Source organism: Cryphonectria parasitica (assembly GCF_011745365.1).
Source record: "Cryphonectria parasitica EP155 unplaced genomic scaffold M406scaffold_4, whole genome shotgun sequence".
NCBI classification, from domain to species: domain Eukaryota; kingdom Fungi; phylum Ascomycota; class Sordariomycetes; order Diaporthales; family Cryphonectriaceae; genus Cryphonectria; species Cryphonectria parasitica.
In genome coordinates, this window is record NW_024468912.1 from 1,264,833 (window position 1) to 1,790,925 (window position 526,093).

Here is a 526,093-nt window from a genome sequence, read left to right on the forward strand (position 1 = left end):
CCAAGGCGTTGCATGAGTTTACTTGCTTCCAGATAGCCTGGGATGCCTGCTTAGACTTGGTGTTTTTTTTGTTCAGGGGAACGGAGACTGTTGGTCATTGACTCAACTGTTGGTCATTGACTCGTATCCGCTAGATGGGGTCTAATAAGGCTTGACAGCTCAAAGTCATAGTACTAAAAAGGAAGATCCAACATTCTATTTAGTCTAAAACTTACCAAGTATTTATGTAAGTAATTTTAAGACGTTATTGGATCGTCAATGTTACATTGAGACCCCATCATCGTGGTACCTTTTCTTGCCTTTTTCAGCTTCGTGTTGCCTTGGATAGTAGATTGCCAAAGAAGTCGAGCGCAATATGAAGGAAAGGTCTAGCCCTCCTTCCATGACTAAGCAAAGCTCGTTCCCCCCACTCAATCCAAGTCGAGCTTGTAATTCATCTCGTCTATCTTAGTTGGTGTCCTGTCTAGCTAGAATTCAATTGCCATTCGGGGACATGAACCTTCATCGAAGTTAATTACGTCCTTGGAACGTTGGGAGTTTCAGCCCTTCTTTGCTGGCAACTAAATGATTTCAGCTTGCTTATCAAATCCTGAGGGACAAGGTGACGTCCTCTTGGAGGTGAAAGAAAGGGAAGGCAAAGGAGCTTCTTGGGGCCAAGTGGTCATTCTTTGCGCACAGCATTCATTTCACGTGAGGATCGGACCACCATGCCGATTTTCCTTGGGTCCAACATTCTAAAAGATGGGAGATTGGGAAGATTCATTCTCGGAGTTGTGCTGGTCAACTCCGTCTAGAATCTGGCATCTATCCACGAGTGAAAGGATGAGAGAGAGAGAAAGAGAGGAGGAGCGGGTGATCTAGGGGAATGCACTTCGTGGGGGTTTTTCTGCTCCAGCAGCCGCAACGCAAGGTCAGTCCTCTCTCAGTCCTACTGGTACTGGAAACACTCCTCTTCTTTCTCCGCCCTACTCATCGTAGTACGCCTCCTCAACCTCCTCCTGGTACTCCTCGCGTGCCTCCTCGATGTCACTACCGCTAGCATCCGAGTCCTCCAACGTCTCCTGGTACTCCTCTCGCGCCTCCGCGACACTCTCACGGTCATCCTCGGAGATGGGGTTGCCCCACGCGTCCAGGGCAGGACCAGCAGGAGGCTGGGGCTCGTGGAACTCCTCCTCTGGCGGTGGAGGGGGAGGTCGGTGCTCCTCGTCGTCATCGTCTAGTTGGACATTGCATGTCAGTCTTGACGTTTTGCCACCAAGAAACAAAAAAAAAAAAAAAAAGGAAAAAGGAAAAAGAAACAAGGCGATGGAAGAAGGGGGACAATCAGTCTTTTGGAGATGATTCATCAATGGCACTCACCCAGGGCTTCAGCAACAACCGCCGCCCCAATCCCTCCAACAACTAACCCTCCCGCAGCAGCAAGCATCATGTTGCGCTTGTCGTGGTCCTCCTCCTTCTTCTCCGGCTGCTCCACATACCCCTCCTGCCCACGGTACTCCCCGCCAGCCGGTGGTGGGCCGGCAGGCGATGCGTACTCGCCGCCACGAGCATACTCGCCGTAGGCAGGCATGGGCGGCTGCGGCGGGACGTACACGGGCGCGTCCCACAGGGCACGACCTGTGGTCTCGACAAAGTACCAGCGCTGCAGCTGCTCCGAGAAGACGGGCAGCCACTGGTTGGGCACGGGCGGGTACCCGCTCGGTGGTGGCGGGGCGCCGCCGTAGGGTGCTGGGCTGGCGCCGTAGCCTGGCTGAGGGGATGGCTGGTTGTACATGGGCTGCTGCTGGCCGTAGGGAGGCTGTTGCTGCTGGTAGTAAGGATCACGCGAGCCGTATGGTGGTTGTGGAGGCGGGTATTGGCCTCCTGAAGGGTAGCCTTGTTTGTGGTGACGATGATGCATGCATGTCAGCGTGTAATGTCTTTTCTTTTCTCTCTCTCTTTTTGCTTTGTGAGGGAGATGAAAGTGGCTGGTGAGCGTATTTACCTCCTTGTCCGGAATGCTCCTGGCTTCCTCCGGCGTCTCGGTCCTTGACGGACATGCCGTCAAACTCATCTCTTAGCTTCTTGAAAAAAGACATATCTGCAGGCTGCTGTGTCTATCAATCTCAGAGAGTGTAAGAAATAGAGAAAATTGTTGTAAGAAAGAAAAGTGTAAGTACGTTGGATAGTATTCTTCGATTCGAGAAACTTCGTTTTAGGGGAGGTTGTCCCTCTTAAATGTGCAGGCGGGTGAGTCGCGTTGCAAAAAAGACTCACACGTGCACAAAAAAGAGAGGCTCCAGTATATCTGTCCTGATCATTCGTCACTGGAAACAGTGTATGACAATGAGCGAAATAGTGACACGAACAAGGTGAGTGGGTCTCAATCTCGCAGCTTTACTCCTCGATATGAAGGTTTGGGTGGTATGTATGTGCTGTCTGTGCAGCTCGCCAAGCATGGCGGAAATCAACACGAAGCAGTAACAACTGGCCTGCAATCATTCCGATTCCAGCGGGCCAAGACGCTGCTGTTGTCCCACGCAACAAACATGCTCCACAACGCAAGGGCTGCACAGGGCGCATTTTGAGACCGCAGGCGATTTGCAGTGTCAGGACGGGCTCATCAGTATCTTGTACCGTCGCTCGGAATCTCGGGAATTCCGCCTGGAGACAAACAGTATTTCGGGGCCGTAGAAAAGAAGAAGAACAAAAAATAGAATAGGACCTGATCCGTGTATTGCATGACTAATCGATCTAGCAGTCTTGGAAAGTGATGCAGTGATTCAAGACTGACTAGAACAACAGTTTTCGTAGATCCACCTCATTTTCAAATAATGCTTGCGCATCATCACAAGTAGCAGAAACGTGGGCTTCCTTGCCTATGAAGAGCAAGCAAGTTTGGAGATGATAATCCTTGCTAAGCAATAACACGGACTGGATTTGTTCGAGGCGGATTCAAAGCAATAGAGTAAAATTGCAAAGCTAATTAACTAAAACATCAAACAAGGACCTTGTATACTACCTAACGATCTGTTGAACAATCTGGTTCCCAATTCATACTTTAGTCTTTATAAGAATGCATAATCATGCGCACGTAACTAGTCGTGCTCAAGCACATCACTCCAACATCCGATGTTGATTAGCACTCGCTGAGAATCACGCAGTAATAGGATCTTCCCTGACGACAGCGTAGAAATCTTTGATGATCCAGATTGCATTTGAGTATCGGTGCCAAGGCTTCTCTGGGTTGAGGAGCTGAAAGTCAAAAGACCGGAGCAGCTGTTTATGTAATTATTGTCAGCAGCCAAAGGACGGTTGACTGAAGGAGAGAAAGAGGAAGAGAGGCGACTTGTTTTGAACTGACCTCGACAAAGATCTTGTGCATCTCCATCCACGCCAACACCTTGCCCAGGCACATCCAGCGACCAACCCCGAATTGCAGATCGACCACCTTCAGACGTCTTGCCCTGGTGGCCTCATCGCAATCGATGAACCGTTCGGGTCGGAACATGCTCACATCTGGCCCGAACACTTCCTGGTTCTGCATCAGGCCAACGTGGTTGGGAAAGACCTCTGTGCCCGCTGGGAGATACTTCCCACAGATGGTGTCTCCACCGGCAGGGACCACCTTAGGGAGCCCCATAATGACAGGAGGCACAAGCCGCATGCCTTCGTTCAGGACAGCCTAGGACGCAATGAATCAGTAACCGAAAATGGATAAGCAAGTTTGAAATGAAGTCTGTTGCACTCCCAGAGGGCCGCGACGTGGCTCACCTGAAGATAAGGAAGATGTTTCGTCTCCTCACTAGTGACAGGACTCGAGATACGACCTTCTCGGATCCCATCTGTAATCTCTTGTCTGAGCTTTTGGTAGGCATTTGGAGAGACCATGAGATACATCAGGATGCCACGAATTGTGGTGATTGATGTCTCGGTCCCAGCTGGCATCAAAAGCGCGAGATCTAGTTCAGCCTCAGCTGGTGACAGCCCATGCTTGAGCCACTCAGTCTTTCACAGCATGGTTGTCGTTAGTGATTGGCTGGAGGCTGGCATCAGTTACAGTACTCAATACTCACCAGCATGTTCCCCTCGTGGGCCTTTTCCTGGTCAGGCTTCAAGCTCTCTTGAACTTCTTCATGGAGCACACTATGAGGGTTTGGTGTTCAGTAGATGTCCGCCTTTACCAAGCTTGGCTAGAATCGTGACTTGAAACTTACCCAAGCCAGCCCTTAGTCAGACTAGGACCAAAGACATGAAGAAAAAGCGGTGAAAAATAGATAGAACGCAAAAGAGGCACCACCGCAAGGGAGAACATCCAGGGAACTGATTTTTCTGCGTCCTGTAACCACCCGAAGCGATCCTCGTTCAGTGGCAGGTCTCTCCAGGTGTTACCAATACCAGCTTGAGTAATGAGGTCGACCTGGAAATACTGAAGTGTGCGTCCAATGTCGACAACGGCAGGCCCATTGGCATCCTTGGTTCGCCACTGCAGAACATTGACCAGCGTGGCAATTTGTGCGTCAACGTTGCTCTCGAGGTTCATCAGGCCTTTGCCTGAGAAGCCCGAGATTAGTTTTGCCTTGCGCTTGTCATGCTTAGCGGTATCAAGCTCGGAGATCAAGTTATTGCCCCAGGGGTTGAGCCGAAGGGAGGTGTTGAAGGCACTGCGAGCGTAAGTGGAGCGGGCCGAGTTGACCTGCCAAAGAGGCTCGGGAATGGATACTAGGACACCTGTAGGAGAGATGCGGACTATTTCCCCGTACTTCTCATACAGGTGGATACCAGTTGTATAATAATTCACTTTCATGGGTTCTGATCAATACTTGCACATTGACTGTTTTAGGAAAGGTGCGATGATGATGCTTGGGGAGTCATAATGGAAAGACCCTTTAGGCTTCTTTCACATACTGTGGCGTCTTCTTTCTATTCTTGGAGGACGCCTTGTCATGTGAAAGCGAGTAGAGAATGAAGATGAAGAGGGAGAAGAGGGAGAAGAGGGAGAAGAGGGAGAAGTGGGAGAAGTGGGAGAAGTGGGAGGGGAGAGAACATTGTCTATGTGGCGAATGGGTTACTTACTCGCTCTGAACCATCGGAATATACATAGGCTCGTCAGAGACGCAAGAGGTGGTCCTGGGATGTGTTTGAGACGATACCATTGCACGCCAATGGAGACAACAATATAGAAACAAGCAATGATGATAGACCCAACCACGGCCTTCGTGGCTGGGATGCTTGACAAGAGACTAATTGTGGTTGAAGACCCCATTGTCACTGTCTAAAAACTAATGTGTAAGCGATGAGGAGATGACAGAGTGTGGTTGCTCAAGAGCACATACAACAAGAAGGAATATTCAAAAAGGAGGCCACTCAAGTCTACCTACGTAATATATAGAGTCTTGGTTGCTCGTACTAAATCGCCGAAAACTTGATCGTTGAGGGAACGAGAACGTTCCAGCTTGCCCATTACGCAGTTTGTGGTTGTATTGCAGACAACAATTGCCACGTATGACATCTTGGCGGATGGGAGACATGCTTTTCCAGCGTATTCCGAACACATGTGATGCCGACCAGGGTGGAATGAAGGGTGTGGTGATGTTCCCTTGAACCACTCTGGCTGAGACGTTAGGTGGTAGTCTACGCGAGGTGCTGACAATAATTAACTGTTTGTGTTAGAGAACCACCTAAGTTGCATCACAATTCTCCAATCAACGCAGATAGTTCTCCTCTTTCAGCTCCTGCTGCAATGATCGTCGTGCAGTCTACCGTACAAAGCCGCAGTCATTGATTGGTGCCCACTTTGAGGACAATATGAGGGTGTAGAAGGCTCGACTTTGTCTCCCAATAAGTTGACGAGTACAATCACCTTGTGGCATCCATTTGATGCTTGAGATACTTTACTGTGTATACGTTCATTACGGGGGGAGCTTTATTGACTAGAGAAAAAAAAACCACGTTCCGAGTCACGCACTGGCTGCGTCATAGTTTTGCAGAGCCCATGCCCATGGCTTGACGAGGCGAAGCTCCGACAACAAAGGAATATCAAGCAGCTGCTCAGAGAATTCATCCACCGAAGTAGCTGTATGTGGCTGGCTGTATGGGCTTATGTCAACCTGGGCTCCCTTGTGATAGGAAGGAAGAAAAGGAAGATCTACTAGGGACTATTTAAACCATATTTGGGTTGACTGGCCATCTGAGGTCGATCTTGACCCTTGCTGGCCAGCTACCATCATTCTCTTGTGCCGAGACTTCCGCCAGCTCCGCCGGGTCCAGAGATGGTGGATCTTGCTCCCCAGCGTGGCGATGACAAATGTCGACCGACATATTGTACCACCACAATGCGCACAGCCTATGCCTAATAGCCGTCGCATTTCTGAATGTTAGATGGTATCATGAGCGTAGCGAGAGTGAGGGGAAGAGAGAGACGGAATTCAAGACAATGAGACAAACCTCGATAATCAATCATGACGGACGTGAGGAACTACAAGGACAAGAGCCAATCAACGCTCAGTGGGCAAGTGTGATCCGCTTGTAGCCACAGCTGGCAGCCACAGCTACTTACTATAGTACTTCAACAGTACTACTGGAAGAGCAACCAACCAGTCACACGGAGCATAATTTGTTATCGATAATCCGACGGCACAATAAGGCCTCATATAGTATCATTCCCCAAAGAATTTGCAGGAGTCAGAAAGCCTGGGAAACAAGATACATCAAGAGGTGTGATCTTTTGTAGTTGAACTATTTACAATATTCGTTGCTGTACTGAGATCAATACTGGCTTCAATTTTCGCTCCGCTCTCCAAAGAATTGTACAGTTGAGAGCCACTTTATGATTGATTTCAATGGTATATCGATCGCCAAAGATGGACTAAGAAAAGAAGTACTAACACTCGAACAATACAATCCAAAGCCAATAGAGAGGGAGACAGTCGCGAGCGTGATCCTGGACCCAGATTCTGCCATATCTTGTTCCGTGTGGCCTTTCTCTTCTTTCCTTTCCCACATCGCATTAACAACATCCACTACAACCAGGGCGATGTCATGTCCGGGCCACTCAGGTAGACATTGATCTGCATGGCCTGGAGCTCGTCATTGTAGTACTGGAGCACCTCGAGAGTGTCACCAGTGGCTCCGGTGGGAGACAGCAGCGGCATAGTACCCAGAGCCTTCATCTCCTCAAACCACACCTCCTGCGCCTCTTGTGCCGAAGTCATGGCGTTTGGTATGAAGGCGGAGACGTTCCCGTAGGGATAGACCGTACCCGGAACTGTGCCGCTGGTCACGACGAAACCCAATTCCTCGTCAATGACCAGGCCCACCCTTGCGTTGCTGTCGGTAGGGTGATCAGAGGGCCAGCTGCATCCAAGCGGGGTGGTCGAACCGTTGCCGTACGTCCCAGGATCGACGACTCGCCAGCCAATCTCGGTGAACTGGCAGCTGTCGCTGACGCTGACCGAGAAGTTGCTAGACGTGGCGAACAGGGCCTCGCTCAGAGCCTCCAGAGTGGCCCGGCTCGCCTTGGTCCGATTCGCCGGCGGCGACATCAACTCCTTGTAATTTGTCGGCAGTTCCGCAGCCGAGAAGGAGAAGCCGTGATCGCCGCGGTTCCGGTTGATGAACAGCTCCAGCTCCGTGATCTGCTGGTCAACCACCTTGACCCGGCCCCGAAGGACTGCATCCGTCGCTTTGTTGCCTTCGCTGATGTCCAGGGCGAAATACGCCGTGCCGTTGGTGGTGTCAATGGCCAGCAGGCTGGGCGGGCCTGCCGTGACGACGGTGCGCCACAGTGTCATCGTGCTGAGCGCTGCTGGGTGCGAGTTTTCAGTCGCTTGATAGACTGTTGCCATTGGTAGGGTGTATGGATTGCGGGCCACCATGGAGTCCAAAATCTGAGTGACTATGTCTGTCATACACTCCCTGGAGCAGTTACTGTTGGACGTACTCCTGTCGACCGATGCGGCGGTAGGCATGGCGGACCCCGTCACCGCAAAGACTAGGGCTACCGCTGCTGTCACAAGAGACTGCTTCATTGTTGCTGTGAGCAATGATTTTTCTGTTCTTGTTATCTCAAAATAAAACAGCCAGAGATTGAGGAAGTTTGAAGAGGATTTCGAGGTCCAGCTGTGAGATCGACAGGAGTAGGATGCCAAGTGAAAGGCTTGGGAAGCAAAGGAAAAGCCTCCATGTCCAGGAGCAAATAGAGCATATGTATTTATATTCATACATACAATTCTGTGTATACCATCAGGGCACTGTATCGCAAGCGAGTACAGGTTGACTACTGAATTACCCGATGTGGTTGCCGTTGATATTTTGGCAGTCCGGGCTCAACCCCCTAGCTTTCCCCACGTTTCTCTTCTCCCCCACAAGCCGAAAAGTCTAGAGTTTACATACTGTCTTCATTGGCATTATATCCTCCTTGTAGATCTTATACTCAATCTGCTTCCGCTGTTCAAAGCTTTCCCCGCGTTTTCCAAAGTTCTTCTCCTGGCTCCCGACTCCCCCACATGCCGGAATTATAACGTCAACAAACATGCTCTCAATGTCACACAATATTATGGCTGGGCGACAAGAACTTTGCCATTTATGGGGAAAAGAAAGAAATGAAAAGGAAAGCCAGGAGCAAAGACTGGGGCAAATTACGGTAGATCGGTGCCAGGTAGGTTTGTTTGGAAAGATCTGTGAGCCGGTAGTGATTCCCGTCTGCGCTATGTTCTTGGCTCATGTCTATGGTGGAAAGAAGCTCATCTCCGACATTAAAGCAGAATCGAGTTGTTTCTGGGAGGGATCGCGTGATTACGCTTGGAAGCACTATAGTTTCAAAGTCTGCGAGTATAGATTCGGAACGAGTCCTCCCTGTTTGATGGTTCAGATTATTTCTTGTTTTGGGCTTACAAGTCGGAAATTGTATCCATGGTCACAGAACCTAGCCAGGCACAGATAATATGACTGGTGTGTAGGTAGGAAAATGCTTGCGTCTGACCTCTGAGGGGGGTTGGGGAAAGAGAGGGAGGGGGGTTATTTAAGATTTCGCTTGGATGTATCTTCAACGAAATAGTGAAGAGATGAAAAAAACATCTGTTGGTACTAGATAAGATCTACAATGCATTGCGAAGCGTAGATCAGCAACGAACCAATCATGAAAGTAAGGATGGAAGTACTATGGTATCTATTGTATCAAAGCAAACACATCTAGGACGAAACATGTCATCTCAGAATGGCTATTGCACCAGGATTAATGAGAGAAAGCAGAACCAAAAAAAAAAAAAAGGAAAAAAAGAAGGCCGCTAATTAAGGAGATATGCCAAGGAATGATAGATCTAGAAAACGTTAGTGCGCAGTCTGATGTCAAGGAACAGCCCAAAGAGGCGCAGGCTGGGCGAATGGAATAGTATGCAACCAATGATATGTATAGAAAATGATTGGAGTATTGAGATGACCCAATTGGATAACGATTGTACACTGCTTGCAAACCAATCACTTGTCCATCCCTGTTCTGCTTTTAACGAATGCACACTGACACACCACCTATAGAAGAAGACGAAGAAAAAAACGAAAGAATAGTCCTTGTGCAAAGGTACATGAGACCGTGAGAACAGCCTGGTGATGCAAAGACTTGTGAGCAACCTGTGAATACATGATGTACGCAACTCAGGCATAACCATTCACCTGACGACCTTCGAGATCTCCATTCATGTCAACATCTCCAAAATTCAGTTCTGTGTCGTGCTGAGGGTTGGCACCCGTCTCAAACCCATTCACCTGACGACCTCTTCCCGTCATCTTGATGTTGCCGAATGTCATGGTTGACTTTCGCTGCTGTCCCATCCCAGTTGGTAAAGATGTCAGCGATGCGCCCATGCCCAAAATCCCCCACCACTGAGATGATTGTGTGATACCCATGCCGGATTCAGTTCTTGGGAGAGATACAGTGCTTGAGGAAGATCCAGTATGTGTACGTGACTGATGTGTTTGAGAGCCCTGTTCGGCGACTTGACAGGATGTGAGTGGAGGAGTGTCTGGAAGTTTTTGATGGTTCTGAGAGAATGTTTTGGGCTGCTGAGGGGTTGTGGGGGAAAGCGATTCGAATTGGTTGTTCATCTGGGCGATGTTTTGTTGCACGTCTAGCAAGAGCGATATCTGCACAGTAGACACCAAGAGCGAGATGTTGGTCTTCTTGGTCTCTATGAGGGCAAATAGGCAGTCCAAGTCGGACCTCTTCCTGAGAAGTACCCAGCAGGCTCTGAGACGGTTGTCGAACCTTTGGTGGCTGAATTTGAAGGTGTGGATAAGGGAGATGAGCGACTTGATGATTTCTGTGATCTCTGGAGTCTGGAGGACCGGGGTATCTTTAATCTCGTGCGAGACAGTGATGAGGTCTTTGACACTGTCCTTGTATTGGCGCAATGTGCGCCTCGCGTTTTTCAAAAGATAATATAATTCCTGGCAGAGACCAGCTAATTGCACAGCTGAAGCTACTGTCCCGAGAACATCTGCCATTGTGCCCGCGGACCGCCGAGGAGCCTCAATACATATGTAAGTTCAGGTATACAGGGCTCGAAGCCCACCTTGGAGCCTCACAAATGTTCTTGTCACGAGAATGAGAACGTATGGAGAACAGTGCTCGGACCAGATGAACTGTCCCGCATGATATACGTTTGACTGGTTGTGGACTTCGCCGCTCTAAAAAGTCCACACTCAGGTTTCGGCGACTCGAACTGTTGTCCAAACACGCTTTCCCCTTCACCTCCTGCTCCGCAGCACCTGGCAGTCATGTGTACAATGGATCCACAGACTGATCAATGAAAGCGCTTCGGTGTCTCCGAACTACTTTCGAACATGACTTTGGAACTTTTGCCCGTGCGTGTGTGTGGGGGGTGAGTGGGATCCATACATCTGCTGTTTGCCACTTGCATGGACAGGGACAGTCTCTTCGAGCTTAGGTTCAAGAGCTATTATCGAGAACCTTTGTTTACCGCGATATGCGCACAGTATTTGCTCCTCACAACGTTGCCTTTTGATATAGAGCATCTGTTGATCGGGAGAAGTCGAGTGGAACTCGAAAAGTCGGTGGAAAATTTGAGTTTACAGCTCTGAAACTAGGCGTTGTGGTTGCCTCGTAGCCTGCAGATGCACACGAGTTTCGAGATCGCAGGCGCGCTATGGCAAGACTCCCAGCTTTTTTGATATAGTCTAGGCAGAAACACGCCACTTCTCCAGACTTCCCCGGCGCTACATAGTTCTCCTGTGTTGAATCACATTTGCTGGTCTGGATCGTCATCTTGCAGGCCATGTCAACCCCTTGCCCTTGAAAGTCGCCTTTCCTGGAAGGCTCAGGAGGATCCTCAGATGTGCAGCCTGTGCAACCAGAACGACCTTCAGGACGTTTCGGAATTACTGCGTTCCTTGGTGGAGTCCCTCGCTGGACAGAATGGGACCGTGAAGATCGAAGAGATACAACACTTAGGACCCGGCCAGATGGTCAACGGATTCAGTTGTTCTCTAGAGATTACAAATTTGCATCTCCTACAACTCAATATCGTCCTACCACAATCCCGGAGCAGGAACCACAAACGGCACAAGTTAATGAAGGTTCTAAAGCGTTCCCGATGTGGGTCTGGGGCCCTGTGAATACCGGTCGTGGCCCTTGCAACATCGATAGGACTAGGTCTGGCCCCAACTTTGGCATGCCAACACGATCAAGACCTCTGAGAACTCATCTATCTCCACAACAAATTTTCCGAGCCTATACCTTCACCAGCGTGTCGTCGGCGCCTTCTACAGAATTGCCGTTCGCGGACGGTCCAGATGCGGTTACAGGTGCCTAAGCGAAAGTAGTGGGCAAGGAGATTGGAACCACCAAACCTTGTCATCTTTGACTCCACTACTGTCCGTCCTGCACGGCATCAAGTCAAACTTGTTTTCACTCGGTTCAACCCCGCTTCCGAACTCATCCCCCCTTCCTTCTCAACTGCTTGGACAACTGCAAAGAGGACACCTACCGATTAGAAAGATTGGACTTGAGCAGGGTACATTGGTTTCCATCAAGGGGTTGCGGTTCTGACGGATGGTCATATGGCACAGTTACCTAATTACTTTTGTTTAATGGGAGCAGAGACCAGGAAAAGTTGGACAAATATTTTCAAAAGACACAAAATTTATGAGTACAAAGGACGGTGGGCAGGCACAGAATGATTATTAGTATATAATGTATAATATGACGGAAGAAGGGAAAGCACTTCAGTAGCGCAGGATTATGGCCAGAGGGCGGTGGCACTGGACACCTCTCCACGTGCGAGGGCGTATAAAAGGTATGGGCCAAAATCTGGGGCGCAACCTAATCCACAATTGGTTTTGTGTGCAGCTTTCTACAGTCCAGACCAGCCTTTTTTTGCGATGAAGGATTAGCACTTGGAGCTCCAATATGCTCTATCCTCCAGACTAAGTATTTGGCCTTGGTATGTGAGTTTAGATGACATGAGGAGGATCCATCAACTATTGTCGTTACAAGCACGCATGAGAGAAATGTAAAGTAGCAAACTGCACCTTGCATCGGCAAAACTGCCAACGTTGCGCCACAATGCTTCCTGAATAACTTGGGATCAAAGTCACTCATGAGGTGAGTCCTAAAAAATACTGACTGTGGTGATCTTCTGTTGCAGTGTCTTTGCGCTGAGCAGGGGGGCTTCGTGAAATCGAGCCACTGCTCTTTATTGGCTAGATGCAGGGCATCACTGCAGGGAACGTTGAAGGATGCTAGGGCGCCTAACTTGAACCAGCGGCCAACAGCGCCGACCAACCCGTCAACCCCACCTATCAACGTAGAGAGCCAGCGTAGCCGTGCTAAGACTCAGCCTTAAGTTGTCACAACCTTGGAATCGAAACATCAGCCCGACCTGCTGACAAGTCCTACAACCGCCCAACCTAACTTTCCTTGCTTAACACACCTCCAAGACCTATCACTCCCTCGTCGCCACATCAATACAGCCTCTTCTCATCCATTCATTCTCTTCCCTCCATCATCGTACATAGTACACTTTACTCCACATACACGAGTCACCCCCCCCCCCCCCAAACATGTTTCCAGGACAAGGTCACGGCCCAGGCCATCACCATCACGGGCCTCCTCCTCCTGGCCAATGGGGGCCTCCTCAACATCCGCAATACGCAGGCTACAACCAAGGCCCTCCTCCTCCCCAGGGCTATTATCCCCCGCCGCAACAACCGCAGTACCACCAATCGCCTCCTCCGCCAAACTACGGCAACTATCCTCCGCCCCAGCAGCAGTACGGCCAGCCGCAGTATGGGCAGCCGCAGTATGGCCAACAGCAGCAGTACGGCCAGCAAGGTTACAACGGCGGCAGAGCACAGGGAGGAGGCTTCGTGCCCCAGGGAACGCAGCGATTTGGACATGGTGCACCAGACAACTACACATTCCAGTTCAGTCAGTGTACCGGACGGCGCAAGGCCCTTCTCATCGGCATCAACTACTTTGGGTCGCAGAACGAGCTGAAGGGATGCATCAACGACGTCCACAACGTCTCCAACTTTCTGATGCAGAACTACAACTATAAGCGTGAGGACATGGTCATCCTGACCGACGACGCATCGAACCCGGTCTTGCAGCCGACTAAGGACAACATCATACGAGCCATGGGATGGCTGGTCAAGGATGCTCGGCCCAACGACGCGCTGTTCCTGCACTACTCTGGTATGGCGCACCCAAAACAATCTGCAATCTTGACTCTCCGAGGGGCGGCTTCTGTGTGCTGACAAGAATCTGATTTTTTTTATTTTTTTTCCCCCAGGACACGGCGGCCAGACGAAGGACCTCGACGGCGACGAAGACGATGGCTACGACGAGGTCATCTACCCCGTCGATTTCAAGCAGCGCGGCCACATTGTCGACGACCAGATCCACGCGATATGCGTTGCTCCGCTCCAACCAGGTGTCCGCCTGACGTGCATCTTCGACTCGTGCCACTCCGGATCGGTCGTCGATCTCCCCTACATCTACTCCACAAAGGGCGCGCTGAAAGAGCCGAACCTCGCCAAGGAGGCCGGCCAGGGCCTCCTGAGCGCCGCCATGTCCTACGCGAGGGGTGACATGGGAGGCGTGGTTGGCAGCCTGGGCAAGCTGTTCAAGTCGGCCATGAACGGGGACAAGGCCTACGAGAAGACGATGCGGACCAAGACCAGCCCTGCAGACGTCATCTCGTGGAGCGGCAGCAGGGACGATCAGACGAGTGCTGATGCAACCATCGCCTCGCAGGCTACTGGTGCCATGTCTTGGGCCTTCATCTCGGCTATCAAGCAGAACCCCAATCAGACGTACCTGCAGCTGCTTAACAGCATCCGGGAGGTGCTCCAGAGCAAGTACACGCAGAAGCCCCAGCTGAGCTGCAGCCACCCCTTGGGTATGTATATCAAGACCCTTCTTAGGTTCAGACTTGGCGGCGGTAGTTTTGACTAACCAAACGCACACCCAGATGTCCAAAACGTCAAGTTCATCATGTGAGCCTCCTAGCAAAATATTCGATGATGATAGCAAGATAGGAACAGGTGTATGGAGATACTGCGCGCCTTCGCAGAGTCACGGCCCTACTGGGCTATCAGGTTCAGGCAAGGCGGGTACAGGGCTAGGCCTTCTGAAGATTCATTTGCATGAGATAATGATTGTAGTATTAAAGAGACGTCTCTATCTGACAATGTTTGGCGTCCCAACATGGATATGACAATTTCGCATTCCGTCTCTCCCTCGCCTGTTCACACTACATTCCACCGCCGCCACGTCTTATCTTGTGCCAGGAAGCACTCTCTTCCCATATACACAACAGGCTGTCGACTCCTTTCCCCTCCCCCTCACCGTCTCGTCTCGACACAAGTCCCAACCGCTCTCCTGACAGTCCGCGCAATGGTTCTTCTCACCTCCACGGAGCCAAACAGCCAATCGTTGCTGTGTCTGCCGTAGGGAGTAGTGTTGCGTAGGGGGCGGCCGGTAGTATGGTTCAGGTGCTGGACTTCTGCCTCGTGTCGAGGGCCCCAAGACGTGGAGGGGATGGACGGGGATGTCGGCGTCCTGCTTGTGTTTTCCAAGCTATGCATGGGAGCTGGTGAATCTTGTGGTAAGATAGTGAGTGCTTGGGTGGCTGAGGAGCACCTCGGGAAAAGAAGAGAAGCTACGAGGCCGATGAATGAAGGAGCATTTTATTTTATTATGATTTGCACAGGTGAATAGTCTTGAACTTATCTCTTTACACACTCTACTGCTGGACTAGCCAGGAATTGCCAATCTCTTATATGATCAGATTTACAGTGTTGCGGGCTTTTGGCTGTCTGTAACATGGTTCGAACCCCCAAACTCAACGTCGCGGGCCTCGTTTAGTTATCGGTCTGCCATCGGTCAAGAGAGCCAAGCACATTCCCACCTCTAATCTCCACTGTCAGCAGCAGTCCAATAAGTAAGTTAATGTAAGACGGAACAATCCGACCTTTCAAGGCTGGCGCTTCGGTAGAATGAGAATCAAAACCAACAAGTCAGCCAATGAGAAAGGATCAAGCACGTGCATTGCGTCGAAGTTGAGTGAATTCTTTCGCAGCTCAGTGAGGTCATCTGCAGGGCAGCTCTGATCCTTTCTCCACTGCAGTACAGGCGATACAGCTTGGCGCTCGCAGGCAGCTGGGAAAGGCCCAAGCTCCAAGACGAGCTGAAACGGTCACAGGGTCTTTTTATTTACTTGTGTTCGCCCTGTCTCCTCCAGGCTGCCAAGCGGGACGGGCGGGTTCGAGGGATATATGAAGCCGCTAGAGAAGCTGCGCGTTTTGTTTTCCGTCCCTAAGTATTTTTCTCGCTTATTTTTTTTTTTTTTTGACTTTTGCTAGACACCATACGCTGCAGGGCCAAAAATTCCCTCGGTCGGCTGAATTTGGGGTCTCATGCGCCTTACGGCCGGTATGCTCATCCGGTGTTGCTTGCGGGATTTAGATGGACCTGATGAGGTGGCTGGTGCGTTTCTCGTAAAGTGACTCACAGCCAGTGAGACAGCGTGTGTTGGATAAGTCCGAGCTCCGCCTTATTAGGTTGGAGGCTGCAGCGGCTTTGCATCTTGAAAGCATGCACGTGCTCCTTACTTTCCGATATCATGCAGGGCTGGTAAAGAGGAGAGTGGACGGGAAAGGAGCAGGGCCCACTCTCTTCGGTGTCAACGAGCATGTATTGCATCTGTTTCCGCGCTGAAGTCTGCCTTCATCAACTTTAGCAGTTAATATGGTAAGGGCGGCAAGGGCGGCAAGTTGAGTGATCAAGTAGAGTCGGTGTCTTCAAATGCCACCGACGCATTCATGAGCCATGGTTTGAGCCACGCCTCAATCTGCGCTAGAGAAACTTACAAGATGATTATGAATTCAATTTTGAGCCAATTATGGAATCCTGTCAGGCAGACACGTGCATCTAAGCATGCTTCTCGTCGGGAAAACTGGTTCACGAACTCTTAGCCACACTTATTGACCAGAGGAGCCCGCGAAATCTTGGTTGAGATGGATCGCCTCGCTTGCCGACAAACGCCCAGGGACTTAGAGCCTGCCAACGAAGAGACAGGAAACAAAGATTCAGTGGTGAAACTCAACCTGGGTCCCCTTTCCCCCTATGTCTTTCCGAATCATAAAAGAAAGATAAGAAAAAGAAAGAAAAAAGTGCAAGGTAGAAGAATCGTGGAAACAGCCTTTGAAAACACATCGAACCACCAAGCAACTAGTAGGAATACCTGAACAGTGGGCTTCGGTCGCCCATCTTCTCCAGCTGATCTTCGGAATACCTTGCCCTCACCTCCTGCTCACTCAGTTGAGCTCTCCTCTCATTGAGCCTCTTGTAGGTGAACTCCAACACAAGCGCGAGAATCACCCCAGCACTCGCCAGAGAGAAGGCCGTTGCATATCCCGAGGGATATTTGGGAGCCTCACTCTGACGGTATATGAAGGAACCTGGATTTGGCGTTCATCCATTAGCATCCACACCACATACGGTACAAGCTTCATAATAGATCCCAGTTTAACTGTGAGGTTGTCAAAGAACGAACCAAATATGCCGCCAATATTTCCCAAACCAACAAAATACCCTATGGCCATAGCCCTCTTTGTCTGAGGCGCGGTATTGCTAATCAGCCACGCATTGACCGTCGGCGGGATGGGATAGATTCCCATGCAGGCAAGACACAGCGCAAAGTAACAGGCAGGGATATGCTCTGCCTGCGTAGGGCCAAAATTATACAAGATGGCGTGCGCGATGAGGATCAGCAGGTCCGCCCCAACGGCGAAGGGCATGCGCCAGGTGATGCGGTCTGCGACCCACGAGCTGGCGATGGTGGCGAGCACGCCACACGTGTAGGGCGGGATGGTCAGCACCTGCGCCATGGACGCCTGGTAGCCCATGTTCTTGATGATCTGGGGCATGGTGAACTTGAGCGCGTAGCTGGGGCCCGTGGCGGACAGGTAGACGATGGCGAGCGGATAGGTCTGCCAGTCGGCCAGCACGGCGAGCAGGGTGCGCCACTGGAACTTCTCGCCTGACTCCTGCTGGGCGTGGCGGCGGCGGCCCGGGATGGCGAGCTGGCGCACCTCAAGGTAGCGGATCTCGTCGGACGTGAGGAAGGACGAGGAGCGGCGGGGAGAGTCGGGCATGACGAGGAAGGCCAGGAGACAGCAGACCACGGAGGCGGCGCCCTCGATGATGAAGATCCAGCGCCAGGCTGAATAGCCACCTACACCGTTCATGTTTGCTATGGCGAAGGCGAGGAGGCCCGAGAAGGCTCCTGAGGCCGCGCTGGCGCAGTAGAAGATGGCGATCCGGGTTTGCGTCTCGTTGGGTAGATACCATGCAGAGATGAGGTATACGGCGCCTGGAAAGAACCCTGCCCTGTGGGAAAGTGGGCTGAATGAGAATGAAGGCGGCGGGGGGGTTGTTTAGGCTGTAATCATCTTGGAATAGTAGAACAGGAGAGGCTGACTTACTCGAGGAAACCCATGATGATTCGCGTGATGACCAGGCCGGCAAAGTTCTGTACAATACCAGTGAGAGTCATGACGATACCCCATAGGAAGATCATGGTCCCCAAAAAGTACGAGGGCCGTTTCACCTTGGCGAGAACCCAGTTGGAAGGGATCTCGCAGAGAATATAGGGCACGAAGAAGAGACAAAGCGCAATGTTGTACTTGACCCCATCCAAACCCAAATCCTCGTTGAGACCTTCGATCTCCGCATTGCCTGTACAGCAGATTCTGCGTTAGAAAGACTGAACTTTGTATCCTGAAGGGTTCTCTTTTGTGAGGACGAACCGATATTTGATCTGTCGGTAAAAGAAACAAGATACAGAAAGGTCAAAATGGGCACAAGTCTTATGTCGATCTAAATTCTCAATAATCAACATCACCATCACATAATGTCAAGACAACTGATTGAGTCTCGCCTTTCTGATAACGCGCTTCCTATCCTGCTCAGAGAAAGAAGCGAGGAACTCAGCGTCCTCGACGCTCAGGACTGTCAGATCATAACGAGGATCGATGCGGCTCTCTACATGCTCAGGCTTTTCGACCTTTTCGACGGGAGGGCTGATGTCGTTCATGGCCGCAAGTAATTATGGCAAGATGATCGTTTTGACTAATTAATTCAATTGTCGACAAGAGACCAGAACCACCCAGCATTCACAAATGTGATCTTGATTAGTAGCACTCCTATGCAATGTGCGAGCAGGACCAATAATGGATTCAGCTAGTATGATGAGAGTACCACGTATAGAGAGACCAGTGCTTCTCAAAATGCATCCTCCATAACCAGCACACGAATGGTCGTATCTACTCCTCATTAGACGTTGCATTGGCTCGCTTGGCTCGCAAAAGTCGAAAAAGAAGCTTCACTCCGCCTCCCTCTGACGTATGACGTCCCAAGCTTGGGATAAAGTCCACAAAATCTGGGCTAAAGATCCTCGGAATGCTGCGTCGGGATGTGGAGGGGACTATTGAACAGGACACCGTGCATGTACCCCATGCAAGTGATTCCTGAAGACCGGACGGTCATGCACAGAAGAGAGAAGGCAGGAGTGTGAAAGTGACTTTGGCCAATGCCAATAGAAACCTGGAAAGCCCCATCTTGCCCGGTGTCCTGTCTGAGTAACATTGAAAGGGAATCTTATGCACACAAGTCCGTGCCATCTGCTGCAATGCAACTTGAAAGGTTGACACCGATGGTGTGTAAGACACAACTGATCCCCAGGACACCAATAGGAAGAGGATTCCTACAAGAGATGTGGGAGGGCATTGGATATGCCTACGATGCGGGGAAACCCCCTTCTGCGATAGGACCGGGGGAGGTTGATCCCACCCTCTTCCTTTAAAGAGGGGGGGACGGGGAGACAATCCATGAAGGATGAGGACTCACTTTTGCCATCCGAACTCTAACTTGGAGCGCTGTTCCTCGGGGAAATATCTCACACGCGCTGCCAAAGATGAAAAACACCGGCCATTGGGACACGCACATCCATGTCTTTGACCCTGACGCCTATCCATACGGCACACCGCGATCCTATACGCCCAAGCCAGCTCACCTGGCCGAGTACCCCTTTGCAGAGACAACATGCTCCAACATTGTTATTGTCCAGGCTACTGTGCAGGGTCACTCAGCAGAGCCCTTGCTGGCGGCTCTCAGTGATGAAAAGGCCAAGCCAAGAGACTGCAGCGTGATCCGCGGTCTCTGCACTATTGACCCAAACAATGCTTCTGAGGAAGAGCTGAATGCTCTCCATGAAGCTGGCGTCCGAGGTGTGCGGTTGCATGAAGTCTCCTGGGGCCACGGCACACAGAGTGGTGCCGATGCAGTCGCCGTCAAGATCAAGGCTGCAGCCGACAGAATCGCTCGTCTGGGCTGGGTTATTGATGTCTTTTCCGACGTGCGCAGCTGGGCTGCCATGGCGAACATGATCAGGCATGAGCTGGACCCTCGTGTGAAACTCGTGGCGGACCATCTCGGTGGAGTTTTTCCTGGTGAGGAGAAGCTGGAGGCTTTCAATGTCTTTACCGAATTGGTGAGAGACGGCTTCGTCTATGTCAAATTGAGTGGTTTTGAGAGGCTGTACGAAGGGCATGCTTCAGGCATGGATTCATTGGAGACTATTGTTAAGACGCTTGTTGCAGCTGGACCCGAGAGGATCTTGTACGGTTCGGGTAAGCAAACGGCAGTTTTCCTTTGTTATTTCATGCGGGATTTCCTAAGAATTTGCTATTGACCAAGATATAGACTGGCCTCACACACAACTTGGTGTATCTAGAAAGGGCAAGACTGACCAGCAGAGGCTGACTGAGGTTGAAGGCTTCAGAGAGGTTCCTGATGCGCTGCATATCAAGCAATTGAGGGAATGGATCACGGACGATGAGGTCTGGAGGAACTTATGGTCCAAGAATCCGGATAGGATCTTCGCATGACATGATTGATTCACTTTGAGTATTGTAGATACCGAGAAGACTACTTCTGCATTATATTTCCTCTAGTTATATTCAACTCTTCAGCCGATCACACAGATGATCTTCCCTGCGTTGACATTAGATTCCATGCGTTTGTGAGCCTTTGCAATGTCTGTCCAGCGGAAGACCTTGTCCACCGTGATCTTCATGATTCCCTTGGCTAGCTCGGGCAGTGCTACCGTCGTGAATACATCTCTCAGATGCTGCTGATACTCCTTGTTTCTTGTTCGGAGCGTTGTAGCCTGGACCCAGATTCTCTTGTTCATCAGCTGCCTCAGGTTGAAATTGTCCACCACCCCGCCACTCAACAGAGCAACAAGGACAATTCGTGAATCCATGGCCGCCGAAGCCACATTGCGATCCCAATAATCGCGTCCAACCAGGTCCACAATCAGATTCACACCCTTGCCGCCTGTCTCCCTCGCGATCGTGTCCGCAAAGTCCTCCTCGCCAGTCTTGTAGTTGACGGCAAAGTCGGCCCCCAGAGACCTGCACAGGTTGCATTTATCATCGGTACCGGCGGTTGTGAAAATTGTCTTGGCCCCTGCTGCCTTTGCGATCTGGATGACGGCCTGCCCTACACCCGAGGCCCCGGCGTGGACGAGAACAGTCTGGCCTGGTTGGAGACTGCCGACCAGGTGAACTGCCTGAATGGCTGTAAAGAAGGTCTCGGGAATCCCACTGGCCACTTGGAAGCTGGTTGCAGGGGGCATGTGCATTAGCATGCCTTCGGAGACGGCGATCAGTTCGGCATACTGCCCCGGTTGTCAGAATCTAGTGATGAATGCTCTGCAAATTCTCTCTCCCGCTCTTTTGTGTTTTGGTCCTGGTCGCATGACTTTACTTACAGCGCCACCATAAGCCAGGCCAAACACTCTGTCACCAACCTTGAAATCAGAGGTGCCTGGTTTGTACGCCTGTTCAGCCAGTGTGAAAAGAAAAGGAGAGAAATCATAAGTGGGCGCTGAAGAGAGAAGAAGAACAAACACTCGGCTCCTATCTCCTTGACAACTCCGCTAAACTCAACTCCCATTATATCCCCGGATTCTGGCAGCAATGCGTAAGGGTACTTTGCCTCTCGCTGCATGATGTCCATGCGATTGAGACCGAATGCCTTCACCACGATAAGCACATCTCTGGGCCCTGGGGTAGGGTCAGGAGCTTCACCGACATAGAGAGCATCGGCATCTCCCTTGCCATTCTTGACCCTGATTGCTTTCATTTTTTGGGTGCGTGGTCTTGCTGCTCGTACAGCAATGATATAGGTACAGATAGAGGATTGGCGAACGAAATAGACCAACAGAATGGACGAATAGCTCTGAGAGAATCACAAGCCCACATGTCAGTCAATTCGTTGTGTGGGAATCTCGTACATCCATTGGCGTCTCTCTATATGAACAATCACTCGGAACGCAGAAGATACCCCTCACCACATCCGAAGGCCGCCAGCACGCGGGCGATCGGAGATAAAACTTGAATACGAGCCTATGTAAGGAACTCTCAATCAACAAGATCCGTTGCATTTCTGGTTGAGCCGCCTGCAACCGCGGCGGCATGTAGTGGGAGAACCGCCACTATTGTTCGTACCAATAGTTCTTCTCATTCCCTCGGGTCTCGCCAAGAGACGAGTATAAAAGAGAGTAGGATTCGCCTCCAGGCTCAAACTGGAAAGTTCCCACGCTGAGGGGTCGATCCACCTACTTACACAAAAAATTGTAACCCCTCTCTCTACTGACTATAGAAATATAATATACCTCCCTCCCATAGACCAGAGATGGCGCCGTCAACTATTCTGACCGAGGATGACATGCACGACAAACAGAAGGTCAAGCCATCTGCGGGTGATATACCAACGCAGGACAACTTCTTCGAGGATGTGCATTTCCTCGGCGACAAAGATGGCAAGGTGGTGATCCGGTCCCCACCCAAATTCGCCAGCGTGGACGACGAGCGCGCCTATAAGAAACGACACCTGGCTGCGGCGTTTCGAGTATTTGCACGGCAAGGATTCGACGAGGGCGTGGCTGGACACATCTCACTTCGAGACCCAGAAAATCCCGGTACGTGTGCTGAAGGCCTGGCCATTGATCACCCATTTCATCATCTAGACTCAACAACCTCTTACGGGCGAATTTGCCTTCCTCCTTTTCGGTGTGAAGAATATAAAATTAATACTGGAGTAGAACATTTCTGGATCAACCCCCTGTCCAAACACTTCTCTCAGATCCGTGTGAGCGATCTCGTCCTCGTAAACGAGAAAGGAGAGGTCCTCCCGGGAGGCGGCCAGTACCCCATCAACGGTCCAGCCTTTGCCATCCACAGCGAGATCCACAAAGCGCGGCCCGACGTCAACGCAGCCTGCCACGCGCACTCGGTCTACGGCAAGGCCTTCTCCTGCTTCGGGCGGCCCATCGAGCCGCTGTACCAGGACGCGCTGCGCTTCTACAACGACCTCAGCGTGTACAACGCCTACGGCGGCACCGTCATCTCGACCGAGGAGGGCCGCCGCATCGCCGAGGCGCTGGGGCCCAAGAACCGGAGCATCATCCTCCGCAACCACGGCATCATCACCTGCGGCGGCACCGTGGACGAGGCTGCCTTCCTGTTCATCGCGCTGGACCGCTGCTGCCACTCGCAGCTGCTTGCGAATGCCGCTGCTGGGCCCGGCTGGGAGAAGATCTATATCGATGAGGAGACGGCTGTGATGACGCACAAGAAGAGCGGGAACCCGAGCAAGATGTGGTTGGCCTTTCAACCGTACTATGATCAGGTGGCTGCTGAGACACCCGAGGTCTTTGACTGATTGTATGTAATGAGGAAAGTGATGGCTTTCTTTGATGGAGGTCTTTTCATCAATTTACTTCCCATTCATAGAGGCCATAAACACTTCAATTTGATGGAGCTCATAGCACTGATTGATCATCCAAATCAAGGTTTGTAATTATACTCTCTTGTGCGAAGATTTGAAGCGTAAAAACGGTGAGACCACAAGGAAATTGACAACTCCAAGCCCAAGATAGCTTGAAGCCCGCGTACTTGAGGGGGTGAGCATAAATTGGTCGTAGGAGCTATTTTTTTTTTAAGGTTTATATGCAAAGTTAATTAGTTATACTGTGTTCAAAGTAAAGATTATTTGCTGGAATGAAAAAGGATGGTTGTGTTGACTTATTCAGGATGAGATTATAGAATTCTATCGCAACAGCTATTTTTCTCTCTTCTGCCTATCTATCCAATTGGCTTGCTCGAAAATAAAATTTGTACATGAATAATAGCAAGTATCTTCTTTTTGCACCCAGTTTTAAGAATTCTCTCAAAAACACAAGTACAAAGCACACATCCAGACCTCGGGGGTGACTCCGACTTACACTCAGGGCGTCGTCGCAACACGATAGAGTCTCCCATCCTCATCTTTCTCCCACGCATCGCTCCCCACGGCCGTCAGCCCATAAAATAGACCCTCGGGATCGTAGGTGTTCTTGATATCTAACAAGCTCTCATAGTGCGCCTTGGGCCCGTAAAACGTGATTTGCCAGTCGGGTGTGTCCCAGTTGGCCTCGTTTAGGTACGCGCCCGTCGTGGGCATTGCTTCGGCCAGTGCGGGCTGTATGACGTTTTCGATGCGCGTCTGTAGCGCCAGGACTATGTCCCATTCCGTGGCGTCCATGGTCTGCCAGTTCCCAGCAGTATACCCAAAGCACGAGGCCAGCATAGTCCGCCACGAGGAGAAGACGGCGTTGGGCGCCACAGGCTATACCGCCTTGCCCGAGGTTACTCTTTTGTTGGCATTGACGGCGGCGCATCCAATGATGAAGCTCCCATCCGCTGCCATGGTGCGCAGCGCCGATGTGACGGCCGCCGCCTGTGAGGTGGCATTGTCGTCGAGGTAGCCTGGCGAGGTAGCAGTGCGCGGGAGGAACCTAGCACCGACAACGGGCACCATCGAGGCGTTGACGAGTACCGGCGCAAGGGTGCTTTGGAACTCGTCATACCATATGGCGGCGGTGATGGTGGTGTAGCCCAGGTTGTCGGGCGTCAAAGCGTTGTTCTGCGCGGCGAGGGTCTCCATCATGGGCGAGAGAAGGGATGTCAACCCGGCCTCGGTCGTGCCGTTTGGGGCGAGCAGGCTGACTACGTACAGGGTGTTGTTGGATATGGAATAGTCGGCGTGGAAGTACATACTCTTCGAGCCTGTGGCTGTAAGCAGGTCGAGTGCGGTGTGGAACGTCAGCACGGCAGCCCAGAAGGCGTCGACGTCGCCAGCCACGGTCGCGACGGTGAAGTAAAAGGATGCGTAGACAATTGGGGCCTCTGGAAAGGCGCGGACTGTCATGCTCGTGACAACGGCATAGGTTCCACCACCACCGCCTGCAATGGCCCAGTACAAGCCTGTGTTATTGGTCGGCGTGGCTGTCAGGAACTCCCCCGCGGGCGTGACAAGGTCATTCTCGAGGATCTGGTCAGCTGCCATCCCGTACAGCCCCGACAGCTGCGAGTGGCCTCCTCCCTGGATGAAGCCTCCTGCGATGCCGGCAGCAATGTCATTGGCGGCGTCCGTCACGTTGATCGAGTAGCTTGCATAGTTGCCGAGCTCACAAGGCAGGGCCTGGTCTGTAAAGGGCGAACAGGATTGATTGAGGAACCATGGCTGCAAGAACTCGGCAGGATAAGGTATCTGCTGATTGGGCACTCCCCAAACTGCCCGCAGCGCCTCGCAAGCCGTCTCATCATAGGTTGGATCATGACACACGGCTGGGAGGGGAGGGGAACGGTGGTAATGAGACGACCGTCCACCGTTGTGTTGAGCGAGTCCCAGTCCGACTTGGATGGCCATGCTGCATCACCTGGGATGGGCTTGCACTGCTGTGTCTGAGGAGTGGTTGTGGGATTGGGTGAGCAAGAATTGGAGGTGCTGTTGGCCTGCTGCGCTGCACCATTTGGGGCAAGGAATTGCGTGAAGCCAATCAATAAAAGTCACCAACAAGAGGAAGTGGCCATAGTTTTTCTTTTCTTCAGGACAAAGAGAGAAAGAGAGAGCGTCGAAGGTAAGGTCGTATAGCCTGAAATTCGGCCAAGAACCTGTTGAGCAAGGAAATGGCACAGTGTTAGGTGTGTGTTGGCTTGAAGCCCTTAAGCATTGAATTTCTAGTTTGAAGACCTGGTGAGGGGATAGTGTCAACCGTTTCGTTTCTCAACAGAACCAAAACGTCAGTACGGGGGGCGCCAGGGGGAGCTTAACCTGTCCACTCGAATGTAACCAACCTCGTTGGCGACGAGCTTGGCTTCTTTTTTCAGAGATGTGATTAGAGACTTCAAGTTGAACATAGGATCATTGGAGGCAAATGTAGTCATAACCTATTCATGCTTTCTGTACTTCAACGCGGGTACAGACCACTGCAGCCTCGGGGGAGGGGGGGGGGGGGAACTTTCATTCCGTGGCAAAAGTACTTAGGCCGCAAGGTACGACGTACGTGTTGAGCAGAGCGGGATGGAGCGATTGGCGATTGTACATAGTACATGACCTTCCTAATTGAGAGAAAGAACAGGAGCTTAGTCATGTGGCGACGTGGATAAGTTGGACGACGTCTCATTGAACCCTCATCATCACGACTGTCTCCTCATTGTGATCATCTACTCCCCTCGTAACACATGCCACCTCTCGTAGAGGACAAGACAGCCAGCTACCTTACCATCTCACAGTTAAAAACATGACTGCTCTTCCGCCTTCCCAGCGGGGCCAGCAGAATGTAAAGCCCGATCCCATGATCGATCTCAGTCGGCGCCTCGCCAAGAACGCCTACGATGAGAAGACCAATCCCGACGGCATTGTCGACCTTGGCTCAGCAATCAATGAATTGATGCTCGATGACCTAGAAAAATGGCTCAGAAACAAAGAGACGACCGAGGATAGGAGGAAGTGTGGGTTGCGACGGCCTTTCCTAGACCATTCGAGTCGATGCAGAACCCCAACCAAGCGAGTACAATCCAACTGACACCGGGGCGAAATAATTAGACCTGAGATACAATGACACACAGTCTTCTCCCGAGCTACCTGAAGCAGCAGCCACGTTCCTAAACCATTTCTTTCACCCTCACGTCCCTTTACAATCGAGCAATATCCTCGCAGCCAATGGCGTCACCGCCTTGCTCGATACCCTCTTCTTCAACCTCGTTGACGCAGGCACTGTCGTTCTCGTACCCACACCGAGTTACGGTATGTTCCAACACGACCTGACGACACGCAATGGGGTACACTTTGTCGCCGTGTCATGTGATGACATCACCAAAGCACGCTTCCGACAGCACATCCGACCCAGGCGACCACCGCCGGAACTGACAAACCGCCTAAGCAAGGCGGTGAACGAGCAAAAGGCCCTGGGTAGGACTGTTGCCGCAGTCTTGATCGCGAACCCGGACAACCCGTTGGCCTGTTGTTACTCGCCAGGTATGCTGCGGTGGATCGTGAGGTGGTGTAGGGAGGAGCGAGTCCACCTGGTGGTGGATGAGGTGTATGCGCTCAGTGGAGGCAGGGATTTTACGAGCGTCTTGAGCTTGGACTTGGCGGATATGGTGGAAAACGTTCATGTGTTGTATGGGATGGCCAAGGTGAGTGACTACGCATCAAAACCCCACCCCCCCAAGTCGACTTTAATCATGCTGACGAATTGCTTTGTAGGATTTCGGATTAGGGGGTTGTCGCGTGGGTTTCATGGCGACGTACAACAAGCAGCTATATCAGACCATGCGAACGTGCAGGTATGTCAGCGAACCTATGAATATTGACACACAATACTGACAAAGAATTACCAGTATGTTTACTTGGGTGTCGGCCTTCGGCGGGATTGTTGCAGCCAAGTTATTATCGGATACCGGATACGTCTCAGAAACTTTCCTACCCAAGTTTCACAAGCTCTTGCAAGACCGAAGAGACTATCTCGGACGAGTCCTCGCAGCACAAGGCATCGATTACATACCACCCGATGCTGGTGTCTTTATCTTTGTGGACCTATCTCACTGGCTGTCATACTTTGACGGCGATGACACCGCGTGCGAGACCGCATTCCTCGAGCATCTAATGGATAGAGGCGTTTTCTTGGAGCCTAGCCAGGCCTTCTCCTCCTCGACTCGTGGGCACTTTCGGCTCAACTATGGTGGGAATGGGTCTTGGTTTGTCCTCGGCTTGAGGAGGCTGTTTGCGACACTCAGAGAGCTTGATGGGGAGAAAATTCCCTTCGACGCAGCAGATATCCCCATGATTGATGGTGATGAAGGCTCAAAGTGGGAGCTCTTCTCGTGTCTGAAGTCTCGCAGCTGATTTGCAAGACCTTCCATCTGCAACTACAACAAGGGCCAATCTGCCACTCATACTTTTGTAGTACACGTCAGTGGCAAGGCTTATGACGAAATAATTCAGGAGCCCACGATTTGGATATACCTGTAAATTTCCATCAATCGTTTGTTTTGAAGGGGGGGGGGTTGGTTTCTTTGTTCTGGGAGGGGGGGGGGGGGTGGGATAGTCAACGGCTTGTTGAACAGAATGCAGTCAGATCTCATCGAACTGGTTGAACTCACAAATAAGCGAAATGTTGCAACTGTGTCATAATGACTTATGCAGCTGCCTTCTGAGAGTTAAAACGTAGTCCGAGCCTCACGTGTTCGAACACAATATGACGCACTGCTGAAATAAACCAGATGTTGATCTGATATTGCTTGTATTCGTCATATGATTAGCGCAAAATAGCACAGTGATACTTGCTCTGTGGCTTCGACACAATAATTACATTCCCCCCCAGCTACTCTGGCTCTGTGAACCTCTGGTAAGCCTAGGACATAAGTCTTACTATTAAGGGCAAATAAAAAGCATGTAAATGGTGAGAGGTCCAAATGAAGGAGCCCTTTCCTCTTGAAGTCCCGCCCAAATTTGCTTCTGGGAGGCTTTGTTGATCAGTAACATCTCACAACCCCTGCATACGCACAAGTATTATCCGAAAAGGAAATCTCGGAACTCTCTCCGAGTTCAATGCCACACGCCCAAACTGCTTCTGCTTGACTCCTCCCAGCGGAACTCTCTCTCCACCTGGGCTCTATCAGAGGTAGTGTACCACCTTGCGTAGTCCCCTACTTTTGGAAAGCCCGCGTGCACCGAAAATGCAACCATATGTTCGCTCCAGAAGACCCCTGAGGTGACAGCCGCAAGCCAGGCTAGTGGTGGAAGTTAGCAGACGACTCGACCTTCAATTTAAGTATTTTGCCAAGGCGGAAGCAGGTTCACGTTTCCGGAAAGTGATTTGTATGTCGGTCTTGCCAGCTGGTGATATAATGGGTACATGGTTCGGCGAGCAACATTGAATGCACTGTCTATAATGATTCTCATGTTCATCAACTCAGGTCATCTGAAATACGTCTCCTTCTCTCGCTAGTTTTTCTAATTATTCCCTTCGCTTGATCTTATTGGCACTGCCAACCTTCACAATGAAGTTCCTCAGCGTAGCAGCCTCATTGGCTGCCCTCATAGTCGCTGCCAACGCAGGCACTGTTCTCTGGGATGGCCGCTTCAACGACCTCAACTCATCCACCGATCTGGACGAGTGGTCATGGTCTGACGAAGTCGGGCCCTATCAATACTATATCCACGGCACAGGCGACGTGACAGAGTACATCAACCTCTCGCCAGACTACAAGAATCCAGCCGACACCTCCTCGGTCCAGGGCGCCAAGTTCACGCTCGACAACACCTCGTACTGGGAGGGCCAGACGATGCGCCGCACCGAGTTGATTCCGCAGACGTCGGCTGCCATCAACGCCGGGACGGTCTGGTACCACTTCAGCATGATGGCGAGCAGTACGAACTTTCCAAGCATCTACAGAGAGCACCAGATCTGCTTCTTCGAGAGCCATTTCACGGAGATGAAGGCCGGTTGGATCTCGGGCGAGGCGAACACGAGTGATACGAACCTGCGCTGGGACGTGAACAGCGTGACGCAGTGGTCTACCAACTTTACCGCAGATGTGTGGCACAATATTGCCTACGTATGCCCTGACGGCCCCTTGATCTTATACTATTCTACACCTAGCACGCTGAGTGCTCTATGCAGGTATCTACTGTTATTCTGACTCCAAATGCTGCAGGAAATCGACTTCACGTCGGGTACTGTCGGCTTCTGGCACTCAACGGGAAGTGATGATCTTGTAGAGCTTGTATCACCTATCAGTGCGAGTGCCAGCAGCAACGGTGAGGACTGGCATCTCGGCGTGCTGGAGCTTCCGAGGGACGGCTATCCGGACACGGACGAGGACCTGTACTTTTCAGGTGTCTATGTAGAAAGTGGAAGTATTACGACCAGTGTTTCGGGTCCTGCTGGTGATGGTAAGTGGAGGTGCTCCTGACTGCCGCCATCCGTCATGCACGAAAGACTCACAAAATGTATGTACTACAGGATCGACTGGGAGCAGCAGCTCATCATCGTCCGCGGTCTCCAGCACAACAGCCTCCAGCTCAGTGGCTTCCAGCTCGAGCACGACACTCGCTACATCGACCGTATCAACTACTTCTGTAGGATCCACAACCAGCACCAGCGGCGCGGCAACAGCGACTTCGACCTGCACGGCCGCACTGTATGCGCAGTGTGCTGGCGAGGGCTGGACAGGCTGTACCGCCTGCGCTTCAGGGAGCACTTGCACCTATTCCAATGATTATTATTCTCAGTGTCTGTAATGGATACAAAATACCATTGGACGAAAGCAGAGCCTGAGGCAAGCATATAGCTTAAATGTATGGAATGAGGACTCTTGAGCTGTGATGATTACCATACAAGTGAGAGACATTGAGAAGGAATTTGATATTTCAGCATGGGGCACCAGGACCCCAACCTTCTTTTCCTCCCTCCTTGTGTGAGCCATTCAAGTCACACAATGTACTTGGTCAGAGATGTTTCTTATTGGGGAATCATCAATCATAGATAGTAAGGCTGTAGTATGATTCACTGTGAGAGAGGCCGTCAGTCCTTTCCGATAGTCACAAGATATCAATGAATACCCACTCTCTGCCCATATAAAAGGGCACTCTATGTTCTCTCAGCTGGCTCGACACCTCTTCTCTCTCTGATCAACTCACAACATCCTCTCTCAAGCCACACCCAATGTACCTCTGAGAGCTTCTTTAATATCGTCCACCTCCTCTTCAAACTCCAACCAAGCCAAGCAGAAACACGCAAAGACAAAACACAGAATCGCCAACATGTTCTCCCTCACTTCCCTCCTCGGTCTCCTGCTGGCTCTCCTCGGCTTCCAGCTCACCTCACTATGCTCTGCCTTCCCCCTTGACAGCCTCCTCCAGCCCTGCCACAGCAACGGTGCCACCTGCGGCCCTTCTCTGTGCTGCTCCCAGCGGGGCTACTGCGGCAACACCTCCGACTTCTGTAACGTCCAGATGGGCTGCCAGATCGGCTGGGGAAACTGCTGGACCAACTCGTCGACTGCTGCTTCTGCTTCTGCTGCCGCTGCTGCTGTCACCACCTCCTCCCTGCTGCTGCCCGCGGTTTCAACAACGGAGCAGATGTACGCCTCGGCATCCAACAATGACGGGATGTGGCCGCCACAAGCACCTCCCAGTGCTAGCACCACCACGACTGCCTCATGGACCGAAGTCATCACCGTCACGGTCGGTGCCACGGAGGCCTCGCAGTCTGCCACGGTTGCTGTACCGACCACCCCCGTTCCAGCGGAGTTCGACATCCCCTCACGCTCTCCACAGCTCAAACCGATCCCTACCACAGTCGACATGAATGTCCAGACTGCCGCCTCCGCTGGCAAGGGTGGTCATTAATTGGGCGACCCCTGAGAGCGCATATGAAGCTACGCAAAGCTAGGACAGGACAAACAGTCGAGACGTTCCGCTGGGCTTTGCGTGGACGCACAACCTGAGAAATCGTCACGGTGGACTTGATGTGCCCCAGTTTGGAATTTTGGACGTGGCTTTCTACATCATATAAGGTAGTCTGCTCTGAGAGCTGGGAGAACGTGGTCATGGAAGTATTGACAGACGGGAGAATTCCAGGTCACATGGTACTTATTCGCTCGATGATTTTCGCTGTGCTACTTGTTCACCCTCAGTAGTCAACAAACACAAATAAAATATTAGTACGCTGGGAGACTTCTCGATAAGTGCGCTCTTGGAGCCTGCACGAAAAAGTGACTCGATTCTTCCCAAGAGGGAGAGGGTCAGTGCAGAATCATAGGCCACTTCAGATGCACATGCGTACAAGCCTCATTCCAAAGTGATATGATAGAAGCAGAATCCTAAGGGAGGCTTTGTTTGTGGGGAAATGAGAAGAAGAAGGTTTGGTCACGGGCGGTGGATTGAGTGCTCGTGGAATTGCCCTGGGCCGTTTCCAAGCCCTCAGCTGGCCATCTACACAACATCATGAAAGAATTGCCACAAGCAAGGCATTACGATGTAAATAATATTTTAAACAATTGAATAACTTAAATGTCACCCTCAATTCCTGCTACAGCCCACACTTTCCGATGTGATTGTTGGCCCTGGATGACTAACCACCAACATGAACCGCCCCAGCCAACAGCCAGTCTTAGCAATGATCAATCATTAGATATCCAGCAATCAAGTCTACACGCGTTCAGAAAGATTCCAGTCACATGTAAGACCCTCCGTCGCGCATGAATTACCTTACGCAAATATGTCTCAGGGGTTTTCCTTCTTATCGAACGTGCGGCCCGACTGCCTCGCTGGAATGTGACTCTGATGAGAAAGAATCATTCAACAGCGCGTCGCGGATCGCGTCATCTTGACCAAAAACCCTGAAGAACGTGGTGGGAAACAAGCATTGAAGTTCCCGCCGCTACCTCCTTTTCATCATTTCCTGTCCTTCACGAAAAAGATTCGCCCACAACACCAAAGGTGCCCTCGCAGGGCTCGCCATGAATCCTGGGCATGATCACCCGTCTGTGCAGGACCCAACCCAAAAGGTCTTCACAAATCTTAGCTATTCCTTGTCTCCAAACACGAACACCATATACTCTTCCTAATACCGCCATCAGGACTGAGAGACGGGTATTGTCAGCGACACCACGTCGAGGAGTATCTCATCACAATGTCCGACCCTGACATAGGCTGGAGGCCTATCCGGAGGCCCTCACCCACAACCCCGTCACACCCAGCAACACATGGCTCCACGGCCACCAATACCACCACGCCTATCCCCATCGAGCCACCTTCGCCTTCCCCGGGTTCGGCATCAGCCAGGAAGCGTGCAGGCACCAAGCGCGGCACGACCTCCAGGTTTGGCATACACGGCTTGCAGAGCATCAGCAACCTGCGCAACGGCCTCTCACACGCTCGCAAGTCCAGCATGAGCTCCAAGGAGCAGCATGCTGGCGGCGGTAGTGAGAACCTGCTAGCCAGAAATGAGCGGCTACCAACGACACGGAACCCATCGCTAGACAGCATCGGTGATGGCAGGACACCGCTTCTCCAGCGGTCTCACAATGCCCAGACGAGTCATCATGGTGGTTATGGCGAGAAGACGACAGCAACTTCTGTACCGTCTCTGGCGGTCAGACCTGCGAGCATCCGCATCCCCTTTCTTGACGACCCTGAAGTGGCCCAGGTCTGCTCGCCAATGTCCGAGAACACGGAGCAGAGTTATCAGCTGGCTGATACATCTGACGCCGTGTCTGGGGAGCATCATGTCCGCCCGAGTTTGCGTACCACGACGTTAGGTGTTCAAGACGCAGGTGTCAACGCTGTACAGAGTACGAATCTGCTGGGCCCCAATAACACAAGCGTGGACTTGGGCACGACTGGTTCTGTGGACCTGGGGCGAATGAGCACGGAGAGCCAGTCATGGCCACTGAACTCGACTCCTGTGAAAGCGAGAAGGATGATTAGGACCTCGGGTGACGATGGGAACGACAACACAGCTGCCCGGAGTCCAAAGGACAAGTACAGTACTGAAGTGCATGAGCCACCCGACGAGAACAGGACCAGCACCGACAAAACACGACAGTTTTCCCACGAATATGAACCCAGTCTGCTGTCGCTCATCAACATGCAGGCACAGGTGGCCAAGCTGCAGGCAGCCAACGCGGCCCTCCTCGCGCTCAATGCAGCACATGAGAAGACTATCGCGATTCATGAGAACACCATCGCCTGCCACGCCGAGACCATCGACTCGCAGGAGGCGACCATCTTCCGCCATGAGGTGACTATCGCGGATCTGAATCGCGAGCTCCGCTTTAGTGACGCGGAGCGGGAGAACTTGATCGAGAACTTTGGCGCCGAGATGGCAAACCTCAACGGGGAGAATGCCACGCTGAGAGAGGACAAGTGGTATTTGATGGGGCGCGTCGAGGAACTCGAGCAGGTGGTACCCAAGATGAAATTGCAGCCGACCCTTGGTGACGAGAGATCGACTGTGCCGAGAGTGACGTTGGATGACGAGGTCATCACACTGGAAGGCGCGCAGAGAGAAGATGTCGAGAGCCAGGGGATGATGAAGTCGAGCATTCATGATAATGCGTCGGCCTCGCTGCGTTCAAGTTCTCCTGCTATGGAGGGTCAAGGAACGAGCAACGACGATATAGACAGCCCAATCACCAGTCCTGGCTCGACATTTTCACCGCGTCCATGCAGTGGGAATTCAATCCGAGGCGTGTATGCCGTAACGCCGACGCCAAGCATAGGACATGTCTCCAGCACCAAATTGATCGGCACGTCAGATGGGTGTATCACTCGCCCTTCCAGTCGAGGCCAAGCTAGGGTCTCATCCGTCCTGACAGGTGCTTCAAAGACTGAGGATGGAGGAGCACGGCTTTCGAACGAGCTCGCAGAGTCCAGGAAAGGCACCAGTATGGCTCCTCGTTCGCGGCTGTCGGCTAGGAATAGGACGAGTCTCGAACAGGACCTAGCCACAGCACAGGAAAAGTTGGCCGCGGCTGAGGAGCACAACGTTGGTCTCCAGGCGAGAACCATCTTGCAGGAGGCTTTGATCCGCAAGTTGACAACGACAAGTGCGGCAGCAGTGTCCGTACCAACACCTTCATTACTCTCGGTGCCAAATCTCCCCATCCTGACGTACATCAAACCTTGCTCCGTCTGGCTTGACCGCGTCAGGACCTCATTCAAGTACCTCGGCTTGATCGACTTCATCCAGCGAGATGTGCCCACACCTGTGACACCCGGGTCCACCGCTGCAGAGATAGCGTGTTGGAAGAGCCAGCGACTCCAAACCGTCGTCCTGCTCAAACATGCAGTCGATGACGATCTGCTCGAGGACGTGCTGTACCTCTGCGGCAAGGATGGTCTGCGCGCCTGTCCTACAACGACAAATAGTCACTCAAACCAGTCATCTCTCCTCATGGAAGACCCGTATCGACTCTTCAACACCATTTGCACTCTGAGACGTGCAATGCCCACTTCGTCCTCGGATCTAGCCTGGGTTGATCGGATCGATAGCTTTGACTACGAGGGTCTCGACGGCTTTGCCTCGTTGGTCTTGTGTATCGACAAGCGACAAAGTGTCATGTACGGGGCCTCAGTAGACCACTACGATGTATTGCTGCCCAAGATCCAAGAGAGTATAGCAAGGAGGTTTCCAGATTTCAAGAAGACGGCGCTGGCGTTGGATTCATCTGATGTTCTACCCAAGAAGAGATGGCAGCTGTCAGCTTGGATGACCAAAACCATTAAGAAAAGACAGGCGGGTGTGGATGTATGAGGAATTTCTGTATCACCAGATGTTCAGCAACGATTTGCGTCATGATTGTGGAATTTCTCTGGAGAAATCGAGGCGTGTTACACTCCGAACTTGGAATAATAATGTGATTGACAAGTAATATCGACTGTCTGTGCTTTGTCTTTCCTCCCGAGGAGATATAACCATCACCGGTGCAACCTCTATTCGTTTCCCTGGCATTACGTCTTCACGACGTGTCGTCTCCAGGATGGAGGCATCAGCCAGCATCATCCAGGACAGGCGCCGACTCTGATCGCGAGACACATATCCAGTCAGTCGTGTTCATGACTTGGGAATCTGGCCCTGCGTCGTCTTGTCCAAGGGAGGCAAATGTCGCCGTACTGTGCGCAAGCTTCACTTCATAACCGCGAAGTGAGCCCTGCGTACATGCCTTGTTCTGCAGGTAACCCACAGTCCATTGATACCCGCTGGGACGTTTCGGATTTCTCTCGTCGCTCAATTTCGGTCTGTAGCCAATGCGACACGTGGCGCCTGTTGTCTAGGCGCCCGTGACGGCCAACCTTGAAGGCAGCGTGGAAATGATGCATGCTTGCACATTTGCCCTTTTGTGCACTTGAACCCCCGATTTATCCGCCCAATCTCACCCAGCTGGTCCTGGCATATCAGGCCGTGATTTTTTCTGTCGTAGAGGTATGATATCTGCCAACAAGAATTTTTGTTCTTCGATCTCGGCTCCTTGAGGTGGTGGCTGCCTTTTTAACGGTGCCTGCTGCGGCGCCGGCAACTCTTGCTCGTGGCCCCAGCCATGATGGCCTTCTCTGGCGGGCAATTCGGCCTGCGGGTTCGGCTTCGGTTCGGGGAGAATTGCAGGTAAACCTGCGATAGCATAAGTGCTATTCCTGTTCCCAGTCATCATAGGCTCCCTCTGCTGCGCATGTGAGCTGAAGTCGTAGTCTGGCTGCAGGCTGGATGCAGAGACCGGAAAATGGACCTCGTAGTCTGGCGGAGACCACGGATGCCGTCCAGTATTGGCCCAGGCATTGGAGTCGGCGACTGTCGCAGGTGGTGGAGGAACGACTCGGTTCGATTCGGATGGAGAGGGCATGTCTTGGGACGACGCGTGTGGAGAAACGCTGGGAGCGGAAGGGGCGGGGCCGGGGGCATAATAGCCATTGTGACCTTCAGCTAGCGGCACCGTGTAGTTCGTAGAAGCGGAAGCGGGACCGGCTGCATAATGTGCATTTTGTCCCTCAACTGGTGGCAGTGTGTAGTTTGACGGAGCTTGGTAGTATTGCGGGGCAGGTTGAAAGGACTGGCTGGAACTTCCGCTCTCGTAGTAGGGGTCGTATGCGTAATTCGGCTTGGATGGCTTCTCAAATCGGCCTCGGTCGACAAGAGTAACGATGTCTCCGTCCACAAAGTTGATCATTCCCTTGGCCATCTCCTTCTTTTCTCGCTGCCGCCACCAAAGGTACAGACCGAGGGAGAAGAGAAGCACGATACCAAAAGCAGCTGCGATGGCAATACCAACTTTGGCTGCCGACGACATACCAGTCGAGTTGGCCATGGTCGGGAATCTGCGACAACGTCGACGACGGAAAGGGTACGAATTGTCGGATGGTGACCAAATATGGCTTGCCGCCCAGGGCGTATCGACGCTCGCTAGTGGCCCAGTTCAGGGTGCGGCAGCGATGGCGCTGGCGATCGGTAGGTTTCGAGGTGCTGGCGGTGCGATGAGACAATGGCAATGGTGTAGTGGAACTATTAAGAGACAAGAACAATCCTCGTCAGCTGAAACTCCAGCCATCTAGCTCAGGGATGACAAGTAGAAGGGCCAAGCCACGTACTCTGCCCTGTGTTTCTTCTTCTCTCGATGGCGCTGTTGCAAGATGATGAGGCGCGCTGGGCGTGGACATAATTCGTGGTGGGTGCCGGCCCGGACTGCTCACCAGCCGGCTTGATGGCCAAAGGCCGACAGACGTCGTCGTTCGTTGGAGTCCAGGACTGGAACGAATCGTGGCAATCACTTGAATATCCGCTTTCGCCTGGCAAACGACGGTTGTCGGCAATCGTGAGCAGAGAGGCAGGAGAGACAAAGAGGCGACGATGGCTGGACGTGACCTTCACACGGGAAAGAAGAGGCCGCTCATGCCTACTCCTGTGCAAGGCTCATGAGGCGATTAGGGTAATGAATTAGAAAAAGTCGGTAGTTAGTGTCGGGAAGGATGGAAAGCGATAACCGTTATTTACAGCCCAGGATGAGTTCGGGGGGCGCGCTCGGAGAACAGGCCTAGGACTGGTAATGATGGATCAGGACATGTGAATGAAAGATTGAAACTGGAGAGCACAAACGATGAACGATCCGAGAGACAACCTTGGCAAAAGCGAGAGCAGTCGATTGATCGATCGGTGGTGCAGGCCTCAGCGTGACCCGCGAGTAGCGTGCCACTAGGACAACTAGGACACTGGGTGGGAGGCTGGAGCGGTATCTGACAGCAGGTTCACACAGGCTGAGCCCCCGGCCCATGGCCGAGAGATGGCCAACCAGAACGAGGCAAACCGCGGGAAATGTTACTGCCCAGAGCAGTTCGCGGCCGCTGTGTGTGCTATTCCTGGCCCTGCAATACTAGCGCATAGTGCCCAGGTACAACTGACAGGGGTCACGGGCGTTAACAGCCCCCACAAACAGGGGCCTGCGGTCAAGCGATCAGGTCTCTTCTTGAACCAAGCACCTCGCTGCAGCAATCAGCCCAGAGGCCGGCAGCGCCTATATCCGAGTGGTTCTTACTCCATGGACTATGGTAGGGTACACACTGGGCAGTAACAATTGATCCCTGTATGGCTCGTACTTTTTTTTTGCAAGATGCACACTCCTCCGCCCCCAACCTCTCTGTTGGCTGTAAACGCAAGGCAATGCGAAACCCAACTGCAACAACAATAGTAATCTGTAACAGCATCGCGTTCTTCCTTCAGCAACAGAGAAGATCTGACCAACATTGTTAAGGATGTCATTGCCAGTCACTTCATTATGAGGCTCGCCGTTGACAGAACGGGACAACCTGGATATTCTGAAGTAACTATGCCAAGGATCATGAATCAGCTTGAACCGTCACTTCCGCTAGGCCAGTGACGGGGTCCAGGATCAGCTATCTGAGGTCACACTCGCATCTCTGCGGCTCCTCGACCAATTACACGAGGCCAGCAAGGTTAGTCAGCACACCATGAACATTCCTTTGGGGGGCTTTCATCTTGTCGAGAGAATGGTCACAGCACACTTAGCCCAACGACCACTTGGCCATGACATTGAACGGGACAAATATCGTTACTACCTAAGCACCGAGTTTTATTTCAGAAAAGCAGATTGATATTTACTAGGCACGCCGCAATTGCCGCGTATGCTGATAGACGACTTCGATAAATATCATCATTCTTCGGCCAACTTCTATGCGTGCATCCTCTAGACTCATCTAAACTAGCTAATGCATATTATCGTTTAATATTATGAGCCTCTTCCTTTCATATTTCCTCACCATATCCAGCAATTACCATTTCCCCCTCCCTTCTCTGCTGTAAAGTGTATTCTCAGCGTTAAGCAACAAGATACCAATTGGAGCCAATAAGTCAAAGCACCCCCTTCCGATCAACCTGGTCAACCACACCGCCTTTTCAACCCCTCGATATATTTTTAATTTTCTTCATCAATCCTCTTCCAATTCACTTCAAACTTTCAGCATAGAGTAAATACAGTCCAATGAAGCAGTTTACGAAATCTGAAATCGTTGCCGCCCTCGAGGCTATCAAGACAGGCTGTTCTCTTCGCAAGGCCTCGATCGAATGGGGTATCCCTTATATAACACTTCAAAACCGTTTAACAGGCGTTCAGTCTCATCAGATAGGTGCTGAATCTTTTCAAAGGCTCTCTTCTATCCAAGAAAGAAAACTAGCTGAATGGATCCTGGTTCAGGAAAGCCTAGGGCTTCCACCAAGCCATTCAGAGTTGAGATTTTTCGCACGGAAGATCCTCCTCATCAAAGGAGATACTGAACCTCTTGGAAAGAGATGGATCCAGGGTTTTTTGAAGAGGAATCCAGAGATACAGGTCAGAAGGACTCGCCGGATGGCTTCTGAACGAACTAATGGAGCTACAACAGAGGTAATACGGCCTTGGTTCTATCTTTTCAATCTTCCTCGCATCCAAGCCATCAAGCCAGCTAATCGATGGAATATGGATAAAGCTGGGCTTATGGAGGGCCAAGGAGAGAATGGATTAGTTCTTGGAGGCTCCTCTTCACGTTCAATCCAAAGAAAAGAGCCTGGATCAAAAGCCTGGACCTCTTTCCTCGAGTGTATCTCAGCTACGGGAGCTCACCTCCTTCCTCTGGTGATTTTCAAAGGGCAAACTGTACAGCAGCAGTGGTTTCCTGTTGATTTGAAGCCTTTTAAGAGCTGGCAGTTCACTGCTACACCAAACGGATGGACTAATGATAAAATGGTACTTGAATAGCTAGAAAAGATCTTCATCCCAGGCAGCCTACCAGCGGATCCCTCAGAGACCAGACTATTAGTCCTGAATGGCCACAACAGCCATAAAACTGACGAGTTTATGTGGCAATGCTATCAAAACAACATCCTGTTGATCTACTTGCCTCCTCATACTTCTCACGTACTTCAACCCCTCGATCTAGGGATCTTTTCATCCCTTAAACAAGCATACAGAAAGGAAGTCAGCAATATGAGCCAATGGGGGGATTCAACTATCGCAGGCAAGCGTTTATTCCTCAAGCACTATCGTCTAGCTCGTCTGGAAGGTCTTTCAAGCCAGAATATCAGATCTGGATGGAAAGCAACTGGTCTATGGCCCCTGAGACCCTCCAAAGCGCTCTTGAGCCCTCTTCTCCTCGAGAACAGTCAACCAAGCATTCAGAGCCAGTCAATTCAGCCTCAACACCATCAACAGTACCTAAGCTTCCCCCAAAAGCCTCGTCAAGCCAGCCTGTGGTTTTTTCAACGCCTCACAAGGCTAAACAGCTATATCACCAGCTACAGGAAACTCGGCAGCATCTTTCAACAGACTCAGGCCGCCGTATGCTATTCAGGAAGATAAAAAAGGCTTATGACGAGAGAGACCTCGAGTTTGCAAGGGCATTGGAGGAAAATCAGATGTTGAGGAAGCAGATTGAGGCGCTGAAGCCTAGTAAAAGAAGAAAGGTCGATGTAAGCCCGAATTCGAAGTTTGCAGGGATTGAGGATATACAGAGGGCTCTAAACGCAGTCAATCGAGATGAGGATAGTCTAGATGAAGAGAGCGGCCTTGAATTACCTATTGATGAGGAGGATTGCATCGTGGTGGGTGAATAGGATGAGTAAATCTATATGAAATATATATATATACGGTGTGGTTGACCAGGGTGATCGGGAAGGGGGTGCTTTGACTTATGTGTGTGCCATGGGAGATGACTGACGTCCCCTAAGATTCCACAGAGCATTTGATTCTTGCTCACAGTGAAGAAGCGCTCGAAATGTTGATCATCCCGCTATCTACTCGTCCCCGAGATCTTGGTCACCATGCGAAGACAAACCCCTTTTGGCCGTAAATCCAATGTGAGTACATACACTCACAGACTTGCTATAAGGAAATATGGTGAATATCCCAGCCTATAGGGACATCCTTTGCCTTATGTCGGAGGCGCAGTCCATGATGATAGGGGTCACAACTAAGTAATTACTTAAAGGGTATCTCTCTATAAATTAGGGTAGCTCAACCCGTGCCGACAACATTTAGCGGTTTTTTTCGCTTTTGTCTTTTTTCATACCCAAATAAAAGTCATGCAAGAATCCAAGTCGCACTCTCTGAAATCCAGTTCCGCTCCAGTCTTGCGAAATGCAAGTTTCTACGGTCTCATTCCTCTTCTTGGTCGGCCTGCTTGGGACAGCGCAGGCACGAAATGATGGCATCATGTGTACTGATGTGAGCATAAGAGGTCGCTTATCTAACTTTGCGGCTGACACCTGAAATGGGTGCAGAACATTTCTGTTCTTGCTTTGGAGTTCCATCAATGTGCTAAACTTTTATCCTCTCTGTCCAGGTGTGTTTTTCAGTTTCTTTCAGTGGGTCCAACTCGTTCTGTAACGATGCCATCTCATCTCTGCACATCTTTGCAAACCCGCAATGCAACTTCTACCAGTGATTTATGTTCATGGTAAGACTAGAATGAATCTTGTCCCTCGAATTTCTAACTTATTTTAACCACCGCAGAGAACTTGAGTTGGCCGAAGTGTCGAACACTTCTTCTCATGGTTCTGGGCCAGAGTCTGCGGCAGGATGCCCTAGAATGATGCTTACGGCTCATTCAGATGTGTCCTGCTGAAATAGATACCAAAGAAGTCGTCCAAGAGTCTCTACAGCTGGGATGTGACTGTCATTGATTCACATTGCTATTTCCTCACTTTTCAACATCAAAAATGTCTATAACTGGAAATTAACTATTGTCTGACATTTATCGTATTGTTTATTCTATTCCAGCTGGGCCTTTATATCGGATAAAAACCTGACAACCGCTTTGTTTCCCAAGCACGCTCGAAGGGACAATTGAAGGGGCAACAACATTGGCTTCAAAAACTATCAGGGCTTTCTCTTACCATCCCTATTCTCTATTTTCTTTCCAAATTCGGACACTGTCTTTTCCTCATCTCCACCGTCAAAGAGACTCCCTTCTTGCCATCGTCACCGCCAAAATGGAGCAATCATCACTGCAAGCCGATCTTGAGCAGTACTTGCAATACCACAACCGCCTCGCCTCCTTCGTCGACTGGCCCCTCGAGTGGGAAGCCAATCAAGACAAGCCCACCCCCGAGACCTTCGCCCGCGCCGGGTTTTTCTTCCATCCCTCTCCGCCGAACCTTCCCGACAACGTCGTCTGCCCCTGCTGCAAGATCTTCCTCGACACATGGGACCCCAATGACGATCCGATGCGCGAGCACAAGCTACGGTCGCCAATGTGCGAGTTCGTGAAAACATGCGCGGGAACACGTTGCTCTGGCGAGGGTCTGGATGAAGTCGAGAACGAGAACATGGTCACGGCGCACAAAGGGAGCGAGGCGAGCGAGGGAATTACTTTGAAACTCGCGTCGCCTGTGTCAACGAGTACCTCTGACGAGGTCCAAAGTACGATCATGGTTGATGGCGGCGCAACGAAGAGAGGTGAACACGGTGGCACCAGAGGCGCCGGAGGTGCCCGAGGTACTAGAGGCACGAGGGGTTCGAGATGCACAAGGGGAACGAGAGGAGGGAGAGGTACTCGAGGACTCAGGGGTTCCAGAGGTACCAGAAGTGCACGAGGAGCTAGAGGAAGGAGAGGGCCCAGAGCCACCAGAGGCTCTCAAGGCGCCAGAGGCACTTCAGGTCGTGGCGGAGGCAGCGGCCACACAACACCCACACAGCCCGATGACGACTACATTCCTCTTTCCTGAGTTGTCTACATACTACAGACAGCATAGCTTCACAACAACTGGTAGCAGAGCGTGCATTGTGGTAGGAATTTGGCTTAGTCACTAGGCCATCATGCTTACCGAGAGGCCGTGAACTCTCGAAATCCAACTCTGACACTCAAGGTACATTAGCAACTCACAAGCTTTACCTAATGTTATGTGACTAACTCTAGCCAAAGAACGTGCAGCATATGTCTACATACTACTGTATTACCATGGTTTGGGGGACCCACACAAGACTGGACAGTCGACATTCGACTCTTTGGATCTGTGACGAGGTCTCTCCTTCACGCTCACCAAAGATGATAACATAAACATGGCGGAGAGGAGGACATGTGACGAATATCGCAGATACACAACGAGGCTGTGTTCGAGGCAGAATAAAATCCTCGGTGTGCAAGATGCTGAGTTTGAGTTCAGTTTTGATGAACAATAAAGAATGTTTTGATTTGGTCTGGTCAGTCATAGATAGAACGGGCACCATGGATTAGACGTCGAGGTCTGGCAGCAGTTCGAGTCAATATTGTTGGTATTGTGAATCTGCCTTCCTGAAAATAATTCTATTCTCTGTCAACTCCAACGGCAGTCTTCTCTGACCGGCCGGGTGGTCTTAATCTTGATATACAAATGCAAGTCCCTTTGCCCGCACCGTCATCATGAACAGCGCATGAGCAATTGTTGTGACTACTCGAAAGAACTTGTTCCATTTTCTTTTGGGTATTGGTCAATGGACCTTACACGAAGGATCACACGTAGTTTTTGTACGAATAGGAAAGCTGAATATCGAGCGCTCTAATAAGATTTACGAGAGGCGTAAAAAGAGTTGAACCCCACTGATGGATTTTGGTGGAGTTGACCAAGGGAATCAGCCCTCTGAGCAGAATGGGCCAATCTTATGAAGATCTTTCTTGCCAGGCAACATGTTTGCAGGTCGAGCAGAGCGCCCGAGGCTGGTTGGTACTTACATAGTACATTGGTGAGTACCTGAGTAGGTAAGTACCAGTAAGTATGCTTCTTTGAACGTGAACTTGAAGTTGATGTTGGTTTGGGGCTAGCAGGGAGACCCCCTGCCTCTAGCAATGTAGCGTCTGCAGGCGCTGGTGAACTCAGCTTGCTTATATAAGCATTGATATTACTTCAGCTTGCCGTTTGCTGAGCTCGCCTTCCTTCGTGTCCTACATACTGCAGACCCAAGTTAAGAGGCCTGTCTCCTCATCCACACGCCAACCAACCTCGACCTCGACCTTTTGGGGCCTTGCACGGCATTCCTTGGAGATTCCTTGTCTCCACACCCGGCAAAGACGGCTTGACGTTCTGCAGTCCCCATTGATTATTTCTCTCCGACACGTCGTCCTCCTTTTGTGACGAAACCTCAGGCTCACGGCGGCACAACATTCTTCAAGATGTATGAGCTGTTCATGACCGCGTTCATCAATGATGCCGACCATGATGCGTTGGTGTCCATTCTCAGCGGCTATACTTGGGATGACTCTCGCCAGCGCATCTACCGCGTCCTGCACTTTGCTGGCGCGAATCCCAACCAGCCCAAGCCCATTACAAAGAGAAACCACATCTACGGCGTCCCACCAGAGCCCGATATCTTCTCTCTTGGCCTTCCAAATACTGATATCCCTCCCCTCATGCCATCAGGCCACATAGACCCTGCATGGAAGGAGCTGAGCGAGATCCTGAAAAGGTTGGTCCGCACATTTATGATGGCAGCTTGTATCGAGACACGCGAGCAAAGCTAACCTGGGCCCTGCAGGCAGTCGTACACCATGACCACGCGCCATTTGGTTCACAAGGACCGTCACTTTGGCAAATCCGAGCCGATACCTGACAACTATTTCAGCGTCAACCCTGGCGCGCTGTTCTGGAGCGAGATTCCTGACCCTGCTAGTGTCGCGGGCGGCCAATCTCTCATTATGCAGCGCAAAAAGATCGAGCTTTATGACCAGCTCAACCTTCCCCTGATACTGACTGAAAACGACTTCATCTACAAGGGTGAACACATTGAAGAGAGCCACGACATCTACCACCGGGACAATCCCGTTGAGTTTCACCTGGTTCGCTGCTACAGAGTGCCTGCCATGGCTGATGGCGGCAAGAACGCCCCATCCACCACTCTCCCGGCCTTTGATTCACTAGAGATGGTCAGTCCTGGCAAGTGGATGCTCACCGTCGTCTCGTATGTCCTGGACGACCACACACCCGACAAGATGCAGGCCGCTCGTGACGCGCTCATCAAGGTCAAGGACGACCTGGCCCCGTGTGGAATCACGTTCAAGGAAATTGACCGCAGACACTACGACACGCAGCTGGCGGCCTCGCGCAAGCCCACCTCGCAGGCTCTGGGTATGAACCAATCGCTGGCTGGAGGAGCTGTACGATAAGAGAGACGGGTCACCCACCTAAGCTGCCACCTAGACGGACGGTGCTTTTCCCCGTCTTCATTATAGTGGTGCCAGCGAAAAGGAGTTTGTTGGGTCACCACTAATAAAAGAGCTGACCTACCGCAATTCCGGGAGAGTCAAATAGCCTCTTGTGACGCCTTTCAAAGGGGAGGCTGTCAATGGTGCCGCGATGGGGCGCGCCACCTCGCCAAGACTTGGATTCAAAGGCCGAGGCGAGAAGCTCTGATAGCTGATGGCCCCTGTCTGGACGAATCCCGTCCTATAGGAGATGATACACTCGGTCTACCCGTCTCGTCTCTCATCATGCCTTCTCTCCGACAGCTACAAGAGAGGCATTCCCCTCCACGCTTGGCGTGCTGTCTTTTGAAGCACCGAGCTACGGAACTCTGGATTTCGGATTTCTTCTCGGCTAGCATTTACGCTGGCTGTCGAGACCTTGATCTAGGGCCGGGACTGTGTTGACTACTAAGACACACGCTGTGGAAGCAGGCTGTCTCCACCGAGACTGGTAGCTCCACCGACGATTTGTGGACTCTGCCAAAGGGCCGATAAGCACGGCTTACACAGACTGCGACTACGCAAACGCACGTGATGGCTTCGGAAGCTATATGACGGGCCGCCTTCGGCATCTTTTAGATGGCTGTTGGGAATGATCCAGGCCAAATCGCTGGCTCGGCCCACGAGGCTTCCCTGAATGCCGCGTCTTGAATATCAGGATATGACAATGAACATGCGCCTCCGAGCTGTTTCTTCGAAATTCACACGCAACATCTCAATGATTTACCTCCAGTTTCTTTTCTTTTCTTCCACTACCCATCTGGACTCTCATGTTCGGCACGAGGTAGCAACTGTCGAAATCAGTATTGCCATTGAACACCCGTGATAACAACATCGTCACGCATCAGTAAATGCTCAAGTGTTATCGAAGAGTTACGTATGCATGGTCACACGCAAATACAAGTAGGATTTTCCTATGTACAGTGGGAAGTAAACAACAGTGCTGATCACAAATGAAACGTAGGTATATGTGCAGAGTCGGTCAGCATCTCTTTTTTCACGATGACTTTGCCAAATTCACTTGGCTCCTCACGTGTCACTGCTCACAGCCAACAGAGAAGTGAAGACAGGCGTGCCCAGTCCAGTCACTGGATCCCATCCACTGACCGCATCGAAGCCGGCACCGCTGATACCAGGGCATCCTGAGTTGGAGCCGCTCGTGATATCGGTCAGGGCGCTGCTTGCATTGGTGTACAGCCAGGGGTTCAGGAAGCCCAGGCCAGCCTTTCCGTTGGCAATACGGTCGCTGTTCACCAGCTGGATGACGCTGGCGAAAGTGGGAGTGGCGCAGCTGGTGCCGTCGACCAGTTCGCTCCTGCCGTCAACGACGATGACAAAGTCAGTGGCCTGGGCCGAAACGTCGGGGTACGCACGGCCGCTGGCGTTGAAGTAGGCGGTCACGGAGTCGTGGGTGGTGTCGTCGGTCAGCCAGGCGTCAACAGCGGCGGCCTGGTAGCTGGGCTGGCCAAAGAGCGAGGAGAAGCCACCGCCGGAGTCGGTCCAGGCGGACTCGGGACTCTGGCCGGTGGTGCCGCCGACGGTGGTCACCCACGGGCAGGAGGCGGGGAAGCTGACGGCGAACTCCTTGACGCCGTCCGAAACGCAGGTGCCGGTGGCACCGACACCCGAATCGCCGGACGCGACGAGAATGGAGACGCCACGGGCGCCGAGTTGGGAGAAGAGATCACAGGCCGTGGTGGCGTAGTCGTCAGGGACAGTGGACTCGTCGTCACCGTACGAGATGGAGAGGGTGTTGGGGAGGTCCGAGTCGTCCAGATCGAGGAGGTAGTCGAGGAACTCGACGTAGGGCTCGTTGGTGTTGGTACCAGAGCCGACCCACTCGCCCAGGCCGCCAGTGGAGTAGAAGTTGAGCGGGATGTCCTCAGTGATGGCGCGGGCGTACTGGATGTCGAGGTTGGCCTCGTCACCGGCCTCAGAGGCGGCCGTGGGACACTCGCCGTCGTTCACCACGACACAGGTGAAGGATTCGCCAGTGTTGCCCTCGACGGCGTAATCAGCCAGGAAGGTCTTGAGATCCGAGGCAATAGCATATTGCTCGCTAACAAGGAGATTTGTCGTCAGCTGATTTTGTTTCTTCTCATCAAAAGACGAATACTATACTAGACCATCCAGATACTTACAGGAAACCAGCAATACCGAACAGACCGGTAGTGTACGTATCGGCATCAGAGAAGTCGTACAGGTTGGCCAGGCAAGTTGGGTCAACGTACGAGGCGCAGCCCGTGACTGCGTCAATATCTTCACTGGACACAGAAGACTTGTCGAAGGGGCGGACGCCAGAAATGGTGGACTTGTAGCTGCGGAAGCCGAAGAAGGTTGTGGGCTGCACCATGTCGACGTGTCCCTTGAGAACGGTGGGAAGGCTGAACTCCAGAGTGCGGAGAACGGTCTCGCCAGACTCAGCATTGTCTTTAAAACGTATGTTAGCAACTGGACTTTCTCGGGCTGATCAACAGCCGCGGGACAAGAAAGCCACACTTACAGAAAGCGCTGTACTCGGCATCAAGCAGTCTCTCGATCTGTGCGACGCTCGCCTCAACGATGACGGAGTCCCCACGGTTTGAGAACTTGGCAGAACCCACCAGGCCCTCGCTCTCGAGCCACTGCATAACCATGCTGCCAGACTCGTCCTTGGGCGCGATGATACCATCGATGGCCTTCTGGCTCATATGGGCACCATACATGGAGTGGCCAGGCGTGGCGATGTTCATGGCCGTCTCGTAGAACTTATCCATGTCCTGGTGGACGAGGTGCATACGGAGGCGAATGGTCGCGGCGTCCTTGTCAACGGCACGAGTCTCGTCCTGCACCCAACCCCGAGGGGGCGAGGAGAGGGACTCGACGACGGCCTTGGTGTAGACATCCTGGCTGCTGCCGCTGGTGGACCACACATGACTGAGGGTTGGGAAGGAGAGGGCGGTGCTGGTGAGTGCCAGCAGCACCGCGGCTCTCTGGACGAGACCCATGGTGGTGATTTTTTGGGGCAAAAAGGGGACGCTGTATGACCCGACCTTCTGGACAGAAAGCGGGATGGCAGAAGGGGAAGAAAAAAAAGAGGGTTCCTTGGAGGCGTCATTGCTTTATACCTGCTGCATTCTTCCACGATGGAGCCGTGGAACCAATACCCCATGCCAGTCAAGTTGCAATCATGCGAAATCCGGTTGCTATCTCCAAGGAGCATAGCGTCGAGGCTATTATGCGTCCCTGACCGGGAGTTTCCATACTATGGCCCAGGCGGGCATTCCCTACAAGGGGAAGATGATGACTACATATTACAGTACGTCCATGGTGCGAGATTAAGCATATTCTGATCGTGCCATCGAAGGCTGCATGGAAATTCGGCCCATCGGCCAATCAACGGTCAAGAAACAAACGAATGGACGATAGCGGAGACGTTAGTCCGTTTGTCCGCCTGCACAAGAACTGCCAGCACGCAATTATCGCTATGGACAAGGGGGCGCACTGGCAACAAAGCAGCGCCCCCTCTGCCCCTGTACTCATGCTGCCGTATCATCGCGCCTGAGCAGGGGGGATGGTTGGGCGACCAAAGCAGCTGCCCAATGCAGCAGCTGAACCGCCCATCCACGATTGCGAATCTTTGCGTGCATGGGAAGGTCGCAACGGCACTTTTGTTCGCTGCGGCAACAATTAGCCGGCTGCATGACGCGTGACGTGTGCTCACCTGAGCAAAGAGACGTTCTGTTCGGGAAGGCCACTGGGGAAGAGCCAAGCCCGCTCTGAATCTGTGACAGCGGTGGGGTTAAGAGGTTCGACGAGCTCTCAGCTTCTTAATAAGTAGCAAATACTGTGTAGATCGTGGGTGAGGCGTCTCGGCATCCAGAAGTGTCCGTTCGCCCGCCAGGGCCCATCTAAAGTATCAATTTACCTTTTGGAAAAAGACAGAAAGCAGAAGACGGTCTTTGCTGGGCGAGGTTGCTCACCACTGGGCCCCATCACCTTTCTCTGATCTTCTCCTCGCCATTTTCGAGGACTGGAGCCTGGTTCGCTGTGCTTGCCTGAATTGGAGGATCCACTTTCTTTGGTTACAGCAGGCGGAACATGCTGCAGAACGAGGTCGCTTTATTGAGACATCGTCATTCCGTCGCGTCATGATTCAATTGATACAATACGCTCCACGTAAAGCTGGTGTGCCGAGGTTTGGACTTTTCCATCATGGCAGCATAGACATACCATTTCTGCAGTTTTCGATGAAACATATATATTTCTCAAAGTTTTCTGTCTACATATGTATTTACTTGTTCATATCAACTTAGAAAGCACCCAGGTGTGTCTGCCAACCACAGTAGCTGAAAGAGAAAATGCAGGAATATAGGGAACCAAAAGCTGATTCGCAGCTACTATTTGAACGAATGAGGAGCTTGCAGGTCTTGCAATATCAATTGCCAAAGCATTTGTACCGTCCACTCCACGTTTCAATGTTCCATATGTGGAAAAAGGACGAATGTCTTCATCCGGCATAACCAATACAATTTAAAGTAGCATATGAAAAGTTTGAGATGGTACTATGGATATTACTGATCATATGTGATAGAAAGACTACATGTTTTCAACGACCTGCTTCTTGCACCTTGAGCGCACGGAAACGTCTTTTTAGCTGCACAACCGATACCCAGCTCATGATAAACATTTACAAGAAGCCAAGGACAACCAGTGCGGATACAATAAGAGGGCACACAATGTAAAAGATAGTAAATCCACACGACGCAGACCGGAAAGCAAGGTTCTTCACAAGCGTCGTTGCAAAACCTACTTCGATGGTCGTCAGGGTGATAGCGATGTAGACCGTCGCTGACGCCGGCCAAGCGAAGCTATCCTCAAAAAAGGCGCCATACTGATTCCAGGACAGCACATACCTCGTCAACGCCCCTCTGAGCAGATGCATTTGCTCCTGGTAGCCTAGGCGCAAACTCGCTGTATAGAAAGCGCCAGTCGATGCTCTGGTCAAAGTCCACGATGTTGAGAAGCTGGCGGGCAAGCTCCAGCCCGGCCGGCCACAGAGTGCCACTTTGCGCCCGCCTCCACACAGCATGTCTGCAGCTGGCTGTACTCGTCGCGAAGCCAGGGAGCTTATAAGGCCGTCGGAGAACGATGGTGCCAGACCAAGATCAAATTACAACTTGGCATTGTGATGCCCAGCTCGTTTAGCTATATTGTCAGGCAGCTGTACGAGGAGGAAAGCATCTACTGGTGGGACAGCGACGGCTCGACGACGGTGACGGCCAAGAATGCGGTAGACACGGAGCTCGACGGGTTCTGTCCTCAGAGGGGCGAGGGGGAGGAGGAGGAGGAGGCGGCAGACGAAGAGGGCATACCGTCCCCTCTGGAATACCCAGACGTCCGCCAGCAATTGTTCAGCTACTTCAGCAGGAAGCTGCTGGAAGACGATTCGCGAGCAAATATGGGATAATATCAAGCCCAAGGCTTGCGAGTTATAAGAACAAGTCTGCATCAGGATTATGTAAAATTGGAATGACAATCAGACTGCAGTCGTTCGAGTTGTAAGGCCTTTGCCGGGACTCGATAATATTCAGATTAGACCTCTGCACATTTCCGAGGTTTTTCTCGGTCAGGCTTGAGGGGCAATGAGGTGAACCACAGTCTACCACGCACGCAAGTCTGATCTAATGTAGAGATGTCCTGATTCATGGCTTAAGAAATTCTAGTTTTATAGTCCGAAAATATGAACTTGATCGAGTCTTGACAAATCCGCCCTCAGCGGGGTTGACCTTTTTCACTTTCTAACCCCCCCCCCCGGCTCTTCTCGTTATTCCATAAGTTTGAAGTAGCCGGTGGCCAATTTCGAAGAATACCACGTACTATCCATACTGGTACGTCGAAGAAAACAACGGAATATCATACCTCAGATGTTCTTCGATGAGACCGTTCCCTATGACAATGGACAAAATGCCGTGAAGCCAGCCATCGATGTTGTCAATGTGTGCCTGTCAAAGGATACGGGGCCCCAGAGCATGAAAGTTCCATTCATATTTACTCCTAAACTGTAAATATTATTAAAATATGGAACTTTCCGTCTGACCTCGCTGGGCAATTCGTGTAGTCCAGAAGAAAACATAGGTTCGCGTTCATGAGTTGTGACGATACCTTGTTTACTTTCAAAGTGTGTGTGGACTACTCTCATTGTGGTGATAATATTTGGTTCAAGCTTTGAAAATGCTGTCCCTGCGATATGCGGGTTAGAAGACACAAGCAAGATTATTATATCTGGGTGCACTGAGTCCTCGAAAACGCTTCTTCAAAGACGGCCTCTGAAGAAATAATCACAGTGTGACGACCGCTCCAGCAGTGAAATAAAAGGCAAGCAACTTCTGTTCTTGAGCCAAGGTCATGCGTTATATCAACTTGGATTTGACATTTTATGTAAGTCGTAGCAACTTATTTCCTACAAACCAGGAATTGCTGAGCGGACATATGAGGTCCAAAGGTGTCCTTGGCCTGACCGCTGAGCCAGATCGATTCGATTGTATGACTTGTCATGGCAGCCGGTACGGATAGAGTTGACCAGGTGGTGATGCGAGGCTGATTCATGCTGCGTAACTCGGGAGCGCTGATACAAATTGTATATCCTTGTATATCACAGTAGGGAATTTTTCTCTAAGAGTTCTGAAGTCGAACGCGCACTACTCCCGAACACGTGCTCTGGGAGGGGGGGGGGGCTTTTATGCGCCTAGCACACTCTGAGATGTGGGAGAGTCGCGTACGGCTCCTGACTAACCACTTCCCCTCCCCTTCCCACACTACAGTCTTGAGGGCTTAACTAGCCATTACTAACAGTACCATCCATGAGGTATGGTTCCTTGCCAGTATGGGTGCAATGGGCATCAGGCGAGGCTGTCTTGATGCCAGTCTAGGAACCCTGCAGATGTTGTGAAAAGAGAAGGAGGCTACCTAAAGAAATAGAAATGGGTATCACCATGCTCTGCAGTATTTTAGCCTCCTCAAGGCTTGCCTTCTCATCGTATCAAACGTTCCATCTTCCCCTGTTCCCTTGTGCAACCTGCTATGATCCCCCCCCTTTCTCCATCATCACGAACATCAGCGTTTGATAGGCTCTCAACCACTTGCCATTGTTTTCTCATGTTCTTGTTTTCTGTTCCTATACTCCTATTCTCCCTATTATATCATGAATAGCTACTCTTGCAATGCAAATGATCGGTAGCCTCATCGTTGGCTGCATGTGCCCAGTGCGAAGGGAAAAGGGCGTCTGCTCAAAGGCGTCTGAACCTCCCATTTGCTGGTGCTGGAAAGGGTTAGGGGCTCTCCTTCAAGATCATGCCGCTGCGGTGCCACAGCTTGGCAGCCCACTACCTAAAAACTCCGGATCCGAGAAACGTTACATGGAAGGTTTTCGAGGGGTGGTGGGGTTGCGCTCTACCCATGGTCCGGGATGGAACCGCGCCTAGCAAAGACGCCACACTACCAGTCGGGGGTGTACTGTGGCATGAATCGACACGCACATGTTCCAGACAGAACGATGCTAAGCTGGCTGGTGCTGACGATGGAAAAGGGGGGTGGCATATGACCGTCCCCTCTCGTGCTGGGAGGAAAGGCCCAATCAGGTTCGGCGTGTCAGGACGGTCGTGATGATCAGAGGCGGGAAGAACTCGTGTCCAGCCCAGGTTGGTGTCCAATGAGGAGGGTTGAAGGGAGTCGGTCCGGTCTTATCAGCCGTCGTGAGAGACCGCCCCCAAGAAGGAAGAACGAGACGATCTGACCAGTCGAAAAGATTCGATGGCTACGTTTCTCTCCTCCAACAGCAGGTGATAGCAGTAGCGACAGCAGACTAGGCTGATGTAGGGGACTTGTCTGTGGTTTATGTGAGGGTCAAGCGTGTCCGAAGTGGTCAGAAGATTTGAAAAAACGAAAGAAATATGGGGAGGTCTGAACCCCTGTCTTGTCTGGGTCTCTAGGCTCTCTCCTCCACACGGAAGGAAGATTTCTAGGACTCTAGTGCGGCAGGGGTCAGTAGCGGGGAGGGGCAAGGCTCGCCCATACCGCTAGTACCTTCTGTGCACCGTTGAAGATGAGCAATCTGTCTGGCACTCCTTGGTCTGCAACGGTACGTGGTACGATACTATTGTACAATACGAACTGTTCAAGTCCATTCCGTTTTTTGCCCTGGTCCCAGAAATGCATACATGCCACTCACTATACGAAGTAAGACGGCAAGACTCACGAGCATTTCTTTTCGTATCAAGGTACCAGACAACAGTATCACCACATAGACAACATATGAGTGGCCTTTCACCTTGGTCTCCTCCTGGCTCACAATCAGCCATCTTTGCAAACCATTGTCGTGTTGGACACCCAATAGCATGCCCCTACCGACTGTGCTCTCACCTATCTCTCGCCTGCCAGGAATCCTCCAGATTGGGCTCGCCCTTCAGCTTCAAAGGACGGGGAAGTAGGGCGGCATGTGAAGGATCCCTTCCAGTGTTACATTACATCGAGCACACACACACACACACACACACACACACATCACTTTAGATAGTAGTACCTCCTACTCATGGTACTACTCCAGCCACAATCAACCCACCCTTCCACCACAGCACCTAGGGCTCATGGTTTGCCGTGTTATGACACATTGCAGCATTGCTACTGACCAGCCGTAGAAAATTGGCAGTGGCACCCTGCAAAGGGGCATCGCACTTTGCCTCCAGCTTGTCCCAACCCCACAGCTTACCCCAAACAACCCCTGTTCACATGCTCCATCGCTAGAGCAGACCCTGGAGATCCTGCATCTTCTGTAGGCTGCTGGCCTGTTATCTTGCATGCGAGGGATCGCGAGACCACCAATTCAAAACCACATTTACTCTCGCATTGCCCTCGACATCCCATTGACGTGGTTTTCCTCCTTGCTATTCTCTGTCTCTTGACTCTCTCTCTCTCTCTCTCTTTCTTCTCATACAAGCTCTTCTCGCCTCGCCTGATCAAGTGCTCTTGACTGAAGACCGCTGCCATCATCAAAGGCGACCTGCTCCACCACAGACCACATTAATTCTTGTTCACCTACTGCACAACACCCAAGAGACGCATACGCGGGTAGAGAAGCCTCCATATAAGATATTCGAAATGACGGACACAGAGACCAAGGTCGACGTCGGCCCCGAGGCCAAGGAGACCGCTGTCAATACCGGCGTAGATGAAAAAGCTGCCGTGTCACCAGTTTATTCTGCCGCCCACCAGGCTGATGGCACAATTGCCCGTCCTCTAGGATGGATGTACAAGGGCTTCAGGATTCGCAATTCTGAGTTCTGGTACGCCTCGCCCAAGTGCCAACTGTTCATGGTCGCCATGGTCTGTTTCTTGTGCCCTGGCATGTTCAACGCCATCGTGGGTATGGGCGGCGCTGGCCAGCTCTCCACACTTGCCTCTGACGATGCCAACACCGCCCTGTACTCGACCTTCGCCGTGGTCGGTTTCTTCGCCGGCACCTTCGCCAACCGCCTCGGCATCAGGCTGACCATGTCCATCGGCGGCCTGGGCTACTGCCTCTACGCAGCCTCCTTCCTGTCCTATTCTCATGACCAGAACCTGGGCTTCGTCGTCTTCGCCGGCGCCTTCCTGGGCGTGTGCGCCGGTCTGCTCTGGACCGGTCAGGGAGCCATCATGATGTCCTACCCCCCTGAGCAGTACAAGGGCCGCTACATCTCGTGGTTCTGGATCATCTTCAACCTCGGCGCTGTTGTCGGTGCGCTGATTCCCCTGGGCCAGAACGTCAACAATCAGACAGGCGCCGTGACCGATGGCACGTATGCTGCCTTCATCGTGCTCATGTTTGTGGGCGCGGTGCTGGCCCTGTTCCTGTGCAACGCTGACAGGGTGCAGCGCGAGGACGGCTCGCACGTCATCCTGATGAAGAACCCATCCTGGCAGACCGAGATCCTCGGGCTATGGGAGACGCTGTATCAAGACCCGTGGATTGTGCTTCTGTTCCCCATGTTCTTCGCCAGCAATGTCTTCTACACTTACCAGACCAACGACATGAACGCCGGCCAGTTCAACACGCGCACCCGTGCCCTCAACAACGTGCTGTACTGGTCCGCACAGATCTTCGGCGCGGTCATCTTCGGCTACTCCTTGGACTATGGCAAAATGCGCCGCAGCCTCAAGGCCAGGATTGCCTTCATCACGCTGTTCGTGCTGACCTTTATCATCTGGGGCGGAGGCTGGGCCTGGCAAAAGGATCAACCCTCGCGCGCCGAGACTTCTGCCAAGACCTTTGTTGGTGTTGACTGGACCGACGGTGGTCACAAGTACATCGCGCCCATGTTTCTGTACATTTTTTACGGTTTCTTTGATGCCTGTTGGCAGACCACCATCTACTGGTACGTAGCCTTGCACCGTCAGCACCCTGGCAGCCATAAAAATATCAGTGTGTGTGCGTGCGCGCGCGCGTGTGTATGTGATACTGACAGCAATTTTTCCTCGCAGGACAATGGGCGCCCTCTCCAACAACTCCCGCAAGGCTGCCAACCTGGCTGGTTTCTACAAGGGCATCCAGTCCGCTGGTGCCGCCATCTTCTGGCGCGTCGATGCCCTCGGGAAGCCGTACAACACAATCTTCGGCGCGACATGGGGCCTGCTGGCCGCTGCACTGCTTATTGCCTCGCCCATCATCTGGCTCCGGGTCCAGGACACTGTTCCTCTCGAAGAGGACCTCAAGTTTACAGACGAGACGGTCGAGGACGTCGTGGGCGGGGCCGCACCGGACACGCAGAAGACTGTGGTCTAGATTATAGCTGCTGCGAGATCGGACCGCAGCTGCGGATCATCGTCTGGGCGTCCGCTAAATAATTCGATGCTGTCCCGTCGCGCAAGGAACGAGGGGGTCACAAGCTGAGGTGAGAAGGGGCCGGGGTGTAAATGAACACAGGCTCATGAAACAGATTCAACATGACTTGTTGTAATGGTTAAAAGGGATGGGGCCCTCGCATTGATGGGAACGATGACACGAAACGATACCATAGCATTGGGCTATTTTCTTCTTCACATGCGTTAGGCAGGGAATGTCATAAATCATTCATACGTAATTTGACTTTCCATACCCACTACCGCTTTGTTTATCGTATCATTATTTTCTCTTAGAGCCTTTGTGTTGTCGCTATTGAATTGACTTTGGAGCCCTAGGTGTAAATCCACAGTGCCATGACTCGGCATTCGCGAGGTCGCGAACCGCGCCTCCAGTCAGGGAAAAAAAGAAAAAAAAAAAAAAAAAAAAAGAAAAAGAAGGCGAAATAATGGACTTTCATGCAGTGGTAGTCGACTAAGTACATGCATGACCCAATGTGACATTGAAATATGGCAAATCACAATTGAGATGGTAAGCTGTACATGTCTTGCACGAATCAACATCCATCCATTGAAGGAAGCCTCGACTGGGGGCCCTGTTTGAGCCACCGCCGTGCTGGTGGGAATGCATCACCATTACCGAGGACAAGGCGAGGCTGGACGGACGAACGGGAGCTTCAGAGGCTCGCATCTTTGCCATGCAATGTCACTTTGGCCTGCTGTGGGGCGGTGGCCCCCTCCCCATCCTTTTGATAGCTCTTCTGGGGCAGGGCCGGATCCGCAAGTAATACAATGAGTAGTACGTATATTTTAGGAAGGACAAGGAACAGTGTCACGCGCAATTCATCATACGAGATGGGTAAGAAGAGAGAAAAACAAAACTTCAAATCCTCGATCCTTGAGAATCAGGTAGAGAGAGAGAGAGTTTACTTGAAGTACTGCGGTTACAGACTACCCAAGAAAAATTGTCCTGGGCTGAGGAGCAGTAACAGAGCAAGAGGAAACAGCACAGAGAAGCTACTGTGGGGAGTCCAGACGTCATCCCGCCATCAACCTCCCTAACAACAGAATCTAGGGGCCTGTCCCAGGCACTGCCAGGCTCTTCCCGCATGGAGGGCTGCAAGCTGTTAGTGCCCCACCGCACTTCCCGGCCCCATTGGCCACTTGGCTCAGAGCAGCTCCCGCAACCGCACGCATCGTCCGACCCGCGCCTGGACAGGACAGGACCTGTGCTGCCAACGACCCGGTTATCTCATACATAATACATAAAGCCCCGGATCCCTTCCTTTCGGATTCGGAGGTCGAGAAAATTCTCTCTTCTACTTCCTCTTTTCGATGCAGCACTGCTCGCCTGCGTACCGTTTATACCCTCTCCACTCTTTTCCGTTCTGTACGCCCATTTTCTAAACACACGAGGATCAACCCTCCCCCACGATCGACCGTGAGACCGTAATTGTATAATAAAGAAAAAAAGAAGGAGGAGACAATACAAGATGGCATCACCTATAGCTTCTGCGGCCTTGAAGGCACGCGTCCGCAGGCCGTCGATGCTCAACAAGCTGTGCCACCCCCAGGACCTGCTTAAACACTTTCCCAATGGCTCGTACATCGGCTGGAGTGGATTCACGGGTGTCGGATACCCCAAGTGAGTCTTTCTATCCCTAGAATGAGCAGGTAGATAGGGCATTGGGAGATGGGAGATGAGAGGACGTACATACTTCTTGGGTGGGAGGCTGACCAGTGGACCTGCCTTGTGCGCTTATACAGGAAGATGCCTACATTTCTGGCCGATCACGTCGAGAAGAACGGCCTCCAGGGCCAGCTGAAGTACACACTCTTTGTTGGCGCGTCGTCTGGCGCCGAGACGGAGAACAGATGGGCTGGGCTGGATATGATTGAGAGAAGAAGTCCACATCAGGTCGGCAAGGCTATTGCCAAGGGTATCAATGAAGGGCGGATCAACTTTTTCGACAAGCATCTGTCTATGTTTCCCGTGGATCTTGTATACGTACGTGCCCTTCCTCGCCCAAAGGTGGCTGCTAGATCAACAAAGGAAAAAGCGAGAGAAAGACGGCATGCATACTGAGAGAATACGTCGCAGGGCTTCTACACGAAAGATCGACCAAACAACAAGCTCGACGTGGTAGTCGTCGAGGCAACGGCCATCAAGGAGGACGGCAGCATCGTGCCCGGCGCATCAGTCGGCGCGACGCCAGAGCTGGTGCAGCTGGCTGACAAGATCATCATCGAGGTGAACACGTCCATCCCCAGCTTCGAGGGCCTGCACGACATCACAATGACCGACCTGCCCCCAAGGCGGAAGCCCTACCTGATTATGGGTGTCGAGGACCGCATTGGCACGACCTCAATCCCGATCGACCCAGAGAAGGTGGTAGGCGTCCTGCATTCCGACTACCCGGATCAGACCGCGCCCAACACGGAAGCCGACGCCAGCTCGCAGGCCATCGCCGACCACATCATCGAGTTCTGGGACCACGAGGTCAAGCACGGCCGCCTGCCACAGAACTTGCTGCCCATCCAATCCGGCATCGGAAACATTGCCAATGCCGTCATCGGCGGGTTGGCGGACTCCAAGTTCGAGAACCTCAACGTCTGGACCGAGGTCATCCAGGACACGTTCCTGGACCTCTTTGACTCAGGTAAGCTGGACTTTGCCACGGCCACGTCGGTGCGCTTCTCGCCCGACGGCTTCAAGCGTTTTTACGACAACTGGGAGTCTTACCACAACAAGCTTCTCCTGCGCTCCCAGCAGGTGTCCAACTCGCCCGAGATTATCCGCCGCCTCGGCGTCATCGGCATGAATACTCCCGTTGAGGTGGACATCTACGCGCACGCCAACAGCACCTGCGTCATGGGCAGCCGCATGCTCAATGGCCTGGGCGGATCTGCCGATTTCTTGCGGTCCTCCAAATACAGCATCATGCACACCCCTTCCACCCGGCCCAGCAAGACGGACCCCCATGGCGTCTCATGCATCGTACCCATGTGCACGCACGTCGACCAGACGGAGCACGACCTGGACGTCATCGTCACCGAATGCGGCCTGGCTGACGTGCGAGGCCTAAGCCCCAGAGAGAGGGCCAGGGTCATCATTGAAAAGTGCGCGCACGACGTTTACAAGCCCATCCTGAGGGAATACTTCGACAAGGCCGAGTTTGAGTGCCTGCGCAAGGGTATGGGCCACGAGCCCCACCTCCTGTGGAATAGCTTTGACATGCACAAGGCCCTGGCTGAGCAAGGTAGCATGCAAAAGGTGCAGTGGAAGTAAAAAAAAAGAACAAGAGGGGAAGCTGGAAAAAGGAGCAAGTCGCGACCGGATCTAGGATGGTCTGAACGACGATGCATGTGGATCTAATGTAGATCTCTACCTCGAAACACTTTCGATTGGAGCTGGCTGTCAAGGACGATATAGTGCCGGAAGGCTGAACTCAATGTAAGACTGGACAGCGGGACGATTCTCGCCGCTCGTACGACCAATACGTCAAGTCCAATCCAAGCTGCCTAACAAGCTATATCCTTTCTTTCGTGCTTCACTCGTTCTCGATAAGTTTACACAGGTGGCCACGGTATGAGGTGCGTTGCAACGCTCAGAAGGATATCGAGTCACTTATGGTTCTAGGCCAACTGGAGATAACGAAAATGTTGTCAACACTTGAGGATATTTGGGTTGGAGGACACAGTAGAACGAAGCAAGTGCATGCATCTGTGGAGGAAGGGAAGACAGGTAACTACAATCATACGAAAGAGCTCCAAGACCCAGACTAGGCATTTTTGTTCCCGCCAGTCTGCCATACTAAGCACGAAAAGCTACATCCTTCCGACATGTGAATGGCCTCACATCCAATGACCGAGCTTCGAGGCCAATGTTGAAGCCGTCATCGATTTTCCCAAAGCAGCGGTTTGGGTATGGTCGCCGCTGAAGAGGATGCGCTCAGCGCTGGGACGAGGCGCGAACGCCAGCAAGTGAGCGTCAAGATTATTGCAACCATCCAAGTGGACGGTAGGCTCGAACAGCTTGTCCTTTTTTAATAAGGCGGAGGGGATTTCCAGTCTCTCAGATCTGGAGATTTGCTCTTACACCCTCTTCGTTGTTCCAGAAGCTTTGCGTTTCTTCTCCCACTCACCTTTTCTCTAGGACATCCTCTACACTAAACAAGATCGATGAGTGCCAACCAGCAAACTGACCCTCCCCCCTCCGTTCACACCAAAATGGACGGCCACCGCTTCTGTCGTATAGTAGCCTGGACCGTGCTGGGCATGGTCATCACTGCGCTGTCGATCATTGGCATCCATACTGCGGTATACTGGCTCCTGCACAACGTCGTCGTCGTCAACGGGCCCGTGACCACTCCCAATACCTTGAACCTCAGGGACGTTGCCACCACCACCACCACCAGCTATCAAGGCGTCGACGACGGCCTCGTCCTGGAAGGAGAGCATGCACGGATCAGCCCGCGCTATTCCCTGACGGCGGAGCTGCAGGGGGAGCTCGAGGAGCTGCGGATGGAGGACCGGGAGCTGGCGGCGAGCTGGGAGGAGGAGCTGATCATGGGCCAGGGTGAAGCAGTCGAGGACGACGACATGCCCCTCTGGAGGAGGAGTGAGGAGGATAGTGTGGAGTCTCGTGACGCTGGTGGCCAGGATGAGGGTGATGGGGTGCAGGACCTCCCACCGCTGCCCAAGGAACCTATCCGGCTTCCTCCCCTTCTGCCTACGAGGATACCAGCCCAGCCCAAGCTGCCTGAGCTCCCAGTCCCAGTGCCCACGGACCTGCCCAAGCTGCCCATACTTCCAATTCCATTGCCGACAAAACTGCCCGACCTGCCTCCTCTGCCTCCTCTACCACCAATCATCCCTACGGATCTACCTACACGTCCTCTTCCCACCCCCAACCCCCCACCGGTGAAGAAGCCCAACCCGCCAGGTTTCAAGCTCCCAGGTTTCATCAACGTGCCTGCGAAGCTGCTCCGGATCATTATGGACGCCATCTTCCGCATGGCGTCGACTATTGGGCTCCCAAGCGAGGTTCGTGACGTGCTCATGTTCATGTACCACGTGCTGCAGCGCATCACTGGCGGCAGCTCGCTCCCACACCCAGGCCTGCCGGTGCCGATTCCGACTTCCAAGGGGCGTGGACTCCTCCCCAGGCCCACGCTGCACCCGCCTCGGGCACCTGGGGCGGTGGAGGAGAGCGAGCTCGCTCAGCTGGGCATGGATGGCGTGGCGAGCGGGTTCGTCTCGGTCACGAGGAGGAGTGTCGATGGGGCTGCCGAGGCGGGCATGGAGGCGGCCGCTGCTCCCACGCCGTACAGCTACGACGAGGAGCAGGACGACGAGGAGGAGAACGAGGACGGCTCTGTCGATGCCATGCGCAAGAAGCCGCTGACTGGAAAGATGCGCAGAGATCTGCTCAGCATGGCGGCGTTCGAGTTCACCAGGGAGATCGCGGACAAGGGCGACGACGACGAGGAGGGCGGAGTTGATGGCCTGATCACGGTGCCGGCCTGTATGGCTGTTTTTGAGCTGCTGCTGAGGCATACGGAGGCGTGGCTGGGCCCTCCTTCCTCCAAGGGCCGGAAGCAGAAGGGATATGAGATTGACGATGGGTTGGTTGAGGCTTTGCAGGAGGATGAGGCTTGGGGTTTGATTGATGAGGTATACTTCTGAGGTGAGTCCCTGTTGAAGTGAGTGTGACAAAACAGAGGATCACAGAAGAAGTGGAATAGGGTGGGCAAGGAAAAGAGATGGTACATGGGGGAAAGAGAGAAAGAGAGAAGGAGAAACCCATTGTCTGCCTGCCATTGACAGGGTCAGTGATTCAGAGCAGAGCTGAGTAGATCAAGGTGGTAGGCCCATCTATACACAATCATACATTCATTTAAGGGCATTGTTTGACAAGTCCTGATGGGATATTGAAGGTGGAATCACCACCTCCAGCAGAAGAATGGATTATCAATTGTTATTGTTGATGGTTGAAAAGTCATCTAGTGCTGGCTGGCCCTGAGGGGAAGCCCCTGACAGCACTGCAGGCCTTGTTGATTGCTTCTTCCTGCCCTAGCCACTATCTTGATTCTTCTTGGGAAAAAGGTGCCTCATATAGTGTTGGAGCCTCAGCTGAGATGCAATGGACTTTGGTTTATACTGTATCATATTGAATTGGGAATAGTTTCAAAGAGATCTTGCTTGGATGTGTCAATGGAACCTTGGCCCGTGCTGACCTAGCATAGCGAAAGATCCATACCCATACCAAGTACTGAGTGTTTGGCGTGCCTGCAGTGCTGAGGTACGATGATGGCACTGGAATAGCCAAAGCACCCGCACACAGCCCAAGCAAGAGCATTCATTGGAGCTTACGCCATGGACCTTGCGAGAACCAGTGATTATCATAAGGAAATTAATGTAATACAAAGTACCAAGCCAATGCTTTCTTTTGTCTTCTTCACGTTTTGGAATCTCTTTATTTTCATCTGAAGTTTTGGCTGGGGAAGAGAGCAGGAGGGGTTTTTGAAAGTGGGCCCCAAAGCTCAAGTGAGTCAAGACCCTGACATGGGGCTCACAGAAGGTTTAGAAGGGCCCAGAACATGGAGGCTGCAGGCAGGGTACACACCGGGTACACATGAACTTTTGGCGGGGCAGCACACCACCTACCAGTTGTGAATATCTGCTGCTGCTGCTGCTGCTGCACGGACCACCAGAAGCAAGTTTAGCGCCTACCCACACCAAGGAACCAGAACCTGCATTTTCTCTTTCTCTTTCCTCGGCAGTTTTTTAACCGTCTACAACAATCAACCCCCTCCCCTTCTTCCCCCTTCTCTTTGTTCTTCGATTCACCCTCCTTGCTGCTTCACAGTAGGGGCTGTGACTTGTCCCTATTCTTGTTCTTCAGGAGAAGAGCTACAGCGCTCACTGGTTAGGACAGGACAGGGTTCGCTGCACTGACCTTGATCAACAAAGGCTGCGACTCCTGGCTTGACGACTTCGACTTGACACACAACACACGGAGGATCCTTTACAAAAGTCTTGACAAGAGTCTGCCATCAGGTTCAGCAACAACAAGATCCATCCTACAAAGAGACATTGGCATCTCAGTCCTACCTTGACACCAACACATTGGCAATTCCACAAGGTTCCCAATCAGAGGACACAAAAAAAAAAAACAAGACAGAGACAGAGAAGATGGCCGGTGCAACACCAGACATCCAGCAGATCCTGGAGCAGCTTCGTGGTAAGAATGGCTCTCCCTCTTCTTGCCCTCCTATTAGCACACACACCATCCAACATTTGTTATGATGCTAATTCACCACCAACCACCCAGCTACCCAGCAGAGACCTGCAACAACCACCCCTTCCCAAGTCCAGCCAGGCCTTGTGGCCCCAGCCTACCCTCCCCAGCCTGGTGGCTATGGCATACCACCTCAGACCAATGTACCCCCTCCAGGAGCCAACTATTCTCATCCTCCCCCACCTCCTTCTGCCCAGTACGGCTACCCCCAGCCCTCCTCCAGTGGCACTGTCGACCTGAGCGCCATCAAGCCAGTCACCTCTGGCACCGTCAGCCTTCAAGATGCTATTGCCAAGGCGAAGGCTGTCGCAGCCGCCAACAATCTGGCTCCCTACGAGCGCGCTCCTAGTTATGGAGGAAATGAGAGCCATTCTGGCGGTGATGGGCATCAGTGGCGCCGATCCCGATCTCGATCCCCCCGCCGTGACAGCTACCGCGATGCCAACCCCTACCGAGACGACCGCCGAGACGACCGCCCTCCTCGCGATTACGGCCACCATGCCCGCGACCGCTCCTACTCCCCTGGACCCCGTGGCCGCCAGGGCGGCGGTGCCTTTTCTCCTCGCGGTGGTAATCCTCTGCGACAACGGTCTCCTCTCCGTGGCGATGAGGATAATGCCGCCGAGACCATGGAAATCGAAGCGAGCCTGGTTGGTCTCATCATCGGCCGTCAGGGTGAGAACCTAAGGCGCGTTGAGGGCGAGACCAAGTGTCGCGTCCAGTTCCTTCCGCCGAACACCAACGACGAAAAGTTCCGCCAGTGCAAGATCACTGGTCCCCGCGCCCGTCGAGCCGAAGCCCGCGCGGCCATCAATCGCATCATCGAGGACAGCGGCATGGGCGCCATCGCTCGCGCCGGCCTAGACCGTGGCGGGCCCCGGCCAGCTCCACCCCCAGAGCGTGGTGGCGTCGCAAACCTGAAGGAGGGCGAGGACTGCCTGCAGATCATGGTCCCTGATAGAACCGTTGGCCTGATCATCGGCCGAGGAGGTGAGACGATCAGGGACCTGCAGGAGCGGAGTGGCTGCCACGTCAACATTGTCGGCGAGTCTAAGAGCGTCAATGGCCTGCGCCCCGTCAACCTGATTGGTCCCTATGCCGCTGCTGCCCAGGCTAAGGAGATGATCATGGAGATTGTCGACTCCGACAGCAGAGCGAACGGCAATGCAGCCCCGCAGGGCGGCCGCAGCAGCCACCGAGACAACAATGGGCCGGAGAAGAGCCAAGATGCCATATACGTCCCCAATGAGGCGGTCGGCATGATCATAGGCAAGGGCGGAGAGACGATTCGGGAGATGCAGAACAGCACTGGCTGCAAGATCAATGTGTCCCAGCAGCCCCAGCCCGGTGCGAGCGACAGAGAGATTGAGCTTGTTGGCTCCCGAGATGCCATTAACCGAGCGAAACAGGCTATTGAAGACAAAGTCGAAGCAGTGGTAAGTTTCTTCTTTGCCTGCATATCCTTGTCTTTTCTTTTATAATACAGTCCTAGTGATACTGACCTATTTTTCATCAGAAGCAGAAAAGCGCTGGCGGCCCTGGCGCCGGCGCCGGTGGACGCGGTCGTGGTCACCATCGTGATTATGACAATCCCGGCTACGGCCAATCTTCTAACAACCAGCACCCAGGGAACCAAGGCGCCCCTCCACCCCAAGCCCCCGCAGGCGGTGACGGACAGCTTGATCCTTATGCCATCTGTAAGTACACACCACAATGTGCTCAACCTGATGGTTTCTGTTCTCGGGTGAGAGAAACAAGAAGAAGAAAACTCTCACTGACATGTATGGCACAGACGGTGGTTATCAGAACTACATTGCCCTGTGGTACCAGTCTTTCGCCCAAAACGCTGCCAATGCCGGAGGTCAGGGTGATGCTACCAAGCCTCCAGGCACATCGTAGTCAAGTCGTGTGTAGCCATGGGCCTGGCAGACTGCACGCCGACTGCTGCACACACCCAAACCCACACACAGCGCTCACACAGCGCTCACACAGCCTGACACGACTTATCACTCATACACGCACACAACCCATCCCTACTGACTTGACATGGCGGCCATCCGCCTATCCGCAATCATGATGAAGCTGCTCTATGCTAGGGTCCTGCCTCGCTGAACCCTTCCCTGGCTCCGTCTCTCTTTGCACTATCCAGATTCTCTCCGCCTTTGATCGTATGAGTACATTCTCGAAAAAGAGGAAGAAAACACACCGCACGGCCAAGTCCTGGCCACGTGCGGCCATGACATACAGGCATCTTTACAGGCATGAGGCTACCGGGCGATGCCCTCTTTTTTTGTCTGCCTCGACCACATGCAACCACGAGCAGCTTTGAGCAGGACATTGGGGTGGCAATCTGGTATCTCCGTTTGATCGTAGTCACCTTGACTTCATCGCCGTTCGTGTGGACCCTTTTGCGACCACTTAAAAACCACCGGGATTCTGCGCTTGACCTGCCGTTCATGCGGACCGTCTTTCTCCTCTCAACTCTTTTGAGAACGTCGACCCACAAACAAGGCCTGCAATCCTGACCAGCTGACTCTGTCTCTCTTCGCGAACAAGCGCAGCCTGAACAAGTCTGCTCTGGACCATTTCTCTCCTCATTCGAGGGGCCGTCCTCCATCCGATGAGCACTTGTCACGCTACCTTTGCTTGCAACTTGAGATTCAAGTAAGCTCTGCATCGATACTCATGATTCGTGGTTGGCAGACCCTCTCATGACCATCCTCCAGGCCTTTTTCTCTCTCTATTCTGGCTCGCTCACGCACGTCCCTAAGAATGGCAAATGCAAGCTGGCATAGTCGTCCACAGGCGAGGACATCTTGACATCGAGATCATGGCTGCACTGCATATGATGCACATATTACGTTTTTTGTTTTTTTTTTTTTTTGTCGGCCCGCACTGCTGTGCATTCACGTTACCCCCTCATCCTCCTTGACAATTCGACTGCGGATTGCGACGGTTGTCTCTCACCTCTGCACAGCTTCCTGCTGCTTATTAGTGAGTATAATGATGATGGCTAGTCCAGACAGGATATATGATCGGCACATTTGGTTTGGTCCTATGGTCATCAAAAAGGCCAATATGAGAGACAACAACAGAAAAGGAATACAAGGAAGAGATAGGACGAAGGCTATTACTTTAGTTAAATCTCGGGAAGAGAAGCAATCGTAGTATAATTATTTTACCTGAACTGACATTGACTTGTCTGCCTCTGGAATGTACCCCCGTTGACCTTGACGCCCTTACCTTTCGCTATATTACGCACGACTTGGCCATGTGATGTGGACAACTTTTTGGTATCTTTGAAGTTCACTATGAGACTCCCATGTATAGTGAGTGAGCGAGCGAGTGCTCGCGTGTACATGGTTATCCCCTCGTATTCCATCCTCCCGCCATCGGATCATGGCCTGCATGGCGACAGATTTGGAGATTCTTGGCAAGGGGGGTTTGTTCGTGTTTTCTCCCAGCCATCAAGACCCGACTGCTACCTAGTATTCAGCTACAGGCCTAGTACTGTAGTACATGAGCGCAAACAGCCTATGGTATCATACTACGAACCTGCCGTGCCTGCTACGAACGTGGCGCTAAGGATGCTGTCTCAACCCCGCCTTGGGACTAACATGTTTGGTTCTGGGTGGTCCCTTCCCCCACGCTACCTGCCTATCAGAAGCTCCAAGACATAGCACGGGGGGTGTTCGTTCATGCCCCACAGAGGACTCTTGCGCTGTCTCGATGCTCCCCAGGAGGTTACCTCCGAGGGGGTTGGGCTGCGTAGGAGTGAGTAAAGAATATATTAACGAAAACAGGAAAGGAAAACATGTGACCATTCATCTATCTACCTCTTTTCTGCTTTTCTTCTTGTTTTTTCAACTGGTTTCCCCTTCTTCCTTGAACCGCCCCCCTCCCCTCTTTACTTACACCACCACCAGCAGCACCGTTGCCCAGACAGCTTAGCTAGACAAGGGCCTTGTTGATGTCTCACTTGTGATGTCCGAAGCACGCATCCATTACTTCCTGGACGGATCTACGGCTCCATTTGTCTTCCTCTGAATGAAAGAGGGCGTCCCTCTCCATCTTTTTCCAGTTCCCCCTCTCTTAATTTCGACTCTCACCAGAACCACCAGAATCTCCTCCTCTTTTCATAATGGCTTCCCCACCACCACAGCAGGACACTTCCTCGAGTCCAGCAGCCCTCGACCCTGAGAAGTCAGCCAAGGATGACGTCAAGGATGGTGTTGTCTCTTCTGACGATGTGCGCCCTCTGGATACGGATTCCTTGGGCGAGGGGCAGGATCTCTTGGGCCTGCAGGATCTGGACCCTGTGTTGAACGTGAAGATGCATCTCGTGAACAATGTGAGTTGGTGATGGTGGTGGTGCATGGATAGATTATCGAGAGAGAGAAGAAAGGCCAGGCTTGCTAATATGAGAGGGCTGGTCAATAGGCTATCGATGAGATTGGCTGGACGACGTATCACTGGAAGTTATTCTTCCTGAACGGCTTCGGGTGGGTTCAATCCAAACATCCACCCTTCCGTCGTCGTCCCGACTGACTGACTGACCGACACATGCACCCACCAGCTACGCGGTCGACTCCCTCATCCTCCTCCTCCAGTCCATCATCGCCACCCAGGCCTTCATGGAATTCGGCGAGCACGGCTTCAGCCGCGCCCTCACCATCGCTGTCTATGTCGGCATGCTGACGGGTGCCCTTTTCTGGGGCCTGTCGGCAGATGTCATCGGGCGGCGGTATGCATTTAATGTGTCGCTCTTCATCTGCTCGGCGGCTGCGATTATTGCGGGGGGCATGCCGAACTGGGCGTCGCTGGGGTTTTTCATTGCTCTTGTGGGGTTTGGAGCAGGTGGCAACCGTGAGTTTGAGTTTGTTTTACTTTTTCTTGACTTGTTTGGTGAGAGAGATGGCGAGAGAGAGTTGAAGGCTGACATACAATGGGGGGCCATGTTAGTGATTCTTGACACAACCGTGTTCCTGGAGTATCTCCCTGGCAACAAGCAGTGGGTGCTGACACTCCTGGCTTGCTGGTGGGGACTGGGACAGGCCATTACTGGTTTCATCGCCTGGGGTTTCATGGGTGAGTGCAATAGAGTTGAGCTGGCAGAGATGGCGATGGGATGCTCATCCAGTATTATAAATGACAGCACCTGAGAAGTGGAATTGCGCATCTGTCGATGTGTGCACCCGCGACAACAACATGGGCTGGAGATGTGAGTGAGGCCCCACCACTATTCTGACGGAGCGACGACAATCTTCCAAAAGGCGTACTGGACTAACAAGAAGAAAAAATCCATCACAAAACTCAGATACAATGTTTACATCTGGCGCCCTCGTCTTTGTCATGTCCATCCTCCGTATCACGGTTGTTCGGCTCAGAGAAACACCCAAGTACCTCCTCGGAATGGGCGAGGATGCCAAGCTGATCCAGACCTTGAGCTACATGTCGCAAAAGTACAACCGGCCGTGTTCACTCACACTCGAGAAGCTTGAGGCATGTGGCGTAGTCCAGGGCACACACAGCAGGAATCGCTTCTCTGTCAACGAGGCGCTCATCCACATCCGGGGTCTGTTCGCGACGAGGGAGATTTCTATCTCGACGCTGATGATCTGGTTGTCATGGACTCTCATCGGGCTGGCATACCCTCTATTTTATGTGTTTCTCGAGTGAGTTTTTTTTCTTTTCTTACTTTCCTCTCCAGACAGACTACGAACTCGCCTTAGCTGACAAGAGCCATCCAGCACATACCTCGAGACGCGCGGCGCATCTTTTGACGTCTCTACCTACGACTCCTGGCGCAACTACGCCCTCGTCAACATCAGCGGCATCCCAGGCCCCATCCTCGCTGGATGGATGTGCAACCTGCCCATCCTCGGCCGCCGCTACACGATGGTCATCGGCGCCCTTGCCACAGCAGCCTTCTTCTTCGCATACACGGCGGTGCGCACCGAGCCTGAGAACGTGGGCTTCTCGTGTGCCATCGGGTTTTGCCTCAACATCTACTACGGCACGCTCTACGCCTACACTCCAGAAGTCCTGCCCAGCGCGCACAGGGCGACGGGCAACGGGGTTGCGGTTGCGTGTAATCGGATCATGGGCATCTTATCGGCGGTGATCGCTACGGTGAGCGATACCAGCACGCCGGTGCCGATCTACATCTGTGCGGCGCTATTTGTGGCCATGGCCGGGGTCAGTGCTGTGTTCCCATTTGAGCCGTACGGTAGGAGAAGCTCGTGAGTGATCGGCAGGAGGATAAGAAGAGCGAAGGAGGACAAGAACGAGGAGGACGAGCGGGAGGAGGGGTGACCTGGGTCAGGCGGCGTCCCGCTGGTCTTGTGGTCTCGTGCTGCAGAACCGACCTACGCCTGTGTGCAGAAACAAAATTAGTTCAACGCTTGGGGAAAGAGCAGCGATTCGCGGGATTCGAGGGAAGTTCCCCGTGCTGTGCGGAAGTGGCATTTCTGCAGGCGAGCGAGCACCATCCAGTTCTCGTCCAATGTAAAGCTGGCCCGGCGCCGCCTCCTCGTCATAATGCGGGCGCCTCGTCGCGCAACAAGTAACGAAGTTGTTGGCTCATCCCGCTGGAGGTACTTTTTCCTCTGTTGTGGTGCCATTTTACCCCTCAGAAGTGTAAAAGAGGATGGTTCCGGCCAGTCGCAGGAAGTATCCTGCATATGCCCAGACGCTGTGGCTGGCGTCTTTTTCTTGTAAAGGATCGGACGGGAATCGCAATCTGTTGCCCCAAATGTGCAACGGATTCGAGGACGCGCAGTTGGGTGTATACATTGTCACAGAATACGATAGATGAAGTACAAGAAGGAAGAAGGTCTGGCTGACTGGCTGAGGGGGATAAAACGTTTCGTAGAAGGAAGTGAATAATACCTTGTTTCAGTCCTCTGCCTTTTTTGAAACAAAACCCAGCAGAAAGATTGCCCAACAAGCCCGGTCTGGCCTGCCCGGGCCTCCGTTTGTTCTAATTCCTCTTAAGCTCACTCGGGCCCGGCTTACGTCCTTACTCTGCCACAGCACTACTGGAGGAGGGAAAAGGGACAAAGAAGGCGAAAGAAGAGTGCATGTTTCGGCCTCGGCGTCTCCCGTCAGCAAACGGCCCCTGTACCTGCATCCGCCCCCCAAGTCTTACCCAGAAACGGGCCATGTGATTTCCGCGGCCGAAGGCCATATGTAAAGGCCCGAGACACAACAATATATTATATGCATGCAAAGTTGCCATTCAAACGCTGCGGCCCAACTGAGCCGTTGGACGGGCCAAATCCCGGGTGGCGCGGCCGCCAACGAACGCCGTGGCATGCAAAAAGCAGCACGGCAGGCGAGAGCGGGGTGTGAACGCCCCCCCCCCCCCCAAGCGAACGACCCAGTCATTTGTTGGCCTGGTGTGGACTTTGTCAAATACCTCTCGGTTCCGTTGTGTGGAAAGTAAGCATCATAAATACATTGGGTTGGACATGGCACAACAAAAGAAGGGGGGGGGGGTCGCTTCGTGGAAAGCCACGGGTCTGTCGTGGCCGTGTGGGCGTCCACGGGTGGTTTGATAATGAGACGGGCCCGGCTGATGGCTTGCTTCTCTGTCGTGTACCGCACCCTCGCACTCTCTTAGCCCTCGCAGGCTTGACTGATATTGCTCACTTGGACGGGATGTTTCTTGGTCATTTTGTGGTGGGCTGAGGGGGCCATGGCCTTGTTGAGGCTTGCGTGGTGAGTAAGTCAGTCTTGATGTGTGAATATATTTAAGATGTCTCCTCTTCCCACTTTTTGGACTGGACGATAGAAGAAAGATCATCATCATCACACTTCTACAGTATCATAACAACTTCATCCTCAAGAAGAGCGGCCAGGATCCAGCTCTCAAGACATTCATTCCTTCTTCTTCATATCCAGAGCAGGACTCAAGACACATCACTCTCCTTCAATCCACACCCAGACTTTCCTTGGCAGAGCCGCCGGTTTTTTTTCTTCTTCTTCTTATTCAAGATGCCTTCCTTCACGTCCTTGATTACCCTCCTCTCCCTGGGTGCCACCACCGCCTTGGCCGGTGTCATTGCCCGTGACGACTCGGCCACAGGCGTCACACACACAGGTGATATTACCTACTACAACACTGAGAACGGTGTGGGCGCATGCGGCAGCACTCTTTCAGACAGTGATTCCATCTGCGCCCTAAGCACCACTCTCTACGATGAGTGTAAGTAAAGAATAGTCTCTTCCACTTTTTTCTTTTTGTGTCTCCTTTTCGTATCTGAGCCTCGGGTGCCTTTTCTTCCCCTCGCCGCCAGCTCCCTACCTACCAATCCTGTTCCTGGCACACCTCACCATCCGAGAGGCAAGAAGACGTTGAAAAAGAAGAAAAAAGAAGAAAAAAGAAGAAAAAAATGGGGAAAAGGAAATCGTAAGGAGAAAAATAGAAAGCAAAGAAAAACCAAAACGTGACAGAGCACCGGGTCATGGCTGACACTGAGAAAATAAAACAGTCACAAATGGCGGTGATCCCAACAACAACAGCCTCTGCGGCAAGAAGATCCAAATCACCATGAGCGGCGGGGCCACGGCCGAGGTTACTGTCGCCGACCGCTGCGCGGCGTGCTCCATGTGGGACCTGGACCTCACGCCGACCGTCTTTGACTCTCTTGTCAGCGACGGCGAGAGTGTGGGCAGGACTACGGCGAGCTGGCAGTTCGTCTCGTAGGGCTTGCCCCAACTAAGACGCCGTAAGGCTTGATATGCCAAGCTTTGCCCTGGTAAAGGGTTAGGTGGATACAACTTTGGTCCTGATGTCGGCGGGATGACACACGCCTTGTCTCTGTATGGAGACGGGCAAGGGACAGTTGGGTGTGTTCTCCGTTTTTTGTTTCTTTTTCTTCTTGGGTGTTCTCTTCTCCTGTTATGGATGATGCTAGGGCTGGCTATAAAAACTGGGCTTGATGTTTAGAGACGCGTGGCCGTTTTGGGGTTCTTCTTTTTGTTTTTGCTTTTTCTTCTCTTACACATTCGCTTCTATCTGGCCATTGCCTTCTTTCAGATGGTCCATCTGACGACATAGACGACTATCTTTTTTGACTAGCAAATACATTTTGTCTCGAAATAAAGTTTTCCCCTTATGAAACGTCCTAGAGATGACTTCAAATAATGCACACGAGCACAGATTTAGAGTGACAGAGGCAGTATTCAAATATCAAGACATCATCACATCTGTAATCTGCATGGCTTTAGTGTAAAGGGTACAAAGGATCAGCCTGACGACCTGTTGTTAAAGATTGGCATATTATTAGACTGTTGGACTTTTGAAGGGTGAGGCTATCGTGAGATTCGAGGATTATAGAGCTAGAACAAGAGCTTACTTCGTGTTCACAAAGGAATGAGGTGAGCATACAGATGCTTGACGTTCACAGTACAGAAAGTATGTCCAGCAAACCTTGAAAGACAGTCACCTTGAAATATGTTCATGAGGTATAAGCACTCAAGGGAAAATCAATCAAGTCAAGTCACTGATCCTGCTGGAGTTTGGAAGGCACACGCCAAGTTGAGCATGGAGGCAGCAAGCAGGACAAGTATCTGCTCTTGTGCCTCAATGCATTCATTTGTCTGTCTCCATCGTCACACACAGCTTTCCCTGCGACGCTACCCGACACAATCATCACTGCACCGTGCATATACACAGAGAGGTATCACAAAATCCCAACCCAAATCCAAAAGGAAAAACCAATTGTCCCGAGTAAAAGAAGTAAAAGAAAAGAAAATAGAAAGGCATCGGCTTAAACACCATCCCAAATGCCCGGATCCTCGACCATGCAAATCGTTAAAATTCGTAACCAGAGCTTTGTCAATAGGCCCTACCAATCTCAATCCATCGTTGACGACCGAAGAATATGCGCCGCAGAACCTCGTGCCGAGTCTCTCTCGATTCTTCCCTCCCCCCGGGAGAGGAACAAAAGGACAGCAAGGAAAAAAAGAAAACATGGTGAAAAAGTCATGACACACAACACACACGAGAATCAGATGTGCGTAGGGGCTAAATGCCTTGGTGATCATGATCATTCCCAACGCCGAGTGCTGATGCAATTCGGAGATTATCCAAAGGTACTTGACCGGTTGTTGTGCACACAGTGCATCATTGAGTGACTCCAGCAACAGGAGCTGACAGTGATAGAGAAATGGAAGAAGAATAGTGTAGAACTGACTGAAGCCCAGGCGCAAAGCTGCGGCTATTGCTGAAGAACAAGTGAAACGTCATGATGTATAAGTTGAGTCAAGGCAATTGGAAGCCAAAGCCATCAACCAAATTTGACGAATGATGGTTTTGACAGGCGGAAATCATAAGCATGTCCCTGGGACGAGCTTAAGAAACGAGAAGAAAGAGAAAATTCAGCAGCCAGAGCCCATGTTGTTGAAGTCAAAGTCCCCAAACACAACATGGTCCCCGGTATGGTTTGAGTCCATCGGCGATGGCTGGCTGGACTGCTGCTGCGTATCCTGGGCAACGAAACTAGCAGTACCGAAAGGCGCCAGGCTGCTGGGGTCCGTCGCCGAGGAGGCCGAGATCTGCGACCCCTGGAAAACATTCAGGTCGATATGAGGGTAACCGGCGGGCGCGGTCACGGTGAAGGGGTAGTTGAAGCTGGCAGACCCTGTCGAGGCTGGGGCGGCGAGGCCGGCGTCGAACTGGGTGGTGTTGGTGGGCTGCACGGTGTAGTTTGTGAAGTCGCCAAAGTTGTCTCCGAAGATGTCGTTGGTGTCGACTTGGAGGTCTACCTGGAGGTTCGTGTTGCTGCCCACGGCAAAGGCCATGGAATCGTTGAAGCGTGTGGATGCGCTCATGTCCGTGTTGATGTGGTTAAAGGCGGCACTGTCGTCGAGCAATTCTGAGGCCTGTGCGGTGGCGTCGCCGATGGCAGTGGCAGCGTTGCCCTCTTTGCCCTCGACGGTGGCGTCTTCCTCATCGTTGATGACCTTGTCCGCAGACACTTTGATGGCCTTCATCCAGTGCTTCTTCAGCTCCGTCATAACAGGCCAACTCTCACTAGTCCGCCCGCCTTTCTTGTCGTCGTCCGTCTCGTTGTTGTTATTGTTATCGGTCTTGCGACTAGCCCTAGGCGTCTTTTTGGTAAAGTGCGCTCTTCGCATATGAGCTGCTGCGTTATAATATACTCCGTACTCCTTCCTGTCCCTGCAGTTCTTGCACTGGTCGATAGGCGTGAAGGGCTTCAGATCCGAGGCGGCACCAGGGTCGACGCACACCCAGACCGTCTTCATGGTTGAGTGCTTCAGGTCGTCGTGCCTGCGTAGCTCGTGTTCGCCTCTGAACCCGTCGGACTGCTCGTCGCATTTTGAGCAGTAGATCTTGGGCCTCTTGGGTCGTTGGTAGGTAGTTTTGGCCATGGGGACCTTGGCGCCCGCATCTGCCTTGCTGTTGTTGCTGCTTGGCTGCTGGGCCTCCTCGTCCGGGTCTGTCTTGTCCAGTTTAGGGAGCAGGCGTTGGCTGCTGTTCGCTGCGGCGACCTGGCGCTGGAGGGAATCCTTGGCGCGGGCTCGCTGGGATTGGGTGGACTTGATGCTGCTGGCGGATTCGGTACGGAGCATGGGTTCTCCGTAGGTGGCCAGGGCGTCGGGTGTCAGACTGCTGCTGTGCGGTGAGACGGACGAAAATGACGACGGGCTGGTCTCTGATGAGATGCCCATCTCCTGCTGCTGCTGGTGGTGCTGGTTGTGTTGCATCATAGGTGGTGCGTGCATAGAGGCTTGTCTGCTCATGGCCTCAGACACGTGCTGCATGGGCTGTTGCTGCTGTGCATGACCCATAGAGAGTCGGCTGTCGATGGAAGTAGACCGGCTCATATTGAACATGGCCTGCTGCTGACCTGCGAAGCCATAGTTGGAAGGGGGCGACGTCCCAAAAAGCTGCTGCTGTTCGTCGTGAGGAGCACCACGCTTCTTGCTGCCGCCAACGGGAAACTGCTGACTGCTGGTGCTGTTGCTGCCATGGTGGAAGATCTCGTCACCAGGGCTAGACAGTACATCGCTCACGGATGAGGTGGACCCCCCACGCAGCATCTGGAAGGGACCTGTGACGGAGCTGTTGGTCCTGGTCATGGAAGTGTCGCTGCTGGCAGCACCCGAGAAAAAGGAGCCGAACTGAATGTGCGACAGGTCGGAAGAGGAAAAGGACATAGATGGTGTTGTGGGCGGCGGCTGCATGGTGCAGGACGACGAATCCATGGTAGATAGACCTATAGGAAAATAGCTCTTGGGTATGTCCTCGAGGGCACCGTGTCTTTGGAGGTACATTTCCGGATCCTCTATGGTGGCGCTGTGCGTCATTATTGTGCTGTCGTCTAGCATGGGAGGAGGCGGCATGCCGGAAGAGGAGTTGGGCTGTTGTGGTGATGTGCCCAGAGTGTGTGGGCGCATGGACTGAGCCAGGAAGTTGTTATTGTTGTGGTGGTTGGCGGATAGTTGTTGTAATTGTTGTTGTTGCTGCTGCTGTTGATGAGATGTGGTTCCTCCAGGGGCGAGGCCATCAAGTGACAATGAAGCTTGGGTTGTTGCCGGTATAGGCCGGACGGAGACGGAGCCTGACGGCGGTGTGAAGGGGCAGGCCGACATGGCAGCAGCACTGGTTGTCTTGGAACGGGCCATGTCGGCGCCTGAGAGGGGGATCGCATGTTGGAGGGGATGGCATGTCTTGATGCGCTTCATATATTGCCCTTGTTGTTGGGTGGTCTGGGCCTAGGTCCAGTATGATCAGTATGGGACATTCTGGGAGAAGAAATATTCTTCCTGTGATGTGAACAAGAATGGCTTACAGGAGCAAGATGGGTTGCAAGCCGGGGAGCCGAAAGGGCCGCACTTTGATGAGGTTGCAGGCCAGACTGGCCACTACTATTACGGACCGCCCACGAGGCGGACGGAAAGGGCACTCTGTGGTTAGTGTGTGAGGACAAAGTGATGGTCGGGTTGTGTTGTTTATGGTTATTGTTGTTGGAGGTTGACTTGAGCTGTGCGAGCTGCTCTCGTTTTCGCCTCACTTCTAACTGCTGCTGTTCCAGTTCTGCCTCCTGCTGGGCCAACCTTGCATCTTCGTCCCCCAAGAGCATAGCCTGCATCATACTTTGGTTGTTGGGGTCCTGTCTCATCATGTTGATAATTTCTGTTTGGGTCCGAGAGAGAGGGGGAAGGAGAGAGATAGAGAATGAGAGCGACGGCGGTGATGGCGTAGCCGAGTGGTGGAGCGATATCGGGCTGTGTGTGTGTGTGTGTGTGTGTGTGTGTTGTGTATGTGTGTAAGTGAGGCGACACAAGAAGGACGAACCAGCGGCCAACAGGAAAAGAAGCCTCAGTAAGTTCTACTCAGAAGACCCTAGGATGTATTTCTTGTGTTTGATGTGGATGGGTGGCACTTGTCAAGAGCCTTCTTAGTCGAGGCCCTCCTACTAGCTGTAGTCGTGTGGTGGATAATGTAAAGACGTAGTAGGATTGGCGGTTTTGAATATGAGGAGAGAGAAGATCAGGGAGATCGTCGGGGCTTGATGATCTTGTAGCAAATAGAGTAAAGAGGTTTCGAGAAAAGAAGTTTCGAGGCGATAGAGGGGCTCCGGCGGAACGGGGGAATGGGGAGAGGGCTTGAATTTAAAAAGGCGAGGCGCCACACCTCTGCGATCATGAAAGTGCTCGACCTAAAGAAGTTGCTTAAATGAGAATCGACAACAGAGAAGTCATGTTATGTCGTACTCAAACTCGAAAGGGAAGTGGGCTGGCTGGCCTGGTCTAGCTGACACTTTGTTTTCTCTGTCATCAATTTCGATCGCAGAGACAGAGAGAGGTACCCACTGAGGCCCAGCGCCTAAAGAATGCTGCATATATTCAGGCAATCAATCTTTCGAGAGTGGGATTGGGCTATGACGCTTGACCCACCGAGAGAACCCACACCTTGCAACATGCAACCCACTGGCATCGAAGGGGGTGTGGAGAGTCCCGGGGGTGGACACATTTGGGATGGAGGGGGGACAACAAAACCAACATGGGCTCTCCACGACTCTTCCCGACGATGATGGAGGGGGCGTGTTTTGTGTTACCAAAGTGCAGATGCTACCCAGTCATCACTTGGAACTGCGACAATCCGAATCTAGCGCTTCCGAAAGGCTGGCGTTGAGACGTGGATGAATGTGGGTATGGAAGTGCACATGCTGCAGCCGGAGAACATGGGTTGTGATGGTGATCATGTCGAGATGCAGACAACTGCAGCAGCAGACTGACTGTGCCTATGCATGCATGGTTCTATCTGGTCAGTCCTCATCCTCCAGCATACCAAATGATACCCAGGTCTTCAAGTGTGTGCAACACTGCTGCTCCATGTCTGTGTTCTGGTCTCTGAGCGAGACACGTCACTTGTAACGGTGCTGTACTGCGGTCAAGCGCTGCAAACAGACTCGATGACTTGTCCCGTTTCAGGCGCAGACAGCCAGCCAGCCAGCCATTCCATCATCACCTCTCCCTCCCTCGAAGACAAACCCGTTGTGGTTGGACCGGGGAGGGACGGGATCGATCGTTGCATAGCCAAGCCCAACCGGACACGAGTCTCTGCCAGTGCTGATGAGTGGCTTTGTGGTCGAGTCTGGAATGGTCTGCGGGAAGAGTGAAAGTGATGCATTCTTTTCTTGACCTTGTTATTCCTCCTACAAACAAGCCGCACTTTTCAGTTTTTCGTATACGCCGTGGGAGTGTCTTTATTCGGATGATTACCCGCAAAGAAACAACTTGTTCTCGGCCTGGCTGAACTGGGTGAGCATCTTGAGAACAAGTGCATGAATCCTTCTGATCGGCATTCAGTGTTGCCCTGTTAAGTGCCCTATTGCCTTATTGCCCCCGGCTGTGCCCGACTGTGCCTTGTCCTGGAACTTTGACTTGTCTGGACGGAGACACTATGGATTTTCTTGTTCTTTCCCGGCGCACTTGGCTCGTGACTAAGATGGTATTGTTTTTTCTTCTTCTCTTTTCTCCTTCTTTCTCAGCGGCAACGGCACTAGAAGCAGGGATCATCATCATGCGACGTTTGCTTGCTGGAACACAAAGTGACGTGAAACGGGCGGCAACTAGAGGTCCCACAGTGGTAATAATTGCATTATGAGAGTTTCTTCTTCATCATAACACTATTGTCATCAGAAGGTAGTGCTGGGACTCGTACCTAATAAGAAGCATGGTAAGCTACATGTTAGCGCCTCGTGGCGTGTCCGGGCGCATTGAAGAGTCGCCCCATTGCAATTTAGCGACTCGAGAAATGCTTGATTAGATGAGCTTAATCCAGATGGCTGTCCAAACCCAGTGGAGCCATTCTTGACAACGCACACAAACACACGCGCAATGTGGTGTGTGTAAGGTGGAGGGTGGGTTTGAAAATATGGTCGTGTGATGTAACGCTTGTACACAAGTACACGAGTACATAGTAGTAGAAGTGGCCCCCACCCCCTTAAGAGAGAGTCTGCACGGCACTGATGAGTTGGCAAGCGCAGAAGCCAAAAAAGATCCGGGATGTGGGTAAGCTCAGCCCATGTGTGCATGGGTCCCAAAGTGGAAGAAGAGGAAAGTAAATAAAAAGACTAGATGTGGAGCCTAGAAGAATGTCGCATTTCTGAGATCGGGCAAGATTAATGTTGTGGAGGAGGGGTGAAGGGCGATCGCGATTCGCAAGGACCCCTCGGAAAATTGATTGGATCTCTTGCTTGTTGGATGTCTTGCTTGTTGGATGATGACTGTGCAGGAGCACGCGCGAGAGAGGGTGTGTACTAAAGTACTAGGGTGTATGTGTGCAGGAGCGAGAGAGACAGAGAGGAAGGAACGAAGCTTTGGAGGACGGAAGGGAGTGAAAGAAAGAGGGTTCGACGACAAATGGAAGGACCAGCTCAAAACTTGACTTACCTAATGACCGTTCCCCCGCCGTCCTCGTTCTCGTCTTCTACCAGATGACCTTTCCCGAGACAGAACAAGGAGGAGAAAGAAGCGCTCAAAGGCGTTGTTGGACCTCAATCGTCAAGGGCCTGACCCTGACAGAACTGACCAAGGACTTCCAGAAACATTTGGTCGAAACCTCCCACTGAACCTTGTCCTTCCTCAAACAGCGGGGAACAAGACCGGCAGAAAGACGTACACAGTTCCACTGTACGATGTACCGAAGGGACCATGGATCAGGGCCCAGCCTCTCTTGCTATCCTTCCCACTCCTCTCTTCTTCCTCTTCTGTCCTCCCTCGTCCTCCCTCCTCTTCCTCTTCCTCTCACACACATACATGCAGTGTACACATGCTTACACATACAGAATGCGCCCACGATTCCCCCACGCAGAAGAAGCCCAAGCCGCTTCCTCTTCCCCAGATGCCCAACTCCACCCACCCTCGGCCTGCTCGGGCGCAACAAAGCCCCCCCCCCCCATGTGCATTGCGCACACCCACCCACTCATCCAAAAATGCAACCCTGCAACCCATTGTATAGAACACTGCATGCTGCACCAGCTAGCGCACTGCACCCCGGGTTGATTGGCTGATGATCCCAGCATCCAAAAGTGAGGCGACGCCTTGCCTTGGGCCTGAGTGGCTACTAACACTCCAAGACAAGGGCAGAAGGGCCACCGGTCGGCGGTCGTCATCTTCCTCCCCACACTAAAAGTCAGCCAGCCAAGCCAAGCCATGCTTTGCTAGCAGCGTATTCACTCACTCGTCCATTCATTTACACACATCTGATTCGGCGAGAGTGCCGCTGTCGCTCCTTGAGGGGGGACGACACGGACGGGATGTGCAGCAGCCCTTCTCTTTTGGCGTGTTTCCTCGCCGCCCGAGGACGGGCACAGCACTGTGATTTGCGAGGGGAGGGACCCGAATGCACAACGGTGCTCCAGCCCACACACCGAGACGTTGAGCACTGGAAGGAAAGGGGGGTGTGCACATCCTTCTACCGTACAAACCCTGGAAACCCAGCCGGTGCGGCTCCCGGGGTCATTACGAGCTCTGTAGCCGGGCGCTGCCGTATTCGTCATCTTGGCGGCTCAACCCCCGGGACAGCCAGACTGGTCGAGATCGAGACTCTTGTACTGTAGATGAGAATGAGCATTGCTGAGTAGTTTTGTTGCTGCTGCTGCAGTGCTGGAACAGCGACCTTGCTCTTGATAGGGCAGAAAACCAGTCGCTCTCTCTCTCTCTCTCCTTTTCCCCCCTCTCTTGCTTCATTAATTTGCCTTGTAGTCTATATGCACGCTTTACGGATTTCCCCCTCCTGGCCGCTGCTACTGCTGGAACGAATATGGCGGTCTAGAGACACTCATCAGAAGCAAACACAAAACCTCGATAGTGTCGTCATAATCGCTCATGCACTCATTTTATTCTTCTCCTTCTTCACCAGTCTAAACAGGGACGTCATTCCGGCTTGTCCGCCCATATCTTTTCTTTTCTTCCTTTCTTTTTCTGTCCACCGAAACTGCCGACTTGGCGCGCGTCCAATAGACCCCTCGGTGGTCACCGCCCGTCACCTGTCCCTGTCACCGGAGGGGTGGAGGGGCACGAGGAGGGTGGAGGCGAAGGAGAGAGGGGTTCCACCATGCCACCGTCCGGCAAGGGACACCGCTCGCCCTTCCGGGCTGAACCCTGGCTGAGTGTATATTGGAATAGAACCCGGATCATATACTATGGTAGAACAAGTCGGCAGACCGATGTTCCATCGTGTAGGAAGGGAAACATGCATATGTGTAACCACTTTATAGATCCACTCATGACTCAGAAAGAGACAGAGAGAAAGAGGAGCGGCATGTGTACTATGTATGCCTCTGTATAAGTGTGGATTCTGGACCCGTCCCTAGCCCCCCCTGGTCTTCACCGCCGGCAGCCGAAAGGAGGACAAAAATTGCCGCCACAGCGATCATCTTGTGTCCGAAACCACGATGACCGTGGTTCAAACCCAGCCCTAACGGTGGGGACCCGAGTGGAGAGAGCCAGAGGCTCAGAGAGAGAGAGAGAGAGGGAGAAAGAGAAAGAGAAAGGCCGCGGTACACATCTACAATGAATGCTAATTTTCTCTTGTTCCATGCCACGCCATGCGTATGCCTGGTTTCATCCCGTAGGCGGTCAATTAAGGCTATTGTCGCGAACCACCCCCCCCCCCCTTGGGCCTCTCTCTGCTTTTCAAACGGGTTTGTGAATGCCCAACCAGCAGCGGTCTAGAGGAGTGGATTTGGGCTATTTGCGACGTCGGCCGAAGCCGTGTGACCACATCGAGAAAAATCAGGGACAAAAGGCATCCTGCCGCGACAACGAACGTCATTGTCCGACCTTGCGGGCTTCTTGGTTGAACCTGCGGTCCTTGCCTTTTTTTTTTTTTTTTTTTTTCCTGGGGCAAGTGATGCAGTCGTAGAGCGCTGAGTACTGCTCGCGAAGACGTTTGCTGCTATGTCATGGGTGGTGGGGGAGGGCTTCTGAGGAACGATCGTGAGGGTGTATGCACCGTTATCCTGTCTAGTCCTACGCCCCTCTTCTTCGCAATAGCCTCCTGCGACCGTGTAGACATACGCCTTCGATGGTCTGTAGTGCGTAGGAGTTCAATCAATGGACTGGGCTGCATCAAAGAGGGTGAAAACAGTACAAATTGGTGTTTGCTTTCTGATCGGGTGCAGTCTATCATTTGCCCTCCATTATAATATGATTTGGTATCATGCTTCGCCTTGCGCGTCAGCTACTAAATGCTTGTTAACTTTTGGATATCGTCCTCGTTCCAAGATAAATGCCGCCCTGTGTCTATATAATATTCGTCGCACTCTCGACAAGGAAAATTCCAACAGCACTTTGTTGTGGCCATCATTATGCCACTTCGTTGGATCCAGCTAGGCATAGGCAGAGTTCGTATACCGCGGCCGGTCCAGTCAAACATTGAGGTTCAACGAGATCAGGCGCCCTCTTTCTTCAGCCCACGAAAGCGCGCTGTTTACGAGCAGCCGCCTTGTCAACTTCTTACTCCTTCTCCAAAGCAAAAATACTGCGGGGGATCTGAGTATCGCGCAGAAAAGTGGGGTGGTCGTCCTCCAGAGACACGGACGAAGTTTGTTTTTCAATTCTTCCGAGAGACGAACCATGGGCGTCCAGAGGTGGTGTGCGAGGGCTATCCAGCGACGCCGGCGACAGCGGTATGGAACAGACCGAGATATCTTTGTTGATCGAGACGGTCGCCGCGTTGGCTTTGAATGCTGCATTGTTCGCGTAGGCGACCTGCGCTTCAAGAGAGCCGTTCTCTGGTGTCATTATAACTGCGGCAGAAGTGTCATCTTCGCTCTCCAGTGCCTCCTCTGTTTGGGTTGTCTCGGAGGGGGTGGAGCTGTCCATATCAGCGCCGAGCGAGCTGGCACCATCCACAGTTTCAGAAATATCGCCTGTCAGGGGGATGACAGCGCTGGGCTCCGCCTCACTGTCGACGGGAGTGTCTGCCAGCGTCGTCCCGGGATTCGGCACCTCCTCAGCCTCATCCTCGAAGACTGGTGGACATTGCGGTCCGGGGGATGGCTGTGGGATCGGTGGCGGGGGTGGCGAAAAGAGTGGTTGAGGCGGAATGGTATTGTTTGGCAGAGGCAAGCCCGCCACGGTAAGGGTTGGACTTCCTGCGGCACTGGCAGCATCCGAGTTACTCCAGACCGAGTAGGCTGAGTTTTTCCTCTCATGAGGCTGCGCACCGCTAGTCGAGCCCAGATGCGACTGCGGCCTGCCGAGCTCCCATGGCGCGGGACTCGACGCCCCGTCAAACCGCTCGTGCAGAGGCGCACGCTCTGATCGAGGGCTACCGTCGCGCGACGAGCTCAGGCTGATCTGGCTGCCGCCAAAAGTCTTCCCGCGAAGGCGTTGCAGGCCGCTGAGGGAGAAGGTCTCGCTGTCATCAGCACCCGGCACCATGTGCGCAAAATTAGGGCTTGCCATCGAATTGCGAAGGTCTGATAGGGTCGCACTGGGCAGGACCATGGACATCATCGAGTTGCGGTTCGAGTACTCAGAACGCTCAGTGATGGGCGTGAGATTTGGCTCGCGAAGCACACGGCCGCTAGCGCTGCGGCCGATCGCGCCAGACGGTCCAAAATACCCTCCGTATTGACTCTCGTTCCCGACGGAGGACCCGCTAGCGGGAGCCGAGTACCCATGGAAGCCATTGCGAGCTGGGATGGGTGCTGAGTAGAAGCCGAATTCGTCGCCGTAGAAGCCTTCAGAATCATAGGCCAGGGCCTCGGCGTTGGCCTCTGCTATGAACGCCTCATCGAGGAGATCGTCGTCATATTCATCATCAAATCCGCCCCCGAAACCGTCGTCCTCATAGTCGTCGGCCTGGAACGGTTGATCGTCCTGCAACCCAGCGCTGCTCGGCTGAGAACCTGTCGTTGGCGATGTAATTGTCACATCTGGGTCACCAACTGGCGCGGACGATTCAGGCCCGTCATCCCACCGCGATTTCCAGCCAACAGCAGCAGCTTTGTGTGCGGCATCGGCCAGGGCCTTCTGATATGCAGCGGCTGTGTCTTCATGGCCTTGAGGCGGAGAGGTGGGTACCGACGATGGCTTCTTCGAGACTTCTGCGTCCTTGTCCGTCTGCTGCACGGGCGGCATGCCCACGCTGACAGATGTATGCGCCGTTGTCGATGATGTCTCTGAGCGAGACGTCACGTCAGACTCTCTCTTCTTTTGCTCATGTTCTCTCATGGCTAGGTTCTGAGCAAAAGCACCTGGGATCGGTCGACCAAAGTGGTCTGTGTCGTCGTCGTCGAATATGGACTCATCGAAATCGGCCTTCTGAATCTCGTCTGCCTCCATCTGCAATTCTTCTAATAGTCCAGCATCGTAGTAGATCCCTTTGTCTTGCGTGTTTGCTGATTCTGAAGCGTCGTCGATAGGCATGTTCCGTCTTTCTTGAAAGACTGTAGGATCGTACTGCGTCTTTTGTGGAGCTTGAAGGCCCTGTATACCGAGACCTGCGACCTGCACATCCTCTAACCCCTCGTGCCTGTCTTTGGTCACATCCTCGACCGGCAGCGGTGATGGCACAGACAGCAAGCCTGGCGTTCTGTCGGTGGTGATTGCGTGCCCTATGGGCCTCCCGCTTGCGTCCCTTGGCGTGATGACCATCCCTGGGGTCGCTGGGCTGACCAGAGAGGACTGTGGATTGGATCTTGAGAACACGAAGCCAGCGAAGTTTTCCTGGTCGTTGTCAGGATCGTCCTCGTCGTCTATAATGTCGTCGTCACCAACCATGGGGATGTCCTCCTCATAGTAATGATCTTCGTAGTCGGCATTCACGCCCGGGATCGCCTCTTCCAGACCACCGTCATCCATAGCAGCATCATAGTCAAATGTGTCTTCGTCGAAGTCGTCAAATCCTGAGTCTCTGCCAGGCGCGCCTCCGTTGGCCTTCCTTTCCAACTCCCTCTGCCGATGTCTCTCCTCTAGCAGTTTCTCGGCCCTGGCTGCACCAATCATGTCGAAGCTGAAGCGCGAGGATGTACTCTTCATGTGCTTAGGTAGCGCCGACAAGGTGTCTTCCGACAGGGAAATATGACGGGATCGATTTGTCCGGGTCGAGGGATTGGTTCTCTGCATGGACGAGGCCACGGACACTGGCCTCGATGTGGTAGACACGGAACGGGTTGTCGTCTCAGCCACATGATTCGGTCCTGAGGGCTTCGCCGGCAGAGGTTTGTCCTCGAGAGATATCATTTTGCCCGCTTGTGCCGACACCTGTGAAGGCGCCTCGGCACGGTCGTCAGGCTGCGTTGTGTCGTCACCATCTGACGTTGCGGCTTGTGTGGCTTCCGATGCAGCACTACTGCTCTTGCTAGTTTCCATCCGCAGAGGTAGGTCGGAGGCGTTAGATTGTGGTCCATTGTGGTACTTGTCCCAGCCAGTCCAGACCTCAGCGCCCGGGACAGTTGGTTTCCTCGTAGGAATCACCCGTTGCCTGGGCGCGCTGAAGTCGTGCACACGCGTACCTCTGATCCGGGGATCGTAAGTCGACTCGGTAGATTTCTGCGGCAGAGGAAGAGGACGTAGGTCGGGCGCATTCTGGGAGGCCTTGCGACGCATCAGCAGTCCAGACATGGGATTCTTCAGGAATGGCAGCCCCTTCTTGGCCCGCTGTGTTTCTGCAGCTGTTTGGGACCTCGCCAGCATGGGTGGCTCCGAGGTGAGCCTCGTCCCAGCCGGTCTCTTCCCTGTAGCGCCAACATTGCTCTGTAGATCTGTCGGGGCAACGAAGGAGGAGGAGGACAAAGTATTCGTTCGGACTTCCTTGATCGGCATGGGCGGCGGTCGTGTCGAGGGCAGGTTGGTATTTATAGGTGGAGGGACAGGTTTGGTCCGTATCCCCTCTTGAGCAGACGAGCCCTGTGTGGCAGCAGCAGCTTCAGACGATTCTGGGCGTGAGGACTCGAAAGCACGGCGGTAGTTCTGGAGGGCAAGGCCGCCTATGAAGCCAGAGTCGATGCTGTTGAGAGGAGATCGGACGTGCTGTTCTGGCGGCTTCTGGCCGGGCGCAGATTCCTGCTCTGGACGGCTGCTTGAGGGATGAACGGGTGGAGTATTTGAGGCATTGGTGGGCCTTGGTAAAAAGTCGGGGCGTGACGAGATGTCCTGCACGCTCTGAGGATGTTCACCGTGGTCGAACGGCGATAATTGATCCGGGACTGGAGAAGAAGGATTAGAGGGGCCGCGCCTGTGGAATCGAAGATGACCTAGCATCTCGTCGAGTGTCTCGGCGGGCGCCGAGTACGTGTCTCGAATGCCGCTGCGATGGGTAGGTCGTATGCTTCTTGCTGGCTCGCACGGGGCAGATGCCAGCTCAGACTCCCCTACCAAGACCGTCGCTCGTAGATAGCAAGGCTGTGGCAGGCAGTCACGGCCGAATTCATGGCCAAACAGCCGTGGAGGCCTGGTCGAATCGCAGCACAGATGTTATTGTGATCTTCCGGCGAGTGTTTGATGTAACCATTGCTTCCACCTTCGAACGACGCGCGAGGTCTAACGGTCACCTTCAATGTTGAAGGCGTCTTCACCTGAGCTGCCTGATGGGCAAAAGAGATTACACGCCAAGCTAATACTCGTTGCGCGTCTGGTTCGAGGGAGGGTAGAGCCGTGCGCCTCGGGCAGAAATTGCGATGCGCCGTGAGTTTGAGGAACAGGATGATGCTCGAGTCGAGTTTGTGGTCGGTGTGTGTGATTGATCGGGTGCAGAGAGTCGGTGGCACAAGGAAAAGGAATGTCAAAAGTCGAGATCCACGTCCATCAACGGGTCGTCAATCCTGTAGCGCCAAATTGCGAAAGCGCAGGGCCGGGTGCATCCACTTTATCAGCGGCCCCACCATCTCCGTCCACTGTCGCAGGGCTGTGGGCCCTGTTTTGCAGCCTAACCTGCAGTGGTGATTCAGAGGGTAGAGAGACCCCGTAGGACGAGATTAGCATACTCCTACCAAACCTAGAGTGCTACGTACCTGCACTAACTTCGTACAGCTTTGTCCGCTCGCGTGGGTTGTTACCAATGTCAGGAAAGACTGCATACAAACTTGAACAACACGGACCCGGCGAAAAACGTCCTTATACACACACACATACACACACATACACACACATACACACACACACACACACACACACACACACACACACACACACACACACACACTATCTCTGTCTCTCTCTGTCTCTCTCTCTTTCTCTCTATCCACACGTCTCATCATCTCGTCTTACTTCACATCTTTCAGTTTGACGGTTGCTGATCACCCACATTCCTCTGCACATCATCCGTCGATCAAAACACTGTAGCTCTTGGTGACGAGCTTTAAGATGCAGAAAGGGAATCGCGTGCCATCTGACCTACGGTCCCCAGTTCAAGGGTCTGCATCCCTAGATTATTGTCAGTCATCCGAACATCAGACGTTCATCCTACCACGACATCTCGCTATTTGACGCGGAATTTTTCAGCGCTCTCGATTTGGACTCCTGCTAATCATTACGCACTTCTCTTCGGACTCTCCGGTTGTCAAAAAGAGGTGTGGTCACTTTTGAAGAGTTTCAGTACATATAGGCTGTCAAGGAATCCTGGCAATTTCATACTCAGTTGGCCCTTCCAGGCCACTAAGAATGACCGTTTTTGTCTCGGCGTTGAAGGACATGTTTCAGTCTATTCTTACACTGATGCGATGCCCAGAGGTCCGCTGCACAATGAGGCGATTGACTAAGCAGCTATTCATGTCTAGCGACCACATGGAGTTCATATGCTCTGAGCCTGAGAGTAGGAAACACGATTCATTGCATTGCGGACAATAGCATAAGTTGAAAGTGCCTTGCAACCACTTACTATGCCTTGTCGCCTCACAATCACTGCCTCAAATCCATTTCCATCTTCTTGATTACTTCAACTACCATCGCATAGTTCCTCGCCGCATCCAAGAGTCCCTGCCGCTCATCGACTCTTGCATTCTGCCCAAACCTCATCTGCCACTCGTTCAGCATAGCTTGGACTTCGCCACTCTTCGCGTGCACTTCCTGTCCCTGAACTCCATTCGCGAGTCGGTCCGTCACGGAGGTCAGGCTAATGAGATACTCCTCGAGCATCACATTCCGAGTCTTGCAGGTGGCCCTCCTTTCTATTTGTTAGAATTGGTAGAATAAAGGTACATGAGCAACCGAGGAAAAGGTCGGGTTTGCAGAACCTACTGGCCATCTTCTGTGACAGCAGCGGAACAGGTTGAGTGCTGAGACATAGTTGAGTCTATCAGGATGCGATCTTTTGGGGAGTTGTAGAAGGACGTCTCGATAATATAGAGCAAGTAAGTAGGTATGTATAGTTTATTTAATGCTTCATTCAACGACACATAGGCCTCAGGCTGATAGCATATATAGCCATTTCGGGTCACCCTCATCTTCGCGTACAAAGACATTTCTTTAGCTCACAGATATCCGAAACCGCAATTGTGTTTTGGTAATTGCGGTAGGTTATGTTCGCGTTGAGAGAGCTTTTGAAACGTGAACACCAAAGTCTCTTCGTTCAAATAATCTTGGCGACCTATTTGGACTGACCTACCGCTTGAAGAAACGATGCTTCGACGTAACAAGATGTGACTCTAGTGAGCGATAGCAATCACGCCAAAAGTGAGGTCGCAGATTCGTGTTCAAGCCACTATGCCGAACTACAACACATTCATGCATGATTGCAGGGGTTACCACAAGTCGGCCGAAAACACAAATGTGTTTTTGGAGCCCCACCTGACATACCATTATTGGTGCTCTGCTGTTTAAATACTTCTGGTCCGCTCAACGTACATGAACTCTATCGCAAAACGTTCAGTATTCCACCCTGTCGCTACCTACGTAGTATTCATAAAAAACCGTACCACCATTGGTGTCTAATCGTTGTTATAAGGCGGTTACGAACTTAGGACCGACACAAGCCAGGAGCCCAAAGAGCCCTCCCGAGAAGCTGCAACCATGTTGGGGAACTTTGAACAGTATAAAGATGACATCATTGACCTATACGAGAATCAGGCAAAGTCTTTCGCTGAAATTCGGGAGGTGATGGAGGGGAAAGGGCTCAAGGCTTCGTGAGTTAAAAACTTGCATACCTTGCACTCTCCAGCTCCTTTGGCATGAACAAGCTAAAGTATGAATGTCGCGTAAACTGATTTCAAGTCCCAGAGAGGCAGCTTATAAGGCCCAAGTCCAGAGATGGAATTGTGTTGAAAACAACAGGGAATCTGTTGTGAATGAATGTGACGGTTTCATCGAGTACAACGCTGCGCCGTCAACCTTCGCGCCTCCGTTCTCTTTCGAAACAGTCGCGCGGCATGCTCCAGACAACCAGCCTAGGTTCAACGGATACAAGACGAGCCTCAGTGTCAGCCAGGGTATCGACTTGAACCATCCCCAGAGCGCCTCCGGGTACAATAAGTACTATGAGCATAGACGCCGGAATTTCCTTCGCGAATACCAAAGTGCCTTTGGGGGGGAGAAGAGTACCGTGGCGGATAGTGACGCGGAGACTACCGTCGGTCAACATTGGCTATCTCTCCAGCCCTCTAGCCCATCGCAACAACTTTTCCGGGAAGCTTTATCTCCGGCACCGACCTATATGAATGAACCATCCAGATCTGGATCAAAACGCTCAGTAGAGAGCGGGGATTCTGGAGTCTGTTTAGAACTATACATTGACTCCAAATATCCAGTCTCATTTGTACCCCTCGTAAGTCTCTGTTTTGGCACGAATTAGATAAGTTGCTCTGACTTTGAAAATTCAGCACCCAAACTCTCCAGAAACCCTTCCGACAAGCGATGTATGCAGTGGCCCTGATCCGGTTCCAGATGCTAGCTCGCCCAGTCCATATGCATCATTTGCAAGACGCTCTGACAGGCAGGGCTCACCAAGGACTTCCAGTGATGCCGGACTTAGCGATGCCAACAACAGCGCCGGTAGCGAGGCGTTCGGCTCTAGTGTTGATTGGGATTGGCTGGTGGACGACTTCGAGTTGCCTTTGACTACGGATGCAGCCTCTCCATTTGCGGAATTCGAGGCTGCTGCAGTTCAAGAATTGGTCGCCTCCTACCGCACATGGGCTCAGGGACAGGCCGGTTCCCAGGCCAAGTCTTTCACCGTCATTCCGACGTCTCCCCAGACGGGTGACAGGCCAGCTTCCTTCAAGCGACCTGGGCAGGAGATCGAAGCACCTACTGAAGTAGATGGTCAAGGACCACAAGTCAAGAAACGTCGAAAGCAGGTGGATCCCGGACAAGATCGTCTTGCGTGCCATTTTCAGAAAAAGAATCCACAACGATATCCTTCATGTGGCATCCGCAAGAACGGCTTCAGGACGGTTGCTGAAATCAAGCAACACTTTTGGAGGAAGCACCAGCGGAACCCCAACTATTGTCCGCGGTGTAAAACGATTTTCGACACAGAACAGCAAAAAGACGACCATATCTCGCAAATCCCTGAGTCTCCTTGTCCGAAGTCGACTGCAGAGCTTCCAGAAGGCTTACCTCACGAACTGGTCGAGGAGCTAAAATGTCGCGTGGACAAGGAGCACGATCTCTCTGAGCAGTGGTTCAGTGTGTGGGATAAGATCTTTCCTGGGATACCTCGTCCTCAAAGCCCCACGTTCGATCTTTGTGGCGATGTGCATATTCACGCACTTGACCTGGCAGCCTACCTCGAGATTGAGGCTCCCAGAGTCGTCTCCTCATCGCTGCGGGATGCAGGTCTTCTCGCTGACCCCTCAGTCAATATTGATGCGTCCACTCGCCGAGTCATCAACCTTTCCTTCAGGCGTGTGTACCAGGATTGGCTATCACAACGACCGGCAGCGAGCAACAGTCCGAGCTCTTCCAACGAGACCTCAAATCGCGCCCCGTCTAGTAGTGCCGACCGCGCGATGCTTCTGAGCCCCGTTTCTGCACAGCCTGATTCCAGCAGCAATGCAGGCTCTTTAATGAGGACGTCAGATTCTGTGCGAGCGGGTAACGGTGACCAAACGATGGCTTACAATCCTCATGCTGCACAGCCTGTCAGCACAAGTATATTTGACCGAATGCTATCGGAAATGAACAATGAACCTATTGAAAGATCTTTGGACATGTTGTGGACTACGCACGAAAATTGGACAGGTTTTGAGGCGGGCGATGGGCAATTCTTCGCGCCCACAGAAGCAGCAGACGAAGGATTCACCGACGAGCAAAGCCAATTCACATTTTTTCATTCCCCAGCATCAGGCGAACCAGGTCATCATACTGTCGGACCGGGACAGAACAGGACGAAGGACGCATAAGGAGCGATTGTGACAGTTTCCATATTCGGACACGTATATGTATGTATGAATATATATTGGCTATTTCCCAGGTGCATTCAAAATTAGTATGACTTGCATTCAAGTTACTTGTGAAGACTTTTCTTCATGCTGGATTATACAGATTCTAGAAGTAGATACAGACTTGAGAATATCCTATCTACCAGAATGTAAGTTTGATTTGCCACCCATCTTAATCTATTTGAGCTATTATGTCCAATACTACGAAGAGCTTCGAACGCCCGGCCTACTTGCCCAGAAAGCACAAGCTGAGAAGATATTCATGTCTGGATGGCTAATCAATCTATCCGAAGGCCGAACACCTTACCACGCGTTCGGATTTAACGGGGCGAAGTGATGCGTCCGATACCTGCAAGGCCCGCAGACCAAAGGTAGGCAGCAGTGCTTCGCACTTCGATTAAGCCGTTGATCCTACAGACGCCAAGTCACGCGACTTGGCGACTCGCTTGACGAACTTGAACGGTTGTGTCAGCAATACGACACGTCGGCAATACGACACGCCGGGGCAATATGAACTCCTTTGAGAGGTGGTTGATCCGGCGAAGGAGTCATCTGTGCCGTGTGTAGTCCTGAGATTACAAATGCAGAATTGAGGAATTTCCCAAGCTGTTATCAGATGTAATTAATGGTGCAAAGTGTTTCTAGTATAAGAGTAGTCCATCCTCTCTGAACGCAAAGTGTTACTCAGACTAGCCTAGGGTTTTCTGCACACACCACTCACACCACACCTTCTTGAAACTTGTTGAAAGATCAACCATGTCTGACTCAATTGACGGAATCCACATTCGGCCGCTGGAGCCGCTCACCAGCACAATCCCCTCCGACAAGCCAGTCACCATGATCAACCTCAATCGCTTCCGACCCATCGCCTCGTATGCCGGCTCTAGCGAGGCTGTCGAAGCACCTATATCGGGTCGCGAGGCCTACATGAACCGCTACGTCCCCGCATTATTCTCGTTGAGCGCAAAACTCGGCATCAATGTGACCGTGGTTTACCTTGGCGAGGCGCACGCTTCCTTATTCACGGGAAAAGCGGGAGGAGAAGGCGACAGGTGGGACATTACTGGCATTATTCGGTATGAGAAGTTTGGAGATTTTCGAAAGCTCACGGAGCATGAGGACTATGTGAAGGAGGCGTTGCCGCATAGACTAGCGAGTCTTGAAGAGGCTCGACTTGTGGTTACGACTGAGTTGAGTGAAGGTTGAAAAAGAAGTTGTGGTGGTATTATGGGATCTTGTGGAGGCAGGTGTTTTCGAGGCATAACTATCGTAGAAAGACGGATGAATCGTTTGATGTTCAAATGAAATGATTTGTTTAGGATTCGACTAGCTCACCGCCAGTTCAGTTGACGGTTTTTCTTTGTCTGAGCATTGATGATTTGACTATACTGCCGAGTCTCGATTGACGGATCGTCTCAACACAATGCGTCCACACAAGATATCAAGCACAATGAAAGCCAGCACCCGTTTCTCCTGTGCAGATGGTCTTTTGCTTGCAAAATTAATTCCAACTTGCTTCCCTGTGCATCCGTACTCCTTGTCCTGGTCCCAGTTGATAGAACCGGTTGCCCTCATTGCCATAAATCTCCACTTCTGCCCTCTGATCTTCTTATTATCCATGAAGGACCCACTTTTGCAGTAACTTTGACCCGGCATTAGGCACCTTATCGAGAACAGAAGGCCGTCGTTGAGCTCGGTTTAGTTAACGTTACAACAGGAGAAGGCATTAATTGATAAGATTTGCCTGGCATGTTGTGCTACCCATAGGAAGGAGGAGGTGGATAGGTGAACATGAACTCAATTGAAAAGCACGTACCGGCCTGGGTTTGCCAGCTCATCAGAGTACCCGACACTTTTGCACTTCACACAGGGCACGGTCAGTCTCGAGACAGTGCCGCAGTGGGTTGGACAAAAGCTTCCTCTGAAGGATGATGACGACAAGAGCTGGCGTGTGCCGCGTGGCCAGCGCCCTGCTCTGGCTGGGCAGCCTTGCGCTTGGCCACGAGCAGTCGGTACAGATTGATCTGACGTCCTACTTCAATCACAAGGCGTTCGGGACCTATCCTAACGAGACCACCTTTGACACCACGTACAACCGGTCGTACCCGCCCCTCAATGACCTCGCGCCAGAAGGGGTCTACACATCAGGCTTGACGGGGATCCGGTACAGCTTTCCAAGCTACACGGGCCCGTTGAAGCCAGACAACCTCATCTGCGAGGGGCAGACGATCCCAATCCCCAGCAGCAGCAATGGCACCAACACCACCAGCACTGGAAACCCCTTCAGTCTCAACATGCTCATCGCCAACGACCTGCGCGACGCCATCGTCTCGTACAACCTGACGTACGTCTACTCGGACGGGACCACGGCCGTGGCTGAGATGCGCGCGCTGTCGTTTTTCAATTTCCTGACCATCACGCACGGCGAGATCATCAGCCCTTTTACCTGGACGCCTGCCGGCAAGGACTGGAACACCAGCCAGATCTTTGAGTTCACAGGGCGCCTCGACCCGACCAAGACTCTGACGGCGGTACAGCTGCCTGTGGCCAACAACGCAACGGTGGGAAGGGTGCATGTCTTTTCCATGTCTGTGTGGGCAGGCGAGACTGCCGCAGCTGGCCCCTCTGTTGCGGTCCAGGACGTGCGCCCGACGCAGAAGTGGACCGAGGCGGGCAACCAGGTTGTCGAGGTCACTCTCAACAATGTGGGCACCGAGTGCGTCTCTGGATCGGGTGTGACTCTGTCCTTGAAGGGACCTGGGGTGCGCACAGAGGAGACAGCTTCTCTGAAGAGGCTCTGCCCTGGCGATCAGAAGCGTGTCCAGGTTGGGGTGACTGGGTCGGCCAACGGGACTTTTGTCAACGTCCTGCTGTCTGGACAGGGCCTCAACGAGACGTCAGCAGCCTTCACCAATCTCGACTTTGGCTTTGAGAACTTCACGACGGACCTGGACAGCCTGGGCAAGCATGAGTCACCACAGTGGTTCGACGATGGGAAATTTGGAATCATGATCCACTGGGGCGCGTATTCGGTGCCAGCTTATGGCGGCATCGCCCCCAACGAGACGTATGCCGAGTGGTTCTGGTGGTATTCCAACAACCACCAGTTCGGCAGTGACAAGAGCGACTGTCTCGAGTACCGCCTCGAGACCTTTGGCCCTGACTGGGACTATGATGACGGCTTTGTCAGCTTCACCGCCTCGGCCTGGGACCCCAAGGAGTGGGTAGACCTCTTTGCCGACGCGGGGGCCAAATACTTTGTGCTGACGACCAAACACCACGACGGCCTGGCCCTGTTCGACACGGGTTCGACGTCCAACCGGTCCTCGCTCCACTACGGCCCAGGTCGTGATATTGTGCAGGAGCTGTTCGACGCGTCAGCAGAATACCAGCCAAGCCTGAAGCGAGGGACGTATTTCTCCCTGCCCGAGTGGTACAACCCAGACTTTGGCCCTTATGGCTTCTCCCAGTTCGACACGGTCGGATCCACCAACTGGCTGGGCATACTGGCGACCAACCCCTTCACAAACCTGACCGAGCCGTACACGGGCAGGCTGGAGATTGGCGACTTTATCAAGGACCTGCAGTACCCACAGATGGAGACCCTGGCGTACAGGTACGGCTCGGATATTATGTGGTGTGACTGCGGCACGGCCAACAAAACGGCCGAGTTCGCCTCGAGCTGGTGGAACTGGGCTCGCTCCGAGGACCGCCAGGTGGTCATGAACAGCAGATGTGGCGTGGCACAGGCCGCAGACTTTGAGACCCCAGAGTACACCACGTACTCCTCGGCCCAGCGGCACAAGTGGGAGTCGAACCAGGGCATGGACCCGTACAGTTACGGCTTCAACGCCCAGACCCCTGCGGCCTCGTACATGAACGCCTCGACCATCGTCTACACCCTGGTGGACATTGTCGCCAAGAACGGAAACTTCTTGCTGGACATTGGGCCCAAGAAGGACGGGACGGTGGACGAGACGGAGGCGAGCCATCTGAGGGAGGCCGGGCGGTGGATCCACGCGCATGCAGAGGCTATCTTCAACACGACGTACTGGTTCGTGCAGACGCAGATCGCGAGCCCGCAGGAGGTGCGTTTTACCCAGACGGAGGACGCCTTTTACATCCTCTTCCTGGACGAGCCAATCATCAGTGACCTTGATGGGTATGTGTGGGTCAACGCAACGTTGCCCGTCCTGGAGGGCGACGTGGTCTCCATGGTGGGTGCCAATGGGACCGATGACTTGGCCTGGAAGACGTCGGAGGAGGGATACCTTGCTATTGAGGTCGGTGCTGAGGCGCTGGCCAGTGAGGAGTACTGCTGGGTGTTTAAGATTGCCTACTCGGCATAATCATGATAAGTGATTTCCGCGCCGGGCTTTGTTCATCATCATCCTGCCGACAGGTCATTTTTCTTTGCTTCTCCTCTGGAAACGAGGCCTGTTTGACCTTGGCTGTAATGAATTACAAAGTATGTATATGGTACAAGGATGTATTTATGAAAGAGGAAATGATGGGGTCCTCAGATCTATTAATTCACTCAAGTATATAGTATATTAGTATGGGCTACTACAACAGCACGCATGCATACACACACCATTTGTTGCTCCACAAAGGCCGTACTTGGACAAATGACAGCACGCCATGTACCAGGACACGCTCGTCCCCCTTTGCAACCGATAGCGTTCCATGGGACGACTGTCTGTGCCGCTAGATAGCAGTTGCTCGTGACTCATTTTGGACCCTGTTTACCCGACATGCTGGATCCATCGCGGGAAGAGGAGGCACTGTACTTTGAGACCTCCACAGCCCGAAGCCTCGGGTTCATTGTTTCAGACTAGAGGATTGCCTGCAGGGACGACATGCTGTGTGTTTTCCCCAGCTGGGCTTTTTTTTTTTTTTTTTTTTTGGCACCAACAGAACACGAGCTAAGATGGGAAAGCAAGAGATCTGCACAGGGAAAGAACTGTCAAGCCTATGATAAGATGGATACATCTCTTTTTGGGGGGGAGGGGAGGGGTGAATTGGTGCTGGTGAATCAATGTCCTTCCTTCTGCGGACAGCCCGGCAAAATTGACCTAGAGGTTGAACCCCCTTTGCTGCAGCAGCAGGCGTATAGTTTCGCCTTGCTCCATAGTAACGTGAACCTTCAAGGCAAGGACTCAAGGCGGGGAAAGGTATGAGAGTAATGCCGCCAAGAGTTACTTTGGGACGGTCCCTTGTGACCCGCGATACCCACTGCCCTGCTTTCCTTGTCGTACAATGGGGATGGGATCTGCAAGAGAAAGTTTGGGCATGAGGGGCGGGAAGTACGAGCCACACTCCCGGGTTCTTCTTGGTCGAATAAATCTTGCAGATCATCATCGTTCCACTGGATTTGGGCTTTCCTCTTCTTCCTCCTTCTTTCTTGGGGCGCAGGATCACTTGGACCCGCCCCTTTCGTTGAAACGAGCTGACAAGAATAAGACAGCCTGCCTGACAATTTTATCCCTTTGAGCAATTTCGACGCCGTGATGGAATAAGGGGCCGTCCTCCCTTGTTTTCTTAATGCGCAAGAGAAAGAAAGAAAGGGGGCGGTGGGGAGAGGAGAGGGGGGGGGAGAATAGGAAGGGTAAGAAGAAAAAACAGGACGAACTGACTGAACTGGTGACAAGACCCGTGGGATCATGCATTAGTCGACGCATGCATGCCCAAGAGGAGAAGGTTCAGCTTTGAACGATGAAAAATCTTCCTCTGAGAATTTTGTCCGAGGGCAACACCCTACTCATTCTACTAAACTCCCAGTCTGGAGACGCCCAGTGTGTGTATGTGCATAATGCATAACCTTTTGCGGGAACGGGCTATTTAGGAAGAAGAAGCAGTGTCGAGAAAAGACCAACACACCCGACAACGCGGGATCCATAGAATCCTTCCCAGATTCCCGGGAACCCAAGAGAGCGGGCGGTCGATGATGCCCTTACCTTGGTTGAGGATAGCGGCATATGCATGCAAGACATTGCTGGCCCCAGTGAACCGGGAAAAGAGAGGGAGGACAAGCCATGCCCTTCTGTTTCTCTTCCCACCCTCCCTTCTCGGTTCTCGCTTTGTCCTGCGCAGCGCGACAGGGTTGCATAGTGTGAGTATTGTAACCGTCTGACGCAAGAAGACCCCTCTGGCTCGAAAGAATATACCTACCGTAGTATTCCTCTGGCTCGAAACAGTACCTGGCTGCGACGGGCACAGGATCGGCATAACAAAAAGAAAAGTTTACAGCACCGCTTGCTTACCCACACGACGCACGCCACTTTCAAGGTTCACTGACAAGAAGCCACGACGCAGCCTTAATTTGCCTCAGACCCTGGTCCCTGGCGGTCCCAGAGGGTTGGGTCCGGCTGAGACAGCATGCCATTGTCCACATCTTTGGGGGGATGATGCGTTCTTGAGAAGGAAAAGGACCACAAACGAGTCACTCCCTACCTTCCTCCTCCTTACCCCGCCGGCGCCCACTCATTTCTCTCCTCCTCCTTGACGATAATATGCGTAGATTGCCATTTGTCCAAGCATCCACACACATAGACACATCGACACATAGACACATCGACACATCGACACATCGACACATCGACACATCGACACATCGACACATCGACACACACACACACTCTCTCTCTCCCTCTCTCTCACTCTGTGTGTGTGTGTGCTTACGAAGCGCGCTACACGAGAACAAATAGACATGATCTGCATTTGGTCCCAGGATGATGATGGAACGAGTGTGAACCAGTGTGTTGCAAAAGGACCCCTCCCCGCCCTTAAAGGTGCAAAGGATCTCATATTCCCGCACTTTTTCTCTCAGGCCGGGATTCTTAGCTCATGAGCTAGAAGGTCCACAGAAGACGATCTCGAAGTCGAGCACATTAGTATCTCCTCGGCGCAAAACTATCCCATGGGACGGATTGCAGGCCCAGCTGTGCACATGCCAGGCTACCCATCCCCTCTTGCCATATATATGCTTTATATATCGCGTGACGAACAAGGAAGAAGCAGGCGTGTAAGATTGTATTCGTTCCACCATTCAGTCAAATTGTTCTCTTCTTGCATGTGTTTGAGGAGTCTCGATCGTTTACCAACAATCCCCCTTTTCTTCCATGCAAGGACAAGACAGGGAAGAAGAAGAGAGACAGGAAAGAAGGGGGAGGAAAAAGAAAGGGAAAAAGGAAACATAATTCTTTCCATGTACTCGCACACAGCAATCCTGATCAAGTTCGGAAACCTGTGTCGCCTCCCTGAAACTTCGCCTCCCGTTCCCAGCACTCTGGACCACCCCACCTCCATCTCGGCACATTCTATTCTCGACCCAGAGCGTCGGTAACCCTGTTTGTACTCCGACGAGACCAAGACGCCCATTTAATATCACAATCGCCAGCTTCGACACTCTACTGATTCAGAAGACGCGTGTACACAAACACACGCCGCCCACACAATCTTCCATACACCACCACACCTTACTCGTACATTAGTTATTGTCACTGCGAAGCATTATTCCCTCACCGCTGGGCAAGACAATACGGGCCACACTTAATATAAAAACCACCAAAAATCAAGCCAACTCTCCTCTCCCAACGAGCCTCTCAACGAAGACCACAGACAATAAACAAGAAAGAAGAAGAACAAACCAGAAAACAAGTCCGACCAAGAACCAAAAAGCCACCACCGGAAAACTCCCTCCACGATACAGCCACCCACCATGTGCCGCATGGTGATCTTCAGCGGCAAATGTATACGTTGCGGCTCCTACTACACCATCCCCGAGCTCGAGCAGCGCATTTCCTGCCTCGAGGCCAAGAACAACGGCGGCTTCGGAGACTGCCACAAGGGCGTCAACTACGATCAGCACGACCCGGCGTTGGAGTGTGGCCCTTGCAGCGCCGCGATGGGGATGGGGGACGGAAACAGTGATGAGCTCGTCGCCGCCAGCTCGGGAGGAGGAGGAGGAGGAGGAGGAGGAGGAGGAGGAGGAGGAGGAGGAGGAGGAGGAGGAGGAGGAGGGCGAGGAGGAGGAGGTGGTAGCGGTGGAGGAGGAAGCAGTTCGAGTCATGGGTCAAGCAAGAGAAGGAGGGTGCGATGATATTGATTTTGATTTTGACTTTGATATTGATGTTTGTTTGTTTCTTGGCGGACGGATTTGTTTTCTCCAAGGCGTAAACAACAGTGGAACAAGAGTGGCTCGGGGCTGAAGAAGCGATAGCGACGACTGCTCATGATGATAACGACAACCATTACGAATTTCTTTACTAACAAGACTGCATAAAAAGACGTCCGCAAGAGGGTGATGGGTGGACATCGTGCATGGCAGAGTTGAAATTTCTAGATTTCCACTTCGAAAGCAGATAGAAGAGAAGGAGTTTAGAGTCCACATGGCCGGGAATGGAGAATAGAGTTTTTGAGAAGAAGTCAGTTCTAAATTTTCAGCAAGCCTCAAACTTTGTGAATATCCCTATGGACGCCCTATCCTGTCCTGTCTATGTTATTCAAACCTACTTCGCCATGGCCCCAGGTCTGCTCCAAGATAGACCGGTACCGCACCTCGTTCCCCCTCACATGCGCAACATGAGGCGTCCTCGCAAACTCCTCCAGCCGAGCCTCATACCCCCGCTGCCGAGCCTGCGCCGCATGCTTCTCGATGTCCCTGTAGTCCACGAGCTGGTCCTCCCTGCTGTAGAGATACACCCGCCGGACCTCGCTGCCGTTCCTGGCCGGATCATTGTGCGCGAGCCAGATCCTGTCCAGAAACCCGGGACGGCCCCAGGGCACGTTGCGCACCCAGTAGACAGCACAGAGACAGACGATGAGCGACTTGACCAACAACCTCACGATGAAGCTGCGCTTGGCCACCGCCAGGGTGAAGGCGGTGATGCTGCGCCTGAAGTGGAAGAGGCCAGGTCCAGAGTCGAAGACGGTCACATGCGGCGGGAAGACGGCTGTAGCGCTGTGGCCCACATCGCCAGCTGCAGCCACAGCGGAGCGCCGGTACAGGTCGTAGAGCAGGCTGAGGACTGCCGAGCCCCCGTTCGAGAAGACTTGTATGAGCATCTCTGGGCGCCTGCTGCTTTTGCTCTCCCCGGCGACAATGTTGTTGTTGTTATTATTATTGTTGTTGTTTTTGTTGATAATATTATTATTATAATTATTATTATCGTCGTCACCATCATGAGTATCATTATTGTTTTCTGCCTCTGCTGCCTCTGCCAGGATGGACCGGATCAGGAGCACGGCGGGCTCGAGCTCGTCTGGAAAGCTTTGGCCGGTGAAGTGATACCTAAAGCTCCGGACTAGCAAGATGGGCGAGGCCGGAAACAGCGCTTGGAGCATGGCGGTGTACTTTGCGAGGTGAGCCTCGCGGGCGTCCATCCAACCACCGACAAGGATGAGCTTGGGCGAGGAGGAGGAGGAGGATCCCGAAGGGTTTCGGTCGGTGCTGGGCCGGTAGAGATAGACTATCTTGGAGACCCTCGCAAAGCTGGACAGAGGAGGATCCTCTTTGGCGCCACTAGCAGGCACTGCTGGCACGGTGGATGCCATGTTTGGGTACAGTAGCGAGTTTGCAAGTAAAGTATCGACCGTTGAGGATCTCTGCTTGGGTCCCAAATATTGGCAGTGTTATGTTGTATTTGTTGTCGTCCTCTTCATCCCCGAGATTTTAGTAAATTCGTGGTTCGCGTTTGCCTAGAGGATTTTGGGCCGAGGCTCTTCGGTCCGTGGATCACAAGATTACGCAATAGTACTGTTACAACAGTACTGTACCATCCTACAGCAGCCACAAAGCCCGCCAAGGTAGGAAAAGTGGCCCCTTAGACATGTCAGTTAGTGATTGTCCAAGGCCTGGTCGGCTTGGTCTTGAGAGCCTACGTGTCAGAGTGTCTTCACCGCAAAACTTTGGGGATGGGATTCAGACGATGGATCCCGCAAAAGAAAGATCGTCCGTCACGTTGCTCTGTTTTGTTGGGAGGAGGTTCGATCTTGTCCACTATCCCTTGCTCTGCTGTCAGCCCCTGGCGACAAGCCGTTGGGGAAAGAGGTTGGGCTTCAACACTTAGTAGAGGAAAATACACAGTATGTAGGAATAAAACCTACCCTCCCCCCCCCCCCCTCTCTCAAGATCAAGAGGCGGTCCACACTAGGCCCATTTCTACATTGCTGACGACTCTCCGCCTTGAAAGATGTCATTAATCATTCATTAGCTCCTATCAAGCGGAAACAAGCCGCGCGGATAATGCTAGCTAGCAGTGCTTACTGTAATTTACTACTGCAGGAATCTTACTTAGACCCGAGCATGTGATCTACGCCATCGTCAACGACACCCCAACTATGCTGAAAAGAGTAGAGAAGACGAAGAGACAGGGTGGGGGGAAAAGAAGAAGGAAAAACGAAAGATATCGTATTTGGTTGACACAGCTCCGAGAAACCCCATTCATGTCGTCCTCCTCACAGGGGAGCCTGTCGTCTGAATTCTCGGCTTACGAAAAGGTAGAGAGGAACTGATCCATCATGGCACAGGCGCGAGTTGAGCCGCTGGTAGCAGCTACAAGCAGTACAAGTTGTACAAGTCGGGCCTTTGTGTGACCGTGTTCATCCTCGCGCGTCAGGTCTTTGTCACTCCCAACTTGAATTTCTCCCTTGTCGGACCGAGACGTCCTTCCTACTTACTAGTGCTAGTTGGGAGAGTGTGAGCTTGGTCGAATCTGCGAGTATTGTAGCGGGTGGCCTTCCCTTAATGGCCTTCCTTTACTATGATTACTATGCTTCCCACATTCGCAAACATGGGCCAACCTAGTCAAATTCTTCTTTACATGTTCATGCATTTGCTATAGTCATGGTACCGCTTGACCTCAGCGCTGTTCTAAAAGAAGCTCATCTCATAATTTGCTGTCAGGTAATGATGTCCATCGAGGGAACTAGCGAGGCACAAAAGCAAGTTAGTGGCGGGGACTCTGTGTTGATTCTCGGCATGCACAACCCCCGAGCAGTAGGTTATACTGCGCTGCACAGGCTTGACTCGGGATACGAACCGCTGCCCAAGAATTGAAAAGTTGGAATGGGTGTCTGTGTGTGTGTGTGTGTGCGCGCGCGTGTGCGTTTCCTTCCCTCGTCCAAACTGGCCAAACTGCATGCAACGCTCGTGCATTGAGTCACCGATATCCTCATCCTTGCTCCTATCGTCAAAGCTTCATTATGGTCTGGTCTCACAGTCCTGCTTCAATTTGCTGAAATGCTTGACATGATCGTTGTGCCCAGAAGAAGGCTGGCCTGTCTGACGATCCCCTCTGTCCAGGACCACTCATTGAACCATTGAACAATAGAATCTCATGCAGTCTCTTTCAAGCAACCCATATTCACATGGATTGCAAGAGGTTCACTAGACTAAGAAGATCCATGCAGGTATAACAGCAAGTGCTCCCAAGAGTTCTGTGATACCACCAAAAACAGTTTGTCCGCACCCTACTCGCCAGTCTCATCTGCCTCTGGTTGCAAAACCATCCCGTCCCGTCCCACTGGAGATCTTCCAAGTCCTTTCCAAATGTCATGCCTCACGAATTTTCTGGGTGACATGAATGCTGACCAGAGCATGAGAGAATACCGTTGAGACGCAACCTGGTGATGCCTTGGTTTTCTTCTCGGTGCAATACAATCTCGCCTATCCAGGCATGATTGCTTTGTTCAAACATGGCGAGATAGGCACCGGGAGGCCCAACGCATTTGCTGTGATCATGGTTTGCCGACCACGCAAGGTGTCTGGTTGGGTTTAATGGTGACCTGTTAAATCACTCATATAAAGACTCGCATACTATTCCTTCCTTTACAATTAGCGATATTTGATGCCAAAGATTCAGCATCACCACTGAGCTGCTCTTGCACGCCTCAGCGACGCTGGCCTCTATGAGTATGTTACGCGAAATGCATAGCATCCTGTTGATTGCAGCGTTCTCTTCCTCGCTCACTGTGGCAGCTGAGTGGTCCTCGCACCAACTGAGACCCTTGCCTCGAGAAACTCTTGATGCTGTGTTCACTCCTCCTTCGGGCGTCAGATTCAGTCGGGTTGTCCCAGACCTGCAAATGCCGTCCGAAAAGAGATTCAAAGACCGCTTCAAGAAGACGGACAACTGGACCACGATCAATAGGTACGGTGGCCTTGATTTCGGCCAAACACCCCTCACCACCGTCCTCGGCAGGCTCCAACGAAAATACGACGGAAGTGGCAACAGAAACATCACTTCCATCACCGCATACGGGTCTACGTACGGCGTGGATGTTGTGTTCAATAAGCAGAGCCTCGTCCTGCAGCTCGACACAGGCAGCTCGGATACGTGGGCCGTCAGCGCCAGTTCGAACTGCACACCCTGGCACGGTGACTGTTCTTTTGGTACCGCGTACACTGGCGGGTTTACAGGAGGATTGATTTCGAATGAGCACCTCTACATCCAGTATGGAGGCGGAGAAGTCGTTCAGGGACCCGTAGGAGCCATGGATGTCACCGTCGCCGGCATCTCCGTGAGGAACCAGACCGTCGCCCTGGCGAACGACACCCTCTGGGACGGAAACAATATCACGAGTGGCGTCTTGGGACTGGCATACCCTTCCATTACGAGTGTTTTTACAGGCCCCTTTGGCGATCACAGTTCATATTATGGGGTTGAGTACGCGCCCATCTTCACAACCATGGTCGATCAGGGTCTGGTGGAGAATTACTTCAGCGTGGCCATCAGCAGGCACGCTTCTGGCGGAGCTCTCGCCTTTGGTGGTGTTCCAGATGATCTTGACGGCGTGGACTACTCCTCTATGGGAATGACAGATATCATCATAGTGAGTAAATGTTTCAGTGCGTTACAAAGGGTCAAGTGCTGATGCCTTCGATACATCTGCAACAGGCCAACATTGGGAATGACGAGACCACAGCCTATGAGTACTCGTTCTACACAATTATCCCAGGCGGCTGGATCTTTGGTTCCTCCACCGATAACAGGAAAATTCCTTACATTGTGGACTCGGGCACCACCCTCATCTACCTTCCACTCGGTAAGCCTTGCCTTTGCCTCAACCAGCTCGCCACTCAAGACACACGCAAATCTCATTCACCACACGCATGATAAGTGTAGAACAGCCTTTTGCTGAATCCCACAAGCAGACCTAGCCGACGCCATCAACAACGCCTTCGAGCCCCCTGCGGAATACGACTTCCTCTACGGCAGCTACCTCACCACTTGCGACGCCGCCCCACCGCGCCTTGCCATCGTCATCGACAACACACCCTTTTGGCTACACCCGGAAGACCTGATACTGCGGGATTCGCAGGATCCTTTGAGCGGGCTGTGCATGACGGCCATTGCAACCAGCGAGGATGGGCCTTTTATTCTGGGAGACGCCTTCTTAAAGAACGTTCTGGCTGTCTTTGATGTGGACGATGCTGTGATGCAATTTGCTAGTCGGAGGAATTATTGACGCATAAAGCGCAAATGTGTCAGTGTCGATATAATGACGGAGGACCCCTTACGAAAAGTCTCCTGGTCGTTTCTATTTGTGATTGAACCGAATTGAATGAACCAACAAAACGCTTGAACAGCTGCTGTAAATTGTGATCTCGTCGCGAGCTATTCTAAGAAGACAGGAAATCTAGCACCTTGGAGCAAAAATCAAAGAGGAGGTTCAAAACGGGAGCAAAACAAGTGCTACCGCCGGGGGGAATCGAACCCCCATCCTCCGCTTGGGAAACGGAGATACTAACCATTGTACTACGACGGTTTATTATTTCCTTTGCTTGAGTGAACGGTAAATTGCTTCATCTATCGCCCCCCTGGGGAGGGGGTGAATGTGTCGATGTAGCTATGGTGCTGACTTGAGGTGAGTGAACAGTGGCCTCTCATCGAAAGGGTGCCTGGTGTGCTCCACTATTAGAGCAAACCATGCAAGTAATCTTCTTGAGCAGGACTTTGTAATCCTCATCTGATGTGTTTTGAACAAATCATTTCAGTTCTTCAAAGGATCAAGTGTGAGTGAAGATCTTATTAATATCACTTGGATAGCAAAGGTGTTGCTTATACAGCGTTGTGCTCATTATCAGATTCCATCAGACATGAACCTTTGAAATTGCCGGACAATGACATCAAGTAATATCGTATCAACTCTAAAAATGTCTCAAAAAGCAGCTCCTTTGAAGTTGCTATTGGCTCATCAGAATGTAATTGTGGTTGAAAAGGCAGCCTGGCAACCCTGAAACAATTCTACGCAGGAAAATAAACTGTGTAGGTGGATTCCTAGAGGAATACGACCTGGCATTGGATGTTGAAGCGTGAGTTCCACGTCAAAGATATGATCTCTAAACGCATTGTCAGAATAGGTCTGCTTTAGACTGGCTATGTGATTCAACGCTTTTGGTAGCGAACTCGCACCACGCTCCATCATCCAGTTGAGCCACGATGGCTTTCATTAGCCTGGATCTAAGGTGCGGGGGTGGATTTCCTGTAAATCTGGGGTAAACGAGCACGATTCATGTGGGAAGCAAAGGAATATCCGGCAGTTCGCCATTGAGGATTTACTTATATCCGAGTACTAAATGCTTCTGGGGGCGAGCCGTGGTCATTAAGCATATCCTAAATTCCAAAAATTCTCCAGGTTCTTTCTGCTATCCTCATCCACGTAGTCGTGCGGAGGTCGGAGTGTTACGCTGTCTCCATGTATCTCGGCGACCTCGCCAGTCAGCTTGGGATCAGAGGTCAGCTGAACGACGCCCTTGACCAGCGTGGACATTGGGGTGATAATCATGTTCTTGAATAGAGCTTTGTCTGGAGCAATATTGGTTACTGATAACCAGGGGAAATACGTCAGTTCCCGAAGTAATTTGAGCAGAGTGGTCCCAAGGTACATCTCTTGGGACCGAAGGGGAGACACAGGAAAAAAGACGTACCCAAGACTGCTGGAGCTAGAGCGTTGATCTGAATCTTTTGCCGCTCTAGGATGGGGGCAGTCGAGCGGACGAGCCCAATTACTCCCGACTTTGCCGCTGCGTAGAGGGGTGAGACTGGGAATGGATAGAGACCCGCGTTGCTGGATGTACAGATAATCGACCCTCGAGAAGGCCCTGTCGACGTGTTCTTGTTCATATAGTGTATCGCTAGCTTGACAGCTGTGTTGTTTTGAGTGAATCAGCATAGAACTCACAAGCGCTTGTCACAGCAAAACTCACAGTATATCACACCCGAGAGGTTCACGCTCAAGCTCTTCAGATCTGGCTCCTTGGGCTCGTCATCCTCGATGCTTGCAAGGGCACTCGACCCTCTTTCCGAGATGCCAGCATTGGCACAGACGACATCTACCCTGCCAAACTCGGTGTATACCTCCTTGAAGTTGTCCGCCTGGCTTTGCCATGAGGAAACGTCGCATGACTTGAACACGACCTTCGCACTGGGGCTTTCTGAGGCGAGTTCCGACACAACTCTCCTACCAGCCTCGATATTGACATCGAATATGGCCACATTGTACCCCATGGAAGCAAAATACTGCGACATTGCCAGACCAATCCCGCTGGCACCACCTGAGATGACGGCAGTCTTGCGATCGCGGGCATCTGTGCTGTTCTGCGCCATCTTGGGATAATCAAGTGGATCCAATCTCTGCGACTCAAATGCAAGTAACGCGTGACTGAGCAGCATCAAAAATCTGCAGACAATGAAGGCACACCAGATGACAAGGGAGAAGAGAAAAGAGAGACTTGCCTCATAGCTGTAATTATATGCCAGTTCTCTTACCGCAGTAGCGATGCCGGATGTTTAGCCCAGAATGCAAAGCGGAGATCCTCAGCATGGCGGGAATGGTTGACCCGGTGCTCCACCACTTTGTACACAGTTTCCCCCTATTTAGACGACCCCGCAGGACAAGGAAAATGAACAGACAGTCACTTCCCGGCATCAATCAATATTTATCGCTCAGCTCACTGGTTATTACCACGTAATTCTAAAGAAGATGACTGAAATACTGTATTCCGAAAGCGATGTGCAGGCTCTCAAGGATAAAGTCGTGGTGTTGACAGGTGAGACTGGTCCTTCGTCCTCTCTTTTCTCAATCTGCCGTGTCGATGCTCACTCTCGGTAATTCATGACAGGAGGAGCCCAGGGCGTTGGTGCTGCTACTGTGGCCTTGTACCACGGTCTCGGGGCGCATGTGTATTTCGGAGACTGGGACGAGTCCAAAGGAAAGGAAGTCGAGCAAGAGTTGCAGTCGAAGAGTACTGGAGGATCAGCGCACTTTCAAAAGCTTGATGTACGGGACTATGCCTCACAGCTATCCTTGTTCGATGTTCCGTTCAAGAAGCATGGCACGATTGACGTGGCAGTCTCCTGTGCAGCAGTCAGGGAGCCTAGAGGCTGGTTTGAGGGCCTAGACCTCGAATCTGTGAAGAAGGTAAGCCTTGGCCATTCTTTACAACCTCGAAAAAAATATGTATACTGAAAAGTCAATCGAAGGAGCCGACCCCTCTCAGGGAACATATCGACATCAACCTCGTAAGCGTGATCTCTTTCAACAGAATCGCTCTCGCCTACATGAAAGCAAGCAAGCCACAAGGAGACGGCCCGGCCTTCTCAAAGTCTATCTGCATGGTGTCTTCCATAGCTGGACTTACGGAATCGCCAGGGCTCTTCGCCTATGCGGCCTCCAAACACGGCGTGATCGGCCTCCTGCGTGCTTTGAGACCATGGGCACCCGTCCAATATGGCGTCCGAGTCAACGCAATATGTCCCTGGGCTACCGACACTCAGATGTTGGGAAGCGTCAGGGATGACTGGATCGATCAGAAGCTGCCACTGAACGCCCCGCATGATGTGGCCAAGATCATCGTCCAGTGCTCTGGGGATCCCAAACTCAACGGTACAGCAATCTTTGCGACTGGAGGCAAATATTTTGATACCGAGAAAGGCATCGATAAAACAATGCCCCAGTGGTTGGGAGATCACAATGCAAAGGAATTCAACCGGGGACAAAGACTCCTTGGTATTGTAGGTTCTCCTATCCCCTTGAAACCTTTGAGAGATACGACCGGAATACTGACCGCAGTTCAGGGAGAATTCTGGGCCGAGGATTGAGACATTAGGTATATGTACAAGTCCAGTAAGATTTTGGGTAGCTTTTGACCAAAATCGATATACTCACATGATAGATTGGAACAGATTACCCACCAACAAGTGGTCAGTGTTCAGAATTTTGGTACTTGGCAATGCTTTTATATACCGTAATCGTACTTTAAGACCATGATCTCACGATCAAGTGTTTATATACTGCTTCATAGCCCCAAGAAATATCCAGCACTATTGCGCATTCTGCGACAGCACAAGCAGTATTATCAGGACCTCCAAATGCTATAGAATCTTCTCGTTGTCTGACCCGGGATGCCTGCTGGATGTTCTGGACCATGTGGGCTTGGAAGACGAAAACACCATGCCTACGCACAAAAAGATAGCACCATTGCGTCATGATACTCGTCACGCTACCCTGAGCTTTCTAGCTGATGCTGTCATAGTCGTGGATAATCTTTGGTTCGAGGCTCGTCCAAGCGCCAGGGCCAGACTCGAGGTACATGTCGATAGGTCGCAGCTCGGAAAAAGGTACTTGGACAATCAGGCTGGTCGGAACAAACGGAATGAGAGAATTCCCATTGAGGAACATTATAATAGCATGTGATGATTGGAGACCAAGTAAAAGAGGAGTTGAAGCTCCGCGCAGGCCTGGCTCCTGATAGGCTTATAGAGTCATCCAGGAGGTCACCCGACCATCGATGGGCTATTTCGTGGTATTATCTGGAGAATTTCCTCCTGTCACTCATCTAGTGCTTACAGGGTGCTGCCTGCCTTGTACGGTTCTAGCATTCTTATTACTTGATTCTGTGATTACGTCTACACGCTGTGTGCACATTAGAAAACACGAGGAAGGACGAAGCGAGACAACTCCAACCTCTCAATGATTCCAGTATTTAGCATCCTAGGTTTAAGGTGTCTCTCTACCGTGCCGAATTTCCGGCGCCATCTCAAGTATTTCTCAATTGGGCTGGTCCGTTGGAGCCTGCCAGGGACTCGGGACAAGTGCTTGGTATCCTCTTCAATTTCACTGCCAGCGCTATTGTGGCCTTATGCTAGGACAATAGTGATTCATAAGACGACCAATGACAGATAGGAACATATCATAACGTAATTCATATTCTTCTGGACTAGAAATACAACTAGGCACCGTTAGCTCATTTTCAATCCCTAGGGACATGGACGGTCTTGTTCTATTAATGGCACGTCTCCGAGACTCTCAAACAGTAGTATTCTTTTAGTCGAGCCCAACAGTGGAAGCCAAAGCTACACGGATAGCCAACACTGGCGGGCCTACGTAACGGCAACCTTGGAATTTCATGTCACAACTTTCAGTCCTTGTTCAACAAGCAGACCTGCAGAGAATATGGACTGGCTGGATCCGAGCACAACATTCTATGACGAGACGACAAAGGGCCTTAATTAGGTGTTTGACACTTTTACAGACTTGGGGTCATTCCGAAGACCTCGCCCTCAACTGAACATAGTGTACTCTAAGGAGTAGTGTGGATAGTATATTGAACATAGCTATCTCTTCTACATCCTCCATGTTTGCTTTATTGTCGCGAACTACTTAAGGTAGGTCCTCATACCTAGTTTGCTCTTATAAATTGTGTGGCGCAGTAGCCAATAATAGTAGCATGTAGCAAACATAAACTACTTCTAGTCTATTCCCGAGTCCTTTCAAATTTCGACTGGGTTGGCTTCGCATGCATTTCGACTATACATGTACGCGAGCCCTGGTCCTTGGCCTTTCTTTCTCTTTTTCCTGTAATTAGGGCGCCCTCTCGAAAATAGAACCTTTCCTTTCGTGCTGGTACAGTATCAGCTCATGGCAGGGGTTGGCCGTCCCATCTCTTATGGGCACACTCTGCCATAATCCAACACCTGCCCTCTCATGTTCGAGACCCAATTACAGCTCCCTTTTAGCATTTCAGATAGAACTGAATAGACGCAACTCATCCCCGCGCATGGTCTCTAGAAAGAAGTTTGAATCATTGCTCAATACGTGTAGGTTTAGACAGGAATTGCATCATTCTAGACCCATCGAATTGAGTCTAACTACCTATGGAATATCCTCTAGTTTTCGCATAGCGCCTCTTATAGTTGACCTCCTGGGCCTATGACAAAGATCTTGTAGATTCTGCAGTCTAAGTCGTTTAGCTGCCGTCAAACATCTGATCTTACCTAATGTTGATCAGGTCGACACAAAATGGCTTCCATGTATTGTAGTAGTAGTGTCCATCTTGCTTGGCGTGTCTTCGATCCAGACTCGACTCGACTCCTCATCCGACGAGGATGAAACCGCTATCGTAGACTTTGCGAGTTGATAGTTTCTTAGACACCCTCAAAGCAGCCGAGACCCACCATGTGATCAACTTCAGCCTCAACGATGATCGCTTTGATCAAAGCTTTCAGAGCAGCCGTGACGCGGTTCTAGTCTTCCGGATCATGACGGCTGGACGTCGCCTGCTCTGTTAGACTTTTCTATCTCGGAAATCATGGACTAGAAAGTACAAACCGTGGTGTCTCGAAGCTCCAAGAAGTGCAGCTAAGTTGAAAACCAGAACGCTCTGGAAGGCGTCGCATGCGGTAGTCGAGTCACCCAGTAGGGAGCAAACATGCCATGGCCAGACTGACCAAAGACGACTCACAACGCCTTGAGCCGGCGCTGAGTACACAGTGCTGTAGTCTTTCAAGTAGCTCTTAACGCGCTGCTCTGACGCTATATCACCATGAACACATCAGTGAAGGTAGACACCGGCGGCTTTCTGGAGCTTCCAAAGTAACTCCCCAGACCTCGTGATGATCTAGTCATAGTCGTGCAAGCCCCCCTAACATCTTTAGATGCCAAACCGGTCCTCAAGAGCTTTATAGACCCATTCAGCATGTGCCTCTCGCAGCGCGAGGTGCCATCTTAAGGTCTCCCATAAAAGGGCAGCATCTCTCTCTCGTCTGCTCGGGGGAGAAAGCATCCTTCGTCACTCGCAGACATCGTAACACGCCTGATCTGTACGTCTTTAAATCGTCAGATCAATCTTTACATCTCTGTGAAAGAAAGACTGCGTATATCTTACCTTGCACGTCAAGAAGATATATCGCCCAACCCACCACCAACCACCCACCAACCTGACGAGATGGACCAAGTCGCCAGCGGCAGAGTCAGGAAGCGTCGGGGTCCCCGTGCCCCAGGCGCGGCAACCCGTGGCAGAACTCGCCACGCTCGAGGCCCAGGCGAGCTGGACAACGTCCCGGAGAGGTATCTGCCTCTTCTCCAAGAGCAACGGAGACTATACCTCTCCGTTATCGACCAGACTCCAGTCCGACGTGAGGAGGGGAAGCGAGGTAAGAACATGTCGCGACTTGTGCTGTCTGTTGTATTGTTGCGTGACCCTGTAATTATATTCTTATGACTAAGCCGTGCAAATCCGATGATGTTTTGCTGTATCTCCTGTTGCCGTGTGTGCATATTGCCATGTTTTCCAGAGCACCCTGTTCCGAGAGCACTATGTTGATCGTCTGTCCTCGTGTATCCGTCCTTGTCCTCGTCGTCGTGTATCTCGTCGTCGTTCTTCACCTCCTCTTCATGCTCAACCTCGTCCTCATTCCTTTACCTCGTTGTCGTCTTCCCTTATGTTCCTGGCGAGCTCGAATCCAACGCGTAGATTAACACATGCCGTAAACAGGTGCCCCACCAAGATGGCCCGACGGACCCGGGAAAGAAGGGTTCAAGAGCGAGTACCTGACCGTCGCCCACCGGGAGATGAACCGCAGACGTGAAGCCGTCAGCGACACGATCGACAAGATCGTGGAGAACGGTCAGGACGGCTCGGCCCCCGGCTGGGAAGCCAAGGAGCGGCGCCTCATGAAGCAGCTGGGCAAACACCAGAGGCAGCTTCGCGACGCGGTGCAGGACTTCAGGGACCTCTACCTGGGGGGGACCCTGACCCGCAAGAACGACCAGGAGTCCTTGGCCAAGCTCCAAAAGTACGGAGCCAAAGGCAAGTTCTGCGACGAGCCGACCCCGGAGCAGCTCAAGGCCAAGACGGCCGAGAAGAGCAACTGGAAGGAGAGGGCACGGAGGGTGTGCCTGATCGAGAGGGCCAGGCTGCAACTGGCGGCAAACGGCGACGGGGCGGATAACTTCCAACCACCCTCTCCTCGTCGTGCCGTCGAGGAGCCTGCAGTGGAGGCGCCTGCGCCCATTCAGGCTCCTCTAAGTCCTGCTCCTAGTCACCCTCCGAGTCTTGGCCACCAAGACGAGTTTGTTGACTGGGACCCTTTCAATCCCCACCCTCCCAGTCCCTTGCCCACTCCTTCGGATCCGCCCTCGCTACCCTCGTCAGCGAACCAGGAGCAACGTCTGCGCGTGCACCAGTCGCCGGACACGTCTTCACAGTCGTCTCTTGCGAGGAGCCTGGAAGCCGCAAGGCAGAGTGGACAAGTCCAGGAACAGGCCGGTCCGCAGCCCTTTGCTCCTCTCCAGCCTGGCACGGTGGCCGCTCTTCCCGCCACCATCAACCCAGCGCTCTTGCACCTCCCTGGCGGCATGGAGGTCGATCCACTCTGGCCATCAGCTCCCAACGCTGAGCTGTTCCTCCCGGCGGTGCCTGGTGTCGTGCCCGAGCAAGCACACCAGCCCCAGCAGCCCGTCGTCGACGACGACGACGACGATAAGCCGTTGACTCTGGAGGATATGCTGAATGGTGTCGCCTTTCCTTCCCCCATGGAGGACGTTGAAGCGTCTCAGGAGTTGCAGCAACCCCAGCTGCCAGCGCCCGATGCCGAGATCGACGTCCCCGTGGCCGCCGCCGTTGAGCAGCCGTACCAAGCGGAGCTTGCCGAAGCCGACGTGCCGTGGGTGCCGAACCCTTGGGGGCCTGAAGAATTCATGCCAACACCATTGGATCTTACCCCCGCACCACGACCGGGCATGACAGCGGAGGAGGAGCAATGGGTGGCGGACGCATATGAGCGGTATTATAACCAACAGCTCCAATATTCGGACCTGGGGTGGGATTTGCTGGCGTAGGGTTAGAGGGCGCGAGGAGGAACTTCTTGCAGGCGGCGTATGAACACTTGATCAAGATGTTTGATTATGGCGGACAATGGAAGATAACGATAAAGGTAAAGGGTTGTTTTTGAGGTTCTACATGAGATCATCAGCGTTTATTCATGAGCAAAGAAAACTGGACTGTTCGGATTTCGTATGGGAAAAGAGAGTGATTAGCATGAGGCTGAAAACTTACACATTAAGTACCTTGCTTGAAGAAAAAGCTCGTGTCTTACTATCGTCGTTGTTCATACATGCACTAGAGTTAGCTTTTCAATGGACATTATATCATCAACCTGCTGTGGTATGTCGTGTTGTGACAGGCTGGTCTGCATATTATCCAAGTATTTCTGTGCGAGGCCAGATGAGTCACTGGCCCCACTATCGCCAGCCTACCTCTATAGCCTCAGATAGCCAGCTGTTTTTCCTTTCTTTTCCTTCCTTTTCCTTCCCTCAGCGCAGTCCAATACAGTTCATTTCCCATAGGTTATGACCCCTCACACTCTTCTTTCATCAATTTGACGATATTCCTCGTCAATTGACCCTGAATTACGAGCCCACCTTTGATTTCTGACCTCGTACGCGCTCGCGACGGTCAAAATCACCAAAAACCACGAGAAAGAGGCCTGAAAACCTCCACTCGACCACACTGCGAGGACGTCGAGAACGGCGAAGAACCCTCGCAACAACAACAAACAGCTGCAACAGAGGCGCCAGAAGCCCCTCAACTGCAGCAACAACAACAACTAAACCTTCCCCTTCAGCAAGACAGTTCGTTGAAGATGGAGGAATCTACGAGTCGGCCATGGCAGCCGATCACCCACGCCATCCCTGTCCTCCTCGGCGAGAAGAACCTCGAGGATTGGTCAGTGATGGTAGCATCGACCCTTAGGCAAATGTGCCTAAGCAAATACATCAAATCCTCTGTCCCTGAGCCTGACGAAGAGAAGGACCCTAAGGGATGGAACAAGTGGAACCAAGAGCAGGGAACAGTGGTTACCCTCCTTCAAAGCACACTGCACAAGGTGAGGAGCACGCTGACGAACGCTGGCCTCTCTGTGGGAGAGGAGGACCCGTATGTGATATACAACGCCGTCCTCAAGACGATCCCTAAGCACTCAGAAGACCACATCGACCAGATAGCCATACGACTGGCAAACTGCAAGGTGGCAGACTACTCGACTCTCCAAGCCTTCAGAGACGACCTACAGTATATGAAGAGACGCCTGAAGGAGCTCAAACTGGAGCCCCCAGAGGGCTTCCTCCTTGCTATCGTCCTGAAAAAGATTGAGGATGTGCTACCAGAAATGCACGCGTTTGCCAGAAGGGACCACAAGCTCGGTACGCTTACCTGGGACAACCTTATGGCAGAGATCAATTCGGCTATCGTCACAGGTACAGGTAACAAGGCCTTTTCATCCTTCAAGAAGACAGCTCAAACGTCGACCTCGTCGAATGCTTCAGGAGGAGCTCAAGGGGGTGCGAGGCAGTGGCCTCGCGAGGACTCCCTGCCCTCCACAGGCATCGTCAACGGCGTCAAGCTGCCTAAGTCGATCATCGAGAAGATTTCCTACTGTTGCCAATGCAAGAGATACCTTCTTACTGGCTGGAAACACTGTGAGGAATGTGGCAAGTGCCATGGCACGTCTGCACGAGGCTGCAGGAACAACACTCAAGGCCAAGCAACCCAGCCAATATCGACGAACTCGTCGACCACGGCGGGACCAACAGTTTTTGGTGGATCGAGCGTGGCCGGCAAACCAGCTACGGTCGCCATCTCTGCCCTCGTCGAGAACGGAAAACTCTCGAGGGATAGCATCATTGCTGATACAGGCGCTTCAGAGACGCTCTTCAACGACCCCAAGTGGTTCCTGGACCTGGTCCAACTACGCGAACAGGAAGCCATGGAGTCAGCAGCAGGACCCTTCAAGATAGAAATGGCTGGAACGGTACAGTTCGACGTGGTACGCGACGATGGATCGGTCGCTACTATCACGCTCGAGGATGCCAGATTCTCCCCAAGCACGCCTTGCAACCTCATCAGCGTGGGTAAGCTGATGGCGCGTGGATATGGCTTTGACGGCCGTATGAACCACATCGTCAACACCACGAACAAAAAGGAGGTATGCCAGGTCAACTGGAAAGAGGGGGTGCCAGTCCTGAAGGCTGTCGACCGCTCTGAACCCTCAGGGGGTGGATTTCTAGCCAAACCGGCGATGCTTACGTCGGTCACGTACAAACGCCTTCACGATCGCTTTATGCACGCTGGCCCAGCGGCCATACGAGGTGCAGCGAAGAGGGCTGGCATCACGATCGTCAAGGACAAGGATTTCCACTGTGAACCGTGCCTTGAAAACCGCCTGACGGACATGTATGGAAAACACCAGAAGTCCAAGTACAATGCCCCTGGCCAGCTTATCCGCTTTGATCTTGTCGAGTTCAAGGAGGGATACAATGGCCGTCGCTATTGCCTTCACTTCGTCGATATGGATACGAACTTCCACTGGGTTTACTTTGCGAACAGGAAGCACGAGGCATTCGGCCAGATCAAGGAGTTTGTTGCTTTCTTCGAGCGTCAATCGGGCAGGAAGATCCAGGCTCTTGGATGTGACAATGGACCAGAGTTTGGCCTTGCTACAGCCCTATTCAAGGACTCAAAGCTCATCAGATGGGCAAATGAGAACGGCATCGCCATCCTCCGCACTATTCCTCATTCACCGTGGATGAACGGCAAGGCAGAAAAGGCTGGCCGAGACATAGTCGAGAAGGCACGAACAGCCCACAACGCAGCTAATCTTCCTTCACAGCTGTGGCCGTTCACGATGGAAGCGGCCTGCCGTGTAATCAACCTTCTCCCGTGCACAGCAAACGAGGACAACAAAGCACCCATTCAGTTGTTGGGAGAACGCCTAAACCTCGACAAGGAGGCGATTCCTGATGCTGGCTTCCTCAGAGTCGTTGGCAGCGAAGTCTGGATCCACGTGAAGAAGGCATATCGCCAGTCGAGCGACAAATACGCCAAAACGGGCATCAAGACTAAGCTCCTCTCCTGGGATACACCTTCAGGGAAGATCGTATGGGTATACGATGCTAAAGCTGACAAGGTCTATCGAGCAGTGGCTATCAAGATACGAGAATGCGAAGACCCCCCTCTGAACGACCCAGAGATGGAGGAGGTCGAGCATGTGGCTGAATTTGGCGATACCTCTATCGAAGACGAGTTCACGACGATCACGACGATCCTCGAGGAAGCCAACACCCTACCTACCCTCCAAGAGCCTATTATCCGACTAGGCACGCCTATCGAGGACCGAGAGACCTCAGACCCTCAAGATCAAGCTCCTGACGCACGTTTGAACGAGACTCCAACCGAGGTTCCAGGGCCTTTCCAATTGCCAAGCCCAGGTTGCACCCCTGAGCCAGAAATACATACAAAGGTGCAGGGCAGGGAAGGGTCTGGGGAAAGCCAGAAGAACAACCCTCGGTGCAGCCCTACAAACAAGACAAAGGGCCAGAGAGGGGTTCTTGGAGACACAACAGTAGAGGAACGAGATACAATAAACCAAGAGGAGGAATCGGTGGGAGGACCATCTAGGGTCCTGCCATCCGTTGAAGACCTTCCTCATGATGATATTCCCCAGGGCGTACGAGATGAAGATGTCCTGGTCGAGGAGGAACCCATCCCGAGGTCCCGTCGACCTCGTTCAAGCACTCCTCAGGTCCCCACGAGGGAACAGCCAAAACGAGCGGCCAAAGGCAAGAACCGCGTGGGCCTTCCAGACTCCTCGAAGGGCCTGGGTGCCCTCGCCATCAACGCTACCGTTCCTCACGATAGTCATGAACCAATCCTCGAGTCTATCTGCCTGTCGGCACTCAAGGTTCAGCACCTCATCGACACCAAGACCTCTGATATACCCAAGAACTACAAACAGGCGATGCAATCGCCTGACTTTGATAAAGCTTGGAAGCCTGCGTGCGACGAGGGCATCGCCAAACTTGAGGAAAACCACACCTACGACTGGTCGGACCCTGATCCAGGTGCAAACATCCTCCCTGCTAAGTGGGTGTTCGACCTCAAGGACGATCCTGAGGACCCCTTGGGAGACAAGAAGGTTCCTCGTGCAAGGCCTGTTATATGTGGCAATTACGAGACGGAGAGCTGGGCTATGGAGGATATCTACTCAGCTGTCGCATCCTCAACAAGCATCAAGCTCTTCATGGCTTTTGTTGCCATCAAAGGCCTGGCCTGGAAGAAGTTCGACTTCGTCGTTGCCTTCCTGAACTCCCCTATCCCTGAGGGCAATAGGATCTTTGTTAGACCTCCTCCTGGCTACGGACGCCGTGATGGCAAGGTCTGGCTGATGGTCAAGGGGATGTACGGCATGCGACGATCCCCCCTGTGGTGGTTTGAGACTATCACACCCTTCCTCAAGGACCTTGGCTTCGAGCCTTTCGACAACGAGCTGTGTATCTTCAGGAACGAGAAGACTGGAGTCCTTTTGATCCTCTACGTCGACGACATGCTGATAGCTGGCCCCGTATCCTCGGACATCGACGAGGTCGCTGCCGCCATCAGCAAGCGATTTAACCTCAAGCATTTGGGAGACCCAGAGAAGTTCCTGGGCTTCAATATCAAGAGGGACGAGGAGAACGCGACCATCTTCCTCTCGCAGGAGGAATACACCAAAAAGACCGTAAAGCTGTACGGCTTCGAGTCCACCAAACTGGCAAAGACCCCTTGGCCTGCTGGCCTCGAACTTCCCAAGGACTGGGAGCCTATGGATGAGGAAACGAAGATGTATCAGAAGAGGACTGGTGCCCTCAACTGGCTGTCAACAGGCACGAGGCCTGACATCACATACACGGTCAACAAGGTGGCGAAGGGCAATGTAGGCCCCTCGGCCATGCATCTACGCCTCCAGAAGCACCTCTTCAGGTACCTTGAACGCTTCCCAGACCTGGGCATCGTCATCAACGGCAAGATGCCATTGAACAACATCATCAAGGCGTACGCGGACGCTTCCTTTGGTGACGACCTCTCAACGCGTCGATCAACAGCGGGATACGTTGTCTTCGTGGCTGGGGCGCCCGTGCTGTGGAAATCGAAGGTACAGAACCTCGTCACCCTATCCACCACGGAGGCCGAGTTCGTGAACCTCACCCCGGCCGGCCAGGCCTTGCTTTGGGTCTGGTCGTTCCTCAAGGAGTTTGGTATACACCCTGAGAAGCCACTGTTGTTGTTTACGGATAGCCTGAACGCCAAATACAACGTCTTAAACAGGAACAACGCCGCCAGGACTCGTCACATCGATATCCGGTACAAATGGGTTGTCGAGAAGACGAAGGAGGGCAACTTCAGCATTCAGCACGTCGGCACAGAGGAAATGGCCGCTGACGGCCTGACGAAGCCGTTGGAGGCCATCAAACACAGCCAGTTCGTCCAGGCCTTAGGCCTCAAACGGTGCTCTATCTATTAGGGTACGACGAATGGATTTGAAATGGGATCTGGCACACGAGATAGAGTGAGGAGGACCTAGAGGATGGAAAACACCATGAGGAGGATCGCCAACGAGGCTCGCGAGGTTGGCTGAGGGGGTGTGTGCGAGGCCAGATGAGTCACTGGCCCCACTATCGCCAGCCTACCTCTATAGCCTCAGATAGCCAGCTGTTTTTCCTTTCTTTTCCTTCCTTTTCCTTCCCTCAGCGCAGTCCAATACAGTTCATTTCCCATAATTTCACAATGCGACTTCTCCAGCGCCAGGAGACGCATCCATTCAGGAGTTCTTCGAATGACTTTCCCTACACGTTTTCAAAGTTTTTGCTGGATCAATTAAAGATATGTAGGAGACTTTCATGGCAGCTGGATGAGTCCCACACACGAAAGGCTGCATATCGCTCAATTACTTACAGAATATCCAAAGAATATCTCCTGCTGCCGTACGGATGTCCTCTCAAAAGTCCTAGCCCAGAAACCTAGCCCAGCCCCTCCCAGAAGTTGGCCGCCCCCTCCAGGTCATCCACATTTAGAATGTCCACCCCATTGTCCCACAAGGTTCGCCAGATGGCGTTGCGCGTGCCGATGGGCCAGCCTGGTTGATCCCAGTATCGCACCTTGATACCCTTGGCGTGGGCAACAGCGACCTGGTCCTGCAGCAGGGCAAGCTGGGAGCTGTTGAAGCCCGTGTTAGACAAGACATCCGGGAACTGGACGCCAAAGTCGGTGCTGGCGATGGGAGAGACGTCGGCGGTGATGTTGGAAAAGGTGCCGTTCAGATAGGGAATGGGGGCGTCGTAGAAGTAGTCACGTGGGGAGACGCCCTGAATTTGGTTCAGAGGGCTGTTGCCTGTGCCTATGACGGTGATGGGTGCTGTGGTGACGGTGGTGCCGTTGACGGTGGTCAGGTAGCCGGCGTCGCGCAGGGGCTGGAGGGCCTGTACGACGTAGGGGAAGGTGGTGGCGCCGTCGGTCTTGACGTCGACAAAGAGGTACAGAGTCTGGCCGCCGTCGGTGTCGTAGACGCCGTTGTACGTGGTGCCATCGGTGAGAAAGCTGCTGTTGGGGTTCTGAGCGCGCAGGATCGACAGCAGGGGCTGGACATAGAGGCTGTCAAAGGTGCGTTCGTTGGTGAGGGCGGATTCCTCGTGGCCAATGTGGAGGGTGCCATTGTACAGCCAGACATCGGCCTCGATCGACAGGGCGCCGACCGAGATGGCAGAGTAGACGGGAACAGGACGCCAATAGTCGTTGTGGGAGTGAAAGTTCTTGGGGATGATGCCCTGGGTCAAGGAAGTCGGATAGGTGTATTTTGGATCCGTGGAGGCATTGGCGATAATGGACTGCAGGGCCGAGTTGATGGGGATATCGGACTGGCATAGGGATGGACCAGCGGCTGCCAAAGCCGTGGCCAAGATGGTTCGCAGCATGGTGAAAAGTGTATGATTAGATTATAATTTCTCTTTCTTTCCCTTGTCAATATGGAAAGAGGGGGGGGGGGGGCAGGAGACGGCGAAGACTTCCTGCAGACACAAGTAAACAGTGCTGTCGTAAGTCATAGACGAGTTCTTCATCTTATATTCCCGAGGAGGGGAACTATCACGACATTTATGCATACGGTCGAGTAATGATCTCGAGCCGAAATTGCATAGACCCTGGCCACATGAGAAGCATCGTGATGTCACCCTCGTGGGCGGATGGCCGGCTCGCTTGAGAGAAGAGGGGGGGGCCATGGCGCGGGGTGAATAATCTGGGTATTTGGCCAATAGAACGCGCACGTGGAGAGTAGTAGTTGCATTGTCCTGCAGGAATGGTCGCGCCAGATACTGTTTTTTATCACACGTGCTGGAAAAAGAGAGGGAGGGGTGCCCTCTCAAAGAAGGAAGATCGCTGGGTAAAATTATTTGAGCAGAAGCAGTGGAAACCAGTGCTGTATGAATGTTTGGTCTCGTGGAGGGGGGAAATGCAATCATGACAAGGTAGGCTGATGTAACTTCATGGCATGCACGTGCATGCAGACAAAGGTAGGGGGAGCGGGAAGGGGAAGTCTATCAGGCATGTGTGATGGTGTGTAGAAATCATTGACAGTGGCCAGAAGTCCTTGAAGAGGTGGTCTTTCATCATTGAACACTCGGATGGTGTACTTGGTGTCCTGGTGATGCCCGTCCTGTAAGGGTTTCGTGGTCAAGGAGCGTAACTATCATCGTGAGGCGGGAGGAGACCAAGTACTTGATTATCTCCCACTGAACCCAACAATTCATTCTCAACACTGAAGTTTGAGACTGTCCCTAATTGGCCATCAGATGGAAAAATTGAACAAGGTCGGTGCCGGTGTAAGGATGATAGCATCTTGGACAGCATCGGACGAACCTTTGGACCATTTTGCAGGTGCAACGCACTGGCGCCGCAATCCACCATGCATCCTCTCTGTATGCTGCCTAAGGTTGGAGGGCGGCAGATCGAACTGAGACTGAAGATTAGCGGCCACACAAGAAGGTGAGCGATGCTCGATGCTGGATCGTGGTATGCATGGTTGGTTGTAGTAGGCGAGGGTGAGGGTGAGGACGGCTTCTGGGAGATGATACGCAGTGATACTTTTTGGGTGGTAGAGACATCTGTGGTGTTCACCCAAGCGTGGCGCCAAGTGGAGAGCCCTGCAATAGCACCATTAACCTTATTTGCAGGCTCTTTGGATGGGAGTGAAAAAGAAAGGGGCCACTGCCAGCCAAGGACGAAAAAAAGAAAGAAAAAGAAGGAAACAAGAACAAGAAGCAAAAAGGCTGCATTGAAAATCAGGTCTCCTGAGATGTGATGTTCGAAGAGAATGTACTCATTGGCTTTCTTATATACTTTTTTTTTGTGACTTCCATCTTAAATCATCGTCATCGGCTTTGCGAGTTTCAATGAGAGTCATCTGGGAAAGCACGTCCAGTCAGTCCCGTCCGTCTGTCCTAGTGCAGGCCACAACTTGAAGATTAAATTGAAAATAACTCAAGGCTTCTTCGTACATCCCAAGCTCTTATAGACTGCTGCGGTAGGCAAGACCTTTTTCTACATGCGTATCATATGAACAAATTTGATTTTATATGATTCAAATGCTCCAATAAGGATACTGAAGTCATCGGGATTGCGGCGATGACAGCATACTGCTGGAACCTGCTGCTGTTCAGCAAGTGACCACGGAGACAAGCCTCGACTCATCAGTCAGGCCGATTGTTTGTCTGCGAAAAAGACAAATTGAGAAAAAAGTAAGGACGGGGAGAATTTGATCAATTTTATGAGAACATGATGATGGTACTATATTTTTTGACAATAATATTTGGATCTGATACTGATGGGTCCTCGAGGTCTTCCGACATGATCGCCAGCGACACATCAACATTGACTCGTCAGACTGGCCACGTCAGGACCGTCCACCCGCCTGGCCCCGCTCTTGGATTTTTCTTCTCTTCTCTTGCCCATAAAGCATACAGAATATCCACCAGTGAAGGTCTACATTGAAGTTCCAAGAGCCCTGTCCGAATTGGTGACAATTCATGAATAGGGGTCCCGTGCAGGACAGATTTACGGCATGATGGATAATAGAGAATAAAGCCCGGACAAACGCGCCGAAAACTTTGGCCAAACGCTGATATTCGGCATGCTGAACAATTGAGGTACTAAAATCAGTTTGACCTTATGAATGAGGAAGATAGTGATTTATCGTGGATCGGAGTTCGAAAAAGAGAGAGGAGGCTGGGGGGGGGGCGGTTAACTGTTCAGAAGGAGAAGGGGAAAAAAAAGGGTAGGCCTGGGCACACAATCTTCTACCCACCTGCTATCCACCCTGAAAAAGGCTTGCCTCGTGGAGGTCGTGGCGCGTGATTGGCCTGCACGTCAGACATCATAGGCCATGTGGTTGATTACTACTATGGGGAGACACACTCGTGGCAGCAGCTGATGGCTGTGCCCTGTTGGCCCTGGGCCCCCTGCTATGCGACCCGCCCAGGCTAAACCGAGTACGGTAAAACACTGTTCAAGCTGACTGAACCTCCATTCAAGTCAGGTTCTCTCCGACCGACTTCAATCCAACCCAGTTACCAACTGACGCAGCCAAAGTCCATCCAATCTGCCATCCGCAGGCAGACGACCACGTTTTCTGCATCACGACCCACAAACACCATCATAGACTTCATTGCGATACCCCTCCAGTATTCATTCTGCATTCATCCTTCCCAGGACTGCATGCGTCCCGGTGGACTCCAGATTGGGGACTGGGAATCAAGATTGGCACTGGAGATTGGCGGGCTTCGGCTATTTTTCACCTCGTCATCTCTTCTTGATTCGAGGTCGAGACCTTCGAAAACAACGGGCACCCGTGTTTCCGACTATCGCCGGCACGCCCACGTCCTGTCGTGTGAGGTCTTGTGACCTGGCTTCTTGTACACAAGCTCCCCTGCTGACGTTCGTCGTCAACATCAACGATCTGCATGAACGCCGTCTTCCATCCTCGATACGTTCCCCTCCACATCTTGTGCCCCGTCTGGCGTCACTCAGCTGGCGCCGTGACATAGGGCTCTTCACCACAGCGCTGGCACCATGTTCTGGCGATTCGGCGGCTACGCCAACATCTCCACCATCGATACCATCCTCGACAAGTCCGACTTCACCCTCGAGGAGCTTCTGGACGAGAGCGACCTGATCCAGGAGCTGAAACAGCACAATGCAAAGCTCATCGACTATCTCAGGGACGAGCCCGTCCTGGTGAGCCTGCTCGAATACGTCGTTGCCCCAAGGCTTGAACCCGTCGCCACCCCCGATACCGATGCCACCGCTGCCGGTGCCGCCGCCGACGATGATGACGACACTGACAAGGGTAAGGCTCGCGTCCTACCTTTCTCCCGGCCCAGGGTGTCCTCGCGCGCATCCGAACCCGAGAACAAGGAGGAGGAGCTAGAGAAGAAGCGCAACAGATATGCCTATGTCGCTGCCGAGATCCTGGCCTCGGACAACTGGTCTATCTGCGAGGCCCTCCTCGCGAACAAGGCCATGCTGCGCAACTTTTGGGACTTTTTGCGGCGGGATACCCCGCTTGATCCGCTGCAGGCCAGCTACTTTACAAAGGTCAACGAGGCCCTCTTCGACAAGAAGACCGAGGAGATGATCGACCTGCTCAAGTCCATCGAGAATGCCGTTCCCGACATGCTGCGGCATGTCGACTGCCCTATGATCATGGACCTACTGCTCAAGATTATCAGCCTTGAGCGAACAGAAGCTGGACAAGGCATTGTCGAGGTACGTCTGCTTAAACCACGAGAGGCCCTGACACCTCCCTTCCCCCGCTAACCTCATCTGTCCCCCCCCAAAAGTGGCTCTACACACAAGACGTTATGCCGACCCTCCTCTCCTTCCTCGGTCCCGAGCACAGCTGGGCGACCCAGACCTCAGCTGGTGATTTCATGAAGGCTATCATCACCGTCTCGGCCAACGCCTCGCAGAATGAACAGACGTGCATCGGTCCCAACGAGCTTACTAGGCAGCTGGTGTCAAAGCCCTGCGTCGAGCAGCTGATAGCATACATGCTGGGTGGTGGGAACGCTCTCACCGTCGGCGTGGGCATCGTCATCGAGGTGATTCGCAAGAACAACTCAGACTATGATCCTGATGTCGGCGCCGAGGCCAATGCTATCCCTTCAAGTCGGGATCCGATTTACCTTGGGACCTTGTTGCGGCTCTTTGCAGAAAATGTGCCTGACTTCATGAACCTGATCATGAATGCCCCGGCGCAAAAGGCACGACTGGTCTCTACATTCGGCGATAAGATCGAGCCGCTCGGCTTCGACCGCTTCAAGACATGCGAGCTGATGGCAGAGCTGCTGCACTGCAGCAACATGGGCCTGCTGAACGAGGTCGGGTCGGAGGAATTGATAGCAGTAAGAGATGCCGAGCGCCAGCGGCTTCGGGTCGATGGAAGGCTGTCCTCCCTGCGCGGTGAAGAGCTACCTTCGTCTGCAGATGATCTCACCATGAGGATATCCCACTCGTCTCCCGTTGATGAAGGTCGGCTGCAGATCACCAACATCTCGGAAGACGACGGGTTCGAAGAAGTGGCTCACAGCACTGAGATGACCGAGGACACTTCACATGAGTTTGTCAATGCCGCAGATGAAATACAGTCTGGCCACCCATCGTCATTCTTGGACAAGGACGACGACGATTTTGTGGATGAGCCCCTCACGTCGCCTCGGCTCAACGTTGCCTCTGATGAGCTGGAGAAGCCGCACTTCGACGAGCCAGACCTGGTTGTTGCGCCCCTTTCCCCATCCAAGCAGAAGGCTGTCGAAGTTGACGAGCTGCCGAGCTCGCCGCCACCCATCGGAGAGGACAAGGTTGAGGATCTGGTGGAGGACTTGCAGAAGTCTATCCTCGAAGACAAACCGGCAACGCCGGAGGTGCAGGACACAGCTGCTGCCGGCGACAACAGCGAGGCTTCGAGCACTCCTGGCACCAACACACCTGCCGAGTCTTCTGTGGCTGGCTCCGAGGCCAAGCCTGACAAGGTCGAAACTGAGGCAGCAGAAGCGGCAGAGCCCGTCGAAGCGGCTCTTGATGATAACGAGAAGCCCGCTCCTCTGTTTCTCCCAACAACAACAGCTGCAGCGGAGGAGCAAAAGGCCGTGGCACCTGATGCTGAGGAAGGCCAGACGGCGGTGGGATCGGCGGAACCGCCGGCTCAGCCCCCGCAGGAAGCTGGCGACGCGTCCGTAACTGATGCTAAGGAAGGTCCCACAGAGTCAGATCTGTCAAACCTCCAACCTGTTGTCGGCGACTTCTTGAAGATGCAGTTTGTTGAGCACAATGTCGTGCCGACGATCCTTTCATTCTTCTTCAAGTATCCATGGAACAACTTCCTGCATAATGTCGTCTATGATATCGTGCAGCAAGTTTTCAATGGGCCCATGGACCGCGGCTACAACCCCACCCTGGCAATTTCCCTGTTTGAAGCTGCCGACGTGACGACCCAGATCATCAACGGCCAACGCGCTAGTGAGGAGTCGCAGCGGCAGTCAAAGACCCGGATGGGCTACATGGGTCACCTTACACTCATTGCCGAGGAGGTAGTCAAGTTCACTGAGCGCCACCCGCCTGAGCTTCTCAGTGAGACTGTCTTGCAGAGGGTCATGGACCAGGAATGGATCAACTACGTCGAGGGTGCATTAGCTGAGACCCGAGAACGTGACAATGCCATACTGGGCGGAGTTCGCCCCGAGGTGGCTCTGAGCAATCGTCAAGCCGGCGGCCTTGCTACAGTAGGGCTATCCAGCCTCGGCGCAGCATTCGGCAGCTCTCAGAGCGGTGGCTCCAACGCCCTTGCGGAGGCAGGTTTGAACGGCAGCCTGGGTGATATGGGCGGGGATGGAGGAGGAAACGGGATCGGGCCTTTCGCCATCTCTGCTGGGACCCTGATGTCTGGCTTTGGAAGCAGCTCTGATGAAGACGAGGACGAGGAGGCTGAGAACGAGGAGGATGTCAACAATGAGGTTAGTTCTTCCCTAAATCGCCGTCCTAGGAGGCACTCTGGTTTGTCTTTCGAGGGCCGCCCTGCGCCGCAATCTTTTATTCGTTCTGTCAGCATGAGTGCTGTGGACGGCAGCGACGAGGAGGATTCAGGGGATGATGAAGAGCCACCGAAACAATCCAAAGTGCCCATCTCTCGCACGGCTGCCAACCCGATCAGAAGCGCTGGACTGTCAGACAATGACGAGCTGGGCCATGAGTCACCTGATGATAAGTACATTCCGGGTGGCCTAGACTTCATCGCAGCTAGCAGGTCTTGGTTCTCAGAGGATCAATCGTTTCAGGACGTGTCGTTGGATGAACATTCGGATGCGTCCCTGGACCATTGTTCGCCTGACGAGTGGGAGGACGTGGATGAGGAAGATCGCGAGGGGGAGGAGCAAGAGGAATTGGACCCTGTCCGACAAGCGGAAGATGGGGAGTCGCAGACAGCTGTCGTTGACCAAGTGGAGAGCGACAAGTCGGAGACCGTATCAACCATCACCCCCCAGAGCAGGAACCCAGGCCCTTCGCATCCCATTAAGCAGACGCAGCAGAGCAATGGAGGATTTCTGCTCGAGCTCGCCCAGCCTCGCCACGAAGCGGAAACGACGATGTGGGCATAACGAGGAGGAGTTGGAGCTTAATGTAGGGTTCTATGGAAGTGTAATGGTCTTATAAGAGCTGGGGTTCCAAAAAAGATGTTTGGCTTGGTACGGCAGAGAGTAGTTCAGCGTCTTGTCTTTCCGGCCCGGGGAGATGCGCCAGATTCGTTCTCCCGCGCGGATGACGATGGACGCTGCTGTTCTTTGTCGGTTATGGGTTTTGATCACCGTCGTCTGTGTCGTTTGTGTTTTGAAATCCTTGCGGGTTGAACTGCTGGCAAGGCTGGCTTGCATCGAGGACCCCCTTCCTACTCGACCTATTGTTCCGTTCCCTTCCGGTCAAGCCTCAAGTCTCCTCAGTCGGCTCATTCATGGTACTCTGGTGTGGATCCTGGGCTCTCGTCACTCGTCCGTGCTCTGGTGGTGATTCTTGTCGACTATCCTTCGCTCTATTACCTGTTTATTTTCTCCGTCTCATCTCTTTTTGTCTGCCAGGACCTCCGGCGATTTACAGATGATACTCTTGCTGCAAGATGCTGACCTATGCTCCAGTTCCGCGCCTATACGGACCCGCTCAACTCCACCAGCGCATCCAACAGCCTGAACCCGCCATCCATCCCGCCACCCCCGCCACCCCCACCACCACTGAACATTCCTCCCTCGCGTGCCCGCATGGCCTTTGCTGCACGCCTTGCTTCTAAGCGCAAAGCAGAGGAGGGTGGTGGTGATGTGGAAGAAGAGACTGAGACTGGCCTTGGTCGTGGTGGCATGTCTTCGCTTCTCATGCAAGGTGATCATTCCGAGAGTGGACTTAGGAATCCCTTTGCAGATGATGAAGACGAGGGCAGCGACGAAGGCAGCGACGAGGGTAGTGACGATGGAGATCTGGGTGCTGGATCTGGCGATGGTGCCCGCGGCGGCAGCAGCTGGAATCGTGGTGGTTGGTGGCGTGGAGCACTCGGGACTCGCAAGAACAAGCCTGCTCAGAAGAGCGAGAAGTTTGGTGACGGGCGAGACTCTTCTACCGATGAGGAGGAGATGGGAGAAGGTGCGGCAGGTGGCGGAAACAGTAGTGATGAGGACGAGGAGTTTGGAGATTTCGCCATGCCCGAGGGCCAAGGGGGGGCAGGTGGAACTGGCATCGATGCGGACAGGGAGAAGATCCTCGTGAAGCCGTTGCCCGTGCATCCACCTCCAGGAGCTGGCAGCAGCAGTGGTGCCACCTCGGGAAATAAAGGCCTGATGGGTCTGTGGCCCTTTACGAAGAAGGACAAGGATGCTACCAGCAGCAGCAAGGAGGAGCATGATGCGGCCGAGGCAGAGAAGGCAGCAGAAGGAGATCTTGAGGGAGACAAGACGACTGAAGAGGATGCAAAGAAGACGGAATCTGGCGCCGAGGAAGAGAAGAGAGGGGCGGGAGAGCGCCCGGTCGTGCTAAGCGAGGACGGCGAGAAAGTCCAAGCTGCTGTCGAAGCCAAGCGCCGCACGAGCATTGAGGAGCCGGACGAGGGAGAGGATGAGGTTGTTGTCTGAAGAGAATGACCACGGTGGATCTGTCTCTCTATAACGTATACCATTTGGGGGGGTCTTTGCATGGGATTTGGAATGCTGTGCTGTACAGTTAACGAAATGACTTGCGGACATAATGCTGCTGTGGCTGCTGTTTGTTGCTGGCTCCTTGCCGAGGAAGATTGTAGCTAGCTGCTTGCATGTATGGAAACTTTCAGAGATGAGCATCATGGCATCACGGATGACGGTCGTGCAATGAAATAGGGATTTGATTGATGGGGACTGGGGCGCGTATTTGGGGCGGGGGTTGGTGAGGCCAGTCTTGTTGTCTTGGTCTGTCTATTTGTACTATATAGTGTGGTCATGATATGTGAAGCTCGCATCATCGCATATTGACGAGAAAGAGTGACTCTTGACCAATCGGTGTCGTTGAACTGTGATTTGTGCGTGTGTGTTTGTGTGACAAGAGGAGAGGCGAGAGAGGAAGAGAAGGGAACTGTTAGGCTCGTTCATGTCAGTGCTTCTATAAGATAGGCAGACACCTGAGGTTTGGAACGAATGCAAGAGGTTGGTTGGGATTATTCTACAGTAGTAGATTCTGCCGAAAAGCAAGGGAATCAATCAGTCATATCCCCCAAACAGTCTCGCGCAACCACTCTCCGATCTCTCCCACACACGCGTTAGTATCACGATGCTGCGCAGGCTGTAGTTGTGTTGCTCCGGCACGAGAGGCTACGACACGGTCGAACCCATGGAGTTCATCTGGGACCAGTATCCACTTTACGCTTCCATCAGGAGAGGCACTGCCCGTGTTGGCCCAGCGTACTTCAAACCCAGACCTATGGCGCAGGCTCAGACCATCATCAGCCTTTTGGTCCATCTCGCCTTGCCCAGATTGGCCCCGCCCACAGATCTTCTCGGAAAGATCATCGGCATCCGGGTCAGGCACTCTCCATTTCTCATACTGCCCGTCGCCCCTCTTCACGCCGCCGTCCCGGACCAGACGACAGGCTAGCCGCCAGCTCTCGTGAGCCAACATGTCCAGCTCAGCCCCAACAAGACAAACATGCTGCGGAAGCCCACCACTTCTTCCTCCCTGTCCTCCTCTACCTGCACCACTAGCACCAGCCCCGTCCTCGTCAGTCCAAGTCGCGTATGCAGGACTCAGGAGCGGGTCTCTGAGATCGTGCCCGTACGGCGTGTACCCCCACACATACGCTTCGTGCGTGCTCGCCAGCGGGTCGACTGTCCCGTTTCGCGGCCACGGTAGCAGGTCAGCCCTGTAAGGCCTGTTTTGTGACTTCTCCGCTGCGGACCTCTCGAGGTCGAGGTAGCCCGAGATACTGACCGCCGCAGAGGGGAACACTGTATTCTTGCGCATGGCAAGCAGCTGGCTTAGGCCTAGGGCGAGATTCCCGCCGGCGTCGTAGCCAAGCACTGCAACTCTGCCTTTTCCTGTTGTACCTATAGAGGACGAGGACGACGACGTCCGATCGATGGGCAGACTCTCGTCGCTTAGAACAGCCAGGTATAGGGACTCCAGATCGTGCAGTGCAGCGGGGAACGGGGCGCGCGGGGCCTTGGAGTACGGCAGGCTTATGACAAGCATCTCCTGCGAGTCTGCAAACGCCCTGTTCCACTCATCGTCATCACGGGCTGCACCGAGGCAGAAGCCGCCGCCGTGGATCGAGAAGACGGTCGGGAGTGTTTGTGGGGACGTGAGGTCATAGGATACCGGGAAGAAGATGCTGTTGGTGGGTTTTCATTGAGGTCAGCCAGTCAGTCCGTCAGTCCGTCACGCGCCTCTGTCACGAGCGAGGGGAGAGAATGAGAGAGAAGCAAAGAGGTCACTGTACCGCACGCCGAAGCTCGGCCGCACCTCGTAGGCTTTCACAATGTTCGGTCCGCCACCCGGCGGGTAGAGCCATTCCCGCCATCCCTGGAACCATGTTGCTGTGCCCAACAGTCCCTGGAGGCCATAGACCTGCGCCGCAAGGCCGACCTTTTGTGTGAACGGCGGTGGATACCTGCTCTTCTTCTGCCTCTTTCGTTTTCTGTGCATGTGATCAAGAGAGCCATTGTCGTGCTGTGACTCTGTAGGCCTCCGGACGGCTTGGGATGCGTGGGTCGGTGGTGGACGGGTGAGTGTTGCGGCTGACATTGTGTTTACTGCTCGTCTGGGGCTGTTGTGGTGCAGGAAGGTGGAGGGTTATCTTCCTGTCGCTCTTCAGGTCGTCTTGCTTGACCAGGCATTGGACCGAGACAGGTCACGTCATGCCCGTTGTTGCGGTGGCGGTCGTACGAGGGAGATGAACTGCGAGATGAACAATTCCAAAGTCAGCAAGTCTGTCTACATTCGAGGATCGCCGTTTCTCTCTGTTGAATGGCAACGACTCACCCTCAGGTAGATATGGACGTAAAGCAGCGCGTAGACTGCATAGAGAAGCCTAGAGATCATATTGAAAATACAGAGGAGGAGAGAGTGATCTCCCCTTCTAAGCCGTCACTCAGTCCCCCACGAGTCCCGAAACTGCCCTGTGCGAGAAAGGGGCCAAGAAATCCAGACTTGTGCCGGCTGAAACGTGTAGTGACTGATGAGTTCCTTGAGCCGTCATGCGTTGTAGGCAGCGGGAGTGTCGGAAGGGCGGGAGGGCCATCTCGTCACACGGCGTCGATCCGTAGGGCGTGCTCGCCGGCTGGGGCCTTGACGTGGGATCGACGGCTTCCAACAGTGGTGACTCGGATCAATGGGAAAGGGTGGGCGTTGAAGGTGACCTGGCGAGGCGGAGCTCGTCGACGTGTCTCGTTGTTTCCATTGTTCGAGCTTGGGACAGTTCGGAGGGGTTAAGAAACGGGATCATACCATCGCGGCCGAACTCGGTCCCGAGGCGCTGTTCTCTGCAGGAGCCTGTCTTGGGCATCTCGCGCTGAAGACACTTGCTCCCCACTCGATCGGGGCTAGTAAGAAAGCTACAGCGCATTCTAGGGCATGTTAAAGTCCCACTAGAACCATTGAGCAGGCCAGTATTTTCAAGGCTGCGGCGCAAGCACACATTCTTCATTCCAGGCGACACTTCACTCTAGTGTAACCTCCAAACAGAACAGCGCTCACATGAGACTTTGATTATCAAGGGGGCTAAATACTGAAGTGATACTGAAGTGCATAGTAACGTAACGGCCACTGCGGCGAAGCATCGGGTAGAGACGCCACGCTGCAACGCAACGCAACATGCGTAGACGGCTCGGTTTCGCAACACTTCTGCATGGTCCTGCCGTATAGTCTGCTGTGAGCTAATGCTGCCATCTTGCTTTCAGGTCAGAGGCAGTGCTCGCATTTTCCATCATGAAGTTGATTGCTTCTTCCTGTTCCCCAAGGAGGGATGGGGACTACAGCCGGGCTCTGATACTGACAACGGGCATATTGACTCCCTCCCACCGGGCTCGGTTCCGGGTTGCTCCACTCGGGGCCGGTTCGAGGCACGACGGTAGTCCGAGAACCGTTAGTGACTTGCCTAATGCCTGGAATGTGAGCTGCTAGAGACTTCCTTCCCCCTCCGGCCTCCTTCACCTTTAACACCTCTTCGGTCACGATCGAGCATCTGAGAACTACTCCTCGTGCGTGACCTGCGGCGTCCTATGTAGATTGTGGAGGCGGAGGTGACCAAACCCAACGGCTGTATGCATGAGTGCGCTAACGCAGGACGACCTGCCGTTGCATCTCCGTCATGGTGGTACGCATTCGTATCGGCGGCGGTAGATGCCGGTTCTTTTATTTTAGTATGTTGTTATAATAAGCATCCTGTGATGATGCAAAACTGCAAAACAAAGGTGCTTGGCACGCCGTCGTGGTGACATCGTGCCAAATGCGTCGGAATCGTCCCTGGCGTTGGCGGCAGACGGTCAGACGAGGTGGGGGTCCAATAATGGACGTGTGTATCCGGAGAGTGGTGACGATTAACTGCTGTAGGTGTTACTGTCTATCGATGGGCCAGATGAGAGAGATGTGTGGGTCTGCACCAGCCTGGCACACACGCACACACACACACACACACACACACACAGAGAGAGAGAGAGAGAGAAATGACGACGACGGCGACGACGACGACAATGATGATGACAACGAGAGCCGATGGTATGCCGTGATAGTCCTGTGTGTAATATTCAGGACTGCCCATCTTTCCAAAAGGTGATTCATGATGATACATAACGCTCCACTCGGTTCATGGCGTTTCCTCGTATGCAGGGTCTTCCAAGAACGTCGCCCAATGTGCCTAGATCGGGTGATTGGCGTAGTGAGACGCACATCGCAGCGGCCCGATGCCACAACTTGTGGTCAGTAATCGCAAAGCCCGAGTCCGTATCAGGAGAAAGTCTCTGGAACCTTTGCTTCAATGGAATTGATCTGAGAAGCCCAAGCCCTAGAGGCGATGGTAAGTGCCCCTCGGGTGTCAGATTGCTCTTTACGACACAAGCTTACTGGGGCGTGATTCGCAGGGTATCACTCGCGTGAGGTTCAAATCACGAGGGACAGAGGCAGACGGGTCCAGACGGTTGCCAGGGCCGCCACTAACATGGCCACCCTCCGAATACCAGCAGTGAGAGGGCCTGGCGACATAGCGGGACAGCCCGGCGGGGACGACGTGGAGATGCTATTCTACGTGCTTGGCCCGCTCTCCCCTCGTTCGTTCTGGTCCCGGGCTATCTCGACATCAAGTCACCCTCAGATGCGGATCACGTATATGATCTGTTTAAGTTTGATAGGCCAGGACATCGGAACCGAAAGGAGACAAGAAGACCTCTGTGAAGGTTTCGCTGATGCGCGCACTGCTAGCGTAGAGATGCCCAGATCCTTCGACAGCCTTAGATCCTGCGTCTGCAGGAACCACGATCCATGGATCATGGGAGGGCTTGACTTTGCTAAGGAGGAGCCGCAGCTGCCCCGCCGTGCGACGAGATCCATGTCCAGACCAACTTCGGCTGTCTACCTGACCGGGGACCGAGGCTTGCCTGAGACTCAACCGGCCTTACGCCTTGTTGATGATGACTTCCACGCGCCCTCGACAACAGATTCAGCCAACGGCAAGGAAGGGATGCATGCCAACGTGGCGAACTTCTTCCTCCTCCTTGCACAGCGAAATGAGGCATGCTTAGGCCTTGCTAGGTGGTCTTTTGACAAATTAGCCTTGCTGCCTGGCCTCCCCTGTTGGACCACGAGGTGATGCTCTATACTACCGATGGTGAGCGCGGGGGCGACTTTGAAGAAGAAAGGAATGCTCCATCTGCGGTTCCGAGAGCTGTTCACTGCCCCGAAATTGTCCGTGAACATCTGCAGAAAGGGGTGGTTGGATTTCGTTCCTTTTACGGTCTTATTCTTGTCCCATCTCGAGTGTGACATCAGGACCAGCAGCCTGGTAAAGTTAATACAGCCTGCAGCGCGCTAGAATCACCACCCTTTCCCCCTTCCGCCCTACGCTGCACGCTGGGTCAAGATTATGCATCTCTTATTGGCAAGGCAGATAGGGACCTTCTGGTGCTCTGATGGCCTGAACTCGCCTAGCTTCAGCACTGGGCTACAAATTTACTCATTCAGTCAGCATACAGCATAAGCCCATGATCAGTCGCCGTCCGCACCAAGAAGTTGACCGAAATAAGGGCTGCGAAACGGCGACGAGGAGGTCTTGCCCGTCTTTCCCCGCTGCGTCCCTCGTTTCGATTGCTCACAGGTGGCAAGGTGGCTCACTGAACTGACACAGACTGCGGATATGCCGTCATCTCGCCGAACGAGAATCCAGATATAGCCAGGGGGATTCATGAGATCCGCAGGGCTGACTGAGGGCGGTCGCGGCTGTGTAGATGAGTATTTGGTATGGTAAGTCTTCTTTTGGTGACACTGTCTCAATGTCGTGCATTCCTGAGCATCAGTCTTGAGTCAGACACGGGAGAGGAATCGACGAGAGGGAGTGTCCGTTGATTGTGAGTGGAGTAATCTTTTCCTTGTTTTGTGGTTTCTTTTTCCCCCTCTCAAAATCTGACATTTGTGATAGGAATAGAACCTGTGGGGGGGATTGGTGTGATGAGAAGTGATGGCAACAACGGCCAAGGATCGAGGAGGATTGTTTCCTGTGAGAACACAATCAAGGACACCCCTGCAGACAGAACACTCAAGGTACAGTGATGGGCAGGTGGGGTACCTAGGTACTAAGCCCAAGCCCAAAAGCCCACGTTCCCCGCAGAAGCTTGGGTGGGCGACCCGGAAGATGATTGGCTCAGTTCACTGCATTTGCCGCGGAAGGTGCTCTGGGAGCGCCTAATTATGGTGGTCACAGCCGATCACCACAGCACTGCGCAGTACCATAGTAAGTAAGTAAGAGCTACCACCATGAGATGTATGTCTCAGGAAGGACCGACTCTACCATGGTACCTACTGTACTATGGTATTACGGTGATCGTACCTACATGCTATAGCACATTCTACCGTACGCACAGCAGGTCTTCTCAGGGCTCAGCTCCGGCACTGCGGGCCCACCTGCAGCACATGCTTCCCTATGCTTCTTCAACTTGTTCCATCAAGCTTCCATCGATGCCTGCACCACACCATCATTTGCAACTTTTCTTGGATGGCGAGCTAATATCCATGTTCTCACACATACTATTGACATGTACAGCACGAACCATCAATCACATGCCCAATTATCAGTTTGATGTGTCACCAGGGCCCTTATGAAGACCACAATGAACAGCCAACCGGTCTCGGATAAACCACCCACCACGTTCTTCATACAGAGCTGTATAGGCATCAGCGTCCCTCAGACCCTTCTAAATAGTCTCTGTGAGATCAGACAGCTCCATCAAACGATTGCTGAAACCCCCTTTGATGATGCTCTGCGGCCAACAGAACTGGCCTGGAATAGGCTCTATCTCCGGTGTCGACTCATTCCTCCCCCCCCCAGATGGAATCCGGCTGACAAGCGACAGCAACCCTGGAGGGCAACCGAGTCCACTTTTCGGCCCCCAAATGGATACCATAGTACCATAGTACTCGAGGGCCCCGGCAAGCATGATAGGTCGACCAAGTACCCTGCGCCACACGCGGTTGGTACATCTCGGCGTGTCAGCAAAAAAGAAAGATGGGTGGACGGCGATCGGCCGTGCCGCACGCACACAAAGTGACCACGATGGCCGCGGGCAATGAACGGTCAGCCAGCTCATCTGCTGTTCGGTTACGATCACAGAAGTGAGGTGCATCAAACGAACGATCTGGAGAGCATAAGCCAGGGGGTCAAGACGAATTGTGAGCCCGACAGATCAAGAAATATTGATCATCTGAAAATGAATGGAGATGGATAACCAGCAAGCACACCACCGCACAGGGCACAGGACCGAGGGGGGAAAGAGAGAGAGGGCACATCCGAGGGCTGCCCACAATTTGTCCGCCGTGGAGTGCCGTGGCGTCCACACTTCCATTTCATCTCATGTCCACAATCTCACCCAGCTCACCCACAGACTCGCCCACTTGGTGTCCCCCCCCCCCCCCACATACACCCTGGTGCCTGTTTACCAACAGCATTGGTCTTCGCTCTCGACCTAAACTTGCCAGGCTCGAGCCCTAGCCATTAACCCACTACAGCTCATGGTCTGCCGGTGCCGTCTCCCAACGGCCCGCTGCGTGATCGCCTTAAGTCCACTCCCGGTTCTTAGAGACTCGGGATCAACCTAGTTGGTTGTTATGGGTTATGCTTCAACCGCAGCAGATTGACATCAATATTGAATCTTGAGCTGCCAGGGAGAAACTATTGCTGCTGTTCGGCCACGATGTCAGTCTAGGCTCTGAACTGGAAACTCCGGTGCAGCACCAGCTCATCTCGCCTTGGCCCTCTTCTTGCCTCGCTGCGGAACAAGCAGGGTACTACCACGGTTTGTCTTTTGTCGCTGGGGGTACCGTCGCAGTTGTCGGTCTCCTCTTGGTGTCTGTCAGCCGCTGCGACCGAGCCACTCGCTCGGCACCACCCTGCGTACAGTATGGCCGGTGAATGCTGTCGTAGGTGGTGCCTGATTTGTACCATTCCTACAGCCAGCCACCACAGGGTGACATCTGGCTTTTTAGGATCCACACTCACCTGAACATTTATGTTGCACATCCATGCTCATCTGCACCCAAGGACGGGGCAGATCCTTTTCCATATCAATGTTCCTGCACCTGCGGCCAGGCTCTCTGTTCGTCTTTTTTGCGCCCTTGGAATCCTTTTCCTCGCCCCCCCCCCCCCCCCCCCCAAATTCTCTCTTCTTTCTAGGTCTCTGACCTTTCCCTGGCCTTCGTCATCTGTCAGTGCTTGTCAGCTGCTGCATGGTAATTCTCTTGTCACTACCTTTTTCTTCCGATACACTCCGGGAATTCGACAGCCTTGACCTGACTTGACCGGAAGCACACCTTCTCTCACTCTCTCATCGTGACTCCTCACTGCATGAGCTCGCCCTTCCTCATGCTCGCTCCAACGGCGGACAACGCTCTTCCCGCGGCCTTTCATTTCGATTTCTGCCTTGCCATTACGATACTCTCTCCGTCTTTTCATTTCTAATCCATTCGACTGCGGCGTAGACGTCTTGTACCGATTCAGAGATACCCAGCCTGTGCACTCTACTCCCATAGACCTGCTCTTCTATTATTATGACCTGCCGACCAAACCGACGACAAGAGTCTCCCATAGTCTCACCTTGACTTACCTGAGTCTCGACATCAACGCGCTGTCCGTCGACAGTGCGCCGATCTCAACCCCTCTATCTTTGCGTGCGCGCGCCGCTCACATGCACTGGTAACCCTGTACATTTCGAACCGCTCCACATCAATCTCCTAGTGGCCCCTCCAGCATGGCCCAGGACACCACCAGACTCGAGAGAGTCTCTGTCCCTCAGAACGCCGCGAGTTCCGGTAGCCAACAAAAAAGCGGCCGGCCGAGTACGATAGAGGATCGTATTCTCGATTCCTTCGCCAGCTCCCTGTCATTGTCTCCCGAACGGCTCCGTGAGTCCCTGTCTGCAGATCGGCATGAGAACCAGCGTTCAGGAGACTCCGGCGCAAGCGATATGCCTCTGGCAAACATAGATGGCCTCACTATTCAGACCAAGGTGTTGGCCGGCTCCAGGACGCTCGCAGATGTAGAAACCAAGGTCGTGCCGCCGTCTGCGCATTCTATGGCTGCTGAAGTCGTTGATATGGAGTCCTACGAGACGGAGTCTGATGCGACCGAGGAATACCACGATGCGCATACCAATGAGGAGGACCATGACAGTTCTTCCGAGGACGACTTCGACATGCGGTCTGCTTCTATCATGATTGCGCCCGAAAAGATCCACAGGGCGAGTCGCATGGACTCCATACGGCTCAGGGCTGGAAATCAAGACTTCGACAAGCATGTGCGCATGCCGAGCGTGGACGATCCGCCGCCGCCAATGCCGACGAATTCTTTCGAGAAGCCTGGAGAGGTGGAACTTTTTTTGGGCTCAGAAAAGTCCGTGTCTAAAGTTGTCATCATCAGGCCACGAGCTGGGCTCTTCGAGGAGAAACTGGTCGCCTGCCTGACCCTCACCAGCATATCCCCAAATGGGGTTGATCCTTCCAAGGTCGATCTGATCCAGCCAGCACAGATGTTCTTCGCAGGCACGCAGATTGCAACGCTGAAGCAGAACCTCAAGGACACCAAGCTTGTCGACGACAAGGCTATACCAGAGGTATGGATTCCGTTGGATAATATGCCTACTGTACCAGAGACGGACGATATCGACCGGAGAAAGCTCCGGACTTGGGTTCAAAACGCGAATTCCGACATATACGAGCGGGTGATGGGGATTGCGACGGACCAGACTTTGCAGCAGCCAGCTAGCGAGATGGAGAGGGAGGTTCAGAAACTTGTGGCGCGGGTACTGCACGTTCCTCAGGAGCAAGTGAGCATGAGCTTCACATTCGCATCGTTAGGTGGGGATGAGGCTACGGCTATGGCCCTTGTCACAAATGCACGTGTTGAGTCGATCTTTCTGGAGAGCCACGAAATCCTGCAACACAACAATACACTTGCACACCTCGCGGCTTTGGCTACCCAGCGGGGTGGGCTTGCACACAAATGGACCGCGGACCAGGAAAACAAGGCTGCTGAGGGCAATACGAGCCCGACCTCGACTCACTTCGACCTCTCACCGATGCAGAAGCTCTACTTCAACACCAAGATGGGTGGTGACCTGACGCTACGCGACTCGGGCGAGGGGAATTACAGGTTTAACACGTCGCTGCTTTTCCGCGTCGCCAAGGGATACAGCGTCTACGATATTTCTGCAGCCACGGATGCCGTCGTGGGACATCACGCAATGCTTCGCGCCCGATTTGTCAACGTCCAGGGCGAGTGGATGCAGCACATACTGCCCAAGGTCGAGGGCTCGTACTCTTTCATGCATTACACCATCAGCACTAATCAGCAGGTCGAGTCCGTTGTTCAGAACACCCAGGCATCCATCAACGTCGAAGAGGGACCCGTTTTCGCCGTGGCTCACTTCCAGACCACGGATGGCCACCAGATGATCTACGTTGCCGCTCATCACCTCGTTGTGGATGTGGCGTCGTGGCGACTGATCATTCAAGATATGGACGAGTTATTACAACATGGTAGCCTCTCATCGCAAAGGGCCATGCCGTTCCAGAAGTGGGCCGAGCTGCAGAAGCTGGACGCGCAGATGCCATCCGGTGGGCTTCCCTTCGAGTTGAGTCCTGGGGATCTGGATTATTGGGGGCTGTTGGACACACCGAATACCTATGCAGACGCCAACGAGGCGAGTTTCTCGTTATCCGAGGAGCTGACATCCATCTTGGAGACCACGTGCAATCAGGTGCTGAGGACGGAGTCGGTTGACATTTATATCGCTGCACTGCTTCTTTCCTTTGCCCAGACGTTTCCAGAAAGACAGATACCGGATGTCTGGAACCAAGAGCATGGTCGGGGCCTGTGGAACAACGAGATCGACATTTCTGAGACGGTCGGATGGTTCACATCCCTCTGCCCCCTCAACCAACAAATCAATGCCAGCAGCGACTTTGTCGACGTGCTCCGCCGATTGAAGGATACTCGACGGGCAATACCTCACCGAGGTGCTCACTACTTCGCCAGCAAGTTCTACTCGAATGATGATGGGAACACAGACATGATGAACTCAGCACGGCCTCCGTCACCCAATACTCTCCAGATTGCGACTCGTGACTGGCCCATCGAGATACTTTTTAGCTATGCTGGAAATATTCAAAACATTGGCAGGGAGAATGGCGTCCTCGAGCAGATTGCCCTTCCAGGACGCACACTCGACTCTAGAATTTCCGACATTGGACCTGCGGTAGGCCGAATTTCTCTGTTCGAGGTCAACACGACGATCGACCAAGGGTCGGCCAGGATCAAGTTTCTTTACAATCGACATAGCCGGCATCTAAATCTGATCAAGTCCTGGATCAGCAACTACGAGCACCTGCTTCTCGAGGCCATCGGCCGTTTACGATTTGCTGATCCCGAGTTGACCCTGGCTGATATTCCACAGCTCTGGGCTACTGGTGTCACGTATGAGGGACTGGCTACGCTGAACAAGACTGTGGTAAGCGAATTGGGACTAAGTGGCGTTCACGAAGTCGAGGCTGTCTATCCAGTCACTCCCGTACAGCAGAGTATTCTGGTCAGCCAGGCCAAATCACTTCAGTTTCCTGCCGGCTGCGGAAGGAGACATGGCGAGGAGAACGGCTTTCAGTATATGCCACAGCCGAGCAACCCCGGAAATATGAATGCTTGTCATATTCACGTCATGTACGAGTTCGCAAGTCCAAACGGCGCTCCTGTGGATCTGGCTCGGGTGGTCTCTGCATGGGATCAAGTCGTCGCCCATCACTCAGCACTCAGGACCGTCTTTATCGAGAGCATTGCAGAAGAGGGCTTATTCAACGCTGTCGTCTTGAAACGGTGGGCCCCGAATATGTTGTTCCTCGATGCAACACCTAGCGAAGATCCGATCGACACGCTGAACAATCTCCCTCCGCTCACTGCTTACCCGGCGGTGAAGAGCGTGCCCAGACACAGGCTGACGGTCTGCCACTCCCCCATGAAGACAGTTGTAAAGCTGGACGTGTCAGCTGCCTTATGCGACATGATGAGCGTTAATGGGATGGTTGCAGATCTGAGGAGAGGGTACGCCACGGGCAGGGCCATTCCAGTCACCAGTGGGGAGGCAGCCGTCTTCTCGTACTCTGGGTACGTCGACATCATGCGCGGATTAGACCGAGACAGAAGTATCGCCTGGTGGAAAGAAACTTTAGGAGAGGTCACTCAGCCGTGCCTCTTTCCAAGACTGGACTTCTACTACGGAGGCGACAACAAGGACCCAAGCAGGCCAAAGCAATACGCCAGTCTCCATACTGAGATTACCGATGTTCTTTTTCAGAAGGTTGCGGAGTTCTGCCGAGCCCAGAAGACTACGATAGGCACAGTGCTGAGGCTAGCTTGGGGATTGGTGCTGCGCGCTGTCACCGGGAGCAGTGACGTGTGTTTTGGCTACAGAGCCCCTGGACGGTCTGCAACACTCGAAGGCATGAGGTCCGCTGTTGGATGTTTCGCAAATACGATTCCAGTGTCCTTTGACTTGTCTCCGTTCAAACCATTGGCCATCCTTCTCAGGCAGGTCGAGGATGGTTACAATGCCGCTCTACCACACCAGCATATCACCATGGCAGAGATCAGACATGCCCTGTGCGACGGCAAGAAGGGGGCTGGTCTCGATGTACAGCTCTTCAACACGTGTTTTGCTTTCACTGAGGAGCCCGCTGACCTGCACAGCCGCTTCACGCAGCCTACGACCTTGGAGCTGCGGAACGTGATGAACCACGAAACGACCGACTACGACCTTACAATCAATACGCGTTTTAGCAACGCCACAGGTCGGTTGGTTGTTGATATTGGCCACTCGATCCTCTCGGAGACGCAGGCTCAGAACATTACGAATACATTTGCACGTGCGGTCATCGCCATACTTCAGTGTGCTTCGCCTGCAGCACATATTGGATCTCTCGATCTGTTCTCGGACCGCGACTACGCTCAGATTGTGGAATGGACCAACCCATCGGACAGGGATACCCAGCAGCAGAGGACTCTGTTGCACGAGCTCGTCTTTGCGCAGAGCATCACGCGGCCAGACTGCAAAGCGGTTTGCGCTCATGACGGTGACCTCACATATCTGCAGATCGAGGTTCTTGCCCACCGACTGGCGCACGTTCTGCTCGAAGCGGGTGTCGTTCCTAAAGGCAATTCAAGGGCTGCAGTGCCAGTCATCCTCGACAAGTCCAAATGGGCACCAGTTGCCCTGCTCGCGATTCTAAAAGCCGGTGCTGCTTTTGTCCCGGTTGACGCAGACGAGATGGGCTTCGTCGCCAAGATTGCCGAGCATCTCGGGCCTGCAAGCAAGGTGGCTGTCGCCTGCGTAGCAGCGGCGGAGGCCCTGGACAATGCCGATAATGAAGTTCCCTCGTTCGATCGTGTAATCTGCCTTGACGATGCGCTCATGAAACGCCTGGAACGTGAGGCTCCCGTTCCTGGACAGCTGCTGCCGCCAAGTAAGCCCGAAGACGTGGCCTGCGTCTTCTTCACGCCAACCTCGTCACGTTCCGTCCGCGGCATCAGCTTCACGCATGCGTCGCTGTCGACTTGTTTCCTTGGTCAGGGTCCAGTGTGTGGTATCAACAACACGACTCGCGTGCTGCAGCTATCCAGCTTCAATGTTGATGTTGCCCTCTCTGAAGTGTTCACCACCCTCGTCAATGGCGGCGTAATGTGTATCCCGACGTCCAGAGACAGATACAGCGATTATACTGGATGTGTGACGCGTTTCAGTGCCACCTGGAGCTACATGACGCCCTTGCTTGCTCGCAAGCTGAATGTGGAAATGCTTCCTACGCTCAAGACGGTCTGCTTCCGAACGCGCGGCTTGGACGAAGACACTTATGAGCCGTGGAGAGGCCGGAAGAGGGTCGTGATGGCTTATGGAGCGCCGGATGTCTGCCCGCTTGGTATCTCTTTTCTCGAGATTCATGGACCTCACCATCTTCGCGCCATTGGTCGACCTATCGCAGGCTCTGCGTGGATTGTGTCTGGAGAAGACCACAGAAACCTGATGCCCGTCGGCGCAGTAGGCGAGATGGTCATTGAAGGTCCTACTCTGGGAAAAACTTTCCGCAAGAGTAGCCTTGCTACAGCAGGGGACGATGGCAAAGATGCACCCGACACTCCCACCAGCCCTGGCCACAAGACGCCTTTTGTGCGAGGACACCAGCATCAGAAGAGCATCAGCACCATCGCGACTGAGGATACTGGTCAGGGGAAGAAGAGATACTACAAGACAGGGCACAGCGTGCGGTATATCGAGGGCGGTCTGATGGAATACGTCTCGTCCAAGCGGGATGACCTGGAGATCAACGGCCGCGTTGTCAACTTGGCAGAGCTAGAGCAGCAGATCCGCCGTGCTCTGGGGCAGCGCGTCGATGTCATGGTCGAAGCGCTGGCCTTCAAGGGTGAACGTGGACGAAGCCCTACGCTTGCAGCCTTCCTTGAACTGGGCGGTGACGGGAGTACTGCGGCTCCGCATGCCCTAGATTTGGCTAACCTGGGCGATGAGGTGAAACAGCGTGTTCATATGGCCAAGAGGATCGTGGAAAAGGCTTTGTTTGGAATAGTGCCCGACTTTATCATCCCGAAGATTTTCATCCCTGTTCGACATCTTCCGACAACATACTCGCTCAAAGTAAACCGACGCAAGCTACAGAAGGTCATCAAGGGCCTGTCGCGCCAGCAGCTTCTCGAGCTTGCGACGGTTGAGAGCCCAGAGCAATTGTCGGACATCAATGCCTCGACTCCACTGCTGATGGGTGGGCTGGAGGCTAAGATCCGTGCCGTCTGGGCCCAAGTATTGAACCTCGACGAGAACAAAATTGCACTCAGTGACGGGTTCCTCAAGCTTGGCGGTGACGAAGTCTCAGCCGCCGAAGTGGTCGTCAGGTGCCGAAAGACGAAACTCCCTGCCAACATCTCTGACCTCATGCGCGACGTTCCACTTGGTGAAATCTGCCACACGAGCAATACTCTTGTTGGCCATCCAAATCAGTCTGCAGTTCAAACTGATGAGTTCTCACAAGCGCGAGGAGGGACTTTAGATAGAGCGTTGGACAGCGCGATCGAGTCTATTCAGCAGCAGCAGCAACATGAGCAACAACAACAACAGCTGCTGCCGCAGGAAGATATCCCAGCGAAACAGAATCTAGCCAATTCTGTCGCACTGGTCGCGCCAACACCTCAGGTCATCGACAGAAACTTTATCGAGGAAACACTTGCGCCAAAGCTCCTCCTGGAACCTGAAGTCGTCCGCGATGTCGCTGAAGCCACGTCCACACAAGTCCGCGCCATCGAGACGGCGATGCTGACGCAGGGTCGGCTGCGATCACAATCGACGTCGCCTCACGGGCCTGGTCTCGCTGATGTGTCCTACTTCGTGTTCCACTTCACTGCCGCCAGCTCGACGTCGTCTGTCTCTGCCCGCCGCATTGAGGAGGTCTGCCACATCCTCGCGTCCATCCATCCCATTCTCAGAACAGCTTTCATCGCGCATGTGGAAGGGCAGAACCGTAAGCTCTACCAGGTTGTGCTGAGAAACTACAAGGCCGACTTCAAGCACATTCCACGCGTGCAGAGCTGGCGCCTGGGTGCAACTCTGGAGAAGGAGATCAAGAGAGACCGCGAAGCCCTGCTTACCCAGTGCGATCTGTTCGCCAGCCCCATTACACGCTTCATCTTCCTGGACGCGGGTAAGACGTCTACGCTTGTACTCCGACTGTCCAGAGCCCAATATGATGACGTCTCTATTGCGCTCCTCGTCAAGGATTTGAGAAAGCTTTATGATGGTGGCCAGAATCCTCCACGTCGTCCTGGCTTCGCCGACTTTGTCCGTGAGGCTGCACTTGCTCATGTCGGTGGTGAGGCAGAACGCTACTGGCGAGGACTGCTGGAGCATGCAGTACCGACTCAGGTGGTGGCCCACACCAAGCCTCCCAAGCTGACCAGCTCGGTGCGTACGCTGCGCGAGTCGGTCTCGGTGAACACGGTCGCCATGGGCTCCCTTGGTATCTGCTTCGACACCGTGCTCAAGGCCGCGTGGGGTATGGTGCTTGCGACCTTCTCGGGGACGCCTGATGTCGTTTTTGGTGAGGTTGTCGAAGGCTGTCACTCTCGAATGCAACAAACCCTTGGTCCCTCGAGTGTGAACCGCGGTGGCGTGCTGGGTCCTACATCGACCATCCTACCAGTTCGCATCTGCTTTGCGGACAGCCCAACCAGCCCGCTGCACCTATTGAAGTGTGTGGCCAACCAGAGGACCGCGGGTATGCCGTACGAGAACCTAGGAATGCTAGACATCGTGGAAAAGTGCACACCGTGGCCATACTGGACACGTTTGAGCACCATTGTGCAACATCGGACTGATGCGGAGCTGCTTATGGACGGCAAGGCCAAGAGCTTCAAGCTGGGAGCTGCTCTGTGCAAGATCAACGTGATTGAGAGTGATGTGGTGGACATGCCGGATTTTCTGGTGCGAAGTCTCCTCAGAAACAAGCCAGCCATAGGTGCGACGGCCTCCAATGGAGCTGAGAAACAACAAGCCGCGAGTGCCCAGACGAGGTTAGAAGGTGACGAAGAGCTGGAGGTCTCGGTGTCTTTCTGCGAGCAGCGCGTCCCTGCCAACCTAGCGCAGGAGGTCCTGCACAAAGTCTGTGGTTTCGTGGGCCTGTTGACGGGCGTCAGCATCATGCAGTCTATCATACCGACGGCGGCGCAGTACTCGGCTCTCGCGAAGCAGATTCCACTCGCCAACAGCACGTACGCAGGCAACCCGGCTGCAGGACCTGCGGGCGTCACATTCAACAACCCGTTCGGCGGCGGCTCGATTAGAGTCAACTTCGCGCAGCTGGAGGCCAAAATGTCGCCGGACCAGATCACCACCATCCAGTCTACTATCGAGGATGCCTGGCGCAGCACGCTTGACCCAAGGACCCTGGGCGTACCAGAGGAGCATGTCACTTCTGCTGCCTTCTACGATCTCTGGGGCTCACTTGTCCCCGCCGCCCAGCTGGCTGACTTCATCACTGATGAGATCCCCATGAGGCTGGTCGGTGAGCTTTCGACGAACCTCTTCAGCAACAGCCTCGACGGCTTCTCGGTCACGATGGAGGAGATTGTTGACAACCCGACCATGCTTGACCAGTTTCAACTCATCGTCAGGAAGGCGTTCGGCGGCGAAGGGCGTGACAGACCCGGCGCCCTAAAGATGAGGAGCAATAGCCTAGCGAATTCAGTGCGGAAGAGTAGCAGCCTCACCAATGTGGCGGGGGCGAGCTCGATTCGCAGCAGCAGCCCGACCAACCTGACCAGTGTCAACCGCGCGGGCACCATCTCTATTCATGGTCCGTCCAAATTGGGCCACAACAGGACGAGAAGTGACTCGACCGGCGGGAACACAGCTGGCTCATCGAACGGGGACTCGCCTGCCATGGGCACGGCGCCTGTCTTCCCTGCACATCCTGCTGTTGCACCGCCCGTTAACAACCATCTAGCACAAGCATCTATACGGACTTTTGGGCCTCGGCACGCCCGGAGAGGCAGCGACGCAAGCAATGCTACCCACCACAGCATCACCACGACAACGACAGCTGTCACTGCACTTGACAGTGCCGGCCTGGCGCCGACGACAAGCGTCATGCACACCCCTCCCACGAGCGTCGGAAGCCCCGACCCTAGCGAGCTACCTGGTTCGGCCATTCACGCCTTCAAACGTTCCAACAGCATCCGTCGCGCTGAGGCGAGTCCCGAGTCGCCTGTTCTCGGCAACGTCAACCTCGCCACGAGCCCTCCTGTAGTGCAGGCCGGCTTCGTCGCAGCACGGAAGAAGTCCAACTTTGGGTTCGGAAGCAGCCTGCGACGCATGGCCAGCAACGCTCTCCGGCCTGGACTTCAAAATCACAGTCATGGCCACAGCCACAGCGCCTCGAGCGGGGCGAAGTCAGTTTCATCATCCTCAAACTCGTTACTGAAGCCACCAAAGTCTTCTGGTTCGGACTTGACAACGCACAAGGAGAAAGAGCTTGCTACAGCACCTCTGTCACCATGGGTGAGAGTGCAAAGCATGGCCCCCCAGCTACCACCCTTCTCCCCGTTCACGCCTGTTACGGACGATGACTTCAGCCTGAACGGGAGCGTCAACACATCATCCGACGGCCAGAGGACTGCTGCATCGCCTGACCCTTCTCAGGATAGGACCAGCCGGGGCACTTCGCCAGAGCTCGTCTTGCAACACAATAATGATGATGGTAAGGCTGACTTGGGCATGAGCATGGACGCGATCGCTCAGTCACCAAGAATATCCGGGACTCTGGTCCTTGATGACAATGGCGAGCTGTCTCGTGCGGTGTCGTCCGAGTCCCTGACAGAGGGCGCCAGTACCTCGCGGGGTGACAGCGCGGATGTGTCAGCTGAGAATACCGAGGACGATGAAGATGAAGACGAAGAAGACACACTCCGGGCGGATGAGGCGCAGAAGCTCCTCGCCAGCGCGAACATCCAGGCCCAAGGGGCCCGAGACGGCCCCGACGCACAGCAGAAGGCCACCAGCGAGCGGAATCAACAAAAGCATGAAGATATCCCGAGCCCGAGCCCAGTAACAGAGACATTCTACATGGAGGACGACGAGGGATCAGAGGAGGAAGATGGAGGCATGACGCAGTACGACTCCTTTGAAGAACTCGAGAGCGGGCCTGTGACTCCCAGGCAGGACGGCGACGGCACGAGGCCTGCCAGCACAGTCCGCTCGCCGGAAACACAGACACAGACATCATCACCACCTCGTCAGAAGAAGAGCGCAGGTCTACCTGGCTCTTCTTCCCCCAAACCTCAGCACTCTCCACGGTATAGTGTCTTCCCGCGCACCTCCACCCAGGCCTCCCCGCCCCAGTCTACACGTACCTCCACATCCACATCCGCCGTGAGACACACTGGACCACCCCCTGTGACACCTACCACGGCAGTATCGGCAGTACAAGCAAATCCCACAGCAACCGGCACGGATGTACAGGACTTTGCAACCCTCGAGGCCGCCGAGATGGACGACGTAGTCTCCCCGCTGACACCTGTGGAGCGGGCCATGCTGTACAAGCAGCAGGGCATGGGGCGTGGGCAGGGCAGGCTCGTCTCGGCTGGCAGGGTAGCGATGAACGTGAGCCCGCTGACGCCAGGCTCATATTTCCCACAGCAACAGCAGCAGCACCAGCAGCAGCAGCATGGGCCCTCTTTGGGTGGGTTTCACGCTATATGAACTACTTGTGATGTTTGATCGGGCTTCTTATTCTGTCTCTTTCTCTTTTTTTTTTCTTTTTTGGTTCTTCTTCTTCCTCTATCTTGCCCAAAGCATGCATACCATGAGCATTTCCCGGCGTTGTTGTCTGATTGGGGGGGGGGGGGGGGAGAAGGTTTGGGGTGGGCGCCGCTGGTTTATCTAATCTGGGATAATGAGGGTACAGGAATGTGTACCTATTCGGTCAAGACGTCTTTCAGTGTATGACTTGACGTTCGCGTGAGATTGCGTTTTTCTTCTTCTTTGGGTTGTCCTTTTCATCACGTTGAAAACGTTATCAAGACTTCATGTTATTATTTTGTCAATTTTTGGCTGTCACATCAAAATACCATTTATGTATGCATTACCACTATTTTTATGTTCCTTTTTCTCATGGCTTGAATTTATTATTCTTGGAGATTCTTTGCATCTAATTACATCTGCGCTTGGGTATCATATCATCATCAATGTGCTCATTTACAAGCCCTCCCTTCTCTTTGTCTTGGAAGAACCTCTAGTCATGCTCCAAGGATGGTCTGTACATCTAGGTATGTATGTATCCCGTATGTATAAAAAAAAAAAACTCAATAATGTTGAAAATCCCGTGGTGTAGTGACCGCTTGGCTTTTTGTCACCAGCATTCATCGGGTCGTGCCGGTGTCATCTGCTTCTGAAAGTTGTGCCTCTTGCAGCCGCGAAATGAGCAGCACAAGGTCATATGGGATGATCCCCTTGTTTGCTGGCGTTATGGCTGGTCAGGATATTTGTCTTTACGCCCTTTTCTAGGCATGGGCAGAGGATAATCCGGGGCAAGCATCTCATATTTAGTCGTTATGGTTTCACTTGGCCCTCACCTTCTATCGAGGCGAAATCTTGTCGTCGGCAGACGCTCATACTTTGTCTCCGCAGCACCACCACCACCGCCCCTGCGCCTCAGCCAGCGCGGGCGGAGGATGGCAACAGCAAGCAGGCACACCAACGACAAGGCGATGAAGATGCCGATAGGTGGCGAGGCCAGGCGCCCTGCCACCGCCGCTGGTGGGAACTTGAGTGCCGATTGCTGAGAAAAGAAGCCAGGGATGTCGGCCGGGGCGGGGACCTCGAGAGGCCCAGTGCCGAAGAGGAACTGCTCGTGGAGGACTCTGGTATAGGCGCGGGCGATCTGGAAATCGCCTAGGGCGTTGGGGTGGAGGCCGTCTGCGCCAGCGGGGCAAGCTTCGACATGGCCTGGAGAAGATGTGAAAAAGAAGGAGTAGTCACGTCGTCAGCTTTCTTGTTCTGTCTTGTTCCCTTGTTCTGATCCACTTTGGTTTTTTTTGGTTTTTTTTTTGTGGTCTAGAGGCTTTCTTTGGGCTTGGGGCTAGCTTACAGTCATAATCCTCGCTGACCTTGACAATGGTCACGGGGCTCTCAGGGGTCGACCACTCGCGGACCTTGATAGCCAGCATGGCATTGTACTCGTCCGTGGTGCCGGGGATGTCCTCGCGGCCCAGGACGAGCAGACGGTGGCTCACGTCGGCGATGAACAGCTTCACGTCGCGGCGGCCGAGGCGGGCCATGAAGACCAGCTTCTGCATGCTCTCGAGCAGGTCGTTGGCGTGGAGGGTCCACCAGGCAAAGTCGTTGAAGCCGAGGTGCAGGATGACGAGGTCGGGCTGGTAGGTCGCGACCTGCTGCTGCAGGGCGTCAACGACGAGCCAGGCGGGCCGGCCGTAGACGGCGAAGTGGCTGCTGCCGCCGCCGGGGGAGAAGGCTGGGTCGACCTGCGGGGCGTAGGTGCCCCAGGTGGCTAAGGTGGCGGTGTCGAGGTTCGTAGGGCCTATGGAGCTGGGGAGGGTGCCATTGTAGGGGCCGACATACTCGAGGGCTGGAGAGAGATGGTCGATGCTGGAGGAGGAGGAGGAAGAGGAAGACGACGACGACGACGACGACGATAGAGAGGTGAATTGATTGCTGCGGAACCACTCCCACAGGCGGTAGCGCCAGGTAAAGTCACCCTCTGCACCCTGAGTAATCGAATCACCGCACACGAGGATCTTGATTGTGTTCTGGGGAGGAGCAGGCACAGTGTTGGTATTGGTGCCTGTGACGTCGCCAGTGGAGACAGCGTCAGGACTCGAGCCTGGGATTAGAAGCTGAGCTGAGGAGAGAGAGAAGGAGGAGAAGAGGGCAAGAAACCCTACTATTATGGGTGGTGGCATCTTGACTTTGGTGTAGTTGTCTAAGATGACGACAACATCATGAGGCTCAGTTGGTTGTAGTGGAAGGTGATGGACAGTTGGAGGAGATGGAGGAAGGACGGTGTTACTTTGTTGTATTTACAGCAAGTGCAATTGGGTTTGGGGCTGCATCAAGTCAGGGTTGGGTTGCACGTGAATTGAGTGTCAAAGTTTCGAGGGGTTGAAACCTTAAAAGGGGGACGAATGGTTAGAGATAAGTAAGCAGTATGCATACATATATGCATATCAGATAATTACCCCCAATCTCATCCCAGCCAGAGCAGTATCATATGGTGTATCTGCTCGAAATCTCACTTCCAGTGTGGTAGAAGATCACTACTGGGCGGATCAGGCAGGTGAACAAGAGGCCTGTGGCATGGCGAGTGGAACGGCTACAGTAGGTGAGGTGGCTGGAAGGATCGCGGGGTTGCTGGGTTGCTGGGTGGTTCCGGTGCTTAGCGTACAGAGTCATAGCCCCCACTGTACATTGCCATAGTGGGCTTGCACTAGGCTACTGATAGTCACTCTTGGCAAACATGTTTATGCCTGAGTTCAGAGGCAAGCAAGTAACAGGCAGCCGCGTGCCAGCATGGGCCAGCGCCAAGCCCTCTTTTTGCCCCTTCTACGCATAACTTCCTATCGCTTACAATCCGACCCAATCGCTGTCGTCTTCGTTGTTCCTCTTTTTCCCTCCCCAGTGCTATCATCCTCCCGATACTGGCAGCAAGCCCAGCAGGGGTTCCTGAGTGGATGATCTACGAGGATCAGATTGTGGCCGTTGTCGTTGACGCCATCCTCGTACGACCCCTCCAGCGCTTTTCTTTCTTGTTCTTCTGGCCGTTGTTGCTAGTTTTCTTCGGCCCTGAATTCCTCCACGGCCCAACTCTTTCATGTCAGCACTTGTCCCTTTTACGTTCTTCACCGGAGCATGTGATAGTCTTGGCCAATGCCACCCACCACCCCCATGGCCCTCGCGCCATCATGGTTGTGCCTCTTTAGGGAACTTCTCGACTGCCTGTCTGGCCCTGCCGAGGCCCTTTCCCTGTCGTCTTGGATAAAAAGCCTCTACGAGTACGCCGGTCCGTAACTTGAAGCGCTCTTCGCAATCTCTAGACTCGATGCTGCTGTCTGCATAAAATCCCCCCGCTGGGGAAGGAAGAAGAGGCGGAGCTAATACTTTGTATCTGTGGGTACAGTTTGGCGCTTGTCAGTCTCTCAAGTCTTCCTCTTGGCCTCGGCTTGGCACTTCCCAAAAATCCGGGGTGGGTGTGGGGACAAGCAAAATCATCTGATGGCTGGTGTTGTGCTCCTTTATCATTGCCTCGTAGTACAAGACCAGGGTCATGATGGATAATGAAGAGACAGAGAGAGATTGTACTAAGGCGATCATCATGAACTATGCTATTTCCATAGCTACATCCTACCTAAGATGTGAGGAGTTGGCCGTGGTTGCTCTTAGGATGGCGCTGGAGCGTCGGGTTTTGTCGCCATTGTCCCTGAGTTGGTTGTTTGATGCTCGACGCAGCGATAGTATGTGGTGCTATCTTCATCTGCGCCAAAAAACGGATGCTTTCATAAAAATAAAGAAATTGAAAAGTACCAAGTCATTCTGAACCCAAGGAGCAATTTGGGGGGAAGAGGGAGAGAGAGAGAGAGTGTGTGTGTGTGTGTGGCAGATGCCTCGTTCTCATCTGTTTCTTTGAGAGCGTTTAGTACATAAGGGCAATATCCGATGGGACTCGACAACATCAGGCTGCCTTTCCAAGCCTCCATGCCGAAAAGTTCCTTGTGCTTCCTTTCTGTCTACTTTTCTCTTTTCTTATTTATTGGAAAAATTCTTAACCAAAGAGTATCACAAGGTCGTCCATCCAATCAGCCCTTGACGGTAAAATAATACCCGTTGGTCCCAACCTGCAAGGCTTGGGTGGCCATCAGGAGTCAACCAGTGTATTGACGGCCATCATGGCCATAATGTTCATATTTACACTTTAATGGTGTGTCAGAAGGAGAATGTCAGCATAGAATACAGAAGAAGAAGAAAGGCAAAGAAAGAGAGAATTGGAACCTGAGAGTAGCCGTGGCCCACGCCATACTTTACAGCCACTCATTTCTGATTCTGATGGGTAAATCTGGTTCTTCCGGCCACGTGAAAATCTCTGGTCACATTCTCAAATAGACATATGAGAAAAATTCATGAGACGAGACGAAAATCTACTGTAAGCATATGTCATCGCATCGTAAAGCCGGATGATAATACGACGGCACCGACGGTCGCTCCACTCATAAATGCTGAGAACCCGCAGCGTTACTGCACGGTCCCCGCTCCCCCGGAATAGGTCCGGACCGGGACTGACATCACGGCATGCGCGTTCCGGATGGCGTAATTCGATTCTGTATCCACAACAACAACTGCTTGCTCCAAACAATGGCAGACTTTACTTCGAATAGATGTTCGAAGAGTGCCTCGTTTGATTTCTAGCAAGAATCTTGCTTACTTCCTGGCTATCGTCGTGGCCAAATTTTTTTCCCCTGACGTTAAGGAGGCAGTCATAGGATGCATTTGATCGGCCCCGTGCTATGGTCAGCCTGGCTCGTCGTCAGCGTGCAGGCGGCCTTTTTGGACCGTGATAGTCAGGCAGTACTGCTCGAAGACGCAAGCCCAGCAAGCAGACCAAAGAATGTAGTCTTCATACTCACAGACGACCAGGACGCGGCGATGGACTCCATCTCCTACATGCCTCTACTCAAAACGTATTTGACGGACAAAGGCACCACCTACACAAACCACTTTACTACCACAGCCATATGCTGTCCCTCACGGGTGTCATTGTGGACTGGCAAGCAGCCTCACAACACAAATGTCACGGATGTGAACCCTCCATATGGTAAGGAATAAGCAATCCGTTCCTTGATCTGCATAGAAGTTAGGGGAAATCCAATGTGCTAACAACGAGACACCTATTGATGTCGTCGTCTCAAAAAGGCGGATATCCAAAGTTTGTATCTCAGGGCCTGAACAGCAATTATCTCCCGGTCTGGCTGCAGGAAGCAGGCTACAACACATACTACACGGGCAAACTCTTCAACTCTCACACTATTGCAAACTACGACTCGCCCTACCCAGCAGGCTGGACAGCCACAGACTTCCTCCTCGACCCAGGCACATACTCCTACCTCAACCCCATCTACCAGAGTAACAAAGACAGCCCGGTCCACCACAACAATGAGCACACCTCCGACCTCATCACCATCAAGGCCCAAGGACTCCTCGACCAGGCCCTCGCAGCCGACAAGCCCTTCTTCCTCGGCGTAGCCCCCGTCGCACCACACTCCAACATCGACATCAACAGGCACGCTCACACGCCCCAGATGACAGAGCCTATTCCTGCCCAGCGCCACGAGGGTCTGTTCGACGGCGTCCAAGTTCCCAGGACCCCCAACTTCAACCCAGACACGCCGAGCGGGGCGAGCTGGGTCCGAAATCTGCTGCAGCACAACGCCTCGTCCGTGGAGTACCTGGATCACTACTACCGCCAGCGCCTACGTGCGCTGCAGGCTGTGGACGAGCTGGTGGAGAAGCTCATCGCGCAGCTTGACGAGGCTGGCGTCCTGGATGACACTTATGTCGTCTATAGCTCGGACAATGGATTCCATATCGGCCAGCACCGACTCCCGCCGGGGAAAGAGTGTGGGTATGAGGAGGACATCCGTGTGCCGCTGGTCGTGAGGGGTCCAGGCGTGCCGCAGGGTGCAGTTGAGGACTCGGTAACTACGCATATCGATCTTGCGCCGACTGTGCTGAAAATGGTCGGGGCTGAGGCGAGGCCTGACTTTGACGGCGTGCCGATCCCGATTGGGTCGGCCTCTGACCGTGCTGGTGAGAAGGAGATGGTTGGACCGGAAAGGTGGGAAACAAAGAGGCATGAGCACGTCGCAGTTGAGTACTGGGGCTATGCGATTGCGGAAGGCGAAGGTGGTGGGTTTGGTAAGTTGGCACAAGGAGGACGGATCGCTTATTGATCTTCTCTCCCCTCCTTTCTCTCTGTGCAGATGACGAAATGGCATTGAAGCTGACGGCACATCTTCATCTGTTGGTTGTAGATGGCGAAGGGCAGCTCGTCGTGACCAACAACACCTACAAAGCTGTGAGAATCATCGGGGATTCCTACGATCTCTACTACGCAGTATGGTGCAATAACGAGCACGAACTATATGATATCAAGGTACGCGCATTTTCCTCTCAAAATTTTAAAAAGAAATACGAAAAAGACTTGTCGTACTAAAGCAAGTTCTCGCAGACGGATCCAGGACAGTTGGACAACCTATACAACAAGTCTCATAAATACATGTCACCTAATGGCAAGAACCGCCTGCTCGGAACGGACATAGGCCTCGTCATCGACCGTCTCGACTCCCTCATGATGGTCCTGAAATCATGTAAGGGAAACACCTGTATCGAGCCGTGGAGGGTACTCCACCCGCAAGGAGACGTCGAAAGCCTGTCTGATGCGCTGCAAGTAAGATTCGACGCGTTCTATAAGGAGCAGGCTAAAGTCTCGTTCGATAGGTGTGAGCTTGGGTATATCATCGATGCCGAGGGACCTCAGGTGCCTCTTGCATATGAGTATCGGAAGGGGTCGAGTTGGCATATGTGGGTGTGAAAAAAAAAAAAAAAAAAAAAAAAAAAAAAAAAAAGAGAGGATGTGTATAAGAGAGGATAACCATCGTGCAAGCCTAGACAGATAGCTTCACTCATCATCCATAGCCCCCAGACTTGCTTAGCACAGCCGCCATGTTTACGTCACTGAGCGCCTGTCGGTCAGCCCTCGAATGGTTTTCTCAATTGGCTAAAGGATGAATTAGTGCACTGATCCAAAGTCCGTAGATGCGAATGCGAGCGAGGACAGTAAGTCAGCCCCTTGCCAGTGGCTATCGACGTGTCTATTACTGTCGTCGTGTTGTGGTTCTTACACTTTTTGGGGGCTGCCGTGGCGGATGCGGTAAATTAGCCCGCCGGGCAGACTTTCGTCCGTCCCGCTGTGGTGCATGTCGCTTTGCGTTTCGAACGCCGCGCAATGGAATGGAAACGTCAGCCCTCTTGAGCTCAGCATGGGATGGAATCAGTGAGCAATTGGGACGAAGCGCTGTCAGAGGATCGTATGGAAAGGGGGCTATGTTCTGGTGGTGCGTTATGTGTACATAGTATAGTAGGTCGAGAATTGTTTTAAATATTGAACCTCTCCCAAGGTTGCAGTGGACTTTGATAATCTTGTTTTCTTCTTTCAAGACAACACTTGTATCAGTCTTATAGTGTATTTTCACCCTTTATTTCAAATTTACGATCAGGATTTGATACCATTCTTCGCACAGTCTCATTCCAGACAAGTACAAAATGTGCTGCAACAAGAAACGCGCTGCTCGATACGCCGCCAGCGTGCCCGCTGCGGACGAGGGTCAATATTACTATCACCACCAGACCGGACGACGAGGCTGCGGAGGCGGCTATTCATCGGGCTGCCGCCGAAGACCAGGCCTGATCCGAAGCCTGTTCGGCATGGCCAAGGAGTACAGCGACAACAAGGCCGTAGGTCAACCTATTTGCTCCGATGTATTCGACATAGTTGATTGCTAACAAACTCTCAGCTTCCTCAGGCTGCTCATCAAAGAGCTTCTCAGGAGACTGATGGTTCATGGCCGGCTGAGAAGCAAAATCATCTGGACTATCCTGTGCGGGAGCAGCCAGAGGCGCACCAGGTTGAAGGCGGAGTGAAGGCTAAGGAGGAGGATTATGATCTTGTGGAGGACGGCAGGGATGTGCACGAGGCCCGTCCTGAAATGTTGCCGAGATACTCCCAGGTGGTCAATGCTGAGTGAAGAAACCACGAGATACTGCTTGGTCCAAGGTCTTTTTGCTACTATATTTGTACTTTCAGCTCTTCTGTTCAATCGTTCACACCTTTTGTGGACTTTCGATAGTCTATTTTAGGTCTAGAGCAAAATGGTCTATCTGCACACTGGGTACACAGATTCTTTTATCTATTCAACCCTTCTCCAGCTGGCTGATTACCTGTTGTTTTCTCCCCAAGGCGCCCCAGTGCAGTTGAACCCCGTCGGAGCCACCACACTATCACACAAGTAATTACTCGGCGCCGTATTGTTGACCGTGTCCAGGATATCAACACCCTCAATGACGATCCCCGTGCAAGGGCTCGCCCCGCTGCACTGCAGCTCAGCAACAACATCACTCGTCGTCGTCCCCACCCACCCGCGCAGGGTGAGGTCCCGGATGTTGAACGGGCTCGTGTCGCAGTTGCCTGTGGCCGAGTTGTAGCTCGTGCACTGCGTGATGGCGAAGATGCCCGAGGCGTTGTCGAGCTTGAAGTCCTCAAAAGTCAGGTTGGCCGCGTAGCCCAGGCCGCCGCCGCCCCCGTTGGGTGGGTAGCCTGTGCTGTTGCCGGTCCAGGTCTTGACGTAGGCGCCGTAGCGCATCTGGTTGTTGATGGTGATGTTGCGGACTGTGACGTTCTCGATGGTCTCGAAGGCGTTTTCTATAAGTGATTGGTATTAGCATGCGAAATTCTCTTTGTAAAAAGCCAAAAAAAAAAAAAAAAAAAAGGAGGGGGGGAGGGGTTGATTCAATGTGAGTGAATGTCTCTTCTCTAAAAGGACTTACCGTATTGTCCAATGCTGCCAATGGCGATTCCCAGACCGGTGTAGAAGTCGCAGTTCTCAATGAGAATATTCGTGCTGTTGGCTTTCATGCTGATGCTGTCGTCGCCATTGTCAACGACCCAGTTGCGGAACGTGACGTTGTTCACGTAGACTGTATCTGCGCCATCGGTCTGTAATTACGATGAATCTCATGTCAGCGCTCACCCGGTTTCCGTCCTGGTCAAAGACTGTGATAACTCCCGGTGATGATGACGAGAAAGAAGAACTTACGTTGAGAGAAGAGAAGTCGAAGCCAACAGCATGTTCGTAATCAGTGCTGTTGATATAGATGTTCTCAAGAAGGACATCCTCGGAATGGATGATGGTCATGGTCCTAATTACGCAAGTGTGTGAGTTTCCAGTGGCCAGAACACATAATGAGGTCAAAAGGACGACAAGATCAGCTCTACTCACCACATCTGGCTCTGAACAAAACGCAGACGCTCAAACACACCATCCTTCACGCCCGTAAAGGTGATTTGGTGCGGCCGACCAGGATAGTTGTTCGTCCCGTTCACAAAGTCATACCACACCTGCCCATTGCCGTCAAGAGTGCCATAGCCATGCCCATCCCACCTGATGCCCTCGCCGCCAAACAGCCACGCACTGGTCTGATTCTGGTACCCCACGGGCAGCGAGTAGTTCAACCAGTACGGGATGTTGGTGTCCCAGAGCAGCGTGCCCTGCAGGTCGACCTCCACGTTGCTGAGGCCCGTCGTGTTCATGACCGACTTGACATTGTACGTCTCGTTCAGGAACACGACTTTCCCCCTTGCGGTGCCCACATCGTTGTGGCCGCACTGCGCAAAGGCCTGAATGATGGCGGGCGCCGAGTCTGTGCCGTTAGGGCCGGGCTGGACGACACATGTGTTGCTGCCGCTGCCGCTGCCGCTGGCGCTGGGCAACGAGGCGAGGGGCGCGAGCTCGGAAGAGAGGACAAGAGGCACCTGCAGTGCCGCTACCAGTGAGGAGCGCATCGTGGCAGGGAGTATGAGAGAGACCAGAAGAGCTTGGGCGGACGAGAGAAGCCCATGGCCTCGGAGGTGGCGCAGTCTGGATCCTGTCATCGTATTTATATGTTTTCTTTTCTCTTTTTTTTCCCCTTATCGCCCTTGCTTGATCTTTAGAGCCAAAGATCTACACCATGTTGATGATGATGTTACCAGTCAATTGAAGACTTTTTTCCTTCTCTCTTTCGTAAGGAGTTCCACCGCCAATTCAGAAGGGCGACCTCGGGGTGGGAAGAAAGAAGGAGGAGGGGAAATATCTGGGGGGGTGGACCTTGGGGGTGGGTCTGGGGGTTGGACCCGTGGGGATCTTTTGAGGGGTTTCCCCGTGTTATAGCCGGTTTACTTGGGGGCTTTGGTGAAGAGGTTAAGCATATCTCGGCGTCTATGGCCTGCTCGAGACAGAAACATGACTCGGGAGAGCATTGCTGACGGGATCGTATCCCTCATAATGGATGAATTCATTACCTTAGACTACCTACTATACTACGATGAGGTAAGGGTAGTAATACATGTATTGGACGTGGAATATTGGGAAAAGGCTGAGATGATTGTAGATGAAATATAAACAGATGGTGGTCTATCTGTCCAGTATATAATTTCTGATCATATCTAAAGCCAGTTCTGAGGTAATCATTCCGCTCACAGGAATGGGTAGGCTTTCTTCCGGTGCCTTTTGCCGGAGCCTACTTCCAAGTAATTGTCGATAAATGCCCCATCCACGACACTCCACACTGGATACGACTTGTGCGACATAGCAAAGGTCAATTCGAGGATGATCAGCAGACGTCATATTGAAAAGGAAACAGCACAAAAACAACGCACGAACACACCCAGTCAGTCAGTCACGACTCACACCGGCCCGGTTATGAGGCACTTTGAATTTTCGTGGCTCCAGTATGAAAAGTACCTTATAGACAAGTGGGCAGCAAAAGAACCGACATGGTTTATAGCATTGAATCTTGGTCGTGCCGTTCACCGTCGCTGTGTTCTACAACGAAGTGGCCCAAAGGCATAGAAAGGGGGGAAACAACATCGTGAGTAATTTAATAATGTATCTAACAAGTAACGCTGTCTAATATGTATATGTTCTTCTCTATCCATGCCCACATGCTCATGACAGCCTCCTTCTCTAGCGGCTGAACCCTTCTCATAACCTCTGACGCAGCCTCTGCCCGCTTCACATCAAAAACAACACTGAGACTTTCGTGGTGGTCGTCCGAATGAGCATACATGCTCTTCCAGAGATGAAGCAGGGACCGTGCTGGATGATTCCCATGCTCGAGTGCCGTCTCGAGTTGGTGCAGCCACGTCTGCGGAGAGACGATTTGGATTTTATGTGCACCAGTCACGTTGTCGGTCGACACTCGGCCGGTCTTACCCGAGTCTTGTTTTACCAATGAACTCTCATCGGCAATCCAACCGACCATCTCTGACCACATCGGCCCTTGGTGCGGATTCAAAACATGATACACAGGTGTTCTCTGGTGATATTTCGACCCGTGCGCAGGCCCATCTAGAGCTTCGTTGAACGAGATGTCCAGGACAGCCCTCGCGGCGACATCTGCAGGCAGCCAGCTGAGAGGTTCCTCTCCCAGGTCCGGAAGACAGTTTGTGATCTTGGCCGAGGAGAGCATGATTGGGTACGCCTCAGTCATGTTCCAGACCCCGTGTTTATTCCCGCAGAGCTGGCCGACACGAATGATGACAATGGGTGATTTTTCCTGGGCGGGAAGGGTGCTGTCGACGTTGATAGTAGGTGGAGAGACACTCCCGCCCACCTTGGCCGTGGTGCAGATGTTCTCCGCCACCCATTTCGACCTGGAGTAGCCGAGAGGAGACGCATCTTCTGGCTCGGAACTGAGTGTCTCAGGTATGGCGCGCTCTGCGGCACTTCTTGCAGAAGACACAGCTGCTATCGATGATATGAAGACAAATCTTGCTGCCGCGCCGCCCGTGGCATCTCTCAATTCGAGGAGGTTGTGAAGGCCACTCAGCTGATCTTCAAAAGACTTCAGCCTCAGACTAAAGTTGACTGACCACGCCGAGTGGATAATCATGGTAGCCTGGCTGGTAAGCTGGGTCCAGTCGCTATCCTCAAGCCCAAGCCTTGGTTTCGAGATAGCACAGGGCATACAGACAAGTCTTGTTCCCTGTTCATGCTCCATGTTCACCGTCGCCAGCCCTCGAGACTTGAGTGATTTTTTGATGCGCCTGACTCCATCATCATGACTCTGGGTGCGGACCAGACAAAAGACTTTCGAGACTTTGGCGTCCTGGAGGAGTAGATCGAGGATGTGAGCTCCCAAGAATCCGGTAGCACCCGTGAGGACGACGACGCGCTTATTTTGATGGTCGAAGGATCCCGTCGGCGCTTGTATGGCATGCCGATATTTCTCGACTAGGTCCAGCATAAGTTGTTCCTCGTCGGTGTCTTCTTCAGCGGCAATACCGTTCAGAGTCATCGTACTATCTGCTGCATTCCGGCATCGTAGTATGTATTTCGATAGCTGATCGATAGAGCCTTGCTCGTATATGATATTGAGCGGCAGCTTCTTGTCGGTGTCGAAAAAGGCTCTTGAAATGCTATTTCTGAGGCGCGAGCAGGCGATCGAGTCCACGCCTTGTGCAAACAAATCGCCTGTGGGGCTGACACGTCGTCCAAGAACATTACTGAAAAGCTTCGTGAGCTCCTCCAGAACTTTGCTGTCAGGAACGTTGACCTTTTGGGGAGGAGATCCCCCTAAAGTCGCTCCATCTCCATACACTCCTTCGATGTCATACTTGAAAAGCTTCTCTGCTTGCCTCCTCAGGATTGTGCCCTTGCTACTCTTCGGCAACGCAGTAGTCCCGCCATTTTTATCCATAACAACAACAATACTTCCCCTTCCTATCTTGGCGTGCCCTTGCGCCTGAGAATTCATCTTTTCAATCACAGGCCACACATCATCGATGACCTGCTGATTATTGACGTAGTCAACCCCCCGTTTTGTAACAAGGAGCAGGCCAGGCGCATCTCGCCCCGTGCCAAAGATCATGGCATCTTCCAGAGCTCGCCTGCCCACAGCTGAGGCCAGAAGTTCCGCCTCTACTGGTGCAGGATCAAATTTCTTTCCGTTCACGAGTGTGATCTGCGCATCTGCTCTGCTGTGGTACCGCCAGGCGTTTGGGATCGTAGGATGCTGTTCGAACAAGTCTGCCGTCGCAAAGGAACCATCTGGTCGGTTTGTTTTGCCGCGATGCGGCCAATGTGGTTTTACCACGAATTCAAAGAGCTGAGGACCATCCTCGCCTTCTTGCTGCTCGGTTTGAGGCATAAAATCGTAGTACTCTGGTTGTAGAGAAGGATCCGCTCGCAGCCATGACCATTCTCGGTCTGTAGCATAGTCTCTGTGCGACGAGAGCAGAAACCCGCACTCAGCACTACCAAAACGCGAGATGAGCTTGACGCCATTGGAGACGAGGTCATCGCCTAGTGATGGAGGCAGAGCGGCCCCTCCGACGCCGACGAGGTCCATGCTTTGGAGAACATTCATGCCGGCAGCGGCAGCTTCTGCATCGTCTTCGTGAATCGAAGATCCAGAGACCAGCGACTGTAGGACATAGGGCACCGAGGTGAAGTACTTGGCAGGATATGCGCCCTGAAGATACGCATTGGCTCGGTCGACGGCCCGGAGCACATTGACTGCCGTGATCGGCTGCGTTCCCGGAAACAAATGGATCATGGCGCCGCTGGACCACGCACGAAGGCAGTCTGCGATGCCACCATGATACAAGGGCGTGGTAGAGAAACTGGCATGACTCTCACCTCCAGTCAGCCGTGGGAGAACGCCGACAGCAGCGTGGTGCGTCTGAGGAATTGGCTTAGGCAGGCCGGAGGAGGTGCCTGAGGTGTGAAAAAGGTAGGCGATGTCACCTGGTTTGGGACTCTTGGTGGTTGTGATTGTCGGAGAGTCGGATCTCAAGTTGTGCAGCACGTTGCTGATGTTGATGGCGAAAGTGCCGCCGTCCTTCGACCTCGTGACAGCGTCGTAGTTACGGCCATCGGCGAATATGACGGAAACCTGGCACGTGGCACAAAGATGCTTGATAGCGTTCGCCTCGAGTTGCGGACTATGACAAAGAATGTCAAAAGAAGAAGAAAAAAAGAAAAGAAAAATTGGAAGCTAGCTTCATCGTCGTCAAGGGATTTGGGCAAGGAGGAGGAGAGCGTAAATAAGACGACCTACGCAAGAAGCAGCACGGACATGCCCAGTCTCATCAGACCAAGCCAAGTCAGGAGGAACTCGGGTGTGCTCGAGCAGAGCAGGCCAGCTGTTGAGGACCCAGCACGGCTGGCTATCTGCATCCGTCTACGCAGCCGTACTGCGGTAGCCAGAGAGTAGTCTCGTAGTTCTCGATACGTGAATTCTTGTGATGAAGAGAACTCAACTGTCAGCCAGGCTTGGTCGACTTCTTGTGGCGTTGTCTCCCACTATTCGTCCTTCTGGGGCCTTACCAGATTTCATCTCCCTGCCTCCGTCATCATAGCAGCCGCCCGCGAAGTTGACAGCTGGCCTTTGCCTCAGTTCTTTTGCCTGCTCATCTATGAGACGGTTGACAGTATTGAAAGGGTGTGGGTGCTTCAGATTCCATCTTGCTGCTTCGCCGAGGGTGCATGTGAAGTATGTGAGTGTCTTCTTCGACACTGCGTCCTCCTCAATGTCGCCCATGTTTTCGTCGTCATCGTGGTTCCATTTGTGAACCTGGAATCGCACGTGCTTGGACATGTCCTCTTTCTTTTCTTTGCTTCTTCCGCTTCTTCTTCTTCTTCTTCTTCTTCTTCTTCTTCTTCTCTCTGCTTGCCTTCACTCTCTCGATCTCGATGGACGTTGTGAGGGCAAACGAGGGGCTGTGGAGGAAAACAAGTCCAGGCTCTGTGATGAGATAACCGAAACTCGCTAGGCTAGGTCACGATGCGCTGTGATTAGGCACCGAGCTTGCTGAACAGTGGGCGCCAGGGCCCTCACATTAGCGTCTTTGCCTCCTTGTCGCGAGCCAGTTCGCCATGTGCGCCATTGGCGTCGAGTCTAAGACACCCGGGAGCGGCCTAGACACCTTCTAGGCTTATCCACTGTAGGACGGAGTGATGAGATCATAGAAAGAAAAAAACGAAGAGGGCAAAAAAGGGGGAATGGCAAAGGAAGGGGTTGTTACAGAAGCAGACCTTGTCATTATCAACAATAGTGGCAACCGCCCCCCCCCCCCCCAAAATAGAAATGGTTTCCCATCTCTAGGAAAAGGAGACTTTCGAACTCGCGCTCTATAACTGGATGGAATAGGTTTCTGTGCAACTTGCTTGTGTATTTCAACCTTTGCCACAATGTCGGCCACAAATCGGAAAATCACAGATACCCTTGTCCTTGGCAGTAGTCAGGATAGTATTACAACGCATCCAGTGCGCAACGTCAACATTCCCCAGCTCGGTCTGGGAACCTACCTCTCGCCCCCGAACCGTACGCTCAACTCGTGCCTCGCAGCTCTGCAGGCAGGCTACCGGCAGATTGACACAGGCCAGTACTACGAGAACGAAGAGGAGGTAGGACGTGCCATCCACCAGTCCGGCATCCCTCGTGACCAGGTGTTTGTCACGACCAAGATCCTCACACCTGGCGAGACGGTCGAGGACAACTATGCCTCGTGTCTGGAGAGCGTGCAGAGGATAGGTGGAAGGGGAGAGGATAGCTATGTGGACTGTTTCTTGATCCACTCGCCGAGCCCTGGGAGCAAGAAGCGTAGGGAGATGTGGCTGGCTCTGGAGAGGTTGTATGAGGAGGGTAAGGTGAGGGCTATCGGAACAAGCAACTTTGGTATCGGGCAGATTGAGGATCTGAAGGGTGTTGGCAAGGTCTGGCCGCCGCATGTCAACCAGATCGAGGTAAGCTTCAGCCACAAGGATTGTAGTCCTCCTCTTTATTTTTATCTTTACTTTTATTTTCTTTCTTCATTATCACCTCCTCTGCATCCGCCGTTCGTTTCAATATTTCTATTTAGTCTGACGTTCATCATGCCATCGCGAAGCTACATCCCTGGACACAACAAAAGGAGATCGTACAGTACTGCCAGGACAATGGCATCGTGATTCAAGCATACTGCCCCATCGTCCGTAACAAAAAAGCAGACGATGAACACCTCTTATCACTAGCAAAGAAGCACAACGTCACCCCGAATCAGGTCCTGATCAGGTGGAGCATCCAAAAGGGCTGGGTGAGCCTACCCAAGAGCGACAGTCCGGAGCGAATACAGCTGAATAGGGATATCTATGATTTTGACCTGGACGACGAGGACATGGCCTTGCTCAACGGTCTGGACCAGGGATCTGATGGGGCCCTTGTCATGACGGTAGACAATTCTTGAAGTTTTCCTCGTGAATAGGCTCGATAGATTGGAGTTCAAGAACCACGGGTTCTTATAAAACCATTAGAAACGAGCTGAACGTTCTTATATTCATGTATGCCACTTATGTCTTCAGCTTGATAGTCTTTCTCCGACGTTCAGAGGTGTAATATGAGATCAAGAGTAATCTCAAACTTCTTGATTTGTAGGATGCTAACCTGTTACCTACCTGAGTCGCAAGGCAATCGACCATTCCATCCGGCTACTCTCCGGTTTATGATGACATACAACACACCAAGGATATATAGCCCTTACAGACTTTATTTTTGGGCCTTTTTATAATCCAAAAACATTTCTCCAAAAACCCTCCTCCCCTCATTATCGCCAGCACCTTCAACAATTTCCTGCGCCGTAAATAGCACCTCGAAGAGACCGATGCGGTCCAGCAGTGGCAGCGGGGCCTTCATAGCTTCTTTGAGCCTCTCCATGGTGGTCTCGTCGTCCTCGGCGTACGCTTTGTTATAGGATTTGATGTTGATGAGGAGAGCACTGGGAGTCATGAGGTTAGATACGAATAAATAAGACAGTATTGCCACGAGGTTTTACTAGCAAATTAGGATCGTGATTTGAGCATCTGTCTTTACTAGGCTAGGCAGTGGACTTAATCAACAGGATGCTTCGACATACCCAACGGTGCCCGTCTGCACAACTGTGCCGTCTGGGAGAGCAATTTCAGGCATCTTGGCGCCCATTGTGGCCGAATTGAGGCCTGCCAAGTTGCTATTCGCAGCCATCTTGATGGAGAGAGAGACTTTTTGTTTGAGATAACAACATGTAAATGCCCTGACAATATGGTGTAGATTGATAGGCCAGAAAGTGTCAAGGGATCGTCAAGTCTGCCTACTGCGCCTATGGTTTATAACCAATGCCATCAATGGAAGTTTATTCAACTTAATTGATACCTCTTTTATGAGGTTACTGTAAGATGTGCCATCACGCTTGTCCAAGACGCGACTGGTCCCGGATGGTCCACGGCAGGATCACCATGCTGTCTCCACCATCTCATGGCACCACCCATTGTCAATCCTAGAAGTTCAAAAACTGCTGACTTACTACCAATTCCAGAGCGGGTCATCAGCTCACTATGTCGTTAAAATAACGTCAGCGGCTCCTCCGTGGAAGATCCGCGGAGCCAGGGTTACCAGAACATATCCGCATTTTTGTTTCTGGTAACGAGATAGTAAAACTAGGCACGAGTGGCTCTACAGTAAGAAGCGATACTCTGATTCTTGTTTCTATGTTCTCAGTGTAGTGGTATCGTTCTGTGTAGGTTGTTTATGTGCCACCCTATAGAACCCCTTGCACCGTTCTCATCCTCTGAATTAATATAACACCTGACTTTAGCAGCATGCCCGCTCTTCTTTTTCCTTCCCTCTCAGCCCATCACATTCATCTTCCACCATCCAAGCCTTCCTCGTTTTCTCCAGGCCAGAAGACCCACACAACAACAACCAGAAGCTTCAAGACCGACGCAGTCCACAGCGCCCCAGCGATGCCCAAGTCGCTATGCGCAAATAGGCCTCCCACAAGGGCCCCAACGAGCAGCATAAGCGGAGCGCCCACCCGACGGTTCCTCTCGACATTGGCCAGCCGAAACAGGTCAACATCGCTAAACAGGTCGCAGTAGATACTCGTGAGCACCACGCTGGTCAGTGCGTTGTACTTGAGAGCACGGCTGGTGACGGCCTGGCCGCAGGCCTGAAAAGCGACGAGGGCAATGGGCAGCAGGACGTCCCATCTGATGTCGTCGGGCCCGTACCCTCCTGGGCCGAAGGTGACGGTGGTGGCGGCGGCGATACACAGCAGGGCCTGGGCGCCGAAGGAGGCGACGAGGGTGGCGCGGCGCTTGGGAGAGAAGTAGCGGTGCAGGCGGCTGAAGGTAAAGGAGCCTATGCAGAAGCTTAGGAGGGAGGTGCCGGACTTGATCCAGCGCGTGCTCTGGGTGGGGGCAGCGAGGCCCAGGCCGATGTAGACAGTATTGCCTGTATTCGTTCATTTATTGTCAGTGAGTGACGGTGTGGAAAGTTTGGATTTGGTTGGAATTCTGCTCAGTGCTCACCTGTCTGCATTGACACAAAAGAACCCCATATTGAGATGGAGGCGCTGTCCAGCAGGCCTGTGATGATGTAGCAAAAGATGAGCACAATGTCTGCCCAGTCACGCCTGATCTCTGCCCTCGCAGCCCTGCGCACCCAGCTGCCGATGGACTTTGGAGGTCGAGATGATGAGCCTGCTAGTCCACCTCCTCCTCCTCCATTGAGTAGCGGTTGTGCCTCATCAGCCAGATCGGAGACATGGTTGGTGATGATGCGGCCTGTCACACCCTCCTCCTCCTGCCCAGCAGTGGTAGTAGTACCATGGCCGGTGGTGTTGCTCATTGCGCCCTTTTGTTGGCCTTTGTTTCAGGCGTATATTGAACAAGGAGCCACGTCAAATTTTTGTGATTGGGCTGTGTGTGTGTGTGTGTGTGTGTGTGTGTGTGTGTGTTGCCAAATGACCGAGATTTGTTTTCAAGTTTTTTTTTTGTTTGGTTTTTGTTTTAGTAATTGGATCCTCAGACACGGATTTCTGATGACACAGACTTATAACACAGTGCTGATCAACTTGCGGTGTTTTGGCCCCTTGGTTCGCTGTCGTCACTGCGGGGGTCGTCTTGGCGGGTCTCGGACAACAGACAAACGTTCAGACGGTAATACTCCTTACAACATCCATCAAAATTAGAGTCAGGCGATCACCGCGCAGGTATCATGGCGTATATTCTCGTCTGGTGGTGGGTGGTGGATGGGGGATGAAAAGCGCGTGCGGATCAGGAGGGAGAGCTAGACAATTAATTGGAAGGGGGCAGGATGACAGCTGCGGCGTAACCGCTAATATAGCTGAGACGGCCATGCTTTTGATGATCGAGGTTACATCTCCGACGCTATCTCGTTGTTGGCCATGGCCGTCCGTCTAAAGGAAGATGTCTAGAGCTGGATATCGCTAGAGAAATGGCTCTTGTCTTGATTAGTTCTTGATCTCCTCCTCTTCGTACTCATCGTTCTTCGCCTCCTGTTTTCCCCGCAATCTCCCCTCTTCACAGGCAGGGGGTCCGTCTAAAGATCCTCGGCGCTTATGCAGGGCTACTAAGTCAATATTTGATCAAGCAGGGTAGTACAACATACGCAGCACAGCACGTGCACAGCCAGCACAACATATTGCCAACCGCATCCGGTGTCCTTGTGTACAGCCCGTTCTTGAAGTGCGCAGGATGAACAAAACTAGGCCGATTCCAGTAGGGACAAGTTCTAAGTCAAGGGATGCCCTTCACTTCCGCGGCCTTCTCCAATTCCTTCTGGTTGCCTTGTCATACCCACGCAAGCAATGTCCAACCGGAATGCCTCGCAGGGCCTCGGTCTTTGCTCGGCAATTTTCGAGGTGTGCTCACTACCCCTCTTGTTTGCTTTGTCCCTTTGAAGAAGCTCTACCATCCGTAGCATTACTGTATCATCTAGGGATGTAGTTCGGATGAGGAAGAGGATGGGGAGGAAGTGACCTCTCGACGCTGCAGCCGAGTTGTGGGATGCTTGTGCGTCGTCGTCCCCTTCTTCGCCTGTTACATCGGCCAGGCCAGGCGGCAATGCTTGAATTATGGGCCTGTTTCCCCACTGTAGGTACAGACAACATTGCGTGCTAGGCTTGCAACCAACAGTGACGCTATGAATTATAAAGTGGATGTGATACAAATACCCTGGAGTTTATACTTGCATATCTCTCTCCATTCACATATGATCCAAACACCTTTTCATCTTCCGTCTTGCCATCCGCTCCCATCGTCCGTCATCTTTAGGCAATACAACTTATCCCTCCTTGACAGGTTGATCCAGATACCTTTATCAAGGTTATTGTCGTCGTCATCATGCTTGTCCCACAACTTGTTTTGACCACTTCCCTGGCGACGTTGTCTCTGGCTGCCCCCCACAGAGACTCGCCCCAACAGCGCCTGGCTGCCGGTCTTGAGCTCCCAGAGAAATACCTGACCAGTGGCAAAGCTAAACAGAACCCATATACTCCTGACTATCGTGATCCTTATGACCGAGCCGTAGATCCTGAGAGGGACGATCTTGACCCGCTTCCATGGCGCAATGGATTGGGCCAGTCCGTTCTGGGGCCGTGGAATCCGACCCGCTCGCGCCAAAGTCCCGACCTCGTCCGCCCGCCCAGTACAGATCATGGCAACATGGCCAACATGCGGTGGAGCTTTGCAGACTCGCACGTGAGGATTGAGGTAAGGACGATTCAATTTTCTTTTTCTTTTTTGTGTCTCAAGGCCTGCCAGCCAACCAGTCAAGCTTGCATGGGAGAATCCACGGTCACGATAAAGCTTCTCACTGATGTCTGTCGTAATTATTGTTAACATAAAACACAGGAAGGAGGATGGACCCGGCAGACGACAGTACGCGAGCTGCCGACCTCCAACGAGCTAGCCAGCGTCAACATGCGCCTGGGCGAGGGCGTCATCCGCGAGCTGCACTGGCATAAGGAGGCCGAGTGGGCCTACGTCCTCGACGGGTCGGTGCGCATCACCGCTCTCGACTACGAAGGAGGCAACTTCATCGACGACCTCGAGAAGGGCGACCTGTGGTATTTTCCTAGCGGCGTGCCTCACAGCCTGCAGGGGTTGAGTCCCAATGGCACCGAGTTTTTGCTTATCTTTGACGATGGCCGCTTCTCGGAGGAGAGCACTTTCATCCTGACAGACTGGCTTGGTAGGTTTTGTCTCTTATTGATTGCTTCAGCCGCATTCAAATCTATATATTTGCATGCTGATGATCCTCAGCACACACCCCCAAGTCCGTCATCGCTGAAAACTTCCACCTCGACCCGGAGGTCTTCAAGCACCTCCCCGCCGGCGAGAAGTACATCTTCCAGGGCTCCAACCCAGGCTCCATTGACGAGGAGCAACCCAAGGGCAAGCATGTCAAGAAGTCCAAGCTCAACTTCTCGCACAAGATGCTCGCCCAGGAACCCGAGGTCACCTCGGGCGGCGAGGTGCGCATCACCGACTCGACCAACTTCCCCATTTCCAAGACCGTCGCCGCCGCCCACGCCGTCATCCAGCCGGGCGCCCTGCGCGAGATGCACTGGCACCCCAACGCCGACGAGTGGAACTTCTTCCTCCGTGGTAAGGCGCGCATCACCATCTTCGCGGCTGAGGGCACCGCGCGGACCTTTGACTATGTGCCCGGTGATGTTGGTATCGTGCCTCGAAACCATGGTCACTTTGTCGAGAATATCGGTGACGAGCCCATCGAGATGCTTGAGGTCTTTAGGGCAGACCAGTTCCAGGACTTTTCTCTGTTCCAGTGGATGGGCGAGACGCCGCAGCGTATGGTTGCCGACCATCTGTTCAAGGACGACCCGGATAATGCGGCGAGATTCCTGGCCGAGATCAAGGGTGCCAAGAAGGACCCTGTCACCAAATTTGGTGTGAATTTTGACAAGACCAATGGTGAGGCTGGTGGCGATGAGAAGGAGTTGTGAGGTGTGGCGATGCAAGGCTGTGAGCCTGCTCCTGTTTATGTAAGATGTGAAAAATCATGACCTCTGGGTAACCATTTGAAGGAAAACGAAAGTTGCAAATTTGCGATGTAACATCTTGTACATTGAGACACCTAGGTCAGTCAAGACCCGTGGGTTTTGTTGATTTCATCATTTCACTGTCGCCAATTTTCTCTTGGTGAGAAGGTAGTAGACCTCGATTGCCAATATACGTCTAACACCCCGGCTCCGAGCACTGATATCAAAGCAACGCATACTTGTCGAAGATTTGCAAACTACCTGGACGCGAAAATTGAATGAGCAATCGTAGGATAAACATCAATGAAGCCACCCTTTTTCGTTTGGTGTTCAGTAATCAGTACCGGGACGGTATACAAATTAGTTTCAGTGTCAGGCAGGCCAAGTTGAGATGGACGGCGATGTTGATTCAGAAATCTTGAAGGTAAGGTAATATGGACCGTCAATCACGAAAAGGAGAGCTAAGCGACATACTGAAAATATCAAATTATTGTATCCAGATCGACAGTGGCGTCCATATCAGGCAACTAGTGCGAAATGATGGTGTATACATGCAAGATGAAGGCAGAACTTTGGGGGGAATCATAGGCACAGCCGGTTTTGAGAGACCGGCGACCGTCTTTTTCCCGACAAGAAGAAAAATTGACTCTACTCAGCGTCCACGGTGCCATGGAGGAGCCTGTAGCACTACACCGCTGCATAGCTGACAGTTCATCATCTCCTCTCGAGGCTTGCTTGCTTACTTTACGTATAAGGATATAGTACGATGGGCACTGAGAAGTGGACACAAAACTAGCAAAATGTGCCTCTTTGTTAATCTGAGTCTGTGGATTAACACAGGCCATTCATAGCCAGGGGCTTTATTCTTTCAACATAAGAGTCAAGAGACTGATAACTATCCTCCTCCCTTTCTTAATGAATAGACACGCAGTAAATTCCCATGTGTTCCATATCATATACCGAGGCAAGGTGATCAAGACTTAGTTATGCTTCTGCGTCCGCGTTTGACCCGTCGCTTAGCCCCTCCTCAAGTTTTCTGGCCACGCCACTTCTACTAGGTCCCTGACCAGTATCCAACATAGATCTCATCGATACCACTGCGCCATGATCTCGGAAGGTATTATTCAACTCGTGAGTCCTTGTTTCACTCGGGCTTGTCAGGAGGATCTTGACTGTGCTGTGCATGAGTTCATCATCTTCAGCCAGTCGAACGAGCATATCGACGACATCGTGCAGCCCCTCACGAAGCTGTTTTCTCTCGTACAATAGAACTCCATCGATTAATACCACGAGCGTCGTCGAATGTGGCAGCCGGTGAGCCATATCAACAAAGAGCATAGCAAGGTGCTCGGGATTATCATCCTCAATCTCGCTCATGGATATTTCCGGACCCAACGTGTCAGGGCATACTGACGGACACTGCCGCAGGAGTTGTGACACAAAGCTGCGCATGAGACCACTGACCCCAGTATTGTTGTCGTCACGTCGACCCAGATGCCGCCCACAAAAGAAGACGAGGCAGACGAACGCCGGTCTGGTCCGCAGTGCTCGCACAAGGCTGGCGCACAGTGCCGACAGTGGCGATATCTCGGGGTAATTGCTATCGTACTCGCCGTGAACCAGAAGCTTGCTCGCTCCGGGGCTGGCAAACAAGTCGCGAAACGCCGACATGCTGACGACCTGCTCGGCGCGCCCGCGATCCTCAGACGAGAAGGCCCCTGCCCTGTCGAAGATGGCGTCCATGTCTTCTTCGTCGACAGCAGTGCTGTCGAGGAGTTCGAGTAGGGTTTGAGGAGTGATGCTGTTGTCCGAGGCTGGAAGCGCTCTGGGTTCGGATATGGGGAGCCTAGACTCTGCTGAATGTATAGTTGCTACGTCGTGGTTAACGGACCCGATTCGGGGAAGTTCTATATGACACAATTCGCATTGGAATTCACGGATTCTCAAACAGATCAAATGTCATCTTTGATATCTTACCAGTAGTTGTCTGGGCTGTGTAGGGCGTGACCAGCAAGAGAAACTCATTCAAAGCTCTTTCTCTCAAGACTCCACGTTGTAGAAGCTTGGCCACTTTTCAAAGCCAAAATATTTTCACATTAGCTTAGTTGCAGAGAACTCGTGGACGATCCCCTTGCATGGATAAAGGGGTGCGGTGATTTTAATTGTAATGAAAACAAAAAAACAAAAAGAAAAAGGAAAAAGAGGGGGGGGGGGGTTTACACTCATTCTGCTGCCATAAACAGGTCTTCTGAGCTTCTTTCGCTAAATTATCCTCGTCCACCTTGATCTGTCTGAGAGAATTGCGGAAGGGTTCAAGGTACTCTTCGCCAACGAAGGTTAAACCACCAATTCGAGACACTGAGCGGAAAGGAATCGTGTTAGCGATAAATACAGTGGAATATGTGAACACTCTTGTGGAATAGTAATTGTATACATCTAGTGCCGCCCCTATATCTGAGATGGTTGTGTAGTAGGAGTGGAAAGAGGCCCTGTCGTACCCTGCCAGCTGATGTAGAAACCGATAGCTCCTTCAACAGCTTTAAATATGGTTGACAAGAGGTTGACAGAAGCTCTGATTATGTTTGGGTCGTCTTGGTACATTTCCGAATACATGTTGATATCGGCGAACAAGGACCGCAGGGCAGTCTCGTCCAAGGTTTCAGCGAGTTCCCGCCGAATCTTGGCCGCTTCTTTCCATGCCTGGGTGTAAACAGTCGATGACAGTTCACGTTAGCTTGCGTGCTCAGGGAACGACTCCAGATCGAAGGGACTGCGTTGTCCAGAGAGGGCTGCGTACATTCATCAAAAGATTGACTGCACCAAGCACGGGATTTGCAACAGGATGGTTGGGCATGATTTTGATGAACTGCTGGACGGGCGTTGCAACCTTTTCGCTCCAAAGACGGCCTTGTCCCTTAACTTTCTTGAACACTTTTTGATACAGTTTGGGGCTCGTTTTGATGCCCTCATATTCGTTCCGGGCTCTTTCGAGAACTTCTTGGATTTCCGCCCACGTCTTGGTCTCTCGAATGCTGCATCCTTTTTCTTTCCGATGAGGAGCCTCGACGGTCTCTTTAAGGCGAGCTATAGCCTTCGGCCATATTGGCTCCCAAAACTTCATGTCCTCCACTTCTGTTGGGAGTTGGCGTACAGCCAGCTGGGGCGTGATTGCGGCCTGAGTTCTGCCTCCGGTCGCGTCGACTGGGGCCACGACAGCCTCGTCGCCGGGCGAGAGAAATAATGCCATCGAGCCAGGTTCCGAGTCAGAGTTGAGTGTCTGGGGTTTGACAGCAAACTTCTTTGAGACGCCGTCACATACGATATCTGGGTGCTCAGAAATTGCGTGGTATCGGGGCAGGATCGTGTCGATGAAGTCAATGGCAGGAGAGTGCAGGCGAATACGGCGTTCGGTCACTGTAAAGTCACTCGAGCCAGCCATGTGCAGTAAAAACATCTATCTAGAGAGGCCTCTCAGCGATATAATCGGTCGTGGTGAGAAAATGTAGGTTTCCTGATCCGACAATTTCTTCAAGGGCACATTGCCTCGAATGAGATATTGAGATCGCATCAGGCCTACCACGAAGTCTGGTAAATTCTGCCTCCGCATCTTAGGTAGAACAGCTGCGTTAGTTGCTGTTGATATCTGCCACTTTATCCCTCTTGGCCGCTCCAAGCTGCGCTGCACCATAGTTGGCAGACTGAAGCCTTATCAATAATTCATGCATGTCAGCTTTCATGGCTTTGGTCCGGAGCCACACCATCCAATTGAGAAGGGTGGAAGGGCCACACATGCTAGCACCTGCATTCAGATGGCACATTCAACATTCAACTTCCCATCCACAGCCTTTTGATTGCCCAAATGCAACCCCAGCGTCATAGAAATCGTCGTAACTGCAGCACTAATGATTAGGAATGCATCCGTGATTCGCGGACCATGTTTCATAAGAATAAGCACATTCCTGCAGTCAGCATGATCAGCTCTTCCAGTCCAGATATAAATTCCAAGGTCCACGATGCCCGGATTGGTAGGATGGTCAGAGAACCGATCGAAATGATCACACCCTTTTGTGTGCCTCGCGTCTTTTGCTCCCTTTCCCCCGTATCATTCATTAACGCTGGGGGCTTAAAGCTGCGAGACCAAGTCTTTCCAGTTGCTCTGTTTTCCCTTCAGCAGGCCTGCTTCGATTAATGATTCCTACATTCCTTGCGCTCATTTTGCCCCTACCTTACTGCTATCTCATTCAATCCCTTCTTTTCGGTAGCACTCACAGTATCACGAATTTTTGAACCCAATCAGAAGGCAGAAAGTAGCTTTCCAAGTACATACGTACAAGATAGATGCTACAATGGAGGACAGCACTGCCCCGCAGCAATCCAACCAGAGCAGTGGCACGGATTTGGATACCAATGTCGAAAACGTTTATATGGCTCACAATGCTAAAAACAACACAACGGAAGTGTCTGTTGACAGCGCGGATGCTGCTAACTCAACCGGCCCCGCTGTCGACAGCACGGAAACCATCTCGCACGCCTCAAAAGCAGGACCAGTCGAAACAATCGCAGTTCCTCGAAATGAATTCGAAGACCTCATTTCCAAAATCGGGGGGTTGGAGCTTAAACTGGAGCGGGTCGATAAGGTGGTCGAGGACGAGATAGTAATGCCGCTGAAGACATCTTATTATTCCTTGGCCGATGAAGAGTTCAACATGGAGGATCTCGCAGCTTTCAATCTCGAAGATATGTTTATACCCTCTCAGAATGACCTTTATAAGCTGGCGAGAACCCATCAGGATGCTGCGACGGAAATGCTCTGGTTGTTTCGGTCTATAAGGGAAGTATCTGTGAAAAATCTGCGACGAAAAGTTCGGACGAGAAAGGAGCAACGCCGTCGAGAAGACCAGCAGGAGGAGGAGACCCCGAAATCGGACGAGGAGCCGCTAATCGCTCGGGCTACAAGTATGCTTGCAGATGGTCTTCCTGCGACGGCCATGCGGGTCCCATGGGAGGAATTCCGAATCCAGTTTCTGGAAACCTGGAAGGGAGACGTAATCCTCAACCCGATTTACCTTCTCATTGGTGAGCCTGAGATGACATTATTTGATTTCTTCAGCAACAAGAGAGCACGGCGCTCGTTATCTCCAAAAGCCGCTGAACGCTCGTTACCCTCGAATGATGTTGACACCAGAGACACGCCGCTTCCCGAGCGGATTTGCATCCATTCCAATGATATAGTCGATACTCTGCTTGAAATATGCGAGGGCAGCGTATTGGTGCCACCGTCCGATGCCATACCGGTGCGGCGAAACATAACGATCCTGCGACCATTCAAGTTGTTAGTCTATCACGAAAATCGAATTCGTGATTTTGCGGAAAGACTCGAGGATAAATTTGCACATCTTCTCAAAGCAGGCTCCAATGTTGCTCATGGCACCACTGATAACTCTGGGGAGACGGCGAGAGACCACATTGATATCGGGGCTGGCACTTCCAAAGCAGAAGCGAAGGATGACCGGTCATCCGAAGATAACAACTCACTGGAACGATTCCTTGAAGGACGCTCACCCATCGCGCTTCTCCATATTCGTTGCCTACTCAACTTCATGGACAAGGAAATAAACGCCAGAAAGAAGCACCTCAGGAGCTCGTCATGCGAAAAGATTACTTTCAGCGACGTGTGGCATCTCTTCCAGCCAGGCGAAGAAGTCATTGATCAGGGGCATAAACAAGTCTACCGGGTTTTGCATGTGCAGATACCCATGCACAGAGCCAGTTCTCCATTATCGCGCTACTTCCGGTCCGAGAGAGGGAATTATGAGAAGCCTGCCACTGTCGAATGCATCTATATCGACTTTGATGGCGAGAGACTTGGTCCTGTGACTAAGACTTTTGAGATCCCTAGATTCGATCAAGAGAAGCCAATCCGATCCTTGCCTATCTATCCTTTTGCCAGAGATCTTGAACACGGCTTTCGAGATAGCCTGGTTGAGAGGGGCAAGAAACTTTGGGAAGTGATACAGGTCAGGCCCATGCATTACAGAGGTCGCACTATCGACACAAGGGAGGAGATAGACAGTCAGGTCATGGTCGACTTCAGTGAAGTGTTAGGCCATGCAGAAGACTATGGCAAGAGTTGGAAACCCAAAGTCGAATTCATAACTAGGTCCTCCGAGGATCCAGAGACAGACGCCAGCGAACGGCTTTGCGCTAGTGATTGCTGCGAGGCACAAGGAATCATCGCAGACCGTTCCATCGATAGAAAGAAGACCAATAACTTCATCGACAGCCTAATCCCTACAACACTAGCGGAACGGCCGTCGCTCATCATATACCCACAGACCTTGCAAGAGATGTTAGACGTCAAGAGCACGCCGACTGAAGATGAGCTCGTTCTCATGAGCTACAGGGTCTTTGGATTCATTTTAAGAAGCAGAAAATGGGGTGGGTAAACTATCATATTCTATACACTTCCTTGCTACACTCGGGTGCACGAACTCGAGATCGGAAGCTCCAGAGCTAATAAAAGTGTGCTTCAACAGCGGAGCTCGACTTGACACATCTCGAGTACGATAACGAGGATAACAGGAACAGCGTTCTGAATGCTTTCGATAGCCTCATCCTTCCCGATGGCCACAAAGACATGGTCCAGTCTCTAGTGACGCAGCATTTCCGTGACAAAAGGGTCAGAGAAAAACACGCCGACAACAAGACGTATACCGACATGAGAACCGACCTTATCCGAGGAAAAGGTGTGTAAATACTTCGCATTTGATATACATCCGTGTATCACAAGACTAAGCACAGGTTTCGTACAGGACAGGGACTGGTTATGCTTCTTCACGGAGCACCCGGCGTCGGGAAGACGACTACGGCAGGTGCGTCAACCCTGGCTCGACTTAAGAGGTGACCCCGATCCGAATGATACTACGGATGGCTGACTTAATGTCTGTTTATAGAGGGCATAGCAGAGACATTCCAAAAGCCCCTGTTCCAAATCACATGTGGTCAGAACATCCAATTCGGAACATGAGGAAGTGTCCGTCTTTGGCATACTAACATACAGCACACAGGCGATCTCGGAACAACAGCCGCAGAAGTCCAGGTGGAGTTAGAAAAGAACTTCACGCTGGCGAGTCGATGGGACTGTATCCTTCTGCTGGACGAAGCCGAAGTCTTTCTTGCGTCTAGGGAAAGAAAGGACCTTCAGAGAAACGCCCTCGTCGCGGGTAATGTTCTTGTTCGTCCTTTAAACTCAACCAGCCACTGATAGGAGCGATTGCAGTCTTCCTCCGCGTGCTCGAATACTACACCGGCATCCTCTTCCTGACAACCAACCGCGTCGGTGACTTCGACGAAGCCTTTGCCTCTCGAATCCAGATGAGCCTGCATTACCCCAAGCTCAACCGTGACAAGACGGAGAGGATCTTCCAGATCAACATCAAGCTCATCGAACGCAAATTCCGAGAGCAGAAGCGCAACATAATGCTGGACTGGGACGCTATTCGTGCTTTCGCTCTGCAGCACTTCGATGCCAACGATAGCATTGACAAGCAGGGTCTACGATGGAACGGGCGGCAGATCCGCAATGCGTGCCAGACAGCACTGGCAATGGCAGAATTCGAGGCGCTCGAAGGCGACATGTCCGCCGAGAAGGAGCCCAGCTCACACGTGCATCTGAAACTGAAGCATTTCCTCACCGTAGAGAAGGCTTGAAACGATTTCACCATCTATCTTGGCGACATCTACGGAATGGACTTGGACGAGCGTGCGGCCGAGGCCCACATGCGCGCTGACGAGGCTGCTGGTGACAAGACCAGAGGGAAGAGACGGCAGTTCGGGCAGAAGAGCGGTGCAGCATCAGGACACAGGGGGGGCTAGTCCGTATAACTCTAGAATGAACACGTTGCGTGAATGTCCAGCCATGGCTAATGACTCTGTAAGATCATCAAAAGGCTTACTATGATTCACTTTCTTAGTCTGGGGAGCTGGATAGGTGAGGTCATGTGTCATGAAGAATTTCTGCTACACTTCTGAATGGATTTTACCCGTTTCTCACAAGTAAGCAAAGAGTAAGAGGGAAGAAGGAGGCGCAATTGCACTCTGCACCAAAAGAGAAACCCCTAGATCGACAGGCTTTCTGGCTCGGCTTACAACATGAGCAACCAATTCTGACGATTCCGCTCAGATGGGTGGATACTCGCCGCTGGAAGCCTTGCAAGCAAGTAAGAAGCTACTGAGACTCGACAAAAGTAGCACCGACGGTGAACATAATACGGAGCCCAAAGGCGACCGGAACCCAGAATAACGGCCTGCGCAGAGCCATGCTGGGTTGCCCCAAGTGCTGTATCTCTTGCTGGTAGGTTGATTAACTGTTTTGTTTGCAATGCTTATGGAAAGTAATATCCAAGGCCACTGTTGCAATTATTAATAGGGGTTGGAGGTTGGTTGAGTCGTTGGAATTCGAGATCAACCGTTGTCAAGAGTCAGGACAGGACCGTTTGAATTGTTTTCAATACAGGGTTACGGTACGTACCTCAGCGTGCTCAGTGCATCCAATGGCTGTACTAAGTGCCAATTTATTTATATCCATTTTGCTGATCTCGCCACTAACCTAATCAAGTTAGAGCTCTCGATTTCATACCGAGGCACTGGAAGCCCGGATTCTTCTTTGACAACTGTTCGGGTTTTAAACGTCTTGCGTGTTGTTCACATGCAAGTTGGCCAACTCCTGCCTGTCTTACCTGCTCAGGCATACAGTCGTGTCTCTTTTTCTTTTTCTCGTTGTTTCTTGTTCTCAACCCCAAGAAAGTGTAGGCACAGTCCTGCAAGAAGCAAGCAGCACTTTGGAATCACTGCTGGTGTCCCCCCCCCCCCCCGCCCCGGTCCAAAAGGAAAGAAGAAGAAGAAGAAGAAGAAGCAGAGAACAAAGATGGTCACAGTCAAGAAAGCGACTCGTCCATCACTGACGGTGGTGGACAACCGTACTGGTCAGACATATGAAGTGCCCATCAAGAACAACTCGATTTTGGCCACGGATTTCAAGAAGATCAAGGCGCAACCGGGCGGCGACAGGCCAGAAGATGAGACGGAGCAGGGCCTGCGCGTGTACGACCCAGCGTACATGAACACGGCCGTCGTGCAGAGCAAGATCACCTACATCAACGGGCAAGAAGGCATCCTCAGGTACCGCGGATACCCAATTCAGCAGCTGGTGGACAAGAGCGACTTTCTTGAAACGGCCTTTTTACTCATGTACGGCGAACTGCCTACGAAGCCGCAGTACCAGCAGTGGTCCGAGGAGGTCATGCATCACACCTACGTCCACACCGACATTGAGAACATGTTCAAGAGCTTCCGCTACGACTCGCACCCAATGTCCATGTTGACATCTGCCTTTGCCACGCTGGGCGCTTTTGCCCCAGAGGCCAACCCTTCCCTGGCCGGCCAGAAGCTCTACACGGCCGCCGCCTCGGGAAACCTTCAGGCCCTCGAGGTGCTGGACAAGCAAATCTTGAGGATCATCGGCAAGGCCCCTACCCTGGCTGCTGCCTCGTATCGGATGCGACAGGGACGGCCCTTCAACCGCCCTGCCCAGGGCCTTTCTTACACAGGAAACTTCCTGTACCTCCTCGACAACCTCTCAGGCTACGAGTACAGGCCTCATCCCGTGCTCGAGAGGGCTCTCGACGCGCTGTTCATCATTCACGCCGACCACGAGGTCAACTGCTCGACGGCGACCGTCCTGCAGGTCGGCAGTTCCCTCGTTGACCCATACTCCGTCGTCGCCGCCGCCTGTGCCGCCCTATACGGCCCCTCGCATGGCGGCGCCTCTGAGAGCGCCATCCGCATGCTGATCGAGATCGGCTCGCCCGAGAACGTGCCCGCCTTCATGGAGAAAGTCGAGAAGAGGGAGCGTGTGCTCGTCGGCTTCGGCCACCGCGTCTACAAGAACGTCGACCCGCGCTCCACCGCCATCCGGAAGCTGGCTGAGGAGGTCTTCAAGGTCACAGGGCGGAACCAGCTCCTCGACACCGCGCTGGCCCTGGCCGACTATGCCCGCAAGAGCGAGTTCATGCGCAGCCGGAACCTCTACCCCAACGTCGACTTCTATTCCGGCCTGATCTACCAGGCTATGGGCTTCCCACTCGACTTCTACCCTGTCCTCTTTGCCGTGCCGAGGTGTGTCGGGTGGCTAGCCCACTGGAGGCAGCAGATGCTGCAACCCGGTGGCGTCAAGATCTGGCGGCCTAGACAGGTTTACGTGGGCGAGGGCGAGAGGGACTATGTGGAGGCTGACAATCGGTCTGAGAAAGCTGGCGCCACTGTGTTTGATGCTCCTGTCAAGGTTGAGCATGGAGGTGACAACAAGAGGAACATGTTGGCTTCTTACAAAGATGAGACAGGTCGAGTGTGGAACAAGAGCAAGTTGTGATCCCCCACACAATCTCGGATCACCAGAAAATCATCTGAGAAGGAACCTGAGCACAATTGGGGAAAGGGTCTGGAGTCATGGTATGTATAGTATTGTTATACTTCTTTCGTAGGGATAGCGGCATTGTCATCACCACTTAATTTCTTGTTGTCGTCAGCCCACCTTCATCTTGGTACATGATTATACATCCTTTTGGATCTCTGGTTCTAGTGTATAATACGATCCTAAGTATTAAAAATATCTATCCTATGTTCCATATCAAGGTCAACTCCTCGCCTTGACAGTTCTTGGTCTATATGCTATACCTAACTCCATAATTTCAACGTATTCTGAGGTCCACCAGCTCATCATAAATCCTGAGATGATGGGGCTGTATCCATATTCCGTATTCAGTCTATCACTTCAGCTCAATGAGCAAGTGCCGCTCGAGCAGACCATATCACCAGAGCAATCGTCACTGGTGGAACATGAGGCACCTATCATTATGAATAATTAGCACCTTGCTGGAATTGGGTGCTCAAGGCGAAATAGTATCAACCTGGATATGGATTACCTGCACAGTGCCCTGACCAGCTGCAACCGTCGCCGCCGCTGCTGGGATTCGATTTTACAGAAGCAGAAGGACGAGACGAGACTGCATCCGAGGTCACGTCAATTCCAGCTGCCAACGCTGGCGCTAAAGACGATGTTGACGTTGAGTTGGTAGTGACACTGGAGCCCGAAGAGCCAATACGCTCCAATAGTTTGGTACCGAGTGTTTCCAGGCTGCTTTCGAAGTCGTCGGCGCTCGTAGCATCCCACTTGGCCCCGCTGGCTCCGGGCACAGCATCCGTGCCGTTGAAGGCAATGTAGAGGATGTCCAAGTCAGAATGGCCGTTGTCACCCGTGATCGAGTCACCAAAGCAGAGCGTGCCTGTGGAGATGGCGGCCTCGCCAACCATGGCCTTCGAGCCGTCGTCGTCTCCGTTGGTATCGCCCCAGATGCCAAAGATCTTCAGTTCCATTAGCTTTTACTGCAGACAAATGTCCTGTTCCAGGGGATGATTTTTCTCTTTACGAACCACCTGTTTATTGCAAACGACAGCCATCAGGCTCAGAGGCTCAATTCCGTACTTTGTGGGATCAAAGGTCTTGTAGCCAGCGGTATTGCCGTCGTTGGAGTTTCCAAACACAACATAGGTATGAATGTACGGGTTGAGATTCGAGATTCCTTTTCCGTAGCTCTTGACAGTATCTTCATAAGATGTGTCACTCTGTGTGTCGCTAGATTTGCCACATCGACCGTCATTCGCACTGCTTGAAGGCTCGTCCTGGTTGCCATCACAATCAATGTCCATGTCTGCGAGGGCCCCACTACTGCCTTGGAGGTAGATTATTCCATAATCGTCTAGATGGTCCTGGCAGTATGAGAAGTCTATAGAAGATCAGTCAGATTTCGCCTTCCCCCTTTTGAGTGAGATAATGTAGGTGCAACTACCATTTGTTCCATCAGATAAGGCGTAGAAGCCAGTTGCTGCCTTGTTCTTGCACTCGCCTTGGCGGACAATGCTGTCGTAGAGATTTTGAACATTGGCCGGTATGCTGATGGCGGCAGAAGACGAAGCAAGCAACAGCGAGCAGAGGCTGGCGATCTCGAACGAGCTACGCATTTCATCGATTCTGAAATTGTGATTCTGGTCAAGTATGCAAAGATAAAAGGGGATGCTGAGCTCGTGCTTTGGCCACATCCAGAGACTGGGAAAGTCTCTCTAATATAACGCCTAACAAATCACTCAAATGCGGATCACTGAGATGCAAAATTGTATGCGAGCCGGAAAAACTGGCCAAGATGGCTTGACTGTAAACATGATATGTCAATGGCTCAGTAAGCCCTGAGCCCAAATCGATGTCGAAAGTGCGAAGGATTGGCAAAAAGTCCTCTTTAGCAACCATGGGGGCTAAAGGACCATGCCTTCAGACCAGAGGTGAAACAGGGCGCAGCTAACAGTCTAACATTGTCCTAATATGGGTTTCTTTTCTTGTGACAACAGTAATGTTAGGGTAAGACAAGGGCCAATTTGGCCAAAGAAATTATGGGCTTTATTACTGTGCGCCCCTGCCATTCAATTGGTAAGTAAGCTGATTCCATGTCTTGTGCACTTCTCGAGCCAGTAGACAATTTGACTCATTGACCGGCCGGCAAAGAATCACGATCTTGTGGCGCGATGGATGGAGGCAGAGAAGAAACTGGGGAAACAATGCCGATCCTTTCTTCCTCGCTCTCCGCGGTACAGCATCTGGGACCCAGATACGTGTCTGGACTCGATGCAGCTGCAGCTGGACCTTTCGCATCAACCGGCGACTTGGCAGACTGAAGATCTTCCTTGGTTTCCACCAACGTTGCCTCGTGCATTATCGAGGCACCGGACGGTGACATGTGCAGACTGCGCGCGCACAACTTAAGATTCTCGGGATCCGTCAGGTCCAGACAACGCAGTTTTAACTTGGAATCCTTGGGGACCGGGATCTGTTCCATGCACCCGGCCCACTCATCATCACCATCATCGTGTGCAAGGCGCTGGAGCTGCAGCGTGCCGTGCGAGTTCCACTCAGCGAAGCTGTATTGGCGGTAGCCGCGTCGCCGGTACAGAGAAGCCAGAATCGGCTCTAGCGAGAAAGAGAGTGCGATGAGGACGACGCCAAGAACATAGACGAACATGATGCCGAAGAAACTGAAGGAGGCGTATCTCGTCGTGCGAATCTTTTGATTACGGCACATGGCTGTGGTAGCTGCGCTTGTGGGCTTTTCGGATACCAGCTCGGCCTCCTGTGCTGCGGAGCCGGACGCAGTCTCCACGATGGCCTGTTGCATGAAGGCCAGAGAGATGGCGAACCAGTTGGTTACCTCGAGCTGCCACTGGTTGTCAGGGAGCGACTCCTGGTAGCCGTCGTCCACACTCTGCGCAGCGAGGAGGGCGTTGACCTGTGCCGCCTCCAACATGCCCTGCAGCATATTGGTGAGGAGGTTTAAAGAGTTGGTGAACCACGCAAACCGATTAGCTGCGTCAGTGTCGCCGAAAACCTCAGAGGCAGCGCTCGAGACAGCGTCGTCATAGCTAGCCAGCGGTCCGCAGGCGCTAGAATCGGCGTTGCAGAACTGCCACTGGCTGGCGCAGCCCAATGGGGAGGCTGCATTGTCCAGGCGGTAGACTTGTTCGATACCGGTCTTCCCCTGGCTGCTGATGTTGGTGAAAGGCACCGTAGATTGATACCAGGGGTCATAAATGGGTGTCCCAGCGAAGACGCCGTAGCCGGAGAGGAAGACGATGGTAAGATCTGCGTCAGTCCTAGCGAGCTGGTTGATGGGCGTGAAACCGCTGCCCGGGTCCAGGGCGGGAGTACTATTCTGTGTCCCGGAAAAGACTCCTCTGTGGTCCCCAAGTCAGTCATGATCATCAACCCCCAAGAAGGGCACCAAGACCTCACCTTATTTGATACAGAACCTCGGCTAACTGGTGGTCATTCATAGTCTTATACTGCCATTCCACATCATAGGCTTCGTACGTATAGTTGATGGGGTTACCGACAGAGCTTGGTACCAGCAGGGGTCCGTACTCGTAGGCGGTGAAGTTGCCATCAGAGAGGGTAAAGTTCTCAGTCACCAGCGGCGCGCACTCCAGCACAGAACGAATCAGAATCCTCTCGTCATGAGGTGCATTGATGCCAAAGTGCTCGTGGCTGTTGAGCAGCCCCGTGTCCAAAACAATATTGGTCGAGGCGTTCTTACATATGGAATCCTCAAAGGGGCAGTTGGCCGTAGTATTGACGTAGGCTGGCAGTGTCTGCGTCACAAAGTAGTTGCAATCGGCTAGGCCCGAGCTGTTGGACGAGTAGCATTGTTGGACATAGTTGACAGAGTCGGCGATCCATTTTGATATCAGTCTGTCGTAGGCCATGGCATCTTCCAGCGTAGAGACGTTCGGGCTGGCGATGGCGCAGTTGGTCCCACTGAGGAGAACGTCACTGCCGACATTATTGTCGCCAATCTGGATTTGAGAAGAGTAGCCGCCTGCCAAAGTGAAGCCCACTGTGCAGATGATGGACAGCACCAGCACGGGTGCTAATCGACGTAGGCATCGTACAGCGGAGCCGCGCCATGCCCAGAACAACTGTATGAAAGAGAGCTAAATACCGCAAGACGCAACAACGTCGATCAGTCATCACTGTTCTTCGTCCCCACTATACTCCTCTCATTGCTTTTCAGGACGTACCGTGGCATCGTCCGCGGAGGACGTATTGCGTAAGAGCACCTGGCGCTGGTGGTGAAGGGCATCACGGTCTTCGGGGGTCGAATAGTAGCGGTGGAGGAACAAGCTTGTCATACTCCAGACTCGAGCACCCACGAATACAACAAAGGACGCCGTGAAAGCAGTCAAAAGATTGCCGTCTTTACGGCTGAGTGTCAGCGTCTGCCCTAGCACGCGACCGCGCGACCAGTCAGTCCAGAGGCCAAGATGGACTTGATTCTGGACAGAAAGGCCTTGGTCGGCTCCTGACCATGCTGGAGTTGTTGGCCAATCCATTATTTGTGTCTGAAAATGATGCTGATGGCTTTATTTGGAGGATTTAAAGCCGGTCAGACAATTGTAAGGAAGGGCCGAGAAAACCTGTAGTTTACTAGTTCCAATAAGGAGGGCCGGGCCGTTATGCACTCATTTAAATAATTAGCACAAGGAACCTCAAGATGATTGTCACGACTACACATGTGGGCATTCAAGGCTACACCTCGTATGGCTCATCTCTCCAATCTGCAGCGCAACCCTACCCGATACCGTTTTAGCAACTCTATTGTAACCACAGGAGTTTTGTCTCAGTGTTCAGCTTGTGGAAAGAAGTGCAAGTGCATTCTGTTCTTGCTGCAGGTTGCTGGCTGGACACCTTTCGCGATGCGTTCCACTTCGGACACAGACACCTTTCAGGATTAATCTACCGAGCTCTAGTCTATAAGGCACCATTAGATCGCCACAAGATCAAGTTTATTGGACATTTGCTGGCGCCTATCCCAGCTCCGTGGTCAGCATCGCATGCAGCTGTGGGGGCCACGACTTAGGCCTCTGGGGGCTGGGGGCAATATCGGAAGGTGACAGTGCAGAGGATCAATGTAACGCTATGAAGTTCGATATCTAAGACACTCTTGCGCCTACTAGATTCCGTTATGTATAATGTTAGTATCTTTATTAGCTACTAGAAGGCCCAATTTATTGGCATTTGCCAGTGTATCTGCTTGGGGCATTCTTAACTGATAACGTTGATTTAGCTACCTTGATGATTTTACCTGTCACAATGAACACTTGTGGGAAAGGTATGGGTGTTTAAACAGGCAAAAATCTAGATAATAATGATTGTTTGTTCCTGAGATTCAGCATACCATGAATGCGCAGGCATCTCATTCCTTCGGTATTGATGTGACATGGCGGTGATGATACCCACCCGCTCCCATACAGAAGCATCTGCACAACTGCGGCCCAGCTCTGACGTGTCGGCAGGATTTACCGATCTGGAAATCGATTCACGAGCCGGCGAAGCTAGCACCAAGCCATTAGTTCGCATCACTCTCGACTTGATGTAGTACCCACAGGCAGGCCACCTGCTCTCCGTGGGAAAGAGAAAATGCAGTCCGCTGTAGCGATGCCGAGTGCGTATCAGGGATGTATGCGGCGTCGCATTGGTCCTCAGATAGGTTCTGATTAGGCACGAAGAAAATGCGCCCGCCGTTTTGGTTCCGCAGACCCAAATTGGCCTGCCCTTCTGTGCCTTCAAAATCCACCTTTGCCCTTAGCACCCGCCCGCGCAGGAGGATTCTCCCGTTCGTGATCCTGCGAAACACGTCCCGGCCCTTTGGCGTGGTTGTTGTCCCGTGGAGGATCGTCACCTTGGCTACAGCGTCAAGCAATGCGTCGTCCCAGATGACAGGGCTTGCGAGGGACGCCTAACTCCACGTCGGCGCGACGTATTCTGGGGTTCGTTAATCGAAGCGCCGCAGGAACACGCGCCAGCAGAGCAACCAGGGGAGGTCGTCCAGCCAAAGGCCGGCGAGATACACAGAAGCCCTTTTGGGAGGAAATTTGCATCTGATTATCAGCATTATTCCTCCTAGCGGTGTTGTCGTCTTCGTCGTCGTCGCCTCCACCTCCTCTTTTTCTCTGCGCTGCGAACCGCTGTGCGATGCCAGAGATGGCTGGAAGTTTGTCGGACGCAAAGGTCAGCTGGCGTCCACTGTATCCGCCCACAACTCTAATCCATATCCTCGTTGTTTCCCTTGACCGTATCTTGTTGTCGTTTCTATCAGCCGCAGAAGAAGCAGCAGCAGAGACCGCTGCCATAGCACTCTCATGCGCCACCCTAGGGCTAATATCGCCACCCATAGCCCGCAGCGTCACGAGCGACGCGTTGACACTCGCAGAAGAGCGTCTCTTTGCATTCCCAGATGAGCTCGAAAGCCGTAAAATGCAATGTGCGGTGCGCGAGGAGCCGCTCCTGAAGGGTCCACGCGCGGGTGAGCAAGGGGAACGTGGAGTCACGAACCACGCGAGGCATGATGATGTCTTGGTGGCTCAGCGGTCTCCTCACGCAAATCTCGTCTGTCGGGCGCAGTACCTGGAGCGGATCTCGCCGCCTCGGGAGCGACGGCAGCGGCTCTGTCTTGGTCATGAAAACATTCGCAGACACTGGCTCGAGGGATTGTCGGGCTTTAAGGATGCCGCAGGTGGGATCATAGGCCGCGTCGGTCGCGATTGTCATGTAGGCGTTCTCATGGACCTCTGCCATGCGCGCCGCCTCTGCTTCCCAGTCAGATGGTGAGTCTTGGATGATGCAGAGGGAGTCGATCCAAAGATAGCGCACGCCGAGACCGCGGGCGATGAGCACGGCGTCGCGAAAGGTCTTGGGAAGAAGGGCCCAGGAGATCTCGGTTTTCCGTGCAGCGATTGTGCGTGTGGTCGTTGTGAGGTTGCCCGCCTGGCCCCAGCAGTAGCTCAGGGCGACATAACGGGCATTTGCGCCGGATGGAGGCTCGTACAGTCGCACGAGGACAGAGCCGTCGGGTTCTCCCAGGTCCAAAACACGCGTGGGCAGCCTTTCAGAGACACCAGTCCGGCACTGGGGATGGGTCTGCCCGCAGAGACCTATCCATTTGTCGCAGAGCGCCAGGCAGTGTTCGAGAGTCAGTGTGGACGGGACATGGTCGGAGGGGCCTATGATGGGAAATCTGCTCGGCTCTGGTTGTGATGGAGTCCCAGCCCGTGGGGTGTAGAATTCCAGCTTCGGGTACACATGTCCTCGTTCAGGACCCCACATCCCCAAGAGTAGCGGTGCGCCCATTTGTCCTTGGACGACGATGCGTACGGGCTCCTTGTCGCCATCAGCTGGTTCGGAGATTCTGAGCACCTGCTCCTCGTCGAAGTGAAGGAGTGCGCCCCATAGCAGACCACATGTAGTGCAACCTCTCTCAGCTAAAGCTCGCCAGTCCTGAATAACTATGTGTAGTTCAAAACTCTGCAGCCGTACTTCTTCAGGGTCATCAGTGTCCTCGGGGGCAGTGTTCGTAGAATTGTCTACTTGAAGGTCGTTGCAGATGAGGCAATGACTTGCCATCTTCGAGGTCGCTCGGAGAAAGCATACGGAGTGTCGTGCAGTCATGCAGAAGTGGGCCGCTTCCCTTCGGTTCACAAGAGAGAATACAGCGCCAGAATTTCAAGGCAAGACGTGGCGGCCAGCCTGGCCAATAAAGTAAGCAAGTATGGGCTTCTTTGGTCTTTGACTGTGCACCTTTGCCACCCAAAAAGTTCGTCTTATTGTTATTTTTACGGGGAAGGGAAACTGACTTCACTTCGATCACGCACCAGGTTGGAATACTGAGTGTCTGCCGATAGGTAAAAGTTAACACAATCCGCCTATCCTAAGCTCAGATTCATCATAATAATATCTGAGATGGAATTGCTTAATGATCGTGCTGCAGAGGAGGTTACCTGATTATCCAGGACAGAGCCCTAGATCCACCTGATCTGCTGTAAATGCCAACCGATTTGAGGACGAAGCGATGTTGTGTATGGTACGAGTATCTTTCTGGTATGATTTGAATGTTCGCGCCACAGTCTTAAAGTGGGAATTCAAAACATCCAGGTGAGTACAGTTTACATTTATTGAACGAATATCTGGCACCTTCCATGTTGATGATGTACTCTATCACGTCAAAGAGGACCTTCGAAAGATTTCATACTGGGATCATTGTATTCATCATGAAGTACCATAAAATTCAAGCCCTTCGGCGATGTGGCTCGAGCACTTCGGAATCTTCTCGTTACATCATTTTCTCACGCGACAGCCTTTCGTGTCCTCCTGAACTGAATGCCAGTAGCCAAAGCGATTCTCCTCAACAACTCAGATGTGAAACGAATCAACATTGGCAAGGATGTACGTATAGCTGTCGTTTCTGAAGTCGTCCGTCAAATAGGTAGACGAGTCTGCTGAGAACCACGCCAGCTGGTTACCACTGCCGGTGTCCGCCCACTGCGGCCAGTCAGGGTAGTCGCCGTAGCCCTCATTCGGGTCCAGGTTGTAGAGGAAGTTGTAGTAGTACGTGCGGATCTCATCGGCTGCATAGTTGTCGTAGATGCCATAAAAGACCTGTAACAAGTCGCTGCCGTGACAGGTTCCCAGGTACACGGTACCATAGTCATAGGAAGAAAGATAGCTCCAAGACGGGACATCGGGGTTGACCGCGGTGGTTGAAGCGAGGAAGACCCGGCGCGTAAGGGTGAAGACAAGGTCGCCGAGAACAGCAGCAATTCGCTTGTACTGAGGGTACAGCTCGTTGAACAAACCGGTCCTGAAGGGGGAGCCGGACACGATATCGTCTGGGTAGGTGTCGAGAAGGCCTTCGATCTGCTCGGCTGTAGCATCTTCGAAGAAGATGCTGGTGAAGTATTCGACTAGGTCCGCGGTTGTAGTCACGTTGTCTGTGAACAGCGCGAAGATGGTTCCTTCGTCCTCTTGGTCGCCGATGATCATGGGCACAGCAGCGTACTGTCCATTGGCAGCCAGGACATCTGGGCTGTCTATGAGGACCACCCCATCGGGCCTTGGTAGGTAGGATAAAGCCACCGACTGGTATCCAAGGAAGCCAGGGACAGAGTTTGCTGCGTTGAGGAAGGTCTCGTACGGCAGCGCGCGAAGGCAATCCAGCGTGTCATTCGAGGAGGCGCATCCAGCGGCCTCAACGACGGTGTCGTACACGGTTTGCCCCTTGGGACAGTCGACGGGATCTGCAGGGGTAATACTCCCGCTATCCATGATGGCTCCTCGGAACAGCGGCTGACCGTTGTAAGTAATGTTGCCTCCGTAGAGAGCCATTTGGTCGAACACGCTGATGGAGCCGGCCGATTCGCCCCAGATGGTCACTTTGGTCGGGTCACCTCCAAAGGCCTCAATGTTGTCCGCCACCCACTCGAGAGCCATCCTCTGGTCGAGAAGACCAAGGTTGGAAGCGCCGTCAGCTAGAATCTCAGCCCCTGGCATAAAGCCAAAACCAGCCACTCTGTAATTGACCGCGACAAAGACGAAAGGCTGGTCCTGGTCGATAGCCTGGCTCAAGAGACTGGATGGATCGTACATAGACGTCGAACCGAGCTGTTGCTGGCTTAGCATCTCCTTCTAAAAAATGTAGAGAAGGGAACTGGAAGTTAGCCTCACCTCGAAAGCGCCACCAAAGATCCAGAAAAGTACTGGTAGGCCTGCGCCAGCCACCGTTCCAGCAGGTCGCGCGACGCTGACGGTCAAGCAATTTTCCGACTCATCAGTCGCCGTCTGGAACGGCGGCGAGTCCAGCAGATACCCTGCAATCTCCAGAAAGAGACCATCTTGGCTGGCAGTTGCTACCAGCATCTGAGGGCACGCTGCTGCAGTTCCTGAGGCGTCAAAAGCATCGCCCAGGTCTGTAGAGAGCTTCTGAGGCGGCCTAAGCCGCAGTGAGCCTGTTGGGTCATCTGCGAAGTAGATACCGTTGTAAGACTCGACAGTGCCGGAGACTGCGCCGATGACCGTGTTTGAAGGAGAAATCACAACGGTGGGCGAGGTTGCTCGATCCTCAACCACTGGAGAGGGCTCGCGGGGAGGCTCAGACTTGGCTGGATGCGCCAGAGTCTGGACAGCAAAGACAGCAACTGCCGTGAGCAACAGTGACCCCTTCATCTTGCTGTTTGATCAGCTTCTGAAGTTGGCTGTTGAGTTTGGCTGGGCTTTGAGATTGACCTGAAGATTGGTTGTTTAAATTGAAATACTACAAGCCAGAGGCGTCTACTCGAGCTACTCTGAACTCGGCTATATCTTTCACTCCCACGACGTGGCTGTCCTGATTTATATAGGTTTATGCTGCCAACTCTTCTTTGAAGAGGACTTATACAAGGACACAATAAGTCCGATGTACCCATGTTTGTAGAAGCACATGTCAGAAGAAGACGTCTAGTCTCCTCCCAGTTGCCAGTACTAATTTTTTTCTCCCCCTCCTCCAGCCGGGGCTGTTGCATGTATGTTGATTTGTTCTCCTCTCTCTGCTTGGCTACCTGTTGCAAGACCAGGTGACTACTACATGCGAGGAGATGGGGATCGAATGGGGATTAGTGGGGGTGCGCTTCGGGGGATGGGTCTTGCTTGGTATCCTCCCCGAGGAAACATTTATTTGCAGCATTAATATCTCCGCCGTAGCAGTTGGGGTATCGTGCACTCCGCGCCCACCCGAAAAAGACCACGAATACGGGGATATGATATTCCTCGTTTTCGATATTACAATTGAGAATGGGAGTTTAGTCCAACATGGGAATGTGAGAAATTTAGAGGCGGATAGACCCGTAATAGGTCCTCTGCTATTAACGGAATAACACAAGTTTGCAAGTGGCCTTTCAAACAAGGCGATCCACAAGCTAGGCAGGTGGCCACACTCAATGCTGTGCACAGCTACAGACTCCATTTCGTCTTTTGCGATAGGCCCTCATAGTCAAGACTGCGTATGCACGGTCCCCAAGATGGGAACCTGCACATGCCAAATTCATCTTAAACGGCAGTTGAACACCTTCTAAATGGACCCTCGGTAGTGGAAAGTGTGATTCCTGGACGACACCCTCCAATTCTGTTAGGACACGGAACGTCCGCAAGTAGCAACATGCCCCATACGCTGAAAGTTGGAAGTCAAGAATAGAAGCGCCCTTCTCAGCTGTTGACCGGAAACCGGAAACCGTTGCGAGGAGCTCGCTGCCAGGGCACAATCTTCTAGCCGCCGCCCCCGAGGGTCTGTGAGCAAGAGACGACGCGTATATTTGTGGGGATCAATTAATTCCTATAAGGTTTTACAAAATTTACCATCGTACTTAATTATAGCTTAACTAAGGCTAAGGAAAAGAAGTTAACGCCCCAAACAGGTAGGAAAAGAAGGAAAAGAGAACAGTGGTGACCATAAAGACAGGCAAGGAGAAAATGGAACACACACAATCGGCCCGGGCTCCAGTCCTTTTGCGCAAGACAAATTCTTTACGTATACGGAGCCGGCAACGTAAGTCTAACCCCGACGTCTTGTGCATACGTGGGGCATCACAGGATCGAGATTTCCCCACACCCTCAGCATTCCCCAGATTCTCCCATGATGCATATCCTGGAAGCGAGGAGGAAATGTGCGGGGAGTGAGAAGCGTGGCAGACGGCTACTAAACCAGTTTAGGTAGCACAGCCGTGATCGTCTGAGTAAACGCCGGGGTCACATTCTCGGTGCAAAATTTGCCGCATTCAGTATCTTATTGTCAGACTACTGACAACAGCCTTTCACTGTACCATAAGACACGAGCGGAGTTCCTTTGAGAGCGGGGAGTTAGAACACGTCTAGGTGCGTGTGATACCTCGGATGAAGTCGAGTTGTGATTGCACATGTGATTTTATCCATTTCATGTGAGATCCGGTGTGGGAAGGGGTACCTGCTGTGCACGGAGAAGTCATCCTAGGATGCATGATTGAAAGGAAAGAGAGCCTACTATCAGAACAGACCCGTTAGACTCTGATCGATCCACGAAATGGAGTTGACTGAGTGGACTCGGATCTTGAGATATGAAATCACCCTGGAAAGATCTTTACTACAGCCTTGATACGGTTGGAATCTCTCGAAGATGCGCATCACGAAGGGCACCAAAGCGTGGAGTCTCCTGAATTTATCCACACTCGAGCGTTGACGATCTGGAAACATAGACTTAGTGAGAAGATGGATTGCAACTTTGTCGGGGGAAATTCGCCCTCTGGATGCCGAAGGATCGATCTTCACTTTCACAGTTGAAAGGCAATGGGGCTGTTGACAAGTGAGCGGATCGGCTGCGGACACACTCTCAAACCATAGTGCATGGTTTATGTTCAACAAGAACGAAGACGAATGTTGGAAACTATTCCCTTCATACCCCCTATAGGTCATATCAGTCTTCCTAATTACTCAAGTAGTCTGTAACCAATCACTTGCAAACCTCAATGTTCACCGTATAGGGCGTTGGGGTAATCATGCCGCGGTCGGCAAGATACAATTATAGGAAATGAGTCTTAATTGTAAGACAAACTCCACTTTGGCAAAGTTGTGTAACAGTCAAAACAAAAAAAGTCAGGTCTAATGGGAAGTGAGGGTGCATTGTGATAATACCCCTCAATAACGACGGCAACTTCGGCCGTGCGCTTCTTTAAAATCTTCACTAGACCTCCTCTCACCTTCGGGACCTTCTCGCGAGTCTTCTCCACAACACATTGATATGTTAATGCACAATAGCCCACACCTCACACTCATACAGAATGTCTTTCTTGGCTAGGCTGGCAACGCCAACGACTGTATCGGGAGGCCGGTGTCCGCCTGCTGTCCTATCCACTTCAGGAGCGTCAGTAACATGCCTGATATCTGCGAGATGCAGATGAATAATCGCAGCATCCATAGTCAAAGACTACATACAAGCAACCTGAACATCGAAAACTATTGAACACTAGGAAGCATAGCATAACAATCGACTTACTGAAGTCTGTCCAAAGTTCACCCCAACCGCGATCAACCACATCCGTCTGATCAATCTCAGGATGACCCGTTTCTTTCACGATATAATGCTTGACCTAAATATAGAAGGGGAAGAAGAAAAAAAACCCCCCAGACTACGTGTTAATTGATTCGAACATTCCCGAGGTGCGGCGCAAGGCGACTGACCTGAACAATGTCTCGAGGTGTGGCTCCAGCAGCAGCCAGGCAAGCCTGGATCTTGGCATACGCAATCAAGGCCTGCTCAGGCAGTGTCTTCGGGTTGTCTGAAGATGCCGGATCGCACCCTGTAAGACCGGCGAGGGTGACGAGACGCGACATTGGGAAAAGAGGAGTGACCGCCACGTGGTTGTACGTAGGAGGTGGGGCCGGTACGCCTTCTGGGTTGAACGTGCGGGGCTGAACCGCAGACTGTTGCTCCATGACTTGAGCTGTACTTCCTTGAGCTGATTGAGAGCCGTGAAACAAATAAAGACACTCTCTGGTCTTCTAATTGTGTAGCGTCGGTCTTTTGCAGTGTCGCGAATCGCGAACCTCTTGGCACGAAAGAACGGAATGACATAGGCACGAAGAAAACAAAAAACTCGGCAATTAGGCTATATTAGCGCCACTCAGTCACCTTGATAACATGCTTAGCAGCACAATCATTACGTGCCAGGCGCATTACGTCGTTTGTTCCTAGTGCCAAGCAGAAGCCATCTATAAACCATATGTCCAAATGGAACAAATTGAGCCAATGATGATATCTATTAAGTTGTCCGATTTTAGGAATAAAAAAATATCAGGTAGCTCACCCTATATTAATCAATCATGTATTCCTGCACGCCCTATGAGAACCAAACTGCTATGGTATCAACATGCATGAAACGGATGTCTCAGTTAGAGAAATGATCGGCAGAGATGAGCGTCTGTAACTTGGGTCAACTGGGAAATGTAAAGTTGGCATTATTGAGTCTTCGGTAGATGTTAGACTTGCTTGTTATCCTCTCCTTTCACTAGGTCGAAGGGTGCAGGCACTCGACAACACTCTAGTTGATAAATTGGTGTACTATTATGTAATTATTGATTGTTCACCAGGGTTCAAACTCCTTTTTGGTTGCACGGCGCTTAAGGATGTCTCAACAGAGCACTTGATCAGACTCCAGATTGCAACCCGTGTCAGTTGTCTATAGTTGATGCCCCTTAAACTTTCATCACCCATTCTGTTCACAGTACTTCTATAGTATTGATGCATACCATTGACAGTATATTTTGTGGATACCTGGTGGGTTCTCAGACCCGAGGGCCGAGGGGTCTGCAGCAGATTTTTCCTGGAACCGCGAGGTCGGACATAATGACCTGATCGTTAAGCCTGTTTCATATTTAGCCCAGCCTCTTGTCCTGTTCAAGACACTGTCCATCCCTTTACCATCAAGACTCACAGCGCAAATCCACGCCTTTTGAGCTTCACAATGACTAAAGAGTACAGCACAGCTCCTATTCTCGCTGGGCAGGGCAGTTATTCTGTTCCAGCAGAGGCTCAGAAGGTATTTCTGAATGGCGTCCTGCAAAATCCCCTGATTCAACAATCCCTTCCACCGGAGGCTCTCGACCTCGCAAACCGCATCACTTTTGAAGGAAGCGACAAGCCAAGCCTGCCGATCAATTGGAGATTTGCAGAAAGCATTTCGGCCTTGAAGGCTTATGAGGCTACAGTTCTCAATGTATTGTTGAGAAGGAAGTACGGTGCAGAGCCAGTGCGAGTGAATATCAATACGTGAGTGCTTCTGACGTGGCTTGATTATGAGGATTGGACACTTCAACTGATATCATGATCCAGGGACCATGCTCAGCTCTTCATCATGTCCACACTGATCTGGCAGCTCAACCCGGACAAAGAATGCTTGACTCTCTCATCCTTCGCAGATCCCAAGACGAAGGATGTGATATCGAAATACTTTCCCAACTGTGACAAACATGACAACTTCAACCCTCTTTACCGCGACCTGGCCACAAACATATATCGAACCAAGGACGATCGATTCTTCCACCTCCACGGTACATAGTCCCTCTTCTATTCCAAACTTTCGAACAACCCCCAAAAAGCCTCTACTTATTAACTAAAACATTTTTCTTTTTAAAAATGGGATAGGCTCGATGGATCCCGGCCCAACGTTGAGAAGCGTAGGCCTTCCTCCAGACATGGAGCTGACCACTGAAGAGGAGGCGCTGGCCCCATTCACGGAAGCAGTGTCCAAGCTGACCGCAGACGAGCTCCAACACCTGGCGACAGACGTCTACCGCCAAGCCGGCACCATCTGCAACACAGCCGAAGAGTTCCGCAACAGCGAGCACGGCAAGGCCAACGCGCACGTCGGGCTGTTCGAGGTGCACGCCCACGAGAACCCGCTCCAGAAGCCCTGCTGGTGGCCTGACTCGGCATCGACAGGCACATCGGTGGCACGCCCCCTCGCAGGGCTCAAGGTGGTCGACCTGACTCGCATCATCGCCGCCCCGGCCATCTCGCGCGGGCTGGCGGAGCTGGGCGCCAGCGTCATGCGCATCACCGCGCCGCACCTTACGGATATGTCTGTGCTGCACCCTGACCTGAATCACGGCAAGTGGAACGCGTCTCTGGATCTGCGACAGGAGGCGGATCGGGAGACGCTGCGTGCGCTGATTCGTGATGCCGATGTCGTCCTTCAGGGGTATCGGCCGGGTGTTCTTGATAAGTATGGATTTGGCCAGCAGGACATTGTGGATATGTGCAAGGGCCGGGAGAGGGGCATCATCTCTGCGAGGGAGAACTGCTACGGCTGGCAGGGGCCGTGGATGCATCGAAGTGGTTGGCAGCAGATCAGCGATGCGGTATGTGTTGATCTCATCATCCATAATAGTCGTTTCTGCGTTTACCGATGACCGCATTTATCAGTCTTCCACTGACCATAATGAACAGAACTGTGGCGTCTCCTACGAGTTCGGCCGAGCAATGGGAAATGATGAGCCGGTTACGCCTGTTTTCCCCAACTCAGACTACTGGTATGTCCTCCTGTGTTATTGGATCATATCTCCAAAAGTCTAATCTGACCAAACTGGTTACCAGTACCGGAGTTGCCGGCCTGACGGGTATTCTCACCGCTCTGATTCAGCGAGCTGAGAAAGGAGGTTCATATACCGTTGATGTAAGTTGATCTGTTTGCATATTGAAATATTGCGACACCTCTAACTCCAGCAAAACAGGCCGCTCTGAATTACTATTCTCGCTGGCTGGTCGACCACGTCGGAACATACAGCGACGATGTGTGGCAAGACGTATGGAGACGGAATGGATCGCCAGTCTTCCGGCATTTCCACAATAGTAAGTACCTCAGCACCAAAGTGAAGGAATCTCTCTCACGAGGCGGCGTAACTCTGTATTGGAGGGGGCTCGGACTGACTTTGCGATTCAAAGTGACATACTTGATCCCTCGCACCCTCGAGGCTGTGAAACAAAGCAGCGGCGACACCTTGTTCAACCCAGCATTCTTCACCCAGGTCCACTCCAAGTGTATCAACGCCGATCTGAGAATTGTTGCTCCGGTCTTGAGATTCCCAGGGGGAGAAGTCAAGCCTGGGTTCCACGTTGGCACGCGCGGCAATGGCGTAGATCAGCCTCGGTGGCCGGATGACTTGAGTGTTGAAGTGGTGGAATAAGGGACCATGAATACACCCATGCAATCATACGATAAGCTGGACTTTGGCCAGTCATGTATTCAGAGTCATTTATAGATAGTGATTCGTTACCGTACGCCTTGTCTGATGGTCTTTGTGGGCTTGTTTGGTCTTAGAAACTTGAACGAGGCAACCTTTACAAAATCTACAAAACCTTTAGCCTTTTCAAGCCTCCCATTTCGATGAACGTCGTAGTCTACTGGGGCTCCTAGGTTTCATCATACCTCAGACACGAGACTGGTGAATACTGCATGTGTTCAGAACCCTAACCCTTTCATCTTAAACCTCCAGGCAGCAACGGCTAAAACACGAGTAATATTAGTAAACAAAAAAAGGGTGGGGAGACTTAACCTATGTGTTTGGCTTGTCACTTTGGAATCATTATAAACTTGTAGACATATGTAAGCTGCCGCACTGACTTACAAGAACCTCAAAAAGTTATCATGTGCAACCTGACATGGTTCGACCGAATCTGAGGGTCCGTAAGCATTGACCTTGTCCCCTCTTCCATGAAGTCTTTGTTCCACCTCTTTTTTTCTTCACATCGCGTGAACACGAGCTGACCCCATTTTCTAGCATCACTAGCCCAAGATGCAGATTGAGGGTCCTCACACCAAAGAAGAGGCGGCGCTCTTCCGCGAAGCTTTACTTTGCAACACCACCCTGCTTGAAGTCCTGTCTCGAGCCGCCACCATGGACCTCCCAGATTGGTATCTCGCCGCTGGCTCCCTGACCCAGACCGTGTGGAACATGGTGACTGACCAGCCGCCCGAGACTGGCATCGATGACTACGACCTAGTCTACTTCGACAACACAGACTTATCATGGGAGGCAGAAGACCGCGTGATCCAGCAAGGGGCCAAGATCTTCGAGGGTCTGCCCACGAGAGTAGAGATTCGGAATCAAGCCAGGGTGCACCTTTGGTATCCGCAGAAGTTTGGCGTCCCGTTTCCGGAGAATACGTCCACAGAAGGGGCCATTTCGCGGTGGATGACTGGCACGGCGCTGTTTGGGGTGCGGCTCCTACCTGACGGGGACTGGAAGGTTTTTGCGCCGTGGGGGTTCACAGATATCTTGAACCTGGTCGTGCGGCCGAATCCAGTCAGTGCAAACAAAATGCTGTATGAAAAGAAGGTCGACAGGTGGCGGGGGATCTGGCCTGGTCTGACAGTGCTCCCCTGGCCGGAAGGCCCATCCAAGGTGAACGAAGAGGGTTCATCAGACGTAGGGCATATAGACACTGTAACGTCATCATCTTCTCAATGAAAGTGTATGTACACAATAGATTACTACATGAAGCCTGTATCAAAGTACCATCCCGCATGAGTCTTTGCCCAGGGTGGACCTTGAGGGACGCAGCCACGATGCAAATTAGAGATACAAGTGTCCACGAGATAAAAAAGTATATACTTGTCAATAAATCCAGCACTGAAACAAGCATCATTTCGCTGCCACATCTTGCAAGCCCGACTTTCCTTTTGCTCGATCATCCTGTCTAAACCATAGAGACCAGCCAGACCCTCGCCCCCCTAGCGATGTGCGGATGTCTCGAAACTTGAAAAAGTCCAGAGACGGCTGAAGAAGCAGGCCAAGAGAGAACGCAGACGACTCCCGGGGCGAGCATGTTGAACACGAGCTGATGCTGCACCTGTCGATCGGGTCTCGTTTCGGCCGTGGGTCAGTCGAGTTGTGCAGCCTGAATTTATTCTGTAGTCTCTGGACCGGGCAATCGACAGTCGCGGCACACTGATCGCGCCCTTCAAGGTCTTTGTCGTCGGCCCCCGAGATGTTCAGGTCAGGTGACTGCTTTTCTGTTGATCCTGACAGGCTTTGTGCATCTTTTGCATCTGCGAGGCCGTCTCTCGCGTTTGCAGACGTGTTTGTTCTGGACGTTGTGCCCGACGACGTACTCTTGAGCTTGGTGATGGACCGCCCAAAATAAGGGAGAGAGCCGCCACGTTTTCTGAGCCGCACTATGAAGTAGAAGAGGAGTGCAATCACAACGACGGCAGAGCTGCTACCGGCTGAGAGAAGGTCAGTCTTTGATTCAACGTAGTTACCTCTCGGACACGTGGGATGTGCAAACTTACCAGCAATGCCAGTCACTTGGGCTGAGGACATTCCAGACCCTGATCCTGACCCTGAGGACACAGATGCCGGAGCGGGAGATGAGGACAATGCTGTCGAGGTAACTTGTGCTGCGAGCGTGGCAGTGGCAGTCTGCAATTGCACTGATGGTGCTACTGAAGGTGGTAGTGGGTTTTCGACTGATGGCGTTTGACTGGCCACTGGGATCGACTGTACTGAGGTTGAAGTCTGGGTAGAGAATGACGTTTGAGTCGAAGAGGTAGTTAGGGATAAGATAGAGGTCGTCAGTTCAGTAGGTGCAGGTGGCGCCACCTCAGGCACGACTCCTGGCTGGACTGCCGCTGGAGTTGGTGATGACAGCACAGACGTTGACTGGGTTTCAATACTGGACGAGGTTTGTGTATATGACGAGGATGAGTATGTCTGCGTCGTGGTTGTCTCCGTCTGCGGTCGACTGTTGTTGTGTTGCGAGCTTGTCTTGGGATCTTGTTCTGGGTTCTGACCCTGATGCTGCCCACTGCCCTGATTCTGATTTTGTCCTTGCTCTTGATCCTGAGATGATCCCTGGTTCTTGTCGCCGCTATTATTTGGACTCTGCCCCTCCTTCTGGTATCCGTTTTCACTTGGCTCCGGACTGCCACTACCCTCGCCCTCAAATCGGCTGTTCCCCTGCTGCGGCGGGGCTTGACCCTCGCCCGAGCTCTTATCTTGACCATAATTCTGACCTCGATTCGGGGCTTGGCTCGAATCTTCATGTTGCCCGTTGTTACCATTGCTCTGGTCTTCTCGACCACCTTCTGTTGTATCAGCCGAATGGCTTTCCGGCGAGCTTGCTTGATCTGGGCGCTGGTTTTGAGCGTCGAAATTCCCGTCGTTAGGAAATTCGTGCGGCTGTGCAGTTTGTCGTTCCGAGATCATTTTCGCTGGATCTTCCCACGACTCTCTGGCGGCCTTCCACCGCAATACTCCCATCTCTTCTGCAGCCGATGAGAAGCACTAAACAGGCCGAAATTGTGTGATGTAGTGGCGAATGGGCCTCAAAGGGATTAAAATTCGATGCCTTGCTCAGACAGAAACCCATTGACAGCCATGGGTGGGAAGATTGTCCTCGGTAGCACACCGGTGACTTCAATAGAATGATTCTCGACAACAAAAAAATCGTCCAAGCCATCTGGCACCCACTCGATACTTCAGAGGATCAGATCGGTCTTTGAAGAGCACTTCACATCTTTCAGACGACAGAGGGTGTTCGTCCCCTTGAAGAGCTCTCAGTTCGGATACGTCTCGCCATTCTCCTTGCCTAGCCTCCATTGACGACCAACCCCCTCTAACCAGCTTCACCCAGCAAATCAGTGTCAAAAACATGGGCCGAAAGCCTGAGCGCTCCTCCGCCCGATCACTTCCCGCGCCTGAGGGCGTAGCAAATAAGGCCTTCTGCCATGGCAAGCTAGCTACGTGTGGACAGAATGAACCCTGGCACATGATGTGCTATGGCCTCTGCGCCGATTCGTTTGGTGGATCAAACAACAGTGGCGGCGAAAGGGATGCTGTGATAGGCCAGCTGGTTGCGGTTGGGGATTCTTGCCGAATAAGCTTCAGCCTGAAACCAAATCAGGCCAAACCCACAAGACATCAGTCGAAACAACCCCCATTTAAAATTCCGAGCACGGATATGCGGTGCCTAAAGTTCCGAGTGCAACACTCTCCTACAAGCATGATTATTACCTAGAATTTGTCTGGTGTATAGAAATGTCGATATGTGGGCTTGTTCTTGAGTTCAGATTGCTTTTCACCCCACAGCTTCACATCCCATCAGTGGAAGTTCAATGCAGACATGGTCTGTACTCGTGTGAGATTAGCTATGTCGGCTCATGTTTTAGACGGGATGATAGCTGTTGAAAGATTGCGGAGAGATGGAAGCTGTTAACTTCCTTCATAGCTCTGGCTTTCTGAGGTCTCGACGAATTAAACAATCACTTCAAATTCCTCAGCATGTCTCATTTCACTTGATTGAATCTCAACAGCACATTCCAATAGCCCTGTGAATTTCATAATGTCTCAACACTGTATCAATTTTACGTAGCTCTTCACTCTGATTATATTTTGCTGAATGCTATGACTATGGACTTTCTCATGACAACTGCTCCGTAAGGTTAATTAAGTAATTGAAGCTTGCGAGCTTATGGCTTCTATGTTGACTGTTTTGAGTAAGTCTATAGATATCTGCTCACTCGCTGCAGATATTGTAAAGGCATCTCACCGAAATTGCGCGTATCTAAGTATTGTTATGAAACGTCATATTCCCGACAATATCAATTACAAAGTATACTATCAGTCTGTCATCTGGTTTATGAAAATGGTCCTGATGCATGTCTCCTGACCTGTTGTTAACAACTTATTAAGGCCCCTCTCGGAGATACAACCACGCAAGATGGTTCGATGGAAGCTCGTCCTGTCTGGTCAAGGAGCATTACGTTGTACCAATGACCTCATCATTTAGGTATCGCCCGCTCATCTCACGGGTAGTAACCGTGTACCACGATGCACAGAAGCATCACCAACGAGCCTCGGCCTCATGAGCAGTCGAGCATAGCTCCATTCCGTAATCAGCCGAGTTTGCTGCTTTTTTATGGTCAAACTCTCGCTCCCGTTCAGCGAACTCGGAAGGATTGGCGCCTCACATACAACTGAATCGCATTGACGGACATCCGACCCAGGCAGAGAGAGAGAGAGAGAGAGAGGTTACATTGCCGTGGAGTGCTTGGAACCCGGGTCTCCGAGACGTCGATGGAGGCAAATAGTTTTCAAGACCATTATCGACACCATCATCGCCACCATCACCCACAGCTGAAATGAATGCTGTCTAACGTGACACGGAAAAAGATCACAGAGGGTACTAGCTCTGAATAGAAACAGTAACGTTGTTAGCAAGCGGATACCTTTCAAGAAAAGAACTAAATTAATAGTCAGTAGTCAGCACGCTCTTGAGTACGATTTGCCATTCGAATTCAGCCTCACATGAGTAAGTAACTAGTATTTTTCTCATTCCAGGCTACCATGACATCAATAATTCTACGAAGCAACGTTTTGAACAGCATCCTCGATCAGGACCACGACACAGCCTTCCTGAACACTTAAGTCTCCTAGAAGAAACTGCAAGGGATCTTCTCATCCAGCTCAAGTGTCTTGGACGTCCTCGTTCCACCGCGTAAAAATTCATCTTGGCACCCTACCGTCAGTAAAAGCGGTGAGTGGACACAGCAGATGCCGAGACGGTAGGCACAAAATAACACAGCCCAGCCACAAGTAACGTTGGAGAGATCTTCCCGCAGCGGTTCCCAGGACGCAAGGGAATACGAGGGCTTGGCAACCCCGTATCCCATCCACACCTTTTTGGGCTTGTCGATGTCATCCCGAACGGGTCAACTTAGCGGGCCCTTGGGTTGGGCCTTCTATCCCAAAAAGGCGGTCTCTGTTGATTCAGGGCTAAAAATGGTAGTAGCATCCATTGTCTTGCAGCAGCTACTATGCGGCGATCATCGCGCTCATCCGCCAGGCGGAGTAGTAAATCAGGGCACAGGAACAGGAAAGGACGAAAAGGAAGAGGGGAAAAAAAGAATAAAGTCGTCACGATGCCCTTTATCGTGAATCCTCTCTCTCATCAGATTATAGCCCAAACCTGCATCCAACTCCTAATTAAAACATCCAGCTCCTACTTGAGAAGATTCCGCCGTTGACTTTCATCCGCCCCATCACACTCATCTAAAAATCAAGGACGATGCATCTCCTCTACACCTCCTCCCTCCTGTCCCTCCTCCCCTACGCGCTGGGCCGGTCCACACCAAAGACCCTGCCCCAGCGCGACGATGCCTCCTCCACCTCCTCCTGCTCCGCAACATCCTTCGACGAGGCCGGCTGGACGATCGAGGACTTCGACTACCACGCCTCCTACGTCTTCAGCACGCCCGCGCACCAGAACTCATGGGGCTACGCCAGCTTCAACCTCACCAACCCGGCCGTGCCCGACACCGTCGCGTCGTGCAGCGCATCCAGCGACCAGCTCGAGGACTTCTTCTACGGGACCGTCTGGTACGACTGTGCGGGGTCGGACGCGGCGCCCGCTACCTTCGCCTTCAGCAGGCCCAGCGGGGAGCTGGACATCAACCAGACGTGGGTGTGTGATGATGAGGACCCGCAGTACCCGTAAGCCAAGTCCTTTACCTTGTTTTTGGTCTCTTCTTCCTTTTCTTCCTCTTTGATTATTGTTATGATTCATCATCATGATTCTCTCGACCGGTACTTGGTGGCTGATGATGAAGCAAAACCCCAGAACAACATTCACCGCCTATGGTAAGATCAATTTGACGCTTGACTGCACCGAGACAACATATCAGAATGAGAATTGGACCATTGGCCAGATCTACTCGGACAGGGAAGTCACATGTGCGCCCGTGTCACTTCACCTGGAGCCGTACGAGATGACAGGAGTAGCCTAGAGCTCATATACAATTGATAATCACCAGAACAGATGCTGAATCCGTTTTACGTTTAATACTAGCAATTATCACACCAGAGAATATAAGGCAGATCACAAAGCCACCTACATTTGATATGTATCAATAGCAGCAGAGCATGACAAATGAAAATCGTAGAGTTTTAAGTATTTACTCTTCTTGTCTATCTCAACATGGCCAATCGAGTGAGGCCCTTTTCTTCGTTTCCCTTCCTCCTCCAATCCAACGATGAATGCATCTTTGCTTGTGCTAAGATTCATTGGAGATAAGGTCAGAGAATCACCGCACCATGTATTTAAACGCCAACGCAATCCTCAACTTCAGGTCCCATCGTAGCGTCACCTAATAATGACGCTAGAGCGCTCTGTTCTGGCGAGGCTCTATTGTGGACCCGACCGTCCACAACACCAGTAAGTAGATTCCGAAAAGCCAACCATAAATCGAACGCCAGCTCCTCTGAACGCCGCAGAGAAGTAATGTCCTCGCGGCATCGAGGAACGATGCCTCCGTTCGCATCAAAGATATATACTATTCCTTCCCCAGAGACGCTCGTACACAGGTATTATTTCACCCCTTGCCTACCGCCGCTCTGAAACTGTACAGACATTTGGAATTGAAAGAAGAAGACAGAAAAAGGTAAAAAGGTCCTCAAGACAAGGTAGTCTAGAGGTTTGCTGGAGACTTGTCGTACCCAGCCACGTTGCTTTCGAGCCCCTAACTCTGCATACTTGCTCTTCGCAAGTCCAGCATCATCTTCTCCACCAAGTCTTCATTGCCTGCTGGAGTTTCGGGAAATTGCCTGACAGCCACACGATTCGCAGCTAATTCCGAGGGAGTTGTTGCTTGAGTTCCGAATGGCCTTTGCTCATGCTTGGCGCCCAGGTCTGGCTGAGAAGGAGTGCGGAGACGAGGGAAGTGGCTCAGGCTGGAACGCGGAGTATGGCTGCGGCTACGAGGCATTCGAAATTGTGTTTCTGTGGCATCGGATATTCTGCGCAACTGATGCTTCAGCTGCTGAGCCGGGGATTCGTGTGTATCGGGGTCCACGTCCATAGAACCAGGGCTGAAGGGACGTTGTCCTGTTGATGGAATGCCCGCTGATGATATGGGAGGTATGGACGCCATGGGATAATTTTGCAACGCGGCTGCGACGGTCTTCGCGCCACCTGAAAGGTCCGACGTTGGATGTCCAGCTTGGCTCGGATTGTACGTCATCTGTGATGATGAGTCGGCCTGCATTCTCATTGCAGTGTGAAATGGATTTTTAGGGACTGACGATGTGCGCTGATGACCCGGGTCTCGAGCCGAAGATGATGATGGCGACATAGCTGGAGCATACGAAGAAGTCGGAGACGCCGCGCCGTAGCGGGGTGACGCACTTGACGAGGCCGGGTTCGAGGATGGGTGCGATGGTGGGGGGCCCGTCAAGCCTTGTAGGCCTCCACCCAGGTTGAAACTAAGCCGCCGGTTGCCGTTGTTGTTGTTGTTCTTGCTGAAGGGGACAGCGTCGGGTTTCTTCATGAGATGTTTCCGAAGGTCACCTTCGTAGCCATTCGTGAATCCACCCCACAGTGCATAGGGTGTTCTGTAGCGCGAAGTGTCCCTACGAGCCAAGAACTGCGTTAGAAGCTGAAACAAACGGCACACAAAGGTAGGCTGGCCAGAGTGCTCACCTGTTATGGTAGGATTGGAAGAAACGGAACTTTTGCCAAGCATACTGGGGTGCAGCTTGTGGTGCAGCCTGTGGGGGAGTTTGTGCCAGGTAAGACTGTCCTGACACCGGCTGCTGCTGAGCAGGCAGAGTAGTCTGTGGTAATGGGCCTTGGTGGGGGCTTGGTGAGGCCTGTGATTGCGGATGGGGTGCACCAGCTGGCGCAAACGGATACAGCGCAGCCTGTGTATGCTGAGGAGTCATCACGCGAGCAGACGCGCCGGGTTGGGCTGCATGCACCCAGTCTGACGTATGAGGAGGTCCCGCCGTGAAAGGGGCGTTGACGGGTTGTGAGGCCTGCTGCGGCTGTGGACTGTGAGCCATCAGTACGGATCGATTTGCGGTAAAAGCGCCTGAACCGTTGAACCGAGGATCGGTACCAAATGACAATGGCGGAACACCAATGGTGCCGGGGGTCTGGGTGCCGAATTTCGGAGCACTGAACGGCGTGATCAGCGACGTGTCTACGGGCTTCCTTGGTTTGTAGACATAAGGCTTCTCTGGCTTTGGGGCCGCCTGGGCTCTTGGCTGCGGTGCGTGAGTAGTGCCGTGGGATACGTGGTGTTGTGGTCCAGCGGATGATGGTGGTGGAGGAGGTGGTGGTGGCAGTGGGGCTTGTTTCTTTGGTTTCGGAATGGTATCCAAGAAATGACTCTTGGGGTTGTATTGTGGCCTGCGCGGGTCCTCGGTGTACTGCGCCTTGGCTTCGGTGGAAGTCTTTCCAAGATAGTGCCAGATTTGATTCTCCTTTGACAAGTCCACCTTAATCTGAGCACTGTTCTCGCACTCGGCTGGTTCGCATGTGTGGTACTCCGCCCACACGTAATCCTTGCCGGGTATAGAGCCCTCGACGAACCTGAGGCCAGCTCTCGGGGGCTCATCCGCAGACCGCTTGGCGTTGATCTCCTCTTGGGCCTTCCTGGACGAAGGCATCGGCAATGCGCTTGGTGAGGCTTTGGGCAGATGAAAATCGGCAGGATCGGGCAGAAGCAGCCATTTCCACTCTACCTCGACACGTGAGCTGCGTATAGTTAGCACAATCTCCCTTTCGCTCGGAGGGATAGCATAGAGCGCGTACCCATTTGGGATGATATCCAGTAATAGGGTTTCTTCGTCGTGGCGATTCTCAACGACAACACCAGCAAAAATTTCCTTCCTAAAGAACTGCATCTGGCAGATCTCGCCCTTCTTGAGAGACGCTGCAGCCTTTTTGATGCGGGCATTCTCCTCGAGCATACCGCTATCCATCGTCTTGTCCCGCTTGGTCCGGTGGAAGCGACAGCTGAACTCGAACGCTTGCTCCTTGTACTCAGTTCCATCCTTGTCAAAGACGGGCACGTCACCCTCCTCCACAAACACGCCAGCCGCTGCAGCGCACGTTGCATGATACGAGCGAGGACATTTCTTCTGTGAGCACTGGAAGCAGGCGCCCCGCTTTGACTTGCAGTAAAGGCACTTGAGCTCGAAACGCGCTTTCCCGATGCCCGACGTATTAAACACGATCTCTTCCCCGTTGACAGTCTCGATGTATGTCTCAGGAAGGTACAGTGCACAGAAACGATGCGCCTTGCGACCATCGTCTGTTGCAAGGATCTCGCACCCAGCCATGTCGTTGGGACACAGACAGCAAGGTGGTTCGACATGCGTCTTGACCCGCAGCCGGAGCTTCTTGGGCTTGTCTTTCTTGTCCTTGCTGATCCTCGCACGCTTCCGTTTCTGAACACCAGCCTTAATGCGGACAGCATGGCTCGAAGGCGGTGACGGAAGGCCAGTCTCGTCATCATCCTCGTCCTCGTCATCATCCTCGTCTTCATCATCGTCTTCGTCCGAGTCCCAGTACTCTGGCGTCGGCTCGCCGCGCATCTTTCTCTCGATCTCGTAAACATCAACCCAGACGCTGTCCTGGGCCTGTGCGCATTCGCACTTCTTGGCGATCTTTCCCATGGGCAGCCACGAGTCCAGGGCGAAATTGACGGCTTCGGCGCAGTTATAGCCCAGATTGTACCCAGAGTGGTAACCATAGGGATAGGTGACCACAAACTCCCCTGGGTAGGAGAGGCACTTGTTGACCTTGATGTTGTATTGCTGGAGGAGATGCGAGGGGGATATGAGGAAGGCCTTGTGGCGCAGGAACTGATCGCAGGCTTTGGCCTCGGTGGGCCAGATGCTCTTCATGGCTGCCTCGAACCGACGGGCGTCGGCCTGCGATATACTGTACCATTGCTTGGGGGCGCCGAAATGAAGATAGTTGATGCTGTAGAGATCAACGTCTTCCAAATGCCATGCGAAAGTAGCCTTCCACATGCCTAGGTAGAGATAGGCTGTATTAACGCCAGGTACTTTTGTGCCAAGCACATCCAAAAGATTGGGTAGCTTGTTCAGATTCCATAGCTCGGTGTCCTCGTGAAAGAGGGTGCCCATGAGATCGGCCCCATAGAGCGGGGTGGCGTAGGTCAGCGTCTTCCAGTAGGTGCGCTCAAGCTCCTCGCAACGCTCTGGCGTATAATCGGAGATGTCCATGTTGTAGTCAAAGTCCTTGAAAGCCTCCTCGTCTATCATGGCTGAGCCCTCGCGCCTGCTGTACTTGCGACGAGCAGACGTAGACTGGACTTTGGGTTTCGCCTGTCTGCTGAACCCCATCCGTCTCGGCGGCTCATCCGCACAGTCGTCCTCCTCCTCCTTGATACCGGGGTCCTGCTCGATGGAGTCAACGACGCCCTCACCCTTGTCGTGCACAGCAGGGTTAGGAGACTCGGGGGTCATGGGTCGGTCCTCGGCATCGGTGTCGTCATCCTTAATGATCTTCCTAGGCCTTCCGCGCCCACCACCCCGACCCCCTCGGCCTCGTTTAGCGTTCCTGCCACGGCGGCTAGGCGTACTCGCAGTAGAAGGAGTGCTGGGCTTGCCTGCGGCGGCAGCACCTCGGGTACGGGCCGTGGGCTTGGGCTTGTCGGCATTGGCGCGACGCTCCCCACGTCTGGCGGGAGGCTGGTGCTCGCTCTGATCGCACAGTTGTCTCCACTGAGGCACATTGTATGATCGCTGATGGAGGATATTGACCTGACGGTAAGTTCCATTGAAGCCCATGATGTCTTGTTTGATCGGTTCGCGGACTCGGACTTGTTTAACGAGGTCGTCGAGGGGTGGTAAGGAGTCCTTCCACTCCTGGGGAGGAATAATCTTTATGATGCCAGATTTCATGCCATAAGAATCGACTGCTGCCATCTATTTCGAATTCAAAAGTTAGTGAGCGGCTTGACGCATTCTAGGCGCACATGCCCGCCTCGGCGCAAACGTACAAATTTCTTGAAATCCTTGAACTGTTCCATGGTGGGCCTGAAGACCGGGACGGTGCCAGACCAATGGTCTGGAAACACCTCGCCGATATCATCATCTTGATCGGGGGTCGGGGCCTGCTCTGGCTGCTCTGGTGCAGCCTCGTCACCAACGTTGTCGCCGCCGGGGGCAGGGCCCCGGGTGGGGTCTGGATCGGAGGCTGCTGCCGACACAGTAGGCGGGGCGGGCGAGTCGAGCCTGATGTCGTCGGCATTGGCAATTGCCTCGTCGAAATCGCTCAGCTCTGAATCGGTACTGCAGTCGACATTGTTCGAATCGGGTGGCGAATGTAAACCGGTGGGCTTGGAGGATAGGGAGGAGGAGTTCGTGGTAGTCTCGTTGGGTTTGCGGTCGAGGTCGGCGCCTAGGTGGGCTTCTGGGGAGTGGGCGACGGCAATAGAGGAGGAAACGACAGAGCCGCCTTCATTGTGAGGTTGAAGTTGGTCATGGTCGTGCTCACGACCGTGAGATTGGCCCGGCGCCGCAGCGCCGGTCGGGTCCGTTGACATGGCGGTTGACGGCGGCCTACATGCGAACGGCACCAGTCAAGTGGCGCAAGTCACCCTGACCTGACCAGACCTGACCTGCGATCCGCCTCTGCTGTCGCTCTCCTTCCTCTGTCGTCTGCGCCTGCTCGAGTTGTCTTGCTCTCCTTGCGCAGCAGGATTGAAGGGATCGTTGTGGGTGGTGGCCTGTCGATCAATTGGCAAACGCAAGTTGAGCCGTTAAACCTGGTCGAGCCAAGGCGTCCAGGGCTGCTTACACGGAAACCAATGGTCAATAAGGTCAGGTCGCCACTGCAGGTAGAGTGGTTGTGTGTGGTTTGACAAGAGGTGACCTCGAATAAGGGCTGTCTGTGGTCTTGTGGGTGAAAGGTTCATAGCTCAAGTCGAAGTCTAAAGTGCACAGCGGCAGCAGGCAGAATGGGTGCAAATGGCCGTTTCGATCCCGAGTCCGCCCCAAGTCCCAAGGGCGTAAGGTGCGGGTGGTGGAGAGCGGTGCTGGTTCTAGCTAGCCCAGATTAGATAAGGCAGCCTTGGACACTGCAGGTGGGATCTCACAGATGGGTCGATTGCGTGTGGGAGATGGGCTGATAGTGTTGGCCTGAACACAGCATGTCCTTGGTCAGCTGGGGAGACTCCAGGGCTCTTAGCAGGAGGTACCTCCCCTTAAGGCACCCTCCCACCTGATTTGTTTGTCACTCGTGCTGCAACCCCTTCCGCACTAAAATATTTGCGCTTGCCCACCACCACATAGTCTATGGTGCTACGACCACGCCTGCCACATTCCACCTGGAGAGGGAGAAAAGGAAGGGGGAGGGAAATATGCACACACTTTAATCCCCATCTGACTCGTGTCTCTGCTTCCCTACTTTCTAAAGTACTGACTTACCTAATGTAACAAATGCATTGTGGAGTTCTGTCTCTTGTGCCTGAGATTAATTTTATTCATTAATGCACGCTTTCTTCCCCCCCCATATGACACGTCACTGCAACCACCTGCATCTCTAGATCTTCAGAGCTCCTGCGCATTATGGTAATAGTTCTGTGTACCAATTGTACGGGCAGTACCGATGGCAAAAAAGCCAGGGGCAAAAAAGAAAAAAATAAGTCACCAGGGCGAGGGGCGCAGGAGGAAAGATTTACCGGAAATGTCTCGAACTGACTATTCTTCTTTAGGAAACAACACCCAAACGGTAACGTCATCTGGAATGCACTGCGTTTCTTCAACCTCGGGCTCTGACAACCCATCATCAATTATATCAACCCGATCAGACGAAAAATACCTAGTGACTCATCTCGTAAGCTCAACTCTTCACAATACACTGAATTTTGTATCTGGTCCATATGAAGCACTGTTCCAGCTGCGTCTATCTGTTCATGATCCAGAAGCGGCCTTTCCATTACCGCGGTCTCCTATCGCTGCAGTATCATCATGTGTCCTGGACTGTAGGTCAGTCTACTCTTAGCCTAGCCCACCCCCACACCCCGGAGGAAGGCTATAACCCTGTTCACAGCCTCGTCCCAATGGCTGCAGGTAAGCGCTGATTATCAGTCGTTTTTTAAAAGACATGTGCAGGTCAGTACATAAAATGAAACGATAATCATAATCAAAATGTGGTGAATTGAAAACCCATTTCTCAAGAAAATAAACTACCTGCACTTCAGATACTGCTGATGAATGGAAATAATCAAACAATTCTGTCGTTGTGAAGCTGTTGTACAGAAGTATATAAACTCGTGCATGAAGCACCGCTCAAAAGATCGAAATGAAAACGCTTCAGGGGTTGGCTCGACGCCAAGACACACATGCCTCAAATCCCCGAATCATCTTGATCGACGGGATGAGCACTGTTATACTGCCGCCAGTTCTGACACACTCGCTCCGTCTCTGCAAGAGCCTCAGGTCCGCCGAGGCTCCGGACGATATCGTGCTGGCGCTCCAGAATCTGCAAGCCGAGACCTGATTTATGGGAAGAACAACGAAATATGTCAGTAATATGTCACTCTCATAGAATACTTCACAAAAAAACATGCACCAAAAACGCAATGTCGCGAGAGAAACATGTAACTCACCAGCCGAAGCGTGCCAAGCGATGTGACAGTGCAGCAACCAAGCTCCAGGGTTGTCCGGCTTGAAGGCGATGGCGATATAGCCGCCAGCAGGCAGGAGAACAACATCGCGCCTCGGAGGGTTCACGAAGTTGAACGTCTCGTAACTTGAGACGGGATCGAAGGTGGTGGTGTTCTGGGCGAGCACGACGACGTCCATGCCGTGCCAGTGTAGAGGGTGGGTTACTTGAGATGAGAGCGGTCAGCTATTGAACGGAGAATAAGATGAACAAAAAAGATTGTGACTATTCCTGAAGAGATCGCACTTACCAGCCAGGGCTGTGGTACCGTCCGGCAGGGGAAGACTCGTATTTGCCGATGCCTCGAGGATCATGAAGACATAACCGGCATCAAAGTTCTCTGCATGAATCAAGCTGTGTTAGTGACCGCCCACCTTCCCAGAATTGATATAATCAACTGCATTCTTTTCCCCTCGGGGACGGTTATTCACGCACCATCAACAATGTGAAAGTTCGAGTCCTGGTCATAACTCTTGTTGTCAAAGTTCAAGATGGTCGGGTTCCCAAAGTCCAGCCACAGAAAGTCGGGCGTCAGCTCCCAGTGGGCATATCCGCCGGTGGCCGCAGAGCTGTTGACCGTCTGGTGCACAGCCGCGAACCTGTTGTCGGTGATCTCGTTGGCCGGGTGGTGATCGATGACCCACGGCACCACGGGCTTCAGGCTGCTGTACGGCTCGTCCAGGCAGAGGGTGCTGTACGGCCACGGCTGGCTGGTAGGCTCGGCCGTGCTAGACGCGTCGTAGCGGATGATGCCCGTCGTCACGTTGAAGGGCTCACACGTTGCGCTGAAGCGCCCGCCGCAGGGCAGGGTCGGTGTGAAGGTGTTGCAGCCTGTGGCCGGGTGGGTGCGCATCCAATAATCGCCGGGCTCCTGATCAGCCTCGACCACGATCATGTAGCGTTGGCCTGAACGAATTCAAATCATGTCAGCAAATGTGTGCTGGCAAACTCGCAGTGAAAGAGCCAGCGATGGATTGCCTACCGATCCCGATACTCAGACTCGTTGTGGTATAAGGTTCAATAGGAACCAGATCCGTTTCTATGACTGTGAAGTTGTGGCCGTCAATGGAGAAGATGTAATGCGTTCCTGAAGATCCGTTGATCAATCTCAAGACGTGCTTCTTCCCTTTAGTGAAGGTGGTATTGAAATACGCTCCAGTGCCGGTCGCTGGATCATGGCCCGTCCCGTTGACCACGATGCTATCAGCATAGGCAATGCTCCCTGGAGTGATCTCCGCCTGGTAACGCACAAACGCAGAGTCGTGGACATAATCTTGGATCAAGATAGGACCGAGATCAATATCCCAGTTCGTGCTTGACGGACCATGGATGACCAGTGGACCAGCCAGGCCGTCAGGATACTGTTGGGCGTGTGAGCAAAAATGATTCCATTTCTTTTGAAATGGAATGTTAAGCTTACCTGAAGTGAGTAGTGCGAGTGATACCAAGTGTGGCCGTACTGCAAAGCCCTGAACTTGTAAGTAAAAGAGTCCTCATAGGCAATAGGGCATTGCGTGACGCCGTTGACACCATCCATCTGCATAGTGTTCAGCTGGCGAATGCCGTGCCAGTGAATAGCCGTCCCATTTGCTGTATAATTATTTTTCACGTGGATCACAAGCTCATCGCCCCAGCATGCCTCAATGAGCGGTCCGGGATACTGCTTGTTGAAGACTTTTCCGCTTGTCTTGGGGAAGCCATCGGCCGTGAGCTGCGACAAACACTAGGTTAGAGCAGATTCTTTTTTATTGCAAAAGAGGGTGCTTTGATATAGGTCTTGTTAATCTTACCAGGAAGTCTCCGTCTACTTCAAGCCAGTACTACCAAGCTGTCAGTCTCCATGCCAATTAAGGATTCTAACAGGCTGCCATGCAGGAAGGGAACTTACTTCTCGAGTAATACCACGAGGCGTAGCCTCTTCATTCTCATCTATACAGAAGGTAAGCATCGTCCTGCCCAACATATTGGGCCACTACATGTGACTAACAATCCGTGTGAATATCAATCTGAGAATAGGCCCCGAACTCGTCCGCAGACTCGGTATCTTGCAGCCAGCAGTCTCTAGATGTCGGCGTGTTGCAGGACGTCCACCTAGCTGGATAGACACACTGGAATCCCGGCGAGGCGTGCTCCGGCTCGATGGTGATAGTGTCAGGAGACGCCGACAAAGGGCTCTGCACGGCGTCATGCGAGCTTCCAAAGAGAGGCTTCTGAGAATAGTCGTCATAGGGAGTAAAGGGGGTCAGTGCAGCGAGCTGCAAAAGCGCATCAATACATGACTGAAAAAAGCCCATGTTGACGGGTAGCACAAGAGCGAAGTGCACAGCTCGTCAGAAATGATCACTGGGTAGCATCAAGTTGACGAGGGAAAAGAAAAGAAAACAAGAAAAGAAAAGACAAGAGAAGATGCAGACGAGGGCCTGACCCGTTCCCCTTCTATCCTCTCACTCAATCTATCTCTCTCTCTCTCTCTCTCTCTCTCTCTTTCACACACACACACACACACACTCAATTGCAATTTTCAGCTCTCTTTCCAATCATCCATGGACATCCTCTCAATGGTCACCGCCACGAGGTGCTCTGTACAGGCATCCATCTGCGGCTTGGACTCCGTCATCGCCAAGTGTTGGATGTAAGGACTATCGGATCTTACCTCAGAGCTTATACTCACTAGAACTAGAGAGAGGACAAGAGAGAAGCGGAATTTCATACGAGACACTACATTGGCCAGAGTACTATTTCGCCCCCAGAGTCCTGTACCCCCCCACCCCCTTCCCTCTTCCTTCTCCTCCTACGCCCGTTGTTCCCTCGTCGACGAAGTCCGGCTGGATGTCGAGTCCAGTAAAAGTGCAAAAAAAAAAACAAAACCAGGTATAAGTCCGGGTTAAAATCAAGCAGCCAATGGCTGGAGTTCTCGTGAGGCTGAGGCTAGTGGCGAACGTGTTGGCGGGGGTCTCGGGTGTTGTAAAAGAGCAAGTGGGCAAAGACTTTTGAAGCCTCTAACCTCACCGGCCCTCACGGCTCTGGACGCCACGGTTCTCCCGTGAGATTCTCGGGAACTTCGGAACGAGCGGACATTCCACCTGGTAATGATCTGACCAACGACGCACAGCCACCCCACACGTAGACTGCAACAGCATAGGAAAGCGAAACCCTCCTTACGCCCTCACCGCGTGCGAATTAAATGGTCAGCAGCAGCACACAGCCAATGCGGCTGAAACCCGACACCCTGGTACACCTTGGTGTGGCGCCCAGGTAGGGATGGTATGGCAAAGTCTGAAGTGCTCGATTCGTTCGCACTCATTGTGTCACGTTGACTCTCACCCTTGAATCTCAGCCCTAAGGCTGTTTAGCCACCTCTCTTCCTTGCACGTGAAGCTAAGACATGCAGGTGGCTTGCATGCACTATGCTGAGACCCAATCGAATGCTCGACGTAAGTCCTGGCTGTCAAAGTGTGTGTGTGTTTTGGGGGGGGGGGGGGGAGGGTCGGATTGAGACCGTACTTTAACATCGGATGAACCAAAGCATATGGGCATATCTTGGATCGCGCTGTTGATCAGATGTGCCATAAGTCAACGAACAGCATCCAATGAGGCTTGTGATACACACTAATCAGCTGATTTTGCTCAGAAAGATAGTGCTGACACCCTCAATTGATTGCACACAGTAAGCACAGGAGTTCTTGAATTGATTACTTGAGCCTGTGGCAAGCCTTTCTTTGTGAGGGCTCTCAGACCCGACTCACAATCGCTCGGAGAAGCAGCATAAGCTAACCGAGGAAACGAGGAATTAAGCATTAACAAACCGAGGGTGATCCCAGAATCGCGGTGAAGTGCTTCCCTATCTGTGTGATCGCCAGTGAAAAGACTTTATCATCAGTCAGACCGTGCATAATCTTTCCATATTACTAAGAAACGTCAACGTCTTGTCTTGTCAAGTCCGAAATCTTCCAGACGAGCAGTAGATATGCTGCAGCCACCCAGAGGCTCCTCATTTCGTATCCCCAGTCCTGATAGTGAGCATAATTTTGTGCTACTGTGTGTTCGCGCCGCGCCAATAGTATAGACGTTGCTCATTATGACCTTGCATAAAGCCTCGACACCGAGAAATGCTGATTGTAGACATGTGACGTCGGTTGCTATGACTGTGCGCGTGAGCCAGACATAAGCCTCATGTCCAGGTTCATGCAAGGACGACCGCCTCTGGATCTGATAGACTTCTCGTATTGCTTCGACCATTCCATGTTCTTGAGCGGGGAACGGACTTTCCTAGGTTGCATGGTCTGACTGGATTGTTCAGGCTCATGCGCCTCATCCCAGATGTACTACTTACCGCGAGATTTGGCGGAAGCCCCGTGAGCGGTAGATGCAAGGCGGTGTCAGGCGGAGTGGAATGAGAAAGGCCATTTGGGCAAGAAGAGATGTGGGTGAGAGGTGTTGCATATCTCCGTCCAGATGAGTCACTGGAATTCTTGGCAAGAGTCAGGTCCAGATGACCAACCTTCGATGCCGGGGTCACAGGCAAATGCATGAGCGTGCAGCTCGTCTGCCCTTCTCCAAAGCCACCCATGTCAGTCAACCTCAATGGTCCGAAATCAAGGCTCCCGTCCCGTGCGAAGACCCCGGTCATCCCCTCAGCCAGGCTAGGCTTGGTGAGATGGTCAGCTTGGGTCGAGGTCATTGGCTTTCTCGAAGCAGTAAGCCCCTTCATCTCATTGATCTCTCTCTCAAGCGCGCGAAGGTCGTTGTACCCACCAGTGGTGGGAAGGAGCTCAAGCTCAGGATATTCTAGATCGCCAGACGCCTGGATGCTGCTTCGCCTCTCCCCTCGCATGGATCTGTCCCTGGATGAGGTAGTTGAACGTCCCGGCGTAAAACGACTGAGCTGAGATCTGAACGGCTGAGTGAACTTGTCTGAGAAGGACCGAACAGCACTTTTCTGTTTCGGTGTGATGTCCTCCTTGTCCGTAGTCCAGGTGACTTGTCCAGTAGCTGATATGCTCGCAATAGCGAAATCCTTTGGCTTGACATCATCTGCCTCATTAGCAACAGCATTACGCTCGTCGCGGTTATGCGAGGGAAATCTGGCCCAGGAGGCTGGCGGCAACTGGGATGTTGTGCTGATGGCCTGTGGCGGAGATGGCAGAGGACGACGAGAAATAGCTTTGGATGCTCGCTTTTGGTTGTCAAGCAGTGAAGCCAGATCTCTCGGAGACGTGTATGCTCCCAGTGGTGTTTGTCGTACCACTTCCGTGTCCTCTTGCGTCGATGTTTTACTGCAAATCAGAGATTGAACATGCATTTTGGGCCCACTGCGTCTCCCTTCCACCGATGGTCGAGGGCCTTGAAGTAGATCACCATCGTGACCTAGCCCTCGTAGCTCGGTGGCGGGTGCGTGTGACGACGTGCTGCGCCTTTGGGATCTCGGCAGTGACTCAGCTCTGAGCGCCCGTCTCCACAGCTCGGCTGTCTCATCGCCATCCTTGGACGAAGAGAAACCACGAGGCCGAGAGATGTCACCATCCTTAGCCGTAGATCTTGCTTCTGAGGTGCTGGATCTCGTCTCGTTGGCCCGATTATCGTTCAATGGGACCTTGAGATGGCCGTGGTCGGAACGACCTATGGTGTCCTTCTGCCGGATGTCGGAGCCGCTGCCATCGAAGTGGTGTGAAATCGTTGGTATACCGTAAGCAGAACTCGGGAATAGGTGAAACAATGGAAATTCCAGCTTCGCAAGATGGGTCTCCTTATCTCTGCTCCACACAGGCAGCGGTGGTGCAGGAGCTTCAAAAAGGTGCGAACCGCCGCATGGCCGTTCCTCAGGGCTCCTCGCGAGCTCTTGACGGCAGAGAAGCTCTCGGCGGGGACTAGAAGTATTCAATCCAGACTCCACCTCCATTTCTCGAGAACTTGAGTTGGCAGGACCCAGAATCGAGTTGTCAAGGCACGAGTTTGGTGCTGGGCATGGCCGAACACCGACTGCACCTTTGTTGGGGAGAAAAGGCCCTAAAGTTCCAGAGAGAGAAAAACCGTCAAATACCTCTCATTAACAGGAAGAAAAATACAACGAATCACCGGAGAGCACCTACATCTGAAGGAGGGGAGTTTCAAACTACCAACACCTTTCTTGACGACATTCGAAACGATAGGAGCATCGTCTAGCTTTGCTGGTCGAGAAGCACCACCAAGGTTTCCTGCAAGGGAGTGGACGATAGGCTGCGTGTCGCTCGGTGGGGTCGTCCGGGTAAGTTTGTCGCTGCCATCACGCACAGCCATTTGCCAGGCGCTGGGACGTACATTATATCCGTCTCCAGCTAGGACGTGAGGGCAGCGTGCAGCTCCCTCCGGTACTTGCAGTTGATGATCCTCACGTACGTGGTCAATGTGTTCTGAGAGTCTAGACACCGTAGTTTCATGACGATATGGGTCATCTGGGTCATGGCTGTCATTATCTGCAATGACGACGGCTCCGGAATCCCTCCTCTGAGGGCGGCGAAACTGTTGGCTCTGTGTTCGGAGCCATAATCCAACAGGCGACTCCTCTCGGACTAGAGACTGGGAGGGCGGAATGCGCATGCGATAGCTGGAAGTCAGAGACACCTGGCTTGCATTGAGCTTGCTCATAAGTCTTGGGCCCTGCACCACAAGTGATGATGAGTTGCTCCTGGGGCGCCTAACGGATGCCTGCCCTTGGTTGTCGGTGACGGAAAGGCCGTCGGAGCAGAAGCTCCCAGCTACTGGGCCGGATGGCGATAAGGTTTTGTCGGGCGTGAGCAGTTCAGCCAGCTTGGCCGCACTGAGGGACAGCCTCCAAGAGGCAAAGGACGAGGTATCTCGGAAGCTGGGAACCCGGCCTGGGCCAGGTTCTGGAGAAGCTGGACTGTCCGGCCCGGAGCTGCAGTGTTTGGAGTGTTTGTGGCAGTCGGCCTGCGTGAAGGTAGACTCAGTGCCCGCCGGATCTTGCGAACAAAGAGAGCAGCCATTTGGTTGGCGGGTCTCCTTGTCTAATGACAGAACTTTAGATCGCGAGGATATGAGGGGTTCTCTGTTCGAGTCCTCCTGTACCATGAACTCGATGGTATCCCTGGGCCCGTTGACGCTAATGGTTGCAGATGCCGAGACGAGACCGGAAGAAGACGTAGATGGTTCACTGACAGCGTCATCGGTCTCGTCCTGGAGCTCCTCCTGGATCCGCTTGCGCATGAGCCGCTTCACCTTGGCGCGATGTGCTATCTGCTCTATGGTTTCGACGCGGCGTGACAGGGAGTCCTGGGAGAGATGGCGGCAGAGACGAGCCTTGACCACCTGTACCGTGCTGGTGCCCCTGCTTCTGATGCCCTGCGCCAGGCCATCATCGCCATCGTCGTCTTCCGAGTCCTCCATAACGAGCTCGCCCGACTGGACGAGGGCATCTGCTGCAGCTCCAGGAAGGGGATCGGTCAAAGAGGATTCGGCTGCTGTGGATTGGGGTGAGAGAGCCAGGGCATTGGTATCAGGAGGGTCCAGGCAGGCTGTAGAAGAATGAGTGGATGAGCCATCTGGATCTTGGCTAGGCATCTTCTCGCCATCGAGTCTCTTCTTTTGGTGCCGCAGACCGCAGCAACATAGTCTAGCCATGATTGCTGAAATCAAAGCGAGACGGGTGTATGTCTGACAGACTAGAGCTGATGTGCTGAAGGCATCGACACCAGCGCAATCGAGGTAGCGATGGGGAGGAGGAGGAGGAGGAGGAGGAGGATGATGCGGAGGCAAGGGGGATGGAGGTTACGAGAGAGCGAGAGCGTGCGCGCGAGGAACAGAGAGACTTGGTGATGGACGAAGTGTGAGAGATGATCATCATTCGAGTGCAGAAACAAGCCAGGCCGCACATCTGGCCTGGGAAGATTTGTTGTGCGCATCTTGAAGGAAGGCACGAAGTAAACAAACCACAACTTGACATGACGTGCTGAATGAAGGCAGGCAGCTTCTTGTTGAAAGCCCCTCCTCTTCCACGGAAGGGACGACCAGGCCACGGTCGTGCCTACCTTGAGTGTAGTATCATCTCACCACTGCTTCCCTCAAATGGGGAACGTGGCAAGAGTCCTCTCGCCCAACATCGACTTGACATGACTGACCACGCCTGTATGCACAGTACTTACTATCTCCATGTGCTACAAGACCACACTCTCCGTCTCCCTTCCCTCCACCCAAATGAGAGATAGCTCCTCAAACGTCGAGGTGTCCTTGCACTTGCTGGACATACCACAGTGCAACCACTGCATCCTCTGCTGCTGCTGCTGCTGCTGCTGCTGCTGCTGCTGCGGAACAACCTCGAGCCTGGGGTCACACTTGAGACCTATGAAGACCTTCCTGCAGGCGCACTTCATTCGTCTGGCATTGATTTCCGATGCACACCAAGCCTCTTTGATACACCGTGCTTCACAGGCCAACATCGACGACATTGGGCCATGTCGCAGTGCGATGACCTCATGATCCAATGGTCGCATCGATCGTCAGGCTGTTCTGGATATTCTCGTCTCGCGTACCCAACAGCGTCATAAATTGGCCGACGCCAGGCTGGGTGGACCATTTCGGCATATCTCAACATGAGAGGGCCCACACAACCCCCGGTGTCGCGACGATGACAAATGCACATGGCCAACGACTAAGGTTACGGTTACGGCTACTGCCGCAGGACCACCGCAGGACCACCGCAATACGACCAAGCATGAGTCGTTGTCCTCGCGTCCTACTTCAGGTCGTCCGTCTGATGAGCTTGGCGTCCGACTACAGCTTGAGACGACGGGCGTCTTTCTCATTAATGACCGTTATTTGAGGGCACAGCCAGGCTGCTGTCATCCAATCCTGAGCTAGAATCACGACGACGTCGATAGCGGTCCCCTTATCGCTGATCGTTCGGTAGTAATGAGCACGGGCGCATTGATCGACCTACAAACTAAACACTTGCTGCTACTCTGGTACCAAAGTATTTCTGTGACGAGCACAAAGGTGGCCGCGTCATGGCCGCATGGCGGCTGAACGCATTTCAGGAATGCAACACCGCCATCTAAGCCGCAAGGAGTCCTGGGAGATTCTTTTTCATCTCTTCTTGTTCTCAAAAAAGAGCGCCCTGGGGCCAAATACAGCCAATCAAGGCTCAGGCACGCATTGACTGTGCTCGGCGACCGAGAATGTAGCCGAGCCTTGGCAACCGGCCTCTTGGCGCTGAGCAAGGAAATGAGGGCAGGCAGGCTGACTCCGTACCTGTTTTGTGTATACGAAGCATGATCATGGTAGATGAATCATTCTGCCCTCCAGATCCAAAGGCTATTCAACGCAAGAGGCAACTGGAAGTGACCCGTATGTGTGAGAGAATGTGTATGTATGTGTGTATTGGAGGAAGGGAAAAAAGAGGATAAAGAGAAGGATTCCTCAGCGCCTCAAGTACGGACTTGCAGGCATGCTCGGGATCGTCGGGCGGGGAGGGGCAGGTACGTAAGGTTGATACAAGAAATATGCAGCTCGCAGGGCCGAGTCGCTCCGAGCAGGGTTGTCAGGGGGGCCACCGTCTCACTCGCCCTCGCTGGTCCTACGACGATTTAGGATAGGAGGCGAGCGTGCCCGCGACTCATCGTTGTGCGACCGAGCACACACCCCTTCAGGCTCTGCTGAAAGGAATTTCCTGAGTTCCCCTCTCTGCTCTCTTGAGATCAATGCCCAACAGAACAACAGCTCTGGGATCCCCAAAAAACAGCTGATTCTCTCATCAGACCACCTCGCCATCCTTCCTACATCTCGGACGGCACAGAGCTGACCACACAGGTGAGCCCGGGCCCAAGCCAGCCAGTGTGGCGGATCCGCAGTCGTGGCTTGACACACTGTCTCACAGCGGCAATCTCGTGCCGAGCAGCACCGTGCGACTCATTTGCTTCTGGTGGCTCTGGTTCTCTACACCTTCCTCGTACTTACGATCTCGGTTCCGGCGTGACGCCCTCTCGGTTGGCCGACTCGACCGACCATCTCCAGCTTGTACAACCGACCGCCGACCACATGGCAGCATATCGACAACCGCCAGCCATGAGTCCCAGCATCTCCGGATCCATCAGGACCGTCTCCGAGACCCCTCACGCGGACGACAACTCCTCACCCACCACCGATCCTCACTCCCTCGGCGGGGACGGGGACGAGGACGACCCTGACGACAAGAACGCTGAGCCCGGCCAACCGCCTCGGAAGAGGCAGCGGGTGCGCCTCTCCTGTCTCGAGTGTCGACGGAGGAAGTTGTCGTGCGACCGAGGCTACCCTTGTGAGAGGTGTCTCAAGTCCGGCACGCCTGACCGCTGTACCTATGAGTCCAGGCCGGGCCTGGCACCGCCGCCGAAGCCAGCGGGCATCCCGCTGTCCCAGTACGATGGCCGTCTCTCCCTATCCAACGACAGCCTGGTCCGGAAGGATGGCGTCCGAGACTTTGACCGCCTCCGGAGGCTGGAGATGGAGGTGACGCAGCTCAAGAACCTGCTGGCCAAGTCTGTCGGCAGCGATGGCAGCATAACCCTCCACGACTCGCCGGCCGCCGTCCAGAGGCCGGATCCAGAGCTGGTCCCGGAGAACAAGCTTCCCGAGTTCATGCAGTATGGCCATGACGCGGACAACGAAATGCGCTTCTTCCGCGGCAAGGAGTTCCGCACCCGGTACTTTGGACCACACAACGCCTCCATGGCCTTTAGCCAGCTGACGGGCCTGTCCCCCTTCATGAAGGAGACGGCAGAGGAGTGGCTCAAGCCGCTGCACGTGGCCGCGCGGACCAAAGACAAGCCCGGGAGGAAGGCAGAGCTCCAGGCCAAGTATTTGATGGCCGACCACGAGCTGGAGGCCCTCCTGCCGTCCAGGATGGAGACGGACATCCTCGTGTCTGTCTACCTGGACCAGTTTGAGCAGCTGCACCGCATCGTCCACATCCCGAGCTTTAAGCGACAGTATGACAAGTTTTGGGTGCCCAACGAGGTCCGGCCTGCTGCCATGACCGCCCTGGTTCTCTCCATGATGGCCGTGTCCAGCTGCATGCACAGCAACACATCCTCGCCGCCCAAGTTTCACGGCATGGTCTCCTCAGCACACAAGACGGCCGAGGAGTGGATAGCCGCGTGCGAGGAGTGGTACCGCAACCAGAGCCACAAGCATCGCCGCCTCATTCACTACCAGATCGCCCTCCTGATCTACCTGGCAAAGCGGGTCAACAACATCAAGAAGAAGCGATACTGGACGCACGCCGGCCTTCTGACGCGCGAAGGCATCTCGCTGGGTCTGCACCGCGACCCCGATGTCATGATCGGTGCCAGCCGGAACATCTCCATCTTCAACCAGGAGATGAGGCGGAGGCTGTGGGCGACGATACAGGAGTTTGACTTTCAGGCCGCCTTCGACAATGGTCTTCCTACCATCATCAGCACTCTCCACATGGACGCCAAACCGCCGAGGAACATCAACGATGATGAGTTTGATGAGGACTCGACGGAACTGCCAGATTCCAGACCCATCACGGAGTACACGGCAGCCTCGTTCCACCACCTCTGCAGACAGAGCCTCCCCCTGCGTCTAGAGCTCAGCAGGCTGCTCGCCGGCCCCCCGGACAATCTAGACTACGAGCAGGTCATCCGCTACACTAACGAAATCACACAGGAGATCGACGCTCTCCCCTGCTGGGACACGTCAGCCAGCATGGAGGAGGACGGCTCGCCAAAACCACTCCTGGCGTACACGCTGCTCCACGTGCAGCTGCGACAGTACATCATGCCGCTGCACCAGCCGTTCCTACGCATGCGCAAGGTCAACTCCAAGTACCAGTTCTCCGAGGTCATGTTCTATAACGCCGCGCGGGACATGGTTCTGCTGCACGACAAGCTCACCGAGTGCGGTGTGCGGACCCTCAACTTCCTGCGCGAGGATGCGCTGACGCTCGCGCTCAACCTGACGTCCGTCACGATGCTGCAGCCACGCGGCTCGACCAACATGATCATGGTTAACAGCCAGCACACGCTCAAGCTGCTAGATAAGTGCTTGCAGATGAAGGAGGACCGCATTCTGCGGTGTGGAAACAATGAGCCTTGGGGCTACAGCATCATGTGCGCTGCCTACGGGCTGCTGGAAACTCATCTGGGCATCAAGGACTCGCAAACTGCCAAGAGCTCGAGCGCCGAGAGGTTTATCAACTTGCATTATCGCCTGCTCGCAGGCCAGGAGCCACCGGTATTAGCCCACCACCAGCAGCAGCAACAACAACAGCAGCAGCAGCAGCAGCAGCACCACCAGCAGCAGCAACCGCAGCACCCGCAGCAGCAACAACACCGGCAGATGGCGGTGGCACAGCAACATGGCCCGCAGCAGAACGCGGCAGGTGGACTACAGCTCCGGCCCGAGGGTCCCAGCCTTCTAGAGAGAGCGAAAAGCATTACGCCTTTCGTCCACGGTCCCAATCATGGCGGAGTACCGGTGCAAGGCGCAGGCGGTGAGGTGAACGGCATGCCGAACACGCCTTGGTGGTTGGCAGCGGCAGATCCTGCTGTAAGTAGTCTTGTGTCTTTATTATCTTTCTCTCCTTCCCCTTTGCTTCTACATGCTAGCCAGTTATGGAGAGAGATATTGACCATTTCACACCAACAGTTGCAAGCAGCACAGCCGACTCTGAACCCCGAGTTCAATATGGAGGTGCTCGGTATGAACCTGAACGATCTTTGGGCTGTGGACGCCTGGGAGGCGTACTAGACAAATTTCCTGGAACGGGGTCCATTTGACGGAAAATAAACAAAAAGCACACACTCTACCAGCATTGATACCCTCCTCTCTTGTTTTTGATGTTTCGATCGGCTTGGCGAGGAACCTTATTCAGGACGGACCGATGCTATACTTGTTTGGATTTGATGTCTTTCTTGTCTACCCCTGTTAGCTATGTGTGTATATGAGCGAGAATTGAAAGTCAAGAATGTACGACTTGGCTCTGTGAAAATACAATTACGAAGTTATATTTGATTGATGGCTTGCGCGATCCAAGAATCCAGGGAGTTTGATAATGGTTCGCCAGTCCCGCCTGCAGCCCCTGCCTTATCGAAGGCAAGGCTTTGTTCCAAGGAACCCACCCTCCTGAATCCATTGCCCACCCACTGGATTAAGGCCGAACGGGGCCGCTGCAAGGGGTATTACTGTGGGGGAGGGGGGGGGGCCACTAGGGCCAACGGCGGTCGGGTCGCACTGGAGGTAAAGCTTATTGTTCCCCTGCAACGCTTGTTCTGACGACGCCGCTAGCACATGAATGGCTTTCCGGGCATAATCCGCCGCTGTGGGGCTATAGCAGCAGCGTAGATTGATGATGCCTCACACGCAGGGAATCGAGTGATTCAGCACTGTTGGTTCATATCCTTTCTCCTTCTTCTTCTTGGATTCGCAATCATCATGGTCACTTGCAACAAGTGGACAAGTTGGCCGGGTTAACTTTGAGCGGGGGGCAATTGGCACCACGCTTGGACCCTTTGAGGAGGAGGAGGCGCGCAGGATGAAACAGTCTTCCTGGGGCGTTTCGAAGGAAGCACGGCTTAACACACACATTGCTTGCACTTCTTCTCCTGCGTGTACTGTAGCCCGTCGCTCATCATAACGAGGCGACACCATGCAACAAACAATCATGATATGACGACGACGACGACGACGACGACGACTAGAAAAGAAAAGAAAGATGAGGTCTCTGTCTTGTTGTTTTCTGACAAGTGTCGCAGCCCTCCTGTCGCCGGCGCTGGCGCTGGGCACGGGCGGGAAGTTCAGCATCGTTCCGGGCGGGAAGGGTTTCGACAGATTCATTACCATATGGCTAGAGAACCAGGTACGTTCTGCATCTGTCCATTGCTCCTCTCTTTGTCGCTTCCGCGAGCTGTACATTTTCCACAGCACGACTTGCTAATCTCCCTTCTCTCGTCGTGGAAACAGGACTTCGCCAAAGCAGTCAAAGACGCCCACTTTGCCGACCTCAAGCGCGAGGGGATCCTCCTGACCAAGTACTACGCGCAGACACATCCCTCGCAGCCCAACTACATCGCCTCGATCAGCGGGGACTACTTTGGTCTCGACCATGACGACCCCGTGCACATCCCGTCCAATGTCTCTACGGTGGTGGACCTTCTCGATACCAAGGGGATCTCGTTTGGGGGCTACTTTGAAGACCTGCCTGGGCCTGGGTATATGGGCATTGCGAGTAGTAGGCCAAGCAGTGATAAATGGGACTATGTGCGAAAACACAAGTGAGTACAAGAACTCTGTGGAATTGGACAGGAGGGACGAAAAAAGAGGACAAGAGGACAAGGACGCGCTGACAGGAAACACTCTCAACACAGTCCCTACGTCTCCTTCGACTCCATCACGAACAATGGCACCCGCCTATGGTCGGTCGGCTCCTTTGACGACTTCCAACGCGACCTCGCCGCCGCCGAGATCCCACAGTTCGTGTTCATGTCTCCCAACATGAACCACGACGGACACAACACGACCCTCGAGCAGGCCACCTCCTGGGTGCACGACTTCCTTACGCCTCTGCTGGCAGACACTAATAACAAGAACAAGGCCGCCCTCGCCTCCACCCTGATCCTGCTCACCTTTGACGAGAGCGAGGACTACAGCCAGCCCAACAAGATCGCGAGCCTCCTCCTGGGCAGCGCGGTGCCGACCAGCCTACGCGGCACCGAGGACAACACCTTCTACACGCACTACAGCATCCTGGCCAGCGTGGAGAACAACTGGGGCCTGCCCAACCTGGGACGGTACGACGTCGGCGCCAACGTGTGGCAGTTTGTTGCCGACGCCACCGGGTACAAGAATCCAGGGGATCCGGATACCCTCTCCGGAATCAACAGCTCTGTATCATATCCGGGGTTCCTGCACAGCGACCCAGCCAGTCGCGTGCCGATCCCCCCACCGAATCTGAAGCTGGTGGGCGCTGGTGGCCAGGGGGTCGTGGACAAGGTCAAGCATGCCTGGCGAAAGGCGGCGGAGGAATTAAGCCCTTATGATGGGATTGGGGAGCCGTTTGATGGGGGGCAGTGGCTGCCGGAGTATGTTCCTCAGGTTTCGAATGTGTAGTCAGGCACGCAAGCGGTCTTGCATTACGGAGATTGCATGGGGGGTGAAAAGCAAAGAAAGGACACAAGAGAGAAAGACGGCGGCATCTGGATGGTAGGATGGGAGAGAACTTCAGTGATTCAGTGAACAAAACTCGCCAGAGAGAGACGGGAGACTTCGCGCTTGGGATATATATACGTTGGCGTTTGGAAGGAATCAGAGCATACACACGAAGAAGTTGCTGAGGCCTGTGAACGGTCTCAGGAAACGATTTTCAGGTAGGTACATATAGATCAAATTGTACGACTACAATCAGCTTCCAGAGGGATGCTCTCACCGATCAGACCACCCAGTGCCATCAAATACCGTGGAGCCTCCGTAAGGCAAGCTTACTTCGTTCGCGGGAGCCATTTGTTTCTATCAGAGACTCTGAATAGCTTTATCTATTCCTCCTATCTTTCACTCTCTTTCCTCTCTTTCCTTCTCTCTTTCCTTCTCTCTTTCCTTCTCTCTTTCCTTCTCTCTTTCCTTCTCTCTTTCCTTCTCTCTTTTCTTTTCTTTTCTCTTCTAGCCTTTCTTTTCTGAGGGCTCCTGCTTCGCAGCCGCCCCCCCCCCCCCTTCACCCGCTTGAAAAGATGCTTCATTTTGCTCTCTCCGCTACTTATTCTCTTGAAGCAGTATGCTCTTTTGATTAAAATATTTTAACTTAAAAACTATATATTTAACAAATGAGAGCTAATCAATGTTTATAGCTCACTTCTATATTTGATTTTTGCACTCTTTCTCTCTTTTTTCTTTTTAATTATTAATTTTTTTTTCCTGTGTAAGCTATATCTGATAAGAAATCAGAGCGTATACTTGAAAAAATTGCCAAGGCTTGTGAATAGTCTCAGGAAGTGACCTCTATTGATATATATAGATCAAACTGTGTGAGTATAGTTAGCTTCTAGAGGAATGCTCTCACCAATCAGACCATCCAGTGCTATCAAATAACAGGAAAAGATGTGAGTTATTAAGGTTCAACACAGCAGAGCATGCAAGCAGACACAAGGATGATTTGCATCGCAAAGGGATATCACCAATTCATATTCATACGCTCATACACACAATTCTTTCTTTTCTTTTTCTTCGTATAAGTCAAAGGGGGGGGTTTTGGGCCGGGGTAGTTTTGGGCCACCCTGGCCACCCTCGTCAAATACACACACCCATATATATATATACTGTTTATCTATTCTATTCACCCACCACGATGCAATCCTCCTCATCAGTAGATAATTCGACATCGCTCTCTTCATTCAGACTATCCTCGTGGCGATTGGCCGCGTTTTGAGCTCTCTGTATATCCTCAATCCCTGCAAACTTCGAATTCGGATCCATATCAACCTTTCTTCTTTTACTAGGCCTCAGAGCCTCAATCTGCCTTTTCAACGCTTTATTTTCCTCCAATGCCTTGGCAAACTCGAGATCCCTCTCCCCATAAGCCTTTTTTATCTTCTTGAATAGCATACGGCGGCCTGGTTCCGTTCGAAGTTGTTGTCGATTCTCTAGCAGCTGATAGTACAGCTGTTTAGCCTTTCGAGGAGTTGAAAAGAGGACTGGCTGGCTTGAGGAGGCTTTTGGGGAAAGACGAGGTGCTGTTGATTGTGCTGAGCCTGAATTGGACTGGGTCTGACGGCTTGGTTGACTGTTCTCGAGGAGAAGAGGGCTCAAGAGGGCTTTTGAGGGTCTGAGAGGCCACAGACCAGTTGCTTTCCATCCAGATCTAATATTCTGGCTTGAAAGGCCTTCCAGTCGAGCCAGACGATAGTTGCTGAGGAATAAACGCTTGCCTGCAATAGTTGAATCGCCCCATTGGCCCATATTGCTGACTTTCTTTCTGTATGCCCGTTTGAGAGATGAAAAAACCCCTAGATCGAGGGGTTGAAGAACGTGAGAGGTATGAGGAGGCAAGTAAATAAGCAGGATATTGTTTTGGAAGCAAAGCCACATAAACTCGTCCGTTTTATGGCTGCCATGGCCATCCAGGACTAACAGCCTGGCTTCTGAGGGGTCTGCTGGCTGGCTATGAGGAATGAAGATCTCTTTCAGCCATTCAACTGCCATTTTATCGTTTGTCCATCCGTTTTGCGTAGCTGTAAACTTCCAACTATCAAAAAGCTCCAAATCAAGAGGAAACCACTGTTATTGTACCGTTTGGCCCTTGAAAATCACCAGAGGGAAGAGGTAGGCACCTGTAGCTGAGATACACTCGAGGAAAGAAGTTCAGGCTTTTGATCCAGGGTCTTTCCTTTGAATTGAACGCGAAGAGGAGCCTCCGAGGACTAATCCATTTGTTCCTTGGCCCTCCATCAGGCCAGCTTCATCCATATTCCATCTATTAGCTGGCTTAATAGCTTGGATATGAGGAAGATTGAAAAGACGAAACCAAAGCTGTATTACCTTTGTTGTAGCCCCATTCGTTCGTTCAGAGGCAATGCAGCGAGTCTTCCTGACCTTTATCTCTGGATTTCTCTTCAAAAAAGCCTGAGTCCATTGCACCCCGAGGGCCTGAGGGTCTCCCTGGACCTCGAGGATCTGCTGAGCAAAGTATTTGAGTTCTGAATGGCTTGGTGGAACGCCTAGGCTTTCTTGAATCAGGATCCATTCGGCCAGTCTTCTTTCCTGATCAATAGAGAGCCTTTGCTGGTTTTCGTGGGCTGTTTTATGCGATTCCCCTCCTTCTAGACGAGCCTGAAGAGTACTCCTTGGAATACCCCATTCCCTCGAGGCTTGCCGCTGAGACTTGCCTTTTCTGACAGCCTCAACGGCCTGGGCTAGCTCAAACTCGGAATAGGGCTTCATAACAGTCAGATAAAGGTTTGCTGGAAAGATGAAGTTGTTTGGATCAAAATTGGTTGAGTAATAGCTATCAAACTAAAGGGGGTTGAAGAGGCGGTGAGGGTGGCCAGGGTGGCCCAAAACTACCCCGGCCCAAAACCCCCCCCTTTGACTTACTGCATGAATACATGACCCGATCCCCTCGTCTCCTTTGGCCATCATCTCACTATATCATAAGCAGGAAACCCGAGGTAAAGGCGGTGACAAGAGTAAATAACGCAACAACGCCAGGCAAGCCCACAGCCCCCGTAGCCGCCACATTGGCCGTGCCCGTGGCCGAAGCAGTATCAGAGGCACCGTGGATAAGGTAGACTACACCGGCTACGTTCACCGCGCTCATGTCAGCCGTGTTGTAAACGCCGACGCCGGTTTCCGTGCCAGTTGGGGCGGTGAAAGTTTCCGTAACGGTGCTCAGCAGGTCTGAAATCCCCGTGATCGGCTCGGCCGAGCCGGTGAAAGTATGATCTAGGAGCGTGAGGGTCGTGTTGACGGTGTTTGTATCACTGCTGTTCAGGAACTCTATGCAGACTGATGTTGGGATGGGATAGTCGGGCACGGTTGATGTGCAGAAGCCGTAGAGACCAGCTTTGTTTGCGTCAAAGCCACTGGTGGGGAGAGAGAGAGGGGGGGGGGGGGAGAGATCATGGTCAGCCCATCATCATGCACTCAAGAGATAGATCCACCAAAGGAAGAAGAAGAAGGAAAGAAAGGAAGGAGGGGGAGAGGTGGGGTGGAGGGACGGCTCACCTTGGGCAGCACAGGACAGCAGTCTCGCCCGCATCCATTGCTTCAACCATCGCATTACCAAGTGGATTCTCGAGATAATCCAAGTCGACTAGCGGCCCGCTCGTAGGGAACGAACTGACAAACGCAGGCCCTGTGGTCTCGACGGAGCCATTGTCCACCTTGGTGGCGAGACCAATGGTGGACCATCCTGAGGGGCAGACCAGGCCGGGCGAGTAGTACTCAGCCGAGCTCGCCGAGGGAGCGGCGGTATATGCTGCGTAGTCGGAATCCACGGCACTGCCCGAGGGTACACAGCCGGCGGCGGATGCGAACGCCGTGCCGCAAATGTGGCCAACATAATCCCACATGGCACTATCAGAATATGTGTAATCGGAAACGATCCATATTTCACTATGGCTTGTACAAGACGGCGCTGGGGTAAAGGTTGTTGTGAGGGGGCCCTGCGAGTCGTGTGAGTCTGGGTGATGTCTCCTAGGGCGTGTGTATTCCCCAGAGTTGATATTAATCAGTTTAACATGTGCAGCTCCTTACCAGATTGCGCAAGCCCCAGCTTGCAATGGAAGTAGCCGTAGGCATTTTGGTAAGATGAAAAGGCACAGTATGCTGTGACTATCTTGGGGTGAAAGGAATGGTCTTGACAGAAAGGGGTTCGAAAAGTAAATCCAGCCCAGATCAACCCAGGAGAGGGTGGGGTCTCCAAAGGTACTTATCAGGTTGATGGACCAAAGCCTGGTTATAATTATATACATAACATGCTACTGATGCCGCCGAGTCTACGAAACTAGCATGATAGGTGCCTAGTTGTTGGTTGACGCTTTGCGGCTAGCGGCTGACATCGATACCACCACACTTACAGGCATTCATACTACCATGTATCATAGTTCTATCACAGGTGTCTACTGTTCATGTCAGCCAACTCAAGAAGTAGGCCTAGCGTTAGAGTATTAGATTAAGGTTGGCATGGTTTGTTGGGGACTGCGCCACTGGAGGATCCAGTAGCTTCATCCATCCAGCACCAACAATCCCGCGGTTAACCCACTAATTTTCTCTCCTACGATTTCCTCTCCTACTGTACACAGAATATGTAGAAGGATGTTTACTCGACGGCCACGTGGAACTCTAGGGCTGACGCCCAAATATTCGCTTGCTTCCGACAGCCCGATGTATTAGTACATTTTCAGATTGTTCGTGAAACAGACGTTTATGAATGAGCTTCGAGATTCGTTGTGAGGTCTTGTGACGTCAAATTCTCATTCAATTATCAGCCACAAGGTCCCGAGGTCCCGAGCGAGTCCAATGATGACCCCGCCAATGGTGGTGTTGAGATTCCCGTCTCGATCGTTCTAGATTGCAGCTCATTATTACGATGTTTGGCAGCTTGGGGCAGAGATGTTGTTTGAAAAATGTTTGATTACTCATCTCTATTCAACTGTTTGGTCAGTCTGTCAGTCCCAGTCCTTGATCTATCCTCGACCATGGTGTTCAACCAGATTCCATACTCTAGTAGTTGTACCATAAAGAAACCTAAGTATCGCAACCTCGATCAAAGCCTAGAACTTGTGAAGTGCCTCTGTGATTTCAGTACGATGACCCACGAAGGACTTGTCGTTGCCACGCTGACCTAGCCACGATGGATGCGCTATTAGTAACGGGGATGACAACGAGGCCTCTCAGGTGTTGAGGAACACGGCTGAGGGCCAAGAAACACCGGTACTTGGAACATGATGAATACATGACAAGCGGGCCTAAAAAATTCTGAACGTCTCCATGAGCTTATAGGAGTAGAGATACAATACTAAGAATGACAGCAGTGATGACTTGGTTGGAAAACCATACTGCGGACACGATCGTGTCAAGGTATCAATTCGTACAGGTGATAATGCCCAGAATGTCTCACATTTCTTCCCGCCTTGATAGTGTCACACTGAAGTCCCGTGCTGGTAATGTGAATACTGGCCTAGTAGGACGTAGGAAAGAAAATGGCCACACTGCAAGGCAACTTCTTTACAGCCAATGGTTATGTGACTTCGCAGTCAAAGTCTCTTTTTCTCTTGTCTAGAATTGTTCATTTGAACACTGATGGAGAGCACATTTGTCTTTGACCTTTGCTATCGAGTGCAAGGTAGCCATATCAAAATCCTGGCTGTTGTAAGGGATGTGCTGGACCTCCACCGTCCCTCCCTGCTTTCTCCCTCAATGCATGCCCTCTGTCTAGCAGTGTCTCAAATAGAAACGAAAGTACGAACCATCCCTCTTCACGGTACCTGGCTATTAAACGTCCATGCCCAGGAGATATTCCCCGTTCTCGAGTTGTCCATCAATCCCATGAGACGCTGACCCACAAGATGGCGGCCCCAGCCAAAAGAAACGCCATACTTTTCTACGCTGCTGTGGTTGTATTTCTCATCTTTGCAATAATCAAGATCCGCCAACAGAGAGAATATAAGCCCCAAGTCGAAGACACCGTCATCGACACCACTGGTGGCTCCTGGTCACTCGGCGCAGATCAAATTGAACAACCCAAAGAGCCCTCGTCCCAAGCTGACTCCCTGAAATCCTTACCGGAATCCCACGAAAAACTCGCCGCCTTCGGTCATAAATCATCCCCTGTGGTGGAAAATGCCTTTTCCGTCGACGACTCGGCGCCTCGCGCCGTTCAGAATCCCATGGACGACCAGGAGGAGCAGCCATCCTTCTACGAAATAGCCATCGAGACAGGCACGGACAAGGTCACCCTCCATACCTACCAAGACATGTATGAGAGATATCTGTCCCCCAAGCGCAACCGCAAGATCAGGCTACTCGAGATCGGCCTCGGGTGCTGGCTGGGGTACGGGCTTGGGTCGGCTTATCACACCTGGACGGAGTACTTTTCATCTTTAAAGGAGATCTATTTCATCGAAAAAGACGTCGAGTGCGCTGACAGGTTGTCGCGTGAGTTGAGCGATGCGACCATTGTCACAGGCGACCCAGGGGACGAAGCATTCCTTGCAGGCTTCTTGCTGGAGCACAACACCAAGTTTGATATCATCATCGTGTCTGGTGGGCACAGTGTGGTGCAGCAGATGGAGAGCTTGCGCACCTTGTGGAAAGCGGTGAAGCCTGGCGGTGTGTTCTTCTGCGAGTATCTGGAGACGAGCTACATGGAAAATTACGGCGGGAAGGGGAAGATCAGGTCGACAACTAAAGGCAAGAGTATGATCCAATTTCTTCAGGACATCAGCCAGGACATGATGTATCCTGATCCGAACCTTCAGGTTTACCAACTCAAGGGAATGGGTCCTATATGGGAACGTCAAGTACAGTTTGATGAGGTGGAAAGTATTAGTCACATTGATTGTGGGAAGCAGATCTGTGCCATTTCGAAAAGAGCAGATTAAGTAGATAATCACAATGATGAGGGGGAAGTCCTGTTTCATTATAAGTAATTTGTGATTTGTTGCCTTGTAATTGCGTCTTTCCTAAAGGTGAACAAGAGTTGAAAACGTCTCTGTTAATCAGCTCGTTCTAGGACCGCCTCACGTGTCGCACTTGTAAACTGATGTCCCTTATTCATAGTGGCCCAATGAGCGCTTTCGTCCACCGCTGGCCGACGCTTCTCAATCGCCAACACGGTATCGATGAAGCTGCGCTTGAGTATGGTATTCTTGCGCGCGGCCAGCAGCTGTGCCGTCTTGAGGATGTTCTTGATCTGCCTTCCGTTCAACTTCATCTGCGCCAGCTCCTTGACATCCTCCTCGGTGATCTCGGGCTTCTCCTTGAAGCCACCAATGAAGTTCCTCCAGATCTGCGCCCTCGACTCGGTGGTCAGATCAGGGTACTCGAGGGAGACGTGGATGCGCGACTGGAAGGCGGCGTCGATGTTGTCGACGCGGTTGGTGGTCATGAACAGGATGCCCTCGTAGTACTCGAGGGTGCGCAGGAAGATGGAGACGACCTTGTTGCGCTCGAGGTCGGAGGTGGACCTCGCCTCGAGGAAGACGTCGCACTCGTCCAGGAGCAGGATGGCGTTCCAGCGGGCGACCAGCTCGAGGATCTGCGACAGGCCATTCTCGACCTCCCACGGCTGCGAGCCGAGATCGCCCGAGCTGAGCGTGTGCAGGGGCACGCGGAGGTTCTCTGCCACGGCCTCCGCGGTGAGCGTCTTGCCAACGCCAGGCGGGCCAGACAGGAGGCAGATGATTCCTTTGCCCTTGCCAGAGATGACATCGTCGAAGGTGGCGCCCCCTTCCAGCTGCGACTCTGAGAAGGCCAGGACGAGCTCCTTCTGGTCCTCTGGCAGCACGAGCTTGTCAAAGGCGTCGTTATTCCACTGGATCTCGTCGACCTGCTCGACATAGAACTCGAGCCACATCTTGCGCTTCAGCGAGTAGCCGCGGGTGCGCGAGCTGGCCAGCATCTGGTAGTAGGGCGTGAGTCTCAGGTGGCCCTTGTCGGTCAGGCCGTGAGTCTTCTTGTGCTCCTGGAGGCGCTCGAGGTCCTTTGCGCTCCAGTCGCTGAGCCAGCGCTTGCGGAACATGTTGTTGCGGTTGAAGGACTGGATGTCGACCACGATGCGCCCGTTGATGGGGATGGGCATCTCCTCGCCCTGTCGGTCCCAGGTGATGGCCGTCCCGTCGTAGGCCTTGTAGTGGTGGCCTGCCAGGTTCTCAAAGAGCTGGCCTCTCTTCACGAGCTTTTCCACAATGGAAGTCCTGGCCTCATGGAAGACCAAGGGGAAAGCATTGAGGCTGGTGATCTTCTTTGTGCCGATAAACTCGGGCACGCTGATCCTCTCTGTATGGCGCCCAAACTCCTTGCCGCTGTAGTCGACGCAGTCTGCACTGACGCGCAGGAATTGGCCACACTGGTTCGACATGTATTCCGTCTCGTTCAGCTCAAAAGCCGAGAGAGGGCCCTTGTGTGCTGCGAGGATGACGGCGCCGGGCTGGAAGATCATCCTGGAGAAGGAAAAGTGTCAGTTTATTTATCCCTAAGAGTATATGTATGAGAGCATTCTGTGGGGAAAGAGGAAGGATTTAATGGGGCTTACCAGAGGTGCGGAAAGGTGATAACGCCCTTCACGACATAATCCTCATATGCCTTGATGTTATCCCCAATCTCATATTTGAGAATGTCATGTAGGATCACCAGGTGCTCCTTTGTCTTCTCCTCAAGGTCCTCACGCTGCATATACTCCACCAGGTTCGTCCAGCGGTGCACAAAAGGCTTGAACGGTGCCTCGAACGTGAGTCTGTCCAGCTCGCACGCCACGCCGGGATAGTCCTTAAGGATGACTTCACCCAGTGCCTGCCGCAGCCAGGGGCTCTGGACAACGATGGAGTGCGCCTCGAGCTTCTTGCGCCCATCCTGGCTCTTGACGTTGCGCACCAGCACGGCGTACGTGTCTGTCACGGCGTTCTCGGCAGGCTCCTGGGCGTCCTCAGGGTACTTGTCCACCCAGGTCCAGTTGCCGTCCGAGTCTTTCTGGGACCGGTAGATGTTCTTGACTTCTGATACGGAGCCGACGGGGAGGTCGGACTTCTTCTCGTCCTCGTCCTCGTCCTCTTCCTCGTCTGGGTTGTTGGCATCATCAGTAGATTCTTTGTCCTTTTCCTCCTCCTCCTTCTCCTTGGCTACATCCGCCTTCTTGAGAAGCTTCGACAGCTCCTCGAGACCCACCTTCTTCGTCGGCCCGTTGCCGTAGGTCACGGCGATGGTTGGGTTGATGGCGGCCTTTGTACGAGCCATTTTGACAAGATTAAGTATAAATGTATGCGTTAAGTGTACTTAATTTGCCGTGTTGTCATTGAGGGAAAAAGCAAGCTCTATAATACGGATGAGTTGCACATGTAAGGAGAGTAAAGTAAATAGATTTCTGCGGGGAGAGGGAGAAAGAGGTGTAACATTTATACTCAAAACTTATCAGATATTAACAGGTAAGGGTTGCCTTGACTGATGGACCTTCTAAACATATGAGACGCTATCTTTCTACGATCTCTACTCAGCCTCATCTGTCCAAGATCAATGTTGAAATGAGTCACAGCCCGGTTCATAATGAACTGATTAGTTACTACGCGTTGCTGCCTTCAACAAGTGGACTCTCTCAACACACCTATCAGATCAATCCACGCAGATGACAGATTTTCAGGGCGCCAATCTGCATAGTGCACTTTCAACGGACGTAGGTTGAACCCCTTGCCTGTTGACTTGTAAAGTGAAAAAGGTTGCCTGTTTGTCTGAGGCCCCCACATTGAGACACCAAGCCAGTCACCAAATACTATGACACGTCTGAACTGAGGCTGGGCACAAGAAATGAAGAGGACTATCTAACGATACACGTACTATGCTTGTACATCATGCAGTGATACGACATGACTTGCCCAGAAGACTTCATCATACATTTTACACCCCACTTTCAGGCATGATCAAGTATATAAAAAAAAAGATGAAGAAAAAGAGAGAGGGGTGCCTGGAGACTTAGCATGGTATGTAGTAATAAGGGCCCAGCAAGGTACATTTAAGGATCTCTATTTAATTACCAGCAGGATATCTAGTTGGCAGGGAGCTTCGCCCCGCCCCGCCCCTTCATTTTTACACTACCGCGGCTTACAGCAGACTAGGCCTGCAGGCCTGCGGCTCGGGTCGTGGAGGCTGCACCAGAAAATCAGGCCTATTGAGGTGCGTAAAGGATGATGTGGCAAAATGCTGTGGAGTCTGGGGAAAGTTATCCTAGGCAACCATCGCCGCAGAGCCTTATCTTGGACAAACTGAAAGTGTCATTCGGCCACTGGCGGTTAGCTACTCTAGGTTATGACGGACCTCTTGGAAATATGTATAGTCGGGGATCAACAAGGATCCTAACCACGGATCAGGCAGAATGATCATGCTATCAAGTAGACCGACCAAAGAGACGCCATGAAGGGTTCACAACGGCCTTACACGTTGTGATGAACCAAATATTCTTGCTGCTAATGCCAAGTATAGGTTAGATTAATTACAGGCTAGCAGGCAGATGTAAGAAATCCAGACACCCTACCGCGATCCCAATTGACACCTTTAAACACATGACCCAGGACCTTTCTGAGGAGGGGAAATGTACTTTGTATAGTCTCTTGTCTTGACCATCTCTTATACAAACTTGCCCCCGTTCACCGTTCCCGGGACGCCTTCCTCCCCAAGCCTCCAGTCATCTAGCTCGCCCCTAGTCAGCGCCAACAGGCAGCGTTCCCAGTAGCCTACCAAAGGCTCCTCAGGCAGCACCTTGGTCAATGGTCTGACTGTCTCGCCAGTACTGTTTTTGATGACGGCGTCGTCCTCAAAGACCCAGTTCCAGTCTCCATCGCCATCCTGCATGTTATAAATCTCCCTGCTGTCATAGTCCTTCTTGTCGTCTGCCAATTCGGAGTCCCAAAATGCCGTATCCTGGTCCAATTCTCTTTGGCTGATGGTTTTGCCTCTTTCTAGCCTCCATACTGGCTTCTCTCCGTGGCTATCGTCCTCCAGTAGCGATGCACACGGCCACGTCTGCCTATCATCTGGGCTCATACCCCCTAGTCTGAGCCGCAACCTGACACACGAATGGACTCTCTCGTTAGTATTTAGCAGTGGCTCCGTCGTATCTTTGTTGTTGTCCGGATCGACCCTCATGTAGCACCCGGGCCTCCTAACCACCGTACCTCCCGCTAGCTGAAACCAGCTGGTAGGAAAGCGCGTCTGGCCCAGGCCCCATGGCCTGCCATGGAACTTCCAAAGTTGTTCTGGCGAGCCGTGGGGATGGTGGTCGTCATCGGTACAGTTTGCCTGGTCAATGCGCTGAGTAGATTTGGGCGGGGGGCATGGCTTCGGGGTAAACGCCCAGGGGATGGGGATTCGGTACCGCAGTATGATAGACCAGATGAAGGAGGGGATGAAGATGGAGGGGCTCGGGATGGAAGGATACGGGTGGGCGGCACTGTAGCGGAGGGAGGAGTAGAAGAGTCTGGTAAGGGAGTGAGGGTTGAATTCAACGCCGAGGGGTGTGAGTTGGTCGCAGATCCCTAGGTGCTGTCCGTTAGGACTCATCTCCTGGCTGCCTGAAGTGTGAGTGTGTTGATGAGAGATGCACTTACAAGCAAGTGTTATGGATGCGATCTGCTGATCGTACCACCCTCCCCCTATGTTGGCGTGGGTGCCTGGAAACCATACCTGCTTAAGATATGTCGTCGTGTTTCCCTCGAGGCGCTCCCACAGCGCAGGCCGGAACGAGCTCCTAGGTTCATCCATGGCCAGAGCCTGGAAAGCATACTCAACCTTGCTCGAGATCTGCGTGTTGGTGAATTTCCATGTGGAGGAATGAAAGTTAGGACATGAACTACTAGAAACTGGGGAGGGGGGAGGGGAGGGGAACTTATTGAGAGGCAGAGCCCTGGATTCCGATGACCGGTATGGGAGGTATCCCAAGTGACCCTACTGTGTCCCACACAGCAACGGCTTTGATCCTGATGAGTGTAGAGCCATCTTTGAAGGTATTACGAGTCCAGTGTCTCTGTACTCGGGTCAGTATAATGCCCGCCAAACTCTCTCGAATGTGCTTGTTGCCAGCTCTTCTTACCCTTATGAGCCAGTCTCTGTACTCGTCTTTCCGCTTGTTTTCCCATAGGATCTTGGCCTTGCCCTTTTCTCCGTTGTATTTTGTAAGAAATTTGGCCGAATCATCCAAAAATGCTTCATCGCTCCTGTGCTCGTCTGCCATGTGCTCATAGTCCTCAAAGATGGGGTAAAAGTTGGTCATAGCCTCAATGTCCAGCAAACCGATCGATGCGATGAGGTCTGCTGTCGACCTCGCCGTGAAGGCCCCCCTGGAGAAGCCAATAAGCACGATATCATCGCCATCGACGTAGTTGGTGCACACGTAGTTGTATGCCTCTCGAATATCCTTGACATCTGCATCGTCAGCAGTTGAGCGCCTGCCGTAAGAAGAAATGAGCTCCTGGACGCACCGCTCCAAGGCCTATGCCGAATGCTCCTCCCACGAGGGCGTTCAGCCGGCCACCTGTGCCCACGCCTGGGTGATAGTAGATGACTTGATGGGTGCCATCTGTACAGATCTGTTTCAGAGATCTGGACAGTCTCGTCACATTGGTTAGGGGCTTCACACTCGGCCCGGTGGAGTTTTCCCACGTCCCATCACAGCACAAGATGATTCTCTTCTTGGATCTGGAGCAGGTCCCTTGAGCTCCTGCTCCTGCTCCTGCTCCCTCCATGGCGTGTGGTAATTCAAAATGAGGTCTCTGGCGTATTGGGAATATTCCACTGTGCAAAAGGATTCAAAGCGATTCGGAGTCTTGCCCTGGCACTGTCAAGGGGCTCTACTGTGTAATGTGGGGACGACGTCTCTTTTTTATTTCCGGTGCCTTAGGGGGCCTGTTCGTGCCCATAACTTTCAGTTTTTGTAGGCGATCGGTAGGCCACTGCCGACATGGTAACATTGAGTCGCAAATCCTACATAAGAAATTGCAGCTTCCTGTCTGGCCGTTCCTTGTAACGCCAGGCCCGCCCAAGGAGGAGGGAGGGCATGAGAGGGGTGGTAAGACGAGTCGTCGCAAGGGCAACCGGAACATGTGACTTGCCCTGTTGCCAGCCATGTGCTCATGTCGTTGGGGACGAGGAGACGACGGAGTTAGCAGCTGAGACGCCAGCGCCCTGTTGTGGTGGTCATGCTCTTTCAGCTTCTGTAGGTTGGTGGTTGTGAAGGGGGACGGACGGTGAAGAGAAGGTGGGGTGGTAACCCGGTCCCGTGGTAATTACCTTGTCATCTACTCAGCCATTGAAAACGGCATGGCGTAGGGTTTTCTAATTCCTTCTCCCAATGTGCTCTGGAGGATTCTTGCTGGGCGAAAGAGCTTCCAGTCATGGCGACGGAGCTCTGGAATCAGGCAGGATCAGGGTTGAATTGGAACCATCTCAAGGTATCACCTTGGCAGGCAGGCAGGCAGGCAGGCAGGATCCTTCTCTAGGCTATAGTGTGCTTTTAGTCTGTAGTCACGTGTTACAGTTGGTGGTGCCTTTTCCCTCTAGGCACTAGCTAGCGACAAGGCTTAGCAGGGTGCAGCGTCGCAATCACTGGCGGCCCATGCGAGGAGGGGTGTCTGGGTGTCTGTCCTCGTGGAATGGCATGAAAATGCTTCATTCGAACCTATAATAACACAATACTGACACTCTCGGCGCCATCCAGAACTATTATATTGAATCAATAATAAGCTGCTACATCGGTATACTGTAACAGTACCATGGAATATGCTATGGGTGATCGATTCATCATCGTTCACAGTGAAGTGTTTGATCCAGGCCAGGTTCAGGGGTGCATCTCCAAAGTTCCAGAGGTTCGGCTCGCACTGGCGCGATACCCTGATGAACCATTTAAGCTGCTGTCAGGATAGCGTCAACGTTTCTGGATCAGGACCTGCCAGTACTAAATCTTCTAAATTTAAAAGAAAGACAATACAGAGGAGAAGACGACATCCAAGTGGGAGACTGGCAAATCATGTCCTTGAATTCGCTTTTCTTCATCAAACGCCTAACGATCTCCCCTGGGATGGCGAGGGATGGAAGAAATAGAGGGTGGCACGCAAGGTGGGTCAAGACGGGTATGACATCACACCCTGCTTAACTTGTGGGTTACGCGGACTGTTGCGACTGTTGTATGACCTCATCCCTCCCTCGCTGCAAGTGGCAGGGAAGGGAAGGGGCCCATGCACCACCACTCATTCCACAGTGATCACTGCCCTTCACTGCCTCAACGGGCAGATCATTCGTTTGAGCGTCCATTCTTGTGCCTATTCAAGTGTTTTGAGTGAGTAGCCTTCTTGGCTCTCCTTGGCTGTGGTCAGCATTCCGTCACTGCATCTTCGAATGACCACATATCGCGTTGTTCTTCAGACATGGCTTGAGACTCCTTCCTCTCTTGTGTTTTTCTTTCTCTGCCGGGAAATTACTTCTCAGAACAACATCGATTATTCCAGTACGGCCTCTTGTGGTCCTCCTCTATCTTGTACTGTACGAATCCTCTGTACACATCGTCCTGTTTACGCCCAATTAGAACCCTTGAGTTCGACTATCCAGAATGGCGAGCCACTCGGGGGACGAGCCACTGGCCTCCTCGTCCACAAATTCGCCAGCAGAGATGGCTGCAGCCACAGCGATTGGTGGTGGAGACGCAAAGACAGAAAGGCCGCCCCGAGCAAGCTTGCAGTCGGACCCGAAGCCCAGTCGCTTGGGTCGCCACTCTTTGGATGTCAGGAATCCTCCTCTCTCGTGGAGCAACCGCAAATGGAACCCCACCACCAACAAGGCTGGAGAGAGATCCAATAGTGTGCCGATCCTCGACCAGCAACGCCGCAACTCGGAACCACAGCATCCACCACCCATCCATGCCCCGACCACGACGCGTACGGACGGCCAAAGGGCGGTCCGGTCGAGTACCGAGTTCGACAGGCGGTTCGATGGGCCCTTTGGTCGGCCCAGCCTGGCCATGACCAGGCGGTTCTCTAGTCACCGGGAAGAGGTGCCAGCTGGGCAAGAGGCGGAAGCCACCACGGGTACTGAAGGAGGAGATGGCGGAGGTGTGGCCGTCCCTGGTGGTTCAACACCAGAACTGCTTGAGCCAGAACCGCCGCCATTGAACTATACCCTGCACACACGGAAGAAGGCCATCTTCATCTTTTGGTCATTCATCATCTTCGACTCCGTGGTGATGCCCATCGCTCTGTACTTTGGGCTCTGGTATGGCGTCGGGCCCGGTGCCAACACCCCCACACACAAGGGGGAGGTGCTCTCCGCCAATGCTGTCTTCTCCATCGTCACCGCTGCGATAGGAGGAGCCAGCATTCTCGAGTACTGTATCCGTTTCTGGAGGCTGTACAAGAAGAGCAGCACCTGCCGCGTCATAGGAGCCAGGAGGTGGTACCTAGACCTCTTCCACTGGAATTATTCTCTTGCCTGGATCATCATCATGCTTGAGCTGATCATGTAAGCCGCGAATGGTTTCCAAATATTCAACCGAGGGAGATGCACAGCCATGCTAATCTTTGTGAATTTTTTTTTTTTTTCTCTTCAGAGGCACTTGCCAGTACTGGCCACCTATCCGGCTCCTCTCGGTACCTCTGACCACGATGCTGTTCACGTTCGGCACAGAGCTGCTTCTAGTCGACACCCTCCGCCTCTTCCGCGTTCCTGCGCCCATTCGCATGTCGTCGATACCCAAGGGCGCCCAGCTGCGACCATGTATATATACAATCATCGAGGATGTGGTTGCCGTGGACGGTTCGGGGGGGACGGCTTTTCGCGAGGCCCTCAACAGGAGATACGAGGCCAGCCACGTCTTCAGGAGCATGCTTCGTCAGCTGGGTATCTTCTGGGCGGTTGGGGCCGAGGCCATGGCGGTTGTCTGTATGATCCTCATCTTTACGGTCAGCGACGATGCGGCCTTTACTATTGGCTGGTCGGTGCCGTTCGGGTGGGCAGGCGTGTGGTCGTTGTGCACCATCTGGTACGTGAAGAGGGAGCTGAAGAAGGAGAAGGTGGCATGGGCCGAGCAGGTCTCCAAAAGCGGGGCTTGAGACCCAAGATCGGTGCCGTCATGTACATAAGCATATTTTCACTTGAGCTGGGTTTGTCTCACCGGATTGGGAATGACCTCCCGCTATCTGTACGATTGAAACGACAATAAACGCGTCGGTCAGCAGTCGCTGGCTATCCTGAAAGGTTTTAACATGCTTATATATACTCTCGTGTGATGAATGATTTCAATGTTCGTCAATTAAGGTTTGATGCTGATCTGTAGACAGGCTGCAACGTCCTCAATAAAGTCAAATACTATAAGGCCGCCAATCATGTGATCCGCACGATCCGCACACGAACTACCACAGTACACCACTGGTGCGGAAGCTTCTCGAGCGCTCTGTGCCCAGTGCAAGTCCATCCTCTCCACTCTGGTAGGGGATCTCGATCCACCCCTACGGCGAGCCGCATAATAACCTTGTTACCACCATTTTGTAAACAATAAATTACCTTTGCAAAAACGACCCGCTCGTATGAGTACTTAAGCAGTCAGTACTATACAGTATGGATGACAAGTCTCTATCCCTCTCCCCCGTAGGCAAATGTTGGTGATACCCCCTTTCAAGAGAAGAATTTTCTCTCTTTTGCAACGTCAAATTATTCCGAAATTGGCATCCATCTATACTAACTATAAGGGTGTTTGGTGTTCTATGGAGAGGCTTGAGGGGACTCCGTTCTTTCGCCGCACGTCACGAAGCGCCGCACGTCATCTCGCAGTGCACACTGTCGGGACATGGCCAAGACGGAATTGTACCCCCAACACGGAAAAAAAACTGGCCCCCTCCTTCCTCCACCTTTCCCTTTCCCTGGGTGTAAAGATGTCTCTTGTAGGATGCTCTAGTCAAGTATCTCTTGAGACGGGGGCTGAGCGAGCCTTGAACCCCTGACCCAAGATCTACGAAACGACAGAGTCAATCGGGATGGGGCCGAAAGGTCGGGCTGTGCAGGTGGAGATGAACAAGAACAAGAACCCCCCCCCAAAAAAAAAGAAGAAGAAAAGAAACACCCCCTAAAAAGAAGAGAAGAAGAAAATCACCCAAAGAAGAAAAAAAACCCCTCCCCCCCCCTCCAAAAAAAAAAAAAAAAGGAAGAAGAAGAAGAAAAGAAACAACCCCCCCCCCCCCCAAAAAAGGGCCCCCCAGAAAAAATACTTGTACAAGACTGTAAACATGCACGCATGCCGCCTTGCTACCGAGAATGGTATGGAGGATATATCTAGCCATGATAAGTATTCCCTTAGGGGATGTTTCAAACTTCACTTGGCAAAACAGGCATCATGCCTCGTCTCCTTTTCTCGCCTATAGTGCGCTCTCGCACCTAAGCGGGATATAAAGTGGACTTGCCAAGACCGTTTTTGTTTCCAAATATTATGGGATCGATTTATGCGGGCGCGCTTCGGTGCTGACTCCTTTTGTCCCCTACCTCTCAAGCCCCATCTCGTGTTTCTTAAGCATATCTGGAGTGGGCATGTGGTGCTGCTATGAACACCCGGTCTTATTCCCATCACCAGGTCTCTGTCCCCCTTGAGTAGATCCAAAGCAGAGCAGAGCAGATCACAAAAGAGAAGAGAGACAGCCACAACCAACACGAAGCAGCCGCAAGGTAGCATTGCCGCCCACGAAAAGCTGTTGGAAACTGAAACAGTGGCCCCAAAGCTGGCTGGACCTCGGGGCGGCGGCCCCACAGGCGTTTATTCTGTCCAGGACGATAGGTCCGACACTTGTCGCCAACCTTGTCGCCAAGACTTCAACATGCACCGTTCATTTCCATCATCCCACCTCGACTCCTTCCAGGCCCCCTCAGCGCCTTCCATGATGGGGGGAACCCCCCCCCCTTCCCTCCACTTTATGTCACCGTAGCGGACGCCTCTGGAGGAGTGGTAGCCTTGTAGACTTGGTGGAGGAAATTATAGGGAGGAGGAGAAGGAGCCTGGATGGCTGGCCATGTTTCGAGAGATTTTGATATAAGAACGGTTGAAGGTTGCATCTTGTCCCTCCTCCTCCTCCTCCTCCTTCTCCTGCTCTTCAGGTTGACAGTCTTCTCACCACACATTCATTCTCTTTCTTCAAGGACGTTCCTTAGGATCCATTCTTTTTTTCGCCTTCTTTCCCGCTTGCTGTATTGACTACAGTCAAATTCATTCTTTCCGCCAGCCGGGTAAATATATCAACAACAAACCACACAAACACGCAACCTATATCTTTTTCTCATCCAAGATGCCTTCCAAGACCCCCGCCATTCTTGCCCTGGCTGCCGGTGCCAGCCTCGTCTCCGCCCACGGTTATGTCTCCAGCTGGACCATCGGCAGTGACACATTTGCTGGTTTCGATGAGCAGTGGGCAGTTGCTGCAGGCACGGACACCGGCAATGAGTTCATCGCCTGGTCCGAGTCCGCCTCTGACAACGGCTACGTTGCTCCTGATGCCTATGGCACCTCGGACATCATCTGCCACAAGGATGCCACCAACGGTCTGCTGAACAACGCCACCGTTGCTGCTGGTGGTGTCGTCACTGCCACCTGGAACACCTGGCCTGACTCTGTATGTAACAAACTTTCATAACCACTCTTTCGAAAGTTTTTTTTACCAGTTACTAACATGGTAAATTACCTTTATAGCACCATGGACCCGTCATCACCTACATTGCGGCCGCCGACGATCCTACGACAGTCGATAAGAGTAAGTAATGAATTCATAAGTCTCGTGATGAGGGGAAACTTTGCCTCCAAAACCCTTCCATCAGAGCTCTTTCACTAACATCACAATAGCCACCCTGGAGTGGATCAAGATCGACGAGGGCGGCCTGGTCAGCGGTTCCAACCCGGGCGTCTGGGCTTCGGACACGCTCATCAGCAACGGTTTCTCGTGGGACGTCACCATCCCCTCCACGCTCAAGGCCGGCAACTACGTCCTCCGCCACGAGATCATTGCCCTCCATAGCGCCGAGAACTCCGATGGTGCCCAGAACTACCCTCAGTGTGTGAACCTGGCCGTCACCGGCTCCGGCACTGAGCTGCCTTCTGGTACCCTCGGCACCAGCCTCTACACTGAGACTGATGCTGGAATCCTCTTCAACCTCGTGAGTGGTCCCTCCTATATATATATATATATGAATAAGTACTCTTTGAAATCGAATGGGGTAGATATACTGACCGCTTTCTTTTCTTCTTGTTCAGTACACCTCCTTCAGCACCTACCCCATCCCCGGCCCTACCCTGGCCTTCGGCTCCGACTCTTCCGCTGCTGCTGCTACCACCGCGGCCGCTGCCACCACGTCCTCCGCCGCTGCGGCCGCCGCCACTACCTCTGCGGCTGCCACCTCTGCCGCCACCACCTCCTCCGCCGCCGCTGTCAGCTCCGCCGCCGCTACCTCCGCCGCTGCCGTCAGCTCCTCGGCTGAGGCAGTCTCCGCCGCTGCCTCCGTCGCTACTTCTGCCGCTACCTCGGCCGCTCCTGAGGCTACCAGCACTGCGGCTGCCAAGTCCTGCAAGAAGCGCCGCCACGCTCGTGATGTCAAGAACTAAAGCGGTGCTTAAGACTTTCCATTGTCTTGACGTTTGTCATGGTTGATAAAGATGAGTGGGGATGCACTTTGAATGGAGGGAGAGCGGAGAGCGGAGAAGTGGGGAAAGGACATAGGCTTCGCCCTGTAGGTGTGTGTTTGTTCAATGTAGATATATATATACATATTTGTGTGGTTTGAACGTGTTCATTTCTCGTACAATATCTCTATTTCGGGATTGGCTTGACCAGTATGCAAGATCTACTTCCTCCTTTCATTAACAGACTGCTTCGGAAGGTCTGGGAGAGGCTGGAAGTTCTTTGCTTAGCTACACTATGCTGTGTATTTTCAAGAGACAAATGTCAATACATGTTGAAAGTTTTGCACTCCAAGACTGAAAATTTTGCCAGTATGGGTGGCTGACACGATGACGACTGGCGGGCTTACGGTGTGTGTGAAGAAAGGGAGGGCGAAGAAAAGAAGAGGAAAAGGTTTGGTGCTTAGAAAACCAGTGACTCGTGAAACCACAGGAGATACAAACTACAACGAGAGAGAACCTTGGAAACAAGCTTCACGGGTAACGCATTGTCGCATCAGTAGAATCAGAGTAGATATTATTTGATCGAGTCGAACAACTATGGTGATCAGATGATTAATAATCAACGGCTATAGTTGAATATTTACATTTAACAATGACTCGTAGAGTCTGTCTCCTTGTCCTGCGGTCCCATCTATGCTGACAGCCCCTGAGATTTGTGCTTCTGGGGTTGAGTTGAGAAGCCCTGTCTGTGAGTGTTGAGATAGCGTCCCACAGACCCACCCATCGCTACGTTTATTGACGAATGATCACGGCTTGTCGACTTGCAGCGGGGTATCTTCGTCGCCTATACGATGTATGGTATACAATTCTGCTGTGTGCCCTTAATATTTGAGTTTTGACCTAGCAGCCTACTTCAATGAAACTGTATCATTGCTAAAAGGTAGTCTTGAAGTATATTGGTATTGATTATTTTCAGGCCGCTCGAGAAGGGCACCTACGGGTCCCAAGACTTGCACTCTACACATTTTCGCCCCCAAGCTTAGAGCTAGTGTTTGTGGATATATCCTCGGTGACGAAAACGCAGATGAAGTAATCTCAGGGGGGGTGTATATCATGGTACCATAATACTAGTACATGCCTATCTTAAGTAGGTAAGTTGTGGCCCCTGGGTGGAGTTTCAGCGACCCCAATCTGTCCATGGCAGTCCGTTCAGAGCGAAGGTTGTCGATGATATCCGGGCTTTACCACCATCTCTAGAGGTCACTATGGCTTCACCGCCAGAACGTCTCGGCTCACCCTGCTGCCGACTAAATTCTGAGCCAAGCCTCGTACTCGCAGAGTTCTCGTCGTCTCCTAGAAACTGTTCAGGCATGGGTGTCAGATCCTTCCTCCGGAGGGCCCGTAACGCATGCTGGGGACTCGATAATATAACGCAACGGCCGATCCAGCTTAATGCTATGCTTACGATATCAACATTGTTCCTTTGGGACAGGGCATTATGCATGTTGCTTACGTGTTGACACACACACACAAACAGGCCAAGAAAGATAGTGATAGAGAAGCGCGAATTTACATCAATACAGGGGCAATTGCCGCAGTCTCACGTGTCGTGGTGCCATCAAGAAGTAGCGGTAGATCTCGAAAGTGCCGTGCTTTCTTGCCTTGAGCTGAAAAAAGAGGGATCCAAACCTTCTTATCTTGGGCTGAAGGTGGGGCCAGCTGTCAACGAGCATAACTCGGACTGGCGAATGAGGTTGACAGTCGTGATGGGTATGTAAGCAAGGTTAAACATAGTAATTTTAGCAGCCTGATGGTATGAAACCTCGTGATGGTGGCTCACAAGGATAAACAAGGTCCACTTTGGAGGTGATCGTGGTTCATATGTGACCATTGTAAACTAGTCTCCCTGTCAAAATGCAACCGATCATTCCCCGGCGCATGGCGATCTGCACCTCAGCCCTGCTGACACACCTTGTAGAGTCTGCAATCATTCCATATCTGAGAGGGGTTCAACTCCCTGCGGAACCTTGTCCACACTGAGCTGTGGCATGGTGGAGGAAGAAGTGTGCTGCAACGTTGCTGACTGTTCCATCATTGTGCTTCGGAGCTGAAGAAACCTTGGAGGTTCAGATAACCATTGTATTATGTGATTGGACAATCTGGGGCACACATGCTGCAGCCTGAGAAAATTTTCTGATGAATGATGGAGAGTTCGACTAACCAATACCGCACGATTCATGATGTATCAACTCTTGAGGTCGAGTACCTCTTCCATGGTCAAAGAGGCCCTGGGGAGGGCATGGACGGAAGTAGATGTAATGTATAAGAAGGGTAGGCGTCTCCGTCAAGGTCTCAATGATGGTGTCTGAAGTTCATCCAGTTGTGCAAGTTCATCGTCTATCATCTTCGGCTGCATTATCCTGTCGGTATCCTTTTAGGGATCTCACAATGTCTGTATCGCCAATCTCTTCCCTTGGCCCTCACAATGGCCCCGAAACCTCACCTAATAGAATTATGGTGAGCCCCGGCCCTTCGGCATCAAGTTCATCAACGACCGTCAATATGTCCAGACCACATTCCTCAACCACGGCAGGTCCTGGTATCAATACGAATGTGAACAACAACTCTTGTCAAGCCCCAACCTCTGCTGCCGACATTGTAGGCCGAGCAAATCTGGCTAGTCCAACTACTCCACAGTCTTTCCTCACTCCCACTCCCACTCGTGTCGATACCTCGGGAACGCTACGCGGTCCCCTCTCGCCTCAGCAGACCTTCGGGACTCTGAGCCCATCCTCCACAATCTACCCCTCCGTCAGCACAAGCAGCACTCTGAAACAGACTGCTACATCTCAAGTCACTCTCGTCCCCTCCAAGGTTCCTGCCCAGCGTCCCCAAGGTTGGTTCCGAAGGACTACCGCCAATATTCATCAGGCTTATCATGAATACTGGATGCAGGCATCCATGGTCGGTCTTGCTGTTCTGGGTCTTCTCACAGCACTGGCACACCATCTATACAATGCGAGCCTCGATGGCCGTCGGGTCTCTGGTGATACGCAATGGCCTCCGAGGTTTGGCAGTGCACTATCATTCTTTGTGAAAGCCATTTTGATTGCTTCTGTGGAAATAGCTTATAAGCAGCAGGCTTGGGTGAGATCTCCCCCCTTTCGACTCTGTCGCTTGCATCTCCTCTCGTTCCACGAAGCTCACGAGCAATATTTCACAGCTGGTTGTCAAGAAGCGAGACCTGAAGATGTCAACTCTAGACGCAATCTTCTCCGTAAGTGCATTCTCTGTACTGTTAATATTCTTAGCAAAACCTCGAAATCGATTCTTTGGTTTGCTCACATAATTCTTTCTTGAAGGTCTACTACGATCCGTTCCAATTCGCCAATTTTGAATTCTTGTTCAAGACTTGGCTCCCTGCTCTACTTGCCATTGTGTCTTGGTACGGAGAAACCCAGCCATCTCCATCCTTGAAACGTACTGTTAACAGTTCTGTAACTTGAAGGGCATTGCCACTGTGTGCAATCGCATCGCCATCCACGCTGATGTCCACAGCCGGGTACGAGACGACCTTCACCAACTGTACCAATGTTCCTGTAATGAACCTCAGCCGCGAGATTGGCTACACCCTCGCTGAGACCGAAGACGATCTGTCTGGCCTCGCAAACTGGAACATCATGTCCAACGGCGAATACGTCTATGCCCAACCGTCTTCGGAGATGACGCGCCTCTTTGAGCTCTCTACATTGTCCACCACAGGGCCACTGCAGCCCAGCAGTCCTTGCCCTGCCGGCACAAATTGCACATATGTTTGCTCATTTTTCGCTCCCGCCTACGGGTGTGAGGAGAGAGACGAGTTTGGTGGACCGGGCCAGCAGGTCAACAGATCCGACATGGCGCCTAATGGCCCTCTGCTCTACGCCAGCTATTCATCCCTCCCCATGGGTACCGAAGACGAGAATGGAGCCCCACTCATCTGGACCAACATGAGCCAGGCTGATCCAAATGACCCAGAGATAGGCGTCTTCACGGGTCTGCCCTCTTTGTGGCTGGGCTGGGTCACGCAATCTGCAAACGCCACCGACGGGCTATGGACCAACCTGACAACGCACATCTCGGAATGCCGTATGTCTCTCTTCCTGCAATTCCTCCTCCAAAAAAGCCTCACACGCTTGAGGGAGCTATAGATCCTCCCTTTGAAGTGTCATAATGCAATGGAGAAAGTTGGACATGGTTAACCAAGCGTCACAGAAATGTACAACGCGACTTATACGTTCAACGTCAGCTGGATTAATGGCGAGATGAATATCGACAACAGTGACACACAGCTTCACAATCTGTTGCTCCCCAACGGCAGTTCAAAAAGTCCGAATGCTACTGACTACCTGGAGTTTGGGTAAGCCCAATCGAGTGCAAAAGTCCCATCATCTTCCACATGCATGTACTGACACACAGAAAAAGGTCCTATCATGCGACAGGCTGGCTGCTGCGCAACCTCCTCAGCGGGAACGTCACCCTGGCCAACCAGAGTGACCCTTCAACAGAATACGCCATCACCTGGACAGACACAACGCAGACAACGCTCCTCAACCCAGCATCCCAGCTGCCCGCCGGCGGAGACGACCTGGCAGCATCCGTAGGCGACCTGTACCGCAACGTTTTCTTCTCCATGATGTCCGACAGCGGCCTTCATGACAGGCAGCTCAGTACGGTCCAGTGCGCGATCACGACATCCGTACAGGTGTGGAAGTACGAACCCTTCTGGCTCATCATGCCCTACGCCGTCGCCGTGGGCGTGACGTTCCTGACCTTGCTCGTTGGCATGCACGGCTTCATCATGAACGGCTATGCCGCCGACGCCAACTTTAGCACCTTTGTCACGACCTCGCGCAGCAAGGACCTGGACACGCTATCCAAGGGGTCGTGTCTCGGCCATTGGCCCAAGGAGAAGCACCTGATGGAGTCGAAGCTGAAGTTTGGCGAGGTAGAGACGGACGGGTCGAGTCCCCATGTTGCGTTCGCGTTCCCGGAGACCGTCAAGGGGTTCGATAAGAGGAAACAGTACGTGCAGAAGGCAGAAAAGCATTGAGCTCACTAGTCACTTTAAATTGGGGTGTGCTCAAGAGCAACCAATTGAAGGAATCACGAATAGGACTGCGCCAGATTTGCTGCAGGCGGAAGACTTGGCTGGAAGAGCAGTATATAAATATAGACGTATGCATATAATCCTATAGATGTGTAAGTTGCACCAAAATGGTAAATGATTGCATACATAATCGATAGTGAGGATTTGGAATCCTCGACGGTGTGCTCAGTACTGGAATACTGTTAAACTAACAAAAAGGGTCAGACTGTGACCCAAGTCGAAATCAGTCTTCTACGATCATAGGGCTCTTCGCAACGGAAACACTTGCAGCCCTTTTCTTGAGCCTCTTTGATCTCCTCAACAATCCATTCCCACCTTGGCCACTCCCCAAAAGCAGCCAGCTCATCAGTCCACGGCGGTTCAGCCTTATGCTTGCAGGGCCTGTACCCACCATCCGTGTGTAGCATCCAGAACGAGTAGCCGCTCATCGGCGCGATCACCTCCTTGAACATGGCATGGAGCTCCGCCCAACCCACTTCCGGCTTCTCTGCAAAAACGTGTCTCCATATAACCCAATCCTCCTTCACATCCTCCTCAGGTGGGACTTTTCTGGGGTCGCGGCGAAATCCCAGAGCCTGCCCGTCACGCTGAACATGTCGCCCAAGCTCCATCATGTGCCTCAACCAGGCTTCGTAGCGCTGTATCCGCATGAGCCTAGTGCTGAGCCGCTCCCTGAACACTCGCCAACCGGGGTTCGCGACGTCGAAGCAGCGCAGGCATACCCCCGAGCGCACGAGCCGTGTGAGATATCTCCGGTCCGGCCACGTGACGCTGTAGGTGTTGCAGCGCGTACAGTACATACGCCACCGGCCTGTCAGATCCGTGTGCCATTCTTGCGCCTCATTCCTGTTCCTGGCGGTCTGGATGGTGCATTCTATGCATTTGCGATCCAGGTCTAGCGCACCGATTTGCATGGGATGCCATAGGCTGCAGCCGTCCCAAGGCAGCATGGACATGATTCCCTCAGCTTGCGGGGCATCTGATAAGTTCTGAGGACCTTGAAGAGATAGGCAGGTGTAGCAGGGAGCATGGTTGGCATATAGGCTATAACAAGGGTAAGGTTTTGGCCGAGGTGAAGATATTCCTTTTGGGGGGTTGCGCATTCCATACGGCGGGCTCGCCCAGTATGTCTCCAGATCGACCAGCGCTTGCCGCAGGATGGCGTTGTTGTGAGTGGTGTGGTAGAGCTGTCTGCAGGTCTTTTCGAGATGAATTAATTCAAAGTAGGTGCAGTGAGTTGCGATCAGGTCCAGAAGCTCTTGCGGTAAGTCCAGGAGAAGAATCATTTTGACGGTCTGCGACGGTGCGTCCGTCTGTTGATATTCGAATTCGGGCAACAAAGGTGACCTTAATTACCAAACGTCAAGTTCTTCATGATCTCTTCTGGGACATATGACATGAAGTGAAAATGATCCCATAGAGTCACCTTGCTTCGCCCTTTCAGTAAAAGAAGCGGAGAGTCACATAACTCGAAGGATTGCCGGAGGCAGGCTGGAATGATATACTTAATATGTGCGAGGGCCAGTGAGTCACCGGCATCCACTACGCCAGGCAGCCTCTGTCTAGATGGCTTCACCTACTTAGGTAGCTAGCTATTTTTACCTCCAATTTTTCTCTCTTTCGTTTCTCTGCAGCGCATCAATCCACTTATTTCCATATATGACGCTGTACTCGGTTTATAGCGGTTCTTAGATACCGGCATTGTATTGCCGGCCTAGCAATATTTGGATATCGTTCCCACAGAGACTATCTATAGTTACTCAGTCAATAAACTCCATGATCAATATGCAAGTGATTGCTCGTTGGCACCAGGACCATTTCATCAGTGAAAGATCTCTCACTGCTCGACAATATTTATGACTTGATGAGGTTCACATGCAAAGCAGTGCAAATAATTGCCGTCTGAAGTTCTCTCACGAACACGATTAGCATGCTACCGTACAGCTAAATATAGCATCTGGTCAAGAGGGCCCCTCCCTAAGGTAGCATCGCTTGATGCTTTCGCAGCCATTGGCAGCTTGGACGTCAGCACTAATAACCACCAAGTCTGCAGTTCGTATCCGGTCTTCCCGACTCCTCTCTTTAAGTCACTCCACTTTCCTCCTTGCTCCGGATTCAACATCCAGCGCTTGCTAGATTGCATCCACCGCCCCACAACTGATAGGAGGATTGATATTTTGATCATGACAGCTCCAAAGACCGCAGAGAAGTATAATTCCCAAGCCTCCGCCTACGAGGCGTACATATTCCATACACCGGTCGGCCGGCTCGAGACCGAGCTCTACCTAACAGCACTGGGCGACGCGACCGGCCTCACGGTGCTCGACCTGGGCGGAGGCACCGGTCTGCGAGCCCGCCAGGCCGTTGAGCGCGGCGCCGCCCGGGTTGATGTGGTCGACATATCATCCGGGATGATGCGGATTGGCAAGGACCATGCCGAGCGGTCTGGCCTGGGCGACCGCATCCGCTGGTTCGAGGCAGATGTCTCCCAGCCGCTGGGGGCGTCGCAGGAGGACCTCAAGCAGTGGGAGGGCCGCTACGACATCGTGCTGGCGAACTGGGTCTTTGACCACGCCTCCAGCCGCGAGATGCTCGAGGGGATGTGGCAGAACGTGGCAGCCTTTTTGCGACCTGGCGGGAGGTTCTTGACTGTGTACCTGTACAACGCGCGCATTGGTAACGAAGCTACTGGTGATCAGTACGGTATCTTGCTCAAGAACTTCGAGCAGATCCCGGGTGGGTTGAAGTACTGGTGTGTCCTGGGCGGCAACGATCCGCCTATGGAGTTTGAGGCAACGTCCATGGAAGTCATGTATTCTGGATCTACGGAACTGTTCGACAAGTTTGAGCTGGAGGGGGTGAGAGCTCTGAAATTGGAGGATACGAAGACTGTACAAAGTGATCCGCAGTTCTGGGAACCTGTCGTCCAGCGTCCCTTCTTGAAATATGTTACAGCTCAGAAGAAGGCGGCGCCAGGAGGCTCCGGTCATTAACCGAGTCGGACAAGTTTTAATTTCATTGCTATTTTATCTCTTGTCATCGAAATTCTCCATGTACCTAGGGCTTGTCAAATTAGGGCATCCCCTCTCGAATCTTCGTATGCTACCTCCAAGATTGTTTTCGACTCTTTCTTTCCACCTATCTTTCTTTCTCCCCTCTCCCCACCCCCCCAAAAAGGAATTGGAGTGGGGATTCTGTGCGGTGCATCTGCCAGCTCGCTTCAGTCAAGGCAAGTAGATGCGACCGAAGACGAAGAAAAATGCAATATGTAAAGAGAATAGGTAAATGCAAACCATATAAGCACGATCGCACTGTCCCACAAATGAATATCTAATTTGTTGTTGGGGGGGGGGGGTTAGAGTTTGTCAGCTGAGATGCACCTGTCAGCAACGAGTTGAACACTCCCATTATAGAGGCGATGACCCGCTGAGGGGCCTGTATAAGCCGCCGCATGGAGGATTACTGAGCGTCGTTCTGACACGGGATGGAAGTGACACATTACCAGGAACAGAGATAGATATATGATGCAAATCTGGAGGAAAGTCGTAGATATACATGGATAATGAAGCACTGAGGCTCCAGATCCTATTATGAGGTGGTTTGGATGCGTGATTGTCCAATAATAGCACGTTTCAAATCATTCATTTTCCGAGGTCCTGTTTGAAACGACAATTAATAGCAGTCTCCCAATGTGTTTAGAAGGCCGAAAAGAGGGTTCGCGTTACTAAATAAGCTTATCTGACAGTGCCCAATATGGCAAATCCCTTGCCTATTTCACGGTCAATCCCTGCTCAGTCAATCATCATGGTGGCTCAAAAACGTGGAGCTGCGAATGAAAACAGTGGCGAGTTGGCACGTTGGCCAGCTCACACGTGCTACAGGCCAACCCAAATTGTGGACTATTGGTATCATTGAGGCTAGTCGAATGCTCGGGGTAATGCATATCGAAAAGAAGCAAGGATGTAATCCAGCTGTGTAGCGTCATGTCAGATTTGTGAGGTACACTGGCAGAACTACTGTGTCGGCTGCATATGTCAGTGTGGTGGGCTCGGGCAGCCTGGCGGAGTTATTACACAAAGGTCAACTGGTGTGTAACTCTTTTGCCCTCCGTGATCAACATCAAAGTCTTGTGTCTCTGTGGGATGATCAACACCTTCATTCTGAAGCGTGGCGCTTTTTTCCCTCTACTTTTCTCAGTTTCTTTCGAGACTCGAGGCGGTTGGGTGAGACAGTATTCGCGCAGGGTCTCAGTCCCATTTTACTATCCGTGTATCCCTTGTCGAGACCATCAATCTTACCTGCAGCGGCCAAGAGCCGGATTCCAGCAACGCCACAACGGCAGCAATCCTAAAAAGTCTCCACTGTTTATACATGTCTAGGTCTTTCAAATGGTTCTACATAGTGCAGGATGTACTCTACTAAATCTGTCTGCTTGCTGGCTGGATCCTTTCAGCAGCCGCACTGACAAGGGGGTTCCAGATCAGGGCTGCAGCAATGGTTAACTTTATTCGTCCCTCCTCTCCCTTCTTTTGACATCTCTTGTGTTTCCTCTCTCTTTCTGTGTCTCTCACGAATATTGCCTCGTTCTCATGCCTTTTTGTTTCCTTCCTGTCATTTCAATCAAGGAGGAAATGTAAATCCGACCTATCCTTCGGAACCAACCCTCAACCTCGACCAGTTGGTCGGTTCCGCTCACTTGCCTTCCTCTCTCACATTTTCTCTCAATCGTTGCTGTCAGGATGACATCGCACAGGTCCTTTACGATCGTACTCTTCGCCTTCATATCAGCTGTCGTCCTACTAATAACGGCGAAGCGCTTGGATCGAGCTACTTGGGATGCCGAAAATTTCAATACAGACCACCTCAACGAATTCATCCGGCCTGCTACAGATGGAACGTCGGACACTGGAAATGCCTTCAACGCAAGCGCAACGCCAGTTTTCACCACCACTGCCACGGTGACCGTGACGGCGCTGGACACCGAAAAGTCTACTGGCAACGCCATTCCAGGCAACAAGAACAAAGATGGCTCCAAATCATCACTGTCTCCGGCTCGTGACCCGGCCTGTGATGGCTTCCCAGACACCTCGGGCATCCTGCTCGTTATGAAGACGGGCGCCACAGAGTCGTATGACAAGCTGCCCGTGCAGATCATGACGGCTCTGAAGTGCCTGCCCGACTTCCTGCTATTCTCGGACCTGGACCAGCGCATAGGCGGGCATCACGTCCGTGACAGCCTCGACAGCGTCTTGAGCGAGGCCAAGGAAGACAACGACGACTTTGACCTGTACCGCTTGCAGCAAGAGTGTGCCGTCGACCAGGACAACTGTGTCAAGGTCCTGGAGGCAGCCGACTCGGCCGGGTGGAATCTCGACAAGTACAAGAACATCCACATGGCAGAGAAGAGCTACAGGCTCCGGCCCGACTACGACTGGTACGTGTTCGTCGATGCGGACACATATGTCTCGTGGCCCAACATGGTGTATGCCCTCAGGAGGTTGGACCCGGCCAAGGAGCGGTACTTTGGCGTCCCTACCGTGATTGGTGACAAGCTCTTTGCACATGGTGGCAGCGGCTATGTCGTGTCGAGGGGCGCCATGAGGGAGTTTGCGGGCAAGAATCCGGGCATCGCCAACAAGTACGATGTGGAAATTAAAGATAACTGTTGCGGAGACTTCATGTTTGCCCAGGCGCTGAATGCGACCATTGGGATTTTAGTGGAGGGCTTTGTGAGTACAACAACTTTGCTGTCGTTCATCTGGCCAGACAAGCTTGTCTCTATCTCTCTCTATATCCTAAGATGAGAAGAGACTCGGGGGCGCTGGTAGGAATTGTTGGACAAGATACTAACATTGAATTTCTTCCTCATTAAAAGTGGCCACTTTCCAACGGCGAGAAACCCTTCACTACACCATTCGGGCACAACACCTGGTGCCATGCCGTCGGCATGATGCACCACATGAACAGCGAAGAGATTTCTTCCTTTTGGGACTTTGAGCGCAAGCGATACCGCACGAACCACAAACCCCTCGTCTTCAGCGAAGTGTACGACGAGTTCATCTCGTCCAAGCTCCGGGACGTCCGCGAGGACTGGGACAACGCCTCGGACGGATGGTTCTACATCGACACCGAATCCAAAGACCACGCCTGGGAGGACTGGCGGATCAGGAAGGCCAAGAAGGAGGACGAGAAGACTGAATTGGGGAAGGCAGCGCATGCCAGCTGGGAGGGCTGCAGGGCAGCGTGTCTGGAGCACGACGACTGCTTTCAGTTCATGTGGCATAACGAGTGCTGCGCCATGCACGCCGACTTCAAGCTGGGCAAGCCCGTGAAGAAGGAGGATAAGGAGAAGCAACGCTACATAAGCGGCTGGGACGTGGACAAGGTGAAGAGCTGGATCGCAGAAAAGGGTGACTGCGGGGACAGGGTCGAATGGCCAGACGTGGTGAAGCCATTTCTAGAACCGTCGGAAGGGTCATCATCATGATCATTGTGATCTTCGATTTATTGGCACTTTGGAGGTGGTCCACTGCACAATGAATTCTTGGACGGGGATGAGGCTCTATTTGGATCTTGTTTTTCTTTGGCCGAACTTGTCCAGGGATGCAGGCCTGGATAATGATTTTTGAGCGTAGTGACTTTGGTACGGCGTTTTTAAGGGCATAAAAAGGTCACACAGACGGCATAGGAAACACCCTGGGAGAATGCCTGGACTGGCCTATTTCTGTCTTGATCATATATATCACTAGCATGCTTCGACAGATTATCGTATTTAATGCGACCCTCCTTTAGACACAAAACGAATGGTTAAGGCTCTAGGTATCTATCCAGGAAACTTTCCTTCACCTAACCCTAATGCGAGCATCAGCAGTCGACAGTCCATCAAACTTTTGGTGCTGGTGATTTGGTGTATGGGTAGAGCTGAGGTGGATTCAACGCAAGTCAAAGAGGATTCCGACAAGGCCTACGCATCACAATAAAGATTCCCTGGAACGATACACACAGAGTATCTGAACCAGACTACTATTGCCAGTGGACTTGTAATAGTATAGCAAAACGCAAGAGGAATGGCCATCATGTCAAAATTATTCGTCACCGGAACAAAAATAACAAATTCGAGACAGTTCTCAAGGAGAGGAAAAGAATTGTGTCCGAGGTGAGACTCGAACTCACGACCTTTGGATTGGTATTCCCGGGGTTTGATCCACCGAGTCATACTGAATATGAGACCAACGCTCTAACCAACTGAGCCACTCAGACTTTTCAAGGATGATTTCGCTCATCCATTGGTTAACTATATTCCTATTTTATTGGTAGCCCTCGCGCCCCGGAAGGACGAGCAACTAAAGGACGACGAGAATGAAGCAAAGTCCTAAGAGCACATGTCTATATATTCTTGCCCTCAATCCTCTAGAACGCAGTATGTAATCCAACAAGATTTCATCGCTCACTGTTCCTTGTTGATGGCACTCAGAAGACTCGGCTTGAACCTTTACTGCCCCAGTGGGTGTGTGGGTGAGCCAGAGTGTTTGCGACTTTTGATTACTTCTGAAACTGTTAGCCAATTTCTGAATTAACACCGCATCATCAGAGAGAACAGTATGTGGCGTGCAGGTACCCAAGTGAACTCGGAGTGCAAAATGGTTTTTCCCTTGGACTCAGAGACGAGGGGACTCTGACAAATGATACACGTGTTGCTTCCTGAACCTTGATTAATGTGCATGATTTATGCGGTATTTCTGATAACGGTGCTAATGTTTCGACCCAAACTGCATTAACTAGAATGAGTGGTCGAAGAAAGACCGTCGGAAACTTTAATGTTTTGAGTTACAAGGGTTGACATGGTCAATTGCTGTGGTGACAGTTGCACGAACAGGAAACGAAAATTACCATTTGGATGTGATGCCACCGGTACTGCCATTTATATTCTGCAATCAGCAAAAAGAAAAGAAAAAAAAAATTTAGTATATATTTTATATAAAGCCGCAGCGGCATAAACACATATTTACAGCCTCTGGGATTCATGCAGTTATCCCGGTTCTTTTACTGCGAGGCGTCCCCGTCGAATAACGGTTGTTTCTTTCTTCATTCATTCATTTATGAGCATTCTTGTCATTTGAAAATGCGAATAAAAAGAGAAGGGAGAGAAGACCGTAGAGCGAGGGGCGGGAGAGGGGGATGGGGGATGGTATGAGATTTTGATTGTCCTTGTGAAGCTCAACGGATTATGGCTCAAAACCGTTTCAAACATCAGTCCATCCCATCTCTACAGCCAATACAAGCCGAGCATTCAGCATTGTAGACACAACATAAGGAGTCCAAGACAAGAGAGTAGGTTTCGGTTTCATCAATTTTCTTAGCCCTGAATTAGGAGCTATGTTTCATCAGCTCAACAAGCGAGAGATCGTGATGTCCCCCTCGGATCTGTGATATTGCTATCTCAACCTGTACCGCAATTGATTCTCTGAACAACACGTTAATTTGATGCCGAAAAGCCTTCACCTAGCATACCTCCGTTTCTTCGACAACCCCCATCACCACATCCTTTCCAAACACAATGGTGAACACAGGTCATCCAAGCCGAGCTTGCAAGCTTTGTCGGGTGAGAAGAGTGAAGTGCGACGAAACCAGACCGCATTGTCTGAAGTGCAAAAAGGCGAAGAGAGAATGCCCGGGCTATAGAGATCCATTCGAGATCAATCTTCGTGATGAGACGCAAAGCACCATTCGAAGGGCTAAAGCAGCAGCGGAGGCACAGAGCGGGACTCGAGGGGCTCGCACCAGACGGAAGGGAACAGCTGCGAGACAGTCACCGAGTCAACCCAGGCTCTCGTTGAACACAGGACGTCCAGAGAGTCGAGACTCAACACTATCATTCGATAGCTCGTCAAGTTCTCAGTCATCATGGCAACCTTCGCCGTCAGACTGCACCGTATTGACCACCAGCCGCTCTACAGTTCATAATACTTGGACCACAACAGTGCTAGACTTCGACCCAGCTAAGAATACGCAGGCGTCCGCTTTCGACTTCACCGCAGTATGGTCCCTACCGGAACAAAATCTGTCCTCGCCAATCAGCGGCTTCGCAAAGGCAATGAGCTCGTCGTTTGACGGGACGAGGTTGAGTCTCGGTACTGGATCGCCACAGTTGGAAAACAGCCCGAGCTCGCCTCCAGTGCTACCGGGCTTACAGACACCACTTGATGAACAGGCAACATGCTTTTTTCTTTCCAACTTCGTTCTATGTCCCTCATCCGTTCAAGATTCCTGTCTATTTAACTTCGTTTTGAAGATTCTTGAATGGGATAACCTCAAAGACACACCGTTTCCCATGGCCTTCACCGCCGTCTCGATAGCATCTTTGGCAGGGCGACCAAATTCCAGGCATTTGTTTCCGAGATCCCGCATATACTATAGCACCGCCTTGGTGCAGCTCCAGGAGGCCATCAAAGACAAGGACAGAGCTAAGAAGGATACTTCCCTTGCAGCAGCGATCCTGCTGTCCTTTTATGAGGTGAGAACCTACCAATAATCACCTCAAGGCCCATCTCTTTTACTAATGCTTCAATTTTCAGGGCCTTACATGTGATGACGGTGATATGAAGGGTTGGTCGAATCACCTGGATGGAGCCAAGGCTCTCCTTCGCATCCGAGGCAAGGATGTGGTACAAAACAGTTCACCCGAAGGTCTTGAGATGTTCCAGCTAGTACGATCAATGACGGTACGTGGCATCCCAAGGCCGACCGATCTTGCACAAGAGCAATTATTTGCGAGGGTAAGTAGAGGATGACTGACAAAAGCTTCTAGATACGCCAGTACATGTTCGGATTTGTGGCGAACCCAGCACCAGGCGAGGTAGAGTGGTGGGGCCAACATTTGATCAGAAACAAATCAGGCCACATCGCTCTCATGCTAAACATGAAAGCCACACTGATCCGCGCCGAGGCTGATGCACTTCTGACTACGTCGGGGCCCAAGACTGCCGAAAAGATCAACAAGGCCGTGGATCTCCTCGGTCGTGCGCGCGAGATCGTCGTCGAGCTTGGTCGCTGGCTTGCAGACTGTCACGAGACCTGGCCCAAGTCTGTCTCTGGCTGGGCCGCCGACGTGGACGACGACGAGCTTGAGAAAGCAGCCACGTTTCCCGGCCCGGTCTGCACATTCCCAGACGTCTGGGTCGCCGGCAAGCATCTCAATATCAACGCCTCTAGGATCATGCTGTCTGGCATCATGGTTCGATGTATGCAGTGGATTCACGCGCCAGCCGACCATACGCAGACCGCTGACTACGTGGAGACGATGCGTGTTGGCTGCGAAGAGGTTTCAAATGTGATTTCGAGCGTGCCGTATTTCGTCAACTGGACGGGGGACAAGGCCACAATTGCCAATTTCCCCTGTGGCGCGCCGACAACTCCCAAAGCCTACAGTGCAGTCACCGCATTGTACCCTCTTCTCTGTACCGGCCTCAGCATGTTTGCGACGGCAAGACAGAAGAGGTGGCTTTGCAGCCGGCTCATGTTCATGTCAGAGACGATGGGGATCAAACAGGCAGACTTGTTCGCCAAGGTAGGTCATGTTGTGGCGCATCAAATCTCTGATTCTACGACGACGTATGCTAATCGAATCTATAATGATTAGTTGATCTCTAATCAATCCTCCAAAGGAATTCGCTGGTAGGATTCAGAGGTATTGTATATTTCACAGCACTGGGGAGGGCAACGGCCCTAGTTGACCATTAACAATGTTGTAACGACATTTTGGCCAGCTTATATATGTTGCAACACTTTCCCATTCTTTGACAGGCTTATAGTTTGAAGCACCCGTTATTATCAAGTGGTATGCAAATCAACAAATGTGACAGTCTGTGGCGTAAAACGTTTCTCCGTCTGTCTTTGCTTTTGACCCACTTATGATTTTTATGTTTTTTGTAGTTAGTAATGTTATGTAGAGGATGGATGTCGATTTGGATCATCCTCGTAGACTCATAGTCACGATCTTCCTACCCCAGCATTGATAATTAAACCTTAATCTGGACAGATCCTGCTTCAAGTCACGTCACCCAGTCCTTCAGCATCCACTAGATCCAAACACAGCCGGAGATCAGTGGCTCTGTAGGCACTTCATAGCGACTCATAACAAACTTTAACACCAAGACTTATGATAGAGAAATGCACTGGAACAATTTTTCCGGCCGGATCACACAGCGAGTAGGTAAGAATCACCAGCAGCCCTTTCCCCCCTTCCCTACCCCCCCCTTTTCCCACCCAACTCCTTTTACGGCTAATCGCTTCGCAGAGATTCCCGGCGCCGGCAGTGCATGGTTACAGATCACTCGGGGATCTCAAAAACATCGCCGCCTTCCCAGCGACGGCGATACAAATGTGGAGTCTCCATGTGGCTAATCACACCTTGTGTAGCAATGACCTGACAATCGTTCCTGATAAGACGCCGAACGACCCCTCAAGTCCGGACTGAAGGTTGGGGAATGATACCCTCTAGCTTATCTTTGTCATGTTACGTCGCATTACTCAAAAGCGGAGTTGGAGTTCGAAGGAGTATTATTGCTTTCTACTATAATGCAGCAGACGCAACAATGAAATATGCAGAGTGTCCTCAGACGTGGTCACTTCAGCAAAACGATTTCCCAAAGCTTCCTCAAAATTTGACAGAACCCTCTCTGGGTTTCTGCGTCCCGGATGATGAAGTCGCCCGAGCCTTCTGATATTGGTTCTCCGGTTGTTGAAAAGGGGACGGACACCTCGGTGAATGTGGAGCAGGCGACAAAGGATCTCGTGAACATCACACACGCCCACGCGTTCGACCCAAACCTGCCACAGGAGAAGATCGACCTCGTGAAACGGGCGATACAAGATGGCGATGCAGACGAGATTCTGGAGGCTGATGCACTGTTCAGCGAAGACTCGCCGTATGACCAGGTCCGCGCCGCTGTCCGCAACACGGACGGCGAAGAAGTGGCCAACACCGTCCGCGCCTGGATCCTGGGCATGATCTTTGTGACCATTGGCAGCGGTCTCAATATGTTCCTGTCCATGAGGAGCCCTGCAATCAATTTCCCTGCCATTGTTGTGCAGCTGCTTGTCTACCCCATCGGTTGCCTGTGGGCCAGGACTATGCCGACCAGAGTATTCAATTGGTTTGGGTTGAAATGGACCTTCAACACCGGGCCATTCACCATCAAGGAGCACGTTGTCGTTGTGTTGATGGCTAACGTGAGCATCGGATACGCCTGCAAGTGATCCTTTTCCTCTCTCAGCAGTGCTAAATTCTTTAAGAGCAAGTCGAGCTGTGCGACGTGATTTTCGTTTCTGTTAACAGTCAGCAGACAGCACGGATGCTTTATTGGCGCTCCAGGGAGCACCATTCTATAACATCAATCTTGGATGGGGCTTTCAGCTCTTGTTCACACTGAGCTCGCAGATCATCGGAATTGGGTTGGCAGGACTGGCACGGCGATTCCTCGTCTGGCCAGCGGCAATGATTTGTATGCAACTCCCAAATCACCATAACATGTACAAACTAGTCGACATCTAACCATTCTTTAGGGCCTAGTGTGTTCAGCAGTACCACGCTTTTTTACGCGCTTCATGACAAGTCGAAGAGCGATGGGAGTAATAGCAATGGCTGGACCATCAGCCGCTACCGATATTTCTTCTACGTCCTCCTCGGAATGTTCTGCTACTACTGGATTCCTGGGGTTCTCTGGCAAGGTCTTTCGGTCTTTGCCTTCATTACGTGGATACGGCCGAACAATGTTGTCCTCAACCAGCTGTTCGGAGGATGGACTGGCCTCTCTCTCATACCAATCACGTTTGATTGGACATATGTGACGGCCTACCTCGGCGACCCTCTCCTGGCACCAGTTCACACCGCCATATCAGAGCTGGCCGGCCTGTTTCTATTCGTCATGATCGTGACCATCGGCATCACCTACTCCGGCGCCATTTACAGCCAGTATTTGCCCATCAACACGAGCCAGACGTACGACAACACCCAGAGCGAATACAACGTCACCCGCATCCTCGGCGACGGCTTCACGTTCGACCTGCAGAAGTATAAAGAGTACTCACCTCTTTTTCTAGCACCGACCTTTGCCCTCAACTACGGCATGTCGTTCGCCGCCCTGACAGCCGCCCTGGTGCACTGCGGCCTTTTCCACGGCAAGGAGATCTACTACCGTCTCAAGATCGCAAGAAGTCAGGAGCCAGATATCCATATGAAGCTCATGTCAAATTATCGAGAGGCCCCTGAGTGGTGGTATGCAGTTTTGTTCGTGCTATCCACTGCGCTGGGCCTCGCCACGGCACTAGGCTATGATTCACAGTTGCCATGGTGGGCTTATTTCGTGGCTGTCATTCTCGCCATTGTCTTCATGTTGCCCACCTGCATCATCTTGGCCATTTCCAATCTGGGTCTTGCTCTGAATGTTTTGTCGCCTTTCCTGGCTGGCTTCATGATACCTGGAAGACCCATCGGCGTCATGATCTTCAAAGTCTATAGCACTATTGTTCTCGGTCAGGCGCAGACTTATGCTGGGGATATGAAGATGGCTCACTATATGGTCAGTCGCCGTGCAGAGCAGCACACAAAAGTCATCCTCTCCAAAAAATACATCGTTATATGATTGCTGACAACCAGAGCAGAAAGTTCCACCACGAATTACGTTCTGGTGTCAGGTGGTGGCAACTATATGGGCCACCTTTGTCCAGATTGCGGTGATGAACTGGACCCTTGGGAACATTGACGGTGTCTGTGATCTGTATGTTGGCTCCCTTCTCTCACTCATCAAGGCCGTCTAGGAAAAAGACTCCATGGGAACTAACCACCTCCACCTTTTGCCTGTAGGGAACAACCCGCCAAATTTTCGTGTCCTAACGGGCGTGCTTTCTTCTCGTCGTCCATCGTCTGGGGAGTGATCGGACCGACGCGGATGTTCGGAGCAGGATCCATCTACCAGTACTTCAACGTCTTCTGGCTCATCGGCGCGATCCTCCCATGCGTCTTCTATCTCTGCGTCAAGATCGGCGGGCGCCTGTCCTGGGTCGGCCGCAACCTCCACGCCCCGATCATGCTCGGCGCGATGGGCTGGCTTCCACCAGCGACGCCCCTCTCGTTCTCCACGTGGGGGTTGTTCTCGCTTTTGTTCAACTACTTCATCAGGAAGCGGTATCATGGATGGTGGAGCACGTACAACTACATCACCGCGGCGGCCTTGGATGCTGGGTTGATCCTGTCTACAATTGTGATTTTCTTCGCCATCACGTTCCCAGGGGTGACTATACCGCAGTGGTGGGGCAATGTTGGCGTCTACGACACAATGGTGAGTACTCCTGTACCCTTTTCAAAACTCCTTGGGCCCTGCTACTTGGATGCAGTGCACACCGATGATTGTCTGCTAATATTCCTTCTCACTAATAGGATGCGGAATATACGGCAATCCTCAAGACTGTAGGCCCAGGGGAGACTTTTGGTCCGGCTACGTGGTGACACCGATTGGTCTATGCCTCATGGATACATTTTGGTGGATCTCTCGAGTAACGGTCTGGGTAAAGCCAGATTGTCGTGCCTGTCCTTACAAAGTCAAGAGTCAGGATGATACCAGCCGTCAGCCATATGAAGAGGGCAAGGTCTAATGAATTAGCTGAATTTATACTGATTAGTTTCGAGGCCTATTAATAAGCGTACATATGGATTTACTATGAAGTGTCTCTTTTAATCTTAGTTGGACGACTTTGTGTTGGCTGAGGAACGTCGAAGCTGCCAAAGAGATGCGAGTCAACCTGCTGCACGAGCTGCAGTATGCCTGATGATGCTTGGTGAATCGTAGAAAGCTTGCAAAGTGTAATAGTAAAGTCTTGTAGCGCCTGTAAAACTGACGTTCCAATCAATTCTCTTAATATACCTACCAAGTAGAGTGGTATTCTTGCTTCATCAAGTGGTGGAGGTAAATTCGACACAAAATGGTAGAAGATTGCGATGTGAACCGTGAGAGACGTCTGGATGGCCTGGGGATTGTAAGGAGGGATAGTGTTGGAACTCTCGAGCTCTGGAAGGCAATTCCGAGTTCGATCATCTCAAGATAGAATGCATGCTCACAATACCTTTCCGGTACCACTCGTCCTGAAGCAGTCTAGCCTCGTGTGGCGTATTGTGTTCGCTCCTGAGCGTGTGCCTTTATGCCTCACTGATTCCCAGTGATTGGACAACCTGAGAAAAATGTCGTGTTGTATACTATATTGCTAAATTTGCATACAAGCCTTCTTCAGAAGAACTGTGAAAAAGGTTGAGCAAAAAGTAATTAGCATATTGTCGGCAAGTTCAACTCCTTCATAGTACTGCAAGTGAAGGATCTGTATCACTCAATAGGCGCCGTGGCAGAGCGGTCTAATGCGATAGACTAGAAATTCCACTGGGATTCTACGGTATCTATTCTCTTCGGAGGCCCATGTTCGAATCATGGCGGCGTCGGCTTTTTTCCGTTTCCGTTTTGCCGTTTCCCTGCCTCCGTTTCCTGTTCTCCGTCTGTGCACTAACAAGCTGCTGGTATTCTCCATCTCGATCATCTCGATCTATATTAACTACTAAACTGAAAAAGGAAGGTAGTATTAATACTTGCTGCTGAAGTTCGTATTTATGCTAATCAAGTGAGTAGAGTTTGGCACTATGTGGGTATTCTGGAACTGTTAGAGCTAGCTTCAAACTCATTCTGCATCATAAATGCAGTAGTAATCTTATCTTGCTGACAATGCTTGTTCCTGACAAGTTCTGTGATCAAATTCCCCGCTGCTTACTGTTGAAAAAGATATCTCAAAGAGCTCATCGATATATGTAAAACCAGCGGATGCAGAAACAGCAATATGAATAGTTTCAAATTTCGGATGTCTGCTGGATATCACATACTATACACATTCCTTGACATGTGTTGGATTTCAGTGCTATCTTCAGAACTGAGTACATTAAGGTGCTTCTAACAGATGCCTTAACCCCCTGTGGGCAAGCTCCTCTGTTCACTAGTTGAAAGGCGCTAAGTAGCCTGTTCATTCTAAGTCACAGTCTATCATATCTGTTCGCTAGGAACGGCTGTTTCGTTCCAGCATATACTATGTATAGCCTCTCAGCCACCCTGCCACCCGCTCCAGAGCGGGGCTGATTGCAAGGGGTATTATGGAGAAAGACTGAAACCTGCTGCCTAACCAAGTTGCTACATATATGAATGCATCTAATCCGATTATCGAATACAAATCCATAGCTTATTAGATTAAACACGACCGCTACCACAACAAAACAAGTATCCTTACTGCGTTCCTCTCATTGTCCACGATTACTCCCCGAACAGTTAAGCGCAACAGCACCATCTCCTACAGGCTTCCACTCGTCGCCTACAGCCAGCGAAAGACTCTGAGTGTTGGCTTCAGCGCAGACTAATCCGGGGTAGCAGGCGTGGCTGAGCTGGCCAGTCAGAATCTTGTTCCCGTTTGCTATCTTTTCTCTGTTTTTCATTTTCGAGTCAAGGCTACTCTTCAGACGAAAAGCCTGGGTGGGCAGGATCCTGTATTCTCAGGGGTTTTTTTTTCCTCCCCCCCCTTTTGTTTTGTAGTTTTTTGGGGTATTTTTTCTCTTTCGCGCAACATCGTATACATAAATTTGAAATGGCTGATCGCTCTGGTATATCTCCGACATACTCAACCCACTCAGATACTACAACGAACCCAAATATGCTGCGCAGCTCATCATTCGATTCCTCCCACAGCATTCAATCAACATAGCTTCCTAATAATATCGATTTTCATATGCCAGCTTTGGCATCCTGGCAGCTCAGCAATCGCTTGGGAAAGATATTCCTCGATATCAACTGGATCTCGCAGCATGATAAGAGCGCATTCTTCAAAATTCATATACGTCTTTTGATGGAAGGAGCACAGGCGCGCTATCACCGCAGCTCTTGCAGTGTCCGTGTTTATATCTTCATCCCCTCTGAGCGCATTCGCTAACTTCGGTTCGATCCTAATCCTAATACGAAATAGCTGGGTCCGAATACAGTCACTTTGACTTTCGATATAATTAGGCCACCAGCTCTACTACTCCCTAAAACATTCGCAACATTAAATCAGGTAGCAGGTAACAGACTCAGATCTCTGCATTTATTAACTGCGCAATCGTCTTTTACTATCCATGCAATCATTTCAGGCTGAAGATTCCCAGCTGCATAAATGCGCCAGCTTTGCATTGCAATCTCAGCACAAGCCTTGCCAAGTATCGAACGCTTCGGATTTGCGATTATCCCATCACTATATGAGGGTTATGGCGCGCAGATAGTAGAAGGAGACTTGCTTTCTGAAACAAATGCTAGTACTGCTAATACTTCTATCCCCCCCCCTTATAATAACACAGTTACAAATACTACTTGTAAGTATTTCTTATTATAAATATATAACTAGTCTAATTTGTATTAGCTTGTAGCTAAAAAAGAAGCAGCTCTGTATCCGAAATCTCCAAGCTCTTGGATTATGCAGCTATAGAAGCACTTCTGAATGCTTAACTTCAGATCCACAAGCAGGAGATCGCCGGACTTCATAATACTCTCAAGTCTGAAATCATAGAGCTGCTTGCTGAGCATAAGAAGGACGTAAGGCAAATGCTAAGTGCTTGCAAGACCGAGTTTGCTAGGAAATTGGCTTCATCGGAGGAACGGATTAGAGATGATGTTATAGGAGGATTGACAGACTTGATTGAGGAGAAAGTTGTAGATGAGATGGAAGGGATTCAAGACTATGTAATAGATAGCATCACATCGATGTTCTTGACAGCTGAGTTGACATTCCCTCAACACTCTAGATATTAGGTTGAGATTTAATAGAGTTGAGAGAACTCATGACTTCGATCGTCGTATTATAGTGACTAGCGTGTTCAGCACTGGAACTAGGAATGCACGTGGGTTCTGGTAGTGCTTGTATTCGGTTTGAGTCACCTGAGCAGGTGTAAGGTAAGTTCTTTACCCTGACTTGATGCTGTATTGGCTTTTATTTGCTGTCAGTCTGACAACGCTTGGGTCGTTGGGGCCTTTGCCTATTGCTTCGGCATTCGTTCTTGTGCAACAGCGCCCCAGCCCTGGTTCGCAGATCAGGTTCAGTTGCTATCATTTATCGATATATCGCCGGATGTGGTAAACTGATTTGATTAGAACATATCAAGCATTTACACCGATACAAGCTAGAGCTGGCAGAAATACCGAATACAGTAGTCTGTAGTGATGTGGAATAGGCTCATATCTATGCTGAGCTTCAAATCTGGTTTCTGGAAATCGGAAAATCTCGCCCAACAAACTTTTCTCAGATCTCCAGATCTTGGAAACCTGACTTGATAGAAAGTATATAAGTCAAAGGGGGGGGTTTTGGGCCGGGGTAGTTTTGGGCCACCCTGGCCACCCTCGTCAAATACACACACCCATATATATATATACTGTTTATCTATTCTATTCACCCACCACGATGCAATCCTCCTCATCAGTAGGTAATTCGACATCGCTCTCTTCATTCAGACTATCCTCGTGGCGATTAGCCGCGTTTTGAGCTCTCTGTATATCCTCAATCCCTGCAAACTTCGAATTCGGATCCATATCAACCTTTCTTCTTTTACTAGGCCTCAGAGCCTCAATCTGCCTTTTCAACGCTTTATTTTCCTCCAATGCCTTAGCAAACTCGAGGTCCCTCTCCCCATAAGCCTTTTTTATCTTCTTGAATAGCATACGGCGGCCTGGTTCCGTTCGAAGTTATTGCCGATTCTCTAGCAGCTGATAGTATAGCTGTTTAGCCTTTCGAGGAGTTGAAAAGAGAACTGGCTGGCTTGAGGAGGCTTTTGGGGAAAGATGAGGTGCTGTTGATTGTGCTGAGCCTGAATTGGACTGGGTCTGACGGCTTGGTTGACTGTTCTCGAGGAGAAGAGGGCTCAAGAGGGCTTTTGAGGGTCTAAGAGGCCACAGACCAGTTGCTTTCCATCCAGATCTAATATTCTGGCTTAAAAGGCCTTCCAGTCGAGCCAGACGATAGTTGCTGAGGAATAAACGCTTGCCTGCAATAGTTGAATCGCCCCATTGGCCCATATTGCTGACTTTCTTTCTGTATGCCCGTTTGAGAGATGAAAAGACCCCTAGATCGAGGGGTTGAAGAACGTAAGAGGTATGAGGAGGCAAGTAAATAAGCAGGATATTGTTTTGGAAGCAAAGCCACATAAACTCGTCCGTTTTATGGCTGCCATGGCCATCCAGGACTAACAGCCTGGCTTCTGAGGGGTCTGCTGGCTGGCTATGAGGAATGAAGATCTCTTTCAGCCATTCAACTGCCATTTTATCGTTTGTCCATCCGTTTTGCGTAGCTGTAAACTTCCAACCATCAAAAAGCTCCAAATCAAGAGGAAACCACTGTTGTTGTACCGTTTGGCCCTTGAAAATCACCAGAGGGAAGAGGTAGGCACCTGTAGCTGAGATACACTCGAGGAAAGAAGTCCAGGCTTTTGATCCAGGGTCTTTCCTTTGAATTGAACGCGAAGAGGAGCCTCCGAGGACTAATCCATTTGTTCCTTGGCTCTCCATCAGGCCAGCTTCATCCATATTCCATCTATTAGCTGGCTTAATAGCTTGGATATGAGGAAGATTGAAAAGACGAAACCAAAGCCGTATTACCTCTGTTGTAGCCCCATTCGTTCGTTCAGAGGCAATGCAGCGAGTCTTCCTGACCTTTATCTCTGGATTTCTCTTCAAAAAAGCCTGAGTCCATTGCACCCCGAGGGCCTGAGAGTCTCCCTGGACCTCGAGGATCTGCTGAGCAAAGTATTTGAGTTCTGAATGGCTTGGTGGAACGCCTAGGCTTTCTTGAATCAGGATCCATTCGGCTAGTCTTCTTTCCTGATCAATAGAGAGCCTTTGCTGGTTTTCGTGGGCTGTTTTATGCGATTCCCCTCCTTCTAGGCGAGCCTGAAGAGTACTCCTTGGAATACCCCATTCCCTCGAGGCTTGCCGCTGAGACTTGCCTTTTCTGACAGCCTCAACGGCCTGAGCTAGCTCAAACTCGGAATAGGGCTTCATAACAGTCAGATAAAGGTTTGCTGGAAAGATGAAGTTGTTTGGATCAAAATTGGTTGAGTAATAGCTATCAAACTAAAGGGGGTTGAAGAGGCGGTGAGGGTGGCCAGGGTGGCCCAAAACTACCCCGGCCCAAAACCCCCCCCTTTGACTTATTAGATGTTTCCCACCAGAATGATTCGGCCCTTCAAGATCTTGGGCATACCAAACAAGCACTATGCCTAGCAAAGCTGATCAGGAAATTATTGGCCAAAACGAGCCTGGAAGCTCACGAACGCCAAGAACGCCAAGAACCCCGAGACCCCCACTCGGAGGAGCGAGAGTCTCGAAGACTCCAGGACCCTCAAGAACCCCAACGACTGTTCAAGCCCGAAGATTCTCTACTCAACAGTTGACCGAAGGGGCAAGATCGCAAAATGCATCGCAATCTCGAGCAGCGACAGACCAACATTTGCTTGATATTGCTCAAGAAGCAACAAACCTGCTATTACATGCTCAGCAAATGCATCCTGAAGCAATAAGTCTGCAGCCTGCTCAAGCAACACTATAGCCTGATCAGAAACTATCACAGCCTGATCAGGCAATGCAGCAGCAACCTGCTCAGGCAACACCGCAACAATCTGGCCAGGCAACACCACAGCCTGATCAGACAATACAGCAGCAACCTGCCCAGGCAACACCGCAGCAATCTGGTCAGGCAACACCACAGCTTGATCAGGCAATGCAGCAGCAACCTGCTCTAACAATACCACAACCTTCTTCTGAAACTGCTCCAGCAATACTGCAGCCAGCTCAGATAGCAATACCACAGTCTGCTCAAACAGTAACACCTTCGGCTATACAAGCAAATGCACAGAGCAATGCATCATTGCTTGAGAAAAATTTCTAGCTAACCATCGAACAATATCTGCAGGCGCCCACTATAGAAAGGCCACTGCTCGTATGTATCTTCTGTACTTCTGAAATTCGCATTGAGGGCCTCGAACCTGTTGGTACTAACCTCGAAAATATGGAAATGCTGAATTGTTAACATCTTGTCAGAGCGCAGTATATGCGCCACTGGCAAGCAGTAGCTATAGTAAATAACTATAAACCATTCTGCTCAGTTTGTTGTTATCCACAATCAATATAGCAGAATATAAGATCGCATTCAAGATCTCCGGATAGCCTTAATGAAGACAATTGCAATAATGTATACTAGGGCTTATTAAGAGCCGAAGTTGGAGGATATCTTAATGCATTAATCAAAGCATTACATATCAATAATACTCAACTCTATATAACTATTCTATTGCCTTCGGAGCTTAGAATATCTCCCTGGGCTGCAATAAGAGAAGCTGCAGCTCGGTATGCAAGCCTTATACAGACTTATGAACAAGAAGTAGCGAGCATGCTGTCCGATATGCAACAGATGCTAGAAGAACAGCTAGCAGCAGCTTGCAATAAGCTATAGCATATGAACGAAGATGAATTACTCAACTATATAGCCAACAGGATTGGAAATAACTTTTTAACAACCAACTATGCTCGATCCAATATCAGTATGCACAAGGCTCCAGCTTTGCATAATGTGCAACATAATCTGCTGAATGAGCGTGGATATATTAGATTTACTAATCCAGATACGCGGGATTTGAATGGAGATTTCGCAAAGCAAAATGCTTTAATCCTTGGAAGGCTAGCGATGAAGGGTAGGATAGTTGTCCAAGTCCTATCCTGTAATCCAGCCTTTTCTAACTATGTGCGGTATTTTACAGTCAGAAGTGCATCTCATGGAGTTCGATGGGGAAGCTAGCGTTGTATCAGTAAACGGAATCTGGAATTATTGGCGAGCTTAAGAGAATCTAGTATTGGAAAGCCCGATCTTCTTGGAGTCTCTACTACGCTATGCTATCCTCCACAGCCTCAGGCAACTCTTATTCAACACATTCTTGTTAAGCTGCCAAAGAATGCTAATCCCATGCTACCTGAAGATGAATGGGAGAACGTATGGCACAGCAGATCGGATATGGAGTCGATCTGGGAAAGTTATGCATAAGATATACAACTTTATTAGTATAAATCAGAGCATATACGCTCAAACAAACCACAGTCCGCAGACATACCACCAGCATCGCTAGTGATCCCAGTAGCAGATATGGTGCGCTCTTATGATTCCTCAACAATTTTGTAGGATCAGTATTTCCTGCAAATGTTTGAATCATCTAAGTAGCAATAGCATAGATATAAATTGTCAAAGCTAATAACAAACTTATTTGGTTAGCAAAACAAACGAAGCTACTATCTGAAAATTTTTCACATGACTGAAATTGCAAGCAGGCATCTCGCATTGTGCCTTATAACTTGTGCATATAGTACTACCTCCTGAATAAGTTTATTCCATACCAAATGCTTAGCTGAAAGTCTATTATTCCTGTAACAACCCGGCTAGATGCTTTGAGACTGCACTAACAAGACGAATGCTATTAGTAACTAAGATATGGCTATCTCTTTGCATACTGCACTCCTTCCTGGCAATCTCAAGGGCTTCTTTGACACTCAGCAATCGAGATCTGGCATGGTGAGGCGTAAGTGGCTGTCCAAATCTCTCGATAACATTCCAGCAGCGCTAAATCATTATTCAAACACTCATCTAGATCATCATCAGCTTAATTCGTACTAGCTAAGGAATAAGAAATACCTCGATCTTCATAGTGTGTTATAAAAATAACATGTTGAATTGATGTATGAAGAAACTTTGCTAGAAGCTTTAATACTTCTTCACAGTTACAAACTTCCGACTTTTATATGAAGATCAAAACGCTATGCAGAGATGGATACTATCTGCAAATAGTCAGCAGAGTAATTCATAAAATTTATCCAAAAAATGATCTTAATCTGTATTTAGCTGAAGCTTCAAATCATCATGCAGCTTCTGCTATGCTGAGCTCATTATATGCTTCATCTAAGCACTAAGTCACCTGATCAACTTGAATCATCTCAAAGCATCCAGGCCAATGGAAATTTTAGATGCTATCAACAAGTGCTTGTTGAGACAAGTAAGGGAGCTTTCCTTTTGATACTTTCCACTAAAGGAATTCATTGCTTACTGCCCACACCAAGGAGCAGTTAAGGCGTTGAATATCGCTTACAAAATATCTGGGAAGATTGGTATCCATATTAACAATCTTCAGCAATACATGCTTTGCAGCTGCTCGAGTATATAAAACAGTAGAAATACCTGATTCCTGCAGAGCAGTAAATGCTGCTGCTCCCGCTTTAATAATACCAGCTTTATGCTAAGCAATATTCTCTATAGTTGGTCCAAGGTTGGAAACATGGTTCATCCCTATAGTTGTGATTGCTATAATAACTGAGCGCTCAAAGAAGTTAATAGAATCATACTCACCACCATAATGGATTTCATAGATAGCAACATCGACTCCTTCACGGAAAAAAGCATGAATTAAGATGAGAGCAAGCAACTAGAGAAAACGCAGGCCACTGTTGGTATCATGGAGTGATAGGCCATTGCAGATCTCGAAGACATACTGTGCGAAGCGAGTTTCGTCGAGCGGCTCAAAGTTGATGCGAATTCTCTCGTTCATCTTGAGTAGATGCGGCGAGGAGTAGAGCCCAGTCTTGCACGGAAAAGATGTTCCTCTTCTGTAAGCTCGAAGGAACAACTCGATATATGCGCAAGTACTGCCTTTGCTCTTTGTCCCAGCAACATATATGACGTTAAGCTTCTCCAGTCTCGATCCCTAGGTTTGAATCAGTTGAGCTTGGCAGAACTTAGCAGTATACTTCTTCTGTGCATACCGAATAATCTAGCTGCTGAAGCTATTGCTCCATACTCAGCAGCAAAGATTTGCTTCTAAGTAATGGTTCATTGGGCAGAAATGCATGCGAAAATCCCAACCTTACACTTGTTATTAGTCTTGTAATGCGCATTCTACTTTTTAAGAAAGCAATAGCATTCTTGGATCAGTTAGTCTCTTTATCCGAGATCTGTATAGTTCATAGCTATGCACTTCGAAGTTTCTCGATTTCATGCTGCAAGGTATTTCGGGATTGGTGTTTAGGATATCTGTTGTTTAGCTGATGTATGATATGTGATTCGGGATCTTAAGCGATATGAAAAAAGCAGTGCGTGCTTTCAGATCACGGAATCGGCGCAATTATTTATCCGACCCCCTACCCTTGAAACACATACTTAATTAAGTATTCTTTCATAAGTGCGGGGATTCGCCTTTCATAATTCACGCACCCACCTTTGAGAATCAGAGCCTTAGCTAGCTATCAATAGCCTTATCTCCATCAATACTATTAATCTCATCCCCTAATATTGCACGATAACTCAAGAACATAGCCAGCGCATCTGAGGCTAAAGAGCTTTGGAGTTCGCGATTTCAAGCAAGGATTCACGCTGCGCTTGAATAGCTAAGTGCGGATAAGCCAATCTGCAGCACTCAACGACGCAGCATATCAGCATTCAGCAGTGAAATAACATACACATTCATCTGATTATCCCTGATGGTATTCTTCCTCACTTTGTTTTGGTAAAAGGTGAAATGAGTGACAAGTTTCTTTTCGTGCATAGTTGGATGGCGTATGAGTTCAAAAGCGATCTGGCTATATGCAATGCTTATATAGACTTCTGGCTGGAAGCTACCGATGGCTGCAATCAAGACTCGAAAATGGAAGGCAAGACGGTTCAGTGGAGTATATGGTATGTCTTTTTCGTATAGCCATAGGGTTTGAAGCAATAAGGCAATATCTGCACTTGTTGCTTCTTTTTTGACGAATGTTTGACTGCGAGTCAGGCTCATCTTTTCGGCATTTCTCCCGATCTACTACCAAGGAGGTTAGCTGATGCAGCCTTACAATCGCTGGAAAACTTACTCTGATTACTTCATAGATAGGTCCCTTGCTCTTATTGGTAAAGAGCCCCTCGTTGAATTTCAAGGACTATTGCAGCGAGTTGTCTTCTGCTCTCTTTTGTGCAAGGACTGTGTTGTTGAATCCTATAACTAGGCATCTCCAGTAGTGTAGAAGCATTCCAGCGGATGTGACGGTATGCTTCTTTTCCGTCTCTATCGGACCAAAGGTCACCTTTCAGCGCTTTCGCCTCGTTCCATAAACCTTCAGGAATCGTGTGCAAAGTTTGATAGCATGCTTCTGCTTGTTACTAGGACAACAAAGGTCCACCCAGATCTGCTCAGGGTTTATAGGAGAACTTTCCCAGAATCTTCCAGAATCAGTTATTGAATGCATCAGTATTCATAATGAAGACCTTACTTATATCAAAGGCCTATCAATCGGGCTTTCTTGATAGCAGTATGATTTGGTTCCTCCGGTACATCATCATTTTCGCTGGATTCTTGCAACAGAGTGTCAATCTCGTCGTTATCTATATCGAAGAAAGCCATCTGAGTCGAATGAAGAATGATTTTGCATAAGAAAGAAAACCTGAAAAAGACCAGAATCAAGGATTGTGGCTGGAAGGAGATGGAAAGATTGTCAAATTTTGCAAGAAGGAAGAAGGCTGAAGATCCAGTTAAGGCAGCCGAAGCTGGATCCAACTGGATCAGTTGCAATCCAAATTTCAGTTGCCATGCTTCCGCTGAGACAATATTTGATAGGGAAGGCTGGGACAGTGATGCTGATAATCTTGATTTCTGTCTTCTGTTTTCCGTCTTCCCATTTTCTGTTTTTGGCAATTCCGATTCATTTACCGTTTCTTGTCCTTCGAATATGATTGGCCTTCCATGATTCGAATTCAAATATCTTCGGAGGCCCATGTTCGAATCATGGCGGCGTCGTTTTTGACGTTTGATCCTTCCGTTTCCCACACCTTCTTTTTTTTTTTTTTTTTTTTTTTTTTTGTTGAGCCTGACCGCATTGCCTCCGACTACTTTTCTTCTTAGATCGTATGTAGCAGCAGTATACAGCACCCGAAAAATGCTATGCATCATGTCTGTCACGGATCGAGCTTCTTCCGAGATCAGCAACCTACACAATTGTTTTGCTCGTTTTGGCTGGCATGAATATGGAAGTATTATCAACTTCCCATTTAATGAGGCTTGGGATTGTTAGTAATAGGTTTTCAAATATCTGAAATGTCGGCAGGACACATAAGGAGGCGATTCACAGGCAGCCTGCTCTAGGCAGCCTCAGCAAGCCCTGACAATGGTGGCCCTTTCTCACCCGAAGATGCCTTTCCTCCATATACAACACTTCTCTGATACCACGACTTGCTACTTAGTTATCATTCGCTCCTGCAACTATCCTTTGGAGACCGCAAACGACTTTATATACTCCGATGGCATTATGCGTATGTCCAAATGGATATTCGGTCCATAAGACCTAGAAAGAGCCCTCATGTTAGTCAAGCTTTCAGCTAGAGAGACTAGAAGCTGCAGTCAGGCAGCTAACTGGAAAGCAACATACCGTCTAGTCCTGCACCTAGGTAACTGCACCGAAGGACTAGTCGTGACCTGAGATAATTACAGCAGGCAAAAAAGCTGGTAGCAAAGGCTGCGCATGTCTTTGCCCACTATAGTCGTCGTGGTGGTCGTCGCCATATTGCTGCCGCATCACCAAGGCCTTGATGTGCCCTGACGGCCTACGGTCGGCGTTGTTTGTATACAACTCGGATCGCCAGGTTCCTTGCCCATTGCTAAAGTGGCTGTCTTTTCTGTGCAACGCCGCCTTAGTTCTAGTTTAGGTGAAAATGATAGAACTGGGCATACAACGCAGCTTAGTAAGTATTAGTAGGTAGAGAAAGAAACTACTTAGCTGCAGATGCGGCTGACGAATTAACAACTGCCACGTTACGTTCACAAAGCTGCTGCTGACAAAGCGTGGAATATCAACTTCAGGTTTGGACAGAATTTGATTTAAACATCTTCAAGACATACATCACCCGCAATCATGGTAGGAACAGGAACAGCGCCTATGCGAGCCGAGGATGTAGTCGATCACCACATGCATCCTCAGGATGCGCCGGCAGACCCCACAGTTGCAGAAAATCGGCCTGGGACAGAAGGTGGCACCAACAACACTCACTCTCGTATCTCTTTGTTACAACCCGCACCGACCTTCGCATTACGGGAGAGCTCCATAAAGACGAGGTCTGTGTCGAGTACAACACGCCGTAATAAATGTGTTCGCTACTTGGTGGAGGAGCAAGAGATACGTTTTGGCAGCATGCCTCAAGCTAGAATGGCAATGAGTCGTGCTGTCCCCGCCCCTCTCTCGCCGGGGAACGATATCCATTTGATAGTCGGCATATTCTCTACTCCGGATGGCGAGCCGCAAGAGATTTCTGTTGACGTTAAAGACGCCAAGAGCTTATTCCGCAAATTCAGATGGGCAACTTGGCGCCTGCGGGGCATGTATGGTTTCTTTTCTCTAAAAACAGTCGCGGCGTTCAAAGTATATGAGGTAAAGAGGGCCCAACTAGCTAGCTCTGCTGGCGGGATAGCTGATCTATTTTCATAGTGTATTGGTACCAATCACGGCGGTCATCGACGCATTGATCTTGACGATGCGTCAACGGCCTCTATGAAGCAGCTATTTCTGGCGTACAAGCAAGCCCGGTTTAGAGACGACGTAGCGATCAAGTGGGCCAAGTGGATCAATGTCTGTCTGAATGAAAACTCGTACTCGATCGAGCTTGTTCTGGACTGGTCTCCTACCAGACTCGCCATCGCGTTGCTGAGCCCGGTAGCTCTGAGTCTGGCGGTTGGATCTTGGTTCAACTCGCGGGACTGGACCGATCTGGCGACTATTCAAACGGCTTGGGGCATCGCCTCCTACGTTGTTACTGCGACTGGTTGTATGTAGCTGTTTGAGCTGCCTTTCATTCCCAGATTCGACACCGTGTACTGACTTTGATGCTGCCTAGTGGTGGCGGCTTTGCTCACGTTAATAAGCGGCTTGGGCCACCTGTAGCTTCTCTTTCCAGCAGGTGGCACGTCGGAAACAGTTAGCATTACTGACCTCGAATTGAACAAGTCAGTCTCAACCTAACACTCATCGCCTTCAGACCCGCTGCTAATAAGCCCGAAGCTGTTACTGAAGTACGTTCGACGTATTGTTGGAGGTCTGTTTACGAAGCCGAGTCAAAGGGTGTCTCCAAACTACCCGCTTCAGTTTTCCGCTTCCCGTTTTCCAATTGCCGTTTACGTTTTGAATAACCTCTAATAGTATGAACATTATTCAAACAAATATATCCTCAGTTGCCCATGTTCGAATCATGGCGGCGTCGTTTTTGCCTTTTTGAATAATTACTCTACTGTTTCTTATTTCTGTTGAAACAAGTTAATTATTAGATGATGCACTAGTCTCTTATGCTCTGAATATTGCCTATTTGGTATATAAAAGAAGCACGGATCAGTTTCAGGCTGCGTAACCCACTGAGATAACTAGCAATTCTATGGATTAAACATATCGATAGAATTCCATTTTATCTAGGGCAATTCAGCTAGTTAGAATAATTTATCACAAAATCAACAAACCTTGCTTGTCCCACTTTTTCACTTTTCATCCAGACGGTGGCCGTGTAGTGAGGGATGAGAAGCACCAGGAAGGCCGAAGAAGCCCAACGCTTTCTACAGCATCGCTTTGACCTTATCAGGATCCTCTGGGAAGGCTACTCCACCACCTGGCATGGACGGGCAACACTCTGGCACTGTGATGATTGCTACTTATTCAGCACTTGGGACAGTAAGTCATTTCGAATATAGAGCGGCGACTCGCTTAATTATTGCCCTGAATTTTCCTACCATCGATGACACAGTATGCAAATCACAACTAGCGCTGGAACCGCACTCAGCAAGCCCTTCTATGCGACAGCTGAAAGAGTTGGCCACTCTCAGCTGACTGGAAATGACTGTGGCCTACATAGCTGCGTACACGGTCGGACTCACACACCTTCCACAGAGTAAGGGACGGCCCTGATAACATTGATCTGAATATGTCGGTCCTCTTTGCATTTGTATCGCCCAATTGGCCGAATCCGCCACAAGAATACGCTATCTGACACTCCAATTTCAACCACCAGAGACAATGCCCTCTGCCGCAAAGTCTTCTCGCAAGGGTAACGCCGGCGCTATAGCCAATAATAAAGGCCAAGTCCAGCACGGCGATTTCCGGGCCTGCTGAGGTCCCAAGTCTTTCCTCGGCCCGTGCTTCTAAAGATTCTAAAGAAGGTGCGGAGCAACAGGGACACGCTTGTATGACCAGAGTTGCGTCAGTCCATCCCTGAAGGCTACGGCGACGAGGCCACCGACGGGGCTGCAGGCAACATCATAAATACTCTCGAACTTTTTACAACGTAATTCCAGCTGAGAAGTTCCTGTGAGAGTATCCCAGAATCTGACGCATCCATCATGAGAAGCAGAGATGATCCAAGCGGCATCTGGCGTGCAACTGACGGAAGTGACGGGTTCCTATCAAGTAGTAGAAAGTCAGATGGTGATGAAGTATGAAACGACTCGAGATGAGTAGGTTTACCTTGTGGCCGTTCATGCTTAAGCATTCGGTTGGGATGTTGCCATCGGGTTTGATCTGCCAGAGTCTCACCGCCCGGCTAGCACTAATGAGACGTCCATCGGGAAGGAACTGTATGTCACGGATGGGAAAGTCGTCTTGCAGTTGGGTAATGAGATACCCTGTGCTGATATTCCAAATTCTGACCCCCCCCTCCCTGAATCCCGCAGCGACCCATTCCATAGTTGGAGAGAATTTGACAGACGTGGCGAAGGAATGTTCAATGCGATAGGTGCGATTGTAGGAGTCTGCATCCACATTCCGGAGCCTTACGGTCCCATCGACGCACCCAGAAGCCACAGTGTGACTGTCGCAGGCAAAGTCGACGGCCAAGATTGTAGCCTTATAGCCCTTAAAGAGTTTCCGGATTGTACGGGACTGGATATCCCACACCTACAATGCATGTGTAAGTATCAGTTCAGTCTCATTGTCACGTTAAGAGGACAATAATACATACTCGAACCAACCCATCGTCACCTCCTGTCACTAGATACTTCCCATCCGGGCTGAAGCAGATGCTTCGTGGCGTTGTGGTCGAAAATTCGAGATTTTTCCCCTTTTCTCTTTCGTGGTGAAGAGCACAAAGTTCCTCACCGGTACCAACATTGTAGATTCGAGCTGAATTGTCGGAAGTGGTTGCAATGTATTGTCCATCTCGACTGAAGCAGACGCAATGCGCATCATGGAAGCCCTCGACCGCAACGGTACGTACAAAATCAATATCCAAACGGCGTGTGACTTTTGATTCATAGTCAACGGACCATGCACTTTCAATCTGTTCGGCACACCTCGTCAATTCCCAAGAAGTCGCAGTGTTTGATCATTGTTCTTGTGTCAAGGGTCGGTATACTCACATCGGCCCGCTGCCGTAACCTTTTTCTGATGAGTATGTCCATCTCTTGGGAGCCTAATTTCCTCACTCTCCTCGATACCGCCTTCAGAACGGACAAACCTATGTCTAGCTTTGGGTGTGAAAGCACCTTCCGGGTGAGTGGTATGCTTCTGCACTCCAAGGCCGCTGAGACACGTGATTGGTCCGTTATCTCCAGATTCCCGGCTGAGAGAAGAATCTCCAAGATTTCCTGCGTGGAATCTTTCTCGTGGTTGTTAATAAGCAGTTCCAAAAGAGTAGAAACATCATCAACTTTGTCGAATCCCTTCTGCAAGAGGTACTGAACAAGGTTCGTATTTCCGTTCCAACAAGCCCACCAGAGAGGCCCCCCCTGAGCAGATTTGAGATCAACATTGACGATTTTACAGTCAAGCATCAGCTGGACCACGTCGAGTCTGTTCTCGGAGATCGCGCAGAGAAAAGGCGTCTTATCGTTCACGTCTTTCAAATCTGGGAATATTGTATCTTGCGAGAGGAGTAAGTTGACAATCTCCAAATGTCCACTGCCAGCGGCTCTGTGAAGGGCAGTCTGTGAATCATATTTGTGCTGCCCTTGGAAGTTGATGTGGGCGCCCCGAGATATTAGAACCCTAATAATCTCAAAATGACCTTCCGAGGCGGCTAGTTGTAAAGGTGAGCAACCGCCATGATTCCTGGAGGTTTGATCGATGTCTGCTCCCGCGTCGAGAAGCTCGATCACGGTAGCCAGATCTCCTTGTCGAGCAGCCGAGCAAAGACTGGATTTTATTCTCGATTTCAGTTTCGGAAAGCGAATCTGATCAGTCTTTTCGGAGTGATAGTTCCTCCGATGTGACTCGAGCTTTGAAGCGGAGTCAAAGCCTAATCCCGACGCGAAGCAGTCTTCAGAACAGTAGAATGGGAGCTCGTGACGGCTGATGTGTCTTTTCTGCTCTTCACTAGTATTGAAACCCGATCGAAAGTATTCGCACCATGGTTTGGAGCATTTGTATGTTATCCTCGTACCACAGAGGCCCCTGGGAAGATTCCTATCTTCAGTTGATTCAGGGTCGCGCTGGAGTTCCTCAATCTCACGGCGTATCACTGTTGTCCGCAGCTCGATATTCAGACACGAGTTACGCTCTCGACTGTCAGATGGGAGCCTTTGTATTGCCTTGACCGTTTCGGTATGGCTTGGATTCTCAAGACTTGTCAAGAAGGCGTCTGAAATGCCGTAAGACATCAGGAATGTTCGTGCTGAGTCGACTGGTGTTGGCCCCAGAGTTGACTCCCATTGACTTTGAGATCCAACACATTCAAGGAGATGTTGGAACCAAAACTGGACAGCGTAGTCTTGAAGGGAATAAGATCCGTTCCCTGCGTGAGACCTGATCTGTCGGCCCCCGATCCCTGGCTGGAACGGTTCGGAGGTAAGATACTGAGTGCAGAATAACGAAAGCCTTGCGTTCTCAAGGCTCACATTTATCACCTTCCGCATGATGAGGAAGCTATGCGCCATCGCTTTAGTATCAATATCACTATGACTTTGTATAATAAGTGCGTAGGGAACTTACTGTCGAGCGGTTTCATGGACAATTTGCACGACATTGTCAGGACTTCCAGGGTTGCCATCAACCTGATGCACGTCTAATAGAGAACCACAGAGTTGTTTGCAGCTGACAAGCAACCGCTCATCGAGACTAACAGCCCCCGTTGCAGGTTCGATGCAGTAGAAGGCTTGTATTTCCCTCCACGCAAGAATCCGCTTGGCACCGATGACCAAGCCCAACACCTTTTGCGCGTCGTTCCTTTCCGCCTTCGATGCCTGCTCGAGGACTCGGACAACCACTCTCTCATATCTACGCAGTCCAGAACAATTACTATCCTGTCATATTTTAGATGCTCACGGGTTTGAAAACTTACGCCCTCTCGATTTCTTCAGGAAATATGCCAGGTTGCAACTCGCGTCTGAGCTGTGTAAGCCTTGTCTGATGCAGAAGATTCTCCAGAACCACATGAGCATAGAGGAACATGCCTAAAGCAAGATCAGAAAAAGTGATCACAATTTTGGAACCGGACATTTCCTACCCTTCGCTCCTTCAGTGACAAGTTCAATAATCGTCTGCTTGAGAGACGAGTCTTTGAACTTTTCTTGTATTCGCTCGCAAAACTCAAGACAATATTGACGAATATCTTCAGCGTGCGCGTCCAGATATTCCAGAGAAATTGAAGGCTGGGAATCGAGTAGTCTGTCAAGAATACCATCCCTTTGGCCGGCAAATATGATGCGTAGTCGGTTAGTCGAGGCGTCTAGACCGCCCTTGGTAAGTGACAGCAGCCACTGGACGGACTTCTCTGTCTCTCCCTTGCTGCACTCATCCAGGCCGTCCAGTATCAAGTAAGAGGTATGGTAGCACTCAAAGCCCCTTTTCACCAGAGTTTCGAGACTTGCAGTAGATCGAAAGTTCACATCCGCAAGTTTTGCAGCTTCTTCAATGAACAAGTCAGACACCGCCGAGTCATGGTTAATGAGCTGGTCCAGGGTAGCCCTTAACAGGCTGTTGTGCGTGTTCTTCTCCGGTTGATCGTGCTTGAAAAAAAAATATGTAGAGCATGTTTGCCTGTGACTGATGCTCGCCTGCTGCAGTAGTTCTTCGATAACATGTGACATCAAAGTTGTTTTGCCTGTGAATAAAAATCCCTTAGTCTGGATGATCTTCCGGCGATCAATTTTCAGAATACTGGTTTTTCCTCACCTGCGCCTGGTATCCCATTGACGTATAATACACCATGGCCTGGGGAGTCTGCATCGAACCAGGACCTGAATCGTGGTTCTTCAAATATCCATTTCCCCGATGCTTTACTATACCTGTCCTCTGTGTGGATCTGTTGGTCAAAATAATAATCTACGGCTTGCAATTTGGACCTGACTTCTGATACGCGGAGTTTATGCTTTTCTTTCTCAGTGGCTGATGCGAGGCGTCTCTGCTCTTGACACATGGTCTCGATATCTTCGCGGACTTTCCTAACCTCGTAGAGAGTAGCCGATGATTTTTCAGCTTCTAGCAACTCCCTGCGCATTGTGAGGCTTTGAAGTATGGGATTAAATTTTGTTTCGAAGGTTTTCCAAGTCGCATGGAACATCATCTTCCACTCTGCGGTCAGTCAGTATCACGGTATCACGTTGAGCGTATGCGTGTTCAGGGATCCTTCTTACTTGGTCTCTCGAATACGGAAAGTGCCTCTTGGTGAAACCTCAAGATGTCCGAATAGTAATCCTCAAGCACCGTGGCCAGAGTTGGATGATTTTCAAAGGTGGCTCTGTGTTGCAAAAGGCCAGGTATAGCAGCTCCGATTTGACCATACACATCAAGTAGCTTGTCGAAGGAGTCGAGGTGAGTCTTCGCGATCTGTAGTGGACGTAGATTCTGATTAGTACCACCGATAGGCATATTAGATTTTTGTATCCTGATCTACTTACGCCGAGAAGGAATTTGATCGGGCCCTTGATGCCATTAGCAGCCATGAGAAAGCGAAACCCCTTTCTGATAGAGTTTCCGAGGGTGCGGGAGCTTACGTACCCAGACAAAGCAGACAAACTGGTTAGCATTGACAAAGACATCAATAACCCCACCAAATTGATTCATTGCTTCAATAAATTCGTCAAGCCGTCGCATGTTACGCAGGCGGCCGGCTTTTCCCTGCTGATCTTGTATATCACGTATTGTCTGCTTGACATCCTCAAGTTTGCAGATAGAAAATTTGCGGACGAGAGAAGGTGATAGGTTCTGCTTGAACTTTCTGAGAGCGCGCTCGAAGCTATCCGCATTCAGTCCAGCCATGGTTCTTAGCAATGGGACGATCACGGTGACTTCTGATGTTGTCCTGCTCCAGTATGTTTGTTGAAGGAAAGAGAATCGTTGAGAGGTTCGCGTCCAGCTGCAATATTGAAGTTATCTGTCAGAATAAGGTGGCTAGGGCTAGAGCTGACCGGTTGCCAACGAAGGTGTACTTGATATATGTTTGATGCGAGGCCCAGTGCGGGGGGGGGGGGGGGTGACGTTCCACGACATGGACAATAAGCCCCAATTCAGCGGCCAGCTATCCCTGCACGGAGACAGGCCAGTCGGTGACTGTCCGCCAATCGCTTGTGGATAGTATCATGCAGGAGGACTCAGCTGCAGTCATCTTGTCGAAGTGTAAAAAATGCCAACTGCGCCTTACCAGTCTGCCTAACGAGGGCTTTGCTTTTCCTTTCTTTTTTCTTTTCTTTTTTTCCCCCCTGCAGGTCCAAAGGTGGGCGAGTAATACGTAATGAGACCAACACAGTTTTACCGCTGCTGCTGGACTTTGAAAGCACAAGACTCTGGTCACTCTGAATGTAACAGCAAACCTGTCCTCACCTAAGAGCTGTAGTCGGTAACGCTGCAGAGACGGCAGGTATGCTCTCGACGCACCCGATATCACGTCTATCAGCTAAGCGACCACATACCGCCACGGACGCCGAGGAAACCCTTGGAGGAACGAGGGTGCTGGCAGACACAATCCAGCTCGAGCTAGGTGAAGCCGACACTAGCAGCTGTGAAGTTTGTTACGGTGCAGTGAGCATATGTCTCAAGGGTGTCGTAGCCCCATGCGTGTCTCTAACTTTGGAAATGCAGCTATACGGTGTAGCGGCTGCGTGCTTAGATGGCGCCAACGTACTGGACGAAGTATTGCCCGGAAGAAGCTGCGGCACCTTCATACGACTCAATGTGGAAGCAAAGGATAGCTACTACTTGCTGCTGTCGGGGAGCGGTTCCAGCTTTGCAGTTCTGGATACTCGCACAATCGATACGTTGGTTGCAGCGAGGCATCTCCCGCTGCGTTTTGAAGCAGTAGTTGATATCAGCTCAATTCCCAAGCGACAGAAGACACAGAAGCGCCGTTCCCAGCAGTTTGGCTTATCTCTCAATATCTATGGTCCTAAAATAATGGCGGACGAAGTATCTACTTTGCTGTCAGCGGCTCCGTCAGCGTATCTTCAACACCCCAAGGCATTAGCTCCGGACATTGAATACTTCAACCCACAATTTCTCAGGTTCGCCGACGACCACTCGGATATGCAGAAATATGTTGGAATTACCAATAGCTCGCCATGGTCCGACCGAAGGCAAATGTCGGACGAGATCAATGACATCCTGAACTCCCTGGCGGAAGTTGGCGCGGAGAGTGATTTCCAGGTGCAACCTTGCGAGAAATCAACATTGAAGAAGTAAGTAATCCCACACCACCAACAACAGACGGCGACTAAAATAAAACAGTCATCAGGTTGACGGCGTGCGATTCATCTTACAGCGGGAAAATGGTCAAGCCAGCTGGAGCCAGGTTTTGATAGACAAGGTTCGAATCGGCGCTTCGATCAGGTCAGTCTCCCTTGTCCTATAACCTGGGTGTTCAATTGAAGTAACAAGTCCAAGGAGCGATTGTCGTCCTCAAGAGTATTATGGGGGGCTGATTGCGGATGTCATGGGACTTGGCAAGACTCTTACCATGCTTACCGCTGTTGTCCACTCCCTGCCCGAAGCAGAGGAATATGGGAATTTTTGCAAGGTCGGAGATGCCAATCGAGGCGACAAATTGCCCACAAAGTCAACCTTGGTGGTTGTGCCATCGACTCGTATGTCTTCAAATAGCAATCCCAAGGCAGAATCACAAGGCCGCACCCAGGTTGAAGCACCCAACTAACCTCACATGTGCTAGAGCTTCTGGAGAGTTGGCGGTCAGAGATTACTGAGTAAAATGCCCAAAAGCCCTTGTAATTCGAGATGCTGATAAGTACCAGACATTTTATCCCGGGAACATTGAATACTGTCATTTTCCATGGCCAACATCGACCCCAAGACCCAGCTTCACTCAGAACAGCGGACGTAACCCTCACAACGTATGCTACACTCGTAGCAGATTTTAATGCTGGCGGTATCTTGTATAGAATGCTGTGGTATCGTATAGTCCTTGACGAAGGTACTTTAGTTTCCCTCAGTCCAAGTCCAATGACAGATCTGGACATTTCTCCGACTCATGCTAACCCATGACAGCCCACTGGATCAGGAACTCTGGGACTAAACAATATCGTGCCGTTGACGGACTATCATCAAGAAACCGCTGGTGTCTAACAGGCACTCCTATACAAAACAAGATAGATGATATCGCATCGCTTGCTGGATTCCTTCGACTTTCGCCATTTTTAACGAAGGCCGAGTTCCAGAAGCACATCCTGGCTCCTCTCTCCCAAGGTGGTCCAGACTTTGCAAAGCCTCTTCGAGGTTATCTCGAGGCTTATTGTCTGAGAAGGACCGAGAAACGGCTAAATTTACCCAGATCTTTCGAAAGAATTGTGCAACTGGACATCTCACCAGAAGAAAGGTCCCTCTACGACGATATCCTGACTAAACTTAGGCGAGAGGTCGATGATCTCGTCAGCACAGGGCATGAACTCAGAAGGTACAACAAATTGTTTACGGCAATCTTAAAGCTGCGCATGCTTTGCAACCTCGGGACTTTCTCCATCGATCAGCGCGCTGCCAGTCTTCCTGGCCAGAAGGAACATGATGTAAGCTGCGAGCGCTGTTCGGCAAGTGACGAGGATATCACTCTGCTGTTGAGATCGTTCTCGTTTTGTCCTGACTGCGGGCAACCACTGGACTTTTCTAGCTCTTCAGGCTCCTATCCTTCTCCTTCCAATTCCGGGATGGACTCTGACAAGCAGTCGACGGATATGCTTCGGCCACATCCAGCTAATCCTAAACTCCGGCGAGACGGCTCTATGACCCCCTCACAGCAACACTTCTCTACTAAGCTCTCTGCTGTGGTACAGAATATTTCGGAATCTAATCTAGGGATTAAACAGTGTGTATTGCCTTGTCACATCTTTTTATTCTCATATTCTCATCATGTTCTCAGCATCGTATTCTCTTACTGGATATCGACGCATAATCAACTAGCTCAGCTTCTCAGGCAGCAAAACATCACCTACGTCCGAGTAGACGGCGAGACAAGCTATTCTGATAGATCGAAGAACCTGAAAGCTTTCAGAGAAGAACCACAAGTAACCGTACTCCTCATGTCGATCGAGACAGGAGCCCTCGGGTAAAAACTTTGTTCGCACAAGCATTTGAGCATCCAAAATCTGACACTGCAATAGACTCAACCTGACAGCGGCCAGCAGCGTTCATATTGTCGAGCCGCAGTGGAATCCGTCGGTGGAGGAGCAAGCCGTCGCGCGAGCACTTCGTATGGGCCAGACGAAGGAAGTCACTATTTTCCGCTACATAATCAACGGAACAGTGGAACAGGTATGTGCGAGAAAGAAGTATTTTCCATGGTGCGCACAAGACTAACGCGCAATCAGAATATGCTCAGTCTGCAGCAGAGAAAGAAGGGCCTGGCAAAATTTGTCTTTGACACAAGCCAGAACAATGAAGTGAGCGAAAGGTTGGAGGTAAGAACCTGCATGTGACTGTTTGCTCGTCGAGACCTTTATTCCTGCTAACAAACTACAGGATTTGAAACTTATCTTGGACATGGATATTTCTTGACCTGAACTTGGTGGGCTCAGTCTCGATGTCCGTACTAACTCCTGGTCGAGCATTGGTTGTCTCATCGTTTTTTAACAGCCCAAGGCTATTCCGTTTGAAAATAGCTAGCATTCACGGGTCAAAATCATTCATGAATAGAAACTATCTAGGTTGTTCAGTCAATTGCCACCAACTAACTTTTGACTCCTATTTTCCAGAGGTACTATTAGGCTTTGTGTTATGCTAATTTATAAACACATGACGGCTGTATAATCTCGTCTTTTCTGACCTTTACAGCATGTCTTGGGGCCAAGTACCGATGACGTGCCGGAAGCCCGCGAGCTGGACTGCGTTGATCAGATGTGTGCACTCGTCGAGAAATAAGTCATTCCTGATTCGGCCGGTCTCACAGGCCGAGAGGTACGCAAGAAATGGCGCGTGAGCATTGAGGTTGAGGTCGAGAAGGTCTGGCATGCGGAGGGGGTTGTCTTTCCAGTCGTGCAGGCGTAGCTGGCTGTTGGGTGGGTTCTGGTCATCGGCGTGGGCGTGGCCAGCGAAATGGAACACTCTGCAGTCAGGCAGATTCCACAGTACGTCTTGGCGTTTGGAGATCGATGTTCTTGAGGGACATCGAGTTGCGAATATCCCTTGTCTGTGGCATTGTTACTAGCAACGAATGTCCTGGGGTCGACGGCGAGGTAGTGTGTATGCGACGAAGGCGACCGTTGATAATTGCTTTGATCGAACAACTGTACAACGACATGACCCTATCGATACCGTCTCATAGGACCGCTTGCCGTGGTAATAAGCTGCGTGGAGCGCGAATCTGCTCAGCGGGCCGGTTGGGACCCACCACATGCGTGGCAAGTTCTTGTAAGTCGAAGGAGGCTGAACAAACCCGAGGGCGGTCAGAACCGGGCAGGCGATGGTAGCCCACAGCCAAGCGAGAACATCACTACTCCCCAGATCATTACTCTCGGCCTTCTTTCTGATGTCTTCCAAGTATAGATGGGGTAGATGCAGACTTGGTGCTCTGTCTCGCTCAACAAGAATAGCGTCGCACCGTATCTGGCTGACGTTCGTCATTGATGAGTCCATCTCTGATTGATCCTCTATTGCAACTTTTGCAAGCTTGACTAGACCAGCCTAGAGCAGCTGCGATTTGGGTAAGATATTGAGGTAAAGGCAACGCTAGTAAGCCACGGGGCCGGTGTCACTGTGCCGAATCCGCCCAAGCCATTTAGGGACAATTTGTGGGCATCCGTACTTTTCAAGCATGCTAAACGTTTTGTGAAAAGCCGGCTCACTCATGGTGTTAGTTGTGAAGTAGGATATCCACTCAATAACGTTGATTAGCCAGCCTCACCGCTGATGGAAGGCCTCGCTCATCTTATACAGAGCGCGCAGTGCAACATTCTTCTGGTCATGAACAGCTGGGAGTCTCCTCATCCATGCATGCTGTATCATGGTTGAAATCACCAAGACCAGTCTTGGTCTAATTTCAATCTCAATGTCAGTATCCTGCTTTGATATCCTTTGCGCTCACAAGGGCTCCTCCTGAGCAGAATTTTTCTTTGGCCATGGATCACGATGCGGCACGGCCTCCAACAGCCTCAGTATTGCGCGTCCGAAATACGATCATAATACTTGGAACAGCTCTTTGGTCAGCCTCACGGCTCACACAATGAATATCTCGACAAAGTATTCAGGATGAGGCTGAGTCACCAAAGACAGCAAGGCTGGAGACTTATTCGGTACAAAGAGCATAAATGTTCCAGCCTTGGCAAGGAGCAGCTCAGCGTGCTGCTGTAGCATGGCCTTGATCTTTTCTACTTTGCCTCGTTCGCAACCCGACAAGTTGGATGACATGGGGCCGCAGAGCCAACCACAACATGACTGGAAGCTGAAACGGCCCCAGCACAACATGACCCTGATTCAGACTATCAGCAGCCCATAGTATGTTGATTTGTGTAGCGGAGCTTCTGGGCCGTGGCAAAGGAGACCCATCTGCGCGCTTCGCTTCCTCGCCAGTGCTCCACGCAATCTGGAAGGTTCGACATTGGTCCGGAGTGGTTCAGAATGACCACTGTTCAGAGCTTTTGCGTCTTCATCTTCACTGCTGGCCCAGCGATCTCTACCTTTCCGGCTCTAAATATTGTGTGATAGCTGACGACGCCAGACAATGACCCGAAATGTCCAACAAGCTTGCGTCGCTCGGTGAGCCTGATATGTAGAAGGACCGCCCATTCAGAGCTGCTTGAGTAAGTAAGGGTGACGAGGGACCTAGCATGTGAAGGGCAGTCCGGATGACGCCTTACTTCCCTATAAAAAGGATAGGGCGAGTCAAGCTTGAATTTGCATGGATGCATGTTTGTATGAAGGAGAGAATGTTCAAGGGCCCTTGTCCTCCGTTTCTCCTCTTTTACGAGAACCACTTGAACACACCAATTCTTTCCGAAGGCCAATGCCCAAGCATTGGCGGCGTCGTTGTCTTTTCGTCATAGTATTCTTTCGGTTTTGAACTCAAATTTTGGCTCGTGATCTTTACCTTGCCAGGTTGGCCACACGGCGACGCCATTGACAGTCAAATACACGGTCGAATGCTTTTCTACAACACTGTCCTCATGGACACGTACTATGGTACCATAGTAGAGAGCAAGCATTGGGCTACTGTGGAGACTAACCCTGCACAGATGTTTGGGACTGCAGCGAGCATATGGCCGGTCTATTGACTGCACTGTCCGACCCACGTCACTTGTTCCACTCTAATCTGATAAGTTTTTATTAATGGGAGACTAACATACGGTTCCAAGACAGGGCGTGAAGGGGTCGGACGCTTCAGCAGCACTCTTTCAAGGCGCGAACAGCGGACCTAATGCATAATCCATACGATGAATTGCCTGAGCACACTTTCGAGCCTCATCATCCCGAGGATTTCCTTTTGAGCTACGTACTGGCTTGACTCAATTTTTTTTCTCCTCTTTTTTTTTTTTTTTTTTTTTTTTTTGTTGGACACATGCATGCATGCACGCCTTGACCCTGGAGAGGTTCAATGTGATCTTGCTTGTGCGAAGTCCCCCTTGCCAACGTTCAGATTTGTCCATCGCCACCTACGGGTGTGATCAAGAGAATTCTTGCTTTCCACACCCAAACCCGGCACTCACTCTCACAAGCCAGAACAAGTCTCTTTGCTTTCTAATAAAACAGAGCCAGCCTAAGCCGCCTGCGGATCCGGGCCCACCAAAAACCACGCCACCAAATGCCCCCTTTCCACCAACCGACCCACACAGTAAACCCAACTGCCGTACGGATAACCGGAAAAGAAAAGGAAATGCAACGACACAGACAGACCGATAGCGAGAGTGGGTGGACGTGACAGAAGAAAACGAGAGGAAAGAAGACCCGAAAGGAGAGAAAACACAGGGTCAAACCTGTCACACGATACCCGCAAATAGGGCTGAGGTGGGTTTTCCCGTCCTACTAAGCACTTTTTCCCTTTCCTTTCTTTCTTTCTTGTTTTTTCTCTTGCCCCATTCCTTTTCGTGCGTGAACGCCACCTCGGCCTCAATCCGACTACATAGTACACAACAGGCGCCAAGCACGTTTCCAAAACAATTGCACGGTGGAGTGTTTCCGGTGAATGGGTACGTACGTACCCACCACACCCATTTTTTTCTCGTACTGGATTGTCTTGTTGTTCCTCCTCTGCTGTTGCACTCCCACATGTTTCTATTGTTCTTGCCAGGTGCGTATGTGTGTGTGTGTGGGGGGGGGGGGGGGGAGAGGGGACAGACAGATAGGACGATCTCCGATGAACCACGCTCAAGCGGGTAACCTACGTGGCTTCTACCATTCAGAACATGTATTTCGTGCACGTTGTGACTCCTTCAACATGGCCCCAGCCAGACGCATGTGCGCGGGTCTCAACCATGAATCCAGCGCAGCCCAGCTGGAGACGCCACTCACATAACATATCCACAAGCCTGAAAAAAATATATAGCAAAAGCCTTCATTGGACACTTTCACAATCACAAGCAAGGAAAACGAAGACAATAGAAACAGCGAGAAATTCTTGCTTATCATTGTGACAAAATATGTGTCAGATATCATTCGGTAGGGGGTATCTGATATGCAAAACGCCCAGGAGGCAGTGTGATGGGTTCACCGACCAATAACCCAACTATATATACAAGTCAACTAGGACCCTCGTCCTTATTTTCCCCCTTCCCCTCCCTTCATATATGCGTATGTGCTCGTGTCGTGATCTTGTCTGGTCCCCCGTGAGCAACAGGAGCGAGTTACGCGAAAGCGATGCTCCCTTTTGTCAGCTCAGTATGACGGTTTCCAGGGTCACTTTCTTTCTAATCATGTCCATCTCCTCTCATTGTATCATTCAGACATGATTCTTGGTGCCTGCCCTTTTCTTTCTTTTGTCTTTCAAGCAGACTCGACGGGACCAGCGTTGTTGTCAACGTGACCAGCACCCGGGACCTCAGGCTTGGCAAATTGACGGCCACCGGGAGCCAGGTGCAGGTTATCCGAGTTGACGGGGTCCTCGAGGGGCTTCCAGCTCTTGCTCTTCCATGGGACGACGCCGAGGATGTACATGGAGTCAACCTCCTCGAGGGAGCGCTGCTGGGACTCGTTGACGAAGAAGAAGGTGATCAGAACACCCAGGAAGCAGCACCCGGCAAACACGTAGCCGTAGCGGTAGCCGATGGCGCCGGTGATCCAGGGAGTGAAGAAGGAGATGAGGAAGTTCCACAGCCAGTTGGCGGCGGTGCAGAGACCCATGGCCACAGCACGGTAGCGCGAGGGGAACATCTCACCGACGATGGCCCAGACGAGGGGACCCCACTATTGTTCCGCGTGTTAGAAGGTAGGCCTGATGAATGGAGGCAGAGGCAGAGCGGGGAGCAGGTTTATTAACTTACAGTGACGGCGAAACCAACAATGAACAGACAGGCGGAGGCAATCATGGCGGAACCAACGCTGGAACTGGTCCGAGCGTTGGCGTCACCAGCGTTACCATCGGGGTACAAGGCGAAGGAGCCGAGGGAGGCGAAGATGATGAGCCAAGCGAACATCCAGAGACCACCGAGCATCATGGAGATACGGCGGCCGAACTTCTGACCGACGTACAGACCACCAAAGGTGGAGAAGACGTTGACGGCGCCCAGGATCATGGAAGTAACGAACGAGTTGGAGATACCGACAGCATCAAAGATCTCGGTACCGTAGTAAAAGAAGAAGTTGGCACCGGTGAGCTGCTGCAGGGCCTGCAGGGCCATGCCGATGAGGACACGACGCATCATGGCGGGGGCAGTGAAGACCTCGTACCACTTCTGCTCGCCGCCAGCCTGCTCGGCCTCGAGGCTCTCCCGGATGTCGTGAAGGGCGTGCTGGACCTCGGGATGGTTCTCGTCCACCCCGGCGACGAGGGCCAGGGTCTTGAGGGCCTCAGCCTCTCCACCACGGCGGAACTCCCAGCGAGGAGACTCGCGCATGACAAGCATGCCAATGGCCATGATGGTGGGGGCAATGAAGCCAATGCCCATGGTGATACGCCACGAAGAGGGAGACTGGATGGCCTCGGTGCCGTAGTTGACGCAGTAGGAGACGAAGATGCCGAGGGTGATAAACAGCTGGTAGGCCGAGACGAGGGCACCACGGACCTGGCGAGGCGCCGTCTCGGACTGGTACATGGGCGTCAGGACGGACAGCGCACCAATGCCGAATCCGTCGATGAGACGGCCAATGACGACCTGGTACCATTGGTACTGGGTAGTGATGCACACGATGTTGCCGACGATGTAGATGAGGTTCCAGAAAGTGATGGAGTATTTCCGGCCGAACCTGTCAGCAATGGGAGCGGAGGCGAGGGCACCGACCAGACAGCCGACACAGAGCATGCCGACCATGAGACCCTGCCGCACGTTGCCGAGACTCAAGCTGCCGTCGTCATCAACATCGCCGAAGCGGTTCTTGAAGTTGTCCATCTGTGTGTAACCCGAGATGGCTCCACCTTCCCATCCGAAGATGAAACCACCGAGTGAAATGAGCAGGCCCATAATCAGAACCCGAAAGTTCATGACCTTGATCTTGCCGTAGTCGGCGCCCGTATCAGTGTGCTTCTCGGCGCCATTCGGTGGCGTGGACGTGCCACTTGCTGGCTCTCCTGTGGCAGACATATTTTGTTGTTATTGGTTGTTGACCGTGCGATACACGTGTGGTTGTTGTCAGTCGCGTCGCAAGGCAGCGATGTATGTTGATGGAGGGGGATAGATAAAAGAGGTTGGTGTTGATCCAAGAAGGAAGTATGAAGGGGGTTTATTGTATTTGAGGTGGAAGCCTGATCGACAGAAAAGATCAGAACTAATCACCGCAGAGGAGTTAACGTCCTTTTTATTGATCAGCCAAGCCTCTATCATGACTTCTGTGGGTATAGCGTCAGGGTGACTCCAGACCTCCCAGTTCCCTCCGTACTTTCTCCATGGCCTCCTCCGGAGAGACTGGGGACTCCATCTGGGCACTTACTTTGAGGGGGCGTGACTGTCCGGGCTTTCGTGTGGGGTGACAATCATTGCATTGTCATCACAGAATTTATCGAAGGTCCCACCTGGAAGGCCGGGGAACTCCTGAAAGCCATGATTTTTTCTGCTTCTTTTTGCGGCGGCCATAGTGAGAAACCCGTCGTCACGGCCTGGATCGATCGCCACGGCCTCGGCGACGAACCTAGTGGAGTCTCGCTAATATGGATCTGGTACTGGATCTCTCCTGTTGCGGACAGACTACCCACGCCGAGAGAACGACCGAGTCCTGGAAAATATCTTCAGGCACGTCAATAAACCGGAAACCGTTAACTTTGACAAACTATCGAGAGAATGTCCGGCCGCTCCCGTCGTCCAATGTAGGAAACAGCGAGGATTCACCATGGAAAGATTCTGCATGGGCGAACCACGCGGAGCCCAGTGATGCGCTCCCTAGTTTCTCATTTGACCGGGAACGGCCGGCCTGCCAAGCTCCTGTCAGTGTACATATGCCGGCTTCCGGTTAGTATCTCGGATCAGCCTCGCCGGAATCGAGGTCTTCAAGATCACAACTAGGAGGGAAAGAAGAAAAAAAATAAAAAATTCTCGACATCGCCAGTCCTTTCTCAGCGCAACCGGCAAGTTTCAAGCTGGGTGTCTGGACTCGAAAAGATTGACGAAGATTGACACAATTTGGCGTTCTCGCCTCGTTGGACCCTTCTGATTCCTGGTTACCTACCATGTGACAGTGTTCTACACGGTACTTCGCCCTGACTCAAGGCACTGGACAGTTTCGATTACTGTGTAGCATGCTTGTTGGCATGGATGACGAGTGACAAGACTTTGATCCCCGTATCTCGTGCTGTGAGGCGTCGTCAGATCCAGGCTCGGACTGACTCCGGACGGCAGATCAATCGACACGCAACGAATGATTTTAATCGGAGCCAACACATGAGTGGGTGGGTCCCAAGACGAATGCCGAGGGGCTTGCAGCCAAAGAGGTCTCGTCATGACATCAGGGCGGACCTTATTTCGTGTTCAGGGGTCCACCGCTAAACCCGTCAAACGGCCCGTTTGCAGTCGGGAAGATCGGATCTTGCTAGGATCCCTAAGCTCATATTTTGAGCCGCAAAGCCACCGAAATGGGTCGTGCTTTCGCCAGACCTCAGGCGCCCGGAATCGCGAGGACCACACGATAGCAGGGTCGAAAAAATCTTTAAGCGGACACCTTCCGTGTATGGGTGACCTGGCGAGGAACGCAATGCTCGGATACTCCACGCTCGCCTCACTGCTGAAGGACACAAGGCTGCTTTGTTGTTCGAGGGAGGGAGAGGAGGAAACTTGATCAGAGTAGCTGGGGCGAGATGCCGTCCCTTGTAGATGAAATTCGATGAACAAACGCTTGAAACATTGGGTTGCCTGCATCACGAAGCTTGGGTCAATCTATGCAGAGACCCAAAAATTTGTTTGGGTCGGATTGAGAGAATCGCCGGAAGAAAGGCCGTTATTTCCATCGTGCCTTATCACTGCCAAATCTTCGCTCAATTGTGCGGCCCCTTTCCAGAATGCCACAGCAACCTCTCGACGTTTGCCAATCAAGACAAGCCCCAAAACCTCGCAATGTTTTCTCTCGGAAACTGTCGACCCTCCCAAAAACCCTTCTTCAAGGTCGTACTTGTGGCAGTGGAAAGCGATGCTCTTCGTCCTCAAAATCGAGAGGTGTTAGGAGTTCGAGAAGACGCAACGTCTGCTTAGCATCGGAGAATACCTCGGATTGTGCGCACACAATAGAAGGGTGGTTACCCGGAGATTTCCCGATAGTGCAGGGGTGGCTGCGGATTCTGGCCGGCCAGAGGCACCCGCATAGGGGATTCCAAAGGGCCGAAGGGGGCAGGTACAAGGAGAGACGCGTAGCTATCTGGCAATCTCCAAGCAAATCTGATGACATTCTGCACGAGGTGAGCAGAGACGAGCTTGGCCTTCCACTCGGCTCCCCTTGCCTTGTGCAGTCGGTCTAAGAGCTAGATGGCTACCAAGGCCTTCCCTCTCGAACACTTACGGGCTTGCCAGCAACATGGCGTACTCTCGGTGTAGACAGAGGATTCTCGTTAATTTCTCTTGCCAGTGCCTTCATCAAGCAGCTCTAGCAAGAATCGCATTAGCCTGGGACAGAGTGGGAAGAAGAAGGGGGAAAAGGGGGGAAAGACCGCGATCCCTTTATCTGTGGCCTGGCCAGCCGAGATCCACGAGTCTGATATAGTAGTGATTGTCATGTGCGGCGGTGTCAGTCTGATGAGTTGGCATAACTTAGGACCAAGATTCAATCCTGGCGACAGGTCATCTGTGAGAAGTCATGAATATTGACATTGTCAAATGTGATGTCGATTGCATACCCATGGTGTTGCGGATCGTGAATCTTGAGCGATGGCTAATGACTAATACTGTTCTAATCTCGACGAGCTTGAGCCTTCGCGAGTCGATCGAGGGCTCATATGGTCAGCTAGAGTACAACAATCCTTCCAGATCCTCTCGATGCCCACGCACTGCCACATACCAGCAAGTCCGAGGTGGATGGATTCCCGTCTCCATTCCTTGCGTGGCGTGCAGGGTACACCTTACCATATTACAAGCACCAGGACGCAGGGTGGCATCTGCAACATTGAGCACCTTTCAGCCATGGCAAGACACCGTATTTAAAGGGTGTGGTTAGGATGCTGCCGCTGTGGTCGCATATCGTAGGCTCAATCGTCTTCGGTTTTGATGGAAGTGATATGCAAAACTACGTCGTCATAGACTTCGGACTCGACGAGACATGTCGAATGCGACGTGATGCGGAACATGCCATGGGGTCCAATGACAAATGGCTCTTCGCCCTCTATTTTGACAGTCAGCTTCCCAGCCGCGATTGAGCAGAGACGCGTAACGCCTGTCTGGGGCTGTAAATAACAACTACGGCCGGAGCAAATGACCTCGACCCGAAAAGTTGCCTCTTTGCAAGGATGGACTTCGCTGCCAGATGTCAGGTATGCCTTTGAAAACGCAATGTCTTGTAATGTCAGCCAGTTGGAAGCGTTGAAGGTATGGTCAAGGCGAATGTGATAATACTCACTCTCGGGCTTGTCGGAGGTTACCGAGCGGATCCGTCCTGGTGCTCTCTCCCACGGTTCCATCGTGACTGTCCCTGGTAATATCCCTGCAGTCACAAGAGGTGTTGCTTTGAGACTTGTTGGTCGGGTTTGTGCCACCTTGTCAACTGGGTTTTGATGCACTGACGCTGTTGCGGCGTCTTGTTGGCTTGCTCCTCGTGTTCCAAGATCCGTTTCCGCATTGTCTTTTGCGATAGTGGCAGTAGGTGCTGAGGTGGCACCATCCCGGAGTTTTTTCTTCCCCCAAGATTTGAGGCTGCAGAATGTCTGCTTGCCGTGGTAGATGCAATTTGCACATCCATATATGCTGCCAGTGTTGGCGGCTGACGAGATGACGAAACAGCCCATGTACTTGCCGCGCCCAGCTTCACACCTCTCACAGGGCGAAGGCGGCCGTTCTCCCGTGATTTGGACCAATAAGGATGTGATATCAATTTTGTGTCTGTACGTCCATGGCAAGCCGTGATGAGCGTTCCATTCAATGGTACGCTGTTGAGGAAGCGACACCAATGTGCTGAAGCATTCCAGGCGCAGCATCCCAGCAGGATCTGGAACTCCTCCACGCCGGAGGATAGGGCGAAGGTACTCGACCAGATTTGACACATCGCCAGCAGCAGTCGATGTATTCCTCTGGCGGCGCCCTGCAGTTGAATCTTGGCGTTGGGCTCGTGAGACTTCCTTGTCAAAAGCACCAGGCTCGCTCAAGGTAGTTGGCATGAATACGTCATGCCCAACGCGTGGACGCTTTGCAAGCTGTTCCGGACCATTTTCCTCACCAAGAGGCCTTTTGGGGAGCTCGACCTCAGGGGCCAGTCTCCTCGACCCCTTTTCCATGGGATTTGCGGCATTGTGTTGAGTGGGTTTTGACTGACCGGTTATCTGATGTTCGTAAAGCTCCTTTAGGTTATATGTAAAGGGACTGGGCTCGCTACCTAAGGGTTTGAGGGCTGGCATGCCGCTGGCAGAGTCTTTACCCAGGCCCTTCTGTGGAGACGATTTGGAAGGCAGTCGAGCCTTCTTGCTGAGTTCCTTGAGATTATAGGTGACGGGAGGCCGAAAGCGGCGCTCGTTGCTTGTGTGCAGACTTGGTCCGGCGCCCTTGGTGACGCTAGTCCCTGTTCCAAGGTTGGACTTGGACGATGAGGACTTTGCTGCATGTGTGGGACCATCGATAACATGATTTACGTTCTGAGAGTCATGGTCGTGGGGAGAAGCATCTTGCTGAGTGATGGGGTCATCGCTTTCCGAGACTAATGCGGAGGAATCGGAGTCGGAAGAGGTGTTGCTATCATCATCAAGCACCGGTGGTGATGAGGCCATGAGCGGTGGTGGCATCCCTCCAGGAATTTCTGGGCGTACTGGCGTGCCGTTTATGGTGGAAATGGGGTTTCAGAATACCATGATGCGTTGTTGAAGTGCAGTACAATCTGACTTCATGCACTTTTGATTCTCAAAGGGGGAGAGGAGACTAGGCAGTCAGTTTGCTTGTGTGGGTACTCAGGGACCCTGGTTGCGCCTTTCCGTTCTTGGGTCCGGGGCCCCAGACAACCGAGGCTGGGGAAGCATTGCCCTACAAAATCCAGCGTGAGCCCACTACAATTTGTTTTATTTCTTATTTTTTTGGTGTTATCACACACTTTACCAGATGCTCTGCTCTTAGAGTGGTGGGCAGAAGATGTATATCCTTGACTGCTGCTGCTTCATGTTCTTGAAATGTTTGTGTTAGGATTGTCCTGTTGTACTCTTGTTTCCCGTCCTACCTAAAGTAGGTAGTAGCGACCAGTGCGGAGAGTGTTCTCGATGTCATATTCTCTGAATTTGGCAGTCACTACAGGCCACACCAGCGTCTTACAGTTTCTGCATTTGCAAATTCCAGGGTGTAGTGCACCAATGGAGCCGATGACCTGAGGTCTTCAACACAACAGAGCTTCAAAACGGAGGATGGAATATGTGTCATGGGCAAACGAGCAAGCAATCTAAAGTGATCTCTACACGCATATATCATCAATATCTTAGACAGGCATGGACATGCCACGGTATGAACTTAGGATCGAGACTAGGATCTATTGCCAAGGTCCCTTCTGTCAAGGTACTGATTGACCTTCGATCAGGGACGGAACCACTAGTGTGGTAGTGAGCCTCCTTCTCCCCCACGTTTGGTGCCCCTTGGCCCCTCTTGAGCCCGCAAGCGGCCGAAGAAGCAGGAGTGGATCCCATACTCCCACCATACAAAGCTAGCTAGCTACTGCTGTATATAAGCTACGGAGGGACGCTTGCCAACAGAAGTTGGACATCACAGCATCCTGCCAGCCACTTGCCGGCTCACTATACCAAACGCGCCACCTGCTGCCTCATTCTGCTGTAAGTGCTACAACTCTCGTTTTCCTCTTCCTCATTCTCCTCCTCCCTCCTGACTTACTTCAAGCTACAACTTCGACGACATCACTCGAGCGCCAGACACAACTCTCTTCAAGATTTCTCCTGTTGTACCACCACAAGTTTCTCCAACCTCTAATCCACGAAGACCTTCCCCCTCTCTTCTCAAAACGCAAAGGACACAAAAATGGTCACAACCCGCGCCTCGACCGCGGCGCCTACGCCCTCACCCGCCGGCAGTGCCCTCGAGATCGACCCAGTCTCCAAAGCTCGAACTATCACCCACATGAACAAGGACCATGCTGCCGATATGTCTGCTATCCTGCGCCACCACGCCCGCCTGTCCGAAGCCCAGGCCGCCGACGCCGAGATGCTCGACCTCGACCTCGCCACCATGACCATCCGCTCCGCCGCCGGCGTGCAGCACGTCGCCCTGGACCCGCCCATGGGCACCTGGTCCGACCGCAGGACGAGGCTGGCCGATATGACGATTGAGGCGCGCGCCGCACTGGGTCTGCCGCCTCCTGCCGAGGGCGGTGGCGCGGCGGCGGTGGCGTGGTACCCGCCCCAAGGCGTGGGGATCCTCAGCTTTACGGGCGTCATATGGTACTTTGTTTCGGCCACACTTGTCCTCTCCGGTCACGCCAGGCCTGGGTCTGGACTCTGGCAGTTCGCGAAGGCTATACACTTCCCTGGTGGGCCAGAAACATATGTGTGGTTGGTGAGGTTCCTGTTGGTGCCCATGATCGCGATTCACGTCGCCGAGGCGGTATACATGGCCAGGAGCAGGCTGGCGCCGGCCCAAGTGCCTGTGGTCTCGACTGTCTGGTTGCTGTGGGTGGCGACGACGTTCTTTGAGGGCGTTACCGCTTGGCAGAGGTGGGACCGGCTGGTGCTGAGGAAGCAGAAGAAGGCATAAATCTGGGCATGATACTCCACCTGGGTGTGATTCCCAACTGCAAGATCTAAAGAATAAAAACAAATTACAATGTTGACCTACGGTTGCGCAACATGGTTATATGATCGCCCATCAGTGCACATATTGGTGGTAAGCATGAATGACGACCGCTGTATTTGACGTTTGAACCTCGGCGGAGAATGCGCTGTTCAGAAATGTGATCCGACGAAATACATTTCAGAGGCGCATGCCATTTTGGAGAGACACTGCTATCAAATCTTGACTTGCATGTTCATCGCCTGACGACTGTCTTTTGCCGCGAATATAGCTTAGCTGAACCACAAGACAACACCACCAAAACGGAGGACAACGATCGAGACCATCCTAGTCGGAATGTATAGAACACATTTATGCCTGGCAGCACATCGTCGCTTATTCACGGTCTGTAAGCAGCGCGTATACGTCTTACGGCAGCAACAGGCCAAGAGGACGGTCGCGATGGCGAATCCAAAGCATAGATCAGTGATTGAGGTTGCAATAAAAGTCAAGCGTTCACCCCATTTACACCCAAGCATAAATCCATCGACAGGCGTAAATGAAACGTTCGTAAACAAGTGAGCACGCAAAATTCATGGACTGCAAATTTCCTTCACCTTCCGAAGCTAGTCCGGAGTGCGAATTTTATTTCAGGGCGAGATAGTTCTATATCCGAATTTACAGTTCCGTTGGCCTTCCCCTAGGCTAGGAACCGGCATTATTATAGGTACTCTTCTCGCTGCTTATCATTGGAAATACAGTGACAGTGTCATTCCGGTCAATGGCTTTAAATAACTTCTTTTTTTCTTCTTTTTTTCTATCCGGCATGGAGGTGCCTGACGCCCAAGCCGACGAGTTCATGCATCGAAGGTATGCCTTCAACAGCGAGCCACGCGATACCTTTTGTTGGAGCCCAAAATGTCAGTATACGCAGGAATTGGCAGGTGAGGTGCAAATAAGTCAAGAAGAAGAAGAAGAAAACTCACCAGTATAGACCACGAGCTTTGTGACGACTTCCACGTCATACCTTACTCTAGGCTTAACCAGCCTCTCAAACATCTCTCTCTCGCCAAGCTCATCCTGCTCGTCCCTCAGCGCGAACAGCTCCACGCCCTCCTGATCCATGTCCTCCGACTCTTCTACGACCATGGGCGTCGCGGGACTCGGTGACCGATCCGTCCTCGACCTCGTCAGAATCACGCGTCCCTGTCCCATCTGCTGCTCGTAATCCGCCAGCGCGGTGGACTTGCCCGCCGAGGCATACTGCGGTGGGCTGTGGCCGGCATGGTCCTCGCCGCTGTTCGAGAGCGCGGACCCGTCCGCCTGGAACCTCTCGCGCAAGTCCACGTGGCTACCCTTGTTAAAGCTCCCGTTGGACCCGATGCTCTCCCTGCGTCGCTTCTCCCGATACGCAAGCGCCTCGTACGCATCGGCCGCCGACTGCGGGCCGACAGACACGCTCCGGCCTCTAGCTGGCGCGCGCAGCGTCTTCACGAAGTGCGGGAAGTCGCTCATGGTCGGCAAGACATTATCGGTGCGCAGTTTGAGCAGATTGGGAATATTCTTGTACTCGGAGGCCGGCACAAAAAATCGCCTGGGCAGGGACACGCCCAGCTTCTCGATGAATCTGAAGAGCTGCGGCAGGGTCTTGAGCAGGGCGGGCTTCATGCTCTCACGCCACGCGATAATTGTCAACACCCCAAACACGATCCGGGCAATCGTCATGGGCCAGCTCAGGGAAGGGAAGGGCTCGGTGAGGGAGTCAGGCCCGTTGCGCCAGGAGGCAATCTCGAGGCCGATCATGACGCCGGAGAAGGCGACGGAGTCGTCGAAGCAGGGACAGTCATCTGCTGGTTCAGGGTGCACGCGGACAAGGATGATGATGAGGAGGGCCACGGTGAAGGGTGCAATCCAGCCACTGGCATGGAGATACTCCTCAAAGGCAGGCGCGTGGTAGAATTCGATCAGCGATATGACAGCACCGAGAAGAGAACCAAAGATAACGTCGGCAAAGCCATGCATGCCGCAGTACAGGCGCCCGATGATAATGGATGCAGCGTAGAAATACCCCAGTGACTCAAGCAGGATCTTGGTCGTTGCAGAGAACGCGCAGTCGGGAGATCTCAGGAGGAGGAGGGCGTATACGGCGACGGATACCGCATTAGCAGAGTGTGTCGAGGGGAACCCATACTCTAGAGCCACGGATCCAGACATGGTGATACGATGTAGTGGAGGCGACAGCGGTCGTGGCAGCGACAACATATCTTTTATGAAGCCCGAGAAGAATACACCCTCTGCCAGTATGTGTACGAGGCCCCTCCCAAAGGATGGAAACCCACACCAGAACAGTATTGGGAGACCGATCATGAAGAACGTGTGCGTGCCGAGGTTGGCCGTGATCGCAAAGTAGCTATCGAGCGCAGGCGTGCGCATGGTATCCTGGAAATAGGCGAGGTACGGCGTCTCCCATCGTACCAGAGGTAGTACCCTCTGACGGAGTTGGTATCGCCATGCTGGCATGGCTCGCTTGTCTGGATCGCAAACATGCTTAGCAAAGGGGGTATGAGTCGTGGGAGAGACGATCGCAACGCCCGCAATTTTGGGTACCAATAATCACTATCATGTCTGGCTCCTTACGCGCAGGACAGAAGAGCATGCACCGGCGCGATAAGGGAAGCAGTATGGGGCGAAGGCGAACAGGGCAGAGGAGAGTATTGCATACAGTGATCTAGACTCCTCAAGCCAGCATCAATGACCTCTTTCTTTTCCCCTTCCTTGGGCTCGACATGGCCATTGGCCGAGACGGGAAACTCGTCTTTCAGGCCATCGTCGTCGGCGACTGAAATCCGCAGCGGGGCATCGCGGGCTTGGGTCTGCTGCTCTGAGCCGGAGCTAGAGCCTCGGGGCCTTCGATGCATGGACAATGTTCCTGTTCCTCCTCCTCATGTGTTCATTGAGATCTCCCTTGGACACTCTGGACAGCTCGAGATGGATGGCACCTGACGTTGTCATGGACAAGAGGGAAGTTGTTATAGTAGTACAAGCTCGTTGGAGGCTTGGGAACTGTAAAAGGAAGGACCGAGGAGGGTCCACAATTATGTTCGATAAGCAGGGCAGACCGAGGACGGGTGCCTTGTGACGACGATGGGAGGATTGATTGATGGAGAATCGGTTTCTCCTGTTCTGTTTCCTGACATCTGACAAGACGTCTATTATTTTCAGAAGAACTGTTCTCTGAACGCGCACCGCCAATCCATGCTTTAGGAGACAGCGTAGCAGCGGCGGTTGGACACCACGGAGACGTGCATGGGTGCGTAGAGTCTTGTATCATTCATTTAGAGAAGACGCGGTCGGTGTCTTGGCTGTGATTTTTCCGGTGTGCATACTACGAGTACCGAGGCCTGGTAGTATTGGTGGGACCTGCGCTTTCCCGCGGGTTTGCGAGACGTGTATGGTTTAATTGCATACAAGGATTCTGCTTCGTCAAGACCCCCCAGACAGAATAATATCTCCTCACTGCATAATTCGAGCTGGGTTGCCAGATGCTCAATTGTGAGATATCATTCATTCTTTCACCTCTCATAGCCTCACCAGGTTAATTCGCCAAGCTTATGCCCTCCTTTAGCAGTGAACACACCCGTGGGATGGCCTACCGCTCCAGAAGAACACAATGCCCCCCCTCCATGGCAAGATAGCCCTTATAACTGGTGGCAGCCGGGGAATCGGCCTCGCCATAGCGCAACACTTCGCACGACTCGGCGCCAGCACCATCCTCGTAGGCCGCAACGCAGAGACACTACGCGCCGCAGCCCACTCCGTTCGAGACCAGCCCGTCGCTCCCTTGGAATCCTCTCGGACTGCCTCTCAAGTAGATTCACAATCAAGCTGCTCACCACCACCCCCCCCTCCACAACCAGCCTTCCACCATGGCGTAGAAGGAGACGTTTCTCGCCCTGAAACTTGGGATGACCTCACCGCTAAGCTGAGCAAGGGCCACTTCGGCCCAACCAGAGTCGACGTTCTGGTCAACTGCGCAGGCGTCTCGCAGGCCTCGCTGCTGGCGAGGACGACCTTGGAGGACATTGAGAAAATCCTGGACATCAACCTCAAGTCTGCCGTGCTGGGGTGCAAGTTCATCGGGCGGCAGATGATGCGTGGTGTGAAGCTCTCGGGGCGTGGAGAGGGCTGGGGCGGCGACGGACCAAGCATCATCAATGTCTCGAGTGTTATGGCCATGAGAGGTGGGACTGGCGCAGCCGTCTATGCAGCTACGAAGGCTGGACTACTGGGTGAGTCGGGGTTCCGCCAATCTTGTCTTTCAATAAGCTCCCTCTTTCTCGTTCTTGGCCTCATCATTAATGGCTTGCAGGTCTTACGTCTGCACTTTCGACCGAGCTAGGGCAATACGGTATACGGGTCAACGCTCTTGTTCCCGGGTATATTGAGACGGACATGATTCAAAGTGAGTTGAAACAACCTAACCCATGGCTGTTCCTGTGGCCCGCTTCTCACGCAGGGTATCTCATCGAGTATCCGCCTACCCACCTCTTTGATCTTTCTTCGGACATCTTGTTGTCTAGAAGATCCAATAACTCCTGTGCCCCCATATTTTCCGCCCATGATGCTGCTGCAGCAGCAGCCAGTTCCCAACTGTGCCGTATAGGTACAAGGGCCGCTTTATTAATGTACACTTTCTGCCTCAAAAGATTTCAGCCGAAGCTCTTTATCTGAGCACATCCCGCTGAGGCGGTTGGGCCGAGTCGAAGAGGTGGCAGATGCCGCTGCCTTCCTGGCCCGAAATCCATATGCCAACAACTGCGTCCTTACAATTGACGGCGGATTGACTGCCGCCATGTCTTGACTCAACTCTAGTTCTTGCCGTGACGAGTACTTCCCAAAGCCACGCTTCCGCTCAGTCATCATCGATCAAGATCGCTCCACTGTCACCCTCATCTACGACCACGACCGCATCGCCCTTCTTAGTCTCGGTGTCGGTCACCTTGGCTTTCTTAGCCTCTGGGAGGTCAGTTGCGTCGTCGAGTGGTCTCTTCAGAGGCTGGGCGTTGTCGTCGGCCGTCTTCTGCTTTCCATTAGGCTGGGACGTCACGGGTGGCTCTGCCTGAGACGCCTGTTGCTTGGGCTTCTTGGGTATGTCTGGCTTCTCGGTAGAGGGTCCTGTTACGGGCTTGTCGGGTTGCTCCTCCTTCCTGATAGGGGATTTAGCAGCTGTAAGTTACCTGAAGCATTGGAGATGACTCACGGTGGTTGGACGTGCAGGACAACGTTAACGAACGGCTCTTCGTCGTCCTCATCGGTGACAGTAATGAAACTGTCAGATTTGATACCTGGTGGGTGGTTAGTAAAAATGATACATTTGCCGAAATGGAGGTTCGCATACCCATGTCGACCAGCTTCTTCGAAAGATTCTCGGTCTCGTCCGGGTCATATAAGATGCCAGCCTCAGTGCTGACAGCGATGTCTTTGTCACCATAGCCAAATTGAAGCCTGAGAAAATCTTCGACCAAGTCCTTGAGTGTCGCCCGAGACAAGTCGACATGTGCGCTCGTCTGGAACACGCTGCAGACCGGACAATCCGGATTTGGCTCCCGTTGGCGATCGGCGGCGATGATGCGAGCGGGTACGGATTGTGTGAATGGTGACAGAAAGACCTAGAAACACATGTGAGCAGGGAGAATACATTAGATGATATAGAAACTCACCTCCTTGACCTTGTTATACTCCCCCTTCAAGACCTTGAAGGCTTGAAGCACACAGAGACCAGCCACGATGGCATTGGTGGTGGCAATGGCCGGAATGATGTTCCCCGCCATCTGCTTAATGTCGAAACGAGACTTCCGCTCGATACCGAAAATGGTCGACCGGATATTTGCACTCGCCGCGACAAAGTCTAGAGTGTCTTCGTCGTCCTTGTCGAACTCAATCACAGGCGCAGGGCCCGAGCCATCATGTGCCTTCCTCAGCTCCAGCATGCGCTTGCTCAGCCGGTCTAAGCTGTCGTTGAAGACAACCAAGCTCTCCTCCAATGTCCACACCCTCTGACCCTCTTGTAATATGGCGTTCTTGTTTGCGAGCGCCTCCGTCGCCTGACTCATCACGATCTTGTAATCCAATGGCTGAGGTGGTTGTCTGGATTTCCACATGTCCTCCATGGAACGCAGACGCTCTATATCTGCCTTGAACACCTTGTCGAACAGCAGCTGCGGGAAATCCGCTGAACCGACGGACTCGCGGATCTTCTTGAGAGCCTCTGATTCTTTTCTCAATTCCTCGATCTCTTCGGCATTGTCTTGATCGTCTGTGTGGTCGAAGGCGGCTCCGTCCTCGCTTGCGCCAAACATCTCACTACAGGTAAACAGTCAGTACAAGTCCAAAAAAAGGTTCTCGTCACGATATCATACTTCAACAAGTAGCTCTTGCCCCATACTATGCAATGGATGGGTTGGCTCGGCGTGCTTCTAATCGTACAGACGGGGAATGACTTCGGCGCGTCCTTCGGAGTACAGTCGTAGCAGGCCGTGACGCCCTTCTTGATCACCTGAACCTGACCATTAAAGCCTGTGGTTCCGCTCTCAATCAAGGGCACATCGGCCGCCAGACACATCTTATTCACATGCCGCCGAGCGTCCATGTTGTCCAACGCGTTGAAAACGAGGTTGAAACCTCGGAACCAGTCGACATTGAACTGAGTCTCCTTGATATTCGCATGATGTGCTTCGATCTTGACTTTTGGATTGAACTTTTGCGCGGTCTCCTTGGCCACCTATTCCCCTTTGTCAGCGAATTCCCGATCAAGGCAGTACAACACGTCTCAACAATCGCATACCAGTGCTTTCGACTTCTTGATGTGCTCGTGGCGGAAGAGAAATTGTCTGTTGAGATTACTCAAGTCGATGGTATCGAGGTCGACAACGTGGATCTCGCCGAAGCCAAGTAGGACAATATTCTTGAGGAGCTCGCAGCCAATGCCACCGGCGCCAACCAACAAGACCCGAGACTGCAAAAAATTTAGTACAGTAGTCTTCAGAGATTGCGTAACGTGTTCGAGAGACGAGGAAGTGACCACGTGCTCCGTCGCGACGCTTAGAGTGAGGCCGAAGTCATCGAGTGACACCTGTGACTCCATTGCGATCGCAAACCAGATGATAACGGCGCAGGACCAAAGCAGCTCATGAGAGGTGTCGGCTCGTAGTAGGGGCAACTGGGGAGTGCACAAGGAGTGCGAGGCGAGAGGCAGGGAGGGTTGCACATACCTTCTTGACCTGAGAGTTCACAGCAGGTCCGACTGAACGCATATTAAACGTATCGCGAGTAGGCGCTGCATGTTGCCGTGGCACAGGCGGCGCTCGGCCAGTAGCCGCGCCACCAGTTGGTGTAACTGGGACGGTGTGGGAAGAGACTGGTTGCGCGACGCCGCCACCGCCACCTAAGACAGGCTGCTGCTGCTGCTGTTCTTGTTGCACAACGGCAGCTTGTGCAGGTGGGGCCTGGACGACTGCAGGAGGAGGGACAGGCGTAGCGGAGGACGTGGGAGCTTCGCCCGTAGGAGCGCTCATGGTCGCGGTCCGCGCATCAACGCGCAAGTGTTCTTTCTCGGAAAGGGAAGCTCACTCTTCTTTTCGTCTGACGCTGGACAAGGCGTGGGTGTGTCGCGTGAGTTTGGCAGGTTTACGTGGCGGAGGGACTCGAGTAAAGGCGAGAAAAGCTGAACAGTGTCGATGGTCAGTCAAGCGACGGATATGATGTGAGAGCTCACCCAACAACGAGTTGCTGCGACTTACAACCACGAGTAGGATTACCGAGGCAGCTGGCAGGCAGGCTGGAAGATTTGGGGTGTGGGAGAGGTACGAGGTACTTACCAAAGTACTTTACGTAGGTGCGGGTCCAGCCTTGAGATCAGGTCCAGCTACCGTCCTGCAGACCCATTGGTGGCCCGTGCCACACCAGATCGGGTGCCAAACTCTTGCTGAGATCCAGGGCCACAGGGGCCGGCCCGGTCGTTGAAACGCTGACGTAACTCGCCCGCAAATCCCAAGCTTTCAGGCTCTACCAGCTGAAAAGAGCCCGGAGGCTTCAGGGACCACCAATAGGCCTTCGTCGATACACGCCAATCAGGATGTCCTACTGAAGAATATGCGCCAGTATTGCATATTCTAAATTTCGAACTAGCAAGTCTGTTTTATGTACATCCCGGTATCGTGATGAGAAGAAGTAGAAATAGAGATGATGATAAGGTTCAACATTAAGAGGGTCCAGGTCGATCAACAGTAGTAGATGCCCAATGCTTGGTTGGCTCCATTCTTGTGCGCCCCTGTCAAAGCTGTCCCTCCTCTCCAGACCCTCCCGAACAATCAACCTCATATCAAAGGCGTCCAGCACGAGACGCCAATGCTTTCAATCTCCATACCCTAGACCCTCATTTGTCCTGCCATTGAGACACTGCAAGAGTAGTTCGGCCACAAGCAGCATCCCCAACATGTCAGACGATGAGGCCGACCCAGAACTCGTTGCCCTCCTACGGGCGCATTTTCTAGGACAACCTGCCGCCGCTGCCGAGCCAGAGACTGGCGTGCTTGATGGCGTCGAGTATGTCTACGACAACGCTATCGACGTTGCGCTGGACATGTGGTCCTGCAAGACAGCCGCCAATTCCATCTACCGACAGATGCAGGAAAAGTCTTATTCGACGGCGACATGGTCCGAGCACGAGCTTCATCCCAAGAGCAAAGACGAGGCCACCGTGAACTTCATCTTCACCATGGACCTGCTGAATTTCTCGTTTTGGTCCGAGCTGCCTGAGGACAAGAGGTTTGCTATCTCGTATAGAGGCAAGACGTGGACAGGGTACTGGAGCCTTGTGGCGGCGCTGCAGAGGGCCATTGATGAAGGTTAGTTTGCAGCCCGCCGGTTACATGCATACGACACCCCTTCTCTAGCTGTGAGACTCTTGGTCTTCCTTGGCTAGCCGCTGACAAGCTCAACTTTCCCAGATATCCCCATCACGGACCCGCATTTTTGGCAGGACGAGAATGAGTGCACGCTGGAAAAGTTGAGACATGTCTTCCGGTCATCTACAGATGAGGAGATACCCCTCCTCGAACGTCGTCTGGAGTGTTTGCGCGAAGCTGGAAAGATTCTCTACGAAGTAGGTTGTCCCTTTACCATGAGGGCTCCATCAGCCACTAACCGAATTCCCCCCCTGGCAGAAATACTCCTGCAGGTTCACAAACTGCATCGACGCAGCCAATGGCTCAGCTGCAGGTCTCGTCAACCTATTGGCAGAAGACTTCTCCTGCTTCCGGGATGAATACCGGTGGAAGGGGAGGAAGAAACCCATTCGCTTCCTCAAGCGAGCCCAGATCCTGGTCGCGGACCTGTGGGCGTGCTTCCAGGGCGAGAGCTACGGCGCGTTCCGGGACATTGGCAAGATTACCATGTTTGCAGACTACAGGGTGCCGCAAATCTTGAGCACGATGGGATGCATCTCATATAGCCCCCCGCTCATGACGGCTATAAAGGAGAAGGCGATGATTCAGAGCGGTGGCACCTGGGAGATGCAAGTGAGAGGTGAGCTTCCGATGTTCCTTTCGACCGCCTTTTTTCAGTGGGCGATTCTTGCTGACAGACAGTGTAGCTTGTAGTATCTGGTGTGTGGAATTGATCAGACGAGAGATCAAACGGAATCATCCTGATGTCGAGATTAATGCCATCTTGATTGACTTTTTCCTGTACGATCTAATGAAGGAGCTGGAGGCGAAGGGGCAGGAAACACTTCCGCATCATCGGACGAGGAGCATTTGGTACTGAGCCAGTGCTGAACTCAAGAGGCTAGAAAAAGTGTATTCTCACTAATTTGCGCAATGACCAAATCTTTTGCTTCACGGTCAGATAGAGGCCGTCCTGAGATTACCCCTTGTACCTGACCAGACCATTATGCAAAGCAAATCTTCTCAACAAACTCCTTACACTCCAAAAAAAAAAAAAGCCCTCCATTTGTGTGTCGCACAGCATAGTTTACTGTCGACCCCAAGTCTTCTTTTTGATATTTGAAAGACTGCTAAACTGGTGACGCCGAGTCGAAAACCCCTGGACTGTTCGTCATGGTGACAAATCCGCGCATCTCCACCCTCAAATGCTACCAATAGCAGTCGATTCCATTAGCCGATCCATCGCAGACCTCTCCATGTCACCATTGCCATCCTGCTCCTTCTTCAAGAGGACCGCGAGAACCTCGATTGGTGGGTTCAAGCCGAGCTTCTCGGCGCGGTACCAGCGTTTCGTTCGCGGAATACCGGTGCAGGGCTAGCAAAACGTTAGTATCCAGTTTCAAGCCTCCCATGATCCCAACAAGCCATGCAAAGTTGGTGGTGAAACAGTAAGTGTGCAAACTGACCCCATACTGCGAACTAATGTCGAAATACCGCAGTACTTTCTCTGACAAGCTCAGATCCTCCTGATGCACCCTCTTCGCGATTCGCGCATCCTCGACCCCCTCCCAATATTTCTTGATCTGCCGGTTGGAGACCTTTTCCGCTCGCGCTTCAACCTCAGGCTTCTCCTCTTTGGCAACTGCCTCCTCGTGTGCCTTCTCTTCCGGCAACACCTCGAGTGCTTCCTCTTCTTCTCCCTCCGTTACGGGCTCGATGATAACCTTCTTCGACAGGCCACCCGAAGGGAGTGCAGCAGCAGCAGCCGCCTCTTTGGCGCTGGTCTTAGCAGCGCCAGTCTTTGTAACTTTGTTGTTGAAGCTGAGAGTAGACTGTTTGCCGTGCCCCTTTGCGGCGGCACTGCGGGTGGATCTGCGGGTTGCTGGCATCGTGACTTGAGAGCGTGATGACGTCGACGAGGAAATGTGGGTCGAAAGTTCAGCTGAGATTAATTGATATGAATGTGGCCTTTGGCTTGTAGGAGAAATGATGGAAGTTGTGTTCGTGGTTAAAGGTGTAAGAAGACGGTGTGAGATGTAAGTGTGGTTGAGAATGTGATTGGGATGTGTTTGAGGTCGAAGTTTGAGTTGAGTTGGAGAGCCAGGCATCACCGTAGCTCGGCAACGTACTGGCGCGGAATTGACACGCTAGCACATGACTTGACTTAAGAGGAAGTCACCCCCTCCCCTTTGAGCCTCCCTTCCTCTCAACGTCCCAAAATCAGAAAAACAAGCCAGGACTTGGGCAAATTCAAGTCACGTTGCTCCCCAGATAATTTGCGCATGCCTTACATATTGGATTGAGACGTTTTCTGGGCTATGAGAGGTGGTTGGTTTTGAGGGCTCCTGGATCTGAAGGCTATGCTTGAAAGCGTTCCCGAATCAGCTGCATCAAGAAAAGAAAAGAAAAAAATCTTTTGGAACACAGACAATAGAGAAATAAATTGTTTCAGTTTCTCTTCTCATTTCTCCCATCGTTCAGTCATTGCCAGCAGATCACTTCTGTGACCTTTTGGATCTGGCCCTGGAGTATCGCGGGACTCTCTGCCCACGTTGCTGAGACAAATGTCCTGCTTCACCTGGCTCATTTGTGGTATCCGAAGACACATTCTCATTCGTGTGCACTATGCAGCACAATACCTCTTTGCAACTGAGAAGTTGTCCCAGTCCGCAATGAACCTCTGTCTGACCTGGGAAAAGTGAGCTTGGCATGCTGGCACTTGCCGTCCATCTGTATTGTAGAGATCCCAGACGCCACACGCCGTGCTGATGTGCATCAGATAGCTCAGCAAATCTCATTGGTGCACCGCCGAGAGCAGTGGAATAGAACGAGGCCACGTCCACATAAAAGGACCGTTGCCATACTCCGACACCAAGAGCGAGCAGATTGTATCGTCATTCTGCTGCTATAGGGACTTTCCACCCTCTCGGTAAAACGTAAGGCTTCGATTCGCCCCCGCCGTGCAGAACATCTCGCCCTGATGATCTCCCTTTCTGGGCAACCACCGTACACTCCACAGAATCTTGTCTGTCTCACTATGCGTGGCGACACACACGCCCCGATCGATCGACCACACGCGCACCTTGCCATCCGTGGACCCTGACAGCAGGTACTCGCCCGTGTCAGACCAATCCAGGGAGGTAATCCAGGCCGAGGATTCAGAACCTGTTCGCAAGATGCCAACGTGCTCGCCTGTCCGGACGTCGTAGATCGCGATCACGCCCGCGTCGCCGGCAGCTGCAAGGCGTGAGTTGCCGGGGGAGAAGGCGACTGCCCGAACAGGCTTTGCGAGGCCTAGGCAGACGCGTCAGCAGCTCTTCCTTCTTTCAGTCCACACCAAACCGTGCGCGAGTAGGAAACTTACCCGATAGGGAGTACTTAAGGTGCCCGACCTCGTTGCTAAAGACATACACACTCCCGTCATGGTGCCCACTGGCCGTCAGCTTCCCATCGGGACTCAGGTCCACACACAGCCCAAAGCTGCCCGCTCCGGCACCTCCAGTCTCGTAGGTCTGCACAACACTCTTGCTCTCCAGGTCCCACACATATATGCGTCCATCGTGCGCTGTGCAAGCGAGATATTTCTCCTGGCTGTCGAGCGCAACGGCCCAGACGTCGCCACCGCCACGGGCCTTGGCTTCCGCGGGCGAGATCTCAAAGTCTAGCGACCAGTCGCCGGTGGTGGCATCGCACCGCCAAATTTTGATGTCTCCACCGAAGCCGACGCTGGCTGCGAGCCGACCGTCGCCGCCGCGGGGGGATGTTGCGATGTGATGGGTGCCGAGTTTGTGAGCAGTCAGGGATTGGGAGATCGGAAAGGTGCCGCTGGGGTCTGTCGTGCGATGGATGTTGATTGTGGAGGAGCCGCTGCCGGTAAGAAGGGCGGTGGACGTTGCGGCTAAGGAGAAAATGTCGGTCGTGTGGGCTGTAAATCCAGGTTTAGCGACGCGCTCGTGGATGCGAAGGTTGGCGGGGTAGTTGGCAGGGCTGGAGAAACATACCGTTGTCCACCGTGTGGGTGGTGAGGTATTGTTTCGACTACAATAGGTGTCAGCTGAGTATAATGAAATTTAATAGTTGTGGAGAGTTTCTCACCATTGTCACCGATCCATGTGTGAGTTGGTGGTGAGGACAACTGTGGGAGGTTGTTCAAGTTGATGGTCTGGGGAAGCTCTTAGGTTGGTGGGGTTCAGGCTAGGCGTGATGTAAGAGAGCTGATATCTGCCACAGAGCTCTGTGCTTGTATGAACGTTGCAGATAATTTGGCAGGGACTTAACTTTGGCCAATGCGCCGAAAGAGAGGTTCTGTCTTGCTCAAATTTCTATGGGAAAGCATTTATTAATGTTTTGTGGCCTAACAAACAGATTTTACAATGCAATTAGGCTCTGATGGTTGCATCATGGAATTCTCCAAGCGGGTCAGTCCCTTGCACTGACATGTGCACCTGTCATTGTTTTGTTCTCCTACTAAACTTAAGATGGAGCTTTGGCAGTTCGCATACAATGTCATGATGCCTAAAAGTCTGGAAAGACGTTTGCTACGTTGCTTGGGGATTTTCCTACTGACCAAACAATTTGTCTGTACAAAATAGTCTATCCCTCACGTGCGCTGATTCTCGTCCAACATGGCCGGTACACGATAATGATCAAGTCTGACTTGAATATGACATTTCTTGTCCATGGCTGCGATATCTCCAATATATGGATGTCATTTTAGACTTCAAGTCCAAAATTAGCTCCCATAGAGCCCAATACCATCCCCTCTCATGGCAATTTGACCGTCCACGGGTGCCCGGGGAACGGTTCACACTTTTTCTGGGGCCTCTGTGATCATGCGTTGCGACTCGCTTGCGCTCTTCACTGATCTAGCAACAAAGTGTCGGGTGTACCGGACAAGCGAGGCCCTCTTCCATAGCCCAAAGCCTTTTTGATTTCGAATGACTGTATGTTCCATGCCTCTACCGAGCGGCCCCTCCGCATCGTCGTATGTTTTGTTCAAATCCCTTGAGGAACTTGTTCACTCTTTGCCGTCCTTCTTATCGATTGTTGTTTGCGCCTTCTTTCCCGTGCTCTGGCCAGGCTTGGTCATCATGCTCGCAAACTCTGTGACAAGTGTCAGTGCTACAAAATTCCTGAGATGCCTGGAGTGGTCCTTACTCTTAGCACAGTTTGGGCAGAGAACGTGCATCCGCTTGGGATGGCCACACACAGAACATCGACATAACGACGTGACATCCTTCAAGGCCTTTCCTGCCATCTGCCTATGTCTCTTCTTAGAGTGTGACACCTTCTTCTTTGGTACTGCCTTCAGCAAGCCATCCCATATGTCTTCCCATGAGGGGAGCGAAGGAAGGTTTAGTGATATCGCTGGTACTGCTATGGAGAGTCGGGGGAGAAGTGGTATTGATAGCTGTCTTATGCGGAGAGAGGCGAATCTGAAGGAGAAAGGTGTCGTCGAGGCGGAGAGTCGTGGGATGATGGAGGCTGTCCGCGAGGGCAGCATTGCAGTAGCCATTTTCGTCGCCCCTAGCACCGGCCTGCTCGTACTTCCAAAAGATATAAGTCTAGCTTCTATTTTCGTTGCAATATGCGGGAGAGACTTCGGAAGGTAGCGCCGACAATCGGTGATGGAGGGGGAGAGTGTGGTTGTGGATCGCGTTCAGAGATGCTATCGCGAAGATCTTGAAGTTGAGGTGGTTTGGTTTCCAGAAAAATCACTAGCGCGAATTGCAGCTCCCCAGAGACGCAGGGGTAAGTTGCTTGCTGAGTAGTACCCAGGTACCCGCGACGCCTGCCGGGCTGGGGTTGAAGGGTCATGGCCTGAGCTTCTACCCCAAGCAGTATGTGGAGTAGGGACCATGCGCTAATTGGCTGAAGTGGGTGGCCCCCTTTCCACCCTGCTGCGAAGCTGCAAGCCGGCGACCCCTTTCCACTCTCTTCCCCCCCAGCAAGGCGGAAATTGTCATTTGGGCAAGCAATCAATCCCTCTGCAGCGCTCGAGCAGTCACGGCAAAGGAGATCACCAGCGAAGCAATCTTGAATCACACACTTCTCCCACCTTCACTCGTTCTTCGCACCCATTTTCCCCCTTCTTCCATTCCATGATTTCCAACTCACAGGTCTCAACAACCCGAGCACCACACTCTCTTCATCATTTATTTGATTTGCCTTCCTTTTACGTTCAATTCTAGCCTTTTCTGTATACGACCATGGCGACCGTTGCTCCCGCGACCGTTTACCCCCAGAGCCACGTCGGTTTCGACAGCATCACCAGCCAGATCGAGCGCAAGCTCTTGAAGCGTGGTTTCCAGTTCAATGTAATCTGCGTCGGTAAGTCTATACTTGTTTACTGAGCGCCAAGGGCCCTCGAATCATGTCGGGTCGTTCAATTGAGTCGTTGACTGACGTGTTTCGTGTCCCTCAACCACAGGCCAGACTGGTCTCGGAAAGTCGACCCTCATCAACACCATCTTCGCGTCCCACCTCATCGAGTCCAAGGGTCGTCTCGTGCCTGACGAGGTCATCCGCTCCACCACTGAGATTCACCCCGTTTCCCACATTATCGAGGAGAATGGCGTCCGCCTCAGGCTCAACATTGTCGACACCCCTGGCTACGGTGATCTGATCAACAACGACCGCTGCTGGGACCCTATTGTCAAGTACATCAAGGACCAACACTCCGCCTACCTGCGAAAGGAGCTCACTGCCGCCCGTGACAAGTACATTCAGGACACCCGCATCCACTGCTGCCTGTTTTTCATCCAGCCCACCGGCCACTCCCTGAAGCCCATCGACATTGTGGTGCTCAAGAAGCTGTCGGATGTGGTCAACGTCGTGCCTGTCATCGCCAAGGCCGACACCCTGACCATGGATGAGCGCCAGGCCTTCAAGGAGCGCATCAAGGAGGAGTTCGCGTTCCACAACCTGAAGATGTTCCCTTATGACAACGACGAGTTTGACGAGGAGGAGCGTGCCCTGAACAACCAGATCAAGGTACGTGCACCCCCCTCCCCTCCACCCCCCGGCCGGGTGTAAGTCACGCTTATTTAGATCATGACTAATACCTGTTTGTAGAACCTTGTCCCCTTCGCCGTCGTCGGGTCCGAGAAGTCGATCATTGTGAACGGCAAGCAGGTCCGGGGTCGTCAGAACCGGTGGGGTGTGATCAATGTTGAGGACGAGAACCACTGCGAGTTCGTCTACCTGCGCAACTTCCTGCTCCGAACACATCTGCAGGACCTCATCGAGACAACGTCCCAGAACCACTACGAGGGCTTCCGTTCTAAGCAGCTGCTGGCACTGAAGGAGGGCAGCGCACAGGGCCACAGCAGCAGCAGACCGATCAGCCCTGCCGCGGAACGCGAGATGAGCCGAAGCTCTCAGCGTATGACTATGAACGGCTACTAGGAGGAGCCATTCAGGAAGCGCACGATCGACGAGAACGTAAAGGCGACCTTTGCTGGCCTGTGAAGACTGGAAACTGGGTTGACGCAAATGCGCGCACGCAAGCGGCAGACAGACAGGCCTCTCTCTTCTGTTTGTGATGATGCAGACGCGGTGGTGCCTCTGGTCTAACTCCTTTCTGTCTTGACCCTCCTGCGTCAAGAAAAGGTGGTTTCGCGCACATGGGACCAACGTATTTCCCACGGACTGGACTATTACGCTTATTCTCTTTTAGTATTCTCGGGTCTTTCTTTTCTATCTTTTCTTCCCATTCTTAATCTTCAGCCCTTCGGCACTCTAATTAGAGTCTAGTCTTGATACCTGCCGGAATACATATGAAATTGATCACCGAACCAGTCTTCAAACTGTGGTGTATAACCGTAAATGGTGATGTTCATCTGGGTATCATCCGAGGTCATCAATTTTCTTTGTTCCCTAAATAATTGATACCTCCATAACAAGTCCTTCCGCGATTTTGGGAACCATTTTATGCGTCCGCTGGCTTGTTGTACACGAAATCTTCCAGCTGCTTGTATGCCTTATCGAGGTCGTCGTTCACAATCTGTCACTAGATTTAGCAACCGAAAGGAAGAAACAGAGGCTTGTCCTGGAATATCCTCCACAAACTTACAATGAGATCGTGAGCACCAGGCGTCTTCGAATACTCGAGCTCGAGCCTGTGTGCAGAATGTTACCGTCAGCGACTTCACAAGGCCTCCCAATACTTGCCAACAACCACCCCCCCCCCCAAAAAAAAAACCTCCCTACAGAATGGAAACAAAAAGAGAGAAACCTACTTGGCCTGCTTCAACCTCTTCAGCACACTGTCCTCCTTCTCGGTGCCCCTCCCCCTGAGCCTCCTCTCCAGCTCCTCCTCGCTCGGCGGCGCGACAAAGACATACCGCGCCTCCATGCCGCTCTGCTTGATCTGTTTCACGCCTTCCATCTCGATGTCCAGCACGACCACCTTGCCCCGCCCGCTCAGCTCGGCGATGGCTCCCTTGGAGGTGCCGTAGCGGTTCCCGCCGAACTGGGCGTGCTCGACGAAGCCGTCCTGGGCGATCAGGTCTTCGAACTCGGGGCGCGTGACAAAGTAGTAGTGCACGCCGTGTTCCTCGCCCTCGCGCGGTGCGCGGGTGGTGTGGCTGACGGACAGGGTGAAGGTGTCTGGGTGGCGCTCGCGTAGGAGGTTGAAGAGTGTGCCCTTGCCGACGCCGCTGGGGCCGGAGATGACGAGGGGACGGCGGTCGGTGGGAAGATCGGGGGCCATTGTGGTGGTGGTTGTTGTGGTGAGGAGGCGGAGGCGGTTGAGGGCGGTTGGCAGGTTGGTAGGATCAGCAGTGGTGGGACGGCGGTAAATGGCTGGTGCTCGAGCTGCTCTGAGAAGTGGCCGGGCCAGCAGGAGGATAGTCATGGAAATAACACAACTAGGTGGACAGTAATGCACAGCGACGGCCTGCAACGTGGAACAAGAATCACATGAAGGAGGGGGAGGAGGAGGATTGGTTGTCGTTGTTCTTTTTATGGACTTTTTCGATAGGCTGACAGGTACCCCACACAGCGCCTGGAGTTACCCCGGTAGGCATCATTCCTGCTACAGTACAGCGTTGAACTAGGCACTACCCGGGTTCTACAGCTGGCTAATCACTACAGCGCCACAGCGGCCCGTCCCCTACTCGACACTGGGAACCAACCGCCTGAAAGCAATCGAATGCTATCTGATATAGAGATCTACTGCATCTTTCTACGATCCTCCTTATATACTTGAGCCTCATCCCCTTCCCCCCTCCACTCATCGTCCATCCTACCTCGCAATCATGTCACCGCGGATATCATCTCCATGTCCGCCCCCAGACCACATCTCGAGTCTACGGTGAGGGTCGCCAGCGGCTCGGATCCCTTCACCCTTGAGCCGTGTATTGAAGACATGCTCGAGACGCAGCACTGTACACCTGGATCCGTCCTGCAAGTAGAAGGCATAGACGAAGTCAACCCAATATCGCCTCGCTACCGTGCGGTGCGGCTGCTGTTAGGAGATGGAGAGCTCTGCATCCAGGCCTTGGCTGTGCCGGAGATGCATCACGTGGTGAATAGCAGACGATTTCACCTCGGCTGCTATGTCCGTCTGGACTGGTTCGAGCTACGTTTTATTCCGATTCGTCCTATTCCTATAATTGAAGGCCTAGATTCAGACCTAGGCCTAGGAGACTACCTTGAGCAAGAAGCGGGTGAAAGGAAGGACGACGATTACGACGACGACGACGAGGAGCAGGAGGAGGAGCAGGAGGGGGAGCAGGAAGAAGTCTTTTTGATCGTTCGAGATATGAGCGTCGTCGGCTGGGATCCTGCCTGCGTGCAAATGACGGCAGAGTCCAGGCGGCAGACCATCCAGCCTCTTGCTCAAAGGAAGCCGCTGGTGGTGTTCAACCCCCAAGTAGAGGCCATTGAACGAGCACGAGACGACAAGGACTCTCCGCCGACGTCCACGACACAGCGTCCACTAGCTCTTAGGGAGGGAACAACAGCAGAGCACATCAACAGTCCCGACGTGACCCAGGACAACACTGTAGAGCCACGCACCCAACAGGGACAAGACGCAGCAGGCTCATATGACCAGGAAGCAGTCGGCTCACACTCCAGCCGCGCCGCTGACAGCACGAATCCAGCCCGGGCGATGTACAACCCAGGCAGCAAACCCCTCAAACTGACACCGCTCAGGTCCATCCCGAACCTGCCGTACAAGCAGAACTGGGTAGTCAATGTCCTCGCCGTCGTGACCTCACTCTCGGGGGTCGAGCTGGCCATCCTGCCTCCCAACAAGCAGCCGTTCAAGCAGCGCACGGCGCGGCTCGCAGACCCGTCGACGAGCAAACAGGTGCTCCTGACAGTATTTCTCGACCCGGAGGCATTCACGCCTGCCGTGGGGAGTGTAGTCCTGTTGCTTGCGGTCAAGAACCATAGATTCGACGGCGGCAGCTTGAAGAAGTACGGGAATGAGGTTGTCAAGGATAGGTCCACGTGGTGGGTTGAGAATCCACAAGATATTGAAGGGTGCGATGTTGATGGTTTGGCAAGATGGTGGGCTGAGAAGTCCTCGAAAGGTTTCGTGAGGCTCCTGGGCGCTGAGTAGTGACTGCCTCCGAGGATGTCCCTTGGAGGATGTCTACGTAGTTTTGGTCCAGTGTATCCAGACGATAGCTACTTGGATGCTTCAACACACCGCCTCGATCTGTCGTAGTGCGGACTAAAGGCTGGCTCGACCTCGATGCCTATGTTCTAACCACAATTCATCGTGACTCAAAACCTAGAGAGCTTTGGGCTTTTGAACAGACTGTATTGGCTCGATGCCACAAACTCATCTTGCGCGGCGTCAAGTGTCGCCAGATGAGTGCGAACCGTACCCAAACCCATCATCTGAGGGTCAACCATATCTCGTAGTGCTTTCGCGCCCGGAGACCTTCATCCTCCTCAAGCAGGACCATATCCTGCCAGATCATCAAGTTCCTCTGTTTCCCAAGCTATATAAACCATGACCACCACAACAACCTTCGACTGTGGTCATTTGTTGCCACAGTACCCAAGGAGCTGTCAATACATAGTCAATACACACTCATATGCCAAAATTTGTACACACACAAAAACCTGTGTTGGTCTAGCCACCTGACCCCCAATATGCATGCTATCCAGGCCAGTGGATAGCAGTCTGCCTCTCGTGAATCTTCGTATCAGGCGCGTGGAACACGCATGTAACGCTCCTATATACCCAGAACAGTGTGCACAATATGCAAATATGTGCAGAAGCACTTCAGGAAACCATGCGGATCTAGCCTCCTTCTAGATATCCGAGTACATACTGGTGATGTGCAGGACCGAGTTAATGTACAGACGGTTCTGCACCGAGAACTTCAGACCCGGCATGATCTTGAACAGTCCAGATGGCCCGACGGCGAAGTCCGGCTGGCCCTGGATAGACACATACAGCTTCCCGCTCGCCAGCGAGCAATACCGCATCTTAGTCGCCACGCCCTCAAACTCGAGCCAGTGGCCAGATTTGATCGTCTTGACCTCAAAGGTCACGTCGGCGGAGATCGGCACGGACTGATCGGATTCGAGGAAAGACTTGGAGAAGGCGATGTTGTTGACCCGCTCGACGCCCTCCTCACGGATGCGTCCGGGCGCAATCTCCCACTCTTCCATCTCCAGCGGGACCTCGGGCTGAAACTGGCCTGCGCTGATGAACGCAGATGGGTCCGTCGCAGTGGCAGCCGCTTCTTTCTTTGCGGTCGTCCGCACGTCACCAGCCGAGGCCACCGCTGACGCAGCAGGTTTGCGATTGAGGAAGAGCTTCACGATCTTACTCCGAGGCCTCAAATCCTCGTCTTCCACGCTGGACGCCCGATCGGAACCCCTCGGTGTACCCACATCCGAATCCTGTAGACGCGGCCTCTTTTTACTGTAGGCGGCGGCCATAGCCCACTCCGCCACGGGCGGTAGCGGGGCCAGCGAGGAGCTTGACTCGCTCTTGTCGCCCGCTCTACCCTTCCAGCCCGACTTAACACTGCAGGATGGCTTGCTGTGCGTGAAATAGCAATTGGCACAGCCTTTCACCTCACAGTGCGAGTCCCAAGGTGCTTCTTTTGGCAGGACGAAGCAGCCGTTGAACGGACCCTGGCCTTTGGCGCAGTTCGTGCATGACCTATCTCCATTGGCATGTTCATTTCCAACAAGGTGCACGAGCAGTCCGACAATCTGCAGCTTGTCGTCGGCCAGGCGATGGTTCTGCCAGTCCGCTCGCCATACCACATCCCGCCTGCGTATGAGGCTCAACAGCCTACTGACATGCATATCAGCAGAAGAAACCCAGTTCAAAGTCTTAGGAAGATAGGGAAGCATGTAGTCCCACAGCTTTTCCGCGGGGTCATGAGAGGTTGCTGAGCCACCTTGCTCATCGGCAGCCTTGGATCCTGTCAACACTTTCTTCCGCTTCCTGCTTGCACTGCCGGCCATCTCGACGCCCTCCATCTCGGACGATGCTAGTCCCAGGCCAGCTTGCTCCTGCTGGGTTGAGGCCGTCGATACTTTCCCACGAGCATGGTCAGACAAGACTTTTAAGTTGTAGCTATCCGGTTTCTGGCCGCTTCGCGGTCTTCGGCGCTCTACCGTAGCTTTGCAGTGACTGCACTTAGATTGGCCACAGTGATAATAGCCTCCAGTAATTTTCAGCTCAGGATCCACTTGCTAGGTTAACAGGAGTGTGATTATGCACTTACAATTCGCACAGCTAAGGATGCTGGACTTCGCCTCGGACGGTGCATCGGGTGAAATCATGATGCAGCCAGCAAAGGGCCCTTTGCCCCGTCGACATTTCGCACAGGGTACACGCGCCTCAACGCCCGTGATCTGGACAATCAATGCTGTGATATCCCTAGGATGCGAATCTCTGAACGGATGACCAACGATCCGCTCCGCATTCCATATCAGTTCCCGCACTCGCGGGAGATGAAATACGTGTTGCGCCCAGTTCTTGTTTGGTACTGAGCGGTGTACTGTGAGGTGGGGTTTCATATACGCCCACATTTCTTGGGCATGTTTTGGATCAGCCAGCGGAGGGGGTGGGCGCCGCTTCGTCCCAGGCACGGATGTATCGTCGTTGCCCGTAACCGGCGTCTCGTCGTCCAGAACTATAGGTGCAACAGCAGTCTTCGCTGGCGTAGAAAGCTTTTGCTTTCCTTGTGGTATGGATGGCGGGAGAATCGGTGGTTCCTTGGGGTCCAATGGTCTTTTGGACACAACAACGGGGGGGTCATTATTCTGTTCATTCTTCTTCGTATTATAGAGGCCTACGATGGACACAGTTCCGTCCATGTTGTCGTTCAACATCGCTCCTCTGTGAGTGAACTAGATAGAGTCAACCCAAGGCACAATGATATAGCACCTGACTTTACTCACTGTGAAATGGGCACTTAAGCCTGTGGTGGTTTTGAAGACCATTCTACAGGACCTGACTGAGCAGATCCAGGGGAAACCTTTGGTCTCAGTGCATTTCTCGTAGCCGTCAGGGAATACTGCGGGAGAAGCGGTAACAAAGGTACCAGAGTCTGTATGCATGGATAAATCAGCACGTCAAAGTCAGATAACTACAGATGTACGGCAGACTGAGCGCCACGTACCTGACCAAGTAGTGTAGGGACGATCAGCCGATGCATTTTTGAGAATGGTTGTAGGGTAAGCAATCTGCTGGAACTGGGTGTTGGTAGAGAGCCCGGTCGTCGCAGGCTCATCGGCGAGCAAAGAATCTGCTGATGATAACACAGACCGCGCATCGTCATCCTCGAAACTATCCTCAGCTTCGTCCATTTCTTGGTCTGGTGCACGAAATATTTGGTGAGAAGATGACTCCCCACTTGAGTCCATGTCCAGTGCCTCTTCCTCTTCTTCTTCTCCCGCCTCCTCCTCTCCATCATCGCTGTCAGCATCACTGTCGTCACTGCTCGAGGCATTCTCGACAGGTGCCTCGGCGAGCAAGTCTTCTTGACCAACGTCACGACCGGCCGCCTCGTATTTGATATCGTCGTCCGTATCGTCGTCATCTAGGATGACGACTGTCTTGTCGGTGAGGTCCTCGACTCTCTGGCGCTCATGAAGGACACGGCGCTCTGGTGGGGTCTGGGCAGCTTTGGTTCCTCCAACGAGCTTCTCTGATGTATCAGCATTGGATTCCTGCCCTGCATTACTCACAACGCCTGGTTTCGGAGATTCAGAAGAGTCAGACGTCTTGGTGGTAGTGCCTCGGGCAGAAGGGTGACCCAGCCATCGACTTGACAAGGAGGAGGGAGTTTTCTGATGGAAAGACCCGGTGTTGTTTAGATTCACGGGGAAGCTCTGGCCTGTCCTTTTCATCTTCAACACGGGCTTGCGGCTGCTTCCACCGTCTCCGGTGCCCTCGCGCGATGTGCTGGTCGGGAGCTGATGGCCCGCCATCTCTATAGGAGACGCTGTTGCCGGACTATTGCCAGAGGACGTATCGCCACGAGCACCGTGAATCGTAGCTGTACCGTTGGTGCCATGGGGAGGTGCAGTCGTAGCGAGCTCAGCACACACTGGAGATAGACCTTGGCCGTTCGTAGTGAGGGACAGAGACAACGGCGAGGTGGACAAAGAGGTATTAGGTGCGGAGGGGACTGGCTTGGTAAAACTCGTCGGCAACGGTTGTGGGGGACGAGGGCCAGTCTCGTTGCTGTCCTGGGTGAAGCCTTCCAAGGGAATGTTGTTGACAAAAAGCCCACCTGAGGGCCTGTGAACTGGTGATGTCACTGCATCAGACCCCGAGGCAGGATGGCCCGTTGTGTTGTTGTTGTGTGGATTGCCAAAAGAGAAGTCTCCGTTTGCTGGAGAAGGGGAGGTTTCTGCTACGGCGGTCGAGGTGAGAGTCGGAAACTGCAGCGAGTATGGGGGACTAATGCCAGGCTGCCCAGAGCTCGACGCAGAAGCAAAAGCAGTGTCATAGCTGTCATTCACCTCTCCGAAAGACTGGCCAGAAAGCGAGTTGAACGAATGCCAATATCCTCGCGAGTCTGGCTTACTCATAACTGAATCCGAAGGCGTGGTGGTATCCAGTGGCCCTGCCGCCCCTTCTTCATGCTCTGTTTGTTGCTCCTGCATCTTCCCAACGCCACCGGAAAAGCATGCGAAATCAGCTGAAGGGGGACCAATATCAAATTCAATCATGTATCTATCGCACAAGTATTATGACCCATCCAACATGCAGGTCATGAAACAGGCCCCGCCAACAAAGAAGCCGACAGTGCAGCCCGGCACGCGGAGAAGACCAACCAGGATTAGGTAATCCAGGGTTAGGGTTATAGGATCAGTGGGATCGCCCAGGTGATCCAAGTGATCCAACGGAAACACAGTTAACGGGACTGAAGAGCAGGATATATAAGGACACGTTCATTACCATTAGATAGACCACCAGGACATAGCTCTTCAGTCGTCAATCTAAGTATTCATTTGTCACACACTTGAATAGCCCCAAAGGCGAATGAAAGCACTTGCACGGATTACTTGTTTATATTTCCGTATTCAGTGGTTCTTACTTTGACACCGCTCTTGTTAGCATAAACCCTTTGTGTACTTTAGGATCTTCGGATACTGCAGTGCATCATTACAACTTAGCGAATTATTTGGTTAAAAGGATATGCGAGGCCCTAAACAAGCATAACTTTATTTAAGAATTAATAGCGTATTCTTTAATATTTCGACTATATGGCAATTTTAATACGAATTCTATATATTTCTTAAATTTTTTTTTTAACCACGTTATACATACATACATGTATATTAAGCTAATGCTTGGACTAAAGAGGATGCTGATCCTTCTTTTGAGCTCGTGAGAATATGCGTCATTCAGTTTACTATCATGTCTGACTCTTCACCATTCCTTGCTTTCTTCATTATCTTCTCCGCCCCGCGCGCATTACGATGGCAAAGCTTGCTTTCGCAACCCCTCTCTCGCAATCATCTCATTCGGAAGTGCTTGAATGGCGATTTCCAGGGAAGCATAAACAATACGTTCTAACAGGCAAATCACGAGCGGCATGGCACACCTCGTTCGTGATCCCACAGCTCAATCTGCTGCTCGACGCCGGATTATGCGTCAACAAGCAGAGACCCAAGCATATTTTCCTCACCCACGGCCACAGCGACCACGTCCTCCTCACGCCCGCCTTCATCAAGCGCAGTGATCCGCCAGACATCTTTTGCCCAGCTGAGATGGTCCAGGTTCTCGATAGCTTCCTCGTTGCCAAGACAGTGCTCAATGCCGGAGGCCTGAAGACAGCCGAGGATCCCGAGGTGCCTATCGATGATGATAATGATGATGATGACGGCGGCGATGACGACGACGTCCTTGACACGTCCAGAGAATCACATCCCTCCTCGACCACACCTCCTGGGAAACCCCACTGGCTACACACGCACAATACCCACGGCGTCCGCCACGGCGATGTTGTCCCTCTGCGCCGCACTGTCGACTTCACCGCCGAGGCCTTTGCCTGCGACCATCAGGTACCATGCGTCGGCTACGTCTTCAAGCTCAATTCCAGAAAGCTCAAACCAGAATACGCGGGCCGCAAGGGCACCGAGCTCAAGGCTCTACGCGAATCCGGCGTCGAGATTACTGCGGCTCATACCACGCCTGTGTTTGCGTTTCTTGGTGACACAACCGCCGCCACGCTGGCTGCAGAGCCGTGGTGGTTGAAGGAGGAGATCCCTGTCGTCATCACCGAATGCAGCTTTCTATATGAGGAGCACCGAGGGCAGGCCATCAAGACCAAGCATACCATATGGGCGGACCTCGAGCCGGTCATCAGGAAGTGGCCCAGGACCACCTTTGTGCTGATGCATTTTAGCCTACGATACAGTGACGAAGACATCAGATGCTTCTTTGCAAAGCTCAAGAATCCGCCTGTCAACATCGTCCTCTGGGTAGATGGGGAGCCGGAGCCCACCAGCTGAAGACACTGCAGAGACACAGGTGTTCACTCCTATCTACACTCAACCGCAGCGGGGGCCGTACACGAGTCGCCCAGATAGGCACCACACCAACTGTGGAATCTAGGATTGAGGCGATGCATACTACACAGACTGACAGGGTGCCCGTCATGGACTACACTGCTACAGATGTGAGCCAGGTGGTTGGGCCAGCTGCTGTTCATCAGTGCCTAAGGTCAAGACTACTAGTCTGTTATCGTCAGAACGCCGCCAGAGACACTTTATACCAGTGAGCCGCTGCACGGGAGTTGAAACTACATACTATGGTAGTGCACGAGTACCAACGTAGACCGATGTCTGCAGGTTCCTGCAGATACTGCGCAGATAGCATGCAAGCCGGGAGACAGCTACAACCATGCCGAACTAATCATACATTGCAACACGACTGGGGTCTGCATACGTGACTTCACAATCTCCCAGAGAGGGGTCACACACGGTGGTGGTGCCTTTATACTCTGTGAAAGTGGAGTGATCCGATTCTTGTACCGTTCAAAAATACCAAACGTCCTCCATGTTCCATAAGCAATAAGTCAAATGCCATCGCGATTATAAGGCCGACGGATTTATTCATAAATTATAGTAGACTGGTCCATCGTACCAATTCCAGCCACTACCGAAGAAGAAAAAAAGGAAAAAGAAAACGAACGCCAATCATTATGTACAGTCGATGAGATGCTAAATGAGAGGGTTAATTCCAATGCGGGGTTACCAGACGCTCTGGCGTGTTGCTAACTGTTATCTTGCAGCAGTGCTATAAATGAACACGCAAGTGGCTGACAGGTATGGCGGTGGCACATCGGTATCCAATGAGTGGATCAGAGCGACTCGATTCAGCCACCCAAGAAACCTGATTATGCATGCATCGCGGTCGGGGTCAAGGTCGTCCCCCAGTCTATGGTCAAGGGTTCTTGACGACCCTCTGTCTGGAGGAATACAAATGTTCACCTGTACCGCACATCGCGAACCAGACACTGCCATGATGCAAAGTCGTTCTCAGATTCTGTGATGCCACAAGCGCTCAATGCTCAAAGACACTCAAGTATGCACTCCCCCCCATGAACAGGATTGGATCACTGTACCGTGTTAGAAAGGTTATGTATACTAAGGCCTTGGGGCTCATGCCCTCTACAACCAGGTTCACTGATCCCTCCATGAGATCTGGAATGTTTGGATCATGGATGTGCACAGTCTCGCCTCGGTGTTGCCCGAAGGCTTCCGTGCCTTCTATGCCCGCAACGCCTATATTGTCGGCGCCTCAGAAGCAGACTATCCAACTATTTGGGTCGTCCTGCTCCTGGCCGCTGCAGGTGTTGGTGTTTTGTGGCTCAGCTCCACACAATCTACCAAGGCGAAGCAGCCACCATGTCTCAGTGAGACCATTCCCCGGGTCACCAACATATATCACTGGTGGACCAACATGAAGAAATTTCTGGTGCGGGTAGAGTAAGTTCTCACCTAGAAACCCACCTCACATGGCGAGTCTCTTGCTGAACTCTATCGTGCCGATAGGGAAGCCCTCCAAAACTCTAGTGTGATCAAGTTCTATCTTGGCCCCACGACTGCATATGTAGTCCGCGGGGCTGCCAACGTTCAGGAGATATTTCGGACGTCCAGCACAAGCAAGTTCGAGAGCGACATCATGATCGAAATGGTGGCCGCCAGGCAGTGGGGGATGCCCAAGAAGGATCTCGACAAGATCAAAAGAGACAAGTCAGGTCGCTCCAAGAAGCCCTTGCCTGGCACCGAAGACCTCCCCGAGCAGGACCGCTTCTTTTATGCGCAGCACCACATATACAGCGAGTACCTGGCGCACTTGCGTTCCTCCACTGGCCTTGCCGAGGTCTTTTACAAGTTTGTTACCGACAAACTCGACGCAGAGCCGGTGGGAGCCTGGAAGACCGTGAGCCTGGTGGGGTTTTGTAGGATGGAGGTCGCCGAAGCCGCAATCCGCACCCTTCTGGGATCGCAGGTCGTCGACAACCACCCTGACTTCCTCGACGCATTCTGGAAATGGGAGGCAGACGCCGTGCTGTTGTTCTTTGGTGTTCCTCGCTGGCTCAACTCTCGCCCGTACGACGCCAGAGAGCGTCTCAATCGTATCATGAAAGACTATATGCGGCTTGCTGACCAATTCGACTTTGACGGCCCCGATTCCGAAGTCGTCTGGGAAGAGCGCTCCGGCTCAAGGGTGGCCCGTGAGATGCTCAAGTATTATCGGGGGACGGATTTTGACGATGAGGGCATTGCTGGATACTATGCCACGTTCTTGCTTGCGTACGTCCATTTTTGGAGCAGGTTTGAGTCCAAGAAAAGGGAGAAGGAGAAAAGAAGCTAAAAGTTCCTCTCAGGCAAAACTCAAACACCCTCCCCATCGCAACTTGGGTCGTGATGGAAGCCGCCCAAGACCCTGCGCTTTTGCAGGCCTTGCAGAAGGAGGTTGACCAGGTCTTTGCGGAAGATCACACTCTAGTTATCCCAAAACTCCTGGCGCTGCCGTTATTGCAGTCTGTGTACACGGAGGCTCTGCGTCTACACATGTCCTTCAACCTCCCGCGCACCACGCGTGACAAGGTCGTCATGGACGGCTACGAGATCAGGAAGGGCACCCTGGTTCTGGCCCCCATTGAGATTGCCCACCTCGACGAGGCCGTCTGGGGCTCTCCGGGCCATCCAGCCTCCGAATTCTGGGCGGAGCGTCACCTCAAGTACACGGAGACTGTCGACAAGGACACTGGCCAGAAGACCATGCGGCCGGAGTTTTCCATGGCCAAGAACGCGAACATGTTCTTCCCGTACGGCGGAGGATCTGGGATCTGTCCCGGTCGGACCTTTGCTAAGCAGGAGATCCTCATGATTGCGGCGATCCTGCTGGCCAAGTTTGATTTTGAGTTTCTCGAGTGGACCAAGCTGGACGGAACCAAATCCGATCGACCGGCTCAGGACGACGAGAGGTATACCGGGATGGCGGCGATGCCTCCGGATCGGGACATGAAGGTCCGCCTCAAGAGACGGTGGTAGATCGTGCCCAATGCGTAGTCTCTAGACTATTCCAGTGTCTCGACTCCCACGCCAGGCAATTTAGCTTCTTGTGTTGGCTGCCAGCGGACGGACAGACGGAGGGGAAAGTCTTATTTGGAGGAAAGTCCAAGGGGGCTTCGACCGTCCGCATATATTCGAGGTCCTATCATCTTATAAAGTCGCAATGTCACTTTGGTGCGTCCTTCTTTTACGAATCTGCAAGATTAAAAAATTTCGCTGGCCAGCATTCTGAGATCTCTGGTGTGTGCTGCAGCTCCTGATGCTCCCCTGTCATGAGATCATGCAATCAGATTGTCGGAGCCAGTGCCTCCATCCTACTGCATTCGGGGCTCGCGCCGTCCTCCCGCTGGGGTCTGCGCCCAGGGTTCGATGCCACATGGCTGGGCAAAAGCTCGGGTCAGTGCCACCGGGTATTTCAACAAGTCCTTCATCGTTGCGGTCATCGATGCAAGGAGCAGCTCGATCTTATAAAGGTCTACCTTTTTCGAGAAATGATCCATGACGGACGAATGAGAGGCTGCTCGGTAGATAGGTAGCATCACATACATACTTGACCGGGTTATCATTTCTTGGTGTGAAGCTTATATTGCTGTCGCAGGCGTATAAAAAGCAGGGGGTTTGCCTACATAAGTATGCTCAGTACGAGGTCGTCCTGAACGTCCTTTGACTACAACCATTATCCTTCTCCACTACGGAACAGTATCGTCTCGTAATCATGATGAGACCCTCTCTTCTCTTCACATCCTTCTTTCTGGGGGCGCAGGCGACCATCTACTACGCCGGCGTGTCAGAGTCTGGCGGGGAATTTGGTGTATATGGTACTCCAGGCACAGGACTTCCTGGCACGTTTGGCGTAGACTATGAATTCATTAATGCCTCTGCCGTTGATGTGTACGTGGACCAGAACAAGGTGAGGAATCTATCATTTCTCTGGGACAACATGTCCCTTCAGATGAGACATAACGTTGAGTACAAGAGCTCACATCAACCAGATCAACTTGTTTCGCGTCGCTTTCCTCCTGGAACGGATGTGTCCGTTGGCATATGGCCTCGGAGCCAAATTCAATGAGACGGTACAATAACTTTATCTCAGCTGCACAGAAGGATGTTCATCCCGCTCACAAAAAGGCAATACTAGCACTTCGACTATTACAAGCAAGCCATCGATCATATCACAAAGACCAAGGGCGCATACGCGATATTGGACCCGCACAACTACATGCGCTACAACGACCCGTCGTCGCAACCCTACTCGGGCAGCGTGATCGGCAACACCACCGACCCAGCCGCCGCGACGACAGAACAGTTTGCAGCCTTCTGGGGCGAGCTGGCCAGGCGCTTCGCCAACAACACGCACGTCATCTTCGGCCTCATGAACGAGCCACACGACATGCCAACCTCGCTCGTCCTGCAAAACGACCAGGCCGCGGTCACAGCCATCAGAGAGGCGGGAGCCACGAACCTCATCCTCGCCCCGGGCAACGGCTTCACAGGCGGGCACGTGTGGACATCCAACTCGGGCTCCACGGGAACCGACCTGCCGTCGTCCGAGTACATGTACCAGATCAACGACACGGCCAACAACTGGGCCGTCGATGTCCACGAGTACCTGGACTACGACTTCAGCGGCAGCCATATCGAGTGCACGGAGCCGTTCAACACGACACTCGCCCCGCTGACGGCGTGGCTGAAGCAGTACGGCATCAAGGCCCTCGTGAGCGAGTTTGGCGGCTCCAACACCACCGGCTGCGTTGAGATGCTCAAGGACGCCCTGGCGTACATGGCTGACAACGAAGAGTATATCGGCTGGGCGGCGTGGGCTGCTGGGCCCCTCTGGGGACCCTATGCGCCCTGCTGTAGCAACTCGACCGAGATTGGCAGCCTTGAGCCAGGCAGTCTGGCGGTCGACGGCAGCCCGGGTCTATATGAGACCGTCTGGGAGCCGGTTCTTGAGCCTTTGTTGCCCACGACTCTGCAAACTAGCGGGGCGGCCAATGTCAACGGCTCCGCTGTGAAGACGAGGCGCGTTGCTTGAGATTGGTTCGGAGACCGAATGTCACAGGCATGGTCATATTAGACCCTTTCTCTCAATAAAAAAAAAAGGTCTTTTTTAATGGATAAAACATTCCGCTCTGTTGTTTGTTGTGTGACTATCTAGTCTGTAGTGACTACCTTGTGGAATCTAGCCAGTTGGATTGCCTGGATGGAAGTTGAGAAAAGCAATGGCCGCGCGGAATGCGTCCGCACCTCCAGCCACATGTACTTCAATCTTTACAGATCTTCTGCCCAATTTTCCATACAACGGTAGTCAGACTCATGGCATATTGCATATCCCTCAAGGACAATCGACAGTATCGCCCAAATCGACACAGCGAGTGAACGTGCCAACCGCGATGGTGCCAGCGTCCTGGCAGCTCAGCACGACATGACCCTCGCCGTCGTCAGCGAGGCCGATGTAGGAATCTACGTTGTCGTGTTAGCACACTGAAAAAGAAAGAAGAAAAAAACTTCAGGCCCACTGCACACTGATAGTGTGATGCTTACTAAAATCGAAAGGGTTGTTGACAATGTTGCCGTGGCCATTGTGGCAAGAGCACTCGGCCTGAGTGATGCCGCAGTGGAACTGGCAACTGGTGATCTGGTCGCCCATCTCGCAGGTGCAGGAGTGCAGAGCGCCTCCGCTGTTTCCCAGCTCATTAGTATTCATCAGCCTGCGAAGGGAAGGGGGCTGAAATGAAGGGGGTGACAGCGTTGCCATACTTCATGCGGAGGTACAGAGAACCCTTGACGTTGACGAAGCACAGGTTCAGATCGAGATAGGACTCATAGAGGACACCGGCACCGCCGGCAGCCGAACACATGGCCGTGAGCTGGGTCTGCGCGCTGTCGTAGAAGCCGATAGAGGTTGGGTCGCAATAGGAGGAGAAGCCGGTGGCCATGGGGAGAGGGGCATCCGTGGCAGTGACTGAGGCCAGGAGGGCGGCCATGGGGGCGAAAACCTTGGAGACGAGGTTGTGGTTAAACATCATGTTGACGACCTGGGATCAGCTTGATAGAGTTCTCAACAGCGATTTGGTGAGTGATCGAAAGGTTGTTCTAAAGAACAGCAGAAGGTTTTGATGTTCTTGATGGATACAATGAGGAGCACAAGTGTTTTGGCGAAAGGTTCTTGTTAGAAGTTGTGCGTCTATATATGATTATGTGTATTCTGGCACTGTGAGCTCGACTAATTCACTCTGTCATGTTGGTAGAGGGTGTTGCTTCACACTTCCAGATGTTAATGTCTGTGAAACTGTCAATACATACAAAATCATCACTTCACTGTGGTATTAATTTGTTTATTTGGGTGAAAATCACATTTATTTAGTTTTAGTTCCATATATTCTCATTCTATCAAATTTCTCTTGATATGTATGCTGGACCGCCATAATCAAATGCTGAAAATGAGAAGTGAACATTAATTAGTGAAGAAGAACAATTAGCACAGGAAACCTACTCAGTCTCCACGTATTCAGTCGCCTCTGGATGAAACACCTCACTGCCCTGAATGATGCATATCTTGTAGGACTTGGAATACTTCATCTTGTCGATAGGATGGTCAAGGTATACATTCATTGGAACGCGAAGTGGTTCACGGGCCCTCTGCACCAAGACGTATGAATACATACATACATACATACATACATACATACATACATACAAAAGAACTAGTTTTAAATACAGACGTCACCCAGTTGTACTAGCCCAGAACAGCAAGAACAGATGGTGGTCTATGAAATAATGGGTTGCGGTCGGATAGAAGTTGCTTGAACAAGGCAAATTCCAACGGCTTACATGATGGATTTCTATTTTAAGGAAGTACTCAAACGTGTCTCTTCTGATAGCCCTCGATCCAAGGCGATCATCACGCTGTGAAACCTTGGATGATGTGAATTCCTCGGGTTCAAACTGTCATGACGTTCTCAAGGTTGACCAGCATGCCAGGCTCGTAACTAGATGTAGATGATTTAATGGCAAGAGGGTTAGGGTCCAAGTGGTCCGCTTTTCCCTCCTCAAATCTGATGGACAACTCTTTGTCCGTCAAAAAGCCTGTATTGTGGCACATACGCCATCTACACGTTGGCAGGAAGCAAGAGGTGGAAAGTCTGGCAGTCGAGAACGCAATCTTCTCTTATTGTCTTTTTTGATGAAACATCGAAACGAAGAAATGACTTCGGGGAGACCTGCCAAGGCACGTGACTGCGCGTTGTAGGCTGAATCGAGCTGGAGGCCCGTGCTCTAACTTAATGTGATTAAATTGGGTGGCTGGGCTGTCTCCACTCCTGACATCGTCTCCTTCCCTCTTTCACCAACGTACGTGAATGACAGGCAATTTCAACTGGGCACCTTCCCTGCCTGTTGCCTGCCCTTCACAGGGTCTTTGTCCTGGATTCATAGCTAACCCGACCTATCGCTCAGAGGTTTATCTCCTTTCCTCTCGCACACTCGATCCACTTCCTTTCCCTGACCTTACAATCCAAGGTCGTCTTCTCAAAATACTGCATCGCACCCCTTCGCAGTAGCAGCAAGCCGCGTCGGCTATTCGCACCCTTTGCCAAGCAACAGGATTTCTGGGCTCTGGGAGGTAGCCTTCCACTTTGGATTCGTGAGCTTTTAAAAGAGACGTCTCCAGTGGATGAGCTGGCCGATTGCGAGTCCTGGCAACGCTTGCTGCGCTTTCGAGAGCTCTACGCCAAAATATTGTATCGCACATCACAGTAGCCATTCAAGAGCACTGGCCATTCGCACCCTTTGCCAAGCGACAGGATTCCTGGGCTTTGGGAGGCAGCCTTTCATTGGATTCGTGAGCTTTAAAAGAGTCGTCTCCAGTGGATGAGGTGGCCGACTGCGCGTCCTAGTGTTTCTTGTTGTGCCGTTGAGCTACCAGACATCGAAGAGACCTTTTCTCCTCGGCGTCTTCCTCCCTCTTTTCTTATTCATTCAATTATCTCCACCGACCCTTTGAGTCAAGGCTGCTCTATCGCATCGAAAAAGCCTGGGCGGGTGGGATCCTGTGTCTACATGAGCTGATTCATGACATCGGGGCTTCGTTTCAGGATACGTTCGTGACTGCTGATGCTTGCTTGGGACAGATAGGCAACATATAAAATGACTGCAGCGGTCCCATCGTCTGAGACGTCCTCGGCGCTCAAGATTGATTTGCACAACGTCCCTGCTGTCATCGGCCGGGATGAGACCCTTGAGGCATCCCCCCAATCATCTATACCAGCATCTCTGGCCCTCGATCTCGATTCAACAAACAAAACCGCCTCGCTCAGGCTTCGCATTACTCTGCATCGACGCCGCCAAGATGAGGCTGTTCCTGTCTACCTTGTGATCCATTTCCAACAGATACAGTCGATCGTCGAGTCCGTGCCTGCCCAGGTACAAGCCGATGCTGAGGCGTTGCGTGATAAGACGCATCGCTTGCTGTTTCGCCTCGAGAAGCCTCCCATCCTCGTCACACCGCATGAACCACTGCGCCTCAATGACAGGACCCAGACTGCCCTGCTGCGGTCCGTACGATCAGCTGCCCAGCGCAATGTCTTGTCACTTTACATTGGAGACGGTGCTCTGTCTCAAGCTCAGCTCACGATGCTCTGTGAGACTTCATACCAAGACTTTGGTCCCAGCAACAGTCTCGGCGACTATGTGAGCCTCTATCATGGCAAAGGTGGCAAGGTCGTCGATTGTATCGGCGTTGATGATGTGCCAGCCGAGAGCCCTCCATCGTACAATGAGCTTGGGGCACCGCCCCCTGTACCTCCAATAGCATACAGTAAATACAGTCATGCCTACTCCTGTTCCTGAAAATAATACGTGCTTGCTGAGGCTGATTCTCTTATCAAGACGCAGACGTAGCCACGTCGTCTAAGAAGCGTCGACTATCCAGCCCTGTCCCTCGCGACTTCGACATCTCACTTGTCGAAACCATTTGCAAAAAGATTTGCGCTGAACAATATACCAAGCTGCGTGCCGAGCTTTCGGCGTCTGAAGCCCGCATTGTAGATTGCCTTGACCAACGCCTAAACGATCATTTGTCGGGCCTGAACGACGAGTGCCAGGCCAGGTTTAAAAATCTCGAAAATCAGATTCAAGATATCAGGGACCAAGTCAGCAGGTTGGACGAGGCGTGTCACGCGGATATGGAGAGGCTGGACGACCGAATCCAAGAGGTCAGTGATGATGTTGACAGGCGGGTGGACTACGAGGTGGAAGACCGGGTCCTTGCTATCAAACTCAGCATGGAGGACTTTGTCAAGGATGAGCTGAAGAACACTGAAGATACCATCAAGCAGCATCTTGAGGAAGCAAGCCTATCTTTACATTTTAATTAGTAGCATTCCAATCTTGGCAGCCGGCATGCGACCCCGATATAATATAGCATGTGCTGAACAACCAACTCTCCTCAATCTCTACAATGACTAGCCGTGAATCACGTGGACTCGTTTGTCCTCGAGGCTATTGCTATGTAAAACCGTCAAGAGTGCATGTTCACCCAGCATCTTCTGGGCATCCGGTATGTACATCAGGAAGGCATCCGATGGTGCGTGACGCCAGCAACGAAACGTGTCCAGGCTAAGACCTGGATCGCTATAGGAGTTCACTCTACTTTGATCTCTGCCGCTACCTTCCACTACTCACCCTTTCTTCATTCGTCAAAAGTGTATGCAATGACTTGAGAGATGCCATATTGCCTTTTCGTTTCATTCGCAGTGGCACTAGTGCATCTATACATGCCATCAATCGAATCGATTACTTTAATGACCTCATCTTTCGCCGAATGTGTTGACACATGTGACTGTACATTGCCGCAAAAGGAATATAGGCAGACATCAACGATCTGGTAGATCTGGTATTGGAGAGTCCCGAAAGTATTGGTCAGATACTCCAGAAATCCAAATCTTTTGTTTCTAACGTTCCTCCAGCTCCCTTCAGAACTTCTCTCTTACTGCTCAGTGGCACCAGTAATAATCTCAAGTCTAAGCGGGCGGATTGGGAATCGATGCCGATATCTCAATATCAGATTAAGCCTGTAGCAAACAGCTGGGGTTGGCTGTGGACGCTTCCTACATTGATCTCCTCCGAAAGTAATTACTCAACTTATAGACAAGATGTCATGGTAAGGCTCTGATTCTCATAAAAATGGAGATCCATTTGTAAGAAGATTGAATGTAGGTGATTATAAATCCAGACCAGACCGTGTATTAGTAGGGTGGTGATTACCAATCTTGATGCTAGTTCTGTATACATATTCAGCATTGCACAAACGCTACCCCAACATGAACGGCTGGCTTTGCCTCAAAGTGTACATTCTCAAAGGCATTGTCGTCTAACAAACTTGGTCTTGTGTCTTTGCATTTCATTGCGATAACATCCAACTGACAAAAATGGCACCAATCCGCCTTGGCATAATAGGGCTCTCTTCCTCCGCCGTGACCTCCTGGGCGAGCAGTGCTCACCTACCCTATCTCCTCTCGGCGCGGGGCAGGTCCAAGTACACAATTGCGGCACTTTGCAACTCCAGTGTCGAGTCTGCAAAGAAGGCTATTGAGTCTTACGGCCTCGACCCAGCCAGCACCCGCGCGTACGGTGACCCGACAGCGCTTGCATCCGACCCGCATGTCGACCTTGTCGTCTGCTGCACGCGCGTCGATACGCACTATGACCTCGCCAAGCCCAGCGTTGATGCTGGAAAGCATGTGTTTGTAGAGTGGCCGCTGACACATGATGTGGAGCGTTCGAGAGAGCTGGCCGATGCGGCGGCGGAGAGAGGTCTTCACACCATGGTCGGTCTGCAGGGACGGCTGACGCCTGTGTTTCTGAAGATCAAGGAGCTGATCCAAGGCGGGAGCCTGGGCAAAGTCCTGAGCAGCGAGGTGCGGGCTTTTGGAGGCACGATTGATCGGGAGACGGTGGCCGAGGGGTTGAAATACTTTGCGCAGAGGAGCGTCGGAGGAAACATTCCCATGATTGGCTTTGCGCATCGTCAGTAACTATTCGATCCTTTGTTTAGTATCCTATTTCTGTTTCGAACAAGCTTTGGCTGACTGTCTTGAAGTGTTCGATTCTTTGCAGTCCACCCTTGGTGAGGCCACGGAGGTGCAGACGCATCTCCAGCTCCAGCGACCCACGGTGAAGCTCCGCGATGCCTCGGGCAAGATTGTCGGCGAGGTGGCATCGGACGTCCCTGACTTGATCATCGCCGCGTCTTCCCTCAAGCCCTCGGACAGCGTCGAGAAGGGAGCCAGTTTATACATACGTTTCCGTCGTGGGCAGCAGTTCAAGGGAGAGCCTGCACTGACATGGCACATCAACTGCGAACTCGGCGAGATCCGTGTCGTTTCGCCGAGCGGAACATCCCTCCATGCAAACTCGTACTCTGCACCTGTCACGATCGACGTGCACGATTTCGCGACGGATGAGATACGACGCGAGGAATGGGAGTGGCCTGCGTGGCAAGAGGAGACTGATTTGCCTATCGTTGCTCGGAGCGTCGCGGCGCTGTATGAGGGGTTCTATGACCATGTCTCTGAAGGTCGCGACAAAAATTATCCTGATTTCTCGGATGCCCTGAGCCGCCATGAGCAGTTGAGCTCCATGTTGTCTGGGTGGACGTCAGCTTCGCGAGCAAGCGCTCATTAGTTAGCCTTTCTAACACAGCTCTGAACAATAAGAATGACGAGATTCTGGCTATACTCCGTGCAGAACCAACTTGAGCACTCCTTGATCTAATGGCGAAAATACTTATGTGGGTGTGTGGCTATCAATTCCGTGTTAACTATGATCCTTTGCTTACTTATTCTGCCCTTTCATACTATGGGCGCCAGAGTACTGGATATTGCATGGAACAATTACCCATCCATTGAGACCCATCTCTTCCTTTCAGGCCGCGAACCCCACGCACTTCCGCAAGACCAATATGCTGAAGTGACGCTGGAGATACCGCTTGTGTCTAAACTGTGAGGTAGAGCCTTGAGTACCATCTTTAAGTGTAAATAGACGTCTTATACCTTCTGCGGGCCCATACTGCCAAGGTCCTTTTGCTCAGCTAGCAAGGATGCCAATCTTAGCACGACCGTGCTGGAATTCACCGTCATTCGCCTCCAAGCTTGATTCAGCGCACCGAGGCTGTTCTAGGCGATGGAACTGCGCACAGCTCTACTGAGTCGTTTATGTACTCGGTACCAGATCTCGTCCTATATCAACTAACATAAAAAAGTACTGAGCATAGATCTATATTTACCTGGGCACATATGAACGCAGGTATAATAAATGCGTTTGACCTCGGCTATCGGCGACGATGCCCGTGCGTGCGCTCTGCAAAAAGGTGCTGCGAAACCCTGTCGGCTTGTGCTTCAAATACATGCAGTCCTTGCTCACCGGCATTCAAATGCTGATCATCTCATTTCGACCGCCTAGGCCTCGCCACGTGGAGCACTCTCTCCGGAGCCGTCTGTCTTTCGCCCGCCCTGCCGCCTTGATCACGCACGCCCGCAACAAGTATCAGAACCCACTCGACTGTGGATCTCTGTCGAAAACCAAAGCCGTTTGGCCGCACGCATGATAAGATGAGGGACCTGAGAAAATACGGGCCAGGGCTGACGGTTCATCCTTCAGAATCTGGTCATGATACTTGCGAGGCGGTAAGTGTAAGGCTTTCTTTTTCCCCACCCAGACAGTCGTAAACTTGACACAGGTCGTGCGCTGGATATTATCAAGTCACGTAATGAAGCTGGTGAGACACTCTACCGAAAACACCCGACGGCATTAACATCATGTATTGGACCCCAGAGCACGCGCTATTCAGCTGGATGTGACGCTGACCTCTTCACGACTCGACCTCTTCTTGTACTGGATGTCCTTTCCTAACGGTCTCATGGTTTTCATGGGCTAGCGAATCATTGCAGTATGCACCCAGCAAGGACCGGTGCTTCGCGGCGGCATTCCGTGGCCCACCACCCAGTGGGGTCATCTTACGCTGCTAAAGTCCTATGTAACCCCACCGAACACTCCCGGGGGGGGGGGGACCATCCTGCTGTCGTGTGCCCTAAGGTTCTAGTGTATAATAGAATGTGGTTGCCAGTCATAACCGCGGAGAAGATCGATACAACAATAATCTTGGCGTAGGAAACATAAAGGGCGCATTGCACCAAAAGGCCGGAACCTTTGAATCGTTGCCAACCAGTGACAGCACTGCTTGCAAGGCTCAAAGTCTGGGAATGTGTATGTGTGTGAGCGGGCGAGACAGAGCAAAGGAAAAAAACAAGAGGGAAAAATCGTCATGGATCCTGGGTCCATTTCCACAAACAGCTTTGACGGCTACAAGAAAGAAGCCGCCAACCTCTCCCATATCGAAGAGTTTGGTTTGCTCACAGCACTCTGGCGAGCTCTGGTAAGTTTTCCTCACAGTCGAGTTAGAAGGCATCTTTGCAGAAACATGGCCTCGTAGATATATATGGGATTTGCCGACCCAAGTTCAAAAGACCTTGCTTCTCCCCCATTTTCATGATCGCTGCGTGTTTTCTCTGTCACTCTTGAGTATCACTGTGCTAACACGAACCGCATAGGATTCACAAGCCCCAAACCCCATCCTCGGTGACCCCTATGCCCAGGAAACGTTCGACCGTTGTCGTGTAGATCAGGAGCAAACCCTCTTCAGCAGTGCCGAGGACCAGCGCTGGGTACGATTTACCTGCAACCGGTCTAAGACTGTCGACAAGTGGTGCCAGCAATTCCTGGATCTTCATTCCAACGAGAAAGTTCAGGTGCTGCATTTATGCTGTGGCCTAGATGCCAGAAGCCTACGAATGCAGTGGGGGGAGAACGTGCGTTGGGTTGATATCGATCTGCCGAGCGTCGTCAATCTGCGCAAGAGAGTGATGCCGACGCCGCAGGGCGATTACAGCTTGCGGAGTCTTTCCATCACGACAGATGGCTGGTTCAAAGATAGTAAGTGTTCCTACCTAGTAATTATCTGTTAATATCTGGCTTTACACCAGGCCAGCCATAAATATGACTATAGTCATCGGGACTCACACAACGCTTTCCCCCCCTTTTAGTACCTGCCGATCGCAAAACCTTTCTCATTTGCGAATGTGCCTTGTTTTGGATGTATCCTAGCAAGGCTGAGAAGTTATTTCGAGGTGTTGTGGACTACTTCGGTACAGGTCAATTCGCCTTCGACACATTGGGCACGCTCGTCCGAAAGTATGAGCCAGACATATTAAGGAAGTCACCGCTGGAGATCAGGTGGGTCATCGACGACATGCATGCGGTCGAGAAGTTCCATCCGAAGCTCAGAATGAGGAGCAGGGTCCGCTGGCAGGAATATCTGGGCAACGAACTACCCATGGGACAGAATCTGCCACCGTTCTTTGGGCGGTGGACGACGGCGCTGATGTCTGTGCGCAGTCACACGGCGTTCAAATCCTGCTTACAGGTTGCGCTCTTCGACTTTGGGGATCGGGCTTTGTCGGTGAACAGCAGCGTGTCTGCAGCCTCCAGCCAGCAGGAGGAAGTGGAGAGCAGTCTGGAGACTTCTTCAAGCCACCGCTCAGAACACGACGGTCGAACGGACCCGGAATGAGGAGCCACGGCAAGCATCAGGTGGAGAATAGAAAAAGACCCATAATGTTTGAAATCAGAATAACCAGAATATAATAACTGCCCGGCGAGTATCACTGTCATTAAATGGAACAGACGCAATGGACATATTACCGAATTGCACTGAATTGACTGCAACACAATTGGTCAAGACGACTTTCTGTAGTCAACACGTGAGAACAGCCTCCGCTGCACGCCACTATGATTGGCTATCTCGACATGTAGTCAAGATGACCAGACAGTTGGAGAAGACATTTTTCTATTCAAGAGAGGATCAAAAGGTAATGATTTGCGCTTTGCTTACTGCTAAATCCGCGGCTCAGTGACTGCGGTACCTTTAGTCACCCACTTCTACAGGTCCAATTGCTGTGGAGTCCAGAGGATCTTGAACAGGGCCTTTAGCATGCCAACACAGCCTCCTTTGGCCTCTTGCCGAGCTGATTGCTAAGTAATTATGCTGCCTAAATTACTGATATATCAATTTTTATTCTAAACACAGGGTGAACATATATATATGCATGGACTCTGTGGTGAAGCTTCCACTTGTATTAAAACAGACACATAAAACTATTCATTTCACAAAAGAAAAAGTGTCATTCCATGGAGTCTTTCGAATCTCTTTCAAACTTAGCAGAGGATCTTGCTGCATTGCCAGGACATCCGAGTCTTCCGCCAACAATACCATTGCACTATGTAAAGCAGAATGTCGCCATCGAAGAGGCCGCTGCTAGGAACGCGGGCGATGAGTCCGCGCAGGTTGACGCAATCGCCGAGATACAACACTATTTTTGCGGCGAGGGTCTACCCGTCGACATTGTCAAGTCTTACCTCGGAGACACTGTCACTCCTGCTATACGCGTCGACGATAAGCTTTCACTAGCCGAAGCGATCCAGCAACTAGCCGAGCCCATAGAGCACTCGTACACGACTGCGGATGGCGGTCGTTTGTTTGTTACGGAAGAGGGGATGGCGCGATTACAACGCCGATACCACGAACCGCAAAAGGCACTCGAGATGTGGGGGCCGGAAGAGGACCTTGAGGAGCTCAGGGCGCGAGTGACTGAGCCAGACGATGCACCCACCGTCGAGGGCCAGCTGTGGAACTTGTACTACACGATACTACACGCAGCCAAGAAGATTGCATGGGATGACGAACAGGGACAACAGGGGCTCGTCGACCTCCTCGCAGGGCTCAAAGCCCGCCCCGATCCACCAGAACCAGCAAATATGACGACCGCGATGAAAAGACACTGGGTATATGAACCGGGCCACCTATGGAGTAGGCTCGTCATGTTCGGCCCGAGCGCTCGAGAGTGCTGGAACGACTCACTGGGCTGCGGCGCGGGATGGCACCCGGTCGAGATCAAGGCTTGGACGAACGTGAACGCGTTCATTGCAAGGGTGACTGCGCAGGAGATTGCCGACTTTACACTATACGGTATGTGGGCTTTGGATGAGGCACTTGTGGATGAAATCAACGTCCATGAAAACAGACATCAACCTCCACCATCTCGAGACTGCATTGCCGACGCTCTGTTCCAAGTAGCGGCCGTCTGGATCCGCTTAGCAGGAAGACGTCTACTGCATAAGAGTCAAGAGGTGGTTGAGGATGAGGCTCGGGCGTTCGTCACACCGTCGAAGTGGGAGGGATGGCGGAGGATGTTTGAAAAGGAGGCGGAAAGTATGAGGTACACGGTGAGCGTCAGTCAGATCGCGAGAGACTGTGCCCAACTCATGTCACAATTTGAGAAAGAACTCATGGTTACTGAGGTCGTGGTTTGAATTTATCACTTAAAAATTGATTTAGACACTGTTATGGTTAAGTGTTTCCCATGCGATGCGCCAAAAAGAAGAAAAAGAAAAAGAAAACCCCCAGAAGCGTAACCAAAGATCCCCGTGCCATGGGTAATCGAACATGAGCCTCTCGAGTTTTGCTTGGTTTCAGGTCTCCGAAATACTGAACAGAAGTATGACAGCAATCTGATCCCCTACACCAAACGCCCTCAGGCATTAGCACAAATTCTGGCAACACTTATAGAGCCACACAACGCGCTCTGGGCTTTGTACGCGACACATTCATACCTGCTTGGGATACCATTCACTCGATCACCATTTGCCCAAGTACAAAGACGCATAGTCACGCTAAACCTTACAGCCACCATACTTAGCTGTCCTGACACAAGCCTGTTGTCCGAGTTGAGTTCTGCAATTCTGCCTGCATAGAAAACGCGGGAGTTGCAAAAGGTTGTTTACTTGGTATAACATCCCAACGCGGTGACCATTCATGTTTGAGCCTACCATTCGATTAATAGCATACAAAAAATCTAAGGTATCTAGATGTCCATCCTCTGAGTCTATCCTGATTATTACATCGATGCGAAGTGTTCTTCTTTGACTTTCGTCTCCCTCCTCGAATCTGCCTGTCTACTGCGCCCCAGCTCCTAGGATTTCTATCCGGTCCAGGAAATCAGGATTGATGATAGGGTTATGCAGCTCCGAGATTTGGCTCATACATGCAGCCGCCGGGTCGCCACTCGCAATCAGCGACCCAGTCCAGTACTCATTCCCAGGAAACGAGTTCCCATCCCAGGCGTAGCTGAGCACAAGTAGCTGGTTCGCCGCCTCCCCTGACAACTTAGCTGCTGGATCACGGCGCGAGAAGATGACGTTGATGGACAGAGGAGCTGCTGCAGCCTCTATCACTTTTCGCGTGGCACCAGGAGGATCGATATATGCGAACTCCAGCGTGCCCAAAGAAGTCAGCCGACCCTGAAGCTCGCCCAGCGCCTCGACGAAGGATTCCACAAAATAAGCTGCCTGGTCGACTCCACGAACCGCCCAGACGCCCAGACCGAGCCCGACAACATAAACATATGCCTTCTTGCCTGCTGCGTCAGCACGCGCGTTGGCCTCGAGCAGCAGGATATCGATTGTGATCCGCATGCGCGCCTTGTACATGTCCACATCGAACGCTCCATGTTCTTCTGCAGGAAGGCCAGCACTTCTCCTCTTGGGAGCGACGAAGGCACGGAAAATGGAGTCCAGATCGGGGTGCTGTCGCGGATTTGCAACTGGCGGCTGTATATAAGTGCTGTCCATGTGGTCTGCCCGCTCGAAACGCGCGCCGACAAGGCCCATGATGATACCTCGGTCTTCGTACTCGCCCGGCTTGCCGACGACTCCAGAATTGTAACGGCCCCCCGTGTTGATAAAATAGCTTGGCGAGCTGACGCCCAGAAGAGACCCCAGCATGATCTCGTCATAACTCAGGTATTCGGCGAGCTTCAGATGGCTGTTCGTGGCCTCGGCTTCGGTCCCTACTTTGTCCCACTGCGTTGCCGCAGGACCAAGGGCCTTTCCGTCGCGCAGCATTGTGTGGTCCTGGCTGGACATAAACACGAGAGGTCTTTTATCCACTGTCGTCAAATGTCAATCGTTGCTGTGGCCTTTACACGAAGCAAAAAAAAAACCATGAAAAAGAAGGTGATGAGGCTGCACAAAGGAAGAAGTATTGTGCTCACCTAGCCGGGCCACCTGCTTCTCCCAGGTCCAGTCTTGGCTGCCGTAGAGTTCTTTCTCGACCGAACTTCCATATTGTCGCTTATGAGCCAAGAAGTCCTCTACGAGCCGAGGGTATCTGGCGTGAATGATGATGCGCGTCTCCTGAGCGTCTTGTTGGACGGTAGCTGGGTCGAACCTTGGGTCACTGATCCTGTTCGTTTGAGGGATGAGGCCCTTGGAGCGCAGTCGCAATATACTGCGCAGCGCGTCTGGGTTCCTGCTGCGAGCTGTGAGCGTGGAGATGATGCTCGGAACGCTGTTCCCACTAGGAGACATGACGGTGGCCGTATGAATGATTCTGCCCAGCTATGAGAGTTCCTGGTGCAGACGTGAAGTTCCGCAGCACGTCAGCATGCTGTGGAGCGGGGTAAAAAGAGTTTGTCTCGTTAGGAGTTTGGTCATCATCGCTAGCAAGGTTATTTTATGGAGGAGCAGCGTCTATTTCGACGAGCAAACATGGATGCCTGTTCATCTTGAGGTTTTGCTGCGACATCCTTTTTCCATGTCAACTTTCTCTTGATTTAATTTTTGCGCAACGTTGCTCACTGTGACCCAGTGATTCCCGCGGAGGCTATCTTCACGATGTCTTTTACCGTAAAATCATGGAAATCAGAGATTCTTCTGACCTGAAATCCCCCACTCAGGCTCTCAGTACAATCACAATATCATGCAGCCAAGACGTAGATGCCGGTCAGTCCACATCCCCCGTGCGACGCAGACTGATCTGTAAATATCGCAACGCACTTTGAACACTATTCACCAGGACCACTCCCAGAGGATATATAGCACCCAGGTAACTCGTTCTTCAGGTATATTCCGTTTTTTCCCTTTCTTTCTTTCTTTCTCTTTTCTCTCCCCTATCTTATCCCACTCTCTTCTTCCCCCCAGCGCCATCCTCATGAAAACCGGCCTCAAGGGCAGGACTTTACCAAAGTAAGCAGAACCACACGATACAAGACTACTGGTACCCAGGAAGTCGAAAGGAAATACAAAAGCAAATCTTCCACAAGAAGACCACTTTTGCTAGAAAAGCAATGTCGCCAACAACGACTCTCCGCACCCACCAGCGTATTCTCTGGGCCATTCTGACATGGCACTTCCCAGCACCCATCTGCCAGATGCTTGAGGCCATGTTCTATATCCATAATGACGAGTTGCACCGGCTGTACTCTATCCTGCTCCACGCCCGGTTCAAGCCGCCCACCCACCTGCTCTCGGCAATTCGGTCGCTTAGTGACGAGACGGCTCGGGAGATGGTCGCCGCCCTGGCAGACGTGGGAATCCGCGCCCCCCGTGATCCCATCCCCAGAGCAACGAACGAGGCCACGCGCATTGGAGGTAGATTGCCGACGAGGGCAGAGCCAGGCTGTAAACCTCTCTTTTATGACTCTGCACGGGAGAAACTGTGGTGTCTGGTGCTAGGCCTGTTCAAGGCCGGGTACATCGGTAGGAATGGTGACGGTTCAGCTCGGGAGAATGTGGCGAGTTTTCGTACACTGCATGTACTGTACCGACTCGACAAGGAGGACCAGCGAGCTAGGAAGGAGGAGGATACAGGTCTGCGGGATCCGAGTCATAAGTGGTATCATGTTACTTCGGATGAGATTGTCGAAAAGTGGGCGAGAAGGCTGTCTCCGCTCATCGAGTGTGGGAATCGTGAGACAGTATAGACAAGATGTAAAGTAGATCGATGTATGATTAGCTGTGATTTTGATTCTTTTGGGGAGCAAGCAAGAGGCCATGTAATGTCAGCCAGTCCACAGTGTTGGGTGATCGTGCATAATTCCACTCATTACCAAAACGCCTACCATCAAATGCAAGCACAAGATTTGTAAGCCCTCTCCTTCCCATTTCAATTGTCCGTAAACAGTTGCCTTCTCTTTCTGCTTGAGAACATATGTCTCAACCCATGAGCTCCACGCCATTCCGCATAACGCCAACCACGGCACCTGTCTGAACGCTTTCTGAACCACCTCCGGCCACTCTGTGCTCGATGTTTGCAAGACCATCCAGCCAGGTGATCATGACCTCCGGTTTCACATTGAGTTGCGCAACTTCCTCGGACAGGGCAGTGATGATATCGGCGAGAGCGAGGCCTCGTGCGACCTTTAGGGTATTAATCGTTGTCAGGCAAGAAGTAACGTCGCTCGTGTTGAGAAGTGTCTGTACAATATCTTGGATGGCATCGGGTGGTGGCGCGGCGATGCAGTTGTAAATGGTATCGACGGTGACGGTCTCTCGTACAATGTCCTTGTCTGGTATCCTCGGCGCGTCCCGTGGTTGCAAAGGTGTGCCTGGGGTGTTTGTCAGTTCCCTGGTCGGAGAAGAATGCTGGCAGGGAGGTGAACTCACTGGATGCATGACATGCCTGCAGCACATTCAGGGCTCGACGCATATCGCCTTTGCTCAATTTCACCAGCGCGTCCGTTGCCTCGGGCAGGATCTTGACTTGCTCCTCCTCGATAACCTTGTCCACCAGCACGCGTATGTCCGCCTCCTTCAGGGGGCTGAATCTGAACCTTGTACACCGCGATAGCAGGGCCGGCGACAGCTTGTGTGAATAGTTGGCGATGATGCAGAACCGTGTGTTGGCTGTGTACTTCTCCATGATGCGCCGCAGGGCCATCTGGGCAGCGTTGGTCATGGCGTCCGCCTCGTCGAGAATGATCAGCTTGTAAGAAGCCAGGGCGCTAGTTCCTCTACCGAAGCCGCCCATGCTGAAGATCTGTTTAGTCGAGGCAAAGGTCTTGATCTGCTCGCGCACAACGTCGATGCCACGGTCGTCGGAGGCATTCAGCTCGAGCACCATCTGGCGCATGTTCTCAGGCCCATAGATGCGGCGGGCCAGGGCGAGAATGGTAGAGGTTTTGCCTGTGCCCGGGGGCCCGTAGAGGAGGAGGTGGGGGAGGCGGTTGGAGTCGACGAACTTGTTGATGGTTGCGAGGATGTCTTGGTGGCCCGAGACGTCCGCAAGAGTTGCGGGACGGTATTTCTCGACCCTGCATGGAGGTCAGCTGACTTTTTGAGACTCTGACCAGCCCTGAAGGGTCAACAGCAGCTCTGAAGATGCTCACCATGGCAGGCTGTCTTCTGCTTCGACTGGCAGATTAGCAGCGCTCCGTTTGCCCTTCGCAGTGTTGTCGGAAGAGAAGGTGATGTCTTTGGATGGCGCGGGGACGTCAACATCCATCTCGTCCTCGTAATCAGACATTTTGAAGCCTGTGCAGTGAATGGAACACCAGAAAGTGTCGTGATTGAAATGGGAGATGGAATTGTGCAGCTGTTCTCGCTGGTCTCGGTGAGGGCGCGCGCCACAGGCCTGCTGCTTCCTGGATTAAGTGGTGGGGCTTGCTGCTCGAGACGCGACGCGTAGGTACTGCGCGCATGGGTCACAGCTTAAGGACCCTAACTACAGTGCCTTGTCCTTACCTAAGCAGAGGCTTGCTCGACCTGAGATCTGAATTTTGAATAACTTTTCTTGTTAAGTTTATATTCTTATGACTTGGACTTGCTAACACAAAGAATCTGCTCTCGTATCACAATATCTGATTGGAAAACGTAGGCAAGATTTTAGTTCTAACTCCCGTACAACATGTGCAGCTTCGGTGCCGAGTGGGAACATTGATGAACTGGATCTGGGGAAGTTGCCTGCCAATTCCAGCCTACCGAGAGCCATCGACTGGGTCGTTGCAGCAAAGTCGCTCCCAACTTTTCTTTACAATTAATTTCACAACGGCATCATCGACCGACAACACCAGCTGAAACCTGACCACTAGCATCTTAGAAGCTAATTTGCCTCTTGTTTGCCAACCTGGATTCAAGAATGGTATGTTCACTGCTAAATCGGTGACGTTACCTCGTGTGTACGGAATTCTCAGTATTTTAGCCACCAGAGAAGTTGACGGTGGGTTCGCTTAGACTCTATTACGCCGATCGCTGCAGGGGCCCCATCCGGCAACCCGAGGACTTGATAGATGGATTGTGCCAATCCGCGGGGGAAACACCACCCACGTGTTATGGTCTAGACAGGCCACCAAATTGACCGCCCGCAAGCAATACCTCTGCAATGTTCTTGTCACCTTCCCCTCTCGGCCACCTTTGCAGAGCTGATATGCCCCGCTGCTGACACCAATTTATTTTGACGCCATTTGTACTTCTGCTGGGCTGGATCTTCATTCTCGTGTGCCGCATTCCGGACCATGGCACAGAGCATTCTGCTGCATGCATGACCGGCCTTCTTGGGGAGGTGAGGTTGAAGAGAAAGAAGTCTTCATGATCTTGGGTACGAATCTTTGAAGCACATGAGCCCCTGAAGGGACGCATGAAATGGCCTCTCTGGCAGACAAGATGGATATCAGTAACCAGTCGTGGTCGCTAAACACCGCCGATAAGCCTCGATCGGGAGACAGATCATGGGAAGAACGTTCTACAACGTACATCCTACTGTAATAGTACGCCGCAAGATGCCGAATCGCCGCCGCACATGCATGGCAATTCTCAGCCTATGTGCGGGATCGTTTGTTATTCAACAGCTCGCATTGGCCGGCCTTGTAGATGGGGTTGCATTCGATGCCCTGCTAGCGAACCAAATTGTCCTCGTGCTGTCCCCCTCCCCCAGGACCCCCTCTCTGTGAACTTAGTATCCTGCCATCCTAGACCCTTGAACAGCGCCACGATGCCTTCCCAGCAGGTGCAGCAGGAAAGGGGCCCACCAGCCTCGGTGAGGTTGTATGGGTTAATGCTACCCTATTCTTGGCAGGTATGAAATCAGTATAAAAAAGGGCCTCCTCCACGTCCTAGCCTGAATTTCTGAGGTTTTGCGAGATTGCCTCACGCAGTGTGTTTCGTGTGCGTGTGTGGACGAGCACTCAGCCAGTCACTTCTCTTCACCCCGTGCTCTAGCCAGGCATCACCCACCAGCAGCCATGAGATCCCAGGTTCTCAGCCTCCTGGCCGTGGCCACCGGCTCTGCCGTCGCCCAAGAGTACTATACCTATACGGCCACCTCCACCCAGGATGTGTACGCCGCGCAGGCCACCGCCAAAACGTCCAGCCCTGTGACCTATGTCAAGGGCAAGGCCTTCGACCGTATCGCCATCATCTGGCTCGAGAACACGGATTATGATCTGGCCATCGGTGACCGTAAGAGAACCCCTTCTTGCTGCCCCTCCCCCTCCCAAGAGCGTTCGCTTTCTCTTTTGAGATCTGTCCCAAGTAGACATGACAATATATTGAATGCTCTTCTAGCAAATCTGGCCTGGCTCGCTCAGCAGGGCATCACACTTGAGAACTACTTCGGTTTGACGCACCCGTCCGAGCCCAACTATGCCGCCTCGCACGGTGGTGATTACTTTGGCATGGACAACGACGACTTGAACTTCCTGGACGCCAACATCTCGTCCATCGTCGACCTGCTCGAGGAGAAGAACATTTCGTGGGGTGAGTATGAGGAGGACATGCCCTACTCCGGGTTCGAGGGATCTGCGTGGGTAAACCAGCAGACGGGCGCCAACGACTACGTGCGAAAGCACAACCCTCCCGTTCTCTACAACAGCAACTCCGGCAAGGCCGACCGCCTGGCGGTCATGAAGAACCTGACGCTGTTCTACGAGGACCTCGAGAACGAGACGCTGCCGCAGTGGATGTTCATCACGCCCAACATGACGGACGACGGGCACGACACCTCCGTCACCGTGGCGGGCGCCTGGACGCGCAACTTCCTGACCCCGCTGCTCAACGACACTCGCTTCATGAACAACACGCTCGTGCTCGTCACCTTTGACGAGACCTCCACGTACGCGATCCAGAACCGCGTGCTTGCCATCCTCCTGGGCGATGCCGTCCCCGAGAGCCTCGTCGGCACCACCGACAGCAACTACTACAACCACTACTCGGAGATCGCCACCGTCGAGGCCAACTGGGATCTCCACACGCTCGGCCGGTGGGACGTGGGCGCCAACGTCTTCTCCTGGGTCGCCGAGCTCACGGGCGACCCGCTGCGCGAGTGGGACAATGCGACCTACGGGCCGTTCGACTCGTACTTCTGGAACCAGAGCTATGATGGCGTCATGAACGATGCGCCGTCGTACCCCGTGTATCCAGCGCCGAACCTGGACATCGAGAGCCCGAGCGGGCGGACGGTGTCGCCGGCCATCAAGGCGAAATGGGCGGGCAGTACGAACCCGGACTACTATGAGAATATCATTGAAGTGCCTGACGGACTGCACCCGCCTGCTGGGTATGGCGGTGGTGCCTTTGCGACTTAAGAGGAGAAGAGGGAGGGGGCGATGATGAAAGTAGAGCTGTGGGAAAAGGAGTAGTCTTTAATGAGACAACGTCTCCCAATTGGGTGCGAAACCTTCCTAGACCACGTTTCCAAGTAGACGGCATGCGATCGGGTTGTTTATATGGTATAAGCCACATGGGATCTGGCACGGTTGATCCGCGGGAGCCCACAGCGGGAGCGGAGCGCCAGTCCGATGCCGTTCCGGTCGATGGTCCGCATCGCCATGACGTTCTTGAAAGGCTTGCGAATGAGAAGTCTTGGGTTTGTGTCGATATCGTGTTATGTAAAGTGCGTGTCCAGGTGCAAATTTCGTGGACGACAAAGGTTTTTTTTTTAAAAGAAAGAAGAAGAAAAAAACCAAAAAAACCACCATCAATCAATGGTAGGAAATGGGCAGCATATTGTGTCAATATCGAAATGCTGGCGTCACAGTAGCGCTCACCCAGCATCATGCAGGTAAGACTCATGTTAAGTTCACCAGAACGCTGCCTCTTTCTCTTCTGCAAGCTGTTGCTTGCTCGGGACAATGCTGAATTGGGCGGTGTCGATGGTGAGAAAGATGTAGAGACGGTCGATATCTTAGCAGCAGCAGCGTTGGACATGGGCGGAGCGGGTCGCCCAGGTACTATTATGGTGTTCAAGTCATGTACCGTACCCGTGTCGGAGGGCGAGAGCCACGTTTATACCGAGCCGAGAAAAGCCGAGCAGGAACAAATGTTGCGAAGGGTTGATTGAGCGCGTGATGTTGCGCTTTACTATCTTGAGGACAGTCGATGCAGTGGAGAAAGGTCTACGAGGACGACGACTTTGAGAAGATGAACAGGTGCAAAGTTGTCAAGTCAAGTCTGGCTGACCGTAACGACTTGGCGGTGCTAATCTAGAAGCCAATAGCCATACAAGGGTTGGGAGCTAATACCGACAGCTTGGGGGAAAGCTCTGGCGCCGCGTCTAAATTTGGTAATGGGACGGCGCGAAGAGTGCCAAAAGCGTACGAATCTCAGCAGGCACACGACCGACCTGGGGCAAGCGCTGTGGGAAAGTTTGGTTGACTTGGGCTTGACATTGACGTTGCCGAGGCATACTGCAATTTGATGAGCAACGAAGGAAGAGGAGGACATACAGGACAGAGAAAGAAGTAGAAGAAAGAGGGAGACGATTCGACCTTCCAAAGCAGCAACAAGCATGCCTAACATGCATGAGCTAGAGGAAAACTATCAGCTGCAGAATTAAGCAACGCTGCTTTCCTTTAAGTTTTCTTTTTTTCTTTTTCCACTCTACTTTTCTACAGTACCTCAAACCGTCCTTTTCGCGGGCCGTGCCTTGCTGGCTCTTGTTTCTGCCGTATGAGACATCTCACACGCCGACATATCCGACCATGACACCATTGAGTGGTCATCGTCCCAGGCTGTTTGTTAGAGTCCAGCGTAACTCTTTGGTCCGTGTCTGGTGTGTCTTTCCCTCTTGCACGCTTTCTTCGGCACGAAACACAGCACAGGCACAAGGCAGGCATGCCAGATCGGTTAGCGGCTGCGCCAAGTCACAGACAGTTTAGCAGTGTCACAATCACTTAACAGCGCTTTTCCGCAAAGCGTTCTAGGCTCTGGACAGACACCAGTTTTCTCTCCCCTCTGCGGGCCCGAACTAGTGGACGCCGCTCACACAGGCAGGAACCCCCTTTTTGTTTTTCGAAGCATCCAGGGCGTCAGCCTACAGATGTGGGGAGGGGAAGAAGGTACCGTGGGGGTGGGCAGGGAAGAATTGACGTTCGGTAGTCCCTGTCAAAAGTTTCCTCTTTTAAGTCTCGTCTTCCCTAGCTGCTGGTTGTTATGCTTTGATGGATGGTCTGTCTTCTGCATGATTCGGTAGACCCTTCAACAGCCACCCCGAAGCAGAGCTTCGAAGCCACTCGCTCAAAGAAACCATTCGTTTCTCCAACATCTCAAGTCGTACGTCGTTTACACAGGGGGAGAAAGAGACAAGGTGCGCCGCCACACCCGATGCTTCGCACAACGAGGGCTTATAAGAGCATTGGTTGGGTCTTGACAGGCGTGACAGAGGAGGAGAACGAACGAAAAGAGCAAGGACCAGGAGGCTTGCATCCAAGTCTCACCAGGCGGCAGCCACTTGTGCGAGACGAGGAGGGCTCATTCGCAGGGCAGGTGGGCAGGCCGAGGAGAGGAGGAGGGGGTTATTAGACAAAGACCAAACTGCGTGCATCATCCCGCATGCGTGGCTTACTGGGGCTCACCGCCCTCGCGGCGACAGTCCTGGCACGGACCCAGGTGATGGTGCCGCTGTACGTCTACCCAGGCAACTCGACATGGACGAACCCAGACTGGCAGGCGGCCGTGGACGCCATCCAGGCGAACCCTCACCTGCACTTCTACGTGGTCATCAATCCCAACAGCGGACCCCTCAACACGTCCGACCCGACGGGGTACAACGGTGGCTACTGCAACGTGCAAACCGACCCCAACTACATCCCGCACGGCTGCAACCGCGACTGGACCACCCACCTCGCGGCCATCAACAAGCTGCACAATGCCCAGACCCTGGGCTACGTCTGGACGGACTACGGCGCGCGTGCCGCGGCTGATGTGCGTGCCGACATCGCGGAGTGGTCCAAGTGGGAGACGGCACCGACGTGGACCGCGGGCGAGACGGTCAACATCAGCATCCACGGCCTGTGGTTCGACGAGGTTGGCGCCGCCAGCAGCAACTATTCGACCTACGCCGACCTGCTGACCTACGCCAACGCCACCTTCGAGGCTGCCAAGGCGGATCAGGATGACCAAGGAGGTCTGTACACTGTCGTACTCAACGTGGGCACCGTGTCCAATGCCACCTATGAGGCGCAGCTCTTCCAGATGGCCAGCGCCGTCGTCACCAAGGAGACGTGCTACACCTCCAACCCAGCCGCCTCGGGCGTCACGGCGGACTGTCCAGAGCCATACGTGCCTTTCGACTACACCGCCCTGACCAATGGCAACGGCCTGCCCCATGACTCGGCCTTCCTGCCCCAGTCCGTCATCATTGTGCACCAGTTTGTCGGCCCGCCCAACGCGACCATGGCCAGCCTCAAGGAGCAGATTGACGGCGTCGTCGACCTCGGCGTGCACAGCACGTACTTCACCAGCGGAAGCTGGCACAACACCACCATCTCGCCGGCCACGATCGGCAACGTCGGGAAGCTGATGAAGCAGGCGAACAGCGCCGGGAGGACAGTGGCTGGCGGCAGTGGCGGCTCTAGCTGGATGCCGTGGGTGCCTTGGGTGTGTACTGCGTGGGTGCTCCTGAACCTGCAGACTTGGTTGCAGTAGGCTGGCGTTCCTCTGATGGGAGATGATACCCTGTATATGTCCTCGACCTATATGATCAAACCCTAATGTCTTTTGATAATGATATATAATATTGCATTCCACCTTGCTTCACGGATTAGAGTTCACCTCAGAGCGACGTTGACACTGCAATAATATGGTAAGAGACGGGAGCTCAAGCTCCCAATGGTTCTAGGTCGGTCTAAATCCTTTTTGTTCTTAAAGAGAAATATTGTTTATAGCATTGGTAGTGGTATCAAAAAGTATCTTCCGTCGCGTCTCGTCTCGAGAAAAATAAAACATCTGCCCCTTCTTTCGTCACGGTCATATTCGTGTAAGCCGGGTTTAGTTGGCAGCAGCCTCGCCGCAGAGGAAGCAGTCCAGGCAGCAACATGCCTCGGCGGCACAGCAGCAGCAGCAAAGCTGTTCACAAAGATATCATATCGTCAGTCACGACTTGTCCCGTTCCTCATTCTCAAGAGAAGCCGAGGGGGGGGGGGGGGAAGGAAAGTTGTTTGACTCACGTCCTCGATGCAACCACCACCACGCAGGGACATCGACATGGGCTCCTCGGCCTTCTGTAAACGCAGGGCAGGTCAGTACAGGCGTCTTTTTTTCTCATCAAACCCCAAGAGGCACACAGAGAGAGAGAGAGAGAGCACAAGAGAATCCATCCAGTCAGGAAAGGGGGACCTCTCAGTGCCCCAGGCTCGAAGAGGACAGGGCCAACCCAAGCCTTGTGGGTGCCAAGCTCTGGACACGATCGCCAAGGCAGACGCCTAGACCAAAGCCAAGACGATGATGCCTGGGAGAACCTCCTCTTTCCCTCTCTTCTCGGTAATGCGGATCAATTGGCGGTGGATAGTGTGGGAATTGGGCTTTGCTTACAGGCTGCTCAGTGGCCATAGGAGGCTGGGCGGCCATGTTGGGCTGCATTTCCATCGACTCAGCAGGCATTTTTGGTGGATTTTGGTTGGGGTTTCTTTTGGAAGGGTGAAATTTGGTTCAACGAGAATCGACGTAATCGTTCAATGAATGTCGGGAAGGGCTGTTGTCTGTTGCCTCAGAAAGAAAGTGCAGAGAATGCAAGGTGCGTGTGCTTTATCTCTTTATTGGCAATGCAAGGAGGGATTGGGAAAAAGGGGGATCGCTATTTAAGTTCCAGCAACAAAGAAATGGAACATTGAGGGAACGGAACTTTGAGAGAAGGGGGATGAATGTGATGCATGCAGGGTCCTGGTGAATGGGGCCAGGGGGGGTCCATTAGAGAATCACTGGGGTCCAGGGGGGTCCCATTGGTTTCAGCTGCGCCCCAGCGGCATTGCGCCTGTGATTTACTGGCGCAATGGAGCTGGTCCAGCAAAAACAGCAGGTACCCGCACTGTCGCTCCACCAGCGGCTTTCACCGGTGCTAGTGGGCGACCCCGACATCCGCTGGTGCTTGCTATGTAGAGTACCCGTTTAGTGCCTGTGTGGCACTGTCACATCTGCATTACGCAGAACAGTAAGTACTATTACTAACGTCCAAGTAGCAACGTGGTGCATTATTTTTAGCTGCAGACACAGCCCTCCTGGGCTGTGTTGGGTGCGTACCCCTATTGCCACGCTCGCCGTTCGACTCGCAGCCAACAAAACAGCCAAAACAGCAAGTTTGAACTCTGATCATGATGCATGTCTTTCCTCCGACCCCACGCTAGCGTCAACGTTCAGTAATTGTCCACCTGTCGCTGTCTTTCCTTGCCGCGAATTGGCTGCTGATGCTGGGCCGTGGCTCTGGCCCTGACGCCCCTTCAGGCGGCCTCCTCTCTCTCAAGTGTGATCGATCAACTCGAGTGAAATCACTCTTGTTGTGCGCGTGCATGCTATGCCAGCGCTTGCAGGTTCCAATTTACGCCCCACGTCCTCATTGTGTTGAAGGGCCACTCTCAAATGGCAAATGTTCACGGGAAGCTTATTTTAAACACGCGTCCGCGGGGCCATTCCTAGTATTAGGGTTCGATGTTAGGTAATTTAGAATCTCAAGAGGGAGCGCGTTCCTCCATGCAGCAGCACCAGCAGTAACCCTCTTTCTCTTCACCTCGCTTTTCACAACCAAGGTCGTGGGCAAGTGCTGGTCAGAGGAGCTCCAAGGGTTTGTCCGTGCATCTCTCGGTACGGTGTCAGACTGCTACTCGCTCAGACTTCGGATTTTGATTCCATTGAACAACGAACAAACCCCGGACGTTTCAGACCGCCAATGTCAAGATTGGGATGGGCAGGGCCCGGTACCACAGGCATCTGTTGCAGATAGGCGTGTTGTCGTCGGTCCCCTTGTCTTTGCTGCCACCTCAACGCTTCGGAAATCCTACGCTCCTTCGCTGCGGATCTTGCGCGTGGTCGTCAGCTTCGCAGTCTCTAACCCCATTTCCCGAAATTGGGATGTCCCTCATCATCATCATCACATGAACCTTCAAGGACAAGCCTTTTTTCTTTCCTTATCCCGACAGGCTGTTCTTATTTACATGATTACTCATAGAGATAAAATTTGATCCGGTCGTAATCTGCCCCGCCTTTTACGCTTTGCTGCTTGTTCCATGGCCGAAATGCTCCGTCTCTCGCGATTAGAAGAGAGGAGAGGGGGGGGGGGGGGATGGGTTGGACGGTAAGGGAAGATAAATGCTTACCTCAGCCAGTCGCTTATTTCAACGTCGCTGCCGGATTATGTATGCTTTAAACATTTTCTTGCATTTCCAGGTTTATGTTTGGGGCTACAAGTATAATGGAGACATCCTGGTCATTGTCGAACAAGACTTGCCCAGTGGGCCACTCGAAATTTCTCGGAAAGCCATTGCCGGTGCTGACGGCGGGCCAGGGTAATCACTTGTATGCTAGGATGCACAAATATTCGGGTCCTGCACACCATTCTCAATGTGTGATCATTTGGGTCCCAATTTGAGACACGCCGAGACCTGTTCGGCTTCTTATTTTGCAGGAGCATATTCATACATCTTTGAGAAGCTCACTCGTCTCTTGAGGCTTATCGATTCTGTAAGTAAATTGGACTACAAATTGAGCTGCAATTTGACATTGCCGCTGCGAGGGAATGCTTCGCAAGATCCAGTCGTAGTTGTGGTGTCGTAAGCCATGTAAAGTTCTGTTTGATGCATGACATTTATCTGTTGTACAAAGCAACTAACTGGAGGAACGCATCTCAGCCTCTGTCACCAAATTGCATGCAAGCGCGGTGGCGATCATGTAGAGTGTGGTGCCAGTAAAAACAGTCGCATGATCACCGCCAGGAATAAAACCTCAGTTCATTGACACTGACGAATGAGCCACGAGACTGATCCATCTGGCAGAGGTGAGAAAAAGCCTTCTTCATTTGGCAGACAACTTTACAAAACCTAATACGGCCGCTAAAACAGTAAGGCCCTCAGATCATTCTGCCCAATGTTGCAGAAAATTCAGTAACATCGAGGCTTTGGTCATCTGTTTCTCCCTTCAGCGGTTGGGAGCAGGCGGGAAGGGGGAGGGGCGTTACAGAAATTTGAATACTACCAAATGTCGAAAGGGACATCTGTATCGAAAGTTTCTGGCTGCTATACCTCCCAGCCAAGTTTTGTATCGTCCAAGTCGTCTTAGGAATATGCCTACCCAGTTGCCGGCTATCGACCCTGGGTGCCTACCAACCCACCAACCTACGATCTCACCGAGGATAGCACCATCTCCAGCGCTGTCTCACATTGCCCTGGCGGAACCGTGGCCGAGAGTGTCATGGAAGTCAAAAACCACCATGAACCAGCTCCGATCACAGGACCTCAAGACGCACTGCGCCATCGCCGGCGTGGCCATACAGGGGTGCGATATTCGGGATTTCCTCATTTTCTGGATGGGCCCGGCCATGATAGTCAATCTTATCGGTCCTCCTGTTGCCTACAATACGTCCTCCGTCAACGCTTCTTTCTCGTCTCCCTTTCCTTCGTCCTCGTCTTGTAACAACTATGAGAAGAATGAAGATGCTGGTTTCACACTGGCTGGAAAGTGGAGTATGACGTGAGATATGGCTTTCAACAGGATGTTTCTACTCGCACGCTTCATCTTCATCGAGCCCTGTTATTGGTCATTCGCGCTTTTGCTCCCTGCAAGTCTCTACTACCAGTCCGAGAATTGCTCCTTGTCAACATGAGCGAGTCTCGGCCACTGACCACTTCTCACGGCGGTTTGAGATGACGCTCTAAGCCCTTACCACGGCAGGAAAGCACGCTTCCACACCAACAAGACTTTTGACATCGAAGCGTTACAGCGGCACTGATGGATATGTATATGAGAATATGGAGGCTGTGGCTGGACGTGCCAGAGAGGCACAGGAGCAGAGGACTAAGGAGCGCGTTGTGGACGAGGAGGAAGAGTGGTAGCGGTTCACGCCACCTGCTTCCGTGCGCGGCGACATCGAGGCGACAATGTTGGTGTACGAGAAGGTTGAGACTGGGGACCTCGTGGTCGGGGCTATAGAGCCACGTCAGAGAAAGAGGTGTGCGGGATTGGAGGATGAGCAGGACGAGAGTCGTCACAGAAGAAGACCGGGGCCTCTAAGATTCACGAGATGACCAATATCAGCAATAACAGAATATAGGTAACGACTTCAGTTGCTTTCTGAAAGGCATGGAAATCACATACTACCTTTCGACCATTGCTTGCTGCCGCAGATCCAAGCACAGGAGATAATGGCCGTCGTCAAGGAGGCTTCCCAGTTTGTGTTGTCAAATATCGCTTGGAGGGCTTGTGACATCACCTTTAGAGGCTCCATTGCAATCGCGAGGAAACGAATAGTTGTAACAACAATATGTATGCAGAAAGGCACGCATGATGCTTGCATTACTTATGAATACAATACAGAAGAAAAGCATGGAACAAGAGGTTTCAGGCGCGTAAAAAGTTTTGTTCCACCAGATCCAGGCCCACGATCTTCATTAAATGAAAGAACATAACTAGTATTGAATCAACATGGCCTTGGAGTGTCGAAATAAAATCAATGACTGGCCATGATCAACCAATACATTACCGTACTCTGAGAAATATATAGCATCGTACTCAAAAATTCTGCGCGGTTCGAACGGGATATTTTTCTCTTAACAGAGTGAACCTTGTTTCTAATGTACAGATCTCATCATGGTTCTTCGCCAGTGATTCATTGGGATTAGAAATTTGTTTGATTCACGTCGGTGTCTGCCACAGAGAGCACACTCCCAACCCTCAAGGAGTGTAGTGCTAGTAAAAAGCATCGGCCACGAACTCCTTACCAAGTATTCAACCTTGAGCAGCGTCCGGCTACCCTGGTCTTCTTCCGGCTCACATGCAACCTCTCCTGTCGTACTCTATTCCCACCTCCTTCCATCTCTCTTCACACCCCCACTCGTAACATAGCCCCAAAAGCGCTGCTCACAAAGCCGATATAGGTCCCAGCATGACAACCAGACACATGATGACCACGCCAGCCACGACAGGACCGTTGACAATCGAAGCATGGTTGCCCGTGAAGGTGAATTGCGCAACGATTCCCTTGGTGAAGTTGTTGGCGGCCTCGGTGGTCGCGACCGTGGTCAGGTTGCCGCAGGCCTCGTTGAGCTTGGCATCGGCTGTCAGCATCGGGAGGTTCTTGATGGCCTCATTGAGCATGGCCGAGTTAGAGAGTGTGCCGGCGGGGCTGACGTCGAGGAAGGTTGTTCGCATCGTCGAGTTACTGCCAATGACCGATAGGTTGGCGATGCGGCTGTACTGCTGGCAGGCTTGCTCTGTGAACAGCGGGCTGCCGGCCGTCTGGCGCGAGACGATCTTGATGCTGCCTTGGCTGGGGTCCATGGGTGAGGCCAAGACGCTGGCCGAGAAGAATGCGGCCGACAGGAGGAGGAAGACCCTCAATGTGGCAGCGGCGGCGAGAGGAATACGCATTTTGTTCAACTAACTTTTGTGGAGGCTCTGCTTGATTTCGTAGAAAGGAGTATCGAGTTCAGTCGTGGTGCAGACCTGCCACAGCAATACCGAATATTATAGAATTTTGGAGGCAGTTCAACTGCAGAAAAGACCGTATGAAAAGAAAAAGAAGAGGTAAAAAAAAAAAAAAAAAAAAGTAGATTTAGGCACAGCCTATGCAAGAAGAAGATTGGTGAGAAGGGAAGGTGTGGGACCGCGACAGTAACCGTAACGATTGACAATGTTGCACAGCACTTGCCCGTCTGACGTGAGTAAAAGAAAGAGAGGAAAAGCCGTCCGAAAGAGAAGAAAAGAAGAAGAGGAACATGACGAATATTGGGGGATAGGACGAACGATATGGTGGTGTCACCCGAAGTCAGACCTGTCAGTTGAGATCCACTGGGCGTATCTGCTCCCGGGCGGCGGCTGTCACGCCTTGGGACGGCTTTTCCCTCAGACTTTGCCCTCGGGCCCACGCCATCTGAGAAGGTGAGACGGCCCTGAAGAGACGGCGTGGGCGGTCATTCATGAGGCCATCAGACCAAAATGCAGTAGAATCTTGCTGTGGTGGCTTCTGCTGACGTTTGATTTTCCTCTTGGCACAAGGATGTGGGCCCTGGTCGTGAGCCGCATCGCCGCCAAAAAGCCATCACAGGGGCCGATTGCGGTTTCATATTGTCGATTGATCGTCCCGTGCCGAGTCTGGGTTTTTCAAGACAGACAAGGTTGAGAAATAAGCGTAAGGTTGACAATGCAACCCAACCCTGCTTGCATGAGGGATTCCACGTAGTTTTCTTTTGTTCTAGCTACCCGCTAAGACAGAACACCTTGAACTCTGCGGACTTATAAGTCATATTTCTTATATTTTGGGAGAGTGAGGAACTTGTGCTTTGCACGCAAGCCGGGAAAGTCGGATATCATTGTTATCATTACTATTGCCTAAAATGCTGGATTTCAGGCAAAGTTCCTTGTGTTAGCCCCTTTCTAACCTGCATGTCGAGTGGCTTATAACCGGTGAATCATATTGTGAGAATACGAGGTGCTAGCAGATAAGTAGCAGTGAGGCTAACAGCAGCACGCTTGGCGCCACCGTGTTTGAAGACGTATCCATTTAATGCTCCTTGCCCGCCGCACCCTTTTCGCGCACCAGCCCTCCAACTTGTGCTCCAAGACCTTGAATGTCGCTTTTGCAGTTATTAGATAGGCAAGCAAAAAGGCGCCCATGTCAGCCTAGTTATCAATGATCTTGATTCAGTGATCATAGTCCTATATGATCTCACTAATAATCAGAGCACTCAGCATGTAAGCCTGCTTTGTGCTACATTGTTCTTGAGAATGCACTGCTTGACAGCAACTTCACTCGGACTGCTCAGCCAATCGACAAGGTTCACAATTATTGCCAGATCACCAGCGCAGATTTCTTCTCAGCATCAGGATTAAGAGATTCATTGAGGATATCTTGAAATATTAGCGTCTCATGTTCATCATCGATTATATCGACAAAGCGTTTAAGGTCGGATTGCATGTCTGTACTGGGATTCATTCCATAACGATATCGCGAACAAATGTATCGAATCGTTCTTGAACAAAACAGAGAAATGCCTTTTATTTTACTCGAGAAATTTATTTGGAGAAATTCAGTATATCGTAACTCATCTAACATACAGGTCACGAAACATACGAAACCAGAACGCTAGATCTCAAGATCCAACATCGATTAAGACTGCATTTACATATATCCAACATGCGGGTCACGAAACAGTTGGTTTTGGGCAGAAACGCTCACACCTAGCATACAACCTGCAGATTATAATCCAGGCAGCAAAATGAACAGTAATTAATGCAGAACAAATAGGAATTCTTTTGGGGACACATGGGTGGGGCCGAGGTTGAGAATCTTGAAAGCTAATGGAGCAGCCAAGTTGCAGCCATCGCATGTCCCATGATTATTTACAATTTAGCTATTACCAATGCATGCTTAGTCAAACAGGAAATTTCATGTGCATGTGAAGAGGAGAAGTGGATAGGTACGGCCACACTACTCTTAATGTGTCATGTCAAAAGACGAGGGGAAAAAAACTGAAGAAGATGGGCGAAGGTTCAAGACACGGAAGGAAATTGGGGGTGACGGCGGAGAAAAACAGCAAGCTAGACAGAATGAAGAGAAAAGAAATGCATTTGTCAGAAAATGAGCCCTTCTCAAGAACGACCTGTCATTACGAACATCAGCAACTTTGACTATGTGAGAAAAGGCTATCAATATGGAGACAGTTATTGTTATTAAACATGCAATGACCAGTGAGGAAGTCATGTAGTTCATCAATCCATCCGTATACATAAAAAGAGAATTCGGCCAATATATGCCATGTCGCCAAGGAGACCGCCAGGCATGAGTCTTATCCCGGCTTCTTATTTTTTCTTCAAGATCCATGACCACAACTATCCAGTGCTCAATACCGGGCAGAATATTTCAGTGGTGTGTCATACTCAAGATTTACTGCTGTGTATCCTCCTTGAAGCCAATTTTTACTCACTCGTCACACGCATTTTGCGCAAGTTGATGCCCCGACAGCGGCGCTCGGGGCTCGGCCCCACATAAGATGTATGCAATACTAGGCGGGTTTGACACAGAAGGGCGCAAGACTAAGACGCTATAGCACACCAGCCGCCCCATTGGCCCGCTCCATCCACTTCAAGCCCAGGGTTCTCGGTCTGAGAGCCGTCAACTTTTATTTTCCTGTCTCCCCTTCTACTTGGCGCGGGGCCGGTGACTCAAGACAGAGCGCCGAACGGCGGGTGGCTGGCGCGGCATCTCCTTCATTGGTTGTGTGGGAGGTCCCAGGTTGGCACTTCTCGGAACTGAGTTCAACCATCTTACTGGGACGCGATGACAGATCACGTTGGTCTCGGCAGCTGTAGACGTAAATTATATATTAGTCGTAAGCCCCCCAGATTCCATCGCCTATCTAAAGATCCAAGTCGATAAAGTATCAACTCATCACCTGTCCTGCATAACACGATTGCAATCGAGATCACCACGACTGCCCAACTCTGACTCCGAAGCCACCGCCAGCGAACCTACACATCATACAACAAAGAGAAGAGAGAAAAGGAAAAAGTTCAACATGACTATCTCCACCGAAATTGGTTATATCATGGCGGCCATGGAGGACGCGGGTTGTGACTCAAAGAAACTTTTCAGCCCCTCTGCTGCCAGTTCCTCGAATTCCACCTCGAAGCCTCCTGCGAAACCTTGCCCTAAGCCTACCTCACAAAAGGCCAAGGCCATCGAAGAAAAGGAGGAGGAGCTCCGGTACAGCACAGACTCCGAATCTATATTGAAAGGCATGTGGATTCTATACCTTACGTTTTGCTCATGCGTGCACGTGAGGACCGTCCACTGACCGTCATTCGTAAACAGATTCCACATCGATCTCGAAAGAATATCAACGACCAAGTCTTCGATCCAGCCTTCTAAAGAAACTTACACGTCGCACTTGAAGAAGCGCTGAGCACCCTTCTGACGGATACGAACTTGCACAAAATAGTACAATTGGTGTTTTTCGTCCCCACAAAATACATAATGGCATGGGACGGCGTTGATTTACATCTTGTTGTTTGGGTTTGGTTTGCAGATGTGCATCACCTCTAGTAAAATCCAGAACAGGCACTAATGTCATCGTTTGGCCTCAAGCTGGACAAATTGACTTCGTAGGCTAGAGGAGAGCAGCACAGTGCGTAGAAGACCATCCAGGTCTATGGCCTCATAATATAGGACAATAGCATTGACATTACATACTTCTCAAGTCCTCTCTACCCCGTCCCCCTGAACACATCGCGCCATACACTGGCAGAGACAAAATTGTATTGCAGCGTTTGTCAAGCCGCTCTGCATTGGTAAACTGGCAAGAAAAGTGATGAGCATCACCGCCTGGTAATGAGTTCTCTTCTCAAGGCGCAGTTGACTTCAGCTGAGGAACATCAGTGGCATCAGGATCTACTTTCTCCAGCAAGACCGCAGTGCCATAGCAGCAGACTTGAGTGTAGCGTGGCGGCAAGTCCGCGATATCGAACCTCATGGCAATGACAGCGTTTGCGCCTCGCTTTCGACCCTCATCGCATACCCGCGAGACGGCTTCGTTCCGAGCAGAGTACATCTAGACCTTGGTCAGGCGAGAAGCCCTTCTTTGCATCCGTACCTGCCTGAGGTAGCATTTCATGACTGGGAAATAACTCACCATATTCGTGAGCCATTTGAGCTCGCCGCCGACCATGCTCTCTGTCCAAGTTGAATATCAGCGCTCACCATCTCGGACCCAGAGTTTGCGAATATCATTTCACAGCAGGCTGATATCAGCACTTAGGGTGACTACATACTTAACCCCATGCCAAACCCTGCTGCCCAATTTCGCGTCCTTACAGTCATCCCGTAGACTGTGCCTAGAACTCGCACAATCCGGTAGCCTGGAACGTCAAACATGGTTGTTGTGATGATCCCTCCGGTCTCGGTGTAGCATTTGAGACCGGCCATGTCATATTCGGGCTTCTTCGCCGACACGGACGAAGCTGAGTCTGTTGAGTATGCCATGATTGAAAGATTGGAAAATGTGAGTTTATGATATGTTACTGCGGAATATGAATAATGAAGCTCCAGTGAGTACTTGGGAGGATTTGTAGGAATATATTTATACTGAAAAGACGCTTCCAACACGCATGCGAGTCGCTCTCCCGAAAACAGCGATTGTGGTCAGAGCTAGAAGATCAGACTAACAATTAAGCCTTAACTCCATGGTTACTCGGTGCTTACATGACCGCGTGGTAGCTTCCCGGCACCGGATCAGGTATGGGATTGATGGCCCGCCTGAGGCAGCGCCGCGCCAAGTCCATGGTGACAAAAAGAGCAACTAAAGTGTTGACTTAGATCGGAATACGAAGTCCACATGATGTAGATATTGAGTGTATTATGATTACTACGGCACCTATCAGAGAACGAGCACCTGGTCTCAAAGAAAAGTGACGCCTAGCAAGCCCACGCAAGCTTGCTCATACTGCTATTCCTCTTCTCGATTTTGATCTACCAAAAAGTGTGAATATCGACTCTAAAATAATAAGCAATAATATACAGGTGTTGCGTTTATTTAAAAACCAGATCATAATAAGATCTCAAGAAGTATATCCACTGCTGTAGAATATACGCCATTTCCCCTCCTTCTCCTGGTTACAGATCCCCATGATTATAATTGGATTTGATGAAGAGCGTGCAGTTGTGCAGCTATATCTGAACGTGACAGAGATTCTGGTACACGGAGAGCTCAATCTGGCTTTCGAAGGTATGCCGTATAAATTCGACATGACTTGCTCGGTGCATGTCATGATGGGGGCCGCGGATACTGGGAGCGAATGAAGGCTCAACAGAGCAACTGGGCAATACTCGGGTCTTCCTTGCGATGTTCCCTAGCGAGATTCTTCACTTCTGCAGGGACGAATAAGTTGTCCTTATTCAGCTTTTGCATGTTACTCTAATTACTTAAGTAACTCTTACTTTTTTGGATGATGTTCGACCTACGAAACAAACAAGAGCTATATAAAGAAAAGATTAACGAAGGGAAAATAGAATCAGAGTGTAGAGGTCGATATGCCGGCCAGGTGGGGCTGACCGGGGTGCGCCAGCAATACTATAGGCGCCGTGACTTATGCCGTTGGAAGTACAAATAAGAGGGGCTGTGCAGCCTCTTCTGTTACCATTGGCCGCTCAATGAGTAAGCGTATCGCTACAGTGGATATAGAATAACTACCCAAGAAATATTCTTGAGACCAACGCCTGAAGACGGGCCTCAAAAAAGACCATGAGATCTTGTGGTGAGATATAAATTGTAGCCAGTGTTGGGATACTGTAACCGGCATTCTCCTACATATCTCAACGACCTTCTATCACATCAATTTCTGAAGAAATTTTGTATTATTATTTTCTTCTCTTCTGCGAAGTCTGAATCCCTCTGTAATTGTCTCCTCGTCCCGATACTGCTCGCACAACAATGGCCTCTAACAACGAAAGTGCATTACTCTGCAAACTCAACGCAAACCTCAAGATTGCCGTTCAGCAAGGGACGTATACCAGGGTCAAGGTCCTGGTCGTATACTGGGAGGATGGAGATGAGGCTTACAAGACGGAAGGCCGCGCTGTGCGCCAGTTGTTTGAAGAAGTATTTCGGTATCCTGTAGAGGAGTTTGCAATTCCAACCCAGGCCCAGGTCGGGTATTACAAGCTGCTCGGGAAAATCTCTACAGAACTTGCAAACGCGCAGGGCGGACCCTCCCTCCTCATCGTTCATTATGGGGGCCATTCAGACCGGAACGATGATCGACATGGCGGAGAAGAGTGTAGATCTGTCTGGGCGGCGTGAGTATGCTTTCCGTTCTGAGACATGGGCTGTGCTAAAAACCAGGCCAGATTTGACGAGGGAGATCCGACATTGGATTGGTACCGTATTCAAGACGAAATGCGCGCATCGAATGCCGATATCCTATTGCTCCTAGACTGCTGTTACGCTGCACAAGCCGCTCGGGATCCATGGAGAGGACAGGGCAGATTTGAGATCCTGGCTGCTGCTGCGATGGCGATGAAGACCCCATCGCCAGGACCCAGATCGTTCACGACGACGCTGATCCGGGGAATGCGAGAAGCTGTTGCTCGCACGGGGTTCGTCAATATATCTGATCTGCACGGTCACTTATGCGCCCGTCAGCAGAACCTGTGGGCGACACCTGTTCACATCACGCTCAAGTCCGGACGCGCACCGATGTGTTTGAAGCCCCTGCCGCCAACTTCGGAGGTTATGTCAGGAAATAATGTCAAGGCAATATCTATTCTTCAAGTGCTCGTGAAAATTCGAGAGGATTTTAGCCTTGAACTCTCAGACCATCTCGCCGACTGGTTAGGGACTGGGATACCACAAGCAGTCTCAGGAATAGAGATTCAGAAAGTACCTCAGGGATTTCGATAAGGGTAAAATGTGTAATTGAAGGGTGTGGAAACATTACGGGGGCGGAAACTCTCGCTGCGCTCAACAACGTGGTAGCTTTGACATAGGAGACTTGACGCTCCTCAAATATCGACTGACAATCACGGGCTGGCGGAGGAAATCGATAAGTGTGTATTTCTGTAGTTCTAGAAGCTTTGTTTTAATTGCTTGTGATAGTGCTCTATGTAGTAAATTCAGAAACGACAAACGCTTTGAAAAGTTCGCTCGAAATAAACTACCCAACTAGGCTCTCAAGTTGCTTGAGGGTAGTCTTGACTCGCAGGAAGGGTGAGGCAGCCTTGAACTCCAATCTTTCCATGACGGTGTGAAATGTCATCGCAAGGAATTCTGGGTAGAATTCTGTGTCGTAAACGCCACTATCACGGCAGCATAGCTACCAGACGATTCTTTTAGCTTCCGCAAATGGAGTTTCGTCCTGAAAGATTGGCTCACCTTGCTCCAGCCGCAAATATCTCGCCTGTCCGGGCTCCTGTGAAGACTGAGACGATCAGAATGAAAAGACAGCAGGATAAGGACCCAGCGAGAACTTGGCCCACCATACTTGACATGGTGGGCAGTATAACGGTTGGGATCAGTATGGTCAACGTCGCGAAGATGGTGGTTAGGATTCGACTGAGGCGTTGCAGCTTTGGGCCGAGGATGAGGACTGAATCGTCTGCTGTGATTTTGTGCCGCCGTTTTCTGGCATTAGGAAAATACTGCAGATAAGAAGTTCAGCCTTGAAGTTTCGTTCGAGGCCGAGGTTCTAGCGGCATGCATACATGTCCAATGTTTTCGTCCAGCCAACCGACACAGTTCTCGACTAGTGAGTGGCAATAGCTGATTGCTGTGTCGGAACTACCAATGAGGTTGGCAAGATCTTGCTGCTTTTCCAAATATTCGGTTTCGCGGCGGCTGATACAACCTGTTGCCTCGGTCCACGTCTTCAAGTTATCGATGTCTCTGTCAGCCGCGGGCGGCAGGGACAAAGTGCGTCGGCTTTTTTCTATCATGTCATCTGCCGAAAGATCAGCCGAGCTTCGTCCTCTCAAAATTGTTATCATCCTGACCGTATTCATCGAGGGCGGATCTCAGAGACTGAAGTACCCGCTGCCTTTCCAAATTTGTATCTGCTCGTAGAGCACCAAGAAACAAGGGACGGTCTTCCTTCTCGTCGATTTCATCCAACTCATCTTCCAGCTGCGTGATCTCGTCTTGTTTTTGGAGGAGGAGCCGCATGCGCACTCTTGTAAAGCGGCGGAAGTTGTAGAACGATGGATGAGCACTTAAGAGTGCGGTATATCTAGGATATCCGGCCCGGTACTTGTCCACTGTTACGATTTAGTCGCCATATTTCAGCAGATGTCTTGCAATTATAAGACCATACAATACTCCTGATTGCTCGTTTCCTCACTGCTTGTTTTGGTCGAGGCTTCCTCTTGTGCCATACCTGATCACGTCCTCATCAAGTAGATAAACGAGGATGGTTCCTTCATGAATGAGATTTCCGGAATTTTTCGAGGGACCGAGACAGAAAGTTGAATGTAGACAGACTGTGTGTGTCAGAGGAAATCTGCCAACTTCAGTATTATAGGGCCATGAATCCAGTTGGGTTCTAGATTGTGGCTATGTAATGTGAGGAGGCAGCAATCCTGGAATCCCTCCCCGCTGGCTGTCCAGACCCACCGTGGCTGAGCCGCTTTGAATTCCCCGACTGGCCAATGGTTCAGTTGTTGGTGATGACGTGCATGCCACGTAGATTTATGCTTTTGACAAACCTTCATATTGACAATGTATGCTTGCTCAAGCTTCTACGTTTGATGAAATAAAAATCAAAAGAAGATGAAAGAGGAAGGACGACAATGAAAGGCGTCAATAAAGACTCTGAAATGAAGATCGCATAGACTAAGTATGTGCTGCTCGATGGCAGAGTGCACGAAGTTGCAAAGACAAGAAATTAGATGACCATTATTCACTCTCGGCCTTGATGCCAATGGTGGCTCCCAAATCAATCAGTAGCATGTCCAACTGCAGGAATGCCTCAGTGTATGCCAAAGAGTCTCCTCAGCTCGTCAACGCTCAAACGACCCGCGCCCCGCGCGCCCTCCTCACTAAGAGCCGCGCTTACCAACCTACGCTTTTTCTCCTGCAGCTCCATCATGCGATCCTCCACCGTCCCCGCCACCAAGACTTTGTGGACATGGACGCGCCTCTTCTGGCCGATCCGATGCGCTCGATCGATCGCTTGGTCCTCTACATATGGATTCCAGTGGGGCGTGAGTATGATGACATGGCTGGCCGCCGTGAGGTTCAGACCAGCGTTGCCGGCCATCAGACTGACGAGCAGGACCTTCACGTCAGGCTTCTCCGAGAACGCCTTGACATTGTCATCTCGCTCATCAAATGCCATGCTTCCGTCGTAGCGGAGGTAGCGGAAGCCCTGGTCCCGTAGAGGGACCTCGAGAAGATCTAGAAAAGATGTCCAGATGCTGAAGACAAGGGTCTTCTCTGTGGGATGATTTTCGCGGATCGAGCGGAGCAGTTTCATGGTCACATCGGTTTTGGCGCTGGGTTCAAATTCGGTGTGGAGCCGAGTGAGGTACTTGGCTTTGGCTGCTTTGCTCGTGGGCGCAGACGTCCGCAGCTGGGCCATTGTCTGCTTCTTGTGTTTCTTGGGCGGTTTGGAGTTCGATCCGTGACGGTTCTTTCGTGCCATTGTGCCATCCTCCTCCTTGATCCGCTTCCTGGGCAAGGATGCCAGCCCATGACTTGGGCCATGTTTTCTCTTTGATGTGCTCTGTGTCGAAAGGACCTTGGTTTCTGCCTTGGTAGTAAAGCCTTCGATCGATGATAAATCTGAATCGTCATGATCTGAGTTGTCATCGGGCTCAACCTTTTTCAAGGCTCGGTAGCGAGCAAGCGCACTGGTCCAAGGATCGTCTGCATCGCCCAGGATTTCATGTTCGTCTTCATCCGTAGCAGTATCTCTAGCGCACTTGGCTGTTCGATCGGAGGAGGTCTGTTGTGCCTCGTCGTGGCTGGAGGCGAAAGGACTTGGACGAGACATGCTGCCATTACACAAGTTGCCCTTTGCATCCTCGCTTCCTCCGTCATGATGATGGGTATTACCAGTTCCTTTGCCTGGTCCCTCATTATCATCATCACTGTCGAAATCCAGACCACGAGTCGGCTTGCGGTCAATAGAGGACACACACTGTCCTTCAGATCCATCTTCAACCACTTCTTTTTTAGCATCCACCTGACTCTCTTCATCGTCATCAGATATGATGAAGTCTTCAAGGCTTTCGCCGTCATCATCAATATCTCCGCCAGAATCTTCATCCGAAGTGCAGCAGGTATCTCCGTCGTCCGAATTTGAGTTCTCTGCCACATCTTCCGAGGCATCTTGCGAATAAGCGTCTAAAAAGAAACTCTGGCAAAGGACCTTCTTTGGATGAATTTCAGAGTCACAGCCAACATGCGGACACACTGTATCCATCGCAGTATTGTCCAGTGGGATGCCAAGGTAAGATTGTTCTGGTCCCTTTTGAGCCTCACTGGCTAATTGCATCATTGTGCTGAAGCAATCGGCGCAGATGTCATGACCACAAGGATAGATGATCATTGGGACCTCGGCTACTTCGTCACAGAGCGGGCACTGGAAATCCCTCTTCCTTGTGATCCTGTTCACGGCGTTGTGATCTAGTTTCAACGCGAGCTGAACCATCTGTTCGCCGTCCAACTGAGCTTCGTCGGGAATACCGTGATTTTTAATGAGGTGAGGATGACAACACGCCTGGCGAAGACGAAGAAGAAGAACCAGGATGAGAGTGTATACTCTGCTAAGCTTTCCCCCTTTAATGTACTTGTTGAACTGTATTTGCTGTTTCTGTTCGAGTGCATCGTAGAAAGCATGCTGGTCCTCGTTGAATTCTGCCGCGGTTATAGAGATGGATATCTTAGGTAGCTGGATGATGGGCACCCCATCGAGGTAGCTGTCCTTGGAGCGGCGGAGAGTGAAGCTGCGGAACAGCACTTGGAGTTTACGTATAGCCTCATTGTGAACGTCCTCATCCCAAGCGTGAAGCGGGCGCTCGATATCCCGACTGAAGCGCTGCCAGTCATCGTAGGGCTTGATATGCAGGAACCGAATCAGCGAGTAGATCTCGCCCGTGTTGTTCATGAAGGGCGTTCCAGTCATGCACAGCCTGTACTTGGCATCGAGCTCGACCACGGCTTTGGAGCACAGGGCAGACCGGTTCTTGATCTTGTGGGCTTCGTCGAGGATGATCCTGTAGAACTTGTTTCCATGGCCAAAAATTCGAGAGCTTCGTCGGCGGCTGTCCTCATATCTTCTGTGTTCTGAAGCAATGGTTTCGTACGTGGTGATCACGATGTCGAACTGGTGCAGCTGAGAAGCCGCGCGAGCACGCTTTTGTTGGCCATGGTAGATAAAGGTGCTGAGCTTGTAAGCTGGTTTCAGCTTGCTAGCGATCTCTCTGTCCCATTGCTTCAGCAGGGCTAGCGGAGCGACAATTAGAGTCGTCTTGGGGCCAGGCCCTGACGGTCTGTGGGCCACAATCAGAGCCAAAGCCTCAATGGTTTTGCCCAACCCCATCGTATCTGTGAAGTCATAGTCAGTGACCGAATGATAGGAGAGGGAAGGCACCAAAGACGTAGAGCGGTGGGAATCAAGACATGTGTGCATTCAACGCAGAGGTTATGAGTATCAGAAATGACGTACCTGCCAGCAGACCGCCTCGTTTGTGACTGTCATTTTCCTGATCCTTGAGCCATTTCAAGGCTATCTTTTGGTGCTCCATGAGCGCACAAGACATTTGTATGGGAGTTGCCACCCGATCCTTCTTTGGGATTTCGATCTCGGGCATACGAAGGAGCTTGCGAATGTCGTTCTGGGCACGAGCATCCATCTCATCAGCTCGAGCTTGAGCCTCCGCGGCGGCACGAGCTTGATGCTCACTCATATCGGCCCAGCCCCAGCTTTCGACTGGAGACCACAGTTCTCTAAGGTGACCTAACAAAGTCCCGTGTGGTTGGGGTTGACCAGTTGGGCGAGAGCCTGGAACATTATGGGAAGAGGAAGTCACATCTGGCTGCTGGGCTGCCTGCTGGCGTGGCCCCTCCACTAGGGAGTTCCAGAGTGCCTCAGCGCCCGTCCTGGCACTACGTGAAGGTGAGGCATCGCTGAGGCCGAGTTCATTCTGCCACATAAACCGATCCATTGCCCTTGGTGATAATGGCCTTGCTCGTGAAGTCGCGCTTGCTGTCGGGGCCGCCTCCGGCTTACTCGTTTGACGATGCTGATGTGTGGCAGTTGGGGTGGGCGTGTTGGGCTGGCGATTGAGCTCGTTGAGCCGCGTCGTGGAAAGAGGTGGGCGTGTATCGTACGTTTCTCTCAACTCTTGCCCAGGTCTGTGATGGTACATCTTGACCGAAGTGGACCAGAGAGAGAGGTACTCGGCCGGAGTGAATGTAGTACCAGGGTTGGAAGGGGATGTGAGGGTTGAGACGCGTAACCTCGTATGGCAGTCACAACATAATTTGATGACAGTCTGATAGTAAAAGCTGTTGTCACGCAGTATCACTGCATTGCAAGAATGGAACCCATTCAAAGGATTGCCGTAGAGATGGTTCAACTAAGTGGGCTACTATTGAGTGAAAGGCCATCGAGCCAGAGAGGTACACGCCAACTCTCTTCGAGGCTCTGATGACGCGAGCGGCGAGGCCGCCCCCAGCATTTGGAATCTCGCGCCACGTCACGTGGCAGCAGGGGTTTTCTTGTAGGTTCCTCCATCTGCGATTACTGCTGCAAGAGCCATTCTATCCTCAAGCAACTTACGAGGTGGCACAAAGATAGTTTGAAGCGGTGCTATGGGTCAATAAAGAGTGTTGTGAATTTTGTTTGAAGAACACAAAGACACAAAAGGGTGGATTGAGACTAATCCAGGCTCCAAGATGGTCGGTGTATGACTGAGACATTTACAGGGTTAGGGGTTCAGTGACCCGCTATTACCGCAACACGACACGGCTTCCTGGCTTCACACAACGACCTCAGGAGCGCTTCGCAGGGCAATTACTCCATATTCATCTTCCTATAGTTCTCTCCGTCTGATGAGACTATGTCACGGCGGAGGTAGGTCGTTTCTGTCAGATGATATGCATGCTAGAATCGAAGGCGAGCGACGGGTCTACTTCAACTACATGTACTTATGTCGCGGAGGCTCCCAATTCATTGTATGATTAATGTCGTGATACTTCCGCTTACACTCCAGGCTGTGTTCAAACAGGTCTTGGAATACGACAACGACGTAAATGTGAGCAGAAGGGTACGATTTCATTTTTATCATGTAAATCAGTCGAGAGTCGAGCTCTATAACGCTTCAAGCTTTGTGACATCTTCCTCAGTTCATCCTGAATTCCCACACCCCCAAATCCCAAATGAATTTCCATCACCATGATAGCCAGACTCAACAGCATAATCACTCGATTCACATGAACCAAGATTCTAACATTTATGTACTGCAGATCAACTCTTCGGAACTGACTTCCAGTCCGATTTTCATGACCATTCGAGTCTGTGCCAATAGCAACCTTCGGGGTTCGAAAGGCAACCGTCCCCACATCTCTCGTCTCAGAGAGGAAGTTGCCGGAGTGAGCGAATTGACAAGCCAACGGAGCAGACCAATGAGCACAGAAAAGATCAACGAACCGCGGAACTCAGGATGCGAACCGTGATTTCGTCCCTGAAACTCATGCCCTCAGCTGTGAATTGTACATGGCAGGTGTTATCAACCTGCAAGACACGCAAGTGGGAAATGGCTCGGCAGTCACCCTACAATTTCGGCCCTGTTTGGACCAGCTACTCCACAAACGGGCCATTATGTGCCAGCGACCTCCAACAAACCCAGAATTCCTCGTCCATTTGTGGCAGGCACACTCGGAATCAAAAGGAACATGCTTCTCTGGACATTGCGTGTTGCCTGATTCAGCTTCCGCCCCGTTTTGGGTAAACACAGGTTAATGGGGTTGCTGTCGAGCAATAAATGATGGGACAGAAGATGAATGAACGACCTGTTCTTCTCTGTCTGCTCTCCTCTCCTCTCATCCCTCATCATTCAATCCATCACTACTCGAACTGCCCAGTATGAGGTCAGCCGCTGTTCTGTCGCTCGTCACGGGGGCACTGGCACTGCCAGCTTCTACGCCCTCGCAGGCTACAGCGCCGTCCCTCAAGAAGGTTTCCATGGCCAAGAAGCATCTTATGACCCGAGCTGACGGTTCCGCTAATGTTGCCGGCATCTACGCCTCTCTCAACCATACCCTCGCCAAATGGGGCTCGCCTATGCTGCCCTACTACGCGCCGGTGGCTGAACAGCAGGCCGCCCAAGGCTCAGCCCGTCGCATGGCCAGGCGCCAGTCATACGAGGCACTGACTGATCAGTACGAAGGTACCTCGGAGGACGCCGCTTACTACGGCCCCGTGGTCATTGGCGCAGGCGATGGCAGTCCCCAGACTTTCCAGCTGATCTTCGATACCGGCTCGTCCGACATCTGGGTCCCAGGCGAGAGCTGTACCCTTTTGGACGGCTGCGTTCACCCTCTTGATCCAAAGTACGACCAAGGAGGCACGTCGTTGGGCACCAACACGTCCATCGAGTACGGCTCGGGCTCGACAGAGGGCGCAAACTGGGTCGACGACGTGACGGTGGCGGGGCTCACGTCGCCGAACCAGACATTCTTTGCTGTCACCTCGGCGTATGGGTTCGAGGCGATCGATGCCGATGGAATCTGTGGCATGGCCTTTTCGTCCATTGCGCAGGACAACGGCACCACGTTTTTCGAGAATCTGATTGCAGACGGCACCGTTGATGCTGAGGAGTTTGGTTTCTACCTGGGCCGCATTGCTTCCGGTACTGAGGACGACTCGGAGATGGCGCTGGGCGGGCGTGATAGCACCAAGTATACTGGTGACTTCACGACTGTGCCTGTTACGTCCGAGACATACTGGCAAGTTGCTCTTGACAGAGTCACCGTGGACGGCACGACTGGCGGCATCAACACTCCTGGCCAGGCCGCCATCGACACCGGAACCACGACGATTGTCGCTCCCACGACCGCGGCTAAGGAGATCATGGCCAAGATCCCCGGTACCTACGGCTTTCCTCTCGAGGGGGAGATCATCTAGTAAGGCGGCTCCATGTGAAGTCTTGACGACTTAGTCCCTTTGGAATTATGTACTAACCTTGGTTCCCTGTAGCATGTTCCCCTGCAACACATCCGATTCTTACATCCCGGCTATTGAGTTTGCTGGTGAGAGCTTCCAGATCAACCCACTCGACTTCAACCTCGGCGCTGTCTCGGATGAAGACATTGTGGACCTCGCTCTGGGCAACCAGACCCTTGTGGACGAGATCCAGTCGAATCTTGCCATCTCCGCGAGTGGCCTGTCCAGCCTCTGCCTCAGCGGTCTTATTGGAGCAGACCTGACTGATATCGAGAACCTGTACGTCGTTGGTGACGTATTCATCAAGAACGTGAGTAAACAATCCACCACCCAATCCAAGCAGAAGCCCTCATCAATCGATAAGGTACTAACAAAATATTGTCAAGTGGTACACCGTGATGTCTTACGATGCCAGCTCTGGAAGCCCTGCTGTGCTCTTCGCGCCCAGCATTGGCCAAGATTCATAAATGTGCTTCACAAAGGGGGAGGAGTATATGTAGACCTTAGTGATAACTTACAATCTACACGCGGAAAATCTGCAATAAAAGTTCTGCTTGATTAACTATTTACCTAGACTGAATTCAAGCACACGTCAATAAGGGGTCCATAATGAGTGCATCATCCAACTGTTATCGAATTTCGTAGGCATCATCTGTTTTCTGACCCATTCTCAAGCAGAGGACCACACCTCTTACACTGGCAGTCAAACCCCCATCGACGAAGTCTACTGCGCCGCTCAGCGACTGGCCTATCAAGTTGGCCTATATAAGAGATGGTGATCTCCTCGCCCGCCTGGATCTGTCTCCTCGCCCTGACCTCCATCACTCCCGCCTTGCGGCCGGTATCCCACGCCGCATTTGGCTCACAAGAATGATTGATCCTGCTAAAGGTCAAAAAGAGACCATCACCAACTTCCTGCTCCACAGGCCGCTGAAGGCACCACGTAGAGTCAGGTTCATAGAGCGTCGCAGCGTTCGTGTAAAAAATGCGCAGTGCATCCTGCAGCCTCAGCGACTCTCGCCACGAGAGCCGAGAGCCATCGGCGCAGTAGACCTCCTCCCTCAATATCTTCCCGTAGTAGCTCATCAGGGGGGGGGACAAGACCTGCTTGCCCTGCAGTTTGAACATGTCTCTCTGCAGCTGCGGCGAGAGGCTCATCACCTGTCCCACGAAGCTTTGTAGATCTCTGGGACCAAACTTCCAGCCACCCTTCTCGCCTTCATTGCCACATGCTATAACATTGTATTCTTCGAGGATCTTGCCGCCAATAGGGATTGCCTCCGTTGCGAAGAGACCCATGCCCTTGCCAGGGCTGTCCGATAACTTGTATATGGGACCTCGGGCCCCATGCTCATCATTTTGGATGATGAGGTCGTTGATAGTAGTCTTCGGATCAGTAAGACGCCGATCTATATGGAATCAGTGAGTAATTATCTGTTATTGCGCTCTATGAAGAGTACAGAGAAGGATGATTTTGGCGGTTTTGAGCATGAGAATTGAAACGAAAAGAACGTCTTGGTCCTTCTTGGATAATGGCTCACCTCGAAGGCCCCTGAGCGGATCTGACTGAGAGATTTTAGACCAGCTAGATGTGTTCTGTGATAGCGGGTCTTCGACTCGAGGTGACAGAGGTCGAGTGTAGTAGTATTGAAGCCCAAAGAGGGAAGCATTCAGAGATATCAACGCTGCAACAAGTGGCTTCACAACTCGGCCAGACATCGCAAGTATTAGGCAGGCCTCGTAAAGGCACTTTCTATGGACCTGAACTGAATTTCGCTCAGGTTAGAATTAAAAGTTTTCGTATCTGAACTATTTAATCGACTCTTTAAGTGGATCCGTTCAATCTACTCAAGCGGAGCCGGGATAGACGATCCACAAGCCGGATTCTAGCCAGAGGTTTCTTAAATATAGTACGCACCGCTAAGTAGACGTCAATCTTGACCGCGAGTCAAGATTTACGACAGCACAAGCGGCCCGCCAGAGAACGTGCACGGATGAGACTTCTTCTACTCGGAATTGATAACGCAACTGACCAACGAGAGACACACTGGATAAGGGCCTTGGGATTATTTTCTCCTGTACGTTATGATCAGAATCTGGGAAATACTCACCGACTCGGAATTCTTCAATATATGAAACTCGATACGAGGCTGGGGCTTGGGCAAATACTACTAGCAGGCAATTACAATCGAGAATAAGTATCAAAGGCACTACCACTGCTCTACGCATCATATTCAGGAATGAGAATCATGAATCCCGACATAACAACAAACACTTGGCTGATTTTGAGACCCAATTGAATTTTGATAAGCAGTCTGACAAAAAGTGTGACCCTACAGAAATGACTATACATCTGGATATGTGCTGTGACGACTTCCGAAAGTCATGGTTTGTGAGTGGAAATATTCGAATTTGTGCTCAAAGAGATGAAAGAACAATTAGGGTGAAAAGAAGGGACGAAGAACTACAGGGACTGGACTCACGTTATGCCTCACTTAGGTGCCATAGCATTATCAATGTCATCCAAAATCTTGCCCATTCGGGCAATGGACTGGTGCACAGTCTGGGTCTTCCGCAGGCCAAGGGCTCCCCGAATGGCGCCCTGTGCTTCAGTAGTAGAGGTGAACAAATTCAGGGCGTACTGGGGCTCTTGGGGCACAGGAATGTTGGGTCGATGCTGAGGGAGGTAGTTGTTGTGTCGGCTACCCTCTTTGCTGTGCACAGAGGAAAGGGGGGCGAAATTGGTCAGCGGTTCGGGGAGGGATGACGCAATGCTCGTGAAGAACATAGCATCGCATCTCAGAGATAAGATAGAGGAGGAGGTGACGTGACATGAGGTGTATGAAGATGAGCAGCACGACGGCTATGAAACGTACTCAAAGCTTAGGTATTGTGCCCCACCCGTGGTGGAGGTAGAACCCATTGTAGGTCCTGAGCATTGGCTTTATGAGATTCGTAGCTCAACGCCTTGGTCGGAGATAAGGTTGTGAGGGTGGCTAAAGTGCCGCTGGAACGTAGATGAGAAGGGGGCAGCAAGACAGCCTTGATCTTGAGGTAGAGAGTAAGGGCTAGGCAGTAAGAATAGTCAAGCTCGAGGGCAATGCTCAGAATACCTGAGGAGGATAACTAACGAATGCAGGATACCAGACGCCAATTAGATCGCTTAAGCAGAAAACCTTGGTGTTATTGATATAGAACTGTCGGAAGAAACGAAATGAGTGGGTTGGCATACCTCAATTTATATGACATCTCTTTCTCGAAATCCAGAAGACAGGTCTATGCCTGATGAGATTACCAATACCAAAAGTATGAGCACGAGGGCGACGCATCGGAAAGACGGCTCTCCAGCCGTACTTTTCTCATCTGGACAGCACAAATCGTCGATCTCGCAGGCTGCCTCGTGTATTGCGGGGAATATGAATGCCGCGGACGTCAGGCCAGGCTGGCCAGCTGAGCAAGGCATCAAGCGTGTGACTGGGGGCAACGAGAATATCTGTAAGGGATCTACATTAACATACGATTCAAATCAGGCCATTTTAAGAATGTTAGACCGAGATGGAGGACTAGTTAGGTCAGCAGACCTCAACCTGGGTGTCTTTGGCCAGGTCTAGGTAGGGATGTCATGCATGACATGGCATTTGTTGAAACACCGATGATGATCTTTGGGGTTTAGTTGTAAAACAGCGTGTTGGACCCTGACCCAACGCTACGGGCCCTACTTGCGGGATGACGTCACCTTACACCATCTTCCCTGTGAAACTTTATTTGGGAATTACCTTCCATTAGTGTCTTGAGAGCCTTATCACGGACTGAATCCCAAAATCCACCGCAGCTGAGTCCAGAACAGCTTTTCCAGCTGTGAAGTAGAAAAAAGATAGGAAGACTGCACGACATGCGCAAAGCTATGTTGCGGTGGATTCTTACATCTCGTATAGACAAACTCCGTAGAAATGACGTCAACTGGGAGCAACTGATGTGGCAGCCAAAACGCAATGCAAAAGATCCACGCTGCACGTGTGGGGGGACCCTTGGATCGCCAACAACACATACTGAATTGGATTATTTGCCTGGCAGACGACACCAATCCGTCCGTCAGCAAGCGGCCAAACAAGCCGAAAACGCCCGAGCATGTACACAAGAATACGTCGGAAAAGATGATCCGGAGCAGTTGTCGCCTCATGCTTACAGGCTGTTCTGTTTTTTTCCTTTTCGTTACATGTGTATGCCGCCCCCAACAGTCCCGCTAAGGCATCTCGTTCAAGCTGCACGACACCTCCTGTTAGTCACCTGCAGTCATCTCCCCAGGTGAAGGCATGCCCCACCGCGCTCGTTACGCACGTAGTAGGATCTCGGATCCATTAGTCGTGGGCGACGATCCTCGAATAATGATCTGATGTTTGCGTCATTGGTTGGTTGCCTGAATACAGCGGCCCGTTCCCGGCATTGCCTGTGGTGTTTAGGGTGCGAACTACAATGTGGGAAAACACACACCGATGTGTCATGTACTCATCCCTCTGCCTTCGCATTGGCAAGAGCCGCAAAGGCTCCCCCTACCGGACCGACATACTCCGTCCACGTGCTCATTTTTTGGAGGAGCTGTCCTTCTGTCTGTGAATCAGGAAGTTCTTGGCTCGTATCAGGCTTTGCATGACGAGTGGTGGCATGTGACAGGTTCATTAACAGAAGTCCCGGGTCCATAACGTTCAAAAGAACTCGGCAGAGGTAGGTCATAGACCGATAGCAAAGGCCCTACCTCCGGCGTGTAATGGCATGGACTTGTGTAGGTTCTTGGTGGTGGCATTTTTTATACGAAGTCATGACTGATAATTTCCAAACAAAAATAACAGCTCGACCAGTGCAAGACTTCAACAGTCATCTCAATGCAAGGCAAGGTAGGAGAGGATCCAATGGAAAGTGTGTCATTATCACGTTGAGGCATCCTGATCAAATGAGTTAGGTATCTTGTCAACGCGAAGCGTGAAAATGTATGTGGACAGTGGAAGAAGGAAGTACACAGTCAAGTCGAATGGGAAAATTTGGAACTTCATAAATCATTGTGGAATCCTCTACTAGAGAAGGTACTATTCGACAAAAAGAAACAGTAGTCACTGGCAAGTTATGAAAGGTGACCAAGGAATAGTATCTGCTTATCTTCATAGACTAAATAGTTGGACAATCATCTATCAGGAAGAAACTTTCTATCATCCCATCATAAACTACTTTAGTACGTACTAAGTAGATACTGAAGTGGCTAAACCAAGAGCGAATGCCAAAGTGAGGAGTCCGAACTGTGATAATCCTCAAATCTTTCCAGCCAAACCCTTTTCAGTGCTTATTTCCAACTCAATAAAATTCATGATAATAATAATTACAACAAGAAAGGACTGTAGATATGGTTTTGAACCTGTAAACGACAACAATAATGACTTCTGAATTCACCGTTGCAACTCATCGCCTCTTTCTGATCTTCTTTTCCCCTTAGTGTTCTGCTCGACTTTCCCCAAAGAGTGATTTATTAGAATCCCCCGTTGGGGTTGGGGTTAGGCTCTACGAGGCCACCCTGGACAACAGGAGGAATCACGCTGACGCCCGTCGTGGCCGCATTAGCCTTATAGGCAGCCAAGGTGTTGGCAGAGTTGAAGTTCTGGTTGATCACACCGGCCATGCCGTTCTGGCAGTGGTCTCCTGTGGTCTGGGCGCAGTAGTACCAGATCGGGTCTGTGTCTTCCACCACAATCTGGAAGACATCAGGAGCCTGTCCAGAAGCTGTTGGCTGGAAGCCGCTGAAGAATGGCTCGTAAAGGTCGGCGTCAGGGACGCACGGCTTGGCGAAGGAGGACTGGGCAACGCTGTGGTTCTTGGGGAGGAAGTGCCATTCGACAATATCGCCAACCTCGGCCACGACGTTGTCCGGGTCGAAGATCAGCTGGCCGCCGAGACCGGCGACGACTGAGTGCGTGACACCAGTGAGAGGGACGGTGCGAGAGGGGAGATCATGGCCGGTGGATGTAGGGGCAGCACGGGCAACCGCAGCCGCCACGATAGTCGAGATAAAAGTCTGAGTGTACATTGTGGATGGAGAGGGGAGTTGATTAGAATTTGAAATTTTGGAGAGGAAGATGATTCTTGTTGTTTTGAATATCGAGACTCAGATAATGGTTTGTTGTAATTGTGATGATGATGATGATTGAACAAACCCCAAAGCACGGCGGCAACGAGCGCCTTTTATATCCATCTTCAATGACATATCACGACTTCAAAGCATATTACATATCCGATGACTTGCACGATCAACTCAGCATTTGCCTTCGGGATGGCTCTATCCGGCGGGCACGCGGAGGACATTCCTCCCGTGCTGGTGCCCGCCAGCGGGCTGAGGCGGAGCGCCGAAAGCGTACTGCGCCCCGTCAAGGCTGCAAAGCCCTTTTGGAAGGTGAGCACTATCATTATAAGCTTCTCCGTAGTCCTGCCTTCTCGCGGCTATTTTTGGGGCCGTGATGGTCCAGCAACCATCATCTAGCGCCCAAGTAAGCGCACCCGCGGCTGATGGTAGAGCAACTGTTGCCTCACTATCGTAGGCATCAAAGGAGGTCTGGTGGCATGGACTTGGCACAGGCGCAAGAGGGCTTGTGCTCTACAGCTGCGTTGTGCCATTGGCAGAATTCGCAGTATGGCGGCCGCAAAGTCGGGCTTGTGACCTTGAAAGTTGCCTGACGTGATAATTCAGATTTCTAAGTTGCTGAGTCTGGAGTTTATGCGTGTGTCGTAAGCCCAAAGGATTCTATGAGAGCTGTGCTTACATAGGTATAGCATAGCGACATATTTCCTTGGGAGGGCAGAACATTGGCGTCAGAAGAACCAATTCTCATACACAAATATGTGGCGCAATGGGACATAGAAAGGCTGAAATCTGATTGATTTTGCAGAATAAATTGATCGGTCTCATCAGTTCATGCGCTGGCTCAAGCCCAAGGCTCGGCTCAGTAATCCGCCAAAGCCTCTTCAGTCCATTGCCACAGCCTCTTTGCAAAATCCTGACTGGTAGCTACGTTGTCGAGCATACTGTTAGACTCTACACCGACAGGCATGTAGAATGCGCCATTGACCACCTCGCTTCTCGTCGCTCCTGCAGCTGCCCAGAGCTGGTTGAGCGCCCCTTGTTCAGGTTGCAAAAGGTTGATACCCTGCACCCAGCTCGTGGCATACACAAAAGTCTTCTTGACTCGGTTTAAGTCATTGACAAGATCAGTTACCACGACACCAGGGTGTACTGAGACAGCGAGAATAGAAGGGTTGCGCCTGGCGAACTCAGCTGCGTAGACGACATTGGCAAGCTTTGATTGTCTGGTCGATTTGAGTCAGCAATGGCGATATGTCACATTTTCGAACGCAAGATGTAAGCCTTGACTTGAGACTGACCCATATCGAATCCATGAGCCTCCAGTCGACTCTTGTGTCGTACGGACTCGATCAAAGTCAACTCCCTGCTTCGGATGGCCCCTCCATCCGGTACTGGTCAGACAAACCAGTCTCACATCCGAGTTTGGGTCCTCCGCTGTCTTCAAAAGGACAGGAGTGAGCTGACGAATCATCAATGCGTGCTGTTTCGCTGTCAGAGTACTGGTCCTCTATAAAGGAGAGGAGCCAATGCATAAAGCTGTGCTTGTAAAGGATGGAATTGAGTAGTCGGGTGAATGGCGCTCCTCAAAAAGACACTCGGCCACCTGTTCCTATCTAAGAAAACACAATGATGATGTGGAAGACGTACTGCGAGATGGTTGATGCCGAACTGCACTTCGAAGCCATCCTTGGTAAGCTCAGGCGGCTTTGCCATAACGCCAGCATTACACATCATGATGTCAAGTCTGTCATGAGTGAACCCCTGATCAATAGCGGTTCTTACGGAGCTCAGAGAGGTCATGTCCATTTGTAAGAACGACAGAGAAGCCGAAGGTTGCGCTGCTTTGATGTTTCTGACAAGGGCGTCAGCTGCCGAGGAGTTACGACCAGTGAAATATATGTGCCGCGGTGAGTGCTTGGCCAGTGCTTTCACGGACTCAGCCCCAAGTCCAGCAGTTCCTACGACATTGTTAGCAAGTAATCACGTATTCCATTCGTGTAAAACTACCTACCTCCTGTAATGAAGATGACTTTTCCTTCGAGGGATGGGATATCCCTCTCTGGGTTGAAATTTGTTTGGCCCTTGAGCTGACCCATGGCTGTAGCTGCTAGTAGTGTTGGTACTCTTCCAAAAGTTGAGACACAAGTGATGTGAAATGGCAGTAATGCGAGTTGAGATTTGGGCCGGCGAAGCCAACTTTATAGTATTCAAACTCAGTACCCATGCCGATACCTCGAGCTGCTGATCAATGAATCAAAATTAATTCGATCAGCCTTGTAAGCCGGTTGCATGTATCCTATTTCCATAGTGGGTTGAGGCATTGTCGGGTTTACTGCAATGCACATGGGGAGACTATGAACCGCATTCCGTTAGCGGCTTGTAAGCCAGTTGCATAAACGCGGGCCGGGGTTGAATTCGTTGGACTCGATGATGACAGCGAGGTATTTGGTCCCACTCAGCTTCCGAGAGGGTCCGTACTTACAGGAAAGGATTCGGCATGATTTCGACAGGTAACTTTGACCTACGTCGTAAGAAATATCCTGGACATATCAAAGCACAGACGCAGATTCAGGATCATCGGTGTTTGAGCACGATTATCGTATTGGACACTGATTGTGAAATAAGGCTGACAATTCGAAGAAACGTGGGTACAAGACCTGATAAACATGTAAAACAAGAAATTCCCGCTGATTTCCATTCCCAGTGCGATCCCTCCGAGTAAATGACCCCAACACAAAGAAGAATGAAAGAGAAAAAGAGCAGAAAAAAAAGAATTCAAAACCCAAACCAAGTAGAATTCATATAATCCAAATCCCGAGAAGTCAAATGAGCGGTATCGTGATTGTCCTGTCAGCAACTGGCATCAAGTACCAGCCTCCTTCGTAGAGTCTACTTTACGAGGTCGTGCTGGGCATGACCGCTCCTGATGTCTTGGCAAATTGGCTTTCTTCGTAAGTATCTTGCCGCAAAGACCGCACTCGGCTTCAGGTTTAGGGAAGCCTCTTGCAATTGCATGCGCACGATGGGAAACCCAGCAGTGTTGTTGCATATCATTATTTGTTGCATAGCCATTGCCCTGCACTGCTCGAGGGCACAGGCTAATCTCGCAGAGGATGGGCTTTGTATGGATCAAATAGTGCTTTCTGTTTGACAAAGGAGAGAGAGATAAATTCGTCAGCCTCGAATCCAAATTCAGGTGTTTCACAGAACAAGATCGGCATGCTTACTTCAGGCTACTCTTCATTCCGTATTGCTTTGATCCGCAATTGGGAAATGGGCATTGGTATGGTGGACCACTGACACCTTCGATATCCTCCATGGATGGGCTTGTCTCGGCTGGTGGTTCGATAGCCATTGCGGAAGATGTTGCCTCTTGCAGATCAACATTGATCATGTCAAGATGCCGAGATATGGGGTCGAAGTCTGGCTCTGTGGCCGCCGTGTGGCTCAGTTGCCATGCGTTATCATAACTCTCTTGGGCAGGTTCCAGCGTGAAGTCGTGCTGCAGGTCGCTAAATTCGAAGTCCTCAGACCCCGTGACAAAGGGAGCGGGAGGACTCTAAGAGTCCTGAACTGAATCCCCGTCGAACATAAAGTTCGCAGGGCCAGGGAAGGAAGAGGTAGTCACGGGGATGATGGGGTCGTAAGAATTATCGAGCGTGCCTGCAATGGTGCCAGGAGCCGCGCTGCACTGGGCAAGATACCCAAACTGGTTGTCAAATAGAGTTGGATCCAGATAAAACTCCGGGCTCTGCATATGACTGGCCGAGTCGAGACTGTCATCGGTGCGGCACCGATCAAGTGGAGGCAGCGTAGCGTCAGAGACGGTAGAGGTGTTGCCTGGCGAAGTTCCCGCCTCCAGAACAGAGTGTTGTACAAGTGCTAGAGGAACTTGAGAAGGAGGAGAAGACGGCATGTCTGTGAAGCTGGAGGGTCTATAGTTGTCGACCCCATCCTCCATCAAGCTGGGGTAATCATCGCTTCCAAACGCGAACATGTCCATGACTGCTTCGGTGGGTAAGCATAATTGATTTCAGGGGAAGCTAAAGCAAGAGTCCGGCCACCTGGTAACCAACCTGGAGGGGACCGCCCGGCATTCGGTTCAAAGGACATCCAAGCAATGTCATCCTCGAAACTCGTCACACTGTCTAACATATTCTGATGCATGGTAGTATCAGGAGTAGTGAGTCCGGCCAGGTCATGATACCAAGTCATGGACTCATCATCAGACGTAGTTTCTTCCATTGTCAATGAGTCGTCAGTAGCAGCGGTGGCAAGCGGTGGCAGCGACAGAGTAGACCTGCTATCATCAGCGCGTGGGGTTGAAGAAGAAGGAAAGGAGGGAAGCCCAAGTCCGTTGTCAAGTGCGGAGCCGGAGGGGTGATACAAATGTGGGATGTGGGCTCAACCAAGCAGCTGAATCCGACCCCACTTCCATCTGCAGGAGGCCTTCCACCAGAGCATGGGCTCCCATGCGTCAGCTGCCAATGTGCAATTATTGTTTTCTTGTTGGGAGGTATATAATTAGATTTTGTTGCTTGGACGTACCGGGCACTAGCCTTTTTGCACCATGTTTTCCTCATACCAGACCTTTGCAAGCATCTTGATCTGGTTAGCATGCTGCCATGGTACTGATTCTATCACACCGATAACCTGCTGATCAGAAGCATTCCTGAGTGCTCAACATTTCAGCCCGTCTCCCTCATTTGTGCACATTCTCACCTGCATATGGACCTTGGGCTCAAGATAACGGCATTGTGTCTTCTCGTCAGGTTTAGGCTCTTTCCATTCGGTCTAGGTACTGTTTCTGAGCTCACATGATGGCGTAGTTGAGACGAACTAAACATAATTCCAGTAATCTGCCTAGTCGCATCACCAAGTAGCAGGCACAGATAGCTTGCTAAACGAGGCCTGGCCGTTATCATGGACGACACCATTGTTGAAGTGAAACGGTCAAGGTCAATGCCGAAGAAGGAACCGTCGAACAAGAAAACAAGTATGCGGAATTCACATCTGCCGTCTCCGATCGGGAAGGACCTTCGGCATCGCTTCTACACAGCCGTGGTGTTTCTCAAGGCCGTCACGCACGCGTATGCAAAGAACAGACAGCCTGCCTCCCAGGACCCAACATGGCAGAGCGACAACTGCTTTGAGGTCAAATATCAGAACTTCTTGAACAGGTTAAGCCAGTTCTGCGACGTCAAGCTCGGCGGCGATTCCGTCACTGCCTTCACCGTGCTAGACATGCAGGACCGCGTTCAGTACCGGTTTGCATGCAACAGGATGAACAATAGCCGCCTCGAGAGGATCTCCAAGTTCGTGTCGGATCTGCTGGCGACCTTGAAAAATACTACCACGCCAAGGCAACAGCTCGAACGGGTGTTGACAAAAGTACTGACACATTGCCGGACACGAATCCACAGCTATTTAACTGCTCTGACGAAAGCCTGTCGAGCCTGCATCGAGACTAGGCCGGCAGACAGGAGGACTCTCGAGCAGCTAAACGCACTGAGAACCGCAGCCTCTGAAGCCGACTTCAAGAGGCTCGACGAGGACACCTGTGAGACGCCATTCTAAAGTGTGGTGAACAGCCAGTAAAGCATGACCGATACTAACAACTTGTGTCTTGGGTGTTTTTTTCTAGTTGCCCAGCGTTGTAGACCTCTGCTGGATCTCATACACACGTACACCAGCGACGCCAATGCCACCATCCTCACCGAAAGAATGACCCACAGCAGCATGACCCAGAGCTCAAGCTGCTGGTCGGAGCTGCGGCACCATGCCGGAAGGCTCCGCTCCTACGATCTAGGCGTTGAGGCGCTGCTGGTGGCGGCCGAGACGTTCCCAGCTCTCTTCGACAACCACGAGGTGGTCTTTGTCCGGTCGTCTGCGCCTGACGAGAACCCCGTTGACAAGAATAAGGACATCAAGGCCGAGAGGATCCTCCGCACGATGACACAGAACCAAGACATGGCACTCTATTACAACAGCCTCGTACAGGACGCGAGGTCCCTGAACCTGGACGACGTGATCCAGGAAATGGTCAGCGACGAGACGTTCCAGCCCATTGTCCACGCGGAGCTGCTCGTGCTCCAGTCCCTCGAGCGGGAGGGGCTGGTCCACCCGTCCAACTTCTTCAACGCGTGGAGGTATATCGGCTCCAGCAAGCCGACCTGCCGGCTCTGCCACTACTACTTTCAGAGGCAGAATGGCGGGTTCCACGTCCGCCCCACGCACGGCAATATATATATCAACTGGAAGCCGCCCGACCTGTTCAAGAAGGACGGCGAGACGGCACTGAAGGCGAGGCACGACATGTTGAATAGCATGGTCATCCCGATCCGTGCCGAGGCGCTCAGGACGCTGGCCGAGAAGGTGCCCCGGGGAAAGCAGCACGACTCGACCACGGGCATGACGTCCCGCGCATTCGGCGTGCTGGATCGAGGAGCTGGGCTGGCTGACGTGGACGTGGACGTGGACGCGGTAGTGGACGACGACATGGAGACATCGTTTGAAGACTAAACAGGAGAGAGAGGAGAACATGACAACAAGAAGGGAAAAAAAAGAAGAAGATACCGGGCCAACCGCTTCTTCTCACACGGCTCCATGATCAACCTGGCCCAACTGTGTCTCGAAAGGGTACAGCGGTGTAAAGTACGCTGGATGTTGCGGTGGTGCTGATACACAAAACCTGAGCCGTCTTTGCCGTCCTCGGCGACGAGGATGGATCTCATGGAGCCGAGGACGCCGTTCCAAGGCTGACACTATTGTTCTCGCCTGTGAGTGTGGCAGCCACACATACAACCCTCACCGCTGCGGCCCGTGTGTTGAGACATAAACGCCTCCTTCGGCACAGAAGCTGGGCTGCCGCGTGGAAGTGGCTTGCTAGTCGGCTTGATGAGACAAGAATTCCGACATGTTGCTTTTTGCTTTTCTTCTTTTTTGTCACACCACAATTGCATGGTGCTCGACAAGACCTTATCCTGTTTGCCCTCATTTGTTTCTCATAGTTGAGGCTGCTTGCGGGTCCCGCAGCAAGATAACCAATGAAGTCATGAATTGGGCGTCCCCCCCCCCCCCCCAAACTCCACAATCTTTCTCCTCTCGCCAGAAGCAACTCTTCTTAGGCCTCGATTTCCTGGCCGTCTTTGGTGTTGCTGCGGTCGGTACAGTAACGTTGTATTCCGATACGCGCCACGAGGTGGTACTCAACGAGTCTTAGCACCCTGGCCTGGGTCTGGGGAGTGTGTGTGCTGTCATACTTCGTATTAGCCTAGTTGACATCTTCAGCACGTTACGCCGGTCTCTAGGCTGCAGCTATTTGCTCAGCTCGGACCTCTAGTCCGGGACGATCTCATACGGTTGTGGGATTTAAACATGGCCAAGGTGAGGAATCAATGTGTGATGTAATGATGGAAAGTCGTGCCGTGTGATGTCCCCCGTTCGTCTTGAGCATACTTAAATACACGATATTCCTCACGATGATTCCAACTCCCTCGCAAGTACTCGTAATTGAGTGAGTTATATTATTCCAGGACCCCTATAAGTAGCGATATTCGACAAGGGACTCCAGTCTGAGAACTCTACAGTAATCCTACTCGTCCAGCATTCAATCTTCATTATGTACAAATGCACCGCCATCCTCCTCCTTTCGTGCCTGCGCCTATCCAGAGCAAAATTTATCAACCACCGACAACGTCTCACACCGCCACCAGAATGCGACGTCATCCCCGTCTGGGAGGTGACCACCTTTGAATGGTTCAACTCGTCTCACAACCTAGACTGCGCCGACGAGTCTAACGTCCGTGAGTTTCTCTCTCCTCCATCCTCCCCACACCCCGCCCCCCAGCGGGCACCCGGGACGAAGAGAGAGGAGAAAAAAGAGGACACGCCCACTCTAACCTCTCAAGGAAAAAAACCAGCCAACGTCTGCATAAACAGCACCGCCTCAGGCCAAGCAATCCCCTGCGACAGCAACGCCGGCCCTTGCCTCGAATGCGGCCTCGAAGCATGCCTCGTCGGCCTCCCCTTGCAGCCGGCCGGCTATGGCCCCCCGGACAACATTACCATCGGCATCGCCTCCACGTACCCGTGGTACTCGAGCTGCGCCGAGACGAACCCACAGGCCATTCGTCGTTGGGAGGTCGGTGACGGTATTGTGTTTTGTGGCGGGGTAGCATATTATGTAAACTTGTGAGTTTGATGAGACCCCTTCTTTGTCTGCAAATATCAATGTACCAATATCCGCGTTGGCCTTGTTCATGACTGATGTATACCTCTTCTTCCTGTTGGGGCACAGTATTGGTGATAGCAACTCAGCTGTTGGCCCTGGACATATTGACTTTGACCCTATCACTTCGTGGGATTGTACAAATGGGAGCACTATCACGGCTAGTGGGAGCGTGGACTTTGAAATCGCCTGCACGAGGGATGCGTATAACAACGCCACCTGCGTGATCCCTGCGAACAAGACGGTCATCATCCCAATCCTGTCGTACACCATTGACTAGGACCGATTGTTGGAGAGTTCTCAGAGTTAGGATCTGTGGCCATGATGTGGTAAAGGGGACCAGGTCATTGTAGTGAGTAGGGGATCAGGGCATTGAACCTCAAGCTCCCGACAATCAACCACACACGACTAGTATGTAAAGCACACATACAACAGACAGACCAGATTTTCAAGATCTCCACGAACCCCCATTACATGATCCTTTGGTTGTGCGTCCCCTTTTCTGGTTGTGCCTGCTCCAAAGAGATGGCACTCGCAATAAACCATCGTCATCGTTTCTCAATCGAGGAATCGGACATCCGGAGGAAGGCTTGCTGCGCGTCGCTAGAACAATGGATTGTGCGACTTTTTTTTTTTTTTAATTATTCCCAAAACTGGTGCGTCCCATGGATGATAGATGCTCGCTTCCTCTTGTTCCTGAACAAAGACATCAGTCCATCAAATAACGCACTTCGCTTCTGACTTCAGCTTCAAAAGACGGTGCTTCCGAACCACGCCAGCTCAGCCACCAGATATATATATGACCGCTTAAAAAGAAAAGGAAAATCGAAAAAAGAGATCCCAAACCTTTCCAACCCAACCCAACCAATCGTCAGTCGCTCGCTACCCGACTAACTCATTCGTTTCATTGTGCCTCCGTCAATCAACCTGACGTCCCGATGCTGCTGCTACTGCCACCACCGCCGCCACCCAGCCCGGGTCTGAAGGGTGGTTGCGGCCTCCTCTCCTGATATTGGTATATACTGTCCCCAGAGTCCTGCCGGGAGAAAAGTCCTGGCGTAAATGCCCCGATTGGCGTTCCTGCGCCGCTGTTATATGCTGATGCGCTATTATTATTGTTGCCACTGGTATTGGTGTTGCTGTTGAATGCCGTCGAGTCGAGTGTCGGGCTGGTGATGTCGTATGACCAGTCCCCTGAAGCCGCACTGAGGTCAGTGCCCCAATTTGTGAGCGGTATGCTGGTGTTGAGGGAGGGCATCGAAAGGGAGGCTGCGGCCTGTCTCTGCTGATCGGTTGTGGCTGGTGTGTTGGTGCCACTGCCTGAGGCAAATGCGTTGGTGTTGCTGGTGTTGGCACGACTTCCTGGCATAAAGGAGCTCGTGTTGATGTTAAGAATCGAGTCGCCCAAGAGTGAGGACATTGGCACAGAGGGGCTGGGACCGAGACTCATAGCGCCATCTGTCTGCCAGACGCTGTCACTAGTGTCCATCTCGGTCTCGTCCTTGACAACCTCACCCAAGATGTTGCCTATAGGCACATCGCTGTTCGCCATGTCCGTCTCGAAGCTGGGCCACACTAAGCCCTCAGGCGGGAGGACGGGCGAGTTCAGTGAGGGTGTCAGAGCCATCCTCATACCCCCCGGTCGCTCTTGTGCGAACATCAATAGCCTCTCTGCAAACTGCGTCCTGCTATTCGGAGTCGCGCTGAGGGTGCGGACAAAGAACTCGAGCGGGTCGATGGCAACGCCCTTCCTACTCACGCCCAGCACTCCGAGGTCACTTGTCCCGATGAAGTCCATACCCATTGTGCCTCGGATCCCGCTAATGGGCGTACCCGTCGAGCTTGCGCGGTCGATAGCGCCGAGCACGTTGATGCACCACGTTCCGATTTCAAAGATCTTCTCAAACATGCCCATGCCGTGCACCTCGACTGCCGAACTCGGCAGGCTCTGCAACACGCCCGCGGTCGACCGCGCGATGGCTAAGGGGAAAGCAAAATGCATGCTCTCGTGGGGCGCGGTCCAGCTCAACAGGCTCTGCCGAAAAGAGCTCTGCCACACGATGAGGCGCAGCCACTGCTGGGTGATAAGGAGGTCGGCCTTTTGGATCGCGGTCGGTTCAGACTGCACAATTTCTATATCTGCTTCCTCGTCTGAGCCGGCGACCGATGGTGCTGCCGTGACAGGGGCCGAGAAGACCGGTTGAGAGTCTGAGGAGGGTGTTGATGCGCGGGAGCGCTGGAGAAAAGATGGCGGTTGGGCGAGCAGGTTCTGCAGGGCAAGGTAAGTAGTCGCAGAGACACGGGGATCGGAGCCGTCGTTCCAGGCTGACACGAACGACTCATCAAGAGGCGTGTAGGATGACACAAGCTGTAGAAAGCCCGTGTGGATATCTGGGGACTCGTAAGCATGCCTCGTCGTCGGCAACGATGGCGTTTTTTTAAAAGTGATCGGTTTGTTCCGCAGAATGGCGAAGGACCTGGCTGGGCGTGAGCGAGTTGACGCAGAAACGCCTAAGGGGTTGTCTAGAGACTCACCTCTCCGTCACAAACAGGATCCAGAAGACACGCTGACGGCATAAGGCCTCCTCTGGAGAGAGATTGGTGTAGGTGGAGTCGTCGTGCAGACCCATATCCTGGGCCAGGGTCAGAGCCTCTCTCAGGTACAGCCATGATTTTCGGTTCTGATTGATCTCGAAGAACGATGTCGACAGCCAGAAGGACGATATGACAGCGCTGATAGAGGCGTCTTCCATGAAGTCGTACGACTGCCTGTTAGACACGCACTCGTCCAGGAAGAAACGTCCCGCATCCTCCCACGATGCTGGGCCGTCCACATGAAGGCTCTTGCCTGACATGTGCATGCATGTGAGACCACATAATGCATAGATAAGATTCTTCTCCGGTGCGGTCATCTGCCTCCCAATCATGGCCCGTATAGCTGGCATATAGAGAAGGGGCATAATGGGATAGATGTGCTCATAGTAGAGGTCCACGCACTTGGGGATGAGCTGGAGGTGTGGACGGTGAAGGGGCTGTAACTGGTCCGAGGTAAAGAGACTCCTCGGCTCGGGTCCATTGCGAGGGTCTGTAGCATTGTTCCTCCAGGATACGTCCTGTGGTACCTGTGAGGTGGTAGACACGGGCTCCAGCTCCGGACTGTTGTCCCTGCTGTGACTGTCCTTGAACTCTCGTGCTCTCAACTCATTGCTAGTGTGGTTCAGGTTAGCATGACGGGGTGCTGGACGGCGGGTGCATGAAGGATGGTGGACAGCAGTGAGTGAGAGAGGGCTCACTTACATGACCCGACCATGACCACGTTTGGGCCCACGTTTTCGAGGAACATGGTCTCGCTTGCAGGTCAACGTGGCATTGATACATTGCTGGCATGGGAACTGTCCATCACATCGTATACCTGGTGAGTGCTGTCAGTATGAGTGTAGGACAGCTCGGCAGAACCTCAATCGACATGGCGAAGTGATGATGAGAGGGTATGTATTAGTTCCTGATCACATGAACTCAACGCGCCCCCCCCCCCGGCCCTTCCCTCCTTGCCCCTTCCTGGCATCAGGACACACAGCTTGTTGTGGAGATAACACAGTAGGTTCCCGCCATGGTGGCGACGGAGGGGAGGGAAGAGGTGAGGTGGGACTGCAACCAGGGAGAGGGGAGGTAGGGGATTGTGCACGTGTGTGCGTGTGTGTGTGTAAGGGAATCAGTCACACATACGTCGTCTCCGGCAGTGGTCGCACACTGTCCTCTTTGAAGGCTGATGCTGTGGCTTGTTCGGTGAACTAGGCTGGCCAGTAGCGGCAGATGCTGACGAGGCTGAAGGGTCTTGTGCAGATCCCGAGGGCACGGTGGCGGCACAGTCGAGGTCCTCGGAGGATCCGGCGGCAGCAGCAGCGGCGGCATCGGCGTCGGCGGTGGGGGCTGGCGGCACGGCAGAGATGAGGTCGGGAGAGTACTCGTCTTCGGTCTTCATCCTTTCCTGGCTGGCTGGCTGGCTGCACAGGGCGATAGGCGACAAAAGCGACAAAGAGCCGATGATGGGGAAGGGGCCACAGTGATCCGTCGTGTTTATTGCCGTAGCAGCAGGGGTCGGAACATCCGCTTCACTCAAGCTTTGCTCATCATCTCGACGTGGCCGCTGGACCAGGGCGAGTCATGAGAGCAGCAGGCAGCGGGGTTGGGTGAGACTCTGAGAGGGGCTGAGCTGAGCTGTTGTGTGTATGTATGAGTGTGAGTGAGTGAGCGTCACCACCAAACAAAGCACCTAAGGGCTCCTTCGAGGATGGATGATCAATAGAGGGGCCACAGAATGTGTCCGTGGGTTGGCTGTGCTTGCTGCTGAGGTGCTTTGCTGGATCCAGCGGTGATTGAAGCGGAGACGGGCGACGGGCGACGGTGGTGGAGAGCAGAGGGAGGACGAGCAGGTCGACGAGGTTAGACACGGCTGTATGTGTACCCTTCGTCGTTTTTCCCTTTTGCTTGCTGGGTCGGGTGGTTGGGTGGAGGAGGACAAATGACGATGGTGCCAGGGTTGGGAAGGAGTGGGTGTGCGCCAAAGAGAGCAAGCAAGCAGCGGATTTTGGAGAAGGAGAATGGGATAGCATTGCGCCTGCCTTTTGGCCCTGGCGGAACACGGATGAGATCTCGCCAATCACTGGGCCCACCTGGTTGCTGGCTTGCAGCGCGGCACTCCAAGACTGGAGGGGTAAGGGGGGCGAGGCGCTGTAACGCTGGGAGAGTGGGGGGCGGGAGGGGGGCACAGTGCCGGACTTTAGGGTGTTTGTTGGCGGTGTTGGCGGTGTTGGCGTTGTTGGGCACTGCCTGTTGCTGCTGTGGCTGCAGAGGCTGGAAGCGCTTGGGCCGCTGAAGAGGGCCGTCGCTCCCTCTCGATTCAGGAAATGCGGGGAATTTTTACAAGGGTTCAGATTTTGTTGTGGTGATGCTTGCTCAACACTAACTTGGCCACAGCAAGCACAGTACCACGCTATGCACTATGCAGTATGCAGCTGCAGTAGTAGCAGCAGTAGTAGCATGAAGTATATAGTGAGTGACATAATACGGCAAAGTAATAGTTCTAGTCAACCAGATTTACGACTCGAACGGTGGCGTGAGAAGGCAAGGGGGTTTGAACAATAAAAATCATCGTCACCTGATTCGGAACCTGCCCACTCACTGGTACGAGCGACATATCGTCATTGTCTTGTTGTTTTTTTGGGTTTTGTATGCCTCTCAAGAGTTGAGTTAGGCCTTTGACAGGGTGAGATGGCCTGTTTTTTTATTTGTGGTTTTCTTGGGCGGGTTCGCAGCATCCGTCGTCAACGTCTCTGCGGCAATTTAAGGACCAAAGAAAAACAACAAGGATAGGACAAGGCCAGAACTTGAACTTATGCAAACCAAGAAAGCAAGCCACAACAGCCATACATCAGTGTCAGCCGTGCCACGCCTCTTCTGCTCGGCCCGTTCTCTATTCTATAAGCAGCGAAAGAGCCCATAAAATAATCAAAAAACCAAGGGGTCCATCTGATCTGCAGGGAGAAGGGATCTCAGAGAGGCTCAAGCCCTCTTCATGGACCCGTCGACCCACTCACACCCCTGAGTTCTGCCGCTGAGCCGCACTGCTGGTGAAGACCTCAAGCTTTCAGGAACACGCTACTATGGGTATATTGCTTAGACAGTCGGTCCGATCGATGCTGTCCCTGGTTCAACCACCCTCCTTTGGCACAGCCGTGACTATGCGTCTTTGCGTGCCGCAATACGAGAAGATCTGTTCATTACAGTGTTGTGAGGTTCTGGTTGTTCAGGTATCCAACATCACTGATGAAGGAGTCTAACAAGGCGCTGAATTTCGTGTTGAGCAGCTTACATTCAAAAAATCATCGGGGGGAGAAAATAGAAGATGCTCTTGTTGCTTTGCTGGTGAAAAGGCAGATTCAGTGCCAGAATAATCCATCTTACAACTCTTCCTTGAAGAACTTCTCTTCGCTGCCTTCGTTTCCTTTGCCCTCACCCTCCTCTTCGTTCTTCTTCTTCTCCTCCTCGTCGTCGTCATCGTCCACAATCCCTCTGATCTCGAGGGCCTCGCCAGGCATCTCGACCACTTCTAGAACCCAGCCCTTCTCGCCCGCGATTCTTTCCAGCTCCTTGCGGAACTGCTCAATCGACTCCGGGCTCAGGTTCAACTCCTCCAGCTCCTCATCGCTCATCATCTCTACCTCGCCACCTTCTGACTTGCTGAAAGCCTTGGCAAGCGTCTCCACCACCGGACCAGAGTTTGTGGGCCCCTTGCCCGGGATGAAACCCTTGGGCGGCTTCAGCTTCGGGAGGGGCTGGCCGTCTTCCGTGTTGTGTAGCCGCTTCCCGCCGATGACAGTGCCGCCAATCTCCATGCCTCTGAACCTGCTATCGCCTTGTTGCTGTGATCCTCCTGGCCCCTGGTTGGGGCCCTGCTCATGTTCATGCTCCTCCTCCTCTTGGCCGACGCCCAGGCGCTCGGCGGCCTCGATGCTTTTTCTCAGCCGCCACGCGGCGATCTCTTCTTCGGAGTCGATAATCAGCTGACAGCTAATGGGGTGCGCGTGGGTCTCCTTGGGGGGGAGGAAGGCGACGTCCTCGCATAGCCGCGGGGTGTGAACGAGCATGAGGTAGGAGCACGTCGTGATCTCCTTGATCCAGCCGATGCGGTCGTTGGCGGAGCCAGGGTTGCAGTGGTACTGCACCTCAATCGTGCGATCGCGGCCCGTCAGGTCACAGAGCGTCCCGCCCTCCATGCGCTGCACCAGGAACCGCTGGTCGCCCTTGACCTGCAGCTCCGTGTTGGGCGGCGTCCGGCTTTCAGAGGAGTCGCCTCCACCAATCGGCTTCTGCGCGCTGTCCAGATCCGTCTGCAGCTCGCTGTCGGTGTTGCTCTGTCTCGCCCCTGCCTTTTTCCTCGGAATGGGCCGCTGCTCAACGCGGCCCAGGATATACTCGGCGGTTTTGGGGTCTCTGACGGGCATGCCCCCCTTTACGCCACTGGGGAGGGCGTGAAATTGGACGATGTCGTGGCCGTAACAGAACTTGTAGCTCCACCAGCCCGATATATAATAGAGACACGTGTTGTCGAGACCGCTCATGAGCTCCCACCCCCTGCTGTTTGCGCGGGCCAGCTCGCGTGCCTCCTCAGCCTTGGCCAGCTCGGTGGCGGTATGGTTCGGCGCCGGGGGTGGCGCAAGCACCGGCACGGAGCAGAGATATTTCGAGGGTGGGATGTTCATGATCTCGTAGTCCTCTGAGACCTCTGGCCTGCCGTCATCTGCCTCGCCATTTCGGGGGCTGTCTGCCGCTGCGGACTCGCGGATCTGGCTCGTGAGGTCGGTCTGGGAGGAGAAGTCGGCAGTGTAAGTCGATTGGGCGGACCTAGAGGACTCCACGAGTCGCTGCGCATCCAGCTCGGAGATAAAGGAGTCGGTAAAGACGACCTCAAACTGGAAGTAGCGGGCCCCTTGTCGTCAGCTACACATCCCTTTGCCACGAGTTGCAGAGCAAGGAGAACGCACCTGAGGATAGGCCAGCATGTCATCGTGGATGCTGAAGCCGGGCTGCTTGGCGCTAGACAGCTGCAGGCCAGCAAGAAGTAGCAGATTGAGACGGCGCATCATGCCGCAGAGCAGCTACCTGCCCTCACATAGAGGTCTCGAGAGTTGGTTGGTATGGTGCGTTGTGTTGTGTGGTGTAGTAGACGAAGTTGTTGTTGGCGTAATATTACAGTAGCTAGCATCGCGAGGCCACTTTGCGACTTCCAGCGCTGACGTTACTCTTTCAGGGATCCTGGATCGCTGTAATCCATGGAAATGTGCACGGACCAATCTGTCCTGGCAGGGCCCCTGGCCTGACAACACGCTAGCTACAGTGGAACCAGGTCTACACACTGAGGAGCTATTTCTTCTGGCCGCAACACCGCGAAAAAGATCTCTCAGACCGACCTACCAGACGAAATTGTCTCCTCAATATGGTGGCAATCAGAACTTCAAAAAGTGGCGTTATGTACGAAGTATGCAATTCATCATTGATCTTGCTCTACTCTCAAGACATCGCAGTCAATTTGCCTTTATACGAAATGTGTTGGATAGGCTCATCGAATTTTCTAGCGAGCATCCATTCCTGCGATCAGCATTTGCTTCTTTCCAGATGATAACGTCCGAGTCACTTCTGTCATGTTCATTCTGAACTTTGAACCCCAACCATCTTATTCACTGGCATCATCATCTCGCCCATCTCAGCCCTGCGCGCTGTCGTCTCTGGCGACTCAACCACCGTCGTCGCGTTGGTTGTTCACGCCGTCATGTGCAACGCCACCAGGGATATCCATCCCCCAATCTCGACAGAAGTCTTTCCAGCGAAAACACGCCTCTCATAGTGGGAGAGACATCTTCCTTCTCTTCGTCCAACACCTGTCTGTATGGCCTTTACTCGTAGAAGAATATTCACAGCCACTGGATTTCGAGTGCATCAAGTTCTGCCATGGGCTGCAGACGGGCTCTTTCTTCCCTCGCCCTCTTCCTCTCCATTTGTATTGCTCTGTTCTTGCCCCTTTCTCTTGTGGTCTGACCTTCCCTTTTGGCATCATGCTTGTTGTTTGGTGTTGCTCAGCCTGCCTAGTCCTTCATGCCGGTAGTGTCTCTATTGCCAGTGAACAATAGCTGGGTCGAAGTATGGACCGGGGCAATACTGCCAGCGTGGAAGCAGGACTGGGTGATACTGCTGACCCAGAGGCGGGCCGGCTGCATGCCAGGACAGTTCGTTGTAGAAAGGACGCCGAGGAGCATCCGCCGCGATGTGGTACAGCGCATCGGCCGGGAAGAACTGCAGGGATCGATCAAAGGCTGGTAGGACGTGGAACAAGCCATTGGCAGGGGAAAGGGGTTGATTAGCGGCCGGTGCGATGCGGAATACCGTATTGGCTGGGGTGAAGAAAGGGACAGGCGGACTAGGGATTGGTCCACAGTCCAATAACGCATTGATCGGGGGAAGCTGGCCGACGTTTGGTTGCGGTCGTGGTAATAGGAGGCCCATTGGAAGGGCGCTTGTGATGTTCTGTGCCTGTTGGGTCACGTATGCTGGGCCTGCTGGTGGCAGAGGTTTCTGCTCTCTTGCTCCCCTGACTGGCTGGATAGGCATTGTCTTCAGGGTGTGAAAAGGGTATATCCAGCATTCTGGGACGCGCCAATTGTCTGGTAGGGTTTGGCTACGCGGTCGACTGCGTCTCGGGCGCCACCTGGCAGCTCGGAAGGTTTCTTTGCCCGAAGGTTTGGAGGAAGGTATTCCCTCGTATGAGACGGGCTCGCATCCACCTGGAAAATCGACTCGTTGCTCTGGGCCTCCTTTCTCTTCCGCGGTCTTCATTGGCGTCTCAGGCTTTGCAGAAACCTTCGTTGGATCCTCATCTTCGACCTCGCAGAACTTCTCAACCTGTGACTCTCCGCTGTCATGTGACCAAGTTTGGTGGCTCGTCACTTCAACGGCGTGGTCATCCTCACCAGCGCTGCTAGCTTTGCTCCCCTCATTGTCAGTCTCGATGGGGTGACCCTCCTCTTTTGACTCGACAGTGGCGCCTTGCGTCATAGGTTCGTGGATCACAGTGTACTCTTGCTGCGACTGGTGCAAAGTTCCGGTCTGGGCAGGTGCGATGGAAGGCCCTGCTGCGGGCAAGTCCTCGCATTCATGGGGATCCTCTTGGTCAATTTGGGCCTTTTTTGCCTCTTCCTCTGCGTACTTCCTCATCTTCTTGTTTTGCTTGTATCTCTGACTCTTACGCTTCTTCTTGTCGGCCTTTCGGTTCTTCTTCTCAGCTTCACGAGCTTCTTGCTCAGCGTCAGTTTTCCCCACCTCGTCAACCCCTTGAGTACAGGCCATCACTGCTCCGGCATCTGTCGCTCCAGTTCCTGCTGTATCCGGAGCTGGCGTGTTGGAGGGTTCTTCGGTTGGCGCTACGACTGACCTAGCTTGGAGAAAGGATAAGAGGTCGAGCGCTGCGCCCTCTTCTGTCGACAGAATGTGTCCTGGGACAAGTGTCTGGAACGAGTCATCGTGATGTTTCTCTGGCTCCACGACGTCCGCAAAGAGCTCATCGGCTTTTCCTTCAAGAGCGTATACCAGAACTCTGTTTATGACACCCTCAGTGAGGCCTTCGAGCACGCAAAGATTGTCAATGGTATCTTGTCCGATTTGATTGAAGAGGATCTGGTTGGTGGGGATGATGTAATGCCGAAGGGACTCTGGGACCAGTAGGTTCCAAGAGCTGACCCTTCGATAACCCTCATTCTCCAATAACTTGTAGCGCCCAGGGATGTTCAGGGCGTAAAGTGTCTTGCGCACGGAGAAGTGAGGCTGACCAACATGGGCGACCAGCAGTGGGGCCTCGCCGTTGAATTCGCCACCGTTGTAATGTATGAGGGTGTGTGTCTGTAACGTCCGAACGAAGGTGATGGTCCCGGGTTTGGGCAGCACTTGAAGCTTCGTCATGAGGATCTCAAAGGTCATGGTGAGCAGCGCACCCCAAGTGAACGAAGCTTTGGCTAGTACATGTGTGTCAGCTCTGCCGTTCTACAAACATCCTCGAGGTTTCGGGGGGGGCCAATATACCCTGCCGGATAGTATTTTCGAGCTCTTTCTTGAACAAATTCTCGAGCCTGTCTTTCGGACCGAACACGACTACAGGCCATTCTGGGAGATCGAGGTGGGAGGCTGCTTGTCTAAGCCTCTTGTACCAGGCCTCAGCAGGGACATTGGGGTCGAGATCCTCCTACACAGACCATTTCGTTAGCAACAAGACTGGGAGATTGAGGAAGTTTAGGGTTTGGAACTGATTGTGCTGAGGCGGTCGTGATCTTTGTGGTCATTGGTAGGATGCGAGGGGGGAGAATAATTTCTTACCAGATGCAAAGCAGACCACTTCCGCCAGCCTTTTGCCTCCTGGGCCAGACGCTTGTCATCCCACTCGAGCGAAGGGTCAACAAGCTGTGAAGGGCCAGCGTGCTGTGGGTTGGCGTGGGCTGCCAGAAGATCAAGGAAGCTTTGATATGCAGCGTCGTTCATGGACCCATCGAGCTGAGCTGCGTCGACGCCCTCGGTCTGGCCCCCCGCCGTCGCCGCAGCCGAGACTGCAGAACCTGCCTGGTAGGCAGTGCTGATATGCATCGCCATAAACTCGTTCAGGGTGCTGGCGAAGTCACCCACGCGGTCCTCGCCAGCGGCCGCGAACTGGTCATCTTGGCTTGGCGAGGCAGGACGGGCGGGCTGCGGGCCGGGGGTGTCATGCATGGCCATGAAGTCGTTATAGTCTTCCTCCTGTGGGAGGAACAAGCTGCTGCTGCCGTCGGACATCTTGGCGTTGTCTGCTCGTGTTTTTGATCAGTCAATGCTCTTCTATAGGTAGACATGATAACGTACGTACATGAAGATATTGATGGATCTGGAAGACTGGAAGAGAAGGAGAGAACAAGCTGGTTTGAAATTGTTTGGCGAGCTGGTAGAACAAAGTCTGCAATGTTTGTGGGGTTGAGGTTGGGCAACTGAAAAGAAAGCAGTTTCGTAAGGTAGCTTATTATTTGTGAGCTCAAGAAGGATTTGCTTTTTGATTACATCGTCAAACCCTAGACGGGGATGTGCCCTAGTCCGAAGTGAGCTTCGCGATGTTGAAAAGTAATAGCTACGGTGGACGTGTACCCTCGAGGGTAAGGCGGGTATGAAAGGTTGAGGGTATCGTGTGACAGGTCACATGGGGCGTACTACAGCCTCTTCAGTCAGCCAGTCGAGGCTGTGAGGGCTCGAATCAGCGAGTGACAGCCTTACCGGGGTGTATTACCAAGTGGCACTTCATGTAGTGACAGCCTCGTCATGTCCCTGTGAGCTTAAAGCCGTCTGAAAGTTTTCTGGAATGCTACAAGGAGTGGGTTGAATTCAGATGTCAGATTATTCAAGTATCTTGAGTAGTCAAGCTTCTTATCCTGAGCAGTAAGTATTGTGGGAATGAATTCATGAGCAACTAAGGATCAAGGGAAATTGTACCAAAATGTCGGTAGATTTCTTAGCTATGTAAAGTGTCATCTCGTGGATGTTGTAAAAGAGGATATATTTCTCAGCTCTTGAAGATGTATTCAAAACCTTAGTTGTTTCGCTCCGAAGATTGTTGACTACATAATGTGTGCAGTATACCAGTAGTTGCCTTTCAATTCTCTTTCAATTCCCTTTCTTTGATGAAAAATGCTAGGAACAAAGATATGAATTTAAGGCATGCTGTAGAAGGGACTCAGAAACAAGTGATCGAGGAGAACGATTGATATATGAAAGCCTACAATTTACCACAAACAGTACTACGAGGACAAACAAAATTGAACTCGACATTGTGGATGGTTTCCGACTTCCTGCCCAAATGGCTCACTACATCTTCCAGACAAGAGCGAGACAAATATAGAGAGCGAGAGAAGAACAAGAGTGGAGTAAAAAAAGAAAAGAAAAGCAAAAAGAAAAAGGAAAACACTGTTTCTAATGTTCCAGTGCATTGTGATTATCAAATCTTGCTATTCTCAATACTCTTCTATTTGCACTCTCTCTTATCACATTTTCCCAGAGTTAAATTAGCAGATTTAGCAGGGGAGGTTTTGGACTTGGTAAATTGCTTCGATTAGGGTCTCTATTCTAGTATACAAGTTTGCAGCTGACAATAGTGTTGACGATGACTGCACCAAGTGATTTCTGCTTTTGTATATCTTGTCCTAAGATTTTAAGATCAATTTGAAATGTTTCAACTCGAAACACTACATGTGGTCGCACACGATCACAGAGCATGATTAGTGCTGGTATCAGCAGTATGATCATTCCCTATGACAACTCGACTGAGGTAGCATTAAGTCGTGCACCATTTTATATTCAAGCTTCCTTCAGCACGTTTTGCTACTGCTCATCAGTCTATTGAGAGCTAAAGGAAGGTAAGGTGAGTGAGGGGAGAGAGAAACTTTCCAGATCTTTCTTCTGTTATTGTTCTTCTCTTGGGATCTTCATTGACTTTTGAAGCTCATCAATTGGAATAGTCCTGGCTCCTTCTGGTAACAGACAAACTCGAAGGACAGTCTTTGTAGACATGAAGTATGATCTCTAGATTCGGAGTGTGGACTTCATTAGCGTAAACTACAGGAGACTTGGAGTGTATATATAATATAATGAATATCAATAATGTATCTACTTGTCCTTCTTACAGGTCTAGAACATCTCATGTACTTCCTCGTACTATGGTCACCTGGATATGACTGCTTCAAAGCTCATCGGGCAGCTGAATACCACTGGTTGAATAGTGAACATGGTTTTGAGACATTGGCTGCAAAACAACATGAGTCACTATCTCATATTCAGTCATTTAACTCAACACTTGTCAGCAGCTAGAAAATATGCATAAGACTGATGGAGGCTTCTCAACTAGGGTAATTACTAGTCTCTGTAATGATCATGATGTATTACAATAACATGCAAGGACCTTATAACACTTGTACTTGTCAAGGACTTGATTTGCTTCTCCCAGAAATAGAGGGACCACTATTCAAGATTTACATACATTGGCCACTAGTTTCAGCATCCCTAGTTAAAGCTTGGATGAAGGTTCAAGATTCATAATATGTGACTACTACTAGGTATAATTCAAGTAACCCAGAGCATCAGTAGACCCCTACTAGGTAGCTTCAGTCTCATCAGACATCTATCTGGAGGATTCAGACTGATAAACATTTTGCCGAAGGACCCGTGAGGATTCGACAGCTAAGCTCTAGCAGATAGTCGCATATTACTTTCCAAATAGCTTGGCTTTCAAGCTGACAATGGAGGAAGGATGAGAGACGGAAGGCTGTGAGGCCGCCACACACACAATGAATGATACGAATACAGTCGACCCATCTAGGTAGAGTTGGTTTGCCTGCATAATATGAACAACTTAATGCTTACGTTTCCTCTAGAGGACAGTACTCAGCTGTGAGATCTCACCGACATACACTCATTCATAGCCATAAGCAGTACCACTAATCGAGGATCAAATATTCAATTGACGTCTACAATGCATGAATACCACTCCCGAGTCCCGTTTACCTGGTAATATGAGAGGCTTGCCCCACGGATCTTCTAGCCTTCGGACTCCTCGAGGGCCAGCAGCGGACAGTCAGAACTGCGTGAACGCCGACACCAGGGCCAGACACCACGCAAGCTGCAAGATAGCTCTCTGAAGATCTCATACCAAGCATGGTGAGGAGGATACCCACCAATGATGCCAGACTCGGGTCTTCATAACACCGCTGGGTCAGGTTCTGTTGTTCCCCAAGACCCACACCTGCCCGAGCAGGCATCCCGATGACCGTCAAGGCTTTATCTGGAGGAAGGGATGGGGGAGGGGAGGAAGGCGACTTCTCGTTCGTCAGACGTCGAGAGAGAGAGAAAGTTGTCCTAGTTGGCAGTTGCAAAATGCCTGGGGAATAGAGGGAGCCCTCGCAAGCTTTGGCGCGGTGGCTGCACGAAACTTGGACGGAGGGGAGGAAGAGGAGTGAAGAGAGCACTTTTGCTGTCCTCGAGATAACAACTGCATGTGGTGATATGTTGCGTTCTCTCTCCCTCCCCCCATCATGGGTCGAAATCAAACCCATACGGAAACGAGAGCGAGTCATGGACGCCTAGCAATGCAGCAGAAAGAAAGAAGACTCGTCTTCAACAACAATGCCCACCATCTCATCACGATCCACGAAGAGCGTGCATGTGGTCGGTCACCGTCGGGGTTTCAGCACCCGTGGACCGGCCGCCCAACCCTAAGGTTTCGGGTGCCTCTTCAATCTTAAACAAAGGTGATCAATCATCAGGTGTTCATAGGGCTCCTCTTTGACACGGCGCCAGGTGTCACTCTTGCATGTGTCCTAAGAAAAAAAAGACGACAATGCGACATTCCATATTGGAAGAAGTGTCGGGCTGGGGCGGCCCCGCGCCAGCCCACGGCACTGCACGGCCAAGCCTCGTGGCAGTTTTGGACTTTCTCTTGTCTTGGAAACAAGGCTGGGCTGAATTATCCTTACCACAGTCTTAAAAATCCCCTTATCACCGCGTCATATCTCACGTGGGATGAATGCACGCAAACGCATGTGGGATAGTCCCATCTTTGATGAGTGTCAACGCATCGCATGGCACTCGCAACGTTTGATGGTCGAAACCCGACAAGGCGCCCCTCCACCCTTCGATCGGCACGGCATTTGCAGCATTTGGAAGGTCTGGCGGAATGACAAGCGATGATCGCATATGCGCAGAATGTGTAATATGCACGCACACACGCATACGCACATGTAAACACAAACACGCAAACACAAGGTGGGGCAGAAGGAGAGAAGGACCGAGGATTCGAAAGAGGAAGAGGAAGACAGAGACACAGAGAGAGAGAGAGGGCGAGAAAGAGAGAGAGAGAGAAAGCGTATCAGCACATCGGCGCACCCACACGTTCGCGTGGCATTATTCTCCTTGCGTACGACGCGAGCTCAGGGTGGTAGTAGCACCACCACCAGGCTGGAAGTGGGGGGAGGAGAAGGGGAAACCAGGTGTCGTGCGACCACACCGTCGTGTCGACGAAACCCAACGCGGCGTTCAGGATCGGCGCAGATGTGCTCCGACGCACGTTGGCACGAGGGATGGCTCCTATTTTGTAGAGGTATGCGTGGTCAGCAAGCTGAACACGCTCAGCGCCGCCACATGCTGCACACTCAGACGCATCCGGCCCAACCTGTCTGCTGTCTCACTGCAGGACAGGCCCAAAACCTTGCCCAAGCCACACAAATCCTGCATATTGAGAAAAGAAAAAAAGCGAAAGCTAGATAGATAAACAGGCAGAACGCTCTAGTCATGTGTCTATCCGGCGTTCGGCACTGCGAACGAGGAATTAGTGATTCGCCCGGACCGGAAAATACCGCGGAGGGTATGAGTGAGCACATGTGTTTTGAGTGTTTGTGATTGTGTGAGTGCGCGCGCTTGTTTGAATTGGTGGGTGTGGATGTGTGTGTGTGTGTGTGTGTGTGTATACGTGTACTGTGGTAATATGCATGTCGTGTGCGCCATCATTCCGCGCGCAATTTCCCCATTACGAACACAGCTCATCTCTCTCTCGGAGCCGATGTGCCATTGGACTTTTGCATGCCCTTGACATCTTGATCCTGATTGATGGCATGTTTTGTGTAGTACGACTACTACTGTATTTGTATGTGCGTGCGTGAGTGAGTGGGTGGACTAGAACCTCTGACACTGGGCAGGGCCCTGTCTCTCTCTTTTCTTCCGTTCACTGTACTGTATCAAGGTGTATTATTATACTGAGATGTGCTATGTAAAAAAACATTGGGCTATGTACTTGTGTGTATGTTCATGCCCTTGTTATTAGCCTCGGCCCGCAGACACGGCCGTATTCACAGGTTTGAACATTAGCGCCGATGACGTTCCCCTTTCGAGGACTTATATCCGCGGGGCGGCCACTCATGCTCCGCTGCGAGAACGATGGCGGCTAGACGTGTGCAGCAGGGCCGCAGCAGGACAGGGCCAGGTCGAGAAAAGAAAAGAGAAATGGTTGACTCCTGGTAGGCTATTGGTTCATCCTGCACGACATGTGCTTGATCCCCTCGAGACGGCAGACAGACATAGGCGCAGTGGGAAAGGTGAATCACACAGGATTCAGGCTGGGCCAAGGAAAAGGCTTGGCTGGGGGGGCGCCGCCACCCGTGGTGCTCGCTCAGATCATGTTCAGAGCTGATGGGTGTGTCTTATAGGCCCGTGAATCCTTCGAGATAAGCAGCCAGGACCAGGGCGAGGCCCCCAGAGCATTACCTGCCAGGCACTGAGAGGACAGACGTTGGCAGCCAAAATGAAGGAGGAAAAAAGAAAGGGACCCACTGCGAAGCCAACATCAATCCCAACAGGCGGGATCGGCGCCCTTCCGCCCTTGTGGCCAGTAACAGACCATTTTGACCACTTCAGAGAAGAGGGACCACATATCTCGAGTCCGGGGAGGTAACGCCTCCGTACTGGTGAATTATGCCATTTGTCCATTCGACTCCACGAGTAGTTTGCCCCTCGCCTCGAAGACCTAGGCCCCCTCCCTTCTCTTCCTCGGTAGAAAGACCCACCGCGGGTGCTCTCAAGTTTCGCTATAGTAGGTCTCTTGCCCTGTCCTGCCCTGCCGTTGGTGCGGAGGGGCGCAAGCGGCGCAGCGGCCCAAGCCTGCATCGTCTCTCTGCCACGCGACTGGCCTGTCTGTCATGCTTTAGAACCCCCCTCTTAGGTGCAGCGGACGAAGCAACATCCTCTGTGCCGGATTGGCTTGGACCGGACCCGTCTTGTCCATGTCCCATTTTTCTCTCTTTCATTTTGTCCCCTCTCTTTTCCTACTCTGCTCTTTCTTCCCTCTTTCCTGTGATGGGCCGAAGGAGTCAGACCCGAGCTGTTGGACCAACCCACCCCCTTCCTTTCTCTCTCTCTCTCTCTCCCACCCCTCCTCCTCGCATGTGAGACTGCGTGTGGCGTACACACCTCCTTCAAGACCAGCGTGGGGAGGACGATAACCTTTTTCTCTCTCACTATTCTGTACTATGTATGCGCAGGCGACATGCACTGATAACGGCACCCGGCAGGATTTTTATGGTGTTATTAGCAAGACCCCAGCCCAGCTCTGCCCATTCGCAGATTCCCACCCCCATTCCCCATCCATCCTCTAACCCTGGAATGAGGGTCGACTCCGAAGTGGCCCTCTCTTTTTAGTCTTTCCTCCTGCCTAAAGTAAATAGCTTTAAAAATGTCGACATGGGTCATGAAAGTGACTGCAGTAGGCCTCACGCGAGGCATCTCTGTCTCCCACCTTGCAACTTCCTCCGTCCGTCCCGCTCTCGCTCTTTTGTGGTCCCTCCCTAGTCCCTTGTCACTCTCTTGATCTTGCATATGCGTTGCTGCTGCCGTCCCCTGTTTGTCTGTCACTCCATGTCTATAACGAGCAGCTGGCCAACGGCGTGACGTTGACTCCTTGGTTCCGGTCCTCTTGTTCTTCTCTTTTTTTCCTCATGTTTCTTTACGATTATCTCTCTATCTCTTCCTATCTTGTTTTTTTCCCCCTCACTCCCTCCCTCATCAGGTTGCAGTGGCCGGGTCGACCCGTGTCGATCCGCGTCGGAGTCCGTGTAAGCCAACAGTAGAGAAGGACGAGCTGCAGTCACCTCACTTCGTCTAGGGCCAGGTGACGATCACGGTCGGCCGACGGCTCTCTGCTCTGTCCCTCCACTTTCCTCCCATCTGCTGATCTCATCTCCTACCCCGGGCGACAGTTGTACTGGGAAGAGAGAAACGCAAATAACCCGCCCACAACCCAGTCAGCAACACATGGTCCCAGCTCCCTCCCAAATATCTTTTTTTGAGATATCCTTGCGATACTTGACTCTTTCTGTCGGGGTCAAATCTCAATATTAACTTATTTGAAACCCAACATCAATCTTGGGTCACGAGACCAATTTCAACAGCCCGTCCGTTGCTTGACAGTGCAGCAAAAAAGAACGTGGCGGAAACATCCGTCGTTCGTCCGTCCACGGCGTCAAACTTTACGCTCGGACGGTAGGGCGGTAAGACGGCAGAGACAAAAGAGACGGGAAGACAAGAAGAAGAAAAGAGACAGGAGAAGGAGGAGAAAAGAAAAGAAGGAGAGAAAGAAAAAGAAAAAAAGACTTTAATCAGGGCCAAAATTTCACCTCAGTACTGGACGTCAGACAAAACCAACGAAACCCCCTTCTTCCCGAGGGAGGTCCCTCAAAGCATCACCCCACACCCATCATCCTCCCGTGGGTATGTCGTCAACATGTCGGTGCTCCCAATACTTGCACCGCGGGAGAGCGAGGACAGCATCACGATAGTCGGCAGCTCGAGACTGTCGTTTTATCCCATCACCGAGTGGGATATACGAGTCATCATCGTCCTCTGGGTGCTCTTCTTCGTCACCTCAGTCTTCGTCGTCCTACGCCTATACTCGCGAGTCAAGATCCTGCAGTTCTATGCGCTAGAGGATTATCTCTATAATATCGCTTTTGTAAGTCGAATATCCGTCTTGTATGGGATGGGAAGACGTTGTTGGAACATTTCTCGAGCACGTCGCCCCCAATACGATACCACTTCGTAGAATGAGTAATGACTGACATGATCGGCTTCGTCCGTCCGTCCTTGCCCCAGACCATCCTCCTCGCCTACAATGCCATAATAACCTTCTACTCGTACCATGGCCTGGGCAGCCAGCTCCTCTCGGTCATGACCACAGCCGACGTGCGTCTTGCGGTCGTCTTCGAGAACGTCCTCTTCGACCTGGCCTCGTTGGGTCTCCTGATCGCCAAGTCGTCGCTCATCTCGTTCCTCATGCGGCTTGTGCCGCAGCACCACTCCCTCTTCTGCTGGCGCGTGCTCATCATCGGGCCCCTCTTCGTCCTGGGCGTCGTCTCCCTCGGCGCCATGCTGGCCATGTGGGCCCGCTGCTTCGGCGAACTGGGCGGCTCCAGCCTGCTGTGCACTGACATCACCGACGCCATGCACTGGATGCAGGCCGCTGCGGCCTTCTCCGTCGCCGTCGACCTGTGGTACGCAGCCATGCCCTGGTATCTGCTGCACAGGCTCACCAGGCCGAGGAGGGAGAAGTATCTCGTCCAGGGAAGTATGAGCCTGGGCGTCATCGCCGCTGGGTGCGGTATCGCGAGGGCGCTGAGCATCTACCCCGCGGCCACCAACGCCGATGCCAAGTCTGGTATGCTGAACCTTTGATCTTCCTTCTTCGTCCTGCCTCCTCTGCGCCCCCCCTTCCCCCTCCCTCTTAGCAGTCTGGTGCTGACTCTTTCTGTCTTTCTCCCCTCACAGCCGCGATCCTCTACCTCTGGCACGGCGCCGAGATGGCCGTCACCATGATCTGCATAGGCATGCCCGTCTGCCGCCCCGCCGTCAGCTCGATGCTCCAGGCCCTCGGTATCCGCGTGCATTCCTTTCGGACCACCAAGGAGCACAACAGTAATCACACCGGTAGCAAGTACCACCAACAGAGCTCGTCGTACATCCGCAACTTTGGCGCCAACGCCACCTGGGAGGAGGCCGTGGGAGCCACCGATGTGGACTCTTGGAGCCAGCGCAGGATCCTAGGCGTGGGCGACACCACCTCGGGTGCTACGGGCGGGGTGCACGGCGGTGTGACTGCTACTCCTGGCGCCAATGGCGTTGGTGGTGGCGCAGGTGGTGGAAAAGAGGCTGGTGGTGATGGCTTGGCCGGGTCCAGGAGAGAAAGCATCATCACTGCTGGAGGAAAGGAGTTTGAGCTGGGCTATCCAATGAGAACAATGAGCAAGAGCGGGATCACAGTTACCAAGACGGTGGATATAACAAATGGAAGGAAGAATTCGCGGTGACGGAAGGAAGAGATCGAAGAAAGGAGGGACAGAGGGAAGGAAAGAGTGGTGGTAGCGTTCTAGCGACCAGCCAAGCTTTGCCTCTTCGTCCCTCACTTTCTTTCCTTTCTTCCCTCTCCATCAGAGTGTCGTGGCAGAGCGTTTCTTTTTACCTCTTTTTTTTCACACAATTGTTGAATGATACCTTATGGGCATATCAATCAGATGAGGCATCTTGATAGAGCCCGGAGCGGGAGTTTGGATGGCTGGGCGGCAGTCTCTCAATGTGTATGACATTATGTATTCGTCTGTACATCCTCGAATAGCTCAATGCTTCTACGTTACTCTGGTCTCTGGAGCTCAAGAGATGGATCCGAGATGGACCCTCGATGGTTGAAGTCGTCTTCCCTCCTGTCCACCCACTTCAGTAATTGAAGAGTGAGATTACTTCTCATCGAAATAACTCATGGGTAAGTCTCCCCTATTCCCTCACAACCTCAGGAGCCATGAAGCCTCCCATAACAGTAGCTACATGGTTATGTATGACCTCCGCCACTTGAAAACAGAGCTTAGCGGCAAGAATGTGGACATCGCTCGTACATTCTTCCCGACACGCACAATGTCACATTCATCTTGTCCCAGCTGTATACGCCAGAGTACCTCAGCACCTTGCCATATACGAAAGGTGCTGAACCTCCCCCTGCTCATGCTGCTCATCATCAGCATCTGTGAGCGCGGCTGCGGCTTCGCTCAGATCGCATCCCGACTGCCTTCCGAACAGGTTGAAATACAAGAAGGATTGGCTTCGCAAGACGGGAAGTGAAAGAAGACAAGCGTTGATGTGGAACTAAGAAGGGAAAGAAGGTGATGCACAAGTTGTAAGAGGTTGCTCAGAGGTAGTGAGTTGTGTAGCAATTAGCAATGCATCGAAACCCGTCAGTAAGCAGCGTATATAGCATCTTTATCATCTAACCCCAGTCTATGGTCTCGCACAAACAGAAAGGAGTATTATACAAAGCCTTTGGCCAATCATCATTGCCAAGACGCTCTCTACGCCCAGATTCCCACCAAGATGGTCCCAACAAGAAAAGTTGAGCCCGTCCTCGCCAGGACGCCGTCCCTTCTAAATGCAGAATAAGCCAGAGAAGACGTCTTAAAGTTTTCATGTCGAAGCAACCCAGTGGATGCATATCCTCTGAGTGCAACCCTGTCCCTGCCCTTGCCGGACTGTGCTCAACTCTACCACACTCTACCGCACGGCTCCTGCCCCTTCCCCCACCAATTCTTCCATGTTCTATCTTTTCTATCGTCTGTGATGCATTTACTTTGCAATTTCTACTCCTCCGGTAGCGTTCAATGCGCGCTTGACGTCGCCTGCGTCCAGTTAGCATTATGGTTATGGGAATTGAAGGGGTAGCAAAGTGGTGAAGGGGGCGAAGGGGGGGGAGGAATTGGTGGACTGAGGGTGACTTACCGTAGATGGCGAACTGGAAGGCGGTCAGGGTGCCGACCATGAACAGACGGGCGCCAATACCGGTGTAGGAGCCGCGGAGACCAAGCTCCTTGCCGATCTTGACCAGGCGGGTCATGGTGCCCTCACCGGGCAGACCCTTAGTCTTGTTGATCTTGGACAGCATGGTGTCGGCGGGCTGGGAGACGATGGCGGCGGCGAAACCGGCGATCAGGCCAGAGCCCAGGTTGACAGTGGTCTGGGCGCCGTCGGACATCTCGTTCTTGGGGTACGAGCGGTAGATGGCCTCGGCAACCTTCTCGTAGACGACGAACTTGGCCATGGTGTAAGGGATCCTGGCAAGGGAACGTGTAAGCAAGACTGGCAAGTATAAAAGACAGGCAAGGGGGGGGGGGTGGTGGTGGAGGATGTCGAGACTTACTGCTTGAAAAGGATGGGGCCGAAGCCAGCGTAGAAGGCGCCGATACCCTCCTGGCTCAGCATCTTGCTGAAGCCGCTCAGCAGGCCGGAGGCATAGGTGGGCTCGGAGACGAGACGGATACGGGTGGCCTCGAGAGGGCAGAGGGCAATGTCGGCGAAGAACTCGGCGCAGGCAGACGAGGCCAGGTAGACGCCGGTGCGGTAGTTGGAGGCGTTCTCGTAGCCGACCAGGTTGATGGACTGCTGCTTGAAGAACTCGTATCCACCGAACTTGAAGGCGCCCTGCAGGAAGTAACCGGCGGCGGTAGGGCCAAAGCCGGTCAGCAGAGCACCGGCACCCTCGTTCTGGATGACCTGCTTGAAGCCACCGATCATGCCGCGGTTGTAGGTGACAGGGTCGAGCTGGATACGGGTCTTGACGCTGTAGAAGGGGCAATTGTCAGCTGTTGATACTCTATATCCATCTGCTGGTCGCACTCAACGGCCGTTGGGGTGGTTTTCTGTGATAAAAGGCGACGGGTGCGCACGGCGGTAGTCGCGTCGGTCGCAAAGCTGAATGGCCAAGATAGGGCTGCGGCATCAGGAGTACGAGGGCAAAGGGACAAAGAGCTCGACGTACACATCAACGGGCGTCAGAGCACCGTGAGTTACTGAGCAGCAGATGGCGCCGGCAAGGGCGAATCTGGAGTAGAGAGCGACGCCGCTGAGCTGGCCGGGGGCGGCAGCAGCAGCCTTCTGGACGACGGCATCGACCTTGGTCGAGCCGGTGGATTGCGTAGGCGAGGCCATCGTGACTGTTGGAAGAGAAGACTGGCTACGAGTAGCAGGAAGACACGAAAAACAGAAGAAGGATGGAGTGGAGATGGGGGAGAACTGGATCTCGTCGTAGAACGGAGGTTGGAGTGGAGGGAGCAGTGATGCTGTTGACGATGCTGGGATTGGGACGTAAAAGAACAACAAAAGTTTTATTTAGCCGGGCTCGGGCCTTGGACAACAAGCAGCGTGAAAAATGGCTCTGCTCGGGTCGGAACGGGTTTGAATAGGCCTAGCGGATGGTAGTGCAGGGATGGCACTGATCTTAGGCTGAGCCGTGCTGATTATGTACTCAACATCATGTACTGTATGATAAAGAACGGTAGGCTTCTCTGGCTATTTACTAACAGCATCAACTACATCAAAAGTGCCTCCCCCACTAGTGACTTGTCCACTCAGAACCCCAGGAGAGCACACTGCTCCAATTGCTGACTGATGATAGGATATCACGATGAACGACTGTGTAACATCATCGTCCATCACCACCACATCCTCATTGCCTGCAAGATCACGAAACATTCAACAGGCGCCAGAATCTCTCATATCCTTGCGAGACACAATTTGGGGAGTGCCTCAGTTGCGTGGTATTACAGACTGAAATCTGTCTTAATACAACCTTTCTTCTTTGCTCGTACTGGGTTGCGGCCTCTGATAGGAGTTCCGACCTGCGCAAGCCTCAAGCGACAGTGGCACTCGCTGAAGACCGCCAAAGAAAAGAAAAAGAAAGAAAAAAAGCACTGTGGAAATATGCAGGACGACTATTCATGGTGAAGGATCAGACCAAATCCCACTCCTCAACAGCGTCCTCCCTCTCGATCACAACCCATCCCTCTCTCTTGCGCTGCTCCTCCTGGGCCTCCTTGATTCTAGCCACGTGCTGCTTGATGGCCTCCGCCTCTTTTTTCGTTGTGAACAGAAGCCGCTCAAAGTCGAGAGTCAGGTCGATTCCCTCGACGTTCAAGTGATCATTCAGCCAGATACGGATCTGGTTGGCCACCTTCTGGTCGTAAGGGGGGTCCTTGAAGACACTACACTGAAGCTGTTGAATCAGGCTCCAGATCCTCATGCGCTTGGGGTCACGCTCGGGGCCACAGGTGCCCTTTAAGGACCAGAGGATAGACTACAATGCCAGTGTTCAGTGTTATCTAAATACCCACGAGGGACTCAAGAGAGGGAAGGGCAGGGGAGTGTGCTGCGTACCGCCACACCTGTGATGAATTCGGCCAAGCAGGCATCTTTGGCGGCTCCACCCCAGAGCTCGATCAGCTCAAGGTCCTTGTCGAGGGACTGCGTCACAGGCATCTCGGATCTGCCACCGCGTTCTTCAGGTAGGTGGGGTTGCGAGTGTCGCCAGACGATCGACTGAAGGAGCCGTATCGGTGCTTTGTTCGGCCGCAACGCCGAGAGCAGTCGGAAACGAAGAGGTCGAAAGGTTCAAAGTGCAAGTGCCAGGTCGTTTGGCTCTCTCTTGTTGAAGGATTGTGGTCAAACTCCTTCACCTCGGCCACGTTGGTTCTGACGGGGCACAGCAAGAATGTCGATGAGTTGTCGATGAGGTTGCGAACACCGTCGAAACTGTTTGACTGATAATGGCGATGATTGTACCGTCTTCTTTGGAAATTCTGCGTTTGCCAGTTGGAAAAAGTTGACCTATCTCAAGAAGCTTGACAATGCTTTGAGAAGAGGGTTGGAAACTGTTTCACACGGAGGCTGGCTTCGTTGCCTTCTTGGTTGTGTGTGCCTTAGGGCTTGATCAAGTGTCGTGTCCTACCAAGCACAATAAGGCACTACCCCTTGCTTACTTACAGTGCTCTCATCCTGACATCGAGCTGCAAAGACCAACAACCTCCAGTCAAGTGACCTCCGCCTTGAGGAGCCAGGAATCCTCAACGTGCCGCCTTCTGCAGTCATGTACATGAACATCAGCTCCCGGGGTAGCTTTATTAGCTGGGCAGCCAGGGAGGAACAGGTAGCACTCTTCGTCTCTGTCTCGTCTTCTTGGTGTGGGCAAAGTGCTCCATCCATTCTGGTCTTGTCCCATGTGTACTACTACTCATGTGCTTTCCTGAGTGCACTCCTAGACATCGCCATCACTTAGCAGCCTGCCCAGCTTCTCTTGCACATGGGGATAACTTCCCAAAGACTGTCCATGGTGCAAACCACCCTCAGAGGGCACTTGGATCCCACAAGCGCCAGAAATCAAGCATAAATGAACTGACAACTCAGATGCTGCAAACAATCAATTCAAGCCTCATCAACACCCGACCTTATTCCTCAGAGTCCAACTTTGCAATCTGCTTGTTCTTCTCAACATCTGCCATCTGTTCGTGTATCCGGCCAAATTGCCACTCTGGAAGAGTGATGCCCGTCTGCTCATTGATAGTCGTCATGAGGGGAGGAAGCATTTGATATATATCTGGTCATGAAGTTGATTAGTATTCAGATTCCGCAGTTGGTGCGTACCTCAAGAATCAGCTCACCGCGCATAGTCTCCGTACTACTCGACGAGCCACCCTCGCGACCCCGTGCGCCAGTGGTCCAAACGGAGATCTTGGGCTGGAGCCCGCGGATGGCGTTGGCGTTGGCATTGGCAAGCTCGATATAGGTGCCATCCTTGATCATCAAGTACTGCAGAAGACCAGGAGGCCCGCCCAAGGCGTCAGCCATCCTGCCGTACGCAGTGGCCATCGCGGCCATACCCTCTGCTTCCTTCAGCAGGCTCTGCGATTGAGCCTCGGCCTCTTTGATGGAGGCATAGTTGCCAGCATCAGCGTCACACCGCGTTCTATATGCATTGGCATCCGCAGTCTGCTTGGCGGCCTCGAGACCTGCCTTGGCCTCTGCCAGCGTCTTGTACGCACCGGCGTCGGCGCTCTTGTTGGCTGCATAATTAGCAGCGTCTGCACCCGTCTTCGTCTTGCACGCCTCGGCATCTGCAGTCTGCTTGGCCGCCTCGAGCTCTGCATGCGCCTCCGTCTCCAGCTTGTACGCTCGGGCGTCAGCGCCCGCCTTGGCGTCGACCTGCATCTGATACGCCTTGGCCTCGGCACCCGTCCGCGTCTCGTACGCCTGGGCATCCGCAGACTGGTTGGCGGCCTTGGCCTCGGCTTCTGTCTCGTACACGCGGGCGTCTGCGCTTGCCTTGGCCGCAGCCTGGGTCTCATACGCCTTCGCATCGGCCGCCTGCTGCTTTGCCTCGCGGGCAATCGTGGCCTTGACGACATCATGGGCGCGCAGGCGCTCCATCTCGGCAGCGGCACGCTTGACCCCCACCTCGCGCTTGAGCTCCTCGTCTCTGGACTCAGTGGCGCGTGCGGCCACGATCTTGGCGATGTCAACGTTCTGGCTGAGGACGGTCTTGCGCGTGGCGAGTTTGGCTTCGGCGGCTGCTCTGTCGCTGTCCCGCTCCGTCTTCTGCACCGCCGTCTCGGCGTTGATCTTGGCAATCTCTCGCTCCTGCTCGCCTTTGCGCTTCGCCTCGCCGACGTTGCCGAGCAGCTGTGCCTCGGCTACGTCGACGCGGGCCTGGTTTGTAGCGCCCTCGTGGGCCTTGCGCGCCAGGGACTCGAAGTAGTTGCTCTCGGGGGCATCACGCAGCTCCTTGACGTTCGCGTTATAGATTTTCAGGCCGAACTGGTCCAGCTCGCTTTGGATGTTTCGGAAGATTCGGCGCTCTGCGACCTGTCAGTTAGTAATATCTTTATTTCTCACAACATGAAAGATCAACGCACGTACTAAACTCCTCACGCTCCGTGAATATCTCTTCCATGGTCATGGACGACACGAGCACACGAGTCTCGCCTTCGATGATACCCTTGATGATGTTTTGCAGGAATGAGTTGGTCTTCTGATCAGATGTCCTTGAGCTACCACTCGTTAGCAGCATCGCATATTTCATCAAAGAATCATCGCGGACATAGTCTTCCTGGGCTTCGCCGTTGACTTGACTCTGTACATTTCGAGAGCCCGACGAATTTGCGCCCCTGGCATCGACATCGGGCCCGACTGTGAACACGACAGGGAGGAGGAACTGCAACTTCTCTTTGGTCATGGCCTGGAGATCAATGGCATAGTCGTGAGGTTGCACGCTGAGGTAAAGGCCGGATGTCAACATGCCGGAGATGAGTAGAAGGGGGACTTGCAAGCAGCTTGCATATTACCTGAAGCGGATGTATCTTTGAAGTGGCCATATGACGGCCGACTTGCATATTCGGACAGTACTGATCCCTACGCCAGTGATGGCGAGGTACTCATTCGGTGCCGAGATTTTGTAAAAGGGCGGCATGAGGTTGACCTGTATTAGCAAATCTCGACATGGAGTTCTTCGACGTAAATGAATGTATCCTGACGTGCGTACTAGGTAATGTTGACAATCGTAAGGAGGAGCTCGTTGATGGTAAAGTGGCCCCTTACATACCCTGCCAAGGCTGGAAAGCCAGGAACGAAGCGGCCCTCTTATATAAGTACCCGAAGAAACATTTCGTATCGGTAGGCTCGGTACGCTATACTAAGTCCAGTAGCATTTCATATGAGAAGGGGCAAGCACGTATAGAGACAGAGAAGAAGAAGAACGACGTACCAGCAATTCACAGCCAGCGAGCGTCTCTCTGGCTGCATTCTCCATGAATATCAGTGCAAAGTAGGCAGAAAATGCAAATATCTTCTGGCCGGTGCGTCATACTGGTAGTGGGCTACGAGTCTAAACACGGCTTTCAGCCACTACCTTCGCCATTCATCAAAGCTATCACCTGGCAGCTCTTCGCGCGTTTCTCATGTTTTAATTCGTCTCTTCTTGCTCTAGTTCACTTAGAAGGTGTCACAAAGCTCAAGCATTTTCTAACGAGACAAATGGGCAGCGCACTAAGCAACGAATACTCTGAGCTTCTCAACATATCTGAATCCTCGAAACGACCTAAGGGAGCTCCAGGTGTACTTAAACTCGATCACATGGCTCGAATATTCTCCTAAAATATACGTTGGCGAGTCTAAAACATATAGAGCCCGCTCTAAGATCATCTTAACCTACTTGAGTGCTGAAGCATGCGCTGATGACGAGGCCAGTGGACTACTAGAGATCCGGCTGGAGCTATCGACACATGGACCACACAAGTGACGTCTATACCCTAAGCCATCTGCCAAGATCCCTTTACTATAAGAAACCTGTCGCGCCGCCGCGCGCACAGGAGATATCTTTGTGATCTCCAAGCTGGCGCTTATCGGTCGCGTGCAACAAGGCTTATCTCTGGGGTGGAAAAAAGGAACTTCATGTACAATGTCGTGCGAACGATATGGAAGCGCATCCAGACGAATCCGTCAGACCTTAGAGCCTCCTCCACCTTACACTACGACAAGTCCGACTCAGTTCTCAGGACCCTTCGTCGCTACCTCGACGTCACCATCCATAAGGGACGCGAGTCTTGCTCAAGCAGTCGACCGAACCTCTCAACAGATCATCGAAGCTCACGGATCACAGTTGAGGCGCGCAATGCAGGAGGATGAAGACCTGGTACAGGACATGATCGTGCTTGTCAAAGAGTTCCTGGATGATGTCTGCAAACACCGTCCGATGAGCCGAGGGAAGAGCTTAGCCCGAGGAGAAAATACGTCCGAGTTGTATCTTGCGCCTGAGGAGGCTGTCCCCTTCCCACATGGCTGGGCACTCGCCGGCATGGATCTGAGGCGGGAAGATAATGTCTACGTCAAAGAATCGAGGGTAGTCCACCACCGCTGCTACCTGGTGAATACCGAAGAAAAGAGCCCCACACAGGCAGCGCATGACTACCAAATTGGTTCAAATCAGGAACATGAGTTAAACCGTGGTGACAAAGAGGAAGTGCAGGGCCTGTTATGGTGGAAAGACTCGGCTCGAGCCCATCACGTGGCTCGTCGTCTAGCTGCAGAATTCGAAGCTATACCACGCCCGATATTATCCGACACCAAGAGTACAGGCGGACCAGTGCGTGATGTCAAAGTGGAGGCAAACACCGTCCCCAGAAACGTGGCGGCATCAACACGTGCCGAGGAGTTGACCTTTCGACGACAGAACGAGATGGGATTATGGGAGAGCACATCAGGATGGACCATCGTCATCACTTGTAAATTCAAGTACGGACCTCTACTTCATTGCTCATGAGTCTATAAGAAGTAAAAGACAGGGAAAACAGTCGAGGAGCTGGGACGGTGAGAGCCGAATACAAATCTCAAACCAACTGCTTCCTCAAAACTTTGAAATACAAGTCTTGTCTTAACGCTCCAGCCCTTCCATTCGGCAGGTGATCATACGGGAACGGGCGCGTCTCGCCCTCGACCACCTTGTAGCCTCGCCTCTCATACCACGCCAGCAACTCAGCCCTCGACCAGACAACATTCATCTCCATGGCCGTGATGCCCATCTCGTCCCTCGCACACCTCTCCGCCTCCGCGAGCACCCTGCGACCGATTCCTCCGTTCTGCAATTTCGGATTCACAGCGAAGAGGCCCAGCGTCGCTGATTCGCTCGACCCCTCGAGAGCAGTGACCTCGCAACACGCCAAGGGCTCAGAGCCCGCGGGCGAGGAAGCCGCCGCAAAAGTAATCAGGACTCTTCCGTGGGGCTGGTTGATCTTGGCGAGCAGGCCTGGTTCATCGATGCGGTCGTCTACCACGAGATCAGCCTCGGTGGTCCAGCCTTCCCTGCTGGCCTCGCCGCGGTATGCAGATTGGACGAGCTTGAGCAGCGATGGCACATCGGATGGTGTTGCTTTGCGGAAGGATAAGTCGCTCATGGTGGGCTTGTGGCAGGAGATATTTTATCAAGGAGAGGCTGTTGCTTTGTTGCTGTCTGGGACGCAAAAGTGATAATAGAATAGAGAATATGAGAGGGGAGTTGTTGTAATTATGAGTTGGTTGCAGAGCTTTTGTGGTGGGTTGTCTTGGTCGTGGCTGGCTACACAGTCAGTCGTGCTTTCATCATATGTTGCGCGAAGCCTTGCGCATCTGCGCGCTGCGTCAGCCTTGAGTTGGAAAAAATGCTGGACCAGCTGGGGAGATCATTGAACACGGCAATGACTCCACTTGTTGCCGAGATCCTGCAAATTTAGCACTGCTATGAGCAAGATCTCTCAGGCGCTAATTAAATAAGTAGAGAGTGGATCTCGGCGCTCGGCATCGATTTATCATTTACTGATTCACACGATAATAAAGGTGCTATGTGTGGCCGTCGAAGGATGAGAATCTCAACTCTCGATTGGCTTGGGGAGAAAGGAAAATGAATAGGGACTTGTGGCAACAGACTTGGAGTAACCCTTATACTCACTTGTATTCACTTGACTCCATAATTTGTGTAAAGTGTTGGTAATGATCAAGACAGTCTCTCGTATATACAGACCATACTTTTTTCTTTCTTCAAGGTACACGAGTTCAGGTGTGGCTTCATATATTTAATGCTGAAATCGACGTCTTATTCCTATTGCGGTTGACTTCATTTACTTACTTACAATTATTTGACCTCATCAGGTGGCGTTCTAGACAATCGATCCAACACCCCTACCACGATGGGGACGTCTTTTTCGACATCGACCCGCCAGCTGCTTACAGCAATCCGTGTAGCCTTCTGGCCTGCCCAGCTGGTCCCACTGACATACAACTCGCGCGTCCGGTTGATCCTCTCCGTCAGCACGTTGTTGTACTCGGGCCTCCGATCACGGAACAGGACAACCATCCACGTGCATTTCAGCCCGGCATCGGTTGGGAGTAGCTCGTAATGCTGATGGCTCTCGATGAAAGCTGCAACTTTCCTGCCTAGTTCGATCATCCGGCAGATTATCTTCTGCAAGCCGTCCCTTCCCTCGCTGAGCAGGACGGCGTACAGTGGAAGGGCACGAAATCTGCGTGAGTTTTCCAGGCCTATGTTGAGGGGACTCTGTATGCTCTGGTGGGCGGAGGACGGCGTGGATGATGTGAGGTATGCGGCATTGGGGTTCTGAAAGACTTGCTCCTGGATAGTAGCATCACGACAGAAGAAAAAGCCTGCGTCGTAGGGCACATTGAACAATTTGTGCCCGTCTCCTGTGATGCTGTCGGCGAGCTCGAGACCTTCAACACCGCTGATCTGATGCTGATATTGTGGGTCTTCTTGTGGAAGGATCCTGGCGAGGAGGCCGAATGCTGGGTAGAGTCCGTCAGCTTGTTTAAACGTTTGGAATTGCATAGATTGTCAAGATGGTGACATACCACCATCGACATGTATCCATGCTTTGAACTTGTCGGCCAGCTCTCTGAGCTTTATCATGTCGCCCTGACCACAGGTTGCAAACCGTCCGGTATTAACCTCTCCAGCACTGACGGCAATGATGGATGCCACTCCCTCTCGCTGGAGCTCCTGCTCCACTGCACGCATATCAAGTCTCCACGGCTCCTCCTCGCTGAACCGCAGCTCTTTGACAGCTGAACACCCCAGGCCCACCACGCTCGCCGCCTTGGAGAGCGAGCTATGACCCATACTCGTCAGAACTTGAATCTCCTGGATGCCCGCCTCTCGACAAGCAGCCAAAAGACCCAACTCCGAGACTCCTCGTCCCGTGGGGTTGCGTCTTCGTATGACCGCCTCCCTCCCGCAAGCTAAGCCCAGGATGTTGCTCGCCGTGGCACCAGTCGTGATGGTCCGCCCCGGCCAGCTCTGTGGAGGGCCGAGGCGCAAGAGGCCAATGAGGATCTCCAAAGCGGCATTTTCTACCTCAGTAGAGATGCTCTGCCCGGGAAGGTGAACCTGCACGTTCTGGTCGAGTGCTGAGACGATGTTGTCGGCGACCTCGGCGATCGGAAGACTGGAGCCAGTGACGAAGCCATAGTACCGCCCAGAGAGGTTCTGGCCGTTGAGCCCAGGGACCACATCGTTCAGAAGGTGGTTCAGCGTTGCATCACGCCCTATGCCATGTCCTTGCGGGAAACCCTGAACAAGACTTCGTCGTGCCGCTTCGTAATCGACAGGCTTGGGCAAAACTCGATCGTCCCGCAGCCGAGAGTCAACGGTCTGCCGAAGCCGACCGTACGATTCGCGGAGAAAGGTGTCATCTGACGACTGTGGCTTCTGTTCTGTCTCAGGCATGACGGGACGATCAGCAGGCTTGACTATTTGTTGTTCTGGTACTACCTTGTCCTGCTTGTGGTAAGAAAGGAGTCAGCACCAAAGCATGCCACGACTCATCTATGCAATACTGGTGCGTGGAGCATTACAGGGCTATCCCCTGCACAACCCCACCGTATGTAAAGGAGCTAGATTTGTACTCAGCAAAAGCGCGGCCGCTTGGCAGTTTATTAACATGAATAGTTTATGACATGAATAATAAACAATTACTGCCTCAAAATTGACACGATCTTTACTAACATTAACTTATGAATTATTATTTGATAAAATCTAAGAATATCGTCTTGAATCCTATATTCTTTATAAAGTATTCTTTTGTTATATTCCTTTCTTATCTTGAATAGGTTTACTCTTGTGGATAGTCTCAAGCCTTGCATTGGTCGCAGGTAATTATCAAAAATATTGCATCTCTCGAGTGCATGCGTCAGGCTTGGATCTTGCCACAGAGTCCAGCTACGGGTTTCTATCGCAACGTTCTAGTCATAGTAGAAAAATTTGCAGCCAACCAGTACAGCGATCCTGTTCTGTATCTGCTGCTAGGATGGTCACCTCACTGGCGTGCGTACGCGATGGAACAGCACTAGGTACGTGCGGTTGAGACCAGTGTAGAATTCCTTCACACAGTTTCAGGTCTCAGGAGGAGCCATGTGAGGCTATGTTCGCCACTTGAGCTGAGACCTTCAGGCTACAGTAGCAGAGTAATACCGTCACTGCATATATAATGCTGTGGTCAGCCTCCAATGATACGAGGTGGCAAATGACTTATCCTATCTAGGAAATCCATGGCATGATGCTCATTGTCCATTGCTTATTCTTCAAGGAAGGGCCCCAAAACTTTTATGTACTTCTCCCGCTGGTCAACATGGGAAAAGTGCGCCGCATTATCCAGTGTAATCCACTTCACCTTCTCGATATGGTCGAAGAATGGTTGCATTGCCACGTCTTGAGCCTCGTCTTCCGTCCCATTGATAAGCAACGTTTTAACTTTGATATTGGGTAGATCCGGGATACAAGTCCAATCGCGAAGCGAGCCTGAAATGTAGAGCTCGCTTGGCCCATACCTTTGCTCATAGTTAACTTGTTGTCTGCAGGAAGAAAGCGAAGAGCTAAGAAAACAGAAGAAGCTTACATTGTACCGTACGTAGTAGGGTCCTTTGCAAACCACTCGAGTGCAGCTTGGACTTCTGGCGCTGGCCATGGTCTGGCAAGGCTCAGGTGCCTCTTGTAGAAGACTTCGACAGCCGCCTCATACTCAGGGGTCTCGAACTCCTTGGTCTCTTCAGCGCGATCCAGAACAGCCTGGACATCATCAGGCAGCTGCTTTCGCAAGGCTGTCATCGCTTCTCGCCATACATCCATGCTTGCTAAGCTATTGGAGATAACCAGACGATGGAGGTTAGACGGACTCGGCAATGCAGCTGCCCATACCGCAGCTAGCATACCACCCCATGAATGGCCATAGATGTTGATGGGCCGGCCTTTCAGGCCTAGATGAGAGATGAGGTTGTCAAGCTCCTTGCTAAACAAGTCAACTGTCCAGAAACCCTCATCACCAGATTTATCGGCCAAATGTGTTGACAGCCCGTTTCCAATCTGATCGTAGAAGATGACTGGCATCGAAGATGCGAGATCAGCCAGAGGGAGCAGATAGTCATGGCATGCACCTGGTCCGCCGTGGAGTATAATCAAGGGAGTTGCGGGTTTGGTTAGATCCCCAAAAACCTTGTACCAAGTCTGGCAGGGCTCAGAGAGACCGTCCACCTTGAAAGTAGCATATCCGGTCGTCATGATGGCGATTCATTCGGTGGCGCTAGATTCAGCAAGGCAGAATAGTAGCTGTTTGGTGAACGAGAAGAGCTAGAGAAGATCTTTGAGAGGACAAGGACCGAGATAATGGTGACAACCTTGGAAATGAATAATGTCAGCTTATGTAGTGTCATTTTTTGGTATAATAATACATGGGGTTTGACCAACTGCATTCTACTTGCATGCGTATTCGGCGAGCGAGGACCCGATACTCCCTCTCGTACCATAGTACACCCCTCCTGGAGCCTCCATCCCAAAGTCCCATTGAACCCCACCCAACGGCGGCTTGCAAACAGCACCCCGCCAACCACCACCTATGTACTACCGGCCCCCACTCGCTATCGCACACTACGACCTACCATAGTACTGTACCACATTATGTCGTTGGCATGGGGATGTGAATCCTTTGACTACACATGCAGCGGGACGATACAGTAGTGAATGTAACCTGGGCAAATGCTGCCACTAACGGGCGCAATAACTCCTGGGCCAAAGTACGAACGGAATTTCGGCACATTGATACCAGCTAAATAACCTGCTCAACGAGGCAAAAGGCTCTGTGTCGCATGAAGGGATGAGCTTTGGTGTGCAAACTGGAACTAGAAAGCTTTCATTATCTGCTGGTTCCCACCTGCACGTGGTATTCAAGTGACATAACGAGAGTCTCCCCGTTCGACAGGCCTAACAGCGCCAGAAATCCCTTAATCAACCAGAAGGACCGCACGTTGGCAGGCAATGTCGGAAATAGAGCTCCAGCACCCAGTCGCCAGTACTGTGGCCGTGGATGACAAAGAATACAGCAAAGATGATAAAGATCTGATTGCGCTGGGCAAGAAACCCGTATTAAAGGCAAGTCTGTCTGTATGACTCAATGGCATCGTCTTCTGATATTGAATAGCGCAACTTTGGTTTTACGTCCATCCTGGGCTTCTCCTGCACAGTGTTGATCACTTGGGAGGGAATATTAATGTTCGTACATGCGGGGACAATCCAAATCATGTTGACACAAAGCTAAACAGTACGCAGTGTCTCGACAAACAGCCTTGAAAAGTGTGTTGTCCTCTACTAACCATCCCTTGTCCTCCGACCGCGAACAAAATATAGTGGCGGCCCAGCTGGCGTCATCTGGGGCTACCTCATAGTATGGATCGGCACATTGTCTGTTTTTGCGGTCTTGTCTGAACTGGCATCGATGTAAGTCGCTGCCCCTTGTTGTTATGTTTGATCAACTTGACTAAAGTAATATCACCAATAGGGCACCAACCGCCGGTGGTCAATATCAGTAAGCAATGATTGAAGTCGGCTCCTTCACCCTGTCATTCTTGCTGATATGTAGGTGTATAGTTGGGTTGCCATGTTAGCCCCCGATTCATCCAGGCGATTCTTGAGCTACATCACTGGTAAGCAAACGGCCTGTGCATCAATTTCGTCCCCGTGTGGCTAACCGGCTGTAAGGATGGATAACTTTCATAGGCTGGCAAGCAGTCACTGCGTCGGCCGCATATCTCATTGGGACCCTTCTGGAGGGCGTCATCATCATGTGCAATCCAGGTTACGTCCCCAAGCCGTACCAGGCCATGCTCTTCTGTTGGGTCATCCTGAGCTTCGCAGTGTTCATCAACACGGTTGCCACTAAGACGCTCGCCCATTTCGAAGGACTGATCTTGGTCCTGCACATTCTGGGCTTCTTCGCCATTCTGATACCGCTGGTGATACTCGGCCCCCACGGCGACGCGTTCATCTTCACGACTTTTGTGAATCTGGGCGCGTGGCCTACAGATGGTCTATCTTTCATGGTTGGCCTACCAGCCTCTGTATCTGCCCTCATTGGTAAGCCTGTTCATATGTAGGGGTCTTAGTGAAGAACTTGACTGACCTTGACTTTGCTGCAGGTGCCGACTCAGCCGTCCATGTAAGACATACTCGATTTGATACTAGACTTATTTATTCTAACATAGCGGCTTAAACTAGATGTCCGAGGAGATTCGAAATGCATCCAGGGTCGTTCCACGAGCCATCAACACCAGCGTATTGGTTAACGGCATTCTGGGGTTCGCAATGCTGCTCGCCTATCTTCTTTTGTCTCGGGAACCTCGATGATGTTCTGGACTCCGTAGACACGTTAGGATATATATCCATACCTATACGTGTTCCAGGTTGGGACCGGCTCGACTGCCGGAGCGGCTATCATGGGCATGATAGTGGTGGTCCTCAGCGTGTGCAGCACTGTGGGTGTCCTAGCATCGTCGTCCAGGATGGTCTGGTCCTTTTCAAGAGACCGCGGAGTTCCATTTTGGAAGCAATTCTCAAGGCACGAGACCCCTTTCTCCTCGCTGAGCCTGCGTGTGGATTGAGGTATTGACCAGACATATCCCTTCACAGCTCGATAAGCGTACATCCATCCCCATCTATACCGTCGCTTTCACCACGATAGTCTCCGTACTGCTCTCACTCATCACGCTCGGGTCGAGCGTCGCGTTCAACAACATTGTCAATCTGAGCGTAGTCGGCCTCTACTCGTCATACCTCCTCAGCTGCGGCCTGCTCCTGTTCCGCCGGCTGCAGAAGGACGGTGTCAAGTCATACAACCCACGCACTTCAAAGGTCGAGCCAGGCCTCATCCAGTGGGGACCATAGCGCATCCCTGGAGTCCTTGGAGTGCTAAACAACATTTTCGCCTGTGTATACCTGGCTGTGCTGTGGTTCTGGGCCTTCTGGCCCCCAGTGACCCCCGTTACACCTGCGACCATGAACTTCAGTCTCCTTACTTTTGGTGGCACGGTGCTATTTGCCGTTCTATGGTATGCCGTGAAAGGCAGGAAGGAATATCAAGGACCGATTGTGGAGGTGAAACTATGATCTACTTCTTTTGTTGCATAGTAGAGTACGCTTAAGGAATAAGCTGATATCTCTGCCCGCCGGTAGTGCGGAACTACGTGTAGGGGCTGAACCAATCCCATTGATTTTGTTATATGTTTCGTCAGCATATTGACCTACGCTCAGTAATGTGCATATTAAGCAGCTGCTTGGTAAGTAACGACTGTGAAAACAAAAATAGTTTTGGCACGAAACGCGATAAGTTCTGCGTACAGCTAGAATACTCCACCTATCACGTCTTCACGCTCGGGGCTACACCCAGTCCTATTCCCAAAGCAAAAGACCAATACCCCTCCTTCCAAATCTTCAGCCGGGACAGTGCACATATACACCCAACATTTTGTTCATGTGCCATGGCTTATAGTCGTTGCGCGCCTAGTTTGCGAACTGTTGGATGGCCAGATGATGCGGTGGATGCTGATGACATCGAGAGTATTTCCGATCGAATAGAATCGAGACAAGACCAAGTCCTGGACGAATGCATAGCGAAGGGTAGTTGGCTCACAGCGTCTGTCATTGAACTCAAACCTGCCTAGAGAATTTGCAATCAAGACAAGGGAGAAGGATAGTTGTCATTGTTGTTCTGTCTGAAATAAATCGAAAGGGTGAGCTACGCTTATAGCTGCACAACCTCAGAACCCACCCGTATTTCACATTTCACATCCTGAGGTCTACTGTACTACCTACCATCGTCAGTGATCTTTCATTCATATTCAAAATTCTCCCACTTTTGGTTCGAGCGACTTTAAAGCCTCGGTAGGCTGAATGGAAGCCCGAATGCCTCGGATCGCTCGAGAGGTCACTCGCTCGCACAACTTGATAGGGTATATACTGCTGACCCATATATTAAGCCTCGCAGTAGTTTATATTTATGCTTAAAATGTGCTGTAACTCAGCATTTCGTGCGGGAAAAAAACACTCTGCTGGGCAAGAAAAATGGCATATTGGCCTTCGTCAGATTAAGGATCCACCCCCTCATGTGTCTGCGATTGAGTTTAATATAGTCAAAACAGCAGCATTGCTCAAGCTGCTAGAAAAGGTATAGCTGTATCTATTGTCATGTCCTATAAGTACTTACCTATGGCAGCTGCTATAAAAGGTCCCATTTTGGGTGTGGAAGCCAGGGCTGCCAGGCACGGATCGACATCGACTCACTGGCTCGACTCACTAGCTGGCCAGCTAGTGAGTCACGCAAGAAGCTAAATGATTAGGCTTACACCACGTTGGTCACCAAGAAAAGAAGCTATCACCAGTGAATGCCTTTGGCACTCACAGCATTGCCAGCTCAAATAGAATTGTTGCTGAGGCACCCCTTCTTTCATAGTAGATAGAGGTGCCTCTGCATTTGAGCAAACATTTATACAATCCATCAATTTTCCTACCATTTGATGTTCCCCTACATGCTCTCCACAGGTACAGGATCTTGGTTCACAACCATGGTATCAAATTTCCACTAACATCACCCCGTTTTGGGGGCCGAAAATAGATTGTACCAATGGTGTAACGGCTTTCTGTCAGTCATGAGCCATGCAGGGGCAGATGAGATATCAGATCGGCATAGGAGGATGAGTCTAGACGAGAGCCGCTTTCTAGCTCGCGCGCCACCTTCCAAGGCTGCAGTTTAAAGTGTGGCTCGGACTTCCCATCAGATGACCTCGCAACCCGTTATCCCTGTAAGAGACTTTTCGCCCCGCGAGATTATCTTGTACAACGGGTAGAATAAAAGGGCGCGAGAATATCACTACCTTCGTGGTCAGCATGATTGTTCACAAGTCAAAGAGCATTGGGAACGTACGACGGGATCTGCAACAGCAAAGATGTCTGAATCTTTCTTTTCGTATACTGTCTCCCGGAAATATCCCTACAGGTGGTTCACACCAGTGGCTATTGCCCTGCTTGTCATAGTCACGGCTGTCATCTCGTTTGTCAATGTTATAACGACAGGGTACGAGCTCGTGGCCATATCGTCCAATACCCCAAACGACACGGTCCGGAACCCGCACTTGTATGGCGATCGCAAATGGCCGTCATGGATGACCAGTAAAGCACAGGCAACCTGTGCCGATGCCACGATTCCGCTCAATTCCGACGCTTTTACCAATAACAGCGCGTTCCCTTATACCTTGCAGAAAGTTTCGAGAGCCAACCGTGCCGGCACGACTGTCACCCTAGGCTCGCTTGTGTACCATGAGCAGCCTCTCATGGATTGCGACGTAAACTCGATCAATATTCAGGTGCTCGGCCGCTACACTCAAAACGCCCGTCAATCTGCCGTCTCCAAAGCTGGCGTGCTCATCCAAGCATATGCAACATGCTCCATCGACACCGACACGTCACCGACCGACTCGATGAGTGGTCCTACATATTTCGACCTCGTTGCATCATACAATCTCATCGACCCGACCGTGCCTCGCTTTCTGGCCCGCAACAATACTGCACAACCCAGCCTGTACTGGGGTGAGTCCCTTCTGCAGATGTACTGGATGGTTTTTGCGCGCAACTACCTCTTGGCCGCCGACGGCATCGTGGAGAACGATCTCTATAATGCAGTCATCACCCTGACACGGAGCGCCAACACGACCATCGGCACCGCCGCCGAAGTCGAGAGCCGAGATTTCTTTGACGTCTCCTGTTTTGTGGAGAATGGCAATTACTGCAACCACTCGAGTCTGCCAGTGCTGATGCAGAGCGATGGAGGAACCGGAACTCCGTACCCATCAATCTGGTCGTCTGTTGATATACTAGGCAAGGCCATGTGGTTCTCGGTCTTGACAGATCTCGGTCGCAACCAGACCGCCGTACCAAACATGCTCGTCGACCCAAGTTTGCTCGCCAACCTGACGTCCAACTACACCGCGGAGCTCGAGGCGTGGCCGACTCACCGCGATGGCATGAGAGTAACCACAGACCCCAACCTGGCGCAGGATTCATTTGATCCCAACGCCACGCCTCTGCCTGACTTAAACGCGACGCAGAGTACCTTCTCCATCAACTACCTTTGCCAGGTACCTCGGATCAAGTCCGGCGGCACATTATTCTTCACAGTACTCGTTGCTGATTTTGCGTTTCTGCATACAGCATGGACGGTACTCGTACTGCTTGTCGGGTTTACAATACAGCGCAAGGATCCCACACGCAACTTCTGCGAGGGTTGCCAAGAGGCTCTTCATACAGCCGTACCACCACATTCCCAACAAGATGCTTTTACGGGCAAAGTGGAGACACGGACGGCTGCTCAGGAGTCGGGTGACTCACTGAGCAATGACTACAAGGGATATGCAAGCATCACTCAGACGGAGGCACTATCACCCGTGGCATAGGGTCGCGTCGCGGACAAGTAATGACAGAAGTTTGGTAATAGGCGGCGCTAGGGCAACATCGCGAGGCTTAGGGTTGGCGCTCTGACTTTCGTGTCCGCGCCAGTGTGCCTAGGCAGAGTCTACCCGCATCGGCACACATGATTGTCAAAGTCAACAGATCATTAGTCTTAGGCTGAGAAAAGTTCGACGAATATAAATACGCAGCCCGGCTGCTTCCTAAATTCGAGATGGCCTTTTTTTTCCTTCTCTCTTCTCCCCAGGTAAGTCCGAAGGTGAGTCTTCCATCTACCCCCTCAATTTATCTACCGTATGACACCCACCTAACCTCGTCAACTTGTCCCCAATCTGCCTACCCTATGACCCCTATCTATTTACTATGTAGCATAACTACTTATCTGCCACTTAACGTGACACTCGCATCATTACCATTTATCTCCATGACCTATAAGTTTACGCAATCTGAAATGTCGATGGGTGGGCAGCATATAAACATACTGCTGTTCTCAGCATGATCCAGCTTCTCTATTTCTCCAGTGCCCAATCTATCTTCACAACTCATATCCACAATTCTTCATATCAGGCAATTTGGAACGTGGGCGGGTGGGTGACATATAATCATACGACATTCCATTTCGGCTTCTGTGCCATCCATGTTGCTATCTATCATTGCCACTTATTCTCACCAGATACCTTCTATTTATTCTTCTACTCAATCTGGAACGTGGGCGGGTGGGCATCCAATCTATTCTCATACTCTTTTTTTCTTCTTTCACGCTAGTCTGTTCCACTATATTGACAAGTCTCTGCAGCTACTAATTTCCAACTTGGAATGTGGGTGGGCGGGCATCCACCTTAGTATACTAATTCATTGCAGCAACGCAGGCACTCACATGAATCATCAAAACAGCTGTCATGAGACCGACATCTTCACGCTGCTCACTGAGCAAGTCAGGGAGGAATCAAGCCAGCTTCAAGACAACCCTCAAGCTACGTCCGCCCTCGGAAATGCCGCGACTGTTTTCCTTGTGAACTCTGGCTGATATGTGGAAGGTGAATGACTTTGTGCCATGGCGACAACACAAGAGGGTACGTTTGTGTTTCTTTGCGCACTTAAATCGTCAATTCTGTTTTCATGTATGAATCACATACTAACGCATTCTGTCGAACGAGCATAATGGGCTGCTCGTATTGGTGTCCGACACTGTGCCATTCCAGACCAAAGAGTCTTTCGCCGAAGTGCTTCGACGAATGTGTAAGTGCTTTGCTTCTTGTCCCATCCTAGGCCTAAGAGCTCGCCCTTTCCCCCTCGATCTGGAGCTTTGAATAACATGATTGTTCCGTTCACCATCCTTCAGATCTATGACAACTCCGGTAAGTGAACTCAAACATCCACTGTTCGAACATTTGGCTAAGATGAATCCTCAGTACATTACTTCCGCTCACCTCCATGCAAGATTTCGTTTTGTCACGCCACCACTTTCGAGACATCACATGCGAATGTTGCACGCGTCATTTCCTTCCCTGGTTGACATTTATCAACCGCATTCGGTTTCACACCTCTCCTTTTCGAACATAGTCTGTTCGCGGTCCATCATCCTATGTCCATCATCCCTCTCACTATGTAGTTGATTCGAGGAAAAGGAAGAACTCCCGGGAGATATATATGTATGTATCTCAAAGCCGGGTTAGAGGGATACCTATAGTCCAGACGGGCTTCTTCTTACTTCAAACAAATTGTCTTCAAAGGAAGCCTGCTAGACCCTATCATCAACAAGTAGAAGAGCCAACACTGAAGAGCTCAGAATTCAGTATCATGGGCAGACTGCCACGATGTGTGATCTATCTGTGGCGAGCTTGTCTTTCAAGCCTCAAGAGTGTTGAAGGGCACGTTTTGAGTATGACTGTGGCCTAGAGCAGTGGCTGCCGATGGCTAAGAACATGGTTGTAATGCAGCAAAAGGGTATCTTCCATTGACGGTTTAGATTGCTGATTGAGAATTATCCTACCAATACCCACCTGCAGGTTTCAGAAAAATAATGACTCTGATCATTCCCCAGACCATGAAAAGTCAGACTCATTTGTAGTACGATGGCCAGCTCTAAGAAAGCACTGGGCTCTGTTGCATGCTTCACTGCATCATCATCCAAATCGAATCCCAGAACTAGGATCCCATTTGCCTCCGACAGAACCATTTGCACCCTGGCCAGGGGGTTGTCCACCCCCACCAGGAGCCGACGACGGTGCGAACTTGATGCCCATGCCTGGTTGCCACATAGCCTGGAGGGGGGGCATGGCCCGTGGTTGAGGTTGCTCTGGCGGCTGTGCGTCATCCTCCCGAGCCCATGACTGTATACGGGCCTCCGCGGGCGGCGACACTGGCGCAACAGGAGCCGGGACAGTATTGTGATAGAATGATTGTGGTGGGCCCGTGGGAGACTGATATGCGGCCTGGGCTGGTGGTTGTTGCTGACCGATCGAGAGGGATGATAGTGGCGGCATGGCGATTTCACTACAACAATGTCAGTATACGTTTCTCTCAGATAGGTGTTGGCGGCATGGATCAACGTACTCCTCCAAGGCCCTGGCATCCTTCCTCCTCTCCGCGACCCAATCGCGACATCGATCTCTGAACGACCCAACAATCTTGCTCAGGTCGTTATAGAATTTCCTGCCCACCTCCACGTTGCTCACAATCTCCTTGTACTTGTAGTATGCATTATCGAGTGTCTGGAGGGCCGCCTCTCTCTCCCTGTTGCCTCTGTCGCCTGCGGTCTTCTTCTGAGCCTCAAAATCCCTGTTCGCCCGCGTCACGTCCGCCAGCATCTTCTCCTGCTCTGCCGCTTCCTTCTCGATCTGCTGCAGGTCTGCTTCGTACATGCTGTCAAGACGCTTTTCAAAAAACTCCTCGAAATGTGCGGGCACAATCTGTGTGTTGGGGTACGTCCGTTCCAGTCGTCCAGCCTCCTTCATGATATCTGGTTTGATGTCATCCGCCTTGGCCTTCTCCCGCAGAGCCTCGGCACGGCGCCGGCGTCTTGACTCAAGACGCTGTATATCGTTGAAAACACCACGCAGCCTGCCCAACGCAGGCTTGATAGTCTCTGGAATCTCGGTCTTTCGGCTCTGTGGGATAGCGTCCATCAAGCTGCGGTCAGACCCGGCCAGAATGGACAGGGTGCTCTCCACGGCAAGGTATTTGTCTCGCACTACGGCATCACTGGAGGTGCTTGAAGCAAAATACCCTTCAACGTCGGTGGCCTGCTTCCATAATTTGGCACCTTGGGGATCCTCTTGACTTGCCGGCCGCATCCATCGTTGAGTGCCATACTTCATCCTCAAGCGCTGGTCGTCTTCCTCCTCGCTTGCCAGCAGCGACTTGCCCTCGTCGAAGACAGCGCGATCGCTCGCTCTGAGCTTGTCGATGTCGGCGAAGCTCCTCTGTATCCTGCTGAGTGCATCCGCCTGCCGAATCTCCTCGGCATGCTGCACCAAAGTGCCGGGGAGACCGAGAGGCTTTTCCAACGCTTGGAGAGATCCGGGTAGATTTAGAGAAGAAAGAATCTCATGGAGCTTCTCGTTCAGAACTTCAAGTTCCTGGATGATATTCTGGTTGACCAGACGGTCTCTCCTCTCCTCGTAGATAGATACTGCGACGTGAACAGAGTATGGGACCAACTTGCTGAACAAAGGTGCCCCGAATTCGGCATGGTCACCAAGGTGCTCAGTAGGGTTGGCGACTTCTGCGGGAACACGAGCGACAGCCATGTTGGCGCGGTCCAGGATTTTGAGTTCGGATTTCGAAGGGACGTGATCTGGATAAGTCAGTAATCTCGCACCACCACCAGGGGCACGAAAATGGCCAGCCACAACTTACTCAGGTAGATCAGATCGTTGTCCTTCTCTGCCCTCTTCAAGTCTTCCTCCACCCTCTTCTTCAACCCATTCAGATCATCCAATACAGCTTTACTCAAGTATCCGCCTCTGCTCTCTTTCAGCCCTTCGTTCACACATGTCACAGCGTCCATGAGCCGGGCCACTTCCTCGCCGTACTTGCGCTTCTCGAGACAGTCGCAGGCAGCCCGGTACTGCGCAGCTGCCGCAAAGTGGTGGTGTTTTGCACTCATATGATGGATCCAAGCACTGCTGATGGTCTCGCTCTTCATGGCGGCCTCGCCCGCCAGGTTGTACAGGTCGCTCACTCTGGCAGCAACTTTGGATATCGAGGCATCCTTGTAGCCGTCTATTACTGCCTTCTGCCAGAAACACTCCTGACTTTGTGCCAGCTGCAGGTGCATCAGGGAATCCAGGGTGCTCTCGTCCATGTCCTCGGGAGCCGCAGACATCCGCAGCTCGGGAAGGACCACATCCTTCATATGTTTGCAGACGCCTGCCGCCTGGCTGAAATAGTTGGCAGCAGTCTTCAGGCCCTCGGTGTTGGAGCGATTCGAGGCAAGGGCGAGCTGGGAGTATAGCACTGCGAGATTGAACAGGACGCTCATGAGCTCGTACTTGAGGTTGTTCTGGACGAGAGGTCGCTCTGTATTGTAGCCTAGAGCAGGATACCAGGTGAAGTCTGCGCCGATCTGCCATAGTAGCACCATTAGTCCTCTAAGACAGGCATTCTGACCGGACAGGGCAAGGGGTGCAGGGGCGCAAGCACGTACGTCGATGGGAAATTTGCCCGATATCCAGACGAGCTGGGCAGCGTAGGCCTGAAGCTTCTTGATGCCGCTGGCGTGGGCCTCACGGATGTTGACCGCATCTCTGCGGAGGGCATCAATGACCTCGAGGTCATGACGGAACATATCCGGGTGCTGGTCATATTTCTTGGAGATGTACTGGCGGATGGCCGTCGAGATGGAGAGCTGGGTTGATTTTCGGAAAGGAATCGAGAGCTGGTTGTTGCTAGGAGGCATGACTGCATCCGTGGGAATCCAAAAGGACCACCACGCTCTGTATTGTGTGTTGGATTCTGCTGCGACTTGCGACTCGGTTCTAAACTCACGATGATATGACGGACAAGGCCTTTGTTTGCCAGTTACCAAGCAGGTTTGTTTAGGCCGCTGGTGAGAATGACCTCATCTAGCCAGCATAAGCTTGCCTTGCCAAGCGCTGCACTTAGTGGTGGGGGGGGGGGGGCAAACATGGCAGGCACTGAGTAAAGCAGGTGGGGTCCGTCCTGCCTAAGTTTGGACGCTTACATAACTCGTGCATTGACTGCATGCCTGCCTACCTTTAGTACTTGATACTTACACGTACTTGTAGAGTTATGAGTTGATTTTACGACAACCACAATGGTGCTCGCCTGGCTGTGCATCAGTCAGCCATGTGCATCAGCCAGCCTTGTGCATCAAGCGGTTCAGTCAACGTCTTCCCAGACTGCCAGCGAAGTGCAGCACTTCTGACTCGCAGCCACATTTCCAGCTTCTCGCGGCTCTCTCAACCTCGATGCTGAGCTTCTCCTTGGGATGAGCCACAGACTGACCAATAATCCTTGTCGGTCGCACCATCATCTCGCGGGTCTGATGGCCAAAGTACTTGGTTCTTGCTACTATCAGAGCCTGGACTACAGAGCACGAGATTGTCAGGAGTCAGGCTTAGCCACGGCTGCGGAAAGGTCTTTGGTTGCCGGCATCAAGATTTCGCTGGTGCCCGCCTGGTGTTGGCTATGGCTTGAGAGACCGAGGACTGGGCCCTCGGTCCCGAGACACGTCCAAAGACTTGTTTTCCGCCTCGCACGGCGGTCTTGGATATCCATGACGGCGCTGCCGAGATTATGGGTGTCTGTCGTAAGCCCTGCATTCACTTTGCACAATGTCGAAAGGGACAAGCTGGAAACTTAGCTTACAAGCCGACCGTCATTGTCTTGTCTGCACCATAGAAAACGAATCGAAAATCAACTTCGACAACAACAGATGAGAACGTCAACGAGATCCAGGCTTGGCTTCCGACGCCTTAATCCCGCCATGAACAGGTTCGATCTGCGACCGACGACCCTAATGCACTCTTCGGCATCGGGATGTGCTAGGGTGTCTCTGTACCGAAACATTGGCGCTTTCTCACTTCCCCTATCCGAGACTACTATGTACACGGACAACCGTGAATGCTAAGTCGACATGACAGTGTCGGGACCGGACACCCCACCTTCCACATGTTCTTTCGCTGCTCACTTGGACGTTCTTTTGGGGGCCGATCGATGGCCCAGACTGCGGCCAAGGTCGAATTTTTGTGAGCGCGGACGTCGCTCTTGGAAACGCACATAGAACAGGCACTTGCCCGTTTCCCATATCGCCGTGCTGGGTTCTCCAACGCGAAGCAAGCCATCTCGGTTGTTTTGGGGCACTTACAAGGTCCATTCATTCCCGTTTGGGCCCACCACCGTTGGCACGGTCCGGCGGAGTCTATTTGCTGCTGAAGGTTGCTAGACTTCCCGATGAAACTAGTTTAGAGGCCTTGCGGGCGGGTCCAGGGCCGGGCCATGTGCCTTATAAACTACGGACATCCCCAATGCCTAAAACGACTGCTCAGCATAACCTGAGACGAGCAAGGCATTCTCGCGTGACAACCGCAGGGCAAAACTTGGCCTGCGAGAGAGGTCAAAGGGGAGGTCCTGTGCTGTCACCAGTCCGATGTCACGTCAGACGTGCATTTGGGCAGGCCCATCACTCTCGAACCCCTTTCTTCGCCATGCTCTTTTTTTTTTGGGGGGGGGGGGGGGCTCCTCATCCCCTCGATCCTCAGAAGTCTCGCTTCAGGAAGGTGGCTATACACGCACACCCACTGCAAAGTCTTCGATAGACCATCAAGTGTTGATTCTTGGCTGGGAATGGCGGCAATGAGCCCAGCCTTAAGCTCAGCTCTGAACTGATGTCTCTATGCGTATGGAACCGTAAGCCCTGGTGAAGCCATGGGCTGCACATCTGCCGTGCCATCGGACCCCACCTCCGCCTTACACACACGTAAGATCGCTGCAGGTAAGCCTCTTTAGGCCATATTGGGTGACTTCGTCCCAAATATTCAAAACCGCTGTACCAATAACTCTTATTGTTCGAGTCTGGTTAGTAGCCGGTACTCGACCCACGACTTGGGATTACTGCCAAGTTTGGCACACTTGTTGTCGGGCCCGGACGTGGCTTTGCCCAAAAGAACGCCCGGGGAAATAATGATGGACATCAAAAGGCCTGAGGTTCCCCTCTGGCTCGCTATCGTTTCAACAGTGTTCTTTTCTTTGCTCTCTTCCCAGTCGACCTCTCGGACATGTCGAGTTAAGGCTACACGATTGACTCGCAGTGCAAGATGGCTTTCGATGTGCCGCTGATCATCCTCTACCTGGCGGTTCCGAGCATTCTCTTGTCTGTCATACAACAGTTGCTACAATGGAGGAAAAAGAAAGACATCAAGTTTCCTGGCCCTCGACAGTTCCCTATCGTGGGCAGGGTTCATGACCTGCCGAGGTACTCCATGTGGAAGAAGTTCAAAGAATGGGCAGACATCCATGGACCAATCTATCAGACAAGCATGGGCGGCCAGACCTTTGTCATTGTCTCCGACGAAACCATCGCAGAAGAGCTCCTTATAAAGAGGGGCCACATCTACTCGGGTCGACCGCAGATCAGAGCCCTCTTCAACCACAAGCAGGGTGTAGGCTACGTTGCCCTTATGGACCGCACTGGTAAGTCCGTGTCCATGCTCGATCTTCACGCCCAAGGGCGACCTGACAACGACTGACACCCTCTCGCCGCCCGCCACTCTAGACCACTGGACAAAGCAGCGCAAGTGGGTGCACGCGGCGATGGCAGACGCCCACAAACACCACTTCTACGGACACATCGAGGCCGAGACCAAGCGCTACCTCATGATGCTCGCGGCAGACCCGATCCGCTTCCTGGACCACTCGCGCGAGCACTGCGGGCGCATCATGTCACGGCTCGCGTGGGACGAGGCCTCGCAGGGGAAGAATAACGGCGAGTCTGCCGACTGCACGCTTCACTGCATGTCGGTATCGGGCCCAATCGTGAACACGATGACACCTCTCTGGCACATCCCGGACCCGTTCAACCCGTGGAAGGCATTTGAACGCAAGCGCGAGGCTGCCCAGCGCGCGTGGTGGACCAACAACTACCGGGTCGCAAAGGAGAAGTTTCGGAGAGGGGAGCTGCCCAAGGACACTTGGGCTTACAGGTATATTGCAGAGGTGGCAAGGGAGCAGAAAGGCAGCCTCGAACAGAGCGAGGACCAGGAGACCTTTGCGGCTTGTACCATAGGGTTCTTCAACCTCGTCGGCGTAGTGACCATCGCCGGCCCGCTCAAGTTCTTCCTGATGGCCATGGCACTGCACCCAGAGTGGCAGCGCAAGGCGCAGGAAGAAATCGACGGTGTGTGCGGAGATCGCATGCCCTGCGTCCAAGATTTTGCCGAGATGCCTATTGTGAGGGCTCTTTTGAAGGAGACGATCCGGTGGAGATCAAGTGTCCCGCTGGGTAAGCTCGCCACAATATCTGTGCTGTGCAGTGCTGTTTCCTGTGGCCACTGAGTAATTGCTGACATCTTTGCGCCCAACTCCCTCAGGCGTGCCCCATCAGGCTGAGCGCGATGATGAGTACCGCGGTGTTAAAATCAAGAAGGACACCATCGTCCTAGCATGCGAGTGGTAAGCCTCCCCCCTTCTCCCATCCCATCCCTTTCAGCCCTTAGCAGTGTGGTCCTCCCAATAGGTGACACAAAACCGCTGCTCGTCACTGCCGTCAAGCCGCATGTCACAGCTCCATCTGTGCACGAGGTGGTGAGATGAGGTGGTCAGCAACACATGTCCCACCCCTAACACTCTAGAAGGAGGGAAAAGAAGAGAAAAAGCAGCCAGGTGCACATGCATCAAACATCATCGTCCCATCTCTAACATTAAATCTCAAAACAAAAACAGGGCTATCAACCGCGTCGAGTCCAAATACCCAGACCCAGAGACCTACCGTCCAGACCGCTGGCTCGACCCGTCGTTCCCAACATATCAGGAGCCGCTGTCCAGGTATCCCAACTTCCGCGACAGCAAGTTCGGCATGCACAGTTTCGGCTACGGCCGGCGCAAGTGTCTTGGTATGGATATCGTGGACGACGAGCTGTTCGTGACAGGGGCGGGCCTGCTGTGGGCTTTCAATATGGGCCAGGCCATCGACATTGTCACAGGGGCCAAGGTGCCGATTGATACGCAGGCGACCAACAGCCATGTCATTCTCGAGCCGAGCTGCTTCGAAATGAGGTTCGCGGTGAGGAGCGAGGAGAGGAGGGCACAGCTGGTGAGGAACTATGGGGAGGTCGCCGGTGGGCTGAAGGTGTATTGAGCTGGAAATGGTCAGTAGCAATTGTATATTGTCGTTCACAGCGCAAGTCTAGGGTGCTTGTACGACTGTGACCCGAACCGCGCAGCCCTCTTCAGTCGCATGTTGTATCAGTAGTTTGGTCATGCTTCGGAGACTGGCCTCAGTCCTCGTTGCATCTGCTCTTCTAAAGATATTAATGATACTAATAGAGAATTGAAAGACAAAAAAGAAGAAAAGAAAGAAAAGAAGAAAAAAAAGGAACCGCGAAGTGAGAATTACAGGCATGAAAATGTCCGATCGAATAGTCGTAGTTGAATCAAGAACCCAATCCACATTGCTGGAGGGCCTTGCGGCCTTACGCGAGGAGCGAAAGCGAGACGACCCACTGAAACCCTTCTGAAGGTACTCTCGCTAAGCACCCGGAGAGAGGACCCTGATAATGGCTCCGACACCCCGGAACCTCGCTTTTGCCTCGCTCCCGGGACGCTCTGGGTGGAAGCTCCCGCCACGGTGGAACCCGTCCACAGGTGGCACCCAATCACTGCCAGGCTCCCTCAGGCCTGGAGCCCTCTGAGCCACAGAGGATGATGTCAGTGCTTCGATGAGCCCCTCCAGCCCGCTATGGCACGGTACAGCACCATACAGCACTAGAGTAGTACTGCCACAATACCGTTCACTCACATATGACTTGGTACGATGGTCTCAATCTTGGCACCGCTGGCTGGTGACACACACGACCACACAAACACACTCAGGCGTACATGCAGCTGCCGCGGGAAAAGCTTGTTTTGCCCTTCCAAGGTCCAAGCCGCAGAGCCAAGCTCTTGACTTGCGCGTCCTAGACGACCCAGACGCCCCTCCAGATAGAAGTTTAAATACAACCTCATTGCCCTAGAAAAAGAAGTCGTTCTCCAGCAAACAAGTCCCCGTACCCTCATTCTTTCTTCATCCTCCCCTACTACCTTCAATCACCACACTTGTGATACCCTCACTGCTAGTAGTCGACATCTTTCCTAACCCAACTTGTAACGACTTACCACCAATCGACGTCATCATGGCAGAGAAGAGCCAGCCAACAGGTTCGCAGGGAGAGTATTACCCTCCTCCTCCTCCTGGACCTCCACCAGGCCACAACGGTCTCGCGATGCATCCCAACGAATATCCCATTCCTGAGTCCCAGTCCGATCTCTACGATTATCCTCCTCCTCCGTCTACCCAGCAGCAGCAGCCACAACAACAGACGCACCACCAACCACCTCCTCCCTCGGACGGTGATGGTTCGGCCAAGAAGGCTGGCTGGGGACAGCGGTTTGCCGCCATGGGCAACAAGGCCGCTGTGCCTTTCAACGCGCTGGCGAACAAGCTGGGCGCAGAGGCGTTCCTGCCCAGCACCATGGACAAGGAGGTGGAGAAGGCAAGCAGGATACTGAGAGCATTCTGCAGTAAGTCAAAGAAAGATCATCACATTTATATTCTATTCTGGAGTTGGTCATCAAAGATAGCTAACGAAAAACCAACTTGCAGAGGATGGCATCTACACCGACGCCCAAGCACCCGAGACCGTCGAGGCGCCCACGACCGACGCAGAGGGCAAGCCCACCACTGCGCCCGCCAAGCCCAAGAAGAACCGCACTCTCCTCACCATCCCCTCCAAGGTCATCAACAAGGCCGTCGGTCTGGCCATCTTCACCACAGCCCGCGCGGGCTTCCACATCTCGGGCGCGACAGGCTCCGGTGTCATCGTCGCCCGGCTTCCTGACGGCAGCTGGTCGCCGCCTTCGGGCATCCAGGTCCACAGCGTGGGGGCTGGGCTCATGATGGGCATCGATATCTACGACTGCGTCGTGGTCATAAACACCCGAGAGGCGCTGGAGGCTTTCACCCAGACGAGGGTGTCGCTTGGGTCGGACCTAGCTGTTGTCGCGGGCCCGTGGGGCGCAGGCGGTAGTGTTGACTTTGCGACTCCGCAGGGCAAGGACAAGGGAAAGGCGAAGGGCAGGAACTCGCCTGAACCACCCAAGGAGGCTGTCCGGGAGGCGGATGGCAAGCCTACCTCGCCTATCATGGCTGATTACAAGAGCCGCGCGGCAGAGGGCCAAGGTGTGCCGACCGTGAGCGAGCCCGCCTCGGACAAGGCAGCAGAGGCATACGACCAGCAGCAGGGAGCCGCTGCCACGGGATCTGCCCAGCATCCTCAGGCCGGCAAGGAGCGCAAGCCATCTGCCTTCAAAAACGCCATGAAGCAGCCGACCTACTCGTACGTCAAATCTCGCGGTTTCTACGCTGGTGTGCAGGTCGACGGCACGATCGTCACGGAGAGGAAAGACGCCAACGCCGCCTTCTACGGCGGTGCTGCAGTCTCGGTCCAGCAGATCCTCAGGGGTGAGGTGTCCCGCGTGCCAGGCAGGGACAGCTGGGTCGGCCTCGTCCAACCGCTCTTCGACACCATCAAGGGCGCCCAGGGCTGGCACGGCCAACAGCAGGGCGGGCCCAGCAGCCCCTGGGTGAACCAGATGGGGCCCGATCCAAACAGTACCTACGGCATGGGCAATGCACAGGGCGCATACCCATCTGGCTACGACCCCGTCTCTGACAGGGCGGCGGGCGAGAACCCTCCTCAGAAGCCACCGCGCCCAGCAGATGGGAGAAACGTTGCCGATGCCACAGCTGGGGTGGCGGCCATGAACGTGGGAGAACAAGCAGGATCACCTACAGCCGGGGCAGCGAGTGAGACGCCTCTGGCGCGCGCCAAAGCCGCTGAGGCCGCGGATGAGGCGAGGATGAACCGCGAGCGGGAGGCGAGGGAACGCAGGGAGCTGGACGACGAGATGACGAGGCACGGAAGGAACAGCATGGCCGGTGCGCCACCGGGTTACTCGGAGATGGCGCCCGAGATGGCATCCGGTGCTGCGGACGGTGCTCAGGAGCAGCCGCCTGCCTATGTGGACGACGGTGCTGCTCCTACCAGAGCCGGCGCGGGAGATTCCAAGGGTGCTCAGTCGTCATCGTGAATATTGCTTCTCACGAAAAGGAGAGACTTGTGGCACTGTTTGAGCAGACTGCAGTGATCTGGCATTGTTGGTGATTGAGTACAATGGCGTTGGGATGATACCTGTGCAACTTGTAGACCGCATTGTGAGCCTTTTTAATTTTATTTTTGTAACTTAACCTCGCTTCTCCTGCCTAAATATCTATCACTCATTGTCTACCATTGACAAAGCTGCTGTCAAAAACATTCTCCTTGCCTGCGCAGCCATCGACACTGCACTACTGTTATAGCCTCGTCTACATAGCACTGACTTGAGCAGCAAACGTTCGCCTTGCCTTGGCCCAACACTATGAATTGGTGATTAGTACGACAAAATAGAGTTGAGGCTCCGTTTATCGAGCAAGGGAAGCATTGCAACGGCCCCCCCCCCCCCCCAAAAAAAAGTGATAACTTACCATCCCCCGTTCAAGCTTAGGGGGGGGGTGTTGGTGGGTATCCGTCCTGCAAGCCCAAGGTTCTGACAAGATTGCGCTAAGAGATACTTCATTTCTTTTCCCTCCCAAGATTTCCCTGCTGCGGCTGAGTTAATCACCCGAACCTTAAGCCATTTCAGGATGGTGACGAAAAACATTGCAGCGGTCTAGGAAAGTATGGGAGGAAGGGTAGGTTGGGAAAACCTGAGCTACTGAGTGAGTAAGTACCATATTGAGTACTCAAGTACTTTTTAGTGAGTGGTGATAGGATAGAAGACATCATCTCTATCTCTCTCCACAGCAGGCCGCCGTCGGAAATTAATTTCCACACACACACTTACAATCTGTGCATGCATGGGCGAGATAGATAGCAGCGTTGCTTTTCTTTTGAATTTCCTTCTTTTTTTTTTTCCCCTTCTTTCCCGAATGTGTCCACGATAGGGTGGGGGGTTAACTCATCCCATATCTATTTCGGTGGTCTTTCTTTTCTTCTTCTGTTTTGCTTGTAGCCAGCGACCAGAGTAGGTTGCTTCGCTTTAGTTGGTGGGCCAATCCCTCTCCTCCTTGGCAGCTGGTTGAGGCCATATAATTTAGTCGAGACTTGGCAACGGCGGGTCACCTCCCGCCGCACCGTCGAGATGTGAACACAGCTTCCTTCTCCTCTTTCTTCCTTTCTCTGTGACTGTAAAGGGCCGACGAAGAATATGTGTGTGGAAGGGGGGGGGGGGGATCAGAAAAGGACTGATGTTTTGAACAAAACAAAATAGACAGGCTGGGACGGGACATGCTCCGGAAGAGATTCCTCCTCCTCCTCCCCTCCGGGAGATACCATCTCTGCACAGGCTCCGGATCCCGCTCCCAGTTTGGGATGGCCAAGTGCGTGAAATCTATTGCTTGCAGATGCTTAGGTTATGGCAAGTCTTTCGACGGACAAACAATCAGGACGCAGTCCCGGATGAAGGGTAATCAGAGAACAATAGGATGGATTATACAGACATTAAAAAGAGACAGGCCGCAGGAAGGGTTGCCAAGGACGACGGCGTCGGGGTTCAGGGCCCTCCGCCCGTAATGTTTACCAGCATCCGGTCCCGGGCTGGGGACTACGAGGACTGACTATTGTAATTAGGTTGTTAAAAGTATCCTGCAGGATGGAGTAGTGTGGCAATTAGAGAAGGAGATCAACCCATCCACCCGCCCAACGGACGGGTTTAGATACGACTGCATTAGCACAAGACGTGTAGAACGGGGGTTTGTCTACAATCAAACACGGAAGAGGCCCAGGGAAGAAGGCGAGACGAAATTATTTGAACATAGTTGGATTGGATCGATCATCCATCTAATATCTACCCCCTCCATCAAGACGTCCGTATGTACAATCATCCAAACAGAGCGTCTCGCTCAGCTGGTGGTGCTCTCTCATTTGAACATTTCAAGACTTCTCTTTTCTGCATGATCCAAGAGTCCACGCTTGCGCAGAAGAAAAAGGCGCCAACCTGATAGACAACCCCCGCCATGAAACACCCCAGGAGACAGAGCCAGTCTCTTGTGCTCAAAAAAAAAAAAAATCGATCAAACAAAATGCTCTTTGGTTTGAAAGTCTATCCCAAACAATCGCCAATAAACTGAGTGAAATCGGGAAGGAATGTTTGTGAATACATTTCCTCAACGCCTGGAATAATGTGTGGGCGTGGGTGGGTGTAGTAGTATGAAACACCTCCGATAGGTGCATGTATGCGAAAGCAGCGCCGCATGTAACTCTGAACGCCATGGGCAAAAATGTCTCCCTGACCGCCGTATGCAATGCAAAAGTCTGTGTATATCGAGCGTTTGTGTAAATGATCATTGTCAAGTATTGTGTCGTGTCCTGGGTCCTTGGGGTGCAGGTGCGCACCCGAACTGATCCCACCGAGAATTATGCATTATCATTCGCCGTGGAGATGTGGAAGGACCGGCAACAAAGAGAAAAAAGGTGCAGATAAATGGTTTGCAAAGTAGGCCACCGATAGAACGGGGCAGAAGCGAAGTACCAGTGTCGACGACCAGGCTCGGCACGGGAGAGATTGTGTACAAGACGCAATATATTGCGCATGTTGACGATAGTCGGACCTGGGCTGCTCGTAGGATGGGCGCATCCTGTAGCCATCCCGTCGGCTTGTGGCTGATCTAGTGAGGGTCTGGCCAGTGTTCCGAGCACGCTAAATTTGCTGCAGGGTCACGGCGCCCGAGGCGCTGATGCTCGGAATGGCGTGCTGAGGGCTGACGTTTCTTAGCCCTCAAGCTCAGACCACAGTCGATCGAGCAGCCCAGCTTGTTTCCTCGCCTGATCAATACTGGAACACCCGCGAGCAGAAGTGTGTTTTTGTGCGCGTGATGTAGGCAAGCAACATCGACAGCTCACGGCGCTCATGGCAGCCACACAAGCTCGATGACACCGTCAACCTGGCTCATTGGCCAGCCCTCGGCATCAACCCACCGTGCGTCCTTGGCTTTGCGCACGTACACCTGTGACACGGTGTTGTCCTCGTTCAGGGAGGCCGACTTCAGTTCCCAGGCGATCTTCTCGCCGGTCTTGAGGAGCGATCCACGCTGAGGCCCAAATGCGTGGTCCAGGAGCCAGTTCTTGTCGTCATTAGGGTTGAATGTCCTCTCGAATTGATCCCAGTTGTAGTCGGCGCCCTCAGGGTACTGAGCAATGCTGTAGCCAGTGGACAGGACGAAATCGTCCTGGGTCATGAAGCGCTGCATGAAGCAATCCTCACCGCAGATATGGGCGAGCTTCGTGTACTGGAAGGGATAAGCAATGTGGTAAGCACCGCCGTGGAAGTGGTGCAGCGAGAGGGGCTTGATGCCGCTCTCATAGAAACCGGACGGGTCATCATAGATGTCAAGTTGCCAGAGGTCGTTCTCGAGGCTCAACCGGACGTCGCTGTTCTCGTAGATGCACTTGCGGAGCAGGATGTCGCCTTGGGGCCCGTAGCCGGTGTCGGCCTCCTGAAGCTTCTCTGCCGTCTTGCACTGATCGTAGAGCTCCGTGACCATCTGGCCCACAGGCATGCTGATAAAGACGCCAGCGCCACCATATGCCTGTGATCCGTGGCGCTCGATCTGGGCGACGTTCTCGGAGAAGGTGCCAATGTACAGGGGCTTGGTCGGGTCATAGGCGGAGATGGCCTCGACAAGGGCGTTGGGGGAAGGGAAGAAGGTGTCGTCGTCGCACAGGACCAACCACTTCTTGTTGGGCCGCTCGCGGTGGTTGAACAGCGTTGGCACCAGCGTCAGGTAGCGGACAGCCATCTCCAGGGAGCTGTCCGAGTGGAACACGTCGGCATCAATTCCGACCTTGTGTAGCCGGTCCCACGCGTCGTACAGCTCGTCGTCCGTGGCATCAAGCAACAGGAGCACAAGCTTGCCCCCATTTGTGCTGCCATGGCTGTCCGTCAGCCAGTAGGTCCAGTCATCGATGGGGCTGGTCTCGCTGTCGGTGAAACGCTGGTAGGTAGTAGAAACGCCAAAGATAAAGTCGGTCAGGTTCGCAGTGTCGGGTGCGGGGGACTTGGGGACAGGTACGACCAGAGGCTCCGGGCACTGCTCGTTCATGTTCTTCTTTCCAAGGTCGACAGTCTTGGCGGTGTTGGGCAGGAAGTACTGGTCCAGCTTGGTCATCCTCTGCCTGTCAATGTCCTGGCGCGAGACCTGGATGTAGCGCTTGAAGTATTCAAACTGCTCGCCAAGCTCATACCGGTCCTGCAGCTTCTTCAGGTGCTGAGTGTCATAGTTGCAGTTCATCATGGCGGAGGTGTTGGTTGGCACGCTGGGCCAGTAGTTGTCCGAGTCGAAACCGTGGAACTCGCTCGAGGAGTCCATGGGCCGCTGTGCTGTTATTGCCTGCTTGGCGGTGGTCGTTGCCTTGATGACGGCGGATCGCACGTCGTAGGTGTTGGCCTTCATGGTCAGGACGATCATGGCAATGACGAAGCCGGCGAGCAGGACTGCTCGGGAGAAAGGACTCCGCATGTTGAGGAAACGATGCGGAGGGGGCATTCTGGCACCCATGATTTTGAGGTCTTTTGAGGAGAGGGAGATTGGTGAGTTCATTGGCCGCCTTGATGGTTCCTCGCTTGTGTAAGTGTTTGTGTTTTTGGGAGTTGGACCAACCCTACTATACTGCTGGGTGCTCTCGTGTGTCTGTCCTCCTCTCGTACCTGGTCTTGCTTCGACACCGGAGTGAACCAGTGCACGAGCGTGTGTTCGTAGGGGAGTTGGGCGGTAAAGGTTCTCTTTCTTTTGGAATCCCAGTCGAATCTTCGAAATAGGGCCCGAGATTGCTTGGTCGACAGAGATGGTAGGATTTATGACGGTTCGGTCTGGTTATCCAGAAAGGTGTTTGTACTGATGTGTCTCCGGTAGGATGGTTGAGCGACTGGTAGCAAACGAAGGACGAGACCGGATCAGGGTCAAACAAGAGCCGGCGACCAACAAAGCCACAGCAAGAGGTGAAGCAGGCTGGGGGCGGGCCGGTGAAAGGTCAGTCAGGTCAGGTCAGATCGAGTCTGAGGTCCGCTGATTGCACACAAAAAGGCGAGACAGGCGAAGGCCAGTTGACAAGGCCAAGGTGGATAGCGATGATGCACGCCGTAAGACGTAGGATCCAACGAGGACAACAAGCAAAGACGAGACAACCAACAACAACAAAGTGGCAGGTATCTTTTATTCCCGTCCTGTTAGTCGTCTGTGGGGGAGAAGACGACAATGAAAAAAAAAAAAGGACAAAAAGGAAGTGTTGTGCTGCCACCAAAAAAAAAAGATGTACAACGAGAGAAATTAAGTAAAAAGGAAGTTCGAGAGAAATGGTCGGAAGATATGGTCAAGTACCCAAAAAATAAGTACTATGGTAGATTGGCACTTGGGGGGGGGATGGAGTAAAAAGGAGAGTGGGACGCAATTGGCGGGGAGGGGCGGCTAACAGACCAAGTCGACCAGGGGGGCACGGACACTACCAGTGATAGACAGTCAGACAGTGCCAAAAAGAGATGGCCTAGGTGGGCCGCTTGAAGATGATCAGGGCCTGGGTCAGAGTTACTGGTTGGCCTAGCAGCCAGAGAAATGGCTCCCCCAGCAGAACAGCAAAAAGACGGTGGATGTGTGCTATGACAGATAGCGATTAGAAGAAGGTAAGGTGAAAGTGGAAGAAGAGAGGTAGCGGTAAATGTGCCAAGGAGTAGCAGACATCCACTTTTGACATGAGCTTGCAGCAACCCCCTTTAAAATTATTTAATTAACACGGGAACATTTCCCTTATCTACTCCTCTCTCTTTCTCTTTCCCTCCCCCCAACGCAGCGTCTACGTTCACTGCCCCCCCCCCCCTCCCTCTTCCCAGTAACCTGCAGGGAGGGAGGGACGGGAGATCGGGAGGCAGAGGAGGCACCTGCAGGCCACAGGGCCCTGTACAGGGCAACAACAGCTCAGGGGAAATCAGCGGCTCCAGGGTTAGCCTGGTCGCAGACAGCCGAGATAAATTGGTCGTGCTAGGTGGTGCAGGCATTGTTGCAGGCAGCCCAAGCAAAACTCGGCAAGAGCCTGGCGCACACGCCAACAGGGATGGGTGGGTATCATCTCGTAGGCAGTAGCTAGCGCGCGCCGGCGGGGAGGTGGCAGCGCTGGATTTGCGGTACATGGGTACATGGTATCGAACCCTCTTCGGAAGGGGGTGCAGTGTGGCTGAAAACTTAGAAGGTACCGCACAGTACCTTCGTGTGAAGACGGCACTTGCAAATGCGTGACGACGGCAAGGGGCGCGGGAAGGAGCAATAGCAAGTATTTACTGTACAGTTATGATTCTAGAGAGGCAAAACATGTCAACCATTTGGTAAAGCTTGGAACCTGCACCAGCGACACGAGCGGGAGCCCATTCTTTTGCCCCCCCTTCCAAGCCACGACACAACATGTACGACAGTGCCTACATACGTAAGTCTGATTCATGGTACTGGGGTCGGGCCTGGGATAGAGTGGCTATTTTTACTATGGATAAAACAAGGCCTATACATGCGATACATATCGATCTAATTGATGCGCGATATACCATGGTACATTGTCAAATTGTCCATCTAGGTCAGTTTTAAGCCTCAAACGCTTTCCGTCGATCTGTTCGGCAAAATTAAATCCTTCCACGCTTTGGAATGTGTACTTCAATTGTGCTATCACGTTTGTATGTTAGCTCACCACGACACATAGCACATAGCCTTATCCGTCCGATCTTTTCTTGCAGAGGAAACCATGCTTTCGGAAAGTTGGCAGTAGGCACTAGAGCCAAGGTGGACTTGATAGAGGAGCCAAGTGAGGTCATCATGGCCTACAGTACTACGATCATATCTCTTCCCTATCTCGACGGCGAGCCTCTAACCGCTATTTGCGAATCCGCACCAACAACAAGACAAGACCCTCTCTCTGTCATCACCACGTTTTCAGCTCTCCTCCTTGTTTTTTCCAGGCGATCGCCGTCGCGTGGGGTCTCACGGCTCTTCAATTCGGCCCTGTTGTAAACTTGACCCATTTTTCCCACAAAAGGTCGCGACCCATCTTCAACATATCCACCACCACCGAACAGTTGATAGATCAGTCGATGCATGTGCGCACTCCCCAACCTCCTCCGACACTGTTGTCGTCACGACAAGGCCTCAAGAAGAACAACAAGAGAAAAACTAGACGAAAAGGAATGTTTGGCACTCGGACCCCTAAGGCCTTGCTAACGGGACCGGTCTTGTCGTCCCGTCTTTCAAAACGTGATGCGCTAGGTGACGCCGCAAATAGTAGCACACCTACGCATGCCCGCCCGGCCGCCTTCTTGGCGCTTTGAATATGATCACACTATAGTAGTAGCAGATAACTCTTTTGGGGAGGGCCGCCAATCGGACACAAAGCTTGTGCCATGTGGGAGGGAAAGAGAGTGTGTGAGGCTGCGGAGCAACATCGTGGGAAACCCTCAGGCGGTCCTTCTTCGTCGTAGTCGAAGGACTCTTAGTCCACAGCACATGTCAAGCAGCCACCAGAAAAAGGTTCACAAGGTAAAATTGCATAGACCGGGTCTAGATGGTGAGAGGGACCATCTTCAGCTTGGGGACACCGTTCCCTTCTCATCCCTGACCCGTTGGTCTAACTTGATTGGGTATTTTCGTAAGTCCAGCCACACCTGATCAAAGATTTGCCGGCGCAGCAGCCACTGAGCTACCTACTTAGGTACCGCTGTACATAGTATGCCCTCCCTCGTATGAAAAGTGGGCAGGTGTGTTGGGGTCAAATTCTCGCCTCTACGGGGGACCCACTGCCCGTTTCTGCAAAATCTTGATTGAGGCAAGTTCCCTGATCACGAATCATCTCCCTGCCACCGCGCCACCTTGACCACCAACCACTGATCCTCCCCCCCCCCCGTGTCTATCCAGAGACCTTATTTTTTTCCTTTTTTTTTCTTGCATCTCGTCCAAAATACGAGGGGCAGCTGATTGTCCCTCTCGTTTTTTACCTTTCCCTTTCCCTTCTCCTCCCTACTGATCATCTAGAGATCGAAAAGATCTGCAAGATCTGAACCAAGAAGAAGGGTGATTACGCAGTCCTCAAGTCAGATGCTCACACCAGTCTCGCCCCGTGGTCTCGAAAGTCGCGAGGCGGGGTTTTCGACCAAAAAAACATCCACGTAGCCTCTCACACACACATATATACACAGCCTTGCCAGTGCCGAAAGTTTCTAAATATTGATCAAGGGTCGCCACAGCGGGAGCCTGCATTCGTCATCGCCGCGACGCCCTGGTCCCGGCTACTTGTCTCCTCTGTCTTTCTTCTCCCGCTCTCCCACAGGGAGACCAAGGGCCCACCGTGACGTGATCAGAACCGATTCAGGAACACGACAACAACACCATGGGGTCCGTAGCCCTCCCTTTGTGGACGTAAAGGAACAAAAAGAAAAAGAAAAAAATCAAGAGTGAAATCACTCCCTTGTTCAGAAGGCATGCCTAATTGGCGTTCGGTTCAGACGCCATGAGCCTCACATGGCCTCTTTCAAACGTTCGGAAGAAATGAGCATCGCCTTGGACCAATTTTCGGAAGGAGAAAGACTCGGAAGGGATCATCCTCTTTTTTTTTTGAAACAACCATCTCGACTGATCAAGACGGGTAGAGGCACGCAACGCAACACCACACCACACAACTTGCAGACAGACGGCGTATCGCATGGCTGCTTCAGAATTTTTGGGTCTAGCTTCCTTGCACCGGACCCGGACCCTGAAAGCCCATCGGCGAATATTCTGCCTGCATGGGTGTGTCTCCTGAAGATTACTTTGTAGTCGATCCTCCTTACTGCGCAAGGAAGCTCAAAAAGAAAAGGGAAAAAAGAGGAGCACCAAAGAAAAAAAAACTCCTCTCTCTATCTCTCCCTATCGAGTCAAGAGCAGGACGATGGAGGAGGAGGAGGATCCGGTCTGCCGATCATCCTTCATCTTGAAGGTATGCTCTGTGTCCAGTTCTGCGGTCGTCGGAAGAAAATGAGGTTTTCACAGTTGCATAGGCACGCCTCTCCTATGCTAAGAACCCGTAGCGCGCCTTTCTTCCGCTGGGGGTTTACAGTACTCAATACTGGATGACCTGTCGTCTACATACAAACCCCTTGGCATCTCACGGGTCAAAGGTCAAATACAGTCTGGACTACATCATTCGACTGTCGTCTCATGTTTCAGCCAGTGGTAGCTTACACATATCACAATTTACTGCATAGCTCAGTAATGCATACAAGGTATTGCGAGGTGGCCAGAGATTCGCTCACGACAGCCCCCTCCTCGCTCGCATGGATGCTCGCCAAACCAAGTCTTCGTACAGGGAAGGACTCGTCAGCTTGTGGCACATTCAGACTTCCCCAATGATCCATCGTGCCGTCTGCATCTGCCATCCTTCGGCTCAGGTGGTGGATCATTACCCCGGGGCCCCGCTGAACTCTCCTAGAGGCAGCGACATGAGTGTGAAGGGGGGGGGGGAGGGAATACCCCCACCCCTATTACCATTGGTATTTGCCGCCAACGGCACCATTTTGCGACGAGCGGTCAGCGCGTTCTGTCACCCACATCGTTACCAGATTATCTAACTCGGAACCGGTAGAATCAGTCTCCCAATGCAGGGAGAAAGAGAAACGCTCGTCAATGCATTTTTTTATTTTTTTTTGGCGAACGGCCTTCTTGGACTTGCCACTGCGGGGTGTCATGCAAAAGCATCGTGGCATTCCACCAATCTCTCACGCCATCAATCAATCTGCCACAGCATGGGCTAACGGGTTAATGGACAACGGACAGCTATTCTGCTAAAAGTTCATACGCCGTCGTCGTCCCACAGGGTTCCCTTGGTGCAGTAGCGCTAAGCATGGTAAATTCGAATCCCATGGCGCGAACACCAATAGAGGAAGCTTTTCTGGCCACACGGTTTCCTCATCTAGTAAGAATTCAGGTCGGGGTGAAGAGGGAGGCGTCGTCAGCTTAACGATAGGACGAGCTCTGTTTCTTGGAGAAAATCGCCTTGTTTCATCCGACTGCTTCATGGGACAATATGAGAGGCACACATATACACGCAACATGGTCTCAAGATCCCGAGCTGATTTGGATGATGACAAGCGGTGCACAAGCGCGATGAGTAAGTTGTCGGACATTGAAACTGCCAAAAAATGAGAACACGAGCGCCTCACACTGCCTCAGCCCAGCTGACTGCCTGCTGGAACCTTCTGAGCTGAGACACTCCGGGCAGGAGGGGGTGCATTGCGTACACAGTTTGACCTCCCTTACGCGTCTTGTCAGCCAACGGAGGAGACGGAGAGCACTCGCTCGCGCTGTCACTGGCTGGAGACACCTCGGGCAGCTGCTAGGACAGCACCTCCCACGGGGCTGCTACGCTGCTGCAGTTCTGAAGCACACCATCCAATGCGATGGCACTCACACGTGCATGCACACTCTTGAAACGAAACCGCCCATCGATTTAGGCTACCCGGCTCGGTCACTCGCACCAAGTTCACGTGCTGTTCAACAATAGTGTATCAGCCTTCTGCGCATAAAGCAAAGGAGCCAGTCTTCCGTTCTAAATCCAGACCCGGCATGTGTATGACGCGAGCCCAGTCAAACTGACTGTGTGGCCGCCAACGGAGACAAGAGACCTGTTGGGCCGGCCGCCACCCGGTTCCGCCTGTGCAGCGACCGACTTGGCCGGGTCTCAGCAGATGTAAGATAAAGAGGTACGAGAGAAGCGAGACCAAGACTGTTCTATACTAAATAGTAATGGTAATCATTAGTCCCCAGCAAGACTGTATGTACTTGCTCTTTCGGGCTTATATGCACTTGGCCTCCCAACCATCCGCCGTCGCAACATTTCATCGTCGGTAAGTCAGGTCTAGGTCTCTTGGCTGGCTTCGGATTCAATATGCCGACTGTCCGAGATCATCAAGAGTCTTGGCCTGAACTCCCTTGCCGCTGTTAGCAGCACCAGCCCTCTACTATGTACAACACAGTAGTCGTCATAACACCATGTACATTCTGCAGATGCCAAAATTCTATCCCATGTTTTGGGGCAACGGCGACTTGGGATAGAACCCCCTCGGCTCCAGCATCGTGATCCGCGTCGACGTTTAGCATCTATCCTAGTTTGTGCATCAGAACGACTACGCAAGATCACACCAAGATTGCGAGTTCGCGCTCTCCTCTCACTCCCATCATTGTCGGCTATATCGGCGAGACAGGTCGATCTGCGGGCAAGATGGTACTATAAAACAATCCCCAAGAAGGAGCTTGGTCGGCCAAATCGGTTTCGTCGAAACATGAAACAAACCCACCAATGCACAGAACCCGAAAAAGGGAGGTTGTAAAGAAGCGGTACACACACAGACACACACAGACATAGACACAGACAGGCACACACACACACACCGCGCGGCCCTCCCAGAAATGTGCCCGCCGTGCAGATCTACCAGAGTACCATAGTACCATAGTCTGAACGTTTCAAAAACTCATCACCCTTGCAGAAGAGGGGACGCCCCTCCCAACTCCCCCATGCATCCCATCCCGCGGCTGACAGGCAGACCCACAGCCAATCTCCCCATTCCGGGGGCTTGCTCTCTATAATTTCAGGAGCCGAACCAGTCCGGCTCCGCAAAAGGGAGATTTCGATGTCACGGCCCTTCCGGAAGCGCTGGGCTGCACGAGCTTCCAGAATCCTGGCCTGGGGGGGGTCCAGACCAACGAGGAACGGAAGGGGAGGTCTTTAACCGTTGACCTCTCATGTGCAATCGAGAAAACCTGGGGAAGCGTTTCACGAAATGGCAAAGGCAGTCATTATTTCGTCTGCGAACAGGTATGCATGAACCGGTCTCGGTAAGAGATGTGTTTCCCAGCACCTCACACCACCCCCGTGGATGGGTTGAATCTGGCAAGTGGGTAGAGTGGCCTCGGCTACTTTACATCATCTCACACACACACACACACACACACACACAACGTCCCTAACATGTCCTACGCACTTCATCACGTTGTCTGTTGCGTTCCTCCTCATGCCACATCGCAAGCACGTCGTCACATGCCCCACAAGGGAGCCCCTTCGGCGTGTCTTGGGCACACCAACGCGTCGGGCATACGTAGCCGAGGGATGTCTCAAGATCATGCTGTCGTTTTTTTTTTTTCCTTTACGAAAGTGGACTCCTTCTTTTCTTTTGCACGACAAAACGTGTGTGTCGTCGACCCCCGGCTGGTGTGTCCCACTCGGCCTCGAGTTTTGTGGCGGCCCAGACGGCACTCGCTGCGAAACATCATCCCTTGTCCGCTGCTGGCCACGGGTAACGGACGGTAAGTGCCGAGCGGGATCTACGAAATGAAGTTTTCGTTTTTTATTTATTTCTAGTTTTCTTTCCTTTTTGCTTTTCTTTTTCGCCAGGTCAGGGATTCACTAGGTTTCTATTTCAAAGACACAATGCAGGGGAGGGGGAGACAACGACAAACCCTTGATGTGGGCGGGGGAGGACTCGTAGGTAGTTTCACTGTGAGACAAGACGACGCGCAAAAAGCACGGTGTGTACATCACACTGTCCACCGCTGCTGCTGCCTTGGGGACGAGGCCCCCAGCCTTGCATCCACGTGGGCAGGTAATTACACAAAAAAGGGGAACAAGATCTGGCGTCGTGTGGTAGGCAAAACCAGACCGGCACAAGTGTGTCTCCGGAACACCGTGGAACATGGTCACAAAGTTGGTGGTCGAACGTTATTGAGGGACAGGATCTTGACAGAGAAGACGGTGTCATCTGGATGACAACAGGTAGGTGTCACCTTGGGGCGAGAGCGTTGGGCCTTGCGAGGAGGTCACCTGTTGTTGTGACTAGAGAGTATCACTACGAGACACAAAACTTTACAAGTATTAGAAATTCCATCGTATTATGCTCGACTTGTAGCTTGACCAAGTTCTGGACACACGGGCACAAATTGTGCCACTCATTACTGGTCACGAGGGAGATATCACTGGGCCACGCGAGGGCAGGTCATGTGAACCTGCTATGACTGAAGAACTCTGCCAGGGGGCGGCCTCAATGGTGAAGAAGTTCAGAGAATCCGTCGTGTCAGCATAGCGCCTATTTCTTTATTTCTTACTCCTTTACTCCTTCATTCTTCTTTCCCTCCGCTGTGCCCTTCACAGCAGGCAGGCTGGTCTCTCATGCGCATCGATCATCCGTTAACAAACCTCGCACTCGAAACACTGGACACTCATCCAAACCCGTTGAACAGACGGATGGGAGCAAGCCGGAGGCACGTAGTACGGCTGTGAAGCTTCCACCAGACAATATCGAGACACATATTGGCACGTTCCTAAAGGTAATTAGCAGGGAGAAAAAGTAAAGCCCAGAGCGAGCCCGCAAGCCAACACAGACAAATGGCGGCTCGCGTGAAACAGTCATTTCAACGACAGAGCGGCTACCTGCACATGGACAATCTAGATTCTTGATTGCAGTTGAAATTCTTCCATATCCCATGTCACACTCTGAGGCGTCTGTTTAAGTAATGAAAGCCAGTCAGGCGAGTCTTGGTGTCGGGTACAAGTGCGCCACTTGACTATTTCATTTTAATCATGATTTGCCTATTTTGGGATCGAAGCTAGATACATATGTAGTTTCCCACTTGGAGGTGACGTTACTGGTTCATGATTGGAACCATATCATCTCTGGCGGCGCCATTCTTTGGTTGAAGTAATTAGACCTTTGGGGTTTTCCAATGTTTGTACGCAAAGGCGGCAGGTTGTCTTAGGATGACACATTGCAGTGAGTGCCTAGCATCTGCAAAATACAACAGTGCTTTGATACTTAAGTGCTTGACTGATCAGGATGAGGGAATGATAATTAATGATTAGCGTTGCTCTTAGAAAGCTTCCAAATGGGACAAGGACAGATGAGGTTTGCTCTGAGAAGGTTGACCTCCAGGAGTCCCTTCTTCATCTTCTTCACCTTTCTCATTAATCTTTAGCAGCTGCTTCTTCTCAGACAGTGTTCGCAAGCTTGAGCAACCAACGGCCGTTAGCGATTGTTCAAGGATGACATCAGAAACCTAAAGACTTTTTGCAAATATAATATGCACAACAGCACTCTCTTGCATCAAGCAACCTAGCAAATACAAAGAGAGAGAAAAATAAAGGAATTAGAAAGAAGAGGGGGAAAAACCTCATATTGTACAGCATACTGCTGATCAGTAAATTCTTGAATAGATCTTGAATGGGGCTTGAACAAGTCTTAGTAGCATTTATCTACAGTATCAGTCATATAAAATACAGTGTAGGCTGAGACTTTGTAAACTGAAAACCCTTTGGACAAGAAGTCAAGAGCATGTTACAAAGAAGGAAATTGAAGAGCTAGAAACTATGCAGTATGTACCAACAGAAGGAAAAATAGACAAAGGGTCTAACATAGACAAGAAACGAGAGATAAGCAACAGCCATCTCCAATGGCATCGTTTATGCAAGATACGCACACTTCCGCCCCTCAATAAAAAAAATAAGCTAAGTAAATGGTGGTCATCACATCATCAGAAGCACCCATACAGGAAACAGGAGGGGGAAAACACCACCTCCCTGCAACCCATACATCAGATACCAGAGTCATCCTGGTGGAACACAGCGGTGGCGTTGTAAGTGTTGTAGCTCGCGCAAGTGTCCTTGACGAGGGTACTGGCCGAGGACCCCAGCGTCGTCGAGATCTGGTCCTCGGACTCGACGAACTCGATGGAGAAGCCCTCGGAGGCGTGCCAGGCGATGTGGCAGTGGGAGACCCAGGCGCCTGGGTTATCGAGCTGGAAGGCCAGCGCGAGGTAGCCGTTGGCGGGCAGGACTGTGGTGTCCCTGCGGGCCGGGTTGGTCGTGTTGGGCTTGAAGGTGTCAATGTCGAAGGTGGCAGCCTCGGAGCCGACGATCCAGAAGTCGTGGCCGTGGAGGTGGATTGGGTGGTAGATGCCGAAGCCGGTCTAATTTTTCAGAGATTAGTATGAGCTTTCTGGCCATAAGGTAATCAAGGGAAGGAAAAGCAATGAAAGCCATAAGAAAGAAAAGAACGTACCTCGTCGGTGATGATGAGAACAGTCCACTCCGAGGCGTTAGGCGAAGACGCGCCGACGTTCACAGCATTGTAGTCGGTCGGGAAGCTGGTGCTGTTGTCGAAGACGTAGTCCAGAGTCGGGTCGGTATAGTCGATGTAGAAGGACGAGCCGTTGAGGGTCCAGGTGAAGTAGCTTCCAAAGGAGAAGTAGAGGTCCTCCTCCGAGGTGCTCACGATGTTGCCGACGTCCTTCTTGAGGTAAGGGACCAGGCTCTCGATGGGCTCATCGCCGCAGAAGGTGCTGACCGTGTTACCTGTCGTGGTCGGGTCGGCGGTGCTGGAGCTGTCGTAGCGAATGATGCCCGTGATGCCGGCTGCGTTGCCGTTGGTCGCGCAGGCAGTCTGCCAGCCTGCGCGGAGCCAGTAGTCGCCTGCCTCGGCGTTGGCCTCGACAATGACATCGTATCGCTGGCCAATGGAGATGAGCAGGCTGTCGGTGGTGTATGGAACGATGGGGACCAAGTCGTTGCCGATGACGGTCAGATTGTCTAGGGAGTTTTGTTAGTTCGGCGATTCTTGTCCTCGCGTGTGGTGGCGTGAGATCTTGAAGGCCAAGGAATATATGTAATGACTTACGTCCATCGATGCTAAAGTCAAAGTGGCCCTCCAGAGCAACGTTGACGATACGGAAGAGATACTTCTTCCCGGCCTCAAAGGTTGTCTCCCATTTCTGGCCGGTGACGGTGCCGCTGTTGTTGTAGGTGTTTGTGCCGTTGATCAGACCATTCTCCAGTTGGGGCTGGCCTCCCTGCTTAGCAGTGTCCCAGAGCTCAAAGGCCGGAGTGTGGCTCCAGTCCTGGAGGAAGAGAAGGCCCAAATCCTCATCGTAATCAGCAGTTGCGGGCCCGTTGAGGATCAAGGGTCCGAAGAGACCTTCACCGTACTGAAGGCTGAAGTGGCTGTGATACCAGGCTATCAAAGAAGATAATAGTCTTAGCACATGTTTTCAGGAAGGGAGTTGCGCATAGTCGAGCAAGATGAAATAGAAACACGAAGGAGGATGGAGGGAAACTTACTGCTTCCGTACTGCGTGACGCGGAACTCATAGGTCATCTCCTCGCCTGGGGCAATGGGGCACTGGGTCACGCCGGGAACACCATCCATCTGAGACGAGTAGAGTTGGCGGAGGCCGTGCCAGTGGATCGAGGTGCCATTCGTCGTCAAGTTGTTGTACACATGAATTTTGAGTGTGTCACCCCAGTCGGCCTGATCATATGGATTTGATTAGCTGGGGGGACCTTGGAGTGCTTCTGTAGGAGACTCTTGTTCAAACAAAACTTACCGAGAGCGTGGGACCCGGAATCGTGCCGTTGAAGGACATACAGGCGCTCACTTCAACTCCATCAGGAGAACAGGGGCCTTCTTCGACATTCAGCCAGTACTCCCTGGTGACACCAGTGTCTGGGGTCGTGGTGTAGTAGTCAGTGTCAATGCTGTAGTCACCCCAGCAGTCGCGAGATGTCGCTGTGTTTTCACAAGAAGCCCTGGGCTTCAGGTCGTGATGTAGATCAGGACGATGCGGAATGACTGTTGCCAAGGCGCCCGTCAAGAGCGACAAGGCCAAGAGAGTGTGTTTCATCATCTTTTAAAGAGTGAAGAAGATGAATGTGTCAACGAGAGTGGACCGAGGGAAGGAGAGTGTAAAAAAAAGAAAGGATGCTGTAGAAGCCGAAGAAGCTTGAGAAAAGAGTGTCAAGTGATGTGATGGTGATACTAAGAACCTTTTCATGCTTTGAGAGGGCACCACATGGCTACCTTTATATCCTCACGAGCACTCATGCTTTGCAATGCATAGGAATCCTCAACATCCATTTCGAACAGACAGACTATCGGACAAGACCATGGCCGAGGCGACTATTGATTCTGCATTGGGATTCGCCACGATGAGGATGACGACGACGACGACGTCCTCCTCCTCCTTGATGCCGCAAAGGCCGAGCCTCCATCACACCTCGTGCACGCGCCCGGATGGCTAACCGTGTGCAACACCAGCCCCCAGGAGCAGATACGATATTGTCGACATATGCAGGATGCGTCCACTAGTGGAAAGGCGGGACGGCCGTCCTGCATACCTACCCGCGTGCGTTCTAATATTGGCCCGAGGAAGATCTTGCCTCGGCATGCAATGTTAAGGGCACGGTGACTGGGCTAATGTAATGAAAAGGAGGTTACAACATAGTTGAACTTGCTGTTCCTCTTGTTAACTACAGACTGGTGAGTGTGGTGGGGAGGGGGGGGGGGAATGATAACAGAGAGCACATCATGGGATCTAGCATTGGGGCTCGTAGACAAGCCTCATATGTTTCTGTTTATGATCCAGGATGATTCAGATTCTCCTATTATGAATGGATGACCAACAATACAATAAAAGCTTGTAATTTACACACACACATAACCTTAATTTAACACGTGCAACGGGGGTGGGGTTCAGTCTTACGTGTGCTTTTGAGTAAACTGCGGTTAAGAGGAAAGTTAGCTGCGGAAATTGCAATGTATGAGATGAGCATTGGTTGATACAAGCTTCTGTCAAGGGAGAAGGTCCACAGTGCCCAATACCAGCATATATTATGTATCGTGACCTTTACTTAAGCGAGGGTTCAAAGTAAGTCTCTGATAACGCAAGATGAGCGAAGAGTATCGTGTTGTTCCAAGCCAATGTTTCTAAACCTAGTTCCAAGCTTGTCAGCACCATCATTCCATAGGAAGGACGCCAGAATAAAAGTACAATAACACCAATACTCGCCAACATGTTCCTTGCCCTTCTGCAAGGGATCTTCTGCCAGATGCAGGGACATTTCTGTTTCCTGACCAGGTGGAGCCACTATTACTTTCTTGCAGAACCAAAGTCTATCCTGATGCACCAAGAGATCTTGCTAGAAACAGTGGGGCGCAGATGCCATCCAGGCTTGAAATATTGAGAATTGTGGAGAAGAAAAGAGAAAAAGCTGGCTCAATATATGTCCTGCATCATAGTATGCAAGTCGCAGTGGCGGCTACTACATTTCTCGAGTACATGTTTTGTGTGTCCTACCTACACTTTTGTCACCATGAAACAATGAGCAACAAATTTGAGTCATGAATAAACAGTTGCTATTGTTCATTCCTCGTATAGAAAAAAAAAAAAAAGAAAAAAAAAAGGAGAGAAAAGCTAAAATTAAAACCCTACCTGCTGTGAAATCCCATTGAGGATTGGAAGGAGTTGGGCCCTGGGTCGATAAGAGCAAGTTGGGTAGAAAAGCAGTATCGTATATGCATGGAGGACTTCTCTCTTCAAGCAAGGAACCCCATGAATATTTCCCAAAGCGGCATGACCCAGAGCACAGACGCGAGTGACTATGTGGTATTAACCATTAGAACAAGTGCAGGCTGACGCGGACACGCCAACTTCAAGCTTCTAATATGGTTATTCAAGGCTGAGTTGTGGAGCCTCTCGGCAGTGAACCCCGAAGCGCCCAGAATGGCCCTCCGAGCCGCTTCTCCTGATCTCCAACCACTCGGATCCGATTGGTCACGTAGCAATCTCCGGATTTTACATAGTACCCTCTCAGAGGGAGCCCGTTCATCGTGAAGTGCTCCTCGGACATTCATCAACCGAAGAGTGGGTTTCACGACAATGCTGCTTCTGCCATGCAACCCGCGGACCGGGAGCGCGTACATACACCGCGCTTGTGCCTACTATAACATAAGTATAATTCAAGATTCATAAGCGCTACCTTCCCTCGGGGCGGAGACTCCAGTGGCAGTCAGTGACGCGGCCTTGGAGCGATACGATAGCACACGGCCCGCGCACACGTGGGGATGAGAACCGTACTGGGCGCGTGGGATGCAGACACTCAATAGTTCCCGCGTCTGCTGACGGGCTACTCTCGTATCAACACCAACGGGCCCTCATGAAAGAGTAGTCCGGCTGGCCTTTGGGGGCGGTCTCCCTGAGAACCGCGGCGTTAGCATATTCCTTTCACCAGACTTTTCCAGCAGAAACCTTACCCCTTTACCAATGGCTTCCAGAGCAACGCTAATTCGAAGGATTGGAAGAACTGTCGTTCGCTGACGAAGAGAGCCAGCCTTTTGCTTTGGGCAGAATCGATGTAGCCTACAGCAAGGAGGCTCGACCATTTTCCTGAAAAAGAAAGAAGAAAATGACCAGCTCACGATAAGCACGACCACCTAAGGAATTATGGGCCATTGGGTTTGATGAGGAAATTTGTTTCGATAATTACGTTACATAATTAAACACTGCTCCATCGTGGAGTCTTGATTCTCATCCACGATCGGAACATCCAACAAGCTTATCACTGCAGCCAAGACCCGACCCTTGCGAACCTCGGGAGGCTCTCACAGACGAAGTCGCAGTAGCACTCGCATGTATGCTTGACAGTAACAATGTCCGATCGTTATTCCCGTTCCACAAGGTTTCGGAAGTGCCCATGTAAGGGTTCGCCAAGAAGGAGGGTAGATTGTCCGTCAATCTACCCAAGTAGTTTCCAATAAAATTCAAATCTTGCATCATCAAGAAGAGACCATTGCATCGGACCCGATTGTGATATCGTATGCCCGGGCCCGTTTCAGCATTGCTGGGTTTTGAGTCGTTTGCCTGGGGGTAAAATATCTCAAGCTTACTACTGCCAAACATTGAGAGCGAATGCCCACATGCAACGCAAGACTGGTGGAGGTGCGTCAATTTCGAGGAGGGCAACAAGTTGGAGAAAAAGAAAATTCAGATAATCCATATGCCAATCCTTTTCCTCCTTTTCTTTCTCGTCCTATACTCTCTTGCCCATTTTCTTGCTTTCCGAGATGTTGTGCGCGGTTTTCTTTTCTTTACTTTCCAGCCTGCATTCGGGAGGATCGCGCGTCGCAGTTTAATTAATTCTTGCCAACTCAAGGTTTTACCTTGGTTTGGGGCGTCCCAACCAGCAGTGTCATGTCTGCAGGGAGCCATCCTTCCGGTGCTCGGGGCGCTTACACTTGGACCAATACATGAATCGTCCCATCTCTTTGTTGTTGTCGTCGTTGTTGTTTTTGGCAAAGTTGTCCGACTTTTCCCTCGAACTCAGGCCCAAAGACAACATCACAACACCGAGGTCCAATGTTTGATCGTTGTCAGGATGCCCGCTCGTCCCAACAAGCCTTTTTGGCACCTGCTCGACTCAAGATAGTTCGGACGGAGGATTGGAGGGAGGCACCCTGTGACGTCTGTAAAATTAATACTGTACATACCTGCCTTTGTGTTTTGCTTAGACAGTTGTTAAATCTCCCTTGCCTCCCCCTCGTTGGGGCCCCTCCCCCAGCCCGTGATCTACTTCAGACTCTGTATGTAATGATCGTAGATCCATCCATCGTGGAATGCAGACAATGCACACCTGTAGCCTGTTGTCGGTTCTCATCTGTTTCTCATGAGAGCTGACGGGCGGTTCGCAGGTGTTGTGGCCCGAGATGTCTGCTTCTATCACTGCACCACTCGCAGCGCTGACGACCATATTCACACCGCCATGTGTTACAACCTGGCTGCTGACGAGCAGCAAAGACCCGTCTCAATTTCCTCCCTTCCCGACGTCAGGGCCTGCCTCGTGCGATCCGCCAGACTGGGCGACAAATCTCGAGTACAGGGGCTTTCAGTACTATTCTCCCGCCATCTGTCCGAGCGGGTTCGAGGTTGGCCCAGGCTGTGGCATCACGACGACCAGGACGACTGAGGGGTTTCCAGCTGTTCAGGCGGGCGAGACGGCAGCGTACTGCGTCCCGAGGTAAGCGCCCACAAAATCCATATTTCTCTCTCTTTTGTACAAGCCCAAGATGAAGAAGAAGGAGAACAAGAACAAGAAGAACCAAGACCTTTGATGGCGTCGTGAATCTGACCGTATTCATATTTATGCGCACATGATTTATAGCGGCCAATCTTGCACGACCGACCTGACAGACTACCGAGGAGGCGTCTGGGGAGCGACCAGCAATGGCGACACCTTCACCGTGGGGCCTGCTCTGCAAATCCGGTTCCAGCAGTCCGACCTGTCGTCCCTTGAGACACATCCTCTAACGCCGGGCTTGACCTTGTCGTCTGCTGCTGCCGCTGGCTCAAGCGTGGCCTCATCGACGTCGACGACAGCGGATGCTGCTGCGCACACGAGTCTTACGACACTCACTACAGCCACGATAAAGAACGTTGTTGTGACTACAACAATAATATCTGCTGGAAAGCCCATCACTGAGACGCTTTCCACATCTGCGTCGTCGTCAAGCCCTTCTTCCCAGACCTCGGCTCTGAGCGTCATCCAACCGAGCACCGGAAACAACAGATCAGCCACTATAGCCGTCATCGCAGTGGTTCTCTCGGCCCTGTTGATCGTGGTGGCCCTGTGCCTGTTCCGCCTCTTCAAGATCCGATCCCACCACGTCCAACGGCTCTGGAACCTCCCCTGGAGACGATGGTACAGGAACGACAACAGCACAGGCGTGAGAGCCGTGGGCCTGGGAGCCTGGATAGGCGGGCGCCCCGATGACGAGGAGAACCCACGAGAAGAAGACGACAACAACAACAAGGCACTCCCCACCATCCCACCTCGAGAGCTCCCCGCGGAACTGGACACCGGGAGCGTAGGCCCCCCCTATGAGATGCTAGGTTCCGAGAAGGCGCCGCCGCTGGGGTTCATAACAGACGAGCCCGTGGAGCTCGAGGCAGACCACGCCCTGAGGCTGTCGCGCCGCGCGAGCTGGGTGTCGAGGATGCTGTCCCGCGTAGCCCGCTCGTCGACCACCGCCCGGTCTCGCTCGTCCTCGCGGTCCCGGTGGACACAGCGGTCCTTGCGGTCGTCGGGGGGCTGGGAGACGTTTCTCCAGGGGAAGGGCGAAGGGTTGGCGAGTGAGCCGGAACTCCCGTCGATCCCTGATATCGCCTACTCCCGGCCGCTGAGCATGTCGTCGTATCTGAGTGACGGGGGGGACAAGACGTCTGGTCAGACAGATGCACAGCATCATGAGCAGCAGCAGCAGCATCCTCTCAAGGTGCGCAGTTTCGACAGGCTGAGCCAGGGGACTTTTGGAAAGGTGCTGGTGCGTGGACGACGCTTGGGCACAAGTCCCAGCAGGAAGGCTTGAGAGTTCCGTGACGACGATATAAAGAAGTGTACTAGTAGCTCTTGAGCACTGTGAGAAATGATACCCCCGGTTTTGACCCTCTTCTACTTTTCATTCGGCTCCAAGGAGCTCACTACCTCGCCGGAACTTCGCATAGGATGAACTGTATTTTTCTGTATTAAAAGCCGCTGGAGGCCAGTACCTTATCATCCGCTCGGAAAACCCCCTCTCAACGGATGCCATCATCCAAAAGTGGGATGAAAATGGCATTGTGATATATACCTTAATCAAACATGATGAGAATGCAGGCTGTGGATGTGAGCCGTTCTTGAAGAAGCCACCCAACATCCATACCCAAGATGGGAGCTTGGATCAATCATTGCCACGCCTCTCAACTCAGCCCCTTGCATGACGTCGCCTCTTTGCTGTACCACTTGTGCCGTCATTCTCACGATCCGTTGCCTGCTGGTCCTCGGTTTCTTCGTCCACAAAGGAGCCACCCACGCCTGGACCAGGCGTCTGCCCTTGGTCCGTGACAGTCGCGATGGATCCGCGCGCCAGCCTCTCACTAGCAGGCACGGCTCCAGGTGGCAGAGGCGCAGGCGGGATGCCGGGTTGCGCTTCTGTAGAGCGCAGCTCAATGAGCAGCTTGTCGACCTCGGCGAACATGGACTGGGTGTCTTTGACGACGCTATTTTCATCAACCTTATATCCGATCATGCTCGGTGCGTCACCTGCACCGTGGCTCTGGGCACGGCCATGTGCCTCGTTGGCTCCCTTCTCCCCGACCCCACTGCCCTTCATAAAGGCCGGTCCAGGGCCGCGGTCCGGGTCCAGATTGTACATGATCGCATTCGCAAACATGTGTATGAGCTCGCGCTCGAGCTGTGCGCTGTTGATGATGGCTCGAGGAGGTACAAGTTCCTCGCTGATGGGAAGCCAAACGCTGCTGGTACCGGGGTCGCCGTCCGGCAGGGCAGCGGCGACGGCGGCGGCTGCTTTGTGCCCTGCAGTGATGGCTCTCTGGATGTTCTTCAAGAATTGTGTCTTGTATATAATTCCCTCATATCCTGGAGCCTCCTTTGGTCTGATCCGATTTTGGAACATGTTGGCATTCTTGTGGCTTGAGATCTGCCCCAGAGCCGAGGCACTAACTCGAGGAAAGCCACGCGTCCAGAGTACGTGGGTCGGTATGCCAGGTCGAGGCGGTGGTGGTTGAAGATGCGGCTGAAACTCGGATCCTGCGCGCTGCTGTTCAGGGGTAGCCGAATCCTGGCGTTTACGTTTTCCGGCAGCTCTAGATGTGCGTGGAGAAGCGGCCTGGCGGCGACCAGAGACACTCTCATCTGCTGTCGTGTCGCCGGCGTCCTCCAGTGGCTTAGGAGTCGCATCCTCACGCTTAACCTTGGTTGCTGATTCCGTGTCCATTTGGTCTTGATCGTCATGTGCTGACGTGAAGGAGGGAGTGCGTTTCTGGTGGTTGTCCTCTCCAATCGCTGCACCGCGGGAAGGCTTTTGTGGTCTCTTTGCCCCCAGAGGCTCGGCTTCTGCTGGCTTCTGCTGCTTCTTGGTAGAAGGTCCAGTGAAACTGGAAGTCTGTAAGATGGGGCTCAGCGGCTCGAAGGCAGGACTCTGGACTTCGCCAACAATAGGACCCGGCGTAGAGGGTGTTGGTTGAGCTGCGGTCCATTTGGTGCCAGTTCCCTGAGGGCGCGAATAGAATGGCATCGTGAGAGGGGTCTGTGGCAGGACTGGATGAGGACGCCGCGCGCCAGAGCCTGGAGTGGTAGCCTGTGGAGGTTGAGGAAGGATGTGGGGAGGCACAGCAGGACGTGGACCTTTGGGATATGGCGAGTTGTGTCCCGAAGACTGGGGGATGGACGGGCCAGGAGAAGGAACAGAGGCACCTGGCTGGCCTGGCTGGCCTGGCTGGGGGCCGGCTTGAAGCGCCTGTGTCGGAGCTGGAGACTTGGGCCATAGTGGCTGTGAAGCATTGGCAGGCGAAACCGGTGGGGGAGTCGCGGCCACGGTTGGCACGATTCGGTTGTGATGAGGTGCAAGAGGCTGCGGTGGTGGAAATACTTGTTGATTATGTTGGTATGGTGATTGCGGCAAGCGTGCCGTGCCTGGCAAGGGAGAGGGCGCGCCGACGGGCTGCTGCAGAGTGACTGGGGACCCTGAGTGAGATCTCATTGGTGCTGGCTGCAGAGGCGGCCCTTGGGCACCTGGCTGAGGAGCCGCAAGGATGGGTCGGGCGGACGGTTGTGGTTGTGGCTGTGGCTGTGGCTGTGGCTGAGGTTGATGCTGAACTTGTGGAGCAGGTTGCAGTGGTGTTTGTCGGGAGTAGAGTAGAGGATGCTGTGCACTCCATTGCGGAGGATGCTGTGGTGGTTGTGGCGGGGCGGCCTGTGGAGGATGTGAAGGTGACCTCTGCTGTTGAGAACCTGGACGAGGCTGATACGGTGGCTCCCACTTAAGAGAGCCTGGCACCGGCGCGGGCATCTGAGGACTCTGCGATGCTTGGTTTGGTGTTCCTGCCTTCGGCACGGGAGCTGGCTTCTGCAGGGCCTCTGTTGCTGGTGGCGTGGCAGAGATTGGCTGTCCTACATGAGGCGAGGGGGGAGGCAGACCTGCTGATGGTGGCCGTTGCACGATCGGGTGAGGGGCACTCGGCGCCTTGAGAGGCTCTTGCTTTCCGATATTGGTGCTTTGGCCAAGAGGAGGACCTGGGGACACGGCAGGTGGCCGTTGAGCCAAGGGCTGGAGAGGACTGGGTGTCGCAGACGGCCTTATAGATGCTGCCTGAGTAGTTAGTGGTGGTGGTGGTGGTGGCGGCGGCGGGTGGACGGTCTTGGGTGTGGCGACCTGAACTGGTGCTGGTGGTGTCGGCTGAACAACGGTTCCATTTGGTTGCGGCGTTGGCTTCAGTACGTCGACACCAGCTTGCGCACTGCTTGGTGGACGACCAACAGGCTCTTCCACTTTCCCAGCCGCCGCATCCAGGCCATCACCACCACTACCACCACTGGCGTTCTTGCGGCGGGCCTCAGCTTCCTGCCTCTCCTGCGATTCGAGCTGGCTGATCTCCTCCTCCAGCCGGCGCATCATCTCCTGCTCTTGCCAAAGCTCTTGAGCGACCTTTTGCTTGTACTTGGCGTAGAGCTTCGCCTCGGCATCGGGCAGCCTGTGGACATGTTGGCGAGCCTCGACCAGGGACGTCACCTTTGGCGCAGACCCGGTACGTTTCCTTTTCCTGCTGTTCGGGGACAAAGAGCCGTCGGCAGGGGCAGGCTCGTTCGGTGTGGCCTCGTCCTTGAGCTCCTCCTGCAGCAGGTGCAGGAAGAGCTCCTTGAGCGACTCGGGTGTCAGGCGTGAGGCATCGTAAGTGGGATCCTGCTTGATGGTGTCGTTATTGATGAGGTCGTGGGAGACGCGCGGGAACGCGGCAGGCTCAAAGGCCTCGGGGCCATGGCTGCGGATCCAGGTAAATAATAGTAGCGACTCCAGAGGTGTGTAGGATGTCGCGTGAACCATCCCCCAGAGTCCCTCCCGCCAATCAACGAGGGGAGAGTCTCGTCGCTGCAAGAGGTGAATGGGCGCCACGATGACCGACGGGCAATTGCTGGAGCCAGGTGCGTCTGTGGATGCAGCTCGGGCGTGACGCGGTTCAGTACGATATGCGCGCGCGATCAACTCGTCGTCCCTTAGGTTGCTGGCGCGGGTCGGCCAGAAAAGAGTTTCCCCCCTCGACGAGCGGCAAGACGCGTCGAGACACGGTTCAAAAACATACGACAGGCCTCGGCGGAGTGCTGAGAAAAAGTCTAATGGTTATTTGGATGATGTCATCGAGTGAATGTGGATATTCAGGCTGTTTGGGCCGCTCGCGATCGCAGAGGTCGTCGTCGCTGGATAGCTTTTTCCCACTGTCACGTGTTACTGCTGTTTTGGCGGCGTCTGCCTTGCTTGTTGGGGGGAGAGCGCGGGCCAGCTTTTGGAGCTGTCCAGTAGCTGGCCCGCAGGATAAGGCACTTGGCCCAATCAGACCTACCAGATTGCTCACATAATCAGACTATCCCTTGATCGTCCAAGTGCGCTGCTCGAGGTTTAGGGAACAAGGTCTCTCGGTGCAATCGAAACTATCTTTGGGAGGGTCTGATACTTGCTTCTTTTCGAGACTTCATTACTATACAGTAGGACTTTCCCGCTGTGACTATGTGCTGGTTGCCTGGTCTCCGAGGATGTTTACAATTCGGGGTTTCACCGTACACTTCAGGAAAGATAACAGAACCCTGCCACTGTTTCCCTCCGAGTCCGAGGCCTACTTCTCGAATACAAACCTTGGATGTCCAAGGGGAGAGAGCCTGCAAACAACCCTTCCAGGTAGAATTATTCTGGTCATGGTGAAATCCTGCATCACTCTGTACTAGATGTTGTCAAACAGAATCATTCCTGCGCAACACAGCCACTTGGGCAGGATGTGCCGTTCATGAGTGGTAAAACAAATCAAGACTTACCACTTACGCTTTTCCTTGACAGCCTTGGATCTTTGTACAGAGCCTGGAACTCTCGGGTGGCATCTCGAAAGGCAGGCTAGTGACAATGATGGCTTGTTGCCGCGCAAGGACCAACGATTCGACAGCATGACTCGATGATTCAAACTGTCATTGAGGAAACCTTCTATAGTACATTCAATAGCAGCGAGTCAAACGAGACCATTGCGGGGGAAGCACAGCAACAAGCAACAACACGGACAGAGGCCGGAACAGATAGGGGTTCGTGCGCTGCTTGGTCTCTGGATAAAATTAGAGGACACGGCGTGGAAATAAGCAGTGGATCTGTGCAAAATGACGGCAGCCCCTGGCTCGTGCAGCATAGATTATCTACAGGGCGTCCCTCACTAATTCTCCGATGTCAACGTCGGCCGTGGACGATGAGATTAAATATTGGCCAAGTAATAATCTGAACAGGCGGGGGAGGAGGGGCTGACTACTGGACATGTAGTGCTTCGGACGGGACCCTGAGAAGATTGGATAGAAGCAAGTAGCCACTTACGACAATGTATGTATGATCCTGTAGCGTCCACTGACAGAGCGACCATGCATTTCATCGGCTACGGCGATGCCTCTTCTGCCACAGTTCAGAAGTATGGTCGAAAACGGCCCTAGGCTTATTGAATGTCGATGGCGTGAATGACCAGCCCCAATCATGGTCGCAGCCCGTCATGTGCCATTAGATAGCCGGCGGAGTGGGGGTTCTTTATTGTGCCCGCACGGCGCACCGGACCCGGCTCACGAGGAGGGAAGCGCCGAGTGTGAAAGCGCCGTGAGCAAGTTGAGGATGGGTATCGGTGCTGGAAATCCACATGTGCTCACAAAGAGATTGTCTTCAGGAGCAGCCACTCGAGCTGACTCGGCAGCTCAGGTATGGCATATCTCATGAGCTGAACTCACCCCTCATATGATCACGAATCATACTCTGTCTCGCTTCCGATGCCTTCAGGTTCGCATCGCACGGTGAGGAGTCCTGTACCGTCCCCAGGTCGCCTACAATGCTGCAACACTTGTCTGCTGATGCTTCTCTCGTAGCCCAAGATCGAGCATTTCTGCTGCGATTCTCCGCAGAGATACAGTATGGCACAAGTGACAAGATAGGACAATTGTACCAGAAAAGAAATGGTCCTCGTAGGGAGAGAGCAGGAGCCGCCAGACGTCCTCGTCGACGACAACGATGAGTAGTGACATGCAGCACATCCCTGAACCAGACAAAGATAGGTCAAAGCTGCGAGCATAGCCATGATCGACGCGTGTGTCCCTGGGGGTAGCAGAAAGAAAGGAATTTATCGCAGTCAGATACAGCGCCCGCTTGGTGCTGGTATTCTATGTTTAGAATTATCAAGGTCGTTCAAAATGATGGCAAAGAAGAGGAGGTAAGCGTAAGTATGGTTTGCTGCCCATGAGATGATGGTCGCCGAACAGCAGCCCCAAAGATGGATTGTCGCCCATGAAAGCGAGCGGTGAATGCCGGGAATAGGAGGCGGATGCTACGATGCAAAGCAAAAGTCGCAGGGAAACGGGTGATCCTTCCCCAGGTTGTCCAGATAGGGTGCGTTCCTCCGCAAGTACGCTTATGCATTGGGCTTGAGCCGCATGAAAGGTGGCCATTTCTTTCAGATGAAAGGGGCGCTGTTGCAGAGAAGAGACAATGCGCTTTGCCAGTGATGTTTCTACCGCGTATGTGCGGCATAAGGTTTGTGTCCTGCAGCAGAATGAAGCATTCCAATGTGACGAGCAACTTTCCTACCCGGTGAGGAAAGGGGGGGGGGTGGAGGGGTTTCAGACCTGACCAGTGACCTGGCGTGCCTGGCGTGCCTGGCACCTGATGACGTCTGTCATAGTACCACAGTATTATGGTACCAGTGATTCGTGACGATCATCTTCTCTCAGCTGGAGTCAATTGTGCCTGATTGTGCCTGACCTCGTGGTAGGATTTTGGGAAGATGAAGAGGTGCAGGTGAGCGGGTTTAGTCGTACCAACTGGACCCCCTTCCACTACCAGTTAGTTGCCAGGCTGCCAGGGACGGGTGGGACACAATACATACCATCCACAGTACAAGAGTCGGTAGAGATTCCAGTGGTTGGCAGCTCAACGCCATGTGGCAGGTTGCCCCTCAACCCCCTACAAGCAACCGAAGGGACGGGTCCTTAGCACTGTTGTGGTCAGTTTTACCGCTAAATGGCTAGCCCCATGGCGATTGGATCAGGGAGTCTCTCACTGCGGGTAGTACCAGTAACTTGGGGTAGGGTCCCGCATGTGCCAAGGATCAGGGGGTGAACGATAGACTGTCAGCTGCCTGCTAAGCAGTGTTGGGTTACTGTACATAGTGTACTACTGTAGTGCTATTTATTATCAAAGAGAGAGATGGATGTCACTGCCACCTTGCCGCCCTGCTTGCATTATTATTGCAAGTGGGCACGTCCAACAGAAACGGGACCCCCTTTCACTGCAACGACTCGCTTAATACCAAGTCATTATAACTCCGATCTTCACTCATACAACATCCAGCGCGACCCTTCTTCTCACCCTCGGCCACTCCGCCCTTATCCCACCACCCAGAGCCTCCCTCGCCTCTCTCTCGATCTCGACAACACAGCTTCGCTCTTCCTGCCGTACCCACTGCGTCTTCCTACCAGATCAGCTTCTCTGTCTTTCTCCCTCTCCCCCTCTCTCTGTCTACAGGCACTCGCAGCAGCTTGGGCCACCACACGCAAACCAAAATACATCCGACACATCGTCAAGGCACCAACTGCGCAAATGGCGTCCTCTCCTACCAATACTCCTGTCCAGCCTGCCAAGGGGGCTCCAAAGGTGGACTTCATGTCTGACGAGGAACTCGAGAAAGACTGGAAGCCCAATGCCCGGCGTCCCCAATCGTACGCTCTGCCCTCTCGCCCCCGCCTCCTTTTCCCTCCCTCTCCTCCTGGTTGTGTCTATGTATGACCAAAGGAAAGAGAAAAGACCAGAAAAATGAGCAGGACTGACATGTATATATTTATGTTTCTTCCAGTACTATCGCCCGCTCTTTCTCCGCCGAACTCGAGGGCATTTTCCGTATCGATAATAGCGTCGCCGATCTAGACGCCAAGCTTGACGAGCGGTGTGTAGCCCTGCAAGCAGAGATCATTTGATCTGTTTCTGCGACCGAGCAGACAGAACCTACCTGCATCTCTCCCTCCTCCCAATCGTTATATATTGTCCGCTGTCCCGATCCGGAAGTACAAAAGTACAAAAATGAAAGGGAAGCGGGAAGGAGGAGAGCAGAAGAGAGAGCCCAGGGCTGACAACAGGCTTTCACTCCCCACAGCAAACATACCGTCCAGACGCAGGCCACTGAGCTCGAGCTCCTTGAGCAGCGGATCCGCGAAATGGAGGAGCGGCTGAAGCGCAACGGCAACCCGCCGGCGCCCCAGGCCAGCATCCCCGAACGGCGGCAGGTCGCGCCCCAGCCGAGCGACAGCACCCTCACGGCCACGGCAGCAGACCAGAAACACGGCGGGTCGCGACCGGGCACGGCAAAGGCAAGCCAGCAGGCAGTTCCTGGGGCGCTGCCGCCCACGCCCACCGCTAGTGAAGGTGAATACGAGTTTGTTCCCGACCCTTTTACCACCTCCTTCGGCCCAGATTATCCCCGGTACCGTCACCAGCTACTGCTCCCGCGGATGATGAGTAACACCGCTGGTGATGCCGGAGCTGGGACCGCCGGGCCTGGGGCAGGGAGCCCGACTTTCCTTCAGAGTCAAGCCCAGCAGCTTCGAAGCCAGCACTATCATCAGAACACTCCCAGTCACAATTCCAACCAGCACTCCATCTTTAACTCTCTTTCCAAACCAACTGCACCCGACGCCAGATCCATCAAGAGCGTGCGAACCATTGGGTCCGAGAGCGGAAGTGCTGACTTTGTGATTGTGCCCGGCCCAGATGGCGACGGCGAACAGGACCACTAGACGACAACAAGCAAGCAGCTGGATGACGGACAACAAGCCTGACCCCATAGAGTAAGGCGGAAATGTGTTTTCGAGAGACTTGCAACTTGGCCCCTCCGCGGCCATCAGCAGCGAAAAGATACACTCGATCGACTATGAGAAGTTCCGGACACGTCCTAGCCATCCCCGCCTCTCGACCTCAGCCTTTCCCTCAAAACCTTATACTCCCAATCCCAGGATAGACGGTGGACTTACCATGCACGGCCGAACACACATCATTTCATCAGAGCCTGTTCAACCACCCATTCGTTTCCGGCGTTCAGGATCGACCCAACCTATCTTTTTGCTTTCTCGACATTGCCTAACCCGATCGATTTGATTCTTGTGTAATCCCTTTTCACGCTGTCGCCCAAAGACCCTCCCCACCCCTCTCCCCCGCTTTCTCGAGCGTAAGCGACTGGGGGTGAGGGCATGGTTCCTGCTCATTTTTCCGTTGCTTCTTTTTATCTTTTCCAGTTGAATCTAGGGCTTCTTGGGTTTCTGGTACAACATCTGAGAGGCCAAAAAAATAATACACGCCTTGGATGTTGACGAGCGGTTGGTTAGGCATGGATGGACGGGAGGGACAGCATTTTCGGATGTCCTGATGAAGATGAACCATGACGATGAAGAGAGGAGAAGTTGTTGGTTTTTGGGGAGCTGAACCCTGTCTTTTCATCTCTTGTACCTCAGGGCTTAACCGCGAGGGAAGAGATTGAGATCAAGTTGGTTTAGTGCTTTGGAGAGACTAAGGATGATGACCCCATAGTATCAACGCGTATTATGTGTAAATAAGGCCTGACTGGTGTGCGCCATGGGCAGCTGATAATATGCATGTTTGATTACCTACTTAGTTATTTCACCTTGGCGACTGACCATGTCAATATGGACTTGGGAAATTGTTGAGCTATTTAGCTGAATAGACGTCAGTCAGTTAGGCTCAAATGTCGCAGGCACGGAACGCCTCGCCAACATGTCTTGGCAATACCAGACACAGGTTGCAACATGAGTGACATAAAAGATACTTTTTAGGACAACTCAGCAAACTTGATGGCATTGATATGTGCACTAGTCCACAGGTGCCCATTCGCGAAATCCACATATTTACTTAGCTCTCCTCATTAACAGGTAATCCTCCTGACTCCTCAGTATTGAACCGTAAAGCGAAGCAGGAATTAAAGAACTGATGGCCAGTCCATTTTCCATGCGTATTTCCCACAATTGTTTGATAACATGGCAGATGTTCAGCAGTATAACATACTGAGATACATATAGTCCCTCCCAACTGTTTATCCCTCTAAAGTCTCTTGACAACAGGCTGAAGATGATGAGTGAAAGAGAACAATGCAGCTGAGACATGTGAGGAATGAAGGAAATGTGCTCAGGTCGTCTGCTGCTTGGACAGTGCAGTGCACTGCCAAAGGTTGGGGAAAGGAGTGACCTGAGAAAGAGGCGCCAAAGCCTTGTCACTAGATGTACAGGGGCTTCGATGCAAATCCAACAGTTTGGTTGGCAACATTGAAGTCGAGATAGACAGCCTTGAGGAAGACATCGCCCATGATGGAGAAACCCATGTTGCTTTCTTGGATTCCTCCATAACACCACGGGGCGCCAGCCACAGGTGCGATGGAATAGTTCATGAACCTGCCCGGGACGGTGAACTCACTCCAGTCGTTGCTAAAACCGAAGTGGAAATCGGGCAGCGTCGTGTTGCAGGGGAAAACGTAGGCGTTATCCCCCTGGCTGTACTCCGCGGTGGGCACCGCCTTGTAGTACGCCCTGACTATATCCGATGGTCCCAGGAACAGGCTGGTACCCGTGTCGACAATCGTGTCCCAGCTGTGAATCATGGTCTTGTTGGACTGGCCCACGCGCATGGTCTGGAGCTCAATCCACCAATAGCCTTTGCCAGGCTTAACCGGGCGATAGGTCATCTTGCCGAGATACGCTGAGTGGTCGACGGTACCAAAGGTATACGTACCGTTCGCGTGAAACTGGAGGTCCACAGCTATGTGCTTGATATTTTGGGCCTTGAGCTGGCTGAGCATGGGAGGCATCGCCGGCGTGGCCGTGGTCGTGAGGTTGATGGCAAGCCCCATCAGACCAGACAGAGGAGCATCATCTTTGACCAGATTCGAGCTGTAGCTGCTAGCTACCTCCACCGTGGCGTTTGAAACCCGCAAACCGGCGATCTGGACTACGTCTGTGTAGACCTTGCCGCCTGCATAGCTGCCGTCACCTGTTGTTCCTTTTCAGCAAAGTGATGAACGTAGACCACTGGCGCCAACCGAATGTGGAAAGGAGGCCTACCATAGCTGATGGACCAGGAGCTGCCATTGATGGGACCAGAGGTTGTGGAGTTGGCAGCGTCGTAGACTCGACGGTTTCCAAGCTGACCTTTACGGGTGCCTGAATCAGGAGAAAAGACCCAACTATCGACAGATGCCGCGTCAGAATCTCTAGATGGAAAGTATGGTGCCAAGGCGATGATTGGGCATTCAGAACTCACAGGTCAGCGGAGCCAGTGTCGAGATCAAGGTTAACCGTCTGGGCGGGAGTTCCAATGCCAACAGGGCACAACCACTCGCGATCATTCGCCTCTACGAACCCGCTAACCTCGCCCGCTGTTTCTCATTATGAGCACGTATGATCCATTCATTATATGGCACAGGATCAAGACACTCACGAGCTGTGTCGAACACACTGGCATCGGAATTAACGAGGTGCGCGTATTTGAACATGGCCTTCTGCTTGGCAACAACACCGTTGGGATTGTAGTCGACATTGCGAATGGTATTCAGACTGAATCCATCGTAGTAGCGGCTCAAGAAAGAGGGAGAGCTGCTGACGACGGTAATGAACAACAGGAGGCCCAGCTTAAAGGCTGACATGTTGGTAGCTGAGACCTGCATTGTGACTGCTGTTGGACTTGTTCTTGTTGCAATCAAAGTATGAAGACGTTCAGGTGTGGAGGGAGCAGCGGAGCACAGAAATGATCTACTTGGTCAAGGTCAGTTATTGATCTGTCAATACCCACGCCTCTGAGGATACTTGGTCGTTCCTTCCTGGGGCGCAACTCGGCAGTGGAGGACAGATTGTTGTGAATCCGTCGATCAATATGAGCAAACGAGTGAGGCCAAGCAAAATAGGTAGGACTGGGCAACAGGAGATTGTTGGTGATCAAGGTGTTCCCTAAGAATGATTCCGGGGGACTATCACTTTGGGCAACGCTGGAAAAGGAAAAAAAAGGAAGTACCAACAAGTGTTTTGACAAGATTGAAGACAGAAAGGGGTCTCCCTCAGCGTGAGGTAGAAAGAGAGTTTGGTTAATATTAATGACGACGGCAGATGACAGGCGGCGTGATCTGACTACAAGAATCGAGCTCTCAAGGGAGGCCTCGAGGAAGGGAGAAAACTTTTGTCCCACGAGAAGACGTGAGTAGAAGAGCTTGCTGGCCTGCCTCGGAGTGAAACAGATAGATCCAGCTGCCAGTGGCTGCAGGTGATTCGAGTTGGGCGAATACACACAATACCACAAGGAACGAGGGGGAGGATCACCTGGAGGGAAAGAAGGTTGGAGAAGGGAAGGAGAACGAATGTTTAAGAAGGAAGGGGGAAGATAGTAGGGAAATTTCCTCCCTGAGCGTCTGCCTAAGCTGTTTGAGGTAGAGGCACGCGTATGTAGGTGTCCTGATAGCCCGAAATGGAAGGGACAGGCGGGCCTTGGGAGGACTGCTGCTGCCGTTTGCGAGGCCGTCGAAACGCGGTCAAGAAAGCTGCATGTTACACGTACTGCTCAAGCCGGCACATGCTCGAGACCCTGTTTGCCATCCGAGCCTTTTGAACAGACCCAATCTCTTTCCACTACTGGCGAGCCTCTTTTCCGTGTCCTCGCCGAACCTCCCTTTCCAGTCTTTCCTGTTACTCGCGGCATCTGGTCCAACCAACACGATTCTAAAGGTTCACTCTCCGCGGCAGGCCGCATTAGCGACAGCGCACATGAAACGTCGAAGCAGGACCTTTTCATGTTGTACAGAGGTGCACAATGCTGAGCTTCAATCCATGAATTGGAAATATCAAGGAGCGAGGACCAGTCGGATCACAAGGCCACTCCAGAGACGGAGCTTGATTCGGACATCGAGGCTGGATCGACCCACGCGGTTGTGTTGCCCAGACAGCAAAAACAATTCATTGTAATACAGGCAAGGCCATTGTATAGTACCTTTGCCAGCAGGGCAAACAGGCCACCCCACAATGTCGTATTTTCGGGGCGGAGGGAGAATCGGAAATGATGGCCTTGGGGGTTTGGCCGACCGCCTCTTCAACAGTTTAGACACGGCGACCATGATAATAATAGTGACTCGTGCTCGTTCGCTTAAAGGAAAGGAACCATTGCGTTATATCCCAAGGGCAAAGACCAACCTGCGTTTTCTCTTTCCCCACCCCCTTTCTGTGCAGAGAATCAATTGTACGAAGCAGAGACCGGGAACTCCACTGATCTAGTCTGGCCGCCGTTATCTAAAATGCAACCATGCATGCATGCAGCAAAAAAAACAACAATTGGGCATTTCGAAAACACCAAGATCACAGCTCATCCTTCTTGTGGTCGTTGTCGCCCTTCATTTTCTCCTCGCTGCCCTTCTCGGCAGCAGGATCCGCGTTCTGCTGCTCCCACTGCCTTATCATCTCCTCGAGCTCCTCCGCAGACGGCATCTGGCCATTCTTGCCTATTTCGATCGTCCGGTCCGAGCCGGCACTGCTTGATGTGCTGCTGGTCTTGGACTTCTTGGTCTTGGACGAAGAGGACTTGCTCTTCTTCTTGTCAAAGTTCTTTACGCTCTTCATGGCCAGGTCCACCCCTGCCTTGTCCAGCTTTTGGCGCCACTCCTTCAAGGCCTTGGCCGTCATCACCGGATCATCTGTGGCGCCGAGCTTCTCTTGCTTGGGCTCGATCTCCTCGAGCCATGCCGTAATCTTGGCGTAGATGTCCTCTGTCTCCTTGAGATCCTCGAGGGTGTAGAGCGGGGGCACGGGACCACGTTCCTTCAGGACATCTTCCATCTTGGCAGCGCGGGTAGTAGTCGTGGTGTCGTCCTCAAGGTCATCGAAGTCGCCAGAAGGGGCGGCAGTTACTGTGGACGAGTCGGATGAGGAGGTAACCGATGAAGCAGAGGATGTCCACGCATCGTACTCGGCGATCTTGTCTTTGATGTTCTTCACGAATTCCTCTGTTTGCTTGAGCGCATCCTTCAGGTCGCCCAACAGCTTGGGACGCTCAGTTCCTTCCTCAATGCGGGCCTGGATGGGGGTCACAATGTCTTGCAGTTCCTTGAGCCGCTTCTTCAGCTCGTCCTTGGAAGCATCGGCGCCGTCGTCATACAACCAGTCACTAGCCGCACTGCTCTTCTCCTCGAGCGACTTGCGCTCGGCCTCTGTAGAAGCAGCAATGAATACCTCACTGTCAAGCAAGTCTCGGGACTTGTAGGTAAAGCCCTCGAGCTGGTTGAGGGCCTCTTCGCGCTGGCGGCGAGCCTTATCAGATTGCTCAAATGCCTTGAGCCTGTCCTTTGACTGGAGAATGTCGAGCTTGTCCAGCTGTGGTGCGCCGCTCTTTGTGAGCTCATGCTTGACATTGACGGAAACCATCTGTTTTGTCTTCTTTTCCTTGCCCTCAGCAGACTCGGAGGCCGAGGCAGATGACGCAGTCTCGGTAGTGGACTCGGTCGTGGTTGTTGTGGAAGATGACGACGCCGAGTTGGTGGTAGAGGCCTCGTCAACGGACTCGGAAGATTCGTCATCCTTGAGAGGTTTCTGGTCTTTTTTGTCGCCGAAGCCGAACAAGTTCTTGACGCCGTCCATCAAGCTCTCCTTCTCGACGACCTCAGCCTCACACTCGACATAAGCCTTGGCGACCTCGACTTCGCCATTTTCGCTGGACAGGCGCAGGCTGACTTTGAAGTGAACTTCTGAAGGCTCGCAGGAATACTTCTCCTTCATTATCGAGACGGTTTCCGTCAGATTTTTGGTGGTCAGAGTCTTGGTGGCCTTCTCCTCGACGCCAGTGGTGACGTCCGCCGAAGAAGCAGGAACCTCTTGGTAAAAGTCGACGGAGAAGTCCTCCTTGTTGGCAAATGTGAACTCCTTGGCAGCCGCACCAAGGTGAGATGTAGGTGTCCAGATCCGCTGATGGCGGGCCTTACTCTTATCGTCCGTCCACTTCATGCCAGCCGGATAGACAGCGCCCTCCGAGATCCTGATCTCCTTGACACGGAAACTGGGGCTGAGCTCAGCTGCGCGGAAGCTAGCACCAAAGACAGCAGACTCGTCCGAGTTTACGTTGCTGCGGATCTTGTCGCCCGTGCCAAAGATCTTCTCGAGCTCCTTCTGTACAAATGGTGTGCGCGTGGCACCACCGTGGAGGATGACACTGTTGAGGTCTGCCACATTCAAGCCCGCCATGTCGAGTGCGCTCTGGATTGCGCCTCCGACTCTGGCGGCATGGGCCTCGATCAGGGCCTCAAAGTCAGCTCTGGTGGTCTTGTATTTGAAGTCTACGTCTTCATAAAGACCTTCAAAGCTGGCCTGGGTGTTCTGGTTGGCGCTCAGCACATGCCGCAACCGCTCGGCATCCTTCCAGAGCTTCGCCATGGCCCGACCGTGGGCCTTGACACCCTCAGTCGTAGCCCCAACCTTCTTGGCTGCAGGCGATTCCACAAACTTCTGGACCATGTCATCGACAATAATTCCATTCAAAAAATCACCGCCCAGAGACCGATCCCATCCGCTGCCCAGCACGACGACCTCCTGAATCGTCTTGTTGAACTTGCCAACGTCCTTGACCTCACGGGCCTGCATCTTCAGGACGCTGGCCTTTGTAGATCCAGCGCCCATGTCAAAGATCATGTGGTATTCTGGTACCTCGCCCTTGTTGATGTTGGGGAAAGTCCTGCTGGTCGCATAATTGAGACCCACGGCTAGCCCATCGCTGATGAGGGATAACACCTTGAGACCAGCCATCTCGGCAGCGGTCTCGACAGCGCGCTTTTCCTCGATCGTGTAGAAAGGCGGCACGGTCAGGACAATACTGCGAACGGTCGTGTCTGGCCCAGCCATGTTCTCCGCGTTCTTCTGGATGCTCTGAAGTTCCATGGCCAACAGCTCTTCGACTAGCCACGCCTGCTCCTGAGTGGTGAAGGCATCCTTGCTCTTGAACGCCACGGTTCCCTTGACCTTATGACTCTCGAGCTGTAGCGCAGGGTGTCGAGCGGCGTACTCCTTGACCTCATCACTGTCGACCGGGAGACCGAGGAGGGTCTTCAGATTCGGGTACACGTCGCCGGGGAAGCGGGCAGACAGGGCCATGGCGTCGGAGCCGTAAAGGCGTTCGGGGAAGACACCGGCCTTTGCGCCATTCTGGGGAGGTTTGAATGCAACGGCAGAGGTCTCTTTTCGGCGAGAGTCTTTGGTCAGGACAATTTCGAGAGGAATACCGGGTTTCACGAGGGCAGCCTTGATGTATTCTGTGCCGAGGTCAACGCCCAACACTGCAGAGGCAGCGAAAACATGTGTGGTGAATAGGAAGAGGGCGCATAGGATGACGCGCAGAGGAGAGAACATGGTCCTCGCCATGGTGGGCGCGAGTTGGATGGTGGGGTGTTGCGCCCACTTCGTAGGGGAGGATCGCTCAAGCAGATTGTGGTAAACTAAAGCTGCCAGAGAAAGTATTGAAAAGAGAGGTCAACGTGAGAGTGGGAAGAGAGAATGGAAATATTACAGGAGGAGAATGGGCGGGCCATTGAAGACAACACCAGAGGTGGTTTAAAGGTGAAGAAAGTGGGAATGTGGCCTTTACTATTTACGTCTTTGTCGGTATTCTGGAAAGCTCCCCAAAGAGGACAAGTTTTCTGACCCAGAGCACCCCTGTTTTGGTACCTAGGTCTTGAGAATGGTGTACCATAGCGGGCAAAGCTGGGCCAAGAGGTACTTCAGCATGTCTGAGCCTCATACTGAAATCAGCTAGGTGTCCACTACACACGTTGTGACCCTGATCTGGTCCCGGTCTAGCGCTGAAGTTTAGATCAACCTCAAGACATCTGTTTACCATGGCACTGGTACTTAACAGTACGCAGCATGTTTGCTGTAATGATTTGCATGGAACAAAAATTGAAGACCAAGGACAACTTGCAGCCAGTTTTCATGCCATATTATAGTTCGCATTGCTATGAGAACCCTGGCATTTAATCTACACAAAGAGGATTTAGAGCATAAATCGTAGTTTAATAATGAATGTCCTAGCCGCTATTCCTCCAGGTTGCAATATGATGGATGCTGCATAGAAGGAACCTGGAAAGGACAGATAAGTGACTCAACCTTTTGGACATCACCCACAACGATGATGGCAATCATGTCCGAGAAGATCAGCTGCTGACTTCCCTTCGTCATGGAACACTGCAGTGTCTTACCAAGATCTGTATGCAATGCTTTATTACCCTAAATCTAAAGTGAGCTTCTGCCCCCAGTGCTTACCCAATCGTAGACGGAGTCTGTCAAACATATCAAAGACATCGTGTGAGAGATGGATGCAAATGAGTGGATAAACAAGAAGGAACAACAATGACAATATGACAAAAAGAGAGCGGTATGCAAAATTCCGGTCTAGGGCGACGAATTTGACCCAGTTCTACCTAACGTGGGGATTCTTTAGTTCTAAATTTCGATCAGACATGCCGAAACTCGGCACCGCACAAGATGTGGTGTCATTTTGATCTATTTCTAACAAGAGTCAGAGAACCACGTTCCTCACATGCCAGGAGCTTCCAAAGACGGCGATGCCGATACCAAGATCAAATCGTGGTTTCCTCGTGCCACTCATAGTTGTCCTTGCTTGCGGAGCAGACTATGAATCGACGAAAACCCCATGTCCGTGGCTCAGGCTTGCTTAAGCTGTATAAGCCTTGCGATGAGATCTGAATTAACAACCCGTCGAACCTCACCTGAACCTGCTTCATATGGAGACGTGGGCGACGTTTGGATGTTCGGTTTGGCGGAAAGCTCCGCCTTGCGCAATGCGAGATCTCAGTGGACACATCAGTTGACTTGTAGATTTACTGTGTAGCAATGAGTACTGCACGCCTGCGAACTCCATCAGCGCGCAGTATCGGCCGCCAGCGAAATACTGTACATGTGATAATTCCCACCCACCTCAAGTGCTGAGACAGTGTACATTTAGTAGGATATCAGCGTCATACCGCTGCACGTTGCCATGAACATCCTGCTTTCCCAATTCGGCCTCTCTTTTCAAAGATGGTTGCGACATGAGGATTTCATGGCAACTCCACCTCATCGGTAGTAGTCCAGACGACGATATTGTCAGTGCTACGCCAAGTTTCTGTTAGAATGAGGCTGGTTCAATATCCAGAGTTCTTGTCTACGTGGCACACATGGTCGCAAAATAACATCCCCGTGTAGCACACCAAGCCAAGGACCTTCTGACTTTTACCATGCATAAATAGTCCTCATAAAGGTAATGCCTTCGTGAGGACCCATCCGTCGAGCACGTCACAGTGATGGGTACGGTACAAGTAAGGTTCAGATTGAAAGAAGGGATTGTAGATGCTGCAAAGACTCAAGAGATTTGGCTTGGCGCTGGCGGTGATCTTGGCTTTGATTAAGAAGTAATTTGGCCGGCGACGGGATTATGCGTGAATAATCTAGCCGGAAGAGCGGGATCAAGGCATACATCTCCCACTGCCGTTTTTGCTCTTCCCAGGGTTCAGGACTGGGGTTTGAATTTTCGGGGGCTGCCGACAAAAATGTGCACGGTTCTTTGGTTCAGCAGATCTTTCATAGGGGAGATGAAGAAGAGCAAAGGTTTAAAATGGGTGCCAGTCCATCCGGCATTATCATTGGAGAGGCACAAGCCGCGTCGCGCGCCACGCTCTACGCGAGATGCTCCTGGCGAATGGGAAGCTGTGGTGCAGGGGACTAACATACCTCGTTGGTGGGTAGGTGGGGGGCAACGACGTTTGTATCACTGCTGCTAACTATCGTGAGATGGTACATCGCAGTAGTCAGGGGGAGACGAGCTTGCCGAAATGGGCGTGTCGTATCTGGCAGTCGTCGAATGACAGGAGCGAGATTGATAGCTCCAATCTTTGGCAGGTGTGGTAGAAGGTGTCGCCCTGTCCAGCAGTGAGTGAAAGGTGCGCTTCACAGTGGAACACCCCTACCGTCGCCCACTCCCGCGGACCCAGGGAGCCAAGGCACAGGCCTGCGAGACCCTAAAGTCCCCCAACCCCAGTGACAGCTGACTGCAGGACTTGCTTGACCGCTGGACCACTGAGCACCCAAAATTTCATTAGGCTACGGTCAAAGCACACCAACAAACCCCACACCACCCTTGCAAGGTTGAGGAGCAACGTGCAACGATCTGATTTCCAGACCCTAAACACAACTTCCCATCCCATCCTCACCGTCGTGCCGCTCTTGATACTTGACGACCTGCCAACCCTGCCCACCAGCTCCTTTTTTCTTCCTCCCTTCTTTTCTGTTGTCAGTTGCATCCATCCACATCACAGTCTATCTTGCGTCGCTGAGCTGTCATCGCAATCATGCGTGAGATTATCAGCGTCAACGGTGAGCTTTGCCCTCTCCTTTTTCCGTCACGCGTCTCTCCGCCTTGTCCCTCACCAAGAGACCGCCCCCTGCAGGCTGATCTTCACCCCGCGATTCCTTCTGATAATGAATGCGTATTGATTCTTCTTCCATCTTCTAGTCGGCCAGGCTGGTTGCCAGATCGCCAACTCGTGCTGGGAGGTAAGGTTTTGTCCTGAGCGTGTGTCGCAGAGATCTGCGCGTCGCCCGAGTTGTCCCGCCATCGTCAACATGTCAACAAATATCACCACGGGTCCCAACCATGCGAAACCACCCACCAAACGAACCCTCACTGACCCTTGATTTCTTTTCCTCTAGCTCTACTGTCTCGAGCACGGCATTCAGGTACGTTTCTAAGAATCTGAGACCACCCCTTTCACTATGCGCTGGCTGTCACTAACGCGTTATCTCTTGCAGCCCGATGGATACCTGACCGAAGAGCGCAAGGCCGCTGACCCCGACTACGGCTTCAGCACCTTCTTCTCCGAGACTGGTATGTGTCTCTCCAGCTGACCCGCCCCTCGAAGAATCACCTCTGACGCGTTGAAAATTATACAGGCCAGGGCAAGTACGTCCCGCGAACCATCTACTGCGATCTCGAGCCCAACGTCGTCGACGAGGTCCGCACCGGTACCTACCGAAGCTTGTTCCACCCGGAGCATATGATCACCGGCAAGGAGGATGCCTCCAACAACTACGCTCGCGGTCACTACACCGTCGGCAAGGAGCTTATCGATGGCGTCCTCGACAAGATCCGCCGCGTCGCCGACAGCTGCGCTGGTCTCCAGGGATTCCTCGTCTTCCACTCCTTTGGTGGCGGTACCGGCTCTGGTTTCGGCGCCCTGCTGATGGAGCGCCTCTCCGTTGACTACGGCAAGAAGAGCAAGCTGGAGTTCTGTGTCTACCCCGCGCCGCAGACCGCCACCTCCGTCGTCGAGCCCTACAACTCTATTCTCACTACACACACTACTCTGGAGCACGCCGACTGCTCCTTCATGGTGGACAACGAGGCGATCTACGACATCTGCCGTCGCAACCTCGGTCTCGAGCGTCCTGACTACATCAACCTCAACCGCCTGATCGCTCAGGGTACGTCCTCCCTCGCACGCGCTGCACAGACTTTAGAACCTTGCTGACAAATGCATATATAGTCGTGTCTTCGATCACCGCCTCTCTGCGTTTCGATGGCTCCCTCAATGTTGACCTGAACGAGTTCCAGACCAACCTTGTCCCGTACCCTCGTATCCACTTCCCTCTGGTCGCCTACGCTCCTGTCATTTCTGCCGCCAAGGCTGCCCACGAAGCCAACTCGGTTCAGGAGATGACCATGTCTTGCTTCGAACCATACAACCAGATGGTCAAGTGCGACCCCAGGAACGGAAAGTACATGGCCACCTGCTTGCTCTACCGCGGTGATGTTGTTCCCAAGGACGCCCACGCTGCGGTGGCCACCCTGAAGACCAAGCGCACCATCCAGTTCGTCGACTGGTGCCCAACTGGCTTCAAGCTGGGTATCTGCTTCCAGGCCCCTGAGCAGGTCCCCAACGGTGATCTCGCCAAGGTCAACCGCGCTGTGTAAGCATTCCCCCCCCCCTCTCCTCCTCTCCCTCTCAAAGGGAATGCCCTGTCCGAGATGACGAAATGCTAATGACTTGCGTAGGTGCATGCTGTCCAACACGACTGCGATCGCCGAGGCTTGGTCCGCCCTGTCTTCCAAGTTCGATCTCATGTACTCCAAGCGCGCCTTCGTCCACTGGTATGTTGGTGAGGGTATGGAGGAGGGTGAATTCTCCGAGGCCCGGGAAGATCTCGCTGCTCTTGAGCGTGATTACGAGGAGGTTGCTGCGGACTCCATAGGTGACGAGGGCGACCTGGAGGCTGAGTACTAAGCTGAGTTGGTAATGTTGCACTGGCCGTCTTGCGATTCATACCCATTTGACTTTACCTGGCTCCAGCCAAGCATCCTGCAGCACTTCTTCAAGCAAGGGTCTGTTTGGCGGGGACTATGGTAATCAGATGATGGTTTCTTTCTTTACTGCTAGAAGACGAGGCGAAGACTACCCGATTTTTAATCGTACCACCGAGATTGTATGAAACCAAAAAAATTACATACATTTATTGTACACAACTGCGCCATCCCGTGAAATCTCGACGTGCGCACGAAACAGTGCCGAGAGACTGAAATCAAGATCATGTTGCCTCAGGATAGTAGTACGCCGCCCATGGACATTGGTTCAATATCTAGGATTACGAGCACGGCACGTGCGTTGTCCTTGCGCATGGACAAGTCCTTCCCTGACTTGACAGATACAACTCCCTTGGTCAAGCGTCGCTAGGATTATTGCGTGAGAATACTTTGGTTCACGGAGAAGTCGATAGGAAAATGGCAAGGAGGGCTGGCTGTCGGAAATGATTAAGCCGCATTCATGAATTTCTAACCCGAAGTTCACTAACAGTGAGATTGCTTTAGGCAGTCCTCGTCTTGGTCCTAGGACCTTGTTCAAAATCCTCTTTCCACGACCAGACACCTGCCATGGCAGCCCCAGGACCTGTGAGAACAGCAAGACCTAATACAATGAATGCGTTTTTAGCGAGCTGATTAGCTCCTCCTGTCTGTCCGGCGGTGTTTTTGCGTTGTACGTCCCCTATCACAACAACACAACCCAGCAAGCACGCGGCATAGACAGCCCACCAGTCCCATTGGAAGATGTAATGCAAGCCAGTCGTCAAGCTATCCTTCCACAGCCGGCGCTCTGGTACAAAGACACGGTAGAGAGACACTTGCGGGTCGAGTGACGAGTAACACGAGAGCAGCACGTAAAAATGCACCAAGGCTGAGACACCGAACGCAACCACATACGTCCGCTGAAGATGGCGGGCAACAGACAGGCCCTTGGAGGTCCGGTCGTTCACCAAGACAGAGAGCAGTGGTATGGCCATGCTGACGACGACGGGCGAGACCTGCCAGTATGCAATCACTCCCTGCTTCAGCCAAGGGTCGCTCTGCGGAAGGTACATGACGAGCGTGGGAAGCAGGTAGAAGAAGACCGCCGAGGGCAAAATGATTTTTGCCTTGTTCATGGGGACTTCGTCTGACTCTTTGTGCGGCTGCTCGGAGGCAGATGAAAAGACCCAGGCGGCGTAGTACCAGGGGACCACGGCCGCGCCGGCGACCGTCTGATAGAAAATAGCCCAGGTTCCCGGGCTATAACATGAAAAAAAAATCACCAGATGGGTTAGGATCTCTGAAATAGTTTCCTCCCGTTGTTCTCTTTCGCCTTTCCTTTTTTTTTTTTTTCTTCTTCCTTTTTGGGCTCATAAGCAGACTCACAAACTAAATGATTTTCGTGCATTTCGCGGTCGGTACGCCTCGATGTTCCATATGCAGAGGAAGCTGAAAAAGTTGAGGAGAAAGTGTAGCTGCTGCAGCCTGACAGCTGGGTCGAGGCCTAGCGGCCCGGCGGCGAAGGCCAAAACAAGGAAAGATAAAATATGGTCCAGGAGTCCGATGCCAGTGTAGCTGGTCCTCAGGGCAGATCCGTCACCGAGCTTGGCGGTCTCGACTTGCTGTTCGAAAGCAATAGGAACATCGTTCATGGACGGCTCTATCCGCATGAGCCACAGCCCTGCACACCCAAGGGTCGTGAAGAGTAGAGCCCATAGATGGTTGTTTTGGCGGGGAGGCACCATCTTGAGCCACACCAAGTGGCGCTGGTTTGTAGATGAACGGACGACTAGAGAAGGGTTGCCACAGAGAGAGAGAGAGAGAGAGGTCTTGTCCCTTGGTTGTGCAAGTACAAAAACAAAAACAAAAACAAAGGCGACCTGGAGGAACAGACGACAGTCTTATGCAGTGGGCGGGTCTCGGAAATAGAAAATGATAGGATCCTCTATCTCTTGAGGGACATCTGTTTTTTTTTGGAGAGAGTGGTTGGGTGTTGTGTTAGTGCTGACACGAGGGAGCTGGGGCTCATTAAGAGGGAAATCCAAATCCCTAGGGACTGTTTGGTTAGTGCATTCTATTAGGCAATATTGGTAGTAGTTGTCGCCATATCCGAGAGTGGCTCTCGCCAAGCAAAATACATCCGGCTGGACAACGGCAAAGGCAACGGCAGACATCATGACAAAATTCACTCGTGAAAGAGCGGCCCTTGGGGGAAAACATGCCGCTGCGTGGCATGGGCATGTGAATGAAGATGTTCGTGAGATGCAAGAGAATCGGGTAAATCGGGACGTGTCGAACCCTCTTTGGTGGAGTACCAGACTTTCCACTAAACCTTAGCCAAACTTCCTTAGTCGAAGGCTGTGCATGTCTCTCAGCTGCTTGGAGCCAGTCCTCGTCGTTCAATCCTTCAAGATCTCGTATCATGATCCATCCCATTCCTATGCCGTTTCCCGTTCATCCGATAATTGAGATGGCACACCCATGTTCCCAGAGCCGACCACTGGTTTCGACTAAATAAGAACTTTACACCGCCAGATTTCCCCACGGCATCGAGCCCGTCAGACCATGGGGAAAGAGAGAGAGAGAGAGAGAGAGAGGAAGGAGAAAATTCAACCTCCAAAATCAGAAACCGGTACGGTGGAGTACATTGTGGTGTTGTCGAGTACTGCTTCTACGTAGGGGATATGCTGACCATTGATTAGACAGCTGTTCCCGGTGATAGCCATGACCAGGGTCGCATCGGATCCATTGCCTGACGCATTTGCCATGATAGTATTGTCTATCCCGAGTTAGAATAGTGGATCTTGTGAAGTTCGGAAGGGGAGAGAGAGAGAGAGAGAGTGTGTGTGTGTGTGTGTGTGTGTGTGTGTGTGTGTGTCGCAGACACGCTTCCGAGAGAGAGCCGAGGGAAGGATGTTGTCACAGAAGAGGGGGGGGGGGGGGGTTGGACGGCACCTACAGTTGGCAAGCATCGTGTTCATGTCCATGATGCCTGTAAATGGGAAAGTGTTATTGCCCTGGTAGAGTGTTGCGTCTGAGATGCTCATGTTTCCGATTATGATATTTGCAATGGCCGCGTTGAAGATGAGCTCTCCAAACTCGATGGCTACCGTGCCAGGATTTCTATAATAAAATCACAAGTTGCTTCTCAGCAAGTGCCAGATAAATAACACAAAATAACAAAGGCGGGACGGTAATATCTCCACGTACGGAATTGTGACGTTGCCAATCAGGTTGCTTCCATCGGCTTCTGGAGTACCGAGAATGTCGGAAGAGTCGACCGCAAAGCCTTGCAATTGATTCAGGCCAGCAATCGTCACAGTCTTCTTGATGGAAACCGGCGCAGACAAAGCACCAAAGTGAAGCCTTGTCGAGCCATGGAAGCTGAGTTCGGTCGTCACGCCGTAACTGTACGATAATGAATTGCTATGATGAGCCGATGCACGTTCATGATGCCATGCTACACGTCAAAGAGAAATTCAGAAAGGAGGATTCCTTACAAGGTCGTGTTCAGCCACTTCTCCAACTCCGTGTAGTTGGTGACTGGCGAAGTGGAAGCGATTGATATGTCCGTCGACCCTTTCAGTTCCTGTTCTGGGAGTGTTACGTATGTGTAGGGATAGTACCCTTCGGTGAAAGCGTTATACAAGGACAGGTTGAAGGACTCCATGCGGGCACTTATGCTTCCTGGAGCCTTGAAGACAGTGCTGAAACTGAACTGCAACTCTGTCGCAGAATATGCCCCAATAGTGGCATTCAGGATTGGAAGGTCTGTCTTGTTGATCATGTCCTGGATGACGGCTGGTATGATCTTGAGGAACCTGTGTGCTTATGAGCTGGGTGATCCTTATTATGTTCCACCATTGACGGGGCGTCATGTCAAGCGGCGAGCGTGTCGTCGTGGGTATTAAAAGTGTGGAACGTACAGGCATGGCAAGAAAATTGCAAGAAACACGATGACCCCGATGAGCCACCACCACCAACGCCTGGCACAGTGGCGGCGGACTCTTTGCCGTTTGCCAAGGAACTTTGGTTTGGTTTGGGAATCCTCAACTTGCTCCAATTCGGGACCCTTCTCCTCGCTATTTGTCGAGGCATGTTGATGAAGGTCCATGCCATTGGTCGCGATGGCCGCCTCCTTGTTGAGGCCAGACGAGGCGTGGGCTTTGCTGTCGGCCATGTCGTCTGCTTTAAACGGTCAAGAAAAATATGGCATCACGCGTCAGGTTTACTTGCGCGCCTCTGGATGTTTGAACCTATATATTTGGGAATCCAAACGGGTTTGCAGAGGTACCTAGGTAGTTACCAAATGCCAAACAGCATATGATGCGGCCCCCGCTGGGGACTTAACCACCTTCCGAAATTGCGAGGCACTATCACCCGCGGCACACACTCCTCCCTCTCAGCACAAGTATCGACCTGCCACAGCAGCAAAAAGGATGTCTGCCCAGTCCCCATGTACCGTAACTCATGGTCCTGCTGCTCGCTACCCAAAAGCTGCCTCGGTCGAGGAGAGAAATTGCTAGTCTTGCAGTCTAAGTCAAGCGCAGCCATCTTACTGGATGGATGTAGCAATCACAAGAACATCGTGAGGCAGGCTTTTTTCCTGAGGAGACTTCCTGCATACCACCATACCAGTGTACACCACACACAACAAAGGCGTAAATCAGAGGCCGTTCGGGAGACCAGTGATGGCCCGATTCGTCGATGCGCACGCAAGGTGTGATACCCCGGTGCAGCACTTCCTGACGTGTCAGCCAGTCAGGCCGATCTAGTGCCTGATGTGGGAACTTCAATGCAACGAGGTTGCACATGCGTGTCTCTTGTGGCAAATCACGTCTCGGGGAGATACGCTGTAACGAATCGAAAAGAAGAAAAAAGTCCTCGTATTGACAACATGATTGAGCCGCAGCAATCATTTGCACCTCGGAAATCCTCCGATTCGCATTGGATTGCCGAAGAAAGCAGGCTTGCAGAATTCTCGTTGCATTTCGGAATCCGGACCATAGGTATGGGAGCAGCTTCTCCTTTGGTCCAGCTGATGTCTCGCCGTCTTCATCCGCGCAGTCTATGCCCGGTTTCGTGGCAGTGGACTGCGCCGAGATCCGTCTGTCCGGCACTCAAGCATGCATGAGCGGATGCTTAATTAAAGTGCAAGTTCCTGCTCAAGGAAATACTACGGCAATATCAACATGGTCTCGGTATAGATCTCGTCCTGTCCACTCATCATAATTAAGTATATGGCGTGATGTTGCTCCTGTGTTTCAAAGAAGAAGCAGCTGAGCGACGCACTGCATCAATTACGCCTGCAATAATTACGGGCGATTCGAGAATATTCGCTGTCGATAAGGAATACTCTGTGGCGTGCGTTTTATAATTATATGCTATGAATCTCTCTGTGCTTCGAGTTCATAAACACAAAATGAGATGATTATATCCACATTTCAGGCAGAGCAATACAGTTCTGGCTACCCGAAGCTCGTCAGGTCCTGCAGAAAGGCATGTATTGATGTCAACGATAGCAAAGAGCAGAAATTATTATTACACTGAACGACGTATTACTTTGGCGCTATGGTTTTCAATGAAGTTCATATCACATTGAAGAGTAATTACGGAATTCGTTACATATATGATCAACTGTTGACAATCCATCATATCGATTAATGATTTTGATCCTTGGTAATCCTGTTGCGCTAATTCCTGAGACCCACGTGTCTTTAGGTCCATCAGCGCTTTGGAGGACCAAGCAAACATCAAGTTCCATTGCTCAGTTGTGACTCAGAGGACCCAAACCAAACATCCTTCATTGCAGCTTGAACTAAGCTCGCCCGCTGCCAGCCTCAATACGAGGTCCCATTAACCATTCTCAGCTGCAACCTCCATGCGGCTCGATGCGTTATGTCAAGCCAGAAGACAGCCCCAGACCAGCCCACTATCGACGCGAGGACCTGGCTCCGCGCCCTGCCCAAATGTGAACTTCATCTACATCTTGAGGGCACGGTGACACCCGAAACCCTCGTGGTGCTCTCAGCCCGCCACGACAGCGAGCCCCTGCGTCTCGAAGACGTCCGCGAGCTCTACAAATACAAGGATTTCGCGCACTTCCTTAAAACCTTCACGCTGGTATGCGACCGCCTCCTCACGCCGGACGACTACGCACTTGTCGCGCGTGAGATGGTACGCGACCTCGCAGGGCAAGGCGTCGTCCACGCAGAGGTGTACGTGGCGTGGGGAAACATCATGAGGTGGAAGCCTGACCTCCAGGTCGAGGACGTCATGCGGGCCTTGGAAGACGCTGTGGCCGGCATTGAGGACCAGACAGGGACCACGCCTCCGTCGATACTGTGGATCGCGGATGCGAGTCGGCAGTGGGGCAGTGAGCACGTGGGCGAGGTATTCCGGCTGGCAGCGCGTCTGAGAGAACAGGTTCCGAGTGTTGTCGGGGTGGGCATAGGTGGCGATGAGGCTGGCGGACCTATGGAGTGGTTCCATGAGGTGTATGCGGAAGCCAAGAAGGCTGGCCTGAGACTGACTGCTCATGCTGGTGAAGCTACCGGTGCGGTCCAGGGACCGAATGAGATCCGGACGGCACTAAAAATGGGCGTAGAGAGGGTCGGACATGGGCTGGCAGCGCAGTACGATCAAGATTTGATGGCAATATTGGCTAGAACACGCGTGCCTCTAGAGATCAACATAATGTCAAATGTTTTGACAGGCTGCTGCCTGTCGGTCCAAGAGCACCCGTTGCCAATGTTTCTTGACAACGGAATTCTATGCACCATCAACTCCGATGATCCGGCGATGTTTGGGTCTCAATGTCTCGACGAGTATGTGTTGATATACGAGAAGCTTGGTCTGAGCTTGGAAGATTTGAGAAGTCTAGCAAGAAATTCCGTTACTGCTAGCTTTCTTAGAGAAGAAGCAAAGAGGAAGATTCTAGCGGATATCACGAATCATAGTATTACTTGACGAGAACAGAGCACATACCTGACGGACACCGAGTGTCATATGAAGTGGCTACTTGAACCTGAGAAGAGCAAGATGCAAATCAAAGACGACCTGATCAAAGACTCGAGACAAGCACGAGATATCGAAAAGGAATGAGGGACCCATAAAGAATCTGAAGACATGAACAACTTGATCATGGTATGCGACGTTGAAAAGTGCATCCAGGACTGTTTTTTCCGTCTTTTCCTCTTTCGTTTCCGCAGTCAGATTTGAGATGATACTGATGCCCTTTATAGGCCTTCCAGAATCTTGTTTCAACAATCCGGGCATTCGTCCCAAGATGCACTTCGCTGGGTCCATGATCATCCAAGCGCAATACAATGAGAACATCTCTTCGCTCAGATCCTCCACGCAAAATTAAAACGTAGGCCATGGTTATACATACTAGATTATCGGCGACACCAGGCGCTCGGGACGTTGGGACTTTGAAGAATGTACTTATTTCTTTCGATCAGGCCCCACTAGGTGTTTCTCAGAGCTGTTTTGCTATTTACGATGGCATTTCCCAGCCTATGAAAGAAACTCCGCCGAGCTTCGTATCCAGTAGATCGGTGCTCAGTATTTCCTCCTTTCTAGCCTTCAATTCGTCCACATCCCAGTTCACCCATACGAACTTGCCCCTGAGAAAAGAGGCTTCAGGGCTAGCTACCCACAAGCAGAAGTGGCCAGGCAAATCGACTGCTCTACTGTTAGCTTAGTTTTCCATGGTGACTTCGAAGCGCTTGACTAATTTGAAAGAGAAATGGAGCGAGCAAAGCAAAAAGAAGATGTCAGTTGACTTACTGTGATCCGTGCCAGGATGCCCGCTCTTGCGACTCATTTCGCTCTGGATGAGGCCGGGTTGAATGTTGACGATGTGTAGCCCGGGATTTTCCAACGCTAAGTAGTCGAATAACTTTGTCGCGGCCATTTTACTTGCGGCGTAGCCAGACACACCAGGTTCGAGCGGTGGCATATGGGCAACGCAAGTTGAGATGTGCAGGATACAGGCTCCTTCGGCTGCATGTTTGATGAATCCTTGGACCGAGTACAACGCTCCTAGGACGTTGGTGGTGAATCCGGTCCACCATTCCTGCACATCGAAACCTGAGCTGAGTACAGGCTGAGTAGCTGGCAGGAACCCGGAGTTACAGACGAGTACATTGACCTTGCCAAAGGTTTGGCCAATCTTAGCGAAAGCGCCATTCACCTGCTCCGCGTTGGTGATGTCGGCAGGCACGGCCAGAACTTTGGTGCCTAAGAACTCCTTTTCGATAGCATCTTTGGTCGCGACAAGTTTCTTCTCAGTCCTGCTAATAATAGCTATCTTGGTGCTTCCGCCGGCTGCAAAGGCCTTTGCGATGCTGGCGCCGATGCCACTGCCACCGCCGGTGACGACAACAACCTTTCCTTTGGCTGAAAGCTCAGGGCGTGATGGTGATATTGCTGGGTAAGATTCGCCATGATACACCTTGGTAAGTGATGGGAAAAAAGGAGCAGTCATGTTTGCAGGCGAAATCGGAAAGATTCTGTTAGAGATAACTGATGTGACTGAACACGCAGAATATTGGTAGATCGGGTCATTGACCGATGCCTGGTCCTAAATACCTTTTCTTTGGGCTAGCCTTGAAGCCAGTCTCAATGTCCAAGGCATACGAGATAATCCTCTAACACATGCTCCGTTGGACATCTCCGGAAAATTTGCCAACATATCTCGGAACTGTCCCATCAATTCTCCCCTAGATTATTAACTCACCCCCACAAACTTCGGAGATACATGGACTTCCTGGATCTTGTTTAGTATGCCATCTTTTTTATCACCTGCTTGCTTACTTACTTATTTACTTACTTATCCTCCTTCTACCTGCTTAGCCACTCACCCCCCTGTCAGAGCCAGCACAAGCCGAGCCAGCATAAGCTGTTGAGCCAGTATAGTTAAGCTTGCTTGTAGCGAGTGGAACATAGAGGGCCATAGCAGATGCAGAGTCTTCGTCCATTAATATAGGTATTTAACATTATAGTGGTTATACCCGTTATCACACTGTAGGTACAGATACAGTACATTGTGCTATGCTTACCTAAGATTCGATGGAGCCGCAAATCTATTGCAAGTGCATTGTCATTATTAATCAAAGTGACATGTGCTTGTGGCTTACCACGGAATTCCGTAGTCAGTTGGGGGGAACCCTTTCTGCTTCCCCGATACACCTACCGAGGCCCGGAGACAACAAGCCTTATCCTGCCCAAATGGAGGAGCAGATCACCCGGAGGAGTGCACTGCACTGTCCCATCTGTAAAAAGCTCTATGCTAACGGTACCGATTGTAAGAAATTACCGCGCAGCCAAGCGACCTGGACTGACACTATGTAGCACGAGCCAAAAGCAAACATGTCTCATATTGCCGCAAGAAACACCAATCAGAGCCTCTGCCTAGAAGGAAGGCCTGCGATGAATGCGTGCGGTCCAAGGTCCGCTGCAGCTCAGGCCCTGGAGGCTGCTCTCGATGCGCCTCAAGAAACATCTTATGTACATATCAAGGCACTTTGAACGGCCAAAATGCAGCCAACCTAGCTATTGAAACAGACGGTAGTAGCCTCATGCGAACGGCCTCCTTGCAGCTCGGCGGCGTACCCGCTGTGGACACTCCATCCCAGTCTTTACAAGACTTTAGGCCTGGCCTCGACAGCCTTCCCGTTGAGCCTGAAGAGATGCTCACTGACCGCAACCTTTCTCTCGCGGCCTTTACTTGGGAAAATGACATATTCAGACCTGAGTGGTCACATTTGTCTAATCGAACGACTAGTTCGGCTGAAGGCAATCTTCTCGGGCCTTATGTCGACGCCTCTAGCATCAGTGGCACTCTGCAGTACTCGTCCAATATTGATACACTCCCAGGGCAATCAGCAGGGCCATCGTCTTCGACCCCAGTCTCACTGGCCTATCGAGATCCTTCCTCGTTGTTTGAACGACGCAAGTTCTCAGAACCGGAAATTGAGCTTACCGCCGACCTTGCCCTGCACATCCTACGTTCCTACCCCTACACTATGGTCAACCGAGACTCTGTCCCTCCTTTCATCCACCCGAAATATCAGTATTTGTCTGAAGAGGACAAAGCAAATCCGAGCCCTCTCGATGCTGCCCTGAAACTATCGAAGACGATGCTGCACGGCCGACGGATGAATAAGAGCTTGATTTGGGGGTTGATCCGGATCGAACAGGAGCGACTCCTCAACGAGGTACGTATAAAACCCCTCAATCCGGATTAGTACTTAGTGAGGACCATATTGCTGACTAGAGCCAACGCAAAAAGTACCACAATTTTAACAAGTGGGAGGTTCTGGAGGCGCTGCAATCTCTCGTTGTCTATATGCTCCTGAGAATTATTGAGGGACGCCACGACTATACTAACTTTGATACTCAACTTCTGGCTTCAATCAATGTGAGCAGGCGTGGTACGAACCCCTTTGAAAGTCAGAGCACTCACGAAGAGAGAGAGATGAAGGCAATATGCCAGCATTTCACCGCAAAATTTGGTACGTTGATCAGCTCTGATGAACTTACGGGTCAAATGATCCCGTGGAAGGACTGGGTATTTTTCGAATCGCGCCGCCGGTAAGTGTGTGTTGTGCCAGACGAATATCCCCAAGTTAAGAGGGCCTAGCTGACACGATTCATAAGAACTGCAACTGCTGTACTTATTATAAACGGCATTCTGCATGCACAAATTACGGCACCGTCTTGGGCTATGCCCGAGTATTCTTCCTCGCCTGCACCGTCTCCAATGAAGCTGTGGCATGCCGAGAACGAGATTGACTGGGCAGTTGACTATGCAGAATACCTCCATACAAACGCTATGCATGGAATGCTGAGAAACAGTGACCTTACTGAGTTGAAGGAAGCGGGTGGAAAACAACACGACAGGTGGTATGCTTACGCCGACTCCTTTGGCCATCTGGTTACATTAGCGGCAAACATGATCACTTAGAGAAGCAAGCTTCATGTGTAATGCGAAAGGCACGATTGTTATATTACTTCAATTCCTGAAAATGCTCTTTATACGACATCAGCCGATGACCACTTTAATCTGTCCTCCACCGTCGCCTAAACAGCGGCTCACTCAAAGCATCCTCACTGTGATAAGTAGGCAGGAGCTTAGAAGCCTGCTCTACTGGGCCTGGCTAATGCAAATGGCAGTTGGGGGCTGAATGCACGCTTCTTGGAGGCATATCCGGGCTGCGCCTCTCAAATGGTGAGGTAGCAGCTAGCAAGGCCGGATGAGAGGTCGAAATGGAAGGAAGACGGAAGGGGAGCACAAGAGGCCGAGAAATCATGGCCGGCAAACCGGGGCTTGGGTTGGGTTGGCACGACAGGAGCGCGCAGAAAAAGGCAGCCACCAAGGGCATAGAGTCAAGGGCTGGAGACGGCGTTTGGACCCTAACCCTTGTCACCCAGCCTGCATGTGCGCGCCTGCATGTGCGCGCCTGCCTGCACGTTTCGTATATGCAGGTGCCCAGTGGCGACCAACTGGCCTCCACCACGATGTCGTACTTGCCACCCCCAAACGTTTCAAGCATACATGGCATTTGTGCAACGGCAACTAACTTCCGTGCGTAGCAATCGGGGTCCTCGGCACTGGGCTTTAAAGGCTCTCAGATTCTTGGACACCTTTCCAATGCTTAACTTGCCACTACTCCAACAACAACAACAACAACAACAACAACAACAACAACGACGACGACGACGACGACGTCACAAAGGTGCTGCTCAGGAACAAGAGTAACCGGAGACCTCCCGCGCCAGCTTGTCCACGACTGCTCGAGACAGATAAACGGTTGTCTCGATTCACATTGTCTTGTTAACTGAGAAGCATTGCCCTCGCCCTCCACCGTAGTCATGGCATTTCCCTTTCTGAACTTTCCCGCGGAGATAAGGAACCGCGTCTATGCACACCTGCTCTGTCCTGAACCCCTGGGCAAGCTCACAGAGTTGGAAAGGAGACACCGGCCTGTGCAGATCACGCACCTATTCCACACGGCCATTCTGCTCACCTGCCGCCAGGTCCATCACGAAGCCCGCGCCACGATGATTAAAGGAAACGAGTTTGTGGGCATCTCTCTGAGGGGTATCCCCGTCGCACGAATCTTGACCAAGCTTCATGTGCACATTGTAGTCTTAGCAACGAGGATCCTTACTTGGTCGGTCGCCAGAGACTTTCGCGGTGCGGTCATGATGTATCAAGTGCTGAACCAGGGTACCCTCGACGAAGAAGGGCAACGAGAGTACAACACTTGCGACATACTTATCCGCGGGCGTGATCTCGACGCTCTCGCGCGCGATCTCTCCGACCCGGCGGTCAGCGGGCACGAGGTGGCGACCGCAGAACACACCATCGACATGCTCGACCCTTTCATGAAGAACGCAGACCCGAGCTACGACACCCTCGCCGCGCAGAAACGCCTCCTACAGCCCTTCTGCGACCACTACCGCGGCTTTCTGAACGTCAAGATTACAGGCACGGTCGACCGTGCCCTTGCTGCCTCTGCCGTGGAGGAGATGCAGAGCGATGCTGTTCCCGACGCCGACGAGTTCGTTGCCTCTCTAGTTCAACTCAAGGACGAAGGAAATGTGCTCTTCCATGCCGGTGACTATTTCGAGGCCGGCGAAAAATGGTCCACCGCCACTGCACTGCTGCGGCGCATGGCCGTGAGGCGCAACTGGCCGCGAGTACAGTCGTTGTACGGTCGAGGCGTGCTAGACAAAATGGCCGAATTGCTGTTCACGTTGTACAGCAACCAGGCGCAGGCCATTCTCAGCGACATGCGCGGCTACGATTTGGACGACGAGATGGAGATGGATGACGCGCGGTGGCGCGTGGACGGCAACTGCCGCGCCGCCGAAACGGTTAGCAATGTGTTGGGCACCTGGTGGACACCCAGCCCGCGGCAGAGGGCTAAATTGTTGTACAAGGCGGCGCAGGCGGCGAGGCTGACAGGGGATCTGCTGGAGGCGCAGAGTCTCATCGACGAGGCCAAGGCTCTCCAGCCTGGTGATCCTGACATCAGGCGGGATGCAGATGAGATTAGCAGGCTGTCGACATTGTTGCTGAACCACCTGAACTGAAGTGAGGGAAGGGGAAAGCACGCGCATTGAGGTTGTAATGGTTCTCTCGTTGATTATCTGTAGAGTTTAGCAGGGTATGTACATTTGAGGTCAATGATTCTGGGTTCTTTCGCCTATAACACCCTTTGAATTAAACAGGAACAGGAAAACAGAAGGCCCTCTTTCCTTCCTGTACCACGGCCACATTGCGCGTTTCTCTTTACGAGTTCCAAAGAACCCTGGCAGCTGGACCAGGTGAGCAGCAGCAAGGATCATACCCATAGCGAACAGTAACCAGGAGTGGAAAGTCTCTCTTGAGGCACTCGACTGCCATTTCGGCCTGATCAAACCAGCTCCCAAACCGCCAGATAGCCTGCACGTGACCAGACGCGCCTCCATTACCACCACCACCCTCTCTCTCCGGCTCATTATTCAACTCAGTAAAGACGAAATGCTCGGTATCGCACCTCCTCAGCCTGTTCTGAAAATACTGCCGCAGCCTGTTCTGGTTGACGACCTCACGCGGGCCCTGGATGATCAGCACGCGCGAGATGGGCCCGGCGCACTCGAGCGACGTCCACAGCTCGCTGCTCCAGAACGCGCGGACCGTGGCGCCCTGCACCTGGAACAGGCCCTGGTGTGCGATAACGAAGAGGCGCTGGGCCTCTGCGCGCGTGGCGAACGCGACCTTGGCTGTTTTGGCGGGGGTGGGACTGCTGCTCGAGGGGGTTTCGTAGAGGCGGGCGAACAGGATGCGGCCTGTTGGGCCGACGGACATGATGCTGCGGATGAGGTCGCGGACGGTGGTGGAGGGGGGGATGTTGATGATGGAGAGGGCGGTCGTTTGGTCGAGGGGGTTTTTTTTAGGTTGGAGGGTGTAGTTGGGAGGACCTGGGTGGTAGGATGGAGACATTTTCTGTGGAGTGTTTAGTAGCTGGTTGATCAGGGTGATGCTGAGATTGTGATACTGAGTACTTAACTTACTTCTAGAGGTTTCATTTACTGGTATCTGGATAGAAGAGGGCCAGGGCTGGTCAAGTTGGACTGATGTTTTCTTTCATGAGGACTAATCATTGATGGCTTTGCTAAGGGGATAGAGGTTTGGAGAAGGGTGCGATTAGGACTGTGGTGGACAATATTCATGAATGGGAATGCACTTGGAAAAGGCGTCGAAGTTTGGTTGTTGCTGGGCCAAGGACTTGGAGTTCAGTTGCTTGCTCCGCTGAATTACTATCATTTTCCACTTATGTCGGGTTGCATGCAGCATGATCTTCATATTTTGTCACTGATGAGTGTCCAGGCGTCGACGTGTACTTGACAGAGGCCGGGATCGATTCACAAGTGTGGAGGTGCCTTTGGGGCCTCTGAGTTTCACTTAGGATTTTGAACTGCTAACCAGGGCATGGCTTCTTTAACTGGAAAGTGATGAACATAGTCTGTAGGTTCTCTAGAGACTCATCTTTACGGGTTGAGGTCCCTGCTTGTTTCACAGCGCCTCTGCCTCAGCGTGGGATCCGATCTCTTCCACTTTCCTGAGGCATACCAGAGGAGTAGATGTCATACAGCCCTAAGGAATAGATGGCCAGTTGAAGGGTGGGTCACTCACTAGTCTGCTTCGTATAAATCATATTTGCCAATGTAGCAGCCAGAGGCTGTCGTTTGCGCATGAAACACACCTTGAAGAAGAACATAGCACTGTGATGGCCAGATTGATGTAAAGGACTGGAAGAGCACAAAGAAGCCTGAAGTTTGAAAGGTGATTAGATATCACTTGAGTAGTCTATACTCTTCTTCTGTAAAGTGTGACGGAAACCAGACCATGAAAGCCAGATTAATTACCAGACATTCAAAGTATGAGACAGGTGGTAATTAGCAATTCATCAAGAGGCCAATCATACCTCGACAGGATACAGTATTTCGTCCCAATAGGCAGATTGGGATCTGGGGGAGTTTGCAGCATGAATACAATATGGGAATGGAAAAACCTGGTCGGAAAGGCTGGTGACAGAGGGTGTCGGCATGTATAATGGTACTAACAGCCATTAGTAAAGTCCATGGTACAGGGGGGGGGGGGGTTCACTTGACCGCCTTCTATGTATGGCAATCTTCAAATCCCATCAGCGCCTAGGCCGGCACTACTCACTTTGATAGGCCTGTCAGAAGTTTTGCCACACCGTCGACTCAACTTTTTGGGAGCAACCTCGCGACCACAACCACAACACCCCCCCTCCTGCTTTGCGCCCTCGACTCAAACACCACACACCTCATCTTCTCAAACTAGAGATTAACCCAGCCTGAAGCATCAGACTCACACCAACACAAAATGTCCGACGAAGAGGAAATTTCCGTCTACGACGAGGTCGAAATCGAGGACATGACTTATGACGAGGCCCTGCAGACCTACTTCTATCCATGCCCCTGCGGCGACCGCTTCCAGATTGCCCTCGCGGACCTCCAGGACGAGGAGACGGATATCGCAGTGTGCCCGAGCTGCAGCCTGATGATTCGCGTCATATATGAGGTAGTAAGGCAACCCTTCCCTCCTGAGCCGACTCATCTCGTCTTGACCTAGCCATTACGCCAGGTCAGGAGGACCTTCCTCTGCCGCCCCCCCCCCCTTTTCTTCTTCTTCTTCTTCTTTTTCGGTTTGGTAAACACTTGTGGGCGGTTGGACTGACCTTCTTCTGTGCTCGTGTTTGCGCCACAGGATAATCTCCCCAAGCCCGAAAGCCCCGAGCCAGAACCCGAGCAGGATGAGGCGCCCGCGCAGGTTTCCGTTGCCGCTTGAATGACGGGACCGCGAGCACAACTTCTCTCGGTAGAAGACACGACACTCCACTCGGGCGGAAGAGAGAGAGACACACAGACATTCCTGCAACTCGAGCACATCTTGCTGGGCCGCCCGCTTCCGGCCACGGGCGCCGCCAACTTACTTGTCCGACGCGACAGGTTGGGCGGGTTTTTCACAAGTGCTGAGTTCAGACGGCAAGCACAACATACCCAGCACGGCAATTCGAGGCGAAAAGAGGGGAAGGGGAGAAGATGCAGTGGAAACATCATGTGGTGACGCTCTCACAGCAGGGCCACCCGTTTCCAAGAAATCCTGTCGTGGAGCTGCATACGATGATGATCATCTGCGTCCCACGTTACTGCCGTTGCGGACTGCGGTGTTCGATGTTTGCGGTGAGGAAATCGTTTGGCTGTGTGATGGGTACGCAAGCGCTGCGGAGAGAGGGGGAAAACAAACTTTGTAGAGGTCAGGAAGTGGCATACGAGAGGGGTCGAGATGAGCGCCGCCACAAGTTTGTGGAACCGGATCAGGGCGACAGAGCGAGCGCATGTTATCGTCACTTGTTGGGTTTTCGCACCATTGTTCGGAAGACTAGGGTGCACATCAGAACAAGGACAATGGCGCGCACAAGTGATTGTGCACGGTGGAGGGAGAGGCAAGAAGGACGCGAGAGTCTTGAGAGAAGGTAGAAGCCCTGCTTTTTTTCCATAGATCCTGTCTACATTATGCATTAAGCCGTACTGCCTCATTCCAAAATCCCGGACAGGCTGGCCGGTCCGTCTCTTGACCATCATGAGAGCCCAACTCCGAAGAAAGAAGGAAGAAAGAATAGAGAGGGAAAAAACCCCCGAAACCGCGTTAAGATGCCCTTCCCCAGATGAAGTCCCTCGCAAGGGTAGTTCGAAGTATCCAAAAACTCCAGTGCCCTGCCATGATGCTTCGTGATGCAATCCCTGGTGGTATCATGTCGTCCCAAGAGAAAAAAGAAAAGAGAGAAAAAATTGTTCCATGACTCGTATCGCCGAAAGCAGAAAGCAGGAATAAACGAAAAAGAGGATCAAGAGCCACGGCCTGTGTCCTCACAGCAAACACAGGGACAGCGCAAAGAAGACGACCAGCCCCAGCATGCTGCTGTCCCCCGCGAGGCCCTCGCCGGCGGCGGCCACATTGGAAGACACGGTGGCGGGCGTAGTAGACGTGGGCGAGACGGAGAAGGTGCTGTTGCCGCCCGTGATGATGACGAGTGGGGTGGATGTGGTCGAGTAGGTGGTTACGGTGTCAGTGATGGTGAAGTTTGCTGTCGATATCGATGAGGACCAGGGGTTGTTTGTATTCGGCAGCGTCACGGACACCGTGGAGGAGGAGGTGAGGGTGCTTGTGGTTGTTGTGCAGCTGGAACTCGATGAAGGGTCCGCTGAGACCAGGCCCGGCACGCCTGTCAGGGTGGCGGCCACGAGATGAGGGAAGCGCATCTCTTTCTTTTCGTGTGTGTGTGTACGCAATTATGAGGATTTACTCTCGTATGATCCTAGGCGCGGGAAGGGGAGACCTTTCAGAGATCTTCTTTGGGTTGAGATCTAAAGATTGGCGATCTCTTGGCCCCAAGGATAAGAATCGCGTGGTGGCCTGGTTGACTGGGGGCCCTGAAGAGCAGATCGATCTGGTATAATGTGTGGGCGTTGCAATTATTTGCGCTCCTTTTTGTTTCTCTTTTTCTTTTCGGTTCTGACCAGGAAAGAGGCCAGTCAAGTAGTGAGTGAAAGAGATGGATCTGCGTGTGTAGTGAGAGTGGATGCGCGAGGTCGTTCGTCTCTTCCCATTGAGTGCTCCATCGGCGGCCCCAGGGGTGGTGGGCAGCGCCGAGGCTTTTTCAAGACTTCCTTGGTCGGTGCTTCTGGGGCGAAAAGAAGATGATGAAAAAGAAGGGGAACTCTGGGGCAAGAGTCACTCGGCTCTTCAAACAGCCCGCCAAACAATTGAGGTTGCGGTGGGACCCATGGAGCCGAGCGAGAGAGGTGAGAGAGAAGGGGGGAACAGGTGGGGGGGGGGGCGCGCTTTGGAAGAAGGAAAAAAAAAAAAAAAGAAAACTAAAAAGCTGAACGCAAAGCAGCCAGCCGTCCAGCTTTGTTTCGTTCAAGGCAACTTGTGACAAGGTTGTAGCGACGATTTGACCCCTGTGGAGCCGCAATTCAGATAAGGAACTGTTCTGGAGCAGGCAATAAGCCCGGGTCGAGCCCCCTTTGGAAAGGCTGAGGACCCTCCTTTCTGACGGGTGGAGAGACACGGGGGGAGGATTTGTGACCAACAAGTGAGGCGCTATTGTGTCGCGTCGTAACAAGAATGTAACTATCGTCAAACAAAATAAAAAATAAAAAATAAAGAGGTTGGACAAGTTACAGTCATACAGCATCAGGTTTTGACTTTTGCCTTGGGTGACATTGCTGTATTACTATGCGAGGTTAGATCTTTGTCTGATATGCTCCGGCCTAAGCGGGCGTAGGATTTGGCGGAGCACCACAGGAGACAGGTTTTTTGGGACAAACATCCCGGGAAGGGGAAAGGCCACGGCAGCTGAGTGCGACCTTGTTCAACAAAACCCACCCCCCACCCCTGTACCCCCGTTTCTTGTTTATGTCGACATGTTTGGTCCTTGGTGGATCAGGAGAAGAGAAGAGGGTGGACCTTTGAATTGGAAAACGATGCACGGAGCAGGCAGAGAGCAGTGCTTGTGTGGCCCCCTCGTCAAAAGTCGAGCGAAATGCCTCAGAGCCAGGGAGGGATCGGTGAGCAACTGTCAACGGTCAGCAGCAGCAGCAGCAGCAGCCGCCTGACGCCAAGAATGCTGCTGATCTGCGGGTCTGATCTGTTACCTTTTTCTTCTTTATGGCCTTGCAAAAGATGCCTGCAGCCTATCGAATTCTGCCTAGATAGATAGACATACACACGCACGGAGAGAGGAAGGCAGGACCGTCCCGCCCCTGTTGCAAGCTTGACGACAACCTTCCAAAGAAGCCTCAATCATACTGACAGGGGCCAAAGACAGGGGATATGTCATAGCCCGTCGAATAATCTGCACCACCTGCATGAGCAGCTGCATGGTGTAGTATTGCGTGAGCACCCCCTCCTCCAAGCTTGTAATCCTCTTCCTGGCAAGCTATTCGTGAACGTATCAATAGGCCAAAACTTGAAGAAAAGAAAGCAGGAATGTGACGAGAAAGCAGACGAGGCGGCTATAGCGGGCCACCAGAAGTGTACTATTTACGCTACGTGAGTAGTAAAAGGCGCTAGATCCGGGGAGTGGAGAGAGAAAGAGGAACTGCCATAATAGCCAATTTTAAGATTATTTCCACAGCGCAGAGGTGTGGCTGGTGTGACTGAGCCACACTTGACCTGGGGGTCGAGCGTTATCTGTGGCGCAGATCGTCTCCTTCCTCTTTACGACCTCACAGCCAGGCTTCATCACCATTGAGCTTCTCATCTGGCCAACCTTCGACCCGTGACTACCGTGTTTTGGACATTCCATCGTTCCTCTTCTTGTTAGTTTGGTTTATCGACTCACATCGCTCTCTCATATTGATCATGGCCAGGTCCAACAGGCTGGATCCTGGTCTCTGTCGCCTGTGATCTGGAGAGTGAGCATGCAGGTCCATCTGCAGTCAGCATAGCGTGCCGTCACTCGTTGACTGCCAGAGTTGAAGGCTAAGGCAGTCTTGGCCAGGCAGAATGAGGAGTTGGGAACTGCACTTTGGATGAAGGCCTCATTCCATGCGTCGAGATGTTTAGATCGACCTGTTGCGCCAACATCGCTGATCATCAACAACAAAAAGAACAACAAAGTCATCATCATCATCATCACCATGGTCTTAAGTTCGCCTTCATTGTTAGGAGGGCTCTTTTGCTGGAGACACCCAAGGCCCCGCAAAGGTCGGCGTCCTCCAAAGAAGCCAGCAATTCCAAAGACGCGAAAGCAACGTCGCCAAGATACCCGACTAGTCTCAGGACTCCCTTCCCTAGAAGATCTGGGGTCTGATATCCTCGTCATGATCGTGGACGTGCTTGAGGCCGACAGCCCAAAGACTTTATCGACACTGGCCCTCGTAAGCCCTACTTTCTATGACCTGGCCCGGCACGCCCAACATCGACAGATCACACTCAACCTGCGCGTTTGGGACAGGGATGTACAAGGGGAGAAACAGGCCCGTGCCCGTATGGAATATTTGGACAAGTTTGGTTTCCTTCCTGACGTCCGACGCCTCACCATCTCTGGTGCCGGCGCAACACCGGCCCTGATGGCTGAACTGGGTCGGTTCATTATCAAGCTGTCTGGCCTGCGCGATCTGGCATGGCAATATCAAGATGCCATACCTGAACCAGTGCTTGCGTTCCTGCAGGACCGTCCTACGATCCGTCTCCACGTCGTTTCGATTCCCGGCCGCGTTGTGCATGAAAACGGGACCGTCGCGCCGGTGCCACTGCCCTCCCCTCCGGACCCTCACGCCCGAAACGCAGACCGCTCGAAAGCTTACGTGCTTGAACAGTTGGTAAACAGCAGGAGTCTGTATTCACTCGACGTCAGGTGTGAGTATGTAGATGCGGCACAGTGCTTCAACACGATGCTGCCCCTCAGGCGCGTGCTCCAGTCCTGCCCCAACCTCCGCAAGCTCACACTGAAGGTCGGCCTGCCCAAGCCGGGGTGTTTCACGTTTTCACCACTCAAGGAGTATACCGGGCTCGGCTTCACCGAGGCTGAGCGGCCGGTTGTTGCTCTTGAGGAGCTCGAGGTTGCTGCATATCCGTTCGGCCGGCCCGCGCAGGAGGGGATTTGTTTTTATGGAAGCCCCTGGCCACACTGGCAGCCATCCAGTCTGTGCCATAGCGATGGGTATCCGCTGGCCGTGCGCGAGGAGGTGAGCTGGGGTTCGATTTTTGACTGGTCCCGCCTCCGGCGTCTACACACGGCGGACTCGGACCTAGGGCTGCAGCTCCTGCCATGGCTCACGGCCCTCCGCGAAGTGGATCTGGGGTTGGGCATGGCCAGATCTGCCGACATCGAGCAACAAGACCTGCGAATGTTTTATGATGACATCACAAGCCCCCTTGAGGCTATAACGGTCCGGAGGCTTGTCAGTATAGGCCTGGACAATCTGTTGAGGCATGGGCCGAGCCTGCGCAGGTTGAAGATTCACCAGATTCCCACACAGAAACCGGTAGAATGGGAGCAGTCCGTCAGCGCGGAGGATTTGTTGGCTATCTCAGAGGGCTGTCCGCACATCGAGGAGTTGGCTGTTGATGTCTGTCCAGAGGGCGAATGGCCGCAACACATCTACCGTGCCCTGGCCTCGTTCCGGCAGCTCCAACACCTCGAGTTCTTCCAGGACTTTGAGGAGGAAGAGGAGGAGGAGAATAAAGAGAAGCTTATCATCACGGGCAGGCTCTCGTTTGCCGCCAGCAGGATCTGCCATTACCTGCGTGATCAAGCTTTCCCAAGGAAGGCCCCTTTCAAGACCCTGACGGTGCACTACGGTCACAAGCCGGTGATGCCAGGTGGGTTGTATGATATCAGGCCATACAAGGACAGGTCGCACGTCTTCCAATGGACCCTGTCTGAACGTCAGGATGAAGCTGAACAGGGTGTCTATCATATGACGCCCGATGGGATGCTCTGTCAGGAGACTAACCCCAAGTTCTCTTCTTGATGACTGAGATGTACTGATGGATGATTACTTACTTTACACATCGGCGATGGTAGGTTCTACTTAAGGCTATGTGGCTTGTAGCCTTCTAATAGAGACGTGTGCCCATATTATCAACATGGTTCGGCATGGGTGTAATTCCGGACTGAAAGACATGGTCGCAAGTCACCAACGAGCAAGATCCTCCAATAATTATGATAAATATGTTTCGGCTACGTTATGATCTCACCATTCTTGGCGAGGAATTTGCAGATCAAAGGTAGGTCCAGTTAGGTAGGAACTCTTTCGGTCACCTCGACAACCAGGCTGGGTAAGTAAGTACTTACTCAAATATTTGGGCAGGCGCTGAGGTCGAGGTTGTGAAGGTACCTCAGGTAAGTACTTAGTTACTTGCTATGGCAGATCCAGGTGGAAGCAAGGCAGGTAGGCTGTGCAAAATGTCTGCTGCGGTTGGCAGGCGTCGCCACGGATGATCGTTGCTCTGCTGCTGGGTCGGGCAACTGCCACCCGCGCACAGTTGCCGACGTGTCGTTCATATGCAAGAGGCCTGCATACTGCATGCTGCATGTGCAGTGCTCACTGGCTCCCGACCCAACGCAAACCACCGCATCAGAACAAACAGTACCCAACACCCAAACACTTAACGTATTTAAATCACCAACTCTTGTTTCAACTCCCCTCACCCTTAAAGACGATAACCACAACAACAACGCCAGCAACAACAACCACTCACTATCATGACATCCTCAAAAGATGTTCACGAAGCGATTGACGCTTGGTACGAGTCACTTAGCCCTCTCAAGGTCGATCTCATCGGTGATTTCGCAGGCAAGGAGCTGTTTGTCATTCATGGCGACGCACTGATGCTGCATTGCATTCACAAGGCTCGCGTTGATCTCCAAGGCAAGCCCACTCCTCCTCCTCCTCCTCCTCCTCCTCCTCCTCCTCCTGCTCCTCCTACTCCTCTCTTCGCATGCATCCGCCGCATAATGCTGTCCTGTTCTTCTTCTTTGACGCGTCTGATCCGTTTTATTAGATGGGTTTCAACTCGTCCACGCAGTTCACGCGGTAGAGAGTTTCCTGCAGAAGCTGAAGGACCGAGGCTGCAACTTTCACATTGTCTGGTTTCGCGACCAGGAACGACTTTGTCTCCCAGGAGATACTCTTCCAGAGTCTCTTACAAGCAAACATCTCTTGATACGCGCCATCATGATTCGTCACCTTCAGCGTTCACATGCTGCCATACCTGATCCTAGCCGCGGTGGCAGCGATGCGGTCTGCTTCGAGTTCGCGAGCTTGGATGACCAGGGTTTCGAGCAGTATCTTCAAGAGAATGCGGTCCACTTCTTCCTCTGCCTCGACGCCAAGACCTTTGGCTCATTGTCGAGAAACTCTACTACTACACACATGAGCATCGTGCGGGAGCTTGGGGTTAGGGGGTATAGCCTTGCATTCATTAATGGGCTTGAGTTCGCCAGCTCAAAGGTATGCCAAAGATTTGGTCAGTTTATGTCCTTTACATGTCCTGATGCTGACGCGTGAGCCCCGTCATTCAAGGTATACTGCTCAGTCGTTTCGCCCTCTTCCTACTGGAAGGCGAATCCACTCCTCTGCCCAACATCCGGCGAGGAAACACCCGTCTTTTCCTTTGATCCCTATCTCCTGAACGACGTCCGTGGTTCAATCCAGGACTGGACTCCATGGGAAGATGGCAATTGCCTCACGAGCCGTGAGCTCACTGCCATCTATGCCCTTTGTGCCATGGCCAAGACCAATGGTCCAGAGTCGCGAGAATTCTGCTCCTGGGCAGCTCAGTACGTTGTTCATCTGGTTCTATTAAGGAGATTGCCACTGTCTCGACGGTCTATCGAACAGATAGTCGGCCTACCAAAGAATGCATCACGGATCAAGTTTGTCTCAGACTTCTCGTCTTATTGCAGGACTGCTCTCGATCTAGTGCCAAATAACGTCGTCTGGGACTCGTTCGACTTGCTGGATGGCAGGCTTCTCAACTGTTTGGAATCGCGACATTGTCCTAGCCTCCCAAAATTTTTGGTCCTTGAAGCCCAGGAATTTGCACACAGAGTCAAGCAAATCACTGGTGTTGACATATCGTGGAATAACCCGCCACCTAAGCAGCCCGAGCTTGGCTTCAGTGCTGCTAGCGCAGGCACACGAGAAAATAGCGTGCTTCCATTCTCACATCCAGTCCTAGACAACTACCTTGAGGACGTTCACATCAAACCTACCTCCGTTGTTGAGCGGGACCACCTACCCAAAATTTTCAAGGAGCTCACCCACTGGCACAACTCGCGTGTTTCCATTGATATTAAGCGGCCTCCTCGTACCAAGACGAAGTGGGAGTTGAGAAGCGAGCAGAGGTTCATGGCGACCCACCTTCAATACTCTGCAAGTTTGACGAATGCCACGGGAAAGATCATCGATCCGGAGATCATTGTTGTCGTGGCGGAAGAGCCAAATCAGTCTCCTGCCAGCTCCTCAAAGCAGCCGCAGCCTGTCAAGACCACAACGATGAAGGGTGGAAAGAAAGCCAAAGCGAAGAGTGGGAAGCAACTTGCCTTAGAAGCTGCTGAAGCCGTAAGAAAGGGAAAGGCCGGCGCCAAAGCAGACGGCGCACTACTCCTCTGGAAAGAGGAGCGCAAGTCTTTTGACATGGAACCCGACCTTGTCAGGCGATATTCCAAGGTAGTCAAATACCTGAATGGAATGTCAGACCATGCCAAAGCTGCGATCGAGGGAGAGGTTGCTCTCTACGCTTGCAACACCCTTGCCAACATTTTGGCAAAGGTAGGACGGTCCACGACGATGGGCATGAACATCGCAGCGCTCATGTGGTCTACGGCGCTGCGTCTCAATAAATCTGGAAACACCGTCCAATTTCCGGATGTACCTGCTGGGATTAACTTCCAGCTTCGGTATTGTGGTCCAGTCCTCGAGCGGAGCTTCGATCCTGCGCCTGATCCTCGCGTACCTTTTCACCCAGATGCATGGCAGCGCAGGGTTCTCGATGCCATTGACGCTGACAAGAGCTTGTTTGTGGTGGCACCCACCTCCGCGGGCAAGACCTTCATCTCCTTCTACGCCATGAAGAAGGTGCTCAAGAACAGCGATGATGGAGTGTTGGTCTACGTGGCTCCAACAAAGGCACTCGTGAACCAAATTGCGGCTGAGATACAGGCTCGTTTCAGGAAGTCTTTTAATCGCAATGCTAAGTCTGTGTGGGCAATTCACACCAGGGACTATCGGGTAAACAACCCAACTGGTTGTCAAGTGCTGGTCACGGTCCCCCACATCCTCCAAATCATGCTGATGGCGCCGTCCAATGCGGAAGCCCCAAACTCGTGGTCTCGAAGAGTTGAACGTGTTATCTTCGATGAGGTCCACTGCATCGGCCAGGCAGAAGATGGTGTCATCTGGGAGCAGCTGCTCCTCCTGGCCCCATGCCCTATCATTGCCCTATCAGCAACAGTAGGTAATCCACGAGAGTTCAGAACCTGGCTTGAAGGGTCCGAGAAGGCAAAGGGGAACGAATTGGAGATGATCGTTCACTCGACACGATACTCTGACCTTCGGAAATTTCTCTGGGAACCGCAGCCACGAGAAGATCTTGCCTTCGCTGGTCTGCAACCTGTCAACAGGCTCCCCATTCCTGGTTTAGATGATGGCAGTGGGACTGCAGGCCAGTTTTCGTACGTCCACCCCATGGCTAGTATTGTCAACCGGGCTCGCGGCACGCTTCAAGACATCAGCCTCGAGCCACGAGACTGTATCACTCTGTGGGAGTCAATGGCGAAACACCAGACCGAGACACATCGCCTCGATCCAACCTTGGAGCCTGAGAAGGCACTTCGGCACGTTAAAGGCAGTGATAAGCCGTCTTACAAATACATCTTGAGGAAGGCTGATGTGGCTGAGTATGAGAGCCAGCTCAAAAAGAGCTTGGAAACATGGATGACGGATCGAACATCCCCATTCGAAGCTGTTCTCAAAGATCTCCAGTCTTCATACAACATGTCTGAGTTCGACCGCCGAGATCTTTGCAAGCATGCTCTGTCTCTCCTTACCGATCTTCGCGCTCAAGGAGCCCTGCCTGCTATCTTATTCAACTACGATCGGACGAACTGTGAGATGATCGCTTTCGGACTACTCTCCCAGCTTTCCGAGGCGGAAGACGCGTGGAAGGCATCAAGTCCGGATTGGAAGAAAACAATAGGCAAGTTTGAGAAGTACAAAAAGGATAGTGACAAGATGAAGGCCATCAAGGAGAAGGAAAAAAAAGCCAAGTTGAAGGCAAAGCCTCGAGGCGACGAAGGCGGAGACGACGATATTCGAGAAGCGCATGATTCCAGCGCTTGGGAGCATTTCGACCCGCAAGCACCGCTTGCTATGTTCTCCTTTGCTGATGAGACCAAGTTTGCCCCTTCCGAACTGGAGAAAACCATCGCTTCCCTGAAATTTGGGAAGATCAACCCGAAACTTATTGGTGCCCTCAGACGTGGGGTGGCTGTGCATCATGCTGGGATGAATCGCAAGTATCGTCAGGTTGTGGAGATGCTCTTTCGGAAGGGGTTCTTATCGGTGGTTGTTGCCACGGGGACGTTGGCGCTCGGCATAAGTAAGTCTTCCTGGGAGAGCATCGCAACGAGACATACGGAAGAATAACTACTTGCTAACTAGCAGCTACCAAGACATGCCCTGCAAAACGGTCGTCTTCTACGGGGATTCCGTGTACCTCACGTCTCTCAATTATCACCAGGCCGCAGGTCGTGCCGGCCGCCGAGGCTTCGATCTGCTGGGCAATGTTGTATTTGCTGGCATGTCGCAGGAGCGTTGTTACGAAATCATGTCATCCCGACTGCCTGATCTTCGTGGACACTTTCCTCTTTCGACTACACTTATTTTGAGGACCATGAGTCTCTTGCATCACACGAGGAACTCTGATTTTGCAGTCCGGGCGGTGCAGTCCCTTCTGTCCCAGACGCGCCTATACCTAGGTGGACCAGCTGATAAGATGTCCATCAAGCACCACGTGCGCTTCTCCATCGAGTATCTCCGCCAACAACACCTTCTTGGGAGTGATGGCACACCCCTGAACTTTGCTGGTCTGGTGGGACACCTTTATTATACCGAGAACGCAGTCTTCGCCTTTCACTCGCTGTTGAAGGAAGGCTATTTCCACGACCTGAGTGCCGAGAGAAAGGCCACGATGGACGCCAAGCTTGAAAAGGTCGTCCTGGTTCTGGCTCATATATTCTGCCGCATTCCAGTAGGAAACATCAACAGGAGCTGGGAGCAGACCATCCAGCGGTCGCCATCAGTCATCCTTCTGCCCCCTCTGCCTGATGCTGCTCTCAGGATCCTGCGAGACCACAACCGCACAACTCTCGATATATTCCAGAACTACGCGTTCGCATTTGTGGACCAGCACTTGGCTGACAGACCGGATCAAAATCTACCCTTCACGGGTCTTGAAGTGGGTGTCTCCAAGGACAACTATGGCAATGAAGCAGTACATAGAGTCCTTGGAGATGCATGCCGCCCACCCACAAAGGTGCGCTCGCCCTTCGCTGCACTTTCCGGGTTCGGAGACGACTCCTTCAACTCCATTCACGAGCTTTGCAGTACCACCCGTAGCGGGGTGTTCCTGGAAGAGTCCGCCATTCCCTTCATCCCATTATTCCCAGACGACACGACTTCGCCCTGGAACGCCTACCTGTACCACTTTTACAAGCACGGCGACTTGGAGGCTATTGTTCGAGACAACCACATCAAACGGGCCGACGTCTGGTTTCGGCTGAAAGATTTCTCGCTGGTCCTGGCCACGATTGTCACGAGCTTGCGCAACTTCATGGACCTCACATCTGGAAATGACGACATGGATATGATAGATATCCAGGACGCCGACGATGCTTATCAGGAGCGTCTGGATGAAGAAAATGCCGTCGATTCTGGCTCACTGGACAATGAAGACCATCCGAAGGCTGAGCTCCCGGAGAGACTAGCAATGGGAACTAATTCACGGAAGAAGGCTAAGAAGACCGTTGTTGCTGATTCATGGGACGACGATATCAGTGATGATGATAACGAGAAAGATTTCAATCTGCCCGGCTCATCGGAAGGCCCTGGATCCAGCATCTCTGACTCTGCTGCCGGGCCTGCCTGGGATGGCGACGGCGAGAAAAGGTTGCCACAGGTGCTCAAAATGTTTGAGATGATACAGCGGGAGTTTGATCACAAGCTCAGAGAAGTTGGGGCATGAGATGCCCATCCATGTTGGTTGTCATTGAGAGACGGTACCAGGATTACACTATGTGTTTAGTTTACAAGCAACGTACGATATGAAGGATGAAGGAAGAGCCGTTGTAGCCAGTAGCATGAATATAGGGCACTAGATCCGCAGACTACTTGACCATTCAAGGGGCCGTCAAAAGATTATGTCAGTCATTTCTTGAGGACAAGGACCCCCCTTTTCCGCATTTGCATTTTACCAGTGTAATAACATTACAGTACGGGGTGTCTGTGTTATTGGTCATGACAAGAGCTTGGGTGCTTGTCTTCCAAACGTAATTGAGGTGATTCTTCTTCAATTCCCTATGCTCTCGCAGCAGCAACACGTATTTTCTATTCCTCTCCAAATGGTTATGTTCTATTTTGTGTTTCGTCGCCGCATCTATGCTTTTACTTCATCCTCGCATCTATCCCTCATGGTTCTCAAACATGAAGCTTGGCGCCCCGGGCACGGCATTGGCACCAATGGGGCTGCTCACGTCCACCCCCTTCCCAGCATCCGTCAGGTCCTTGCCCGTCTTGGAGCCCTCGGCCACGTGTACGACGACGATCTTGGAGAAGCCCGTGGTGCGGCGCAGGCCGGCCACCATCTCGAGCAGGATAGCCTGCTCGTCGAAGCCGAGCTTGCGCGACAGGACAACCGAGGCGTCCTCGCCGGCCTCGAGGCGCTTCTGGAGCTGCTTGACGAAGGGCATGGCCTTCTTGGCCTCGCCGCCCTTCTTGATCTGGTCGTTGAGGGCCTTCTCATCCTTGATGGACTTGCTCGAGGTGTCCCAGTGCTCGCTGAGGAGGTCGATGTACTTCTCTTGCCAAGCGGGGTACTTGTCTGTGGTGAAGATGCTGTGTATAGGAACGATTTGCGTTAGCCAATTTAGGGGCAAGAGAGGAAGGCTCCAATATGGAGGATGCAATGGGGAAGGAAGGGAGACTTACGTGAGCATCTTGGGTTTCTTGGGATCATAGACCGTCTCCTTGCCCTTGGCCTTCTTCTTGAGCTGTGTCGACTCGGCACTGTTGATGTTGCTCGACGTCTGCCGGACGTAGTCGCGAGCCGCAGACAGGCCAAAGTTGGCCGCCGGCACCTCAGGCCACTGGGCCAGCTGGATGGACTGTGGCTTCTTGAGGATTTCCAGCCAGATCCACTCACACCAATGGGGTGCGATGACAACCAGAACTAGAGCCTGCAGCTCAAAGTAGCGGAAGATGAGATCCTTGTGCATCTTGATGCCGGCGCCGATACAAGCCTCGCGGTAAAAGTCCCTTGCCGAGGTGAAGTCGAACCATGCTGCCTTCAAGGCCAGCTTGTAGTTCGTGTCGGTGTATTCTCTCTTGGCATCCGCCACGAGAACGTTCAGCTCGTTGTCAAAGAGCGCGTCCTGATACGAGTTCAGGGGGCCTGTTCTCAGATCGGGGTCCTTGGACACCTCCTCGATCCACTCCCGGTTGTTGAACAGCCTCAGGACACCATTGTCAGCCACATCCTCTTCGAAGTTGGCGTCAGTGTTGCCATCACCAGCATCTGCCAGCGCAATTCGTGCGGCATCGGCACCGTACTTCTTGACGGTATCATCCAGGGTCATGAAGTTGCCAGTGGATTTGGACATCTTGGAACCGTTCAGCATCAGATGGCCGTTGGCACGAATACCACGTGGCCAATACTCCTGAGAGAAGAAGGCAATGTGGTTGTAGAGGAAGAAAGTCAGGTGGTTCGGGATGAGGTCCTTGCCAGAAACACGGACGTCCAGAGGGTACCAGTATTCGAAGTCACGGCGCATGCCCTCCAGAGTGGCCTTGGGGATCTTGCTCTTCTCCAGTACCTCGTCGGTAAGTTCACTTCTGGAGAAAACATAGTCCCACACCTCATCAACCATCTGGTCGGCCGAGATGTTGCCCTTGCCCTTTTCCCGGCCGAACAGATCCGTGTGCAGCCAGGGGACAAGAGTGTAGTATGCCATGTAAATCGTTGAGTCGCTCAGGGATTCGACCAAGAAGTTGGTATCAAATGGCAGCTTGGACCCGAGACCATAAGTTCTCGCGCAGGCCCACTGGTTCAGCCAGTTCAGAACACCCACGAAAGCATTCTTGGTCTCGGTCGAGTAGGTGTTCAGGCCATGTTGCACCCAGTCAATGGCCTGGTCCCTCCACTTCTCCTCACCATAGTCCAGATACCACTGGTCCATCAGCGCCACGATGCACTTGTCACCAGATCTGCTCACGACCTGGCCCTCGGGCTCGGCGTAAGGGAATGCCTCGCCGGCGGCAATGAGGTCGGCGCGAACCTTTGGCTTTGCAGCCTCAACCTTCTCTCCCTTATATTTGCCTACCAGCATAGTTCCCTGGTAGAAACCTTCCTTGTACGCCAGTTCCTTGGCTTCAGCCAGAGGCTTCGTGTCCTTGGGCGAGGCGATCTTGAGCTTCTCCACAAGGGTCTTTGCACAGATGTCTCCGTACGTCGGGGTTGAGATAATGGGGAAAATCTCCAGCTCGGCCCATTCCTTCTGGATGCCGTAGAAGTCAGACTTCTTGGCCAGATCTCGTACCGTGGCATAATCATCGGGAGAGTCTGATGGGACGCTCGTCACAACACCAGTTCCCTTCGTCTCCAGGACGGTGTCCATGGGCAGGATGCGAACACCATCCTTGTGCATGGACAGGGGCGCGTGCACCAGGGTGCCGATGAAGTCCGAGCCCTTGAGTTCAGCCAGCGACTTGGGGGCTACACCGTTGTCCTTCAGCAGGCCCTGGAATGCCATGTTACGAGCGGCACGGTCACCAATAATGTAGTAGTCGTTCTCCGAAGCCTGGTAGACGCCATAGGTGAGCTTAGGACCGACGTAACATGACGTCTGCCCGTACATCGTCTCGGGACGGAGGGTAGCAGGCACGAAGAAGATGTTGGCCCCGTCGGGCAGCTTGCCCTTGATGGCCTCGGCAGCCTTGGGAGCCCATTCCAGGACCTTCAGCTTCAGGGCCGTGTACTCTTGAGGGCCCACGCCCTCACCATCACTCCGGTCGTGGTCCATACATGGCTGGCCATCTTTTATCGAGTAGATGGTGTATCTCTTGCCGAACTTGATCTTGTTCATCTCCCGCAGGCGGGTCATCTGCCACCGTATGAATGCTACCGCACCACCTCAAGTCAGTCCGGATCACACCTCCTGGCCAAATGGTGAAAAGGGAGAAAAGGAATCACTCAAGATCGCTTACCGTCATAGTATGGATTCGCATCGGTCGTGACAAATTGCCTCCTCCAGTCTATCCTGCATCCCAATGCGGACAGATCCCGCTTGCACAGGGGCGGGAAGAACTCGAGCCAGTACTGCGCGTCCGCAAAGCGGTGGATCTCCTTCTTCGGGATGCCAACGGCCTCCATGATCTGGAACTGGTACTTCATCTTGACGGCCTTGGCGTTGGCCTTGCCCTTTGTGGCCTTGAATTTGGTAACGTCCTCGCTCTTGGCCTGCACGGGGTTCGCGCCGCTGGCGGCCTTCTCCACGAGGAGCTCCTCCTCCTCGTTGTAGTTCTCAAACTCCTGGCCGAACATCTGGACCTCCTTGGCGATCTTGTCCGCAGAGGCCTTGATGGGCAGGCCGGTGCAGTGGTAGCCCTGCGGCCACAGGACGCGCTTCCCCTGCATGCGCTCCCAACCGACCATGAACTCGACCTTACTGTCAGAGAAGGCATGCCCGACGTGCAAGGTGCCGTTCATGTAAGGGTAGGCAATGGTGCCGAAAAACTTTGGGTACTTCTCGCGGAGCTCAGCAGCGGAGATGGAATGGAGGGGAACCTCGTCGGTCGAAGGAGCATCGGGCTGGAACACCTTGTCTTTGTTTCGAAGCATGTCTCGTCAGTCCCTTTTCTCGTACGTCTTATGATCGTCCTCTCGGTTCTCAAGTATTGTGATTTTGTGCTTCATACCGGCTTCCCATTTCTCCTGTATTTTCTTCTCCCAAGCCACCAGAGTGTCCCTCTTCTCGGTCTAGAAAGAGACAATGTGAGCAGGTGCTATGCTGTGCCGGGCAATGGCTGTCTATCGGTAGCCTTGAAAGAACCTACACCCTTGAGCTCCTTCGTCTTAGAGACGGGGACGACGACCTGGCCGGTGGCAGCCATGCTGGGCTGGGTCAGTCTGTCGCTGGGCCTTTATTTTTCTTCTTCTGGGAAGGTCAAGAACGAATTGCTATGGCCAGAAATGTCAGTACACAATACCGTATGACATTGCAAAAGGAATTGACCAACCAGATTGACCTGAGAGCCTTTTCTCTCCCCAAATCTACCGTCTGATGCTGTTCAAGTCAGAAGGTTGTTGAGTCACCGTTGTACGGAGCAGCTGCTTGGTGGGCTGCCAGAGATGATGGCGGGGCCAAAAATTTAAGCCAGGGCAGCAAAAGCAGCAGCAGGAGTCGGACACAGCCGCGGGGTTGGCGGGTCCACTCTCTGTAGTAGGAAGCCGGCAGGCGGCAGGCGCTAGGCTTGGGTTGGCGTGCACCAACAGGGGACCATGACCATGCGATGGCGCCCCTATCCCTTTAGCCCAATAGATGAAAATCACGAGTAAGTCTAACACATCCTATACGTAACTTTCAACGACGAAACTTCAACACCAGCCAGCCTCTCATCCGCCCTCCAACGGTGTCTTTTACACCTTGATTGACTTGTCCATATACCTCACGAGGCTTCTTCATTACTCTTGTTACTGTATGCTCTCTTTTAACCTTGTCATCCAATCATGCTCCCCACCCTCATCAGAAGGGCTGCGCAGAACGCAGCGGCGCCCGAGGCCGCTTATATCGCGAGGATAAGAGAGCTCTATCCGCCCAAGAAGGTCTGGCCGCCCGACTTCAAGAGCCTGTCACCTCAGGAGCAGCTCCGGTACGAGAAGAAGTACAAACGGAGGCTGGCACTTGCCACGGCGCGGCCGCGGTGGAACAAGTTCATCAAGCTGATCCAGCTGTTCAGCATCGTCTGTACGTCGAGAAGAAGGTGAAAGGGGGGGGGGGGGAGAGATTAGATGAGCTGACGCGGGCTTGAAGCTGTTGCCACATATGCCGTCCTTTTCATGGACTGGAAGCAGGAAAGCCAACCATTTGACGGGGTGAGCACTCATACATGAGATGGCTACGGTGGCGGATTGACATGAGCTGACACGCAGGAACTCTAGCTACGCCAAAGTTTTTGGAACAGTCTTGGATTTGACTATGGGCATTCTTCTTCAAACCCTGTGCGGAAGAGAGAAACCAGCTGAGAGCATGTCCTCGGCCTCAATTGGAGGTCATTGTACAAACAGGCCTTGTAACGATCCCGTCTGCATTCCCGGCGTTCTGGTTGGGGATAGATACCCCCTGAGCATGGTAGAGTTGAAGCATCTACTTAGAAAATCGAGCATCTCTTCTCCCATGGCCGTGTCGGACTTGCATTGCGTCATCTTGAAGAACCCCGTCGTATGAGCGGTCCTGTCTCATGGCACGTGTCGCTCGTGGCACCGCGGCCTGTCTCGACGCACGGCGTGCAGACTAGATCAGAGGGCTCGACTGAGAGCACTCTCCGCGGTAGTAGTAGTAGCAGTAGTCATCATCCTGAGTGGATGTGTGTATCTCAAACAGATGCTTCCGGCGCCGTTGCCAACCCGGTATCCCTCATCTACCGGTCCAGACGCCCATGCCCAGCCCTGCGCCCAGGCCGGAACCCCTCGACTCGTTGACCGGCCTCTTGGCCACCGTCCCCTGCGCCTTGACACCGGCCACGATCCGGTCCAGATTTGTCTCGATGACCACGCCGCCGACGATCATCTCGGCCAGAGTGGCGTGCAGGCTCTCGTAGTTGAAGATCAGATCCAACTCGCATACATTCTCAAACAGCTTGTCCAGGGCCTCCACATACACCTGGATCAGGTCGATGAGGGCGAGCGGGGACTCGGTCGCGGTGGAGATGACAATAAAGAAGAGCGTGGCGTAGTGGCGGTAGGTCACGAGCGAGGGCACGTCGTTTTGCTGCTCGGTTGAGGAGGAGTGGGAGGTACCGGAGGCGGCGAGGAGCGGCGGGAGGGGGAGGAAGTTGCAGGACCCAGAGGGGCGGTTGGACACGAGCGTGAAGATTTCCGAGATGAGGCGTTGTTGTATGGACGTGTCCTAGTACGAAGAACGGGGTTAGTCAAGTAAGGAATGGATACCATTGCTGTATTGGAGCGGCGTGCATATGGCGTAAGAGAGGGCATTGGCTGATTATACCAGTTGTGTGTAGAACTTGGTCAGCCGTGGTTGTCCTTGGCCATTGAAGACCAAAAATGCATTGATCATGGTTGATGTGTGGCAACAGCCGGCAGACACCAGGTGCAGAGGTGGTTATCTTGCTCGTGGGGGGTTTGTTGAGCAGCTTTGACTGTCGTGTTGATAATTCGAACTGCGGCACAGGGGGCCTGTGTGTGGTTGCTTTAGTTGGGGGTAGGATGCATGGGCTTGATACTTGGAGAAGGTGAGATGCTAGCAAATGCTTGGCCTGTCGTCAAGCGCTGCGCGGGAAACGTTCCCGAGCACAGACCACGGGTGGGGGGGAACCATCACCCCTGAAAAGCTGGGGAAAGCTACCTGCTGGACAGTGGGTGGGGGTTCCAGGCCAGAGCAGCTAACAGCTTCGAGGGCGTTGACCACTTCAGGGACCCCCAGCTCCAAAGAAACTGAAGTCAACCCACCCCAATTGAAGTTCTCAGACTTGTCTACTTGCGAACCCCATCGTTCTATTCTTCAACTTCTCATCTTAACTTCCTATTTATCCATCACCGACCTGTCCAGAGACACCTGCTTTCCGTTTCATATCACACTCTGCCAAGCCAACCCGTCAACATGACGAGATCATCCCTCTCGAGAGCTTCCAGTGTTGTCACCCGAGGCCTGCGCCTCTCAACTGTCGGCGCAGCTCGGCTCGCGCCTCTTCGCCAGGCCGCCGCTTCCACCCCTCCTAGAGCTGTCCTCCTCACCTCCAGCTGGAGGTCGATTGCCTCCCAGACCAGGTTTCTGTCGGCCACCAGCAGCCGGCCCAAGGGCATCCTGCCCGACACCGACGACCCCGAACCCCCCAACGTTCTCGACCACGCCATCAAACCCGTACCCGCCGAGCTCTCGGATGAAGACTACCACGACCTGGCCGACGAGTACCTGGAGGCCATCCAAGACCGGCTAGAGGAGGTCGCCGAAGCGAATGACCAGGTCGACATTGAGTACTCGGTATGGAACAGATGACACCAAATAACTCTTCCCCTTTCCTTCCTCCACCTTCATCAGGCTGACCACCGGGCCCTAACTCCCTCTTCAGGCCGGCGTTCTCAATGTGACCTTTCCCACCATCGGGACCTACGTGATCAACAAGCAGCCCCCCAACAAACAGATCTGGCTCTCAAGCCCCATCTCTGGCCCCAAGCGCTACGATTACGTCGTCTACGGCGAGAGCCAGGCCCAGAAGGAGGACACGGCTGTCGGCGACTGGGTGTACCTCAGGGATGGCACCACCATGAACGACCTGTTTGTCCAGGAGCTTGACATTGACCTGGATCTGCCGCCCCCACAGTAAGATAAGAGGCGATGACGGAGCTATTGGGCGACAATGATCGGTCCACCGGGATGACGATGGCGATGACGATGACGAACACGCCACAGGGTTCGAGAGCAGGCGTACTGGAATTCGGTGCTGAGAAGAGGGTGCCAGCGAGGATTCTTGATGTAGGCAAGAACTGGCATCCACGGCTGGTTTGGGATCCATGACCAGCGGCAACACGGCGAAGTGTCAGGTTCTCACGAACGGAACGAAAAGGGCCAGCTCCCTTTTTTTCCCTTCCTTTTCAAAGTCTTCTGGGGCAGGAAACGTGAGAACCGTTCCTTGGCTTCCTCTTGAGGCCTCGGCAAGACGGACGACGGACGACGTTGAACATTCGGATTCTGTTCGGCTTTCTTTGCGCGTCATTGTTGAACATGTCCATCTTTTGTTCCTTTTTCCCTTTTTGGTCGCCCAGGGGGCTGGCAGATCGAACAACAACAACAAAAACACGGGCATACACAGCACATGGCTGGCTAGCGTTGTGTCTTATAATAATTGTATCACCGCATGGCATGTTCTGGCTCTACAGGGCCTACGTTGTTCCAACCTCCCGGAGCCTCCCTGCTCTTTCTGCCTCGTGGTAAATGTTTGCTTTGAGGTCTCTTGGGATACCGGTTTTCCAACACTAAATAAAAAATTTGAAAAGTGAGAAGCGATCACCAAGTGAGTCAAGTTGTATACATTATGCATCTGGCGCTTGCTCTGCCAACCCTTCTACACGAAGGTTCTGTATGGAAACACACATTCATTATATGTCCACGAGATGAATGATGTCACCATGGCTTCACCTGTCCTTCTCATTGTCCAAAACAGCACTCAAAGGGGCCCCCTCTCGTGGGCAAATTCCCTTGAGCGTTCTACCACTGCTGGGTCTCTTCCCAAACTCGCTCACCTCGTATTACAGTATGTTGAGAGGGTCTGTTCCAATCTGGTTCACCTCCGTCTCTCTGCCTCAGGACTGATTTGCCAGATAATTCGCCGCCTATGGAACAGAAGGTCAGTCATAAGAGACACGCAATGCACACCAGGCCAGAGACGGGGGGAAGAGGGAAGAAATTGGCCACGGCAATAAGAAGCAGTGAAGCTCACAAGGAGAGAAAAGCACATATTCAGCAGTCAGGCTGGCTTTCGCTCGGTTCAACTCACCCTCTCCAGATTATAATCGTATTTCTCCAGTGCGTTCAGCGCATCCGACCGGCTGTAACCCATTCCCGTCAGGTTTTTAAGTATCGGGTCGTCGTGAACCCCATCCTCAGTCAGCGCTCGGCCCGGCCCGTCCGGCCTGGGAAGGCTATCTTTTCCTGCCTCTGTCGCAGTGACCGGGGTCGGGGCTGGAGCTGTACCTTCGGAGCTGCCCGGCGGCGGCGGGCTTGCTGACGTCTGCGCTGGAGGCGCATCATCGAGGCTTGCAAAGATGGCATCCCAGTCATGGTTCTCAGCTGGCTTGGCCGCTCCTCCAGTGGGGGCCGCTGTGGAGGCCTGGGAAGCTGTGTTGTCGATGCTCGCAAAGTCGAATGTGCTCTCGGTGCCAAAGGGTGGCGGGTTGCCCGAGCTGCTGCCCGGTGGGGCGCTCGACTCGGTTTTACTAGCGGGCGGTGGGCTGTCGAAGGTCGGGTTAAAGTCGTCCAGGCCAGACCGCGAGATGGTCTGGAAGTCGTCGTCTTGTGAGCCCTCCTTGGCATCCTCGAGATCAGCAAAATCGTCGTCCAGATCGTCAAAAGCAGAGCTAGACTGCTTTGACGGTGGCGCATGGTGCGTGGCGGTTGGCGTGGCGCTGGCGACTGGCTCGTCGGCTTCGGGAAAGCTCCCAGGAGGAGGAGCGCTGCCGAAGATGTCATCGGCGTGGGACTCGGCCTTCTCGGATGGCTCCTCAGCGCCAGACACCGGTGCCTCGGCAACGACAGCCTTGCTAAGAGATGGAGAGTCGGGGCCAGTTGCCGCCGGTCTGGCATTTGGGCTGGCAGGCGCAAAGTCATCATCGAATCCGCCCTTTTCATCTTCCGAGTCCGACTCATCGTCCCTCTCCAGCTCCGAAATGGGAGGGAATTCTGCGTGAAAAGCGGACAGGCTCTTCGGTGCAGCCGCACCTGCAGGCTCGGCAGGACCTCCTGATGCACCTTTGGAGGCGGATGAAGACGCCTTGAAGCTGGCAAACGCGTTGTCAAAGTCCTCCTTGGCCTTGGCCTGGTCCAGGGCAGAAAATGGATCCCCAGACGCGGCAACAGGTTCAGTCTTGGAGCTCTCCTGGAAGAAAGATTCCGGGCCTGGCCCCGTCGCCACACCGTCGGCAGCAGGACCAACACCAGCAGCAGCTTGTCCTTCCGGTGACTTGGTCTCGGCGTTAGTCTCCGTAGCAGGCACGTCCTCGGTGGGTGCAATACCCGCAGCTTCAGCAGCAGGAGGCGAAACCTGTGGGGAGCTTGGTCAGCGACGGTCAGGATTCAGGCCGGGGCTCCAGAAGGCAAAAAGCTTGAGCTTACTTGTCGGGGCTCAGGCGGAACAGGGGTCGCATCGCTCGCAAAGGTTGGGTTCCTGCTCACATTGGGACTGGTGGACGTCGGCGTCGCGAACGAGCCGGTACTAGCGGCAGAGGCTCCCGTGGTCTGTGGCTTAAAGGCAGGGATGGAAGGACCGAAGACATCGTCAAAGGACTTGTCGTTGTAGGCCTTGCTGCTAGACGCGCCAGGGCTAGCAAACGCCCCCATGATGTCCGTGCTGCCGGTCCTCCGGAAGAAAGGATTGTTCCCACTCGCATTACTAGGAGCCGGGCTGGCGACCTGTGGCACAGCGCCTGGAGGCGGGCTCTGGCTGAGCTGCCGTGCGAGTTCTTCATTCTCCTTGGTCAGGTCTTCAGCCTCTGTCTTCAGCTTGTCCCGCTCGCCTTCGTTAGTAGCCAGCTGCTTCTTGTTGATGGCCACCATGCCCTTCTGCTGTCGGGCCTCGGACTTGAGCTTCTCGATTTGTGGCTTGATGGCTGCTACCTCTGCATTCACCGCTCGTATCCTCTCCTTAAGGCTAGCATTTTCCTGTTGATCGGCCTGGAGGGCGGTCAGAATGGTTTGGTGCTGGGTTTGCAGGTCCT

The 526,093-nt window shown here is 52.3% G+C and overlaps 173 protein-coding genes and 3 non-coding genes across 176 annotated transcripts in view; 87 read left to right on the top strand and 89 right to left on the bottom strand.

Moving 5' to 3' along the window:
• Window positions 1-965: 965 nt before the first annotated feature.
• M406DRAFT_105888 (uncharacterized protein) lies at window positions 966-2,148 on the bottom strand (the record flags this gene model as incomplete). Its single annotated transcript, XM_040915172.1, has 3 exons — window positions 1,985-2,148; window positions 1,360-1,875; window positions 966-1,216 (listed from the first exon to the last, which is right to left on the bottom strand). Exons 1-3 carry the CDS (start codon window positions 2,076-2,078, stop codon window positions 966-968), a joined length of 861 nt encoding a protein of 286 aa, XP_040776551.1. The 5' UTR covers window positions 2,079-2,148.
• A 748-nt stretch (window positions 2,149-2,896) lies between these two features.
• Window positions 2,897-5,298, bottom strand: M406DRAFT_355980 (putative cytochrome P450 monooxygenase). The gene is made up of 6 exons (XM_040923314.1): window positions 5,056-5,298; window positions 4,197-4,779; window positions 4,056-4,125; window positions 3,754-3,987; window positions 3,344-3,664; window positions 2,897-3,258 (listed from the first exon to the last, which is right to left on the bottom strand). The coding sequence occupies exons 1-6, from the start codon at window positions 5,243-5,245 to the stop codon at window positions 3,136-3,138; spliced, it is 1,521 nt and encodes a 506-aa protein (XP_040776552.1). The 5' UTR covers window positions 5,246-5,298; the 3' UTR covers window positions 2,897-3,135.
• Window positions 5,299-7,001: 1,703 nt separating this feature from the next.
• M406DRAFT_339010 (uncharacterized protein) lies at window positions 7,002-7,949 on the bottom strand (the record flags this gene model as incomplete). Its single annotated transcript, XM_040921414.1, has 1 exon — window positions 7,002-7,949. One exon carries the CDS (start codon window positions 7,947-7,949, stop codon window positions 7,002-7,004), a length of 948 nt encoding a protein of 315 aa, XP_040776553.1.
• Window positions 7,950-8,161: 212 nt separating this feature from the next.
• M406DRAFT_322008 (uncharacterized protein) lies at window positions 8,162-8,935 on the bottom strand. The gene is made up of 2 exons (XM_040919588.1): window positions 8,812-8,935; window positions 8,162-8,614 (listed from the first exon to the last, which is right to left on the bottom strand). Exon 2 carries the CDS (start codon window positions 8,512-8,514, stop codon window positions 8,359-8,361), a length of 156 nt encoding a protein of 51 aa, XP_040776554.1. The 5' UTR covers window positions 8,515-8,614; window positions 8,812-8,935; the 3' UTR covers window positions 8,162-8,358.
• A 695-nt stretch (window positions 8,936-9,630) lies between these two features.
• On the bottom strand, window positions 9,631-10,479 carry M406DRAFT_68017 (uncharacterized protein; the record flags this gene model as incomplete). Its single annotated transcript, XM_040925122.1, has 1 exon — window positions 9,631-10,479. The coding sequence occupies one exon, from the start codon at window positions 10,477-10,479 to the stop codon at window positions 9,631-9,633; it is 849 nt and encodes a 282-aa protein (XP_040776555.1).
• Window positions 10,480-13,056: 2,577 nt separating this feature from the next.
• On the top strand, window positions 13,057-14,701 carry M406DRAFT_97279 (uncharacterized protein; the record flags this gene model as incomplete). Its single annotated transcript, XM_040926358.1, has 4 exons — window positions 13,057-13,072; window positions 13,151-13,690; window positions 13,788-14,396; window positions 14,469-14,701. 4 exons carry the CDS (start codon window positions 13,057-13,059, stop codon window positions 14,495-14,497), a joined length of 1,194 nt encoding a protein of 397 aa, XP_040776556.1. The 3' UTR covers window positions 14,498-14,701.
• Window positions 14,702-16,729: 2,028 nt separating this feature from the next.
• Window positions 16,730-18,596, bottom strand: M406DRAFT_255962 (MFS general substrate transporter; the record flags this gene model as incomplete). The annotated part of the gene is made up of 5 exons (XM_040917068.1): window positions 16,730-16,959; window positions 17,055-17,890; window positions 17,986-18,238; window positions 18,310-18,368; window positions 18,427-18,596. The coding sequence occupies 5 exons, from the start codon at window positions 18,594-18,596 to the stop codon at window positions 16,730-16,732; spliced, it is 1,548 nt and encodes a 515-aa protein (XP_040776557.1).
• An 879-nt stretch (window positions 18,597-19,475) lies between these two features.
• On the top strand, window positions 19,476-20,448 carry M406DRAFT_256838 (uncharacterized protein; the record flags this gene model as incomplete). The annotated part of the gene is made up of 2 exons (XM_040917130.1): window positions 19,476-20,190; window positions 20,258-20,448. The coding sequence occupies 2 exons, from the start codon at window positions 19,476-19,478 to the stop codon at window positions 20,446-20,448; spliced, it is 906 nt and encodes a 301-aa protein (XP_040776558.1).
• Window positions 20,449-20,528: 80 nt separating this feature from the next.
• M406DRAFT_329486 (quinone oxidoreductase putative) lies at window positions 20,529-21,709 on the bottom strand (the record flags this gene model as incomplete). The annotated part of the gene is made up of 3 exons (XM_040920433.1): window positions 20,529-21,242; window positions 21,336-21,391; window positions 21,475-21,709. 3 exons carry the CDS (start codon window positions 21,707-21,709, stop codon window positions 20,529-20,531), a joined length of 1,005 nt encoding a protein of 334 aa, XP_040776559.1.
• Window positions 21,710-22,207: 498 nt separating this feature from the next.
• Window positions 22,208-23,627, top strand: M406DRAFT_355986 (arad-like aldolase/epimerase). The gene is made up of 2 exons (XM_040923315.1): window positions 22,208-22,547; window positions 22,671-23,627. Exons 1-2 carry the CDS (start codon window positions 22,262-22,264, stop codon window positions 23,288-23,290), a joined length of 906 nt encoding a protein of 301 aa, XP_040776560.1. The 5' UTR covers window positions 22,208-22,261; the 3' UTR covers window positions 23,291-23,627.
• A 227-nt stretch (window positions 23,628-23,854) lies between these two features.
• Window positions 23,855-25,318, bottom strand: M406DRAFT_68023 (uncharacterized protein; the record flags this gene model as incomplete). The annotated part of the gene is made up of 2 exons (XM_040925123.1): window positions 23,855-24,154; window positions 24,242-25,318. The coding sequence occupies 2 exons, from the start codon at window positions 25,316-25,318 to the stop codon at window positions 23,855-23,857; spliced, it is 1,377 nt and encodes a 458-aa protein (XP_040776561.1).
• A 928-nt stretch (window positions 25,319-26,246) lies between these two features.
• On the top strand, window positions 26,247-27,799 carry M406DRAFT_36947 (uncharacterized protein; the record flags this gene model as incomplete). Its single annotated transcript, XM_040924014.1, has 4 exons — window positions 26,247-26,403; window positions 26,498-27,090; window positions 27,161-27,240; window positions 27,295-27,799. The coding sequence occupies 4 exons, from the start codon at window positions 26,247-26,249 to the stop codon at window positions 27,797-27,799; spliced, it is 1,335 nt and encodes a 444-aa protein (XP_040776562.1).
• A 1,157-nt stretch (window positions 27,800-28,956) lies between these two features.
• Window positions 28,957-29,871, top strand: M406DRAFT_38499 (uncharacterized protein; the record flags this gene model as incomplete). Its single annotated transcript, XM_040924061.1, has 2 exons — window positions 28,957-29,514; window positions 29,614-29,871. The coding sequence occupies 2 exons, from the start codon at window positions 28,957-28,959 to the stop codon at window positions 29,869-29,871; spliced, it is 816 nt and encodes a 271-aa protein (XP_040776563.1).
• Window positions 29,872-30,721: 850 nt separating this feature from the next.
• M406DRAFT_68026 (uncharacterized protein) lies at window positions 30,722-31,309 on the top strand (the record flags this gene model as incomplete). The annotated part of the gene is made up of 1 exon (XM_040925124.1): window positions 30,722-31,309. One exon carries the CDS (start codon window positions 30,722-30,724, stop codon window positions 31,307-31,309), a length of 588 nt encoding a protein of 195 aa, XP_040776564.1.
• A 1,285-nt stretch (window positions 31,310-32,594) lies between these two features.
• On the top strand, window positions 32,595-35,219 carry M406DRAFT_68027 (uncharacterized protein; the record flags this gene model as incomplete). Its single annotated transcript, XM_040925125.1, has 1 exon — window positions 32,595-35,219. The coding sequence occupies one exon, from the start codon at window positions 32,595-32,597 to the stop codon at window positions 35,217-35,219; it is 2,625 nt and encodes an 874-aa protein (XP_040776565.1).
• Window positions 35,220-35,838: 619 nt separating this feature from the next.
• Window positions 35,839-36,765, bottom strand: M406DRAFT_329493 (uncharacterized protein; the record flags this gene model as incomplete). The annotated part of the gene is made up of 1 exon (XM_040920434.1): window positions 35,839-36,765. One exon carries the CDS (start codon window positions 36,763-36,765, stop codon window positions 35,839-35,841), a length of 927 nt encoding a protein of 308 aa, XP_040776566.1.
• Window positions 36,766-41,978: 5,213 nt separating this feature from the next.
• M406DRAFT_32441 (uncharacterized protein) lies at window positions 41,979-42,209 on the top strand (the record flags this gene model as incomplete). Its single annotated transcript, XM_040919869.1, has 1 exon — window positions 41,979-42,209. A coding segment is annotated over one exon (231 nt), but the record flags the coding sequence as incomplete, so codon positions are not given.
• A 1,880-nt stretch (window positions 42,210-44,089) lies between these two features.
• Window positions 44,090-45,079, top strand: M406DRAFT_329495 (uncharacterized protein; the record flags this gene model as incomplete). The annotated part of the gene is made up of 2 exons (XM_040920435.1): window positions 44,090-44,382; window positions 44,452-45,079. 2 exons carry the CDS (start codon window positions 44,090-44,092, stop codon window positions 45,077-45,079), a joined length of 921 nt encoding a protein of 306 aa, XP_040776568.1.
• A 1,107-nt stretch (window positions 45,080-46,186) lies between these two features.
• On the bottom strand, window positions 46,187-48,144 carry M406DRAFT_255789 (subtilisin-like protein; the record flags this gene model as incomplete). Its single annotated transcript, XM_040917057.1, has 3 exons — window positions 46,187-47,216; window positions 47,299-47,576; window positions 47,644-48,144. The coding sequence occupies 3 exons, from the start codon at window positions 48,142-48,144 to the stop codon at window positions 46,187-46,189; spliced, it is 1,809 nt and encodes a 602-aa protein (XP_040776569.1).
• Window positions 48,145-50,152: 2,008 nt separating this feature from the next.
• Window positions 50,153-50,606, top strand: M406DRAFT_329497 (uncharacterized protein; the record flags this gene model as incomplete). Its single annotated transcript, XM_040920436.1, has 2 exons — window positions 50,153-50,242; window positions 50,361-50,606. The coding sequence occupies 2 exons, from the start codon at window positions 50,153-50,155 to the stop codon at window positions 50,604-50,606; spliced, it is 336 nt and encodes a 111-aa protein (XP_040776570.1).
• A 3,833-nt stretch (window positions 50,607-54,439) lies between these two features.
• M406DRAFT_339020 (MFS general substrate transporter) lies at window positions 54,440-55,955 on the top strand (the record flags this gene model as incomplete). Its single annotated transcript, XM_040921415.1, has 2 exons — window positions 54,440-55,548; window positions 55,655-55,955. 2 exons carry the CDS (start codon window positions 54,440-54,442, stop codon window positions 55,953-55,955), a joined length of 1,410 nt encoding a protein of 469 aa, XP_040776571.1.
• Window positions 55,956-57,382: 1,427 nt separating this feature from the next.
• On the top strand, window positions 57,383-59,538 carry M406DRAFT_276287 (uncharacterized protein). The gene is made up of 3 exons (XM_040918275.1): window positions 57,383-57,656; window positions 57,779-58,019; window positions 58,113-59,538. Exons 1-3 carry the CDS (start codon window positions 57,505-57,507, stop codon window positions 59,298-59,300), a joined length of 1,581 nt encoding a protein of 526 aa, XP_040776572.1. The 5' UTR covers window positions 57,383-57,504; the 3' UTR covers window positions 59,301-59,538.
• Window positions 59,539-63,379: 3,841 nt separating this feature from the next.
• Window positions 63,380-65,213, top strand: M406DRAFT_256705 (uncharacterized protein; the record flags this gene model as incomplete). Its single annotated transcript, XM_040917117.1, has 3 exons — window positions 63,380-64,750; window positions 64,831-65,011; window positions 65,107-65,213. Coding segments are annotated over 3 exons (1,659 nt in total), but the record flags the coding sequence as incomplete, so codon positions are not given.
• Window positions 65,214-68,276: 3,063 nt separating this feature from the next.
• Window positions 68,277-70,222, top strand: M406DRAFT_355989 (uncharacterized protein). The gene is made up of 4 exons (XM_040923316.1): window positions 68,277-68,402; window positions 68,470-68,535; window positions 68,632-68,989; window positions 69,065-70,222. Exons 1-4 carry the CDS (start codon window positions 68,399-68,401, stop codon window positions 69,558-69,560), a joined length of 924 nt encoding a protein of 307 aa, XP_040776574.1. The 5' UTR covers window positions 68,277-68,398; the 3' UTR covers window positions 69,561-70,222.
• Window positions 70,223-71,148: 926 nt separating this feature from the next.
• M406DRAFT_101386 (expansin-related) lies at window positions 71,149-72,417 on the top strand. Its single transcript, XM_040914953.1, has 2 exons — window positions 71,149-71,523; window positions 71,810-72,417. The coding sequence occupies exons 1-2, from the start codon at window positions 71,313-71,315 to the stop codon at window positions 72,022-72,024; spliced, it is 426 nt and encodes a 141-aa protein (XP_040776575.1). The 5' UTR covers window positions 71,149-71,312; the 3' UTR covers window positions 72,025-72,417.
• Window positions 72,418-72,841: 424 nt separating this feature from the next.
• Window positions 72,842-75,063, bottom strand: M406DRAFT_355991 (uncharacterized protein). Its single transcript, XM_040923317.1, has one exon. The coding sequence runs from the start codon at window positions 75,051-75,053 to the stop codon at window positions 73,701-73,703; it is 1,353 nt and encodes a 450-aa protein (XP_040776576.1). The 5' UTR covers window positions 75,054-75,063; the 3' UTR covers window positions 72,842-73,700.
• A 6,639-nt stretch (window positions 75,064-81,702) lies between these two features.
• Window positions 81,703-86,072, bottom strand: M406DRAFT_345942 (uncharacterized protein; the record flags this gene model as incomplete). Its single annotated transcript, XM_040922130.1, has 3 exons — window positions 81,703-82,862; window positions 82,941-83,708; window positions 83,742-86,072. The coding sequence occupies 3 exons, from the start codon at window positions 86,070-86,072 to the stop codon at window positions 82,317-82,319; spliced, it is 3,645 nt and encodes a 1,214-aa protein (XP_040776577.1). The 3' UTR covers window positions 81,703-82,316.
• Window positions 86,073-88,817: 2,745 nt separating this feature from the next.
• Window positions 88,818-91,147, top strand: M406DRAFT_68040 (uncharacterized protein; the record flags this gene model as incomplete). The annotated part of the gene is made up of 4 exons (XM_040925126.1): window positions 88,818-88,930; window positions 88,966-88,989; window positions 89,079-89,568; window positions 89,624-91,147. The coding sequence occupies 4 exons, from the start codon at window positions 88,818-88,820 to the stop codon at window positions 91,145-91,147; spliced, it is 2,151 nt and encodes a 716-aa protein (XP_040776578.1).
• A 925-nt stretch (window positions 91,148-92,072) lies between these two features.
• Window positions 92,073-92,641, top strand: M406DRAFT_355993 (uncharacterized protein). The gene is made up of 2 exons (XM_040923318.1): window positions 92,073-92,376; window positions 92,400-92,641. Exons 1-2 carry the CDS (start codon window positions 92,114-92,116, stop codon window positions 92,494-92,496), a joined length of 360 nt encoding a protein of 119 aa, XP_040776579.1. The 5' UTR covers window positions 92,073-92,113; the 3' UTR covers window positions 92,497-92,641.
• Window positions 92,642-93,114: 473 nt separating this feature from the next.
• On the top strand, window positions 93,115-95,535 carry M406DRAFT_68042 (family 29 glycoside hydrolase; the record flags this gene model as incomplete). The annotated part of the gene is made up of 1 exon (XM_040925127.1): window positions 93,115-95,535. One exon carries the CDS (start codon window positions 93,115-93,117, stop codon window positions 95,533-95,535), a length of 2,421 nt encoding a protein of 806 aa, XP_040776580.1.
• A 3,371-nt stretch (window positions 95,536-98,906) lies between these two features.
• M406DRAFT_234875 (uncharacterized protein) lies at window positions 98,907-99,131 on the top strand (the record flags this gene model as incomplete). The annotated part of the gene is made up of 1 exon (XM_040916003.1): window positions 98,907-99,131. A coding segment is annotated over one exon (225 nt), but the record flags the coding sequence as incomplete, so codon positions are not given.
• Window positions 99,132-99,712: 581 nt separating this feature from the next.
• Window positions 99,713-100,699, bottom strand: M406DRAFT_232730 (uncharacterized protein; the record flags this gene model as incomplete). Its single annotated transcript, XM_040915915.1, has 2 exons — window positions 99,713-100,274; window positions 100,419-100,699. Coding segments are annotated over 2 exons (843 nt in total), but the record flags the coding sequence as incomplete, so codon positions are not given.
• Window positions 100,700-103,273: 2,574 nt separating this feature from the next.
• Window positions 103,274-104,656, top strand: M406DRAFT_255461 (acid protease; the record flags this gene model as incomplete). The annotated part of the gene is made up of 3 exons (XM_040917032.1): window positions 103,274-104,020; window positions 104,086-104,233; window positions 104,343-104,656. 3 exons carry the CDS (start codon window positions 103,274-103,276, stop codon window positions 104,654-104,656), a joined length of 1,209 nt encoding a protein of 402 aa, XP_040776583.1.
• Window positions 104,657-104,884: 228 nt separating this feature from the next.
• Window positions 104,885-104,956, bottom strand: M406DRAFT_t59. Its single transcript has one exon. It is a non-coding gene; the product is annotated as a tRNA-Gly (tRNA).
• Window positions 104,957-105,541: 585 nt separating this feature from the next.
• M406DRAFT_322020 (putative short chain dehydrogenase/reductase) lies at window positions 105,542-106,918 on the bottom strand. The gene is made up of 3 exons (XM_040919589.1): window positions 106,398-106,918; window positions 106,119-106,337; window positions 105,542-106,014 (listed from the first exon to the last, which is right to left on the bottom strand). The coding sequence occupies exons 1-3, from the start codon at window positions 106,795-106,797 to the stop codon at window positions 105,794-105,796; spliced, it is 840 nt and encodes a 279-aa protein (XP_040776584.1). The 5' UTR covers window positions 106,798-106,918; the 3' UTR covers window positions 105,542-105,793.
• Window positions 106,919-107,173: 255 nt separating this feature from the next.
• M406DRAFT_329513 (NAD(P)-binding protein) lies at window positions 107,174-108,291 on the top strand (the record flags this gene model as incomplete). The annotated part of the gene is made up of 4 exons (XM_040920437.1): window positions 107,174-107,240; window positions 107,313-107,611; window positions 107,674-108,204; window positions 108,268-108,291. 4 exons carry the CDS (start codon window positions 107,174-107,176, stop codon window positions 108,289-108,291), a joined length of 921 nt encoding a protein of 306 aa, XP_040776585.1.
• A 3,125-nt stretch (window positions 108,292-111,416) lies between these two features.
• Window positions 111,417-113,311, top strand: M406DRAFT_68048 (uncharacterized protein; the record flags this gene model as incomplete). Its single annotated transcript, XM_040925128.1, has 2 exons — window positions 111,417-111,624; window positions 111,966-113,311. 2 exons carry the CDS (start codon window positions 111,417-111,419, stop codon window positions 113,309-113,311), a joined length of 1,554 nt encoding a protein of 517 aa, XP_040776586.1.
• A 5,994-nt stretch (window positions 113,312-119,305) lies between these two features.
• On the bottom strand, window positions 119,306-120,400 carry M406DRAFT_60290 (uncharacterized protein; the record flags this gene model as incomplete). Its single annotated transcript, XM_040924674.1, has 2 exons — window positions 119,306-120,169; window positions 120,338-120,400. The coding sequence occupies 2 exons, from the start codon at window positions 120,398-120,400 to the stop codon at window positions 119,306-119,308; spliced, it is 927 nt and encodes a 308-aa protein (XP_040776587.1).
• A 3,004-nt stretch (window positions 120,401-123,404) lies between these two features.
• M406DRAFT_276297 (SAPS-domain-containing protein) lies at window positions 123,405-127,663 on the top strand (the record flags this gene model as incomplete). The annotated part of the gene is made up of 6 exons (XM_040918276.1): window positions 123,405-124,100; window positions 124,175-125,398; window positions 125,585-126,092; window positions 126,141-126,346; window positions 127,015-127,028; window positions 127,567-127,663. Coding segments are annotated over 6 exons (2,745 nt in total), but the record flags the coding sequence as incomplete, so codon positions are not given.
• Window positions 127,664-128,060: 397 nt separating this feature from the next.
• On the top strand, window positions 128,061-128,860 carry M406DRAFT_355995 (uncharacterized protein). Its single transcript, XM_040923319.1, has one exon. It carries the CDS (start codon window positions 128,072-128,074, stop codon window positions 128,498-128,500), a length of 429 nt encoding a protein of 142 aa, XP_040776589.1. The 5' UTR covers window positions 128,061-128,071; the 3' UTR covers window positions 128,501-128,860.
• Window positions 128,861-129,027: 167 nt separating this feature from the next.
• M406DRAFT_289845 (alpha/beta-hydrolase) lies at window positions 129,028-130,637 on the bottom strand (the record flags this gene model as incomplete). Its single annotated transcript, XM_040918872.1, has 3 exons — window positions 129,028-129,921; window positions 129,961-130,224; window positions 130,333-130,637. 3 exons carry the CDS (start codon window positions 130,635-130,637, stop codon window positions 129,102-129,104), a joined length of 1,389 nt encoding a protein of 462 aa, XP_040776590.1. The 3' UTR covers window positions 129,028-129,101.
• Window positions 130,638-132,556: 1,919 nt separating this feature from the next.
• Window positions 132,557-133,695, top strand: M406DRAFT_68054 (uncharacterized protein; the record flags this gene model as incomplete). The annotated part of the gene is made up of 3 exons (XM_040925129.1): window positions 132,557-132,608; window positions 132,814-132,906; window positions 132,971-133,695. The coding sequence occupies 3 exons, from the start codon at window positions 132,557-132,559 to the stop codon at window positions 133,693-133,695; spliced, it is 870 nt and encodes a 289-aa protein (XP_040776591.1).
• A 4,228-nt stretch (window positions 133,696-137,923) lies between these two features.
• Window positions 137,924-145,816, top strand: M406DRAFT_37891 (uncharacterized protein; the record flags this gene model as incomplete). Its single annotated transcript, XM_040924039.1, has 6 exons — window positions 137,924-140,199; window positions 140,266-142,724; window positions 142,809-143,650; window positions 143,720-145,154; window positions 145,215-145,441; window positions 145,502-145,816. Coding segments are annotated over 6 exons (7,554 nt in total), but the record flags the coding sequence as incomplete, so codon positions are not given.
• A 3,190-nt stretch (window positions 145,817-149,006) lies between these two features.
• Window positions 149,007-150,006, bottom strand: M406DRAFT_230939 (SGNH hydrolase; the record flags this gene model as incomplete). The annotated part of the gene is made up of 3 exons (XM_040915853.1): window positions 149,007-149,140; window positions 149,283-149,800; window positions 149,846-150,006. Coding segments are annotated over 3 exons (813 nt in total), but the record flags the coding sequence as incomplete, so codon positions are not given.
• Window positions 150,007-152,581: 2,575 nt separating this feature from the next.
• Window positions 152,582-154,793, top strand: M406DRAFT_88476 (uncharacterized protein; the record flags this gene model as incomplete). Its single annotated transcript, XM_040926122.1, has 4 exons — window positions 152,582-153,017; window positions 153,116-154,108; window positions 154,234-154,355; window positions 154,431-154,793. The coding sequence occupies exons 1-4, from the start codon at window positions 152,687-152,689 to the stop codon at window positions 154,791-154,793; spliced, it is 1,809 nt and encodes a 602-aa protein (XP_040776594.1). The 5' UTR covers window positions 152,582-152,686.
• Window positions 154,794-155,524: 731 nt separating this feature from the next.
• Window positions 155,525-156,006, top strand: M406DRAFT_329522 (uncharacterized protein; the record flags this gene model as incomplete). Its single annotated transcript, XM_040920438.1, has 2 exons — window positions 155,525-155,716; window positions 155,776-156,006. The coding sequence occupies 2 exons, from the start codon at window positions 155,525-155,527 to the stop codon at window positions 156,004-156,006; spliced, it is 423 nt and encodes a 140-aa protein (XP_040776595.1).
• A 189-nt stretch (window positions 156,007-156,195) lies between these two features.
• Window positions 156,196-157,820, bottom strand: M406DRAFT_68059 (family 28 glycoside hydrolase; the record flags this gene model as incomplete). Its single annotated transcript, XM_040925130.1, has 4 exons — window positions 156,196-156,680; window positions 156,806-156,974; window positions 157,075-157,177; window positions 157,258-157,820. 4 exons carry the CDS (start codon window positions 157,818-157,820, stop codon window positions 156,196-156,198), a joined length of 1,320 nt encoding a protein of 439 aa, XP_040777588.1.
• Window positions 157,821-158,908: 1,088 nt separating this feature from the next.
• Window positions 158,909-161,809, bottom strand: M406DRAFT_36648 (uncharacterized protein; the record flags this gene model as incomplete). Its single annotated transcript, XM_040924005.1, has 2 exons — window positions 158,909-159,216; window positions 159,256-161,809. Coding segments are annotated over 2 exons (2,862 nt in total), but the record flags the coding sequence as incomplete, so codon positions are not given.
• A 1,403-nt stretch (window positions 161,810-163,212) lies between these two features.
• M406DRAFT_60296 (uncharacterized protein) lies at window positions 163,213-164,246 on the top strand (the record flags this gene model as incomplete). Its single annotated transcript, XM_040924675.1, has 3 exons — window positions 163,213-163,258; window positions 163,289-163,767; window positions 163,911-164,246. The coding sequence occupies 3 exons, from the start codon at window positions 163,213-163,215 to the stop codon at window positions 164,244-164,246; spliced, it is 861 nt and encodes a 286-aa protein (XP_040776597.1).
• Window positions 164,247-164,545: 299 nt separating this feature from the next.
• Window positions 164,546-165,019, bottom strand: M406DRAFT_68062 (uncharacterized protein; the record flags this gene model as incomplete). The annotated part of the gene is made up of 2 exons (XM_040925131.1): window positions 164,546-164,774; window positions 164,913-165,019. 2 exons carry the CDS (start codon window positions 165,017-165,019, stop codon window positions 164,546-164,548), a joined length of 336 nt encoding a protein of 111 aa, XP_040776598.1.
• A 685-nt stretch (window positions 165,020-165,704) lies between these two features.
• Window positions 165,705-166,522, bottom strand: M406DRAFT_28495 (uncharacterized protein; the record flags this gene model as incomplete). The annotated part of the gene is made up of 2 exons (XM_040918597.1): window positions 165,705-166,267; window positions 166,345-166,522. Coding segments are annotated over 2 exons (741 nt in total), but the record flags the coding sequence as incomplete, so codon positions are not given.
• Window positions 166,523-167,998: 1,476 nt separating this feature from the next.
• M406DRAFT_289853 (Bicupin, oxalate decarboxylase/oxidase) lies at window positions 167,999-170,047 on the top strand. The gene is made up of 4 exons (XM_040918873.1): window positions 167,999-168,549; window positions 168,691-169,030; window positions 169,102-169,940; window positions 170,017-170,047. Exons 1-3 carry the CDS (start codon window positions 168,181-168,183, stop codon window positions 169,803-169,805), a joined length of 1,413 nt encoding a protein of 470 aa, XP_040776600.1. The 5' UTR covers window positions 167,999-168,180; the 3' UTR covers window positions 169,806-169,940; window positions 170,017-170,047.
• A 778-nt stretch (window positions 170,048-170,825) lies between these two features.
• M406DRAFT_88481 (uncharacterized protein) lies at window positions 170,826-173,409 on the bottom strand (the record flags this gene model as incomplete). Its single annotated transcript, XM_040926123.1, has 5 exons — window positions 173,131-173,409; window positions 172,639-173,058; window positions 172,340-172,541; window positions 172,064-172,199; window positions 170,826-171,783 (listed from the first exon to the last, which is right to left on the bottom strand). Exons 1-5 carry the CDS (start codon window positions 173,293-173,295, stop codon window positions 170,826-170,828), a joined length of 1,881 nt encoding a protein of 626 aa, XP_040776601.1. The 5' UTR covers window positions 173,296-173,409.
• A 1,519-nt stretch (window positions 173,410-174,928) lies between these two features.
• M406DRAFT_289856 (P-loop containing nucleoside triphosphate hydrolase protein) lies at window positions 174,929-177,864 on the top strand (the record flags this gene model as incomplete). Its single annotated transcript, XM_040918874.1, has 6 exons — window positions 174,929-176,279; window positions 176,378-176,587; window positions 176,654-176,713; window positions 176,795-176,842; window positions 176,909-177,064; window positions 177,121-177,864. The coding sequence occupies 6 exons, from the start codon at window positions 174,929-174,931 to the stop codon at window positions 177,549-177,551; spliced, it is 2,256 nt and encodes a 751-aa protein (XP_040776602.1). The 3' UTR covers window positions 177,552-177,864.
• A 903-nt stretch (window positions 177,865-178,767) lies between these two features.
• On the top strand, window positions 178,768-180,530 carry M406DRAFT_289860 (uncharacterized protein; the record flags this gene model as incomplete). The annotated part of the gene is made up of 1 exon (XM_040918875.1): window positions 178,768-180,530. The coding sequence occupies one exon, from the start codon at window positions 178,768-178,770 to the stop codon at window positions 180,268-180,270; it is 1,503 nt and encodes a 500-aa protein (XP_040776603.1). The 3' UTR covers window positions 180,271-180,530.
• Window positions 180,531-180,672: 142 nt separating this feature from the next.
• On the bottom strand, window positions 180,673-181,919 carry M406DRAFT_38649 (family 75 glycoside hydrolase; the record flags this gene model as incomplete). Its single annotated transcript, XM_040924065.1, has 5 exons — window positions 180,673-180,746; window positions 180,824-180,864; window positions 180,964-181,262; window positions 181,332-181,684; window positions 181,745-181,919. The coding sequence occupies 5 exons, from the start codon at window positions 181,917-181,919 to the stop codon at window positions 180,673-180,675; spliced, it is 942 nt and encodes a 313-aa protein (XP_040776604.1).
• Window positions 181,920-182,767: 848 nt separating this feature from the next.
• On the bottom strand, window positions 182,768-184,769 carry M406DRAFT_227270 (uncharacterized protein; the record flags this gene model as incomplete). The annotated part of the gene is made up of 3 exons (XM_040915765.1): window positions 182,768-183,677; window positions 183,763-184,433; window positions 184,521-184,769. Coding segments are annotated over 3 exons (1,830 nt in total), but the record flags the coding sequence as incomplete, so codon positions are not given.
• A 1,930-nt stretch (window positions 184,770-186,699) lies between these two features.
• On the bottom strand, window positions 186,700-187,440 carry M406DRAFT_240373 (HET-domain-containing protein; the record flags this gene model as incomplete). Its single annotated transcript, XM_040916121.1, has 2 exons — window positions 186,700-186,925; window positions 186,977-187,440. Coding segments are annotated over 2 exons (690 nt in total), but the record flags the coding sequence as incomplete, so codon positions are not given.
• A 1,082-nt stretch (window positions 187,441-188,522) lies between these two features.
• On the bottom strand, window positions 188,523-190,582 carry M406DRAFT_289863 (lipase). The gene is made up of 2 exons (XM_040918876.1): window positions 190,000-190,582; window positions 188,523-189,936 (listed from the first exon to the last, which is right to left on the bottom strand). The coding sequence occupies exons 1-2, from the start codon at window positions 190,495-190,497 to the stop codon at window positions 188,689-188,691; spliced, it is 1,746 nt and encodes a 581-aa protein (XP_040776607.1). The 5' UTR covers window positions 190,498-190,582; the 3' UTR covers window positions 188,523-188,688.
• A 2,277-nt stretch (window positions 190,583-192,859) lies between these two features.
• On the bottom strand, window positions 192,860-193,727 carry M406DRAFT_356002 (uncharacterized protein). The gene is made up of 3 exons (XM_040923320.1): window positions 193,516-193,727; window positions 193,331-193,424; window positions 192,860-193,188 (listed from the first exon to the last, which is right to left on the bottom strand). The coding sequence occupies exons 1-3, from the start codon at window positions 193,666-193,668 to the stop codon at window positions 193,079-193,081; spliced, it is 357 nt and encodes a 118-aa protein (XP_040776608.1). The 5' UTR covers window positions 193,669-193,727; the 3' UTR covers window positions 192,860-193,078.
• A 1,071-nt stretch (window positions 193,728-194,798) lies between these two features.
• On the top strand, window positions 194,799-197,019 carry M406DRAFT_37529 (uncharacterized protein; the record flags this gene model as incomplete). Its single annotated transcript, XM_040924030.1, has 7 exons — window positions 194,799-195,089; window positions 195,261-195,384; window positions 195,479-196,194; window positions 196,304-196,365; window positions 196,430-196,508; window positions 196,567-196,684; window positions 196,778-197,019. 7 exons carry the CDS (start codon window positions 194,799-194,801, stop codon window positions 197,017-197,019), a joined length of 1,632 nt encoding a protein of 543 aa, XP_040776609.1.
• A 609-nt stretch (window positions 197,020-197,628) lies between these two features.
• M406DRAFT_36502 (uncharacterized protein) lies at window positions 197,629-198,303 on the top strand (the record flags this gene model as incomplete). Its single annotated transcript, XM_040924002.1, has 1 exon — window positions 197,629-198,303. One exon carries the CDS (start codon window positions 197,629-197,631, stop codon window positions 198,301-198,303), a length of 675 nt encoding a protein of 224 aa, XP_040776610.1.
• An 820-nt stretch (window positions 198,304-199,123) lies between these two features.
• Window positions 199,124-200,097, bottom strand: M406DRAFT_329539 (uncharacterized protein; the record flags this gene model as incomplete). The annotated part of the gene is made up of 2 exons (XM_040920439.1): window positions 199,124-199,235; window positions 199,493-200,097. The coding sequence occupies 2 exons, from the start codon at window positions 200,095-200,097 to the stop codon at window positions 199,124-199,126; spliced, it is 717 nt and encodes a 238-aa protein (XP_040776611.1).
• Window positions 200,098-202,845: 2,748 nt separating this feature from the next.
• On the top strand, window positions 202,846-203,698 carry M406DRAFT_356003 (uncharacterized protein). Its single transcript, XM_040923321.1, has 2 exons — window positions 202,846-203,328; window positions 203,456-203,698. Exons 1-2 carry the CDS (start codon window positions 202,904-202,906, stop codon window positions 203,619-203,621), a joined length of 591 nt encoding a protein of 196 aa, XP_040776612.1. The 5' UTR covers window positions 202,846-202,903; the 3' UTR covers window positions 203,622-203,698.
• A 7,302-nt stretch (window positions 203,699-211,000) lies between these two features.
• On the bottom strand, window positions 211,001-213,612 carry M406DRAFT_339052 (uncharacterized protein; the record flags this gene model as incomplete). The annotated part of the gene is made up of 9 exons (XM_040921416.1): window positions 211,001-211,149; window positions 211,263-211,484; window positions 211,754-212,224; window positions 212,301-212,679; window positions 212,739-213,029; window positions 213,109-213,138; window positions 213,207-213,247; window positions 213,306-213,426; window positions 213,499-213,612. The coding sequence occupies 9 exons, from the start codon at window positions 213,610-213,612 to the stop codon at window positions 211,001-211,003; spliced, it is 1,818 nt and encodes a 605-aa protein (XP_040776613.1).
• Window positions 213,613-215,236: 1,624 nt separating this feature from the next.
• On the bottom strand, window positions 215,237-219,759 carry M406DRAFT_68079 (uncharacterized protein; the record flags this gene model as incomplete). The annotated part of the gene is made up of 6 exons (XM_040925132.1): window positions 215,237-215,587; window positions 215,652-217,324; window positions 217,408-218,976; window positions 219,245-219,338; window positions 219,433-219,437; window positions 219,561-219,759. 6 exons carry the CDS (start codon window positions 219,757-219,759, stop codon window positions 215,237-215,239), a joined length of 3,891 nt encoding a protein of 1,296 aa, XP_040776614.1.
• Window positions 219,760-221,374: 1,615 nt separating this feature from the next.
• On the top strand, window positions 221,375-224,059 carry M406DRAFT_255078 (uncharacterized protein; the record flags this gene model as incomplete). The annotated part of the gene is made up of 3 exons (XM_040917011.1): window positions 221,375-223,543; window positions 223,634-223,807; window positions 223,958-224,059. The coding sequence occupies 3 exons, from the start codon at window positions 221,375-221,377 to the stop codon at window positions 224,057-224,059; spliced, it is 2,445 nt and encodes an 814-aa protein (XP_040776615.1).
• A 964-nt stretch (window positions 224,060-225,023) lies between these two features.
• On the top strand, window positions 225,024-226,417 carry M406DRAFT_339054 (putative acid phosphatase Pho610; the record flags this gene model as incomplete). The annotated part of the gene is made up of 3 exons (XM_040921417.1): window positions 225,024-225,167; window positions 225,272-225,582; window positions 225,676-226,417. 3 exons carry the CDS (start codon window positions 225,024-225,026, stop codon window positions 226,415-226,417), a joined length of 1,197 nt encoding a protein of 398 aa, XP_040776616.1.
• A 1,218-nt stretch (window positions 226,418-227,635) lies between these two features.
• Window positions 227,636-227,812, bottom strand: M406DRAFT_225201 (uncharacterized protein; the record flags this gene model as incomplete). Its single annotated transcript, XM_040915726.1, has 1 exon — window positions 227,636-227,812. A coding segment is annotated over one exon (177 nt), but the record flags the coding sequence as incomplete, so codon positions are not given.
• A 1,627-nt stretch (window positions 227,813-229,439) lies between these two features.
• On the bottom strand, window positions 229,440-230,596 carry M406DRAFT_329546 (uncharacterized protein; the record flags this gene model as incomplete). Its single annotated transcript, XM_040920440.1, has 3 exons — window positions 229,440-229,878; window positions 230,021-230,460; window positions 230,552-230,596. The coding sequence occupies 3 exons, from the start codon at window positions 230,594-230,596 to the stop codon at window positions 229,440-229,442; spliced, it is 924 nt and encodes a 307-aa protein (XP_040776618.1).
• Window positions 230,597-232,704: 2,108 nt separating this feature from the next.
• On the top strand, window positions 232,705-233,256 carry M406DRAFT_222713 (uncharacterized protein; the record flags this gene model as incomplete). The annotated part of the gene is made up of 1 exon (XM_040915628.1): window positions 232,705-233,256. A coding segment is annotated over one exon (552 nt), but the record flags the coding sequence as incomplete, so codon positions are not given.
• A 31-nt stretch (window positions 233,257-233,287) lies between these two features.
• Window positions 233,288-235,833, bottom strand: M406DRAFT_345956 (P-loop containing nucleoside triphosphate hydrolase protein; the record flags this gene model as incomplete). Its single annotated transcript, XM_040922131.1, has 4 exons — window positions 235,682-235,833; window positions 235,053-235,630; window positions 233,604-234,960; window positions 233,288-233,302 (listed from the first exon to the last, which is right to left on the bottom strand). Exons 1-4 carry the CDS (start codon window positions 235,748-235,750, stop codon window positions 233,288-233,290), a joined length of 2,019 nt encoding a protein of 672 aa, XP_040776620.1. The 5' UTR covers window positions 235,751-235,833.
• A 1,133-nt stretch (window positions 235,834-236,966) lies between these two features.
• M406DRAFT_356007 (uncharacterized protein) lies at window positions 236,967-238,296 on the bottom strand. The gene is made up of 2 exons (XM_040923322.1): window positions 238,111-238,296; window positions 236,967-238,038 (listed from the first exon to the last, which is right to left on the bottom strand). The coding sequence occupies exons 1-2, from the start codon at window positions 238,262-238,264 to the stop codon at window positions 237,131-237,133; spliced, it is 1,062 nt and encodes a 353-aa protein (XP_040776621.1). The 5' UTR covers window positions 238,265-238,296; the 3' UTR covers window positions 236,967-237,130.
• A 3,350-nt stretch (window positions 238,297-241,646) lies between these two features.
• On the top strand, window positions 241,647-242,592 carry M406DRAFT_231875 (uncharacterized protein; the record flags this gene model as incomplete). The annotated part of the gene is made up of 3 exons (XM_040915888.1): window positions 241,647-241,769; window positions 241,803-242,008; window positions 242,097-242,592. Coding segments are annotated over 3 exons (825 nt in total), but the record flags the coding sequence as incomplete, so codon positions are not given.
• A 2,223-nt stretch (window positions 242,593-244,815) lies between these two features.
• Window positions 244,816-245,816, top strand: M406DRAFT_19000 (family 61 glycoside hydrolase; the record flags this gene model as incomplete). The annotated part of the gene is made up of 4 exons (XM_040915435.1): window positions 244,816-245,139; window positions 245,217-245,277; window positions 245,367-245,677; window positions 245,775-245,816. Coding segments are annotated over 4 exons (738 nt in total), but the record flags the coding sequence as incomplete, so codon positions are not given.
• Window positions 245,817-247,142: 1,326 nt separating this feature from the next.
• M406DRAFT_356008 (uncharacterized protein) lies at window positions 247,143-247,670 on the bottom strand. Its single transcript, XM_040923323.1, has one exon. The coding sequence runs from the start codon at window positions 247,642-247,644 to the stop codon at window positions 247,318-247,320; it is 327 nt and encodes a 108-aa protein (XP_040776624.1). The 5' UTR covers window positions 247,645-247,670; the 3' UTR covers window positions 247,143-247,317.
• A 918-nt stretch (window positions 247,671-248,588) lies between these two features.
• M406DRAFT_68088 (uncharacterized protein) lies at window positions 248,589-251,232 on the top strand (the record flags this gene model as incomplete). Its single annotated transcript, XM_040925133.1, has 6 exons — window positions 248,589-249,287; window positions 249,364-249,417; window positions 249,452-249,585; window positions 249,649-250,268; window positions 250,395-250,539; window positions 250,605-251,232. The coding sequence occupies 6 exons, from the start codon at window positions 248,589-248,591 to the stop codon at window positions 251,230-251,232; spliced, it is 2,280 nt and encodes a 759-aa protein (XP_040776625.1).
• Window positions 251,233-251,409: 177 nt separating this feature from the next.
• M406DRAFT_322035 (uncharacterized protein) lies at window positions 251,410-251,690 on the bottom strand. The gene has a single exon (XM_040919590.1). The coding sequence runs from the start codon at window positions 251,681-251,683 to the stop codon at window positions 251,513-251,515; it is 171 nt and encodes a 56-aa protein (XP_040776626.1). The 5' UTR covers window positions 251,684-251,690; the 3' UTR covers window positions 251,410-251,512.
• A 1,738-nt stretch (window positions 251,691-253,428) lies between these two features.
• Window positions 253,429-254,376, top strand: M406DRAFT_356010 (S-adenosyl-L-methionine-dependent methyltransferase). Its single transcript, XM_040923324.1, has one exon. It carries the CDS (start codon window positions 253,473-253,475, stop codon window positions 254,280-254,282), a length of 810 nt encoding a protein of 269 aa, XP_040776627.1. The 5' UTR covers window positions 253,429-253,472; the 3' UTR covers window positions 254,283-254,376.
• Window positions 254,377-255,867: 1,491 nt separating this feature from the next.
• M406DRAFT_88503 (family 31 glycosyltransferase) lies at window positions 255,868-258,106 on the top strand. The gene is made up of 2 exons (XM_040926124.1): window positions 255,868-257,018; window positions 257,165-258,106. Exons 1-2 carry the CDS (start codon window positions 256,029-256,031, stop codon window positions 257,774-257,776), a joined length of 1,602 nt encoding a protein of 533 aa, XP_040776628.1. The 5' UTR covers window positions 255,868-256,028; the 3' UTR covers window positions 257,777-258,106.
• Window positions 258,107-258,437: 331 nt separating this feature from the next.
• Window positions 258,438-258,549, bottom strand: M406DRAFT_t58. The gene has a single exon. It is a non-coding gene; the product is annotated as a tRNA-Met (tRNA).
• Window positions 258,550-259,846: 1,297 nt separating this feature from the next.
• M406DRAFT_217855 (uncharacterized protein) lies at window positions 259,847-261,841 on the top strand (the record flags this gene model as incomplete). Its single annotated transcript, XM_040915512.1, has 4 exons — window positions 259,847-260,097; window positions 260,449-260,803; window positions 260,865-261,011; window positions 261,107-261,841. Coding segments are annotated over 4 exons (1,488 nt in total), but the record flags the coding sequence as incomplete, so codon positions are not given.
• Window positions 261,842-262,986: 1,145 nt separating this feature from the next.
• On the top strand, window positions 262,987-266,009 carry M406DRAFT_97307 (uncharacterized protein; the record flags this gene model as incomplete). The annotated part of the gene is made up of 7 exons (XM_040926359.1): window positions 262,987-263,028; window positions 263,068-263,520; window positions 263,627-263,792; window positions 263,854-264,869; window positions 264,952-265,067; window positions 265,154-265,628; window positions 265,727-266,009. 7 exons carry the CDS (start codon window positions 262,987-262,989, stop codon window positions 265,793-265,795), a joined length of 2,337 nt encoding a protein of 778 aa, XP_040776630.1. The 3' UTR covers window positions 265,796-266,009.
• Window positions 266,010-266,673: 664 nt separating this feature from the next.
• M406DRAFT_t52 lies at window positions 266,674-266,776 on the top strand. Its single transcript has one exon. It is a non-coding gene; the product is annotated as a tRNA-Ser (tRNA).
• Window positions 266,777-267,573: 797 nt separating this feature from the next.
• M406DRAFT_356012 (uncharacterized protein) lies at window positions 267,574-268,318 on the bottom strand. The gene has a single exon (XM_040923325.1). It carries the CDS (start codon window positions 268,059-268,061, stop codon window positions 267,822-267,824), a length of 240 nt encoding a protein of 79 aa, XP_040776631.1. The 5' UTR covers window positions 268,062-268,318; the 3' UTR covers window positions 267,574-267,821.
• A 5-nt stretch (window positions 268,319-268,323) lies between these two features.
• M406DRAFT_97309 (uncharacterized protein) lies at window positions 268,324-269,118 on the top strand. Its single transcript, XM_040926360.1, has 2 exons — window positions 268,324-268,714; window positions 268,784-269,118. Exons 1-2 carry the CDS (start codon window positions 268,519-268,521, stop codon window positions 268,825-268,827), a joined length of 240 nt encoding a protein of 79 aa, XP_040776632.1. The 5' UTR covers window positions 268,324-268,518; the 3' UTR covers window positions 268,828-269,118.
• A 2,647-nt stretch (window positions 269,119-271,765) lies between these two features.
• On the bottom strand, window positions 271,766-272,418 carry M406DRAFT_68094 (uncharacterized protein; the record flags this gene model as incomplete). Its single annotated transcript, XM_040925134.1, has 2 exons — window positions 271,766-272,221; window positions 272,386-272,418. 2 exons carry the CDS (start codon window positions 272,416-272,418, stop codon window positions 271,766-271,768), a joined length of 489 nt encoding a protein of 162 aa, XP_040776633.1.
• Window positions 272,419-278,314: 5,896 nt separating this feature from the next.
• Window positions 278,315-279,399, top strand: M406DRAFT_322039 (uncharacterized protein). The gene is made up of 2 exons (XM_040919591.1): window positions 278,315-278,813; window positions 278,871-279,399. The coding sequence occupies exons 1-2, from the start codon at window positions 278,592-278,594 to the stop codon at window positions 279,213-279,215; spliced, it is 567 nt and encodes a 188-aa protein (XP_040776634.1). The 5' UTR covers window positions 278,315-278,591; the 3' UTR covers window positions 279,216-279,399.
• A 1,174-nt stretch (window positions 279,400-280,573) lies between these two features.
• On the bottom strand, window positions 280,574-281,595 carry M406DRAFT_37380 (uncharacterized protein; the record flags this gene model as incomplete). Its single annotated transcript, XM_040924026.1, has 3 exons — window positions 280,574-280,822; window positions 280,887-281,315; window positions 281,380-281,595. Coding segments are annotated over 3 exons (894 nt in total), but the record flags the coding sequence as incomplete, so codon positions are not given.
• Window positions 281,596-281,692: 97 nt separating this feature from the next.
• On the bottom strand, window positions 281,693-285,614 carry M406DRAFT_289896 (uncharacterized protein; the record flags this gene model as incomplete). The annotated part of the gene is made up of 7 exons (XM_040918877.1): window positions 281,693-283,280; window positions 283,347-283,631; window positions 283,696-283,807; window positions 283,861-284,457; window positions 284,529-284,927; window positions 284,990-285,200; window positions 285,354-285,614. The coding sequence occupies 7 exons, from the start codon at window positions 285,612-285,614 to the stop codon at window positions 281,693-281,695; spliced, it is 3,453 nt and encodes a 1,150-aa protein (XP_040776636.1).
• Window positions 285,615-286,427: 813 nt separating this feature from the next.
• Window positions 286,428-289,270, top strand: M406DRAFT_257710 (uncharacterized protein; the record flags this gene model as incomplete). The annotated part of the gene is made up of 9 exons (XM_040917186.1): window positions 286,428-287,026; window positions 287,076-287,177; window positions 287,226-287,431; window positions 287,515-287,548; window positions 287,597-287,775; window positions 287,850-288,660; window positions 288,715-288,900; window positions 288,956-289,106; window positions 289,163-289,270. The coding sequence occupies 9 exons, from the start codon at window positions 286,428-286,430 to the stop codon at window positions 289,268-289,270; spliced, it is 2,376 nt and encodes a 791-aa protein (XP_040776637.1).
• A 349-nt stretch (window positions 289,271-289,619) lies between these two features.
• On the bottom strand, window positions 289,620-290,426 carry M406DRAFT_68098 (uncharacterized protein; the record flags this gene model as incomplete). Its single annotated transcript, XM_040925135.1, has 2 exons — window positions 289,620-289,980; window positions 290,095-290,426. The coding sequence occupies 2 exons, from the start codon at window positions 290,424-290,426 to the stop codon at window positions 289,620-289,622; spliced, it is 693 nt and encodes a 230-aa protein (XP_040776638.1).
• Window positions 290,427-293,387: 2,961 nt separating this feature from the next.
• On the bottom strand, window positions 293,388-295,886 carry M406DRAFT_356015 (general substrate transporter). The gene is made up of 3 exons (XM_040923326.1): window positions 295,866-295,886; window positions 294,263-295,729; window positions 293,388-294,185 (listed from the first exon to the last, which is right to left on the bottom strand). Exons 2-3 carry the CDS (start codon window positions 295,517-295,519, stop codon window positions 293,766-293,768), a joined length of 1,677 nt encoding a protein of 558 aa, XP_040776639.1. The 5' UTR covers window positions 295,520-295,729; window positions 295,866-295,886; the 3' UTR covers window positions 293,388-293,765.
• A 1,010-nt stretch (window positions 295,887-296,896) lies between these two features.
• On the bottom strand, window positions 296,897-298,213 carry M406DRAFT_68100 (uncharacterized protein; the record flags this gene model as incomplete). The annotated part of the gene is given in 5 exon segments (XM_040925136.1): window positions 296,897-297,277; window positions 297,534-297,776; window positions 297,918-298,001; window positions 298,066-298,200; window positions 298,211-298,213. The coding sequence occupies 5 exon segments, from the start codon at window positions 298,211-298,213 to the stop codon at window positions 296,897-296,899; spliced, it is 846 nt and encodes a 281-aa protein (XP_040776640.1).
• Window positions 298,214-298,599: 386 nt separating this feature from the next.
• Window positions 298,600-300,324, bottom strand: M406DRAFT_68101 (uncharacterized protein; the record flags this gene model as incomplete). The annotated part of the gene is made up of 1 exon (XM_040925137.1): window positions 298,600-300,324. One exon carries the CDS (start codon window positions 300,322-300,324, stop codon window positions 298,600-298,602), a length of 1,725 nt encoding a protein of 574 aa, XP_040776641.1.
• A 1,003-nt stretch (window positions 300,325-301,327) lies between these two features.
• On the top strand, window positions 301,328-302,377 carry M406DRAFT_322042 (uncharacterized protein). The gene is made up of 2 exons (XM_040919592.1): window positions 301,328-301,365; window positions 301,430-302,377. The coding sequence occupies exon 2, from the start codon at window positions 301,568-301,570 to the stop codon at window positions 302,297-302,299; it is 732 nt and encodes a 243-aa protein (XP_040776642.1). The 5' UTR covers window positions 301,328-301,365; window positions 301,430-301,567; the 3' UTR covers window positions 302,300-302,377.
• Window positions 302,378-303,131: 754 nt separating this feature from the next.
• Window positions 303,132-305,232, bottom strand: M406DRAFT_257891 (uncharacterized protein; the record flags this gene model as incomplete). Its single annotated transcript, XM_040917197.1, has 4 exons — window positions 303,132-303,214; window positions 303,301-303,611; window positions 303,645-304,845; window positions 305,037-305,232. 4 exons carry the CDS (start codon window positions 305,230-305,232, stop codon window positions 303,132-303,134), a joined length of 1,791 nt encoding a protein of 596 aa, XP_040776643.1.
• A 752-nt stretch (window positions 305,233-305,984) lies between these two features.
• On the top strand, window positions 305,985-306,977 carry M406DRAFT_329563 (NAD(P)-binding protein; the record flags this gene model as incomplete). The annotated part of the gene is made up of 4 exons (XM_040920441.1): window positions 305,985-306,089; window positions 306,297-306,603; window positions 306,684-306,776; window positions 306,895-306,977. The coding sequence occupies 4 exons, from the start codon at window positions 305,985-305,987 to the stop codon at window positions 306,975-306,977; spliced, it is 588 nt and encodes a 195-aa protein (XP_040776644.1).
• Window positions 306,978-306,994: 17 nt separating this feature from the next.
• Window positions 306,995-309,458, bottom strand: M406DRAFT_255521 (uncharacterized protein; the record flags this gene model as incomplete). Its single annotated transcript, XM_040917038.1, has 7 exons — window positions 306,995-307,182; window positions 307,256-307,521; window positions 307,575-307,659; window positions 307,713-307,983; window positions 308,035-308,677; window positions 308,734-309,095; window positions 309,159-309,458. The coding sequence occupies 7 exons, from the start codon at window positions 309,456-309,458 to the stop codon at window positions 306,995-306,997; spliced, it is 2,115 nt and encodes a 704-aa protein (XP_040776645.1).
• A 1,350-nt stretch (window positions 309,459-310,808) lies between these two features.
• Window positions 310,809-312,139, top strand: M406DRAFT_60328 (uncharacterized protein; the record flags this gene model as incomplete). The annotated part of the gene is made up of 4 exons (XM_040924676.1): window positions 310,809-311,220; window positions 311,323-311,477; window positions 311,539-311,899; window positions 311,967-312,139. The coding sequence occupies 4 exons, from the start codon at window positions 310,809-310,811 to the stop codon at window positions 312,137-312,139; spliced, it is 1,101 nt and encodes a 366-aa protein (XP_040776646.1).
• A 321-nt stretch (window positions 312,140-312,460) lies between these two features.
• M406DRAFT_339072 (uncharacterized protein) lies at window positions 312,461-313,148 on the bottom strand (the record flags this gene model as incomplete). The annotated part of the gene is made up of 2 exons (XM_040921418.1): window positions 312,461-312,634; window positions 312,726-313,148. 2 exons carry the CDS (start codon window positions 313,146-313,148, stop codon window positions 312,461-312,463), a joined length of 597 nt encoding a protein of 198 aa, XP_040776647.1.
• A 1,330-nt stretch (window positions 313,149-314,478) lies between these two features.
• Window positions 314,479-315,363, bottom strand: M406DRAFT_356017 (WD40 repeat-like protein; the record flags this gene model as incomplete). The annotated part of the gene is made up of 4 exons (XM_040923327.1): window positions 315,355-315,363; window positions 315,261-315,297; window positions 314,624-315,184; window positions 314,479-314,553 (listed from the first exon to the last, which is right to left on the bottom strand). Coding segments are annotated over exons 1-4 (675 nt in total), but the record flags the coding sequence as incomplete, so codon positions are not given.
• Window positions 315,364-316,423: 1,060 nt separating this feature from the next.
• M406DRAFT_224613 (uncharacterized protein) lies at window positions 316,424-316,744 on the bottom strand (the record flags this gene model as incomplete). The annotated part of the gene is made up of 1 exon (XM_040915689.1): window positions 316,424-316,744. A coding segment is annotated over one exon (321 nt), but the record flags the coding sequence as incomplete, so codon positions are not given.
• A 559-nt stretch (window positions 316,745-317,303) lies between these two features.
• M406DRAFT_322044 (uncharacterized protein) lies at window positions 317,304-320,118 on the top strand. Its single transcript, XM_040919593.1, has 5 exons — window positions 317,304-317,589; window positions 317,690-318,252; window positions 318,334-319,264; window positions 319,334-319,379; window positions 319,500-320,118. The coding sequence occupies exons 1-3, from the start codon at window positions 317,469-317,471 to the stop codon at window positions 318,664-318,666; spliced, it is 1,017 nt and encodes a 338-aa protein (XP_040776650.1). The 5' UTR covers window positions 317,304-317,468; the 3' UTR covers window positions 318,667-319,264; window positions 319,334-319,379; window positions 319,500-320,118.
• Window positions 320,119-320,521: 403 nt separating this feature from the next.
• Window positions 320,522-321,832, top strand: M406DRAFT_345969 (uncharacterized protein; the record flags this gene model as incomplete). Its single annotated transcript, XM_040922132.1, has 2 exons — window positions 320,522-321,242; window positions 321,390-321,832. Exons 1-2 carry the CDS (start codon window positions 320,543-320,545, stop codon window positions 321,830-321,832), a joined length of 1,143 nt encoding a protein of 380 aa, XP_040776651.1. The 5' UTR covers window positions 320,522-320,542.
• A 704-nt stretch (window positions 321,833-322,536) lies between these two features.
• Window positions 322,537-324,267, bottom strand: M406DRAFT_256592 (uncharacterized protein; the record flags this gene model as incomplete). The annotated part of the gene is made up of 3 exons (XM_040917112.1): window positions 322,537-323,068; window positions 323,180-323,303; window positions 323,982-324,267. The coding sequence occupies 3 exons, from the start codon at window positions 324,265-324,267 to the stop codon at window positions 322,537-322,539; spliced, it is 942 nt and encodes a 313-aa protein (XP_040776652.1).
• Window positions 324,268-327,183: 2,916 nt separating this feature from the next.
• On the top strand, window positions 327,184-328,218 carry M406DRAFT_255185 (uncharacterized protein; the record flags this gene model as incomplete). The annotated part of the gene is made up of 1 exon (XM_040917015.1): window positions 327,184-328,218. One exon carries the CDS (start codon window positions 327,184-327,186, stop codon window positions 328,216-328,218), a length of 1,035 nt encoding a protein of 344 aa, XP_040776653.1.
• Window positions 328,219-329,188: 970 nt separating this feature from the next.
• M406DRAFT_276375 (putative cytochrome P450) lies at window positions 329,189-331,485 on the top strand. Its single transcript, XM_040918277.1, has 4 exons — window positions 329,189-329,293; window positions 329,390-329,697; window positions 329,764-330,528; window positions 330,603-331,485. The coding sequence occupies exons 2-4, from the start codon at window positions 329,429-329,431 to the stop codon at window positions 331,270-331,272; spliced, it is 1,704 nt and encodes a 567-aa protein (XP_040776654.1). The 5' UTR covers window positions 329,189-329,293; window positions 329,390-329,428; the 3' UTR covers window positions 331,273-331,485.
• A 526-nt stretch (window positions 331,486-332,011) lies between these two features.
• On the top strand, window positions 332,012-333,328 carry M406DRAFT_256970 (family 5 glycoside hydrolase; the record flags this gene model as incomplete). Its single annotated transcript, XM_040917139.1, has 3 exons — window positions 332,012-332,203; window positions 332,286-332,366; window positions 332,432-333,328. The coding sequence occupies 3 exons, from the start codon at window positions 332,012-332,014 to the stop codon at window positions 333,326-333,328; spliced, it is 1,170 nt and encodes a 389-aa protein (XP_040776655.1).
• A 300-nt stretch (window positions 333,329-333,628) lies between these two features.
• Window positions 333,629-334,322, bottom strand: M406DRAFT_68116 (uncharacterized protein; the record flags this gene model as incomplete). Its single annotated transcript, XM_040925138.1, has 3 exons — window positions 333,629-333,756; window positions 333,838-333,974; window positions 334,054-334,322. 3 exons carry the CDS (start codon window positions 334,320-334,322, stop codon window positions 333,629-333,631), a joined length of 534 nt encoding a protein of 177 aa, XP_040776656.1.
• Window positions 334,323-335,971: 1,649 nt separating this feature from the next.
• Window positions 335,972-337,733, top strand: M406DRAFT_356020 (uncharacterized protein). Its single transcript, XM_040923328.1, has 2 exons — window positions 335,972-337,111; window positions 337,183-337,733. Exons 1-2 carry the CDS (start codon window positions 336,442-336,444, stop codon window positions 337,668-337,670), a joined length of 1,158 nt encoding a protein of 385 aa, XP_040776657.1. The 5' UTR covers window positions 335,972-336,441; the 3' UTR covers window positions 337,671-337,733.
• Window positions 337,734-338,649: 916 nt separating this feature from the next.
• M406DRAFT_276377 (NAD(P)-binding protein) lies at window positions 338,650-340,030 on the top strand. The gene is made up of 2 exons (XM_040918278.1): window positions 338,650-339,321; window positions 339,395-340,030. The coding sequence occupies exons 1-2, from the start codon at window positions 338,724-338,726 to the stop codon at window positions 339,976-339,978; spliced, it is 1,182 nt and encodes a 393-aa protein (XP_040776658.1). The 5' UTR covers window positions 338,650-338,723; the 3' UTR covers window positions 339,979-340,030.
• Window positions 340,031-341,617: 1,587 nt separating this feature from the next.
• On the top strand, window positions 341,618-342,922 carry M406DRAFT_68119 (uncharacterized protein; the record flags this gene model as incomplete). Its single annotated transcript, XM_040925139.1, has 4 exons — window positions 341,618-341,728; window positions 341,904-342,212; window positions 342,242-342,285; window positions 342,457-342,922. The coding sequence occupies 4 exons, from the start codon at window positions 341,618-341,620 to the stop codon at window positions 342,920-342,922; spliced, it is 930 nt and encodes a 309-aa protein (XP_040776659.1).
• A 1,077-nt stretch (window positions 342,923-343,999) lies between these two features.
• On the top strand, window positions 344,000-344,776 carry M406DRAFT_356021 (uncharacterized protein). Its single transcript, XM_040923329.1, has one exon. It carries the CDS (start codon window positions 344,167-344,169, stop codon window positions 344,719-344,721), a length of 555 nt encoding a protein of 184 aa, XP_040776660.1. The 5' UTR covers window positions 344,000-344,166; the 3' UTR covers window positions 344,722-344,776.
• A 587-nt stretch (window positions 344,777-345,363) lies between these two features.
• On the bottom strand, window positions 345,364-346,776 carry M406DRAFT_68121 (uncharacterized protein; the record flags this gene model as incomplete). The annotated part of the gene is made up of 2 exons (XM_040925140.1): window positions 345,364-346,355; window positions 346,461-346,776. 2 exons carry the CDS (start codon window positions 346,774-346,776, stop codon window positions 345,364-345,366), a joined length of 1,308 nt encoding a protein of 435 aa, XP_040776661.1.
• A 758-nt stretch (window positions 346,777-347,534) lies between these two features.
• On the top strand, window positions 347,535-348,170 carry M406DRAFT_329581 (uncharacterized protein; the record flags this gene model as incomplete). The annotated part of the gene is made up of 2 exons (XM_040920442.1): window positions 347,535-347,838; window positions 347,923-348,170. The coding sequence occupies 2 exons, from the start codon at window positions 347,535-347,537 to the stop codon at window positions 348,168-348,170; spliced, it is 552 nt and encodes a 183-aa protein (XP_040776662.1).
• A 10-nt stretch (window positions 348,171-348,180) lies between these two features.
• M406DRAFT_345974 (P-loop containing nucleoside triphosphate hydrolase protein) lies at window positions 348,181-349,711 on the bottom strand (the record flags this gene model as incomplete). Its single annotated transcript, XM_040922133.1, has 3 exons — window positions 348,181-348,794; window positions 348,853-349,499; window positions 349,575-349,711. 3 exons carry the CDS (start codon window positions 349,709-349,711, stop codon window positions 348,403-348,405), a joined length of 1,176 nt encoding a protein of 391 aa, XP_040776663.1. The 3' UTR covers window positions 348,181-348,402.
• A 1,623-nt stretch (window positions 349,712-351,334) lies between these two features.
• M406DRAFT_356022 (phosphoesterase-domain-containing protein) lies at window positions 351,335-352,854 on the top strand. Its single transcript, XM_040923330.1, has 2 exons — window positions 351,335-351,642; window positions 351,748-352,854. The coding sequence occupies exons 1-2, from the start codon at window positions 351,426-351,428 to the stop codon at window positions 352,764-352,766; spliced, it is 1,236 nt and encodes a 411-aa protein (XP_040776664.1). The 5' UTR covers window positions 351,335-351,425; the 3' UTR covers window positions 352,767-352,854.
• Window positions 352,855-353,287: 433 nt separating this feature from the next.
• On the top strand, window positions 353,288-353,667 carry M406DRAFT_68125 (uncharacterized protein; the record flags this gene model as incomplete). The annotated part of the gene is made up of 2 exons (XM_040925141.1): window positions 353,288-353,512; window positions 353,557-353,667. Coding segments are annotated over 2 exons (336 nt in total), but the record flags the coding sequence as incomplete, so codon positions are not given.
• A 964-nt stretch (window positions 353,668-354,631) lies between these two features.
• M406DRAFT_351120 (uncharacterized protein) lies at window positions 354,632-356,106 on the top strand (the record flags this gene model as incomplete). Its single annotated transcript, XM_040922596.1, has 2 exons — window positions 354,632-356,058; window positions 356,092-356,106. Exons 1-2 carry the CDS (start codon window positions 355,012-355,014, stop codon window positions 356,104-356,106), a joined length of 1,062 nt encoding a protein of 353 aa, XP_040776666.1. The 5' UTR covers window positions 354,632-355,011.
• A 133-nt stretch (window positions 356,107-356,239) lies between these two features.
• On the bottom strand, window positions 356,240-357,197 carry M406DRAFT_356024 (uncharacterized protein). Its single transcript, XM_040923331.1, has 3 exons — window positions 356,992-357,197; window positions 356,628-356,681; window positions 356,240-356,526 (listed from the first exon to the last, which is right to left on the bottom strand). Exons 1-3 carry the CDS (start codon window positions 357,058-357,060, stop codon window positions 356,449-356,451), a joined length of 201 nt encoding a protein of 66 aa, XP_040776667.1. The 5' UTR covers window positions 357,061-357,197; the 3' UTR covers window positions 356,240-356,448.
• A 1,813-nt stretch (window positions 357,198-359,010) lies between these two features.
• On the top strand, window positions 359,011-360,497 carry M406DRAFT_68127 (uncharacterized protein; the record flags this gene model as incomplete). Its single annotated transcript, XM_040925142.1, has 3 exons — window positions 359,011-359,130; window positions 359,654-360,135; window positions 360,362-360,497. The coding sequence occupies 3 exons, from the start codon at window positions 359,011-359,013 to the stop codon at window positions 360,495-360,497; spliced, it is 738 nt and encodes a 245-aa protein (XP_040776668.1).
• A 1,024-nt stretch (window positions 360,498-361,521) lies between these two features.
• Window positions 361,522-362,031, bottom strand: M406DRAFT_68128 (uncharacterized protein; the record flags this gene model as incomplete). Its single annotated transcript, XM_040925143.1, has 1 exon — window positions 361,522-362,031. The coding sequence occupies one exon, from the start codon at window positions 362,029-362,031 to the stop codon at window positions 361,522-361,524; it is 510 nt and encodes a 169-aa protein (XP_040776669.1).
• Window positions 362,032-365,177: 3,146 nt separating this feature from the next.
• M406DRAFT_68129 (uncharacterized protein) lies at window positions 365,178-365,530 on the top strand (the record flags this gene model as incomplete). Its single annotated transcript, XM_040925144.1, has 2 exons — window positions 365,178-365,438; window positions 365,474-365,530. The coding sequence occupies 2 exons, from the start codon at window positions 365,178-365,180 to the stop codon at window positions 365,528-365,530; spliced, it is 318 nt and encodes a 105-aa protein (XP_040776670.1).
• Window positions 365,531-365,791: 261 nt separating this feature from the next.
• On the bottom strand, window positions 365,792-366,563 carry M406DRAFT_356025 (DUF74-domain-containing protein). Its single transcript, XM_040923332.1, has 3 exons — window positions 366,430-366,563; window positions 366,291-366,331; window positions 365,792-366,209 (listed from the first exon to the last, which is right to left on the bottom strand). The coding sequence occupies exons 1-3, from the start codon at window positions 366,530-366,532 to the stop codon at window positions 366,003-366,005; spliced, it is 351 nt and encodes a 116-aa protein (XP_040776671.1). The 5' UTR covers window positions 366,533-366,563; the 3' UTR covers window positions 365,792-366,002.
• A 1,524-nt stretch (window positions 366,564-368,087) lies between these two features.
• On the top strand, window positions 368,088-369,056 carry M406DRAFT_68131 (uncharacterized protein; the record flags this gene model as incomplete). The annotated part of the gene is made up of 2 exons (XM_040925145.1): window positions 368,088-368,452; window positions 368,504-369,056. The coding sequence occupies 2 exons, from the start codon at window positions 368,088-368,090 to the stop codon at window positions 369,054-369,056; spliced, it is 918 nt and encodes a 305-aa protein (XP_040776672.1).
• A 752-nt stretch (window positions 369,057-369,808) lies between these two features.
• Window positions 369,809-370,406, bottom strand: M406DRAFT_257392 (uncharacterized protein; the record flags this gene model as incomplete). Its single annotated transcript, XM_040917173.1, has 2 exons — window positions 369,809-370,092; window positions 370,145-370,406. Coding segments are annotated over 2 exons (546 nt in total), but the record flags the coding sequence as incomplete, so codon positions are not given.
• A 550-nt stretch (window positions 370,407-370,956) lies between these two features.
• Window positions 370,957-373,996, bottom strand: M406DRAFT_276391 (uncharacterized protein). The gene is made up of 3 exons (XM_040918279.1): window positions 373,819-373,996; window positions 372,466-373,697; window positions 370,957-371,736 (listed from the first exon to the last, which is right to left on the bottom strand). Exons 1-3 carry the CDS (start codon window positions 373,961-373,963, stop codon window positions 371,116-371,118), a joined length of 1,998 nt encoding a protein of 665 aa, XP_040776674.1. The 5' UTR covers window positions 373,964-373,996; the 3' UTR covers window positions 370,957-371,115.
• Window positions 373,997-376,497: 2,501 nt separating this feature from the next.
• Window positions 376,498-377,280, top strand: M406DRAFT_257144 (acid protease; the record flags this gene model as incomplete). Its single annotated transcript, XM_040917156.1, has 1 exon — window positions 376,498-377,280. One exon carries the CDS (start codon window positions 376,498-376,500, stop codon window positions 377,278-377,280), a length of 783 nt encoding a protein of 260 aa, XP_040776675.1.
• Window positions 377,281-377,881: 601 nt separating this feature from the next.
• M406DRAFT_329590 (SET domain-containing protein) lies at window positions 377,882-379,038 on the bottom strand (the record flags this gene model as incomplete). The annotated part of the gene is made up of 3 exons (XM_040920443.1): window positions 377,882-377,889; window positions 378,015-378,728; window positions 378,861-379,038. The coding sequence occupies 3 exons, from the start codon at window positions 379,036-379,038 to the stop codon at window positions 377,882-377,884; spliced, it is 900 nt and encodes a 299-aa protein (XP_040776676.1).
• Window positions 379,039-379,810: 772 nt separating this feature from the next.
• On the bottom strand, window positions 379,811-380,242 carry M406DRAFT_68135 (uncharacterized protein; the record flags this gene model as incomplete). The annotated part of the gene is made up of 2 exons (XM_040925146.1): window positions 379,811-380,093; window positions 380,196-380,242. 2 exons carry the CDS (start codon window positions 380,240-380,242, stop codon window positions 379,811-379,813), a joined length of 330 nt encoding a protein of 109 aa, XP_040776677.1.
• Window positions 380,243-382,688: 2,446 nt separating this feature from the next.
• On the bottom strand, window positions 382,689-383,389 carry M406DRAFT_289940 (uncharacterized protein; the record flags this gene model as incomplete). Its single annotated transcript, XM_040918878.1, has 1 exon — window positions 382,689-383,389. The coding sequence occupies one exon, from the start codon at window positions 383,387-383,389 to the stop codon at window positions 382,835-382,837; it is 555 nt and encodes a 184-aa protein (XP_040776678.1). The 3' UTR covers window positions 382,689-382,834.
• Window positions 383,390-384,215: 826 nt separating this feature from the next.
• On the bottom strand, window positions 384,216-385,568 carry M406DRAFT_289943 (oxidoreductase). Its single transcript, XM_040918879.1, has 4 exons — window positions 385,452-385,568; window positions 385,088-385,398; window positions 384,739-384,920; window positions 384,216-384,663 (listed from the first exon to the last, which is right to left on the bottom strand). The coding sequence occupies exons 1-4, from the start codon at window positions 385,534-385,536 to the stop codon at window positions 384,300-384,302; spliced, it is 942 nt and encodes a 313-aa protein (XP_040776679.1). The 5' UTR covers window positions 385,537-385,568; the 3' UTR covers window positions 384,216-384,299.
• Window positions 385,569-386,263: 695 nt separating this feature from the next.
• M406DRAFT_54564 (uncharacterized protein) lies at window positions 386,264-387,187 on the bottom strand. The gene is made up of 2 exons (XM_040924540.1): window positions 386,668-387,187; window positions 386,264-386,583 (listed from the first exon to the last, which is right to left on the bottom strand). Exons 1-2 carry the CDS (start codon window positions 386,793-386,795, stop codon window positions 386,304-386,306), a joined length of 408 nt encoding a protein of 135 aa, XP_040776680.1. The 5' UTR covers window positions 386,796-387,187; the 3' UTR covers window positions 386,264-386,303.
• A 1,176-nt stretch (window positions 387,188-388,363) lies between these two features.
• M406DRAFT_351125 (uncharacterized protein) lies at window positions 388,364-390,504 on the top strand (the record flags this gene model as incomplete). The annotated part of the gene is made up of 2 exons (XM_040922597.1): window positions 388,364-389,000; window positions 389,085-390,504. The coding sequence occupies 2 exons, from the start codon at window positions 388,364-388,366 to the stop codon at window positions 389,960-389,962; spliced, it is 1,515 nt and encodes a 504-aa protein (XP_040776681.1). The 3' UTR covers window positions 389,963-390,504.
• A 440-nt stretch (window positions 390,505-390,944) lies between these two features.
• M406DRAFT_356027 (uncharacterized protein) lies at window positions 390,945-392,139 on the top strand. Its single transcript, XM_040923333.1, has 3 exons — window positions 390,945-391,245; window positions 391,363-391,633; window positions 391,740-392,139. The coding sequence occupies exons 1-3, from the start codon at window positions 391,062-391,064 to the stop codon at window positions 391,948-391,950; spliced, it is 666 nt and encodes a 221-aa protein (XP_040776682.1). The 5' UTR covers window positions 390,945-391,061; the 3' UTR covers window positions 391,951-392,139.
• Window positions 392,140-392,265: 126 nt separating this feature from the next.
• Window positions 392,266-392,978, bottom strand: M406DRAFT_322055 (uncharacterized protein). Its single transcript, XM_040919594.1, has one exon. The coding sequence runs from the start codon at window positions 392,926-392,928 to the stop codon at window positions 392,593-392,595; it is 336 nt and encodes a 111-aa protein (XP_040776683.1). The 5' UTR covers window positions 392,929-392,978; the 3' UTR covers window positions 392,266-392,592.
• A 307-nt stretch (window positions 392,979-393,285) lies between these two features.
• M406DRAFT_255756 (uncharacterized protein) lies at window positions 393,286-394,630 on the bottom strand (the record flags this gene model as incomplete). The annotated part of the gene is made up of 4 exons (XM_040917054.1): window positions 393,286-393,437; window positions 393,504-393,792; window positions 393,868-394,147; window positions 394,206-394,630. Coding segments are annotated over 4 exons (1,146 nt in total), but the record flags the coding sequence as incomplete, so codon positions are not given.
• Window positions 394,631-397,714: 3,084 nt separating this feature from the next.
• M406DRAFT_228490 (uncharacterized protein) lies at window positions 397,715-399,313 on the bottom strand (the record flags this gene model as incomplete). Its single annotated transcript, XM_040915793.1, has 3 exons — window positions 397,715-398,125; window positions 398,159-399,142; window positions 399,215-399,313. Coding segments are annotated over 3 exons (1,494 nt in total), but the record flags the coding sequence as incomplete, so codon positions are not given.
• A 1,024-nt stretch (window positions 399,314-400,337) lies between these two features.
• On the bottom strand, window positions 400,338-403,040 carry M406DRAFT_68143 (uncharacterized protein; the record flags this gene model as incomplete). The annotated part of the gene is made up of 3 exons (XM_040925147.1): window positions 400,338-402,232; window positions 402,300-402,459; window positions 402,591-403,040. The coding sequence occupies 3 exons, from the start codon at window positions 403,038-403,040 to the stop codon at window positions 400,338-400,340; spliced, it is 2,505 nt and encodes an 834-aa protein (XP_040776686.1).
• An 8,209-nt stretch (window positions 403,041-411,249) lies between these two features.
• On the top strand, window positions 411,250-412,479 carry M406DRAFT_322056 (uncharacterized protein). The gene is made up of 2 exons (XM_040919595.1): window positions 411,250-411,480; window positions 411,591-412,479. The coding sequence occupies exons 1-2, from the start codon at window positions 411,267-411,269 to the stop codon at window positions 412,127-412,129; spliced, it is 753 nt and encodes a 250-aa protein (XP_040776687.1). The 5' UTR covers window positions 411,250-411,266; the 3' UTR covers window positions 412,130-412,479.
• A 563-nt stretch (window positions 412,480-413,042) lies between these two features.
• M406DRAFT_322057 (putative mitochondrial phosphate carrier protein) lies at window positions 413,043-414,971 on the bottom strand. Its single transcript, XM_040919596.1, has 4 exons — window positions 414,619-414,971; window positions 414,001-414,420; window positions 413,583-413,914; window positions 413,043-413,482 (listed from the first exon to the last, which is right to left on the bottom strand). The coding sequence occupies exons 1-4, from the start codon at window positions 414,786-414,788 to the stop codon at window positions 413,430-413,432; spliced, it is 975 nt and encodes a 324-aa protein (XP_040776688.1). The 5' UTR covers window positions 414,789-414,971; the 3' UTR covers window positions 413,043-413,429.
• Window positions 414,972-415,587: 616 nt separating this feature from the next.
• M406DRAFT_329600 (uncharacterized protein) lies at window positions 415,588-416,114 on the bottom strand (the record flags this gene model as incomplete). The annotated part of the gene is made up of 2 exons (XM_040920444.1): window positions 415,588-415,932; window positions 416,013-416,114. 2 exons carry the CDS (start codon window positions 416,112-416,114, stop codon window positions 415,588-415,590), a joined length of 447 nt encoding a protein of 148 aa, XP_040776689.1.
• Window positions 416,115-417,079: 965 nt separating this feature from the next.
• On the bottom strand, window positions 417,080-419,097 carry M406DRAFT_38046 (uncharacterized protein; the record flags this gene model as incomplete). The annotated part of the gene is made up of 5 exons (XM_040924046.1): window positions 417,080-417,228; window positions 417,293-417,632; window positions 417,936-418,486; window positions 418,548-418,900; window positions 418,973-419,097. The coding sequence occupies 5 exons, from the start codon at window positions 419,095-419,097 to the stop codon at window positions 417,080-417,082; spliced, it is 1,518 nt and encodes a 505-aa protein (XP_040777585.1).
• Window positions 419,098-420,909: 1,812 nt separating this feature from the next.
• On the bottom strand, window positions 420,910-421,576 carry M406DRAFT_289956 (acyl-CoA N-acyltransferase; the record flags this gene model as incomplete). Its single annotated transcript, XM_040918880.1, has 1 exon — window positions 420,910-421,576. The coding sequence occupies one exon, from the start codon at window positions 421,574-421,576 to the stop codon at window positions 421,013-421,015; it is 564 nt and encodes a 187-aa protein (XP_040776690.1). The 3' UTR covers window positions 420,910-421,012.
• A 659-nt stretch (window positions 421,577-422,235) lies between these two features.
• M406DRAFT_345986 (PLP-dependent transferase) lies at window positions 422,236-423,897 on the bottom strand (the record flags this gene model as incomplete). Its single annotated transcript, XM_040922134.1, has 3 exons — window positions 422,236-422,957; window positions 423,024-423,741; window positions 423,793-423,897. The coding sequence occupies 3 exons, from the start codon at window positions 423,895-423,897 to the stop codon at window positions 422,290-422,292; spliced, it is 1,491 nt and encodes a 496-aa protein (XP_040776691.1). The 3' UTR covers window positions 422,236-422,289.
• Window positions 423,898-424,744: 847 nt separating this feature from the next.
• On the bottom strand, window positions 424,745-425,797 carry M406DRAFT_289961 (proline-specific peptidase; the record flags this gene model as incomplete). The annotated part of the gene is made up of 2 exons (XM_040918881.1): window positions 425,066-425,797; window positions 424,745-424,997 (listed from the first exon to the last, which is right to left on the bottom strand). The coding sequence occupies exons 1-2, from the start codon at window positions 425,722-425,724 to the stop codon at window positions 424,745-424,747; spliced, it is 912 nt and encodes a 303-aa protein (XP_040776692.1). The 5' UTR covers window positions 425,725-425,797.
• Window positions 425,798-426,477: 680 nt separating this feature from the next.
• Window positions 426,478-428,601, top strand: M406DRAFT_339099 (amino acid transporter; the record flags this gene model as incomplete). Its single annotated transcript, XM_040921419.1, has 12 exons — window positions 426,478-426,582; window positions 426,641-426,711; window positions 426,847-426,936; window positions 426,998-427,024; window positions 427,087-427,142; window positions 427,198-427,572; window positions 427,635-427,654; window positions 427,714-427,823; window positions 427,860-427,863; window positions 427,899-428,027; window positions 428,125-428,316; window positions 428,380-428,601. 12 exons carry the CDS (start codon window positions 426,478-426,480, stop codon window positions 428,599-428,601), a joined length of 1,401 nt encoding a protein of 466 aa, XP_040776693.1.
• Window positions 428,602-430,436: 1,835 nt separating this feature from the next.
• M406DRAFT_68152 (uncharacterized protein) lies at window positions 430,437-431,939 on the top strand (the record flags this gene model as incomplete). The annotated part of the gene is made up of 1 exon (XM_040925148.1): window positions 430,437-431,939. One exon carries the CDS (start codon window positions 430,437-430,439, stop codon window positions 431,937-431,939), a length of 1,503 nt encoding a protein of 500 aa, XP_040776694.1.
• Window positions 431,940-434,078: 2,139 nt separating this feature from the next.
• Window positions 434,079-436,855, bottom strand: M406DRAFT_60355 (uncharacterized protein; the record flags this gene model as incomplete). The annotated part of the gene is made up of 4 exons (XM_040924677.1): window positions 434,079-434,405; window positions 434,505-435,751; window positions 435,814-436,522; window positions 436,604-436,855. The coding sequence occupies 4 exons, from the start codon at window positions 436,853-436,855 to the stop codon at window positions 434,079-434,081; spliced, it is 2,535 nt and encodes an 844-aa protein (XP_040776695.1).
• A 2,380-nt stretch (window positions 436,856-439,235) lies between these two features.
• Window positions 439,236-441,475, top strand: M406DRAFT_289965 (cytochrome P450; the record flags this gene model as incomplete). Its single annotated transcript, XM_040918882.1, has 4 exons — window positions 439,236-439,611; window positions 439,694-440,419; window positions 440,508-440,589; window positions 440,860-441,475. 4 exons carry the CDS (start codon window positions 439,236-439,238, stop codon window positions 441,272-441,274), a joined length of 1,599 nt encoding a protein of 532 aa, XP_040776696.1. The 3' UTR covers window positions 441,275-441,475.
• A 655-nt stretch (window positions 441,476-442,130) lies between these two features.
• Window positions 442,131-443,024, top strand: M406DRAFT_356034 (uncharacterized protein; the record flags this gene model as incomplete). The annotated part of the gene is made up of 2 exons (XM_040923334.1): window positions 442,131-442,695; window positions 442,778-443,024. Coding segments are annotated over exons 1-2 (633 nt in total), but the record flags the coding sequence as incomplete, so codon positions are not given.
• Window positions 443,025-443,340: 316 nt separating this feature from the next.
• Window positions 443,341-444,481, top strand: M406DRAFT_356035 (uncharacterized protein). Its single transcript, XM_040923335.1, has one exon. It carries the CDS (start codon window positions 443,491-443,493, stop codon window positions 444,262-444,264), a length of 774 nt encoding a protein of 257 aa, XP_040776698.1. The 5' UTR covers window positions 443,341-443,490; the 3' UTR covers window positions 444,265-444,481.
• Window positions 444,482-447,118: 2,637 nt separating this feature from the next.
• Window positions 447,119-448,501, bottom strand: M406DRAFT_256215 (uncharacterized protein; the record flags this gene model as incomplete). Its single annotated transcript, XM_040917083.1, has 1 exon — window positions 447,119-448,501. One exon carries the CDS (start codon window positions 448,499-448,501, stop codon window positions 447,119-447,121), a length of 1,383 nt encoding a protein of 460 aa, XP_040776699.1.
• A 10,347-nt stretch (window positions 448,502-458,848) lies between these two features.
• Window positions 458,849-460,936, bottom strand: M406DRAFT_68157 (uncharacterized protein; the record flags this gene model as incomplete). Its single annotated transcript, XM_040925149.1, has 5 exons — window positions 458,849-459,223; window positions 459,316-459,842; window positions 459,931-460,266; window positions 460,371-460,560; window positions 460,637-460,936. 5 exons carry the CDS (start codon window positions 460,934-460,936, stop codon window positions 458,849-458,851), a joined length of 1,728 nt encoding a protein of 575 aa, XP_040776700.1.
• An 8,597-nt stretch (window positions 460,937-469,533) lies between these two features.
• M406DRAFT_356036 (uncharacterized protein) lies at window positions 469,534-470,274 on the bottom strand (the record flags this gene model as incomplete). Its single annotated transcript, XM_040923336.1, has 1 exon — window positions 469,534-470,274. A coding segment is annotated over exon 1 (429 nt), but the record flags the coding sequence as incomplete, so codon positions are not given.
• Window positions 470,275-473,531: 3,257 nt separating this feature from the next.
• Window positions 473,532-475,795, top strand: M406DRAFT_356037 (uncharacterized protein). Its single transcript, XM_040923337.1, has 4 exons — window positions 473,532-473,858; window positions 473,993-474,082; window positions 474,290-474,558; window positions 474,904-475,795. The coding sequence occupies exons 1-4, from the start codon at window positions 473,740-473,742 to the stop codon at window positions 474,927-474,929; spliced, it is 504 nt and encodes a 167-aa protein (XP_040776702.1). The 5' UTR covers window positions 473,532-473,739; the 3' UTR covers window positions 474,930-475,795.
• A 621-nt stretch (window positions 475,796-476,416) lies between these two features.
• M406DRAFT_329615 (acid protease) lies at window positions 476,417-477,838 on the bottom strand (the record flags this gene model as incomplete). The annotated part of the gene is made up of 4 exons (XM_040920445.1): window positions 476,417-477,186; window positions 477,258-477,406; window positions 477,457-477,571; window positions 477,634-477,838. 4 exons carry the CDS (start codon window positions 477,836-477,838, stop codon window positions 476,417-476,419), a joined length of 1,239 nt encoding a protein of 412 aa, XP_040776703.1.
• A 1,693-nt stretch (window positions 477,839-479,531) lies between these two features.
• On the bottom strand, window positions 479,532-482,564 carry M406DRAFT_37664 (uncharacterized protein; the record flags this gene model as incomplete). The annotated part of the gene is made up of 1 exon (XM_040924035.1): window positions 479,532-482,564. The coding sequence occupies one exon, from the start codon at window positions 482,562-482,564 to the stop codon at window positions 479,532-479,534; it is 3,033 nt and encodes a 1,010-aa protein (XP_040776704.1).
• A 2,893-nt stretch (window positions 482,565-485,457) lies between these two features.
• On the top strand, window positions 485,458-487,489 carry M406DRAFT_88555 (regulated by circadian rhythms/mitochodrion distribution; the record flags this gene model as incomplete). The annotated part of the gene is made up of 7 exons (XM_040926125.1): window positions 485,458-485,582; window positions 485,722-485,762; window positions 485,919-485,945; window positions 486,018-486,093; window positions 486,159-486,689; window positions 486,752-487,175; window positions 487,261-487,489. The coding sequence occupies exons 1-7, from the start codon at window positions 485,558-485,560 to the stop codon at window positions 487,487-487,489; spliced, it is 1,353 nt and encodes a 450-aa protein (XP_040776705.1). The 5' UTR covers window positions 485,458-485,557.
• A 515-nt stretch (window positions 487,490-488,004) lies between these two features.
• M406DRAFT_351140 (uncharacterized protein) lies at window positions 488,005-489,340 on the bottom strand. Its single transcript, XM_040922598.1, has 3 exons — window positions 488,932-489,340; window positions 488,264-488,805; window positions 488,005-488,149 (listed from the first exon to the last, which is right to left on the bottom strand). Exons 1-3 carry the CDS (start codon window positions 489,288-489,290, stop codon window positions 488,067-488,069), a joined length of 984 nt encoding a protein of 327 aa, XP_040776706.1. The 5' UTR covers window positions 489,291-489,340; the 3' UTR covers window positions 488,005-488,066.
• A 417-nt stretch (window positions 489,341-489,757) lies between these two features.
• On the bottom strand, window positions 489,758-491,741 carry M406DRAFT_322067 (uncharacterized protein). Its single transcript, XM_040919597.1, has 5 exons — window positions 491,472-491,741; window positions 491,046-491,366; window positions 490,756-490,953; window positions 490,505-490,668; window positions 489,758-490,324 (listed from the first exon to the last, which is right to left on the bottom strand). The coding sequence occupies exons 1-5, from the start codon at window positions 491,723-491,725 to the stop codon at window positions 490,155-490,157; spliced, it is 1,107 nt and encodes a 368-aa protein (XP_040776707.1). The 5' UTR covers window positions 491,726-491,741; the 3' UTR covers window positions 489,758-490,154.
• Window positions 491,742-493,494: 1,753 nt separating this feature from the next.
• On the top strand, window positions 493,495-494,504 carry M406DRAFT_27027 (uncharacterized protein; the record flags this gene model as incomplete). Its single annotated transcript, XM_040918069.1, has 1 exon — window positions 493,495-494,504. A coding segment is annotated over one exon (1,010 nt), but the record flags the coding sequence as incomplete, so codon positions are not given.
• A 539-nt stretch (window positions 494,505-495,043) lies between these two features.
• On the bottom strand, window positions 495,044-496,036 carry M406DRAFT_256003 (NAD(P)-binding protein; the record flags this gene model as incomplete). Its single annotated transcript, XM_040917070.1, has 2 exons — window positions 495,044-495,231; window positions 495,337-496,036. 2 exons carry the CDS (start codon window positions 496,034-496,036, stop codon window positions 495,044-495,046), a joined length of 888 nt encoding a protein of 295 aa, XP_040776709.1.
• Window positions 496,037-497,486: 1,450 nt separating this feature from the next.
• On the top strand, window positions 497,487-498,424 carry M406DRAFT_239708 (uncharacterized protein; the record flags this gene model as incomplete). Its single annotated transcript, XM_040916095.1, has 4 exons — window positions 497,487-497,629; window positions 497,830-497,971; window positions 498,035-498,144; window positions 498,211-498,424. Coding segments are annotated over 4 exons (609 nt in total), but the record flags the coding sequence as incomplete, so codon positions are not given.
• Window positions 498,425-499,425: 1,001 nt separating this feature from the next.
• On the top strand, window positions 499,426-500,652 carry M406DRAFT_329622 (uncharacterized protein; the record flags this gene model as incomplete). Its single annotated transcript, XM_040920446.1, has 1 exon — window positions 499,426-500,652. The coding sequence occupies one exon, from the start codon at window positions 499,426-499,428 to the stop codon at window positions 500,650-500,652; it is 1,227 nt and encodes a 408-aa protein (XP_040776711.1).
• Window positions 500,653-500,851: 199 nt separating this feature from the next.
• Window positions 500,852-501,630, bottom strand: M406DRAFT_68169 (uncharacterized protein; the record flags this gene model as incomplete). Its single annotated transcript, XM_040925150.1, has 2 exons — window positions 500,852-501,547; window positions 501,616-501,630. 2 exons carry the CDS (start codon window positions 501,628-501,630, stop codon window positions 500,852-500,854), a joined length of 711 nt encoding a protein of 236 aa, XP_040776712.1.
• Window positions 501,631-502,954: 1,324 nt separating this feature from the next.
• M406DRAFT_38344 (uncharacterized protein) lies at window positions 502,955-503,203 on the top strand (the record flags this gene model as incomplete). Its single annotated transcript, XM_040924056.1, has 1 exon — window positions 502,955-503,203. One exon carries the CDS (start codon window positions 502,955-502,957, stop codon window positions 503,201-503,203), a length of 249 nt encoding a protein of 82 aa, XP_040776713.1.
• A 1,225-nt stretch (window positions 503,204-504,428) lies between these two features.
• M406DRAFT_356042 (uncharacterized protein) lies at window positions 504,429-505,125 on the bottom strand. Its single transcript, XM_040923338.1, has one exon. It carries the CDS (start codon window positions 504,892-504,894, stop codon window positions 504,502-504,504), a length of 393 nt encoding a protein of 130 aa, XP_040776714.1. The 5' UTR covers window positions 504,895-505,125; the 3' UTR covers window positions 504,429-504,501.
• Window positions 505,126-507,462: 2,337 nt separating this feature from the next.
• On the top strand, window positions 507,463-509,118 carry M406DRAFT_68171 (uncharacterized protein; the record flags this gene model as incomplete). The annotated part of the gene is made up of 1 exon (XM_040925151.1): window positions 507,463-509,118. One exon carries the CDS (start codon window positions 507,463-507,465, stop codon window positions 509,116-509,118), a length of 1,656 nt encoding a protein of 551 aa, XP_040776715.1.
• A 734-nt stretch (window positions 509,119-509,852) lies between these two features.
• M406DRAFT_257472 (P-loop containing nucleoside triphosphate hydrolase protein) lies at window positions 509,853-515,395 on the top strand (the record flags this gene model as incomplete). The annotated part of the gene is made up of 6 exons (XM_040917177.1): window positions 509,853-510,114; window positions 510,152-510,600; window positions 510,673-512,382; window positions 512,533-513,751; window positions 513,825-514,366; window positions 514,442-515,395. The coding sequence occupies 6 exons, from the start codon at window positions 509,853-509,855 to the stop codon at window positions 515,393-515,395; spliced, it is 5,136 nt and encodes a 1,711-aa protein (XP_040776716.1).
• Window positions 515,396-515,705: 310 nt separating this feature from the next.
• M406DRAFT_289980 (leucyl-tRNA synthetase) lies at window positions 515,706-519,705 on the bottom strand. Its single transcript, XM_040918883.1, has 6 exons — window positions 519,664-519,705; window positions 519,481-519,604; window positions 519,343-519,403; window positions 518,632-519,249; window positions 516,358-518,545; window positions 515,706-516,264 (listed from the first exon to the last, which is right to left on the bottom strand). Exons 2-6 carry the CDS (start codon window positions 519,535-519,537, stop codon window positions 515,832-515,834), a joined length of 3,357 nt encoding a protein of 1,118 aa, XP_040776717.1. The 5' UTR covers window positions 519,538-519,604; window positions 519,664-519,705; the 3' UTR covers window positions 515,706-515,831.
• A 448-nt stretch (window positions 519,706-520,153) lies between these two features.
• On the top strand, window positions 520,154-520,537 carry M406DRAFT_257371 (uncharacterized protein; the record flags this gene model as incomplete). Its single annotated transcript, XM_040917172.1, has 2 exons — window positions 520,154-520,391; window positions 520,458-520,537. The coding sequence occupies 2 exons, from the start codon at window positions 520,154-520,156 to the stop codon at window positions 520,535-520,537; spliced, it is 318 nt and encodes a 105-aa protein (XP_040776718.1).
• Window positions 520,538-520,601: 64 nt separating this feature from the next.
• M406DRAFT_351144 (putative AP-3 adaptor complex subunit sigma) lies at window positions 520,602-521,720 on the bottom strand (the record flags this gene model as incomplete). Its single annotated transcript, XM_040922599.1, has 2 exons — window positions 520,602-521,552; window positions 521,652-521,720. The coding sequence occupies 2 exons, from the start codon at window positions 521,718-521,720 to the stop codon at window positions 521,061-521,063; spliced, it is 561 nt and encodes a 186-aa protein (XP_040776719.1). The 3' UTR covers window positions 520,602-521,060.
• A 543-nt stretch (window positions 521,721-522,263) lies between these two features.
• Window positions 522,264-522,987, top strand: M406DRAFT_339119 (Frataxin; the record flags this gene model as incomplete). The annotated part of the gene is made up of 3 exons (XM_040921420.1): window positions 522,264-522,326; window positions 522,426-522,644; window positions 522,733-522,987. 3 exons carry the CDS (start codon window positions 522,264-522,266, stop codon window positions 522,985-522,987), a joined length of 537 nt encoding a protein of 178 aa, XP_040776720.1.
• A 689-nt stretch (window positions 522,988-523,676) lies between these two features.
• M406DRAFT_105958 (uncharacterized protein) overlaps window positions 523,677-526,093 on the bottom strand; it is a gene marked incomplete at its 5' end in the record, with an annotated part of 4,454 nt that continues 2,037 nt past the window's right edge. Inside the window, 3 exons of the mRNA XM_040915173.1 lie at window positions 523,677-523,993; window positions 524,158-525,420; window positions 525,492-526,093. The exon at window positions 525,492-526,093 is cut by the window's right edge and continues 1,851 nt beyond it. Of these exons, the coding sequence (XP_040776721.1) occupies window positions 523,964-523,993; window positions 524,158-525,420; window positions 525,492-526,093 (1,895 nt within the window). The 3' untranslated portion in view covers window positions 523,677-523,963. The remainder of the gene's footprint in view (window positions 523,994-524,157; window positions 525,421-525,491) is intronic.

What these genes read in the sequence shown, in the direction of transcription:
- M406DRAFT_355995 (XM_040923319.1), top strand. Translation starts at nt 128,072, where the DNA reads ATGCCCGAGGGCCAAGGGGGGGCAGGTGGAACTGGCATCGATGCGGAC.
- M406DRAFT_289980 (XM_040918883.1), bottom strand. Translation starts at nt 519,537, where the DNA reads ATGGCTGCCACCGGCCAGGTCGTCGTCCCCGTCTCTAAGACGAAGGAG. An exon ending in AGACGAAGGAGCTCAAGGGT is followed by an intron (nt 519,404 to 519,480) that starts GTAGGTTCTTTC and finishes GTCTCTTTCTAG; the next exon opens with ACCGAGAAGAGGGACACTCT. An exon ending in TGCGAATCCATACTATGACG is followed by an intron (nt 518,546 to 518,631) that starts GTAAGCGATCTT and finishes GTGGTGCGGTAG; the next exon opens with CATTCATACGGTGGCAGATG.
- M406DRAFT_355986 (XM_040923315.1), top strand. Translation starts at nt 22,262, where the DNA reads ATGGCGCCGTCAACTATTCTGACCGAGGATGACATGCACGACAAACAG. An exon ending in TCGAGACCCAGAAAATCCCG is followed by an intron (nt 22,548 to 22,670) that starts GTACGTGTGCTG and finishes ATACTGGAGTAG; the next exon opens with AACATTTCTGGATCAACCCC.
- M406DRAFT_322044 (XM_040919593.1), top strand. Translation starts at nt 317,469, where the DNA reads ATGGCGACCGTTGCTCCCGCGACCGTTTACCCCCAGAGCCACGTCGGT. An exon ending in GTTCAATGTAATCTGCGTCG is followed by an intron (nt 317,590 to 317,689) that starts GTAAGTCTATAC and finishes CCTCAACCACAG; the next exon opens with GCCAGACTGGTCTCGGAAAG. An exon ending in CCCTGAACAACCAGATCAAG is followed by an intron (nt 318,253 to 318,333) that starts GTACGTGCACCC and finishes ACCTGTTTGTAG; the next exon opens with AACCTTGTCCCCTTCGCCGT.
- M406DRAFT_276287 (XM_040918275.1), top strand. Translation starts at nt 57,505, where the DNA reads ATGGCATCACCTATAGCTTCTGCGGCCTTGAAGGCACGCGTCCGCAGG. An exon ending in ACGGGTGTCGGATACCCCAA is followed by an intron (nt 57,657 to 57,778) that starts GTGAGTCTTTCT and finishes GCGCTTATACAG; the next exon opens with GAAGATGCCTACATTTCTGG. An exon ending in TTCCCGTGGATCTTGTATAC is followed by an intron (nt 58,020 to 58,112) that starts GTACGTGCCCTT and finishes AATACGTCGCAG; the next exon opens with GGCTTCTACACGAAAGATCG.
- M406DRAFT_356022 (XM_040923330.1), top strand. Translation starts at nt 351,426, where the DNA reads ATGAGATCCCAGGTTCTCAGCCTCCTGGCCGTGGCCACCGGCTCTGCC. An exon ending in TGATCTGGCCATCGGTGACC is followed by an intron (nt 351,643 to 351,747) that starts GTAAGAGAACCC and finishes ATGCTCTTCTAG; the next exon opens with CAAATCTGGCCTGGCTCGCT.
- M406DRAFT_356007 (XM_040923322.1), bottom strand. Translation starts at nt 238,264, where the DNA reads ATGGATGAACCTAGGAGCTCGTTCCGGCCTGCGCTGTGGGAGCGCCTC. An exon ending in CGCATCCATAACACTTGCTT is followed by an intron (nt 238,039 to 238,110) that starts GTAAGTGCATCT and finishes GACAGCACCTAG; the next exon opens with GGATCTGCGACCAACTCACA.
- M406DRAFT_276377 (XM_040918278.1), top strand. Translation starts at nt 338,724, where the DNA reads ATGGCACCAATCCGCCTTGGCATAATAGGGCTCTCTTCCTCCGCCGTG. An exon ending in CATGATTGGCTTTGCGCATC is followed by an intron (nt 339,322 to 339,394) that starts GTCAGTAACTAT and finishes ACTGTCTTGAAG; the next exon opens with TGTTCGATTCTTTGCAGTCC.
- M406DRAFT_322057 (XM_040919596.1), bottom strand. Translation starts at nt 414,788, where the DNA reads ATGGCCTCGCCTACGCAATCCACCGGCTCGACCAAGGTCGATGCCGTC. An exon ending in GCTCTGACGCCCGTTGATGT is followed by an intron (nt 414,421 to 414,618) that starts GTACGTCGAGCT and finishes CCCCTTCTACAG; the next exon opens with CGTCAAGACCCGTATCCAGC. An exon ending in CTTCCAGTTCGCCATCTACG is followed by an intron (nt 413,483 to 413,582) that starts GTAAGTCACCCT and finishes AACTGGACGCAG; the next exon opens with GCGACGTCAAGCGCGCATTG.
- M406DRAFT_356008 (XM_040923323.1), bottom strand. Translation starts at nt 247,644, where the DNA reads ATGCATAATGCCCTGTCCCAAAGGAACAATGTTGATATCGTAAGCATA.
- M406DRAFT_289853 (XM_040918873.1), top strand. Translation starts at nt 168,181, where the DNA reads ATGCTTGTCCCACAACTTGTTTTGACCACTTCCCTGGCGACGTTGTCT. An exon ending in ACTCGCACGTGAGGATTGAG is followed by an intron (nt 168,550 to 168,690) that starts GTAAGGACGATT and finishes CATAAAACACAG; the next exon opens with GAAGGAGGATGGACCCGGCA. An exon ending in CATCCTGACAGACTGGCTTG is followed by an intron (nt 169,031 to 169,101) that starts GTAGGTTTTGTC and finishes GATGATCCTCAG; the next exon opens with CACACACCCCCAAGTCCGTC.
- M406DRAFT_356002 (XM_040923320.1), bottom strand. Translation starts at nt 193,668, where the DNA reads ATGTCGCGTCTCGTCACCCTCGCCGGTCTTACAGGGTGCGATCCGGCA. An exon ending in CACCTCGAGACATTGTTCAG is followed by an intron (nt 193,425 to 193,515) that starts GTCAGTCGCCTT and finishes TTCTATATTTAG; the next exon opens with GTCAAGCATTATATCGTGAA. An exon ending in TGAACTTTGGACAGACTTCA is followed by an intron (nt 193,189 to 193,330) that starts GTAAGTCGATTG and finishes ACGCTCCTGAAG; the next exon opens with TGGATAGGACAGCAGGCGGA.
- M406DRAFT_276375 (XM_040918277.1), top strand. Translation starts at nt 329,429, where the DNA reads ATGGATGTGCACAGTCTCGCCTCGGTGTTGCCCGAAGGCTTCCGTGCC. An exon ending in AAATTTCTGGTGCGGGTAGA is followed by an intron (nt 329,698 to 329,763) that starts GTAAGTTCTCAC and finishes TCGTGCCGATAG; the next exon opens with GGAAGCCCTCCAAAACTCTA. An exon ending in TATGCCACGTTCTTGCTTGC is followed by an intron (nt 330,529 to 330,602) that starts GTACGTCCATTT and finishes AGTTCCTCTCAG; the next exon opens with GCAAAACTCAAACACCCTCC.
- M406DRAFT_289943 (XM_040918879.1), bottom strand. Translation starts at nt 385,536, where the DNA reads ATGGGTCAGCTCAAGGGCCAAACAAATTTCAACCCAGAGAGGGATATC. An exon ending in AGTCATCTTCATTACAGGAG is followed by an intron (nt 385,399 to 385,451) that starts GTAGGTAGTTTT and finishes ACAATGTCGTAG; the next exon opens with GAACTGCTGGACTTGGGGCT. An exon ending in GGCTCATGGATTCGATATGG is followed by an intron (nt 384,664 to 384,738) that starts GTCAGTCTCAAG and finishes CAAATCGACCAG; the next exon opens with ACAATCAAAGCTTGCCAATG.
- M406DRAFT_351140 (XM_040922598.1), bottom strand. Translation starts at nt 489,290, where the DNA reads ATGGTGCCTCCCCGCCAAAACAACCATCTATGGGCTCTACTCTTCACG. An exon ending in GCACGAAAATCATTTAGTTT is followed by an intron (nt 488,806 to 488,931) that starts GTGAGTCTGCTT and finishes TTCATGTTATAG; the next exon opens with CCCGGGAACCTGGGCTATTT. An exon ending in CTATGCCGCGTGCTTGCTGG is followed by an intron (nt 488,150 to 488,263) that starts GTTGTGTTGTTG and finishes CTGTTCTCACAG; the next exon opens with GTCCTGGGGCTGCCATGGCA.
- M406DRAFT_356042 (XM_040923338.1), bottom strand. Translation starts at nt 504,894, where the DNA reads ATGCGCTTCCCTCATCTCGTGGCCGCCACCCTGACAGGCGTGCCGGGC.
- M406DRAFT_88503 (XM_040926124.1), top strand. Translation starts at nt 256,029, where the DNA reads ATGACATCGCACAGGTCCTTTACGATCGTACTCTTCGCCTTCATATCA. An exon ending in GGATTTTAGTGGAGGGCTTT is followed by an intron (nt 257,019 to 257,164) that starts GTGAGTACAACA and finishes CCTCATTAAAAG; the next exon opens with TGGCCACTTTCCAACGGCGA.
- M406DRAFT_54564 (XM_040924540.1), bottom strand. Translation starts at nt 386,795, where the DNA reads ATGGCTATCGAACCACCAGCCGAGACAAGCCCATCCATGGAGGATATC. An exon ending in GGAATGAAGAGTAGCCTGAA is followed by an intron (nt 386,584 to 386,667) that starts GTAAGCATGCCG and finishes TTTGTCAAACAG; the next exon opens with AAAGCACTATTTGATCCATA.
- M406DRAFT_101386 (XM_040914953.1), top strand. Translation starts at nt 71,313, where the DNA reads ATGCCTTCCTTCACGTCCTTGATTACCCTCCTCTCCCTGGGTGCCACC. An exon ending in CACCACTCTCTACGATGAGT is followed by an intron (nt 71,524 to 71,809) that starts GTAAGTAAAGAA and finishes AAAATAAAACAG; the next exon opens with TCACAAATGGCGGTGATCCC.
- M406DRAFT_322055 (XM_040919594.1), bottom strand. Translation starts at nt 392,928, where the DNA reads ATGCCCTCCCTCAACACCAGCATACCGCTCACAAATTGGGGCACTGAC.
- M406DRAFT_356021 (XM_040923329.1), top strand. Translation starts at nt 344,167, where the DNA reads ATGACGACCGCGATGAAAAGACACTGGGTATATGAACCGGGCCACCTA.
- M406DRAFT_276391 (XM_040918279.1), bottom strand. Translation starts at nt 373,963, where the DNA reads ATGCCCGAGATCGAAATCCCAAAGAAGGATCGGGTGGCAACTCCCATA. An exon ending in ACGAGGCGGTCTGCTGGCAG is followed by an intron (nt 373,698 to 373,818) that starts GTACGTCATTTC and finishes ATGACTTCACAG; the next exon opens with ATACGATGGGGTTGGGCAAA. An exon ending in CGCAAGATGCCTCGGAAGAT is followed by an intron (nt 371,737 to 372,465) that starts GTGGCAGAGAAC and finishes AAGAAACACAAG; the next exon opens with AAGCAGACAATGGCCCAGCT.
- M406DRAFT_97309 (XM_040926360.1), top strand. Translation starts at nt 268,519, where the DNA reads ATGCGCCAGCTTTGCATTGCAATCTCAGCACAAGCCTTGCCAAGTATC. An exon ending in CACAGTTACAAATACTACTT is followed by an intron (nt 268,715 to 268,783) that starts GTAAGTATTTCT and finishes AAAAAGAAGCAG; the next exon opens with CTCTGTATCCGAAATCTCCA.
- M406DRAFT_322067 (XM_040919597.1), bottom strand. Translation starts at nt 491,725, where the DNA reads ATGGCCGACAGCAAAGCCCACGCCTCGTCTGGCCTCAACAAGGAGGCG. An exon ending in GCAATTTTCTTGCCATGCCT is followed by an intron (nt 491,367 to 491,471) that starts GTACGTTCCACA and finishes ATAAGCACACAG; the next exon opens with GTTCCTCAAGATCATACCAG. An exon ending in ATTGGCAACGTCACAATTCC is followed by an intron (nt 490,669 to 490,755) that starts GTACGTGGAGAT and finishes ATTTTATTATAG; the next exon opens with AAATCCTGGCACGGTAGCCA.
- M406DRAFT_289863 (XM_040918876.1), bottom strand. Translation starts at nt 190,497, where the DNA reads ATGAAGGGGTCACTGTTGCTCACGGCAGTTGCTGTCTTTGCTGTCCAG. An exon ending in TCTTTGGTGGCGCTTTCGAG is followed by an intron (nt 189,937 to 189,999) that starts GTGAGGCTAACT and finishes AGCCAGCAACAG; the next exon opens with CTCGGTTCGACGTCTATGTA.
- M406DRAFT_356012 (XM_040923325.1), bottom strand. Translation starts at nt 268,061, where the DNA reads ATGCTGTGGGAGGAATCGAATGATGAGCTGCGCAGCATATTTGGGTTC.
- M406DRAFT_356010 (XM_040923324.1), top strand. Translation starts at nt 253,473, where the DNA reads ATGACAGCTCCAAAGACCGCAGAGAAGTATAATTCCCAAGCCTCCGCC.
- M406DRAFT_355980 (XM_040923314.1), bottom strand. Translation starts at nt 5,245, where the DNA reads ATGGGGTCTTCAACCACAATTAGTCTCTTGTCAAGCATCCCAGCCACG. An exon ending in CTGACTAAGGGCTGGCTTGG is followed by an intron (nt 4,126 to 4,196) that starts GTAAGTTTCAAG and finishes AAACCCTCATAG; the next exon opens with TGTGCTCCATGAAGAAGTTC. An exon ending in CCCACGAGGGGAACATGCTG is followed by an intron (nt 3,988 to 4,055) that starts GTGAGTATTGAG and finishes ATGCTGTGAAAG; the next exon opens with ACTGAGTGGCTCAAGCATGG.
- M406DRAFT_356035 (XM_040923335.1), top strand. Translation starts at nt 443,491, where the DNA reads ATGAAGCAGCCGACCTACTCGTACGTCAAATCTCGCGGTTTCTACGCT.
- M406DRAFT_322020 (XM_040919589.1), bottom strand. Translation starts at nt 106,797, where the DNA reads ATGGCGCAGAACAGCACAGATGCCCGCGATCGCAAGACTGCCGTCATC. An exon ending in CCTCTCGGGTGTGATATACT is followed by an intron (nt 106,338 to 106,397) that starts GTGAGTTTTGCT and finishes AAAACAACACAG; the next exon opens with CTGTCAAGCTAGCGATACAC. An exon ending in TCTAGCTCCAGCAGTCTTGG is followed by an intron (nt 106,015 to 106,118) that starts GTACGTCTTTTT and finishes CCTGGTTATCAG; the next exon opens with TAACCAATATTGCTCCAGAC.
- M406DRAFT_355989 (XM_040923316.1), top strand. An exon ending in CAACAACATGGGCTGGAGAT is followed by an intron (nt 68,536 to 68,631) that starts GTGAGTGAGGCC and finishes CACAAAACTCAG; the next exon opens with ATACAATGTTTACATCTGGC. An exon ending in CTATTTTATGTGTTTCTCGA is followed by an intron (nt 68,990 to 69,064) that starts GTGAGTTTTTTT and finishes AGAGCCATCCAG; the next exon opens with CACATACCTCGAGACGCGCG.
- M406DRAFT_322056 (XM_040919595.1), top strand. Translation starts at nt 411,267, where the DNA reads ATGCACTGGATGCAGGCCGCTGCGGCCTTCTCCGTCGCCGTCGACCTG. An exon ending in CAACGCCGATGCCAAGTCTG is followed by an intron (nt 411,481 to 411,590) that starts GTATGCTGAACC and finishes CTCCCCTCACAG; the next exon opens with CCGCGATCCTCTACCTCTGG.
- M406DRAFT_356037 (XM_040923337.1), top strand. Translation starts at nt 473,740, where the DNA reads ATGGCGTCCTCTCCTACCAATACTCCTGTCCAGCCTGCCAAGGGGGCT. An exon ending in GACGCCAAGCTTGACGAGCG is followed by an intron (nt 474,083 to 474,289) that starts GTGTGTAGCCCT and finishes CACTCCCCACAG; the next exon opens with CAAACATACCGTCCAGACGC. An exon ending in CACGCCCACCGCTAGTGAAG is followed by an intron (nt 474,559 to 474,903) that starts GTGAATACGAGT and finishes TGCCCGGCCCAG; the next exon opens with ATGGCGACGGCGAACAGGAC.
- M406DRAFT_356020 (XM_040923328.1), top strand. Translation starts at nt 336,442, where the DNA reads ATGACTGCAGCGGTCCCATCGTCTGAGACGTCCTCGGCGCTCAAGATT. An exon ending in TGTACCTCCAATAGCATACA is followed by an intron (nt 337,112 to 337,182) that starts GTAAATACAGTC and finishes TCTCTTATCAAG; the next exon opens with ACGCAGACGTAGCCACGTCG.
- M406DRAFT_322008 (XM_040919588.1), bottom strand. Translation starts at nt 8,514, where the DNA reads ATGTTTGTTGACGTTATAATTCCGGCATGTGGGGGAGTCGGGAGCCAG.
- M406DRAFT_322039 (XM_040919591.1), top strand. Translation starts at nt 278,592, where the DNA reads ATGGCAATGAGTCGTGCTGTCCCCGCCCCTCTCTCGCCGGGGAACGAT. An exon ending in CGGCGTTCAAAGTATATGAG is followed by an intron (nt 278,814 to 278,870) that starts GTAAAGAGGGCC and finishes CTATTTTCATAG; the next exon opens with TGTATTGGTACCAATCACGG.
- M406DRAFT_356003 (XM_040923321.1), top strand. Translation starts at nt 202,904, where the DNA reads ATGCATCTCCTCTACACCTCCTCCCTCCTGTCCCTCCTCCCCTACGCG. An exon ending in GATGAGGACCCGCAGTACCC is followed by an intron (nt 203,329 to 203,455) that starts GTAAGCCAAGTC and finishes GCAAAACCCCAG; the next exon opens with AACAACATTCACCGCCTATG.
- M406DRAFT_322042 (XM_040919592.1), top strand. Translation starts at nt 301,568, where the DNA reads ATGGTCACAACCCGCGCCTCGACCGCGGCGCCTACGCCCTCACCCGCC.
- M406DRAFT_356024 (XM_040923331.1), bottom strand. Translation starts at nt 357,060, where the DNA reads ATGCCTGCTGAGTCGATGGAAATGCAGCCCAACATGGCCGCCCAGCCT. An exon ending in CTATGGCCACTGAGCAGCCT is followed by an intron (nt 356,682 to 356,991) that starts GTAAGCAAAGCC and finishes CTGCGTTTACAG; the next exon opens with AAGGCCGAGGAGCCCATGTC. An exon ending in GTGGTGGTTGCATCGAGGAC is followed by an intron (nt 356,527 to 356,627) that starts GTGAGTCAAACA and finishes CTTTGTGAACAG; the next exon opens with CTTTGCTGCTGCTGCTGTGC.
- M406DRAFT_356015 (XM_040923326.1), bottom strand. Translation starts at nt 295,519, where the DNA reads ATGTCTGCCACAGGAGAGCCAGCAAGTGGCACGTCCACGCCACCGAAT. An exon ending in TTGTTGGTTTCGCCGTCACT is followed by an intron (nt 294,186 to 294,262) that starts GTAAGTTAATAA and finishes GCGGAACAATAG; the next exon opens with TGGGGTCCCCTCGTCTGGGC.
- M406DRAFT_355993 (XM_040923318.1), top strand. Translation starts at nt 92,114, where the DNA reads ATGAACCGCTACGTCCCCGCATTATTCTCGTTGAGCGCAAAACTCGGC.
- M406DRAFT_356025 (XM_040923332.1), bottom strand. Translation starts at nt 366,532, where the DNA reads ATGTTTGACGTTCCAGGCTACCGGATTGTGCGAGTTCTAGGCACAGTC. An exon ending in AGGGTTTGGCATGGGGTTAA is followed by an intron (nt 366,332 to 366,429) that starts GTATGTAGTCAC and finishes CAACTTGGACAG; the next exon opens with AGAGCATGGTCGGCGGCGAG. An exon ending in TCAAATGGCTCACGAATATG is followed by an intron (nt 366,210 to 366,290) that starts GTGAGTTATTTC and finishes ACCAAGGTCTAG; the next exon opens with ATGTACTCTGCTCGGAACGA.
- M406DRAFT_355991 (XM_040923317.1), bottom strand. Translation starts at nt 75,053, where the DNA reads ATGATGCAACACAACCAGCACCACCAGCAGCAGCAGGAGATGGGCATC.
- M406DRAFT_356027 (XM_040923333.1), top strand. Translation starts at nt 391,062, where the DNA reads ATGTACAAATGCACCGCCATCCTCCTCCTTTCGTGCCTGCGCCTATCC. An exon ending in CGCCGACGAGTCTAACGTCC is followed by an intron (nt 391,246 to 391,362) that starts GTGAGTTTCTCT and finishes GAAAAAAACCAG; the next exon opens with CCAACGTCTGCATAAACAGC. An exon ending in GTAGCATATTATGTAAACTT is followed by an intron (nt 391,634 to 391,739) that starts GTGAGTTTGATG and finishes GTTGGGGCACAG; the next exon opens with TATTGGTGATAGCAACTCAG.
- M406DRAFT_322035 (XM_040919590.1), bottom strand. Translation starts at nt 251,683, where the DNA reads ATGGTGGGTACAGGCCCTGCAAGCATAAGGCTGAACCGCCGTGGACTG.